Genomic DNA, 576716 nt, shown 5'->3' with positions numbered 1-576716 from the left:
AATGTCCCCTGGAGTTTTTTGAATGAAGAAACTAAACTAATGAAAAGTGTAAACCAAAAGAATTAGTTGTGAATCAATGCTAAAAAGTGACCAAATTCATACAGTAAAGAAGTCCGATAGCCTAGTATTCTTAGTAGGGGAAACTGTCGTTATGTAAAAATGTGGGTTTTACCATTTGCAGGTAGAAGAATAAGTACTGGAAAGCAGACCTGTATCTTTAAATGATTTCTCTGCTGCTCTGCAAGGACAGACTGTGGCAGCTGTGACCACACGGTCCCCATCCTCCTGTTTTGCAGCCATGTGAAGCCAGTAGGACTGCTGCACTGGGAGCCCTCCTGGCCACAGGTGAGGAGCCTCGCCATCTGCAATACTCAGTAGGCCAATCAAGCTGGCCCTGCGTGAGGTAAGATAGATAGTCTCCCTGTGTGCCCCGAGCTCCCTCTGAAATTTCAGCAGATCAGTGTCACTGTGGCTTTTAATTACCCCTCTGCTTCATCATTATTTCATGGACTTTAATATGCCCTGCAGGACACAGCATCACAGAGTACAGATAAACAACCACCAAGCCCCAGTGTCTCTTGAGGTGCTACAGTTATCCTCTAGAGGGAAATGTCATGGTGTCGGGCTCATTTCCCCAGGTAAGCTGACCTCAGGGTTTCCAGGCTGATTTCAGCCTCAGCTGAGGCCCAAGGGCAGCCACTTCACCACTAGGTTCTGGGCTGAGAGCTCTTACATTTCATATTAAAACTTGTTGCTGTCAGCACGCGCAGGCACAGAGGTCAGAGTGGCCAGTAGGGCTTTTGCACTTCGCGCTTGTTTTCTGAAGAGGAAACCAATCTATCCTTGCAGATCCTGTGTGGTAATCCATAAGCATTTGAGCACAGTGCAGCACAGGCCCCCCCCATAGAAGACTCTGAAAGCATCCTGAGAGGTGCTCAAACAGCCTGACGCAGCCCTGGGTTCAAAAGTACTCAGTGACTTGCAAAAAAAATCCCACATCCTGAAGGCTATCTGCAGCACGGTCTGTTGTAGGGGTTGTTCTGACACATGTTGGCAGTGGTAACCGAGGGGTGCAGGACAGGTTTAAAGAGAGAATAACCTCCCCGTCTTCTCTCACCTTTCTCAATGCCTCCTGGTTACGTACAGTGCCAGGTAAGATTGGAGCAGTTTTAACTTTTTGGTTTTAATTTATGAACCAATGCAGCTCATTAGGGAGACAGCACTTGTCTGGATGTGGGGAGCAAAACTAAGGGGGGGGGAATATATGATGAAAAATATCCAATTTTGATTTGAATTCTTTAGAAAGTTAATTGCCTAAACCCATAGTTTTTGATCAACAATGTCGATATCACTTTGGATGAATATTGGGGGAAAAAATTCATGAGTTGAAGCCTTTGGAAGATGCTGCTAGATGTCTGCCACCATGCTTGCAATGTAACATGCAGTAGCTTTCTGATGTACAGCACTGAGTTCTGGGCATCAGCAGTGCAAATTCACCCCGAGGGGAAAGATCTGCCTTCTCAGACCATCAACCCCAGCCTAGAAGCAATGCAGAGGAAAGAGGGGCAGAGGGAGACAGAAAAGACAAGGCAAACCACAGGTGTACGCTCTGTAAAAGCGAACAGACCTCAGAGAGAGCTGCCTGCAGCTCTCCGCATCAATCATTCATGGTACTTCCTCCCTGGCAGTGGAGAGAGGAGAGACTGTGACAGAGAAGATGCTTCAAAATGCAAGTAACTATAAGCACGTGAACAGTAATCTTGTTGGGAGCACTCCCATGTGGGTTTCCCAAGTACTCATCACTGTGCCTGCTCTACCGCTTCTGCTGCTGGGTATGGCCAGGGACCGCAGTATCGGAGAGACAACGGGCAGAGGAGGTGCTGCCCTCCCTGGTTCCACAGACAGGGAATGGAAGCACACAGACGCTGCACAGCGGACTGAAGTTCACGTAGGAAGCCCGCGGTAGAAAACGGCTCTCTCAAAGCTCACTGCTGATCGATGGATATCTTTCCTTTCCCTAATGTCTTTCTGTCCATCCTGCTGCATTCAAGTGATGGGTACAGATGCCATCTCAACAGACCTGTGATCAAGGACGGGAGCAGGTACCATGTTGGCTGGAGCTAATGGGAATGTGAACTCCCTTGATAAATCTGCATCTGCCTAAGCATGATAAAGCAGTATCTATGTTAAAAGGCTCAGCCGATGGAACTGGAGGACATGATACGTCCTCATTGTAGTTCTGGTTCAGGTGTTGGACATCCTGTGCAGAAGTTAACATGTTCTTTTTCAGGGACAGGTGATATGAGAAAAGAGCAGGCTAACCTGCTACTTTTATCAGCAAAAAAAATGGACCCAAGCCTTGACACTGGGAGACTCTGTGACCTTTCTTTCCCTCAAAACTTTCTGGTGGAACAGACTGCCTTTGTCCTTCTTCCCTCACTAAAAGAAATATCTGTCCTTGGGTAGCTGGCACTAGCAGACATTGCTCTGTGGAGAGGCATGATAGGGACAAGTATGAGAGTGGGATAAGTGAATTTCACATTCCTATTGGGAGGGAAGAAGATTAGTATGTTTAGTTTTACTGAGAGAAAGGGCCTTTCATTAATTATATGTACCTGAGGTGGATCTAACTTAATTTTACTGAGACCAGGAGAATAAAAACAGGTGAAGATGGGATGACCTAAATGCATAGAGCAGGGAGTGGCTCTATGCTAATTGGGATGAGAGTATGGAGGCTAAAATTATCAACTGAGGGCAGCTTAAATTAGTTTTTTTTGAGAGGAGGTATTAATTAATGAGTTGTGGGCAGCACAGTTTGTTGACTCATTAAAGCCTTGCGTATCTGGAGTTGGCTCCAGAATGGAGCTGGAATGAAGATAACACATGCAGTGGACTTGTTCCACTGGGACTGCACATAAGGCTTTGATAACCACTGCCTATTTGGATGAGATGTAGCCATGGTTAGACAGATAACCCCAAGAACCAGATCAAACTGTACTGCCCAAATCCTTGTCTCAGATACTTATCAACCTTATCCCTCTGTGTGGAGCAGAAGTTATGCATATTTAAATTCAAGCTTCAATCTGCTTTGATTGGATGTAAAGGTTCCTCATCCATGGGAATATATTGTCATGTTTTTCCAGGGTAATTAAAATCAAGTGGTCAGTTTAATGAAGCCTTGAGATATGGAGTTCACTTTGCTTTCAACTATTCTCATTTGAATTCTTGTTTAAATAAAAATGGGGGCTATGGATTTTTGTTTAAGAGAAAAAAGAACTCTGGGGTTCCCAAAAGGACTCTCGGTAGCTTCACATTTTCCAGAAATTTGGCCCCTTATGGTTGTTTCCTACAAATATGAACTGCTTTTTAAAGCATCTTGGCAAGAGGCCATTTGCCAGCTTTGATCTGGATCCTGATGTGTAATTTAAACACACCCAAAGGTATAAAGCAGTTGCCCACTTCAGACAGGCTTTGTAAATGAAACTACAGCTACTGACAGCATTTTTAACTCTGAACTATGTATGCTGGGAGAGGAGGAGTCAGTAGGTAAAAGGCCATCACCAGCAAACGCATTTCTGGAGGAAAAACATTGAAACTTGGATTTGAAAGACCACCAAAAACCCCAGACCTGTGCAGATAATCTGAGTTTGCAGTCAAGTGTGACACTGCTACAAGCTTCAAGTTCCCCGAGTGTTGTATCAGACAAAGTCACTGCGAGTGCTTTTGTGTAAAAAAAGTAAGGGAAAAGAATAAGAACAGGTATATATTTCTCTTTCTCTCTCTTTCTCTCTCTTTCCCTCTTTTTTGGTTGATTATCTGCAAATGATTTCCATTCCACTAAATATGCATTGCAGAATTCACCTGGTGTAACAGGTTAATGCACTGCTTCTCTGTACCACCAAATACCACCTGTCTTTGAGGCAGGTGAAGGAGCATCAGTCACACGCAGGATCCAGCAAACATGAGAGCCGCCAGAGAAGGCATCAGCTGCATTTACACCAGTGTTTTGAGTGCGCTGTGGCTTGCACTGCAGAGTGGGCTCAGCGAGCACAGATTGGGTTTCTTTCAGATGAAGTTAATACAGAAGTTGTGCTGTAGAAGCACACCTAATGTACTCCACTTGCTAATGAGCACCCAGTCCCTGGGACCAGACTAGAACTGGTTTGAGGTAATGCCCCGAAAGACATACAGTGTGGACACAGGGTCATCAGCACCAATTGTTTCACTCCATATATTTACTCCTATGGGCCAACTACTTGCAAATACAGTCTAAGCCAGAGAGGCACATTAAGGGATGCCATAAAAAAAGCATCTGAAGGAACTATATTTCCACAGGCACGTTATCATTTGTACTGAAGCACTATGTGTAACAAACGTAAATCCCCTGTTGTGCGGGGTGTTATGCTAACACAGAAGAAGAAGATGGTCCCTTCCCCTGAAGAATTAAAACCTGGAAATAGTTTGGGATGGAGCTTTGCCTCCTGCTCCAACCCACCACATTTCCAGGTGCTGTACGGACATAAGAAAGCTGTAAATTTAGTCATGCAACTTAGCTCTGGGAAGGAGGTGGGAGCTGGGAGAGAAGTGTAAGATTTCACAGTGCTCACTTTTCCTTGTGTCTTCGCTGGGTTGAAATGGATGGAAAATAGCCAATAGCCAGCAGAAAGTAAAGGCTGGGGGAACACAGTACTGAACCGATATCCCGGTGATTTATGACCTTCTTGGGACACTGTGAAGAATAAGTGAGTGACAGTTGATCTGCTGACCTGCAGGATAGCTCATTTGCTTTTGTTCAAGCAGCAGTTTTTCAGTAGAACTGCAGGTCCTAATATTTCTCTGTTGAACTGAGCTAAATAAATATGTCAGTCAGCAATGACATAAGTTAGCATTCTGGTGGGAGGTATTTGTCTCACTCTGAAGGGGAGCCTGAGAGGAGGCAGTGTGGACATTTAAGAGGCGGGGACTCTAGGGCAGAACAGAGAGCAAGTCAAATTGATGGTGGGGACACACTGCAGATCTACCTGGAGGTAGGGACCTCCAGGTGCCTTTATACAGATAGAGCTATGGTTTCTGACTCTATGTAGTACTTTCGTAACTACTTTTTGCTTAAAGTTTGGAGAGGTTTATTGTTCCTGCACCAAGGTTAGTCTTTCTGTCCTGGTGTCTTCTCAGATTTAAAAGCTGCATTCTTCTTTTTCAGAAGAAAAATCACACAAAGCAGCTTATATTGTCCCCCTTCGCAGATCACGGACATATTTGGCCTGATGCTTCATTTGCCTACACCTAGTGTAGGTGCTGGTGCAAGAGCATCCAGCAGAGGACTGTGGAGGACAGTCTGGCATGCTCTGTCTTGGTGTAACAACCACCACCACTGGTTGTATTTAATTTTTAAATTGTTTTCATTTATACCATTAAGACTGTAAAGTTAATGTCCACAGCAGAAATGGAAAGAGTACACAGCAGCTAATATTGCCATTTTCGTTCAAAAGACAACATTCCAGAAATCACAGTTCTACTGACTTGCTTTGATGTGAATTAACAGTGAATATTCACAGACAGGCATATTTTGTGAGCACAAAAACAAAACATGGGGAGTAAAGCCCTGTACCCTATCTGACCTTGCAAGGGATCCAGTAACAGCAACGAGGAAGAGCGAAAAAATGTTTCTCTCCCCAATACTGAGTGCCTCAGTCTTGCCCTCCTAATAAGCATTTAAATAATGTAAATGTGAAGGGTGGTGCAGGAGAGAGAAGGGGGGCACACACAAACCTTTCTGACTTTTCTTTTTCCCCCTGAACACTGATGCCATTGCATAATTATATGGGTTGGCTTGAAAGAATGAAACCCAGTTCAAAATGTATGAGTTCATTTTTATGTTCTACTGAGAAAATTTATTCAGTGTGACTGCTCAGTAGCGAGAGCAGTAAAACACCTTAATCCCTGGTTGAAGAAAGGTAATACCTTGACAGATGTGTGCCTCCTACTTTCCTTGCGGCCATGTTTCAACAACAAACCTTTATTTCTGCTTCTCGGCTGTAGCAGGAAAAAAAAAAATGAGAGGAGCAATAAAGCAGTCAGACAAATCTCAGGAGCCAGGCGGCAATGCAATAGTAATGACAGATTTTTAATGTGGCAGGAGAGATTGACAGGAAAATGTCTTCAGAGCAAACGCACGCCAGATGGAATGAAAACGGTTTATTGGAGTATGGAGGTGCTGCTGAACTGAATAGAGGGCGGGTTTAAGGTGGGTGTTTTATCTGCTTCAAGTAAACAACAACAACCAAAAAAAAAAAAAATTCCCCTCACCAGGTATTGCGTTAGACTGGTTTTTGCACCAAGGGGATCTTTCTTTTGTTTGTTTATTTGTTTCTTTTTCCACAGTATTGCACCAGAGAAAAACTTTAAAGTCAAAAGTTCAGTCATTACATGCGCTGCACAAAAGGAGAAGGCAAACTGGTTTGGTCTGAGATTGTTTTATTGTTTGCCTCTCTTCCCCCTCTGCCCGCCCCCCCCCCCCCCCCGCTTTAATCTGAAGGAATTTCTCACTCAGTATGAACAGATAAAGATGTTTTGATGTGCTTTTAGATAAATCAGAATTATTTTTTTCCAAAAAGGGAACGGGTAAGAAAAGAAAACAAAAAAAAAATCCAGCTGATTGAGTAGCTATCAAATCCAGGACAGATGAAGAAGCCTGCACTAAAAAATCTATGAAAGCCAATATAGCTGTTTCTATATCAGGAAGAACAACATCATTGTGTCTTTTTCAACTGAATAAACTTAAACTTGCACACTCTTAGTAATGATAATAAAGTCAAATCCAGCCCTACATCTCACAAGAGAACATAGCTCTGAAATATTTCATACCCTTCATACAGAGCAAAGGCAGGAAAACAGCCATAAACGGGAAGAAACAGCACAAAACAAAGGAATAAAATACAACTGTAAACTGTGAATCTCCCTGACACCTTTTCATTATCAGCCTAGTCAATGAAGAATGACACTAAGGAAAGGACGGCGTCATATTATTGAAACATGTTGGGTTTGGGGTTTTTTGAAGGATGCACTTGTATAGTCTCCGCAGGTAGCTTTTTTTATTTCACTATATTTGCCATTATTAACTCTCTGTAACTGTATTTTATGTGCGGAGCTTGGATTAAGTGTTCTGCATGTATCATGTACATTTATACTGCTCTTTTTAGAGTTTATTCATGGCATTTTTGCCTTACACAAACACATCAGAAAGAAGTCATTGAGTTACCTCCTTTATTTGTATTATACTTTAAAACAAAACAAAACAACCCTTTTTGTCTTTGACAACCTGCTTCTTTTTTGCTAAGGAATATTTATTTAGACAGTAAAAAGATGTTATGGTTCTTTCCACTAGTACAAGTGTATGCACCGAATGTGCTCCAATGTAATTTGCAGAAAGTGTGGAAAATGCTCTGGAAAAGTAAGCAGGGAATTCTGCCATGTCATTTCATCTGATAACTACAATACTATGATAACAAAGCTTTAGGCAAAATGCTTAATACTGACAGGAAAAGTAATTGACAAAGCCTTGTAACAATCCATTTATAGTTTATATCTTATAGATTTACAGATATTTAAAAAATATAAATTTTACAATTTTTGTCATATTTTGTCCTATGCAGAATCCTGCTATAAAGTTCTATTTAACTCTCTTGTATTAGTCCTGGCAGAGCTATAGAGATTGCTTGTATAATTCTTATAGTCTTCAGGGTTTCGCTTCAATTTCCTCAGCATTTGGCCAAATATTGGCACACAGGCTGTTCATCACAATGCAAGAGAAAATATTTTTACATTTAAAAAAATACGTTTAACTGATTAAGTCATTTTTCCCTACAAAGAACAACACAATGCCAAAGATAATACAGAAAAACATAGCAAGGACGAGGTTGTTAGTGATACTATGTATACTTCTGAAATTATCCTATTTCCTTGCACTCAAATGTAACTTAATTATCAGTGAACTTAACTTTTTCTGGTTGGGTTGAAGCTGTTTTGTAAGTCAGTCCTGCAAAGTACATCACTTCAGCAGGAGTTGCTTTTTAGAAAACAAGAAAGTCAAAGCCATTTTTCAGTTTATTTTAGAATCTATTTTACTAGTTTTAAATACCCCAAAAAATTAAACTCAGAATGAATATTAAAGCAATGCTGAAGATAAAACTTGACACAACAGGATGTGATGGCTGTCCTTAAACCACCTTTTTGCAACACACGTAATACAGAATATTAATCAGTGTTCTAAGGCTGTGGCAGTACCCAGAGACACAATGACAAGTTAGGGACAGAACAGCCAGCTTAACTGTGAATGGCATTGCTTTATTCTGCACCAGAATCCTGATATCTTTTAAAAATAGATTTTACTGTGTCATCAGCTCCATTCTGGTATCACTAGTAAACTGCACTAGATATAAAAGCTGCAAGAAATTGTACAAGCATAGACACCAAAGTTGCTATCGGTAGTGTGTAATAGCTGGAGTTTTCATTTCAGAAGACACTGAATACTGACTTTCAACCTCAAATTATATTCATTAGTAGCTTGCATTTTTTTCTTTTTTTTATTCCTAAAATCATACCAAGCATATCAGCATGCTCTCATGCACCCCCGCACTGTGGAATTTTGATAATGTATGTCCTAACCGCTTAATTGATTGATTAGCTTACTGCAGCTTTCTGAGGCACCAAATTTATCTTTAATAGCCGGAGTCAGGCACGGCAGGCAATCGAGGGGGGGGTCCCTTGGCGTCGATTTGCTCTTAACTGGAAAGTCATTACCACTTAATACATGTAGATTGTGTTGAAAGAAAATTATGTGTAATGAAATGAGGGAAAAATTAGTGGAGTGTTATGGGCGAAAGCAGATGTTACGGAGGAATTATGCTAGCAGAGATAATCACCTTCGCTAGCATTGTGTGTGCTGGGGTGTTAACTCAGGGAGAGAGTTGGTGAGAGAGCTAAATAAATGCATTGATTTACACAGATTCACTTTTCAAACTACAGTATATGACTAGTACACACATCTACAAACACATACATACATATACACACACATACAGACATGCTCAGGGCTGAACTTTTATATTTCTGATGCTCACACCCCTTTTTTAGCTATTTTCCAGCCACTCACACTGTATTCAGAAGTCTTAGCTGGAAGCCCAGGGAAGTAGCTGTCGATTTGCATAGTATCATGAAGATGAGAATAATATCCAAGGGCAGAAGTACTCATATAAGCATTAAGACAAGACTTTGTATGCTTCGAACTCTGGACAACCTCTCCTGAGAGAAAACTGATGAATACAAGAGAGGTCTTTGAGGGTAGCACCTGACATTTTAGAAGCTATAAAAATGAAATAAATAGCAGAGATAGTTGCAAAAAAATTATAGAGACATAGAGAGTTGTGCCTTTACTTAAGCAGCCTGTAAATAAAGGAGATATAGAAGAAAAAAGAAAAGATGAAATCTTTCTTTTTAATGCAAGTTAGGAACATGTTTTAAGATAGTAGTTTCACAGACAGGCAATGACAAAAACACTCAAAATCAGGCCAAGGGAGGGGAGAGAGATGCCCACAGATTTTATTTTGAACACATTTTAGAACTCTCTAAATTAATCTTTCACCTGTGGGCATTTCCCTGTCCTGTTCCAGCCGTGACTGATATATATGCTTGATTATATTTCTTATTTCCAGGCATCCAAGGTCACTATTAATTTTTATCTTGGGTTTATCTATTTCATATAATATGTGTTTGGTTTTAGAATGATCTCTGCTTTATCACCCATTTCATAATAAAAAATGTGGTCTCAGGAAGATATTAGTTTGCAGATTTTACTGTCGAAACCATTGATAATTAGGGTTTCCTCATATATCGTTCTGTTCCTTTGCTACTAAATGAGGCTTTTATGACTATAGTTATTGCTGGTGATTATAATACAAATTTCAAAAATTTAAAAAAAAAAGACTCAAGGTCTTGTATTCCCAGTATTACTGTTCAGAGATAGGAGGTTAGCAAGAGGACTGTCAATTTCCTTGTCACTATATTAATGAGTTAAAGAAATGCAGCCAGACCCTCATGAATCAATTGGAAAACTATGATGAATGCTTCAATAATTAAGAGAATAATTAAATTGCTGAATGTAGGATGGCACTAAATGAAATAGCTTTTGTAACAGCAGCATATTGCTGTTTATAAATACAAAGAGCTAAATTTAAATAATGCTGTGAGTCCAACTTAGATTTATCTGTCCGTCTTATCACTTTTAACTGGCTGTGGGCCCAATCCTGCAAAACCCCACCCTATACACAATATACCTTATACCTTAGCTCTGTGCATGATGGCAATAATCGTACACGCAAAGCTAAGCACTCGCAGAAATCTGCTGCTAAATCAGAGTCTTTCTGTGTACCTACGTGCCTCTCTACCTGCACATTGTAACATGGCCACCATTGTGGTGCTTCAGTGATAAGCAGCTAAATTTAAACAGATAACGAAGCCAGTGAATTCACAGTTAAAGCTGACACTCTGATGGTAACATGCATGATGCTTGTGGAAATATTTTTAAAAGGTGATATGTGTTAAAGGTGAACTGTAAAGCTGAAGTGAAAATTATGTTAAGTTCAGAAATATGTCCTGAATCTCTCAACTATGAAGCAAGTTTTACTGTAGCTTTCAAAATTCTCTTTTCTCCTGTACAATAATCTGGCAGTTCCTCCTTCGATAAGGACATTCCCAAACATAACTTTGTGTGATATCACACATACCAGAACCCAGGATGCTAAAAAGGTGACATCCTAGAAAATTGTCCTTCAAACCAGGATGTCTCAGAGCAATGCACGTGCTTAAAAAACATATTTTTGGGAAGAAAATTTATAAACTATTCCCAAACCCAAAGCTTGAACACATTTATAAATCTTTGGCGGGGGGGGGAATAATAGGGGAAATAATTAGCTAGTATATACTTGTATTTATTTTTGAAAGCATGTCACAGCTCTTCTTTGGCTGATGGAATGTCAGCGTGTTTAAGAAGTCACTCACAAATAAGGCAGGGTCATTTCAGGTGCAAAATTCAACCAAGTGCATATAGGGTCCTCTCTGTGCATAGGCAGCACTGATCCTCCCCTAACTGCTGTAATGTGACAGCTGAATTTTGTTTTCCTGCCTACCGGTATCCCAAAGTGCTTTTCACTGTCCTGTCTTTCTCACTTCCCTGTTTCACTGATTTTTTTTTTCCTTTTTCTGTCTTTTCCCCACTCCTTCCATTCACATACCTCCTTCTGTTCCCAAACGTGTTCCCACCATACACCCATCTTCTACCAGTCCCCTAGCTTTCCCCGCAGGGGGAAGGCAGGTTTTATTTGCTTGTGGGAAAAGGGTGTGGAACGAAATTTTCTATCCGGCTCTGAGTTAGCCCCTCTTTGTAGCTCAATCATCATGTCAGCCACAATTTCACCATCTTCTTCATTTCTTATGTTGTTGAATTTATTTTTCCTGTCTCCTCCACTAGCATATTCCTGTGCACTCAGAAAACCATCATTGATCCTCTCACATTTCAGATTTGCCTTCAGTCCTTTCCCATCTCTCTTCCACTGCGCAGAGGCACCTCAGAGGTTTCCCTGAACCCCATACCCCCAATGTATTTCTTTTCCATTTTCCTCCTCCACCTTGAATGCCTCTTTCCTACTCACCACATAAATATATGATCTGGGGTATTTGAAAACCCAGCATTATGTACTCGGCACACTAGTGATTTGAGGTGGAACGGAGAATAAATATAGCCATAATATGCTTTAAAATAGGTGAATTAGTTGGGCAGGAGACTTTTAATGCTACATGGGCGGTCAGTAAAAAAGTAGCAATTACCATGAGATGGAATCTGATATACCACAGTTATTTCCTATTCTAGGCATAGGGCAATACCATGGTAACCTAGACTCCACTGTGTGGCAAGTGTTGTTAATTGTATAGCTTTTTAATGGAGTTAATTATATTTCTCCTGTCTGAAATCAACATTTACTGGCAGTGACCAATGCCCAGAAGGATATTCTCAGAAGGATGTTGCATGATCTACAGTATGTACACTTAATATTTCTTACTTATAGTGAGACAGTTTAATTCCATCAGTGGAACAGGTGAAAACTGTTCAACTTTCTGATAAATCTTGGTAAGTAATTAAAATATTAAAAGTTCAGATGGATAGAAATTCACTCTCATCAGTATGTTAGGAATGTCACATACTGATAGGCCACGCCTGGGGAAAGAAAACCATCCAGCTGATATTTGATAGTTAATGAGATAACTTAATATTCAAGGGTTGTTAATATAGCATCTTTCTGTAGCATGATATTTAGTTTTCTTCAAACACTGGGAACAGTCACGTCTGTAATGAAAGTGTCTTGAAATTTTCTTTTTCAAAATCTGCTTCAAGCAGGTATTGCTTTGCCAGAATTTAACATTCAGGTCAGAAGTTTTCTACTGTATGGTTCTGTTTCAGGTGAATATTCACTTCTGAGAATAAGATTAGGGAAAGTATTTTGTTTTCCAATGTTTAAAAATAAATATACCTTTCAGTTGTTTCCTTAACAGCTCTGCAATTTAAAACTGGGTGTTGAAAACTGGTCAACTCCAGGAAAAAAAAATGTCTATTTATGCTCATTAGAGGCTGGTTATGGTTGTCAGAGTTTCTATGTGTCAGTCAGGTTGCATGGATACACCAGGTCCCCTAAGATACACAGCCACACCACTTGAGCAGGATTTTGCTCCTGATTGCTGGAGTTGGCTGGGTCTCAGGATCCAGGACTAACAGCAGAGCGCTTTGCTCTCCCCTGCTCCTGATAGAGTCCAAGGGATATGCAGGGGGATGAAAAAGCTTGGTTAAACACAGAAAGTCAGTAAAAGAGGGGAAGGAAAGGGTGTAAGGAAGCTGGGAATGGAGAGTTGTAAGTGAGGGGGATTTGTCAGAGCTTCTATTCAACAACAAAACAGAACAGCCACTTTGGACATGGAGCTAGTGTAGATGAGCAAATGTGCACGTGCTCTAGCTCTGACAATTAGGGAGAAATGGGAAAAATTATGGGAGTCCAGAACACGTTGTAATAAACTGGCCAGAACATTTAGAAACATGGCAACCTTGATATTTTGGGTAAGGGGGAGCAACATGTGAGGTATGGGAGAAGAAAAGAAGGGAAGACATGAGCACTGACCACAGCTGTGAGGAGAGTAATTACACGAGTAGAGAGTGGATATAAGCTCATGGGGGAGTGAGAAATGGGAAGAAAGGCATGCATGAGTGCTACCAGAAAGGAGGTAAGAAAAGGAGCAAAAGGATGTTCAGTATGGAAGGAAGAAGAAATCTAATCCATCCACCTCTATTGAACCTAAACCTAAATTAACTAGTCCTGAGTTCTGATTTCACTGTGCTGTTTAGCAAAATAACAGTTAACTTCTGTACAAATTTTTTCCATCCCATGCCTATTAACAGGTTACACAGAAGATAACAGCCCTCCAACACTTCTGCTTGGAGGTCAGAACAGTTACAATGATATATTTGCTTGTTCAATTCCTATATTTCCAAAACACAAGGGAATTGCATCCATGAAATTTAAATTAAACAATGACATTCTGAAGCTCAGCACTCAAAAAGTAGGAAATGTCTGGGTTAAAGCTGCCCTGGAAGTGTCAGTTTGGCCCACTTGGGGTTATGCACTATGACTGTTGATAAGGACTGGATCCCATGCTGTGTCCCTGTCCCTCAGATATGCATTGGTCACACCAAGGAGGAATGGCAGGTCTCTGCTGGCTGCAATACAGTTAAAGGGGGGCAAAGCAGGTTCTCCTGGCTCAGGCACCTGAGGGCGTGGAAAATATGATCTAACCCTATTGCTTGCAACCTACCTTTGTTTCTGAGAGTGGAGTTCCAGTTTGCCTAATGAAGGCAAATGAAACATAGATTTTATGGACAAAACTTAAAGAGATACAATTATTTTGGAGGCTTTCAGGTTTTCTATTGATTAGCTAGGGAATTTATCCACTTATTTTAGCAGCCCTGCTTCAATAACTACCAAAACTTTAGGTACAAAACAAGTGCTAGGACTATGTTTGATGGACTGGATTTCACTTTGCTTCCCTTTGTAATGAAGAAGCAATAATTCATGCTGAAGTTGTCCACTTTTTTCCCCTCATTTTGTTGATCTCCCAATCCAAAACAGGCCTTGCAGAAGGGCCCAGCTCCCCCAGCCAGCAAGCAAGGTCTTCCGACCTGTGCATGACAAATGTTACACAGTTATAAATGCTGTGGAAAATCATGTCTTTCATCTCACAAACTGGGTAGGCAAAATTTGATGATTTTTCACATCTTTGTTTCAGTTTCCCAGATGAAGAAAGGGTACTACCTTGCTTCACATGGTGAAGACCATTTTAATCATGTCTGCAAAACATGAAGATGATACAAAGGTAATGTCACCACAGAAAAAACCTGCAAGAAATTCAGTAATAATGGTGGGGTGTACAGAGCATAGCAAATGGGTGATGCACAGTTTCTGATCCAAGATACTTGTTGCACAGTATGACTTTTTAGGCTGGTGCCAGGGTAGAGGTTTCAAATCAAAGTTAAGAAGAACCTGGTCTTGTGTTTCTTGTTCTGCTGTGAAGTACATTGTCTTCAGTGGTAGATAACAATAAGGGGAGGATCACTAAGTCTTAAATGCAAAAATCCCATGCAGTAAGAACAAAGAGAGACAGATTTGGTTCTAGACGTGGTCAGTGTAAGCACTGGTGCAATTAGTCCCAGCCTTGGAAGTCCTCAAAGGACAGGTCACTCTGTTAGGGGTCTTGCATCAAAGATATTGGAGGCTGGCAGACTCTTGAATCAAGTAGTCAGATTTAGAATTTTCCATCACCCACTGAAGGGACTGGAATAGTTTAAACCAGACACATATTCAAGGCAGAGCAGCATGGAGACATAACCCAGGGTTTCCCTAGAAAACCATGAAGAATTGTGGTAAGGGGTACTTAATTTATGCTTCAGTAACAGTCTGCAACTACAGTGAGGTTCTCGAGGATAGTGCCTTGTAGCTAGGAGGGGAAATTCACATTGAAGGTGTATTTTTCTCATCTGTTAGCTCTTACACTCCATTATATATTTTCTATTATAATTTGGAGTGGAGGATCACAGAATAGAAAACTGCTGCATTTTAACAGCAAATGTTTGCTTTCAAAGAAATGTACCTCTATTTACAGAAATCCTGGGTAGAGTTTCAAAACTACTTTCGTCCCTATAGCACCATATTATCTTTTATATTTCTTAATTGAATCCTCATCCTGGAGGCAGGTAGGTGCTGAACGAACTAGACCTCCCAGGTACAACTGCAATGTATTAAGTCTGGGTTTGAAAAATTGGAGCTAGCTATTTGGTACTCAAAGACATTTACTTTAATCCTGTTTTTTGGGGGGGAAGATTTGCTATTATTTCCTTCCCACAGCTACTTCATGAGAAGAAAGAAACACAGGGTGGAATGAAAGGAGAGCAGTGAGACGACAACATTTTTCATATAATCTACTATAGCTGGGCAAATGCCACTAAAAAACACTTGTACATTCACTGGAATTTGGAAAGGGATTCATATCAACTATTGTTCTTTCACTGGAATTTGGAAATTGATTCATATCAACCATACTGTCTTCTAGTTGTGTTTGCTTTCTAGGAACATTTGTATGATTCAATTAATATTGTGGCTATTCACAGAGAATTTCAGAACAGTGTGCATAGGTATTGATGGAAACTGGATCTTAGATTCATACACATGAATATGTGTCCCAGAAGTTTTTGTACTCTCAAGGCATTGGAAAAATAAATCAACACCATGTGACTCACCAAAACAGTCACAACTAACAAAGCTCAAGAAGTGATTGGTGAATGTTCACAGAGAAGTGTTCCTGAGCAATTAAAAATACTTAGAGAGGAAAAAGGATCTCGTTGAATTCTTTTGCGTAGTAAACTCAAGGAAACCTCAGTCTGCCCATGGAGATCCCATAAGCAGAAAAAGGGCTAAACTTACTGACTAAACTATTCATTGTGAATTATTCCCTCTGCTCTAATGTCTGCACAGCATGGAAGCGTGGTGCCAGACCTGCTACACACTGTAATTTTACTCTTCTAGGAATAAAGTGGGAATATACTGCTGGGCACGTTAAAGCAGTCTGCAGAGGACATTATATATATTTTCAACATGTGACCTGCCTTGTTGAAAATGGAGAGTTATCAACCTTCAGGGAGAAAATATTAGCCCACAGCCAGTGGAATAAGATAATGTTTTTTACTTTATTTCTTTAAAGCAATATTTGGTGCAAAAACTATATAAGACTGAAATGTAGACTTTGAGAAGTCAGAGGTCAGCACAGCAAAACTCAACCAGCTTGCTTTTACATTTTTGGGCTGACCATGAGTTACAGTTACTGATTCCTTTAGCAAATTCCTGCCTAATTGTTATTTTTCCTTGATTAAATTATCCTTTATAAGGACATCTGTTCTGTTCCTTGCCAAGGTGTAAGATGCAATCATAAGTTAGAATTTGTAAAGTACTTTAGACAACACAGTAATAAATATATTCTGATGACGAATCCTGAAAAGGAGATGTTGTCCTCCCCCTCCCCCCTCCTCCCCCCCCTTAGCATATCTCACCATCAGAACGTTTTTCCTAATACTATGACTATTCATCCCCTCTCTCCTGATGGACTATTTCCTCTACAATTCATCCTTTTCCACAGCCCAGATCTCTCCAGCTTCTCCACCTCCCTGGGACAGCTGCATTGCTCCCTAATGTCAAGTGAGAACCACTGCTGCACCCAGGACCAAGATTATGGTGGGTGGCTGAGCACCAGCGAAAGCATTTGTGATCATTTAGGGGCCAAAGAAAATCAATACCTGAGCTACAATCTGAACTATTCCACTCTGAATTCAGGACAGCCCAAAAGCTAATTAAAAGACACACGTTACATGGGGATGGCCACTAGAATTCCTCTCCCAGGGAGGAGAACTTGTCCTTCCCAGATCTTCTCAGCATCAAGAAGTATATAAGACTGTTCTCCTGAGCTGTAGGCATACATGGAGCAAATTGCTGTCTGAGAGGACAGCAGTGTAGAGGTGAAAAAATTCAGAGGGGAGAAAGTTCCCATAGCCTGGGGAAGAGAAATCAAATCTAGACAGCAAGATCTAAGGAGATCTTTTAATATGACAGAGATATTTTTTGTGGAGGTTGGAAAAGCAGTGACTTGATTTGTAGAAATTAAATCTGGAAGAGAAAGTGTGAGGAGCAGGTATGGTGCTAATATCCTCCAGCATCATGCAACAGAGAAATAATTCTGTACAACGATGGAGCAACAATGGCTTAAAGCTATATTATTTTTGTTATACTGAGTGTATGACCAGACATCTGGCCAGTGATGTAAGGTGGATAGTATGAGATGAAAGGGTTGGACAGAAGGTAGCAACCAAAGATAAAGAGATAAATGCTAGGGATCCATCAGCTTTGTGACAGTTGCTGAGAGTGAATTAAATCATGGAGGAGTAAAACCCAGCAGGAGACTGGGAAGCATTGAGAGAAAATGGGAAGGCAGTGAGAGTACTGAAGAAATGGGTGGAATATTTGTTGGAAAAAAAAACAACCAAGCATCAAGTTGTGGAAACCCATGGTGGGGAAAGGGAGAGTTATGGGAGATGGGATGATTCGTTCTCATCTTCTAAGGGCTCCGCATTCCCATGAGTGCTCACAGCTTTGCATAAATTCACACGCAAAGCATCAGGAGCAAATTAAGCTGAACTGGAAGGGAACCACAACGTGGGGAGGTACCACTTAAACGCAGTTGCTGGGCAGCTAAAGTGTATAGGAGACTGATTATAAATAGACAGAGATAGGTTTGCTGAAGTGGTTAATGCAAAAGTGATCCTGAGAGGATGGACAGCAGCTGCAGGCAAGCCCAGGACAGGGTGTGTAAAGTAGGGAGGGTGCTATTCCTCCTGCCCCGCTCAGCACAGACACCTGTAAATCTTTGAAATAGGAAGGGGAGAGTGAAAAAGCCATAAAATATGGACCTCTGAAGGCAAAATAAGCTGTGACTGCGTACATTGTTTGTGATATTGAGAATGACATCCTGGCTCACACTCCTTAACAGCTTTACCAGTATAACGATCAGGGCTTTAGCCATTACAGGGTAAAGCTAGCATCACCCTGGGTAGCATCAGAAGAGACTGCTACCAGGAGGACCACCACTATTATTACTAGCTGCAATAAAAAAAGCACTTCTTAAAATGTTTTTTCTACCTAATTGTCAAAACTGAATAATATTATCAGCTTTTTTATCCTTTGAGTATTTTTCTAATAAGAAAGCTCAGAGATGCACTGCAAATAAAAGCAGAAGATTTGAGGATGCAAAGCAATCATGCAAAATGACTTTCATATCAGTTTGATAAGCAGCTGAAATTTAATAACTACATCTCTCCTATGGTGCTGGATGAAAGTTTAATACTTTATGCTTTTGCTTCTTTCTTCCGCACGATGCTTATTCAGAATCATAACTTTTATAGTCACAGAAATGCTAGGTGCGGTGGATTAATCGAAGCCTTAGGAGGCTCCAGCCTGGTCCAGACTATAGTGACTTATAATCAAACCCTAGGAGAAGACTGTCAGGGGTCATAAGGGAAATGAGTAGAGATCCAAACGTGAAAGTAATATTTACTGAGGATAACGCACACAGATCTTGCTGTCCCAACAGGCAAGATGGAAGGCCAGTCTCTCACAACCCAGTTCCAGGAGATGCTGGATACAGGAGAGGAAGAAAAAGGAAGGTAAAAATGCCTCTCAGAATTTGGCCCACAGATTTTAGCTGAAAATGTGATACAAAACTGCAGGATGAGAAGCTTTCAGGATGTGACACAAGGCAAATTAAAACAATAAAGAAATAAATTCGGCCACCAACAAATAATTCTGACACCAGCAAAAAACCCAGCAGCCATCCTCTGTCATTTGCCAGCCAGCTCCAGGAGTGTTAAGAGCAGAGGGTTTTCCACCCGAGACACAGCCCTCAGCCCAACGGCAACTGCTCTGCCTTTGAGACCGGCATGGGGTTAAAATAACTGCGCCGGGGACCTCGAGCCATGCCTGACAAGTTTTTCCAATATGTCTTGTGATGGGAGCAGGCAGGGGGTCATGGACAGGCAGTTGGGGGTCAGGGGCAGGCAGGGAGCAGGGGCAGGCAGAGAGCAAGGAGCAGGGAGGGCGGCAGAGGCAGGAGGGCGGACAGGGGTAGTAGGCAGGGGCAGAGGACAGGGGCGGGTGAGGGGCAGAGGCATCAGGGGCAACAGGCGTGGGGCGGGCAGGCAGGAGGCAGAGGGCTCGCAAGGGGGCTAGCAGGGTCCTGTCAGACAGGAGGCAGAGGCAGACAAGGGGGGCGGCCGGGGACTGGCAAGGGGGCAGGCAGGCTGCGGGCAGGCAGGGGGCAGGAAGCACGGGCAGGCAGGGGGGCGAGGTGCCGGCTGCTCTGCTCCAGCAGTGCCCCCTTCTGCCGACTGCCGAGGAAGCAGTCGCAAGCGCGACTCCAGGCAGCTGCGCATCCTTCGCATCCTGCCGGCTAGGAGGGTGCCTCTTGAAACAGGGGAAATGTTGAACACGGTTGGGGATTAGAAAAAAGGATTTAAAAATCAAAAAGTAGACAGCCGTTTGCAGGCAGATGCTGGAAAGGCTCCGGAGTCATTGGTGGACGGGTGCGTGGCTTCAGTTTCCAGTGTGCGTGTGCTACAAAAACAGATAATAAAAAGAATACAAATGAAAGAACATCTGATCTAGTCATCAGATCTAACTACAGCACTTTAATAGGAATTGCAACTCCAGATGTTGTCTTAAGAAAATGAATCAATTAGGCAAATGAGGAATCCCTTCATAAATCAGAACAGGAGAAGATAAAGTCCAGTAGCTGCAGACTATTGTTTAAGTGTCCTAATGGCATTCATTCTTCTCAGGTACCTGGAAGCTTTACTGCAAGGCTCCTCATCATTTAAGTTGTTGTTTACCTTCCTGAATACTGGTTTGATTTGAAAAAGTGTTCTAAATGTTCAAAACCTTTTACCCTGAAAATAATAATACATCAGCCTTTAGGAGTTGAACCCAGCAGAAGCTGGTGTCACTATTCATAAAATAATTGAGTTTACACAAAAAGTGATTTCTGTAATAGCCCCCTTTTTACAAGTATGTACATTTTATTTAAAATTACTGACTCAAAAAGCAAGGTAGGAAAAAAAATCACCTCCAACAACTTCCTGTAATTGCGAATTATTGTGAGGGAAACAGAAGGAAAAGATTTTGAAATTATGAGCCATTATGCTTGAGAGAGAGAGAGAGAGTAAGTGAGAGAGAGGGAGAGGGAGAGAGAGGCAGTGGGAAAAAGACATCTCGGCTTCATGAAACACAGCTGACAAGCTCGACTAAATTACCCCCGGACCATTACAAAAATCACTTAATTGCCAACCATTTTGTTAGGTCAATTGACTCTAATTGAAAAAATAACAAAAAGCTTATTATGCTGCAAATGCGGCTGTGGAAAATGAGTCTTCTGTTAGGAGGAAACAATAATTCTAAATTTCAGCTGCTGCTAACACTACAAAGTTCAGTGTTTTCTTCTGATAGAATCTACTGTGCAGGAGAAAGTGAATATGCTCCAATTGATTGATATTTCTTTTAATGTTGCCCCCCCTTCCTTCTTCGTGCTCCCATCCCCTTCAGCCGACCCACCCACCCCACTCAGTTTTATTTCCCTTCCTTGTTGCCTCGTGGCTCTTCTTTCTGTGGCAGGGTCGATGTCAGTTTTTGTTCCTAAAGGGTTGTGGTTCGGTGGTGTGTGAGGCTGCTGTGACTCCTCTTTTCAGTTTCTTCACAATAACCTCCAGACCCAACATTTTCTCAGCCAAACCTAGGTGGGGGTTAAGGAGGGGCACCTTGCTAAAACCTCCTGGCCCCCTTCACTCTCCTCTTTCTCTCACACACAGTGATTTCCTTTAAAGCCTGATAACAGAGAATTGTTTACATATTTTCACCAACTAAATACCTTAGAAACAGTCCCCCAAATGTACATTAAAAAGCACAAACTCTGACTGGCACATAGGATTGTAATTAAAAACTCTGTCTATGCAGGGGAAGGCTTATTTATAATGATACAATTTTTAGGAGTGTGTGCATGAGTTTGTTCATTTCAAAAGAAGATAAACCGGCTGGAGCTCTCTTATTGTCCCAATTACAGATTTGAATAGTGGAGGTTCATAATGGGATTGATTCTGCTCTGTGAAAAGTAATTATTTGTCCATAAAACCAGGAGGCTGCAGAAATGAACTCGGATGGTAACAGCCTTTTGTTCAGCTCCTTTGCAATGGAGAAGTAGGGAAATTGAAGAAAGTTCTCAGTAGCCACAGTGCATGATTAAATATTTCCATAATCATATCTATACGTTTACCTCTTGCATTGTGCTCTGCAAATTCCTTTTCTCATTTTATCCTTTCAGGGAAACTGCCTGACTGGGTTACACTTTTGCAAGGCCCAAAACTCTGGAGCTGACTACGTTGAAATCATGAACAAAAAACAATGCAACAGAGCAGGATGCTCCTTTACCGTATTTTAGAAAGGGGAAAAAAAAAAAAAAAAGAACTATGTGCATGTGTGTGTGTATGTTTTTACTGTGCCTCTCATAGCTAAGGTAGATCTTCCAGTGCTTTACAAAGCGGTGAGTTAAACACTGGTGGCGTCGTGCCTGTGTAGGCAAACGGCACAGCCATTATGTGCTCAACATACGTTTTTATTGTTTCTTTATATAGAACCCAATATCACTTACACGGAGCGGGATATAACAAATATATCAGACCATGAAGCACACATATGTGCGGTTTCTTTCTGAGCATCCGCAGCTGTATATAATCAATGGAACATTCCTCTGGAGTGCACCACAGGTCAGCAGGAACCTTGACACAGAGCTGAATTTATGAGTGATCACATTGTTTTAAATATGCATCACTTAGATTTCTACAGGTGTTTAAAGATTTGCCCCAACATTCCTCTTTTTAATCTTTTTTTTTTTCCTTTTATAAAAGAATGTGCACATGGAAAACAGAGATTGCATAATTAAGGCTTCCATTTGGATGCTAAAATTGATATAATTCACCATAACTGACAACAGAGAATATTATATCATCCCTAAGAAAAAAACACTCAAAATGCTACAAAAAATAAAATTTGCCTGGGTGAAATATTGCTTATATAGTCAGGGACCAGAAAACCCTGAAATCCTCCAAGCCTTGTTGAATGTGGGGGACTTTGTAAAGCATTAAAAAAAAAAAAATTAAAATCTATTTTTATCCTGCAAAATTTATGTCTGTAATTTTGTCTAAAAGTATATATCAAAAATGAAAATAAACACCACCGTACAGAAACTGTATTTGCAACGTGTGACTTAAAATAAAACAAGCATTATTAATTATCTTCTTCCTTTATAATAGAAAAGATATAAAATTAAATAGATAAAATCTGAAGAGAAACCAATGTGCATGTATTGAGGAAAGACAATGAAGCTTCACAGACCGAATAGAACCAATTCCTTTCAAATAAGTGGGAAAGCCCTACAGAGAGAAATAAAAGTGAGGAATGGTGAATTCTGTAACACTTGCCAGACCAATGAGCTTCATCAATTAATCACAGCAAAATAATCACCACCTACATTAAAGAATAATACATGAAAAGGACAGGGCATAGCTTTAACTTATTCAGAAAGGGCTGACTCCCTAATCCCTCTGAGTCTTGACATGTTAACTGGGTAGCGACTAATTAGATGTCAAAAATTCATAAGCACTCTTTAATATTGCATATATCTGCGGCAGACATTTCAATATGAGAGTTGTATACACAGAAGTCACTATAGCATTAAAACACAGCAGGGTGGGAGAAATAAAAGGAAAACAATAAAAACAATGGCCCTTAAAAACCCAAGAGAATGCCTCCTTTGGAAGTGTGTACTTTCTTATTCAGAAAAGGTATCACCTTAATAAGAATTATAGGCAAAGAGGTTTCACTGTTCCATGCTGTGTGGACGAAAAGAGGGAGAAAAGACTGACTTATCAAAGGCACTGGCAGGTAAATAGTAATTTACTATGCATGCACAATGAACATTACACAGTGCCTTGACACAGGGCGATAATGAAAGACATGCTATTGTGGCATCCATCGAGGGAATTTTTTTCTTCATTCTTCCTTCCCCTGTCTCTCTTGAGCAAAGCAGCAGTGATGTTTCCTGGCAGCTGCCTCCTGTTTCAAGCCATTTCACATAATATAGGAAGAACCTGAAGTTTAGTGTATTAAGTGAGTGAGTTAGTTTGCTGGTTTGGTGATATATACATTGCTTGTGCGTGAACTTATATTTCAGATGCAGGAGTCTGTATTTTTATGGAACAAGCCTTTTCCTGTCTGAAGAATTATATGAACCTGATATTTAATGCAAGGCAGTGAGATTAAAAACAATGCATCACATAACACACTGTTTTATGACTTGCATCCTTTAATTGTAGCTCTCAGGAATAAAAAAAGAGAGGAATGTGCTCTTGTTTATAATGCAGAATTACCATTCTCTCTTTTGACTAACAATGTGTACTGTACAGGGCTAGGAGTCTGTAGAGATTCCTCTATTTTCCCCTTTACGAAACAGCAAAGTTAAATCTTACTTTTGCAATTCTTCTAACTAGCTTACAGCTAGCAAGCCTTCAAATTTAACCTGCATGCAGTATAGGAGGCTGTGACTGTAATCCTGCTATAGCTGCTGCTGTTTAAATATGACATGGCTGCAACTGGAATGTTTTAATTATTTTAAAAGTGTAAAGTCTCATAACATGATGATATAAGGTAAGCAGCCTCCTGCAGAGAAAAATTATTAGATTCGTACATTTCACTGGAGTAGCATCTAAAAAGACAATGTGACTCTCCTTGTACGTTGCAGTGTGTGTAATAATGATGTTTGCATGGATCAGCTGATTAGTACTTTCATAAGCCTACATCTCTCACTGTGATGGCAACTTCTGGATTGATGTATTACAAGAATAAGAATGAGATGTGATTTAATGATTGCTGACCATGTTAAACCAAATGGTCAATTGTTATCTGGTTATACCTGGCCTTTCCTTTGAAAGTCACTACATTAATTTTGTTTCCAAAAGGCCTTTTATGATCAACACTGAAACTGTAATTAACTGCATACATTTGTCATTACTGCACTATTCACACCTCTTTCTTGCAATTGTAAATGTGTTACCTAGCACTTATGTTTTTTCCTCATTTTCCATGTCTTGAGTGTCCAAGGGTGTTTTGTGGGCACACACTTTCTGGTTTTAGACTAGAGTCACCGCCAATCAAAATATTAAAGAGTGGCAATTGATTAGTGATTCCAATCAGAAGGTTATTATTTGCAGTAGTAGTTTTTACCTCTTTTTCATCCCTCCTGTCATGTTTGTGCTTGTTGTATGATAATGCTGATGTTAATGTGATACTACTCCACGCTCTGGCGTACTTGGCCAGTGAGACGGTCGCAAAGCAGCTTGCGCGTTCACCACCTGCCTTTGCTAGAGCATGAGGGCAGACGTGGGTCACCTGGATGAGACCGTGTCAAATTATCAGACGGACTCCGAAGATGCAGGGCTAGTTTCTCTGTAGGCACAGTAATCTATTTGTTCTGTGTGACCCAGTGTTTGTGTGTTCAGGAGCAGAATGGGCTTGCATACTCCTGCCAATCTGCATGTGCGAAACACTTGTGTACAAACCCCAATGAACTTGCACATACCATAGGCGCTTTGTTCAGGGTTTCCTTACAAATTTGGGCTTCCTGATTTTGTGATTTGATCAAAACCAGCATCCTACCCACATCATAAACATTTCATAGATTATTCTTAATACTCGGTATTTATGTAATGAAAGCTATGGGCTTGGGAGGTTTTTTGCTGGGGGTGGGAAGGGAAAGAGGAGAAGGAGAAGGAAGTTCCTTTCAAAGACATGCCTTCTCTGAAAAGTGCTGTTGTATACCTGTCTCTTATTGTTATTGGCAAAATACACATGGCTCTCAGTGGGGTAAGGTTTCTACCCAGAAATTACATGAGTTCAGTGCTCCTAAGTAAACAGTTTAACTAATGCCTAATTTAAAAGCTGAAAATAAAGTGACGTAAGTATCTTTCATTCACCTACACCATTCAGATCTCTCCAAGGGCCGCTGATACAAACTAAATGCTCACTCATAAAAAAATCAGGTTTTCCAGAAGGATGTTCTGTTTTCCTGAGAAACCTGAATTTCCAATAAGACTGCAATACTAAATGAGCCTAAATCCAAAACAAATGTATAAAAAGAGACATGGTCCTACCTAGAGCCTGACTGTCAAACAGATCTGTAAACCCAGTATAATTGCTAAAGCTAGTGGGTTAGGGCTGGTCATTGTATGACCTTAAAATGGGCTTTCAGAGCTGTGGTAGGGAAGAAAACAGTCTGTGATGTTGACCAATAGCTGAGCATCCCTTTAGTCATGCCACACTGCTGTGCACAGGTAACTTGTGAGCTGACAAATTTAGAATTCTGTCTAAAAAATGTTCTAAGCCTGAAAAATGTAGTCATGCCATGTAAAGGTCATGTTCAGCAAATGCATGTCGGGGGGCTGGGGTTTTTTGGGGGTTTTGGTTATTTTAAGGGATAAAAAAAGATATAACTGGGGGGAAAAAAAGGAATGGGTCGAGCTGTGGTTCTGGTCTGGCCAGAGTTAATAAAAGGGGTGGATGTGTACATAAAGGAAAAGAAACACGTATCAGAAAAGTGCAAAGTCAGTCAAGACTGGAAGAATATCTGCTGACTTTATAGCCTTTTTATGATTTCACACTGCTTACTAACATCCAGAAGGATGGAAGGAGCAAAACAGAAACCAAAATAGGAGAAAGCTCCTTGCACTACACATTCTTTGAACCAGTGAAATCAGCTAATTGGAATGACCACTGGAAAAAGGAGTATCTGTGAGTTCCTAAAGAAAAAGCAATACTGGTCTAGGCCATTATTTTCTCCTTCTGTCATTCTGTACAAATGCCCTCCTGGGCCGAGATAGAGCTGACTGATGCCACAACACTTCAGAAGCTCAAATTGTTGAGAAAGCTGAGAGGAACAAATGGGAATCGGCAGAACGCATCACCAAAAGGACAAATAACAGATGGACAAACATAATTCCAAAGCAAATGCCAAATACTGGAAGGAACAACAGAGTTGGGTAACATACTGGAAGAGAGGCAAAATAGTTAGATTCAGAGGATCAGCACAAATGCCAAAAGGCCTTCAACAGAAGAGAAAAGGTGAATCTGGATAAGCAAAAGAGAAGCTGCTTTAAAATTTAAGAGTATTTGTAGCAGCAAATATTTCTATCTGTTATTGTTTTCTCATCTTAAATATTTCCATAGCACAGTGTGTTTTCTGCTGGTTTAGGGCACTGTGCTCTGCATACTGGAGCCATATGAGGACATGTTGACTACAAGAAAGGATTAAAGAGGGATGACCAAAACAATTTTTAATCATGTGGCTCATCTAAATGTCTGTGATGACCACAGCAATGTGTTCACTGTGTAGATCAGCTGTGATCCATTGGACATTACCTCGGGAGCAGCCCATAGACTAAGTGGGCAGATGTTAAAACAAGCCTAGTCTGCTAAACAGCCACCTTTGAGCTTCATTCTGGCATTAAAATGCTGTTTATATGCATTTGTTAGAGTTGTTAACTGTAAGGTGCTCTCACTCAAAAATGCATTCAGGGCCTTGATTAGCTGTGCTCCAAATTACTAATACAGTCATAAGAGTTAATCACAGAACCAGTGTTCTTGTAATGAACTATCAGTCTACCTTGCTGCCACAAGCCAAAGAGTTGGTTGTGCAGAAGCATCATAATACAGACTATAGTTCTACTGAAACAGTATTAACCAAGGTATGGAGCTAGAGAGTTTGGTCCTTTTTCTACCCACTGTTGAGATCAATTCTATTATTTATGTGGTTGAAAGCACAACAAAGAGATACTGTCATTGCTCTTTAACCAAAGCTTATAGTGCTAAATTTCTGACTAAACTTGGGAGAGAGTGTGAAAACCCCAAGATCTCCTGTTTTTCCTCTTCTTGCTGCCAATGGTTTCTGGATGTCATTAAGGACAAGAAGTACATATGAAGCAAGTAATGTACAATACCTACAACATGATTTTATTTTTGTTTAAAAATGTGGTAGATTTCTTGCTGACCCTGTCAACAACTACAAGTAGCTAATTTGCTAGCTCAATGAGTCATCATCAGTTCAGTTTACATGTAACTGACAAAGGTCAGCCATGAGAAAAAGTATTTTATTTCAATACCTAAATCAAGGAGGTGCAATATTTCTACGTTTTTTTGACTGCTTAATGTAAATCCCTCTAATTGCAGAACCTGTCTGCTGAATAGTTCTAGGTTCACTGGTTCACTTTAAATTAGATTTGATAATCATTAAGTCAGCTTCCTGAAAGGGTTTGACCCGTGTTGGCTGTGTACAGTACAAATGCACCATCGGACAAGAGGTTCTGCAGTTACAGGTCACATATTTCCATTGGATTCTGCTGGTTGGGGTCGGGAGATGCTCTTTCTGAGTAATTCAGCACAGTCTCAGGCCTCAGCTGTGCTGCTGGGGGTCACTGTTCTTGGTCAGGTTGCCATGGGGAAGGGATAAGGGAAAAGTGGACTTTTGTGCTTCCTTCCGTTTGACTGCACAGCTTGCTGCTTAGCACAGGGCAGTTTGACGGGAAGTGGCTGTGAGGAAGCCCACACTTGTTCCAGTTCATCTATCACAACAAGAGTTATTCTGGAGTGAAAGAATACAACCTAAGGGATGCAGAAATTTTAAAAGATCAAAATCAGAGCATGTGCATGCTCACAGAGGAAAAACTCCCATGTAGAATACTGTAAAGATCAAGAAGCAAGGTGTTGGGCTATTTAGGGATGCTGCTCTGTACTGTTTAAGTTGTGGGATTTTTTTTCCCCCTCAGTACTCAGTATATCACAGTTAAGTGGTCACCATAGAAGCAGTTAGCATGCAAACACCAGGACTAGCAGGGATGGTTTTGGTGCCGATGCCTCCCTGCTTTACCACTGGTGCAAAGGCTTACAGCTCAGGGAAGGAGCCAGAGCCCCTGATCAGACCAGGATGCTGCTGCTGATCTGGGTCTAGTAGTAGAAAACTCCACGGAGAGTGTAGGTCAGTAAGAAACAATGATCTGTGTACATAAATACTGACATATTCTAACAGGAAGGAATAATTTATGAAGAAAATAGATAAGAGATATTGATGAACAGATAAAAAGATAGGTTCTTTGCTGGCACTGGTGTGCTGGTTTGGGCTGGGATAATTTTCTTCAGAGCAGCTAGTATAGGGCTATGTTTTAGATTTACGCTGAAAACTGTGTTGATAACACAGAGATGTTTTCGTTACTCTGAACAGCACTTGCACAGAGGCAAGGCATTTTCTGCCTCTCACCCCACCCCACCAGTGAGCAGGCTGGGGGTGCACAAGAAGTTGGGAGGGGACACAGCTGGGACAGCTCACGCCAAATGACCAAAGGGATATTCCATACTATATGATGTCATGCTCAGCATATAAACCTGGGGGAAGAAGAAGGAAGGGGGAGATGTTCAGAGTTATGGCGTTTTGTTTTCCCAAGTAACTGTTATGCATGATGGAGCCCTGCTTTCCTGGAGATGGCTGAACACCTGCCTGCCCATGGGAAGTAATGAATGAATTCCTTGCTTTGCTTTGCTTGTGTGCGTAGCTTTTACTTTACTTATTAAACTGTCTTTATCTCAACCCACGAGTTTTCTCACTTTTACCCTTCTGATTCCCCCATCCTGCTGCGGGGAGTAAGCGAGTGTCTGTGTGGTGCTTAGTTGCCAGCTGGGGTTAAACCATGACAACTGGTAAGCATATCTTCCACTAGCTTGTGAAAGCTGGATCCTTAACTTGTCAGAAAATTGGATGAATTGCAGCCCCGGTAATAATACTGTAATCTATTAAAGGTCTACTGGTCCAGAAGCACGTGTTCTTCACTGACTCCCACTCCCTTGGCATCATACTCTGCACTTTGGGAGGTGAGGACTGAAAACAGTGAATGACGCAATGTTTTATGTCTAAAGGAGGAAGAATATGCTCCTAGTTGTCACTAAAATACCCTACATAAGATGGGCAGGAAGAATTTCCAAATGTGGGGTAGTATTAACCACCAGTAAATACTACATTAACTAGATTCTGCTGTACTTAAGTAGTTATCTGTTTAGCAGGAGGCTCTATTTGCTAGAGAAAAGTTGAAACTAGTTTATCTTGATTTTAAGTTCCTTCTTGTCCTTCTCTTAAGTCACATGAATATTTTATGTATGTATCTTGGCATACTTCAGGTGAATCTGGAAATCATGTTTTAGTCAAGTGTGGAATCTAGTTTTCCACCTTGGAAAGAGTAACGTAGGGACATTCAGCTAACTGAAAGGCAAAAATATGTCGTGCTTCTCTATAATGTTAGTGTTATAGTTACTGTGATTGCCATTACAAATGTACCACACTCCATTTCACCCACACCTGTATTTCCGTGTTCTCAGAATAGGAAATAACAGCAGTCACTTAGAGGTTTGAACTGGGAAGTGAACAAATTGCTTCACTTCTGAATCCCACGATCTGCCTGCAGCCCCTTGAACATACACCCACCCACGGACAGACCCAGCACTGAGCAGCTTGGAGCATCTCTTGTTCATGTGGTGGCTATGAAGCCAAACTGTGCCAATGCTGACAGCCATGAGCTCAGCACTGAAGAAAGAGGGGTGAGGATACTCCACATTCAGTGAAATTATGTGCAGGACCTACTCCACATTCAGTGAAATTATGTGCATGACCTGCCCCAGGGCCCTGGATTTTTATTTTAAAAACAACACGTAAGATTTGGCATGCATTTGTAGTGCACTAAAAGTGCACTCTTCTGAGGAGAAGATCCCAGTCCACATAGAAAACCTCACAATTCACCTTTCTGCTTCTTTCCCGTACATAGTTTTGACACTGTTGGAAGATAATGAAGACTTGGGATTTGAGAGATATTTTCAAATGTATTAAAAAGTATGCAAATTTTTGTTTTGGTAGTATTTTACTGATTTTAACCAAGAGGGACAAAATTTCTACACAAATTATCTCAAAAAAATTCTGCACAAATTATCTCACATGATGTTTGCTTCATGTTCATGAGATCAGAACCACTGGCCTAGCTGGAAACATGTTTGGGAGCTCTCTGTCCTGGATGAAGGCACAAGACTGTGTCAGCTATGAGCTGTAATGGGGTCCAAAGCCACTGAGGCTTCTTTGGCTTGGTTTTCTGAGGCTTAGGAAGCCTATGGGATCATGCCATTTGTGTCTCTTGTTCTCTTTGCAAGTACTCTTTTAACTTACTTTTAGTAAATTAACTTAAGGTGCTAAAGTACTCAGATATGTTAATTCTTGACAAGTCTTCATAGAATCATAGAATGGTTTGGGTTGGAAGGGACCTTAAAGATCATCTAGTTCCACCCCTCCTGCCATGAGCAGGGACACCTTGCACTAGACCAGGTTGTACAAAGACCCATCCAACCTGGCCTTGAATACTTCCAGGGAGGGGGCATCCACAGCTTCTCTGGGCAATCTGTTCCAGTGCCTCACCACCCTCACAGTAAAGAATTTCTTCCTAATACCTAATCTAAATCTACCCTCTTTCAGTTTAAAACCATTATCCCTCATCCTATTACTACACTCCCTGATAAAGAGATCCCTCCCCATCTTTCCTGTAGGCCTCATTTAAGTACTGGAAGCCCGCTATAAGGTGTCCCTGGAGCATTCTCTTTTCCTGGCTAAACAACTCCAAGTCTCTCAGCCTGTCCTCACAGGGAAGGTGCTTCAGCCCACTGATCATCTTCATGGCCCTCCTCTGGACCCACTCGAGATTAGTGGCCCAAACGAGTGTTTCCACTGCAGGAAGGGCAGTGCCGTGAGCAGTGTTGTTCTCTTGGCCAGCCAGGTCACGCACACTGGCTGGCCAAAAGGCACATGCATAGCTCGTGACCAGTCAGGCATGTATTGTCAGGTAAAGACAGGATCTAGGAAGGCAAAAATGATAATGTGTATTTAGGAAAAAAGATCAGGTCACATGATGAACAACTGAAAATACGGAAATATAGCCCCCAGGAGGAAAAGGGAGTCAATGGTCGCTGCAGCAAGACCATAGAAAAACACAGGATACGTTTGTAGGAAATCATACTCTGGAAGTCCATTGCTCATGGAACAACTTATTTCATTTTGGCAGGTAGTGCTTGAATCTACTGACTGTCTCACTTGAGACCTACTGTGGTTTTTTTGCTGACACCCTTATCCTTTGTAATTCTAACACAGGACTTAAGTGTTGACTTCAAATCCTGCACAGATCCACTGACGTCTTTTCCTTTTACAGAACTTACAGTCAGAGAAAGGAGCCCTACTGCACAGAAGATTTGAATACATGGATAAGTACCAGTGAAAGTATTTGCATAAGGAAAAGAATTATATTTTATAACTCAACATGAGAAGCATAGATTACTTTGCACATACTTATTAAGATTAGTCCATAAGAATTCATTACTGGCATCTTACTGGAGAAATTAGTTATTTCTTTCTCAGTCAAAGATAACACATAAAACTTTGTTTGTACAGCAGACAATTAAGATGGAGGTTATTTCCTAACACTAATGAAAGTTCTCCCTTAGAACCATTGCAAATTTCTATGGACCTCTAACCTGTCATTTTCTTCTGTTTGGTTCATTGTATTTCGCAACAAAGAAAACTGTACCCGGCTGTGCACAGAAAAAGAAAAACCCTTTTTCAGACAAAAGAAGCAAAGCTCTTTTGTTACAAAAAATAGCACAACTTCAGAAAAGATATTTCCTAATAGAGATCACTTGGCTATTTGACTGTTTTCAGCATGCAGAGGGTTAAGCCCAGCTGAGAATGCCAGACATACCTGTATTCATTCCATTTTGAATAAAGTGACAAATTCCTATTCTTGGTCACTGGAGCACAAAATTAGCCCTGTGCTTCAGTGAAAGGTCAACATGGGAAGAAATAAACAGGAGGTGAGAGGTCATGACCTGTGTATAGAACAGCAAAAAATGGCTGAATAAAAAAAAAGTTAATTCTACTGTATATTGTACTTTTCATATAGTCAGGTCCCATTGGAAATGTAAAGCAGTCCTAGAGCGTTGTTCTGGAAAACTGAAGAATGAAATGTGTTTATATTTATTTATACTGCTATTTTTGTACAGGCCCTATTGGTTCGGTCTGTTTTAAATATCTCCTGTATATGCATATTTACTGATATGATCCAGGACCCAATAGATCTAGGTGGGGTTTAACTGATCAGGCCCAGAGGACTCTTTCGCTGTCCATGTCTTTTGGTTGCATCTTCAATGATTACTAAAGACCTACAGACCCCTGCAAAATGCTCAGGAAAAGATCCAGTCACCAGTGGGAATGAGAGTCTGAGTCAGACATTGAAGGCATTGAAAAGAGGCAACAAAAACAGTGTTTAGCTCTACTGCTCACGTTTGTACTCAGTCTCTGGCACTGATGGACTGAAACACTAATCCCATCTGATGCTGGATATCAGTTCTGTCTAGTCATGGGGTAGGAAAGCAATTGCCATCTTGTGTGTCCTGGGTAGAGGTAGTGGAGGTGTGAGCAGCAGTAGCAAACAGCAGATCTCAGAAAGTAAATAAAAGTATATTTTACTCAGTCAAAGCTGGTGTTCAGTGACACACCTCATGCACTGGGAGCTGTGGCTGTGGAGAAGACAGCAAAGCTTCCTCAGAGCAGAGCTCTTCCAGAAGAGACTGCTAGTATCAGCATCCTGCGGATACCACTCAAATCGCTTCTCAAGTATCCTGCAGACACGGGTTTGGGTAGGATATCAATGTCCACTTCTTTGGAATTTTGATTGCTGATTAAAAATAAAGCATTACCGAAAAAAAGCCTCTCTATGTGCATATGGTTGACAGAAGGGCCAGCTAGGAAAGAACAGCCTTGCCAGAAATAGTTGTCTCTTTAAAAACCAATACAAAATCAAGGTGTTGAACCAAAGAACACCTCCATGGACAATGCAGTATTGATTTGTAGAGTATTTGGCTTTGTAAAAAGAAAACATTCAAGAAAGTAGAAGATTCATTGTTCAATCTGCAATACTGGGCGAAAGGATATTTTTTTCTTTTCGTCTCTTGAAACCTGTCTGGGAGGGTTTTTATGAAATAAGTCTTCATCATAAAATGACAATTCACTGCAACCAAAACTCTAAGCAGTAAAAGACTGATTTTGACTAATTTCCTGTTTCACAAAAAAATTAGGAACAAATGGAACTGAAACGATTGAAACAACCTGTTTCACCGTTTTGAAATTCAAAATTGCCTTTTTCATTTGAAGCTACTTTTTGTTTAACAAGGTAAATGTACTTACATGAGAGAAGGGAAAAATTATGAAGACAAAAAATTTAGAAGATACTGAAATGTGTATCAACTTACTTGGCTCCCTTCCAAAAGTTTGGATTTTTATTTACAAAATATATTCATCATAGTATCAGAAAATGTCTGCAGAAGGGGAAATAGCATCCTGCCCGGCTCCAGCTGTGAAATTTTCTAAATGCATCTGAATATGATGACCTTACAGAATTAGGATGCAGCAAATACCTTGAGTAAGCTATGTGTCTTCATATTTCATTGTATGGGCTTACCCAAGGAGATTACAACTAAGCTTTCAAAAACATGTAATCAGGATTTTTTTTTCTATTTCTTTATTGCTTTAGTTTTATTTTTCTCATTTGTGTTTGGTGTCTTACCAATGCTTTGCTAATTTGATCATGTTCTTTTATTCTGAAATGGATATTTGCCTTCTGTTTGCTTTATTTTCCTTTCTAGGGCTTGCTTGTGTTTTTGGCTTAATATGTCTCATATTAGCAGCAGAGTTTTACAGTGTTATGCCAGTTGGCACTTCGTATTTCAGCAGGTTGAAGAGCAGTATGAGGTCTTGTGTGGAAAATACCTACCCAAATTAACGAGTTATAGTCCTTTAGCAACTCTTTGTACCTATTAGCTACTATACATGAAGAAATAGAATGGTTCTGATGAACCAGTGATGATTGTCCAGTGGTTCCCGAACAATATGAGCCAAGTTAATTCCTGTTGCAGTTCAGAGAAGACAGTAGCTATCCCAGCCAGATATATGTCAAAGCCGAGCAAAAATAGATGGTTGAATTTTGCTTTACAACTTAATATTAATTCTGTTTGCATGCTGTGGTGAGGTATATTGGTCTTTTGAAATCAATCTATAGTATTTATTCTGATAGTGGAAACAAAAACAATCAATCATCTCATTTCTTCCCATTTCTGCATGGCAAGTACAGGTAAATGCAAGTAACGTGTAGATCATGCTGTATGCCAAGAAGCGCATATGATCCAACAGAATTCTTCAGTGAGATTCAAATAAATTAATTTCTCTGGGCAAGAAAGAAGATATAGGGTTGTATATTTTCTGTATGTTGAAGTTGTCTGACTCTGTTTCTATCAAGTCTGTTTTGCTATGTCTGCAGAGTGGATGACTCCATGTCTATGTGACACTGATGCTCAGAGCATAGTGAATAGACTGATGTTCATTTTTTACAAGACTGAGATGATGGAAAAAGAGTAGAGGAAGAAACAACCAGAATAATTGTTTACATTTAGTATGACATGCCTAGTTCAGAAATCCTGGTGTCTATTTGTACATGGAACTGAGATTTTAGTTCTCAAACTCTCCAGGATGCTGAGGCAGTGGCTTAGTGGCAACTTCTTTTCTCTTTTCCTGTTGGCAATTGAAAAAACTTTCTCTAAAGCAGACTTTGGTATGGTTGCCCATGACTTGACTCTTGGAAACTGAAATATTCTCTCCTTTGCTGCATCTTGACACTACTGAAACCACAGAGAATGGAGGAGGCAGTTGGTTGTTCCAATAAACTTTCATGCCAAGAGCTTATAATGCTTCTTCAGACCTTTTTCGGTACAACACAGATCAGTTCTCAGCATTTTACTGAGATTCCTGTTGTATGGCAGTTCTTACCTAGGAGGAGGTTAATAGTGTCTTAACATACTAAGGACAGAGGTGCTTTTGTCAGGGACCAAACTGTGACTAATGCATTGGCTATCAGAGACGAGTGCAGCTGCAATGCTGTGTGGCTTGAGCTACTCCTCAGCCCCGTGAGAGAGGACAGGATGCACTGGGGCTGCAGTTCCTCCAGCACACCCCTTCCTTACATCTCTGTTGCATGTGCATAGCAGTGAATATCTAAAACCCCTCTGCTTTCTTACAACAAGATATTCAAGCCTATCCTTACATGAAGGGTTTCTCTTTGCTAAAAGGGTATCAAAATAAGGTATTAGATAAGAACAAATCCTGAAATCATGAGTTAGTTGTTCTTCTGTCTGCATTCAACAGGCTGACAGTTATTCATCACTGAAATCCTGGGATAAGGTCACGTTGTGTAAATAAAACAGTATTCTTTGCTTCAATCATATTGATGCGTGACTGATTTCATTGAACCTTGAAAGGAGATGGGTATAAGGAGAAGAATAAGGTTGTAGGAAGGCTCTGGAGTAATTTTCCAGTGGTGTGTTGTGGGCAGTAACATTTAGATAATACTCTCTTGCCCTGTATTCACATGGCCAAAGGTCTATTACTCTGAAGACATCACCAATTTCTTGGAATTTAACATACAGACACAAATCTTTTATTTTCTTTCTTTTTTTTTTTTTTTTAGTGGAATAGTAATTTCATATATAGGGAAAGAAAATTTAGTTTTAACGGCAAATTTAAGTTTTACTGAAGTTAACTAGAAAAAAGGAGGCAAAGTTCACTGCAGTGATTGAACTGACATATTTTGTGTCATCCTTCTACACTGATGGTCAATGCTTAATGTTGCTTAAATGTTAGTATTTTTACTATATTGATTTAACAGTTATTTATTACAAATCTTTCTGGATTTGGAGGGACAGAAAGACTGTAAAGTACCATAAAAAATGAGACAATAATAAATGAAATGTAAAATTTATACTTCAAGAACATTTTTTACTATTAATTTTATGCATTATTTACACTAATAGTAAAATATACTGATTGTATCAAACTGGAAGTGTTGATACACAATGAGCTGCTTTTAACAAAGGTAAAGGTATTAATTATCAATTAGCAGAAATTGCTTCTAATAAGACTGGGGGAGGGGCAGAGAAAAACTGATCAGGAAAAGCCGACATTTACAATGTTCGTTAAATTACCAGTATTTTCTTTTTTTTTTTTTTTTACATCTGCCTTGGATGATATGAAAAAAGGTGTCAGGAACATAATTACTAAATACATCTAAGATACAAACTCTTTTGTTGTTCTTTTAATCATTTGAGGGAAGAATATTAATTCCTTGGAAGATTTTTGCCCTTTTCTACAAATAACAAGTAAAATTAACTAACAGCTCAATTATTTCGTTAATTAGGTAGCTCCCCTCCCCACTGGCATGAATTCAGTTTAATTTTTTTCTTCAAATGTCTTCTATTCTACTATCAATCAAATATCTTTTCAGTGCATAATCAGGAAATCCTAATAGAAGGAAAAACAAGTTGGAGCTGATGTCAACTACAGTGGCTTACTTATAACCACTGCCTGTCATACTTGCAGCCATACTAGTGATTACAGGTTGACTAAGGAACTGGAAAAGTAAGTACTTTCAAAGCAAGGTAGTAATAGAGGAGCCAAAGTTGAGGACTTTTATGAATATTTAATCATTTATTCTATGTAAGTTAATTACACCACATTTTAATGCATTGTCCTATCCCAGCTGTGTCTTTAATGAACTCTGCTTCATAGCTTTTAAGAAAATCCACACACTAAATTTTCCAAAATGATGCCTTAAGTTATCTTCTTCATTCACGTTAAGCACTTTAATGAGTGTCTTCGTTTTCAGAAGTGGTCTTTCCACTGACTTGAAGGAGAAAAAGCAGTGTTACATGATTTAAGTGGCAATCACACATGAGCAGCAATAATTAGCCAATAGTTGGTGTGAATAGTTCACAAGCAATTGACAGACTGAAATTTGTTTGCTTAAACTATTTTATGAGTACCTGGAAATAAGAAATGTGACACAGATACAACAAAAAAATCAGAAACAATGTAGAGATAAATTAAAAAGCTGTGCTCACTTACTAGCTTATTCACAGTATTTTGATTGTCCATAACTAATGTCAAACAGTGCCTAAGACTGAATTTGTTCTCTGAAGGAAAATGACTTCAAAATGAAGTTGACAGGTATATTTTGCACTAGTTCTATATCCTGAGAAATGCATACATATATAATTTCCTGAAGCATGTGCTGGAATGATCCTGTCTGCAAGTGAGGTATTTACGGCTGATGATGGCAGAGTCAACATCTAGGAAAAACAATTGCAACATACTGGTAAGAAAAAGGTTAAGAAATGGTGGTCAGTGCTGCTGTCTAGACATTAAGAAGCATCTGAACATGTATCTCCTGCAAAAGTAGGCAAATTACAGCTAATAGGGTCAGATTCTTGCCATCTGTTTTATTTTTTTCTTGAACTGCCCAGCATTGCTGAGCTCTGGCAACTCAGGTTAAAATATCCTTGTTCAGAACCAAAGGAACAGAAACGCTGAGCTGGGTGATAGCCGAGTATTTATGTCACTGCTGCTTACTGTACTGAACTTTAAAAATAGCAGACCAGAACCCTACAATTTATTGAGTAAAAGACAATAGTTGCAAATTAACAATATTATACTCTGCACATCTGTTAAAACTAGTAATGACAAAAAATGCGTGGTCTCTGCTGTCTAAAAGACACTAAAGACTAGAGCTTACTCAAAATTTCCAACTTCCATTTTCAATCACATTCTAATAGTTTTGTAAAACTTTCTATGTCATCTATTTTTCAGCAAAGAAATCAATAGGAAAAATTCGAAAAAAATATTTTTGTCTTCTGAGCTGAATTGTTCGTTTGGTCTTTCACAAACTGCTGTCTCATTTTTCTTGTGAATTTCTTTTTCTTCCTCATTTCTTCCATTGAAAAAGAACAGAAAGAAAAAGTGTTGCTGGGATTTTCTTTGCATTTTTACCCAGTTTTCTTACTGTTTTGCTACTTTACAATAAAACAGTAAATAGAGACATTAAAAGGAAGAAGATAATAAATAACTTTTCAGTTAAAAACAGAAAGAGAGCAAAATATTGTTAACAAAGCAAAATTTTCAGTTAATCTTGAATATTTCATTGAATTTACAATTGAAGCCATAATTTTTAATTTGGATTCTAAGACAGTCCTTTTCCTGATACTGGTTCTCCTGGGGTTATGTGATATTAAGTCAAAAGAGTCAACTAGGTCTGAAGGTCTCCAGCTCCTTCCAGAATTATTTCTCCAGAACATTTACCTTAACATTCCCCTTTCTCTGGAAGTAGATTCAGGACTGAGTAGTTGACCATTAATATCTCATCCATGGAAAAAAAAATCCAGGAAATTTGTCTTTATGCAGGAAGGAAACGAATGTGACAAACAAACAAACAAACAAAAAAACCTATGCTTCATGGTTCACATCCAATATCTCTGCAAATCCATTTATCCAAGAAGAAGAAAACTAATTCATATTAGACATTTTGGCCTGAAACTGTCTAAATACATCCTATATCTAATGACGAGATACTGTGTTTGTCCCTGCTGAAAAAGATCTTTCTGTACATCATACCTTTGTTCCAAAGAAATGCTCATTACCCTAACTTTATCTTGGAAGAAAAAGTTTGAGAAAATATTTCACTTCTTGTGATTCTGTCATATAGTGGTTCATCATCTGAGGAAAACAAGAAAGAGAAGGATTATGTGTACATTTCAACTATTTTCTGGAAATCAGATCAAGCACACACCTGGTAAAATAAGGAATAAAGACTAGTCATTTTGTAAGTAACCTTTATCAGAGATTTTGTGATACGATAAAAATTAATATCTCTCATTTAATTATTCTCTTAAAATCTGTTTTGTATGTAAAAAATTGAATTAGTATAATGAAAATAATAGTATGGATTATTTATGGAATGCACATGGAGCCAGTTCTCCTTGGTAGGAGGCCCACAAACAAGTACAAACCCCGTTATAGCATAACAATATCCTATTTTACAGCTGAAACAAGTCAGGTTTCTTGTATTTGTAGATTCACTAGCACGATTTATGCATTTCAGTGGTAATACCATGCATGCAAAACAATATGTTAAAAATAGCAAGAATTACTTTTTTTGCATGATTCAGTAACCACAAATAAGCCATCATTACTGGCAAAATGAATCAACCAGCCTCTGGCCACAAACTTCAAGGGATATATCAGCAGGTAAAATCCACCCTACCTAACATAAAGGCGCCTGTCTTTCACCCATAATGAAAACATATACACTATGAAAAGAAAGTGTCTGGACCTCTTGCTGTGGGACCTGTCTTCTGATGATCCGATAGCCTAAACTTTAAAACCCCTCTAAAGAAAACCTTAAGATGAAAGCATAGTCTTTTACCTTGTTTCTGTGAATACATGCAAAGTTATTGAAAACACTTATGCACAATTTTATTATACATTCATTGCAGGGAAAATAATAACTGGAAAAAGCTTCAAGCTCAACTCCACCATGTATTTTAATAGCATTTACCTCTATGAATTTTAAAATGAAGAAAGCTTGAGGAAATTCATGGCCATTAGGCATGATGGCAGGCTATCTGTAAAAATGTTTTTGAAACAATTGGAAATTAGTGCTTTTCCTTAAAATTGAGTCCGATATGTATTTCTTTCAACAACATGTCATATGGAAACTCTTTATTTCTCAGAGTAGCTTTCAGAGGTCTTTAGCCTAAAACACTGATGAAAGGATACATTGAAGACAAGTGCAAATTCTTTAATAGACATGACATAGTTTCGTATTTGTGATGAGATTAAACTCATAATTTTTTCTGCATTAAGATTTTGGGGATTAGTCCTGTTTTCATGTTGAATTTTCACACTGTCTATCAATGACCTGTGAATAACATTTTGAATAAAGTGTAACTGCAGTTTAGGAAGACTTTTGTACTTTTTGTTTCACTCATGCAGGATATGTAGCTTGATAAAAATAAGTAGCACTGGTAGTGATAAATAACAATAAACAGTCATGGTCATTATTCATCATACCCATGATTTAGTATTAGGATACTGAAGCATAGATTCAGAAAAAAAATACTTTTAGGTAGATAACATACAAATTGATTGTAGATGTTCATGATCTTTCTTACTGTAAAGTCATTCAGCTCTGCTGAACTGCGAAACTTTACTCCAGAAGGCAGTTTGTCCCAATCCATACAGAATATCTTAATAGCTTTAAAAGTGGCCTCTAAAGAGAGAGAAAAAATGCGGTTACTCTTTCCACTTCTGAGGCAAAAATCTGCAACATGGTAGGGTTTTTTTTCCTTATTCTTCTTTCCCTTCTAAAAAATTAAGGAAAGATGCAAGACTCCTTCACATAAACAAGAAATAAGGTAAGGTGAGGTGCAGATAGGCAGGGACAGAATGTTAATAATGTGGAGCTGTGGACCTGGAGTATAGTCATTCCTCTTCTGATTGAAGATGAGGTGCCAGAGGTCATTTGTTATGGTGCTCTTTCATAGCCATAATGAAAGAGACAGATAAAAATATATATACATTAGTAGGAGCAACGACTGGAATACATTAATGAAGGAGAGGTGATTGACCTAAGAGGTATAATACATAGTCTCTGTTTTCCATAAAAGAAGCTAGATTTTGATAACTTAGTAAATTGTTGTCTAGGTAAAATTATATGCAAAACCTGTGTGCCCTCAAGTGTGTGATTAATATATTCATAGGGACTGTAAAAACATATGGGACTAGAAGGATGGCAAAAATTAGGCATCTATGACCCTACAGTGTATCTCCGTACTAGAATGTTTTCAAAACTATGAGATCATCTGAATGCTTCACGTAAAGACATTTTATGTTGTTCCAAAAACAGCCTTGGGGGTTTTTTTTGAGCAGTACTGGAAATATACTTTTATAATAAGCAATATCAAACAGATGTGATGGGAAACATACTGGAGGCATCGGATCCAGAAGCATCTAAGATGGATGACAGTCCAGTGAAACGGGATTCCTTCCCCTCTCTCCTCCTAGCTTGTCTCCCCCTCACCCCCATGCAAAATGAATCAAGTGATTGTTTGTTGAGATTTTCCTATTGTATATCATTGTCTCAGTGAATTGAGGCATCAGTAACTGAGGAATCATAGAAGTGAATTCCATTCAGCCTAAAAAGAATAAAATTCTGAGCTTATCAACTTTATCTGTTTATCAGGAGCTGATAAAGGACAAAATTGGCCCATAAACCAGCACTATACTAGGGAATGCATTGGATCTAGGATTGAGTTCTGAGTAAATCGTTTTTGTATCTCGGTGTCCTGCATGTGAGTAAGTTGGAGGCAGCAGTAATAGCTTTTCTCTATCCATTGCTGGAACTAGAACTATCAATGTATACGCTACCTTTGCAGCATGAATGAACTCATACCACTACCCAATATTGACATAGGCTCTTGGATACCAAAATATTTTTACTACTGTTTCTACTGCCATCAGCAGGAGTATCAATAAGTATTTATAACAGAGCAATAGTGCTAGACTGTGCTATCAGAATTCATGTCTAGTAAATCATCAGTGAGACCTGAAGGAATTATGACATACTATAGTGCAACTTGTAGACAATAGTCCATGAGAACGGCCTCAGCTTATCACACATACTTGTCGCTATAGGCAGAATTCCTCCAGATGTGGGTGCTTTCCAGGGGTCTCTAGAAAAAGTAGAATTCAATAGTTTAAAATTCATTGTGGGTAAGGCCTTTCTGAGTGTCATATAAAAACTAGTGATAAAAATTCCAAAGCAACTCAGCTGAATGTCGGACCCAGCATGTAGTCGATAAGGCTCAGTTATTCAGTACTGACACAGCATGGCAAAGCTATGAAGACATTGCTCATTTCAGCTTCTATTGCCAAGGTTGGGTGCTTGACAACTCAATCAACAAAGGATGAAAATGGAAGAAGAAATCTGAATCACTGTCTTCTGATGAGAAAGATATTCAGAATGATTCCTTTGTTCCTTCCTTTCAATAGGAGGCTGTAGGGAAAGGATTAAGGAACGCCAATGTGGTGCCTTAGCAAAACACAGGTCAATATGCAGTGGCATCAGCAATGGCAGCAATGACCATGCTCTCTTCCCAGGAGAAATTTGGCCACTTCAGACACCTCTCTTTCGTCTCCTCCATGTAATCTTTCTACAATTATTCTCCTCCCGCATGTTCCTTCCTCTACCTTAGTCTACCAAATACCCACCTACAGAGTGCATATTTTCCATGTGCCGAGTAAGCAACCCTTCTCTTAGGCAGCGATTTTCTCACTCAGCACTTCCTCCTCAAATTCTTTTGGTGTCAGGCTCCCACCCACCTCAGTGACTGAAGATAACTATCATCCTGCTATTCAAATCAATGCAAGTAGATACATACCCTTTTTCCCTTGTTTTCTCACATTTTGGTCTTAACTGGTTGGGGCAGGAGAATAAAGACAAACAAGTAGCACTGGGCCCATTGCCCTTCAAAGTGAGCTCAGCTGCCTCAGTAATGAACTTGTATGTGCATCTTCTGCCCAGTGAAACATCTGATCAACTGTTTTTGGAAGCAAATGACATCCATATATGTTGAATGATCTTTATTTCTACTTGAAAAAGTATGACCCATTATTGAGCTCATCCTTGCGAAAATAAAGCTGGGTTTCTCAGATGGGGCAGACATTCATCATTCAATCTGATCCTATGACAGTGCAAAGAAGGCTGAGACCCCTTAAGCTGCTTCCAGTACAGAAGCTGTGGGGATTATTGCCAGAGGAGACAGTTGTGTAAACCGGTATGGAGGAGATGTTAAACTGGCCCTGTAGAAAGCTTGGTCCATTCTGGTGTGAAGTAGTTTCTAGTTCCTATTAAGTGAGACGTGTGTAGGCTCCTGTCGCACAATTTTCCATTAATGCTTTCTAGGTTGCCTACCAGCATAATAAAGACTCACCACATTTGTAAGCCCAGAGTTGAAATTTTCATTAGCTGTCAAATGACAGCCCTCCAAAATCCCCTTTTATCTATGTGTAGCCACAGTCTGATGACTGAAAGTAGATTCGGGCTGTCCTATGTGATAAATTATTGTGGGGCATGAATTTGACTTTGCTTTTCCATTATAGACCATACTGTCATCTTGCTCCTACTTATTTTAAATTCTATGTCTACCACTTACTTAAATGGAGATACTTTAAATTTATAGTTGTATACACATTAGCAATCCAATCTGCTAATTTTTGTGCTGCTTTACTTCTCTGGCCCATGGTCTGGCCAACTACAGTGTACTGATGATGGTATTGGAAGTTGGAAAACTACCTGTTTTGCCATTTCAAGCTTTATATGGGAATAAGTACAACTATCGGAGCCACTACTTACACTGCAGTATTATTTTTATTTGTGCAGGAGTTGCTACTCTTGTGGAACTGTTTAAGAAAAGGCCACACGTTTCATATGATAACTGCAATGCCCTAGGCACAAAATGGGAGAGTTAAGGGTGCTTTAATGTTTCCTTAACATTACTTCAGCATATTCAGACCCCAAGCATTATTTTCTAATCAAATGCAACACTGCAGAACACGAGAGTGTTTGTGCTTTCCTTCTATCAGTCAATGCACAAACTGAGAACATTCAAGTCCTGTTTTCAAACACAGATGCATTAGTGGGAAATAGGAGCTGATTGCTCTGCTGTCCTGTGAAGCCATCAAAAGCTGATGAAGTATTTTTCAGTCATCCACAGAACTGACATGCTCTGGATCCCAGTGCATTAAATAAATCTAATTATGACACTTTAATAAAATTTGTTAAAAGCATTTATTTGAGGCCAAAGTCTGGAAGAAACACAGAACATGTTCCAACAATAAAGCTCCTACACCTGGATGCTAACCTCTTCAATGCCTATGGACATATGGCTTCAGTCCAGAAAAGCAGCACCTGTAGTTCTCTGTGAATGTCTGCCATACGTCCTCATATTGCAGAGAAGTTAAATATGACACATTTAGAAAGCAGGGAAGCACACTGACTCCAAACATGCAGTTTACTGGTGCTGCAAGATCAGTGAGCCAGTATAGTACAAAAATTGTTCACTCGCAGCTTGCTAGATTAGAGAACAGAGTTTGGATTCAGACTGTTCATGTCCTTTATTATTCGCCATTCTCAAATACTTATGTGAGCAAAGCTATGTTCCTACAAACATCCACAAACAGCAGATTTGAGCACTTGCCAGATGAATATAATCAGAAAACAAAACCTGTTTTCTGATAAAATGGCATTCATTTTGGGAGAAAGCAATAGCTCATAAAGAACAGACCATCAATATGGGAACAGATATAACACCACGTGACTGGTCACAACACTCAGCTAGCAAATCCTAACTACTGAATGATCAACTAAATGCTTCTGCTTTGAATTGTCCAAGGCTTAAGTGAGCTGTCTGCAAATGAGGAGCAAGAATGAAGCTATGGTCTTCCCTGTGTTGTTCCTCAGGAAAGGAATTCTGTGAAACACTCTTGAACTACATCAGGGTTCAGCCAGTGGAATCCTGGATTGTCTTACAGAAAAATAAAATTGTCCCTTGAGTCTAAATTACTTTGACAGAGTTTATTTTAATTAAGTAGATGTCACGCCACAAACACATAACAATTCTGAGATTTGAAAATATGGGGGTACGAGGTGGGGGATTTATATGGCAACAGATTTTTTCCTATCTTACTCAGTGTTAGAGGGAACTGAAATTTAGAAAATTAATATGCAATTAAAAATCCCACACAAAATGTAAAGAAAAATATTTTTATTGTGCTTTTTCTGTGCCAATATCACAAAGTAATTACACAAATGCTTAGTGAATTTCACTGCCCTGCTGCTTTACAGAAAGCACTGTGACAATTTACCAGCAACAATTAACAGCTTTAAATTTGTTTAATTCTATTTATGAGTAAAAGATGCCATCCATAGGGCTATTTTTTCAGTCTTTCATAGATCAGTGTTTTCTTCTGTTTCCATTTCAGATGGACATTGCTGTACCTTTAAGTACAATATATATATATATTAATATTCTCCAAAAAACGCGAAGCCTTGTTTGCAATCAATGCATATTCCCCTTTTGTGTAAGAATAACAGATGTTGATAGAAATAGCCATTGGGTTTGTAAAGAACCCATTTCATGTGTCAGAATGGTTGTGCCTCTTCTAGATGAAATGTCAAAAGCAGGCAGATATCTCAATGTGAAATGACCTTAAGAAAAACCCGACCTCGCCAAAGATGACCTTTTTCCAGCAAGAAACATTAAAATTACAACCATATTGATGCTTCAGCTTCAAAAACAATATGTATTTCTTTTTTAGTATTTTTCTGTCTTGGCATCCTACGTATTTTAAATATAGACATACTGTAGTCCACTTTATACTGTTTCTGTTGAGCTGATTTATGGTCACAGGCTTGTTTTATAAATGTATTCATACACAGGGACATGCATAACAATATATTCATAAATATAGATATACATACAGATACATACATAAATATAATTATATACATTCATAAAGGATCAAACAAAATTATCCTAATTTCTCAAGTGGCCTAACATTTTTTTGTCTCCATATTACATTAGTAGAATGTATTACTTACTGTAGCTGAATTAAATCTTTTCACAGTATCTTCCTTTTCTGAATTTTTAACAAATCCCCATGGCCTCACTTTCTTCAAGGAAAATGTATGTCTTATCAAAGTGTTAATCAAACTGAAGTGTCCAAGGTTCTTATAAAGTAGCATTGGAGAAGTATTCCCATATAATAATGTATGTGTGTGCATGTGCCACAGCTGATTAGTGGCATGCAGTTTTTTCTTTAAACTCAGAAAACAAAAAACAAAACCCAAAAAGATCCTTTGCTAAGGACTGGAGATGTAAAATTTCTCTTTTTGTAAGCGACGCAGAATCTCAGTCTCAACTTTTGTTCTAAAGTTCATAGTGATCTGAAATTAAAGGCTGAAGTTCCTATACACCAGAGATCTTCAGGAAGGCACCAGATGTTCTGAAAGTTCTCATCTCTGTGTAGGATGATTAATGAAGTACACAGGGGTTTTGGAGGTCAACAGTGTTAAAAGTTTATTCAAATTCTGCCCATATAAACCAAACCTTTCTCACAGCCCCTCCTTAGCTGACCCATACCTTCAGCTGCCTCGTTCCCCAGTTCCCTTTTTCCCTACTCAAAATTTGTGCTCCATCCTTCCAGATAGTGTTCCCACCTCTCTGGAAGACACTCTGTTGACTGAAGTAGTGGGGAGTACTCAACATATCCTCTCAAAAACTCTGCTGGGAAAGGACAAACACAATCTCGGGAGATGTTTTGTGAGATGGTTACAGAATAATCTTCTTTTTCTCCCTTTTTCCTCTCTTTCCTACCATCTCCTGGCAGAGATACAGAAGAAGAAAAGTTGCTTCAACTCCTCTCTGTTTAGGTGATTTTTCTTGCCCTTATTTCTCATTTTTCTTCCATCTCCAGCCCATTTCAAAAAACTCATCTCTTCTGAAATCATTAAATCAAATTGCTAAAATGCCTACAAATTAAGCTTTGTTTTCTCAGATTTGGTTCTGAGCAGGCACTGCTATGTACAGATTTTATCTTGCTGTATTTACTTTGGGGTCTTAGTGAACTGTCATTATATCTCATACTGCCTATGGTACTACATTGAGAAACCATCAATAACTGCTAAACTTGATTTTCTCAACTTAATGCATAGTGTCTGCTTTGGTAGCTTTTATTTCTCTCAGTCCCTTAACCTGACATAGAAAGCATCTTTTATTGTCTTAAAAGATGGGAAAAAAAATTGCTTCTAAAATTTATATTTTATTGTTCCTCTGTATCCTTGAAGGTCTTCACGGTACTCAGGTATTTAGTTCTTGCATAAAGACACATTCATGTAACACACTTGTTTTGATTGGACTGTTCTTAGCAAATAATTAATTCAGCATATCAGAGTAGAGTTTGTTCCAAAATGTTTGTTACTGGGAGAATTTGGACCTCTCAGTGAATAATCAAACACAGAATATATTAGAACAAATTAGAGGCCTCTGGCTGGGACAGAACAGGTGAGCTGTAAGGAGCCAGGGGGAGCCTGGCCGGAGAGGAAGATGGAGATAGGAGATAGCCACAGCAAGAAGCTTGAGGCTACACTAGCTTCTTTGCAGAATCATTTTGTTTTGTTTTCTGCCTGGTTTCATCTCTCTGATTGGATAATAAGCTCTTTTCTTAAAAAAAGAGTGGGAATTCAAGGGAATCTCAAGAGGACAATGAGACATTTCTATTGCAAACTTTAATGTGCTAAAATCACATGGTACAAGTACATATGTCTCTGTGTCTTTATTCACCAGATCCTCATTACCTTTAGCTGACCACTTCCTTACTACTCTTGTCATTACTGACTTGCATTTCACCAACATAAGTGATGGCCTGATCTGGTTAGGTTGTTCAGGAAGCCTTTCTGCTTTTAAATGATGCCTTTTTAGCCTCAATAAAGCCCTGTACTTCTCTGCTTAACCATAGTTTTATTCTCACCATTTTACTTTGTTTTTGTTCTCAATGATACACAAACCATCTGTGCCTCTAACACAATGTTCTTGAATAGCCTCCAGGCTGTTTCTGTGGTTTTAAAGTTTTTTACTTTGCCCTTCAGCCTGCTGTTAACCATTTTCCTCATAGTTTTAAAATCTGCCCTTTTAAAGTTTGTCACTTTGTTAATCCTGGGGGGAATTGCCTTCTATTATGATACAAACCTTAATTGTCCAATGATTGCTGTTACCCAATGGAGCTCAATTTTATAGAATTAGAAAGCCCTTGAACTTAAGATACTTAAAATAAAATAAGCCCATATTTAGGGCTCAATCCAGTTTGATGAAGACTGAATCTAAATTTCCATGGACTTTGTGACCACTCAAGAGCTCACAGAAAACACGCACTTGCTACCAGTAAAAAAGCTTTTGCCTTTTGTATCAACCCCAGCATCTCAATAATGTGATTAGACTAAAGGAGAACTAACTGTCAAATTATTACAACATTTAGCCCAGAACTTGAGAGGTTTGAGTTCAGTTTTTTATCCTGACAGAGCTTCTTTGGGTGACCTTGAGCAAGCAACTTTGTGGCTGTGTATTCAGCGTGACACCACTTAGATAAGTGAGGTGACTCCTGGAGTGAACCTCAACATGCCCCCCTGACTTTGTTCCTCATTGTCGTCTGAAGCTAGCCTCAGCTTATGCCAGCTCAGTTTGCCTACAAAATCCAGACACCCCGTCAGTAAGCAACATCTAGACCTTACCATGAAGGACCATGGGTAGCACTGTAAGGACTGTTTTCTGCTCATCGTCAGCCCCATGAGCACATGGCAAGAACAAAAGCCACAGCTGGAGGCTGTCAAACCAGACCCAAAATAAAGTGGCATACAGGAAAGTGTGTATTCAAATGCAAGTCTTTCCTGCCCTTCTCCCTTAGGAGAACAATTTGGGTTTAGCCCCAAACTGGCTTTGACAGCTGCAGAGGTGAGGTGGCCACGGAGGCCGCTCACTTCAGGACAGCAGAGAAACAGCCCCTGCTGTGGACTGGCGACAGCGGCAGTGCCCTGACCCTCCAGGAAGTGTGAGTTCTCTGCAGCAACAGAAGTCATAAAAGTCCTGCTAACACAGGGGTCTCCTCATCTGTTGGTATCACGTAAACTGCTCCCCAATTTTTTTTCATGGTACAAATGCATTGCTTCAGTAAATCATGTTGTAATGTGCTATGAGCAACTGAATGCTATGGTAATTAACCCTTCCCTTTCCTATTGTCTCCAAGTTTTGAAATTTGTAACAGCAGGTTTTGTAACTTTCTACCTATTTTCTGTGGATATCTTACAGTCCTTCTTTTTTCCTTTGGCAGACTAGCTGGGTTAGGACACAGTGATGCTTCTAATTATTACTCTGCTTAGCTCAGGAATGAGTTGACTAAGGTAGTAGATTTAAGCAGGAGCACTTCCCTACGAATCCCACTCACTCAGGTGTCCTAAAAAGGGCAACATGGACATGTACACATGTGTGAACAACAGTTACCATCATAAATAAAGATTTCCAGATCAGATTTAGGATAAATAGATCCTGCTAGTTCTCCTTTGCCATTCAGCAGTAAATAACAGTAAGATCCAAGGTGTAAGTAGGAGGAAGCTGATTTGCAAAGCCACCTGAGTATCCCTGGCAGACACAGGGATGTGAAGGGGGAGGTGCAGGTGTGCACAGTTGAGCAGTGACCCCAGAATGTATAGAAAATTGACCACTATTGCATGATAAAGCATAAGCCATTTGTGTCCTCAAAATCATGTTATGTGTTTGGGATAAGGCAGCAAGCACCTGTATTTTAACAGCTATCTTTATTTAAGCAGAAGACAGAAGAGAGGGCTAGAAAGAGAGAGATGAGGTGACAGGAGGAGAGTTAGCTTCATTGTATAGGAATGCTGACAGAGACAGTCTGCCTCTGTTTTAGTCCCTGGAGAAAGTGCATGTGGACGCACTTGATCCAATTTTCAGCTATAAATCAGTATCAATCAATCCACTGTAGTCAATCCGTTTGTCATTTTTACTTGCTTTTGGTAGTTACCAGGGAAATTGGCTCAGTTTTCTTCTGAAAGTTCTTTGCATAAACCTTCCTTCCTATAAAAGTGTGTCTGTGTTGGAGAGAAACAGAGTAACTGGGCATGAAATACAGAGAGAAAAAAAGGGAAGGGAAAGGAAGAAGGAAAGATTAAAAGCTAAGGAGAAAAAAAAAAGAAGAAAATAAATAAACCAGAGAAGACTATATAAGGCAAATACAAAAGAAGAGGTGTTTCCCAGAATCTTTTGGCCTTGTTATGATTGCAGCCACAACAAAGAAATCTGTAGATCCTTTTGGCTTGATATGCAGAGACAAATCCCATCCACTCCCAAGCAGCTGTTGTAATGATGTCCAGAATTTACTGGGGGATGGCAGCCAGGGATGAAGGGAATGTTAGCCAGAAAGGAAAGATGGGATAGAAAAGAGAGAAAGAAGGGAAAGAGAATGTAAATGCCATTAACTGGGAAGGGAAAACGGCAACCAAAGATAAAAAAGAGGAGAGAATACAGTTGTTATAGCCAATTCAGTATCATCATCTTTCCCAAACCCATATATAAATGTGTGTGCACTCTCGCGTACATCCTCTGTGCGTGCATGTACGCACACGCATAGTTTTCTACCTAGCTCTCTAATGCTGCTCTAGGATGACAGAAGAAAGGAAAACTATGGTTGAATAGCTGTTTTCCAGCGATTTCCAGCAATTTCCCTGTTAGATTTTATGTCAACTATTCTGACTAGATCAAAGGATTGGATAGTTAATACATGAAGAAGAGGACAGTGCTCTTGAGATCTGGAGAAGCAAATGTTTAAGAGTATGTGGGAGAAAAAGAAGGGTAAAAGAGGAAGAAAATGGTAGGTGTGATGTCAAGAGCAGGTGGAAAGAGGATTTTTACTCCTTTTTTAAAGGAAGATGATCATTCAGAGGATTGAACAGTGTGTTTCAGCTACTTTTCTATGCAAAATTCTGAAGAAAGCAAACAATGCCTTAATGTTCAACAGAAATCCTCTGAAAGGGCAGAGTTGTGCTGCCATACCCCAAAGTATCACCTTGTGTTGTTTCTTGCGGTTTCTCTTCCAGCACTGGACCTACTGTAGGTCTGTGTAAGCAAACCAAGTTATAAATATGAAAATATTTGTATTCCAAAGTTATAAATATGAAAATATTTGTATTCCACACTACTGACCTCTTCTGCGCTATGAAGCCAAGTTAGAAATCGCTGGATATCTGCAGCTCCTGGCACAATTAGTCATTAGTGTCAGAAGAAGAAGTTGATATTGAAAGAAGAAGCAGCAATATTGTCACATGCTGGAGGAAGAATTGACAAAACAACTGAAAAGGCAAGAGAGGAAGACTCTGAACATAGCACATACATTCTTAGAGCATCACCACATTATTTGTATCACATCATGCCTTTCTCCTGCAGTTTTATATATTAATGCTTCCTTAGGTTGGGATTTTTAATCTGTTCTGCTCCATTGCACAGTTAAATCCACCCTGAACTCTTGAGAGTATCTCTGGTTTCCTTAATGTCTCGCGTAATTCTCCATTTCCTTGAGACATAGCCAAACTTCTTCTCTAGCCTGTAGCAAAGGATCATTTCATCCAATTGATTTATATTTTCCCACCCTGACTCTGTAGTCAGTTGTATCAGACCTCTTTGGCCAAGCTTTCTCATTTTTAGTTTTAAGGTGCTGATGTTAATGCAAAGACATTTTTATATTTTTATTTTATAGCTAATAGTGAAGATGTTATTAGCCCCTTTTAAGTGAAACTCTGAGGACCTCTGTTCTCCACTCTGAGGCTCAAGTGCTAGTGATGTGACCTTGGGTAAATTATTTAACTTCTCTGGATTCTAGATTGGATTTTTATATTTCAGGGTAACTCAGAAGCTACTCCAGTGATATTTGCGGAATTTCAGCACCAAGAAAGAGATTTGACTAGGAGAGAGTTGCTCCCCTGTACTCCAGTTTTCATCCCTAAAGTGGGTGTCATCATTGTTTCCTTCTATGTTTAATTTGTTTATAAAACATTGAAATCCTCCTGGGAAAAGTATTCTACTGATATAAATTATTCTATATTTTATTGTTTCTGAAAAGCTATTTCCCTGCCCCTTATGGTTTCCTAATAATAATGTCCTGGAAAGCTGGCACAATTCAAAACAGTGTCCTGATACCATCTTAATGCCAGTGCCTGAGAGTTTCCTTAACGACAATGCTCAGAATGAGAGCAATGCATTCAATACATTGAACTCTTCAGTACTCTGTGATTGCATATTATTGCATCATATGAGACCCACGCTGGGGCACATCAGATTCATCTTCTGTCATGCCCCCTTGTCCACTAGTAGCCAATCTTCAACACTTACAAAGAAATGAAAAATTAATAACATTGCCTTGCATTTATTAACTGTAGCATGACATGATGGAGTGAAAATACCTTCCTGTTTTCATGGAAATAGAGAATTAAGTGCTCTAGCTGGCAGGACTTTGAAAATAAGAGCAAAAGTGGTGGTTTCATTGCTTAAATCCTAAGCAATTTTTTAGGGGAAAAGATTTCCTTCATTTTGTCAGAGTGCTGCAGTGACAGTCATATACACAGAACTGGAAGGTGGCGTTAGATTTGATTAGTTGAGGGAGAAAGGTTACTCTAAATTTTCGGTGATAATGTGGAAACAAGCTTGTCTGGTGGACATAGTCAACCATAAAGATCATTGAGATTGTACTTGAACTTCTGTTTTCTTTTCTGGAATAGTAGTCAATTTTTCAATTATACCAAAATAAAGGAAAAAAAAAATGGCTGCTGGAAAATATTTGGAAGATTTGATTTAATTTAGTTTCTCTCACATGAAACCACTGAAAGACCCTCTGAAATCATAAAGTGAACAGCTAGGAGCTGGGTCGTTTCTGTTTTTTTTTTTTGTTTGGTGTTTTTTTTTTTCTAAAGATGCCTAAATCATATCCAAGGAAAGCCAAGCTACATTTAAAAAAAAAAAGTGAACAGCAGCCTTTCAAATTTATTCAGACTAATGAGCTAGTCTAAATTTTGAGAATACTAATTCACAGAAGTCAGTTCTGTGGTGGGAGAAACACAACAAGGTTGTCACAGCCTGTGAACAAAGTGAATTGGTTATATGACTGACAGTAAAAATTTCTTTTAACATCAGTAAAAGGAGTCTGAAGTGACAGGTAAGAGGACAGATGCAGAATTCTGCAGCACTCTGAGAGTTTGTGTACTATCACTAAGGGACAAGTTGACTTGATACCAACTTAATAGGCTCAGCAGGGGCTAACGACAAAGGGATGGAGATTGTAAATGGGTGTAATAGGGCATCTATGCTGTATCAACATAAGCATGAGAACTATCTAGCTGGTTTTGGCTGAGGAAATTAATCACATTACCTTTAAAGTCAAGCTTGTCTTTTAATCTAGGACCTGCTCGGTATACAATATTTCACAGGAAACATGCACATAATTTTAGTCACTTTTACTCATCTCAGAAATGAATTTAGCATCATCACAAGGCAGCTTAAATTCAAAATCATCTCTGAGGAAATGAAATACTGGAGCAAAACTATAAATGGGAATCTTAAAACCAAAGGGGTATAAGCAGGCATACAGCATTTAACCTGCTGTATAATCTGCTAGCAAGGATGCTTGCATAAGAAAAGGCGAAGCCTCCACCCTTGCGCATGGCAGCTCCAGTCTAATGAGCCTTTAAGACAGTGTTGGCTACTGCATTCAGCACCAGATGAATTAAGACGGGAGATGTCTTGCCATCAGAAATAATTCTACAGTGGGAAGAAATCCTGCTGTGCTGAAAGTTGACCTCTTGGACAAACACGCTGTAATAAAAAGTGCTATTTGCTACGAGCGCATTGGGAGTGTTAAATCATCAAACTAAAGTACCCCAGGCTCTGACAGTAAAATTTTCATTCAAAGAAGGGCTCAGCTTCACAACACAATAAATTATATATGACTAGGACATATAAAACATTTAAAGATATACAGAAATTCACTGTATTTGTGTTCAGTAGACGAGTTCAGCTCTTGAAATACTTTTTTATGTCAATCTTGCCTATTCAGATGAAGGAGGGGGAGTCTTTTTCTCAAAACAAGTAGAAGCAATGTGAATTGGCCATTTTCCACCAAGTGTCTGAATTTAATTGCTGTATGGGGGTTTATTGTGTATGGTGTGCAATTGTGTGTGGAGACTGTGGATGGTATGCACGTATATGGGGAGATTTCATTGCCCATTGTAATAAAAAATGAAGGATGTCCAGAAATCTTTAGGAAAATAGTGTAATAAAAAAAATAATCATAGTGGTGCACAGGGTTTGGGGTGTTACTGGGTGGGATATGCAGAAGGAAATGATTCCCCAGTAGCTGTCACATGAACCCAGTGTCCTCCTAGTGAAGCGACTTTAGGCGTAACTGCCAAGGGGAGCAGACTGTTGGACTCACTAAACAGTCACACAACCACTGTCCTCACCATAGACCAAAAAAAACCATACTTGATGCTGCTTCCACCATACGTGAAAAAAAAAAAAATCAGGTTATCTGATGCAGCAGCTTTGGGGAAAAGTTTCCCTTCACCCCGCAGACAGCAGCAGGTACCAGACCCCCCATCATGCTGGCATGGGCAGAAATAATTGCTGCTGAAAAGCCTTGAATTTGCAGGGAAATTAGAAGAAAAAGGTGAGGAAATAAAGACATCCAAATCAGGGAAGGGTCAGAAATAAAGTAAAGGTAGGAGAGGAAAAACTCTTTGTTTGGGGCCAGTTCTCCACACACTAGCAAAACTTTCCTGGAGAAAAACCAAAAAGATTTGGACAATAGACTCTTTCAGAGCATAGACGAGATCATGACTTGGTTATAAATCAAGGGCGAGGTCCCTCTTCATTGCAAGTTCATGCGTGGCATGTCTACATAAGAAAAGGCAGAGGAAACTTCTAGCCATCTTCCATCACATGAGCCAGAGGCAGCTAGGACCACAGTGTGCTTTTCTGTGCAGGACACACTTGTTATTGTGTTCCCAGCTGGAAATGTACCCAAACAAAGATGTTCAGATACACTCTGGGTCTCTCCGCTGGAAGCAGGGAAATAGAGTAAAATGGCTTTGTAGGGTTAATGTCCAGGATACAATTTGTTAGTAGCATATGGAATATATATGGAAAGTACCAAAAAATAAAGTAAAAAGCCAGGAAATATATTCAGAGCATAAGGTCTTTCATAGCAAGCAATGAGTTTTCCCCTGTGACTGTACTGTGCCCCACACGATCATATGCAGCTGTAGATCTTATAGGAACCAGTCTAATAGACACTAACACATAATCATTGTCTAGCCTACCTAAGCCCATCAACTACCTCACAGGATTAATTTACATTAGCCTGAAATGTAATTTATAGCTAGGATTTTAAAAGGGGCCTGTGAGTGTAAGGGTGTGTCTGCAGAAACAGTCTTTTATCAGCGTGCTGGTCTATTTTTCCATGTAGACAAACCCTCAGGTGCTCACAAACCACTGACTTTCAGCTCCCTTAGGCTCTTTTGAAAATTTCGGTTTTCTGTTTGATTCTCTCTATGTGTTATAATTATATTCAGTATATTATCTATTAAGTGCCACTAATGTATAGCCAGTTCTCCACTGCTGGTCTTGTTGGTTTTGGGATATAAGCTCAGGTGAATTTACATCAATAGGCCTTCATCACTTTACACCAAGAAGACCTGCCCCCATTTCCCAAAGGAACACTGATTTTTAGGGAGAAAGTCTGCCTTGGCTGCTGCTTCTCCTCTTCTTCCCATTCTCTCTTTCTCATACATGTAGGACACTTGTTCCCTCACTTTTCTTCTGAGGATAGAAAGCTTAAATCAAAACAGACAAACAGAGTCAAACTATATTCAACAACTTTGGGAATAGCACCCATTTTTTAATGAGAAAGAAGTTTAACTGCAGTGTCTAAGTATGCAGACAGATTCATTCATGTGTGTATAACCTCTTGCCAAACCAGCATTCCAGGGCAGGTATTCAGTTAATCACAGTTTGCACAGGGACTTCAGCCAAACCCTCAGGTAGCTTTGTTATGTTTTAGTCTTTTATTTGCTATAATTCAGTATCCTCCACCTGTGGTCTCCGGAACCTACCATAACCAAACTGGGAGGCATGATAAGCAAACCAGCTATTTACTCTCTGATTTTTTTTCTTTTTTTTTTTTTTTTCCTTCCATTCTCCCACATGAAATTTAATATTGTGTCCATACTATATAAGACATAGGACATCATAAATGGAGGGGAAGATATAGAAACTGCCAAGAGACGGAGTTAAAAAATCAATCTTTATGGTGACATAAATGATATTTTTTTCCTACTTACTCCTTTTTTTGGGGAAAAAAATGTTATCAGCAGGGATTTCTGCACCTGAAACACCTGTGTTAGAATAAGTTGTAAAGAAATGTTGATGGTTAGCAGTATTTCAGTTAAGTCTTCAATCTGTTTTCTGGACAATACAAAGAACGGTATATTCTGAAGGCAGAGCAGGAGATAGGGCAGGACACAAGGATCTGTACTGATCATGTACCTCATACTGCAATGAATTGTAAGGATGCAAAATTAATGAAAGATTTAGGAAAGAAATAAAGTATTCTAGAAAGATTACTTCACACACACACACGCATACTCACACACAGAGAGACAAAGAGAAGAATTAAGCTTGAAATCCACTCCACTCACATTAAACCCAGATGTTTGGACTTCATGCAAGTGGAGTGTGGAGCAGCTGCAGAGAGGAAATCCACTCTGAACCTGCAGCCAAGCTGAATGTGGGGCCTTCATGTAGCTCCAGTACAACTCCTTTCAGAACTGAGGGGCAGAGGTAGGCTGTCCTCCTCTCCTCCACCGGCGCTGGACCCTCTCATCGTAACTGCAGGCACCGCATGGGTTTCAACAAATCTCATTTAGGATACGTTCCTCTGAACAGACCTCTTTCATCAAAATTCATTTCCCACATATGCATTCAGAGTCAAACTTTATAAAAAAGAATGAAAAGTTGCTCCATAATAATTTATTAGAAAGCAGATTGTTTATAAAATGTAATGAAGTATTTATCCAGGTTTTGTTTTGCGTCTGAATTCTGAAGCAACATTAAAAACATGTCTTGCATCTCTTTTGAAAGGTTCAGCGTCTCCAGTATAACACATTCCAGACTGACAGAAAAGGATAAGGATATTTGTATACATAGATATAGGTGATATTGATATACAGCTGTAGACACACACACATATTGCATTGTTTACATAATTTATTTCTCAGCTGAATCTCTTAAGGGTCCTGATACAATGCAATAACTCCCTTATTCAGAATTCTGTACACAATTTCCAACAAGTACTTAAACATGCTTTAATTTTATTCCTGGAAATCTTAAAAGCATTTAGAAAGCTGTTACTCTCTCTTAGAAGAAGAGCCCACAATATGAATATGAATACTGGATTAACTATTAAGGCTAATGTAACGTGTTAATAATACAGCAGGTTCACACTGCTGGTTGCTTTTAATAACACAGCAATACATTGAAATTCATGCTACCTGGCAGAAATTGTGTCCATAGTCTCATATAATCATATTTAGAAGCTGCTTTCAAACTGCATCGACTCGATTCAAATTTTAGAAAAAAAAAGTTATAATGCTTTATACTTATATTGTATCTTACATCTGAGGATCTTAAAGTACTTTAATTTCACATAGCGTTAACATAATACAATAGTCTTTTCATATTCTCTTTTATTCGTATTTGACTTCTTCCTTGCCTTTTGTCTTCTCTCTCTCTTATCCATTGCCTATATACAATTATTCCTGCTTCTTTTATCTATACCTGTATAGATTAATTCCTTTTGATATGTCCATACTGCATGCACTTGTGTATCTAGAATGAGTTCCTGCCTTCAGATTTATATCAACTAAAGAAAAACAAATTCTAGAATTAAAAGAAAAACACACAAAACCCAGTAATACTGTTCTATATCTTAAATGTGCTTTGTAGTTTAAAACATCAAACCTCATTACAGAACAATGGCTGAGATTGTTGGTAATTATGGCTTAGAAGAAAGATTTTAACTTTCCTGACACAGAAAACTCTCTTGTGGTTTTTTGACAGCCCAGGGTGCAGTTGTTGAAGAGCCAAAGGGTGGAGAATTTCTGGGAACTGATTAGAGAGCAGAATTGACACTGACACCAGTCCTATTCCTCCATTGAGCAGGGTCTGATCACTCAGGATGCTGTCAGCTGCAGCTGCAGGGATTTACCTTATAGAAGACCCACCATGTCAGCAGGCACCTGCCTGTGTCCAGAGAAGTTAGACCCAACACTGAAGGCACACCTGAATTGCCTGGGAGTAAAATGAACCTTAAAAGGCAAGTTGGCCATCTTCAGTATAGAAGTCCTAGGCAGTTTGGCCAGAAAAGAAACTATTGTTCTCAGCTGGTTATTTTAGGAGGATTTTCCTGTTTATTATGTAGGAATCTAAATAATGAACTTGTGGATCAGGTGAGTTCTAGCTAATCCAATATATTTGTATACAGGAGCTAATTTAAAAGGGAAAAACTCTGTGATAAATAGTTTGCAGTTACAGAAAAAAACATCTCCCAGAAATAAAAATTTCTTCCTACTCAGAGGTTGGCCTAATTTCTACTTGTACTCCCAAACCTGTTTTTTAGAGTAAGATTACATTGGAATAGTCCTGTTAGCTATATACATTGCATAATCCTTTAAAAACCAATTTAAATTCTTGGGCAATTATATCTCTTGTGGCATTAGCTTCTGCTGTCTGATCAAGAATGATCTATTGTCAGTTTTCTGTTGTCTCTCCTCAATAGGTTTGAATGTCTTCATCTCATTTTCTTATAAGAAATAAGAACTAACAAATAATAGCTAGCAACAAAAACATTTTATTTGCTTTTGGGTCGTAGGCAGTGTCAAACTATGTTACACAAGCAGTCACAGGTGTTGTGTTAAATTGTATGTAACATTTAGTTCTTAATTAAAAAGAAACCTCAATGAAAAGAAAGAACTCATGGAGCCTAGAAAATAACCATGGAATATGATGCCATTGAGAATCTGTTGCTAGAACCTTAGAATTTATCTTGAGATTAGAATCCCTTTTTTGAATGTTAAGGGAGGGAGGATAGCAAGGAGACTTCAGATCAGAATATGTATGTTTAAACAAAGTATTAGGTTTTGTTGTGGGGTAGATCCAAAACCAAGAGAGGACTATTTTTCTCATCGTGGTTTTCATATTGAAAAAATGTTCCAAGAACAACTATTCTCATGAGGTTTTGGCCCAAGATGGCAGGAATCTTAGGAAAAAACAGATGATCTCACAAGACCTCTGACATCCAAAGCACAAAAAATCCCTCACAAGTCAGTTTGTGCCACATGCCACTACTTAGGGCCAAAAATCTGCTGAGAACAATCTACAGAAATTTTGGGCTATTGAACTAAAAAAAAAAAATTCCAGAGCTGTTTTAGTCTCAGGCTTAAAGTCTAAACCCGAATCTGACCACAAGATGGGTATGGTCTCCTCAGACTAACTCTCACATCTGTTGTCAATGACCAACTCTCACATCTATCGTCGATGATATAATGGCTGAAAAAAAAGCATTTGAAGAAAGAAGATGGCAAAAGGAGCATCTTATTACAAAGCCACTAGTATATTTTCATATCCCAATAGCTTTCATCATCAAATTACAAATGATGACACGAAGTACCCAGATCTTTATTGTGACAAGATGTCTGGGAAAGGAGGCGGGCAGGAGAAGGCAGTTTGATTGTAGAGATACACTGTGGTGGAGCTGATTTTGTACAGCAACTTTGGCCAGCTCAGAATACTATCTTCAGTTTTGTGGCCAGCAAAGGCTGATAGAGTTAGCAAATGCCACTATAATTTACGCTCACGTAATATTATGCACACAGTTATATATGGATTCAGTCTGAGCTATGTGAATATTTACATGTTTATACTCATAAGTAAGCTACTTGACGTGTAGTTGACATTAAATACAATCACAGGTAGGTGGGTCTGAAAATTATAAAATGCTATAAAAGGCTTTCGGCATCATGTTGTCTGGACCAGAACTTAACTAGGTATAAACTGGCATAGATCCATTTCTTTCAGTGTCTGTTTTATGCCAGCTTTTAGGCTGGCCTTATATATTTATTGTATACAATCATATTCCCTGATTTTCTAAAAATAACACCTTATGATTGAGCAACATTTTCATTTTTGGAACAGGATTTTCTGTAATATTTTGAAATTTTGCTAAAGTGAGAAAATAGAACATGGAATACTTTTTGCCAGATTTTTAAGTTATGAGTAGAGAGGGGATCTTAGAAGAAAATAGTATATCAAACTCACGAGTGCAAGACAGATATTTATGACATGATTCGCTTCAACCTTGTAGAATGAAAGTGGGAGTAATAAAATGTGTGCAGAGGAGTGTGCAAACTGTTGCATCCACTGAATTCATTGAAGATGACGTGAAAAAGTTGTTTGGATGCTTTATTATGTGTGGATATCCTATAAAAAATGCTAGTCTGGAAGTAAAAGCGGCCAGAGATAAAGATGAGCATGATGGGGTTGACACTGCAATTAAACTTGAAAACCTCTTTTTATGTTACACATTAAAAATCATGTTCAAACCAATAAACAGAATGAATAAACATAGTATCATTGTATGTGTATTATGCATCTATATAAAAGTAGTACAAAAGACTCGACTGTAGTATTTCAGCAGTGTTTAGTTATTATAAGAGATATGACTGTATTGCAGGAAAGCTTTGGGATAAGATAACCTTTAGGTTAACACATGCCCTTAAATAAGTCAGTGGAGTCTCTAATGTTCTCAATTCAGCCTTATTAGGAGCACTTCATTCTCTTAAATATATTACAAAAGAAAAAGAGATTAGGATGAAGAAAGGTCAATAAAGAACAAATAGACCTCTCCAGTAATTGAAGGAAAAACTCATTTGAGCTCCTGGGTACCACCGTGGTTCAACCCTGAGTTGTCTGGTCCTCTTTTTCTCCTGTGACTTGTGCAGACCTCATTTGCTGTCTCTCAGGAGGTGCTTGGTCCATGCATCTTCCCCATACCACCAAAGCCATTGGAACTGTTTCTCCAGAAGAAGCCAAAAGGGTGGTCTGAGAAGTACCTGGTCTCAGACCCTTATGTGACTGAATTAAAGAGGGAAGCACCCAACAAGACATAGCTAAAATTATATGCAAAATTATACCCCTTTGAATTATTTCAGGTGGGGAGAAGCCAGCATGCAAGATACCTAGCTGGGAAAGGCCGTGGATTAGCAGTTTAATCTGTGCACAAACAAAATACCTTCTTCCGTCTTCTTCAACTGAAAGGACAGATGCCTCTGACTGTAACTGACTATAATTACAACCTCTTCTTGCTCCAACGGCATGAAAGCATAGAGGCTGATTCCTTTATATGGCGCTGGACAATTTTTCAGCCAACATAAGCTGGGACACCAGAGGGGGCAATTTGGATTTTTTCTAGCTGCAAATGTCTTGGGTGCAGCAAGATGGGAGCAGCATCTTCATTCTCCCTCTGCCCCTCATCGATGCCCTGAGATGCCAAACACCATGAGTTTCAGAAGGGAGGCAGAATGTGATATATAATCAGGTATGATGGCTCTGTGTCATCATGGCCTTTTTGACCCACAAGAGTGAAAAAGAAATGTATGCAACCTTGAATAGGTGGGGGATACATTAAACTGGGGTACCAGAAAGGCGACATAAACGAGCTGATTTGCAAATAGAGTTAATGGATTCATGCAATCAGTTTTACACCTACTCCTCACATAATACTGTCAGAAAATATTTTTCTCCCTAGTGAAAAATATTAGTAAACTGACTTTTTTCATTGTTTAGTTTTCCTTTGAAATTCTTCCATCAGTATCAAAACTACCCTTAGTCTTTTAGCAGAAATGGGAAATTTTAAACAAAAAGCAATCTTAAAAAAAAAAAAAAAAGAATTTACCATTCAATGGAAATCCATTATCTGAAGAAAAAAAATTAGTGCTTTAGAATCTCTTGACGGGCTGCAGTCTTCAGCCGTTATATGACTATTTTTATTAATGCTTTTGTTATTCTGTCCTGGTTATTTCAAATGAGCAAACACTTCCTAAAACAATATTATAAAACAATATTGCATTAAATGAAAATCACTAAAATCTCTTAAAAGACATCCTATAGTGGGAAAATATGAGAGAAAGGGAACGCTGGGAAGGCTCACACTGAATTTTAAAGCCCATCTGACTGTTGTGTGACATATAAGCACATTGTGTTGTATGCAGAATTTTTACCCTACACAATGGTTTAAAAATATTGTGTTTTAGCTTTTTTCTTCCATTAAAAATTTCATACAATGTCATGCACGTTAATTGAAGCGGATGTGAGTGAAATGCAACCCTTGGATTTTATTATGTGAATTTAATTCAGGAAGAGGAGGAGGGGGGAGGGGGAAAAAGATGGCTCGACAAATTGTCGTGGATTTATTTTCTTCATTTATATTAGGTTACCCAGAATGAAAAGCTGCCCAATGGATGTTAGATATAATAGCTAGAGAGTTTAATATGATTTCTGCTGCAAGAAAAACTGGACTAGATAAAAAAATCCATATCTTAATGATAGGTAAATAATCCTTTAGTATCTCAGATGTACATGCTACAGGCAGGAACTCTCTATTCATGAAAACTCTTTTATTCTTGTATGCCATTACTGCAGAGATATTGCTATATTGGTAGATATATTCCTACACTGATAAATAGACTGCATAAACAATATGCCCCCCCATAAGCAAGATAATGCTAGTACATTCTAGCAATAATAGCTCCCCTGCAGGAGGCTAGATTTTTCCCTTTTTCTAAATGCTAACAAGAACTGCTCTAAGGTTATCCACGTAATGAAAAACAGGGGTAAAATAAGTGTGGTGCATAGAAGTCTCTTTCCCTTGCCTCTTCCATCTCAGGTGATAATGTCACAGATTTCTTTATCCCCATGTACTCTGATGACATGTGTGTGTGTTCATGTGTCCATGTCCATAAGTATAAGACATTTTCTTATTTAATAAATAAACGTGTGCACTTCTCCAATGTCAATAAAGTTTTAGCTGCCTGTGAGATCCCTGCATATATTGGATAGCTACTTCATTTCAAAGACTCTGATGAAGTCCATAATCCAGGGGAATGTAGCACAAGTCCCTGCATGATGTACTGTAGGGTAAGCTGCTAAGAATCACTTGCAGCTCTGCATGGAGCCACATAGTTCTCTTTGATAAGTTGCCTGACCTGAGAAAGCTGAAAATATGTCCATTATTGTGAAGACTGTTGAAAGAATACTGGATTATTAGTCTGGCTAGTGACAAGATCTTGCAGACTGATTTAGCTAATGCGCATTGGTGATCATGCTATTTTTTAGGTTATTAAAAGACTCAGATTTTTGGATGGCAGATTTTTAGCATCAGAATTTACATCTGTTTCGGAACAGTTGTCTGATTTCTGGAGGGCCTACGCACAGCCACAACATACTGGCATAAAGAGTACCGTATATCCAACTGCTTTCTCTGTTCATGTACATACAAGGTGTGACCCACTCCAAACTAGCCCTGGCCTAGCGATACTCCCACTCTTTGTGCAAGCTGATGAAGGGACAGTCAAAACTATTACCATTGTATTGTTTCACCTTTTTGTGTTCTGGAGGACATGGGGTAGAAAATCATGGTCCCATATGCAGCTCTCACATCAGTTTACATGGCTGTATGAAGAATGACTTTGAGGGCCTGGGCCAGGCAGAGGACTGTAATATAGTGTACTTGGACCATGTACTTGACTTTGCATATCCATGTTGTTGCCTGAAAGACGTGGTTCTTGCTGTATTGTACAACTTCAGTGCACGCTGTCTAGAGCTCTCAGTTGTCCTTGTGGTAAACAACATCGATACTCGGTATCGCTTTGTGTTCACACCGTGCAGATGGCTGTTAAGTCTGAATTTTACCGTGGGCTTTGGGGAATGTTTGATACATAGTGTAGCCATATCTAATCACACTCTGAGACCAGTAAAATTTTGCCATGTGGGAAAATTATAGTTTTCCTGCTGTGGAGGGACTCGCACATTTCGTCATGAATCAAGCAGAAAGAGGAAGAGGAAAGAGGAAGAGCTGGTGCAGCAAACAGACACCGATCTGGGTATTGCTTTGGAAATGCTTTGCTTTAGGAGTGCCCGCATTGTTATCCATCTGCCTCTCCTCTCATAGAAACCACAGTTACAAACATAACAATGCATTAACTTAGACGTTTTTAAGGAAATGAATCTTGTTTTCCTTAAGCATGCTCCATTCTCTGCTTATAAAGAAACAGAGGTTGAGAGGAAGAATGTAGGCAAATGAGTCTTTTCAAGTATCATCATCACAACAGAATGTAACTTCATTTTTATAATGCTTATCACATAAAGGCTATCCCAAAAGGCTTTACTGTGTTAAATAACATATTTACAGAGGAAAAAAATATTAATAGCAGTATGGGGAGGAAATTGAGAAAGTCAAAAGACAAAGCTTTTTCATTTTTTATTTTTCGGTTACATATGGAAAAAGACGGAGAGCCAGGTAGGCAGAGAAATGGGAGAGTCTGTTCCAGATGGCTGCAGATAGGAGGAGAAGGTTCTTTCACCCAGCAATGGGAAATGCACCAGTATCACATAGCACTACCAGAAAAGAGACCTAGAGGAAGACGAAGGGACAAGTGGAAAAACAGGGACAACAATTCATTCAGACCTGATTAAATTCCACCCAGTGGAAACAAATTTTAACCTCTGGGATTAGAAACCAAAGCATTTGGATGGATGTGGTATGTAATGCAAAACTTGCTTTCACATAAACTTCTAATAAACTTTCATGAGGAATCCAAAACTTGGGCTGAGTTTGCCATAAAATGTGACCAGATTCATAAAATTTTTCATTGAGACAAATCTAAGTTCCCTTCTGTGCATCTCATTATCCTGGAAAACAAGTTACAGCAGGTCTGATATCCCTACTTGAATGGTTCTCCACCGATAAAACTTCAGAGGCACAATTACTCTGTTCTCTTATTCATCAGGTTCTAACAACATTTTCCCTTTTGTAACAGTAGCACTATGTAGAAAAAGATATGCTACTTCACAAAGGACTTTAAGAATTTAAAATTTAGTGCTGACTTTGAGTAAAAATGAAATTGTTTGCAAATTCTCCATGAGTGAAATAATTAAAAAGTAATAATTTCAGGGCATTCAAAATATTGGGTTTCCTTAATATTAATTTTTAATATCTGAATTAAAAAAAAAAAAGAAGATTTTTTTTTCCCAAGTGAAAAGTCTGAGTGCTTCATTCCAAAAATGTAGGAATGGGATATTTTGACATCATCAGAACAGTTTCCTGGTTTTTTCCCTAAATGAAATTATTGCAAAAACTGCCCAATTTCGCAAAGCTTTTCATTTTTGACAGAATCTTAGATTTCAAAAGAACATATTTCTATTGAATTTTCTTCAGCCTGCTATGAGGAAATGGTGTATTTCCAAATATTAGTATCACCTCATAAAACAAAACAACAGAAAAACAGGTCTGGCTGTTACTTCTGCTTCCTGTGATCCTCCTCTCCCTACTTGTCGGCGGCAGCAGCTGTGAGGTGCCTCTTGTTGTAGGGCTATGTGCAGGACACCCTTGGATTTGCTAACCACTGCTCAGCCCAGTGGGTTGTTTGCACATGCAGTGCTGTAGTGTTGATGGGAAAGCTGAGTGAGTGTTGATGGGAAAACTGAGCTTCAGTTCATTGAAGATGAGCCAGATGTGGGATTTGGGGGAGTGAGATGAGCATTTCTCTTCTCCTATTATTAATAAGCCTCAGGATTAAATCCTCTCTCTGAGATGTAAGTAGGATTTTGTTTCAGAGAGGACAGAGGAAGAGAAACACAAGGTAGGATATGGCCCAGTGCTTTTAATGAGGATCATGCATCTTCTGCATCTGTCAGCTTCCTTGTCTGCTTAGTGCCTGTCCGGTGGCCTGCAGGAGTTAACGGTTGCCTTAGGCATTGGGGCTGACTGCTTTGCCTCCATCTACTGAGAAATGCCATTAGCAGGAAAACTGTGAAGTCCCATGACTCCTCAGAGGCTGTATGGCTTTACACAGGGGCAATGGAAAAACAGCCACCCCAAAGCTGGGTTCACTGTCCTCCACAATCATTCAGAGCAGTTGTTCTTGGTCAGCTCCTCTGTTTGTTCATTTTTCTCCTCTTTCTCAGCCTTTCTTTCACTTAGAACCTTGCACATCAGAAGGATCAGGTTTGTGTTTTTCAGGTCTTTAATGCCAGCATATGGGTTTTAGTATATATAAAACATTGCAGACTGGAGGAGGAGAATAAGGAAGTGTGAGGTGGTGATGACAGTGACATGGACGTGTTTGTTAAGAGGCACAGAATGTATAAGGGTTAGGGGTTTTCTTTAAATCCTTGCTAAATTATATAACAATATTATTACTATACATTCTGTAAGGAAATCACTTAGGATTCATGATTTGTAATCAGTTAATTACATTTAATGAGATTTTCCTTTGCAGTATATAAGTAGTACTATGCCATCCCATTTTACAGGAAATGAAACCATGTGAAACTTTCTCTAGGCAACAATAAACTGCTGGTGCAGAGTAGCACCTAAAAATTCTTTCTCTGTGCACCAGCAAAAAAAAAAAAGATGTAACTGTCATATCATGAAAATTATATTCTAGACCCCGATGAATAAAATACAAGAATAAAACTACACATTGCTGGGAATCTACCATTTCAAATGGCAGAGATCGTGTAAGGAAAATGGATCCCAGCAGATGTCCACAACTTTCAAGCCCTGAATAACCTGAGAAACATTAGATTTTGGCACTGCTGACTTTGCATCTGAGATGGCCTCAAAACTGTAAGGGAAACTAGACCTCCTACACTGGTTCCGTGTACTATCTCTTCAATACATCATTACTGAAAAGAGAAGTTATATAGGAACTGAATTCTAGTCACCCACTGCCTGTGGCATGCACCACTTATGAATCTCAATTGCAAGCCAGTGTATTCTTGGAATTTGGAAAAAGATGACTCATCAGAACTAATAAATGCAGGGAAAGAATTGTTTAATTTAGGTCATTAGGTTACCCATAATATATTACAATACTCATAAGAACTCGAAACCCTCGCATTTCTGTGAATTGCTATGTGTTCTATGTATTCCTGATACATTCTTGTTAGCATTTGAACACTCCTGGGCTCTTGTACCTGCTGCCCTCAATTACTTCAACAAGGAACAGCTCTTTCTTGGCTCTGTTACTGCTTCTACCTGCTGGGAAAGAGCGAAAAAATGTCACTGTACAGGTAAATGGGAGCTCTGAGATGTTTTCACTTACTGAAGGCTGGAAAACATCAGAAATCTCTGCCTCTTGAAAGCACTAGAGAACACAGTTGTTGAAATTGTATCAGATTTTGAGACATTCAAATTCCACACCCAAAAAGCTTATTCATTTTGAAACAGAGTTGATTGGTGCAGTGACCACATGGCTGGAGTCAGTAACTTCTGGGTTATTTGCTTCTTTCCATCTCTGGCTCACTGGTTGGTCTTGGACAAAGCTTTCCATCAGGTTCAGGAAAGCTTTCTGTCCCAGTTTCCTCACCTGTAAAACAGGCTAGACTGACAAACACTTACTTCTCCAGGGCAGCTCACTGGCCTTTGTGGGATTCTCTGGTTCATGCTTGTAAATGTAAATGAGTTCTGTGAATGTCAAAAATTCTTACATTATAATGTCATAACTTTACGTACAGTTCAGGAACTTTATACACGGATCCCAGGGCAGACATCAGCCTGGGAAATGGAAGGGCTGGAGGAAAAATTGGAGCAAGCAGGCAAGGATGCTTGAATGGGAAAAAGGAAATTACTTGTGGGGGAGACATCACCACTGAGAGTTTCTGCTGTCAGCAGTTTTACCCAAAATAACCTTCTGTGCTGCCATCCGAGCAGAAACAAGTTGCAACTTCATATAAGCACTCACAGAACTGGGCCTTAAAGAAAACAGGAAATAACACACAATTTTTGTGGGAAATATTCTAACTGTTGGGAGCACTATTCACTTCATGGCGGAGAGGACACAGTGGAGTCTGGGAGAACCACAGGGTCCTGTGTGGGAGTCCTCAAATAAAAAATCCCCTTTACAGTCTGTTTCATCTGAGTCATTCCTCTTTTGAATCATGAGGTAGATGACACTTGGCTTCGGCACTTTACTAACCCATAATAAAGATGTAGCTTGAAATCCCCTCAACACTTCCTCTGGCTGGTTTTATTGAGCATACTGGGGTAGACAAAATCCTAACCCACTCAAATATATTCTCTCTTGAGGAGTTAGACACCTACCCCCTCTCGAACTGAAAGGATGCTGCCAGACTTTGGCTGTCCACTCTGAATAATGTGTAATTTTCCGCAAGTCCCTCCCACCCTGGAAATGCCTCTGTAATCCCTAAAGACTGCTGCCTGACCTGCCTGTGAGGGGACATACTGTAGGAAATGAAGCTGGAATGGCAGAGGGACTGACAAGTTACATAGGTATTATCTGTTGTTGTCAGTATAACTTAGTGAACTAGCACCATCAGCCAAATCTCTTGTTGCTTTCCAGTGGTGCTCTAACCTCTGCTTGCTTGCTTATAGAACAACCCCCCATTTTTACCTGGGTTCAGGGGGAAAAGAAGGCAGGAAATTTATAAAGCTGGAATGTTCCCATAGATTTGCTATGGGAGAACTGCTGTTTCTTTTTGCTGAAAATAAAGGTCCATTTGGAAAACAGTCTCTTTAACAGTGAGGTGTGCACAGTAGATGGAAATTTTTGATGGTTTCAGTGGGAATTAAGCACCTCTTAAAATTGTATTCATAAAACTGTAATCAGCTAAAAATGCATAGGATGTACACTTAACCTTGGAAATTTCCCTTTATATATCACCTGAGGAAAGGATTAATCTTAAATTTGAGACATGTGCATCTCTCATCTGTAACCATGAGGATAATGTTTAATATCCAAGGAGGAATTGAATATCTTACCATTTTAAATAAAGAATTAGAAAATGTTCTAACAAATACTTTCTACTTTGCTAAAAGAAAATGTGGTTCTTACAGAACAGAAGTGAATAAAACCAGATCAAGAATAAGGATTTCAGATATGGCAGAGAGCAGAGCATGCAAATACTCTGGGATGTGACAAGAGACTTGCATGATCTTATAGCAGTAGGTTCATGGTACTGACAGCTCTAGTTCAGGCTGTAAAACAATTTCCAGTGGAAATCTGGTTTTGTTTTCTCACAGCTTTTTGATTCTTCCCCTTTCAGGTAAAATATTTGAAGTCTTGATCTGAAATCTTATGCTCAAACAGAACCGAGAATAAAAATGAAATTGTGAAAAATAGGCATGTGTCCATTGTTCTGCAACATTGGCATCTGTGTTTGTCATGAGTGGAAGGGCTTTAAAACATCCAGTGCACCTAGCCCCACAGACTGACCAGTCTAGGTCCTCTGACATTTTAGGCTGTGGCCCAGATCAGGCTCCAAGTCTTAGAGAGGTTTTAGGCTAGGGAGACAGGTATTCTCCAGTACAATTGCATTATTTTCTGCACCGCAGCGTGGTCATCCCAAAATCCTGAAATGTGGAAGACCACAGGTGGGACCTTCTGTCAGGAGCTGATACCCATCCTTCAGCATATTATGTATGTAAAACATATGATCTTCTGGCAAAAAGATGTTGCAGAGCTGGGTCTGAACTACAGGTTACATCATTAAAGATAGAAACAGAACGCACAGATGTCCCACAGCTCAGCTCCTGAGATATCTCTCAAAATCTGGTCTGAGCTCAACACCATAGAAGTTGGTCAATGAATCTGATTCTGTTGTTTGACAACCTATCCTGCGTAAGTCATGGCCTGTTCAGAAGTCCAGAGGGTCCCAGCAAAGCTTCTCTACTTTTCTGCAACAGATTTCCTAAAGTCCCTCTTCAGTGTGCATGGTTCTTGCCTATTTGCAGAAGCTCCTAACTAGACCAAAATCAACTTTCTTCCTCTTGATAGTTTTAGACATCATCAGGTAACTTCATTTTTATATAGGATCCAAGGAGAATGTTATGAAATACTGAAAAATGTTCATGTACCTGACCCGGAAGAGGATGTTTCTTGACAGATGATCTTATTAGATCTTCTAATTTGGTAGATTTTTTGTATGATTTGAGAGAGAGGGAAAAAACATTATCTTGTTTTAGGGCTTTTCTGCTCTGCGTGACTTTTGTCTTTTGATGGCCTTTGTCATTTATGCTACATTGACTTTAATTCTCAGGCTTACTGGATTTGTGATATTTGTTTCCAAGTGTCATTTAAAGAACAAAACTAAATGTTTTCCTTTCAATAGGGTTAGCTTTTAGTTCTTCCTTTTCTTGATCATTTCTAGACAGAAGAAGCCTGATATCTTACTCCGTTCTCTCTCATTTAATTTGTGATTTTGTTTTGTGGCTTGGGTACAGTGCTGAGACACACAAATATGTATATGCACTTGACAGCAGATGCTAACCCCACTTAAGTGTTCCTGATGGATAGATGAATACCATCTTTATTTTTCTGAAGTGGTTTTTGCATAGAGATCACCATAAGATTGATGTATTCAAAATAGAGCAGACATTAGTAAAAGAAGGAGGTAAAATAGCCAATTGATGTACCTTAATAAATGAGCTGTGTTTTTTTCTATCATAGGAGTTTAAGCAAGTCACTAAACTTCTGCATGAACATTTCAATGCTTTCTATGTAACATATGAATAAAATTAATTATCTGCTCATAGAGGCAAGTCTAAAGTTCATTAAGATTTTCAAATATCTTTGAGACCCTTGAAGTTAAAGTGAATTTTTATGGATAGGTAGATGTATAATATTACCAGATCCTTGTGGCAGGAACAAGCAAACATCATTTACCCAGCAAAACAAGGTCCTAATCCTCTTCAGAGTTTAACGTGACCAGAAAATTAAAAAAAAAAAAAAAAAAAGAATGGAATTGAGTGCCTTGTCAACATTTCAAAAATTCAGTTAAATATTTGTTTAGGGTTTGGGGGTTTGGGGTTTTTGGTTGTTTTTTTTTTTAGTTGTTGTTTTTTAAAGTTTATATAGTGTAGAGAACAACTTAAGAGTATGACAATCTCATGAACCCTTGTCCTTCCATAGCAATAGTATAACTACCCTCTGGCAACCACAGCATTGCATACCTGTAAAAATAACATGAAGAAAATATTTAATGTATTTTTAGCCACCTTTTAATGCTACTCCATAATTAAAGTAATTTGTAGCATGTATTAAATATTATTACATTGGTTTTGTGTTCTGATTTTTAATGACCTTTGAAAAGAACCACTAATAACAGAAAAATAACACCATGTTAATTAACAGCATCAATTCAGAGTGAAGTTAATAGCATTATTTGCTTTACTAATGCAAGCAGAATTTGGCCCTTAGGAAGTCATTTCCTATGGCAGTTACATGTTTGTCTCTGAAGTACCAATACCAGCTGCCAGTTGGGTGGCTGACAGTGAAAAAATGTAGGATTAGATTGTTATGCCAATGAAACTTTTTGACCTGATAGTGTAGGATATTTCTTGTGGATGACTGGAAGATTCAGCTATAGCTGGAGAATGTTTCAGCCCTCTTGACACCATAGGGAGATGAGTTGCACCAAATGACCTCTAGAGTGAAAAAACAAGGCAGAACAGAAAGACCAGGAAAGGGAGATAAGCCCCCAGACAGTAATCGAGCAAATGAGTGAGACTTGAGGGATAAGGAAGAGTCAAGCCATTTGGATAAAGGCTAGGGCTGAAGGTTACAGCAGAGACCAAAGCCCAGGTTACGCCACCATTCCTCACATCCCTGCTCTCTTCCTAACACCAATTCAAAACCAAGACCATAATGAAGTTGATTTTCCTAAGTGATGCTTTATCTTTGGACACAAAGCTCTCTGGCTTGCGTTTCAGAGCGTTCCCCAGCTTTTAGCTGTATTCTCAATTCAATATGTGACTCATTCAGCCCATGATCCTGAATGAGGGCTGCTTCAAAACAGAGCTTCAAAACCAAGAGCAATTATCACTTCACCTGCTTCCTTTTGTTATTGGAAACATCAGCTCCATTCATTCATTATTTAGCTCAACTGTAATTTGTAACAGAGGATAAAGGCAGAGAAGGAAAAGAATTTGTTTTATATTAGGAAGGTATTTTAGAGTACTGTTTCTAAAGCATAGGAAGAATGAATATTATTTTCACTGTTCCTATTTAAGAGTCTAAACTCTGAGTTTGCCCCTTGCTTTAAAGCATTACAATTGTTGCAATGATTCCTCAGTGTTGTAGTAGATCTACACAGTCACAACCATAATGTAATCTTTAAAAAACAACTATGTTCTTTAAAAAGATTTTTCTTCTTTTTCCTTTTTATATACCTTCTGCATTGTGCAACACTGGAAATGCTGAATCCCAAATGAGTACTCCCAGCTGGCAAGCAATCTTTATTGAAGGAAATGTGATACCTTTAGAATATTATCTAGCTAAGGATTTTGAAGTCTTTTGGTAATGCTAATTAAATAATTCTCTCAACACCTTGCTTGAGGTACTATTATCAGTCCCACCTTTTAGATGATTAACCTGCCTTGTCCAACCTCAGGTATCAAGCCAGTGAATGCAATGAGCAAAAAATAATGCCAGACTTCTTCATGCCTTTCAACACATCAACTTACTTATTTTCAACCATTCTTTTGTCAGTGTGCCATACAACATTCCTCAGGCCAAGGGGGCCTGAGGGAACTTTGCCTTTAATATATTGGAAATTCCAAAACAACCCACTGCAATTTGGACATAAATGTTGTGAGGCCAACATATGAGCACTTTCAATAAAACTGCAATTTCACAAAAAATGTCCATCAAGTTCTACTTCAGTAAGGGATGAAAGAGATCTTGATAAACTGCCTGCTCCCATGCTTTTCCTTAATGCTTTGGGCCAGAAATCCTTTCTAGAAGCAATGGACACCTTTGGCCAGTCACAAGCAGTAGCAATCCTCACCTCTCAGATGAGTGGGTGGCTACATTCCTGAGTGCATATGGATGTCCCAGCAAGTGTTTGGCAGCTGTTGGGTTTCAGAAACTTCCAGTGACAGCTACTTTTCCTCACTCCAGCCTGTGTGAAAACACTGAAAATCAGTGGACTAGATGAAACAGGTCTGTGGACCTCTTAGCTGGAACACGATGCTCATTTAGTTAATTGCTTGAGAACTTTGTTGCCCAAATGTATGCAGTAACTGCAGAATAAGACCATCAATTTCACAGAAATGTCATTTTATTGCTCTTCCTCTTCTCAGGTTGTCAGAAGTACAGGTCTTCCCTCTGTGATCTGGTATATACATGTACAATTTGTGACTTTCTGTTGACAGTAAGTATTAAATATATAAATTTTTGATACTAAGATGCCATATGAAATTAAAAAAGAAATAATTTTAGAGCAGTATTCATCATAGACATGAATGCAAGGCTTGGCTTAATTTCTGAAACCTATAGGACTTTTCAGGTTTTCTTCCTGCCATTAAACCATTATACTTTTTGACTGCTATATGACCCTCTCATTCCCCAAAAGACACTTTTATCTTGCTAAGTCAGTCCCTAGAAAACCCACCTGTTTCCTGAGTCCATATCACTGTTCTTCCTTCCAACCAAAATTTTTGGGTAGATAACCTTTTAGGAAGAGACAGGAAAGTAGCTCTGTAGCCTCACACTTCGACCAAGCATCTTTTCTATAGGGAATAACAGAAATTCTTTCACTGAATATCTTAACAGGTGAAGTGGTTTACATTTCCTGGTCCATATTTGCTCTCCAAATAAGATGAAGGATGCTTCCTACTTTTTACAACTATCTGGATGCCAACAGAATGGACAGTCATCCAAAACATGAAGGCATTCTGGTTCAGGTTTTGCAAGAACAAGGCATACAGGATACTGGATCCTCAGCTGTATCCATTCTAACCAGAATGCTTGTGCACTTCCCCATAAACCTGAATGGGAATGTTGTAGCTCAAGCACCCACAAAATGAAAGGCTCCTCAGTAAAATGCCCATAGATCACTCCTTTGTCTCCTGACTTCCTCTCAGTTTTGCTGCTTTAGATTTTACTGTTCTCTTAATGAACCACATTCCTGAATCACCATCTGGAAGTAACTACATACTCTACCTATCTTTCCTCCTAAAGGCTGAGAATACGGATATGTCCACCAACTACAGTGAAGACTACATGAGAGTTATGAGAGTTAAACTGGTTCACTCTAATCCCCTCCAGTGTGCGACCAGCCTGCAAAGAAAAAAGGAGAGAGAGAGAGAGACTGTTAAATTTTCCCAGTAATCTGATGAGAAGAGAGAGACAGACAGAGAGAGTTCACTTGGCTAATTTTCTAGCCAGCAGCTACGACAGTGCTTCTATTAGGAGATATGAAAAGAGACAAAGAGCTATAATAGCTATAGATTGGCTTTGTTGGCCAGAAGAAGTTCTAACTATGCTGGAGGGATGAGGAGGTACAGAGGCATGCTCTCAAGGGATATTTTTTTACTTTAATATCATCATTTTGGTGCATCTCTAGCTGCACATTCACTTAACACTGACTGAAAATAAAGGTTTTAACATATCACACTGCCTGCCCAGATAGCTGAAATGAAAGCTGGAAAAATGCATTGACCTTGTGTTATTCTCCTTTGCATTGACTTTGTGAGATTCAGATTCAAATTTTGTTGGCCCAGTGTTTTGACCAGAAACCTTCCTTCAACAGATACATTTATTTCATCTTATCTTCACTGTTTTTTCCCCCCGTACGAGAAAAGATGGGCACGTGTCATCTTGCTTTATAGTCTGCCTAGTCCACTGTCATTAGATTATTCTCAAACTTATTTGTCAAATCCCTTATCCAAACCTTTCTTCTTGTACTAATTCATTCTGAACAAGAAACTACACATCACTTGTCTCTTTCTCTTTCATTCATTCTTAAACTGAAGCAGTACTGTCTCCCAAAGCACAAGCATTTGAGAGTTATGCATTTTCACATTTCTCATCCATGTTAAATCCAAGATCATTTTGTTCCACCTTACCGCCTCCCTCTTCTTCTCCTGACTGTTTGCCTGGATAAAAATAAAAATGCCTTAAGCAAATCCTTTCATAATCTTATATATTGGGATGGTTAGACCAGAGCTCCTAACATGAGAGAACACATTTCTAGGAATGGGTGTGTGCCTGAAAACGAGAAACTAGACAGGACTGGGTATCCTGCAAACACTCCTGTTTTCATGGGCTAACTAACCTCCATTTAAAACACTAAATAATTTTACTTTATTTCCATGAGGATCTGACCTTTGAAAAGAGAACCTCTTACAAATTTATGTGATACCCAATAACAATCTTCTCAGAGACATTTCGCCTTCCTGGAGACATGCACATAGCAAAGAAGGCAAGTTAAATGAAAAACAGAGAGATGCAAATAAAAGGGGACTTGTATGCATACATCATTTTCTGAAGGTTTCATGTGATTTTGTGCTAGTCAGATTTTTCCCGTGCCTCAGTTTACCCAGCTATAATGTTTAAGTTACTGAAATCTACAGTATTATATCAAGAGCGAGTCTTTGTTAATTAGATAAGTATGCTAAATTCAGTGGTCATCTAAGATTTCATTGCTACACTGTACAGCTCAGAGAGCTACACTGTTACAGCCACTACAGAACTTAAATTTATCTAGTTACAGGCTCAAATGTTGTACTTTCTCAGGGTTAGGTCCACAGAGAGATTTTCGGGCAAATCAATCCAATTTTTAAGCATTGCAGAGATCCTTAACTTCCCACTCATATGCTGCCAAATTCTGAATCTTTAATTATATATACAGTCTTTAACTTCTTCACCAGGAGCAATTGAAAACTCCATCCAGAATGCTAGATAACCAAGTGGTTTAGGCACTGTTCTTGGATGTGGGGAAAAAAAAAAAAGGAAAAATAAAAAAAAAGACTTCAGTCCCTGCTCCAGATCAAAGAAGATAAAGATTTAAGAACTGGTCCCTGACTCTCTGGAGAGCAGTGTGAATACAAGCGCTTAAGTTGCAAGTGTATTTGTTTCTATACACATAACTCTTCACAAGGAGAGCCTAAGCCAGAGCTAGGTGTCCAGCTCCACTGTGATTAGGAATCTCAAGAGACCCCAGTGCCTAAGAGAGGAAATTAGCCTCTTCTTGTCTGGTGTGTGCTTTATGTGATGCCTAAAGCTTCCTAGTTTTTGAGAGTCCAGTCTCTAGGTTCCTCACCCCTTGAGTTTCATGTGTTGCCTGCGACACTTCGCATGGGGGCTGCGAATTTCACTAAACTGCTAGGCACCTAAAAATTACATGTTGCATGACCCAGGTCCTTTTATGGATCCAGCCCCCAGTTCACTACATATTCCTGTGTTAAGACTAAGCTCATCCTCACGTACCTGGGCTCACTGCTAACAGCCTATGACATACAGCTGAGGTCATTGTAATTCCCTCTAGTACAAGGTAGGGGATACACATGCAGGAGGTAGTTCATTATGGTATTATAATCATGCCCTGCTTATACCCCAAAGTCACTCACTTCCATTAAAGGCCAGGAGAGCGACTGTGAACTGAATCCCGAAGTGAGTAAGTAGCACTGTTTGGAGAGAAGGTCGATGAGGTCATGGTGGTATTCATGGTGACGGCAGCCCTCATGAATTCACCTATTATTTTTTATTTCATTGCCTTCCCAGAAATCTTTCTGAGCTTTAAATAATTATAACCTGTGACATTATTTGTTTAGGATTTCACTTCGTTAACCAACACACATTCCTACTCATTCTTAATTTTTCATAAATTCAAATATTTAGTATTACATACAGGCTAAGCAGCTGGGATAAGTTAGATTAGCAAAACAAGTGGATCTGAAAGAATGTCACAGTTTTCACAGATCTTTTTGTACCATCAATACAGTAATGACTGAAAGGACTGTCCAATATAATCATTAGTATTTTCTTCTTTAGCTCAGGAAAAGATGCATATATGAGTTCTGAATGATATTGCCTGGAGGCTATGAAAGCAGAAGAGGTAATCACATGGACAAGGAAATATTAGAAGCATTTTGATACTTACCTTTTTATTGTGTGAGTGATTAGCATTGCACAAAATTTTTGCAGGATGTGCAGGGCATAGGCAATCCTAGTGGCTGTGTGCACCAATGGGTACTCCCAGTAGCTCCTAAATTGGGGACTTACCAATCACACTTCAGGTCATCAAGTGGAGAGAGCCACCAAAGAAACAGCATAGTAAATCCAAACAGCCCTTACTCATCTGCTTAGGTTCAGCTCAGGCTACTTGACCAGCTTATAAATTTGGGTAGATCTGAATTATTTCCTGAACTGTTTGTCAAAGCCTAAAGAAGAAAAGCAAACTGAACTTAAAATCAGATTTTCTTCCTTTAGTGAGAGAAAGAAATGGAGGATTTCCTAAATGAAGGAGATATGTTTGGAAAGACTGTCCTCCTTTTTGTCTTCGCTCATCCTTTCTTCATGAGACATTCAGTAAAAGAGAAGAGCAATAAAACAGATGAAGTCTTTGAAATGAGTATTGACAGTTATGCAAGTCAAGAATCAAAATGGAAAAGTAAAAATCAAATACGTCACTTCCCTGCTGGCAGCATACACAATTTTGAGTCACAGGTCCATTTCAAATACCTTGATATCTGCAATTCAGCATTTCCCCAAGAAAAGTCAGAAGACCAACTGCTAGATATAGAAGCCAGAAGAACATTGTACTGTTTAGCTTAACTTACAGATCTGTATGTAGGAAGACAACACCATTCACTATTAAAAAAAGACAGAGTGACATGCAGGGTCTGTTTAGGGACCTACAGGGAAACTTTGCTAAGTGGTGTAATGTGGAAGGTGAAAAGGAACCTTATCCAGGGACATTAGAAAAGCAGACCTGGCAGAGAGAGTCTCAAAGATTGATTTGGCCAATATCGATTGGATTCAGGGGCCACAAGTCAGGAGAAGTCTTTTTGCAGATTACAGTCAGCACTGCAGTCAGGCCTTGTGGTTAGTATATTTATTTTTTATGGCATTTAATTTTTATGGCTGTAAGTGGTCAAGACCTCAATTTTATGTCTGGTGGAACCTGGTACAACACAATGTCCTAACACCATGCCTGGGCACTTGTTCAGTACCATCTGTTAAACAGAAGTGTTCCCTGACAGCCTGCCATTTAACTATTGGACTAGTCCAACACTGCTTAACTCATGAGTGCTGACAAGATCACAGTATAAACTGATATCATTAATTTATTATTATTAATATTATTGTTATTACTATTACTCTACCATGCTCCATTCCCAATAACAAATAGAGCCCCATTGTGCTGGGCACGGTAGAAACATTACATAAAATAATGTCCATAACTCAAGGGCATTATAAATGAAATAAGTAGAAATTAGATAGGCATTGAAAATACTCTAATTAGTGCCAACAAAAATGATGTGGTATCATAACTGTTATCTGCATCCTTGTTTGCCACTAAAATATCAGCATTTGCCAACAATAATCTCACTGTATTATTCAATATGATCCTACATTGTCTTAGAGCACGAAATAATTAGGGTTGCTGTAATTTGGGGAAGCAGGTCCTGTTATACCAGCCAACTATATCTGTTCCCCACATATAGCGCCATTCTTAGTTCAGTCAGCCCAAGCTATTTGAGTTAATGGGCCAAACACTAGATACAGCAAGGACAGACTTCACTGGGGCAAATTCACAAGTTCCAAGGAACTCTGTAGCCAGCACAAGATCTCAGCCAGTGTGCTCCTTCTCATTTTAAATGAAAACAAATCACAAAAAGCTGCAACCTGACTTTGTAAGAAAGTAATTCTGGATCATGCAGTGATGTATGTTGGAAAGTCCAGCCTATTATAGCAAAAGCAATAGGAACAGCAAGTCATAACAGAAGCAAAAATGAAGCCTTTTTCTTGTGTATGGTTTGATTCTTTGTTTTTTGGAGAGGTTTTTTTGGTTTTGGTTTAAATCCTTGCTTTGGGGGACACACACACAAACAGTTTAGCATTCTGAAATCTGTTTTGCTGAAAATAGGGACAGGAAAAGGGAAACTTACATCTTTAATTACTATCCTATTGTTGGTAGAATTTATAAATTATGATATTGTTACCTGAGGGCTTGCTGACAGACTGCATCAGTTCTCCTCAGTCTGGCTCTAATCCCAGTTTCTATTTTTTCTTTTAAATCCTGGAATGCAGACAAAAAAGGGTTTCCCTTCAATAAACCAACTGTCTGAACCCAGATTACTGTGCTGTGTCACAAAAATAAAGGATCTAGCATTAATCTCCTCAGCTTTTAAACAACAATATGAAATATCTACAGTATTTGCTAGTCTCTTCCCCAGGTAATGGAGTTTATTTCATACGTCAATCCTTATAAAACCAGAGTAGAGCTCAGACTGGGACTGAAACAATTGATTTGCCTGGATATTGTACCCACCATTGGTTAGCTCTTTAAACCCTAGTCAGTAATTAGCCAAGCTTTACCTGTCCAGCACTCAGTTAGATGGAAAATTAAAGACTGGATATTTATTGCTTGAGAAATGCATTGTAAAACCTGTTAATCGTAAGTCATTTCCAACACCAGTGCTTTGAGAAAAGCACAAACACCTAAACATGAATGAATGGAACTACTATCAGGAAAAAAATTGTTTTTCAGTGGCAGGTGGAGAAGAAGTAAAAAGAAGCCATTGTTGAGGGAATCTTCTTCCAGTTCTTCATTTTTTGGCCTCCTGTGCATTCATTCGTCTGCACCACAGGGGAATAAATTCCTCTCCATAATGCAGTTCCACTATTATGGATAACCCACAGGAGTCACCAGCCGATGAGCTGAAGGAGTGTGCAGAGCATGCAACTGTGGCTCCACTGTCAGAGGAGCAGCATGAGACTTCCCAAAGGGTGACAGAAGATGCTTCACTTCTGCTTGAACAGTGATTGTGTCCATGTACACACTATAAGTAGTATTGGGTTTGGTTAGTGCTTGAATGACAAAATAGGAGTAAAACACATGTGCGTGACGGTGGTCACACTTTTCACTCAGCAAACAACTCATTTCACTCTAACTCAAGTATTGTAGTAATCCAACATGAACCACCAGTTCTGTTAGAGAGGTCTTCATTTGGATGAACCAAAGCCAATGACACATAGTCATTAAAGATGACATTGCTGCAAGCCTAAATGTGCTAATTCCTGGATCCAGGCCAAATTCTACGTTGATTAATTCCATTCCTCTTGGATGAAATGCCTGCCTGGCTTTCAACTGGAGACTGTACCCTTCATCATCTAAGTCTTGGCACCCCCATTCCAGATAATACTGCGGAAAAACATTAAAACAGCTTATTTATCAGGACAATGAACAGCATCATGAGACTGAATTCAGCAAATAGGTAGGGCATAAAAAAATAAGATAAATTCTTCTTCCAAATACTTGCTGAAATCCTGCTCTGTACATAGAATGGAAAATATTACAGTTACAAAGCCCTTTTTTTCACTGGAAACAATTCTATGGCACAATAAAAAACTATGCAGTATTGCCGAAATTTTATGCTCTGATCTTTGCTTTCCTGTATTCAAATTTTTAACCTGGACGAAATTAAACTTCTTTGAAAGAACTAAGCAACCAAGTCAGTTGGACAGAAACAGAATCTGAACCTCACATTTACAGCATCATTTGAAAATCAATACAGAGGAAATTAGGTATATGACTTTATAATTAAAAGGACCAAACAGACAACTTCAGAAAAAGTTAGTGCCCTAGGGAAAAAGGAATGTAGCTGTCTCCAGCTATATAGAAGGCACCAGGCTCAGAAGATACAAAACACTGAGGTTTTTTTTTTCTTCTTTTTTATGGTCTTTGCTGCTACAAGCAGAGAGATGGGAATTTGGAATTCCCTGGGCCCCAGTGGGACTCAAATGTATCCATATTCCTGTAATGCAGTTTCTCTGTATAAATGTACTAACCTCCCACTAAGAAAATTAGCTCTTTAATCACTTGAATCCAAATAAAGCATTGTTATATCCTAAAGGCACTGAAGTTCTGCACTTTTAAAAGAGTGTCTGAACATTTCCCAAACACACTTAGAGTGAGGGGAAGTTCTTTTATTTAATTTTCTGTAATTAAAGAACAAGTCAGGTAGAATCCAAAGCAGTATTTGTGATGTTGCTTGCTAAAAGCAGAAGGCCTGCTTTCCACAACTCATATTAAGTGTAAAAACCAACATCAAAAAGCAGGAAGGAAAGAGAACAAAAGACTGAAAACTCCCCAGTGTTATTGCCCATGAAGGAAATAGTCTAGATCGAGACAGCAAAAAGTATCTCATACTCTCTCCATGTGCCGTGATTTACGGCGCTTCAGGTTACAAGTTTAGCTTTTCAGGTTTGCAGTGAATGCTTGGATTTTTCCCAGAATAACCTGAATCAAATGGCTCCCTCATTCATAGTTAGAATGTGCTGACCGAAGCAATAAATTAGGCATGCAAAAGTGAGATGTAAAGGGAATAGCTTTGGAAGTCCTTAAGTGACCTCCTTCAACACCTACAAGCCCCAGAAGATCCTACCATCAAATCATCTTCCTAACATCTCTCTTAAAATAAGCACCCTGCTCAGAGAAGCATACCAGAGAGCAGCCATTGTCCTGATATATTGATATGAAACTAATAATGCAGGAACTGTCTTTTTTGATGGGTACCTCACAAGTTTGGCTGGTGACAGAATTCATCACAGTCTACTGCTTTCAGCAGTTTTTCCCACCTTCAATTTGACTTGATTCCCTTGGACTTTATGTTCAGGAACTCTCTCCTTGCTCCTAAAGTAGACGACTTCATCTTTTGAGCCTGCTATGTGGAAAACTTCCCCCCCAAGTCAGTGGACACAAAGGATTCATGGAACTTTGCTGACTTTGAGGCAGGCTGATCTCTGGCTGAATCTCTGCACACGTACTGCACAGACAACCCTACAAGTCGCCTTGGTTCTGAACAGCTTGGCAAGTTTGGTATGATTACAGTTGGGATCAACATTTCAATAAGGCGTAATTAGTCCGCCAGGTGATTAATTCATTGTGCATGTTAGACTATCCAAATTATCCTCATTAAGGCTGTATTCCACTAACTTGAAGATTAATTTTTAAGTATATGACTAGTATCCTTGAAATCTTGGGGCTCTTCATATACATAATGTTAAGCACATGCATAAGTACCGTAATGAATAGGAATGCTGGCTTTTTTATACTAGGTTTTTTTAACTATTTATCATCATTACTTAAAACTTACTTGCAGACTATTTTCATTTGCTTTTTTTTGCTACACTGCCATTAGTGTCCTTGCTTTTCTATTTTTAGACACTCATTTGTAGTACACTAGTGCTAGGACCCCTAATCAGGGATCAGGGTCTCATCCTGTGCTAGGTGCTGTACAAACACAAAACAAAAAGCCCACGTTGCAGAGAGGTTTGATCTAAATGCAACACATGGATATAGTCAGATCATGAGCACAAGGCAACAATGAGAAAATGCACAATAACTATCTTAAGAGCAATATCATGTTTTGGTCAGAGGAGCCAATGGTACACGACAGGGTGGTTTGTTATATTAGATGGCAAAGTTATGTTCTTCTTACCTGGTGCCTGGATTGCACTGTATTTAGAAACATAATATATAAATATGTCAGGCAGCATATCCAGCGATAAAGACACCAGGCTAGGGCTAAAAAGAGCTGTTCACTTCTTAGTTCAGCCATATAGCTGATGAATGCCACTGAACCTTTCTGTGATGCTACAAGCTGTAACACTCTTTGACTTATTTGGAAGTAGAGTAGCACATAGCAGGCAAAGATTCTGAGTGAGGCTCTTACAGGCTACTGCAATATAAATATTCAGTGGGCATAATAATAACAACTGTAGGTTGAGTGTTCATGTCTCCACACTGGAGTCTATTTAATCACAGTCTATCTCAGTAGATGTATGCATCCTTGGCCCATGGGATTTCACCTGATTTCAGAAAGGCTTACATATGTGAGAAAGATCAAAAGGAGCTAGTTACACTGGGTGGAGGTTAATTAAGTGTCATACCTTATTTCCATATTGCAGAAATATCAGCTTGCACCCCATGTACATAAAACTAGAAGTTAATATCAAGTGAAGCCACCAGAAAGACTGTCACTAGCTTCACTGGGATCTGGATGGATACCTTGAAGGGGCAGTTGGAAGTCACTGTATGTATTGTTCTCAGATGTCACAGAGTCACAAACAGTTGTGTATCCAACACAAAGGAATAAAGGTGTAAATATATACATATCACATTCACATACACACATGCTTGGAAGTACCTGCCACAAATGTTGATCTATCTTCTTCTTCCCTAACTTCCAAAACTGGAGACTAATTTCTTAATCTGGGTTTAGTTAAACTTCCTCTACTGCTTCTGGCACTTGTCGTCAAAAATAAGAGAGTCGAACAGAGGGGGTGGAAATGCTAATTAGCCCCTGTCACAATTCGTGCTGGTGTTGTAAGAATTCACAGTATGCAAAGCAGGCTCAAGCTACCCTAAGTGTCAGGCCCTGATACCGCTGATAGAAATTGACAATTCTTGGGTTAAAAGGCAAGAAAAACACTATCTTCTCCACTTTACAGATAGCACCTTTTCGCTTAGTCAGACTTAAATTGCCCATTACAATAAGAAAAATAGAAAGGTGAAGGGTTATCTTAATCAGTGACGATACTAGTAACAATAGCAGCATACCTTTTGCACTATAGCAAAAATATAATCTGCTATATTCAGATTTAAAACTAAATCAGTAGCTAATTAAACTGAAACTGCAATGCAACTTACTATAAATGTCACAGAAGCAAATATGACTGAGAATTTATTCCATGATAAATGACTGAGCACTCTAAGCATATCATCTTTTAATCTAGTAGGTTGCTGCTTATATGAATCAAGAGTAATTTAGTAATCCAAAGTAGAATAAAAAACAATGAAAATTAGGATTTTTGTAGTTACCTTTTAGCAATATTTGTACACTCCTAACTACAAATAATTTCCCAAAGAACAGCTTGGTGCACATATTATGAAAAGAGCAATCTTTATTATACTCACTTATGCATTGTTCTTTGCAGAAGTATCCTTTCACTTAAAGGAGTGAATATAGAGTATTGGTTTGCGTGAACCTTTGCTGAACCTTTACTGCTTACAATGCTCATTCACATGCAGAGGAACAAAGGCCTGACCATTTGTCCACACCAATGCTAAACAGTTTGAAGGTGAGCAGGAATTACTTCTGGTAAATAAATGTTTTCATCCAAGCTCAGGATGTTACATTTTTCTGGCTGTACATAGAACTTCTTTCATTTCCAGAGTGAAAACAGCAAATGACTTGGGAGATGATCCTTAGAAGGAATTGATGTTCACAACTTTGTCACCAGCAGGTGGAATTACCCCATACAGGTTTTTCTGGGATATATGTATTGTAACTGCATCACCACTGAGACTGTACACAATTACATCCTCCATTTTGAAAAGTGAGCATCTGGATTGCTGAATACAGAACAAACTGGTGGGCTGAAACACACTGCAATCTGTTACTGTTTTATTTATACAAGCATTAAATTAAAATAATGCAACTGCTGAATATAAGCTTAATATATGGCTCCAGAAGAGGACTGACAAACTATTGATTTTTAAAATAAGGGCCTTTGAAATCTTGCTGTAAGCTTCAGTGTTCTCAGATTCATGAACCTGCACTGCCTGCCCTACAAAACTATTTCTCTTGATTGACTTCACTATCAGAGTCCTGTCTCAATTGGACAGACCCACAGGGGGAAACATATAACAGACTGGAAGAAATTACAGTGACCTGAGGTGGAGTTTGGGGAAAAATTTGGGACTGACACCATTTCACCTCTGCAGATTTCTCAATATATTATAGTGAAAGAGGAGAGCAGACTTTGCATTAGATGCTTCTACAGATGCTGCCCAGAGCAATTACTGCCCTTGGGTTAATTATGGAGCCGCAACTCCTACCATAATCTACCTGCACTAATAGTGCTCTCTCACTCCCTCTAGTGCACTGCTATCCAAGGTAAATTAGACCACCGATGCACAAAACAAAAATGTCTCAGCAGCCATTATTGTACAAAGAGCCAAAGTGTTCACAAAAAATCAAGATAGATGAATTTTCTTAATAAGTGGCTAAAACATCCTCAGCATTTCCGGAGCTATTTTGCTGCTCAAGGGTTTTCAGTATGATGCTCTGATGATAGAAGAACCACTTCTATCAAATATTAAGCTACTGTAAATTTACTATAATTGAATAATTTGCCTCTTAGCTTTGGTTCACTAAAACTGTAGCAAGGTTCTCATCTCTAAGCGATCGTTCCACAGTCTGTTTCAATATATGTCACGTCAGACAAGGCTCATATATAGTACCATTTGAGATTAGTAATTCCAAAGCCAAGGGACCTTGTAAAAGATCTGGATGATTGACCACAAAGTATGTAAGTATTTAGTCAAATTAAATTGCGATTAGGGTTTTGAGCTCCATATTTAAACACAAAATAGTTGGATAAATCTTTGCTACTTTAGAGAAGTACTATCTATGAATTCAAATGAATAGAGCAAATTCTACAGAGATTTTCAGCAAAGGGAATTAAGGGAATAGTTGCAATTTCCTGTGGTCACTTCTATAAAACAAAAGCATTTGTACAGATTTTTCCATCCCTGGAGAAGAGAGCAGTGAGTGGAGAGTAACTCTATGAGATCTCTTTCTCCATGAACCTGATCTTGATGGTGAGTACTTTTTTAGTCTAGTTTAACTCAGTGAAAGTGAAGGTCTTGCACTTCCAGGAGCTCTATGCTCAGTTTCTGGTGGATCCTTAAAGCCAGACACTAACACTATCCTCCTATCCTGATTTGGTTTAGGACTGATTTTTTTTTTCTTTTTGTCTCACTGTCTTCATGTAAAGGAAATGGCATATGATGTTTCTGTTGTACCTCTGTCCTCTCATGTGAAATTCCCATGTCTATAGCAACTTATTTCTAATTTCAGAAGTGTAGGTATTGTATTAATCCTACATTCTGTCTGCCTTAAAGGTATCAGTGGGCAGGGTGGACAAACTGTATTTATCACAGGGAATCACTCTAGTACTTGGAAATAACAAACCTGATGGAACTATGAATGCAAGATTTGATATATATCAGAAAAACAGCTCATTGAATGCCATTGAACAATTAAATAAAATCTGATGTGATGCCATTTTTTTTAAAAGAATCATTGTTTTTGCAATATTTAAGATCTGTCTGGAAAGAGATGTACCAAAAATTTAGTGGAAGCTTCTTCAACCTAAATGAAAGTATTGGAAATAGTCTGCTAAAGGCCATTTCTACTTCAGTTTTCAAGACCAAGTTTATTTGGTGGTTTTTAAATCAGTGTGATATGTGCTTAAATTTGGGGTGTAATACTGAATATTTTGTCCACAGCTACACTAACAGTAATAGTGTGTATTTTATCTCATTGCTCTTTACAGTTTGTTACAAGAGAGATAGGAAATAACAACAGTATGGAAGCAACTTCTCTCCTCACTGACATTCATTGTTTATCCTTGTTAGGATGAAAAATTAAAGAACATTAGACACAATCAACAAGTAGCTTTTTTCAGGTGAATTTCTCAGTCCAGGATGGAAAGAAGCAGGTAAAAATGTCAGAAAGGCCGTGTGGTACATACCTGCATATGTACACACCTTGTGCTCCCAAGAGGTCATTTTAGAAGCTCAGGTGTAGGGCCAGGAAAAGATCTCCCTTTTCTCCCAAGCATACCCTTACAACGCATGGGATTCCTCCAGCTGTCCAGACAGGATCTGTATCTTCAGTATGAGTCATTCCTGGAGGTTATTGCAGAACAGCTCCACAAATATTGACTTGGAGTTTTAAATTAATTCATTCTGAAGGTCTGCATATCCCATATCTGCATATCCACATGCACTGGCAGGAGAATTGACCAAAACCAGCAAATTCATGCTGAATCTTGGGAATATACTTGGAAAAGTCACTGCTGAAATGGTTAATAAGTGAATTAACACAAGAAAGTTGGAATGCATTAGCTCTTCCAATCAGAAAAACTGTGTCCAATCAAAGATCACAATGTAAATACTGAAATGCAATCCAGCTGTAATCATGATCATTCTTTCCTGTGCCAGATCCATAAACTTTAAGTGTTTTCATACTCTTGGGATGCAAAGTAGTTTATTGCTACTCTCCATCTCTTTTTATTTATTGTAATCAGAATTGCTGTATTTAACTCCTAATCCTTATAGTTCAAGGGTTAAGTGAAGCTTATTCTACTACTAACATATCAGGCTGGACAGAGTGCAGTTGAGTAGTGGAGAAAGTTCATTAACCACTGATGCCAACTGCCTTTTTATTAGATTATGATTTTCTGACTGCTGTTCAGTGGTGTTAAGCAGTTATCAGATTATTTGCTTTGCTTTAGAAAAATATTCTTGCATTTATCCATTAAAATTCTGCTTCTCAGTTTCTCATAGTCCATTCCTTGCTTCCTTTTTATTTTTTTTTTTAAATGTAGGAGGCTGGTTTTAAAGGAGGTTGTGGAGAGCACTAGTGCTGTTTCCATCAGAATCTTTCAGTTCCCACAGCTGCATTAAGTCAATGAAGCAGTCAGTCTTGTCTTAAGCAATTTTGATGTAATCAAGAACTGTGCTCTAACACCCTTGGCTGCACTTGTGCTTCTATCATGGCAACATTATGACTTTTTTTCTTTTGAAATAGCACATATGCTACTATGCACTGAGAAAAGTCTGAAAAAAGCAGCCAAAGGCCAAAATCTGCTGCAAGTGATGCTGCTGTAAATCTGGAATCTCATCCATTGACTTCAATAAAGTATCACCAGATTTACGCCAAGGTACCTGAGAGCAGAATTTGGTGATATATGTAGAGCATTGTGATAGAACACAAGGTCCTGTTGACAAGGCCTTTTCTCAGGATTTTTACTGCAGAAAGATGGGAATATAGCCTCACGTTATCAAAAAGGGGTAAACCCAGCACATTACTCCTAGAGTGCCAAGTTCTCTCATGCCTCTTAGGAAAAATCTGAAGCAACTGAAGTTGTTGGATTTTTTTTCCTCTGTAATTGGCGGTCCAAAAGGCTGGAGAATTCATGCCAAATTTATCATTCCTAGCTTGGTAAAGGTGGAAAAAGAATCAAAGCTTTTGGACCCTGCCTTTTGGATCTTTTCCTGTACTTTCTTCCTTTTGGAACAAAGCGGGACAGAGTACAGACAACGTGAGTGTATAACAGCACAGAGCCCAGTCTGCAGAGCTCCCATGACATCTGCATCTGTGTGTAGACCTCAAAGCTCCTGATTCAGATCTTCATCTCTATTTTGAAAAAGGTTGTGGTCAGACTCAAAAAGGAACATGAGGGACTGACACAGGACTCAGATAGCATTGGACAACTGGGATTGTGATTTGGAAAATTCTTGCTGGGCTAGCACGGAAGTGCCTCAACTTTAGAGACCTTGAGGCATTCTGAGGCGTTTCCATATATATCTTTGTATCTATTTATCTATATACATATATCTCTGTCCCTCCAGATATTATCAAGGGAAGATCACAGATACCCAGGGACTATATCTTATGGGTCTGGACCCCTTTCCATCAGCCAAATGCCAACAAGTTAAGTATCTCATTGCCTAACTTTAAAATGTTTAAATTCTTTCGCTTAACTTTAAAATATTTAAATCTCAGACTTCAAAATTTTAATGCATAGGTTAGAATGTTTGCTGAATAAGGATAAACATAAGTATACATCTAAAACTTTACATAAACTGCAACCTAAACAAATGATCATTTTTAACAGAAAAAAATTTCCTTCCATTGTGTGGCTTTCATGCAAAATATTCTGCCTTCACTCTCCCTGTGAAACTCCTTTTATTCTATGTGGGAATAATTAGACCACCAAAATTCCTGCTACAGGTCTTAGAAGAGCTTGTACTATGATTTTGTTTGCTAGGCTTGTATGTTTTATTTCCACCAAGAAACTTACAACAGGAGCACCCATACTGGATGGAGTATTGTTGTATTCTGACCCGACACTGAAAAAATGTCAGAATCTTCTTAAATATAATTTGTGGGTCAAATAGCTTCCATTAGCTGTGGGTGAGTGGAGGTTGATAAGCAAAATCACACTTCAGGCCACAGGTTATCACTATAGTGTAAAGAGTGAGTTGAAAGCCATGTTCTGTTTTCAGTCACACCAGTGACAATCCAATTCCATTTGAAGCTGTAGAGAAAGTCCAGATTTCAGCTTGGTGTAACAGAAATTAGTTTTACTCTCTCCTTTTGTCCTATAATAAATATATATCTCCTTTACATGGTCATCACTTTGGGTACTTATTTTGAGCCTTCTTTTTTTTAAAAAAAAAAAGTACAGATCAATATTTGTAACTCCCCTCATAATCTATGCACCTAACAAAGAAGTTCACTAGATACAAAGATACTTTTAAAGAGATTGATGATGTTACTCATGGAACACAGTACTGACAGTTAAGATCTTTATATCTGAACTGGTTACACCCTTACTCTTGCATAAAGAAGCATGAAAAGGGAATAACTCATGGGAGAAGTATTCAAGTGCAAAAATAATAGAGAACTGCCATTAAGCAGTCCAGAAGGACTCCATGGTCTCTTCACTCCTACCGGCAGGCAGTCTGTCCAATGCAAGGGAGAGTAACAGAGAGGAAGATTCAGAGTGGGGTTGAAAGACACGGCACTGCACTTGTACAAGTTTTGCTAAAACTTACCGAAGCAAATAATGCTGTTTTCTAAAGAGTCCAGAATTGTGATGGCCAAGGAGGCAGAGAGATATCATATTAAACTGTTCTGTCCTTTGCTACCCACAGGCTGCAAGCCCTATGTTATACCATTTGGTTACACAACAGTAATTGCCTATTATTTTTATTGTAAAATCTTGAGAAAACTGCTTGATTTCTTTGTGTCTGTTTTTATACCGATACACGTGAGACAATGAAATATTTCCCAATTTTAAAAGAGCTTTACACAGCTTAATTTGTGGCTGCTCTTCGTGTACTTTGAGATCTTCAGAGAAAGATTGTTAAAGTGTTATGTGTCTGTGTTATCAGATAACAAAATCTGACAGGATCCATGCAAGGAAATTTCCAGTATGTCTACAAGGAAATGTCCTGTATGTCATTGGATTTACATTCTTGTGAAGACTCTTAGATCAGGCCTAGGATTAACCCCTCAAACACAGGGTGAAATAATACCATAGTGAAGACTTTTGTTTTACCTCCTGCTGTTGCAAAACTGATTACATTTAAAACTTTTTTTTAAAAAAAATACTCCTCTCTGTACATTGAGTATCTGCTTCTATTAGGATCATAAAATAGATTCACAGAACAATTTTGTTCGGAAGGGACCTTCCGAGTTCACCCAGAGTTCACCTGAACCATGCTCAAAGCAAGGCTAACTGATGAGCTTTGAGGCCAACTTTGTATAAGGTCAAAAATATCCCAGGTTTAATTGTGTATACCTGGGGTCCTCTTTGATTCAATTTAATTTTTATCCTCTGAGATTTTTGAAAACAATTGTTTTCATTCCCAGACCAAAATCCAACAAAAAAAGTCATTTGAATCATTTCGTATGATCATCTGAGTATTATGAGAAGGCAGGCAGGCAGGCAGGCAGGAAGGAAAAAAGGAAGGAAGGAAGGAAGAATGGACTTTAGGTACACATTATAAGATTTTAAAGGCTCAGTTTTTTTGCATTTTCTCAAATGACCATCACGTATAGACAGATATCAGTATAAAAATAAAATATCAAAAGCTTTAAATCATCCTCATAAAAGATTGCAGATTATAATTTGATTCTCCCACAAAGTGAAATTATAATATTCAATTCCATTTTCATGTGGTGCAAAAGGACCATTGACAAAGGATACTATTCAGCAGACTTTAGTATTTAAATTCTTGCACTGAAAAGGGTTAATTGCCTATTATATAAAGTTTTTGAGAGAATGCCATTCTTCTGTGTCAAATCCTATTTTCATTGCACTCAACCTTATTTTAATGACATAGAACTGGACAAATGGGGAAAAACACCCATGGCACAATTTCTGCCAATGAATATTTCAGCAGGTGCCTCTTGGCTAAAAGTCTAGATAAAAGCCTTGCTTCAGGCAAATTAAGAGTGGAAGAAAAGACTTCTAAGTACTGAGAGCTTATGAGAAAAGAACGAGCATAGAACCCTAGACATGATCCTTTCAATCAAAAATCTAGAGATCACAGCAAAAGGCAATTATAGTGGCTCCTCCCTTGTGTTGTAGTCAGTGTTTTGCTGCTGTGTACAGCAAAAGTTTCCAGCTAGGAGAAGTGCTTAGCCTCCACTTTCATTTTAGTTGTTTAGTTGCAGCTGTTAACAACATCATTTCCTTTTTTTTCAAGCACAAGCAAGTCTCTTACAGGACTCCCTATAAACACAGGGTGTAGGCTTGTACTTTTAAACTACTCTGTGTTGGTTTATTCAGGAGACTATAGAAAGGATTGTGTTGTTGTAACACATTGACATCATAAAATAAATCCTGATCGGAACTAAAAAGTGGGCCTAAGCCTGAAAACACATAGTCCTGGATAGCCTTTCTTCTCTGGGCTTTCTTTTGAACTCTGGCTTTGAGGAGTTTCTGAGTGCTGCAGAAAAGCACAAAGGTGGGATCAGATCTGGGGTAGCAAAAGAGAGCTGGCACAGAGAAAGGAGAGCTGAAAGGGGCACGAGTTGTATATGAGATAGCAGTGGGGTTCTCAGGGAAAACAAAAGGGAAAGGCACAGAAGAGTGGCAGCACTATAAAAACTGTGGGGCAAAGCACAGTGAAGTTGGGGAAGTTTGGGCATATGGTTACAACTTTTGAGTAAAACAAAAAAATCCTCAGCTTTAGGATTTCCCCTAGGCTTGCAACTGCTCTGTAACTGTCTTTCCGCGCCTTGTCTTGCAGTACAGATCAAAACTTTGAAGGCCATGATAAAACCCCCATCCCCCAGGTGGGTGTTGCATACACTGCACCCCAACTGTGCCTCAACTCTACTGACAGAATGGCACCTGCTTTCTTCTTGCCATTTTATATGCAGCCATTAACTCTTCCTACTGATTTCAAAGATGGCTCCATTAAGAAAAGCATAAATTCAAGAAAAACAATGAACAGGATTAGCTGAAATGCTATGAGTTTCTTGTCAAACTTCAAATGTTGAAACCACAACTTCTGCTATCTTTACCAGGAGGCACAAGAAAGATGACTTTTTGCCCATATGTTTTTGCACCGTCTTTTTTTCATTTATTTTCTTTTCTTGCCTTCTTATTGTTTGTTCACAATATATATGCCTTTAGGCTTTCTCTTTTCATTGATCACTTTCCTTGTCCATGAAAATTCCCCCAGATATATTCCATTTCAGTTCTCTTTTTCATATGTTCCTTTCCAGCTCTGTCCTTTTTGTGCATCCTTTTAGCACCCTTCCCATTTCTGTTTTTATCCTAATACTAAGGAAATTATTTTAGGGAGAATAATCTGTTATTGCCATAAAAAAGACCGCTCTAAGAATTGCATTATCTCCTTAAAACTGTCATGCAGGGAAAAAAATTTACTTGACTTTTCAGCTACAAAAATCTCTGTAGTTTGTTTTCTTGAAATATGTCAGCAATCTAAAATGTTCCCCCACATGACAAATCTTCTCACAAAAACTGTTGTTCTGTCAAAAACACCATTGTATCAGGAAAAAGATATTTGAGCGTGACATCTTTGACCAGCCCTACAAAATACTCTTTCCACATCTCCCTACCTCAGGGTTCTTTCCCTTGCTTTAAACTTCTACAATACCCTTGGTATTCTCTGCATTTTGTCACATTCTTCTGCAACTCCGTCATCCCTGTATCCACTACTTTCTTTTCTGTGCTGTCCTCTCTGCATTGATCTACCAGTCTGCAATGGAGTTGGGTAGGAATGGCTGTCTGAAAAAGAGAAGGGTCATGCATTCTTGTTTGATGCCAGGCGGTACATGCCTTTTTTTCTCTTTACTATATTAACTATGTGTTATCAAAGTCAAAAGTTGCACACAAACAATGTCCGCTGAAACCTGTCAGCAGTGTTTCAGTTCCTAAAGATGAAGCTGGATTACAGAGGTTTAGTTATGAAAGGTAGAGTCAACTTTGGAGGAAATTTAATTTTTATGGGAGCTAACGAAACCAACTTCATTTAGATGGACATTTAACACTGCATACCTGTAAGAGTGAAAACAGTCCTTAATATTTTACTTTTAACAAAAGTCAAGATTATGACATCATTTTCAATGAAACATAACTAGGAGCTAACCCACTGGGAGACAATAGAGTAGTTGTTCTTAAATTTTAATTTGTTGAAAATGGTATTGTTGCTATTGTTAATATGACACAAAAGAATCACTGAAGCTTCAACTCATCAAACCAAGATAAGGAGTATCTACTTTGGCTTCCTCAGCAGTGCTCTTCAATTAAGTCTTTATGAAAGTGAACCATAAAGTCTCCAGCAGCACAGAAAACAACTGATGTTTGTATGTTAGTATTATCAATAGCTTCTATAAACACTTCCATAATAAATGGCCCCCAGATACATCGCATGAGGCAAGTATGGATAGGAACAAAATAAACATTGCTAAACTTTGACTGATTTGAAGAATACTGATTTTTATAGGTGTTTTCTTTCAGAATTTCTTTTATTTTAATAAGGCTATAAATACTTAGTCAGAGGCTTGACCTTCAGCATGAGGAGTAGTCTTGTTAACTTGTTGGTACAGCTACTAGCACAAGAATGAAGTTAAACATTTCTGTGTTTGACAGGTATCATTTGGTGCCTAGCCAGTTCACTGACAAACTATAGACTGTAGTGCTATAATGAAAACTTCAGTCACTGTTCATGACCACTCAATCTACAGATCTACTCTTGTGCCATCTGCAACTATGGATGTCTTTCAGTTGACTGTTATTAGTAATATGCCCAAATAGAAATGCACAGGTTATCACCTGAAAGTCAAGGTGTGTGATGTGCAGTACACCCCTTAGAGGAGTTTTGGTGCCATGGCCCTAGTCTGGGCATATTCTTTACCCCAACTGAAAATCACCACCCACTGTCTATGAAACACTTCACTGAGAATCATGGTCTCCACTCACAGCCCCAAACCCATAATGCTTCACTATCTCTCATGACTGCTGCTGATACTTTCACAACTATTTCTGCCTCAGGTCTACATCATCATCACATACTTTATGGCATTATACTGAAGCAAGCCAGAATGCACATGTCAAATTATCTGAGAGTAATCTGCACAGAGACAACACAGTGCAAGCTCAGGAGGGTAAATCAGTTGTTGACTGCATGGAGAACAACGGCAATCAGAATGAAGACCTTAGTCAGTGACTATGCAAAGCAAAGACAGCAAATGGTTTGTGCTGGAATTGCACATATGACGTATGTCAAGACAGTATTATGGTTTATCAGTACTACACCTTTAATCACACAGAGCTTCCATTCCAGTACCAGAAAGGGAAGCAGCATAATATATAGGTAATTATCTCTTTCAACTGCTTCTCTAGTTTATAATGGCATTCTTTAAAACATAAAATGACAAGTGATGGTTCTTGGGACAGAAAAAGGACCCCAGATTTGTCTATTTTTCTGAGTGCAATAGAAACTTCTAATGTTGACTGAACTACCTTATGTATAATAAAGAACGTCTAGCTTTTTAAGAAATAAATGTAACTGGTCTTTCAGGTCCAGCAACTGAACATAGATGATAAGTGTTCAGTTTCACAGAATGCATTCCAAGCTAAATGTTCCACTTATGTAGGTACCTAAATTTGTAGTTAGATGCCTAAGCTGTTTAAGTATTTAGCATCCACAGAATACCATGCAATTTATATAGTAAACTTTGAACAGGCCCTTTTGTGACTCCTACAAGGTACTTAGCTGGATCGTTAATTCCTTTAAAAACAAAAAAAAAAAGGAAGGAAGAAAGAAAGACATAAAAAAAAATATTCCTGTTTTAATTACAAATTGACCTGCTTTATCGTCCAGTGTGCTAAAGTGCCTTGACAGTTCAGGGGTTAAAAGCTCTACCCGTTCCTGCCAGGTGTCCCTGCAGATGCTGTTGGGGCTAAACACAGGGAACAGTCACATTATCTTCTGGCTGCCTGGAATGGGGCAGGCAGCCTAATTGGAGAGCAAGCCTTCTGAATGGAGAGTGTTAACAAGCCTAATTGTCAGCACCAGCCTGATTAACTACAAGGTGATGTGATATAAACCAGAAGCAGAGAAAGAAGCAGGAGAAAGTGCAAAGGAAGGTTTAAATGAGGCTGGTAAGGTTGTTTCTCAACTTTTTCTATTGCTACTATTTCCTCTATCTGGGCTGCAGGCTGAGAGAAGCATTGTGTTCTTGGGGAATGGAGAGCATTAGCTAAGAAACCAAGCTTTGTCTTAAGATGTTTGACAGCTTGAAGAAAACCTGATCTTTACCTTGTCAGGCAGCTGACAAGTACTTGACCTGAAACCCCATTGTCCCACTTGCATTCCTAGCATGAGTCAGCAACAGAGAATATAACTGGCATCTAATAATAATGGTATTGGAAAAACCTACTGAGAAGAATTTTCATTAATGCTTTCTCATTATCTCTTCCCCTACAATTCTAATTGCACAAGTCAGCCCTTGCTTAGCCCTGAGATTGGTGAAATGCATGGCATGACTACTTTCCATCTTACTGCCCCTATCACAGCTGTAGAAACAGAGCATCACAGCTCATATAGGTAGAAAATCTTTTCCTTAAAGAAAGTTAGATAGAACTTTCTGTGTGCTATTTACTAAATCTGTTAAATGACAAAACGGTTATAACACTCTAGCATACTTGTTCTGTAGTGAAGCAGTACAGAAGCAATTACACTTATGGGGATAGAATAGAACTTTGATATTATATATCTGGTCCGCATGAGAAAGTTCCAGCTTCTCCTGTGGTAGAGGAACTCACAGTGGCGTGGAGTCCATTTCACTACTGTCTGTTCCACACTGTGAGTTAAATGAAGACTCTGAGTTCTTGATGAATGAATGGTTCTTGTTCTGGCCTGCATTATGGTAATAGTAGCAAATATTAGCTATGTTCAGCCATCTTAATAAGTAATTTCATTTATTTACCCTGAAACATCAAGCTGCTTGTTTTGCTCATCCTATTTTCTGTACCCCTTTAGTTCAAATTAGATTCAGATCTCATAGATGAGTAAGTTGGATCTCAGAACGGGGGCTTCCCCATTTATAGTGACCTGATGCAATGGTGGCAACAGCTTGGGACCTTGCAGGGCCAGGTACCGTACCTGCAGGAGGACACCTCAGACCCTTCACAGCACTGTAACAAGCTGCAATGGCCATTTTTAGTCATATGGAGAAGGAGAGAAATGGCTGTCCAGGCAAGACTTATTGCTCAAACAGCTGTTCTTTACCTCAGTGGAAAAATCAGCAGGCTGGTTTTGACCCAGAAGTTGCTATTTGGACCTTATTGGCTTAGAGGTTTTTCCTCACTGGTAGTAATCCCAACAAATGTATTTTCAGTCTTTCTTGGTCCTTACTTGACTATGCTAAACAACTTTTTTTTTTTTTTTTTTTTTTTAAATGCTGTCATATTATTAGCTCTTGAATAGCTCTCTTCCACATCTGTTCCAACTAAAACTGAACAAGGATGTTCCAGTGTTCTTGGAAAAGGATCATCAGAATTCAACACTATGTCAGACTGAGGTTTCTCAAAAGCAATGAGAGCTTATGAAGAACTTAATACTTTCTTAGTTCTATTGGTTATATTTTTCCTGGGATATACCAGAACTGTACAAACGGCCCTCTTGGAGAGATTCAAGCTAGCATGGAACTGTCCACTCTGTCCTGGCTCATTGTCAGGGAAGGCAAAGCCGTTTTGGTCAATTGATCAGTGTCTGGTGTGATGAGTGAGGACTGACTGATGCATGCAGAACATAAAGTTCTTTTGAATTAGAGCGGTTGGAGAACAAGAAAGCAAGCAAAACTGTTGAAAAATGCCAGTTATTAGAGCTGGACAAATTTCTGCTATTAGATAATGTAATTATTCCCCACACTATACTTAATTATCAGGTACATAGATAAATCAACATTTTTATTCCTTATTTTAAATATTGAAAATTAATTGAAAAAAGCTTTTTAAGAAAGATAATTAAACAAATATGCTATGAAACAAGGCCGTGTGCAATTTCATTTTATGTGTAAATTACATGTAGGCCCAAAGGGGATGCAGTCTTATTATACAGTTTATTCCTCTATTAGCATTTCAATAGAAAGACTTTTCCTCCTGGTTCAGAGGAAAACAAGGAAAGCAAGAGATATATGCTGGAGCTACATACTGATAGGGGGCCTGGAAAAGCTTCGTTATTCCTCCTCTCCACCCCCCCCCCCCCCCCCGAAAGGAATGAAAGAGGATAGGGTTGTGATCTCTACAGATGAGAGGATATTGCAGAAGTGTGAAGTGCAGCTGATTTCATTCTGTAGTAGACTGGACTGTAACTTGAATCAGGTCCTGAGTCTTGATACTGTAATGTTAGTTCCCTGCTGGAATCTGTTCATGGCAGGACCTCAGTACAGAGTACAAAAAAACCAGCAGAAACAGTTATATTCAACCTCTCTACTTTCCCAGCACCTACCTTCTTCAGACAAATAAATGCAGAAGTCAGAGAACTGTGGCAACTAATCTGAAATGTTTAAACACAGTACAAAGCATTTGTATTTATAGAAAATCTGAGAAAATCAGCTTCTGAGGTTTTCAGCTTCAGCTCTTCCCCTCTCACTAGGAAGTTCCTGACATCTCCCCCAGCCAACTGTGGTGTGTTTAGCCACATAATCATTATCCCTTTGGGTTTTGTGCATTTGAGCTTCAAATATATAAAGACTGTTGTCTACAGAAACAAGCTATGTTGTGTTCATTTTAAGTTCACACTGCCAAAGGGACATACTGTGTGTGTATCATCATGGAGACCTTATTTTGATCCTTGTTGTTTGTATGCTTTCTTAATGTTTGAATAAGTAAACCCAAGGGAAATTTTCTACAACTCTTGCCCAATATGACTTGGATATCCTCTTTGTGAAACTAAAGATTGGACTGACAAACATAATAATGTGATTGCCATAACATATTTGGACACCTGACAAGCACCATATTACCAGAAGACACTCTTTAAAACTTAGCACAATACAGCGTAAATTGAGTATATATTGAACATACTAAGGACATCATATTGACAGATCTGACAGGGTAGGTGTTAATGTGAAACATCAAATGATTTCTAATATGAATTCAAGGCAGTGTTTATAGGCCTAAAGCTATTCATATTTCTTATCAGTGACCTGGAAATAAAGAAAAATAATTACTGCTGAGAAAAGTGGCAGCATTTCCCATAATGATCAGGAGAGGACAAAGCAAAGTGGGTTCATTCAAGCAATGTGTATTTTAATAGAGCAAAGCGTGCTGTAATCTAGAACAAGGAACACATCACACTGAGAAATGGACAGTGTATCCTGAGTCTAGTTTCTCAGGAAAAGATTTAAGAGTCAGAGTGGGGAAGCATGTTAAATTGCATATAGGATGCCATGGCAAAAAGGACTAAGGCACTCCTTGGTATGTAAGCAACAAGCTAGGGACAGAGCATGGCACAGGGGGGTGGTTATGTGGCTGCATAACACATTGGTAGAAAGGATGTTGGAGTATTGCATTATGTTCTTGTGTCACTGTCAAGTGGAAAAGATGTCCAAAACCTGGGGAGATATAAAAAAAGTCAGAAAATTTATTCTGAAGCTGGGAAAAGTGTTTTGAACTGAGAAACTTTATTTATCCAAAAACTGATTGAGAACTGCCTTGAATTACCTTCTTGGAAGATGATTCCAGCTGCCAACGAACATTTCAATCTAGCAGAGTAGGTCATAACAGCAACTAATGACTAGCAAGTGAAGCCAGGTAAACTTAAACTAGGAACATGGCCAAATATTTAGCAGTCAGGGTAGTTAGCCACAACAACAAACTAGCAAAGGAAAATGAAGGATACTTCATGTACCAACTTTTCTAGATGAAGGCAGGACAACTCTGCATTAATTAAAATAGGTTATTTGGATTAATACAAAGATATTTAAAAGAAAATAATGAGATGTATGGGAGGTCAAGACAGATGATCCACTTGGCCCTTTCAGGCTCTAATATGTTGAAATATGTGAATTATTGTTATATTTTTTCAAACAGACAAAATATGAAGTTTTCTATCTTTCTCCATTGGGGAAAAACATTTTCTAAGTAGCTGTAAAGGATACTACTAGTTTACAGAAACTAAAGACAGATCTAGAGATAACGATTACCAGCCTTCCAGATGTACTATATTTTGCAAAGAAGGCTAAACAATGACTAGGTAATTGGTGACTGCTGTTTACTGCAATAATCATCGCTGTCACCTTCCTTCTCCTCTTCTCACATTGTATCTGTCTGTTGTCTTTCACTTTATATTGGGATTGAGACAGGAATCTTTTTTGTTACTTCCTTTCCAATGCTTGATGCTGCAGCCAGCAAGTGAATGATCTAAAAGCACCGTTATAAGTTTGAGCCACACAAAGCTATTCAGCTCACAATTCTTTTCAAGTCCCCAGATTATCTTAATATGATTTATGGTTTGCTTGGCACTTTCTAGGAATACCCGTGCTCTCCAAACTTTGTCATTTGTAGCATTTATGTAATAACATAAACTGCGATAAAGTGAGGTAATATATCATAATGTCCTGTCAGAAGGGGAAAGTGGCAGTAATGACACTTATAACGACAATAATGATGCCAAAAGTTTCTGTCTTCCCAAAGCATATAACAAAGAGCTGTATGAGAAAGCAGAACTTCCATGACATCTTCCAGCTTTACAAGCCACTGCAATTCAGTGATTTTTTTTTCAGTATAAAAATGTGGCATATTTTTCCATTGTTGAAGTAGACTTTTCCCGAGTTCTCTGCAACTAATTCGTGTGCATAAAGGTGGTTTAACTGGGTGTATATCAGCTTGCATATGTTTCCCTATCTCACTTTCCAGTCTCCAGGGACTGAATTTAACCCTTTATTTGAAAGGCTTTGTAATTTCAAAAGTATGGAATAAATTTTATCCATGAACTGACAGTTTGTTATCAACATTACTTCTCATCAACTGGTGTAATTTAAAGATCTAATTTTTTTGCATCTAATGAATGACTGAATGAAGTCATACACCTTTAGCTGAATGGTCAAGCAGCCTGCAATTTCACTCACTCTGTGGGTGTTTTCTTCATGAAACATCTCATTGATCCAGACTCCTTCATTTGTCACCTCTTTGGAGAAGGGTCAGCTGTTAAAGATCTTGGATCTCCTGTTCTCTGACAAATGCCTCTCTGTGGCCTTCTGAAAGAGGACAATGATAGTAGACACACTCCTTTATCTGTCTCACTGAAAGGTCCAAAGTTATTTCCTCTGTTCTTTCTCTTTTAAAGGAGTCTCGGAGATGCTTAGAGTTTGAGTCAGAAGCTATAGGTGTGATTTCTGACTATGTCTGCTTAGACCTCAGAATCTGTTCTGTAGATTCCTTGTCTCTTGCATGCTCCAAAGACATTTTCTCCAACTACTGCTAGCAATACCTTTTTCATTTCTTTAAATAATCACTGTATATTGAAAACAGTCAGGAATTGATACTAAAAATATGATTTGAATACACAATCAATTAGTTTATTAATGAAAGACAAAGAGAGCACTTGCACAAAAAGGCATGGTTTTTGTTTTCTTTTTTGAAGAGTGGGGCTATATGGCTGTCTCACAAATGATACCTTTCCTGAAATGTGTGCTCAAAGATTTGTATCCCAGCTGCTTAAAAGAAAAAGTCTAGTGGATTCTCAACACCTTTTCTATTCAGATTTTGACTAATCCTCTTACTTTTGCTTTGCGTGGGTTCCCAATGGCTTGCTCAAGTAAGCCTTGCCTCATACAGTGGGTCTAGTATTTGTACTTTCTCAAAATCACACTAAAGGCTGTGGTAGGTGGAAAGTAGCCAGTCTAGTTTAATGTAGATTAAATGCATTTACAGATATCAAATAGTTAAGAAAACACCAAGTCTTCATACTTAAACTTATACACAACACACAGCATGGCCTAATATTTATGGTATACCATATCTCCACTTTTTTCTTTCTACATACTTGACCATAGGCCTCATGATTTTGTCCATTTTTGTCCATTCTTCATAATTACTTAAGGTAGATATGAACACCCTGCCAACCTTATTAACCAGACTATTACATTCCAGGTGTCCTAGGTTGTGCCTCAACAGACCATCTGATGTAAGGCAAAGTGCAGTCTAGGGCTCCCCACCATCTAGACTAGCACCTCTGCAGACAATGTTGTGGTTCCCATGTGGGGTACACCCATGTGTTTCCTTCCTGAGGAAGGAGGTTGGTCCTTCTGAGTACTTCCCAGTTATGGAGCCCCAGGGCACACCCCAGAAGAGGGAACTGGGCAGCATGCCCAGACAGAGTAATATTAACAGAGCCTCTCATGGCATATATTTGTATATCAATGGACAAGAATATAGCAGATCATTGACTGCAGCACTGACTACACCATTTTCTGTCAGGCCTGGAGCTTAGCTCTTCCCAGTTACTCTCATTTAAGTTTAATGCTTAGTATATATAAAGCACTATATTGCAACAACATTATAGTCTTGAAAAAAGACAATTTTTGAGTAGCCAACAGATTATTTAAATTGAGTGATTTTCAACATTTTGGGTAACATGCAACAAAATCAGGGACAGGGTAGTGAAAGCTACAGGGTTGTCTTCAGGATCAGGCTGTTAAAGAGCGAGAATGTGACTTTGAGACCAGTTCTTGTCAACATGCAAAATTAATCTTTTTATTATAAAATAAGAATTCAGAGCAAAGCATAATTTAAAATCAAATATGATATATGGTGGTATTAAAACTGAAAAGAAGAATAGTGCACATCTCCAAATATATATGTATACATATATACATAGAGAGAGAGTTTATGTCTATAGTCTTTTCAGAATCTGCCAGTCCGTGCCATGTTATTAATTATAAATAGATCTTAACCAAAGGATGTATGTTGTGCCTAGTTTTAAAAGCATATGAGGTTCAGATATTTATGGGCGAAGTTTCCACAGTCTGTGTGAGCAAGAGAAAGCACTTTCAAACTGAGACTTGACACTTGCGATATGCGTGTATGTCTCAGTTACACAGTAGTCAGAGGGGGTAGGCATGCAGAGAAAGAATATTTTATAAGTTGATATCAGTAAGCTTCAAAAGCAAGCCCAATGATGGAAGGGAAAGCTGTTCATAAGGTACAGTGAGCAAGAACACACCTTTAAAAGCTTGGCAAGCAAAAGCCAGAATGTGATAGATGCTGTAATTCAGAACCAGAGGCCAATGCAGCAGAGATAGAGCTGGAGTGATGTACTGCCTGTTTGTGCTGCCAAGGTCTCTGTGAATAAGATGAAGTTTGAAGATCATGTTTCTAGGAGGTAGTTCAGCAATCAGTTCTGGATCCTAGGCCAGATTAAACTGCCAAATAAGTAAGTGGTCCCTAGGACTATTTTAATTTGAGTTTATTCTGTGCAGGAACTTAATGCAATTCAATTTATATTTTTATTTTATGTTTTTACAGGACACACAAGCTCTCTTTTGCCCTGTGAAACACTTACTGTGAAAGGTTGTTTTTCTGAATGTCCCCCAGGGCAAGTTACAGGTTGATTTAAAGGCATATGATTAAGAAGAACACAGTCCAGAAGAAAGGCTAGTTATCTGCAGGGTAGGGAGTGAATCAGGTAAATGTCCCATTACGTGACATTACCAATAGCAGAAAGTCACCAAAGAGAAGGGTTTCCTAAAGTTTCTAAATAAAATGAGTATGCTCGAGCTGGAAATTTACCTACAGATGTTAGAGCAAATGACAAAATGTGTCAGACATTTTCAGAGATGTAGTCACTGCAGTCCCATAGGAATCTTGGTATCAATCATCCCCAAGAGAATGGGTTCGAATAATTCTCGTGCAGGGAGATTTAAGTTTTGCTTGCTAAAAGTTTCTTAGTGCAGCAGCTTCACTGTTGCTTCAGGTCTGGGGTATTCCATATACCACTGAATATAAGCAGAGGGTCATCATCTTTAAGGACAATATCCTTGTTATGTGAAGAAACCCAGATGGATGAATAACATCACTTTAATTTTCCTAAAAATACTTCATATGGCATTACTGGAAAGATTTTGTTTATTCATTTGGTGGGTTTCTTGTTGTTTTGTTTTTTGTTTTTTTGCTTTTTTTTCTTCATCCAGCTTCTCATTTGTACATGGGGCAGAAGCCATTTCATCTAACTGTGTTTGATGACATCATAAGTGGAACAAATCAACAAGAGATTCATCCCCTTCTAAGACTGGTGGGATGAATCATGCTCTGGAGGTGTCTGTCTCTCTTCACTGAATACAGAGGCAGCTGAGATAATTGGCTTAGACTAGATGCCTAATTTTTAAATGATTAATGTTAGATGAGGTGAATCTTACCTTAAGAGAGTGTTTTTAAGGGCAGTCAGTGTGTATACAAATGTAATTAGTAATGCCATTATGAAAGTCCTCCATTTAATCAGAGAGATTCAAATGTGATGCTTTTCAGTGATAATCAGCATTCAAAATAAAATACCTTTTTAGTATGCCAAATGCTCATTGCAGGAAAGTATGGACTGGGATCCAGTGGCTTTTCTTTCAACATCTTATTTACAGATTAAAAGATTCTTGTATTCCACTGTTCCACTTCATCCTGCAGTGCCTTAACTGTAGCCATCAATAGGTCTCCCATGCTGCAATGTGATATCCAGGACTGTTTTACAGTTCCAAAAATGGAGCTTTGAGAAAGTAAACTGCTATATTCTGCAGCTGTGTTAAAAAGGTGCTCCAGTATTATGAGTGAAATGGCTCATTCATCCTCTGTTCCAGTTAATGCAGTGAAGGAGTTGCTGTAAGAAAGGTGTAATCCTAGGGCATTTTGAGGAAAATAATAGATAAATGAGTAACATTCATTGAAAACAACCTAAAATCCATAACAGTGCCAAATACTTCCAAGCATTAAGCTAAGACCCAAGAGGATTCCAGTTTGCCCATATTCCATGAAGTAAACTGTATATCAACTGATCAGAATACCTCTACTAAGCTTTCCATCCATTTATTTTACTGAGGGCAAATCAAGTACACACATACTTAAGAACTAAGAAGGCATTCATTTTTCTTTTGATGCAATTTATTCAATTTATTCTATTACTGAATAGTGCCAAAGGTAATTTTGAGGCGATCAGGTTAAAATTTATGTGAGCTAAACCAAAGAGGTGGCTTAATTGAATAAGCACACTTAACTCATTAACCCTGTGCCACTGGGACTAATCAGTATAAACCCAGGGCTGCTAATAATCACAAAGGCAGCAAAGTTCTGCTTCTTGCTCTTGCACAGAAAAGATGGGTAGAAACAGGCAAAGGAAAAACAGAGGTGGTCTGTAGGTATTCCTGGAGTAAGAGGCGAGACAAGGGCACAACGTGAAGTTATTAGTGCTTGGTTTTCCAACAGAAAACCCTACATTATTATAAAGCTGGTTTTTCCTCCCACTCTGAACAGAAGTTATTAGTTAGGAAGTGGAGCAGACAGCTGCTGCTTTCATTGTCACGAGTTATGGGAATGTGAGAAAGGTTGGGTACTTTCAAACAAGAACGAAAAAATACAGTAGATCAAAGACCAGTGACCCTATCTGACCTGGCTTAATATAAAGAGGCATTGGAAAAGGGTGGTTTGACAGGAGTCTCAGTTTCCACCATTGCTCAGGATGCAGGGAAGTGGGGGCTGAGGGGAGTGGTGTGTCATCTTTAAATATTTGGAATTCTCAAGGGGGTGTTTAGTGAGCTGGGAATAGGTCATTTCTGCTCCTTTAAGTGCCAGTGGGACCAATTCAGTTCTTAATCCTTCCAATTCAGAGAAGGCCTTACAAAGAGCATCCCCTCTGTTAAAGATGGAAACAATGATTCATGAAACATTTCATAAACTCTCCAAAGCTGAAAAAGGGGCTTCATCTCAGTGGTATGATATCCATAGTTTACAAAATAGTCTGGGAGCACTGGGAGGAAAGGTATTATTTAAAGGATATATTTTAATATCTACTACAGTCAGAGGAGTATTTGGTGTATGTAAGGATGCTTAATGCTTACGATAACATCGTTATCTCCTTGCTGTTCCAGGGCCTAAATGAGACCAGTGCTCACATGAACAGTCTCTGGCTCAAGCTAAATCTAGGCAAGATGTTAGCAATGCTACTGGAAAAAAAAAAAAAAAAAAAGATACTTGCCAAAACCACATCACTGTAGTCAGGTTAAAGGTTCTACTTCAAATTCTTTGCTTATAACTTAGAGGCCTCAGTAACCCATGAGCTCAGGACCTCCACATGTGTGCTAAACATGGGAGTAGGTTGTATGAATCCTAGGTGAAAAAACCCTACTGCCTTGTCACTGAATCCATTGAAATTCTCTATTCTGGGATGATTAGTATTGATTGTTAATTTACTAATTACACACTTTAGCCCATAACATTTGATTGAATCAAATGCTGTTCCTGGGAAAGAAGTAGTTTTGATAAACAATTTGACTTGAAAACATTCTGGGACAAAATTTGAAGTTGACCACATTCCATATTTTCTAAGAGAGAAATTGTAGGTTTCCTGAATGTGTGTTTAGAAAATAATAAGAATTACAGAATTATTTTACATCATGATTAATTGAGAATTTTAGATTTTGAAAATAAAGCACTTTGTCTGAATGAATTAATTTTTTCAGATTTTTTTAACGAAAAACATTGTGATTTTCAGCTTTCGTCTGGAGTCAGGGTTTCAATCACCACTGAAATCCAGAGTTGCAGCACTAGTTAGTCACAAGAGATTGCTCTGTCTGAGATCATAGCTGACGTACAGTCAGCTATATCTATACCATCCCTAACGAATATTGTGATTTAGTCTGAAAGACTCCTGGTAAGGAAGTTTGTAAACCATGAATATGTGACCTGTTATGGCATACCATCAGATTGAAGTTTGTTGCGTTTGGGGGTTTTATCCTCATGTTCAAGCCTCATCTCCACTGTTGCAAAAGGAGGTGCTTGCTTCTTTCCAATTTCTAGTTCTGGAGCTACAGCTAATGTATACTGAGAGAGGGTCAAATTAGCAGCAAGGATACTGCTACCATTGCTGTTGCTGAAGCCCAGGAAAAGGACAGTCTGGCAGTTGGCATTTCCAGAGGCTGGGGTGGGGCGTTTGCCTTAGGTGGGACATACCCTATAAATCACAATGCCTTGTGATTGCTTTAAACTAGGAACTAAAAATAAACTTAATTAAGGAATAGAACAAATATATTATGTTCCCCCTCTGCCCTTTTTTACCTAAACAAACTTGTTTCCTTCAAACTTTCTTCATGGGTAAAAATGTCTTCAGTCTGCCTGAGTACTCCTGAAGTCTACATACTTCTGTCTACTCCCAAAGCATAAGCACCACCAATCCCAAGTATAATCAAAGAATTACCTTCTGTGCCTTACACAGGGTAGATACCCCAGAAAACAATCTCTTTACAACAGCATCACATTATTAATTTTTTGTTCAGATAAAAATTCTTAATGCCATAAGAATATTCAGGAATGAAAAATAATTTCCTACCCAACTTCAGTCTGATTATTCAAAGCTTTCACCTGGAAGAACACAAGCTTGATTAAATACAGCTTTTCCTGCATTGAGCATGACCTTCCATGACAGAATTGCACCTTTGGCATAATGGACGAGGAATAGCAAGGGTAAGACTGATGAGTTCAGGAAACGGAGATCACTTGATGAGTTGCCTGTGAGTTCCTATTCTCTCTTCTAAGATTGGTCACAAATTGCATCATCTTCAAAATGGAAGTCTGTTCCATTCCCAGTGACGTACTAATAAAGGCAGTTAAATGATATTTTTAGATAACACTTGAGATAACACAGCACCAAGAAAGGGACATAGATTACAGTAGGGAACCATGATAATTTCAAAAGGTCCTCAGTAAGCTGCATTCCTTACAGTAGTTAAATTTACATATGTTTAGTCTGATTAGAAGCAGAATAGTGTGTCTTGGATACTGCAGTACTCCGTATTTTGGAGAATGACTGACAAGGTAGAAATAATACCAAATTTAGGGGAAAAAAAAGTCCACCTAATTTTAAATTTTATATGGAATATGTATGTATAGTGCCTTTAATGGTCATTAGCAACTGAAAACATGGAATGTGATAACTCCCTGTTCATTAGGAGATGCACATTACTGACAAGTGGAGAGCCAGATTTTCAGATGCTGTATCTAAATGAATTAATGCATGTCTGCAAAGCGAGTCCAGATAGATACAGTTGCATTTTAAAATTTTAAAGGAAAACATGCCATTACTTATTTAGTATTTTAATATTGAAAAATGCCAAGTACATCCTTCAATAAAACTATTTCTTACTTTAAGACTGGTGTGTTTAAAGAGACTCAGCTGTGGCCAGTGTCAGTAAGTGTGCTAATAGGATGGTTGACAGCTCCTGTGGAACATTTTCAGGGCAGCTGCATTATTGGTTCATGAAGCATTCCCTCAAATATTATGAGTGACAACAAACCTGGAAATGGTGCAAGAAAGGCGCTTCCAATCTATGAAGACAGCTCATGTTTGAATTCTCCAACACCAGACCATTATGCAATCAACCAGCACTCCATCTGTACTGTTACTGCATGTCACAGAACTGCATTGTCTTCCTGGGAAGCAAGATACATCTCTTCTTAGGACCAAAATAAACTGCCTTGAAACTGTAGGATGTTAGTTTTGTAGCTGGCATGTGTTAAGCCAGCACCTACTGGGTTAATAATTTTCCTTATTTTATGTGCCTTTGGGCTAAACTGGACTTATTGAGCAGAATACCCAGAGGTCAAATTTGAGTTAGTTTTTCAATTTTCTTCAATTAATTCTAATATTTAAGTGCTAACAGACTGTACTGAGCTTTCAAGGGAACTGCAGGCATACTGCTGTGTAGTTGTTCTTAGTGTTGGCTGAATCTCTGGCATTTAATCTTTGCTAAGGAAACCCAGGTGGGTGCTTTATGCCTCTCCAGTACTTATTTTGTATCTCCCACCCTTCTGCTTTCCTTGCAGAAAAAGTTTTTAATGCTATATAACCCACCTGGTTTGTGAGTCTGTAATGGGAATATTGTTTTCCTCAAATGGGATGCCAGAATTGCAGCATTAAAGCGAACCCTGAATTGGTGTGGTGTGGCAGTTTAGCACCCTGAGGCAGCTTTAGGAGGATTTCTGCCACCTAACAGTCCACGTTACATGAGTGCCTTTAGGCACTGCAGTAAGGCAACTATCTTAGGGATTGAATCTATTTACCTTAGATTCCCTTTGGAGTTGGTGAGAAAGCAAGGCATCTTAGGAGGTGGTCAGGCCTTGGGATGTGGTTACCCTGCTCAACGTGCTGCAGTGCCTCAGCACTTCAGCTGTGCACCAAACAGGGGGAATCACAGCATACTTCCAGGTCATGCTGTAGTGTAGATCTCAAAACCGGACAGGAGACGGTCAGTCTCTAGAACCAACAGTACTCTTGCAGCTCTGCAGTTCATGTGCACATTTAGGTTTTCCTGCCTCCTTCAACCTCTATCTGCCCTTTCAGCATTCAACATCAAGGGTCTTTACATAAACAACTCTGCTGTTTTTGTCTTACACTAGTCACTTTTGACGACCACAGTAACAGTGGGAGAGATGGAGACTATACATAGTGCCATAGTCTGTCCTCATGGCAGATATATTTGCTCTTGAGAAAATACTAAAGCACAAAGGTCACTCACAGAATTGAAAATAACAAAGTTGAGGTCAACAAGGACCTCAAGAGACCAGCTAGTCCAAACCCCTGCTCAGAGCAGGGTCAACTAGAACAGGTTGCCTAGGACCGTGTCCAGTTGGGGTTTGAATATCTCCAAGGATGGAGACGCTGCCTCTCTGGATAACTTGTTCCAGTGTTTGACCACCCTTATAGTAGAAAAGCTGCTTATGTTTAAATGTAATTTCCTGTATTGTAATTTGTGCCTAGGATTTTTACCATATTACCCCACCTCAATTTCCCAGGCGAAGCTTCTACCAGCAACTATGCACATAAAGAATGAATTTAGCCCCAGGTTTTTCCATGAGTCGATTTACCTATAGCTTTATAAAGACAATTTTTTTGTCTGGAACTGGTTACTTGTTCTAGATCCTGTTGGTTAGTCATTCATTATCCCATTTAAGCTACTGATAGGGATAGCCAGAGTATGTGCACTGTGTGCAGAGTAGAATACGGGCAGCTGATTGCTGTAGATTTAGTAAACTAAGTCTCAGCTATTACCTTGCTAATATATTTGTGGTTGTAGTACCACTGGGATATGCTTTCAGGTCTGGAGCTGGTTCAACCCTTGAAGAATCTGATCTTCTGGCAAGAAAACCTCTTACCTTATAGCTAGAAACATAAGATGGATGAGAGACAAGCTTTGGTAGGGTAGTTTTCTTTCTTCTCTATAGAGGCAAAGGTTAAGATCCTCAGTTCTTTCTTCCTAGTCTATGTGCTCCTGATTCTTCAATGACAGCAACAAACAGGCTCATTATGGACTGACAGCATATGAATTCTTCTAAAATCAGTGGGGGCTGTCTCAGGAAAAAAAAAATCTGAGTCCAAGAGCTGGTTATTTGTATTAGAGGACAGTATGCCTGTGTGCTTTTGTGTTGGAGGCTGAGAAGGTGGTTACTGTGCAGGATCAGAGCCAAGGGTGTGGTGCTGAGCTCTGGCAAGGTTAAATAAGGAGAGAAATGGTTCTCAGCCTAGAGGATAGGTGTGTGCTGAAGGTTTCTGAGAACCTGTTTGGCATAACTTGGAGGGAGATTTTGAACCATTTCAGGTTGGCAGAGTTTTAATTCAGGAAAAGAATGGAGACAACTGGTAAATGAGTTTGTGGGCGAATAGATGATATACTGGTGGTAAAAGGGCAATGGCAGACATTGGAAGAAGATTGATTGACTAGGGCTTCTTAGAAAAAATGGTAAGAGCCATGGCAGATTAATTACTCTTTTCTCACATCCTTTTTCATTCTCAAGCAGCCATTTGTTCCCCTGCTATTTTCATATCCACTTCTTACCTTTTTTTGGGAAGAGAAAAAAAAAAAAGTAAAGCCAGGAACTTATAAGGTCCGTTTGAAAAATAAGCATGTGTGTGATTTAATAATCTACTTTAATGTCATGTATGTTCCATAGACAGGGAGGAACAGCACAGCCCATGGAATCAAGTGTGATTTACAGCCAACTTAGGGTCACGTCTCCTGAGGGTTCTATTACACTCAGAGAACAATTAAGATGCTTTAAAGATTGCCTGGCTCTTTATTCTTCCAGTAAATTGCTGAAAGGTTCATATAAGGCTGAAGGTGGTTCAATAGGCATTTTCAGCTTTCTAAGTTGGTTTTTTTTTTTTATTTTCCCTTAGTGGAGGACTGAAGACTGGGAAATGCCATGGGCCCAAATTCAAATGACAGAAGAAAAGGGAAGAAAGTGTTTATAAATACCATCAGGGGTGGTGGATAACATCAGTGTATTTCAAATAGATAATGTATGGTCTGAGAGTTGGCCTTTACAATTTCAAGGCAAGTCATATCTCTGAACTTGGTTTCTTACATATTTTCTTTTGGATTATTTGTATTGAAAAGAAAGTGGTTAATGCTTTACAGCAAATATCCAGCTTTTTCTTAACTTTTTTCTCTTTTCTGTACCCAGAAACTCATGTACTATGTTATTCCAAAAGAACTGTAACTTATTGTTTCCCTTTAAAAGACTTATTCAAGAGAGCTTAAACCACATAGGCACCTGGATGTGTGTATTCTGTTATTTACTGCCTTTTTTTTTTACCATTTGGCAGTTTGCATTCTTGTCCCTTATTCCTCATCCATGGTCTGAGTTGGGGGAGTAGAAGAAAAGATGAAAGAACAATGTGAAATTGTTATGAAACAATTTGCCATTGACTTTCATATGAACTGAACCTTGGCTGTGGGGTTTTTTTGTGATTTTTCTACTGGAGAAATGTTGAGGTTTTTCTGTCAGAGACTTCATATGTCTTCTGTTTTATGCTAACGCTTCCCCAAGTTTTAAAGATCACGGTAAAAGTACAGTATATACATGTGTACATATTTTCCTTATTAAAAGCAGAGGTACTTTTCAGATAATTCTTCTTGTGATTGTAAAGGATCTGGAGCATGATTTTGGTTTAGTCTTTTTTTTTGTTTTTTTTTTTTCTGTGATCTACTGTCCAAAGCCTGAGCCAAATGAATTGTTAGACATTCAAGTTAATTTTAAATGCAGCACACTGCTGTAACAGATCAAAAGATGCTGGTGGAGGACCTCACTTCTGTAGAAAAGACTTCAGATACCCTAGAACCCACATAGTCATCTTTATGGTGGTCTTCTACAATATCTCATGTAGACGTAGGAATGGAGAGTATAGCCAAGTAGGAGGAGAAATAATTATCCTAACATACAAAAACTTTTGAGATCAAAGTAAAATTAAATAACGAATAAAAATAGAAATATATAAAGTGTTCTCAAATAGTATCGATAAAAAAAATTTGGATGCATCAATCAAAACTTTTCCTTCGACAATTTCTGTGTAATTTTGGTTTGATTTTGTCTTTTCAATTCTTTATTCTTCTAACATTAAAAGGATTAAGATCCCAAACCAGAAAATTACCATTAAATAGCACACTTAAGTTTTAATCTCAAAAATATAGAAATGGAACCTTTAGACAATAATTGTACTTTTTTTCTAACTCTGAGGTTGGAATAATTCAAGAATAATTCCTCATAAATCCCGTCATTTTCCACAAATTTTCTATAGAAACCGCATAGAGGGCTCCTCTGAGATACTCTTAGACCAGCATGCAGGTAAAAATTATCATGCTAAAAAGATGACATAGAGCTTTTCTACGTCATCTTCTAAAAATCTGGACCATGACCTTCAAATTTTCACCATTGTGCTATGCAACCCCAAACAGGTTCTTATGTTGTTCACATCACTGTAGTATATGAAAGTCCCAGAGCCGTGCATTAAGCAACGTGACTGACATTGTCACATGTGGTTTGTTCTTCCATTATCTCCCCTGGGGTAGAAACAGGGTGTGCTGTTTTGTTTTGGTGTGTCATTTTCACACATCCATCATCATGTAATACTCCTCCTCCTATTAGCTAATGCAGCAGTAGCTTTTGTCCTGGGAGAAACAAACTTCCCATGAAACTGGTACAGCTCCTGAAAGAATCCCTTAAAACAGGTCATCTTCATTATCCTTCACTTCACAGCCACGCTTGTCTCAGCGGCACCCTTCTGTCAACAGGCAATAATCCTGAAGTCATGCCAGAAGCTGGCACATTCAGGTAGCATGGCTTTGCAGTGCTGAAAGCCACCAGGCTGATCTAATACATGCTTATGAGAATTCACCGTGGAGGTGATATACAAGATGTTCACCAGTGGCTCTGCACCTTGATTGCTAATGAATTAGCTAAATCATGAAAAGAGCAGCCCTTCTACCCCCACAGCTCCTAGTGGTGGCATCAGCATTATTGCATCTGCCTCACATCAGACACTTTCAATGCTGCATCTCATTTGAGGTTAAAGTAATACCACCGCTATTCGTCTCAGTCACAGGTACACGCACTTTTTCCAACACAAACAGACACTGAAATGGCCTGTGAAGTAATTATTGACCCTAGAGGAAGAAAAGAGAGGAAGAGGCCTTGCTGAGTGGTTTGCGTTTCTTCATGGTATATTATATATTCCCAGTGATTGCCTTTCTCTGGAAAAGAACCTAATGAAATTCCTGGCTGAGTTTTCTACACTGCAATAACAGTATGTCTAGTTTTTTTCTTTTCTTTAAATTTCACACACACAAACTAGATGAGAGAGATGAAAATGGTTCCTCCTCATTAGGACGCTGACACAAATAGAACACTGCCTTACACAATATTCCCCTTAACATTAATGGTGCTGCTCATGAATTAGGGGTATTATAATAATTTATTGCGACTATAATAGCAGCTGTTTTACTTTCTCCACCAACATGCCATTCGAATGCATCAGGCAACCACAGAGTGAAAGATACAGTCTTGTCTGTGTTTGCGAGTAAGGAATGAGACTGGAAGCAGAGATGCAGAGAGGTGAGGTGATTTCCTAAGGACACCAAGAAGGCCAGTGGAAAGCTGGGACTAGAGTCCAGGTCTTCTCTTGGCCAGGTTACTGTCCTGTGTAATAAAACAAAACAAAGGGGTCAGACCTAGACCTCAGAGAGATGTGGGAAATGAGAATGGATGGGTGAGAAACAAAACATGGTATTTTCAAATTCAAATGAGAGTATATAACTGTGCATGTGGTTTCTTAAGAAGGTGACACAGGTAAATAGGACAGTTCTGAGTTACGCAAAATGGCCATGCTGAAACTCTCAGACTGCACAAACCTGGTCTCACCTCCGATTTTGTTATCATCTCAGAATCAGCTTGGATCACTGGAGAGTTCTTAATGTTTCTTGCTTTAGATGCAGCCAGGGCACAATTTCTAAGGAAACTGCACACAGCATGCTTAATTTCTGTAGAAAAATCATGTTAACTTTGTTCTGAGAAGAAGCCTGTAAATGACAGATTTTCTGTATTTAGAGATTATAATGTTGAGTAGAAATGAAACAAAAACCAGAGGTGATTAATACAGTAAATGTCTAGGGGGTCTTCAAGGCCATTAGATGAGGCAATAACAAATAGATGGAGCTTTTCCTTACAAAACCAGGCTACCTTGATACTGGAGGGACTGCAGTGTTGTCAGAGATGTTTTGACCAAGTATCTGATCTGTCATGTGAGGAGTGAAGAATGCTGGAGTCAGGCTCAGCAGATTATGTATATCAGCCTTCCTGTGCTTGCTGCTGCTTGCACCTGGGACTTTGCCAGGGAAGGAAGGAATGAAAACATCTTCCCTTGTTACGGGCATTTCATAAATGAGGGAACCTTGCTCTGGATGTGGTTGGGAGAAGACTTGCAGTTGCCCTTTGTGAAACAGCGTTTGGAGGAGGAAAGGTTCCTATTGGTTTCAGCATGCTGTGGTTCATGGCTGAAGGGAAATCTTAGGAAGTTTAGCGGGCAGAATTAGTACCTCCAGGATGGAAGTGGGATGGGATGTTATTTCTGTTTGTTGGTGGAAAGCAGGCTAAATTTGAAATGCACAGTTGCAATGACTAGTTTGCATGCTTCTCCTACATTTTGGCAATGAGTTACATGCTTCAGTCAGTGGTGTCTGTATGGTGGCATCGATGTGTGCTCAGCACTTATTTAGTTTTATAGGATATCTGGAACTGACATCTGAGGTATCTGTAAGAAACTCTTCTAGTGGAGAAAAGGCTGAGGCAGGCTGAACTAAGCTTGTCCTGCCAGACTTCCTTTGAACCCTGCTAGATTTCATCCACAGATGTATTTGTGGTAAAGGGCAGTGCTCTGATCTCTGAACCCCCAAGCCCTGTCCTTGGTGACTGACTCCTGTCTTACACTCTTCTAAACTCAGATTAAAAGGAGGGCAAGAAGCAGGGCAAGGGGAGAAGAAAGGGAAGAAACCTAAATAAAAGTTCCCAGTGCAATGTTGTGGCCAAAAGGTCTAAGGGGATTCTGTGATCTATAAACAAGAGACTATTGAGAGAGAAATCTTGGCCTCTCTGAAGTCAGAGACAAAATTCGCGATGACTGCAACAGGATTTGGGATTTTTCCCTCTCAGCTTCCAGTGCACTGATATGATCTTCAGGATAGAATAGAGGGGAAGTCTAAAATCAGATATTCCTAGTTATGCTGAAATAAAGGCCCACTAAATAAATCCTTTGCAGTACTTCTGACTGGAAAAAAACCCCACCGCATAGATTGTATTTTCAAAATTATAGCCCTATAGCAGGAAAGTCCCTGAACTTTTTTTTCCTGATCTTTAGTAAGTTAGGGATGAGATGATCGTTGGGGAAAGATGGGGGTGGGGGGTTGCTTGGGTGCATCAAGAAGCAAGCTTCTTGTGTCTATTTTATTTGTTTAGGAATTTATTGCTGCAAGTCCAGTCCTACAAGACTGAAGTGAATGGAGTTTTATTATTGTAGCTTCTGTGGGAGCAAGTTTAGCTTTTGACTTTGTTAAAGCTGGTTTGAGGAAAAGTAGTCTTCCTAACCCTGAACTACCACATGCTCATAGCATGTAATGCATGAAATGGTGTGTTTAGAACCTTTACTGGAGAAATAGTAGCAGTGTATATTGGAACATTTTACAGCTGCTAACATAATCACTTTATTTATAACTGTAGTACATTTGCTTGCTAAAATGGGGTTGTTTAGAACTATTTTGCTGACAGAAATGAGGACAATATGAATATACGTTAGCAATTAAAAAGCATGATTTTCTTAAATAACAAAACAGAAAAAAGTTAATATTTAAATTATTTTATTTTGACAAGCAAGTGTATAGGATTTTTTTTGTCTGTAAGACACGAGGCATCTGCTAAGTCTGACAGTAAAACAGATATCATTTCTCATATATTTTAATTGGATTCAGTGCTGTTGATTTAAAGTAGTGTATTTTTGTGTCTCATTAAAAGATGAAAGAGACTATGAAAGCTGCCTCTTTACTTTAAAATAAATACTTCCTGGACATGCCTTTTTAGGTGGAGCAGCACAGGGAAATAAACATGATTGAACTGAGTTTTTCAGAGCCAAAAAATCTTTCATGCAATTTAGCATTGCATTGCAATGGGTAAGCCTAACCATGAAAAGTTTGGGGACAGCTATGAGTTACACATGCAATTGCAGTTTGTCAGATCAAAAATCTGACCTCTCCAGTGCAACTGGACCAAGCAGTGCCTGGTAATGGGCTCTCAGGCAGGACCCCTGTGCTGTGCTCCCCACTGAGTACTCCCATCATAAGGTCTGGCATAACAGCTGCCTTCCTGGCTGGGGTGTAAGGAGGGTGGACTGGAACAAGGGGAGGATGTGCCAAGCCTACCTGTCTTTCAGCTGTTTTTGTACTTAAAGAAGTCCAAGAAGGACTAATTGGTGGCTGAGTAAAAGCAGAGCATCTCTGAGCCAGATTTACGGTGGCACAAAGGCACAAAGCCATTTTGATTTTTCTCCTGCCTTTCATTTTCAGTGAAAGGGGGAACATGGAAACTGGGTTGTACTTGGGCACTGGAAGGTCACGTTTCACTTTCAGTTTGCTGACAATGCTCTACAGCCAGACATACACTCATTCTGCCCATTTTCCAAGCCTCGTATGTACAACTAGGTCTGAACCAAATGTCATGGGCTTGAAGTTTTACATGTCATGCTCAGGTGAATGATCTCTGTGGGGAAAGGCATTAAGAGGTACCACTGTGCTACGCTATCCAGCTTCAGGTTTGAGGGATAGCTTGTGATAGCTGGTTCAAAACAGCAGCAGAGTAACCTCTCTCCCATCTGACTGCAAAAGAACAGTCAAAAGCCAGGTCTATGTGGTCTTACTTCACTCTGTGGGTATGTAAGTACGGGAGGTTCGTGGTGGGGTCAAAAACGAGCTCTTATTCTTGGTTCTCTTCCCCTTAGGGCTAACCCAAGGCTCACTGGAGTTGATGGAAATATTCTCACCAACATGCATGAACTCTGGTTTAGGTCTTTCTATATCCACAGAGGCATGACTCATTCTGGAAAGGTGAAAATCACGCCCATCTACCCCATCTTTCTTAACAGCTTGCTGCATGGATTTGGTGCATCAAAGGCTGTACACAGAAATCTCTTTTAGCACTGATGACAGCAAAGTCTGTGAATTTAGCAAAGTTTCCAGCAGTGACATGGAGCCTGAGTAGATGATTTAAGCAGGATTTTCCATCCTTGATTTCCACTTGTCCATTTTTCTGCTGAGACCTGTGAACCAAACTGTTAATAGCCAGAGGCCTGGTAACTTGGCAGGTCTGAAAGAAGCTGATGTGGGTAAGCCTACATGGGCAGACCACAGATTTGACATCTGGGTTTTGATCAGATCTGAACAAGAATTTTCATGAATCAGCACAGGTATTTACCACTGTTGGACAGTTATACTAAACATGCTTGGGGCTGGTTAGTATCAAGATAGGTACCTTCCAGAGGAAAATAAGGAAGAAAGAGAGAGAATGAGAGGGAACAAGAGAGGCACCACTCCTTCTTTTGAATCTCTGATAAATTAAAGCCCAAACTTCATTAAAGAATACATCTCTGCTAAAATGTCTTCTTCCAGATAAGATACATGTAACTAAGGTACAAGATCACTTGTATTAATTACATTGAAACTCGCCTACCTAATCCTGATACAACTCACACAGAAGATATTAACAATATGGTTTTGCTATCAAAGAAAACTATGTTTTATACCATAGCTAATAATGAGAAACAGTATTATTAGTACTATTATTAGCAGATGTTATTTCTGTGTCTGTACCTGTGAAATGTTCATTCTTGAGCTTCTGGAATGTGGTAGTTTGGTGAAAAACTGGGGTTAATTTGCTGGGCAGGTTCTTTAGTCATCTTTTTGTAAAATGTTTTTTGCTTTTTCTTTCTTTTTCACTTCAACATAAATAGTTCTTGCAGAATCTGCCCCTGAGAAGGATGCCTTATTACTAACAACTGCAACACTGGTAAGCGGATCAATTATTTTTATCTTTATTCATATATTTTTTATTTTTATTCATTCACTTGTGTGCTGGTAGCCCAAAGTGAGACAGCATTCTTATTTTTCTAAACATTTTACAAACATTAAAAAATCCCCCACACAATGATTTAACAGCCTTGACTTATGTCTTACTTAACAACTTTATGACCTTATGATTGAGGGTCTGTAGTGGCCCAGTCCATCTCCAATTAAATTTGTCAATGAAATGCCTCTTAGGAACTGAGGCTCTGAATTTCTGGCAAGGTGTTGGGATGCTTCCTTTCCCTTTGGCTGCCCTGTAGAGCATCAAAGTATTTTGCAAGAATACTCCGGTGGACGTAAGAAGGAGTAAAGAAAAGGCAAGGCCAAGAAAAGTCAAAGCTGAACACTTCCGCTGTATTCTGAGGAGGGAACTACCTCAAGTAGACCTGCTTCTGCATAGCCCAAGGGCCAGCCTACTGCTTAGACGCTGCTCCTGTTTCTGTTTGTAAGAGGTATTTCCTATGCATTCAGCTCTTTGGTGCAAAGCAGAGTCCATACTGGGGGAGATATAAAGCTCATGGGACATGACAATTTAGAGCAGATTTACTGCTAATGGTCATGGATCCTGTGTGTTGAAATGTGTATTGTGGACCTGACATGAGCTCACAAGCATACAAAAGGACAGGGTCACTCCATGCTTCTCAGTTTGTGGTGAAGTACAGAGGAGAAAGTCAGGAGAAGTAAGATACAGCTAAGTTTAACTTATACAGAAGAAAACAGTGAGGATGGCACTAACAGTTTTCTGAATATCCAGAATGAAGAGACTGTGGTTTGCACATTCAAACCGGCAGTGTGTGGCTAACACAGTTTGGAATAAATGGGCAATGTAAAATATACATGATCTGTTGGTTTCTCTGCACAGCAATTTCTTTGATGTTTGCTGTAGTGTCTATTTATAAAATTTGTGCTTGAAGGCGGGACAACATGTGATTCCTTTTCCCCCCTACAGCATTTCAAGGATTTTGTTTCCTTATTAGATTTTCTTTAAAATTAGGAGAAATACAAGAAGAAAACCCTAGCCCTTCAGGGCCAGTTGCAAAGATCCTTTATGCATGTTTTCATGCTGCAGGTTGATGATACAGCTACAGTTTTTATTCTGAATAAAATGTTAAGACTTTATAACAAAGGAGACAAGAGACAATACTTTCAGTGTCACTGTCCCTGGACAGAAGAAGAGATCTTTTAACCCTATGCATCAGGCTGTCCTATAAGATGACGTCAATTGCCAATATAAAATGTATTTAATATATGTCTTTATTGCTGTAGATCTCAACAGTGTCAGATGAAAAAAAAGTGATGAGTGGCAGAGGAATTGTTCTGTGTAATAGTTAATAAAAAAAGGAATTAAATTAAACAACCAACCAAGCCTCATCATTATTTTGAAAGAGGGAGCAGAACAGGAGAGTCAGGAAGAAAGAAAGGTGAGGAAGAACTGAGCTGGGAAAATGTCTTTGCAGAATTTTTTTTTTTTTTTATATAAAAGGGCTTTGAATATATCAAGGTGTGCTTAAAAAATAGGAACAACAGCGCAAGGGAAAAAACCAAATAGTTTTAACAACAACATCATAGCAAGATACACACTTAAGAATACTTAGAGCTTGAATGTATAGCTCTTCTGGGAAATTACACACTGGAGTTACTGCCAATAATGCCCTCTTCTGGCGATGCTATTGCAACTAAGTTGGCGTGTCAGTCATCTCAGGACCCTGCATTTTCAATGTGCAGGGTGAATTCAACTGTAGTCAGGGAGAGACTTTTATCTGAGTTAAATGTCACAACCCCCTTTTTTCCCCCCTCAGTTCCAAAGACTAGCTGTAGGTAAATTATTTTAATAAGGTAAGAGATACCACACTACAGTTTTCTTTTCTTTCTTTTTTTTCCTTACCCCAAATAATGCTCTCTATGTCATCTGTATATTTATGATAGCTCAAAGACATGGGTGTGTGGATCTAATTAAAAATGTGAAAGGGTTTAGCAGCCTGCTGCTTCCCTGTGAGTCTCTTGTTGCCAACTCTTGGCAGCTCTGCTGTCACTGAGCCAAATGTTTAGTCTTCAGCTGAACTACTGCCAGTGAGCTGCACTGCATTCTGGGACTGTAGAGCCTCGAGGTACTGTGTTAAACTATCTCACATAAGGATGTGCAGTGAGCTGGACTTTATATTCAATCACCCAAAAGAAAAGTGAAGGAGAAAGCCCACTTTTGCCTGGTGAGCCTCAGCGTCATATAAGACAAAATGACCAATTCCTTCAGGATTTTGCATCAGGGAAAACCAATAGTTTCTTGAGGTGGATCAACCCATGCATTTGTTTAATGTGCTTATGCAGCAATGGCAGGAATTATATTTAGCAAATTTAGTTTAAATCAGTCTGCTCTGGATATGGAAGTAGAAAAAGAAATAACAAAAACCTGGCTTTCTGCAATGGGAGTCTGACCTCCAAGCCAATGCCTTGTGCTAAATAAATATATTCCGACTCAGTTCAGGTATCCTTATCAAGTATAGGGCAGTTTGGTTCAAAGTAAAAAAAAGTTTGGCATATGTTCATTCCAGCAAGCAGCAGGAAAGCTATGTTGATAGAAACGTGCTTAGCACAGTTGCATTGCTTAATAAATTCAGGTATAATGTGGAGATAGATAGGGTTATAGGCTAAGCTGGCCTGTAGGCTTTGATCAGCGCTCCAACTCACTTAGGGCTTAGAGTGGACTGGAAGAATTGCCAGGTCTCATGAGTCAATGGTGGGTTTCCAGCAGATCAGAATTAAATTCTCCTTTTAGCTGTTCTCTCCGCACTCTCTTCTGCAAGGGAAATTACTTCTGCTAACAGCAAAATGGTGTGTGTCTTCCTGATATTTTCTTTCTCTTTTCTATTTCTCCACTGTCCCATTTCTATCTTTTGTTTTCATGGTCCTCTCACCTTCATACTATTTTATTCCCTTCCCTTCCCTTCCCTTCCCTTCCCTTCCCTTCCCTTCCCTTCCCTTCCCTTCCCTTCCCTTCCCTTCCCTTCCCTTCCCTTCCCTTCCCTTCCCTTCCCTTCCCCTCCCTTCCCTTCCCTTCCCTTCCCTTCCCTTCCCTTCCCTTTCCCTTCCCTTTCCCTTCCCTTTCCTTCCCTTCCTTCCCTTCCCTTCCCTTCCCTTCCCTTCCCTTCCCTTCCCTTCCCTTCCCTTCCCTTCCCTTCCCTTCCCTTCCCTTCCCTTCCCTTCCCTTCCCTTCCCTTCCCTTCCCTTCCCTTCCCTTCCCTTCCCTCTCATCTCCTAAGATTTTTTTGCCTCATCTGCCTGGATTTCACATCAACTTTTTTTCCTTAACTTTTACTATCCTTCTCTACTGCTTCCCTTCACTGTCGTAACATGCTACCTGGGAGAATGAATGAGCCACCTCTAATGTTAGTCCAGGGAATTAGCAGACCAATTCTGTTGCGCTTTATTTTTGGAAATATTTTCTTTGTATGTTTCTGAAACCAGCACAATGGCAAAATAATAACTAGGTGCTTCTGATTGCACCATTGCTCCAACTCTTAACGTTCGGTATTTAAGAATAAAATCACAGTAAAAAAATGTTGGCTTCATATCAAATACTTGTCTGCATTCATTCATAATGCTAACTATGGATTAGACACACAGCACTAAAGGGGTAGAGAGAGAGAAAAAAATAAACATTTACATTAATGATCATACATTGTTTGGAAAAAGGCATTTAAAGAAATAGAAGCAGGCACAAGTGTGCAACACACCTGAACTCCACCTCTTTGATCTTTCCTCTGGGGTCCTTTTTGTTGCAGTGGGACAGCTCTGGGAAGGAGGCAGGACTCAGAAGCTGCTTGGCATCCAGCCCAGGCTTTGTGGGCCACTGGAGAGATGGATAGCTAGGTGCAGAAGTGCCCTGAGGCAGGTGTTAAAATGTTGTTCCTAGTTCCTTGGTAGTAATCATTGCAAAACAATCCTGTCTGCTCTATTCGTATCAACAAGCTGCTTTCCCTGGCTCGTTGCTAAGAGACAGGACTGTTGCTTACAAGTTGCTTGGTGCCTTAGACTTTCATAATTTATAATTTATTATCTTAGCATAAAAATTTGTGTTGGTTTTTTTTTTTTATTTTATTTTTCCAGCAACCCAATAATTGTCACATAAAACAAAGGTCATGTATCTACCAGAGTAGCAGTTGCTCTTATAATATACTTTGCCTTTGTATGGGTTTGGTTCTGTGAAAAGAAAATGCTATTATAAACTGAAGATGAATATCATTTTTGTCCATTAACTTCTTGCATTATATGACTGGTTAGGTCAATGGATTCCCTCAAGATTTCTTCACTATTGAAAACATGTTTCTGTCCAACCAAGAAGGAAATGAATTGAAATGATTTCAATTATCACACGAAAGACGTCGGCTCTTCTTGCTCTACACTTCAGCACCTAATAGTTCAACTCATCAATCCTACTTTCATGAAGTTCAGTGGTAGAGATTTTTAACCAATGCCAGAAATTACTCTTGTGCATTAATCTAGCTTTGTGAATATACAAACCTTACCTTGCTTAAGTGTTTTGTACTTAACACTAGTTAAATCAGCTCAGTAAGGAGTAATGCCAAAGTGGAAATGAGAATAATTTGCAGACTTGTTAAACTGCAAAATAACTCTGTCACAGTTCACCAGTTTAAAGAAAAAAAAAAAAGAAAAAAAAAAGAAAAAAATATTAAGAACTTATTATACTCCCTGGTGGAAATTAAGGATACCAACCTGGGTTTAGGATTTACTTGACTGTTTAACAGAGGAGCTGTACATACAGCTGGTGTTGTGGTATTAAACTAAAGCATATTTAAGAGCTGTACCAATACGCAACCATCAACTACATTGCTACTGTAAATGCTTTAAAAAAATGAAGGCAAAGTTACTTTTTTTCCCTCATTTCAGTGAGCTGTTTAGGCCAGTTAGACCCAAGAACTGTATCATACAGAGCTGTAGAAATGGTTATGGAAATGGCCTGGTGCAAATAGTGCTCCCCCAGCAAAGCCTGTGAGGGAGTGTCTACCCAGCAAAACCAAGGCGTGTTTTCCAGCATACCTGACCTTTTTCCATCCAGCAACACCAGCTTGCAAGCACAGGACAATATAGCCAGGGTTAAGGCATGTAACACCACACCTTGTTGTCCTAGCTAGCTAACGTAAGCAAAATTATGTGAACATGTCCTATGGTGACACCTACATTTTGTGTTGGAGGTGTATTCTCGAATGCTTCAGCAGCTTAATTCCCTATTAGCTATGTAATAAGCATGCCAGCCAAGTGTATTTTACTCATTCTAAATAAATCCAGTCAAGGTTACTCATGAGGTAGCCATACCGATCAATGCCTGAGATCACTCTCAAAAGCCCATCCAACCTATAGTCGGAAATTTTCCATGACTTCCAGCAGTTCATAAGAAGTATAGTTGTTCTCAAGAGCGTGATGAAAGATACCACCTTCAGTTTAAAAAGACAATACAGATATAGCTTAAATAAATGGGATGCCAAGAACTTCTTGTATGTTCTTGAAACTCTCTGAAACCCTGCTCCCTAATTCTGATGTAAATATCCCCCCATATAGTTACTCTAAGCAAAATGGGTTTCAAAACAACAACAACAAAAAGCCTTAGTGAGTTGTTATGCTGTTATTTGTGGAATTTGAGTGACATGGAGATAATTCGAGGAATCTAAGTGAATAGGACATCTTCTTGTTATTTTCCTTGTTTATGAACATCTTTGGCAATAGTACCTCATTTCCAATAAAACTGGGGCACTTTATACACATGCAGGTGTAATGCCATGATACGTACCTCCTTTATATAAGTTCATGTTAAGTAATTATTACTGCTGCAACCATTCACTCAAACATCAGAAGAGATGAATAGGGAGGAGGAATATAATTTATTCATTAACCTTCCAAGCAGGGCACTCCCATTGATTCTGTACCTGTGCCACAATGCTCCGCAGAACCAGCTGGGGGATATTTAGTCCAAGGAAAGGGTCGACTCACATCCCTACAGCCTAAGGAACTGATCTGTTACAGAAAATTCTGACCAAAAATCTCCTTCAAAACCAATATATATTTATCCTGTTTTATTTAGCGGGGGCGGGGGGGATAATTAGGTGGCAAGAACTACTCACAATTTCTTAGGTAAAATGAATTGGAAAATGCATCAACAATAATATGTCTACAGATAGTGACTTGACCTTCTGAAAGAGTCATTAAAACCTTTGAAGAAGGATTTCCTGGTTTTAGACTCTTGTGGCTATTGGGAAAAAAAAAACAGATTTATGGTTGGCTGCTGCTGTTTATGTTCTTGGGTGAGCAAAAAGCACCAAAAGCTTGGGAATCATTGTAAAAGCACAAAAGAAATAAGCTGCTAAAAGTGTAGTTAAGCGGCGAATCTACCATTTTAGTCCTTAGGTTAAGTTTGGTAGGAGAAAGAATCAGAGATATGATCTTATGACTAATTTTGCTTAAACCCACATGTGAAAACATACAAATGTTCTCGAGGGATTGTCATCAGATGTTCACTCAGGTATGTCAAGTCCATAGTCTAATCTAGAGCTTCATCTCTGGGGTACTGCCAGAAATGTGATAAATTATTTTATCATTCAAAATCAATCTGTATTCAACAGGCCAGAGCTTGGGGTTCAAAAAGGAAGGGCTGATGGATCATTATCTTCGTACAGTTCATGCATTAATAGGTTCATTTTTATTTTATTGGGACAGTAATAACTGATTAAACAAGTCATGTGAACTTGTTAGATTAAATAACCATCAGAAAGTGAAAATACCCTGAGTTTTGATTTTTTAATGTTTTTTTTTTTTCCCACATAATCTATCTCTTGCCTTGTTTGGACTAAAATCTCATCATAAACTGGGGAGGGGAAATTGGGCTGAAGGACTGTAGCTCAAACATGCTGCTGTGTCAAGAAAGCCCTCCTGGCAGCTTACAACTTTTGGGTGAACAAAGGAAATGTTTCTTTGTTGTTTTTAGATGCTCTGCTTTCACAAGCAACTAGTATTTATCTAAAGTCAATAAAAACCTTGCTGAAAATCAAAACAGTTTATAAATTGAAGCATTTGGTTGAAGCTCTGCTTTAATGGATTAACAAAACAAAACTGAAAATACAAACCTCATCAGAAATCACAGTTTCTTAATCACCCGATTAATTTTTCCTAGGTGTTACAGGAGCTCTCCTGAGAAGATACATGGTCCTATGCCACCCAGCAGGAGCTCAGCATCTTGAATGCTCAGGCCCCTCTTCAGGGAAATGTCTGAAGAATAAGAGGGAGGGCTCTTCACTGCTCTCGTCTCAGGCAAGATGCCCACTGAATTCAATAGGATTTTTTCATGAGTAAGTCAAGCAGGATTTGGCTCTGGAAGGACATAATAAGATTGAACAGACTTGGTTCCCAGTAATGGCGTCCCATTGTGCTGTGGTATGGTAGAACATGCAGTGCTGGAGTGCATTCTGTCAGGGCCTCCGACTTCCAGAGGATATTGTAATATCTCAATATTGTAAACTAGAAGAAAGGGATCTAGTAGAATTAGGACTGGAGATTATTGTAGGGTTTTTCAGTAGTACAAAAAAAGCAAAGAAATGTAGCCATTATGAATACAGGATATTAATAGTGCACATCTTCTCTGTGAACTGTCTTTAATTCCAAGCAAGTTGAGGCAGATGAGATGTTTCTCAGTAGTGCCTAGTGGCTCCATCCTAACTTACAGATTACCAGAAGTCTGACTAAAAAGGCCCAACTTGTAAGTTGTCGATGGTCTTCTGTGAGGAGTGATTTATCTCCCCCTGATATCACTGACTCTACAAAGCTGGCATGTTGTGATGGATCTGGGAAGTAAGGCATCTGAAACAGGCGTTATAAAGCATCCTGAGGACCTGGTTTACACAGCAGGGTAAAGCCTGGTGTATTCCCCGGCTCAGCTGTATGCATTCCCATCAGTGGATGCTGGACACTTCAATCACAGCGTGGTGCAGCCACTCTGTCATAGAGTGATCCAAGCTCAGGTGGCCCATAAATCCTACATGCCTTGCAGCCTGCAACCTCCAAACCATTTTGGGAAGGACACGAGAGCTGACATAGCTGATGTGAACCATGGGATGTGTATGCTACGTGAGTAAGTTTTGCCCGTTAGTAGAGCAGGCTGTGGTGTGCCTTGGGCCCATGCCAGGAGGTAGCTGAGGCCATGCTTTCTTGTGGGTATGACTCAGACCTTGTGCTGGGTCAAAAGCTTGTGTCCAAGTGATAGAATTAGAAGGTGAACATGAACATAGGCTGGAACTTGAGTGAAAAAATGTTTGGTTGGAATATGGTATAGACATGTCCAGTTTGCACTTACAAACACACAAGTCTTATTTGCTCATACAAATTCTAAACCAAATCTTTGACAAATCCTGCGTGTTATGGTGTACTCAATTTGCTCTAGACCCCTAACAGATATTTGCTGAAGAACAAGTGTGTCTGGCTTTGCTAGGTCATCCTGGTACAAATGGGAACCGCTACCAGACTAAGGGTTATCTCTGGAAGATACTAGGTGTGCCTGTGACCCAACCTCAGCTTGGCCATACACACTTGTAGTTATTTGAAGAATACCTGATTATTTAAAGAAGGTCCCAACAGGCACAAGACTTGTACCAGCCCTCAGAAAGCTGGAACTTGCCTGTAAGAAATATCTCTGAATGTTTAGAGGACGGGGGCAATCCATGTGATTTTTATGTCACCCTGGCACAAACAAAAAAACAGTGCTTGTCCTATTTGGGGTATTTGTCATTCGTGGCAAATGATACAGCTCTTGCTATTCTCTGCTGCAAGAAAATTGCATTTGTAACTCCTTTGACACACACAGAGAACTTTTGTGAAAAACATTCTGAAACATAATTTATACAGAGTCTGTATGCTGTACATGCGACGTGTGCATGTGTGTACACACACAAATAAAATATTGGTAAGCTGAAAAGTGGAAAGTACCAAGTGCGTAGTGAAAACAGCAAGGACCAATATGACTTAGTGATATTATTTAAAAAATAAAACACTGTCTCTGCATTTACAGGGTCTCTTAGACTGTCAGTGGTACCTGGAAGGCATAACATGAACTTTTATTTAACACAGACCTATCTCTGATGTGCATTATTAATTGATATTTATAGAGAAGTGCATTAAGAGTTATCTGGGTGTGGGCACTACTATAAAGCCATAAATATATTTAGCTAGTTTTTATAGTTCCTTAAGATCAGTCACCAGAGACAGAGAATAGTATATATTTGATATGAATAACATCTGTATTTGTGTCTAAATAGAGGAGGAAATGCATCTGCCTTCAGTAGATCTCTCTTTTTAATGTTTCAGCCTGCAAGGAACGCACATTAATAGCAGCTTCTTCCCTGAGGAAGGTTTTGAACTGGAGTACTTGAGAAGAAACTTACAACAGAGCAGCCTAAAGTGCCACCCAGTCCCTTTTAATTAGCACATATAAGTCCCCCTACATCCAAGATATGATTGAGAATTTCTGCCATTTCATTTTAATATCAGTGTTATATGCTAACGTTTGTCAGACTAAGCTAAAAAGCCACTTCTTTTTATGTTGTTTCCCACATGCAGAGCAGACCTCTTACATTTTTGTTGGCTGCTAACGTACTAAGCGTTTTTTGGCAGCGTGCGGTTCTGGATTGAAGCCATGCATGCAAGTCTTCCACAGTAAGTATGGCCCAAAGGATTAGAGATCAATGGATTTAGTTATCTGGTGAAGTTCCCCTGCCTCTCTGGTGCTATTAAAAGGTTTTGCTATTGTAACGAGCACCAGAACTTTTCATTTTAAACTTGCCCAACTGAGGCTTCCACTTAGGCTGCAGAGTGTAAGAAAGTTACTGGACTTCTGCAGGCAGCTTTACTGTCATGTCACTGAAACAAAAGTCCAAGAAAAACTCCAAACAGATATTTCATACGTTTGGAGACAAAAATTGTGCATAAAGGGGGAAAAATGCCCAAACATTGCAGTGTGTTTTCTCAATGTAATCAAAGGATGCTGTCTTAGAGAAAATTGTCTTCTAATTAGTTCATAATCAAATCCTGAGAAATGGGGTAGAGCCTGTTTGAAAAAATCTGTTGTCTGAAGCACCGCAAGCCTGAGGGAAAGGAATCCTCGGTCCCAAGAGCTTGGGGGCCTCCAAACCACAGACCCAGCCCATGGCTGGGCTGCTGCCAGCTGTTGGCTGAGGACTAGTGGACACTGCCTATTACTCCCTGCTCTGCCACTGGCTCTGGTGCTTTCGTGTGCTGTTCAAAGCTACTGATTTGGGCCCCAAAATACCCACTTCCTCCCCCTTCCCTCCGTGAGGCAATGAGAACAGCTGCCACGGAGATTTTCTCTGCAGTGCATGTGTAGAGATTCCTCCTGTGTTTGGCGTCCCTGTACAGCAGAAATGTATCATAAAGCCCTTCAGGATTTGGCCCATGCTGTGTGTGAATATCTTGTCTTTCAGGTTTGAGGGACTAAGCAGTTTTTTATTTTCTTTTTTTAACCATGGAACTTCCTGGGGAGAGAAAAAGCGTGAACCCAGCTGATTTAGCATTGTCTTTTTGAAGGTGAACAGAATAAGCCATTCTAGGCATTTTCCTTCATAGTGGACTCTTGTGAGTAGATAAAAATACAGCTCAAGTTTGTGCCCACCCTATGTATATAGGGAGTGGGAAGGCAAAAGAGAACTCTTCTATACTTTCCCTGTCTTTACCCAGGCCTCAGTACAGCTTCAGATGCTATTCTTGTAGCTACCAAGCTTCATAGGGCTAATCTCTCCAGGAAGAGAAACTAGAAGAAGAAAATTATGGGGGAGTAAATTCAACCTTCCCACCTCTGTATTAGCAGGCTGCAAATAATGACACATATTGCACTGTCATGAGATTGCATGGCAAAAGCTGATAAAAAGTCATTCAGCACACAGGACAGATTCCAGATTGAGCCATAGGTTGACACAGTATTAATTCTGTCTAGAAACATTTTAGTGTCCAGAGCTGCAATTCACATTGAACTGTATATTTATGAAATTCTTTGCTGCTGAAATGACCAACACACACCAAAACAACCCCAAATCATATCAAGGTGACCCTCCTACCCCATGGTTAAAGCAAGAATCACCAATAGCAAACCATGCACAACTGTTAACTTCAAGTCTTACCAGGGTGCCAGCCAGCTTAGCTCAAACACTAGTACCTCTGCCACTCCAAACTAAAATAAAAACCTGTCAAAGGAAGGACAACAGATAGTGGAAGAGGGCACCAGTCCTGAAGAGGTGATCTGGTTTTGATAAAAAGCTCACTACTGATTTCAGGGTTTTGTTGTCCATGAAAAATGCCCTCAATTGCCATCTGTCCTGAAAAGCTCTTCAAACATACTAAGTGTGCCCAGAGATAGACTATCAGGCCACGAGGCTCCCTAGGGAAGCCACATAGTTCTGTATTGTAGAGAACAAATTGTAAATGTAATTTTCATAAGGGCAGCCAGATAAAATAAGAACTAATCCAAATACCAAACTAAGTCCAAAACCTTTGTGAGGGCTCAGATAAACACCCCCTAGCTTATCCATGTAAAGTATCGTTTGGCCATAAAAAAGCTCCTCTAATTTTGCTGCTATCCCAGACTCCTAAAAAAAAATCCTGTCCTGCATTTAGGACATGGTTTAGTGGTGGACTTGGCAGTGATAGGTAAATGGTTAGACTCAATGATCTTAAGGGTCTTTTCCAACCTTAACGATTCTATGATTCTATGATTCTAAGCACCTGCCATTCCAGGATGATACAGGTACGTTGGAGCTTCCATTCACACAAGCTGAATTTTTGGAGCCGTATCCAAACTGAATTTCTGAAACCTCCACAGTTTTAAAGGTTCACCATTCAATGGGTTTTAGGTGCTTCCAGATTTGCTCATTACCAATAAAAAAACACACCTAGAAGTCTTCATATTCATTTCCATATTCATATCTTTCTGAAACTCTGAAAATTGCTGCACACATACAAGATGCTTAAAAAAATACCTTTTCTGTAGCTAGAGTGCACTAAAATGATTTTCCTTGTGACAGTCTCTGCTACTGCAGATGATTTGAAGCCAGGGAGGCGAATGAGGATCTGAACTTTCTCAGAATTGGAGCTGGTCTGTGTCTGAGGTTTACCCTAGCGCAGTATTGATGTAGGAGCCAGCCAAATACCTCAGATCTGAATGCTGTCTGCTTCGGGGAGCAAGTGTGCCCTGAAGTCTCTGTTCCCAGCCATGACCCTTTCCCATTTATGTTTCCATTCCCAAGGCAGCACCCAACCCATTACAGTGCACTCATTGTCAGCATCTACACATGTCTCCAGGTAGAGCTCATCTTGATTTTTTGTTTTTCTCTTCTACTTCATCTCTGTTTTCAAAACAAAAATACCCTTTGTTTTAATAATCTTTCCACCACCCTTTTGTTAAGTGGTTGGCTTTAGCCTGCTCTAACCAAGCTCACAAACACCTATATTTACTTTTCTTTTTTGTGCTTGCCCATTTCCCCTTGCTTTTACTGCAGTGATCTCAGAATCCTAAACCATGCAAACAGACTTGAGAGATGTGCAGCGCTGTCAGGGGCTACAGACGGTGACAAAGAAAAGCCAGCCAAAGTCAGCCTCCCCACCACTTGCTCCAGCGCGAGTGCTGCTAGAGGAAGAAGCATAGAAGTAGGGCCATGACATGGTGGATAGAAGTGAGGTTATTACATGATCTGTACAATCATAAAGGATTCCTCCTGTTTCCTCATTAGGGTGGGAAAAAGTATCTAAAAAAAGAAAGCATATATAGTGTCATCTAGCAGCAAAGGATTTAATAAAAAGAAGTTGTCTGGTCCTTTACTAAATGACATCAACAACTTTCAGTTTTCTTTTGTTTCTGACTTATCAGTGGGGGAATTGTGTTTAATTTAAAATATTTCTCAACAGCTTACGAAGAAAACAAATCTAGGAGCAAATGTCCAAACCTGTTTTCTGCTAGTAAGTGACTCATACTGATATTATTCTCAGTCCGTGTTTATATGTTAATGCAGTCATACCTATGTCCTTCCCCTCATTTCCCAGAATGTCTTCTTTCACTACTCTTCTCGTAGCACTCCCCAAAGGTTTGCCTGTATCAGTCCACAGTGACTGATTTACACACTAGGAAGTCTCTGGAAGCATAAAGATGCATCATGCATAGCACTGCCTCAGTTTAGAGCAGGGACATGCACAAATTAATTCCCATGATATTTATGGGAACTTAAACATAGAGGGGCAGAGAATTAAAAACAGGCATGCTCCCTAGCAGGCCGGGAGACTGCTGGCTAATATACTCCGTTGGATGAAATCTCACCATGAAAGTGTTTGGAGCCTAACCCTAGACTTCACATGCCAAGTTCTTCAGTCTGGTGCTATGCTAGATGTACCAGTCCAATCTGTGGCAGTGCGTGACTCAGCCAGACCTCACACAGCTGAACCGAGCTTGGAAGCCTCTGCCTATGAATTCCTGGTTTAGACTTCACTTTCTCTGCCTGTTTTCTATTAGCTCTGTGGGTTTTCAGGCTCTTATGGCAACCCTCTGACTGAAAATTACTGCTGCCCAAGACAGCCTGACTGCCAACAAGGTTGCAAACACAGAAGATCTTTTTCAGTAATTCTTTGGGGCATGAAAGGTTGGTTATTTTCAAACTTTTCATTAAATGTACATTTCTGAAAGCTGAAACGTTAATTTCCATACACTCCTCTCTCTCTTTTTCTTTCTCCCTCTCACTTACTCTCCTTTTTAAGCTGACATCAAGCATTCAGGCACAGAGAGAGAGAGGGAGAGAGTGCAAATATATTTTTCATGTAACTCTACTGAAGTCAGGGAACTTACACTAAGGAAAATTTGGGGCCGCTCTGTTTATTTTCTTATTCTGGGTTTGCTTAATTTCATGCCACTTAAAATTACATTTAATTGCAGCAGTTCTCTATTTCATTTTCAGTCACACTCCTTTCCCAGCATGTTCCCCAGGACATTGGAAGAAGAGAAAGGCTGAATCAGTTTGGAAATATGTGAATATTTCTGAACGTATGGACACTTCTCACTTCTCAAGTGTGGGAGGAATATTCTACTGCCCACCTACCCATCACTCAAATGTCCCGATCAGGTTATTGAAATAAATTAACCTTAGGAATAATTATCTGAAAAGAAGAATTCTCTTCCTGTCTCAAAAGGCACATCTACTACCGGATAAGCTTTTTTACCTAGGTATCATAAGCCCAGGCTGGTTTCAGAAAATAAACTGAGGAATGCCTAAATCCTCTGAGGCACCTGCTCCTCAGTACTTGATCTGAAGTTGTGTTGCTGGCAAATAAAACTACTCACGCAAAACTCTCACTCTGCTCTGGTTGCATTTTGAAACAACAGCTTATACCATGAGACATTTGTACTCTGAAAGCTGAGGCCCCAACATGTGGCCAGCTCTACCTGGGCTGGGGGAAAACACAGATTGAGGATTTTGCTAAAAAGCCTTTTGCCCGAGGTTCCTTGGCACTCATCAGCACAACCTCTTGGACCATATTCACTCTTACTTTCATTTGCAAATTCAGTAAACACTCACATGGTGGAGCTTAATTCTCTTGAAAGTTCATGGCCAGCAAATTTCAAAGTCACAGGTAGGCATTCACATGCATGGGTAGTCACATAGGAGATTGCTTATTCACCATGGAGCAAAACAGTGCCACATGACTTGTGGAAGCCCTTGTAACTCAGTTACACATCTTGAATACTGTATATGGAATATTTGGAGACATCTGTTTATGATTAACCCAGAAAGGTTTTAAAATATTTACATTCTTCCTTGTGGACCTGATTCAGCAAGGTATGCAAGCATATGTGTAACTAGGCAAATAAATAGCAGAGCATGGTAGGAAAGCACAGTGTGAGGAATAACCGAGATGTTTTACTTCTGTTAATCCCTTTTCAATGGATAGATGGAGAGAAATTTGGTTGTAGAAAAGATATGGTAAGGGGAGGACAGTGGCCTGGAAGCGGAGTGGTGTGACCTCTTCATGGATCAGTTCTGGTCCTTAGAAATGTGGAAAAAGTCACACAAGAACAGAAAGCACGTGGGATAATTTTGAAAGAAGTCCCAGTTTAATATATTTTTAATGCCAAAACCCTTTGTTTTAAGTGAGTTTTGCTTGTGGATTTTTCATGAGCAGGAAAAGAAGATACATTCATTGGATGATTTATGCATTTCAGATTATTTGCTCAGCTCACTGCAGAATGAATTGATACGCTACAGAAATCCATATTACATCTATTTCACCTTCCTGTAGCTTTGAGGATACATGGCAAAACAGCTTTGCTTAATGCCATATTCATGTGTCCTATGGGAGAAAAACTATTTTTTTGTTCTTTTTCTGCATCTGTGTATTCATTAAACACACACACAGAAGCACTGAAATATGAAGAGATCCCCAAAAGCAAAGCAAGCTGAGTTGGAACATGTTTCTGAATTTGTTTGCAAACCTGCGACAGTGAACAAGTATCAAAAAATGATACAGTTAAGTGAGACTGCAAAGTTTTGGGGAAGTTCTTTGAACACATGTAAACATGATGTGTGTAGGCAAATGTTTAACTTGCCTTTTTTACTTCTACAAATTATATTATGAAATCAGACGTCTCTGACTTCTTAGGAATGTCAAATCAACGTATTCCTTCAAAACAGATAATTGCAGGGAACTGCTCTGCTTCTCAGCTTCTATAGTTTTGATTGTTCCACTTTCAGACTGATAATGATCAGATGCTTCAGTTGTTTTAGCAGTTCATTTACATAATACAGGTAGTTTGGGAAACATCACCTGCAGCCCCAAATATAGTCTGTTAGACACTGCAGACTCTGAACAAAAAAGAAGCAAACACATTGAGTTTATGCAACTAGAGGACAAAGACAAGTCTTGTGCTTTCATTCACTGCCCTTTGATCACAGGGACCTACATTTTAATCCATCCTAGGCAGAATCATAGAAAATGTATTTGATCTGATAGCTGTATCAGCACTACTTTAATATTCTTCTCTCTCAGATTCAGGATTGAAGCATCTAGGTTTAAAATGTCCTTCTGGTGCCAAAAGAGATTGAATTTGACAGATTAGGATTTACGAGTACTGCTTACATGTCGCAGAGGTCATCTGATATGGTCACTCCTATATTGTTCCTATGAGAGAATGCATTGTAGTGGTTTGGAAGTAGCAATATGGAAGATATAGTGTGTGTCCTGTTACCACACACATAATTAGGATCTTAATGAGAAGCTTTCTATTAACATCGTATTAGGGCTAGTGACCTAGAGTGATACAAAGTCAATGGACCCATTACGTTGTGTGCCATACTGTACAAAGTCCCACTGAGAGCCACAGAATATTGAAGGGCCATCCATATGATGCCCTCAGGGTCTATTCTCCCTTCAATGCATATGTATAACTCTCATTAATGTTAATAGAAGTTACATCTGAATAGTTAGGGGAGAACAGACCCTCTGTTTAATATGAAAGTGTACTTGGAGGTGATTCCACAGGAGCTTTGGGATCCAAAACAATGTCAATGAAGTTACTACAAATCAATAGGTGAGCATCAAGTGAAATCAACAGGATGTCTTGGACAGTCCACACTGAGTGCCCAAAATGCATTGGGCACACAATGCTCCCCACCTCCAAACCTCCCCAAAAAAGACCTATGGTATATTTTAGAATGGAGGCCACCTAAGCCAAACCTGTTATATTCTTTATTCAGCCCTTCCTATTATGTAATAAGCTCAGAAAATTATCCCCATTTTACAGATAAGAAACCATCTCACTTAACTTTCATAGTCTAAAGATGAGTTTAATCTACTTTTCTAGACTCTTTTTATGATTCACAGGGACCATAAGCCACCTAAAATGGGTAATAGATTCTGGTTGTGTTGAGACAAGATGATTCATCCTTTAGGGGTGCAAATTTCCCTCTGCTGACTGCAGAGGAAGTGTAGATTTAGCTGACTCACATTACATGAGGTGACTGCAACCACCTCGGGGTCATACAATATGTATGTAGCTGCATGAGGTCTTGAACCTTGGTTTTCAAGGGTCAGCCCAACTGCTCTAGCCGCCATGCTGCTTTTCTTTCTTGTCAATGACTCTAGATCCCTGGAAATCTTCCTATCTTTGAAAATGTAGTGTTTGCATTAAAATAACCTCTGTGATAATCAGCAGGTTTTCTCTGGAGAGCAGCATATTCTCTGTGCAACTGTAGGCATAGCTGCAGAGGCACTGCCTGGCACATGTAGGATTATAATCATTCTCTGTATGTATATGATGAAGGAATGTTTTAGATTTTTTTAATTAAAGAGTATAACTCTAGAACTCTAAAAGTTCTCAGCGCTGGCTTAAGGGCTCCCACTGAAACCCCTGGGCAGACACCCTTTAACTGCTAAGGAGCAGCAAGAGCAGGCCATTCTGATAGCTGAGAGGAGCTGGGAGCTGCGGCAGGGCAGGTGGGCATAGTAGCCTCATCGATGTGGGGGGCAGTCCCACAGCATCCAAGCAAGAAGAAAAGAGCAGCTTCAGGGATGGTTACTGGGCTCAACCAAAGTCCAGTGATCATCTTCAAGGCCATAGGGGTGAGGCAGGTCCAAAGTCAAGCCAGAAAGTCAAGTCAGTGTAGCTCAGGTAGGGGCCAAATGTGAATGCCTAAGCTTAAAGGCAGCTCTCAAGCAAGGAGGGACAGGCCTCCTCTAAGACTGCAAGACAGACATCTGCACCATATCTACACTGGTCCTGAGACAAGACAGCCAAACTCCCAGGCAGGAGTAGGGCAAAGCACTCAGGACCCTGACAGCCATTGCTTCACAGGGGAAACTCACAACTTAAATTTCTAAAATGTTCATGCTGCTACATTTGGCTTTGTACTTGCAATAAAAGTGATCAAAGTCACTCTAAATTTTGAAAGGAGATATGGATCATATCTCTGACTGTGGCTAGAGGAGGGCCCTATGAAGGGGTGCATCATTCACGACACTTTTAAATCACCATGAGTGTGAGTCAACAAATTCTGCATCCCTGATGCTTTATGCTACAACTTTCTTCTGCTAACACCTAGGCTGGCAATGAACCACTGTGTATTGTGTCATTAGACCACCTTGGAGCTAGGACAGACCCAAGGATAGATTTGAATTAGTGAAGGATGACAGAATGGGAAGATGCTCTACTGTCACGCCTTCTCCTTACCTCACCAGCATATCTGGCTACTATCACTTCATTTAAGTATCTTCCCATCCCTCAGGCAACGACTTATCTGTGATTACTCTATGACCATTTTATCTTTTATCAGACCACTCTCTGACTCACCCTACCCTGTTCTGTGCCTAGAAGCATGTTCCCAGGAAGCAGGGACTAGTCATCAGCTTCAGCACACCTAGATTCAAAGAAACAGTTAATACCCCTGGCTGAGATCCTCTTACTGCTGCGTGTAACCCCTGTGCACAAGAACAACCATCAAGTCTGCTACCATTGTCAGGCTGAACCCCTATACGTTAAAATAGCCACTACAAACTCTAACATGGCTGTGAGAACTACATAAATTTTTACCTCTTTGCCACACTATATCTTTACCTTTTCTCATGCAAATACACATATTTGTGAAAATGCAGTCTATTTACCCGACAGACAGCAATGACTGCAATGGAAGAATAAAACTCTAGAAACAAGAATTTCCACTACAATTAAAAAAAGAAATCTGTGGCTTGGAGTTTTTCAGTGTTCCATGTAATCACAGTCCTAGTGCTTGTACTGAAAAACATATCCAAGACTGAAATCTTTTTGAACAAAAAACAATTCAGGAGGAAAAGAAAAAGGACTGTGTATGTGTGTATATGTATCTGCATACAGTCATACCTAAAATGGGCAGTGTGTATTTGTAGATATGTCCTCCTCTCTCTTTGTATGGCTCTACTTTTAGATGTATGCAGCCAGTGTGTATATTCTACACTTAGTTAAAAAATAAAGACTTCTATTCATATCTGCCTTGATAAATGCATAAATGTACAGACAGTTTCTTGGCCACAACTACTGCATGCTTGACAGATATGGTCACCTCATACCAGACCTCACCTAGACCTGGGGCAAAGACAAATCCAGTTTGATTGATTGGGATATTGTGTATTCATTCATTAGTCCAGGCTTTGGCAGACAAGACCTGGCAGGTATCTTCTTGTAAGCAGACGGCTTTCCTGGTGTGGTCTTGGCTTTTCTGGCAGCTTAGCTGTGAAATTTTATATACTTCTGTAGCGGGGATTAAGGCTATCAAGACTCCAAGATTTCTCATATATTAGACAGCATATGCAGACTGAACCTTCTTGCTGTATTCCTTGTCATTAAGAAAATGAAGTCTGCATTGGTCCTGTTGGGCTTCCCTATGTAGGGTGGGCCTGGGGACCATTTTTCAAAGTTTCTTTTTATAAAGAAATCACCTGGAATTTGCAGTAAGTTTCATATAAGATTCTCTTCGAATTGATTTCAGCACAGTCCCCAAAACACAGACTGAGTTTTAATATTCCCTTCAGAGACAGAATTAAAATGAAAAAGAGAGCCAAAAGAGATAACCAGAAACCAAACCAAAACTTTCAGTGGTAGTGCATGGTTTATAAGCCAATTATGTGTCAGAAGTACAGGTTTCCAGGCTTTAGAGATAGCGCATCCTTAAGGTTGGTATGAAGATGTGTAAGCTAAAGTACTTTGGCTACTGAAGCAGACAGCAGAGGAAAACACAGCTCATATTGGCCGTTTACATTCTTTTTTTCATTCATTATTTTCCCTAGATCATAAATCCACCGCTTTGTAAACTCGCCAAGAAAAATGTAAATTGGATCACACTGCAGAGGACAGGATTTGTTCAAAGTGAGCAAAGTTCATCAGTTAAAAAGGGCCAATGAGACTGAATTAAAATAAGTGTTCTCAATTCCTATTTTCAGAAAACCTATTTTATAGTATTCATCTGGTAAAAAATACATTCATATCCACTGGAAATCTCTTTATGTACTGCTAGAGTGGAACAAAACGCCTTATTTTAAGTAAAAATCAAGCCCAGAGTTTTGAGGTGGTTTTCTATAGGTATAGGTTCCTGATGTATGAAGGTCAAAATAAAAAAAGAACCCAGACAAATTGAATAAATTTAGTCCTTCCTTTTAAAGAAACAGAAATACAAATTATGCACTTCCACTTTAAAGTGTCCAGATATATTTGGCTTTGAGAAGGAAAGCAAGGCGTGTAAATATTGCCGATCTGCTGCTTTTTTATTATTCAGTCAATACATAGTCTTTGTTTTTAATTAAATAGAGCTGACAGTGTTATAGTCTCTTCACTCTCCCCCATCCAATGCCAGATCAGAACTAAGCAGAGTTTTAGGCTCAGAACCTGGAAAAGCTTAGATTCATGTTTGACTTCATGGGTATGATTTGTCCCATTGCCTTCAGTGGATTGATTTTAATACAGCTTCTCATTCTGCAAGGAGTTAAGCAGGTTTGTAAGTAATTACAAGCATAAAAATTGAATACATTTATTGAGGTCACTATGACAAGGCAGAGGAGAGAGATCAATATTCTTTTGAGGGGACTCAGAGTTGTATTATTATTAAATAATTAAAAATTACTAAATGATTCATGCTTTGTTTTGCTTTATTCATTCAATGTTTAACAGGTAGGATTTTCTGTTCCTTGATTAAAGACAACTACATTTCCTGTGAGAGCATAGCCAAAATTATTGTGTAGTATTATCAAATAAAAGATTTGATAATATAAACCTTTTGCAACTGTTCACTGAACATACCTAATTTCTGCCAGTGGGATCTTTATTCAGTTTGTTTCCTCTAGGAGCTTGGATGAATAATCTTCCCTAGCAATGGCTGTTCTATAACTACTTACCATTTGGGTTTAGTAACTTTTGGTGTATGACTGGTCACATGCTATTTTTTTTTTCATCAGATGACTAAATCTTTTATAGTTGAAAGATGAAACCTTCCCATTAGCTGTAATTGCTGCTTGATCACACTTCTAGAGGAAACTGAATGGAGTATTATATGATTCATACACAAATGTGTTCACTGAAAATTCTGCCAGTTGCTGAAGATAGCACCCATCCCAGGCACCAGGTATCTTAACAAAGCTCCTAAAATACAGCACTGTCTCACAAATACAATATAATACCAAACCCTAACAGAAATCTCACAGCAAGAATCTCCAGCCTTAAAGCAACTTAGATTTTTTTTTTTATTTAAAATTTTTATTATTTATATCAATATTTATTTAGATAGCCAAGAAAAATGGTGAAAATGGCTACCTCAGCAGCAAATGACAAAAATTAGTGTGATTCATTATTTATTATAACTATCTTAATCTAAGGGAATCCACTTCCACTTCGTAGTTCTGTTGACGTAACAGTACGTACAATTGACTACTTATACATAAAAGATACATTTTCAAAAATAGCTAGAACAGTTGTCTATATAGGTAATCAAATATTTGTTCATCAAATGACAGACAAGGGCAAAAATTAAATGTAGTTGTATAGGTAAGAATAGAAATAAGTATAACACACCCTGTTTATTAAATACTTGTTTGGCAGATAAAAGCTGCATCGTCATTGTACTGGCTGAAGTGAGATTTATGAAAAGCTCATAGAAGAATTTTTTACAAACCAAATAAAAGTATTCTAGCCTGTTTGTTTGACACTTTAGGGTTTTTTTTTTTCTTTTTTTAAGATGACAAGCACAAAAGCCTTTTTTATTAGTGCTGCACCAGTGTATGGGTAGCTAGCATGGAAAATGCTATGTAAATAATGGTATAATAAGGATGTGTTCCCACAATAAAACTGGACTCCCTGCTATATGTTTGTATTTAACTTGTTTCATTCTGGGCATATGTTTTTAAAAAAGCAGCAGTTCCAGGGACTGGACATTTGACAGGCAGGGCTGTTCTTAGAATTGGCTACCCCTTGGAGTACTGAAATGAGAGAGCTTTGGTTAGTGAATGTCATCGCATTGCCAGTTCATCACCTATTATTATGTGAGCGACTTATCTAAGCAGGGCTGCGCTGTAAGACAGCCCCCATGGAGAAAAATAACTTCCTGACATGAGCAGAATGGTTTATTGTGTATCCAATCTAAATAAACAAAGTTGAAGAAAAATCAGAGATCTACTCTCCTACATCCTACTAACCACAGAATATATAAAGGCAGTGGTGACGACCCTCTTCATTGCTTTTCTAAAGAGCAGCGGCTTGTCTGCAAGACAGTAGAGCAAGGGGACAATGTAGGTCTTTTTCACCCTGTGAACACAGACGAGGACCAGGCAGACCAGTTAGATGGGACACAAAAACCTGCTATATTTACCTGGCTGCCAATGCTAGCCCATTCTGGAAGTAGGAATGGGCTCTGATCAGCAGAGCTGGCACAAGTGCGATCTTGCTTGCAATAGTGACGTAGCAACTGTGCCCTTGCAGAGTGTCAGTGCATCGTGCCTGCCACAAGCACTGTGCCTCTTCTCCTTCTTCCTCCCCTCTCTGCCAGTTCCCAGTTATGTGGACTATGAGTTAATGCCATAATTGACCCTAGCTAATTAATCCTCTACACATTTCTCTCTGAAATGCATTATTAGCCCTATTTTTCAGTTGGTGAAAATTAAATAGATTAAGTGATTCACCCATAGCCACAGAACAAAACTGTACTGGTTGGGATCAGTCCCAATCAGAGACGTGGGACTGACTCCAAACATACAGGATACTGTTCACTGAAACAGTTCTGTAAGTATGTATAACAGTTTAACTTTGTTCTGGTATCTGCTTTTTGATGTTTCTTCCTCAGCTAAAATTTCCTTTAGAATTAGTAGCAGGGGGAAAACTGAAAACTTCATGTAGGAACATGGTATTAGTTAGCCCTGTGAAAAGAGTCTCAGGGCATCATTACTCAGGAAAGATAGTAACTTCCAAGGTCAAAGGCTAATTCCTGACTGAGAACTGAGGCACGAACAGCTTTAATGGCTTACCCAAGGGAGTCTGTGGCATTGCTGGGAACTGAACCCAGAATTTCTGAATCCCAGTCAAGTTCCATAACCACAAGACAACTCCAGGACTAGCTGTAACCTACAACTGCCCCTGCCCAAGAATTCAGCCAGGCGCCTCGTAATCAACGAGAAGTAGTTTATTGCTCTTGATGAAGTACAGATAAATCTCTAAGTGGGTGAGTCAGTAGGAACCAAGTAGTTTTTCTCCAGTGAGACATAACCTGGTATATGACATATTACATTGCCTTCTCTTCCAGAGCAGTTTGCTTCCTTTTCCAGAGGTCTGTGAGTTTTTGAAGCTCCATCCAGTCTTGAAGGCATATGGGGAAAATGGATCCCCATTGATTCGAGATAGAGATGAACCTTCTTTAAAGAATGGCTATTTATGCTTTCTTCTGACAGAGTTATTTTTCCAGGATTGAGAATACTTCAAGATATTTTTAGGAAACAGCAGAATATGCCAAATGAGTACTTTGTAACCTTATGATGAGGCCTTCTTAAGGGGCAAAATATTAGCAAAGAATGGTGTAGGATTCTGTTAGAGAAGTATTAAAAATTATACATGGTTAAGTATTGTGTCAGTAGAGAGCAAATCAACACATCCTTAATAAGACTAGTATTCCTGAGGAAAAAAATACCAACACAACACACACACAAAGAAGCTTAATAATTTTTCAGCAATGGATTTTACAGGAGCGCTTGCCCCTACAGAAGATTTCTTAATCTTTACCTGTGTCTAGTACAGTGCCTGGCTTCCCTACAATAAACTAAGGTGATCCAGGCCCAGTGGGACCAAGTACTTCAGCAAATGCTTGGCCTTGAACTCATGAATACTCCCACCAATTAAATATCGTGCTAAATTATTAAATATCATGCTAAATTGAGTACGAGTAACAAGCAGCAGTGAAAACAGGGAAACTAAACCAAAGAAGACGACACCAAAAATGCAAAGGAATGCAACAAAACCCTGATTTTAATATACAGCTTTCAGGTTGGCTAAGAATTTTCATTAAGAGTCTTTTTCCTTTCTTTCAGATAAAAGAATTTGCCTTTAGGCATGACAGGATTGAAACTAAATCAAATTCTTCCATGGTCAAGGTGCAACAGGAATACTCCAGGCCTTTTTCATCCTTCAGATCCATTTTCTTGGGAAATAGAATTGGAGGGATAGAAACCTTTGGTAAAGAATCATTGATAAAATCTTATGGAGTCAAATTACTTTCCCCTTCACTTTTATGTGCACTAACGCTTCTGTGCATAAAGGATAGAATTTGTATAAGGCACTTCTTTGAATACATAAGGCAAGGTCAAGCTTAACAAAAAGAGGTTGTAAGTACCAATTCTATCAGTTAAGTGGTATAGGACAGTACCTGACAAAATCCAGGGCATTGCTTAGTGCTGTAGCTGAAATCTGAGTTAGACAATAGGTTCTATTTTCCATAAATTTCTTTCCATGCATAATATAGCAGGGAAGATGACATCAATAATGCTGCTTCTGATATTCTTAAAAATTAATATGGAAAGCTTCGTGAAAAAGCTACTGGAAGGAAGGGATGAAGGAAAGAGGGAAGAAAGAAAGAAAGAAAGAAAGAAAGAAAGAAAGAAAGAAAGAAAGAAAGAAAGAAAGAAAGAAAGAAAGAAAGAAAGAAAGAAAGAAGGAAAGAAAGAAAGAAAATTTTTCTGTTCCCCAGTCCAGAAGCACTGTTTCAGTGAGATACTTAAGCACTTGTTTAACTTTCACTGCATATGTGTTTCTATTAAATTCAATACACTCTCCTGAATAAGACAGCTCGTTTCCACAACTTCAATTTGTGATGCACTGTAAGAAAGAAACATATTGAAATTCAGGTTTGCGTGGCACACCAGGCTGTCATTAATCTCACATTGCAGGGCCACAGTGTCTTTAATTAATAGAATATCATATTACTAAAGTTAAGAATGAAAATTACAGCTTTTTTGCTTAACTTTCATATGACTCCTGACTCCTGCTACAGGGAATACTTAACTGGCAATGAGTTCACATGATAGTCACAGATTCAAGAGATAAAAAAAATATTTGATCGGATGAGTTTGAAATATGCTTACCAAAACATATTTGCAATATTTTTAATAACACTAAGTTTTCATGAATAATCAATCGACATTAAAGATGACAGGATAGATTCACTACATACTCATTCTACAAAATAGTGTACGTGAGTGGCTAGAAGCAATTGAATTTTCACCAGTGCTTTGCATAAGAAACTGTGCTGTCATATATTCAAGGTTGCTTAATGACAATGCTCTGGTATTTCCTCTGTTTAGTGTAGGTTCTATGTACATCCATATGGGGCTCATCAAAATCTACTGTGGAGTGACTGATCCACATTTTGGCTGAATACAAGAGCAACTGAACTTCTCCTGTGATGCTGTAAAATGAAATGAGTAATGTTACAGTCAAAAGTAATTTACAGTCTGTAGATTTAAGCCTTGTTTATATACATAGTTGCTGCAGTTTAATTAAACTGGTGCCAACCTCCATTTGGACATCCTTCTGTTTTAGATGGTTTAGTTTAAGCCTATTTTAAGGGACTTGCAAATAATCTCAAATATGAGTGTCCACACAGTCTTCTGTACTATATCTTAACCAAATGAATTTAAAGTTAGATTTTTAATTGACACCAGTACAGCTCAATAAATGGCCAAGTCTCAGATACAGAAGGGACTATATGAGATGCTGCAAAGGATGAAGGTCCACCTGATATCTATTAGTGGTAAGTGCAATGCAATAATTTAGAAGCAAGTGCTAAAAGGACTACAGATGGAAGACATTAAGCAAAACTAACAATAATTACAAAGACTAATAATGAGAACAGAAAAACCCAAATGAGGTTGAACCAGACTCGTGGCTTCATGTATGTCTTCTGTATGCTGGTTGCTTTAAGCCATATCCCAAGTAACTACAGGTAGGCGTGCAGGGGTGTCTCCTCCAGATTTACATCACTGCCTTCCATGCTGACAAAAGAAAATTTGGAAGACGGAGAAGTCTGTGGTAGAAGCAGCAGGCACTGGGATGAGATTTTGCTAGGCTCCCTGCTTTGTTATCCTTGCTTAACACAGCAACAGCACCTGCTGGTAGGAGAAGACAAAGCCTTTACAGAGAGGAAGCTTTTGTTTCTTGCTAACTTGCAGTTCCCCTGGGGCAGGGTCAAAGACAGATATTTATAGCAGGCAATAAAGAGTATGCATAAAGTCTGTCTGGGGCAGGCCAAATATATTTTATCGAATCAAATTACTTTGGATTTCCCTGAGAAATCTGTAACTCTGGCCTCCCTTAGTATATCGGCACAAATTCTTCATCCTGATGGCAATAAGGTTGTTCCATGTATGGCTGCACAAGAAGCTAGTGAAGGGTTCCTACAGGCTATTACTTCTTGTGAGCCCATTCACTTCCCTCATCCCATCATCTCTAACTATGGGAGCAGGATGCCAGCACATGATGTCAGAATTTTCCAGAAATACAAGGACTGCTGCACTTTCTATTCCCGTCTAATTCAACAGTGGTGGTTTGCACTTGCTGCCAGATGGCAAACGCTCTAATTTCCATTGATGTTAAGAGGAAGTTGTGCAGGCTCAAAATGTAGGAGAAAAGGGCTACTGAGGCATGGACTGAAATGCATTCTAGCAGGGCCTTTCAGAGGCTGATCAAATCAGGAGATGATCTTTTCAAATCATTAGGAAAGAAAATCCCACCAGCTGGACTGTCCTGATAATTTATGATATTACATCTTTCCCGTGGGCATATACATTTTATTTTAAGTGGTAGCAATTAAGAAGTTGAAGAGTTGTAATAAGGGTACTTAAGAACATCATTTATGCACTATTGGTCCTCAGCATACCTTGCTTCACAAAGGCTATACAAAATATGAAAGCATCAGACTGTATCAGGAAGGCACACACACACAAGCTCACATCCCTCCGCATTGATGTAAAAACTTAAACGTCTACATAAATTAAAACATTTACTTAAGAATGATTCTTAGATGTTTTCTTAGGAAATACCATATAAGCCTGTGACAGAATGTCTCTATCATATATATGTTTCTAAAGACACCAAAAACATCTCAGAGGTTATCACTGAATGGTAACTGAAAGGGCACACTGGCTAATTACGTTTGAAAGTTGCTGGTAGGCAAACATTTCTGTAGTAAAGATATCTAAGGAAAGTGGTTGATTAGCTTTACAAATTGACAATCATGTTGAGATCTGTATGAAATCAGACCCTGATACTGTCTTCCTTGCCCTAATGTAATTTATGTATTTGATGGCCTGGCCCACTAGAGAATACATACTTAAAGTATATCCCACTGGTGTCAGAAGCAAAGAAAAAAAAATAACCCAGGCTTTGTAAGTATTTGATTTTCTTTCCTAAGCAACAAAGAAAAGAGGATCAAATCCTATCATTGTATTGACCTTAACAATAAATATGCCAGTGTATTCACATATTGTTTGCGTGTAATGAATAACAGAGTGCCCTGCTTTAAACAGATAAACAGGTAATGGTTAGGACTGTCTCCTATGGAAAGTCATATGTTATACAAACAGAGTCATAAAACAATATTGCAGGCTTTATTTTAATCAAGCCTAACATTAGGACATATACACTCCTTTTTCAGGACTGCTTCTTTCTGATTGCAAGCAATTGCATTTTTACACCTGGAAGAAAACGAACAAAAAGGATATTGAACTGATGAAAGTTTTTTACCTATATTATTCTTTCAGGCATAATCAGTACATGCAACCCACTGTGCTGCAAAACTAAAAGTTATCATATGTTAAGGCAGGACTGAATCGAAGCCCAGTTAATATATGCAAATAAATTGAAGTCTGGAAAAGTCTTAGTTCTAGATGCTCATGCCCATGTCTACAAACTGCTTATGTAATCTAAAATCGGACACGGCTGTGAGCGTCCAGGCTTGAGAGAGGTCATTTTATTGCATTGGGAGAGGAGATGATCTCTTTTGTGTTTGGTTCAAACTCTGTTGTATGTGTATCCACTTTTCAAACTAATATGTCAGCCTTTAGGGAGCAGAATGCAGCGGTGCACATCTTCTTGGCCATGTGGATGCCTGATTGAACCCAAACTAGGGTTCCTTACGATTATACTATTGTTCCTCTTTGGCCACAACAGCAGTGAAACCACTGACTCCCTCCAAATCTAGCACCAGAAAAGTGTGAGCCCAGAGGCAATACTTCAGGAATGCAAGATGAGATTTTTGGATTTTTTTTTTTCACAGGAATATTGAATGGTGGACGGAAATTATTTTACCTCAGAGGATTTGCATTCATGGTTCTGGGTTTGTCCTGAAACAACCAGCAACATCGAGGAAAAATAGGTGGGCACGCTGTCAGTCATGCTGACTCACCCTCGGCTGTTGTTTTCCACACTTCCCCCTATCAGTCTGTTTTACTACATCTTATATTTGGACTCAAGATTTGGGGGGAGAGGTGCGGTTGGAGAATCTGACAGCTCTGTGTTTGCACATTGCCCAGGACAAGGACAGTGGGGTACAGCATTAGGCCACCTGGAGGGCTACTGCAGCGTTATCTCTGTTGACACCAAGGCTGACAACAGTGACGCTATATGCCGGTGATTAAAACACAGAAATATCCCAAACCGTGTGGAGTGGAGTCATTTTTGTTCCTCTTGATTTGAATGAGAATGCTACAATGAACCAAGGAAACTCTCAGCCTGCAAGCTTAAAATGCACAAAAGGGAAAGTTTGTTTTCACACAGCACAATAATTAAATCCTGAAACTCATTGTCATATCAAGTAAAGATGGCTAAAAGTAAAAAGGCAGTTAAGAACAGATTAGACAAATTTATGGATGATAGGACCAGTGGTGTCTGTTAAGCTCAGTGGGGCAAATGCAAGCCCAGGCTCATGAAATTCCTCAGATTATGTCTGTAAGCAGCTGGAGGAGGATCCCTTTGTATAAACCTTGTTCCTATTTTCTACGTATCCTCTGCTCATCAATGTTGTAGACAGAACAGTAGTCCTAACAGACTAGTGTTCAGACTTTGGCCTGAATCAATATGTGCTCTAATATTCTTAACTGCGTGTACTTAAGATATAGTGAGATAGGACCAAGAAAAGGAATTGTGGTTTGTTTGCCTGTTTTAGTCATGATCTTGGTCTTTTTAATACCTGTGAGTATTGTACCATGAGTGTCACAATCATAGTATCACAGAGTGGTTGAGGTTGGAAGAGACCTCTGAATGTCATCTTGTCCAGCCCTCCTACTCAAGCAGGGGCATCTAGAGCCAGCTGCTCAGGACCATGTCCAGATGGCTTTTGAATATCTCCAAGGATGGAGACTCCACAACTTCTCTGGGCAACCCCCTCACAGTGAAAAAGTGTTTCCTGATGTTCAGACGGAACCTCCTGTGTTTCAGTCTGTGCCCATTACCTCTGGTCCTGTCACTGGGCATCACTGAAGAGAGCTTGGCTCTGTCTTCTTTACACACTCCCTTCAGATATTTGTACACATTGATATCACCTCATCTAAGCCTTCTCTTCTCCAGGCTGAACAGTCCCAGCTCTCTCAGCCTTTCCTTATAGAAGAGATGCTCCAGTCCCTTAATGATCTTAGCAGCCCTTCACTGGACTCCCTTCAGTAGCTCCGTGTCTCTCTTTTACTGGGGATATCTCTCTTGTACTGGGGAGCCCAGAAGTGGACACAGTGCTCCAGGTGTGGCCTCATCAGTGCTGAGTAGAGGAGAAGGATCACCTTCCGTGACCTGCTGGCAATACTTTGTCTAATGCAGCCCAGGAAAACTTCAGCCTTCTTTGCAGCAAGGGCACATTGCTGTCTCATTTTTCAAATGATGTAGATAGCATGTAGGAGAGCACACATATCGTCTTAAATATTCTGGTGGGCTTTTTCTCTCCATGTATGACCAACAGTGGTTTTGTAGTGGTAATGTAAAAATGCATATATAGCGCTGTGCTCTGCTAAGTTGTCAGCTCAGCTACAGAATATGTGCAGAATGGTCAGCTGCAAAAAAGCCTCCAATATTGCCCAAGGGCATCATTTTAGGGATACAGTGAGCTGATCCATCTTTACATACATTTAATCCTTGGCCTCTATGAGGAGACTGCCAGCAAGGCTGACAATTAGTGCCAATTGTGGTGGACTTTTGAAGTTGGCCAGTAATTTAATTGCTGGCTAATAGGTGCGACTTGGAAGTCTGGGAACTTTGTGGTCTCATAACTCTCCCTTTCGTCCCCGTTCTAGCCCTGCCATTTCACTGGGTTGTTTCATCAAGGGAAGCAATTATAAAAGCTGATAGCTGTTTTCTCTAAATTGTTGGCAGGGAGCCAGCATTATGCTACAGAGGTGTGGTGCACTGCATCAAGTGGTTGCACTGAGTGACACTCTGTAATGATGTGATGTGGCTATGTGATTAAATACTGGCTTCCTGCCGAATCATTCTCACTGGGAAACAATTGTCATTGCACTTAGCATCTCTCCCCATTTGAGAGCAATGTGCCCCTCTTTCACCAGAAGGGAAAGGCTTTTACTGCTAAGGGTGAACACCTGATGTCTTTAACTGGTGCCTTCTTCAGACAAACCCTTCCTGTGGCCAAGGACATGAAGGTTTGGTCTCAGGAAGCTTTTGTCTTTCAGTGACATACCATTAAAAATAGTGAAGAAAACCCACAGCAGGGAAAACACAATTTGTGCCGTTTCCTAATTAGACTTTCCACTCATTTTCGTCTCCCACCCTTCATATGCTTTCCAGCATCCTTAGTCCAGAGCCTACTCCACACACTTTTTGAAGAAGGGAAAAGGCCCTTTTTTTAAGACCTGCTTCCGCATTTGCCAGAACTCAAAGGAACAATCCAAATCAGCTCCAAGCAGCTGCACAAAGTATGGGGCAAAGCCCACTCGTCTGAGATGCAATGCTCACCTTTCCACCTCTCCTACAGCCAGTCACTCTCGGTCCCCCCAGTCCTCTGCCAGGCTGGCTTTTGAACAAGAATATAGGAGATTCCTGTATTGGTGAGAAAGAAAATTGGTTTCTAGCAGACTTGATAAAGGACAAACCTCCTTCTGGGCAGAGGTGAGAGAATGCCAAAATAAAATTAGTGGTCATTTGCTTATCTCGAACTCCCTTGGAAATACTGCCAGAAGGAGAGATCTCCTTTGTGTTTGTAAGAAATCCACATCCACATACAAGGTAAATCCAAACCTCTGGCAATTCCCTAATTAATCCCCATTGACCTATTAACCTTTAGGGACAAAGCAGCTACTCTGGATTCCCAGAACTCGGTGGAAACACATTTCTTGCATTAAGCCAAAGCACTCAGGGTCCTTGACAGAGAGAGCTCCGAACTGGAGATGGAAAAGGAGGGGGCACCTCTCTTATACAGCTAGCACCACCTAGTGACAGCTACTAAAGGGACCTCCAGTAGGCTATAACATCGGGACCTACGATATCGTAAGTGCCTATTTACGGAACTAAGAGAAACGCAAAACTTTACAGAAAAGAAAAAGAGAATGTTTTTATCTGCCTGCACGGTCTTGCCTATATCAAAACAAGTTCCACATGCACAGCTGTATGCACATCTTCTGTGGTCATAAAGTTCATATGTGATCAATGAAGTCTCCTCACAAATGCACAGCTGCCGCATGCTTCCAATATTGGCAGGCAGGTCAAAATTGCAATGCACACTGCTCACATATTGAGCAGTGCAGTCAGTCCTGGAGGCACTGATAGGTATGTGTTAATGTACAGTACAAAGAAAAGATCTGAAACAGAGCCATAAGAAAATCTCCAAGGCACAGACGCTATGGCATGCAAATCTGTTCTTTGCACAGGTCCAGAAATGTGCACAAAACAGTACTCCATCAGTGGGACACAACTGTGTCCTTTTAGGATACCGTACTCTTTGAGATCAGTTAAAAAGTAGATTTGTATGAACACACATGATTGCCGATTCTCAGTGAAGAGCATCTCTTTTATCAAGGGGCAATTGTGAAACGTGATGGCACATAACAATCTACCAGAGTCATATTACTAACTGTTGCCTTTGAAAATTATAGGTACAGTAGATATTGAGTTAATGTTTTTCTTGGCAAGTTCTTTGTTTTCTCCTTGCAGTATTCTCCTGAATACTCTTTACTAAATCTGTCATGATATCGATAAAGAGAGGTTTTTCATGTAGTGAAACAGGCAACACTTTCCAAAGACTTCCTTCATGAACAAACCCAGCTTCTTCTCTCAGTTAAACTGATACAACTCTTCTGAAATTTTGAGTCTCTTTGAAAAAATGTCCTTATATTATCTTGGAATTCTTTCCTTTCTCTCATGCTACTTCAGGAATTAAAAGGCACATTGTCCCTACTTACTAAGAAAGTTTGGAACATCATAAAGTTTCCTTTACTTTTATGGCTAAATAAGTTAAATATATTCTGTTACTGTAAACTTCATATTTACAATATCTGAAAGAAAGCTTAATAAACAGCAAAGAAGTACACTGCATAAATTCATTTTCACTACTTCTAACTCTACCCCCTTTCAGACAAATTCATTGCTTATGACAAAATAAATCCAGTCAGACAAAAGAGATTGCCCACATCTTTAAAATGGGTCGGATCTTCAGATAAAGTTAACTGGCATAATACGCCCCACATGAGAATCTGACTTCATGTTCCTTGATTTGAGAATAAAACATCCACTATAAAGAAATCATCACTTTCTTCATGAGATAGATTTTTTTTTTTCATGCAGGTTCTAAATAAATGATTATGTGATTTATTTCAATCTTCTCTTTTGAGATTGTTGTACAGTTTTTATACGGAAACAAATGTGATAACTATATAAAATCTGAATGAGAGGCTGCCCTAACACAGCTCAGGGCAGATATGCTCAGAACAGCCCCAGAAACTTTAAGATTACCTTTACATCCCACAGTCAGTCTGTTGACAGATTATGACACATGAGGGCTAGCCCAAATCTCCGCAGTACATCTCATTTGAGATAGGTGTTCACTCATTTCTAATGCAAGCTTTTGTACACTTCATCTAAATTTTGCACATTTTATCTTTTCTGTTGAAGGAGATGTTCACCCAGAACAGGAACCTTGAGACAGAGACATACCAAAGTAATCATTTATGCAAAAATAAAATATTCTGGATTGCTATAATTTTTCTGTCTTAAAAAGGCATTTGGAGAGAGGGAGCACTTTCATTTTTTTAACTTTATCATTGTAATTCCAAATTAGTGGCCTTGCCAAATTGAGAACTATGGCTCAGCTTCTATCAGGACTTCATAAGTACATGCAGGGATGATTCTGAAGGCAAAAAACGGGGAGGTTAGCCTCCAGCTCTAATGCTCTCTCATCTCACGGTTGTTCCTTGTCATGCATCTGCATCACTCCATGCATCGTGTGTGAGTAGGACTGTTGCTCCCTTTAAGGCAGAAAAATTACCCCTTGGTGCCAAACATTTAAACTAGGTGTCAAAGAAATAAAAAACAGAAAAAAATAAAAGAAAATTATATCCTACTTGACACTGGACCAGAATAAATTCATTTGCTATTGATTTCTTTATTCAGAAGCTCGATCTTCCTTATTCATTTCTCATACCTAAATGGGAACCAATATGCCTCTTCTGCATTAAAAAAAAAAAAAAAAGAAATTATAGTATTAATCAAAATCAGATAAATGAGGCAAAAAGCTCAACCCTGCCCTTGTGCCTAACTAATTATTCTGAACAGCTCTGGTCTGTTCACCTCTGTGCTTAGTTGGTAATGTATCCCCCTTTGGTCGATTCAAGATCTCTAGCAACACCTATGGGAGAGTCTTTAATTAATCCTCTGTTACTGTTGTAATTGCATTATCCTGAGGGAAAGCCTGACTAGCCAGGAATATTATTTTAAACGTATACTGTAAACAACATATGTCCTCAGGAGAGTTCAGTTAATACAACCATTTTGACCCTTTCATTGCTGGGTGCTTAACAGTTTATTTTCATAACCACTAAAAAGGACTTTTTCCTTTTCATGTGGGGTTATTTAGACTTCATGCTTAAAAACTATATAGTGCAATTACATATCTACCCACCAAATAAAATAATTGCTCACAGGCTGCTTAAAGTATTTCCGGCTAAATGAAGAAGGCATTGACATTTTGCTCTGTTCCAGTCTACTGTCTCGTTATGAAACACAGCCTTTTTTGTGAAAACAGATTTCTCTAACAGTGGCATAACGTCTGCCTCTGCTGTACCTTCCATATACGCTGCAAAGCAGTACAATATAGCCCAACAGGATCTCCTTGTTCTCCTCATTTCTCTTACACATTTGCTATAAAGGCAGGATTACACATCCTTCGGAGCGAAAGAGTGGGAGCCTGGAGTCTCGCAGTTCTTCCATGAATTTTGTCAATTGTAAAAACTTAGTAAAATTTCACATGTCCAAGTCTAAATATTTAGATTTCTAAAAATATGAGGACTTTTTTAATATTCCAAACTTTGACTTAAATTGTAAAGGAACTCCTCTTTGGTGGGCTTCTCTACGCTTCATTTCACAACCTTTCTGTTGCCAAAAAAGAGACATGCAACTTCCTTTGCTTTCATTTACTCAAGGCAGAAATGGGCAGAGTATTGCCTGCTATTTCAGAAGCACTCTGGGAGGCTATGTTCAAATCTGTGAAGTGTCGGAGATTCTCCTGTGGAAAGTGTTATGTAAGTGCAATGTATTTTTAGCAAGGACACAAATAAAAAGGCAAAATAGGACTTCGAGGCTTTTTTATTAGAATGGCTTGACCATGTTTTTATACCACCTTTTTTACTTCCCTGATCCACAGATACCAGGTTTAACAGGTGCAGTGTAATGAGATCAACATATTAGATTAACTACACAAGATTATGGAAGGTCAGCCTCTGGCACAATTTTTAAAGCCTTCACTTATTTTAGGCACTATCCAATGATGTCTCTCAAGTATGGGTGGATTTACCTTGCTTTCTGATTTCAGGGAATTATATGACAGCCACAGCTGGTCACTGGTTTGTGCACATTTCTCCTCCTGAATATTTTTCTTTCTTGTTTGTGAGTCAACTGCCCTATAAACAACAGCTATCTTATTTAGCCATTGCACCAGCTCAGTTAATGCTCTTCTTCTGCACTTTGAAATCTCAGCCTGTCCCAGGACCTGAAGAGATTCTTAACATGCATATTCAAATGAATGCTCAAGCAAACCTCTTCTCTTGCTCATTTTTTTTTTTCCTGAAGTGTTTCAATAACCTTTCCTGAAACTTCAGAATGAATAGTGTTTGCAGGACAAATACAATGAAATCTATCTTCTCACTGGGCCAGTTTAGGAAATTAAACATTGATTGGATTGCACCCAGAAAAGCATGAGGAAAACATACAACTAGAGACAAACAAAACACAAGTGGCACAAACTCATCACCTAGAATAGGTGGATTAAAGGCTCTTAGGCTCAATGGGACTAAGCTGAGCCCTTCCTCATGACTCTCCCTGCAAAAGTATTTTCTGACCAAGAAAAACAGTAACAAAAAGTAAACCATTTCAATGACTTGTATAATGCCAGAAAGACACAGTATATCAGGGGAAAAAACCAAATTTGTAGTGAAATCATGTTTTCCACGGTGTGAGAAAAAGATCATGACCACAGTTAAATCATACAGGATTAGACCATAATGTATGAAAAACCTTTTTACAAACAGAAATATTTTCTCTGGATTTAGTAGAAGGTTCAACTGTAATTAATTTATAAAAGGAAAAAGCAAGCAGTACATTTCTTAAACTAACAGCCCTGAGAATATAGTATGTGTATCTCTCTTCTGGAAAATTTATTAAGCATTAGGAGGGGGGAGAGAGACAGAGAGAGAGAAAGAGAGAGACCAAATTGAATCTCTCTGTTCTTGCCAGTTTTTGCTGCTGTGGTGAATTATCACAAACTTCATAAATGTAAGTAAAATGGGACCCTTGAAGTCTCAGTCACTTTATTTCAACAGAATGTAACCAAATTACAATTTGCACTTGAATTAATGGGAGACTACATAGCTTTGAAAGTCTTAAAGTGCATGTCACACCTATTATAACACATTTTATTAATCAGTGACTTACATTAAGAAAGACCATCCAGCCCAGCTTTCTGAAACTCTTTCAGGAGAATAAAAAGAAGAAAAACAAAACAAAACAAAACAAACCACCCTTATTTGTTCTTTGCATACAGTAACTCAACAATATCACAAATTGGTTCTGTTAAGCAGGCACATTAGGAATATGCTATGTTGAACATTCAGCTTCACTTAAAGCAACTTCACTAATAGTTAATATTAGATATATTTTTAAGAACATTAAATGTTAGTCTTTTGATATCAAGGGCTTCTTTTATTCCACTCCTTTTCTCTATACATCATCCCGCATGTCCAAGCTCCATCAGAGCAAACACATCCTATCTCCCTTTGATGTTGTCAAATATTAGGACTGGCTTTTGACAATGTTGATATAGTGCTGCTAGTCAATATTCATAGGTGTAACATGAAATGTTCAAGAAGCCCCTGATATGTAATGGGAACACTAGTGATACACAGTGTGTACCAATGGGAAAAAAGAGAGATTTTCACATACAACTCAGAGCAATCCAGGCATCATCACTTTGGGTGCCCTGATGCTGGTATATTTTCATGAAGTAGAGAAACATAAACAGTTTCCTCCTGTTCTTTCCATCTGAATGCCTGGGAGAGCAGGACCATGCAATTGCTATGCACGTAATAGCAATAGTATTAATAACTTCTGTGAGCATATATTATCCATATTCATTATAACAAATATAGAATAGAGACACTATAAATAGAAATTGCTGCTTTGCTGGAGTGCAGTGGGAATATTGGATCTACATAAGGAAAAGAGCAATATAAAGGGTTTTGAATTGGCAACGAGTCCAAGTCTGGGAATATTTATACACATAAGCTTTGTCTGATAATATTTATGTACATGAGGCACAGCAGCCCACAGAACTCTTCAGAAACTTTCGTGAGCTGCTCGACACCACTTCCAAATGAAAAGTAAGTATATGTCCTATTACCTGGACTCTTTTTATAGGTATCTCATTTTCTAAGACATACCAGTATCATTCTTTGCAAAATGATTCAATGGTTTCTGTTTAAATGTTTGCATATAACCCTCAGGTTAAATTCTATCTTCCCAAGTACATGAGTGGCATGGACTCATAGGTGATAGCCTATAGAAATTAGAGCTGGAAAAGACTCAACAGCACAGAATGTCCCAGTGCTATACATTGAAGTGTTTTGTCCACTTCAAGTTTAACTTGAAGCAAGCAATCAGACTTCTGTCTCCTCCTTTGGGAGCATTTTCAAAAGAGTTGAACAGACTTTTCTACCAAAAAGGTTTCCTGATACTAATCCTAAGCTTTCCTATTCTCAGGTTCATCTCTTCTCTCCCCACCCCTGAGTAGTATCAATAAACAAAATAACATACAAAGAACCTAACCTTCCAAAACAGTAATTTATAGCACTTTCTACAAGACAGTGTGCCAAACAAATAGATAGACTATAAAGACAGCAATCGATGGTTTTACTTTTGTTTATTATTCATTTGTTCATTCTATGAGGCCTCACATAATGTCTGTGGCTGACCTTGAATTAAATTACATTTCCACTCTGCTTACATTTCCCTGATACACCAAGCAAACAGAAGAACATGGGGCATGGCATTTTGGCATCTTTGTTACCTCTACATACAGCATCAACTGAATCATTTCTTCTTGCTTCTTGTGGAACATTGACAAGTTGTTGAAATCTCTTACATCAGACAAATGGACTTTATTATACAAGAGAGCACTTCATAAGTGCAAACCTTTTGGGATGACAAAAACCCACTGAATTCTCCACTTTCCACCAAAGCTGCCAGCAATTTCCTGGTTTTGGCAGAGTTACTAACAAAATTGTGTTAGTGAAGGCAGAAACTCTAAGCCTAGGTCCAGTTGCTGCCAGTCTGCCACACACAGAAAACAGATCTTAACTTTCCACATCTGATCATTGTTTGAAGGGGCATTTAAAAGCTTACATTTGGGGGAATTTCTTTCTATAGTCAGAACATTTAATCCTACTGATATCCAACCCATTCTGAAAGAGAAATAGGTTTATGGCAAAGTCACTTCAAATTAAACTGATGTGTTATTTCATTTCTTAGGTGAAAAATGAGGGCCTGATCTTAAAAGACGTCAATCATCCTCAAAACTGAGGGCTCGAAACACATTGCTGAAAATACTTAGCACCTTCCAGGTTAGAGCCCTTAACGCTATTAAAAATGTTTTCACTTGCCACACATACAAGAATATGTGTGCTTTAACCAGTCTTAGACTTTCCAGGAAAATATTCAGTACAGATTTACAGCAATTTATAATGAATAAATTACCCTGTTCAACTTGAATTGCAGAACTGATGTCAGTGAGTGAGGTTGGAGATGGAGATTCTTGCAAAACCAAACACAGAACAGATCTCTAAACACTGCTTCCCACCCAGGGCACCCACCTTTAACATGTAAACAGTGTCTTTTGAGTGGTCAGATACTTCTTATATGCTCAGAGATGTCAACAGATTATTTTATGAAGTCATGCATGTCAGAAGACAAGAAGGGAATATTAATTTCCAAGAAGAAATATAAGAATCATTTAGAGAGAAGAGGTCCTTAATTGTTACCTAGAAAACCACGCAACAGGTTGCTTTGTGTTTTTCCCGAAGCTACAGAATATCCACTTCCTTTATGAAAAGTTATCTTTTGCTTTGCAAGGAAGTGACACATGTCTCTGGGAAGGTTCTCTGTATGTAAAGGTCAGGGAACATAGCTGGTGGTCTAGACCTAACCCATGGCTTTTATAGACATCTCATGCATTTCTCTCTGAAGTAGGCATGTTGAATTTTGTTCATTAAAGACTATTTGTCAGTCTTTTTTGTGGCATAACACACAAGGCATGTATCTGCACCCGTACTTGATGCACTGCTATTGATTGCACTACATGTAAATACAAGCTGCAATGCAAATCAGTTGTGCCACTAACTGGGTTCAAAATCATTGTCATATCATAAGCTACACAGTGCCTGAAAAGATTGATAGCTAGAGATGTAAGAGGACAGAAAGAGTTCCAGAATTAAAAATAAATCCTGAGGCTTCTCTGGCAACAGGAAACTTGAGTGGAGCAGGCTAAAGAGACATACAGTGTCTGGAGAAGGAAAATGGCCTGGAATAAAAATGCAAGATAAATATTTATAATATCATGGAAAACCTAATGTAAGGGATTTTGAGTTAGTACCTTAACATATCTGCCAAGGTTAATTTTTCTTTCCTGAACTCAAAAATGTGTTGCTGCCTAGTTATGCAGAGGGGTACGTAGCTCTCAAAATGTGTGAAAAGTGTAAGCAACAAACAGTAGGAATTTGAATATAAAAGACAAGTGTATTAACTAAGCTTCCCCCAAACTGCTGTGTTTTGGGTTTTTTTAAGGATGAAAGAAAAAGCCAAGTTCAAATTGTTTAAGGCTCAGTGAATGGGGTCCTCAAGAAGACTTGTCAACTATTTGGCTGATGGATCACAAAAGTTTAATTCATTTGGGCTCAGGATTTGAAGAAGGTTTTTTTTACTGGAATTTGTGTTGGATTCTCTATACCCAAAACTGTCAAATAAAACCCACCTTCCTTCTTTTTACCTATCTGCAGCACACACAGAGAAATGAAAATGGAAAATAAAGACCAGGATACATATAAAATCTTAGGATTTAGACTTTGTAAAACACTTCTATCTAAATGCAGATTTCTGGAAAAATATCCTAGAAAATTTACATCCAGCATGCAAATCTGTGCTATATGGAGAATTTCCAGTGAGAGTTCTTTTAAATAGAGACTTGCATTATGTTTTGATTTGAGTACTCAGGAGATCTGAGAAATGTCCTGTTCTCTAGTTATCCACGGCTCAAGTTCACTATAGCCAGTGTTAAGATTGTCTGTAATAGCCGTGACTTGTATTCTGGCTTAGATATAAATTAGTCCCATTCTTAACATGGTGATAAACTTGTTTCCATACTTACTACCACATTCAAAAGCAGAACTATCAGTCATAGAAAAAAATTAGTGAAGAAATAACCAGTAAAAAACGTTCTTGTCATAACTACATTGGCTTCAAAGGACTTAAACTGGCTTCAGAATTTGTCCCAGGTCATTGTAGTATTTAGTATTAACAGTGCAGGTGTCTCAGTATAAAAAGCTGGAGGAGCAATACCAGAATACATGGCAATTTGTGAAACCGCTGGACTTCACAGTGTGCTGATTTGCACAGACTACTGCAACTACTGATCACTCCCTTGGTGTCTTTTGCAAGCATGACTTACATGCCCAAACTTGACTTTTTATTCCCCACATATCATTCAAAGTAATGTTTAGTGGTGCACCATCATGGGCACAGGACTTGCAGCGAACGCTACACATCAAGGTTATCCTGCCAGATCTCCAGTCGACCCGGGCTTTATACTCCCAGCAGTAGGCGTGTCATGTTATAAGGGGCGGAGACAAAGGAGGGTCGACCCTTAACTCTTTCCGTACAGCACGTGATCTTCTGGTTGCCAGCCCTAATCTTTACTACAAGGACTCTCCTGGGTTCTATTTGCTTTGATAGCTACGATTTATTTACTGTCTTTAGTTATTTTGTAAAACAATATAAGTATCTGCAACAAGTTGTGGGCATGTTGACCTACTGGTCCATGCCAATGGGCCACTACATTTGTTCATATAAAAAGACCACTCATCTACAAAGCAGCACAGCAATATCTAGTCTTGAGACACCAGCTGGCCTCCTCAAATAGCTGCAAGAAAAAAGGGGGGCAGTGAATATGCTGAAATACTTACGGGGAAGAACTGGGAGAGAAACAAATCCTAAAGCATAGGAGTCTTCATGGAGAATGGATCCAGAGCTCGTCATGCTGTTTTTCAGTTATGGTTTATCTGAAAGGTGGTTTAACTGAACTGACACTGAGAACAGAGTAATAACATTTCACTGAACCATTTTTAAAACTACCTCACAATCTTCTTGAAATTTGGTGTAAAGAAAATTGTAATCAATTTACAAGTAAGTTTATCTCACTCTGTTAGAAAATGTCTGATGTAGACAGGCCAAGCAAGAGCAACATCTAGCAGAACTACTGGTGGGCAGGGGTAGAGTCTACTGTCAAGTTAGGGAGACCATCTCCAAATAGTAGATAAAAATTCTAATTTTTAATAAAGTTTGCTTAATGTACTGAAAAAATCCCCATGATGTTGATAAAGGTTGGCTCCCTAATAGTGTCTGTACTTTCTCTGATCATGCTATCAGCTCCTGCTGAAGTGCCCCCAAAAGCTTGAACATCTTCACAAATTATAACTGTAAGTGAGATACATGGAAGAACCGGGTTGGCCAGTGCTGACTCTGAAACACATTGAATATTCAGACAAAAGGAAAAGAAAAAAAGGTGATACTATATCAAAGTAGTTTTAGTTTAAATGATTGAAACTTTCAAGCCCAAATTCAACAAAGCACAAAGCACTTCACTGGGGCATAAGCATATGCTTACATGGTTTTGTTCAGCATAGGTTTACATTAGAGTGTAGTATTCTTCTTCAAAGATCTCAAATAAGAACAATTTTATTAATTTTCCTTTTTTCTCCTCTGCTTCTTTAATTAAGGGTTCTGTGACTCTGCAACCAGTACAGCTTGTGGTACTGCAGTGATATAATAAGAAATCCATGCCCAATTGGACACGATAACTTGACAATTTTGCTTTGAGTGTGAAAGTGTTCACACAGCTCTACCATCTAACACCACTGACACTCGCTTATTCTATCTCACACTGCAGCTGTTTGCATGCTGTTTCTTCCCAGCTTCACTGCTGTTCTCTACTTTCTGACTAGCTAACTGGTGTTGGACCCAACTGCCACTCGAATGCTTTTCCCTTCCCTCCACCAGCAACAAAGACGGCACAAGCTAGCAACTTGCTTCCAGTTTCAAATTTAGTATAAGTCTGAAAAATTCCAGTCTATCAGTCACTAAATGAAAATTATAGAATGAGCTTTGTTCCTGACACATTGTGCAACTGCTTCTCAAGTTGAAGGGAGCAACATGCTGTAACTGAGGACCCTGTTTGTCCTTCACTGTTTAATAAATGTGTCTGATCTGATACTAGCTCCAAGGGACTGGCCTTCTTTCTGGCCTTATTGATAGATAAATATCTCAGATGGACAGAGAGACAGAATGACCACCCTGAAAACAGAATAGTTTATTTTCACAGCACTACGGGCATTCTTTAGGCTAAATACATGAAACTGCTATATAATGATGTGGGAGAGAGAGCATGGTCATCATTTCAGTATTTGCGGTAGAGCATTCACTACCTGCACAGGTTATGCCTATTCTGCTTCTGAAAACTGAGAATCAAGAAAATACATTTTATTTTCCTTTTGGCTCTTCTGTAGTGTGTACAAGCAGTTATTTTTTAAATGACATTCACCAACTGTCCTCCACTCCATTTCTGCACAATGCACGCACATGTACACACATACACACACTCTGCAGCCCTTGGAATCCACAGTGAGATTTGATTTTACTTACAGAGGATACTCTGCCATGACTGTCACCAAAGTTATATAATTGGAAGGAAACAATAAAATGACAGATTGCTTGTTCTAAATAATTGGATAGACAGGGTAGCAAACAGTGGGTTATGAAAAATATTCCTCAAAGGATGTCAAACTTCAATAACTCACATAACAAAAAGACACTGATATCTGTCCTCCTGTCACAATGGAATATTTTTAAGATCGAGTTATAATTTTCTACATCAATTTTTAAATCTTTTTTAAGAAATAGGGAGAGAAAAGCCTGAGGATAATTGCTGAACTTCTATTAAAAAAAATGACATCAAAATGCTCAACTGTGTGTTTAGGGTAGAAAGTTTCTAACCTTTAAACAATGTGAAAATATCAAGCTCAATACTATTAATTAGTTTTCAGTCAGCAGAGCACACAAAGACCCTGACTGAAATCACAACTCTGGTGTGACAGGTGCTATCCACATACTTCACAAAATGTAGTCCTTTCTTACAAGAGATTTTATGTTATAGACTCTGTTGGGGTCAAAGAAAAATACGTGTTTTATTCCACTCAAGTTAGTAAAAGAGCTTGGAATAAACCCCAGTTTTCCAGTTGCCCTATCAGCTAAACCACACTTGCTAGCTGTCACTGGCTGTTTATTTTTCTATATCCTAAAAACCAGGACTCGTGCAATACCCACCAGGATAAAAGCTAGCACAATTGAAAGAAGTAAGGTATTTCCATCACCCAGTTTTGCTGTTCACATTTTAGAAACAAGCCCCACAGGTTTTCATCTTCAGTGACATCCTTCCAAGCATTGCAGAAAAATCTGAAAGCAAATTTCACCAGTCAGAGGCTGGTCTGCACGGTTACTTGTGACAACACAACCAACTGGCCCTTCCTGGTCCTGGAGACATCCATCGTCTTCAGCTGGAAGCTTTTTCCCTTTGTGATTGCTCCATCATAGATTAGCAGTTGTCCCCACTTACATATACATAAATGAAGAGTCACTTCAGTGAAGTCCACACTCAGAGTTAGAAAATACGAAATCTGAATTAAGATTTTATCTATGATTTCTCTGTGATTTTACCTGGATCACAAACCCATGGGGATACACACAAAGACTTCCACTGACATCAGTATTCTTCGCAGCAGCTCCTCCTCCACTCTTTGTGTAACATCAGGCTTTTCACCAATACAAACTTATTCACCAGAAAAAGTAGCATGTTATTTTAGGTCATCAGTGGGTTCTAGTGTTGTTCCTCTACTATTACTCCTTAGTTTGAAAACAGTACGTGCATCAGGTTTTAAGACTATATTCCTACTCTTTACTTATTCATTAATATTTTCTGTAACTGTGCAGTCTTATGCTACATTCATTTTTGTGGTAAATGATCACTGGAAGTGTAGAGTATCTCTCTGTCATCTCTCTCTCCCACACACTCTCTCCCTGAGTGAATCTAACTTGAGTTGAAATTTTGATATGACCAAAGATTATACATAGTGTTTCCTGTAAGCAGCTGTTTCATATAAAGATTTTGTTGTTGTTGTTTCATTTTATGCAGTGCTGTGTGAATATCTCTAAAAATGTATATGCTCATTTAGTTTTATTTGCAGCACTGCATCTTCTTAATTGAACAACATCTACTGGAAAACAATGTGAATGGTGGGAAAAATGATAAAATACTGGTTTTCAATGTGGGGTCTCAGCCCACAAGTGAATCTGCACTTAGGATGCAAGTTGTCTAGGGAACATGTGGGAGAAAAGTTTTCAAAACTAAATCAGAACACACAGAAGGCTGCAAGCCTCTGAAAAAAAAAAATGAAAAAAATGAAAACAAGTTAATAATCATTCACAAATCAATGCAAATAAACTTTTATTATGTCAACTCTCACACAAAACCTAGAATCACAGAACCATAGAATTTCTCAAGTTGGAAGGGACCCATAAGTATCACTGAGTCCAACTCCCTGCTTCTTGCAGGACAACCTAAAACTAAACCATAAGACTAAGAGCCTTGTCCAGATGCTCCTTGAACTCTGACAGGTTTGGTGCCATGACCACTTCCCTAGGGAGCCTGTTCCAGTGACTGACCACACTCTCAGTGAAGAACCTTTACCTAATGTCCAAACCTACTACCTTATTCTACTGCACTACTTTTTACCTGGAAAATTCTGGACTTTTCATGGCTTGGAGTCTTTGAATCAAAACTGTATACCAATTTAAAGGATACATTGCAGGTTATACAAAAGTTATAGACATTAGACAGAAATTGTCTTCTCTGGTTCTAAGGTCTGTGCCATTCCTGCTTGTGGACAACTTAACTGATATTCAGCTATGTGTAACCCAAAGCAGCAGCAGCTTCTTGTAGATACAAATATTGGTAGAGAGCTCTCTGGGCAAGGTTTTCCCAGGGAACCACATTTGGGTGACCACAGGGCAAGATCGTCATAATTCTCCTGGAATTAAATGTGATGAATCTCATAGCTTTAGTCTATTTATTATTTGTTGCTTGGAGATCCTAATGAAGGATTTCATTAAGAAAAATAAATAGTTTCATTGCATCCTGCTATTTATACTATAGGCTATCATCACTGCAAAGCAAGCTCCAGAACAGGACTGATCTGGGACCAAGAAAAAGAGAAAGAAGAAAAGGAAGGAAGGAAGGAAGGAAGGAAGGAAGGAAGGAAGGAAGGAAGGAAGGAAGGAAGGAGGGAAATGAACATGTCTCTAGGCAGAAGATAAGGCTTCAACAGTCTGCACATGTTTAAAATGCTGCTGTGTGGTAGCATGAATGATATAAGGTGGTGGTCCATATGAATTGCTCATCCCTCTACAAATAAAGTGCAGTTGCTGCCAAGATATCATGGTAGTTTGTGTTAACTGCCAACCATAGTTGTCTCCAATAGGTTACAAAAAACATTCATGTTTAAGATATATTAATGGCACTGCGTTATCTCATAATAAAGTACTTGCAAATATGTGTCATTGCTGAACACCCACATGGCACCCTATTCTAGGGCATATGGTACTGTATGCTTTTACTAGGCAGTGAGTGGACTAATTAGACTGTGCCTTAAATAGGTATTTAGTTTTAAAGGGCTTCATGGTATTTAAGTATACATTTGGTTTAGTGAACAGAAGATGCATTTTCCTAACTGGGTTCCACACTAGTAATTCATATTTCTGACCGTGTATTTTGGTAAGCATCTCAGAAAAATGAGGTGTTAATTTTTAGAAACAATTATCATCCTGACCTTGATGATTAAGTATGATAATTAAAAGACGTTGTGAGTAATATGTTTTATATCATAAACATTCCTTTCTGATTTACTTACTGAAAAAAATGCCATTTTAGAAAAGAAATGAGTATTTTTTTAACATGATTAGCAAGCCATCTGTTGACATTTCAGTACAGTCTCTTATGAAAGTCCCTAGCTTACTGCTTCAGTTTTAACAGAGGAAGAACCCAAAATAGTAATGTCTTTTGCAGTTAAATCAGAATAAGGTGATTTAGAAAGGGCAGATTTGCGAGAACAATAAAATACATAGTTCCTCGAGCTCTGCAAAACTTTCATAATGAAGCCTGAAGGCAAGGGGAATTCACCCCGACTGGGGTTTTTTTTGTTTGTTTTTCATACTGGAAACTGGTCCAGATTCCACAAAAAGATTAGCTGATGCTGGCAGACTTTTCAGCTAACCTCATCAGAGTTTCAAGACATCTTTGCTAAGTTTCAAAGTTTCAACCTGGGCGATACTTGGGTGAAACCCACACAAGTGTAGGATTTGCCTCCCTGAAGAAGAAACTATATGCCTGAGTAGAGACTTACACTATATTTTCTTCTCTTCAGTATCCCTGATGCTGAAGGGCAAATTTGCTTGAACAAAAAGGTGCTTTACACTTCTCTTTGAAAGTTGGACAAGCTATCTCACATTCGATGTGTGCTGAAAGTGTCCTTGTGAAGCACTCACACAATAGCTAGATAGTGATTCACAGCCTGACTTAGCACACACAAACTTCTCCCTAAACACATGCTGAAGATGAATGAAAAAAAGGCTGAAGTCAGTACATCCTTACTCATCTCATAATTACACACCAATACTATCTCAGTGAAATTAATAGTAAATTCCTCAAGTCTGATTCACTACTGTGGTAGTCCCCTTATGGAAATATGGACTGTCCCTATCAAATCCCCGTCAAAGACAGAGGATTCAGCTGAGCTTTACTTTGAGATTTGGTTTTTATTTGAACCTGATACTCCAAAGGAATATCAAGTAAAACAGGTGTATATTACGTCCCACATGCCACCTGTGCCTGCGCAACCCCGGCAAGTGCAGTTCTATAGATCAAGCATTCAGCATTAGGGAACAGACTCTAGAAGATCTGGCAGAACTGACCGATGTGAAACAACCAAAGTCTGGTGGACCCCACCACCTAACAACAGGTCTCCAGTGATGCAGCTCTTTGTTCTGGGGAAGGGAAAATACATCCACAGAGCTCAAGAGTCCTCTGCAGAGCTTGGATAAGGAAAATTCAACCTGTTTCACACTTGCAAAACCAAAGATTTTCTAAGGATACACAAGGCAAAAGCAAACATGGGAGTAATATCCACTTTCACAGATTTCAAGACCATCTCTGAAACTGCCCTGATTCTCATTTAACTTGAAATATATATATATATATATTTTTTTTTTTTTTTAATGGAGTGCACTAAGAAAACCTAGTTCCATTTCTGAAATATTCAGTAGGCTAAATATGCTTCTCATCACCCATTCTGGTTTCCTGATATAGTTCTTATACAATTTCTCTTCTACCCACTCTCAGTCTCCCCTCCCCTACTCCTGTTCCCTATTTATAGGAAGTTATGCAGGAAGGGAAAGGAAAAGGCGGTAACCAGCTAGCTTGCAACTGGGAAAGGAAAAAAAAAGAGAAACTGGTGGTATTTATTTATTTACTCGTCCTAATTTTTCTCATAAGCATCAGTTAAGCAGAGCTTTACAAAGACACTGTTGACTTCCCTATTGTCTGTGAGACTTTTGCAGATAGAGAATAGCTCCAGGGCTACTCTAATCTCCCCAAGCCACCCAATTAGCATTCGACCCATTGTGAGAAGCCTGTGCATTGAATTTTCAGTCACCTGGGCCTGGCGGACATCTGTGGATGATGAATGTTTGCTTGTTCTCACGATACAGGGGTCCTGAACAAGTGGACAACATATGTACCATAATTTCCTGGCTAAACACTGCAGTTCTTTGCTAATTATTAAAGATGCAGAAGCCTTTTTCTCTCTCCCACCCTGTCACTCCCTCTGTCTCTCTCACTTTCTTTATGTCTTTGTTCTGAGCAGCAGCTTCAGCAATGGAAGAACGGCAGTTTAGACGCCACAGTGTCTTGCTTGATTGAAGTGGGTTGAGTACAATATCCTTTCGTTCTGTTATATTTACAAACCAGAACAGCTGAACTCTACATCAAAGAGCAGCCAAAACATATCTTCTGTCACTTCACAGGCAGTGTATCTCACCAATGTCTGCCTGTATAAAGTAAGCAATTAAAATTGCATTGAACTCCCTTAAAATACTGATACACCCACTCTGGGCTTCAGCCTCTCTTAGATCCAATCATCTTAATCTAATCAATTCTGTGGCTTGTGTTTGTGTTTTGGTTTGTTTTTTTGTTGTTTTTTTTTTATCTTAAACTAATTAAGTTTGATTTATTTCTGGTCACTTTTGTAATTGAATGTACCTGGGTAGAATGGGATTTTAAAAAATGCTAGACAGACTAGGGCAAAAGGATGAAAGGACTTTGACCCAATGCATCATTTCAGTCATATCCCACTTTTAATCTTTTCTTTTTTGCTCTTACAAGCAAGAAATATATCCTAAAATATAAAATGAGGTAGGCATTAAGGGCTCATTTACAATCCCCAATGCACAACCAACAGAAGAGAAAACTTGCCCTTCTTCCCATATGTGGCTTACTAGCATCGTGACAGCTTGCAGAATGGCAGTGGGGGGTGAGATCATTCACTGCCTTGGAGGAATGGGGAAAAGGCAGGCAGTGGAAGAGCTCTGGGTCCACCCCCACCCCCACCCCACTGCTCTGGTCCTAAACCAAGAATCAGACTGTGGAGTATTTATCTGGTTGCCACACTTTACCTCCCTGCTGGGATCAGATTGCTGTGCTCACTCCTATCTGGCTTCCACGAGAGCTGTGCAAGCTCTGGCCAGTCTCAACCTGATGGGATGGCGGCACCCACGGTGTCACCTGGGGACAGGCACAACATTCACATCGAACCTCCCTGGAGCATGGCAGGGGTTCACCAGCAAGTGCTGACCTCACTCAATTTTTAAGTCAGCTCATTGCTTAAACCCTTGTAACCAGTAGACCCACGTCTTAGCATATGCCACATGTGCACCAATGTTTCAAACCCAGAAGACTGTAAAGAGTGAATTCCACTGAACTCCTTTTAATGTGGTCTTTTGGCTGGGGTCAGAAGTAATGCACTCCATTTAGAAAATGTTTTAAATGCTTTCCATGTTCATTGTGAAATAACAATGTCCTCTGATTAAAAAGCCATATCAAAGCTGAAGGGGTGGGTAGCACAGCTTTCTCCAAAGAGTGTTTCAATTAGATTTGAAATGGTATCAATAAGAGAAAAGAAATGACCCATGCACAGAGATTTTCCTCTCCGCCTGATCCCTTGCTGAGCCTATGAGAGTTACATACTCCAGAGAAACTTTCTTTTTTTCAGAGGGGTTTGTGTTTGTGCATCTGCATGGGGCTGGGGGTGAGGAGGGAGAGGTTAAACTGCAGAGCAGCTTAGACAGAGTCTGAGCTCCTTTGCAGTGTTTAAATGATTGATCTTCTCTGTTTAAATGAGTTTTTAAAATTGCACACCTAACTTTTGAGGTCGCACAGCATGTTTTGTTGTTAAAACAATAACTTTCTAAAGGAAGTGTTACAGTGCCTTTCTTTGTATCAGTGAAAAAATGCTAGTAGCTGGCTTTCAACCAGCAGGGTTAGTGCAGATGACTGCGGGCACAATTATCACTGCTCCTGCAAAAACACGGCGATCCATCCCTTACCTTACAACTGACCTGCACAAACAATGCATCAATCAGAAAGCAGATCCGTCTATGTACTTACTTGTCTGTCTCTCATTGCTGCATGGCTCTGATCATCACAGTAGTGTGAAACCTTTCCTAATCCACCTACTGTCCCTCCTCTTTTCTCATTCGTTTTGACAGTGATAACTGCTTGAGCCTTTCCTGTCATCATTTGCCCTTGACTCTGTGGAAGAGTTTGGAGATCTTTCAAAGGCTTGGCCTGTTGTCAGCATTAGACTATGGCAACGAAATGGATGGTAACAACATACAGAAAGGTCTGTGCTGTGGAACTTGCTCCACAATTAATTCATCTACTCTGTCTGAAAATTAACAATCCTGAATCTATTTAAGAGCACAAGCATTTCTGAAAATACACATGATACTGAATGGGCTTTAAAAATGTCTCTAGGAACTAACCATAAAGCAATGAATTCTCTTTGTCCGGAGATTATTACAGCCTATTAAAATATTTTCCTTTGCAGTATATCATAGTATCCCATAAGTCCACCTTTGTTTAGAATATTTGCCTGTTTTTTTTTTTTTTTTAGATGACATTGCAGGTTATTGCTGTTTGATGCAGTTGGAGTTGGCGTTTTAAAATATTCATTTCAGATCAGAAGTGATGTATTTGCTTGAGACGTGAGTGGTTTATAACTGCCAGCATTGACTTTAAATTTAATGACACAAAGAATGTCACGTACATGTGACACAGTCATCATTCCCTTCATTGTAATGCAACTTTGTGGCACAGACGACATCATTTGTATGCGAGTTTCCATGCAAATAATGTCATTTGAATCCTTTTAACAGGAGATAATGACACAAAATTCCAGGAGAACAGGGAACAGGCCATGAAATAAGGACTTTCAAGTGACAAATGGCAAGTTACCTTCCTTATTTACATTTCTCTAATTTTTCTCCTTTTTCTTATTGCTCGAGGCCAGCTGCACCCAAAGGAATGGTCAGGCGGGGAATTACAGCTACAAACACCTTCATGTCCCCACTAATACATAGTCTGGATAGAGGGGCACTCCCACTGGGCTGCACTCAAAAGTTGCTCTGATAGTTTTATTCCATTCAAAGTTTAAAAAAAAAAAACCTAAAAAAAAAAACTTTTCACCTTTCACAACAGAAATGTCACCACCCTTTACCGATACAACAAGTGCACACAGCCATCATCTCAGCCCACCTGGTAGAGGCAGTAAGTACCTCAACATGCGCTAGTCCTCCCCTCTTTGTCCTGTCTTTATCTCATCATTCACAGCACAGTCAGATTTCTTGGGCTCCTCTAACATCCTGTCCCTCACATTATCCCATGACATTTCCCACAAAAGGACAGCCTCATGCCCACCCTGGTCCTGTTTTGTGCAGCCATACCCCTGCTGTGGTGAACTGAAGGCTTGACTCCTCTGGACAGGTCCTTCCTGCTCACCTTGCAAAGCCGCCTGCAGCCCTATTGCCCTGAGGAGGTCACATATCGATAAACACCTGCAATGTCCTGGACTCCTCATCCCAGCATTAAGAAGCAGAGCTCTTTGTGCCCTCATGCTTAGGACTGATGCATAGATAGTGCCTTTTGAATAGACTGCGTTCAGTTAGTCCTTGTTTATTGATTCAAGCGTGTCTATTTCTGAGTGAACTGAAGTGCATCATTAACTGAATGAAAAAATAACACATAAAAGCATAGCTTTTTTTTTTTTTCTTCCCTGTGTAATCTTACCAGCTTTAAGCACAGTGGTTTGTAGCTAATACTAGTGAACAGAAGGATTTTTTCTCCACCTCCCTCCCTGTTTAATTTATGCACAAATATCTTTCTATCCTTAGCTATCTTTTGAGCAGAAGGCTGGTTATGTTGCCCCTCTTGCACTCTGCATTCTGAGATGGGATCTGACCCAAGGAATCAAACAGTTGATCTATCATGCCCCTCACAATGTTTCCAGGGGTACTTGATGTAACAGTGCCTGCAACAGAAGATGAGGCTGTTCCTTTTGTCCAATAGACATGTGTTTAAACGCCACTCTCCTCTATGGACACATATATAGTCCATCAGAAGCCACATTAGGGGGTTGACACGGCAAGTCTTGGTATCCAATTTGCATAGCTTTCTGGCACAAAAAGTGGCTTTCTCTGAGGAAAGGTGTCAGAAGATTACATGGGAAAGGCCATTATTCATGAAAACGGGTTTGTCTGTTATGTTGTGTCTTTCACAGCTTTAAGCTCCAAAACTCCATATATAGTGAGAAACAGCCCTCTTGAAGTAAAAGACAAGGGTCAGCACTGTCTCTTCACATGATGAGAGAATAAATCACTTTCCTCAAAGTGGTACCAGGACATTCACAAATTTGAAGCTATTTTGAGTGTTCACCTGTTGTTATTTTTACGAATCTTTTCACACCCCTGCAAGAAGCATCTTATGTCATTTGCTCTGTTTGGATGGTTACCTGCGCAGCACTCACCATATTTAGGAGCAACTGGTCCTCTCTCCTGCTCACGCAGCACTGCCTGCACATGAGAAGTGGCAGCCCACCAGGCACCCAAAACCAGCACAGGCAACACCAGTGCCACTGCTCAGGTACCTGTAACTCCCGAAGGCGTCAAGCACCCCTGGAAACATCATGCCAGCCATGACAGACGAGCATTTGATTCCTTGTGACAAGTCCTATCTCAGAGTGCAGGAGGGGCAACATCACCCTGTCAGGGAGAGAAAGGCTGCAGCACACTGTGGTTCAGGTGCTGGAGGCCTCCAGTTTTCTCACCAGATATGCTAAGGCCATGTTCAGTGCTGGGCAGAAGACGAAGGAGGTACAACCTGACAGTGCCTGAACTTGATGCACTAAATTGCCAGCTGCCTCTAAGCTGCGTAGCACATTTGCCTTGCAGAGTGCCACAAATGCCAAATATCCAGTGTGGAAACCTGGCAAGATTGCCATGGACACATTTGGTCTACTAATTTAGGTTTTCTTCCTGGGGAGGTCATGGATAGGTATAACTAAGAGCTAGGGTTGCAACTTTAAAATATCTCATGCACAACAAAGCCTCATAAGTACAATCAGCTTTAAATTGGAAGCATATGAAATGCACAGATTTCAAGGCAGAGCAGTGTATTTCCAATTTTAGCTTGTAGCACTGGGGCAAATGCTGTAAATTTTGAAATCTGTGTAACCTGTGAAACATATCCATTTTTGCTGTGGAGATAAGAGCACAGAGCAGCTCATGTGCACTGAACTACAGTAGTGTAAGGCAAGCTGATCCTTAACCTACAAAAGTCTAGAAGCTTCCCCAGCTGCTGCCTGCATCAGCCTGCATGCGTACGTTTCTCACCAAAATGCAATTAAAAGTGCCCTTTTTGAGGTCCATATGAAACAGAGATATGTTCTGCCTCTCAATTTTTTCCAGACTTCAGGGTCAGACGGTGACCAGACACGCAAATAACAGTCAAATTATACAGGAAGTTGTCAAAAGGGTCCTAGCACAGGCAGAAGGGACTTTTGACCTTCCTGGGTGTCAAAGGTCTGGTTCAAGTTTCTTTATAGTAATCTGTAGCTATGGCAATGAAAACAGACCCTTTGAGTGAATCAGTTTGTAGATTTTGCTTTGAAAGTTTCTTTGACTTTCATATTTGAATTGAATTTTAATTAAAAAAAATTGCTTAAAGCTATAGCCCAAGAAAGACTTTATTTACAATAGAAAAAGAACGGAGGCTGACAGCTGTAAGGGTGGGCTCAGGACAAAAAAAAAAAAAGGATAAAGAAAAAGCACAGTGATGCCTCCCCACACCACAATCAGACCAAGGTTTCTTTTTTCCTCTGTCTCTTTCTCTTTCTCTCCCTCTCCCCAACCACTTAGGGAAGAGGTTACCGGCCTCACACTTCCATAGAGCCTAAAAATATTTTCAGAGATGTAAGTAGCCTGTGAGAAAATCAGTAGGATGTGCTGACATTGGCTTCAAAGTCAGACAGAAAAAGAGAAGGCTAAAGGCAAATTAAAATGGTTTGCAAAGAGCAAAAAAAGGGCTGGGTTTTTTTTTCTGCATGGCCACTTGTCATAATCAGAACCATCCTTATTTTTTTGTTGTTGTAGTAGTAGTTGTTGTCTTGCAGATTCATTAATGCAAGCATAGGAAAAGATTAAAAGAGCTTAGATTATGACAAAACTATCGATATTGGTGCCTGACAGCAATATTATCGCCTCATTGATATAAATGCTGAGCATAGATGATTTTAAAAGTGTGACTGATTAAAGCAACATAAATAGTGGTCCTGGCACTAATGCTGTCAAGCATAAATCTGGGACCTTGACAGTATCATGTGAACCCAGCCTCTGACTGGCCTGAAACCCTCCATTTATGCTTCATCGAGAACATGCCTGTCACCTCTCTTTTTTTCCCTGTTTTTAACTGAGGACAGCAAAAATATTTTTTTCTTTTTTAAGTGGACAGTATCAGAAGATTGTCCCTTAGCATCTACTATATTTTGACTGGGTTTGGGGTTTTTTTGTTTAAAAAAAGGAAAAATGGTAGCAAGAGTTCCCAGTAGTTGCCAAGACCGTGCCAGAGAATGCCTATGAGAAGGAATTTGATGCTGCCATGTTTTGTAATCAAGGCAATGTTCATCATTAGGCTACTACATGTCCTTTTTTCACTAGATGTCTTTTTTTTCCTCCCTGGAAATTTTCTGCTGATGGCTACCTGAGCATGTGCAGGTAATCTCAATAGTGAAGATGGACTGTGTACAGTGCACCACATACTTGACCATCAAATGTATTGGGTGAATGCAAGCCCTCTCTGCAGCGTATGTAACAGTTGGTCTCAGGTATATCAGGACCACTGTGCATAAATTTCCAAGACAGAAATTTAAGAACATGCTGTATGGAATTCGCCCAGGTTTCCCTCCACAGCTTTCACTCCCCTCCAACCAAGAGCAGCTCAGGTGCACAGGGTAGCCTCAGCGAGCGCAGATGAGGATGACAGGGACAACAAGGAGCACGCTGTGCTCTCCTTGCTTCATGTCTTGGACCCAGCCACTGCTTGGCAAAAGTTGGGCGAAATCTGTGCTCAAGACCAGAGGTATCCACAAGACATCTCATACAGACTTGGAAGGGAAGCATTCCCCCTTGCCACCATGGAAGGTGGCAATAACATATCATCCATGCGGTCCAGGAGACCTGGCCAGGCCTGAGCTCCTCCTGAGTATGGAAGAGATGTTTTGAGCCAGAGGTAGAGCTGGGCTGCAGACAGCTGTGGGGAGAGGAAGGGATGGGTTAGTGTTTCTACATCTGCTCTTGTGCTCTTTTTCACCTCAGTAGATACAGAAACAGAGACCCACAGTGTCACTCGTAACATACCTGAGCTGACAGGGTAGGAGTGGAGGTTAGGAGGCTAGTTTTCTATGAAATAATCATCCAAAGCTGTCCAAAAATATATTATAACAGTGCCTGTTCTTTATTTCCCATTGCTTTTAAGATTGGGTTATGGTCCTACTGTTTATCACATTCACCCTCCAAAGATAGCCAAACAATTGAATCAAACACCCAGATTACAACAAATACTGGAAACCGCAATATCCGTGCACCATGTGGCACAGAGGAAATGGTATTCCTGAGATCACTAGTCCTAATAAGAGGGAAAATGTTGTCTTAAAGTAACATATACACACACTAGGTTCTTTACAGTGCAAACATGCCATCAGGTATCTAAACAAATTCAGTTCGGTTCCATGTAAAGACTTAGTATATTTTCCACTTACACTTTACAATATCTTGTGTTTGAGCTTCTCCTGATATCTCACAATTGCAAATGAAATTGTGTTCCCTACACACCCTAGAATGGTCATCATTATTCCTTTTTTTGCATATAGAGGACTGGCTTCTGACCTCTGTTATGCCACAGTGCTTGCATTATTTAAGTGGAATGAGAGACCCGGTAGTGACGGGGACTCTTGGGCTCTGATGAGGCAAAGGGTGAACAAAAATTTTTTTTCCTTTGACACTTTCCCAGCTAAAATGGAATACTGTGTGTCCCCCAAATACAAAGAGTCTTAGAAGGCATGAATCAAAACTATCAAAGCAGGGAAGGGTAGAAAATAGTTTAATTAAAAACAAATAGCTGTGAAAAAAGTCTGCATCAGAATTAACCAAAATTTCTAGATATTTTTCATCAAAAGAAAGGAAGAATAAGAGCACACTAGGACTGCCACAGTCCTTTACATGCTCCCCCTAATCCAGAATATTCTTGGGACACTGAAGATTCACATTCAGATCTCCTTAGTGCCTGATATGGTGCACTGATTTTAATCTAGGTCTCTTCCACTTCAGTGAATAACCACCGAGTTACAGGTTATTGTAGGGTAAATCTCTGAAATCTTTCTCCCACAAGTTCTATCCCAGAAGAGAGAAACTTTTTTGGTCAATCAGTATTTTGGGAGGCAGCAGAGGAGAGAATATTGAAAAAATCCTGACCAGTTCCACTTTCAAAGTTTGATAAGATTAAAAAAAAACACCTCCAAACATAACACCATTCACACCTAAAAATCAAAGAATAATCACCGCAAATCATGGAGTACAGAAAAAAAAATCCAAACACTTGGTGGTTGAACTCTTAGACCTCCGGTTTTAAAACCTAGATCTGTGTGTTTTAAAAATGCTTTTCTTCGCTTTCTGTTTTGTTAAAAGTCACTGAACAGGAAAAAGAGAAAACTTAAAATATAACACATGACCAATGTTTGAGTACGTGACTTTGCTTATATTTTGACTCAATTAATTAATTGCTGCTTTTATTTAAACATTATTCCTGATTTGCCTGTTTCCAATGTAAACAAGACATGGCCTGATGCTTTTCAGACTGACTTTATGGCCTTTTTTTTCAGATCACAGTGAATGGGAGATTAGCAGGAGCTAGCCTCAGTTGAGGCACATGAATTGTTTTGGACTGAGAGGATAGTCAGAGCTCTTATGTTTCTCTCCCTTCTGTATTTCTCATATCTCCAAATTTTAGAAGCAAGTTAAGTGTTGCATCCTGTGATTTTAATAACTGATACGAGCAATGTGATTATACATATTTGGAAGGGAATTCACTATAGTTGCCTTTTTTCTTCCTGGTTCCTCTGCGTCATGTGGTTCCAAACTTTTTGCCATTGCAAGAAGTTGTCTGTAGTCTGCAGTTTGGAAGGATACCACCAGTTTTATACCAGGAATAAAGTTAGTGAGAGAAAGCAAAAAGAAAAAAAATGATGCTGCTTGCTTTCTTTTCTTTTCTTTTTTTTCCTTTTTTCCGTGTACAGTGGCTAATTGCAGTTTTGGCAGGCAGCATGTGATGGGACAGACCTTATTTAAAGTGCCCCAAACAGCCTTTCACTAAGCAAACAGTAATCGAGCTTAAAGGAAATATTTTTGCTCCTTGTGCCAAAACAGACATCTAATCTTATTCAACTAATCAGGGGTTCTAAACAGTGCTTGGCCTGGTGGATTTGTCTACTGCTATTTTGCAGGAGAGCTGTCAAGTACAACCTAGGCTGCTACAAATGCAAGTATCATGCTTTGAAAGGATGGTTAAATCCGAACACACACTGATTAAGGTCAGGCAGAGAGCCCAGTTCCCCAAAGTACTAATTTTGCAGCTTGAGGAGTAGAGGTGGTGCTGTGTGTAGTTCCTGAAAAGTGGACGAGAGTGGGGAGCCTTTTAATTTCAAACTCAAATGAGAACTTAGCATCAGAGATGCCTTCCTCTCCATTAACCTTTATTATAAAAATGTACAATTTGCATCAAGCAAGAGTGTGTATAGCTTGCAAGTTCCCAACCCTCTGATTTCAGAAAGTAGAGCACTATTTAAAATAAAATCTTAAGTCAGTGTTAATTTGAATCCTGAGAAAAGCATGCAAGGCATCTTGCAGTCTTCTTGGTCTGTGTGATGCTATAAGTGTACAGAAGGATTCATTTAAAGAGAGGTTTCATGTAAAAACCAGATCAGTAGACAGACATTAAAACTGAGGGAACAAAGAGATTTCTGGAACTGCTGCAATTCTTTTCACAGCTGATTTTACTCTTTCCTTTTTTGATAAATAACTCTTAATAGGAGGGCGAAAACCAATAGCAACATTTTCAGCGTAGGCCTGATTCTGCACTGGTGCTTTACATGGGAGCAACCTTAGGTGCTTTGGGACAAATCTAAATCCCACTGAAGTCAGCAAAAAACTTTGACTTTGGTGGGTGAAGGATCAGCTGGTTTGATTAACTTTCCCACAGTATGTGTTTATCTGTCTGTACAGGTCTCCAAGGTCAGTGTCTTTCTCTTTCTGTGCATCTACCAGTTTATAGCACTCTCATTATGTAGTATCTAAGCATATTTTCACTATCTTCTTCCAGCACAGCTCAGATTTCTTTTATTTTTCATTTCTTTCTCTATCTATCATCTCCATGATTTTTTTTTCTCCCACTTCTTAATAGCTGTGATGTCTCTACTTTCCAAGGCTCCTACAGGAGGCTGGTGGTAATATCTAACCGGAGTAACTTAGTAAGAGCCACTAATACGCCAGCTGAGCCATCAGAGAGCTCTGACCTTCCCCACTTAACAGGAATGTTCTTTTAATCAGTTCTCCTTGTTTCAGTCAGAAATTTAAAACTATGCCTATGAAAGTGAGTGTCTTTTTTGAGGAAAGGCAGTAAAGGAGTTATTAAAATGATACCTGCCATGGAAAGGGCAAGATTTATATTTAACAATCAACAGATTAATGTTAATGTTTGCAGTAGCTAGAACTGGAGAAGTATACTGCAGTTCTTCTCCATGCTGGTGTAGATCCTACTCTCTTCTTGCTAAGGGCTTGCCAAGAAAGTTAAGGTAAATCACTAGAAGGCTTAAGCAAGAATGCTTTAGTTTAATATGTTAGACTCCTATATGGATGCTTTTATTCAGAAGCAGCCTGTGTTTGCCTCAGCTTCATCCTGAAGCTATACTACCTTACTCAACAGACTTTGTGCAACGCACCAACTGTCTAGATATTCTTGAAGAAACAGTAAATATCTGAGGGCTAACTAGGAGCATTTCAAAGTTCTGTACAGGTCTTGACTAACTAATATTACAATAATTTGACATTGTAAAATCTGCAGATCTAAACCACTACAGAGTTGTTCATCTTCCTGGAGTCACTTTGCTCATGCTAAAACTGGTCTCTCACTTGTGCTGATAGTGGTGCAGACTATGAAAAAAGATATTTTTCTATGATGATATTTATTTTATTGTACTGAAGAAAACCTTTTTCTTGCAGGAACAACCTTTCTAGTTGCTTAAACTTTCTTTTCGGTGAAGGAGATATGCACTCCCAAATCTCTTCTACTGGCTGCCTCTCTGTTCTGCCCTGTCCTCCTTCCAGTTCTCCCCTTCTGCTCTTCTCTACTGTTTCTTTCTCTCCTGCCTACATTTCCTGGTCAAGGTGCATTTATCTTAACACTATAACACAATGATAAGAAGTTGGATCTCCATTACCTCCTGCTTCAGTCTGAATTTTTTAATACTTCCAGAATGCATTACCAAAAACTTCGTACCTTTGCTTACTGTGAGCAATATTTACTCATTCCAGCTTCCAGACAATGGGATCGATGGGATTCAGGAATCACACTCAATGCAGACACAAGTTTTGTGTTTGATGTGACCAGAAGCAACACGAGGCAGATGTGAGAGGTGAGATTTTAGCAATCCCATGCCTAAGGGATGCCATTCCTGTTTTTCACCCAGCCATTAAGTGTCTGTGAGTGGAGAGTCTTTGTCCGATGTCTGGCCAAATGGCCAGAAACTGCTCTTCCAAACCATTCTCCCGGGGTTTCTTTGCTCAGACCTTTTTGGAGGAAATCCAATCAAACACACAGAGCAGAAAGGTGAGAAGGAACTTCCTAGTCACCTCTCAAACTCCAGTCTCATATGACATCTGCGTCCCTTGCAGTCTCTGGTTTAATGTGTAAGGTGCTGCCAATGCAACCACTGCAGAGCCCCCTTTTACTTCATAATGTTCCAGTACCGACATTTCTGTGCTCATTTCCCAGAGAAGATCTCTTCCTGAGTGCTTCCACACCCTTGTGCCTGCCTGGCTTGTTTTCAAGGGCTATCAGGGTGGTTGAGCACATGGGACCTTGTGGTGTGTGTCCTGCTGTGCACAGTAGTCTTGGGAGTGGTGCGGAGAGGGCAGCAACAGCAGGAAACTGCTGTATCTCCCTCTGATGTCATGTCATGGTAAACGGAGTAGGATGGGCAATGGGGGAACCAATTCATGTCAGACAGGTGAGCAGAGAACGTGCGTAGTGCCAGGCACGGAGACATGTCCAATAACATCTGGAGGACCAGGGAGCCTATTGGTTTCTAGAAATCATTTTCCAGCCTGTCCCCATGGCAGCCCAAAACTTGTATGTTACTGCAGCTGCACGGCTTGTGGCAATATCACCATCACTCATGAAATGTCATTTGTCCCCTAAGAGCTACCCATAGTGGGAAGGAGAGGGATCACCAGCACCTTCTGTGCACAGAGGGTCTCTCAGTTTGAGGAGCACCACAGAGCTGGGATTTCTTCTGAAGCGAGGTGTCAGTAAGAGGATGTTATCAGGTTAACCCTTTTACCTTGAACCGTCCATGAATAATGCAGGCCCTTCACATTTAATATTCATCCACACAACCTCAGTTGTCACTGATCAAGGGTTATTACTTCCTACCAAGGTCCAATTTTCCTTGTTCCCGAATCTTTCCCTCATATCTTTATTAAGTGGTCACCACATGTGGCAAAGATGAACGTGATCTCTTTTGCCAGCTCAGTCCCCAAAGTGGAGATTACTGTGTCAGGTCACCAGGAGTGTGATTTCTGTGTGCATTCCTTCTGCAATGATAGGATATGAAATCTATTTTCAGGAAACCCACGTCTTAAAACTGGCAGTGAACATTTATGCACCATGTGCAGCAGCCTTTGTGCTGCCTCACTCTCCTTGTGGCTCTGTGGAAAGGGACTCTACTGAGGGAGCTAGTGGAAGTGCTCACCAAGCCACTTTCCATCATCTATGAGCAGTCCTGACTAACTGTGGAGGTCCCAGTTGACTACAGGTTAGCAAATGTGACACCCATCTACAAGAAGGGCCGGAAGAAGGATCCGGGGAACTACAGGCCTGTCAGACTGACCCTGGTGCCGGGGAAGGTTATGGAGCAGATCATCCTGAGTGCCATCATGCAGCACGTACAGGACAACCAGGTGACTGGGCCTAGTCAACATGGGTTTATGAAAGGCAGGTCCTGTCGACTAACCTGAACTCCTTCGATGGCAAAGTGGCCTGCTTAGTGGATGAGGGAAAGACTGTGGATGTTGTCTACCTGGACTTTAGTAAAACCTTTGACACCATTCCCATAACATTCTCCTGGAGAAACTGGCTACTCATGGCTTGGACGGGTGTACTCTTCATTGGTTAAAATGGCTGTCTGGCTGGGCACAAAGTTGTGAGGAATAGAGTTAAACCCACTTGGGAGCCAGTCACAAGTGGTGCTCACCAGGGCTCAGTACTGGGGTCAGTTCAGTTTAATATCTTTATCAATGACCTGGATGAGGGTATCGAGTGCACCCTCAGTAAGTTTGCAGGTGACATCAAGTTGGGTGGGAGTGTTGATCTGCTGGAGGGTAAAAAGTCTCTGCAGAGGGATCTGGACAGGCTGGATCGATGGGCTGAGGCCAATTGTATATGGTTCAACAAGACTCAGTGCTGGGTCCTGCACTTGGGTCACAACAACCCCATGCAACGCTACAGGCTTGGGGAAGAGTGGCTGGAGAGCTGCCTGGCAGAAAAGGACCTGGGGGTATTCGTTGATAGCTGGCTGAATATGAGCCAGCAGTGTGCCCAGGGGGCGAAGAAGGCCAATAGCATCCTGGCTTGTATCAGCAATAATGTAGCCAGCAGGACCAGGGAAGTGATCGTTCCCCTGTACTCGGCACTGGTGAGGCTGCACCTCGAGTACTGTGTTCAGTTTTGGGCCCCTCACTACAAGAAGGACATTGAGGTGCTGGACTGTGTCCAGAGAAGGGCAACGAAGCTGGTGAAGGGTCTAGAGCACAAGTCTTATGAGGAGTGGCTGAGGGAGCTGGGGTTGTTTAGCCTGGAGAAGAGGAGGCTGAGGGGAGACCTTATTGCTCTCTACAACCGCTTGAAAGGAGGTGGGGGTCAGTCTCTTCTCCCAAGTAATAAGCAATAGGACTAGAGGAAATGGCTTCAAGTTGAGCCAGGGCAGGTTTACGTTGGATATTAGGAAAAACTTCTTCACTGAAAGAGTAGTCAGGCACTGGAACAGGCTGCCCAGGGAAGTGGTTGAGTCCCCATCCCTGGAGGTATTTAAAAGATGGGTAGATGTGGTGCTTAGCGACATGGTTTAGTAGTGGACTTGGCAGTGCTAGGTTAACAGTTGGACTTGGTGATCTTAAATGTCTATTCCAACCTAAACGATCCTATGATTCTATGATTCTGGAAAATTAGCTCAACAGAGAGAACTAACCCAGTCGATTGGGTTTACAGACTGATCTTTCTCGTCTAGCAGGAGGCAGTTGTTCCCAGAAAACCAGGCAGAAATACGTAACATTACAAGTGAAGGTTTACACAAGAACACTTTATAGACATTAAACCGTTTTCATTAAGAAATCAGAAAAAAGGATATCAGAATGACAAAATGCCTGTGCTTCCAAACCTGCAAAGCTACTTGGCTCTGCTGACTCAGCATCAGTGAGATTCTCTTATCTAGTTGAAGCATCCTCTGGGACACAGAGAGTGGTGCAAGTTAGAGCAGCCACTAGGTTAGTAGGACATAAATTAATGTTGCGAAAGCTTAAGGAAAAGGCCAGTTCAGGGCAAAGCGGTACACTTCTTACAGACAGTAAGATATTTAGCAAATGGCAGCTAAAACCAAAGAGTTTTAACCAGCTATTTGTTAAATATCCACAAAAGTTCCTTCAACATTAACTTAACTCCTTAATTACCTCCTTCCAGCTGAATCCTTGCACTTGCTTAGAAGGGATGTGGCAATGATGACTATTAGCAGTCTTTCTGTTGCCAAAGAGCACAGCTAGATCACAAAAGCTACTTTCGTCATTTGCTGATCTTTTCAGACTGTAAGTTTGCCTAGAACCCCACACAGATTTTCCCATTACAGTCTCCTTCAACACCAACAGGCTGTTGGTCACTTCTCCCCCATGGTTGCAGAAGCCATTGACATTCCCTCAACAGCCATTTGTTTCATGTGTGAAGTACAGTGTGAAACCAGTGCTTGGCCAGGGCCCCAGCTGGCAATGAGGTGATGAGCATGGAATTATGTGCTATGTGTGCAGTCACTTTCTCTCTCTTTCTTTTTTCTTTTTCTCAAGCAAGAAACTGTTATTGAATGTTTCCACGACACACTTGTTAATATAAAAATACCTGTATCAGTAGCATGTGTTTATGAGAACATGTGTTTATGAGAGCAATCAGACCATTGCCAGACCAGACTGTAGGCATGATTTGGTCCAAAATTTTCTCTCTTTTTCTTGCTCCCTACCCGCTACATATCATGATGTTGCTATTGTCTCTCTTATCAGCATATAATTTCCAGGTCTTTTACCCTGCGTTTGATTGGTGTGTTTGTAAAATTTTTCAAATCTAGGTTACACTTTTATGCAGAGAAAAACAAAGGAGTTGATGTTCAAGTGACACAAAACTGGAGAGAACAGCAAGTCTGGAAGGACAGAGCCCTGATGTTACTCCCTAACTACAACATTGAGACAGATTGACCTTGTGTGATATCCTAGGAAGTTCTTCCTTACCAACCTTTCTGTCAGTTAGCATTAAACATCATATCTCATTTACTAATAAATGCTACCTCACAAATTAGTGAAGTTGATGAAATCACAGTCATTCAGATGATTATTTTCAGTGGAGTAAACTAGGTTGATCCAACGTAAGGAGAAGCAAACTGCAGGACTCCTGGACTTGGTTTTGAGCCACATCCACCAGACCACTCTGGCAGGTGAGACAGACCATGAAAAAACAAAGATGTATATTAAAGCTCCTATCATTTCATTAATCTAGACACTTAAAATTAAAACTGAGATATTTTCAGCCATAATGGCCTTTGTTGTATGTTAAGAAAGCAACACATCTTGAACACCTCCTTAACAATATCCATGAGAGATCCCAATGTTTCTCTTCAGTAACCATGCACAAGAGACCCACATAAGTGACCTCAGTGAATTGTTCATACCAAGATGAATGTGAACAAGATAGATATTGTGAAAAGAGAGATATAACCTTGCTGAACCAGACAATAGCTGGCTCAAGTGACAAATATAAACAAAGAAAATATGGCTTTAACAGTTACATGAATTTTTATCCCAAACTCTATCCCAGACAGGCTGGGAATACTCACTGACAGCTCATTGTGGCATCTAAAAGAGAGCAGACAAAACTGATGAGTAGGAAAGTGTACCCAGAACTAGTTTACAGCTGCAATATATCATAACAATGCAGAGGGTTGAAAGCAGGACAGGATTTGCTTCCCCTGCCTGCAGAAAGAAATCTCTGAAAATACCACAAGAACCAGTGATTTTGCAGCCTTACAGTTCTTCCACTTCCGCTCTCAGCTAGAAACAGCAAGTACAGGAGTTCACAAAAAAAACAGTGCTGTTACAGAGAGAAGTCTGATCGAATTCCCAAAAAAGTGATCTGATTGGATCTACTTTCAAAATATGAGCAAAATTTTGCACTGAGTCAGTCTTTGCATTGTCTGGACTGCTCTTAATTTAATTGAGATGTATGTGAACGGTATGTAGTGAGAAAGGAGATCTTACTGCACTGAAATCTGTTCTCAGAAATAGCTAGCTGTGTAAAGGGATCCCTGTAGTAAAGGTTAAGTGTACACTGTATATTACCTTCTCTCTCCCTTTCCTTTTTTTTTTTTTTAAACAAAAAGAAGAAAGGGGAAAAAGAAAAAAAAATGTTGTGAAAGTTTAAAAGTATGACCTCCAGAACCAGACATGCTGAGACTGGGCAATATTGAAGCCAGAAACAGAAGGAGTTGGATAAAAGGCTTTGTGATATGAATCTCTGTCTCTCCTGCCCTCAGCAGAAAGGCTTAAATATCTCCTTCTTGGACAAACAGATCAATACAAGCTTTTTAACATCTTCAATGAGAGCTCATTAATGCTCTCATGGTGTCCTCTTTTGTGCCCTGATGACCTGGTGGGAGCCAGGGAAACTGAACTGCAGCTTGGTAATTATCACAGGAATAACACTTCATATCATTTCCTAGTGAAATGTGAATTGTTTTCCTAATTATTCAGGACAGCAGCGAGTGAAAGTGCAAACTAATTGAAAAGATGTTATGATTTATTTGAGTATGTGAGATTGGACCTATTAGTTTGGGTTAAATGTTAACCAATAGAATATTTGCTATCTCTTTGAAGAGCTGAATGCTAGAAAAGCACAAGAACAGAAAACTCCATTTCCTACAATCAGTTCTTCATTATATGTATTTTATGGATTTTCTTTTGCCACTGGAAGCATCTGGATGTTTCCCCCTATAATGCTGGTGTTCAGGCTGGGTTGAGGATCTTGAAATCTCTTGAGGATCTGAGCAATAGGGGTGGGATGTGGGGTGATGACTTTTGTTAAGACAAATCATGAAAGAAGTGAGAGTATTATATGACTGATATACTGAATAACTGAATAAATAACATTTAACATGATTCAACACCAGGTAGGATTTTATAAGGAAGCTGTTCTGTTTGCTTTGTACAGACTAGTTGCATTGTTCATATATTTTTACATCAGTTTTAGTGTATAGTGCATTTCTACACCACAGTTTGAGAATTAAGATCTTCCATAAAGAAGGAACAAAAGAAATTTTCAGTTCAAAATATTTTCCCTCAAACTAAAGAAAGTACATCACACACACAAAAAGAACAGATTAACAGAGTAAAAAAGGTCTAATGTAAAATAGCCTCTGAGGTTACTTGCTGCATAGGTGTGACCTAACATTCAGAGTGACCTGTTTGATTGAACTCCTGAGCGGCAGGGGAAGAAAAGAGGCACTCAGACATTTTAATGAAGTTGAATCTTCCATAAACACTGAAAATTAGAAAATTAGACCTTCTGCATATGTCTGATTTTGAGCGCTGGAAAACTGGAATAAGCAGAATCACTCACTGCTTTTGAAAATTGAAGCCATATAGTTGAAAACAGGTATTTAATTTATGTAAGATGTTTGCTCCTTCAAGCACCTGTCTCAAGCAGCCTCTTATTATTGACAATGTAGGTTGCCACAGTGCCAAGCTATTACTACTGTATATTAGCCTGAAAATAACACTGTACTCATAGAACTGGGAAAAATCTTTTCATTTCACAAATAGTGTGTAATTTTTGGGGTGACCCTTCTGGTTGCCCAGACATGTAATAGCTAATCAAGATACAGTGCAAAGATACCAGAACCCACACTTTTTGATTAAAATAAAAATATAGCGAAAAAAATAAAAAGAACAACAAAAAAAGCTGCTCTGATCTATTTTAGTCACACTTTATAATCCTGTTTTTAGTGCAAGAATTTAATTATACATATTTTCATAATTTCTTATATTCTGACATGTTAATTAAGGATGCTCTAATTCAATTCCTGTGGCACTATTGGCCTATCCTGTAAAAACATTTTTGTGTTTTTGTACAAATACAAAAATGAAGAGGAAGATAAAGGCAGCACCTCAGTTTGCTGCCTACACACTTCCGTTCCTTCTTGTCATTGAAATAGCAGGCTAATTATTTTATAAAGTGATAGATTTCCCCACCTGTACAGTGCTCGGTGGCACTAACGCTTAATAAAATATACATGGGAAAACAGCAGTCTCCTGAAGGTTCCTGGGCTGAAATGTGTGTCTGTCTCTGATGGCAGAGCCACGAAAACAAGGTGAAGTGCTTCACACTTTTACTATTACTACACATGGCCTCTGTCCCCATTATATACTCTTTGGAAACTTTGTAAGTAGTAGGTAAGGTTTATGGACTTGTATGTCTTCTCAGGTCCTCCTTAAGACTCTTAGCATCTAGAAGGCAGCACCTTGGGGCTAAAGTAGATGGCTAAACTTGGTTTCTATTGTTTTTTGTCGTAATGGATGTAGTCTTTCAGCTATGAGCCCAATGTATTGCAGATTCAGTATGCACAGGTGAATGTCAGCAGTAACTAATGCAATGATATGACAGTAAACAGTGCACAAACTGCAGTCAAATAAATGTCAAAACCAAAGTTGCCATTCATGATTCAAACATGCCAATATCTGTGGCTAGTGGGCCTTAAGAAGCAATATGCCTAGCATCAAATCCAGCCACCTGAGACTGCAGCTGAAGTGATGATTCCCGTAGAAAGTGTGACAACTGGACATACCTCTCCCTACAAGTCAAGAGCAGAGCCCAGACTCATGCCATCAAGGTGGCAATACGCAAGTGTTTTTTGCACTCATGAGCACAACCTGAGGACAATGCTCAGTCTGGGTGTGTGTTGTTTTTCTGGTTCAGGATAGTTTGCATTGAGGAGGCAGGGAAAGAAGAAGGGAGAAGAGTGCTGCTTTCCCTTTTTGGCAATTATCCACCACTATTACTGTTGCAGTACACGTCAAGTTAAATGCATGCTGGGTCCAAGTCCAGCCACCTCAAAATGCACAAGGGGATTATGGGAGCATCACTGACTAATGAGGGCTATAGGACAGCCTGGAAATTAAAACCAAAAATACTCTGACAAGCACTGAAGGGGACAACAAGGCTCACATAAACACTGACACATGCACACAAGGGAGAAAACAGAATAGCCTTGGACTCTTCAGTACTGGCAGGTGAATTAATGCCTGAAGAAGTTGCTCAGACTATCATTAACATATACCTGATAAGTATGTCAGTGGGATCTCAAGGTCTCCACTGTAATCCTGCCTTCTCCTTTTAATTCAAAGGAAAGTGTTGTACCTTAAAGCGATGCAGACACACAACAATCATTTAGCTGTCCCCTGTTCCTGTTGGAGGGACATGAGCTGGTTGTGAATCATTCCCTCAAGAAATCTTGGTAATCTTGACTATTTTTGAATTTCTTAATATATTTTGATTTAAAGCCTAAATTAGACTTAAGCCAGCGATAGTGTGTCTTGAACCACTTTTGAAAATAAATGAGATATGCTGATGCCGAAATGTTGGTAAAAGGGGATTAAGAAGACTAGGCTGCTTTCCACCCCAGTGGCTTTGCGTTACTATTAAGAGGGATGGATTAATATCAGATTTCTGGTATCTGGTTCCTCAGTGATACTGCTTAATTATCCAGATAAGTGATCAGAGTCAAAGCATGACTGGCAGCATAAATATAAAGAACATCATCTTATAATTTTTTTTCCCTTAAAAAATGTGTATATTAGTTTTAGTATCATAAAGATACATTTTTAAAGTGCTCATTAAAGTTTAAATTTTAAGTACTTTTTAGACACTCAGTTTTGGTTAGTCACCCTTTAAAAAGACAAGTCGCAGTTTATTCATTACCAGGCACAGACAAGTGGCTCGCAGTGAAAGACTTCTAAAACCACCGGCCTGCTTGTCCCTGCATTAAGTGGTTTCTCCCCCCTCAGCTGATTATTCCATTTTCTTCCTTTTCACTCTCACAACCTTGCTGCAGAGACCTCCCCCTCACTGAAGGGTGTGGGCCACTGAGCTTCCCTTGCCTCCCATCAGAGGCTGAAAACATCTGGTCTCTCTGCTCAAGCTGTGGAGGGGAGGACCATGAATTCCCAGGTTGCTTCTGAGCCCAGATCTTCTTTAGAGCTCTGGTCTCTGTTCGCTGGTAATTTTATCTAGTAACACATTTGATACGTGTGTGTGAATGCGCTTGTGTGACAACCTCGAGACCTTCAATGTAGAGGAGCACTTGGACTGATCAGGATCTTAAGATGGGAGAAAAAGATTTGGCACCTAGAATTGGTTCAAATATAATCCCTTTGGCTGTGTTTTTTTTATCCCTCACTAAGTCCTTTGTTCAAGAATCCGAGGTTGTTGTCAGACATGAGGCAATGAGTTAAAGATGATTTTGTCAAAACTTCCTACTGGAAATCTTTTGTGACCTATGCTTTCCCTTCCTAACTTGCCAGCAGGGCAGGATTTCCAGATGTCTTGAAACTGAAAGATGGAGTGTAAATTTCTGTGTTGGAGGAGAATTATTTCCTCAGTACCTTAAGGGTATGAAAGATAAAAGATTCTTGCTGGGGCTATTCCTCCATTCTGTAAGTAAGCAGGAAAGAGAACAAACTATCCATACTCACCAGGCTTAAAAAAAAACTTAGAAGAACATTTGGCCAAAAAAAAGGAAAAATCAAGACTTGTGCACATAATGGGCAGCCAAATCTGAGTACAACCTAAATCAAGAACTAGAGCCCCATTTGCTTCCCTGAATGCACAAACTTCTTCAGCTATATATATTTTAGACTTCATTTATTCCTAATAAAATTTGCAGGCCTGAACTATGCAATGTAACACACACTAGCCAGAATACAGCTTGATTTCATACTACAGAGCAAACGCTTACATTTCCTTTTCTGGTGTTCTGCATTTCGGTCACTCATTGCAACTACTGTAACTTCCTCACAGCCCTTTCCTCCAGCTTACTGAGAAGCTGGAGAAATCAAGATAAGGCTCCAATTCACATTTGCACTCTACCATTGCAAGTGACTAACAATGCAAGAGGTGCTAACAGAAACCACTGATTCAGAAAACTGCCTCCCTCTCCTTTCTTCTTCTGCCTCATCTAAGTAGGGTGCTAAAACGTAAGGTGGCTTGCAGATACAAAAGAGAATTGAAAATTGTGGACTTGAAATCTCCATACATTTTGATAGCAGTCTAGACCTCACCCATACAGTTTCTCATGTCATTCTGTAGGTGGGGAGACTATTTCACAATGACTCAGAAAGAAGAAGGAAAGACTCATCATGCTGGTTCAAATCTGAGTCTGCAGTGGGAGGAAGACTATTGCCATGGGTCTAGCACCTTCATTTCTGCAACTGAGGTAAACTAGAGGCTCAAGAAAATATCTTATATATTCAGTTTTTGCATGCATTTGATGCTAACAGGCAAAAGATAATGTGTACTCACTATAGAAAAGGATCCCTGTGTGTTGGACAGGCCAGCATGTTAGTATGTGAACCTAACAAAAAATGCAAGGTAAAAATAGAAATGTGGGTGTCAGCAATTCTTGACAATGGTCTACATGGCATATTTTAGATAAGAGGAATCCTTTAGGATTTCTTCCTGTGACAGATTTTTTTCTAAGGTCCATCTTATCAAGGCTGAGTTCTTTTCAGAACATAGGTTGCTCATGAGATAGGTCTGGTCAGCTGATGTATTAGACAAAGCCAAAAGAAAGCTCTTTAAACTTCTGTTATTCAATGACACTCACCTGAGTTAATAATATCCTAGCATGGCATTAAAGACTTTTCTAGTGTGGGAGGTGACGGCTTTTGAAGAGGATGTGATTAGTCCTTGGACATCCTCTGCCATTTCATCCCACTCTAGAGTGAGTGTTCATATGTTGTAATTTAATTGCAGCTAACTGTTATTCTCAGTGCCTACCTGTATGTGCTTTTCACCTCCAATTGAACCTACAGTGCATTTTTTTCCTGTGGATAAAGCAATATTATTTTATATCAAGATATGTGAATTTCAGTGCTAGGAAAATGGTATGGAAGGTGAAAAAGGTCTCTGGTCAGTCCTTTCTATGGGTCAGTTCTGTTCTCTTCCTGGATCTTATATGATTTAACATTATGAGGAAGTATTGAAACTTTCCTAGATTTTCACAGATGCTGCAAGGGCTGATGTAGCTGACCAGGACACTTAAGTGCTCACACTGCACATTCTTCATTCTCAGCAGTAGAAGAGCATGTGATCCCTTGAGTACCTGCCCTCAGTTTCAAGACAAGCACAAGACCATATGGCTTTACCACACTCCTGAGTCATCTGCTAATGCCACTCCTTAAAAAAAGGCAATAGCAAATAATCAGAAAATGAAAGCAGCAAAGCATTGTCTACAGCAAGATTTCATGTACTTTCCTATGAATCAACTGACACTGTCCATCATGCAAGACAGATGGTGACCTAGGTAAATCTTACTGAGTACTGCAAAAAAACCCCTCATATAGCTTGACTTGTAAATAGTGCCTCATGGACTGCTGGTCAACTCCCGTTGGACCATCCAACCTTTCTCAGGCTGTTTTAAACTGAGAAGTTTTTTCACCAGAAAACATGGCAGACTCACTCTGCAGTCATCACTGCCTGTCCCTTGTTACCCTGGAAGCCCTTTGGCTGACCAGAAGGAGCCATCGAGTGTGTGTCCTGTGGGGAGCTCTCATGACACCTCCCAGCTGCACTTAATAATTGATCTCTAGAAGGAACTGAGGTCTACCTCTGTTCTCATCATGCTAGTGTCCAACCAAAATTAGTATGAGGCAACAGTAGGGCTAGTTGGTACTCTGTGTCATCTTCTTTTCCTTCCAACATGTTGTATTTTAGTTTATTTCCAAGGCAAAGAGTGTGGGTTTTTTGAGTTTTTTTTATTTGAAAGTTTGTGAATACTTTACATTTGAGCTAGATGTTGATGCTATCTTGAATGTTTTTTGTTTTCTCTATATGAGACCTTTCACCTTTCTTTCTCCCTTTGGGCTACTAATGCAAGCTTGAGCGGGAGCTGATGACGACAAAGTCCAGACTCCATCACGAAATCCAGCATAGGAAGGCGTCAAATGTGAAAAGAGAGCTCTAGATGTCCTTACGTACCTGGAGTTCTCCGCTAAGCTTAACAGGGCCTTTCTGTTGCACATGCCTTGAAATGTAGCCTTCTACACCCTACAATTCTCACCTTTAGTTGTTCATCCTGGACCCATAAGACAGTGCAGTCTTCCTAGTCTTTCTGAAACTACCCCACTCTGTAAAGGTACAACTGGCCCATCTTACAATGTTTACATCTCTCTACATAAACTAAATAGTGCCAGAACATAGGTTTGAGTATTGCCCTGTTTAATCTGAACTGCTTGACTGTTAACATGGACCTTGGCACAGTTTTGAGCCGCACCAACTAGCATTCACTAAATAATGTCCAGGCATGGGAATATTATACAATACAGGATATAGGAGGGATATCAAGGTACCTTGATTACCAGAAACTGTCTGACAGGAGTACTGTGCAGTTCTGTGTCACCTAATTATCCTGCTTTTCATCTAATTTACTATACTGCCATGGCAAGATAGTTTCTGGACCTGAGCAAGTTTATCTCAATTTTAGATATACCCAGAGACAGAAAAGAACATTTCCTGTCTGAAGGGTAAGTTAAGTAACTCTTAGACCTCACTTCACATAAATAAGAACAAGCAGAAAATGCATAAAATTATGAACTTCAATATTTTTAATTCTTTGGTGTGAGCAGATATAAAGAACAAGCAAAAATTGTGTCAAGTGTATTGCCTTTCTCGCTAATATGAAACACGAGTGTCGAAACATTACCCAGTGAGCATATTACGTATCTGCAAGTATCTTGTGCCTGACTTTACTAACATCATGTATGTTGACATTGCTGTGCATAATCACTGTTATATTCAATACACAGATACAAAAGCTACACTAATAATATCACAAGTATAAAATACAAACTGGGGGACATACTATTAAAGTCAGAGTCTCATCACAGAAATACTCTCCCAGTATTAGCTACCTGTGAAGCAAAAGATTAAATACACTAGTTCTTCCTGAGCAGACTAGCTACAAAAGAAGCCAATTTCCCCCATAATTTATACAGTTGTTTGTGTCATTGATAATTTAACCAAGGCCAGGAAATAGAAGGAACATTTTCAAGAAGCATCACATAATACTTCTGTCAGTTTATTTTGAGCTGTGTCCAACTCATCACAATGTTATTTGTTGAACAGTTTTAAGGGCTGTTAAAGTTTCAGCTCAGCACCAAGATTTACTTCTCCAGTCCAAAGCCTGTTTGTATGTTGTTTTCATTGTTTTGTTGGAATTTTTATTTATTCTTTTATTTTGCATTCAATGCCAAAACACCATGGCAGCAATTTTAAGCAGTCACAGCTTCTGGAGAAAAGACATTGTAAGAAGGAGCAACCTATTGGGATTCCTACCTCTGTGGTGTATCACTATAAAGAAAGAAAGAAATACAAGGTTAGCTATTCAGTGTGAGTGTCCGATTTTAGTGCAGACCTGCCGAATTATACTACCTCAAAACCTAGAGTGTCCATAATGGTTGTGTCATCAGAAGTAGCAATGAGATTTGCGGTAGAGTCTATGCTTCTATGATAATCCAAAGATTTTACAAGGCCTCAATGCTGAAGTAAGGCACTTAGGTGTCTAGCAGGAAAATTGAAGCATCGAACTCTATTCCCCTCATGCTAATCTACAGTCCAGATTTTATGCTGTGTTATTCCCTTATTTTGTGGCTGTTGGTTTCACAAATGGCAATTTGGAAGAGGAAGCTCACACCATAGGTTGTTACTATGCTCTGATATATTGAAACAACATTTCAGTCTCCAGGACTATTTGTTTAGCAACTTTCACAAGCCCTAAAAGAACTTTAAACCAACATGAAGACAGATCCATGGAAGATGGATAAGAAAAGTGAAGAGCATTTTTTTTTCTCCTGAAGAATTTAGGGTGTCAAGAAGTGTCAGAAATATTTTAGAAAAGGCAGAACTGCTTCATACAGAAGTACTGAGCCTCTGCAAAAGAGACATCAAAAAAATCTTACAGATTCTAATCCCTCAATAAATATGTTTCCTGTTTTTAACAGATTCACACATTAAAGTTAGATCTAGTGCTGATGTAAAATCCATTTAGCTGCATTGAGGTTAATGAACCGAAGATGATATACACCCATTGAGAATCAGCTTTTGTGTGTGATCAGTTACGATGCTATTTGTTTTTATTGACTTAGCCATTGACGTGTTACTATGTGGCTCTGCAAGTTTTCTTAATCAATAAGAGCTAGCATACTTGAAAACTGTGCTTCTATGGAACTAATGCCTGAAAAAGGCTCTCTTGAAACCAGATTTCCTTTGAGATGGAGGTATGGTTATATACTGCAGAAATCAGAACATTTTAAACTGAATTTTCTGCTAAATGAGTGAGTCAGCACACATTTATCCTCCATGAGAAACAAGAGAAAATTTGCAAAATGAGTGCATCTTTCACCGTTCATAAGAGCTTATCTTGAAGTAGGGTAATATTAAGGGGAAAGAAATATCTCATGCACACAAGATTTTAAAAAAATAGTAATTCTACTTTATAAATAAATGCAAAATAGTATAAAAAAAGCAACATATTATGAATAGACACCTTTGGAAATACATTTCAGAAGCCTCCAGAGAGCTTGAGAAAATAACTAGCTTGCACAGCTTTAAGTGCAAGGAGTTCCCCTAAGGGAATCAAGGGATCAGAGATATCCTGTCTTGGTTAGTCTTTGATAAGTTTGCATCTGTGTCTTTTTCACACTGCTGGTAATAAGCTGAGAGATGCAGTGTTACATGGAGGCAAATGGCAAAATTGTTTCTTAGGATGAGAATACTGAAAATGATTGATTTTATTGGACTTACATTAGCACAATTTCACACCCTATTCAAGATGCACACGGGGAAGTGGATTCAGGGTTTGCTTTCTCCCCTTCTCGTGACCTCATTGTGTAGCCCTGAACAGAGACACTCGGAACTACTTCAAGCACAAAACAAATCTGTGCTGATGAAACTAAACATAAACCATCCTTCTTTGCTGATGTCTATTAATAGATTTTGACAGACCTAGAGAAACATCACTCAGTTTCTTAAATATACTTGAAACAAAGCAGGAAATGTCAGCACATTTTTGTAAGTCAAAAAAGTTCAGAATTCTTTTGGGTATACAAAGAGTGCAGGATTCATCTCACCTAACTTCAGGCAAACAGAGTAGATATTTATCTCTGAACTAGTCTAGAGTCCATGTACAATCAGTAGAGAGATATAAGGACTTCTAAGGCATGAGTCATTGGACTTATTTCAGACATCTACTTTTTAATGAGATATACTGCTCAGAAAAATACCTGTTTCTTTCTGTTGACTATAAAGAAAGCTTATATTGATTAACTCAGAAATACATTTTAGACATCCACGTTTGGTTAGATGAATGTCACTTGAAAAGACTGGAAAATAAAGCTATCCTCTTCAAGTGACCAAAAAAACCCCTACTAAATGACTTACTGTAAATAAATACCATCACTTATTTAAAGGTAGTACAGAATCAAATTAATCCTGTTGTAAGGTCTAAAAGCCATCTGGAAGTTATATTTCTTTTCTAGGAGATTTAAAATTATCAAAGCGATCATGCTTTCTCCTGAAGTCTAAGAGATTTTATTTTATTTTATTTTTAAGAATAGGAGTGTAGCCATTTGATCAGGTCTCCTTTCATACCAGAAATTAGTGATGGAGTTGCTTTTTAAGAGGCAAACCAGACCCAATATCCTCCCCATAGTTGCCTAAAGCCCAAAATGGAAATAAGATTTAAATCCAGCCACTCAAATCTATGTACCTGCAACCTTTTATTTTGAGGAACTGGAATACGTGAAGTCAGAGATTTAAGACACTTGGTATACTAATAAATACATAAACCATAAAATTTATATCGGCTAACATAGCATTAAAATTTGCCCTTCTGAAAACTGAGCTGCAAAATTCTAAAATGGAACAAAATCCACAGAAAACACAAAGAGAGACAAAAAAAAAAATTGTAAATATAACTGTCACACTGCTGGCCACTCTTCTTTTGAGTATTTCCATAGTCTGCTTCCTATGAGCAATTAGTATTACTTGAATTTTCTCTTCTTTTCATTGGTACAAATCAATAGTAACACAATACTTTGAGGAAAAATAAAACATTGTTAGAACTGTTATAAATTCCTTGATGCTATGTATTTCTTCTAGGAAATGAGAATTCATAGACAAATTCTTGGAAACATGTCTAATGTGAGGATGTGTCACTTAAAAAAAATGTAACAATACATTAAAATAAAATTGGAAAATTCCATTTTGACGTCTTCAGAACAGAACATTTATTTATCATCTAGAACTATTATTGTCTTGTGATTAAAAATGAGTTAAAATAGCAAAAAAGCAATTTGATTTAATCAAAACAGAAGAATTAAACATGAACATTTTATGAGCTTTGTATTGCATAAAATTGGAAAGCACTGATTTTGTTTGTTTTGTGTAAGAGAAGAAACCACAATTCTTACTCTTTAAACAACAAAAAAAATCAATTTCCTTTCTACCTTGTTAACAACACTAACCTATAGTGAATGAGAGAAAAATCACACACCTAGGAAGCCAGGAAGCTATTTAAACCCATACCCCCAAAGATCTAATTTTTATGGCCCTAATTCCCACAAAACATTTAAATGTGACATAATTTATTTAGATGCTAGGAACTTCATAAGGACAGGGAAACAAGAAGTATGTAGAAAAGACATGAAAAATGAAACCTCTACAGAAGCCTAAGCATGTTACTAATATATTCATGCAATAACTGGAGAAAAACACAATATGCACAGTATGTTTTGTATGAATTATTTATTTTACCTTTACACATATAGTATATAGTACATATAGGAAAATTTCTTCCCAAATAATTGCATGTTGTTAATGGGGAAGTAGTACAGTATATATTTTTGGAAATATCTTTTAAAGTCATAGAGGTATCTTTATTCACCTGAAGAATTAAAAATAACTGAATGGGAGTAAACTTAAGAATGGAAATATTTACATGTTGCAAGCTTTAAATCTGACCCAGCCCTATATAAATGAAGTTAAGAATTGCCAGGCACACAGTGAATACAAAAGCACAGGAATCTGCCAAGTACTCCCTTTCCTGCAGCATGTTATCAAAGGAAGATCTTTGCAACACGGAAACAGTTTTGTCATTGACTTATCAGGGACTGAATTTCAGTCCTGAAATTTCAAAGAAATCCAAGACAAGTGTTAATAATATATCAGAATATAAATAGGCTAAACAGCCATTACCTCCACCTTCCTGCTTTTCATTATGTACCACCATATTTTGCCCTAATTCAAATATTTGCCTTATGTAAAGAGGGAGCTTCCAGTGAAAAACAGCAAAGCCATCACAATAGTATCAGTGCATTTTTTAATGAGACCAGATGGGAAAAAATATTTGTAGGTGGACAAACTGGGATACCACTCTCCTGGGCTTGTGGCAGGAGCTAGGGGGGCGCTGACAAGAGTCTTTGCTATCTTTGACAGCAGTCCGATTAAGCTTAATCAGCCTTGGATGCATTCCCCTCTGATTTTGCCCTTTATTAGCCTCCTTAAAACTCATCAGTGACATCAAACTTAGAGAAGCTGTTCATCTGCTGGAGCTGCAAGCGCTGCACACGTATCTCATATTCTGCTTGCACTTCTCTCTACTATAAGAATATTATTATAATGACGAAGAAGGGAGGTAAACTCTTGTTATAAACTGACTGCAGACAGATTTATTTCCTATTTCAAATGTGAATAGTATGTCTAAGATGTATTGTCCCAGCCTGGGCTACTTTGACTGCTGCAACATAGCAAACAATTTAAGAATAGTATGTATATACAAAGAGAAATGCAATAATACCTGTGCATGATATGCACTGTCTATAATTATTATTCCATTGTATAATAACAATAAATGTATTTTAGAGCCTTGAACCAATACTGAAGAATGTTTTTGTGTTTTTATGAGAGTTTTTAAAGGTTTAAGCAATTTCTATTTACAAATGTATTTATATAACCCTAGTAAATGTAGTCAATGATAATAAAATAACAATTATGTAGGAAATCATCTCCTAAAGTTTTATCTCATAGGCCATTCTTGCCAAACAAAAGAAGCTAAAATGACCTAGTTACATGAATCCTTTCCTTTCTGCATCCTGACAAGGATCTACAGGCCCTAAAGGATCCTGGATCTAGCATTTACTTCCCTGGAGAAAAATTATTAACACTAATCCTTGTCTTTGAACACAGCAACCTTTTGATTGGTGTAATTGAGCTACATAACCTCACTTTTCTACTTCTGTCACAGCATCCTGTAGATGTAGCACAACTGAATTCATGAGACTCATACAGAAAGGGTCAGAGTATTAATATGTTAATAGTGTGTTGGATTGCAAATTATGATTTTTTAATAAAGTCTCAGTTAATTACATTGCAAGGTTTTTAAGCCAGACTGAATTTTACTCCTGTAAATTTGTAACGCTAAGTGTTCTTAAGTAGACAAAATGAGAGAATTCCATAAGAATTTGGTTAAAATATTTGAACCTGATTTTTACAAACAGCATCTAGTTTTATAGATGTCAAATAGCATGTGCATAACTAGCTGTTACATGCCTGAACACGCAAAATGAAACATGCTTGCTTCTAGGCCACATCACAGGTTGAAAAGTACAACCAAAAAGTGGAGATAGGAAGGACTTAAATCCTCTATCACTTTCTAGCCAGTGTGCTAGAAGCCAATCCACTTGAAACTACTCAGCAGTACTTTTAAGTCATTTTAGAGAGTGATAAAAAATAGGAACCAATACTCTGTTGTATGTCCACTGCACTGATGGGATACAGCAAAAAGTTGCTACAGCAGCTTCTAGCTATCTCTTTAAAATTGGAAAAAAAAAAAAAAAAAAAATAGAACTCCTCCTAATCTGATAACATCCCAAAGGCTGTGAGCTGAAATAAATGCTGAAGTTGCATGTGTTCAATCCCCATGTATCTGGAGAGCTTCTATTGCCGTGTCAGCCAGCTGTGGGGAGAATTGTGTGCCATGGAAATTATAAGGGCGTTTCAGTGGAAGATAAGAGTCAAAGTCAGGCTAGACAGAGCAACCTGACCTAGTGCAAGATGTCCCTGTGCACAGCAGGAGGGCTGGAACTACATGATCTTTAAAAGTCCCTTCCAACCCAGACCGTACTGTGATTCTGTGAAACAAAAGTGCTTGAGGGAAATGACCTATGCTGAAAATTAAGAAAAAGAAAAAGTGTAGGAAATTCGGAGCAGAGGGTTTCCCACCAATCTATTCTGAAAGTGACAAAAACACTTCTAGTATAAGATGGCTTCACTCTGACTCATATGCTAAAGGAATGTGAAACCTCTCTGCTTCGAATCTATCCCCACACACTCTTGATATAGGAAATCTCTTTGCGATTGTGGTGCCAAAGGCACTTTTTAAGCATTTACCCTTCTCCAGTTCAATCTTCTCTTTTCATCCCTGTTTTTCAAAATAGCACTGAAGGCAACCTTCAGAAAAGGGGAAAGTTGGAGTTGCTTCTGGGCTTATCTCTCATTAAAGGAACAAGCTAGGATCTCCATGTTCAAAGTCAAGCAACTTTGAGCTCAGTTTAGCCCTTTCTTCAAGTGTTGCAGATAATATAAAATTATGTTCCTAAAAGCCAGCATGGACAGTCTCATGCTTCCTGGAAAGCAGCAGAACTACAGCTCTATCTCTGTTCTTAAACCTACCAGAGAGCTCTGCTGTGACCTGAGACAGGTCATGTCGCATGGGATTGATCTCATCTAACTTTAAAGATCTGCAATGTAGGCACCTAAGCCAGTTACCCCTGTACCTTTTAGTGTCAATTGAGAGAAACAAGCATCTTCAGGGAACAATTTGTCTGATCTAGCTGAGTTTCTGCTTTAGGAGGAGATATGTTTTATATGTTACAGATGTCTGCACTTGATCAGATAGCTGCCACTCCTTGATTTTCCTTGTATCTGGACCTTTTCCCATGCTTTACCTGACTTTAATATTTAGATTCTCTTCACAGACAAAAAAAAGTGTGTGTTTTTGAGTGCTACCAAGATGCAGCTGGTTTACACAAGGTCAGGTTAGCTCTTTTCTATATTCAACTGGAGTGGAGGTAACAAATGTACTACCTGCAACTCAACAAAGATTTACATTTGTGTTCAAATAGATTGGAAGACTGGAAAAGAAATATTTTCTGATTTTGGCTTGTGTAGGAGTAAAAATATGTTTATGTCCAACATATAGCACTTCAGGGACTCAACTATAGTTCAGGTCTTTAGGTCATGGAATATAAATATTATTACTGTAAGACATGTAGGTCTGCTGCTACTACTATATATTTCTGTATCAATGGAATTTGAAATATTAAATCGATCATTCCATTTAGTCTTTAACATAGTGAAAGCCTTACTTTTACTATATGCTTCTGTTCTGGTGTGTCTTCATAATAATAGCATTCCTTCTCTTCTAAAGAATTTAGAAAAGGCTTTTGTAAACTACAGGATTATCTCCTGGGATTAGTGGTAAAGCAACAACTGAATATAAGATGGTGTAAAAAATTTATAGCTGATCCTCAGAGATGCCTTTGAGCTACTAGTTCTGAGGCTCAAAAGAGTTCATGTCCCTTCCATGCATGAGTCTGAAGAGAAATTTAGTCTCCTTTTGCCTTTGTTTCCCTCCCCAACTTTCATCTAGCTAATGTGTAAAAACTGAAACTCAAGGATTGTCTACGACTAAGTGTTTATATAGTGCGTGGCATAAAAAGGCCTGAACCCTCATTTGTGGCCTCTACTGTAGTATAACAGTATTTCTGAAGATCTATCAAAGCACCTGCCACTGACTGGAGATGAAGTACCAGTCAGTGTTAAACCATGAGGTAGTGTATACTCTTACAAGTCCTGCAACAACTGGAATTAAATTGTTGGAATATAAAATGCAGTTCTACCAAGCACTGCAGAAGTTTCCTCTTTCTGCTGTGCTATTTGAGCAATAATGGGAGATGGTCAAAGTGGTTTTCACCCACCCCTGGTCACCCTAGCCTTCTCAGAGGATCCGGACACCACTGCAGTGACATGCCAGCTCTTCTCATAGCAGCTGCTACCTCCATACAGTGGAGCCCAGGACAAGGATAGATCTTAAAAAAAATCCATCTGTGAGGCCTCTTTCAGGGGCAACTACCTCTGAAAGAAAGAGGAGGCACAGCCAAAAGTGGGAATCTCTGCAGCCATCCCAGGAAAAGCTATTCTTCCTTGTGTATATGAGCCTGCAGTGTCAAAAAGACTTTCCTCACTGGTAGCATTTATTTTAATAGATGATTTTCTGCTCTGCATAGTCTTTAAAAAGTATATCAAAACCAATAGCCAACGACTTTTTATCAGGTGCTGATCTAGGCTGGTGGTTTTAGTGGTCTTACTGATTTGCAATGTCAGCTAACTGTTAAGCAAAAGCCATACCTGATAAGTGGGCTGTTTTCACACCACAGCTAATCTGCTGGAAGCCATGCTGAAACTTTGTTAAGAGGCAATAGGCTGAGGAATAGCAGGGTGCCCTGCTCTTCCAGCCTCACTATGGTGGTGACAGGTTAAGGTTTAAGGTGTTGTGCAATAGGAAGTGTACCCTATTTGTCCATGTAACGATCACACCCTACCACCACAACACCTGACCAGTAGTGCAGTAGTGAATGAGGGATTACCACTGCACAGACACAAAAACCTGAACCATGCTATTTGTTAGGATAAAATGCCTGGAAGAAGAAGGGATTTGTGTGTTACATGAAGAAAATATGTTCTAGATTTGACTACACAAGCAGATTAAGACATGAGTCTACAGTGGAGAGTTCAGATCTGGGGTTGGATATAAAGATACTACAGGTTTTCCAGGTGATGCAGTGGGTCAGGGTGCTCTCTGGTGTACCGCATGAGCTGCTGCCATCCTCATGTACTGATCAAAATGACTATACATAATATAGGGGTGTGGAATTAAGCACAACGCACTCAAAAAGGATTGCAAGTCTCAGATAAACTAGTATGTTTCATGTGAACCATTTAGTTTGAAAATATATGTGAGTCCCATTCTGCACACTTGGTGTCAGCAGTTCGTATGCACTTGAATAACCATAATGACAACAGGTCTGCTTCTGTGGATAGCTCATATAACTATGAGCAAAAGCTTAACAAAGTCATTTATCTGTGAACATTTTGATAGCGTTACCCCACAGTGTGGGGCCCGGGCATCTACAAGTTTCAAACTACCATTTAGTTTCAATATATCATATGCCAGCACTTGTTTGTCTAAACACATCATTCAAGAAAACACATTAGTGTTTTTAGTCAATTATCTACTCCATTTGTTTTCTTAGCTGCATGTGCTTTTGAATGGTTATCTCAGCTTGGTACTGCGGTTCTGTGAGGTGTGTCCAACACTTAGAATACAATATTTCTCATGCTCACTGAAGCAGAGAAAAAATAGTTGAAATCATCAGCAATGAACTTCACATAGTTCTGCTGCATACAGCATGCATGTTTGGGTCCGAGCCTTCAATCCTTTCATATTAAAAATTCCCAGGAAATCAGAGACAGTCTTTGCTGAATCTAAAAGCCCTGTAGGATCAGTCCCTTAATGAATACTTTAATGACTGCACAGGTGTACTGAAAAAAAGCTAGGTGCTTAGGGATTTCCAGCTAGTACTGACATGACTGATATATAATTCTGTGAAAAGCCAGAGCTTTATCTGGGAATAGAAATTCTTCAGTCTTGAAGTCAATGGCAGATTTTCCTAAGTTCATAGAAAACAGGGCTGAAAGGACTTTTTGTGCCATCTAGTCCATCAGCTTGCAATAGTGCTGATTTATTTCCCCTCAATGTTAGCAAGAGTAGAACTACAGGCAGATAGAGGTCAGCCCTAAGATTTAAGTTTCCACAGGACTCTCTTATCCTTCTTGCAGAAATTGGTTCTGAAGTGCCACAAAAACACAGGGGTCCTTGTCCTTTCCACTGTTCAACAAGCTCCAAGGAGAGAACACCACATCCTCTTCACTCAAGATCTCAGGATGGATTTGAACTGCAGTTGCTGAGGTGAAAGGGCTCGACAAGGCACACTGCTGCCTTCCCCTAAACAGCTGGAATAACATCAAAATCTTTTATTCTATGCATCTCTCCCGCACTTTATTCTGGAGGAAAATAATATGCTGTCTAGTGAGCTGCATTTTTTTTAAGATAATAGCAAAGTATCTCTAATTCAAAGCAACTGAACTAATTGGACAAAAAAGGATGCAAACAGCCCAGCCTACCAGACTGTATTTAAAACAATTGTTAGCAATCAATAAATCCTGCTGGATTGTTTGATTTCATTAAAGAAGTATTTGTTACTAAGCAGCTGGCACCCAAACAGCTGCTTTAAATAGAGAGAGATTTTTCCTGCTCTGTTTTATCATGGTCTTCATTATTTTATTTGCACATTTTCAGAGACAATGACTACTGAATAGAATCAAAATGCAGATAATCCTATCACATCCTTGTCTGAGCATGTAGTGGGTCAGGGGAATGCATAGGAGAAATGACAGCCTGCTTCCCTTTCTACTATCCCCAAACATCGTATTTCAGGCTTTCAATAGTCAGTCATGAGTATAAAACCAAGCCTGAGACTGGCCCACTGATTAAATAATAAACTAAAGATATCATAGCTTCTTTTCAAAGCCCTGAATTTGGCTTTCTGTGAATACTGACCTGAACATTCTTATCCATTGAACAGAGTGGTCACGAAATGAAGGTTCCCTGGTGTTATAAAAGTGCTGCATAGTGGAGTTAGTTCCTTTTAAAGACCACTTTAAAGTATATTTAAACTGAACCCTACCCAGATGATACCTCTACCCCATTATGTAACACTTATAATGAAGGTAATAGTTTTTGTGTTACACTTTGGTAGCAAACCAGGTAGCCTTCCTTTGTGGCTATGTTGTCACCAAGCAAGAACATTAGCAGCTGAAGCATGGCCAGCTTTTACAAAGGAAAGCAAAATCAGATAATAAAACAGCTGCAAATTTGAAATCAGTCCCAGGATCACTTAGGTGCATACAGCTGAGCCAAATTCCCAGGGAGCAATGTGGAAGCAAGATAAACTTAGATTTTCTGGATTTCCAGCCAGATTTAGTCACACTGTGGTCATTGTGATGCTTTCAGCTCTGCACTTACATCCTCTAGTAGGAGGACAGTCAGCAGAAAGACCAAGGTGGCATTCCCTGCCAGTTCTGCAGCCTGCCAGCATTCTTTGGGCATAGAGAGGTATATTTTTCTCTCTTCCTTATCTTCCAGTAAAGCTGGACTTTGGGGCTATAGATATGTTTGCAGCAGCACTGCTGACATGACAAGGGAGAAACGTGTCCTTTGTTGTCATTATTATTAACAGTTGCAGAGGCTTTTATTTCAAATTCAAAGCCCCTTACTCTTCATCAGACCTTCATTACTCTCATATCTTCCTCTGTTTTCATGGTGTTCACATTTGGCTGCAATGCACATCCATCACCTTCAGTTAAGATGCTAGTGGTCTAGAGTTTATCTTCTCTTCATCTGGCTCACAGTGGGTGTATATAGGCTTCTTCCAGAGGAGCCCCAGCACCTCTCCTCAGTGGTGTTCCCAAACAGTCTAGCAGCCTGGAGAATAAGTTAGGATCTCAGAGTCAGTATAAAGTCATGGTCATGGCATTCAGAGTATAGTTTAAGATGGAGGAAGGTATTTCTTTTTAAATGAATTGTTGTTTGAATTTTTGAATTTGCTGATATAGATTAGCACTTTCCTGAAGTTGCGAGGTACTTGGATCAAGGGGTTTCATTTCATGCTTGTTCTATGACTGGCCCAAGCAGCTGAAACCTCAAACTAAACCCAAATTAGACTGATCGCTCCTTGAAGATAAAAAAGGACTGAACTATATTGATGCTGATTTATTTTAACTTCCCTTTGAATTTTATGAGGCAGATCCTGAGCTGACGTCATTAGAGCTATGCTGATGTGCAGAACCCCAATACAAACAAAACTCAAAAGCCTAATTACTGAAACATCACACAAGAGTTTATTCTTGCAACATTTCAGACTCTCTGACAATCAGGTGGTGGCAAGAATCTCCTAAGAAGAAAGCTTGTCTGTCATCCCTGTTTCTAGACCAAAGAAGTTTGGATAAACACACAAACTTTTTAAACTCGTATTGCAAACATTTTGAAGTCTGCCCAACACTAATTATCTGTCACATCTCAACCTACGGCCATACAGGTTCTTTGCAGCCAGCCACAAGAAAAAGGAAGCAGTAGGTAGTTTTTTAATACCTATCTATTCCTCTGTAGTTTGAAAAAATAATAATCCTATTTTAGACAGGCAGAATGTTTCAATGGAACTTTAGATTCATCCTAACATCTTAGGTCCTGCTGTGTTGACCCTCCCCTCTCCCTCTGCTCTCTGCAGAATTTGTATGCAAAACCCACAAAAAGATTTTTGGAACAGGCCATAGATCCAAAAGCTTTTGACAAGGAACAGGGACTACTTAAAAGGAAAGGTCTTCTGAAGCAGCCTTTCTTTTCTTCTGTCCCTTTTTTCCCCCTGAATTCATGCACCCCTTAACGACTTCACTGGTACTTTAGCCTGTGTGGGCTTCGTCCAGCACAATAAATGAAAGTGTGCAAACTCTCAGTGTTTAGCACACTGTTGGAAGGGAGAGGCTGTGTCTGCCAAAAAAGAACCTGGCTTGCTTAGGAGGCATGTACTATGTCCAGTGGTTATTAGTTCCTCTTACAAACCAGAGGACAATATATTTTCATAAAAAAAAAAAAAATACACCTATTACATAAAATTTTTGGCCAGATATTTGCAAGCAAAGTCATCAATAATAATTTCTCCCACTGAAACCTGAGCAAGAATGACTTTTGAGCAAGAATTGAAAGAATGGCTTTTCACATATCCATGCAGATTAAGTAGGGCATGGAGAATTAAGACAGGGCATCTGCCCACAACAGTTTCAGGAAGCTGAATGTTACTTCTAAGACTTAATCCTTCAATATCCCACCCATTAATTACAATGTGCATCAAAAAGGTTAGTAGATGTGTCTAAAGGGACAAGACCACATATGTATATATGTCCATTGCCCTAGCTTAGTAAATCAGCAGATGAAGATGCCAAAACAGAAGGAACTTTCATGCATTATGTTTTATTCCTGGCTGTCTTGGAGCATGGTTGAGCCTTTTCTACAGCCTCCTAAGTCCTCTGTGTTTTGCTTTCCCCATAATACCCCAGTAGCTAAAATAAATTACACTCTAAGAGTCTACCCAACACAAAGCAGCAAGAAGCTCAAACAAGCATAAAAGTAAGGTAAATTCATCTTTGTACGTACATTATGTACCAAGTTTGACTGCAAATTCCACTTTGTCTGAACCTTATGTAAGTGGTCCAGAGCTGGCTGACAGACTGTCAAACTTGTTTGAAAGTGACCATCTGAAATTCTCATTGATATGATCTACTACATTTCTCTCTAGTAAACCCTACTAGTGCAGTTTACCTGGTTTAAATGTGATATAAATCACATGTCCATAAACAAAAATTCTTCTTTTGAAACCTCTGACGTATGGTTAAGTAGTCATAGCTTGACACGTTAACGTGACATGGCTCAGCTGAGCCATGTACATGATGTTAACATTTGGATATGGATATGGGCTTAGACACTATTACATCTTGAGTGAATATCTCATTCACTTGCATTTAGTGTGGTCTACGTGTGTCCAAGGGTAGTTATGACAATTCAGCTTACGCAGTAATTTGTTACATAATAGAAACATGTTAGTGAGTCTAAGTCCCAACTTAAATGGTGTTACTTTAACTGATTGCATTCAGCCAGTGAAAGACCCATGTTATTTCAGTTTAAAGGTCACATTTGTCAATTTAAATTAACTCTGTTAAATTAAAGATTTTAAGCTCTGTCAACAATAATCAGACTTCAATCAGGGAAAAAGTGTCCATCCTGCTTTTGTTACCACTTAGCTACATCATTTCCAACTTAGACTTTTCTTGAGAGAGATGTCATCTTTTGATTAACGTTACACTGACATGCTTTCCTCCTTCACCACACATGCTACAACAGTCAGTTGCACAGTAGAGTCCTGTGCAAGGATATGTGTCCAGAGGACTGCCAGAATAGTACAAGGACTGGGGATGTTACCACCTCCTGCCTCAGAGGTGGCAGAATAACAGTTTGTTTTGTTGACCACAAATACAGTTTCAGCAATGTGGTCTGGCTTAGAAAAAAACAACACTCTTCTACTAGAAATGCTTAAGCTACCGCAGGTCTTTTTGACAGGCCCATTTAAGGTTGTAGCTAAGCATGTCTTTAAAATGAGACAAAAGGAACGAAGTTTTGGTCACAGAGAAGAATTTAACTGAGATAACAGAATAAAAGTACAGGCTCAGCTTTCCTGCTCTAACAGCTGTGCAAAAGCTGTGCAGTTATTTAGCTATGTTGAAGAAAACAGAGGCCAGGCTACAATACTCTGCCTCTCCACAGGTTCCCATACTAACCAGCTTTTGGGCAGCTTAAAGCTAGGACAGTGTGAGTTCACATCTGTCTACAGTACATTAGGACAGCCCATCTTGAATGAAATAGTAAGAGGAAAAAGATGAGGTATGACAAATATGTAGGAGAATATACAACTCACCTGTGCATGTCAGGCCAGCCACAAATAAAACTTACTATGTGAAACACACCATTTTGTAAAGCTCTGTAGATTTAATCTCCCCCCAACACACATATTCATACTTTTACCCACTTCCCAGACACTTAGATTTAAATAAAACTATACTGCTTTCTGCACATGATTCACAAAAGGCTTACCAGTCGTACAGAATTTAGCAGGCAAAAAGAGAACAATTAGGAGGAATCTTTAAAAGCATCCTTTTCGTTATACTTTAGGGAAACTTTTTTTTTCTAATTTCCTCGATGATGTGTTGCATTGTGCTGTCACTTTGGGGTTTGTCATTCAGGTCTGCTAATGTAATACAGTATGACTGACACAACATGTGACATGTCACCATGAAATGCATCACTTGGAAACTTTGGCAAACACATTAAAGAGAAGGGATTGCAGCAAAAAGGCTCACTGTTTATTTTCTGTATTTCTTTATTTCTTTCTCTCTCTCCTTTATTTCTCTCTTTCCTTTTCTTTCTTTCCTTCTTTCTTTTTTCCCCCCTTTCTTTAATTGTCTCTCTTTCTCACTCTTCTCTTCCTCTCTCTCTCTCTTTCCCAATAAGTGGAAACATTTATTTCAAAGATAAAGGCATAACTAGCAGTAGCACATAGAATTATTTCCTGAGTGAAAGGATTTGCTAGCCCTTTATTAACCATGGGAGAAACTGTGACTTGCAAAATAGATCCAGCAAATCAGCAGGCTAAGAAGTTAATTTCTACCAGTGACCTGAAGAAAAAACTATGCTTTTTAATCTGCCATTAAGAGGTTTGAATAAAATGTTTTTAGTTGTCATAATAGGTAGTGAAGCTTCTATAAAGGCAAATTCTAGCCCTAGTGAAACTGCTAATACAGACATAGAGAGAACTTCACATTTTAACAATCTCATCCTGACAGCAGGGTGGAAGTGTAATAGCCAGAGAAGCACCCAAGTGTGAGACTGACATCGGCTTCTTTAGGCTGATGGAAATCAGGACAGTTTTCACTTGTTCCTTTCACAATCCTGGAAACACCCTGGTTGCAGGAGCTGATGGAGGCTTACCAGGAGGTTTCCATATTTCACTCTCCAGAATGTAAGTTGCTGTAACATACAGCAAAGTGCATTTGTAATAACAAATGCATAAATACCTCAGAAGACAGCAGGCAGGCAGACCTGCGTAATTTAATTAACTTGGAGAAGTTAATAAGCTTCTTTCCTGAATGCCTTGCAAGACAGGGTGTATTGTGCTTGAATGACAGTAGGGTCTCAGAACTACCCAGCATTATCCAAATAATCCCTCCTGGCCCATTACTGGCTAGTTTTGAACTCAGATCTTGGCTACAATGCAGGTCTCTTTCTTAGACTTTTCACCAAAGCTCTAAGACAAACATGTTAGTCAAGTATTTGTGCACTGTTAACTATGTTAACTATGAAAAGGTTCTTGAACGGTCCTTCCTACTTGCTTTAGGGGAGTGTTACCAGTATGTTTCAGAGTTCAGGCTCTGAAGGTAAAATATTAAATTGTTTTCTTTTTTGGTCTATGATGCAAAATTTTGAGAGTGATACCTGAACGTAGCTCTTCTGTGAATAATAACTTTTTCTGCAATTTATCCTTTTTTTTTCTGCTGCACTTTGATCGGCTATTTTTATGTATAGTATGCTATTAAAAAAAAAAAAAAAGAGGACTTTGCTTTGTAACTAACTGTGAGAATAAGAGACACCCTGAAGTTTAACTGACTTCATCCATTACCGTGTGAACCACATCTTGCAGGTTTGCATAACAAACTCTTCTCAAGAGGTTCGTGGGAAAGGTATGAGGAGGGTTGCACACAGTCTGGTAAAGGAAGGATATTCAGTGCTGCTGTTCTTACATACTTGTACTTTTATCACTTCCTATCATCTCACTGGTCGTTAACCTCAAAAGTAGGACAAACTGCTAGAAGCGATATTATGAGGCACTTACAGGGTATCGCAAAATTGGTTAGAACCAGAAACCAGTGCAACAGTTAACAGCTGTGTTACCAGCCAGTGATACTCAGCAACCATTAAGTCCACTATTCCTTACTGCCCAGTGTGCTTTAACTTGTTTTCATGAAGCATAGGAGGGCCTTGGTAAATGCGTAACAGCATTTAGGCTCTTAATCTGAAGTTTACTGAGCAGCTCTATGTTGCTGCTTAAAGACCCCTTCTGGGGTTTGCCTTAGCAGAAGTCCAAAGTGCTTGCAGCTTTTTCTAAATGCAGTGGACAGTGAAAGTTGCCCAGCACCTGCGAAAATGGCACTATCTCTTTTACTGCTGCCTAGGAATGCAATCAATGGGGACGAGGACAGACATTAGGGTTTAAAGAAAAGGTGTGTGTGTAGGGGCTGGGCATTGCAGCTTTCCCCAGCCTGCGGGACACTGACGGCAAGGCGCAGTGATCCCGAGCGGAGGACTGTTGTACATCGAGGGGTCAGTGATCCACAGCACGGTTGCCTGAGTACGCCCAGGCGCAGGCAGCGTGGTCACCAGGCCTGGCTGTGCGGCACAAATCCCTCGGCTGCGGGACAAGCTCAGCCAGTTGTTGTCACAGGGGAGCCTGCAGGCAGCTCCCACTCCTTACCAGCCACTACATCACCTGCGTGGCCTTGCCTTTGTCTAACTGCAGCAAGAAGTTCCCAGGAGAAAATCCTTTCTTATTGACTGTAGAAATGACAAATAGAGTTGTTTCCTTATAAGAAAATCCTATAATAGCCTGAAAGACCGAAAATGGAGAATCTCTGTTATGGATAAGATCTACATGGCATGCTGTGTGTGGATCAGTCCTGTTCAATGCTACACCACCCAGGGCTCCCAGCATCTAAAGGGCCGTGCAATTATCTATGCTATTATTTTCTTATAGTGTTAGCTCTAATAAATAGCATTTTAAATTATTTCTCACAGAATCTGTGTTCCTTACATAATGGACCTGCACCTCCTGGTGCAGAACCCAAGGCAGGTTGCAGACATGGCTCAGGGGGCTGAGGACCAGCTAAAAGGGGCCAGCGCAAGCCCCTCATTCAGTCTATAAGGAAGATGAGAGTGGGGGAAGAGATTCTGAATACACTCCAGCAAAGTCATAAACTGATGGCTGCTATTCAAACCGTGAGCCCTAAAAATCCTCTCCCTCTTCTGAGAGGGAGGATGTCAAGCTCCATCCCTGTCCTTGCATGCAAAGTGCCACTCTAGACCAACCAAAGAGCAGCTCTAGTTCCCCATCAGGCACCTCACCAGGCTGTATAGGCTCTATGGGCCCTAGTGTGAAAGTAATATGATGCAAGCTGTCAGAAAATGTAATGCTTCGGATTTGCCCTGAAACAACAACCGAGTTTCCGGTTTCTAATCTCATGAAGGGGAATAAAACCAGGGAGGGGGAGATCAGTGTTGCTCGACTGCTATTTCAACACTCATACGTGTATGAAAACAATTACTTTTAGATGAAAGAATGATGAGTGCATTAAGCGAACATAGATAGTAGAAGATGACTTATAAAATATTCCATTGTCATTAATGCACAGAGTGGTTAACTAGAGAAATGAAGAATTAAAAGGTTGGACCTCTCATTAATACTAATCTTGTCTGCATGTTTCTATATTTTACATCTATCTGGTATACTTGCATATATTTCATTTACAGTGTGGGCTAAGTAATGCCCACTATAGCTAACGTTTTTTGGCATAATCACATATTCCTGAGAGCTTATTTTGGGACTAAAACATTTCAACATTGTTCTTTGATCTACAGTTAATTTATGTCTCAAGGAGACAGAGGCTAAAATCTGTGAAACTTAATGATTTTTCAGTTCCTTGGTCATTCCAAGAAATCCATCATGGCTCACATGTACATGCTACATTGTTTTGGGTCATCCTGAAATGATAATTTTGCAGGATTCTTGTTGGTTTGCATAAGAGTATTTCTGGTTGAAACAAAAGGTTTGTTCAGCCTGGAACAGAATGTTTCAGTTAAATCTGGGGTATTTTTAATGAAAGAACTCTAGGAAATGAAAGATTCAAGTACTACTCATAAAACCCAGAAGGAGCTATCCTTCTGCCAGTGAGACCAGTTCTGAGGAGTGATTCTGTGGTGTGGGAGAGCCAGATTTCAAATCTTTATTTGCATGATTCAGCACAGGGCTTTAAGTTTTTGAGTGTTTTGGGTGGCACAAAATTACTTCTATCTGACTGACTTAAATATTCATTGAGTCACCTTTGGGTAGGCATATTCTGCATTCATCTGTTATGGATGCTTGTGTTGCTGATTCTTGCCATTTAGGTGTGCTGTAAAAGAAAAGATTTTGCACAGTGGAGCAGAGCCCAGTGACAGCTATAATCAGGCAGGTACAATCTTAAATTCAGAGATGTTTTCTCAGGGTCTGAAAGCAGCATGGTCACACTGCCTTCAGGATGCATTTGAGCTAGTAAGTTTTGCCTCTCAGGTGCAGTGGTGGGTTGCTATCACTGAAACTCTTCTGGCCCTATTGCTAGTTGAGTCCCGCCTAGCTCTGGTGCTTCTGTACCATACTGAGTTGTGATTGGTATATAGCAGTTAAGTGGTGTAGTAGTTAAGTACTAGGCCTGTCCCCACTTTCTCCAGACACATTCACATGAACACATGTAATCTCCCTTCCCATTGCAATTAGATCTCTCCCAGGTCATGTTTTCTATTCCTTTGTGAAGTTAGGCTTGAAAAGACTCAAATTAAGAAATATTTAAGGAAACTCCTTTCTATGTTTCTGATACTGTATCCTTCTTTTTTCTTTGTGGCCAAATACACTCATGAAATTTATATGCAAACACCAGCTCCAGCTGAATATTGGGAGAAACTTCTTCGTGAGGACAGTCAGGCAGTGGGACAGGTTGCCTGGAGAGCTTGTGCAGGCTCCATCCTTGGAGGTTTTCAAGACACTACTGGACGAAGCCCTGAGCAACCTGGTCTCAGGGCTGACCCTACTCTGAGCAGCAGGTTGGACTAGAGACCTCCTCAGGTCCGTGCCAGCCTAGATTGTCCTGTGACCGCGGGGTCCTCTCTAGACATTCAATTCGCTCTACTCTCACTGACTTCATTAGGAACTGCAGTTTCTCATCATTGCTATGAAGAGAGACTAGTACCAGGTTCATGAGATCAGGTCTTGCACTGGTGTAAAGTGGCAAACAGTCGCCGAAGAGGCAGCATTACCCAGAAACTAAGACACTATGTCAGGGCTCAGAAAGTCTAGGCATCCCCTGAGAAAAGCTCTTTTATCTTCTATGCCTGTCTGTTCCTCTCCTTTTTTTTTCTCTTGTATTTCGACAGGGAGATTCTTTGGAGAGCAACTGCCTCACGGCACTTACAGTCTATAATAAAGCTAGGTTTCAGTTTCACTTGGGACTTCATAGATCAGCTTTTAGGTAAATAATAACAATTCACTGCCAGTTTATACCCTCTTAAGGGATAGTGAAGGCCAGAAGAATCATGTACTCTCTAATTATATAGTCTGACCTCCAAATAAAAATTTCACTCAGTACTTAAGGCAATGTAAATAATTACTACAGGATTGAAGCCCTGAAATAACATACTCTGTATTGTTTCCAGATAAGCATTTGCAAATTTAAATTCCCCACCTTAAGATATCTAAGCACAGGTTACAAAAGTCAACTCAAAACTGGATGTTAACAAATGCCCTATCCATCAGCCTCAAATAGTTGGTATCTAAGAGTACATTCAGACAAAATGGATTTAGATTTAACAAAGATAGGCACCTTTGAAAGTTGACTAGTGACTGGGAAGGACAGCATATTTCAAATATTTGCCTGCAAAAAATACATGCAAGTGCATGGACTGTCCATCAACATCCGTGGGACAAAATCCTGACCTCTATCAAAACTAATGACTCTACATGCAAGGGCGAGTGGTAAGAGGCAAAGCAGGACTGCTATAGTGTGTACCTACAGAGTTCACATCTGAAAAACTGTGCTGCCTGAGCAGAGGAGGATGGATCACACTGCAGAAAGGTGAGGCTTGAAATTATGAAATGGGTTAGCTTATCACTCACCCTGGCACACTGCAAATACTATAAAATCCTCTCTGACCGTGGCTTGCAATAAGGTATGTAACATAGTTCTATATTTGCTCAGTGTCAAAAGAGGAAAATTCCTGCTGCATATTTGCCCTTAGCAACCCGGCCATTAGGCTACATGCTCAGAAAGATCCTTCGTGGTTCAAACAATTTGTAGATCCTGCACACAAAATTTGCAAACTCTGTGCTGTCATTCCTTGCCCATGTGAAAAGACTATTCAGCCAGTGAGTTAGCTTCAAGGCATTTAAAATCAAAGACTGGTTATTGAAGTAGTCCACCCTTCTTAAAACCATACCTATAAACCCGTGTGTCTATCTTGTACATATGTGTAGAAAGATGTGCATGCCCAAACCATCTCAGCATCTATACCTGATTTATGGGAAGGCATAGGACTTACAGAAGCTGACAAGCAAGTCCTCCATTCTGGAGTGGAAGCAATTTAGCACAGAACAGATACCACCCAAGGTCCTGAGCACACAGGGTAGCCTGAGCAAAGATTAATTTGTTGAGTTTGAGAGGATTCCTGTCAGCACTCACAAAAGACAGATGGGTCTTTTTCCTTACAGTCTAAGAAGTAGACAATAGACAGATATAAACAGAAAGTGGGAAAGCAGAAAGAATACTGGGACCCAAAGACAAAACCTTGTTAAAACTTTGCATCTGCAAAGTCTTTTGCCATTAGTCAGTCCTTAAAAAACAGATATCAAGTTACAGTCACCTTCCACACAGTCCCCAAGTATGCAGGACACTCCTGCAAAGAGATCTGGTAGCTGTAAGGAGGTTTAAGGATCATAATGCCATGGACTGCATTTAAGCCCAGGTCCTGGGCATTCCTCCGGAGCCATTGCCAATAGACATCGGCTTAATAGAGTTTTCTCCAGGCTGCTGTGTCCTATGTGAGGCCAGTGAAGGAGATGATAATTTGGAAGCCATAAACAACAATTCACTAGTAGTTCACTTCTGTGCAACGAGCCAATGCAAACAGAGAATCTGGTCCAAAGTGTCATAGTAAATATTTGAAAAGGCCTAGGTAAATGTTTCATATGTTAGGTTTTGGTTTGGGATTTATCTGGAGTGGTATCATATATCAGGCATGTCATGCTTATTTTACATAGTTCAATTAAAATCTTGAGTTCAGAAGCATTATGTAAATTGATGGTTCGAAATGACTGAAAAGTGGTTATAAATATTGCCAGGTAGCTTTGTGGTCACTTATATCTCTCATTCAGCCTAAATTACTTTTCAAGAAATCTTTAAAACACCATACAGAAAATTTCTTATAGTACTTCTACCTGCTATTTCACTAGTTTAATTACAGAAGTCTGAGATGTCAGCGGCCATGGAAATCCTGAGAAAGAGAAAGAGGGGAGAGAGAGACAAAGAGAGAGAGAGAGAGAGAGAGAGACAGAGCTCTCTAAAAGGAAAAGTGGGGGTGGGGAAAAGTAAAGTTAAAATTCATCCAAGGAATTAGCCTCAATTTCAAAGTAATATTCATAGACCATTTAGAATGTCACCATGCTTCTTAAAAACTGTGATTGATGGTATCTGTTGGCAGGATAATGTAACATGAAAAAGAATATCGGACTGTATTAGATTACTTTTTCCATTTCTTTTTTTTCCCCTTTCCAAATTTGTGGGTGAATTTTAATGCGTATGAGAGTCAGGGCGCTGCTAGGGGCCAAGCGTGCTCTAGGCAGGAACTGTACAGGCATCTTCAGAGGCTCTGCCAGCATGTCTTATTTGCCCCTTCACAGACCTGCACACGCTGCTCCCTACTTCCACTCCACCTTGGGCAGAGACTCGTGGAGGAGGTTGGTCTTGCTGAGTGATGCCAACCCAAGGAGTGGTTTCATGATGTGATCAATTGAGAACTAGAATGCATGAGGTGACTTATCTGGAGCAGTATTATTGAAGTTCATTCTAAGAATTGTGGATGAAAAAAACGAATGTTTTATTTTGCAAATACCTAAATAAACATTTAATTTCTGGCTACTGTAATCTATGTTATATGATTAACAGATTTAAACAGATTTAGAGGTATTTCTCATTTTATTGCAGCTTTTGAAGTGACCCTGCCTTGCCACCCTATGGAGACAGGCAGTTCATAGGAGAAAAAAAGGCCCTAGCAACATTAGAAATGAAAGGCTTTGCTGCCCATTTCTCATGTCCTTCCTTTACAGTTTCCCCTTCTGATCTGTGCAATCCTCTTTTATTCCTTATTGCTGAGGCTCCTTCCCTTTACTGTCTTTCTTCCCAACTTGATCCCCCTTCTCCCTAATTTCTTAAGACTTCTGCTGAAAAGGATGCCACATAATGCGAGTCCTTTCAGCAGGCTGTCAGATCTCCTTCTTGCTCTATGACCCATGTACACAATGCAGTTTGTTGGCCTGCAGGTCTTCATGTGAGAGAAAGATCATGAACATTTGTTAGTCACAGACCAAACCACTGAGGAAGACCCAGACAGGACAGTTCTGTGAGCCCCAAACTCACTGCGGAGACTTGCTGGGCTGCTCCTCTTTCCCTTGTGTCCTGTTTCCCCTCTGGTGAAAGTGTCATAGTTTGTAGGGTGTATCAAATACGCAGGCTGCCAAGCTCCATGGCATTACCTGAACGGGTCATGGGCTCCCATGAAGTGATGTTGCACACCGGCAGAATCAGGCGACAGAGGTGCAAAGCCCCATGATGGTTAGGATATATGGGAGCCCCCCACTGCCTTCTGTATGTGCTATAGTAAATTGGAAAACAGCTATCACCTCCAGGCCTTGGTAAAATGTCACTATTTGAGCAGATGCATCAGTAGAAGAACATAAGTGAATACGTCCATGGGTTATCTCTGCAAGTTCATTTTTCAACCTGAAGGTGGTGAAGACATGGTGGTGGAGTAGACAAGGATATTGTGGGTAGGACCGTAAAGGCATTATGACCCAGCAGCTGACTTTGAACCTGTTAGAAGCCATTCTTACTCTGCACTAATAAGCAGACACCAAGCCAGGAGCATGATCTTGAGCCCTCACAGATACAATATTTCATAGGAAGAGCACTGTCAAGAGGCTTAAAGCAATATTGTTTGTCAGGACTGGTTTCATGCTTAAGTGATACTGGCAGCTATGCTGCAAATGCCACGCTGGGGTTAAGATGAGCACTCTCACCATCTCCAGGCTCTGGCAAGGGGATTCAAGGTTTCCAACGAGAAACAAAGAGCAAAATGCAGACGTTGCAAACTCATGCAAATTGAGACTGAAACAAAGGTCAGTGCGAACCCTTGTGAACTACTGTTAATCTCCGAGATTCTCAGGGCTCTGATTGTGCATTTTAATATACTGGAAAGGTTTTTGCTTTTGCAGAACTAGTCAGGACACTGTCTGGATCTTACACCTAGACAATCAAAAACCTTTTATCTCCCTTGACACTGCAGGCAGAACCTCAGGATAGTCAAATCCAGTCCTGCAGGGTTTTAGTGATTGAAATTCTGTGTTTGCATGCCAATTTTCCAGCTGATAACTCTTGGAGTTGTCAGGACATAAAGACCTGAAAATGAGCGTATTTCTAGATGACCATCAGTGTATAATTAGTCCATTAAAATTGTCAAGATGCTACTTTTGGTTAGTTAAAAGATGCATCAAAATCATTCTATTGTTTAAAAATAGAAGACTTTTTTTCCCCCAAGGAGAAAGCAAGCTTATTCCTTCACCTGTGATTTATGATCAGGGGTATGTTGCTGTTATAACACTCTGTTGACACCCCAAATGGGCTTGCTGGTAATTCTGAATTATTGATTTCAGTGTAACTGCAGGTAAGCCAAGTTAAAGACAATGAGAACTGTGCTGGGAATGTGTAAAGTTGTGCAAAATTTTAAGCCCTCTGAAAAAATATCAGACTCTAGAATTTTCCTTGTGAACATTCAAAGACGTCTTTTGACTGCACCTCAATCCCCATATGTAAAATGGAGATGATAACAGTGCCTTGGCTCACAAGGTTTCTGTAATGATCAGATCGTTCAGTTTGTAGAGAACAGAGGATCAGAACCTCCAGTGCCCCGAAGCTCCAATCTTTTACATCAGACAGTGACCTGGCCTTGGGCAGAACATCATTCATGCCAAGAATCCTTCTTAATTGGTGGCCGTGTAACACTGACATGTTGAGCTAGTTGCTCTGTGATGCAATGTATCGTGAGACATGTACAGTCTCAGATAAGAAAATGTGTTGCAATGCAGCAGATTCTTGTTTTTACATCAACAATTACAATTTGATTGTGATTTTCATTTTGCAAACATAGTTTTGAATGAGCAATTCTTGTGTTCACATAGCTTGGAAAAAGCATGCACAGTGTTATAGGAAGCTAGAGGACCTATGTGATTTGAATTCATAAGTTCCTTTTATTCCTTTTTTTCCATAGTTTTTAATAGATAAACACTAAGAATGGATGATTTGCAATCATCAGCTGTGTGAGGCTTGCTCTATATGCATGGCATAGTTTTCCCATGAAAAGCTTTGTTTGGAATGCAAAAATTTACTTGTGAAAAATTACACATATAAAATTTCCAGCATATTTCCAAAGAAGGATAGCAAGACTGCCTCTGACAGTTTGGCCCCAGAAGTCCCAAATCTGCAATGCTTGTTTGGATGAATTTGTTTTATTTTTGTCAATTTTTTTTTTCCTATCCAACTTGTACAAACTCTTTGCATATTTTTTTAATACACATGAATAAAAGATATTCCTGCGGACTGATGTAGTACACAGGCTTTCCATATCAAATGTTTTCCTTCTCCAGGTGAAATGTGGAAATGAGAGATAGCGTTGTCATTATACTGTATTATTTGTTTGTTTGAACAAATATGGCCACAGCAATCATTTTCATCGATTTTCTAAGAATAACATTTTTTTTTAACAGAAATCAATAAATGCAAAATTTTCCATAAAGCCTTCAGTGAAAAATATTCCTCCCTCAACCTCATGTATATTAAAGTGCACAGAATATGCTGACTAGCATAATGCAATAAAAGTGATTACTGGGAGGCAGTGGAGGTGATTAAATATCACACAGTAGTCAGAGTTACCTGAAAATATTATGCATCCAACACTCGAGAGAGGAAAAAAAACCCATCACAACAAACAAGTTCTTTGGAAGTTTGCAACTCCCAGCCAGTCACCCTGTTCTATACATGGCTCTATGGATGGGGTTTTAATGAATGCATGAAAACTGCAGGCATTGTCTTATACAATGTGAAAAAGTTCATCATTAGAAGGGAGGCAGCTGAACGTCCATTGTAACACACATATTTTGACAAGGAAGGTTTAGGTTCTCCTGAGAAAACAACATAGGCAAAGAATCTGCCTGTTTACAATTGACGTGGTTAAATATTGAGGAGCTTGTTCAACTGGTTGCTGAGTGAACTGGAGAATTTACTGTTGGCACTGGGGAGACTAATTCCTCACTTGATGACTGGCTGACTTAGCCACACATTTCTAAGTCCGAAATACAGTAATGATTTAAAGCAGGGAAAAACCATCAATTAGTCATTTTCAAACTCCCTCGAGGTATTGAAAGTATGGAAACTATTATTTGCAGTGGGGAGAAGTAACTTTAGTCTTAGTGCAGAATATGTTGATGATGGCATGAAACTTTAACAAATACAAGATTCTTTGGTCTTCTTACTAAATTTATTGTCAATATGGGTGAAATCTGAGGAGGGAATATGAGTAATGAACCACAGATCAGAGAAATCCCCATAGATATCCTTCTATTCATTAGAACACACATTCTCTGTTGAAAATGTACATATTGGAGTTGATTCTTTTTACTGGACCTCTTCTTCACATCCTCCATCTCCCTGTAGTGCCAGACTGCATCTCTTTGTTTCATTGCAGACCCCCACTTTTAATGCACTACCAGCTTGCCAATCTAGTTTTTACTCAAAACTCTCTAACCCTTAATTTATTCCAGATCTACTTTTAAATGAGAAGCATGAGAAAAGTAACATAAACAATGGGTCTGCTCCCAGGAGTTCTTGAACACCTCCAGCTCCGTGCTAGCTTCAGTGGAAATTGTAAGTTCTCAGTTCACCTTCTCTGAGACCTGACTTCTGACTATTCCTCAAAATATTATGTTGACCCCAGGCCGTTGATCTTAGGTCTCCTCTATTTCTTTGCCATAAATACACCCCAGTTTATTTGACTGAAGCTGTCTGTGTTTTAACTTTCTTACATTCCTGTGAATTGACTAATTTGGTCAAGATTTGCATAAGTAACATTTCTCTACATAGATTTCTGCTTCCTGGAGCCCTGAACAAAGGTATAGATCAGAGCTGTTCCCATAAAAATCTAGGCTCCCAGCTGTTGAAGCACAAAAGCATACGTTTAACTTAAGTCGCACTGCCCAAGTCAGAAGAGCTCTGCCCTGCTGCTCAGCCCTGCAGACCTGTGTCCACCCAGGCATGGCTGAGTAACCCCCTGCCTCCTCGTGCTCAGCTTCCTTTGGGATACACAGACCCACATTTAAATTCCCCAGAGGAAGGAGCACAGCTATAGCCCAGTACTCTAGGCATTTCTCTGAGGAAGAAAAGTTGTGTGGTGCTCCAAGAACTGTTTATGCATTCTACAGGGTACTTTTTTAATCCGTATTTCAAAACCTTCCCTAAAAGTAGAATCCCCAAGTCAGAGGTTCACTTGCGTATCTAGTGGGAACAAATGTTGGAGAAAGACTGAATGAGACCATACTTTGCTTGAAAGATTAAGACAAATTGCAAAAGCATCCAAGATTAGTAAAAGCCAGTCTATCGGTGTCTATTCACTGAATTATATAGATTTTGGATTTCAATGGGGAACAAAGTCATATCTGATCTTGTCTTGAAAATAATTTAACATGCTAAACAAAAACATAATCCTAAAGCACCTGCACTCAGAAAAGGCTCCCAAGTGCTTTGTAATCTAAAATATGAAGAGTATTCTGAAACCCCAGTGTATAATATGGGAAATTTCAGATATAAGTATCTTGGCACAGCTCCTCCTTACATATTCCAAAAAAACAAATGCTTTTAGAAATTATTGCATAGCTTCTTGGGGTTTTTAATCTCTACAACACAGATATACTTTCTAAGCGTTATTATTATTACTATTATTATTAGTTGATACTACTGAGGGAATCTAATGACCAGAAACAAATATAAAAGACACCAAAGATTAGGACTATATTTTTCTAGCATTTTTTCTTCATATGCTCCATACTATTCTCTTTCATCTGAAAATAAAAATCACCTGAAAAATCTTTATAAATGCAAACCTGGCCTTCACTCTGTTAAAACAATGCCATGCTGAGGCCATGTTCAAACCCAGTGAGACAATGGCAGCAGTGATGCTTTGATTGTATTTCTCATTTATCTTAATAGGATGATAGCTTTAAGTAGTAGAGCCTGCCTCTTCTTCCATTGAACTCAATGGTAAATGTCTCACTCATTTCAATGGGACATGCCCTGGTCCAAGTGAATTGAAAATGCACATTGTGTTCAACTTGTGTTCAACTCATTGTGATGAAATGGTAAAATAATTTATATTTTTTCCCTGTCTTTTTCTGCTGGATTCAAAGATTTGGTTTTTAATGGTTAGTGTAGGTGTGATCTAACAGGAGAAGAAACTAGGAAGAATGTATCTCTATGTACAGCTGGGCCACTTTGGAGGGAAGGAAGCTGAGCTGAGAAGGTGAAGTGATGACCCTGAAGCATTCCACCAGTATGGACAGGGGACAGGGTAGATTACAGCCATCCACTCCTATGAAAAAAACACAGCATGGCCATACTCCAGTATAGCTAACCACAACCATAACCATGGGCTTCTTCTCCAACCTGAGGGTAGCAGTCCTGGAAGTCTGGGTCATGGATGGCACTAGTGCATCCAAGCAAGGCTGCAGCTTGGGTGATCTCTGGACTTCACTTGAAAATAACAATGTCAGAACTAAACTCATATAACTTCAAAACTGAATGGCAGCTGGAGAGAATAAAGCATCATGTAAGGACAGAATATTTTTCTGAGGTAAATCTGGATAGGCGAAGGTAAATGAAAACACCTTTTAATTGTTTTTACACTTTAGTCATTGTTTTTGAGTGAGACAGCACAAACAAAAAATGGAAGTCACTACATTATTGGGAGAAATCATACCATAAAGACAGAACTCCAGATGTCTCACTCTAGAAGATGAAGAATATAATGCTGATAATTTCCGTATGAGAAGGATACAGTCACACTTTATTTTTACCCTTCTCTTGAAAGAATTTTTTTTAACAATTTCCAAGACTAAATTCAGACCTGAGGTATTTACTGTTTTAATAATTACTTCAGAGCACTATGTCTTTTCATTATAATAGCAGGCAAAGCCCTAATGTTCATACCCACTTTGTTACAAATCATCCCATGGACAACGAAGTTTGTACCTTTTCTCCCCAAAAGGCAAAAGTTCCATTCCAAATCCCAATTTCCTTGCATGGCACTTCTAGTAGGCCAAGCTACAATAGATACAGAAGCTCTGAACATCTATCTGCATTTATCCACATTCAGAACTGCTGGACATGGACCATTCTAAACCCAGAAGCTCTACAGCATTTTAGTCCTGCACTGTGCCTTATCTAACCCGCGTTCATGAGATTCAAGAGAGGAGTAATAAGATGAAGGAAGGGGAGAGGTTAGGAAGAGAAGGAGAGAGACAAATATTGTTTGAGCATGTGAGTACGAAGTCATGTTGGGAATGCTGACGTAACAAAGCAGCAAGGCTGCTCATATTGAAACACGGAGATAAAAAACACAACTTAAACCCAGCTTTGTTACCAAGGCAATGAGAGTGTAAGCAACTAGATTAAATGAAAACAAAGATCAAAAATGACCCCAAATCCTTCACACGGCCAAAAGTTGCATTCTGCTTGGTAAGACATCTATATGTTCTGTGCCCCAGCCACCTATAATAACAAGAGAATAGTCTCAGGTTCATGTATGCAGAGTTTCTCTCCGAGGCTTGATTTTAGCACTGACCTTTGGAACAGATGTGGAGTCATACCATAACCTCGAGAAAAAAAAGATCCTGCTGAGTGGATAGATCTAAAATCTGCAATCTAGGCAGCTCTCATCAGAAGTTCAGACAGGTCTGGAAAAGTTGCAGAAGATTGTGAATTCTATCCAAATGTCTTGTGAATTAGTCACCAAATGTATGTATCAAATCTTTCCCACAAATAAAGCACCTGGCAGACAAGTAATTTCCTAATTTGGGCTGTTTTGAAAGTTCTATAATTTATATTTTTTTAAATAATCAGTTATTCCTTTTCATGGCAATCCTTTGAGTTTCATTCAAGAATACAGAAGATCAATGGTTTCACATTTGTCTAACTAAGGTAATGGTGTGCCAGATAGACACAGAAATAGGGCAACTGTTGTCTTTCTGTGCCATGATGTGGCTGACCCAGAATGCAAGATGAAGGGTGCTGTTAAATGACCAATCACAATCTTCTTGAACAAATTGCTTGGAGGCAGCTTGTCTACTAACAGAAGAACAGCAAAGGAAATGTTAAAAATTATGTCGGGGATTTAGTGTGATCTGAAATCCTTTCAAGTCAAAGGGAAAGATTCCTGTGAGTCTGAATGGATTGTGAACTTGATTTAAAATCAATGGGTCATTACTATAGGTGAGAATGTCATAAGGTAAAGCTACCTTGTGTGAACAGGCACACACTGGAATGAATTAAAAATGGAGCAGTATATATGACAAAGTATGATTGATACTGAACTTAAGTCAGAAAATTTGCTTTTGATATAGAGTGGGATTTGGGGAAATGTTCAAACAGTATAATTGTATATGTTCAATGGATGAAGAGAATAATATCTTACTAAACACAATACAAGTTTTGGAAAAAAAAGCCACACATCATTTTCAAAGAAAAATATTATTAAGAAAATTGTCAAAATTACTTTATGGTAACACCACCTAAGGAGTAGCTATCACTGCTGGACCAGCAGTAACCCACTTCCTTTGTGTATGCCACTGTAGTAATACAATAGTTTCTGCAGAAATGCATTTGCCACAGGAATTAATATCTAGTCATTTACTATAGAATTTCCCTGTTAAGTTAAAGAGCAGTGTCATAACATTCACTTACTCCCACCTTCCCCCAAAAAACTTCAGCAAACTTTCTCACCTGTTTAGAGATTGCTGTTAATAAGTTTGTGTGTCATCTGGGAATCACGTGAGGCGATCAACATAACAGGCAGTTTACATTTATAAAAGTGTTTGTTTTTTTATGTGTCACATACTTTTTTATGTATGTGGGAGTATTTGGTATAAAAAAGAAGTCTGAAAGCATGCAATCTACTCTAACTTGTAATAATTCCAGCACAGTCCCCTGACTACATGAGGCTTTGCCCAATCTTCATATTTATGGCTTGTTACACTAACAATCTCATGCCCCATGCTTGTGTAGAGTAAGATTCATTTAGCTTACTACTGGCCAGAGGTGTACCTGATATTTATTATTCAAAGTGTCAGTGATATTTACTATTGTGAATTATTGCTCATGTATTACACAGAGCTGGGCAGGCAAAAGTGCCTTTGTTGAAAAAAACCAGTAAAATAAATACAATTCCTCACTTGTAACCGTGTTTCTTCAATATGATCATGTTGCTCTCCAAAGAGACACCTTTATTTACCCTAGTGTAAACTCCAAGACACAACATTTCTATCTCTGCTAGCAAGCCACAAAGTCAGGCCTATTGCCTGAACACAAAAAACTTCCATGCAAACTTCATGCAATCCATAACATACTGAAATTCAAATTAACCCTTGACATGATGTGTCCTGAGAAGAACGCCAAAGACTTGAAGCTCCTCACTGGGGGTTATTTAATAAAAAACCTGAAAGGATTACATATATCAAAAGCCTGTTGGGCAAAGTGATAATAAATAAAGGCAAATTACCTTCCTGACTCACTTGAGGTTCTGCCTTTCATGACTTATGAACCACTTTCTCTCTAGTGGAGGTTATTTGTAGTAATGATACACAATAGATTGGCTTGCTGTTATCACATATACCTTTTATTATTAAAGATGAAAAATATATGTGTGCTATATAGATGCATAAACACACATGTAAACACACAAACGATACAACCGGTGACTATTGCACATACCTTGGAAGGTTTAAGTTGAAACAAAAGGAAGAAACAAAGAAAAGCTGAATGAGTTCAGCAAGTCACTGTCAAATCCCAGACCTCTAGTTTCAGCAGTACAAATACATGAGATCAGTTTCCGCTGGCTTTACAGAGGTAAGACACTAGAACAATGATAGCGTTACCTCTTTAAATACCACATTATATGGTCAATAGTAAATAAACCTTCATAACCTCCTGTTATGAAGGGCACAGAAACAGCATAAAGACTAAGAAAGTCTCTATTTGAACATGTTTGTGTCTGTTTTCGTTTTCACAAAAAATCATTGTCTTGAATTATAGGTAAAACTGTCCCATGTTTATGAGAAAAAGTCATATGACCATTAAAATAAGAACTATTGTTAGAATCTCAGTCATTCTCATGCTACCCAAACAGAACAAAGCTCAGCTCTTTTCTGGACATGGTTACCTTGTGTGTTTCTATAATTGCCTACTTTCATGAATACAGACTATTGACTGTTTGTCATCTGGTTTCTACTCTTTAACACCTCTGGCTTAGATGGCCCAATTCCTAGGGATCATTGGCAAGAGAACTATCCAGAGCCTGAACTACTTAAATGCTGATGACTTACAGAAAGTGTTGATGTATTTTATGAACACGAGGAGCGTATATAAGTATGTGTTAGGGTTTTAGTTTAAGCACGTTAAGAACATTTGATTAAATTTCAATATTATATAACCTTCTGTGGTCTACATGCAAAGTAGTTGTATTATTGAATTAAATGTCTCAGTTTACCTAAACATAGACCTCAGCTCCAAGCAAAGGAAACCTAACTGCAGCTAGTAAACTCCTGAATGCTTGTCAAGGCAAAATCTTTGTGGTAAGTAGAAAGCAGAGAAAGGAAAGAGACTCATAAAGGATAGCCCAGAGGTAGCCTGGGCAGTCTTACGTCACTAGGCATCCCACAGATGAGAGAAACTGTCACATACACTGGGGAATAAATTCACGTCTGGTCTGGAAACAGCCTTAGGAAGCTGCTTGGGGAAGTAGTAGGAACCAAAAAAATGCAAATACAGCCAACTAGAGGAAGCAAGTTGCTGTTAGCAGAATGTGGAAGGAAGGTTATTCTTAAATACGAAGTAAACTATGGGTGAAATATAGGTGGCATTGCTAATGAACAAGAACAAGAAAAAGAAAACTTCTGAAAAGAAGAGCACCTGGTAGTCTCCCTGCAAAGTTCACATAGTATTCTGTGCTGCTGCAACACATGGGAGCTATTTGGATTGTCTGTAAACTATATTAATGTCTTATTATCATAAATTAAGATCTGAGCAAACCATAGATATGGAAGGAACTATAGATAGAACCATAGATCATAGCACTGGGAGGAGCTTTATGGTGCCATCTCAGACTTCATTTTGTCTCCTTATGTTTTGATGATGCATACTGGGAAGAGGAGACCTTCTGCTTCATCTTCTCTCCCTTCATGGTGGAAAGACAGGAAAAATTCTTCCAAAATAAAGGAAAATTCTTCCCTACCCACTGGGAGTTTAAATATCTGTCAGCATAGCTTCCAGGATGGTTCCCTTGGAGAGTCCATCTTACCAAGTCATTGGGCAGTACCTGTAGAAAGTTGACTAGTAATATATGCAATGTTCATCAGTATCAACACAATGAAAGTTGGGGTCATTACTCCCTTACTTCACAGATGGAGAAATGGGATTACAGAGAGGGAAGAACATGGAATAAGTAATTTAGCAAGCTGGTGTGAAAAACTCGGTTTCAACTTCAATCCCAAGAGTCATGCATCATGCCCTGATCTCTGAGTCACCCTGCCTAAAATTTACACCATTACAAACTCAAGACAATCAATAGTTCAGCATATACCCAAATAATATAAATTTCCTGTATCTACCTAAGTTTCTGTGTAGCTCAATTACCTTAGACAATCTTTGACTGAATTCTTGTGTCTCAAGTTGCCTCACTGTAGAATAGTGACAAAAATAGTAACAAAAAGTTTGGGGAAAAAGATGACATTTCAATAAAAATAAAGAATATGAGGGAATTGGTTTTCCTTGGTTTTGAAAATCTGGACTTCAAAGTAAAACTTCAAGATTCCCTGTAACTTCACAGACTGTACATTTCATTTACAGACAAGTTTCCCAAAAATTATGTTAGGTGAGTACAAGCAAATTCTAAACCCAGATAGTCAAGTGTGAAGGAGAAAAAGAGCTGTAACAGTGGCTTTCAGCGCTCACTTCCAAAAAAAGACCAACAAAGTCACAGATCTCTGCATAAAATGAAAGTCTTTAAGCTAGCTTTGTGAGCAAACACCTTGTGTTGTTTGTGCCACCAGTAAGAGCCAAAATATGAGATGCAAAAGCTGTTCTTAGAAGAAAACACAAATCCCACTCAAAGGATATCCAGCACAGCCTTTTCTTTATGGATCCAAAGTTAATAGATGAAAAAGGAGCATAGGATCAGAAGAACACACTATGATTTTCATTCATACTGCTTGCATTGCAGTTCATGAAAATACGAATATAAAGCATAGCATATGACTCCCTGATTCAGCTTTTTGCTACCGTTGGCTGGTGGCATCATGGGGCTGTGCAAGGAGTCAGACTGGTATGGGAAAACACAGCAAGGATATGTGCATTTTATCACAGCCTTCTCAACAAACTGTGGCTGTTAAGCAATCCTTCCCCAGTTAAACTGCAGGCTCCTTTGAAGACTTATGTCTGGTTTTCAAATATATATATGTATTAAAAAAACAACAGAGAGATTTCCAGTTAGCCTGCTAAGGGCCAGGGGAGAGAAAAAATGGAGAAGCCACTGAGGCCTGCACTGTGCAGGGAAAGAATGGAGTCAGGCAAGAGTACGACGCCGTATGTCATCGATTATCACATTGATTAAAAGCGACTTTCTTGCCTCACCCCACCCCAACTCAACAAGCCACTAACCACAGCTATTTCATAGGGTCTTTCTTTGCCCTGCTCATTTCATATGCACAAAGACAACTGTTGTGGTTCAGACAGTTTACATTTGGTGTGTTTGAAGAGTAAGAGAGAAAATGTCCCACTGTTTCCTACAATATGTTGTTGATGCACGGAAAGTGCTCCTGATTTTAACTACTGCGATGCAAAAGCTTTGCTGCTGCACTGGGCGAATATCTAGGCTATGCTTTGTTTGAATGCTGAGGGATCAGAGGGCTTTCACCACTTGGGTAGCAATGCACTACCTGATGGGTAAGAGCTTTCCACATGCTACGGACGTGCAGTTAAGCACGTTAGCTCTCTGCAAGAAAGATCACAGCTGTGTTGCTCTGTAAGCTCTGGAGGACTTACTGTAGACTTAAAGAAAAGCTTGAAGCAAAAAATCCGAAAGCAAGAAGAATAACATAAACAATTGCTTTTAAATCCTGTGGTAGGCATCACTTTGGCATATTTTCAATGTTTATTACACACTTAAAAAAAAATGTTACTGCCACAGAATTGTGTTATCATGAAGTTACATATCAACAGAAATTGTGAATAATAGCCGTGCATATGGGGGGGCTTTTTGAATTTGAAACTGACTCTCACTACTTGTTTATATGCCTTCTGAGGTGCTTTAATGACTTTGGAAACCTGGTCTTGGTCTTAAAATCCATGTAGTCTCTAGTCAAGGGCATAGATTCTAAATCTGAAAATTAATGATCATAATGAGCTTCTGTTTTTGTCACAGAGTCCAGCTCAATGATTCAGGCAGAGTCCTGTGTGGTTTGAAAGGGAAAGTGTGTGAGCGAGGGACTCAGGGAGAATAATCCCTCCCAGCATTTCAGGAAGATTAAGGAAAACAAATTTGGGTATAATATTTCCTTAACTGCATCCATGTAGCAAATGACAGTGGGGAAGAGAAAGTGGACAATTCTCAGACACCATACATGACACCATACCCCCCCAGTGCACAGCAGAGCAAGCCAGTTCCTGCTCAGCTTTCTAGAAGACATGACCACACAGATCCTGAGAAGAGGAAAGCCAGCTATGTCTGGTTCCTCATATACCCTCTTATTCAGTATGTCCATGCCTGATTGAGAAACAATCCTATCACATAAGAGGTGATCAGTGTCAAGGAATGTTAAATCAGTCTCAGATTATACATCAAGTGATTGAAACTGAATATTTATATTCTATGTTACAAATAAAAAAATATTTGCTTCTGGAGTAGTAGACAAGATGGACCTCGATATGAAATACAGAATTCAGTTTGGGATGTGAACGGTAAAAGAATTTTAAAATTGTGGAAGCCCAGAAAATAAAGAGTTAGGGATATAGCAAGATTTGCATACGAAGGTTGCAAGAGCTAGGGTGATTTATTGGTGAAAAAGAGGCACTAGAAAGGATTTAATTAAAGCATTTAAGATTATGAAGGGTAGAGTCAAAAACTAGCCGGTCCATCTTTTTAACAGTGCCTCAGAACACCAGAACAACAGGAGGGTCACTTGAAGTTAATGACAGGTAAATGTAAAACAAAAAGAGAGAGAATAATACTTCACACAGCATGTAATCAGCCTGTGGGATTTCTGTCATGGAGGGTCACTGAGTCAAATACTTCAGCTGAATTTTAAAAAGGGGAAGGTAATTTTATGACCAAGATGATAATGTTATGAACAATGGTATTTATGTTTGCTAAAATAGGGATCATTAAAATTCACATGGCCAGGCATAAGGCTATTACCAGGAAGGAATTCATTCTACCTCAGTCACTATCCACCCCAGACTTGTCCCACATGGCACAGCTGTCACAGGATATTTTCTGATTCAATCACTATTGTTTGAGACATTAGTTGAATATCATCCTTAGAGAGGGAGATTATCCACTCTAGTGCAGAGACCCGAAAACTGGACTTCTGAGTGCATCATAAGCCAGGTACTATACTGTTACAATTCTCTGTAGCTTTGACGATTCCATGGACCAGATGTAGCTCAGGTTCACATCACTCGAGAAGGTCTGCCACTGAAATCTGTATGGTGTCTATCAAAGAAAGTTCCATGTAAAGTCACTTTAACAGATGGACAACTTTCTAAAGTAAATACTTCAATTGAGCTAGAGGTGATTGCACATTATGTTGCTTACTTAGAGAGCAAGGAAGAGCAATTTCCTCTGGTTTAAGAATTACAGAATGAAATGTTATGAGTCATGTGATGATAGTGATCTGAATAGACCACCATAATGCATGCTTCTATAAACAATAATTTGCCATTTTATCTTTCTGTCCTGTTGTCTTTTGATCACATGAGACTTCTTAAAAAGTACTTTTCACTGTTCAGTGCCACAAGATTATCTGAGATGAGTTGATAGGGAAACAAGTGGAGATGGTTCATATTAATCAGCTAAACTTGATTTATCAAATCAAGTTTAAAAATATACTTTTTTCACTATATCTTCCATCCCTGAAAGGTCTCATATTTGTGTATTTTTGGGAAGGTTCTGTGAATATTTTCAATACACAGTTTTCAGTGTGAACTCTTAAATGTCCAAAAACTGTTTCTCAGAAGTCCGAAGGGCATCTTGATGGTTTCTTTAAAGTTTGTAGGTGAACTACCTAGACTGAAGGCTGCTAATTTTTAGATGTAGTTTTGAGGAAACTTGCACAGAATCTAGCGACAATTATGTTCCAGAACATAACTGTGAGCTGGTCTGTAGTGTTACTTACAGGTATGGTAGGAAACAATTGTTCCATGGTAAAAACCTACCAATGTTTCATTAGCAGCTTTATTGTATAAACAAAATTAATTCCCATAAATAAACATCCATTAATTTTGAATTAATATTATAAATATATAGCAATTATGTAAAGGAAGGTGAAGGGTAAACCTTATTAAAATAACGTGTATCGTAAATAATAAAAAAAGATAAATATCTTTAAATTCTCAGCTTCACAACTTGGATTCTGATCCCATGATAATAGCATTATTAATGTAATGTTTAATTACTAATAAGTAAAATAATGGTGATGATTATTAACATGGATCTAAAAATCCATTTCCTTGGATGCAAAGTTTAGATTGTGCCTATAATCCTCCTTATAAAAAAAAAGAAATGTTGTAAAAATAAAATACAGTAATTAATCCAGAACATAAGTCAATAACTAGGGATTGCAGAGCTTTGCTTGTTCTTTCAGTACTTTCAGCCCACAGAACATGTTTAGGAACAAGGCTGCAAGTTCTGGGTTACCACTGAGCAATGTGATTACAAGTCAGTGCGGCTGTAGTCGATGGCTTTTCAGTGTGATTTGGATCACACAGTAACTTGCCCCCAGCTGAATTTAAAATCCTAATCATAGTACTGACACTGGAAACCTGTGTCTAACACTTACACCACTCCCCATCAGACAAAAGAAACATAGTATGTAATTGTATTTCCAGCAAACAGAGCTCAAAAATGAATTGCAGATCAAGACTTCTTCATAACATATTGTCAGTAAAGCAATAAAAACAAATGCATTTGAGAAAATCACAGCGTAATCCCAAACCATTCACAGAGATAAAACTCATTCAGTGAGCAATTTGTTAAAATACATTCAGTTCTGGTTTATGCTTACATTAAGTTTTTAATATATAGGAAAACCCTATCATTTTTACTGTTCCTTCTTTGTTTTTAAAGCACGTCAATTTTCTTCATTTCCAGTAGAACTGTTGTTACAGCTTCAGCCGTATTCTGCATTTTACCATGACCAGATTCTACCTGGGGAGAAAAAAGTTTTTGTTCAGTTCACAAACCCATTTTAAGGTAAACATAATTGCCCACCCACAGATTGTGATGTTTGCTTAGGAAAGTTTCTTTTTTAAATGGAATGACCTTGCAATGATCAGTGAAAATGCACAAAATAAGTTTTTCATCTCCAAGGGCCTGATTCTATTAAAGTAAGTGCAAGTGATTCTATTGACCTCAGTGAACTTTGGAAATTGTCCTAAATTGAGAAGAGTTTAACATGTCTGAGTGTGAACAGATGAAACATAAGCTGTGATACAACTGAGGTGGAGAAAGTACCTTTTGATGATCAGAGAAGTTCACTGAACAGCAATAAGAGTTCTAGAATGAGTTAGACAAACATCTCCCAGGAATGACATAGGTGCAAATTACTCTGCTTTGAGACAGATGTTAATGCCCCAGCATGATCTAGGAACCAAAAGACTTCAAAGGACCATTAAAGTAAAAGCTGAAGTATTTCAAAGAATTGATTTTAAAATACTGAAACTATTAATCAAAGAATACAGTGAATTAATTTAAAAGAGTCTAGCGCAAACATTTTATTAACAAGTATACAGGGAATATAATTTTGTAAACGTAAATATAATTAAAAAAATACTAGTGGCATTTATAAATTTGGCAGCATTTCTTAAGCTGCTAGGAAAGATTATTTGGTGGCAGTATATTAGAGCTAAATTTTGCCCAGGCCTCATTCATTGCATTTAAAGGAAGCACAGGTCTCTTCACCTCTGCAGATGGGAACCTCAATATGAACATAGGTTCAAAGCAAGAAGAACATCAGTCTGAAGCAAAGCCTTCTTATTGTTATCTAATTATGGCAAGTGGATGTACTTAATTTGTCATCCTGTCTTTGGTCAGACTAGGTCTAACCTTTAACCTGAGTTTTATATCCTGTGGTTACCTAAACGAGTCTGCTGTTGGTCTGTGGTCAGTTCTAGCTGTGAAGGTGAAAAGTTAATTCTTTCTACAGTCTCTTGCCTATGACCATTTCCTTTAATTCACCTTTCCTTGACATTTCTTTTTGGCCTTAGCATAAAAGCTGAAGTTATAATGCATCCTAAGGCCTACTGAAGATCTACAGCAGGCTCTTAGGATTACCGCATCCCTTCAATCATTCTCTATATACTTTTCCTGTTTTTAAGGTTAAGAACAGTCGTCGTCTTCTGAATTATACACACATGACATAATAGCATTTTGACCTGTGACTGGGGTCCCAGTTATTGCTAAAATCTAAACGATTTCTTGCATCCCGTCCAGTTCTATTTCTATGATGAATAAATCAGATCACAGAAAAAACTATTCTGAGACTTGAAATTAAAATGCAGGAAATCCTGAAATCCAAACTTCTGTTCTACTTATTAGACCTGCCTTCTAGTGACACTTCTGAAAATCAGAGAATGGACACTGAGAATACATGAAGCTTTGAAGTCAGTAGGAATCAGGCCCAAACCATGTTAGTTGCCTGTTTCTGAAAAATGTCAGGCTGCAGTCTGTCTTTGACTGTGTGTTAGTTTAGTATCATTCAGTTTGAAAGATATTGACCATCACAAAGGGATTTAGGACCCAGTCCTGCAAACACTTAAGCTGGTATTCAGTGGCAGATAATCCCATAGACTCAGCATGATTGTCAGTCTGCTATTAATCTAAGCATAAATGTTTGAAGGATCAGACCGTTAGGTAACAAAGTAAATAGGTGCTGTGGGCTCAACTTCATCCCAAGCAGACTGCTGTTTTCGTCACAAATCATTGTGCAATTCACCCTGATTGCCGTCAGACTCCGACTCATATTATAGCAGAGGAACGTCATGGTCGGGAAGTGGGTGATCCAGCACAGCTGCACCATGACAAAGCGGGATGGAGCCTCGATGGAAACAGGGAGTTCTACCCTTTGTTCCTACTTATACACCATCATGCATGCGAGACAGAGTTGCTAAGTAGATGAGGGACTGGCTTTTTGCCTATTCAACATCATAGCTGCGCACCAGCTCGCTTTATCTGGAGCGGGTGGTCAAAGAACTGGAAAGCAGCTATAACGCTGCTCCAGAAGCATAAGGCTTCCCTACTGCTGCTGAGGGGTTAAGGACATGCATCCCCATTTAGCAGAGCTGGATTCCCTGAACAGTCCTGGCAAATCGGTCCCTGACTTGTCTACCACCAGTAGAGACATCATCAGCTATGCGCCTTTCTTGTGTTTAGCACTTTTTGCCCCCCATTATCATCAGGTGGTTAATTTTATTGCTTTCGTGCTGAAAGCAAGACAAATGAAGTAAATATAAACAACATCCATATTCTTTCATACCTTTGTCCTTATCTGAACATTTATCACAGAGCTTTAAGATACCTTTGTAGGGACACAGCAGCTCTCTCCCCTCAGAGCATATACTAGCAACATTTTACTCCACCTGCCTTTAAATGAATAACTTGACAGAGTCGTTTCCTCTCAATGTAGGTGATTATTCCAATAGGGAAGGATTCTGTCTCAGGTAATGTGGGGTTGTTTTGTTTTGTTTGTTTGTTTTTTTCCTGGTATTTGTTTTTTCTTGATTCTGCCTTTTTAGATTGTATTTTTCTATAGAAGTACTAAGTATCATTCTCTGGAATAGCCTCCTTTCAGAAAGCCTATAGGATGTTACCATGCCTCCTAAATTCAAGCCAGACCTTGAAACTTTAATTCTTCTAATCTTTCATCCCATAAATTATTTTCATTATTTTCTATCTGGCACAACTGTTCTCTTAAAGCAAAAGCCCTTCCAAAATTGTCAATACTTATCTGGTAAGTTTGCCAGAAGCAAGCCCAATAATTTGGATGTGGCATGCTAGAGTTGTGTAAGGAGAACATATTACTGCCCACTCTTCTGCTTATTATTCTGTGGCAATAGCGTCCCTCTACTCTCTGTTTTCCGCTCTCTCACTTAACCCTTGCTATAACTTAAAAGATAAATTGTTTAAAAACAATTCAGGAAAATATTCAAGTAAGTTCTGTGTTAGCTTGTTTTGTGATGTATATACTAAAAAATCTTAAAAAATCAAGGAGATTATTCCCATGTCAAATCCAGTTGGACAGAAGCCTATGGAAGAACTGCCGATGCTGGTGATTATGCAGCAGAGCCCCAAAGTAGCAAATCACAGTATCAAGCCACACTGATGCATGATGTTCACTCACTGAGGTGAATATGATGACTATATAGCGTAGTAGGTTCCTCTGTTGGATCTGCATTCCTGTGGGGATATTAACATTTGGAATTGCATTGAAAAGTCATTCTTTAGCTCTCAAGGGCATATGTCTGAACTTGTATGGAAGATCTCATCCTTGCATTTTTCCAATGATGAATGAGCACAGTGTAATGAAAATCACAATATTTTTTATTGGCAGCTGCTATACTGGCATAATTTTATACTGCAAGCTCTCTCCATGAGGTAGCATGCATTCCACCCTCATTTGAATGTGGTCAGAATGTTATGAGAGGTTAAAGCTTTCTCTTTTAATGGAAATGTTTTTAACTATGTTTACTTTAATTAAAAGCCAAAGCTGAACAGCTCCTTGACAATGCCTTGAACTCTCATTTTTTTGTGCTGAAGATCATAGTTAAAGTTATCTGCTCTGCACTTTAGATAAATAGATGAGAGAAAATGATAATGTGCTAACTGCTGACATCACTTACTACTTCGTTTCCAGGTTTCGTTAACCTTTGTGTGCCAGCAGTCCAGGGAATGAACAGGTAGGGAAGTGAATCTCAGGCAGTTTTTCTTTTCTTTTCTTTTTTTTTTTTTTTTTTTTTTAATAATAAGATGAATACTTCATATTATCATTATTGCAGTCAATAGCAACATATTCTGACTCTATGCAAAACATTCTGGCTAAGACCTGAGGACACTGAAGGACTGTACTTGTATTCATTCACTGCCAATAAGAGTATTAAACTTAGTGTGTGGCTGGATTTTATCATCTTTAAAAATGGCATGTGATAGCTCATTCCCCGAAGAGTTCTACTGAGTCAATGTAGTTATTCATAAATATTACACATCAGTAAGAACCGAAAAATTAACTAATAAACTCAAGGTACCAATCAAGGTACCAATCAAGGTACAAAAAAGAAAAATGAGAGATAGATCTTTAGGAGAATATCTGTGAAATATTTGCCCTTTTTCTTGTCCAAAATTTTATATAGCAACACACTGGCATTTGCACCCAACACCACGAAGGAACAAATTTTCACAAACTTAAAGATTCAGCTGAGTATGAATTCCAAGTACCTTGTATGAGTGCTCAAAACAACGGAAAATCAAGACATTTGTGAATAACCAAGAAACACACATTAAATCAGTGCTACATCCAAGTGCTGCATCATTGTCATTATTAATGTATGACTAAATGCAATGTATTCAACTGTTCTCAGAAAAATATGGATTACTGGGATGCTCAGAGCTGGAAAAATATTTGACTATTCATCTCACTTTTTTATTTTGAATATTTTCAGTTAGGCTTTACAGCAGCATCTCTAAAACCAAAATGTTACAAGATGCCAAAGATGCACAGGAGACTGTGAATCTAGTAATAACAATTGGGCAGAGCAGATAGGATCTACCTAACCACATCTATTTGTAAATTCTGTGTGATAAGTCTCTTATAAAATGTTTTAAACATCGGCTTTCTATTTGGACAACCTGAAAGCATATGAACACTCAAGAGAGTTACTCCTGTCAGTAAGAAGTAGACTTTTGATGCATAGGTGGCAACTAGATATTTAAGTAGTGGACTGTTTTTTAACAGTACTTGGTGGGACTTCCAATTCTTAATCCTAAATTCAGACCTGAAACAGCTTGAGAGCACCTGAATGCTGCTACAGCAGTCCAGTTATGAGAAATGTAATGGGCCAACATTCATGTCTCAGGAAAACCATTGTAACTTAAGCTCTTTTCTTGTTAGTATGCTCCTCAGAATAAGCAGCAATGGCAAAGGAAATCTCCTGTCTGTCAGAGGAGACCCTCCAGATCCGACTCAAGGAAGACTAGTAGAACAGGGTCGAGGATACCAGCTGTTGAGTTTTGTTGTTTTTTAATCAGTAAACAGAGGACACCCGTTTCCAATCTGTTAATTCAGTGCCTTTCACAGGCACTAATCACATTAAAATAATGTGAAGCAATGCTTTCTATTGAAATTGTATCATTCAATATATCAGAGGAATGCATTTTCTTTTCATGATTTTGGTTTATATCCTGGCAGCAGAGCAAATGTGATTTCTTTGACTGATGGCTTGTTGCATTTGTGTGCATATTTAATCAACAAAAGACTCAACACATAAACAGTATCTATATCTATGGAGTCACAGTCAGCCACACTCTGCTGTCAGCTAAGCCAGGGTAATTCAAGAATAAATGCCACTGAAACCAGTGGATTTTCTCTGGATTTACAGTGGGGTAGCAGGGAGCAGAATCTGTTCCCTTCTCTTTAGCTGCTGAAATACAACCACAGTATACAGAAATAAGGACCCCAAATTAAAATCCCTGATCTTTAAGTACATTTGAATTTCCTGCATCTGCATTTTGGCTTTAAATAATTTAAAAAGAGGAAAGAACCAAATTATGGTTTAAGTTAAATCTTCAGAATGATTTTAATAATCTAATTAATTGGGGGGCAGAGGGAGATCATGCTTTGAGCTTCTGTGGTACAGACAGCACAAGCTCCAGTGGCTCTATCCCCTCTTTTGGAGGAAACAGATCCTGATGCCTTCCTGTCTCCCCTCAATGACAAACCAGGTCCAGGAGTCGAAAAGTCCACTCCCTTCAGCCCTGCAAGCACAACTGGCAGAGTGAGGATGGCAACTTACAGGCACAGAGGGGACGTAACAGTGACTTCATTTCTCTTCCATCTAGGAGGTTGTGTTTTTCCCCAAGAAAGGGATAAAGGCTGGCCCTGGAATTGTGTTGTCCTTAAATGGAACAACTTAGGCCCTTCCTTTGTTTATTTATTTTAGAAGTGAACTTGAGCTGTGTCTTGTAACATTTTGCTACGAAACTCCAAGTGCACTAGGCATTTTATAGTTCTGCAGCTCTACATGCTTTCTTAGTTCCAGTGCAGGCTGATTCAATAAATGACTTTTATTCACTCCCTAGGTTCACACTTAGCTATTCAATAAGGGCTTTAATGAAATGTTTTCATTGTAACAAATAAAAAATACAAGTAATGGGCATTGAGATATAAAATCCCATTTTCCATAATAAGGTCATTCAAATAAATCTAGCATGAAAGAAAGCAACTACTCTGTGAAGTCCCAGCAGGAACTTAAGTGGCGAGTTTGAATTTACAGAACTGGTCTACATTTCTGACTGAAGTGCAACGTCTTCTCTCACCTCACCCAAGCAGAGAATGTTTTGAGCAGTTTACTGCAGTGCCTATACATTTGCCAGATGCTATTTCTGGGTCTGGGTATGGCAGGAGTTTCAGCTATTGATGTGTCATCTGTACACAAAAACGTGTGTTAATGGATGGACTGAGCAATTTAAGAAGTTGAAAGTTAACCCTCTACAGGGAATTCTGAATGTCTTTGAACTACTAGCTCAGCCATGACACGGTTTCTCACTGGTAACCAGCCCTCCCTGCCCTTTTCTAATCCTACAACACTCCCTCCTTCAGAACAGAAACTTATAGGTTTACATGAATGTGTGATAAAGTCTTGTGGCAATGCTTACTGTTTAAGGGCAGCATGTTTGCATGTGTTCTTAGCAACTCAGTGGTACAGTCTTCATTGGTACTGTTTTAAAAAGTCTTTGATGCAGACAGACTTTGAAAAGACTGCACCAGGATATCTTTCAGTGTGTTCTGTTGCCTCTCTATCAGAATATGAACACAAAGAAGTTTGCACAAGACTCAGGCTTGACACCCCACATTCGGACAAGTATGACAAAAATAATTCTGTCCTGGCTTGAGAGGAGAGGGTGCACAAATAATGCTCCTATGTCTATGCCAGCTGTGATTTGTTTACTATGTTTCTGGATCCAGGTTAGCACTTCACATTGCATGCAAGCAATGGGCCCTTGTGTGAAAAGATTTTCTGCACTCCCCTTATGCCTGATCAGTGTTTAACCAGCATCTGCCACTTCATTTTTGTTAGTGTCCTAGGTATGCCTTTGGTTGAAACTTCCCTGAACAGAAATCAGTGCAAGTCATACCTTTCCAAGAATGGGATGAATTTATTGAGTGGACCTAACACTTTCTTCCCATAGTATCCTCAGCTCTTTAGGCTGTCATTCCAAAATACTGCAGTGAATGCTGCAGGGATTGCAAGCCTATTGCTCCACAGTCTTAACTCCCTTCTGAATCTAGATTTTAACTGTAAAACTTAACACTAGAGCTCTGTGAATAGATGCCTAGAGTATTGCTTTAGAGTACAGTGTTACACCATGCTGATATCCCTTTAATGTGCTTATAGTGGGTAATGATCACAAGCTATATGTCAAAAACATCTTTACTAATGAATCCAAAGCGAGTCTGGCATGTGCTGCTATCCAGCTACTTCATTTTTCAGAAGTGAAGGAGAGATCAAATATCTCATCACATCCTAACCCACTAGTCCTTCTCCTGACTGGCTACACATTTGTACCAGTAGGACTCAACAACTCAGAGAAGAGTGAGAGAAATAGATAAAACAGTATTCCCAGTCCATCTCTTTTGTGTTTCTCTGGCACTGTAGTGCCAGTCTTTTCTGGTGAAAGTACCTGCCCTTGTTCCAGACTGTTGTCCCAACTGACTAAAAGACATCCTCACCCTTCCCAGATCATGAGATCAGCTCATCATAAACACTGGAAAACTATATTTCAGTTCCTGCTTTGTGAGTAGTCTATGTATGGGGAGACATGCTGCAGTACCAAACTGTGTGGTTAAACAGAAGATGCTACAAGAAGATCTCTGGATGCAAATGGGAAATAAGACTGGGGAAGGACAAAAGGACACAGAGGAGGAACCTATGGAGAGAGCTGGATGTTGCAGTTGCATCACAAGAGTCATGTCTTGAATGTCCATAAACTGCAGGTTATGGTGCTATGATTGTATCCTGAGAGTAGACAGATCTGTGTTGAAATGGAGAGCAGTGTTACTCCACCCACACATACAGGAGGAGAGGTCACACTCAAGTGCAGGGATCATTCACTTACTGTGCTAAAAATCTTAGTGTTTTATTAAATGTTGCTGAGAGAGATATTTGCTTAAAACAAGTTTCCTCTCTTTTTTCCTCCCCTCCATTTTATTAATTTATTGATTCTTTATTTGAGGAGACTTGCCAAAAGATTAGTCAGCATGGTCCATATTTCTCATGTATCCAGGATGATGTTGGCAAGGCAAATGGAGAGAAATTGATACACACAAGTTTCGTAAAGAGGTCAGCTGGAAAAGGGCTGCATTGCTCAGGAAGATCTGTTATACTCAGCTCATCTCCCTTTTCAGAGAAAGAAAACTTCTCAGAAGTATGCAAACAGGAGCCACTGCTCAGGCATGAGAAACATTTCTTAATGTTAAGGTGTTTTTTCCTTATGCATAATGAATGCTATTAATTTCTTCTGTCTTCAATAAAACATAACTATCTTTCAATATTCTAGCAGGAAATCTTATTGACAAGTTCCCTGAAGTTCTCTAATGACTTTTTTTACAGATTTTTTATTTGTAGCAACAGAAATCCAGCACATTGAACCACTCTGGCTTTCACTCAGTTAGGCCTTTGCCAGCATCATTCTTAGTGCACAGTGTGTGCCAGTTTTCCTCTACGTCCCTGGCTGATATACTTGCTTGCCTGCATAGGCTCATCATCTGCAAAATATAATACCTCTGCCTTCTGTCCCTCCTTTATTAACCCTAGTAAATAATAATATCCCAGCACCCATGAGCTCACCCAGGGACCTAATTTTTATGGTGCATTTCTCTGTAGCAGTAAAGTTTGCATTGGCATTTCTTCTCCATATGTCCAGGTGGGTAGTTTGGTTTGTTTTGGCTTTTTTATTTGTCTGTTTGTTTTGCAACTAAGAAGAACAAAATACAAAGAATTGGCCATGCTGTCAACAGTGCGGTCTCCTCATCTACACCAGTTTATCCTCTTTTCACTACCTTCCAGAAAAAGTTACAGTCTGATTACTCTTTCTCCTCTCAAAATGTTTTAATTGATTGCCAGATATCTTGTGCATGGCTTCCTCAAGGCTGGTTATTCCCTGGACTAGCTCAGTATATCACTAGCACTCATGCCCTCTCTTTGAGTCACCTTTGTTTTCCAGATGTTGTGGTGGTTCTAGATTGTGATAATGTTTGGTATTGCTTTTCACTGAGCAAAACATGCTCCCAAATCTTCTTGTGGGTTCCCTGTAGCTTGTACTATGTGTAAAGAGCCCAGAAGAGACTACTTCTGTAGCTCTGAAAGGATTTGGAAACAGAGAAGAAAGATGCAAGTCAAAAGGTTATGGTCTGAGAGTAAGGAATCCCAACTTCCACTGACGTAAAGGGCAAAAAAGGAGGGTCTTGGAGTATCTCTGGTTGAAAGGAGGCAGATTACTGCTGGCAACTGTTTTGCACTGGCACCCAAAGCCTTTGCTATGAGTGCTAACCGTCTGCACAGACTGAGGTCCTATTGCAAAGACCTAAACTCCACCTAAGCATCCACTGCTTCCTACTGCGGCCTCTTGCTTTGCTTGTGCCTTCTGAATCACTCAAAGTATTTAGCTCTCTTCACTACCCCAGCACAGGGTCATACGTGGAATACAGCCAAATATTTGCATGTCGTTCTGCCTGCTCTTCAGATTTTAAAATGTCCATCATTTCTTATACCCATGTACCTATTATTCTGAGATCAATGTGTGACCTCAGATTTTAAGGCCAGAAGGAGCTTTTAGATCATCCAGTCTGACCTTGTTTATGATTCAGACTTTATAATTTCATCCCATTCTCCCTGTACGTGAAAGCATAATGCACATTCTTAAGTAATTGCTATGCATAACATGCGGTCCCGTGTAATTTAATAAATAATAATAAAGTATAGCCAAATGGCACCTCAGTATAAAAGAAGGCTGAATTCACCTTGCAATATTACTGGCCAACTGAGAATTTCAGGCCTTTGCTGGAAAGTTTAATGCAAGCTTTGAAATTTGGAAAGCATGCTTCTTTGTGTAAGAAATCCTCCATTTCTCATCCTGAGTTTCTCAGAAACCATTAACATTTTTTATTTAAAGTAATAAGCTCAGAAGAAGGGGATGTAGCCATGAGATAATAGCCTTTGTGAAATCACTAGGTGTGCTGAGGTGAATCCATGGGTACTCAACATAATGACAGGATCATCAGCTAATGCCTACTTTTATAGAGTTTTAATATTCTAATCACTTTTCCAAGAAATAATCTTTATATTTAAAGGTATAAGGACAGTCTTAGAGCCAAAAATGTTAAAATAATATTATGTTACTCTACGAATCTTGTAGACAATTAGTTTTAATAGAACCTAATACACGGGTCTGATTCACTAAGACAGTGAGGTTTTCAGATAAAAGAATTACAGAGGCTATGCCTGCTCATTATATTTCAGCTCTAAGCCAATTCAGCTTCTCTTCCTCAGAGTCCTCAGGCTCCTCTGCTTGGTGCCTTGATTAGGACGGCAAGGGAGCCCGGTGATCTCTTGTGGCTAGCATTATGATTAAGCCCCTGCTGTGGCTGAGGTTCCAGTATGACTGTGGAAGCCAGGACACACGCATATTTGACTCCAGACTCTCACTCACACTTTGTTCCTATACAGGAATCCCTATTCCTGCCATTTATGAAACAGACATTGAGCCATGCTTGAGTGCCAGAAGTCTTAATGAAGTGATGATTATGCAGAAGGTTTGAGACCTCCACCAATACAAAATATATACAAAGTCCTTAGATGGCCTGTGAGGAAAAAGTTGTTACTATTAAAAAAATAATTTCTTCAAGCACTGCTAGTCTCTTGGCTGTCAAGGAGGAATTAAGAAAATCTTATTGTGAAAAGGGGAAAGTAGAGTTGGAAAATACCCATATATTCAACCATATACTGCAGAACCTACCGTGTCAGAGCAAATACTTCCCCACTTTGCCAGCCATTTATTTCTCACAAGTGGAGTTCACTATTTCTGACAATTAGTGCAGTTTAAATTACAGAGAAAGTGTTTTCGTTTGCTTGCATACCTTCTTGGTGTAGATGTGCTAGTCAGCATTCTTTTCTCCTAGGACAGTCGCAGAAATATCAGATGTACAACTCTGACTATCTGCAGGTAAAATATCTAACCTAATTTAGAGATAGGCTCCTCCAAACAATATGGCATCTCTGCCTGTTGTTATGTCTGTAATGCAGGTGGGATAAATAGCTGTTTGAAGAAGCCTAACAGGACTAAATTAGATCAGCTGCCCAACTGTTAATGGGTATAATTAGGTGAGGAGAATAATTTACCTTGAGGTGATAGTACCTCAGAAATGCTTTCTCATCCAGACCTACAGGCAACTCTGCAAACACATATGTACATGTTACATCTGGTTTCAAAGAGCTGTCAGAGATTGTCCTTAGATATGACCCAGTTTCCAGTTTGTCCAAATAGGCCTCTAGAAAGGAGCTAAATGCTAAACTCATAAAATTGCTAGTCAGGCTACAACCATTTAGCAAGTATCTAATAAATATAATTTTCAAAAAGAAAAAGATATTTCAGGATGAGCAGGCAAACTTATCCTCTCATCATTTTGCAGATCACAAGGTCATATATACATATATATTTTCAAACATAAAAGTTCATTGCGCCTGGGATAAGGCTATGTATGACAGCCCGAGAAAACATGACCAAATAAGAGGGGTTTATTAACTGTGTTCTATAACAAAGCCACAAAGTAATTTTTCTTATGTGCTTCCAAATATGATTAAATAGTAGCCATGAGGTTATTTTCTGATATTTTCTGACTGAAAATTCAAACATTTTCAGTATTATAATGAGGATTTTACTACACTGCTTGTGATGCTGCTGAGATCCAAGTATCCCTGTATTAAAGTAAGCAAGAAACATAATGTTACTCAAGTTACATTTTCCACTTGAACTGGCAATGAGATTGTGCATTCCTAAGCCACAAGAATAAAATCTTTGGAAACTAAAAGCAACCAACAGTACATACTGGGATGTCAATGATCCATAAAGGCTATATATAGATTTATATAGCAGATAAATACTATGCTGTCATTAGATGGCAAGTAAGAGTTTAATATTTGGATCCTATGTCAGTTTTCTGCAGAACATTGCTCTCCAACAGAGAGTATAAAAACCTCTTCAGGAGGACAGCAAATCAAGAGACAGTGTTCTCTACAACCAGGCAGCCAAGTCAACCACACGATTCAGTGTTAGCCTCACAGGGGATCCAGTGAGAAGTTTGCAATGTAAAGGGACCAAGGAAATTATCTTGACCCATTCTGGCAGTTCCTGGTAAACCTAAGAGACAGCAATACCACCAGTTCATGCTGTAGCCGGCATTGCAAGTTCACACTAGGTGCTCAGGAAAAGTAATATCTCAATCGCTTCAGTATTTTTGCCCTGTATTCAGCTTCAGTTCATGGTGGCTTCCTATTATAGAATTAGTGACTGTCTTAAACAATGAATTCTTCTTTGGGCCTTTTTTTTTCCTTTTCTGGCAATTTGTTGTGGGATTTCCCATTGTCCTTCATGGCTAAATTAGGGAGATATGCAGAGACTATTTCTGTTTTCCATAACCCAAGAGGGGTTAAGAAAGCTCATCACTGTAAAGGGACAACCATTTAATCTATTTTTCTTCTATGAATCTAAGCCTAAATCAGACTAATTTTTCCTTTAAGTTTTTTGTCCTTCCTGTAACCTGAATCACTCTTGCTGCCATGCACAGAAGATCCAAACAAATGTCCCTTTAATGAGGACTTTGTCTCCTTTAAATATCAAAAGAGTTCTTTCTTTACAGTATGGTGGCCAAAATTGTATTACTGAACTCTCTTCCAGCTGCCAAACAATATGCCTGAACAATCTTTGCTTCCAAACAGTGTACACGTCCTAGTATTCACCTATTTCTATTTAGTTTTCACTATCCGTATAGTGATCAAGATGGTGATATCATGGGCCTTAAATTTACCGGTGACTAAATTTTGTAAGCACCCTTGTCTCTGTTGTCAAACCTATCTGTCTCCTAACCACTGAAGTTCACATCTGTCAAGGTTCAGTTTTTGGCTATTACATAATGCCTTTGTTATGTTTTATTTTGAGCTGCAGTCTCTGGGCTGGTTTCCATAGAAGATGTAAGCCTGGTGGAAGGTCTGCTTCTGTCCTAGGCATGTGTTCCCATCTTCCAGCAGTGGAGTCATACTCCTTCGTCCTCACGCTTCAGTGACCTCGTGAACCTTTACATAGCTTCAACAGGGAACTCTGCAGAGAGCTTGGACTCAGAGCATTCCTACCAAATTAACCCTGTCTGAAGGCTTTGCAAGACTTTTGAAGGGTATGGGTCAGGGAGGGGAGAGCTGATAATTTTGTTGTTCATAAAGGTCAAACTGGGTATAAGGACACATACTCTCACTGAGAGAGTCTGAGTGTAAAAGCCTGCAATCTGGCATAGGGCTGCATTCCAGTAGTGAAGAAGGCCAACTATGCCAGCCTGGAGGCCAAGGACTCTACCTTATTCCAGGTCCACTTAAATGCTGGTTTAAAGAATTAAACGGATCCTAACCAATGCATATAGTCTTGGCCAGTCTATCACACAGAAATCTATTGATGATGTACACAATGCAATAATTATTCTAGAACTATATCTTGAAGGACCTACAAATAAGCCTCTTGTGACCATGTGTTGAAATCTTATCCCTTATCAATGTTACCCACAACTGAAGTTAAGATAATGGCATTATTCATTATGTGAATAGTGGTGTCACCTGGGCCTCACACATAGTCAAAGCTGAAAATCCCACAATCTGAAAGTGGTTAAAAAGGTGTAGGGAGATGAAGAGAAGAAAACCTTTCATGTTTTATCATTTGCTGCTTTCAAATGTTTTTTTGCAGGGAGAAACTTACAAGGTACTGAATTCCTTAACCTTTCACTCTGTTGTAAGAAAGATTCTTCACCTGTAAGTGCTGAGTTTATTACTTTAAAGAGTTAAAAACCGAATAAAATGAAAGTGTAAATGATTTCCATTTTGGTTTCAAGTTATTTTGTTTTGCCATGATGCATAAATTTTAGGGAGATCAAGTCATCATTTGATTCCCATACATTCACACCCCACAGTTTTCATCTGTGTCTTTTAAATCTACTTTTAGTGTCATATCAGAAACTATGTATCTGTTATTTAGATGCAGATTATCTCATTGACTACTCAGCAGTTCTATCAGCACCCTCAGTGCAGTGACACATGCTTATCAATACCTCAGTAAGAACTTACTGGAAAATTATTTCCCCCCTTTAGAAAATTTCAGCTTGTTATCGCAAAATCAAACAACAATATGTTTTGATCAAGACCTTTAAGAAAATCAGGTTTTGTTTTCTCAGTTAAAAAAAATCAAAAACTGAAGCTTTCAAAAAGTTGTCTTTAATTTTAATATCCATGTGTCCTCCACTGAAAAGTAGTTTAAGAAAACTAGGAGCACTCCACAATATAAAACACTAGACACATTCATTTTTCTCTGGTAATATAAACATTCTTTCTAAAATGCATCCCTCATTTCTTGGTGTGACATGGGTTGAAAAGTCTGAGCAGACAGGAGGGGATTATGACATTTGTTTCTCTTCCCTTAATCTTATTTCTTTGAAAGATCAGGCTTTTGCTCAGGAGTACACTCTTCTCTTCAGGATATATAAATAAAGGGCAAATAGCCCCTGAGTGTGTGACTCTTGCAAGGTGGGGTCAGCAGTAGTTGAGAGCTCTCACTGATCTGTTGAGTCAGGCTGGAGAGTATGAAATTCCTCTTAAGTGTGATCCAGCACCCATCCATGCCCTCCAAAATCTTTGTCTTCACTGAGCACTCAAAACAGAGCAAGATAGGCAAATATTTATGTACATAAAGATTTATTAAGGCTTTTTTGCTAGCATACACTGAACAAACTTTATTCCCAGTTACCTTATTGTTATCAGAATTTCTTGATTAATTCATTATTTTTACTACATCCTATAAAGGCAATTCAGCTCTCACATAGCTAGTACAGGACTATTCACTTCCAAAATAGAGGAATTTGGCTGCCTATATAAATGCTTCCTTTCCACCTCACTATGGTACTGCTTGGTGTTGTTATACAATTATTATATTATAATTATAGTAATTTTCAAAGAAGTTTGCCCTTTTATTTAGATATTGGTTCAATTTTAGACATCTGGCTTTGCAACTATTTTAAAAGTTCTGGAATTTTTCAGAGAATTAGGCCAGGAGGAAGTACTGGGAACATGGAGTGTGAACTAGTTATACCCGGTTTACTTTCTCCAAATTTCTGAGTCATAAATAGCAAATAAAGAAAGCTGTCATCATCATACCCCCATGTTGTCCCAGTCACTATATCAAACAAAATAGCCAGTGTTATCATTATATCATTATTATTAACTGAGGCAGTATTTGGAATTTTGAGCAGAAAACGGGCAGTATTGTATCATGTGTTGCTGAAATACAAAATAAGATGCTTAAGCGTATAGGTTTTTTTAAAAAAATATGCTTCCCTTATAAGAAGCCAGTGTAGCTTCTTAGTCTCTATGTTCTAGTCTGAATCACCTACATGTATCTAATTCAGAAGTTTCCTGAGAGCATTTTTCTCTTTTTTTTTGTTTGAACTGGTTTGATTTTTTTATAAAGAAGAAATAGATGGGGCTGTGAAGGCTGGAGGCTGCAGTGGCCATGAGATGGTGGACTTCTGGATCCTGAGAGAAGAGAACAAGAAAAAGTAGGATGGCAGCCTCGGACTTCAGGAGAACAGATTTTGGCCTGTTCAGAGACCTACTTTGAAAAATCCTATGAGTTGTGGTCCTAGAGAGAAAAGAGGTCAAGGAGAGCTGGTTGATTTTCAACAATCACCAAGTCATCCAAATTCAGGAATGGTCCATCTCTATATACAGGAGATGATGGAGCTGGATGAACAGGAAGCACCAGAAAAAAACTCATACATAAAAAGGAAGCATACAAGAGGTGGAAGCAGGAACAGGTTACCCAGAAGGAAGATAGAGACACTGTCTCAGTGTGCAGGGAAAGGATTAGGAAAACCGAATCCCATCTGCAGTTGAATCTAGTAAGGGATGTGAGGGGCAACAAGAAGTGCTTCTACAAGTATATCAGTAGCAAAAGGAAGACCAAGGAAAGTGTGAGTCCACTCCTGAATGGGACAAAGGACCTGGTGATGAAGACCACAGAAACAGTCAAGGTATTGAATGCATTCTTCATCAATAAGACCTGCCTTCAGGTATCCCAGGGCCCTAAGAACAGTGGGAAAATCTGGAGCAAGGAAGACCTACCCTCAATGCAGGAGGATCAGGTTAGGCAATGTTTAAACTAACTGGACATACACAAGTCTGTGGGATTTGATAGTATGCAGCCACCAGTGGTGAGGGAGCTGGCAGATGTCGTTGTGAGACTGGTCTCTATTTTCTTTGAAAGTTCAGGGTTATGAGGAAAGGTTCCTGAGAACTGGAAGAAAATAAATGTCACTTCTCCCTTGGAGAAAGGCAAGCAGGAGAAACTGAGGAACTAGTTCAGCCTTACCTCAGTCTTACAGCACAAAAAATTCTGGAAGCCATTTCCAAACATATTAAGGAGAAGAAAAACACGTTAAGGACAAGGAGGTGATTAGAAATCAACATGGATTTACAAAGGGGAAATCATGCCTGACCAACCTGATAGCCTTCTATGATTCAATGACTAGCTCGACGGATGAGGACGTTGTTTATCTTGACTTCCAAGTCTCCCATAATATCCTTATAGACAAACTGATGAAGTATTGGCTAGATAAGCAGATAGTGAGGTTGACTGAAAACTACCTGAAATGCTGGACTTGAAGGGTTGTGATAAGCAGCACAAAGTCCAGCTGGAGGCCAGTCACTAGTGGTGTACTCCAGGGCTCAGTACTGGGGCCAGTACTGTTCAGCATCTACTAATGCAGCCTCCTGGGCTGCATTAGGAAGCGTGTTTCTATCAGGTTGACAGAGAAGACTTGTGCTCAGCCCAGGTGAGACATCTGGAGTGCTAGGACCGGTTCTGGGCTCCCTAGTGCAAGAAGGACATGGACATACTGGAGCAAGTTCATTGAAGGGGTGTGAAGTTTATTAAGGGTCTGGAGTATCCTTCGTATGAAGAAAGGCTGAGAGAGCTTGGACTGTTTAACCTCAGAAGAAAAGGCTCGGGAGCAATCTTATCAGCGTGTATAAATACATGATTTAGGGTGGGGAGTAAAGACAGAGCCAGACTCTTCTCAGTGGTGCCCAGTGAAAGGACAAGAGGCAATGGGTACAAACTGAAATATAGGAAATTCTGTTTAATCATAAGAAAAAACTTTCTTACTGCAAGGATAGTTGAACACAGGAACAGGTTTCCAAGGAAGGCTGGGAAGTCACCATCCTTGGAGATATTCAAAACCTGGCTGGACACAGCCCTGGGAAACCTGTTCTGGTTGACCCTGCTCAGAACAGGGGTTGGACAAGATGATCTCCAGAGGTCCTTTCCAACCTCAACTGTTGTGTGATTCTGTGATACTCCCTATGGAAGTTTTAGTGCTAGAAAGTCTGATAGGAATTTTAAATGAGAGCACTGTGAACGCTGCAATATTTTCCACTTCAGGGGGGAAAAGGGAAAGAAAAATGAAAAAAATTAAAGAAAAAGAAAAAAAGACTGCACCATCACCACCCTCTTGGGTGCCTCTCAATTAAAAACTGATATTTGTTTGAAGTAATTCTTTCAGAAATCCCAGTGTGGCTGAGGCTATTAAAAAAGCTTTTGTTTACATGCATTAAATTACAACAGTTTTCCAAGAAATCTGTTTTCATTCAGTTATTTACTCTCAAAAACAGGTTTCTTGAGACCAGGGAGAAGGCTGCTTGTGACCATATGGAATTCTCTGACCATCACAGCTTCCCCTTAGAAGTTCCCATCTATCTATCTTTTGCAAATGCAAATCAATCTGAGTCTATAACACTTTCCAAGGCAATAAAAGTTTATAATGCATTTGGAGGCCACTACACAAGAGAAATGAATACTTTCCCACCACACTCCTCCTTCTCTTTCACCCCCACAAGGAAAACTGAAAAAAACCCCAACACTATACATTTGCACTTGAACTAAAATAGTATTGGTGGTGACATTAGAGTAGAAAAGAGAGAGTCCTGGAGCTGGAGCTAACTCCAGGCATTTAGTGGTCATAAGTATTATACAAGCCTGTAAATTAAAGAGTGTATAACTCATAAACCCAACGTCCCCCTCCTGTCTCTCTCTCTCTCTCTCTTTTTTTTTTTTTAATTGAAGCCAAATTCCACTTTCAACCAGCAGAAATTCCCCGCCCCCACCGCCCCATTGTTGGGAATCTCTGGAAAGGCCAGATGTTGGTGGCAGTAATTCAGGGGATGGAGGAGCGCCTGCAATATCCGCTGCCCTCTGGAGGAGAAGAGCACGGCTGTGCTGCTGGAACCCGTTCTCCAGTGCAGGCTGTAATGCACTGTATGCTTCTGTTGTGGTTTTGCCTAACAACAAATGGGTGTTAAAACTGGAAACTACTTAATGGTGCAAAAAATTAACATAGCCCCTAAAGACTTGGAAATTTAAATTTGAGTTTGTACTCACTGATATTTGGTGGTGTGTCATGTTAATTCATGTCCTATTTTTATATCTTATTATGAGAAATGTTGCTTATTATAGAAGGGAAAAATCTGTCAGATATGATCAATGCCTTCATGTCTAAGGTAGTAGCCTTGATGTAGCCACACAGGCCTAGGATTTAAGAGAAACAAAGTTTTTAGGGAGATGTAATTTCTTTCTTTTAGAAAAACTGGCACAAGTGGAAAAAGCACAAGCTTTTCAGGCATGGTTCGTCAGTTTTTAAATTCAGAGGTACTGAAATGTGTATAGATGAAGTAGGGCATAATTGATGAATATCTGTACTCATGTACTTAATAAACTGGAGAACCAAATTCAAACTTAATCTGTAATAAAGATTCCCATGCTATAAAAAAAGTGGAAAATTAATGAATGATAAGCCAAGTCCTAAGTTGCTGAACAACCATAAAATGTCATAACTCTTCAGATTTACAGAAATACTTTCAGGTAAAAGTAAACCATAGTATTGCAGTTTTATAAACATAATTTTAACACCACAAACAAAAAATGTTTCCATATTTTACTTTTAAGTGCAGCTACGAAAAGTTAAATAAGAGACAAAACTGTCTTACCACAATCGTAAGCCAAAGATTCCAGTGTTGGTACATGCAAACTTAAGAGATAAATTGACTGTAAACAGTAGTAAAAATGATTGGTCCCTTTTTCTTTGTGGTAGATGGAAACATAAACAGCCAGCAAAAATGGCAGAAAACAAATTTGACTTCTTTCTTAAACCTTTTTTTGTAAAATGAAGAATTTTCATAATTGCTATGAGTTGACATGAAAGTGTTTCTTAAAAAAACAAAGCCCTTGAAAAATGGCAGATTAAATAGCCTGACAAACAAGAGCTAATAAAAGTCATAAAGTCCGCTATACCATCCAACTTTTAAGTCATCCGTCATGATCCTAATACAAAATATTAATAGGAGATTTGTTCTGGAAGGGTCTAATACAGACCACTTGTATCGAAACTTTCCAAGATTCAGTCTCTCAATAATTGTTCCTTTCCCTCAGAAAAGCAAAATGGAGAGCCACGAAAGCAATCAATTGCACACCTCCAGAAGGAGGCCTCCCTGAAGCCTTTCTGAACTGATTGTGCAAATAGATGATCCACAGCCAACTTAGGATCAGATATGATATCCAGCCACCAAGAACAGCAATACTCCCTCTCTCCACCAAAATCTGCATGGCTTCTCTCTGGCTCCCTCCACAATGCAGAGCTCTACTGAGACCTCATGGACCACTCCTATACACACACTGCTCTCCAAAACCTGCCCTGGCCTTTCTGGCTCCTCATCCATCTTGCCCTTACCAGCCTCCCTCAGTCCTCAACACCTCCCTGCGTGCACTCCTTGAATATTCTGTGTTATTATCAAAAAATTCAATTTTGCTCTTGGGGGAAGCCTTGGAAAAGTGGAAGTGAATGTTGCCTCCACAACTGAAAAGCCTTGAGTGGGTCCTGGCACTATGTGAGGAATTATATTATTCAGTAAGGAATGAGATCTGAAGAGCCCTATTCAGTCTCTGAATCATTTACTCAAAAGACTACAATAGACACCAGGCAGAAAATAGTATGAATACAGAAAAAAAAAATGGCAGCCTCAATCCTGCAAACACTTATGCATGTACTTAATGTAATGTGGATGAATATTGATTTCAATGGGAGTGCTTATATGCATAAAGCGAGGCATACACATGCTTATAGGATCAAGGCCAAGATTGTTAAGTACTGCAAGCTGAGCTTTAATGACTGATAAAGCAACTTAGAAATACACAAAAATATGTCAAAGAAATATTCAGGATGCCTGGACGGTTTCAGTGCTTACAAAATGGTATCTCTGCTCTCAGTCTGCAATAAGAAAAATAATTTGTTAGTAAATTAACGACAATCACTTAAAATTAGAATGTAATATAATGTATGAGCAAAAGGAACATACATATGTGGCTGAATAATTCTACCTCCTGCTAGAATGCATCCATTTCTGTTAATATGGCAGCTATTGAAAAACACACAAAAACGTAATAGTTTATGTCAAGAAGGTGAATGATCCTCCCATTTGCAACCGCCAGGGAAAATTAAAGATGGAATGGAATTGCTCACAACAGAATTCATCCTGCAAGTATACAGACTGGGAGTTGTGAAGCCAATGGGTGCTCATTTCAGGCTCTGCTGTACAGCCTAAACAAACTCAGTTTTAATGCAGGTGGACATACCGCCCACAGAAATTATCTCATGCTCTGTGTAGTAGTACAATTTGAAACACTGATCTAACATTTTACTAAAATTAGATTTTTATTCAGCCTGCTATAAAAAGAATGGATGTGAAATGCTTTGTGGAAATGCACACTCTGGTTTCTTTTGAAATGCTGTCACAGAGACTGTTTAATTGCATGACCAAAATGACAGTGCAGGACAGTGACTGGTAACTTAATGCTGAAGACTTTGAAAACCTTAGTCTTAATTCTCCTCTCAGTAACAACACAACTAATTTAGCAGTGATTAACATGGAAAACAGAACCTCAGCTCAGCCTGAATGCCTAACTGATACTGTTTTCAATTATGGTGACCGCTCTGGCCTTTAGGAATCCTGAGTGAGAACACAGTGTTTGTGAGCAGTGCTGGATTGACAGCAGAGAATATTCCAACTTTCCAGACCCTACAAGCCACACACCTAAATCTTTTTTTAGAAGTATCCCGCATGTTTTAGAAAGCCAAGCTGAGGGGAACTCTAGGAGGAGCTAACAGGAAGGAGATGACAAAAATCTCCCAGGGTATGAGGCTTGGCTGAGCACTTAACTAATGTGCACAGAGCCCTGTGGTGAAAAGGCTGTGCCATCTCCAGCCCTGAAGTTCAGTGGTGTAGCCCTGCCAGATGTGTGGTCCCCCCACTGAACAGTTCAGAGCTGTCATGGAGGAATCTTCTCTGAATGTGAGATGATGGATAAGTGTCCGTTCAGATCTGGTCATACCTACTAACATTACCATCTCATGACTACCTGCATCTGATGAAAATGGAGTTTTGTAGGAAACTTCAACTTCAGAAATCCCTCAAAGCGTTACATGAGACCACGATTCCTGCGGTCTTTCCACTTTGCTCCAGGATGACCAAAATAACAGTAACCAAATATAGCAACAAATTGCTAGCTTTCCACCTGCAGTGCCTCAGCATTGTTGGCCAAGTAGGTAGAGTGTCGTCTACCGCACAGCCTGCTTATCCCTGTCTATCTAGGGGACTATTGTAGAGGCATACTCTCACTTGCATTATTTTTGGCCCAAGGTAAGTTCTACTCTGGTCTCTAAAGACCTTGAGAGCTGGTTGCACTTTGACTTACCTTTTTTTCCCCCTCTCCCTTGCCATGTGCCTTCTGGAGGACGTTTCCAGCTTTTCTTATTTGATTAAGAGCAATACAACTCTGTGACTGGTCTGCAATGCACTGAGTATAAGTATAAAAAAGAGTATAAAGAACACATTTAAAGGCAGAAAAGATCATGCTTTTTTTAGTATGTAAACTGGCTTTTTTAATAAAACTTTCTGTGTACTGCCCAGCGCAGAATTGTGGTGCTTTTCTGAAATTACACTTTAACATAATGTTTCTTGCACCAGCCCTACAATTTTTGTCATGTCTATATTCTTCAAGAAAAAGAAAAACAATATAGGAACAGCCCAGTGAAATTAAACTCTTCCTCCCCAAGAAAACAGGAAAAAACAAAACGAACCTGTGAACTTTGAGGATGGGGTTTCAAAATAGTTATGTGCACTTTAAAACCAGATCTTTAGCTGATGAAAATCAGTATGCCTCCGCTGAAGCAAATGGAATGATGCCAAAACACACCAGGCGAGTATTTGACACTCAGTTGTGGGCAGCAATTCCCTGGTCTGTGGCTGCATTACGAGCAATTGAACTGGCAGTTTGCTCAGGCAGGTTTTCGACTTGTCCATGGAGTTGCAAGAATTTTCTCACCTCTAGTCAGCATGGATCTCCAGCCAACATCTTTAAAAATCCATCCCAATCTCATTCAGCTCAAAGTTGTATATTAAAATAAGGCAAGCCCTGAGATGAATTAGAGGCGAAGGGCCTCAGTGCACACTTGAACTCTATGTGAGGCTTTTGTTGACATCAGTGTGAGCTGTGTCTGCAAATCAGTGGCCCCCCTTTGTCATAGAGTAACAAATCTTTAGCACACAGCCTGCTTCTGACAGAGCCAAAGTCTTCCTTTGAACAAGCACATTCTTCCCTCAGATTCACGCAAAGACATCAACCAGTGTTGCCAGATGACACGCTTAGAAAATCAGGATGCTGCCTTGGACCAGTAGGGCAGAGACTGACTGATAAGGACTATACAAATCTGGAAAAATCAAGAATTTTACTACTTATGTGAGGTATCAGGAAAAATACCTCCAAAATAAGAGCATCCTAATTTTAATTGTGGTCACTGAATCCTAACAGTCCCTAACTGATCGCAACACCGGTGACAGCAGAAATGTGTCTGAGGTGTAGGCAAAGAGTAATGAAGGGTCATAATTCAAATTTCTCAACACATAGAGTTAAGGCCATATTTTGCAGGAACTCATTTAAGCACTTATAAAAGGATAATTCTTTTCAAGCATGCTAAGCATCCAAAAACTTCTGTTCTGGCTTTGTAACCTAATTTTCCAAAGATCTCTGCTTTCCGATGCTGAGAACTTTTGCAGACCTGAGTCTCAATCTGAACATTTCTGAAATATTGAACATATAATGTAACTTACTCAATCTAGAAAGTTACACAGCTCTGCTTTGGAGTCCAGTAAGCAAACCCCAGTCACACATTGCTTGTGCATAAAGAAAATGCATTTTGTTCTCTGAACTTCTAACCATGAAATGGTTAAAAATATTGAAGGGCCAGAACTATCAACGCTGAGAGAGAGAGTGAGAGAGAATGGAAGGAGGAGTATGGTACTGCATTTTGCAAGCTCAGCAGTTCTTCAGATGTGGTCTGGCATCCAGTTCATAAAGTCAAGCAAATCTGCTCATTTCAGTCATATATACAGACACATATGCACCAGCAGAGATATATACATAGATTTAAAACTCTCTGATCAGTAAAATAAAGCACTATCACGTACATCTTTAGGAGGTCAGCAGAAACAAACATGAAGTTTAAAAAAAAACATTGCTTTGTAGTATTTTATCACAAAAACACTAGCTGAAAGTTTCAGGTATGTGACAGCTACAGTAGGTTTTCTCTAAGAGGTAACTGCTGATGATATCATTTGAACTTCTTCACTTAGAGTTTCTCGTGATTATATTTTTTACTGGATCTGATAGGAACATGTTAACAGAAAATACTCTCATCCAAAACCACTGTTTTGTCAAATCAAAGTAATTTCATTGAAACAGAGTAATTTGAAAATTTTTTGGCTAGAAACTTTTTGAGGTCTCTCTTGTTAATTCTGATTAGGGAGAGAAAAAGAGAAAAGCAGATGGTAGGGAAGAAAACCAGAGGACGAGAGAAGGATGCATGTCCACATTCATGTAGGAAAAAGAATTTTGGCACACTTCTGGGCAAATGGATGAGAGAGGAAGAAGCAAATTCCAGAATGTTGAAATACAGGCATAAAATTGGATTTTCTCCCTAGGTCTGCTCCAGTTTTTTCTTATTGGAGTGCAGGATTTCTGGTTCTTCTGTGTTCTTTCTTTTAATTTTTCTGTGGAATGTGGGATTTCTTGCACTGTGCAAGACTCAGCAATGACCATGCAACCAGACGTAACACAGATGTTAGATTGACCATAACAGCTATCTAGAACAAGTTACAGCAGGGACAGTGTTTTTTTATCACTGTGTGGTAGAAGAAAGATTGTTCGAGTCTTAGGATTGGGTAATAAGATTTGAGGTGATGACTAGGGATGCTTTTTCTAAGCAACATGAAGATATCCCAACTCCACAGTGGGGGATTTAGTGATAGACTGTGAGGTGAACAGGTAAATCTCTGCAGGTTGAGAAAAACACATGGCTTATCAATGAAGACAGTAGATCTCATTCCCTTTGTCTTTCATCAAATAAATAATGAAGGCAGTATTTTTTAATGCAAAAGAAAACAAGATGTTTGGTAGGTCCCTCTCCAGATTGGAGCTCTTATGAAAGATTTAGACAGAGTGAAAACGTGTGTGACTTTCTCAGCCTTCATGAAGCAGCATCTGATTTTTCACACTATGTCATGCCAACTTAGAGTAATAAGAACCTATTGTTTCTACAGAAAATGGAAAATAGTATCTAATAATCAAATAAATGCATCTTTGGCTGTGAATGCTCACTGCCATATTTTGGGTCATTCACATGAGCAAATATAAAGGGTATTTCATAGCCCTCCTGTAGTCTGTTTTTTCCACCTCCTTGAATCAAAGCAGTTATGTTGTGCTGCCTAAAGTAAATGTGGAAACTCAAAGCCGCTGCACTTTTGGCATAGGTGGGCCCAAGGGAAGCCTATTTGATAAGTTTTATCCTGCTTAGAGCAGGTTAGCAACTATGATGAGCCATAGCTATTTTTCCTATGTATTCCTGTTTCCGTCTAACGTTGGTTATTTGTCCTCTTTACAGCTTGGTTTCGATGAGTATCATATGGAGATTGTTCCAGTCTTACAGTAAAGATTCAATTCCTAACATTGAAAAAGAACAGGGGAACATTCAGCAAAAATGATAGGCTGTGAACACAGCATACTCTTTGCCAGGGAATCTCATTACCACAAGGTCACTGTGGTGCAGGGGATGGACAAGATTTAAAAAAGGGTGGACATTTTAAGGGTGAACAAATATACCAAGAGATATTATTCCATGTGTGTGTGCATATGTATTTTAAATACATGCATGCATACATATATATATATATATATATATATATATACAGAAAAGAAATATGTGAAAAGCAAGGAATGATTCAGAATTGAAACCAATCTGTATTAAAATTAAGGAATGCAGTTTATTGGGATTGATTATTCCTCAGCTGCCCTGTTGTGCTCCCTCCTCTAAAGCAGCCTGCACTGGCTGTTGAAAAAGGTTATTTCACATGCCTGACCCTGTATGCCATTTCCCGAAACCTCTCAGCAGAAGGAGAGTTCTCAGACTTCAGTGCAAGAACCTGAGGTCTGGGAGATACCCCTGCCATGCTACAGTCTCTCTGCTTTAGCTGCCATTCCTTGTAAAAGGGAAGAACCTCAGACCTGCAGCTTATGGTGGCCAAAACCAGTCATAGAGACTTCTTGGCCAGGCCACATCATGTCTGGTTTGTCAGAGTCCTGAATGCTTCATGGTGTTACAATGCACACCAACAATGATGATGATGATATCATACCCTTAGAGATCAGTTTAGGAAGCTTGCTAAACCATGCCATTCTTTATAGCTCATACTTCACGCTTCCATTACATAGGCAATAGGGTGAACGTAGCTCAGGGCCGTGCTGCCGTAGTACAGCTGAAGCTCAGGCTCTCTGTAGACCCTCTTCCCCTGCAGCCTGTGACTCTGGCACTGTTGATGCTAAGACACTATGGATTTCTCTCTGTCTAATATAGAGTGCCCTGTTGTTACCACCTGGGCAGGTGGGCTAGAGATAGGCACACAGTGCAGGGGGAGGGAAAGCAATAGCTGGACCAATGCAAGGCGATAACAAAAATCACCCAAGGCATTCCACCTTGGATCACCTAACACCTGTATTTCCATCTAAGCTTGTGTCCAAACAATGTTGAGATCACATTCAAAATATACATGATCTTCATCCTAAAACCTTTACTTATTGTAACTAATGACAATTTTAAATTGAGTATCTTGCGTCTAATTTTTCTATTTGATGAATTACCCTCTTTATTACCAGATTGAGGTCCCCCATAAACTAGCTGCAAATTATCTATTGATACTTTATTTTTCTTCTATTTCTTTTCCCCCGTAATGCAATTCTCTGCTGTACAGCAATTGTATTTGCCTGGGACTATGGAAAGAGTTAGGTAAATCAATTTCAAGCAAACCATATATTGTATGCTTATATAGTTTCATTTCCAATAAATAACCTGGAATAGCTAGTCAACTTTACATGCAATCTTAATTTGAGTTTCATATGCATAACGGAAGCAAGGAAAAATGGGACAGACTTGAGAAGGGAAGAAAGATTATATGGCTACAAGCACAGTGCGATGTAAACTCATTTACAAGGGCATCTGCATCTGTATGTCCAGTCAAGTGGCACAGTGAATTGCGAGGGGATTATTGATTTCAAAATGACTTAACTGCAGTCATGCAGTACTGAGAATACCTCATTGCTTCCCTTAGCTTCATGTAACAATTTGATCATATTTTGTGTATGTCTCAGCAGTCACATATGTAAGTCCTGAAAATAATGTGATTAAAAGGGCAACAACCACAAAAAAATAAAAAAAATTAAAAAATGAAAAAGTGAAGGAAAGAAGTCTCTCAGCACATAAGAGATCAGCTTTGTTCTTTATTTTCAAAAGCCACATACCTTCCAGAAAGGTATTTAAAAAGATAACTAATTAAAACGCAACTTCTTACAGCAATGCTGAGCACCAGCCCTCTGAAAATCAGGTCCCATCCAAACTGGAGCCACCCAAACAAATTTAGATCTCTTTCAAGGTTTGAATTTTTTACATTCCACAGTCAGCATGAGTACACCTCTCTGAACGCATGCTTAATATGGACCTAAGAGAACTTTGAAATGGCCCATTAGAAGCCTTTAAAACATCCATGTGCACACAGGCCTTCTAACTTTTTAAAACTCTATTTCAAGTGAAGGAGCAAGAAATAAGCATCATCTCCCCTAACATATGGATTAAAATTTTTACACTGGAAATAATTAAAATACCATGACAAATTAAGAGCTGATAAAAGGCCACAACTAAAGATTTATGATCTTTTTTTTTAAGCATCTTTAAGCTTTACCAAATGTACAGTGCTCCATGTACTTCATCTCTAACATCTGAATCCAGTTAGCAATGATTTTCAACTAACAGGGTGTTCCTTTGCATCAAAATGTGTAGCAAGATCTCTGTGTTATGCATGTCATCTTATGACAGTCAGTTAGCTCTCTTGCTGAAGTGCATTAGGAAACTGTTTTAAAGAGCTTGCACCTTTTGTCAGAGCAGTTAAAAAAAAAAACAACATTGTTTAACAGCCCTGTATGTCTTACCGTTATACTCTCCACCTTTTGCAAAGGTCAGGGAAGTGTCATTTTGTGACTGTACTAATTTATTCGGAAAGCACAGCTTAACTCTTCCTGTGACTTGTTAAAATCATGACAACACCATATCGGGTGGGGGGGGCAGGATTCAAAAGTGTAGACAACACACATTTAGTGAGTAGCTTTTTACTTGTGTCTTACATCAATCACTCCTGACATTTCCAAGGAGAAATCCTATCTGGACCCTAAAAATCTATTTCCTTTTCTCATGACAGCTGTGATTAAGGCAGGGCAGCTTGTATCATGCAGTTCTCTAATGATGAAGGCAGCCGTTCATGTCAACTTTCTTCTTAAAGTTGCAGTTATCAGAAATATTCCAATGTGAAATATTTCCCCTTTTATTTGTTCCGTGCACATTTCCAATAAAAATCAGCTTTATTTGCGTGGTTTACAGAACTATCCCTAGAGTCCCATTGCAGCCAGTAAGAAATCAAACTTTCTGTTTTCCAAAAGGTAAAGCTGGTTGCCTCTCAGCACAGCACCTGGTATTCCTAAGGAACAGAAAAGGAATTGTAGTGCCAACTTGTCTTCTGGAGCCACCCTTACCTTGCTTTGTATAATGTGAATGGGACATGAGAGTAGTTCAGTGCCTCATGTTATATTAGTGTTCTGCTCAGGGCAGTGTAGACTCAAATCTCATTAAATATGGTTGTTTGAAATGACTTAGACATTGAATGACATTGGGTCTGTATTATCAGCACTTACAGTAAGTCCAGAGCCTCATTGTCTGGGTTGTATCAATGCACAATTTCACTACCTTTCTTCACTTATCTGAGAAATACCCACACTAGTTAAAATTCTAAATGCTCTGACAGTGGATTATCTGCTGCTCACTCCTACCTATAGGTGATGGCAAAAAGCCCTGCTTTTTATTGAGTTAATAATTACCAATCTTTTGGGGAAAGAAAATGATCTATCTTTATATTTCTGATATAATGCAACACAAGCCTCCTTGTCACATGATTCAGCATTCAATAACTAGACTTCAGGAGACAAGAACAAGTACTGTGCTACATTAGAAGTCAAAAAAGCTTCCTCCTTTCCCCCTCAACTCTTGCTAGGCTACTGAAGTTTATACTGGAGCCATCCACTGGTTACTGAACACCTTCCAGCACTTCAGCTTTAGAAGTTTTTTCTCCTCTTTATGAAGGACACTGTAATTCTGTTGGGCCTCAGATGGGTTTTCAATGTCAACCTGAGGTCAAGTGTGTGAATCTCAAAACAAGATCAGGACACATCTGGAGGGCTGTGCATTACTGTCCTACCCTATTAAAAAACAGCAACAACAACAACTGCTTAGGAGTTCCTAGGGCTGAGCCTGACAGCGAAAACAGATGGATCACACTTCAGGATTTAATTTTCAGATGTGATTCCCCCATGCAGATGAATGGTTGGCACAATTTATGATCTTAAAACAGGTTAATCTTTTGAAAAGTCAAATTCTGTTCTAAGATGTATGAGACATCATAAAAAGTTGTGATAGCCTCTTGCGTGTGACATGCTGTACTGTGGATGATGAACTCTATGTGGTGCAATATCTCCATTGGAATAAACTCACAGAGCCCCACTGACTGAGGACTGGCTGTGACAATGTGGATAGCTGCTGACCTGGCTGCTCACCTTTCACACGTGTAATAGTTTTGCCTCCTTTTACCCATTAAAGCAAGCAGCAAACCAAAGCTCATCAACATTATAGCATGTTCACGGGTAACTACTAACTCTGACACATTTTTAGACAATGACAATTGAAAATAGGAAGCAAGAAAATAACCATTCAAAAATGATTACGTTCTAAGTGACTAGTTTGCATACTTGCCCCCTTACATGTGGATCAGAAAAGTTATGTATTGTTTATGGAAGAAAGCCAGTGCCTCTTAAACATTATTCATGACAAAATTCAGCCTGCCAGTCAACCACATACCACCGTTCAGGTGAATTTAAAGCCTAGGGCTTGCACAGGTTTTTATTGGGTTGGCTTTTTTTTGGTTGGTTTGTTTTTTGGGTTTTTTTTTTTGGTGCTAGAACTATGTACATGTTCTCTGTAAGAATATGTAATAGAGAGACTGCTTGCTTAAATACATTCACTCCCCACACTCACACCTACACACACACACTGCTGCATGCATCATTATCATACTATAGGGGTAAGCAGAAAAAGAGAATGAATCCCTCTGTGTTTGCCTGAAGAAAATGGGCTTAGTTCATAAAAGCCAGCAATTAATCCTGATGAGTTTTCTCCAATCCATTTCAAATCAGGCGCCCAAATGTTTTCTGAAGTTTCCTCTTTCCACTTGTTCTCAATTAGAATAATTTTTTAGATAGTATTTTATTCACTTAAATACACTTTCCTGAAAGTTGTGCAAATAGCAAATATCAGACCAAATTCCAGATTGAATGATACATCTTTGGATTTTACAGTAATGCTATAACCCACTTTTTTGCCTAATCTTCACAAGGTCCTAGAAGCCCATGTGTGTGCCTTGCACTTTGGTAAAATAGGTTTGGCTGTTTTGCACACCTGTGTAATGACTGTTGGAGAGATGAAAGCACAGATGAGACATAAGCAGAGCCTGGATCTATAATCCCTTTCCTCTTCTGCTTCAGTTTTGCAATAATTCAGCTCTCCATGACTCCATCCTGTTTTTACAGTGGCCCATGTGGAAACACAAACTATTGAAACATTCAGATCCATATCTGCAGTTGCCTACCTTTCAAGTAAGTCAAGGGAAGCTGAAATGCAAAAATAAACAAAAAGTATCCAAGAAACAAGTTTTTGCAGCAGGCTAAAGAAAAGGATTATAATTTTGTTAACAGCAAGGTCTATCAGTTGTCACTTAAAAAATAAATTTGTCAAAGAATTACCATCTGGGATATATACTTTTTAACAGTAATTGGTGCTTGAAGAGTCTGTATGATCTTTACTCCCTTAAGTTTATCTAAGCATTATCACACTCATGTTGGATTTAAGGTGAAACAAGTCTTTTCTAAGTAAATATTACCCATTATTCTTCATTTCCTCTTGTACCTGGTATTCCTTCAATTAGCCACATGTGTCAAAGCTAGACTTAATGATAGCTAATCTTCAAGCAATGTCTGTTAATTTTATCTGTCTGTTTCTGGATCAAGATAGAGAACAGGGAACTCCCCATTAGCTAATATATCCTTCAAGCTCAAAAGCTGAAGAACAAAATACAAGGGAGAAATAGGCTCAACTGAGGTTTTCTCATTTCTGTGGGAGATAGTCTCTGCTAAACAAGTAATATCATGTAGTCACCTACTCCAGCCTGCATGAATTAGAAGAAAACAAACATAATTATAAAGTAGGAGTTAACAGAGTATAAAATGGAGTCCTGTTTATTCTGGTAGAGTCAGAAAGGTGAAGCTTTCAGATATTTCTTTCTTTTTCACTTTCCCCCAACTTTCTTACAAGAGTAGGAGGATTCCCAGTTTGGAGAAAGAACTAACATTTAAGGGAAATAACCTCAGGGTTTTTGTTATGAAAAGGAAAGGAGTTCTTCCCCTATTTTCAAGACCTCTGCATGAACAAACAACAAAACCAAGGCAGTGACAGAACTCCCCAGCCTGCCACACAGTGACCAAACAAGGATTTTTCCCTAACCCGGTACTACAAGCAACAAGTATAAATAAAATTTCTTTAACAGAGCACAATCATTCCCAAGCATCACTTGCAAGTCATTGGTGTCAACCCAGAACAGCTAAAGTCAAAGGCCCAAAGGCCTTCATAATCAAATGAATACCAAATCTATCATCTCTGCTCCTGGTGAAAGTCTGTGCTCTGCTTTCTGAAAGTACAGTGAAATACAAACATATTTTGTGGTTTAGGAACATATTTCACATAAAGTCCAAAACTACAATATTTATGAAAACCCCTATGGGTCTGAATCCTTGCGGTAGTTGTTGCGGTTTGAAAAAAAAAAAAAAAAAAGGAATTAAGGGTCCACAAGACATCTATTCAAATTTAAAATGTAAATAACATCCTCTAACTTCTGCTTTCCTTCAGGTGATATTTATTCTTATCAACAATAACTTCTCACCAAGGATGCACTAGACACATGCAGCAAGGCAGGAGAGAAATGTCCTGCCTCTACCAACAATACAGTTTTATATTCATAAGCCACACATACACAAGATTTTCTTAAAATAACAAGCAGCTCCAGGTACCAAACTTATGACACTTAAAAAGAATCTGATTTTCAAAGTGCAGGTGCTTGAAGTATTAAATTGCCTCCTTCCTCCAACCCTGGCCACCTCAGAACTGAAGTGCCCCCAACTTACTATCTGCATTAAAAATTGTGCTCGAAGTCACTTTCATCCCAGTTAATATGGAAAACTAGTTATTTGCAAGGCAAGTTTTTTATCACGGCTACACCATTTAACCCTTAATTTTAAAATGACAGGCACAAGATATTTCTGACCTACATAAAGTGGGCTTAGACCCCCCAATACCTGAAATACGCTGGAGAGTTACAAATGCACATGGCTGCATTTGATAAGGGGTTAAAAATAAACTTTTGCTGAAACAATATACCTGTGTAGCATTTCCAATATGTATAATTGTCTTGAAGGACTGCAGCCATTAAATATCTTCAGCTAAATTTCTTGGCCAGTAAAAGCTGACTCAAAGTGAGAATTAATAAATACACTCTAAAGCAGACATCCTCTTGCCTATGAGCCCACTCAACAATTTTTCTTCCAACTGAGTAATTCCCATAAAGAACATTGTGACTTGCACTAATTAGTTAAATTGTCTCTTTCCCCCCTGCTCTTTGTGTTGAAGTAGTTGCTATGTTGTAAAGTAATTGGTTCAGGGGTTAATCCCTGGCTTCCTTTCTGTCTCAGAGGCAAGTGTATACAAATATGTCCACTCTTTAGAATGTTATCACAGTGCCCTCTCTTGTCAAAAGTAAATCAAGAGGGACTAACAACAGATAAAGGGTGTGGGATTTATGGTTTTTTTTGTAAGGGGCGAGGGGGGAGGGAGATGTTTTGTTTTGGTTGGCTGTTTTCTGAGTGGTTTTTTACATGCCAGATTCAAATGTAACTTTCTCTCCAAAGACTCACTAAGCAGAGACACCTTAATGAATTGCTCAAATGTGTTGCTAAGCTGCATACGAAGAACAGACATTCAGGAAACTGACACCAGTATCACATATGTTTCATAGCATCACGTTTTATCCTTAACCCTGAAATTCAATTATTTCCTTTAAACTGGAACAATAATTACGAGGTTAATCCATGCCTATGATACAAATTCACTTAATTTGTCCACAGTTGCTTAGGAAATTATAAACTTTCGAGTGTATAAACACTTGTAAATGCTGGTAATAATTCAAAGACTTGCGAATGGGAAATTTCCATGTCAGTAGGTTATGTCAGACAAATTTAACAGGAAATGAAGATAACTACAAATGCACATCTTCTTTTAGAATACAAAAACAGTGGAGTTTTCAACCAAAAAGACAACTGGTTTATTTGTGAATTCTGCAAGGTAAACTTGCCACAATGATGATGTGTAAAATGAGAAGGAAGATAGATAACATGGACTGACACACCTGAAGGAAACAGCTCCCTTTATGAAGAAATTAGGATTTAAGGTATAGTCTTTTCCCTGGGTTTCTGTTGGAATACAGAGAGGTGGACATGATTGAAATTTGCATTTAAATGGAAATGGTTAAAGGTAAAGGCACAATGTTTAGAAAAATGAGAGTATCCATTTTTCTAAGAGGGAGGCATACTGTTATTGTATACCATTAAGGTGTCACAGAGCCTAAAAATGTTTAGAAATATTAGACACTGCTACAGAACAAAGAACAGCAAAATGCCATTTGGAAATGACTATACACTGTGAACGAATCTGACCGAATACTACATCATATACAATTGTCTTGAATGTTTTCTGCTGCCATTACCTAATGTGAGTCCTGTTCACTAAACAGTAGAAGATCTATTAGATAGCTTTCTGCTACTTTTCAACTGCAATATAATCCAGAATCCATTCATCATTCTATCCTGATGATTTCTGCAGGTCTTTCTCCATAGGACACCACCAGACCCTAAAATATTTGCCTGATGATACACTTTCTGAGAACGCATTGTGAATTTTAACTGTGTCACATGAAAACTCTGATGTGTTTCTGTGATACCAATGAGGAAATACACATTTTGCCAAAGATAATGAAATATAGGATGCAACGAGTCATGGAATTGTTCAAATCTCATGTTGATTGGAAAATGCCTTAGCAAATATTTGTGTGTGCATCTGAGACAGACACAGGAAAATATCACCAAGAGGAATGGAATTCTTCTCTGCCTTCCTTTCCCAAACAAGAAGATATCAAATAAACCTTGTGTATGTGTGGACTATATATTGATACACACAAGCACAAATATATGAACATTCTATATTTGTATAAGTAGATAGTACAAATGTGACATTAAGAGATTTAGTCACTAAGTCATCCTATTTTAGAAGACTTGGATCTGTTCACGCTAACTTTTTAAAGCAAGTGAATAATTATGAGACTTGAAAAGATTTTGGGTTTTGACTTTTTTTTCACTATTATAATTTTCTGCATTTCTCTAGCCTTTTTCTCTCACCTTCTCTCACCTTCTGTAGCCTCTTTCTCTCACTAGTTTTACAGTGATGTTAACTCTCTACTTTAAAATAGCATTGGTGCAGCTAAAATCAGAAGGTACTGAAATCTCAGTCAGCAGGATCATTTTCAGAGCATTTCTTATCTGGGAGAAAACAGAAAAGACCAGAACTGTCTGCAGTAAAGCTCCAAATAGATATTAGTCTTAGCTATCACAACCCAGTTCAGATTCATATGTACCCCAAATCTGTCAAGGGATTTTAACAGTCTTAGCCTTCCTGGATCCATAAAAGTGAGCTCCATTTCATTCACCTATCTTTTGTTTGTACTGATATGAAGGACTTCCCCGCTTTTCCAAGGTAGTGGCATTTTGGGCTTTTGAACTCTTCTTCAGCTGAGGGAACTAAACTCCAGTGCTTGCATGGGAGTAGTTCATGGGACACACTGCTTCTCCCACCACCAGTCCCTCCCAATCTTGCAGAGTCTCCTGATAACAATAAAGCCACAAAAAGCTGCCCATCTGTGGTGTTCATGATAGAAATATAGGCAAAGGAAGGATGTTTTGTCATCCTCCTGCTGGCCCAGAATTATTCTGAAGAACAAGATTCACTTGCATATCCTGGCCCATTAACCAGGTTTGTTGTTGTTACCTGCTAAGCCTCCAGAATATATTGATAAATCAGCTCCAGGCTATACCTGTGAGGTTCTCTGTTTATAGGAACAAATCACTTGTCACTGAAGACAAACTTTAGCTATTTGCACACTCAGCAGCAGTGGTGGTCTCAGCTGACCATTTTTGCACTGTTGATACTCATGGAGATTCGCATTATACCTGAGAACTTACTCAGTCTTGGATGTCTTTGGTAAGACAGTTAGCAAAAACATAGCACCAACCACAAAGGCACCTGATGAAATGGCAACACCTTCAGCAAGAACTAGACTTACATCATGATTGCACAGCCCGGCAGAGGAGGTGGAAGTCTTCTCTGGTCTTTACCCACAGACCCAGGCGCCCAAGAGCTGGGAGGTATTTATCTCAAGACTTTGTCATCCAGTTCCCAGAAAACCGGATACAAATATGCACCATGGGCACCAATGGAAGTCAGATCAGCCCCTTTATGATTAACTGTTTTGGTCCTTGCACAACTGGTTTCATTAGGACTGACCCCTAGAATGAGCCAGGCAGAGCTGCAGGCTCTTAAACTAGGTCATTACTGCAAATAAAAAAAAAACAAAAGGAAAAAAAAAAAGGAATCTTCAAGTGAACTCAAACAGATGGGATCCTCCATAAGAGTCCACATTTTTATTTAAATGTCATGTATACCCGATATGAAAAGCAACATAGATCAAATATATACATCTCTACCATTAAAGATTCCTTTTTCATACACCTGTGAGTGTTTCCACTTCCCAAGACTTCAGCTGTCTGCACTGCCAGGGACCAAAAATAAAATTGTAATTGAAATACAGATAAGACAGAAACCTTTAATTTACCTTCTCCCTGAGCAACAGGACTTTTCCAGCTGCATCTGATATACTTTTTCATGCCTGGGCTGGTGCAAAATTATCTTATCTTTAGATAAAATATTTTAGGGATTTGGGGATTTTGTGTGCCTCAGGACAAAGGACAGTGTTTGCGAGAAGATCACTGCCCTCTTTTTGAGGCAAAATTCCACCCTTACTGAAATTTCAGTGTAATAGAAAAGTATGCTATTTCATTACCATACTATTCGTCATACATTGTAGTCACTTTTACTACAGGAGTGCTTGAACATGAACAGCTGAGTGTCAAAAAGAACTGGTAGTAGAAAATGACTTGTCTTTTCCCAATAAATCCATTGGTCATTATTTTTTTTAACTTTTTTATTTTCTCATCGAAGTGGCCCTTTTTTTTAGCACACTACAGAGCTATATGCAAGACTCATTCCAAGAAAACAGGATTATGCTATAACTTGCCTATCTGATAACATTGGTTATTTCAATATACATTTGTGAATAAATAAAGAATATAACCATAAAGTACAGAACAAAGAGGACAATGGTATGACCCTCACTCAGGACTGAAAATGAAACATTTTCTACGAAATCAATTAATAGGTTGGAAATAAACTCCTGGAAGCAACTTTTAATGAAAATATATGTCTGCGAGCCTTTTCAGCTAAGCAAAGTGCAGACCACAGTACCATTCTGTAAATATGGTAAAACCAACTTTGAAGGAGTTGTGCTGATTTATAGCACCTGATGATGCCAATAACTGAGCTCTGCATAATTTAATCTATTTTCCAAGCAATATTTTCAGTAATGATTCTTAAGAAGTAGCTCCATGCTCTCTCTTCATTTCTCATTTTATAAATATAGACACCTCTGCTGTAGGTAGGTTAGATCTTTATGTGCTGCATTCTGGTTAATAATATCATGGACAGTTCAAACTATGTTGCTATGACAAACAGCAGTTCCTGGTTTTGAAGGGCAGGGACAGAGGGGTTTAGTAACTGTCTCAGTTCACTTCATACATGTGTGCAATGCTGTAACTGATCAAAACCCCCCTGCAAAGCGGTGGGAAGACCAATGCGGAAACATCTAAGCCGGACTTGCTTGATCTTTTCAGGTCTCAAAGCCACTATTTCTGAGTTATCTGCATCTTCCTGTTAGACATGATATCAGAGTAGCATCCCTTCTTCCTATCCCCAGCCCAATTTCTCTTTATTCCAGATAATAGAAATAAGAGTGTTTTAATTATAAAATCTCTGAGGAAAGGATAATTATTAATTACTTTGATTTGCACAGCACCTAGCATAGTAGCGGTTCCTGCACCAAAACCATGAAAATCAATGCATGTAACTAGTGCATGATTCCCATTACTCAGGAAAGAAATGGAGAAAGAAATGAAATTTCATCCAGCATCTCAGCTGGATGGCTGATGCTCCAGACTGCCTAACACCACAACTGCAAGTCATAGAAAAGATGAGACAACTCAGAATGTTATAATTTCCCTGTTTATAGCTACACTCTTATTCCTGCAAATATGGACTCATCACTTTCCTCGTGATGTTTGTCACTGAGTACTCCAATGTTAGTACCTGGATAACAAACAGCCCAGCTGTTTTAACTGCTTACACTCCTTCCACAGCAGATCAAATTTCATCCATTATTCACTATAGCAACTGCAACAAATGAATAAAAGTAAGAAAAAGTTTTCTGTCATACTTTTCAGCAGATTCCCCAGACACTAGTTCAGACACACTGACTAAGCACTTCTGCTCAGCTTTCATCCACACATTTCTCTTTCGGCCAAGAAGGTGAGGAATACGACAGAAAGGTATGACTAGAGAAGCCATGCCAAAGCAGTGAAGAAGGGCAATACCTTTCCTGCTGATAGACCCATGTAATAAATGAGTGCCTTCTTCAAAGACATGTAAACCACACACTTGCATGTCTAAATGTTTAACCTGTGTGTGTTGATTTTACAAGCATTTATGCACGAAAAAACCCAAAATATTAAGAAAATTAAAATGTTAAGCATCAATGATATTCTGGACTTGTTCTAGACTTTTTTGAAAATGGGGTGTTTTGACTTCAGGCCTCCACACTTTAAAGTATCATTTACTTTTTCCCTGAACCATCTTAGAACCAGTCTTTGTTTCCTATTTATGTGCTAATGTGCTCCCTGAACAGTCAAAAAGAGTCATTGCTGATTATTTGCACTCACTGAAAACTTATCCTGTTAATAGCTGTAAAAAGAAGGAAAAAGAAAAAAAGAGAGAGAAAGAGAGAGACAGGATAACAGATAAATAGATAAAATAGATAAAATAGATAAAGTTGGGGAAAAAGTTTATGCAGAGAACAGGAAGAAAAAGGAAAAAAAACCCAAATGACAGACTATTCTTCCTCCTGCTGTTTCAGTGATAGCTATTAATGCATTTTAAAGTCTTCCAGATTGGTCTTAAGAAATCAGTTATCCTGGTCCTTGTTTCAGAAGAAAGACCCATGGGAGCTATTAGCAGTAATCTAAGTTAATAAACTGTAAACTAACTTTTTTTTAAAAGAGGAAAAAAACCCTACAACCTTTGACAAAATAATTGCACCAGTTATAAAACAGCCAAATGCCGGTTAACAGTCACATCAAGCCACTGGGGTGGAAAGAAGATATCCATAACCAGGCCACTTCCAACGAAACTGTTTGTTTTCTCTTATTTGAAGTGTTCTTTTTAAAAAAAAGAATAATTCCTTTGCAAGCCGTAAAATGTTTGAATAATGTCTGATGGTGCTTATCCACTGGCTAAAGTCTCCAGTTAAAATAAAGAGAGGATTTAGGGCTTGATTCACAAAACACTTATCTGCAACTCATACAGCCCTTTATGTTAGAGAAACAGGGCATTTGCATGCAAAAAGTAACTAGCAGTCTGAATCCCAATATTTCCTATTCACAGAATAAAACCCATCATGTGCAACTCCTCTGATATCAGCTATGGTCTCTTGCCTGCATATGTGAGGGAAAGGATAGAGTATACACCCAAACGAGGTTGTTTTGGGCTCTAGAGAAGGAGCTCCCCATTGTCAAATATGCCATTTTCTTCCCTTCCAGACAGCAGCAATATTTACACGAACACAAGAGACTGCAGTAGTGGCAACTCGAGGTGAGGGTACAACTGGTTCTTCTGATGATCCAAAGAACAAAGAGAGAGAGAATTGTGCCTTGCAAGCAATCTTTGACCTCTGTGTCTGAGTGGATCATGGAATTATATTTCTCACCTAGATAATTCCAGTGGAATTAGCATTTTTGTGTTTGGTCACCTAAAAACAATCCTATGAGAGTAAAATTAAATTTGGGTAAAAATTTCCCCTTGAATAAACTATTTTTTGGTTGTCTGAGTGCTTTACCTGGATACTTCTAATAATCTTTTGAACTTTAGCTGAGAGATAGAGAAAATGTCTTCAGAAAAGAGACTAAAAGGCTCAGTTCTGCTTCTTCCACCCCAACTTCAAAGTAAGGAGCATTCTTATTTTGTGTTTTTGGGAAACTCTGGATGGAGCTTGCTCATTTGGACATCTTCCACAGAGTCATGAGGGGAGAAACTATATAGACATGAATGGAGGTCAATCCTCCAGCACAAGTAACTCCCCTAAGTGCTAGTCCAGCAGCACATGTAAAACAAAAAACTTGCCAACATCTCTTCTGGAAATTCCCCTGGCATTAATGCTAGGAGGGACTGCAAGTGAAAAGGTGTTACAAGGAAAAAGTGTCTGTTCATCACCAAAGAGATATTATTCCTGGCATAACCTAAAAGATCCATTTAGCCTTAGCAATTCAAAGGAAGCTAAAGACTAAAAACTTTTTTGCTTTCCCATTTTACTTACCCTTCTTTGTGCACCTACATGTAGGCTGTACAGCTAGGCTAATTTTTCCTCCCGTGCTGCATATTTGACTTCTGTTTGTTGGACAGTGGCTGGTCAATGCTCATCCAAGAGTTTTAATTAGCCTTCTCAGAGAGAGAAACAGATGGGAATAATTTCTAGCTGGTCACACAATGATGGGCTGCACCCATTCTGGTATTCCTGCAATATACAACAGCAATGAAGTTACAAATCGTTACACATTGTTCAGATGATTAACTCTGTGTTTGTATCACATCCAGAACAATGGGACCTAGTTACAACCTGGACTTCAGAGCACTGCCGCCCTAAAGACAAGAGCTATATATGTAACGAACAAAAATAAGTCAAGGCCCAGTGGTTCACTAAAATGTATGGAAGACCCCACTAATGCACTTGTTTTCCCTAAGAAAAAAAAAAATATCTTTATCACAGTGCATGAAAGTAAATATTAGAAGGATGGAGGAAATGTTATTCCTACTCAGTTCAAACACGATCTGTAGTCAGTCATGTTTAACAAATCATATTGCAGCCCGACTTAGCCTTGATGAAACACTCTTTAAGGGCATGATATTGCAAAGGAAAATGGTCCTTATTCATTTAAGTTTTGGCCTTTGACCAATATTTGTTTTATTAGGCAGCTACAATAACAAACACTTTGCACCAAGGTTCTGAGCATAGAAAGTGTGCATTTATGCCCTAAATCAGGTAACAGGGCTATAGACACATAATAGCCAAACTCTTCTGCTAACAAGCCCACTGAGATAATCCAAGCGGAACACCCTCATCAGGGATATTTAATATCCAGAGCAAATAAAATAAGCTGGCCTACTCACACCAGTGGTAAATTTTGAAATCCTGCCATAGTCCGTGGTAAAATTCTTACTGACTGTGATGAAGTCATGATTTCACCCTAGATGCACATGCTGTGAAGGACCTGTGGTGACTTGCGTGGGTTTAGGGGAAGCTGGGAGCATCTGCTAAACCAGAGCCCTCCAATTCCCTGCAGCTGCCTTTCATCCAGCTTGCAGACATAAGGTTCAATAGAAAACCCATCAAAATCAATGGAGTCTTTTGATTGGCTGCTGCTGTCTTTGGATTAGGACTACAGAGAGAGGGCAGATCATCATCCTTCCTTACTAAAGTATTTAAAAGTTGTCCTTTAATAACGCTAATTTAATATACACTGAATACTGATAAAACGCTGGTTATACATATTTCCATCTGGTTCATACCCTGTGGAAGCACATCTCAGACTTTGTATTGCTCTTCCTGGGGGCTGAATGTTTTGCACTTCTTGGTGACTCGGGCCATTAATGTTAAATTATCTACAAGGGCCCGTTTGTTTTTAAAACTCCCCAGTCTGCAAGTGAGCATGCGGATTTTAAACTCTGGTTTGAGAAGTCCGAAGTTTTCTATGGGGATTATTGCATTTATACATCACAGCCAATCCGAGGGTGTCTAAAGCCTTCAAACAACTGACACCATATGTCTGGGTACAATGGAATCTACAGAATTATCAGCAACAGCAAAAATGTCTCATTACACACCGAGAGCTGCAAACACATAAGTATATTGAGTAGCATGTATGCTCACAGAGAAATTAATCAACTCAGATGCATACAAAGGGATTTCCAAAGTGCTAAAAACATATTTCTGTGAAGAAATGCACTATGCCAGGCTGTGATTTGCAATATAATAAATAATCCTCCTAAAATTCACTTAACTTTCACTCTTTCTAATGTGAGGCTTCACAGATTGTACAGAATATGCTTTGCGTGACACAACATACAGAAGAGAGCACATGAGAAAAAAAAAAAAGAAATCCTTTTTCAGGTCAGTAAAAAATGTTCCCAGAATCCTGGCAAAATCTGCAGAATGTATTGTATTTGTATTTACTCTGTTTACGTATTTGTTTGTTTGTCACATCCTGGCAGAATTCTACCAAACATTCACTTCAGATACTTAGCAATGTCTACAAAATTATAGCTGTGTTTTCGGGAGGGGTGGGGAATACAAAGTGACGATTCACATCAAGAAATCTGGTTTCATGAAAAAAAAAAAAAAGAAAACAGGATAAGAAAGCGACAATCTGGACTAAGTTGTAGGAAGAGAAATTTTTATGAGCAAGTTAAAAATAGTATGATATAAATGGAAATAATAGTGGATAATAATAAATGGTATTTAGCAGTGTTTTTCACTGCAATATCATCTTTTATCCACAATTGCACAGTACCTTAAAGAAACAGGTTATGAATTCTGAACACCTGAATATTTTATTCACACAAATGAATGAATAGTTCATCCATAAAAAATGTGGACATTCTGTTGAGTAAGTGCTCCCTAACATGAAGTATAGGGTCCTCATTTGGCATAAAAGATGAGCCCTCCAGTATTTCTGTGAGGAGTACATATTACTAACGCTTACAGGGGAGGTGAGGAATAAAAAGGATAAATACCTTGTAGATCTGGTTGCATTTTTTTAAAAATGAGAAGAGTATTAATTTGAACTGCCGTTTAAATGAAATCAAATGCTTCTTAAAAGCACGTCAATTTTTACAAATGGTTCATCTTTTGTGAAAGTTCATCGTATTTATTTGTAATTCTTTTTGGTTCTATTTTGATTCACCAAACAGGTAAACTTTTACTTTTAACAATCTAAAATAACTTTCTGGAAAGTTCTGGGCTAATGAGTGACCAAGGCAAGAATAATATCATTTACCTATTGAACAACATTAGCCAGTAAACTGTTCATTGCCTTTAAAGCCTCTTGTGGGTTTTAATCATGACACAAGAGTCACAATTTCTAGTTCCAGCCAGAGAAATTTATCCTGTAACACCAGGAAAACATCTGCCTTTCTGCCACCTTAAATGAGGACAGTAATAAAGATAAGCTTTGCAAGTCATCTGTAAATTACTGTACAGTTTGTTTATAAAACTTTGTTATTAAATAATTATTATAATTGATTAATTAGAATTAGAATTAATTAATTAGAATTATTTTATTGTATTGTGTTGTATTAGTGCTACCACTTGTAGGAAATATCAGTTGTGGTCCAAACTGGTCTGACTCTTGATTCGCAAAGGTGAATTAAGCAGCTAAAAAAAGTATTTGTTTTTTTTTTTTTGCTGCTTTGTCTATCAGTCTAAATTCAAACATTTAAGTACATGCTGAAAGCCAAGCAGAAGAAAAGTGAAACATAAACATATGTAATTGTTGAATCAAGGCCCAGAAGTAAAAGACATTATTGTCTCTGAAAAGTAAACTCATCTTACAATTTTTCTGACCTTTTCATGGCACAGGGTATGAAGAATGCCATACAAAAATGGCTGTTCCCAACAGATTCTTAGATGCAGTCTGCAACATGATGAATTTGGGGTAGTTGGAATAATTGTCAAGGCTAGAGTTATTTACTCCTAACTGAACCAACAAATCTTTTAAAGTGAATTCCTAAAGATTTCAGCATTATTTTCTCACCTGTTACCCATTAGCCCTCTGCTGCTGTGTCTGAGCATAAATTTAATTGTTGAAGTGCAAATTTTCTTCTATCTAATTGCAGTTTGCAAACATACTACAAACTAATCTTGGAAAAAAGCATCAGTTCAATCTGGATAGAAAACCTCAGTAGAGAAGTACGAGTAGCACCTTATTTGTGCTCTATCAGTGTGAGATGACTTGGTTTGCTCTCAGCAATAACAATTTTCCTCAGATCTTTTGTGAGTGTCTTGGGACCAAAAAGATAAAGAGCCATGTAACTCACATGGCAACTAATAGGTGACAACAAAAGTTCAGGTTTGGCCCTTGACAGTGAAGGAAATGTGTACTTTTGTATGAAGAGAGATGTGTTTCACTGTGGGCTGGGGCAAATTTCCCATTTGAATTACATTTAGGATGTGGCAGAGTTGGGTGCCAAGGGAGCCCATTGTGCTATCAGGAAGGAGAACATGGATCTGAATGGGCTCCAGGTTCAATATGCAACATTTTTGTCTCAACACAAAAGTTTTTTTGCAATGCTGTTGGGAGATCCTTCTTCTGGAGGATGAGGCAGCTGTGCCTGTGTGTCAGGCTGGATGCTTTGCCCTCAGAGCTGGAAGGCCAGCTTGTTTATACTCCGCACCATGCAGCAAAAAGAGCGGTAGTAATATGCTGAGGCAGGCTCCAGCTTTTGATGTGCTGCCACAAGGCTCTCATGTTTCCTTGCAGTGTCGTGAGTGCAGCCTGGCATGAAGGAGCCAAGTGTTTATTTAGGGACCCAGCCATCCTCCTCTCCTGTTACTGCCCCTCCGCAGATGCTGTTTCTTTCCCACAGCCCACTACTGGAGAGGAGAGCAGGAATTTGAGGGTCTTCTCACTTCAGAATGAAGAAAGAAATCAACACAGACCTCATAAAAAAGCATAAACCTAAAATGAAATTATATTGCAGAAAAAAACTAAACACTAGGGGTTGACCTCTAGCATCAGGAACTTGAAAGAGGATGATGATCCTTCATGCAAAGCAAGAATGTACAAGATATTCTACCCTCTTGCTAGACCGCGATACTATGAAAGAGGGTCAGAGGGGAACCCAGGTGAGCCATACACTCACAGAGAGAAGAATTTCCCTTGCAGTGGCCACAATGAATGTGTTTGCTGAACCAAATATAAGCAGAGAGCAAACACCTGCATTCCTGATGTTGAAGGAAAAACAAAACATAATGACAAACCTGTACTCCTTTGGTTCTAACATTCTGGAAGCAAAATTCAGTTATAATTCAATCTCCTCAAAAAATGACTTTTGTTTCCAAGGCTACTTTTTGGATCAGAAATAGAAATCTGATTTACAGAAACATTTTTAACTATTCTGAAAGTGCTGGTGATTCTATATATTGGTTTTGAATTTTAAACTATATGTAACCTAAACAGTAGTGTCTTACAAGGAGATTGCCCTTATTGCACAGGCATTTGTGTTTGCCATGGCTGCTAGGATGATCAGCTGTGTTACTGTAATTTAGAAAGCCACCCAAAGAAACTGGAGAACATTCAACTTTGGTTTAACAAACTTAATGTATGGCATAGGCTGTTCTGAGAAACTGTATATATAATTCAGGCCCTTTGCGCCCATGTAGATACCTGTTGGTGCAAAGAGTTACTGATATTATCACAAACTTTTAATACGTACCTGCCAAATTATTATTTGACTTCCTTTTCATGAGTCCCTAAAATGCAGGGAGTTTTTTTGTAGGCACTTGATACTCAAACCCTTCTTTTTTATTCATGTGGTATAGCATGTTGTTCTTTATTGGTCTTCAGGTCACTGGTGGTGAAAAAGTATGAAACAATTCTGTCTGTCTCCTTTCCCTTAAAAAAGGGTTGAAAAGTGAAATGGCTTTGTAATGGCATATGGCTATCCAACACTGTTAGCTGCGTGACAGATTACAGCAGGACCTGTTGTAGATGGATGTTCTGTAGGGTCCACTGAATAGGGCATGCATTTATGTTTCACAATAGATACCCTATAAAACAAAAATTGATTACTGCCTTATAGTTAGGCTAGATTTAGAGTAGTTCTTTATCTCACTCACACTGATTTCATCTGGGAGATCTCAAATTGCTTTCAGACTCTGGCCTTCACTGCTTGCATCGTTTTTGAAAACAGAACTTAAGCACATTGAAAAATTCTTCCCACAGTTTGCAAGAGGATGTCAATGTTAGGTCCAACATTCAAGCATTTTGCATTCACTGAGACTTCACTTAAATTGACTTCTGAATAGGTATTGGGGCATAACTCAAGGTACTGAGTGTCCACATCAGGGTTGTGAATTTGTAGACAGAAATATCCAGCAGCTTCATGGGCTATCAACCTATCTGCAGTCTTTTTGATTGCCGTAAGGCGTTTCAAGGAGAGAGGAGGACTGCAACCATAGAGCATGATGTAGAGATGAGCATGCTAATTCTATGATGCCTGTAGAGTTAACTAAGTTCTAAAAAAGCTGTCAATGGTGACGAGTTTTTAAATAACAGATTTTTGGATTATAAAATAATCCATTGTTTCAACTGCAGTTTGCATCAGAAAAGAATAAATTTCATTTCAGCTTTCTTGACTTTGCTCTGGAGCTTTCAGAGATCAAGTGAGGGCATATTCTTCCATGAAAAAGACTTGAAAACCACATGAAAACCCTCTCAAGGTTTTATTTTTCTTCTTTTTCATAGTGCACAATGGGATTATTTCTGATTTCTTGACATGTTGCGGATGGGAAATGGTTTCCTGCCTGCACTACCCACTAGTAATTGGTTCCAGTGGATTTCTGGATACATAACTGGGGTAAAGGCTGCAAAATTATCTATTAGATTGCCATCGTGAGAGATTTCTTTGCGTATTGCACTTCATTTGGCTTAATTTAATTTTTCTTTAGAACTGCCTCCATTTTCAGGTTATCCTGGAGTATTGCAAATTTTACGGGAATCTCAAAGTCCATTGTTTATTTGATTTTCTACTTGTATATTTGCATTTTTCCTAGAAATCTTAAAGAAACTCCTGTTCTATTTTTAAAACAATACTCAATGTGCATGATACTTGAGTATCACCCTTTAATGCTTGGCTCAGCATTCTTCACCCTTCTGTTACAAGTGAGACAGAGTAAAAAACAGTCCATGGTAGATCTGGACACTGGGCTTATTTAAGAACCAACAGGACCAGAGCTTTTACCCAACTTGATTATCTCACACTCTCATTCACACACTAACCTCACCAGCATTACATTTGCTAAATTTTGACTTCCCTTCCAGCCAGGGATCACTGTTAGCCAGGGAGGGTTGGGCAGAAGGTTGTGCTTGTCAGGGCTTGTCCCTGGGCATCTGTTGGCATCTGTTTTCATCTTCTTCATCCCCTAGATCTTCCCCACTTCCGGGATCTTTCCTCCAGCCTTCTTTCGGGGCCACCTTCTTCTTTCTGAGACCACTTCTTTTCAGGAACCCTTTGTTTTGGTACCAGGTCTTCTTTCTGGAAACCAAGTCCCCCATTTTCTCTATCTAGATAGTTCATGTGCAGAAGCCCAACAGATGAGCAGCCACCCTGTTAGTTGTGTTTAATTCCTCTTTGTTAACTGAAGGATTCAAGATACACCACTTTTATCTAGTCCAGGTGTCATCAAAATTTACAGCCAGCCTGCACATATTGCAGCCAGCAAGTAGCAGGTTTCTGCTTGAGAGTTCAAAAGTTCAGTTTCAAACATTCACACCCCCCCACACCCATGCACCTAATTATCTGTTACCTGTTAACATTCATAATTTAAGCTATTTTTTTTCACATGCCATTTTTCCATGCTTTTTGCTGACTTTCTCTGCATTGCAATACTTAAGAACAGTGGGGTTTAGAGCCATGTGGCTAAGCCTGACCTTGTGTGGTCCAGAGCATTCCTCCCACCTGCTTTTGTGAGAGAAAATGAAGGATATTCAAAAGACATTCGAAAAGCAGCATTGCCCGTTCAGGCAACACACAGCTCGAGGTGGGGCTGCCCCAGCCACCACAGACCTGCCTGGGGCAATGCAGGTGCAAAATGCAGCCTGCCGTCCTCAGCCTTGCCAGCTCCCCCATAACAAGTGAAGGACTTGACCCACCGTATTTCAAAACCTGATGAGTAAAGCAAATTAAATTTATTCTATGGTAAAACATTCTTGAAGGACTCGTGCTCAACGGGGGTTCATACCAGCGTAACTATGTACTTTTACAGTCAGACTGTAATTGCAGAATTGAGGCCTAAGCTACATTTCAGTGATTATCACTTGAGGATATATTTGCAAATACTAATACTGCATTTACTAACTGAAGGATCGTGTGAAGAGATAAGAGAAAAAAGGGGAAAAAAACAAGACAACGTGTCTACTTTCCTGATCACGGTTAACTAGCGACGCCCAGGGTACAAAACAACAAAACCACACAGAGTCATCTTTATCTGCACAGATAACTTTATGTAGGTCTGTGGTCAAAGCCCCCAGGGGCTTTACTGTAAAGCTCAGTAAGAAAACATATTCATGTTTTTGATGTCTAACATTCTTACTACATAACATTTCTGGAATAATTTTTTTTTCCTGCAATAATTTTCACAGTCTTCACTAATATTCCTTTCGGTCAAAGCTGAAAAGAACGGAGAAAAAAATTAAATAAAGCACTGTGGAGAGAAACTTAAACAGAATGGGACATAAAAATTCAGGACATCTATGTTTGATGCCATCATTAAAAAAAAAATAAAAAGAGGGAGGAGGGAAAGAGGGATGACAAAGTGAAAAGAAAAAATGCAGCAACTCTTTTATGTGAAGATTACATTTAAAAATAACCAACTAACAGTCTGCACTTTTCAAAAGACTGACGTCCTGAAACGCATTTAGATTGATGCAGCCTGAGCCTGAAGTTCTCTTGCTGAGTAAACAGTCAAGTGTTCTTAATAGGAATTGCAGTTTCTCGACATCTGTTGGGGAAAAGGGAATGGTGAAACAACAATTTAGACTGAGATTGGTTTTGTTAAATGCATTTAAATTCCAAGATTAGTGGTGTTCTTTCTTTTTCAATTAGCATTTACTTGCAGAAAGGTTACAGATGAAGGGGTTGAGAAAGAGTTCTTTGGGGGAGGGGGGTTAGCTCCCAGGGCAGTACAGAATGCACTAAAATGTGTAACACAGACTAGCATAGGACTTTAACATAAACTTACAACTTATGCAAAAGTGAGTGCCTTTGAAAAGCTCTATGAAGGAGGAAAAAAATTAAAAAAACAATAACCATGAATTCACTTTGTTGAGCTCCTAAGAACCAAGCTGGAATTCATATATGAAAAAATATTATTATTGCCTTTCAAAGGAATTTTCCAGCCCATTCATTCTGCAATTCCCCATGCTGATTAGACTGTGAGAGGACTGTGACTTCTTAGGGGTCACAGAAGGGTAAAAAGAAAGGAAGGCTATAAGAAATGTCCTACCTGCTTTGCCGCTTTTCAAAAACAAGCTCTCTTTATGAGTTTTGTCAAGCAAAGGAAGTTTCTTTTAGCCCAGTGAAACAGTTGTTGCTGTTTTGGGGAAACTGCAATAATAACAAAACCTGGAATGTTCTGCATTGTCTTGCCCTGTTTCGCTCTGGAACGTATGTCAGGCCTTGAGTTATCGTTCCAGGCTGAGGCTGCTGCAACTGCTTTGATTTCAGTGTAAAGATGAAGCGATGAAGAATACTCCCAAACCTGTACCATGCAGAGGACTTTCCCCACCCCCAGTAGTACACTTTTTTCAGCATATGGATTTCGTCTAATTCCATCCTTTATATCTGTAGAACTTGTGACTGTTCTATGTTGCTTTGGCTTTTTAAGTTTGCTATCACTGTTTGTTCTTTTAAATACCTGGAATCAGCATGTTGTGTTTGTTTTCTTCCTTTAGAGCATTTTGGGTTATTCTTTTTCCTTTGCAAATCCTGGAAATATACATTATTCCTCAGTGACTGACAATGTGCTCAGAGCTGGACAAAGATGATTCAGTCCCTGCCTGAACACCTGGGAACTGTAAAAAGAGATGCAAAACAAGATAAACCTCAACCAATTTGGAAAACCAAAGAAAAAGAACTGCATATATTTTTTTTTTCTATCACTCTAAATTCAACAATGTTTTAAACTGTTATTCCAAAGCACCTGCAAGTCAACAGAAAGAGTCCTGTTGGCTTTGCTGTTTAAGTGCAAGAAGCATCATGAAGAGCAACACACGTGTTAGCATCAGTACAATGTGTTTGGTGTTCTCTCTGCTGGTAAAGCAATGTCAGCCTACAGGAGTTCTGTTTAAACCTCTCTCTGGACACTTAAAACTAGCTGAGATTGATTGCACTATTTATTGATCTCATTTATATTGTCTTGGAGATTTCAACCTAATGCTATTCTGATGAAGTGCAGATAAAGTAGGCTGTGGTGGTTAGCACTGTGTACTTTATTGCACAGAGCCGTTAAAGGACCAGTGTGAACAGAAAGTATGAACAAATGAGTGCACAGTTGGCCCTGTGGAATATTTAATTTTCTAACCACAAGTAGATGTGATCACAAGAGACTTTACAGGAAACTGGGCTTTGGACTCTTGCTCTTTCAAAGGGAGAGTCCCCCACCCCTTCCTTTTCTCCTTCTCAGAAACCTTCACTTCTTTCTATATCTGTCTCACCTTGTAAAACAGATAGTAACAGGCATGTCCTCTGCTTTCTGCTTAACACCCTGGTTTCCAGTAGGCCTCCCCATCATATGTTAATACCACTCGGCCTGACGTCTCATTTCGGTATTATAGTTAAGCCCATGGTGTGCTAGCCTGGTCACCTATTGCAAAGCCAGGGCTGTTCCATGGGTGACAGGAGCAGTTTTATTGATGGCAGTGGAGCCATGACAGGTTACACTATCTGAGGACCTATCTGAGGACCAGGCACACAGAGCAGTGTTTTGTTTTGGAAGAAACAAGAAGCTTTAAGTACATACAGCTTTCCTGCTGTAGCAATCTTGATCCATGCTTCGGGATGCTTGATCTGTTTCCTTGTCTTATATGTCCTATCACACAAAATAAACGTTTAGTTAGAAAAGTTTTACTCCTGTAGCTAGTTCCACTATTGCTAGAGGAATTATTTCATATAAATAAAGGCTGCAAGCTCATCCCTTCAATTATTTTGTTCAATACAAATAGTCAGGTAACTTGCCAAAAATAACATTTCACAAAAAATGGAACCTGACAAGTCCTCTGTTTTTGCTTTAAGTAGAACTACTCTGTATCCTACAAAAAAAAAAGACGATAAATCTTTAGGTAAGGGCTGGGCTGAGTCTTCAATTTCCACCTAAAGAGAAGTGCTAAATAAACTGTACCACATCAGCTGTATCTCCAGAAGGTTCTGTGTCACAGATACAATGCTCCGACACACACTTTTTTGCAACTTCTACCCTGTCCTGGGTGCAGTAGGTATTTCTATCAGCAGCAAATCATAATGTACCATATGTCTGTCCAGCTGTGCTAGTTGTAGGTAAGAGGTGATCCCTGGTTTTACATATTTGCCTGCCATGGAACAGACAATGTAGGTATCTGGCCACCACAAAAAGGACATTTGCTGTTTCAAATCAGGTTATTTCACCCATGCTTTAAAACAGACATTTAGTAAGGTCTTTGGGTTGAGTGAACATGTTCAAGACACAGTCCAACCTATGGAGACTTTGCATTTTATATCATACTAAAACACACTGTGAATGATCTAAGGATCTAGATATGCCAGATAAATATTACTGTGCAGCTGCCTATCTGGGAGGGGTTAGATAGCAGCACTGCATATGGTTCTACTTGGAAGAGGACACTGAGCATCTTTGGATTTCTTCCTGCCTGGCGACTAGCTGAGCCCCTGTGATGTTCCTGCAGCTGGGGAAGGACATGCTGTTGAACGCGAAGTATTCTTAGCAGTAGCTACAGGGATCAGGTCCTGATCAGGTCAGCTTTACTCATTTTAGACGTACTGGGACGCTTCCCAGAAGAAGTTACCCATGTGCAAAGATACTTAATGTTTTTTCAAGCTGGTGGCTCAAAAGGATGAATTGTGAAGATCTGAAAGAGGAAAAACAATTTTCCACATAAAGGAGGAGTTGTGGCACAATGGACTGTGTTTTTTTACACAGATTCCACTCAGTTAGTTGAACTGAAACGAAATGCAGTCAGAGATGCCTGAAAAGAAGAGGTTGAGGAGGCAGAAAACTAAACCTGAATGAATCTGGGTCTGGAATTTGTATGAGTTGTCCTCTTTAGTTTGCTTGGGGCTGAATTTATTGTATATTAAAGGCTTTAATCAAATGCTCTGGGTCATATGAATGTATTTTTAATGCTTTTATGGTGTGGCATGTTCTAAGCAAAAAGTGTCATCCCACATATATCACATTTTTCTAAATTTGCATTCTCCCAGATGGTCACATTTATTGACTTTGTGAAGTTAACTGTCTCTCCCTGCTTCCAGCCAATCAGGGTTTGCTGGAGGATCAAAGAAAGTGAATCCTTCATTGTTTCATCTACTACTGAGAATGACCCAAAACCAAAATCTCTTGACACCAACACCCCCAAACGTCAGTCCCAGATTAGCACAGAAAGTTCCTGGACCAAATTGTATTTTCATTTTTTACAATTTCCATGAAATTCAAAAATATGTTACCTGTGAACATGAGCACTTCTCTTGCTATCAAGTTATTTGCAGCCTCCAATATTAATCACATTTTGAGGTAAAAAAAAGCCCATTTCACACCTGCTGAACAAACTAACTTCCCAGCTATTATTGCAAATATACTCATTTGTATTTATGTGACCCAGAACTCAAGAAAAGTACTCAGTTCCTTGCATCTCTAGAAACTGAACTTTAAATAACTTGCAGGGGAATAATTTTTTTTCTGGTTCTTCTAAGACTGCTTTTTGCAGCTATCAATCTTTATTAATTAAAAATTCACAAAATTCAATTCAATTCCTTTCTTTAAATCATGCTAAAGGAAAATGAACAACAAAATGCCCACAGTCCAGGTAGCTGCCAATTCCTTTTCTAGTAAGTGTTTAATCACTGATTTTTTTTAAGTCCAAGTGTAATAGTATGGGAATTTAATCATCGTTTCTATTAGTACAACTGCTTGAGAGGGTCTTGAAGACATTTCCTTTCACTTTAGTTTGCCCTGTGGATAAGTAGAGCACTTTGGTTCTGTATTGATTTGTCCTTTACTGCAGTGATCACCTTTCATTTTCAAGCATTCACCTTCCATTCATGAGCATTAAATCCCTATTTAAAAGAAATAATAGAACCGGAATGGTGGCTCAATAGGGCAATGATCAGTGGAAGAACCCAGATGACTTTATCTGGGTCAGAACTTTATTTCATTAGGTTGAATAGCGATTTCTTGCTTTCCCCTTCTCGGGTAGTGACAGGCCTTCCCTCTTCCTGAGGATGTGAAGACCAGCTGCCTTGAGATAAGAGAAAAGGAAGGGAAAGAAAGTGCATTTATAAAGGACACTGGTCTACACGTGCAGTTTGCAGCATATAAAAGCCCCCTGTGTGTGAATATGGGCTAACACATCAGCACATGTCTGTTTTGAAATGAAGAGCAGCAGGTACATTTTGACACAAATTCAAATCAAACGTGTGCCTTTGATATCATACTGGCAAAACTCGATCATATGCTTTGCTAATCGAGTGTGCCGAGTCTCCTATGCTTATGTTTTTTGGAATTAAATTGCATGACTGTGCTTTGCTCTGTAAAATGTGTAAATGTGTAAATTATGTCAGGACAGATTGCAAATGCCAGTTGAAGAAATAAAAAATATGCTGCACTCATTGTAAAGAGTGCAGGGGTGTGGCCTGGGAGATGGTGAGAAGGGGTTAATGCCTCCTAGCAAAATTCCTGGAAGAAACAGATTGATTTATTAACTGTTATTTGTATTACTAGTATTAACAGCTTGGTGAAGAAACACCAGAAAACCCAGAAAACCCCATTCAGGACTTAGAGCCGGCAAGATTGTATCAATAAATGCAGAGCCATAGTTTCCACCTGGAAGAGTTTGTTGCACAAGAGTCAAGATGGAATAAGTGGAGTGAGTGGAGGAAAGGCAGGGTGTCTGCGTGAAAATGGCGCGGAGTTACGTTTTGGCCCTATTTCAAGAGAACACTTAAATAAGAACTTAAGACCAACCCCTCTAAGAAAAGCACTTAAGCAGAAGCTTATGCACAGTAATCAACAGGAATGTGCCCTTGAAACAGGGCCAATATATACAGCTTGCTTGATACATTATATTTACATATATGGAATTATTTTATCATCTTTAAATGTATTTTAATTATATTTTAAATATCCAATTAAGTCACAATTGTCTCTGCTCCCTCATTGTTTACCTCTTTTTCTCATTCTTTCTCCCTTGAAATAATGACTTGGGATTACTCTCCAGATACTCCTCTGTTCTAATTTCCTATCTTACATAAAAGGGATCCTGAAAACCAAGGACTGTATTTGAAATCAAGGTGCATGAAGATCTCAACAGATTGCTTCCTCTTTCAAAGGTTGATTTTTCTCATTTTAGAGAGGCAACAAATTCCTGCTCCCATTGAAATCAGGATCAGCAAGAATTTGTCCCTGAGTTCAGCTCACACATCCCATTCCACTGTGCAATGGAATCACCACCGAGGAGGGATCTTGCACCTCTTGGATGAGATTCATTTAAATAGGTATCAGATGACTGGGCTGAAGCAGATATGAGCTGATTGTGAGATCAATTTAAACATATGTCATTCAGAGCACTGGAAATAAATATACTGATTTTACAGACTCTTTTCTAGCCCCAGCTATTTGTTTATGTGGATCATGTTTAATCTATGGAGTTATATAATCATTTCTGTGCCTTTATGACTGAATATTTAATATTTTATCATCAGACATATTTTGTAGTCATGTTTGAACTTTTTGCTTTGATGTCCTGAACTTCACAACTGTACCTTCTCAAGAAGGGGAAAAATCCTTTAAAACCAGTGTGAAAAAGTATTCCAAGGAAAGACCATTTGCTATAAATACCTACAACTATATGTAACCTAGTATCACCAAATTTCTAGAAATCATAGATTAAGGTTTCTCAGGGTTTAGTTTTCAAACAAGGATCTGTAAGTCTCATACGTGATGATTTTCCTTCCCCCAGGAGCAGAACAGACTTACTACTTCACAGCAAGCTTCCAGGTTGGTATGGAACTGCTGAACATTAGTATTCACATGGCCATGGGTCCATTTGAGCATCTAGACATATGACTTAGTGGTCCTGCATTTGAGAACTGGGAACTACACCATTTTTGCACTTATTTGCTGTACCCAGTAACCTAGAATACTTATTTAATTTTAAGCTTTGGAGGTTGTGAGTACCTCTACAGCACTAAAAGCATGGATATCATCCATGAATTTCCACAGTCTTGATGCCTGAGACGTTTTCATAAATTTAATGCAAGAAAACCAGAGACAAAAAAAATATTAACAGCCACAGTAAGAAAGTCCAAACATCTTGAATGTCTTGGAGCATCTTAGAGGGGAGTGCTGCAGCTATTGAGATCGATTTGAACAACTGAATTATTGTCACTAAATTTGCAGTAACCTATGGAGAGCATCACCAGCCTACAACTTCAGGGGCAAAAGGGGTTTCCTCCTCTTCCTGCATGTAATTTGCCATCTATCCAATGGTCTGTCAGCTTAAAGACCAGCTGCTCCTTCCCATCCTGTTAATGGGAGGAAAGAAGGGCAGTATTAGATTAAATAAAGGTAACCTGGCCCTATAGCAATTTACCAGACTGCTATATATATTTCATCTTTTACCTTCAATTAAGGTAATGTAACAATCAAGCTGACTATCTTTCTGAAATACATGATTATGTGGAAAATATTTCATCACACATTTCACAATGTCAGGTATTTTCCTTTAACCTCTAGAATCCGATTCACGTAATGGCTTTAGTGATTACATACTGCCTATGCCAAAAACTCTCCTATCATTATGAAAGGCTATTTTGCTTCACTTTATGTCTTAAACCTACTGTGTGGTGCTGCAATCTTGTTTCATTGGGGTTCATCATTTAGCTGTGGAGTCAGCTTCCTTTTTAAAAGGGATTTGGATGAAGGTGATGGGAATACATGGTAGAATGTTATGTCACAGAGATAATTTGGGAGACTATAGTAATAGCAATGTATTTACAAAGCACGTCTACTTAGGAGACACGTGGTATTCTGGAACTGAACATTAGAATAAGTTTTGAAAAGGCTCTGTGTCTTTTTAGGCAACCAAAAATGGTTGAAGGATAGAATTTCAAATATAAAAGGAATGGAAATTCTTTCCCCGGAAAGATTCTGAAATTTTTTAACTGGAAATCCTTCAAATTGCAAAATCCTGCAGACTTCAAAATTTTCTGAGAAAAAAAATTCTGAGGAGGAAGAATTATGTCAGCTTGGTCAAATCACTTATTTTTTTACATTTTGATACTATAATTATGTGATGGATTATGACAAGAAATCAAAAATCTTATCTGAAATGCCATGCTAAAATTAAGGAACAGAAATGCTTTGCTCTGAGAACACTGTTGTTTGTTGGGATTCCCACCCTTTTATTTTCATGTAACTCCACATACTTGTATATTCAGCTTCTTTCACAAAGCTTTTTATTTCAATGAACCACAGGTTCCAAAGGAAAATAATACTGTTTCTTATACCTACGCTACTGTGAATCGCATTTCCTGGCTTTTCTACCAAATTCAGCATAATAATTGGTTTTGAAAAGCTGACTTTTGATTTTTATGTTTAACTGGTCTCAGAATATTTGGCCCTTCAGTCACAGGTCTGGCACCATCCCTCTCCTTGCAAACTGCCATTCTGAATTGCTTGGTCTAATATAATGGTGTATTATTATTAACTAGGAATATCTACCATGTTTTTTCCCTTGATCAAAGTCATTAATTTCTTTTGACAGGCTTCAGGTGGCACTCAAGTTGAAAAGGAAAGGATATATGGGTTTTTTCCCCTCTTAACTATAATCCTACAGTTGTACTTTAAAGAGAACTTGGTTCTGTTTGTATGATCTTTACTGAAAGGGACTATATGGAGTTCTGTGGCTTCACACACGCATTCCCATAAACCCCCCTACAGAAGATGAAACATGACACTTCCTTTGTAAAGGATCCAAGAATCCTGCCCCTAATCCATAGATTTCATATGTATGTAATCAACTTTTATCGGTTTTGTGAGGATGAAGCTTCCCCTTCCAGTGTGAGCACAATACAAACTTTGACAGTGTCATTAATAAAGAACTGCATGGCTCAGACAAACAGGGGAAGTTTATATTAAGCCTTTCTCCTGGTGCTTTCCATGATACTTGTGTAGCGTAGTCCTGCTATGGCAGACTTGCTGTGTCAGACCCACAAATGCAAACTGCTTGGGAAAAAGAGAGAAAGCTGGTGCTGTAAAAAAATCACACCACAGCTGAAAAAAGTTGAAGGTTTCCTAAATACCTTTTTCTCCTGCTAATGGTAGAAACCTTTTGGGTCATGGTAGTGAGCCTAATGAAGACAATGGCAAAGAGCCAAATGATTACGGTGGCACTAAATCAAATCATTGATGGGCAATTTTTAAGGTTTGCTGTTTTGAAGCCTTGATGTTTTTGTTCAGAAACTCAGGTCATTATCTGAAGCCCAGAAGGGACCCAGTTTGGAAATTCAAGTGGCTTTTGGGGCTCCTTTCGCCCTAACATATGCAATCCATCCTTTCAAACTCAGAGACAGTCAGAGCTATAAATATTACAAAAGGATACAAGATTTTTTGGAAGCAAACATTCTATTTGGGTATTAATTCATCCAGATCTCCAAATAAAAATACCAGGCACTGGATACTGTTCTCAGCAAATGGTCGTTTGAATCATAAGCCAATAAAAAAATGGAGCAAAGAATCACTTCTGCTTTCTGACACAGCACACTATTTTCCTTTCACAATCACTGGGATTTTACAGCTGTTCTTACTAAATACCAACCACATTCAGGTGAAAAAAATCTTTAATGGTACTCATCTCCACTGAAAAGTAATATTAATGATAATGAGTTTTGCATAAGCAATTATGCAGAAGTCAATTTAAAAAAAATAGGTTTTTTGCGCAGGTCTTTCTAAGTTATACTGTCTTGCTTTTATTTATAACTTTTTATGTTCTAAAGATCACAGATTTCATGGGTAATGGCTTCACCAGTGCACTTAATGCACTTAATATGCATGGCTTCACCAGTGCACAAAGCTGGATGGTATTTCACAGGCTTTTTTGTGAAAATTTTTTAAAAATTTGTGCTTCATCTTGAAAATTTTGGTGGAAATATTCATTTATTTAATAAGTGGATAACTATATAGATAGCTGTAAGTACATGTCATTAATATATATTCTTTCCTCTTCTTTTTTCTTTTCCTTCCACCCTCAACCAAAATCCCTTAAGAAGAAAAATAGCAAACCCTAATGAATCTTGCTTCTAGAAAGTGTAATCCTTGAGTTATACATTTTAACATACTGTTTTTCCTCTTTTTAATAAAATAAAATGAATAAGAAAAATACTTTCTTGTGAAATTATAGAATCATAGAATAATTTAGATTGGAAGTGACATCTGAAAGCTGTCCAACCTCCAGCACTAATCTGGGCTAACTTCCAAGTTAGACCAGGTTATTCAGGACCTTTTCCAGGCAAGAGTGAAAATCCCAAAGACGAAAAACCCACAGCCTCTCTCAGACACTGTTCCAGTGCTTAACCACTTTGCTTGTGAAAACTTTTTTCTTTATATTCAATTGAATTTTCCCTTGATGTAAGTTGTGACCTCTCATCCATTTGTCTCTCATCCTTTTGCTGCAGCCCTCTGAGAAAAGACTGACTTTATCTTCTCTGTAACCTCCCTTTAGCTGCAACTGAGCTGCACATGTGCTGAAGTTGGATTCCCTCTTTAGCCTTTTCTTCTCCAGGTTAAACAAACAGAGCACAATCAGCCTCTCTTCATTCATTGTCCACTCCATCCCCTTGATCAGCTGAATGACCCTCCACAGGTCTCTCTTCACTTTGTCAGTCTCTTTTACTGGATCCCCAAAAGACGGACTCTGTCCCAGATGTGGCCTCACAAGTACTGAGTAGAGGGGAATAATAACTTCCATGGACCTGCTGGCTATATCTTACTCACATGGTCTGTGGCTAGCCTTCTCTGCTGTGAGGGCATACGACTGACTCGTGTTCAGCTTGTCATCCACGAAGACACACAAGTCTGTTTTGGAAGACCTGCTTCCTACTTAATCTGCACTTCAGCCAGGAATTGTTCTCAACTAGGTGTAGGACTTTACCTATCTCTTTATTAAATTTCATTATATTCCTGCCAGCTCTATCTAGTTTAAGATCCCTCTGAATGGCAGCCAGATCATTCATTGTATCAAACAGCCCCTCAATTTTGTGTCATCGTGACCTTGATGAGGGTGAGCGTCATCTCACCATCCAAGTTGTTCATTGTCCCCAGAACTGACTGCTGAGGAACCAGCTACCAATTAGAATTCAAACTGTTGATCGCTATCCTTTAAGGCTGATCAGCCATCCATCTTTTCTCCCACCTACCCTGTTCAGATAGCCCCAGTTTGGATGCAAGGATGCCATGGGAGAGAGTGTTTAAAACTTTTCCAAAGCCAAGGTGAACAACATACACTGCTTTCCCTTCCTCCAGAGAGTCCTGGTCACTTCATCATAGTCAGGTTCCTGGGACACAACTTCTCTGTGGTAAACCCATGCTGGCTGTTCCAAACACTTTCTTGTTTTCCATGTACTTAAGTCCTCCTCCATGAGGACTTGCTTCATAGTCTTACCTAGGATTGAAGTGTAGATGATCAGCCTGTGGTTCCCCAGATTCTTCCTCTTACCTTTTTTTTTGAAGACAGACATGACATTTGCCATTTTCCAGTCATCAGGGAGCTCCCCACATCGTCAAAACCTTTAAAAGATGATAGAGAGCAACCTCACAATAACGCTGACCATATTTCATTTAGCTGAGAAATCTTTGAATGAAACATTGTTGAGTGCCTCTGTAGACAGTGGCAAACAGATTCCTCCTTCAGCTTTACTGCTCACTGCAATAGTACCTGCTCTGAGGATGCAGCAAGGGTACCGCATATGCAGATGCAATGAAGCCAAGAAGGCCCCAGTGTTTCCTGAAAGGTTGCATTGTTCAGGGTCCTATTTTTCACAGGCAAATAAATAACCAACCATATCTGAACAAGATTAAGATTAATCTGCCTATTAACATCATACAAAAAGGAAAAACAAAAAAACCCCAACAGTCATCCCAGAAACAGAGTCTGGTTTTGGATTACTTGTTTTCTAATCTTCAGAGCCTAGTAAGGGGAGATCTTCTTTATAAAACAGTTTTTTGACATCCAATAAGACTTTTTTTAGCCACATGTCATCTAAGGGGGAAGGACAAAAGAGTGCTATCATAAAACGTTCACCTTCTTACTTGAAGATTTAATGTTTCCCTTCTGCAACTCTATCTACTGCAAGCATAAGTCACTACTGTAACTACCATACATCTTGAACCACCTGTTTCAAAATAATTAATGTACCTTGGTTGCTCCAGGTATACTGTTATGATTTTTTGTTATTTTTGCACGTGACCCTCGTTTTGATATTCCAGAATTATTTTTTGTCTCATGAAAATACTCAAAAGACTTCTTGTTGAACCCATTTCACATTACTCACTATTCAAAAGTCGCTACAGATGTCACTCGGAACACTCTCATTTTGATCAGTTTTAAGTTCTCATCCTCTGATCAACAGATGTAGCAAAACAGTGAAGCTCACTTATCTCAAATATGATCTCTATAACCAGAGGACAACAAGGGACTCACATAGCATTGTAATAACTGACTAATGATACCGAGTACCCCATTTCAGATGTTTGAATGTTTTGCAAATTGTGTCCTTTGGTGGTATCTTATAGTGTGTGCAGAAATGTGGAGGAACCTTCTATAACTAGTTAGGGTTGAGAATATAAAGATGATAGGATTTAAATTATTTTGGCTGACTTCCACTGCTGAGACCTAGGGCTTCCTGCCCCTAACCTGGCTCTCCAGCTCAAAACAGTACTAAACCGTGGTCATGAATGATTGAGACAGTGCAAATGGCAGCTAGAAGTTGCAAGAGTTTGAAACATTTAGGATTAAATGAAGAGATGAACAAAATAAAGGGAAATTTAAAATGGCTATTCAATGGCTATACCTTTGGATAAATGGTTTTGCATGTGCATTCCTTCAGCTGTATTTTCACACAGTCAAACAAATGGAAAATAATTCTACTTTGCAATAGTGTAAGGAGCAACAGATAGATTATAAAACATTTACTGCAATCTGCTACTAGGGTGAGTTTTCTAATTATGACAAGAAAAACAGCCTACATAAAAGGCAAAGGATTTTAAAATTTTAACTTGGTTTACCCCCCTGCTTTTGTTATTTTTTTTGTGGTTTATTCAGATCTGACATTAAGATTACAGTGGTCACCTTCTTGTTAGTCATGTTTCTGAGCTCTTCACCACTAACATAATGCTACGTTTGAATGTAAAAATTGAATAGGAAAAGTCATTTAAAAAAGCAAAAACTTGGTTTTACTGTCTTTTGAAACAAATTAGAAGTTCTTTCTTTCTATACATCTAATCCATGTTGTTTTACATTTTAAAAAGACTTTCAATTGCTGCTCTAAGAGGGGGAGCGACACCTGGATCAATATCAAAAAGGCTATGAACAACTACAGAAGCCATTTCACTAATATGCATTAATGGACAACTGCAGAAGGGCACATGGAGCTATCTTTGCCCTGAGTTGAGGTGTAGAAACAACAACTGACACCAGTATTTAATTCATTTGGGACTGAAAGCTTCTATCTGAGAGTCTTATAATCTATTTCCAAGGAGTAAAATCCTTTTTACACAGGCTTAACATCACAGTTCATGAATTGCCTCAGAAGTCTTATTAAACTTGATGCTTTTTTCCTTGTCCAGACATAAACTGCAGGTTTCACATTATCTGACAATATCCATGACTCAGTATTATTAATTGTATATTTCTCACATTAGTGAAAAAAATAAACAAACAACACACCTTGCTTGAACAATTTTTCATTGCCATCAGATACCAAACGGCCTTAGCACTGCCAACTTGATCAGCATAGATTATTAATTATGATACTGCTGGTACAGTTCAATTTAATCAGAAAAGAACATCAAGGAGTCCGAGAAGTAGGGTATATAATGCAATTTATCTTTGCCTTGTACTGATAGGGATAACAATGATTTGCAAATTGCTTCAGCTACAAATACACAATTAAAAAGAGATAAATATCAAAAGATATGCCACATTTTCAACTCAAAGCCAAAAGTGCAGGTCTTAATCTTAGTAGTCAGTTTTAAAATCATGAGTTAATTCTTCCCTTGATGTGCATGCTTAACTCCCATTAAAATTAATGGGGGTTACACATGCTCATCGAGGAAGAAATAGACCCCATAGTGTGTATATTCTTCAAATAATAAGGATTTGGTAATTACTATATTATTTGTTCATTAATTTTCAATTTATCTTGTAAATGTGCACTCTTTGTGATCTTAGGTCCAATTATATAGACTAATTTGTAGCAAAAGGTCTAGTGGAGCATTATCCTCTTAAAGGACATTTTATAGCACATATTGACAGTGCTCTAATTCTCAAACTTTATCACTTGCAGAATACACCAAAACAAGGGAATTTGACTCCTAGCAGCCAAATTCTCCTCCTCCATGTGGTCCAAGGTCCTTTGATATCACTGTGTACATTCCATTGATTTCAACCAGTTTTGGAAAGGCAATTTTCCTTTAATTAGTAGGTGCTCAGGAGCAAGATTTTTAGAGTGCCTGATGATATTTAGGTGCCTCAGTTCTGGGTGCCCAAGCCGAAGGTTCTTTATGAAGAGTATTTTTCAGAGGGCAAGTATTAAATGGTTTGGGATTAGCTGACAACCTTAAAAAAGTAGACATGCTGCTCCCCAAAAGGCAACTCTTTGTTAATTTATAGCATAAGGACATTGGACCTTCTAGCATTTCCTGCATGATAAAATACACACTGTGCTGGGACAGAGACGTGCAGCTGTTCTCTTCTCCAATCCATTGGAATTTAAAATTTTAAGGTATTATCCATAAATAATTAGTATTCATTATGACCCTATCAAAAAATCTTAATTACAAGTAATGGAATTTGTAGTTTGCATGGATTTATTACAGTTTATCCCAAACTACCAACTGAACAGGTCAGAATATTCCCACCTTTACTAACACTCAGTCAGACTTTACTGACAAGATCATTACCCGTGACCCTGTCAATACTTAGCAGAGGGAATCTGGCCCAAAACCACAATGGATTTTTGACTCACAAGCCAGTGCAGAAGCAATGAATGCAAAGAAATACTGCCCTGTTCCTCTCAGAATTCCCTGATCCCTTAAAAAACTCTAAGTTACCACAGCACAATCTATGGACAACAGACAATATGTTAGAGACATAGGGGAGGACTGAACTCTACAGCCAACACCCCCCTCCTTCTCAACAGATAAGACTCTAGTTGGAGCATTTTACCTGATATTAATGCAGTTTAAACCATTTTTAAAGCAATGTCTAATTTCCTATAGCCTGATTTCTCATTGCCGTGTTTTTGAATGCTTAGGGATGGTCATAGAAGCTAAAGAATGTATTCTTTTTAGAAGCCTTTAGATCTTTTATAGATGCAATCTTCCCTTCCTGTCTTGACTCTGTTTTTGAAAAATCCTTTCCTAGTTCTCTTACTCAGTTTTGCTATCTTAGCTACTTCCCAAATAAAGCTGCTAGTACTTATATTCTCCTCCCACTCCCCTATTTTCTGGAACTGTGTCCTTCCCACTCCCTTTTTAACATAAAACAAATCTTCAGTGCCTGATTTTAGGCTGGTTCAGTACAAATGAAGTACGTGGACTTATCTGATGATGGAGTGTTTCCTTTATGAACACCAAAGCAAATTCACATTCCTTGGTTCACCTGTCTGTGTCATTCCTACATGCTGTATTAGCAACGTGGATGACCGACTTGTGAAGTGATTTACCTTTGGGTGAAGCAGCACAGACCCTATGAGCTAGTCTTCACATCAGGTAACTTGCAACAAGTGACTGTGTAAAGGTCATAAAAGTGTAAAGCACTTATGGTCTGTAGCCAATGTGACCCAAGGAGAATCCCATGAAAGGTATCATGTGCTCCTGCAGAAGTTTCCTACTTGTCAGTGTAACTTCAAGAAAGAGACTGATGATAGGTTCAATGAAAGCTGAATTCATGAGATTAAAATCTGTTTTGTGACTAGCCATCAGGAAGTCAGGAGAAATTCAAGCTGTCGAGCAGATATTTAAGGGCAAGGAGGACGAATTTGTAGTACCCAGTGTAGAAAGAGAACTATCAATGATGACATTTATTTTAATTAAAGTTTTTAATGCACAAGTAGCACAAAATAATTCCCACTCCTTAAAAAAAAATAAAGAGATTATGACTCTGGGAAAGAGCTAAGGGTTAACGAAAGACCTTAGAGATTGGCTAAGCCTGTGAGAACAGCAGGACAGGAACGCAACACTGAAGCAACAGAATTTGTTCTAAGAGTAAATTCCAGGATGCTTTCAGATCAGTTTAGATTTGCATCCCAGGGCCTTACAAGTTTGGAGACTTGGTAACAATTATAACTCATTGGAAATGGTAATGTTTTGTGATAGAAAGTAATTTCTCAATTATACTTTTATGTGACATATACTTTTTCCAAATATTTCATGTTTTAAACAATTTTCTCTAAAGGCTGAAGTATTTACTTTTGGAGGAGGAATGTATTTTATAATTTCTCTTTTCATCTACCACACTAATTTTTTGAAAATTAAAAAACAAAAAACCAACACAATCCTTGAAAACAGAGAGAATATACTCTATTTCAGTGAAAATTATTTATTAATAGAAATTTTATGGGTTTTAGTATTTTTAGGATGTCATAATTGGAAATACCACCACCCCCAAATTAATGAAGTTGTTTAGCAGTAAAAGACAATCTTACAGAGATTGTCTGTTCATAAAGTGTTTGCACTTGAAAAAGCTACAGTCTACAACTACCTGATTGCACAACAGCGAGACAGACACCAAGTGGATCTGTAGATACCTTGTATTTTACATACTTCATATTTTCTAAAGGGTAACTTAGGCCCCTCCCTTCTCTGTATGCTTCTTTTGTTAACTTCATTTCTTCAATACCCAGTTAGGCACTGCGTAAAAGAGCTGCAGCATGTCCCTGTGTGACCCGCACCAAGCAGTATGGTGCCTAAAAGCTCAGCACTACAGCGGTCAGCGTTGCACCTCACAGCCCCCTTCTCTCACGCTAATCACTCTCTGTACACCCACACACACATTTGTGAATCCAAGCCCATTACAGTGGTCTTGTGAGAAATGAGTTGATAGGTCTCAGTTTAAGTCAGAGTAGGCCGATGTGCACGCAATAAAATCCAGCACCCCGACAGGCAATGTTTAACACCCCCATGACCTTTTTTAAAGAGGGGACCAAATGTTCTGCAAAACTATTAGGGTATATGTTGAACAGGATGAATCTAGCTTGTTGTGGATTGTAGTTCTTTTAACATCTTTTAACACAGATGCTAACTTTATTTTGCGACTGTTATATCCTGCAATGTATCTTTAAAAAATGTGTCTTTAAAAAAATAGGTATTTTCATTCTGAGGCAACAGAGAGCTTCATTTGTCTGCTCTATAGATACAGACATTCATTATCCCCATGAACAGCCTACCTGGCTTTTAAAGACAGCAGTCCAAGGAACAGTTTACAGGTTGATTAAAGTTACAAAGTCAGTGCAAATGCATGGCAATGATCTAGGTTTTCAGGCCCAAAAAAGGACATTTAGACAATTCTGACACCTGCATTTCCCTTTGATCTGTATCTACAATGTATTTCTGCAGAAAAGTTCTGCAGGTACAGTGTATGCTGGGGAAGCTGAATGTAGGTCAATGAGATGCACTCTGCTTTTTTAAATAAAATCTTTCTGCAGAAATTGCATGATTTCCTGTTATGACTGTAGACTTCACATAGAGTATCATACATTCGTTTTTAAAAAAAGCTTTTCAACTTGTGCAAAAATCATTCATTTTGCTCAAGGTGCACAAGCACACATCTATACACACATGTTTCTATATATACTATACCTATTTATGAATAATTTCTTTTCATGTATTTTCCATTTCTAATTTGTGGCTGACACGGCAGACCACAGAATTTCAGGATGTCTATTCTTGAGCAGTAAATGATGTTAGGCAAAAAGGTGAGACGAGGGGCTCTATCCAGAGAAGGCTTGCATATCTAAATCCTGTCTAACTCTCAACTTTTGATCTTCAAATCCCTAGCTCACTGTCACCTAAGCTTAGCAAGACTAAAGCCCGTAGGTGCCTAGTTTAAGCCACAAGAGACATCTAGGTCCCCGATTTCTGTGACCTAATGTTAATCTGCTAGCTGAGAACCCTGATGTAAGAACCCAGGGCTTCCCAAGAGCCCAGTGGGCACTGGCAAAGAGCATAGCAGGTCTCCAACATGCTGACCTGTCTCTGGAAGTGCCTGGCCCTCCCATTGACTGATCAGAGATCCTGCCATAAGGAGAAAGCCAAGGAGGCAGTGCAGAGGAACTGCCTACCCAGGTCCGTCAGGATAGCATTCCCCCAGAACAGCTTTCCTCTGTACGTCTACATCCCTTTGGATTTCTCTGAATGCATTTACTGCATTAATCCTCAACCAAAAAACAGCTGAAAGGAAGTGAGGTGGGTTAGAGAGAGCAAATGAGTCAGGAAGAGTCAGTGTCCCTGCAGTTTCCACAACCAAGTGAATGTTTAGGCATTTGCCTGATTCAGAACCTGGAGGAATGTGAGACTCACAGGAGAGCACTGAAAATTAAAGATTTTTCTGACTCAGACTTCATGTTAATAGCTGTGATTGGACAAAGGATTTGGGATTTTAGACGAAGAGGGTTTTCAGAATGAAAATGAGCCACAGGAAAATGCATGTGGGAAAATGCAGTCTATGCCAGATCTCCTAGATTTTACAATGTGAGAAATGCAGTAAGTTTGGGACAGACAAAAACAGATGAAAAATAAAATAAAGACTGAATACCTTAGTGAAATTTATATACAGTCCCATGCCATCAACATCCTGATTTCTATTTCAGCCATAGAGGAGGAGAAGGGTGTCCTCATGCAGCTGGAGGCATTTCCTCTCTGAGACAGTAAAAGTGGGTATTGGGTGATGGTACTACTTGGAATCATTTCTATTATGTTCCCCTGCACTTTGAAGAATTGTTTTTCAGAGGTCATGAGCTGGGTGCATGTTGCTACTGTGTTAGGCCACAGTGCTCCTGGAAATGTACCTGGCAAGCTCAGGCTCAAACTGAAGTTAATGGAGTTTTGCCATTGCTTAAGTTGAAGCCAGGTTTCCAATTCTGATGTCAAAGAGGCTCTTTCCCCCGCCTCCTCCAGTTATGCTGTATGCACCGGCTGCGCGCTTAGTTTATCCCATGCCTATCACAAATATAGCAATGCAGACCTTGTTACCAGAAAGCTCAATTATTGTAATACCCTCTTAGCAGAGCTTAAAGCCAGGCTGCTCAGTGCTGCTCGCTGCTTACTCCGAGCACGGCAGCACGTGTGCTCAGCCCTGTGAGCCAGCAGGAGCGCATTACACCACACTGCATTCTTCACACTGTCTGCCTCCGAAGTGGCAGATTGATTTTAAGTTGGCCCTTTCGGATTTTAAAGCCTTAAATAATGCAGGCTCTGGCTACGACTGATCCCCTTCTCTCTGAGCCCTGTCCTAATGGGGAGTTGTGTTCCCACACCACCTGCTTTTCCTGGAACCCTACTGTCACATCGCAGATCTGCACCAGATTTTGACTTTTCTGCACTGAACTGCACGATGTATCTCACCCCCCGTATCGTTCCTTTCCCGTCAACCCTTTCCATTTATATACCTCACTCATCCCAATGTTAGCAGAGCCTCCCAAAATGATCGCTGCCATCTCACAAATACAGACTAGCCAGGTTTTCGACGGAGGTGGCATTAAAGCAAGTTAGCAAGCGTGGCTTTATGGTACCAGGTACTCACTTTTTTCATCCTGCAGTCAGAGAGAAGGCTTAGCCCTCTCATTAGACCTGAGGTAAATTGGATTTCCTTTACCGCAGGTTAAGAGTAGGTAAATAGGAAGTTAGAGCAGAACACCTGACTCTGTTAATCTATACTCTAAGTTAACTTGTGGTAACTTGTTTGTGTAGCCATACCCTTGGGTGACTCTGGCCACTGTACTTCATTACTCTATGCCTCTTCCTCCTTCCTCTGCCTAATGGGGCTGATGATGCTTCCTCTGTAAGGTACTTGCAGATCTTGGGATAAGAAATGGAAGTTTCAGAAGAGGTATTATTAATTAACATTTGTTAGCCTGTCTGTGCTCTCATCGCCCCACCCATCTTTCAGTGTAGTACGCACTCCTTGTGATTTTATTGCAGCTGTAGTCTCTTCTAACAATTAATACAGTTATTGGCCCCACAGTAATTACTTTTTCTACGTCATCTTTTTTTCACTTTAAAGCATGCATTTGTTTGCTTTGAATTCTAACACGGTATATGCTGTTTATATAACATTGTTAGTATATTTAAATTACTTTAATTACAGTTTACATTGGCATATATGTAGGGATTTTAATTAATAGAGCTATTAATAATATTAATAATAATAATAATAGACTGGTTTTCTCTTAATGTTAAAACGTGATCCAAACATTACAAAACATGGATGCCTAAGGTTAGATAATTAACCCAAACTCAAGTTCTGGAGCAGTGAAATCCAAGTTGCTTTTTATGGATTCCACCTAGGGATTTAAGGTTTAAACTCTAGGAACCTATGTTTGAAAAATCTTGGCTTTGATGTATGAACATGTTTTTTCATTATCTGTGTGAATGAGATAGATGTGATGGTTGCCCTTTCTCCATCTCTCTTCCCACCTTTAACATGAAGGGCTAATAGGGACCCCAGCAGGGGGTGAGCAGCCTATTCCTTGAGCACAATCCTTGGAATCACCCCATACCAGAGGACAGGAATGGGGGTTTAATACTTTAAGGCCTGATGTAACCTTCAGGTACTTAAATTAATGTCTCTTTATACCTCCCTGGTTAATAGTCAGTGGACAGGAACAGGCACCTCCAGGGATGATTCAGCCCACCTAAAATCTGAGTCACCCTGTGGAGGCACCCCTCTCCCCTTCAATTAGAGTGGGTGCCACTGTGTCAGTCAGGTGTCTCCCTTCAATGCCCATGCTGAAGTGTGGGGGATCTTGGCCCAGATGCCTTTAGTTTCTTATGTCACATCTCAAGTCCTTAGAAAGATGAGACCAACGTTTACACAAAGAAGAAAAAAACAGCAATGCCAGAGGTGGTTAATATTTGTGCTATTTATCCAGCTACCTATGTATTTGCAATAGTTATGGATACTGTCTTGCTTTGATGTGCAGCGATTTACAGATGCATTTCCATTAACATTAGTGGGAATTGGGTGCATAGATCCAGTACATCAAGATGAGAATATTTGGTAATAAATCTTTTAATATGCATGTAGCATTGACTGGATAATTTGAAACATTTTTAAAATCCAAATAAAAATTGAGTTTTCTACTACAAGAGAAGCTACCCCTAGAGACAGATAAGTGGAATCTATCTCCACATAGTCAGACCCTGTGTGATTTCATACTATACACAGAATGATCCTTTTTTATCTTTATTGATTACTAGAAGAGTAATACAATTAAAGGTAGCAAAATGCTTTAAGGTTTTTGTTCTCTGGCAAAGAATCAAGAGTTCAAAGTGGGGTTCCTTTCTCATTATTAGAGAACACCCTAAGAGACAATCATTTCCAGCAATTCTCTCTTTCTCCTCCTCCCCTTTTCATTTCTCACTTTGTGATTTTGGGGATACAGAAAAAAACCTCTGTGTGTGTGTTAGCACTAGTTAGTAATGTGCAGATACAAGAATAAAACCTATCCTTTCTTTTTACAACCACAGGTATAAAAGAAGTACCTATCATTATTTCATTAATGATCTACAGCAGTATTTTCTTGCTTCCTTGGTCTCATGTATTCATGTACACGTGAGCACACATGAACACACACACGCACACACACACACAGACAGTCTCACTCTTGAGTTTTCTGATGTAGAACACCCCTTGATAAGCACTGCTTATGCCAGGATTATGAATACAAGGAAATAGAAAAGACATTTAGAAACCATAGGAAAACAATTCTTTTGGTGTTTGAACGGCAGTGTTATTCAGATGTATATAACTACTGCTGGGTGGGGAAACTGCAGGAAATATGCCAAGGAAGAGAGACAAGGGGAGGCCATCAACAAGACAGAGAAAAAAAGACAGAAAATGCTTTTGTTTGCAGACTTGGCTGGTTGACTTGACTTGAAAATAATAATAGGTCCCCATTCTCTCTCACCAGCCCCCTCCCCTGATTCATCGGCTATAACATAATTGATTCTCACTAAAGATGGATTTGGAATATGTGTCTTGCTTGTTGCTATTGTTTATGTTTACACAGTACACTTACTGCTCGAGGAGTTTTGTTCCTCGTTTACTCACTGCCCTGTTGCAAACCCCTGTTGTTTTTCCAGCTGCCACCAGTTCTTTTCTTTTTACCTCATTCTTCACACAAGGAGGTGAAGAAGGGGGGAACTGCACTGTCTTGGGGACCATGACAGGCTGGGGGTCTTGCAGGTTATGACATTCTGCTTGATACAGGAAACTGCCTACTTGCATTTGCCTCTAGACTCCTTTCAGAGAGTGGGGCTTGTGTTCCTTCCCTGTTGTGTTTCTGCCTCCATGGTGAGCTAAAACTCACAGGCAGTAAGAGGAGAAATTCCCACACCTGGCACAGGGCTCCCAATAGACAGTCATAAATTTTGCTGACTACCCATTTCAATGGGGCACCTTTGGACAAACAGATGATAACTGCCCAGGGAAAATATGTTTTTCAAGTCTGAGAACTACAAGGGAGGACACTACTCAGCAGATCACCTGGCAGGGCTGATCAGGGATTGTCAGACCCTGGGGTGCCAAGGAAGACTCATCAGGGACATCTGACAGGCATCAGGAAGCAGCTTTGAGAAAAGCAGCAGCATAGCTATTTCCTTCACAATCACACAGTCATGAGGCTAGGAAGAGATAGCTATGGGAAAAGGAGGAACGGGAAAGAGAGGAAAAATGTGTATAGAAAGAATAGAGAGAGGAGGAGTCCATGTGGGGGCTAGGGAAGAAAGATCAACAAAGCCTAATGGCAAGTGGGTGGCTAAGAAGATATGTTTTAGCAGATTTGGCATTATTTTTAAAGTACTCCTGAAGTTTTTATGGCTCTGGGCCCCTATTTCATCTTAATTCATCCTTGGGGATAAAGACTCAGCTGGATGGATCTCAATCACTCCCTTCCCTTTCTCACCCCTTGTCATCATGTTCTCTTCCTTCAGTACATTTTCACCATGGTTAGAAATTCCGACTCTCACTCCCCTTCCCAAGCGACTACCGTGGTGCCCTTTGGAAGGTGCGCGGTGCCCTGACTCCCACGGAGTCGAGTTCCATTGGAACTGCTGGTAGTGCATTCATCAGCCATCTGTCATTGCAGCTGCTTGTTGAAGAAATCAACAACTTTTTTTTTTCCCCCTCTTTTTTTTTTTTTTAATACTTTGGCTAGGAGGGGAAAAAAAAAACCCTCAACCACCAAAAATTAAACAACAACAATAATGGCCCGACTGTTTCCCTGACAATCCAAACACAATCTGCTGCCCACAGTCTCAGCAAAGTGTCATTGAGGGGAAGAAAAATTCTCATGGCCTGGTGGATTTGAGTGTGTCTACGGGCTTTGTTTTGTTCTCCTTTTCTATAATAGGTGTAAAACCCTTTTCTGATGGGAGGATAACTCCTGTGGAGTTTTCATGACTCAAAAAGACTGAGCTATGGCACATCAAACTTTATCAGCCAGTTGTCAGTGTAACTTTTAGCTGAGAGTCTCAAAAAAACCAGGAATGCTTTTTAAAATCCCACAATGTGTTTTTTATTTCATTGTATTTTCCATGATTGAATGGAAACATTGAGGAGAGGTGATAAAAACTGTGCAAACATAGGGTAATATTTAATGGTGTCAGGAAACTAGGCTACAGACCTTCCAGCTTTCCAGTCTTCTTGCAATCTAATTTGATCTCTTTTCTGTAACTGTCTTTTGAAAGATAGTGAAGATGAATCTATCTTCACTTCATTTTCACCCTGAGATCTTTATACATTCAGACACCTTTCTGGGTCCCAGGTCATGCTGTCAGCCTTGTTCATGGCCATTTCAGTGGTGACACCCAAGGAACCAGATATCACTGCACCTCCCCAAACAGGAGGCAGGCAGCCCAAGCACAACACTCTTGTACAACATTTGACAGGTCCTGACAAAGCAGAGCAAGCTTTGCTGTCCACAGTCACACCACGGCACGTAAATTTTCCTATGCTTTTCTTTTAATATGCCTTTGGAAAGAGAGAAAGGGAAAGGTTATCTCTCCATGTCTCCCCCGTAGGCAACTGAGAGAGAAGCAGAATATAATGAGAAGGCTAAGAGACTGGTAAAATTAAAATACACAAACCATTAAAACATTTAAAGGGTAGAAAATAAGAGCACTCACAGCATCTGTTTTAGGTCAGCACCTAAGGAGTTTCTTACAGCCGATATGGGAACTCTTAAGAAACACGAACCATATTATACACAATAGTATCTTTATGAAAAGCACAAACTCACAGAGGGAGGCCATGGCACTTACAGTGTGGGAACATGAGTCTATCAAGAGTGAAGACTGTGAAAGCAGCAGAGGAAAGCCCTGACCTGGCCTCTTGGGCTGGTGGCACAGGCTGGTATATTTGAGCTCCTGGACAGTGCATCTGGCACTCCTAGCAATAAAACCTAAATTGACAGGTTTATGTCTCCGTCTATACAATACACTGCACCACTGCAAACCAATACGTGACATCACACATATTTTATACTTCGATGTATACATGTATGTAATTGTCCCTGGACCCACAGAGATACAGAGAGCTTTTCTTTCCTTCTCCATTTTTTTTTTTAATGAAAAAGAACAGTTGTCTTCCAGTCTTTCTAATCAGCTCCTGGCAAAGACAGGGAGATAGACAGACTTCAAATCCAACTCAATAACTGGCTTTTTACTTTTTTATCAATTTCTTTTTAAGTTTCCCATACTGAAGTTCTCAGCCTTTTGATTCGACTCATATAGTAGAGGGGGCTCAAAATGAAATGGAAAGTAAACTGGCCTCATTAATCTCAAAAGGCTTCAGATTTTTATGTAAAGGTATCTTATTAAGATAGGCAGGTATTTCCAGGTGGGCATTCTTTAATGTTTTCTTTCTTTATTAAGTGTACTATTCCTCAAAATCACCTGCCAATAAACTAGAGCCAATCTTAAACACCTGTCTGAATCTCATGTATGTGAAAGACCATATAGCTTTTTCCGGGAAAGAAATTGGTTTTAAAACAGGAATAGATACTTCATATAGTGACTTTTCTGACTGTTGTTTTAGAATAAGCATATGTGCATGCTTTGGAGTTCTCTGTCATGCAAAACTCCAAAAGCTCCATTCAGGTCCACTAGTAGTCATTTCTCATGGCTGCGAAAAAGGTTTTATATTGTGCCATCTGTACAAAGCCAAACCAGTCTCCCTGCCTGTGCTTGTGGAGATCCTGTTGAGAAACAGAAGGGGTACATTTGCCTAATGCAAGCAAAGTACTTAAACAGAAGTTTTAACTTCTGCACAGGTAAGATTCTCTTGACTCAAAACTTTTCCTGACTTCCACGTGTGCCTCTTTTCCCTGTAAAGCTTTTCTAATTGCTCATGGAAGCCAAACACTTTTTTTTCAAACTCTGAAATGATGAAGTTTTATTTTGAATTTATTTTTTAATTTTATATTTGAGTTTTATTTTTGTCAAATTTTATTTTAAAGGTTGTCTAAATTAGTAGTAAAACTTATCCCTCAGCCTCCAACCCTTTTGCTCAAGGACAGTCCACATGCTAGGCCTAGTTTCAGCCAATGTTTATTTTTCTGAATTTATGTGTAGATACATCTTGGATCACTGTTCATTTAATCCTATCATATTCTTTGGCACCTGTTATTACAAGCCCTAAAGGTTTACACTATTTGCAATTTCTTCTGTACAGAACTTACTACCATCTTTATGTCTCAGAGTATGTATTCTTATATTGATACATGGAATAAAAGGTGGTGTACAGTTCACATGCAGTTGTTGCTATTGTCAGAAATGGTTGCTTTGCATGGGACTTGATGTCAGATGTGGATGTGATATTCTGCTTGCATGAGCTTTTGCAAATGTTTACTAAGGAAGAGAAGCTCAGAACTGAACTACCCCAGAGAGCACTACCCCAAAATCAAAACGAACAAAAAACCCATCCCAAGCTGGAAACAGCCCTCTCCTTGCTCATGAAGTGAGTAACTAGCCAAGTGGTTATAATTTCAGGTACTGGATGTGAATAATTTCCAAAGGAAAATGAAGTTTTTTTCATGCTTTTCGTACCTTCCTCTTTAGGGATAAGATTCTGTTCGCACTCAAGGGGAACTTTACATCTGAGAAGACATAATCCAAGGAGCTATCTGTCTAGAGAGGAGCTTCTAACTGCAAGGATCACAGTCTAAGACCTGAAAATTTATGTTAACAGAAAAGGGAATGTAATATAAAAGCAGTCCAACCTCAGAACGGTATGAACTATAATGGAAGTAAAGACATGCAGGATTTCACCCAACATGCTTGTCCATCTCCTCCCGTGATCAGCCTTCGTTTCCAGATTGCTAATATTCCTCAGTGTGTCAGTCAAAGTCAGTTGGGAACTAAACGTATGAGTCACCAAAGCCATTAGTGCAGATTGTCAGCCTTTTGTAAAAGAAATGAGCAAAGTCACTACATGCTGATGAAGAGCTTTATAACTGCAGCCTAAAAGCCACGTGGAGGAAAAGATGTTTGGTCCAGCTTTCAGAACAGTTAAAGTAGAGAAGAATCTCAGCCCAGGCTGTGAATATTACTCACACTATTATTTGAATAATCTAAACAAATAAGACCAGCGATTCTGTGTCCGCAGCTTCCCAGCTTCACTGCTATTAAATTAAAGGACCAATTCCATAGTCTTGCACAGCAATAGTCTGTTCTAGTACTTACACCATAATTCTTTGTCTTGCAATATGAAGTATCTGAGTCTGCACTTAATGCACAGGTATAACATCAATGAATGCTGGGGAAGCAAAGTATCCGGTTTTTTATTTTTACATTAAAGAATCATATGCAAAAATAATGACTTGGCCTTTTGGTCTTCCACAATAATTTAAACAAGTCTATTCTGTTGATTTAACATAGCTTCAATTTCTGGAGCACTACTCAGCATATATCTATAATCAGGAATAACTTACAAAGGTAATATTTAACAATGTTAAATGAGGTACGCTGTGGCAGCCTTAGAGCCACCCTTACAACTAGGAATCTGCTAGCGAGAGTGGAAACTGTTACATAAAGGCTTCTCATCAAGTCAATCCACTTAGTGGGAAGGATCAAGATGGATTGGTGTTATGCGGGATATAGTCTTATAGCACTCGGAATGATGGCACTGGTGGTACCCCATGTATTGCTAACTGCCTTATCTGCCTAGGATAACCTTTTCTTTAACCCCTTCTCTATTACAAACTTGGTGCTAAAGGAGGTTAGTGCTGGTCTAAAATCACCTAAATGACTATGTTTTGTTTGACTTGACATGAATGAACTATATTGTTTTGGCCTGAGAGGCTGTTGTGCTATTTATTGGCACTAAGCTTTCATGCCATCATAAAGTTCCACTCAGACTGCACTCAAAATGCAAATTTTCAATTAAATTTCTTACATTCGTACCAATATAAGCTGCTAAAATTTTCAATTTTTTTTCTACTGAACCAATATAAAAACTTTATAGCACTGAAATTAGGAGCTAAAGACCTTTTCCAAAAGTGTTCACAATTATTTTATCCATATTTTTAATATTCATAAAAGTGGCAAGAACAAAGTGAGGCAAATTTGCATTTCATATCGCACTAAAGCTACTCCACATATACACGATAACACATCCCGAGAACAATGAGATATCCTGTCACATGTATGCATTTTCTAAAACTGCACAAAAGGAGGATTTCAGGGATGCATAAATTAACTTCCTACCTTTAAATTATTAACCCAGGCTGTTCCTTGAATATGAACCAAAATCAAAGGACAGCTTTCCCCCACTCTTTTACTCCCTGCAAAAAGAGCACACATATTGTCAGTCTTTCCTCACTTAAAGTTGATGACTTAAGAAATTGAGTTACTTGGATACTGAAAAATTGTTTTAAGAGAGTTTTTTTACTATTGTTCAATTCATGCCATTTTTGGAGTGGAAAGGTACATACTGTGGCTATTGGTAGAAGCCACTTCAGCTACCATAACATATTTTTTTTGGAAGCAAATGAATGACCTCTGCATACTTTGATATGTGGGGAGAAACAAAGCTTAAATCAAATTTCAATGAGTTCTTGAAGTAGAAGAGATTAATGAAGCCTTTATCCAGGATTCTGTCAGTGATCAGGACTTCCCAAAACACTTTCTTGCAGGCTCTGCAGAAACAGATGGACCTGTACATACATTTCCCTGAACTGGCATTTTTAAACCTGGCCTTCACCAGAGCTGAAGTAGCCAGTTGTGATGGGCAGTTACATTTGTTACATCTGTTGAAATCTGCTTTCCCAATGTCAGAAATAGGCAAAATAATCTGCTAAAGCATTTTGATTGACACCGTTTTTTACAAAACCTGCAGTCTGATTGCAAATCTTTTCAGAAGACAAAAAAGGTCAAATTTGTAGATAAATGATTATGAAGTAATAACTCCCTTCTAGTAACAGGTGATATTAAAAATACAATCTTAATTAATTCCTTTAGGGCCACATTCATAAATTAGAACCATACATGCAAAATTTTCTGTGGGAAAACAAATTAGATATTGATTAAAATAGCAACTAAAAAGGAAATGTTCACAATAGCAGCCATGCTGGACAGTTGGTGTGGATGAATGCATTTTACTTGGCCAGCTAGTAACTTTACAGCTACTTTCCCTCTTACTTTTTAAGCCTTGTCTGCAGATTGCCTTGAAGCGATCTACAATTGCTTTTTCAGTTGAAAATTTAGTACTATGAACATGCTAGTAGTACTGTTTCCACACAATCTTCTAAAAAATCTAGCAAACCAATAGCTATCATAAAGTACAAATGCGTGTGTTTTCCATAATTACACAGAAATCGTGATTTAATAGCCCTAACTTCCTACTTTAACAACTTGAAACCATCACACTTAATATGATCTAGTAAGAGACTGTATAACAATGCAAAAATTGCTATTTTCCCTACCTAATTCAGACAAAAATCAGCAATAAACACATTTCAGACATTATTCAGGGTTTCATACTTAGCATCATACAAAAAAGTAATTGCCTTTTATTGACCTGAACTTACATGCATTTAAATCAAGGGAATTCTGCCAGTGATATGGGACCAGGTCTTAAATTCCGTATGTTAAATTTGCACTCCAATCACCAGTTCTTTAGTCTATATTTGAACTGATTTCTAAGCAAATATTTTTTGCTGTGTTCAACACTGCTTAGCTAACTCACTGTTTCATTAGTTTTTGCACATTGTGTAGGCTCCCACTCAGAATTAGAAGTGCTGAAATGCCAGAAGAAAAATTCTTTCTTCTGGGTTTTGCAGTCTGCTCATATGGAATTATTACCAAAAAATCTTGTGATGTCACTCTCTCTCATTCCCATTTTGTAAATCCAAGGATCTGGATAACACATATGAGGACCCAAACTTCTGGATGATTATGCAAAATAAAGTGAATCCTCATAAATTCAATTATAATTATCCACAAGACTGAGTTAATTTGGAGTAGCATAACTAAATGAAAAAAAAAAAAGAGGAAAAAAAAGAGAAAAAAAAATTTAGTAAAATATTTCCTTCTGTAGCATAACTGTAAAGTATCAACATGTGAACTGTGCAGTTTGGGTGTGCTGATTACCCAAAGATATTTTCATGGTAGCCTGAGACTCCACGCATACCAAAATGCAAAACCACATCTGTTTTCTCAGTTTAAATTGCTGCATGATGCTCACTCAGCCTCTGTACTTCGGCATGTGCCAAACCCAGGGCTGAATAAAGAGAACGCCTGCCAAATATATCCACTTTCTAAAACTATGCAAATGTAGGACTTTGGGGATGCATAACTCAACCTCCTTTCTCAAAGTTTCATTAACAATATTGCTCTTTGTCACTGGAGCAATGTAAACAATTACAGTTAAAAAAAAAGGCAAATCCCTACCTACGTCATGATACTTTCTCACAGAATTTGGGTAAATTAGTTGTAGTCATAAAAAAGGGGGCCTTTTTAAATTGCTTTGCATGTCTATATTACAATGGAACGTGATATGGTGAGCGTGGCTTAGCCAAAACAGACCTCGTCCACCCTGAGCTGTGCTGAGGAAGGGCTGTGCTGTGGTTAAGAAGTTGAACTAGGACTAAAGGTTACAGTTCAAGCATTCAGCGCTTCCACAGACTTTCTGTGTGCTCTTGGGCTGTTCAGTATCAATAGCCTTCAGATCCCGAGCTATAAAAAGTTAGTCATTATACTTCTTTTCTCCCATCCTTTGGCTGTCTGATGTGTGTAGACTGTCTTTTGCTTTGTACAGAACCAAGTCTAACATCATCCTGAGCTCACCTGATATTTCTAGCATTTCACTACCGGTAAATAGAACTATCTATTGAAATTGGTCATTATGTTTCACCAGAAGACTCCTCATACAGTGCCAACGTAGGAGTTCTCAAAGTGTTTGTGTAGCCCCTGAAGACAGGACAAATCACCCATGCACAAGGTTTTTGGGAATTCATAGATGTCAGTCTGGTAAATAAACGTAGAAATTGTAGAAAGGACATGAGTTGAAAGTTTTCAGTGTCTTTCTTTGCATGTCAGAACATCGACCTACAAGAGCTGCTTACCCCTTTCCAGCTTGCAGGTACCCTCTACTTACCATGAGATCTTTTGAGCAAAGACTGTGTTCTCCCTCCATGCTCCTGATCAAGCTCTCCAGCACCCTTACATTTAATTATTGCTATTATGCCACACTAACTAGACTGCCATTCAGAAGTAGATTAAAAAGTCCTTAATTTTGAATGAATTGACTTGCATGAGGATTCTCACACAATGTAGTAAGGAATAGATGGCTGGATAACTGGGTTATCAAACCTGGTCTCATGTAGTTATCAGCACGCAGATAACTATGCCACATACATTTAGCGCACAGCAGTCCATAATCCTCCTACAACACCAGGCACATCAGGCTGCCTGATGTTTTATGACAGGCTTAGGATCTTTAATAGAAAAGCTTCAGTGTATCAAGGGAAGCATTCAGGAGGGGTTAGGAAGATCACCCAAATAGTAGGTGGTAAAAATATGTCCTAACCCCAAACTAGGCAATGGTTTAACCTAAGTATCTGCGTAGTTCCTAAGTTTGGTGTTTCCAGGACTTCCCCTAAGCAGTCACCCTTTATCATCTACACCTGAATTTGAAAATTAATCCATTCCCCATTCCAGATTTGACTGTGCCACTGATTGATTGTATGGGAGAGACGTGGCAGAGAGTTAGCTAGATAGATACTGCAGGTCTTTCTTAAGCACTTTGAAAAGAAGGATGCAAAACCTTCCCTTAAGCTCTAGATATGATACAAACAAGGAAAACAAACAGCAGTGGGAACAGAAGATGAAGATTAAAATTCTATGGACATATCACTGTGGGGACATGGTGCCTAGTGGCATGTAAATTTTTTGACTTTTTACACACAACATCAATAATTCCTCTTTTATTGCGATCTGAATGGAAAAGATCTGAGGTTTTATAAGCATTTATTGATCTTACTATAAAGAACAACTCTTTAGGAAAAAACTGAAGAAGGAAGAGAAAGTGGACTGCCTAGCACTCTGACTGTCCATGAGCTTTCCAGAAAAAAAGTCACTCTCCTTCTACCAGCAAAGTGCTGAGTAATTCCCTTCAGCTGCTAAGCACTCCCATTCTACTGAAAGCAGAGAGAGCTCAGCAGCATTCATAGCTTCTCAAGAGTTGCTCAACAAGTTGTAGGATGGTTCCAGAAATAAGTGATCTCAAAGAGCAGGTTCACAGAAACAGACCTACTCTGATGCCCTGAGGCAAGCATTTATCCAGTAGTTACTTTGTATAGAGTTCAAACTCAGTTAGGATAGTGATCAAATATAATCCTTTCCGGAGAAGAACAAGGTAATTACAAGCAAGGAACTGTGTTCATGCAACACTGCAATTGCAGCAAACGCCCCAAATGGTCAGAGCTGCAAATGTGAAGGATCCAAGAATAACGTAACGTGGCTGTGATGTGCACAAATAATATTTCTCACTCCTACTTTCCCATTCCAAAAAAATCTAGCCTAAGAGAAATAATGATCATGTAGAGACAATTTTACCCCAGAACACATGAGACAGTCACAGCAGAGTCAGCATCACTGCAGGAGCCCCTGAGCTGATATTGCCGGTCATGTTTCTGTGTGAGATCTGACACACAGGAGGTAGCAGGGAGCTGGTTATTTTTTAACATTCATTTTGAATGAGGTTGCTCTAAGTTTATACCCAGCCTCCTGTTCTCAAATTCAGCACATGCTCATATCGGACAAATCTTTATTAACTGCAGAGTAATTAGGCAGCAGAACGAATGTTTCTGCATGTATGCTCACATACACAAAGCCCCTGTGTATGTGGTGCATGTGTGCACGTGCATATGTGCAAGCACTCCTCTGCATATATATTTTAATTTTTTTCCCCTCAGAGGGCCATAGTGGGTACATAATAACGCCTTCCTCCCCCGACCCCCCCAGGCTCACCAACACATGCACAGCCAATCAGATCCAAGGCACCTTGCAGGAGTCAAGGCCAGGGTTTTAATGCTTTGCTACCATTTTTGACAAGACAGCCTCCTTCTCTGAAAAGGACGAGCTGGAGCCATCTTTCAGGAGTTTTCTTTCCCTGACAGAAATCAGCAGGGTTAGAATAAACTGCATAAGTTATCAGCTCCTCAGGAAAGAACATGAAAAAAGCCCTTCTATCACTTAATGAAAAATAGCTTCTTTTTTGGACAGAACTTCATAGGCTTGCAATCAAGCCGTGGCTCCCCCCTCCCTTCCTTCCTTGACGTGCCATAGAGGCAAATCAAGTCGGCATCTATTAATAATATTTTCCCCTGCTCCTTTCATTTCTCTGCATGTCCTACCACTGTCAGGCCCCGTGATGGAGCAGCGCCTTTATCTCGTCCGAGTCTGGTCTGTCAGGGTGATAAACAATTCTAACAAGAATCAGAATAAAGATCTTCCCAGTAGACTCGGCGGAGAGATAGAGGCTTTTCTCATTTTCTCGACGGAAAAAAAAAAAAAATTTAATCTAGCAGCTCTGGCTTTTTTCAAGCGTCACATTCAAAGAGATGCAAATTTGTCAGAGCTGAGACCCCGGCTGACTCTCAGCACTGCGTGAATGTCAAAGGGGAGACTCGAAGCCTTTGACATCCCTGCCTTTTTTGGGGGCTATCTGCTGAAATAAAAAAAAAAAGGAGAGGAAAAAAAAGCAAGTGCTTTGTAGTGTGTGTTTCAACAATTTTCATAAGTTTTCTTCTGAAATAAAATAGTGCCGTTGGGAAGGTAAAGTGAGAGAGAGAGAGGCAGAGGCAGAGAGAGGGAGTGAGAAAGAGAAAGAAAGGGGCAGAAGGGAACATAAACTTGTCCATTTGGATTTAAACATGCTATGTTAATAGTAAGATTTTTATTATTTGGAAAGAGTTAATTTAAGATTGTGGGTATTTGTTGTACCTCACACACACACACAAAAAGCAATCAATTTGCATAACCCTGAGATGGGTGCTACGATGATAGCATAACATGTGCATGTGTCTGTCCTCATTTGTTTACATGTGTGATTTTAAATGTCTGAGCAACCATATATGCATTCAGATTTACAGCTATTTAAGAAGTGCACATGGTGTGTATATCTGCACCTATCACAAATCTGTGTATTATTATGTGTTCTTTTGCTATATGCTGACCATATACTCTCCGCTGAATGAATCAGAAATTAAGCTAGTACTCTGAAGATCATGCCATCTAAAGGACAAATACAGAAAATATATGACATGGTTAAGAGCTCAAGCATGAAGATGATCTGGGGGGATTTTTGTTGATGTTGTTTAATTGGATTACATATTTATTATTTTATTAATTATTTACTTAGGGTTTTTTATTATTATTTTTGACCTGTACTGTAGGGATTATAGAAGAAATTAATCTTTAAAAGAGTCTTGGATGAGGAAAGACAGCTGTGTAACTGCCATAGGGTGGATGAAATGTGTCCTAAATGTGTGTGTCCCTTTAGAATATAATCTTTCAGGAAAAAGGAGGATTTCCTAAATGTTGAAGTCCTAGAGTTGTGAATTTTCAACTGTCTCTGGTTTCATTAAAAGAAATGAATATACCTACTGCTGTAAGCATGAAAATGTGACCCGAGTAAATCCTGAAGCTTTAGAATTCTGCAGATCCCCTCAAAGCAAAGTGTAGTAAAGAACTGTTTCCAAGCCACATTTCTATACTGTGTATATATATGTGCAATGGTATTAGTATGGCGCCACAGTCTGACCATTTCTGCCCAGAGCTCCATGCCAGGACAGAGACAAAGGTGGCCTTTTCTAGTCATATCTGTGTATTTCCTTCAGACTTTGGCTATAAGAGACGTTTCTTCACCGCCTTAGTATGACTTATGACCACTCACAGCAATTCCTACCAGGTGTTTGAGTCAACTGCCTGCCTCTGTAAAGTATTCTGGAATCTACTGGTGACAAGCAGCATATAAGGACTGAAATCTACTGTATCAATCCACATCAAAAGGGCCTAGTTTAATCCACTCACTGTTTAATACTACTTGTGATGTGTGGACAAAATATTGGCAATGGGTTGTGGGAATGTCCTCCTTTTTATTGCCCTTGTCTTCAGGCTCATTCTGAATTCAGTTAACACCTCCTCAGTCATACCTATTTGGGCACATTACACTCTCTCCTCAAGACTGTTGCTGAAAACTCTGATCATTAATTACTAGACTCTTACTTACAATCAATGCAAGTGGTAATACTCTCCAGTCTCCACTCAGCCTGAATTGGTTAAATAATAAACTGGCTTTTACCGCTGTAATGATCCATTTGTAAGGGAGTTGTCCTAGAAACTCCAATACATCGCATAAGGCTCTATTCAAATGAGGTATTGAAGTGCTTTTCTCAGAGGCTCCCAGATCACTCACTTTTTTCTTTCTCTAAAAAAAGGCATCCAAGTCATTATCCTAGCTGGGAAGTGGACTTCCCGGGAGTTAGGGGCCTAATTCAGAACAAAATATCTAGGCTGTGCTGAATCTGCTAGGCTGTGGTTAGTCACCATCTTGCAATAGCTGGCTTGGGGCTGGGGCAAGGGGTTTGCTGCATGCCCAAATGTTCCTGCTCTGTGGAGTTGCATACCTGGGTGGGCCTGATGCTCTTTTCTTCCTTCAGCAAGGGTGTACTTGGCAGGTCCCACAGCTATTCATGCACTACAATTCTGGAGGTGATTGCAGTCTCCAACAAGAAGTAAAATGCCACATTTAGGTATGGTCTCTGAAAGTAGGGAGTGAATGAAAGAACAGGCAGGTTCAATGTGCAAAGCAGCAGAGTAAGCATGGGTGGGAGCTGGCCTAAGACCGCGAAGAGAGCAGCTGGATTTGAGATAGGAAAATACAACTACCAAAAGTAATGGACATTGAAAGGTGCGAGAAAATTTGGGTGGATAAATGAAGCTTATATAAAAGCTTTAAACCATTTAGTTGCTGGAAAGGAGTTACTTCCTCCTCTAAAGAGAGAATACTTCTGTGTCTGCAGCTGAAATACCACAGTGTCAACTGAAGCAACCAGACCTGAATGAGTCCCTGATATGACAGCAAGATCCTGAAATTAAGATGCTCAGGATCAGTTTGCAATAACTGGACACACATTCAAGTCCTTTAAAAAGTGTTCTGTACACCTCGCTGCTCCCATCAGTGTCAGCAGGAGCTTTGCTGGGTTCCTAGATCTTTTTCCTTTTTTTCTCCAGAAAGTTAGACTTCTTCTTGAGATGCTTAGATACGTCTAATAACTGGATTGTTTAGTACTGGCAGTCTCCAACACTGTTATTCCTCTGCTAAGTATATCATCAATCTGCTCTCCTGAGTTATTTCAAGAGACACATGTTGGGCTAAATCGGAACCCAAGTGACTGAGTTAAAACTGCAGGATGCATCGCTAAGTCCTAACTACAGATCACATTTCATTCTAATGTAATGTGATCTGCCAGAAAATTATAAGAACCCAGCAAGGAAATAAAAATAAAAAAGGACAAACTATCTATATGTGATTTTTCATAACTTATGCTGTGCACAGAGCTTGCAAGCAATTTTTGTGTAGAGGAAAAAAAACCTTCACACACAACATCACCTACTGATTCTGGGTATGATCTGTATTATATACACATTTCACATATACTGAAGAAACAAAGACAAAGTAAAGTAAGGCATTGAGGGATTCTTCTCTTGGCTCACAAAAAACATGTTTATTCTGCTTTAGAAATTCAAAAAAATAATGAGTCTTTTGTAGTAGCAAATGTAGATACAAGGGAGTGGAATTAAGTTTTGTTGTAAAATCTGGTATGTTTTCAAGCACTAGCCTTCTTTAATAATGCAAGGACAACAGCAGTGTACTTGGGATTTCTTCAATGAACATTAAAACAATGTTTACATTCAACATCTGTGAAAAGTTTTTTTTCTTGAGATGGTTATAAATTCAGGAGTTGCCATAAATACTTAACAAATAAATAAAGTCCACATTATAAGCTTCTATAAACCTTGAAACAGTTGCCTCTACATACACCCTTTTATTTGTCATTAACTGAAACAATTCCACACCTAAATCAGTGCCAAATCCTACCCTCACCCTCCCTGCGGCAAGTCCACAGGAGTCAGCGGTGTCATTGTTGACTTAATGCAGGATAAGTCAGCCCGAACCACAGCAGCAACTCATTAGATAATTCATACTTTAGTAGATTTTGTTCAATGGACAATCAGTTTATTATTTTTATGGGTTCACTATAATCATTATTCTGCCTGCTGTCCTCTATAGTAAGGTTTCAGCTACATAGCTGGGCCCGCTCCTGCAAACCTACAGCACTTCTGCATACAAATGGCATAGGGAGGGTTTGTAGGATTTAGCCCCTGGTTTATAAACTGCGTAAATTATTTTAGAAGTCATGTCAGGTATAGTTTATTCCAAGGCTTGCTTGCAAATTTTAATCAGAAAACACAGAAGGGATATGCAGTTTAGATTGAAATATTCTTTCACCTTGTACTCTGCCCAGGTTGACTTACTGTGGGCTGATATAACTGGCAGAAGTTACAGCATGCATGATAGAGGAAGGCTGGACACAAACTAGAGAAAACACATAAAGAAACATTTATTTAAAAAAAGTAAATCAACCATAAAGATCCTCCCAGTAGACCTAGGAGATGGAAGCCTTTCTCATTTTCTCCATGGCAAAATTTAATCTAGCGGCTTGGCTTTTCAAGCATCATATTCAAAGAGATGCAAATTTGTCAGAGCTGAGACCCCAGCTGACTTTTAGCACTTTGTGAATGTCAAAGGGGCTTAAAGGTTGAAGTGACTTTACCTCCCTCCATCCTTAGTAATTCAAAACCAGACTGAAAATACAAAACACACACCTCTACCTGTTTGTTCAGGCCTCTCTATTTCATGTGTACCTGCCGGCTATAAAAGTGTTTGTTTCAGGTGTTGTTATCTGTTTTAACTAAAAGCACATATAGAAATGAGCATGCAATTGAAAAATGTTCCACCGGAGAATCCGGCAACAGAAGAAAAACCATCCCCTTTGGAGAGCTACCCTGTCCCGCACTGCACATATACACATTTTAAAGGTTCTTGCAACATAACCTATTCCCAATTGACTGATTTCAGAACTGCTATTAACTGAGTAGTAATCTCACCCAGTGACATGGTTCACTTCATACAGTCTCAGGAGGTAATATATCTAATAAAAATAAAAGTAATAAAAATAAAAGCAGCCCTAATGAATACTCCATACCATGTAAGGTATATACTATATCACATAGCAGGGGCCACCTGAAAGCAATGCCAATGGCTTTTTTTTCACCTTCCTCCTGTATGATGTAAATATCAATCTACTAATGGAGTTCCCATTGATGAAAGATAAGGGAAAAAAAAATGGCATTGAACAGATTGAGGCAGACTAATCATGTTTGCCTAAAAATGGCAAAAAAAAAAGTATATGTAAGCAAGAGCAAGAGGATTTAAGCTCAGTTCCATGAGTAAGATGTTTATTAAATTAAATTGCATTAACATATACATGATCAGTGTGAAGGGAAGCCCCCAACAGCCTTTACTGAATGACAGATTCAGTGAGTGAACCGGAGCTTTAAGGCTGGACCTAGAGTAACAGTTTCAGAGAAGTGTTTCTTCTCATTTAACAATTTATCAGTCCTCTTGATGATGAATTTACTAGAAAAAGATGACTGTCTCTTTAAAAAAGTAGTTTGGGCAGTGCTTTTTGGTTTTAAAGTCTGGAGACAGTGGCATTAGATTGATTAGGTGTGTACATGTTGGCTGAGAAAGCTGTAGAAAGGGGAATGGAAGTGTTTGACAAGATGAAAGACTATTCAACATGTTAGACAGCTGGTTGAGTGAAAAGATCTATAACAGCACAGTAAAATATACTCAACAGTAAATGATACCTTCACTGCAAAAGCTACTACAAGTTAGGTCACACAATTTTAGCCTAGGATGACAGGTTCAACCAAACAAAGTTTTAAAACAGACAATTAATGTGCGTGTGCCTGGTAACAGACAGATAGCACTTGAGAAATTGAGACCGACAGGGGTTCCCTTTTCCAAATTTAATAGTGAATATGCAAACTTCCCGAGCCAGATTCTGATCTCCGTTCAGAGCAACTGCGCTAATCTCAGAGGAGCTGTTCCTAATTTATACCAAGGTAAGAGAGATGAGGATCTGTGCCTTTCCTCAGTCCATTACCTGGCTATAGAAAAGGAACACTTTTGAGAAATAATGTGAGGGGAATTGTGAGCCTTCTTTCTGAGATCCTGCAGTGACTGACGAGTGCAGTAAATGGCTATGTGTAACTGTGTGCGTCATGTTTTCTGATTTGCACATGAAGGCTTTGTAATCACCATGTGATTTTCATAATTAACGAAGCACAAAACGCACCAGGATGACAGGGATAGTGAACTGTCATGCATGCTACAGATAGGCAGCAGATAAACAAGAATGGATAAAGAACATTCAATTTTTTAAAGAAAAAAAATAAACAACAGAATTTGGGTAGTTTTCTGGTGACAGGCTAGCAGGAATTATGGTAGTAGACTATAAAGTAGTCTAAAACTGAAGGATGCTTTTTCTGTAGACAATAATAGGACAATTGGACCTGGACACAGTTGGCTAATCTCATTTGATTATTCATGATGCAGTAATCACTTCAGTTAGCAGAGGTTGCACCAAAAAGCCTTTTAGTCAGAGGTAAATACAGCACATGAAGTTAAAAACATTATCAGAAGAACTCATATTACTTTATTTTTCCTACTGAGTTAAAGTAATAAGAAATATAGAAGGTAACATTGAAGCAATATTTTTTTCTTTGACTCTTTACATCTCTTTACGCCAGTACGGAAGAGTATATTAACATATACCCACACTTCCAGGTCCCTTTATGTTGCCATAAAAGCACAAAGAACCATGGATCAAATGCTAATTAGGCCTGAGATGATCAGGACTTTCAAAATAAAAAAAAAAATTGTTTTTTAAAATTGCATTCTTTTCTAGCCCTGCATATTGAGTGATAATGTAGTGCTTCAAACTCTTTTTAACATTTTATTTAGAAGAGTTCAAAAAAAATAATCTTTTTTTGTGAAATCAGCCCTCTCATTCAATATCCTGTATGAGCTGTTTTCATCACTAGTTTTCAGGGACAGCACGGCGAGCATTTGCTAACTTGATTCCACTGAATATTTGACAAAAAAAGTATTTTTATTACTAATGTTAACACATATTTCCTTAATTATAAAGCCCTCAAGGTACGTCAAACTAAGTAAACTATTAGATTGTCAGAACATAAATAATCTATTAGTGTACATAGAGTTGCCCATGCAGTGCAATGGGCCAGAGGGGTTGGTTTCAGGATTTGTAGTCAACACACAAGAGAATCCATTGCTAGCTCCACCAGGAACATACAGAGTTACCTTGAAAATGCAGCTTAGTAGTTATCTGCCTCAGTTTGCCCGCTTGCAAAGTCTGGAGAGGCTTTGAGGTCAACAGATGAAAGGCGCTATTAGATGCACAAAGTATTTATTAATTAATATTATGTTGAGAAAAAGACATTTGTGCTTCTAAAATGTAAATAATGCATTAACATCCCCCCATAATACCAGAAGTGCTTCTTCATAAGCAGATATTTATAAATTAGATGGTGTAATGAGAAATTATTTAAGTAATCCAAATGATTAAAGCCAAGACATGATTTCTGTGGGAGTGACCCAAACACACAAAACCTTCACCTACTCAGCTGTATCCACAACACTTTGTTTTCTTTTTCTGGGATAGGAGGGTGGAGGTTGCCAGTATCTCTCTATAGCAATGTTAATGATTCTGGACAACGCTTTTTTCTGGGGATTTAGAAGCAAAATTTCAGGGTTAACATTCTAATATACTTATTAATGTAATCAACTCCTCTCCCCAGTCATTATTCTCAGGAAATTCTTTTTGCATACACATTTATTGCTTTAATTGCTTTGAAGCTTTGCCTTGGCTGGAATACTAAGTTGTCTCAAGTCACTCTTGACTCTGACAGTTCAGCAATTATATATATAGATGCTGTATAGCTGAAATGGAGGGTACAGTGTGAAACACGGGAACTTCAAAGACAGAAATTGTTGAGTGGATAAAGAACACCTTATATTTCTAACGCAAACCATTTCAGGCTATAAGCATTCTAAAAAAAAGAAGTGCTGAATTTGACCTTTCAGCTCATTAATACAATAATTAAGGTTAGCTCTATGATGTGCCCCAAGTACCAAGTGACTTATGAATCACAAACTACATAAGATTTGTTTCAAAGATAACTCTACCTCCTGCAATGAAAGTGGAGCAAGTTATCCAAGCTAGATGTCCAGACCCAAAAAAGCCAAATGAAGACACTGACTGTGTAGTTGTTTGGCCCTTGGAAGAAACGATCGACATCTATGTCTTGTCTTTTTAGGACAAATGGATTGGCAACGACAGCAGCTTTAAAATCAAAGTTTCAGGTGCCAAATACAGCAAGCTACAAGCAGCATGTTGTTTTGGTTGGGCTACAGGAAGACTGAACTCTGATCTCTCTTCTCCAAAGGATGGCTGCATTTTGTCTCAGAAAATGACAGCTGCTCTTCCATTACACCTAAAGCATCCTCTGGCTGTGAGTATGCCTCCCCTGCCTTTAGTCCAAGCTGAAGAGAAACAGAGGGCTCTTCTAGGCCTTTCTTCTGTATTGGGATTTTCTTCCATTTGTGTAGGAGGATGACCTAAGCAGTGGACAACTCTGTTCCTCAAAACGTAACATTGGAGTCTAATGGCTGAAATATACTATCTTGACTAAGTACCCTGTTTTGTTTGTGTTCAAGACAAGGAATGTAACTGGGTTTCTATGCTCTATGCAGTGCTAGAATCCTGCATAGTCTTTACTGGGGACAACAGCAGGAACAGTGCACCCTTGGGCTTGGGGGATTCAAGGTGCAGCTGAACCATGAGTTTGTCTCCATGTGGCCCTAGGCTTTTGTATGGTGAAGGACATGGTTTGTGGACCAAGGCTAAGCCAGCTAGACAGTTTCTCTTGAAGAAGTGCTGCACTCAGGTACGTATGTGCTTTCCTAAGCTAGTGTTAGTTGCCTAAGCCAATGTGCAGAGTGCTGAGGAGCACTGCTGGTAATATTTGAGTAGTAGAAATAAAAATCAGCACTAACAGAAGAGTGGTTAAAAAAAGACTTCAAATTTAACTAGTTTATATATAGAAAGTATATAGATATTTTATACATAGTTTAGAGAGAGAGACACAAAGGGTTTTAGCATTTATTGGCTGTTCACATTAAAATAAACATTTGTGGGTTTTTTAATAAATAGTACAGTTAATTATATTTTATGAGATTCTATTTTATGAGATGAAGACTTCAGACTTCAACTTTGACTTTGATAACCTTATTGTACACCTCAGTTAAAGTCTACCATTTATCACTTCATGGGGGTAAAATCATCCATCACAAAGTTTCTTGGTTACAGATCACTAATTAATTGGTAACCGGGATAGAGTTTAATCATTGTTAAAGACCCAGAATTTCTCATATCACTGTTGCAGAACTGCATAGTCAATTAAGCAACATCAACCTGCCTATTTGACTTGGTTTATTATACTAATGCCTTGGGATGTTTGCATGAAATACATAAATTTTCTTGTATCGTAGTTAATTAAATCCAAGACCATGGTCTGTAAAAGTCACCTGTCTGACATCTGGAGAACAAGTGGGAATCAATGCCAAAGACCAAACCAAAGCAGTAACTGCTTAAACTAACAAAGTAATTTATGTCCTTCAAAGAGTAGAAACAGAGAGAATGCAATATTTTTTAGTTCCTTTAAGTTTTATTATGACTTTATGATACCATTCTTGCTGGCAGAGAAGAGTTTGGTGTCAGGGGACTGGTGCTGCTTCCAAGTGTAACTGCCTCAACCAAGTCAGACAAGAATGACAAAAAATACTTTTTTTGTCACTTTTTGCGCAAGTGAAAGAAACTTGTCATTCCAACTTCACAAAACAGTGCTAGAGATGAAATGCTCAACTCCACTGGGACAGCCATTTTTTTGCTGTTATTACAGAAGAAAATTATAACCATAAAAATGTCCAATTTAGAAAAAAGGTGCCACTTTAGTGTCATTTGCATAAAAGCTGTTACATACAAATTGTTATAAAGACAAATGTGTAGTACTCTTGTTGAAAATTGGTTATATCTTAGGTGCTTTGCCTGAAACGACATAAAGGCCTCTTCAAACTGAAATTCATTCTCAGGTAAATAAAGCTGAAAAAGAATTTTCACCTATTTGTATGTACGTGAGCAGTTTTTTCGTATTGTCTTAAACAGATTTTGACATGCATTTCTCCCAAACTTTTAAACTCCTTTCCTTCTTAGCCTGCTGGTGGCCTCCATTACAATAATTTGGCTTCACAAATGAGGGCAGATGAAAAGTTTGTCCTGAGTGCAAGCCAATAAATCAGCTAAGATAACTTTCTGTAAACGCAGTGCAGCTGTTACTTTCTTCTGTTAGAAAGTGCTTTCATATACTCCTCTGCAACAAGATGATCACTGTCCAGACCTGAGATCGGTTAGCGATGTCTCTTGTCACTACCACTGTTACCTGCTGACTCAGAGAAATTATTCGTCCCTTCTCAGAAAGTTAACCAGATGTTGCTGTGCCTTCTGAAAGTAGGCTAGTTTGCAACAATCAAATAACAAACTTTAGTACATAAAAATGATTCTATTAAGTAGCCTGATTAACATTTTTTATCTCTGACAACCAATTTCTGAGGCATTTATTTATATTTGGTGTTAAACACTGACACAACATAGATTAACAAGAAATCCAGATTAAGTTTTGCAGTAAAGTGAATCATCAGACATATATTACTGTAATTGAGAATGTTACGCTAATATGAATGAGAATGTTAGTAGGGGATTTTCAAGTGGTCTGATAATCTTTTTAGGTAATTGCAAAATCATTAAATTAGCGTAACTTGGTTGTAAACAGGAGAAACATCTAACTGTAGACTGCTAAGTTAGGATGTCTAACTCATGAAACCCTCTACATGCTACCATGTACCATACCAATACACCATGGCATTCGCAAACACTCCATTGTGTCTGAGATGATGAAGAATCAAAGCAAAATATATTATGGTACAGAATCCATAAGCCTGACTATGAAACCTATAAGCATATTGATGATCTGCTGAGACATTGTACACTGCAGCACAAGTAACACTTATATTATATGGAATCATATACAGCAAAATTAAAAATAAGGTATTCTCTAGAACTTTAGACAGTACAGGGCCAACAGCAACAATATACCTACACATACTTTCTCTGCTTTTCCAACAGATTAATTATTTTCTCAAGCAAAATAAATTAATAAAGAGAAAAATCTTGTTGATATGAAATCTAGTGTTTAATTGTTTAAATACACTGCAAGTACTAAATTGAAAAATGTCTGTTTTACCGTGTCAGAGAGCACCCACAATTCCAGGTGAGGACAGAAGCATCTACATATGCTTACACATCTACACATACATAAACATCTGAACACTAACTGTGACTGTGTAATTTTATAATTTAAAAGCAGTGTTAGAAGAATATTGTGACTAATTGTCCTCTTTTCTTGTTCTTAGCATGAAAAAATACTAATATCCTCTTTAGTCTTCTTCAGACCTAGATTCTGATGCCTTCTGGATGGTAGGTTCTGCACAGCTGTGTGGCTATGACCAGGTCACGTGAGTTGAAGTGTCACCTTAGCTGGCACCTCTCCCCACCATCTGCACCTCTTTCTGCATTATAATGTAAAGATATTTGCTTCCTATGCAAGGAAGCTACATGCTTTTCAAAGCAAAACTGGGAAAACACAGGTAAATAAAAAGTATGTTTAGTTCTCATTTATATTCTCATTAATTTGTTAGAAAAAAAGCAATATTTTCTTCAAATGGTGTCCTCCCTGGATAGTCAGTCTATGGTGAATATTTGTTTTTGTTGTTTTCTGAGGTGACTGAGTTACATGTACTTATAACTGCCTTGAAATGGCAAATTCCTTAAACAGAAGCAAGCACCACATCCTCTGAGTTCAGAAAGACACAATCTAGCCAGCGAAGAGTTGATGTTAATCCAGTTTCAATACTTATACACACAAAAATTTTGCTATGCACAAAAGTAAAAAATTTTTGCACTAGTCTGTTAACAAGAATTACACCCTTAATTGTGATTCTCAGCCTTGCCTTAGGTATATGTCCAAAATGGGGTTTTTCTACCTGATGTTATCCAAAAATCTAATCCTGAAAACTATTCCACAAGTGAGAACACCTCCTTGACATAATTAACCCCATTAAAATCCATTAAAGCAAGCACGAAAGTCAAGCAATTTGCATGAGCAAAGTTATTACAAGAATAAGATTTCTGTGGTTGTTATTTACTACTGGTCTGGTAAAGAGAAAAAAAAAGGAGAATGATTTATTCTTTCAAGTTTTAAACATGACAGATAACTGCAAACAACAAATTCTGTCTATTAAAAGCTCTGCTGGAGAAATGACCAGTGGAAAACATGCCACACAAGCCTTCTGATGCTCCTGTGTTCATAGTGCACCATACCAGCTCCCTTGATGATTGTTCTTTGCCATTCTGAGGTGCAGAGAGAAAGCAGAAATATTCTTCAGTTTCTCATCAGGAATGCTAATACAGTGCATTTCATCCTAAAGACATGATGTAAATTTAATCCCCTTGATGCCTCACACAAAGACCTTCTAGATGACAAAACTCTGGCCACTAGGCATGGTGTGAAGGGGCTTCACAGAGGAGAAACCATGCAGAGGAAAGAGATTCCCCTTACAAACTTCTCAAATAGTTTTCTTTTTGTGTTGCTCCATAGTTGGTGTTGATGATGTGGACCACCTCTTACAGGTTTATGGTTCATAGTTTGATATTTTTTTTCTGCACTGAGTAAAGGAAAAGGAGGGAAAGATTTATCTTTGCACCCAACTGTTTTGTCCTGGGTCTTTGCCCTTGGCCTGGATTCATAATGAGCTCTGTGAGCAGCATGAACAGAATTGCTGGAAAACATCTATTTTCAGCTACTTCTTTTCCTTTTTTTTCTCCTCCTCCTCCAAATTTCTAGCCTGCTCCTAAATATTTACTGTAAACAAGATCTATCAGTAGGGAACCCACAGTTAGCTTTGTCTCAGCCCTCTCTCTCCCTTTTATATATCTTTTTTTCCACTATTTGTGCAATCTTTATGTCACTGTGTTAGCAAATATACACCAGCATTATGTGCAGAAGTCCTTCCCTTTATGTATGCTATTGCTCAGTTGATGGAATTCAGATACAGAGAAGAACATATATTCAGATACAGATACACTCAGCTATTTTCTGTTTCTCCAAATAAAATACAGAAAGAGAGCGAAATAGAAGACAAAAAGTTGCTGACATTAACGAAGCCTTCTTGAAAATCTAGGGTGACAATGAACTGAAAGAGAAAATATACAAATGGAACTGTAAATTTGAGCTGAAAGCTGGATGAAACCATTTGAAGCCAACCAACAAAAGTTTGCTACTAATACAATTATAAGGCTCATTGCAATTGCTCTTTGGTCTGAAATCACTTCATTTTCTGTTAAAATGAAACAAAAAAATGTTACTGCCCTTTGATGTGGCTTTTCCACAGAGCGGTGGATATCAGAAATATCAAGCAACTTTTCTCAAGTCTGGAAAAATATTTAAATTAGAAATGAACACAGATATTTTTTTCCAAGATCCTTAGTGAACCTGTCAAATACTAGCTAGTAATCATCCTAACTCTTTAGTAGAATTCACCTTTTTCACAATGTCTGGAGGAGACCAGCAAGCAATGACTTTTGGTGGTGTTTTTGATTGTTTAAGAATAGCTAACAGTCTTGTATTTTTGTTACTTTGTCTCTCTTACCCTGTCCCCAATAACCTACTTGTTTGCTTCCTTTATTTGTTGTGTCTCGTGCTATGTTTTCTGACAAAGGAAAATGGAAAAGAATATAAACTGTAGCAGCCTAAACACAAACCCAGAAGAATGCAGGAGATATACGAAAATAGCTTGCTAAAGGCATAAAAATAATAATAAATTTTTTTTCAAATACATCAGAAGCAGGAAACCTGCCAGGGAGTCAATCAGGCCTACAGGTGTAAGAAGAACACTCAAGGAAGATAAGGCCATGTCAGAAAAGCTAAATGAATTCTTTGCATCAATGTTTGCTGCAGAGGAGCTTACGGAGGTTTCCATACTGGAACTATTCTTTATGGGGGGACAAATCTGAGGAACTGTCTTAAATTGATGTGTCAGTAGAAGAGGTTTAAGAACAAATCAATAAAATGAATAGTGACAAATCATCAGGACCAGATGGTATTCATGCAAGAGCTCTAAAGGAACTCAAATATGAAATTGCCAAACTACTCACTGTGGTGTGTAACCTAGTGCTTAAATTGGCCTCAGTACCAAAGGAATGGAGGTGAGAAATATGATACAAATTTTTAAAAGCATTTTGGAGTTGGGAGGGAGATCCAGAAAGCTGTAGAGCAGTAAGTCTAATTTCTCTACTGGGCAAATTGTTTGGAAATATTGAAAAAAAAAAAAAAAAAAACAGAATTAGCAGGCTTACAGAGAAATGAATTAATGGAGATGCTATAAGCAATGAATAAAGCAAAGGTGTTCCTAGCCAATGTTTCATTCTGTTTCTCTTAGATGCCAGTAATAGGGCAGATCTAGCTTAGGCTAGGTATCTGGTATTCAGAGAGTTAGGTTTAAATGAGAAGAATACAATATTGAGTAGCTGGGTGGTGAAACGGAAAGTAAAATAAAATGCAAGTCTATACAAAGGAAAAAACCCCAAAGCAAAGATAAATAATGATAGGTCCTATATTAGCTATTATAATTTAAAAAAAAAGATGACAAAGTAATTTGGATTGCCAGCCTGAAGTGAAATATCAAGTATCAGATTTAAACAAACTAAGGGAAGTATCTTTTAACGTAACTGTGGTACTCCTTGCCAGAATATGTTTTGGATACTAAAAGTAGAAATAGTTTCAGATAACAGTTGGAAACCATGAAAGAAAAGTCTCTCAAGAGACATCAGATGACCTGTTCAGCTCCAAATCCCCTTGCACAACATATTACCAGAAACTGGGAGACTGTGTTGGGAAAGCATCTATACTTGCTTTCTTTCTGGAATTCTTTCTTTAAATATCCATTACAAACTATTTTTAAAAGACAGTAGACTAGATTTGATTGATCTATGATTTTTCCCAGTATATCCACTCTTATATTAGATTTTACGTAATTTGGTATGATATGACCAAGGAAAACTTTCAAATAAAATCCACATTGTACAAGGATTCACTGTATCAAATGTTCACTCCATTGGACCAGTGTTGTGGTAAGCACTTCTTTTAAAGCAGTGAGTTTTTCCTTAAGTTGCATTTATTGGCAATCTTGCTTAGAGCAGTTGGAATAACCAGTGAGGTTCTTACCAGTTCTCAAATAGGTTCAAGCAAAAGCCAGAAGACTTGCTGCTCACTCCCTTCACAGTGTGCTTTCACCAATCTTTTAGCAGTGTTCATCACCTACAACTTTATCTCTCTCTGCTTTGAAATAGTGAAAGGAAGGAGCCTTTCTCAAGACTACCAATAATTCATCACCCCAGACGGAAACTGTAAAGTTCATAACCATGGATTGTATTTTCTTCTTTTAGATAATTCTTTAATGATTAGCAATTTCTCTAATGCGTGACAGTAAATACCAATGAAAGAAAGCTGTCTTCCTTTTAGGATCATTTAGCCCTGAATATCCCACAGGTCCAGTTATCCATGTCTTTCTATGTAGCTTGCTGATATCTCTAGCTACCCAGGAAGTTAGATGGCTTACCACACATCCATCTGTCCTCTCAAAACCTATAACTACTCACTCCATTTGGCAGGGTAGATGAACATTTTGTTCAATTACATTAAAGGTTTGATTTTAGTTGTTTAATATTTCCATTAATAATGTCTCCTTAAGTCATCTGTTCAGATTTTGCAATGTTAATTTATCTTTGAAACTTAGAACAAATGCAAATAAAAAAAAAGGGCTAGTTAGCTCTCACCTGGCTTATGATGAAATGTTTCTGTATGTTAATGTTTTGGTTATTAAAATGTATAAGGACAGGAAAAATGCATGAAACAGACAGCATTAGGGGTTGCCTTGAGAGTATCTCTCCATGGAGGAACAGCACTTTGGATCTCTCTGACAGCAGTGACAGATATTCATGGCTGAGATGGCCTAGGTCACTGTAAGCCTAGAAGAGAACAAAGACAATGTGCCGTACCTTTAAAGTAAGTACAGGGCAATGAAATATGTACCCAAAGCAAACCTGAGAGGATGGCAAATTAGCCACTGTGAAGCTGACCATACTAGCACACAAGCAGAGGGGAGCAGGTGTTGAAGGCACGAGGTGGTTTGTTCTGGATGAACTTCCCTGAGTTTCCTCAGGGAAATGAGGAACTTCACCAAAACTAGTTCCACAAAACTGAGAAGGAGCAAAGGAGAAACTGGTTGTGGTCCTTTCCTCTGAAGAGGGGAAGCTGACAAATGAGGAGTGCAAGCAACTATCTCCAACTCATGTAGGAGCTGGAAACTGAATCCAGTGTTCCTGTTTTCTAGGATTGCTGAGCACATCAACGAGTGGGAAGTTTGCTTATGTTTATATCATTCAAAGGAAGATTGTTTTTTTTAAATGATGACATCAAATTCCATCACCACACATTGCTAAAAACAGAAATGGGAAAAAATATGATGCGTACTGGAAGTGTGAAAAACCACGTATGTCAAGGTGCCAGGTTTCTGAGAACTCTTGTTGGAGCTCTTGACAGATAAGGTCCAGACACAACCATATTACAATATAAACTGTTGCTGTCTTGGTAGGTTCTGGTAGCACATCTCTGAAGCCAGACATTTTTGGTTTTAAGCCTCTCTGGATTTTTAGAAAGATGCAGACTTATCTGGGAAATGAGGAGAAATAGGGACCTGAAACTCAGAAAGGTTTGAGGTAGATTCTGAGAAACAGAAGGAAAATTGAGAGGAAAAGTCAGATGGCGTAGGAAGGAGAGAGGACAAATAGTGAGAAGAAGAAAGGGAATAACTCAGTACCTGTGAATAATGAGAAGTTTTTATATATATATCTATGTACACATACATGTGTGCTGGTATGCATGTATACATATAAAATAAATGTATCATAACCACTTCTGTTATTAAATAACTCATACCCTAGATTGAAGGCTTTTTCTTGGAGAGATGCACCAATGATACTCACAGATTTGGCACTATCCAAAGGTAATTCCTGCTTTGGAGGCTCAAAGTCCAAGGCCACTCCAAGGCACGTCTGACAAGATCCTGTGGGAGCCAGAGGATTAGACCCTTGCTGTGCCCACAGCAGTGGCTCTTTGAAGTTTTATATTTTGGAAATGAAACCGGCTAAGGAAAATTCATCCCAATAAAATGAAATGTCTTGCCCAAATGTAAAAACCAAACAAACAAACCAAGACTGTGAGGAAGAGAGTGCCCTGGAGGTTTTTTTGACAAATATTCATACCTTCTGCTCAGAATAACTGAGTCGAAAGCCTAGAATATCGCTGAGCTGCCTCTTTAAACACAATACCCTTTCCCCTTTTTTCATTTAGTTATCTCCTTCTCTGCTCCATGGCTCAATCTGCATATGTTATTGGCCTCGATTCCCAGGGCTGCCACCTTAATCTGTAGTAGCTAATAGTACAACCTCACACATGGCCTGGGACCAGGCTCAGGTTAACAAGAAATCCAAAAGCAAACGGCTGGGGGAGGTTGCTATAAAATAACCACTTGAAAATTCAGGCTGTGATTTTTTTTCACATTTGCATGGAGGAAGCAAAGCTTTTAGTCTCAGAGGTTCAGTCAAATGCATTAAAAAGATGAACATTTTAGTTAATGTTCTAAGAAGATTTCTAAAAGCAGTTTTGATTGTGTACTATTAGCATTAATTAAATTTTATACTGAGACCAGCCGTTATATTAGTAGAATGCATATTTTAATCAATTTCTACTTGCTGTTTTGTGCAAGTTAAAGGTAGCTTTGTGGTTTGTGTCTAGTTTATACAGTGCATTTAACTCAATGTGCCTTAGGTAATGCTCATCTGAGGTTCAATGTATACTCTAATCAGAGCATGATACAAGAATTATGAATGAAACCCCGACAAGTAATGCGGTTGTTTTCATTTTGGACCATAGTGGAATATACCTTCTCTAAACAGGTGCTTGAATGCATTATTAAATAACACAATACTCAACTGCACTATCATCAAAAGCAGGCATAAACAGCTAGGATTAAATCTCTCTTCAATAGCAGCTTACCTGCATCTGAAAGCAGCTGTTTGATATACATTTGCAATCATTCTGTCACTGGTAAATTTAAAAGGATCCTGTCAAGTGATTTTTTTAAACATTTTTCAGGTTATTATTGTAGAAATACTTTATCATTTGTTATGAGCAATTAAAAGATATTAAAAATTAATTAATTTCCCAATTATTATTTTTTTCTCACTCTGACAAATAGTGAGACTTTCTGCTCAGGATTGCTAAACAGAGTTTGAAATCGTTATTGTACTGATGTTTATTTCTTTAGTCATAAACACTACTGATGATTCAGGTGACAAGACGTTTAAACTGGAAAGTGCTTAGTGGAGCATCCACCCCACACTGTCCAGCCCCAGCAATCCTTCTTATCCCTTAGCACTTCCCTCCCAGCCTCCCTTCACCACCCAAGAGAAAACTGATGTGTCTCAGTACCAGAGAAAGGGGAGACCAGCAGGAGGTCAGATTTGGTTAGATCAGGAGACAAAACCCAGTCCCATAAGAGGTTCTTCTGCTTTCAGCAATAATCTCCTCAGGCCTCTCTGATCCTAATCATTTGCAGATGACACCAAGTTGGGTGGAAGTGTTGATCTGCTGGAGGGTAGAAGGGCCCTACAGAGGGACCTGGACAGGCTGGATCATTGGGCTGGGGCCAACTATATAAGATTCAATAAGGCTAAGTGCCAGGTCCTGCACTTCGGTCACAACCACCCCATGCAACGCTACAGGCTTGGGAAGGAGTAGCTGCAGAGCTGCCTGGCGGAAAAGGACCTGGGGGTGTTGGTTGACAGCTGCCTGAACATGAGCCAACAGTGTGCTCAGGGGGCCAAGAGGGCCAATGGCATCCTGGCTTGTATCAGGAACAGTGTGGCCAGCAGGACCAGGGAGGTGATAATGCCCCTGTATTCAGCACTGGTGAGGCTGCACCTTGAGTACTGTGTTCAGTTTTGGGCCCCTCACTACAAGAAGGACATCGAGGTACTAGAGCATGTCCAAAGAAGGGCAGCCAAGTTGGTGAAGGGTCTAGAGAACAAGTCTTACGAGGAGAGGCCGAGGGAGCTGGGGTTGCTTAGTTTGGAGAAGAGGAGGCTGAGGGGAGACCTTATTGTTCTCTACAACTACCTGAAAGGAGGCTATAGTAAGGTGGGAGTCAGTCTCTTCTCCCAAGTAACAACAGATAGGACAAGAGGAAATGGCCTCAAGCTGTGCCAGAGGAAGTTTAGGTTGGATATTAGGAAAAACTTCTTCACCGAAAGAGTAGTCAGGCACTGGAACAGGCTGCCGAGGGAAGTGGTTGAGTCTCCTTCCCTGGAGGTATTTAAAAGACGGGTAGACATGGTGCTTGAGGACATGGTTTAGTGGTGGACTTGGCAGTGCTAGGTTAACGGTTGGACTTGATCTTAAGGGTCTTTTCCAACCTTAACAATTCTATGATTCTATTCTATGATAAACACAGCAGCTGTTCTAAACTATTGATTCAGGAGATGTGAAGTCCTGAAAGAGAAAAGAGAGGGTCAGTAAAGAGAGTAGGGGTTGAAAAGATATAAAAGGAGAAGGTGTAATGGGCCTAGGAGATATTTGGAGAAACATTGATACAGGGAAATGTCTGAAAAGCAGTTTCTCAAAACAGATCCACTTTCACTGTATCTCTACTCTGCTTTCTCATGACAGCCCTCCACTTGTTCCCACAGTGCCTAGGGCCTGCCATCCCATGCCACCAGCCAAGGGCTTGGTCCATCCCCGTTAAGCACAGCTACACCAGAAGACATTGTCACCACCCCACTCGTCTCAATGGGCTTGCCCTTCCTTTGCCCCGGAAAGTCATTCCTCACACTCATATGGGATGGTCCCATGGTCCCATCCTTCCCACGGTGCCCCTCTCTGCACACTGCCCCTCGAGTTTTTTCTCCTCTGTTGCAGGACTTTTTGTTCTTTAGCAATTCTTTGAGGTCCAAAGGGAGGTCCAGTTCACTATGCCAGGAGCTGTATATATACATTGTAAGAAACAGTCTCTGCCCCACGCTCCTTCCAGGATGAACAGACTGGACAAAAAAATGTTGGAGGGGAAAATGGAGGCACAACTTCACAAATTGACAACAGTGCCTCAGGCTGGTCTCCTGCTTTCCAGATCAGAAGTGCTTAGCTAGACTAAGCACTGTGCCAACTGCCTGCCCACAACTAACCCTCCCATCATCCCCACCCCCATGAATGTCATAGTGCAAAGACTTCTCTTCTGAAAGTATAGATATGAACAAATGGGTGGAAGAAAGAAGGGCTGCAAGGGTGTGCTACAGATGGACTGAAAAAGAGTTTCAGATTAAATGAGTGTATAAGCAATATTTGTACAGTTCCCTGTTAGGTCACCTTCAAGCCCATCTGACCAACACAAACCAGGCTTTGTGCATTGGCATATCTTCTCTAGCAGCACTGTCCTGGCAGAGGCAGAGTTCAGTGCTCCTGCACTCCAGATCAGCACATCCATGATTCAGGCTTCAAAGCACTAACCTATTCTAAAGATCCTGATAAGAAGTGATAACTTCAGTTTCCACCATGGCATAAAACAGGGCTATTCTGCTATCCCTGCTATTCTGTTGTACCGTAGATCTCAAAAACTAAGCATTGTTAATTAAGCTTTTCCTGTATTAGTAACTCATATTACTGATAACTGATAAAATAAGCATACATATGCTGGAGGTATTTGGCATAAACAAGCACCAGTGGATTGCACATTGGCAAGCCTACAGTGATGTTAAGTATTTAGAAGACATGAGGGGAAAAAAATCACTGTAAGTGATGCCAGAAAAAGTTGCCACTTTAAAGGATTCTGAGATTGAAAAACCCAGGAAAAATTAAATGATTATATGAGCAACTTAGCCATTAACATTCCAGACCATTCAAGCTTCAAAAACATTGCATGTCTGTCCTTGCTAACATCTTCCAATTCTGTTTTGATGCCCATTCACTCCTGGACTCCCAGCTGAGAGTAAGACCTGACTTATGAGAGTAGGGCCTAGCCACTGATGCACACAGGCTTATGGGAATGACTTTCTAGCCTTTCCTAGATGCAACTGCAATCAATCACCTAGAAATGAAGACTTCACTAGTTCATTACTAGTTCCCTGAGCCATCCAGCCTCCCCAAATGCTTCATGAAACTTCTAGTTTTCTAATATTTAAATTAAGTATTTCAATTACCTAATACTTTGCAATGTTGCTTATATTTCTCTTGATTTTTCTTTTCCTACATGGACTTAGTTGGAAAACTTCTATATCAAATGTATATCTTAATTAAAGATAAGCTGTTTTAAGTGCAGGAAAATTAAAAAATTTCAAAGTTATCGTTTTTCTTTCTGTTTCAAAGATGCAAATACCAGAAAGAGAGCAGTTAGACTTTAAAAGAAAAATTTATGAGTATTTCCCTCTTGGTACTCCTTCCAGTGCTTCCTAATTAAGGACAAGCCAATACAGTATCATGTACCAATCTGGTATTTATTAACAAAGCTAGTCATGATTTTTAACTGATTATTGCTCAGAGGATCCTCCCCTCATTAATATAAATGAATTAGGAGGAATAGTGCCAAATGTTTCAAATGGGAATTAACATTAGACTGCAAGGTATAATTAGTTGAAAACGCTAAATACATCAAAGTATTAATTTGTGTATGCATATATATATGCCTATATATGTACTGAATTTATATATTATCTAAAAATATTATGTATATGTACGCACAATGCTCATATCAGCTTAAGTGCAACTTACAGATGGATGCATACCCATTTTATTTTATTATACCCTGCAGCTAAGGAAAACAAGGTATCAAGCTGAAAGAGGATCACAAAATCCGGGGAACAAAAACAGAGAGATCCGCACAGGATAACTTTGATAATACATGTCATTTAAGGCAAGGAGTCTCTGAATCAAACACCATTGTAGGTACAATATCACAACCCAATTGTCTAGTTTTCTATTAGTCTTATAATTGTGTAATTTTCTCTCCTTTCCCCCTGCCATTTCTGTGCTTGTATGTGTGTCTGTGTGTGTCTGTGTCCATGTGGACTTACTAGCGTGTAAGTGCAAATACAGTGAGGCTGAATCACCACATCCCAGACAATAATCTTACCCTGCATTTCAGATATTTAGATTTATATTATACTTTTTTCAGTTATTGTGACACCTTGTGCAGCTGTTTAGGTGAGTCTCAAGTTATATGGGAAACAGAACAGTGGGGTCAGAATATCAAACAACATAGAGGCAAATCAGTACATGTAACAGAAATATGCTCACCTTTATTTCTCAGCTGTACTCTGCACTCAGCTGGAAAAACAGCCTCTCTTTTCATCACTTTCTGAAACCAAAGCATAAGCTAGTCAGTAAGGTATAATGTTTATGGTCCAAGCAAGCTGGGAGCTGAGCTACTGCCAGTCTTGGACCTGTTGGACCTGTTAATTCTACACAAAGGTGTAAGACTGGGCTAATACAGAGAGTGGCCAAATGTTGCTGCAAGGAAAGGCTTTGTCCAGTTTCCTGGATTGATTTTCATGTTTCAGAAGGAAGTCACATTTACTATGAACCAGAGCAGGTAGGGGTGGATACAGATACAATTTAAATGGGGAGAGGAGGATGGATGGTACAGCTCCATGACTGCCAAGTCATGTCATGTTGCAGGAGTGTTTGCTGCACCTCATAGTTGTAATAAAGGGATAGCATTTCTATTCTCAGACCACTCTTCAGCTTTGGACTAGAGTCTCTAAAATGTATCCAGAATGAAAAAAAGGACTAAATCTTATCAACAGTATTCACACCGGCTGTCAGCCACAACTATACATAGGGATCAGCATCTTGTGTATAAAAGCTGCTAAACTGGATCAGACCAAAGGTCCAAGTATCCTGTCTTTGACTATTGATGATATCAGATGTTTAGGGAAGAAACGTAATAGAATGGTTGTTTCCTAAATATACCCTCCCTGCTTCCAGCATTTGGCAACTTACAGATTCCTTTTTGGTAGTTATATCAGGTCATCGTGTCTAACAATCCCAAAAGGAGGACAGAGTAACTTTGTGTTTGACCTATATGATTTTGTCTAATCCTTTTTTTGAAGCCATTTTTCCTATTGGTCCCCACAATATTCTCTAGCATCCAGTCACAATTTTATGAGAAAGTACAAACGGCTATCCTCTTTTTGTTTTTAAATTGTTCCCCAGTGCTTTCATTGATTGCCCCCTAGTTCCTCTTCTTTGAATGTTTCTTCCATCTCCACCTTCTCCAAGCTATTCATGACATAGTAGGCTTTCCCTCCTTGATTATCTTTTTTTGCCCAGTTAAGTAGCCTAGTGTATTTCGAAGTTTGCAGGATATGGAAACTGTTACATGGAAACAAACAACTTAATTTTAAATAAAATCTTTTCACATCATGCCCACATTCATTCTCTTCTACATCACTGATAGTATTTATCTGCTATCTTAAAATATGCCTTGGAACATGTTTGTAAACTGAAAGGTTAAGATATTACAAGCAATTTAAGGTAGAGACTGTATTTTTGTGTGTGCAGTAACAGGTATGATGGGGGGGGGCTTTAAATATGACTGCAAAAAAGATAATAAGTGAAAACAAATGTATGGAATAGTAGCACATATATAAAAACATTTAACAGTCTGAGCTATTCTACTATAAAAGAAATGTAGTGTTCATAACATTTGCTTTCACCAGTGAAGAAAGCTCTTTATGGGCTTACTTATGTAACACACACTGATGGTCATAACTGCTTCACTGGTATTTTAACCTTCAGGATTTCTAGTCCTCTAAATATCTAATTAGTACTGCTTTTTAAATGGTTTTATAAAAGCATCTTGGCATGTATGCACAGAATGGCCTAGTGCCAAAGTACCATAACGTGCAGGAACAGTAATGACTCTGTCTCTGCACTGACTCTCTCTGATAGAATATGATCGGAAAAAAATCAAATGCAAAGCTGACAGGACAGCTCACATTTCTGCCAGATCTCAAAAACCCTACTCAAAGTAAGACTTCCATATCTTTGATTGACCTTTGTTTCTTTTAGGCATAGAGCATGTAGTTTGTTCCTTTTTTGCCTTTTCCCTCTTCATGTCATCCTTGACCTACACATATTGATCATATATAATGGTCAAAGCCTGTCACCCCTGTAAGACAGCTGCAGGGGAAGAAGACCAGGGCATAAAGGAGCTTGTCAAAGGGCCACTGTATACTCAGAAGATATTTTCTCCAACAGAGCATCTGAGAAGTTTGATTTTGCTCTGGAGCCACAGCCTAATGCACTGTGTGGGATGTTCAGCAGATGCAGCACCCACTACACTCAGGCAGCAGCAGAAGTTAAAGCGCTGTTATATATTCAGCTAGAGAGCCTTTTCTGTTCATCAATACCTTCTGCAAAGAGCCTTTTTTCTAAACATCTGAACAATTTGAAGACTTAAGTTAATGCAGAAATCCCAATAAAGGGCTTAGGTTTTGACCTAATGCTTCCTCCCACTTGTCCAAACTAGTCCTTAGTCCATTCGTAAAATCAAAGTAAGATGTTCTCCAGTTCTGCTTCCTGGTAGATAATAGATAGACTCTAGCAAGTATATCTCACACACCAGCAAGGCCTAGCTTACATAATGGTCCTTTGGTGCCACTAGCAGTCCACATAATTTACAGTCACCCTCAGATTGCTCTAACTCATGGCAAGGGACAAAAGCTGGCTAATGATCAGTCAGTGCAAGGTGGCATCTTTGCTCACACCTCCCTCCCAATTAGCACTCCTTGCTCCTTGCCTGCAGCAGAAAATCTGGGCCTTTATATTATTTTCCCACAACAGCAGCCTCCATCATTAATTAGTGCATGGAAGCTCTGGAGATCCATTGGGAACAGAGAAAAAAACATCCTCCTGTGACAGTGCTACTCATGCTAACAACTCCAATTCCCCTCAAGCTGTCAGTGACACATCCTTGAGCTTCTGGTGACCCTGCACAAGACCTTCCTTTGGACTTGGGGAAGGAAACAGTGAGATATACAACTCATGAAGCTTATAGCTTCCTGACTCATGATTGTGTTATCTGTATCTAATGGGGTTCAAGCTGAGTCTGAAGCCTTTACTGTAACTGGAGCTGGTAATGTCTCTATCCCATGTGTAGTCTCTGTTGACTAATAACGCACTTTAGCTTACAAAGATGTATCTTTCTCAGTAGGGACCTGATTTGGGTATCCCTTCTCTGTTTTTCCACCTATTTTCCTAAAACTTCTGGGAATGCAATGTCTTTAGACCTTAAAATCACCATCAGCTGGCTTATAATAAGAAGCCAGAAAGACAAAAGTCATCGGGTGGGGGGAGGCACCCAAAGTAAATCTGAGAAAGGTCTGTTCTTGTGCTTCGATTCCAGTAGAAATCTGGCTAGCCTAGAGATTTCTCAAGAAAGCTGGAAGTTATAATTATGTTTTAATTATTTTGAAATAACTATGGATAGGATTGCAAATTTTAGATATCTGATGACATTTTCTGTGGTTCATTAGTCACTAGTGTCACATTTACTTTCTGTATGACACCAGGTACAAGAAGAGAGTATACACGTGGCATATGTGCAATATCAGTCAAAAACACTATCAAAAATACATTAAGAAACAAGTAAGTAGTTTCACACTAACAATTAGTTTTCAAAATTTATGTAGCTTTTGCACAGCTGTAGATATTAGCCCAGATTTGCAAACGCCTTTGCCCAGCAATGTACAGCTCAATCATATATGATTTCTTTTCTCTCTAGTTTTATTACAGAAGGAAAAGGTCCTGGTGAACTCAGCATCTGCCCAGTTCAGATCATGGCTGTACTACCAGACTATGCACTTTGTACTGATTAGGCTCCCAAAGTCCTAGTTTGACATCCAATTGGTTCAGTTTAAATCTGCAAATGGTCTGAGGCCAGGCCTTTGGCTGTTGTAAGGTGCCGATCAGCAATCTGAAGGGGATATCCCCAGGATATTAAATCTATTGACCTATTGACATAAAATCTCTGATGGTTGAAAAGACCTGTCAGTCACGAGCAGTGGAGTCTCTGCTAAGCAGGATATGAAGTAAAACACGCACGTTTTTGGATTATTCCCTAACAGTATCCCTGCTCAGATTTTTTATTGACCTTGAGCATGAGTTAACTCCTATGATAAGGGTCTGCCAGTAAAAGGCAGAGCCATCAGTCCAGATCACAAGGGAAAATTAAGTTTGAACATCAGCTTCATTCTTCAAAAGTTAAATAATGCTTCTGGCATCAAGAAGTCCCAAGTACAATTCTTTTTTTTCTATTCACATTCTTTCCCATCCTTGTCGCATTAATGAAGAGCACATACTTAATGTGTCTGGTCTGGTATTATCACATATAGAATATGTCACCTTCAGTCCCCCTCAGTCTGTTATCTAAGCATATATGCCAATGGGCAGAAGAACTCCTATACTATCCCATTCCCCCCCACTCCCTTCTACAGCTGTACAGGATTAAAAAAATAAAGTTCTCTATCTTACATAAACACTCATATGGAGGGCTGCAGATGAGAGAAGGATGGAGAGGGCATAAGGACCAGGTCAAAAGAAAATGTAGAAAAGGCAAAATATTTCAGCTGCCTTTTAAAATATAGAAAGTTAACTCAGATCAAATTGATTCCAGAACAGTATGCATTCTATTCCAGCAATATCTATTGCCATATGGGACTTTTAAATACTGGGTTTGGAAAGGAAAGAAAAGAACACAAGGTAGCCTAGTTAAAAACGCACCAGAAGTATGAAGACAGCAGCCCAGTCTGTTACTTGATATTCAAACCTTCTCAAAACTTTACTGGGATTTTTATTCTTCTTTCTTCTTGGGGATTCTATACTGCTATGATCAAACACTTGACAGCCATTTTCAAGTAATTTTGCATGATTTCCATACTGAAGAAGTATTAAACATAAGATTCCAAGAAACTAGTCAGACTGTGCATTTTGCTGTTTTCTCCAGCATAAATACCCTAACCAGTGCCCCTAAGTATAGTAAAATATCATACTATTTTTCCATATTTTATTTTCCTCATAGAAAATTCAAAGCTTTTATATGTTTTCATATTCGTTATACATTTGGATCAAATATTTCTTGAATATGTAGAAGGGAACAATGAACAACAATATTTTGGAGTGTATTTGGCGATGAGTGTTCGGGTACATCTACCTATCCTGCGATGCATTTAAATTCTCTTCATGAACAACTTAGAATAAATAAGGTTTTTAGCACTGTGTCTGCAGTTAAAAAATATACAAATCAAGTAAATGTATGTTAAAAAGTAAAGTACAACTGTGAAATAACAAAATACATTTAAAAAAGAGGAAGCGATATAGTCTAACTGCAAATGAGTCATCTTAATGGCATAACAAGAAGAAAAACATACATGAGTTTGGCTTTACAGTCAGCATCACAATTGTTCTGGTAAGAAAGGAAGGGGAGAGAAAAAGAGAGACTGACTTTAGATGGCTAAGTGCTGCCTATTAGCAGGGAAACAAGTACTCTACTTTGTAGAACTTACCTTTTTATAACATTCCAGGGCTTTTCAGCTGATAAATGTAAATATTATCATTGTCTTCCAAACTACGACACTAAATTTCTATTTCACTTACATTCGAAAGCGAGACACTTCTATAGAAACAATTGCACTGTGTTCACTAATTTGAAACCATTCTGCAGTGATTAACATGTGAAGTCTGCCAAAGCATTTTCAAGGTTGTTTTTGCACTTTTTTGTGTGTGTAGTTAACTAGAAAATGCTGTGAGTAACTCCCAACATCACGTAGCACTGAAATATCTTTATCATTCTTTAAACCCAATGTAAAAATGTTTTTAAAGTATAAGCATGCCTCATATAAAGAATAGAAAATCTATTTGTCTTTTCATTTCAGGGGACACATTACTATATCAAGAGCTTCTTTAAAGGTGACCTACAAATAATTTACCAGGAGTTAGTTTTATATAGCTCATACTTCATGATGAATGAATGAAGAATGCCAAAAGGTTTATTCTATTCTTGTTACTTGAGTGAAGTTTTTTGGTTTTTTTCTTTGAGATATTTTTAAATGTCAGTTTTGGTTTTCCTGTGTTTTAATCACTGAACTGATTAGTGATTTAAAAATACTTATCAGCATGGTTGAAAAGGATGGGGAAAAAAGGAAGATTTTAAACATCCTCTCCAAAAGGTTATATTGCAGTATAGCTCAGTGGTGTTAATACAAGAAAAATACAAAAAGTAACATGAATTATCACTAAAACTCCTTTACTTTTCCTGATTCATTCCTCTCTTTATCTTTTTGACTGTTATGATGTCATCATTTCACCAGCTTTTCAGGCATAGATCATAGTAAATGGAGTTGGATATATAACAGGAAGAAGAAGGAATAGAGAAGGGGAAAAAAAAACAACCCAAAACTGTCAAGCCTTTTTACATTTAATAATGTACAAAAAATATAATCTAAGCTCACATTTACTTTTTCCTTGTTTATCTTTAAATTACTCTTCAAATAACCCCAAGCCTGCTGCCTAATGTATGAAGATATAATCTCAAGAAGTTCAATTTTAAGGAGTTTTTAAACCAGTAGTCTTTCTTTCTGATTAGGGATGGACTGAAGAATTATGGCACTAATTTGCAACAGCAAAAGATGTGACAATTCATATTCAATTCTGTTTAACCGAGCATGTTATGCATGATGTGCAAGAGAGTCACCTTGCTCCTTTACATCAACACCTGGAACAGGTATGGAGGCAGCATGCTTAGACATTGGCAAGGAAGGAGCATCCTGTCTTATTTTATAAGGTCCCCATCTGTCCATCTTGGAAGCAACAGCATAGAATGTCTGGCATGGACCCTAGTTCAAGGACTGCAATGAGGATGTCCTACTCAGCCAACCAAGAGTGCTTTTTGTGTACCTTCCCCATGTCTGCAGCCAGAAGCCTGAGGCCTTCTGGCCTGAATACCTAATAGCCATTTACTTTATAGCCACTACTTAAGATGATGCACTTATGAAGTAAAAGACAATCATGATGAGATAGAGAGGCAAGGTAAATAATATCCAGAGATATCCTGAGCCTTTGAGAAATGCAGGAAACTAGTGACATTCTTGTTGCTTCTTTTCACTGTTGTAGAAAATCTTTTTGCAACATATATAAAACTAAGTTAATCAGTTTTGTAAGGCTTTGCAGATAAAGGTCCACAGCTGTGAAAAATACCACAGCTCTGGATGGAGATGGGTTGGCAAAGCTGTGTGAAGCTGTTTTGCATAAACTCATGTCCATAATATTCTAGATCCTAGCTGGTGCTACCTGATGTGTAAATGCTGCAGATCCCTTCTTCTTACCTGTCTTGGTGCTTTGAACAAATCAGAATACAAATGTATGTTTCTTGGGTGTTTTAGTTTCATGCTATTGCTTTATCCCCAAGTACCACCTAAAAACCTCTCTAGATGAAGCCATATCAGCATCAATAGACTAGAAAGAACTGCCTGCTACTTTTTCCAAGCTACTAATCTCTTTGGAGGAAGAAGTGGTTGATATGAATTTTCTGGATTATTTTTGTTATCTTTAACATTAAAAGAGAGAGAGGGAAAGAGGGAGAGAGGGAGAGAAGGAAGGCAATTTAGTCCTCTGACCAACTCTCACTTGTCCTTGGTTCATCAGTGTGTGCCACAGTCTTCAGTAGAAAGCCTATGGATTTACACCATTATGAAAGGGAACTGAGTCCCTCCAGTCATGAAGATAGATTTTTTTTAATGGCAGCCTTTCTGGGTTCTAAGACCTGAGGCTTGCATTAAGAAAGGTTTACCCTGCAGACAGTAAGGGTGAAAAGGACAGCAATACATTACTTTCCTTTCTGTCAGCTACCAACCTTCACCTCTCACACATCCTCCTGAAGTGGAACATAAATGCAGCACTGGTTTATTTACTCTGAGCTATACTCTGCTCTTTCTCTACCCTACCAAGCTGTTTGTGGTTGCTCACTGGAGCCATCTTGAGTGTATTTGCCACCAGCTGCTTCCCACAACCTCGTTGCTCCCCTAGCCACCTCCAGAGTGTTGCACCACGCTGCAGGAGCCCACAATGCCATTTGCCAACACCATCTGCCGGACCTCCTGAGCCAAGATTGCCTCCTCCTAAACCCACACCCTTTCTATCAGGGTTTCAAAGCCTGCAAACAAGGGGTCACAATCTGAAAAGAAAGGCTCAAAAAATCTGAAGCTGCTGTTCTTATTCCCAGCATCTTTTCTTTCTCCTTCCAGCACACAAACATCCTCTTCATCTTGCAGTAATTGTTCTGGGGGGAAAAAAAAAATCTGGTACAACTTTCGTCTGCTGTTTTAAGCACATGACCAGCCACATCAAAGCTATGAGGTGATAGTCCTAATAATATCTTCTCTATCTCCAGACTGTCCCAGTCCAAAGAACTGAAACTAAAGAGCCAGACGGTGGTGATGTATACTTACACCGGAATCCCAGTCTCTCTCTCTCTCTCTCTCTCTCTCTCTGAAAGTCTTTAATAATAGAATTTAGAAGTTGCCTATTCCTGTATCTCATGCTTGTGAGATACTTACTGCTCCCTACACATCCTTAACCTCTAGAAATTTGTTTACACATTTCTCCCTTTCATCGCTAAAGTATCTGCATTGGATTGACCCATCCCAGCAGAAGATGAAGAACTTTAGACTTCCTCTATTGCTATTCTCTCTTTGCTGAAAAAACTTCTGCTTGCAGCCCCAGGTTTCACCACGTCTTGCAGTAGAAATGTTCCTCCGGGCCTCCCCATACACTTATCAAGGACCATGGTCCTTCCGCAGCTGCACTGAGCATGAAGGCAGATACTTGACTCAGTTTATGAGGAGAAAGCCTACAAAAACTAGGCTTTACAGGTCAGGTTACTACACTGAAACCATGGGGTCTTTCTTCCATCTTCAGTTCAAAAGGATCTGAAAATGTAAAGAGTAATTTTTCCTTTGTAACTGTGCTTTTCCAGTGGTTTTGCTCTGCTGCTGGAGAAAAGAGAGAGGAGACCAGAATCCACAAGTACTACTTCTGCTTTTGACTCTCAGCCAGCTGCATGATTTTCTCAGTTCCCTCTGTCAAAGCATTCCTCAGTTTACCAATTTGCAAAGTTGATACAATAACAGCAATGTATCCACAGAAATGCAGAGAGTAAAAGCAACTGTTTGCAAAAGACTTCAATGCTGGCAAAAGAAAATATTGGATAACTTATTCTTTCAAATTAAAAATGTGATAGATTATTCACATATCTATACATAAACTCAAGCCATGAATCTGCTTGTAAGTGAACCGCTCCTACATGAACCCTGCACTCTGTTTATAAGGCACATTGTTTCCTTTATAAAGCCTACAGAAGCCAGGCTTTGATTTGAATATAATAAAATTGCAGAAACAGCAGAAGCTGGCCATGTAACTACTATTTTAATGAATACCTAAAGTAACAGTCCTCTAAGCCATTGTGTCATCTTTCAACTCCTGCCCCTCCCTCCCCCTTTCTGCACCAAACTCGAGGAAAGAAAAACTGATTGGCAGGTACTGTAGCTGGCGTGAATAACCACGACTATATATCTTGTCAAAAATCAGCATGTACTTTAAAAAAGAAGAAAGTAAAATATGAAGATAAGAGGAATAATCTGAGGCTCTCCCATATTCTCATTCAAATTTTTCTATTTAGATTTCACTATATTTCCTTTTTTAACCTTCTCCTGCAGGTCTTTATATATAGGACAAAAAAATCCACTTCTGTCATTTAAAGCATGATGAAAGTACCAAAGAAAAATCTATTTTCAGCTGTTTCTCGTTAGAGCACTTTTTTGCCACTGTGATGAAAGTCGATGCAAAGAAAGAAAGACGAGTCACTGATGAAGATGAAGAAGCATTTCTGATCAGCCATCTGTTCAACCAATTAAACCCCTCGCAAATAAAGTTGTGTATACGTATATAGCTAACCCATAAAGATATACATATCTATGTGTACACTGGCATGTGAACACATACATATAAATACCATGTAAAGTCTACTTTACATATACTAAACTCTGCTTACATGCTGAGCATAGCTAATTAAATGCACACATAGAGAAACACTGCAAATGCAAAATAGAATTTGGCCCCGTTGGAGAACAAAGCCTTCTCTATTAGCATCCTTTTCTCTTAACGGTCCTTATGCAGTAAAAATAAAGTCCAAACACTATAATTTCACTCCCAGAAAAGTTACAAATACTGTAGGTATCTTTAGAAACAGCTGCAAAAGTGGATTCACTTCTGACAAGATTGGTGTTAATTACCAGTAAGGACTTCAGTATAATACTATTTAAATCATTTTAAATTATCCCTCTCAAAAATTAATTTTTCATCAAAGATTACACAAAAAAATCATGATATCATCTCTGCAGCTGCGATTTAGTAATAATTTCATCTATTATTACCAATGTCAGTTAGATAAAAGAAAAATGGCATCCTACTGTGCTGATTCCAGCATAGGCCATATATAGAAATTTTTAACTATCACTTATAATCGCCTTGATGAGCTTAAACCTCCTCTCAATTAACACCCTAAATGACACTGAGACATCTTAATGGAGGATGTAAGTAAAGGAAAAAGACTTTAATCAAAGAATAAAAAGAGAAGTGCCAAGCAAAAGGAGGAAGTCTGGTGCACCTCTCAGTGTCCAATCACACTGGGGTCCTTTATCTTGTCTTGAACTTCTTGTCATCTTTATATTGCGACTGTAACTTCACAGCAGCCATGAGAAGAAAAAAAACCAGTGTGCATACTCTTATCTGCAGTTTGCATCCATGTCTGAGAAAGAGAGTGGGGGTATACACCAAGCAGGCAAACACAGATTAAATGAAACTGAAGAAACTGTGAAAAATAAAATTATTATAAGTTACAATGAGCCTTACTCCATATTGGTTTCTACTTCAATAGTGGTTCAGGGCAAATCTTAAAGACTGGAATATAGTGATTCACATACTATTCAATAAACCTTGAAAGAGCATGTTCTGATCCTAACATCCTGAACTGAATAAAAGTTCTGCTTTCACAGCCAAGAAGTAATTACATGTCTAAAGATCTCAGTTGCCAGACAACCACATAAATATTTGCTTAAATGGCACCTACAGTCAATATTATAAGGGCATTCTTGGCTCTTTTAGCATACCTCTAAGACTCCCAATTCAAGCCTTTAAATGCACATACGTACTGGATGGTTGTGATAGTACTCTTCTAATTTCAGGAAGGATGAGAAATAAGTCTCTATCTAGTGTTTCCCAAACTTGTGAACCCAACTTTCTAGCCGTCAGAGTAATCATACAGATGTAGTAAGCTGATAACCTTCAGCTAGGCTCTGCAGACTTCTCACCATACCTTTGTGCAAAACCACTGGGCAATGACTACCACCTGGGAACTGCTGGTTTAGGCTGCACGTGGCTGAAGGGACGGGTAGTGTGTGGTTTTGCCCTGGTAGATGACTCAGTGACAATATCTACCAGCTCTGATAGGGAAAAAGGCCTTTGGGAAGTGTGATCACAAATACCTCTGAGGGACTTTGGGAGGTGCTGCGAGTGCCTGGGAACCATACATCTCTGCTGTAACAGCTAATGGGGCTGTTAGGTTTTCCAGTATCTAGACAACAAATAGAAGTTCCTGTTCACTGTGGCTATTCCCATGTCTGTAATTCAATATATATATATATATTGTTTCATGGCCTGATATTTTTTCAGTTAATTCACTCATAATGAGAAGCAAATTAATATCTCTGGGTGCATTAATAGTAAAAAAATCTAATTAAAATCAGCCATGGTATTTCATTTCTTTCAAGTGTTTGTTTGCCCGTTAGAGCTTCACAAACTGTTAGCTACAAATTATACCAGTTAAGGATTCAGCTCATTTTGATTAACAAATAATTTGCAAATGGATTTTGCTTTTATTTGTCATAGGTATTTGTTGAATAGTTCACCCAACCATTTCAGCTTGTGGGTTGTTTGCTTCAGCTTTTCACTAGTCACTCCTGTTCTGGTGCTAAGCACACAGTATTTACGACACACAAAGTACCGTTAAAAGAGCCCCTCAGGTAAAGGTAAGAAATACTCCAGCCTCTGCTCCATGACAGGCACAGTATCCACTAAATTTAGTCACTGTCATTACAGAGAAATTGATCAAACCCAGGGAAGTATTTCTCCTCCCATGCTGGATGATTTTAGATGCATGAATATTACATAGCAACTAATAATAAGCAATGGACTGTGTATTTTTAGGGAGAAATTTGCAAATGTGCAGTGATTCGTATTAATATCTGTGCAACTTTCAGCACTGCCATGGGGCAGCTGTCTGAATATTACCCTGCCATGGGGCAGCTGTCTGAATATTTCCAACTAAAGAGCTTTCTATGACTCACAAAAAAAGCAATCTTCCAACAGTTACTCTCCAAACTGATTTTTGTTCAGTTTTTTTTTTTTACCCCCATTTGGACTTCTAGCCAAACACATTTCTTTCTCCAATTAAAATTTAAGGAGGGTTGATTTTGCATACATAACAGACAAGGTAGCAGCAAAGTAATGCATGCAATTAAAAAAATACCTAAGTATTCACTGATCTGAAGGTAGACAGTCTATCAGTTTACAGAAAAAAAAATGAAGCCAATAGCTTTACAGAAAGAAAATACCTTGCATGGAAAAGAAGCGTCACTTTCTGCAACTGCTGCTTTAACAGAAAGTGCTGTATGATCTGCTGCTAAATGCTAAGCAGACCATCTTAAAGACAATAGTCCCTGGAAATGCTTATTTTCTTATCCAGCAGCAGAACTCTAAGCACACTGCTTTTAACTTGGTCTCCATTTCACTGTTTTACCAGGATGGTAATAATTTCTGATTACGAGCCTGAAAAAAACACCTTTTCTGATCAAAATGGCTATGGCAACAAGGAGCCTAAGGCAGACTTGGTAATGCTGATATCAAAAGGAAGTCCTTTGCCTGGAATTGGGTTTGAGCTGCCTTAGCAAGTGACTTTCATAAACTGCACCTCTTCAGAGGGATGGGAGAGTGTCAGTCAAGCCATACTGAGAAATACTTTCAAGTGCAGACAAGCTTAAGAGCTCTGATATTCAGAATCAGCTAAACAAATACACGTTTCAGTGTGGATGGACATTCTTGCACTGGTTTATCATTTTGTGACCCAGGTTTAAGCCAGCATTAGGAAGTTTTGCAAGACAGTTAAATCAATCTAATGCTGACCAAAAAAGAATGTTTCCACTCACATCCCATGCTTTCAGATGTATGCTGCTGCTTCTTGCTTTGCAGAGACACTAGTGTTCATCTGATCTCTATGCTAACCAATTTAGTTCACTAAACTGGCAGAAAAAGGTGCATTGTTGTTTGCTGCGTTCATTTTCTGCCTGTATAGTGAGCTGAAGTAGCTTATTGGGGCATCAAACAAGCTGCAGAGCTAGCATGAGAAAGAGGGAGGGAGGCAGATTGTTTCCTCTCAGTATCAGCAGGGTTTTAGGATTGTCCTCTGGGGAAACCACCCCCTTAAACAGTGTTATGTCACTGTACTTGGAGTTATCACTTTGGCCGTGTCAAAGCTATTGTTCTGACCAAGTACAGGGATCTCTGGTAAGAATAAAAGACAAGACTTGCACAAAAACAGCTGTGTTTTTTCAGGGTGGAATAAATTACACAGAGAAATACACCAGCCTGGCAGTTGAGTTTTGCTGGCATTGCTATGTTGATTAAGCTTGTGAAGAAGAAAAATGAAAAAAAAAAAAAAAAAAAGACGAAGAGCAAGCAAACCACACTTTCCTCTCCTAACCAGCACTGCTATGGCAGCAACTCCCCTGACGTATATGCCATTTTATCTACAAAAGAGTACTTTTGCCCTATACTTATCTTGTTCAGGAAGTTGTATCAGTTTATCAGCTTTTTGTGCCAGTGTAAACTTAGCCTCCAATGGAAGTGTCTGACGGTCTAGCTATATCACAAGCCCTTTCTAGCTAGGATATGGTCATAACAGGAATCTTTCAGCTTTTGATTACGAAGAAAGTCTATATTTCAGTGGATGCCCTGCCATGAAGCTGCACAGCTGCTATGAGGGTGCTATTTTTGCTTCTTCAGTCACCACCTTTCCTAACAGAAAAGAAATTCTGCATGTGCTGTGAATAACAATAAAAAAAATCTATTCAAAATTACTATGCTGCATTTATGTCCTTTTATTTCTTTGCCAACAACAAAGGAGTTCACTCTAAAATCCCCAGCATTCTGCAATTGCTTGAAAGCCAGGACAGCTCTCAAGCCAGGTCTAAATTATAAAGTGTTGTTGACAAAGCTGTTTCAGTCACAAGCATGAAAAAAAATCACACCCTTAATTGATATAGATACGCCAGCAACACCCTCTGTATAGATGTAAGAATCCCTTTGCTGGCATGGCTTATGTCACTCAAAAAGGTAGTTGAAGAAAAAAGACTCCTTTTGCCAATATATATATATCTTTCCTCTGGTACAGCTCAGCCAACAAACGCTGTGTATCATGGACCAATGATTCCCAAATTTTCTGCAGTCAAGCCTTCCTTGAAAAAATTAGCAATGTGTAACACCTCCCTGCATCCAGCTCCCTTCCCCCAGATTGGGCCTTTGGTTCCACCTTGTGTCCCTCTTCTTGCTTTCTATCTCTCTGGCACTTGTTCTATGGCCACCCTGTCTCCCTTCCACCTCATGAGTCCCCTACTCTTTATGGGACTGTTTCTGTCTAGAGTCACTCAGACATGGTTATCTCATATCTCCCAGCACTTCTGTTTGTGCCTGAACTCACTGATTGGGAAATCTCGGTGCAAACAGTTACAGAGCCTGTCAAAATGAAAGCAAGGAAAGACTTTCCATGTTACCATTTAGTTTTGTCACTCTCACCACTGGCAATTACCAAATCTCAGGACGGCTGAGGTTGACAGGACCTCTGGAGATCACCCAATCCGACTTGATGGTCAAAGCAGAGTCAACTAGAGCAGGTTGCTCAGGATCTTGTCCAGTCTGGATTGGAATATCTCCAAGGATGGAGACAGTGGAGAACCCCGTGTTGGAACGAGTATCATTTAAACCATTCACCCGTTGAAAACATCTCAAAGTCTGCACAGATTCTAGCAGGTTTTTCTCATTTAGTTCCAATACTTTGTAACTGGCAGAGAGACAATTACAGACAGAGAACATGCATGGGGAAAAAAAAAGGAAATTGGAGGTGCTATTTTGATAAAAGAAGAGACATTTTAAAAGCAGGCATCATTTGGAGGGTTAAGACTGATTAACTTCCTGTAGTTCTTCTATCTTTCTGCATAGTCTTGAGTAACTGGAAGACTGTGTGCTCTGTTTCTTTGTATTGAGGTTGCTACCTGACCCCTAATAAGTTTGAATCTACTGATACTTTAGGGGACATGAACAGCTCTAGCAGGAAGGACTGATTCTTATTTTGCATTTGAGATTTACAGTCATTTATTTCTACTGAGTAGACTGAGGTTATTCTTATTTTATATATTAGATTCAAAAATATACCAACTGCTTAGAAGTACAAGGAAATCAGTATGAAATATACAGAGTTGTCTCTAGGTTGTAGACATAGCCTTACAAAGACATGTTGATCCCCTCCTCTCTTCTTTTTCTTTAACTTATTCTCAGTGGGATAGCTTGCCAGACACACCCTAAGTCACTTTAGGTTCATTTAACTGAAGATTTAATCTTGCAGAATGGAATCCTCCTACACTATATCTTATGCTTGGATGGATCTATAGCTAACTGGACAGGTGCAAGGATGAATGATAATACATCACTGTATTAGCAAATATTGCCTTCACATATAACTTTGTGAAGGAAACTCTGGCCTATAATGATGCTTCATTTACTCTGGAGTTAAATACAGTACTTCATTGATGTCTATGGAGTTACATTAGTTTAAAAAAAAATAGGCAAATGAAAAGAAAATTAAGTTTTGCAAAGCTAAGCATAAGGGAAAAATATTGTGTTTTGTTTTCTGAAACTGTGTCTTTGATCTTAAAAGTAGAAGGGTAGTAAATATAATTTAACAATAACATTATCTTAATATTTATATGAGGAATTGACTGAGCAACTATTACCCAAAATCTAACTTTAGAAGCATTATTTGAGAAAGTAAGACAAATGTTCTTGATTTCTTCTTCAAAATTAATTGAACTATGTGAAACCATTCTCCCTCTTATTCATGCTACAATATTGTAGCAAACCAGCAACAACATATCTTTAATATATATACGTTAGAGAATTTCTACCCAAAAGTGAACAAAGCTCTGTGTAGATGGTAAAAGTTCTTCAGCTACTCCTGAAAATCAGCTCCATCAGAAGTGAAACAGAGCAAGCACTTAACACATAAAAAAGGATGACTCTAAGTGAAGAAAAAGATTGCACCCAATTGAAATTTCGGGGAACGTAAGTAGGGAGAATGTAATCACCCAGTCAGAAGTTGATTAAGATACCACTCTTTCAGCTGTGAGATCTTTAGTTTTTGTAAGTGGCTAGGACCAAGTTAACATTTCATTCAAAAGGTGCTAACTTGCAAGCAGCATAGTCTTCCCAACAAGGCAGGGCCAGCAATGCAGAGGAAATAGCCATTGTTGGCTGAAATCCTAATACCGCACAAGTTCAAGTTCTGGATTCTCCATCTCTCTTGCCCCTAGAGCTCCTTCTTTCCTTGAAACACTAAATTTAGAAAGAAGTCTTGTAAGGCAAGAGAAGAAAGTATCTAATAAAGAAGAACTAACCCTATTCTTGCAAGATTCCTGAAAACAGCATGAGTTTCCTATGCAGACTGCATCAGTCATCATGAAGGTAACAGCATTTTCATGTTTACAATATTTTTCTCTTTCCATCAATTACTCGTATTCTGGTGGACTATTTTTCTCATTAAAATTCTCAGTAACATTTGAGAACTGCAAAATTCAGCTGAAGTGAATGGCAAAACAGGCTCAAGCTGACTTAGGACATTTTCTGGAACCTGAATCTCAGTTCTGGTTTGTCCTTAGCGTCATGCCATAGCAATCCCCAAAAGTCCTTAATTCGTACCACAAGTATTTGGCCTTTAAGGCTACAAATACATAGTGCTCTGCACTTCCATAAAAAAAAATGGTGAGACAAAAAAAAAGCCATGGTCTTCGCTATAGTGTCTCAGCAACAGAGTTGCTAAAGCATCACCAAAGCCCCTCCCTGCAGGAGAGAGACTGCAAAACCAGCCTTAGGGCACCTGTTTCCCCAGAAGCAGCACAGGACTGCCACAGAGGTCGTAATCCAGAGCATGTTCGTGTGTCCTTCATGCCCTCTTAATGCTTCTTGTGAAAGATGGGCACTCATTTAGCAAAAAGTTATGCCAGCAGCAGATCAATGCAAACTGTGCTGCCTTCCAATAATTTTAATGCTAGATCATGATTGAATAAGACATCAGGTGGACTGCAAAGTATAGCATGACACTGCCCTACTGTTAAGCTTTAATTAGCCAAGGCAGCATAGAGCCTCCCTGGAACAAGATGCTCATATTTCTTAGAAATGCAGACACTCTTTTATAGAAATATGAATTAAGAATAACTTTCTTTTATATGCAAGGTAAAGGCAGAGGAGGGAATTAGGGCATGAAATCCTCACAGAACAGCTCAGGAGCTTTCTCATCTGGGTGGTGTTTGAAATATAAGTACTCCCTGAAAAACAGCAACAAGTGACAGTCTAGGTACAATAGTGTAAGTACCAAGAAGTGCTGTACCCTATGTGACGCAAGAGGAGTGTGTGCAACAGGAAGGAGGAACAGGACCAAAATTGCTTGTGTTTTACTACTATTTCCTGCCTCCACCACTGATGCTCTGTGACATCTTCAGTGATGGACTTCACTCCCTACCAAAACTGAAAATAAAATATGTGTGCAATAAAGGTACTGGGTGTTTTAACTATCTGCAAAAGCATTTTGATCAGTGGATTAAAAAGCCATAAAAGAAATTGAATCTCAGGGCTGAATACAGGAGAAACACTGGGGAGGGAAAAACAAAACTGTAAACATTGGCTTGTCTAATTATGGGAATGTCTCCTGCAGCAAACTGGCAGTGGTGACATGGCCCTGCCTCAGACAACAAGGAGCACTGCATAAAACATGTTGACCAATAATGTTATGGCATGAAGTATTAGCACATTCTTATAGCAAAATGTTGTATTAAGTTTCTGTGTTGGAATTTGAAGTGTATGGATATGCAGAATGGAACGATTTCAAATGAACAGTGGAGTTTATCCTAAGTATAGTCACTTCAGTTAAAAAATGAACGGGTTTGCAGGCATGTGGTAGAGAATAGTTAAAAATGACTGGAGTACTCTTCAGATTATTGAAGCAATCTAGGAAATCTAAATTGGTCTGCAGTGCCTGTGCCCAGAGCACCCTATTCACTTCCAAAATGAAGTGCTCTTAAAAAAAAAAAAAAAAAAAAAAAAGTGAAGCATTGCATTTGGAAAAGATCGGAGTTCTGGGCAGGCACTATGCAGAACAATTTAAAATTACTGGAGCACTTCAGTTTCTTTTTTTTTTTTTAACACACACTTCTTTTTGGAAGCAAATCAAAAAGCATTCTATCATTGTAGGCAAACTCATGAATGATTTAAAAATTGAACCCTATGTAAAACAAAAGGAGGTGAATAATTAAAATAATAACACTAACACCCTCCTGCCCTGAAACCCGCTGAAAGCAAAAGGTAGATGGAGAAAAAAGTAGGCAAGAGAAGAAAAAATCCATACCTTCAAGGGATTAAAAAGAATTGTAGGGACATCTCTGACCTGGTCTGTATGCTTTGCAGAGATCCACAAATCAATACACCGCTGGAGCAATGGGATGGTCTTGGGAATAGATCATGGTGACCCTATTTCCTCACCTTTGGCTACATAAGCTTCCTTCACACCACAAAAAAATGCCTCTCCTCCTTCCTGGTTGCATCTGAGTGCCTGCTCCCTTAACAGTTGCACTTGCCCAAGACTGCTTAACAACTTTTTTTGTATGGATTTTTCTTTCTTTGGTGAGAGACATTTTGCACAGGCCGATTCTAAAGATTTTGTTGTGATTTAGTCAGGGTTAAAGCTCCAGATCTTCAGTGTGTAGCACTAGGGGGAATTTCAGCTTTCTTTTAACATGAGAGTGTGTTTTCTAGCCCCTGTGGTTGATGATAAAAACTTGGAAATGGGTCCCTAGGAAACTATAGACTCTAAATCCCAGAAGGCAAATAGAAAGATCTCCCCCTTCTCACCCCTCCCCATGCAAACCAAATTATTTTTAAAGCTCAGTATTTAGAAACCATCTTCACAACTACGGAACATTTGGGTCTGGCAGTCTCCCTTTGCTTTGCCTCCCTCCTGGTATGCAACTTTTCCTCGCGAGCTAAGATTAAACCAAGAACCAGGAGAGAGTCCCCTGTTTGACCTACACTGCATCGGAGGCAGTGAGATGAGCCTGGAGCCGGGAGCTCAGCCTCCCTGAACATCGAGGCAGAGGCATTGCCCCTCCTGGAGTGGCTGCTGAAGGCGAACGTGCAGGCTGGCAGCCCGCCGCCGCACCGGGAGAAATCCAGAGAGGGTTTATGTCTGTGGGACTGAGGAATGCTGCGGGCCCCGCTCCGAGGAAAGAAGGAGAGTCAGCTTTGCTGCCAACAAAATTAGGGCTCTCTTCCAGCATTCAGAAACGTACATACTTTTATATATTTGCCACATGGCTTTGCTGTACAGCAGCACATGTGTTGTGGCTGTGCAACACTGAGTGAAAAGAGCACCCAAATCAAGGAGCGTTGTGGGAGGGGAGGTGGCGATGGGTGGCACTAGGTGGATGGTAGTACCTGAGGGCGGGGGAGACAGCTAGAAACTCTCATCTTCTGCCTGCCAAAGAAAAGGTTTGTACCTGATCGTCTTTGTGCAAGAGCAGGATACCCATTACCAGCACTTATCAAAGGTGCTTGGGAAGCTCTAGTCTTTATTTTCTTTCCCTGATTTTGTTATTGTCGGTATGTGCCCTGGTGTTGCTGTCTGCAGCACAAAAGCCTTAATGGAGACCAGGCCCATTGAACCAAGCAACAAAACCATAGGAGATAATCATAAAGAGCTTACATTGAAATCTGACAAGAGGGGCAAAGGGTAGAAGGAATGAAACATTATTATTCCAATCTCAGAACCCCAAAGTCCCACACCAGTGTCTTAACTATAAAAGACATCCCTCCTCCTATGACTTTAGTCAAGAAGGGAGCAACCATTGAAAAATCAGACCCTGTTTTCCCACTGCTCTCCTGGAAACAATCCACAGCATAATTTCCTGCATACATCTGTGCTTAAGAGGAAAAACGCTATAAAAGGGGATGTTCTTGACAAACACACCTATGGTTTATGAATACCCTGGGAAAACAAGGAGGCAATTTAGGGAGAGTCAGTTACGAATGCAAGAGGTTTTCCTTGCCATGACCGCAGCCAGTATTTGCTCAGCAGAGAAGCAGGTGACACAAGACAATCTGCATGCAGCCGAAGGCTGATGGAAAGCTCGTTTGTGCTCAGTGTGCTACAGAAGTTGTTCAGGAACAGTTACGTAAAGATTAGCCCTGTAACGCTGCCAAACACTTTGTGTTATTATGTGCTGTGTTTGTGCCAGGCAGCCCCACATGTCAGAGCTGCCTCATAGGGCAGTTTTAACATGCACACCCACATTTTCAGAGCACTCGGAAGAATAAAAAAAGCCACGGAGGAACCAACTCTGACCTTGTTTGCATGGCTGCCAGTGACGATTCCCATCAGCTTGTACCTGCCTGTGTGCAACCAGCATAGAACCAGAAGGCACATCCACTGCATTTTGGAGACGGCTGTCCTCGCCTCCCCTCCTCCCCCTGACCCATCATGTTCCCTCAGAGAATCCCAGCTGCATGGATAAAAAAAAAGTAGCAACTCAACCATGTGGGAGCATACAAATTTAATGTCGGCTAAATAGGAAGGCTGTCTAAATAACACAATGATTGGAGTTATGCAGGTCATAAGTCTAGGGAGTAAGGAGCTCACAGTGCTTCTTTTATCCCTTGCTCTGTTTTCTTCACAAAAGTTCATTAAACAATGATTCTTGCCCTTTTAAAAATTTATGAATGAATGATATGTTCATGAAAATGAGAGAGCAAAAAGCACTGGCCGTAGCCAGGCGCAGCACAGTCTGGCACTCTGCAACCTCCCCCACATGCCCTCTTCTCCCAATGTACCTCAAGCCTGACCCGAAACACTACTCCCCATGATGCCTGCAACCTCACAGAGGGAGAGACTTGTCAACAACTCATACGAGTATTATGTGTGTAGGACGTACATGTCCTGGCAGGGAGCGGATGTGGAGCCCAAGACCCAGAGGAAAACGTTGCTTCATCAGTCCAGAAACTCCTTTCATTTGCACTATGCAGGTCTCAGTTATAAGGATGCCACAACCACAAAGGAAAATAAGAGTCTATCTGCAAACACAAAAACAGACCTTTATCTAAACTAGTATCATAAGTGGCACCATCCTCCTCCCAGGCCTGGACATAGCTACATCAGTGTAGCTTGCCAGATGAGAAAGGGGCAACAAATAACTAACAGTAATGACAAGTTTTTATATAGCCCTTTTTATGGGCTTTTATATTATTACTTTACAAAATAGAAAACTGTCCTTAGTTTCCCACTCATATTCTCTCTCCATCTCCATAGAATCGCTTTCCCTCTTCTTTCTTCTTTTTTCATTTTAAATATACTTTCTACATTTATTTTTTTATTGGGCCTTCTTTTTATTTTTTTTACGTTTTTCTTTTCTATCCTCTTTATTCTCACTTAGTTTCAGTTTTGGACTTTTTGCAGTTTAAGTATTTCTCCAGTTTTTCTAGTATTCTACTTCTTTTCATTACTCTTATTTCTGCATCTCCTCCTCTCTATTCTTTGCCTGTCTGCTTGCCCTTTCCCTACATCTCTTCCTCCTTTTTCATTGCCTTCTCTCTTCATCCCCTGTGAAGTTGATTCTTTTCCTTCCCAGCTCTGTTGTCAAAGTCCTTTTCTCACATCCTGTTCCTTACTGTGATCATTTCACATGCCCCATTCCCTTTCTCTTCTCCTGTTGATATTATTCTTATTTATATAACTTACTGCAGTAGTACCCAGATATCTAACCTTGACTGCCCTTTCTCGACCACCACCACCATCACCCTTTTCAGTGATCTACTTAAACAGTTAGGGGCATTCCCTGTTTCAAACACCTTCTCTTTTCCAACTTTTTTTTTTTTTTTTTACATCTGTAGATAGGACCTGGCTGGCAATGGAAATGTTAGGATTAGCTTGTCCTCGCAGTGTGTTGGGAAAATAGGTTCTGGCTCCAAGGGTAGCCTGCCCTGGAGTCTGCAGAGAAGGGGCCACACCACAACATGATCTCCAAGAAGAAAGCCAACTCATTTATTGCAGAGTACCTGATAGTAGTTTCAAAGGACAGAAACTCCCCCAACAGCTCCAACTCTTCCATAACCAGGTTGGCTGGTGACTGTAGAGAGGAAACAAGCAGCCTCCAGACTGCCTTCACTGCCTGGGTGGCTGTCACCAGCAGAACTAGTCTTCTCCAGCGTTGCCCTCAAGATGAAGATATGTAAGTGAAGATATCTGGGCATGCCTGGCACAGCAAAGTCCATCACAATGAGGATAATCCCCTCTGGGACAGAAGACAAAATGACTCAGAACACCTCACAGCTGGAGAGTGGGACATTTTCGTGGGTACTTTTAAAGGAGTAAGTCTGATGATAACTAGGTTTAAAAAAAAAAAAACACTGTGGAGCTTTCTGGGATGCAGTGGGAGTATTTCAAGAAGTTTCTTAGCTGTGGTAAGGTACAGTTTTATGGAAGCCCTTGACTCGCTGCCACTTGCCTTGAGCTGAATAGTGTTTTCAGACAGCAAACTTTGGCCTCTGGAGGCTGAATCTTTTTGTGGATTTCTATGTCTGTGAGAAACTGAGCCTCAGAGCTTTGCTAGATGGGAGTGGTATCCAGGACCTCAACAGAAGAGACAGCACCTGCTTCTTTCTAGAAGGATAAAACGTAGATGATGATTAGTTGTACCACCGCCAAAGGAACCCCAGGTAACCGAGGCAGGTTGAACTTCCCTTACTTTGACAGACTGCATTGTGTATCATAACTAAGAGAGGTCTTCAATCTAGAGGGCTGGGAAAGCCAGAGGAACAAAATGAAAAAAAGGACAGGGTTGGAGTGACATAAGGAAAGAAGTGGCTACAGGAACACTGGAACAAGGCGGGGCGGGTGGGGGGGTGGAGAGGGAAGAGAGATGCAGAGAGCAGAAGGAAATTGAGAGCAGTGCAGTTGTTTAAAAAAAAATCCTACTTATGAAAAAAAGATCCAAAAGCTGGCCCTGCAGTTACTGGGGTTTTTCTCTTCTTTTAATTCCTTCTTTTTTCACCTTTCCTTTTTGGAAGCAAATGAGTCATAACACATCAGTGTACACTGGTCAGGTCTCTGGCCATGTACACAGTTATGACATGGTCAGAACATTTTGGACAGAAGAACTAATAACACTGACCTATATTACACCAACTTATACATTTTCAGTCTCAAATATCTCTCCCATGCTTGCTCCATCCTCACATGCATGTTATATTAACTTGGCTACTTCCACATGCTTCCATCCTTTTTTGTAACAAATTCTGGATATTTAAAACCTTTCCACACAAATCTGGGATGATAAATCACATGTTTCAGCCAAATCTACACTCTCTGACCAGTAGCAAAGAAAGTTTTTTTGATATAACTATTTTCTTTCCTGTGCTGTGTAGTTTGTGTGAGTTTTACCTGGGAATTTTGAAGGTCATTAAACAAACACATTGGGGAGCAGATCCGCAGTCGTCCTATAGACCAGAACAATGGGAAGACTGTTCGTTTTGTTTGTGGGGAAAAAAGTTTTATACTAATACAATAGTGTTTGATGCCACTAGCAGGGGTATGTATTCATGCTGTGCAATCTCAGCTGTATAAAAAATGGATCAAGAGGGGTATTTTTTATTATTTTGGAAAGAGAAAGAGAGAGAAAAAGAATGAAACTTAATATGCTTGAAATGTTTGTAAATTTTTAAACATAAAAACCCAACAACCCCATATCCCTATCAACCTGTAGCTCAAATAATTAACTTAGCATACAGCACTAAAAGAAGCACGGTTATTATTGCACCCAGGAAATAGGGACGGATGGGGAAAGAGAAGGAGGGAAATTAAAGGGGAAAGACTATTATTTTCATGTACTCAAGTTCTGACATAAAAACGGGGATTTTGTCTGTTAAATGTTGACATGCACAAAATCATAGCCAGGTCTAAATGCCTTAGTCATGGCAGGGGGTTAAAAAAGAGAATATTTGAGAATAATGTGAATTAAAAAGGCAAGTTAGTTTAAATTTCTGTTTGGTAGGGCCTGAGGCCTACAACTCCGATGGGAATACACTGTAGCTGGAGGGCTGATGAATGCCCTTAATGAAGTTGGACAACCTGGAATACATGCATAAAATGATTTTAAATATTGATATGATGTCATTGTGTGTCTGAAGATATTGAAATGTTCATTTTCAGAGCTAGACAGGTTGCGTCTAATTTATTATAGGGAGGGGAATGATTATTTACATTTTTTAATGTAGCAATAAAACAATTATGGGATTTAGGGAGAGCGAAAATATTCATGCTTCTCGGAGAGCAAAAAGGCATATTGCAATGGAAATGACTTAGAGGAGCTTATACCAGCAGATATTAAGAAATAGACTTTCCCTTTTTCTTTTCTGATATTGAGGTAATACATTCATAAAGTATGTAAAGTAAAAGGACCCTTTGACCAATGTTAATTATATTTAACCTGCTCTATGTATAGCAGAAGGAACAGCTTAAATATATCACTGGGGACGACTAACTCACCCATATATTCTGGATATGTCTATTATAACATTTCCATGACATTGCCTGGTTTTCAGAACAATTCTCACCGTGAAGAAGAGGAGACGTGGTGTTATAATGGTACGTTCAGTTCCGTTGTGATATGAAAGTTTTTACGGAGAATGCCTCAGGGCAGCTGTCTGCCTCGTGTGTTCAGTATTACGGCTGTATAACACACAGGGGTAGAAGTGTATTAAAGGCAGAGCCATTGCAGTCTGCTGGAGGTTGCTGGTGCTAAGGTCCAATCCTGACGATCCCCAGACCAACCTGAAAAAAGAAATTCTTTGCAAAAATTGCCTAGGATACTTTTTTCACTTGTTCTTTTGTTCCCAGCTGATATTCATCCCTGCCTGCAAAGAAAAAGAACTTAGATTACATTCCAGCTCTAGTGCAAATTGGAGTAGCTCCCTTATACATGGAGGCATTTGGGGTATGATTTTGTGTTTCTCTAAAGCATCAGTTAGGCATTGTCCACACTTATGGTATGTGCTAGCAAGCAGGAATGAAAACTTTTGCACCTCTCTGCTCCCTTGCCCACCTTTCAAATCAGTGATTTAAAACAATTTAGCAGAATAGTTAAGCACATGCCTAACTCTAAGCATCTCACTAAGGCTCTTCTCTGCACAAAGATGAGTAACTTCTTGCTGAATCATGACCCATATGATTGCAGACACTGTGTAACATCAAATAGGTCCTTTAAAGGAGTTACACACTGCACTCCAGTTCCACTTAACAGATCACAGACACTAGAAATACTGCCTATGATATGGGCAGAGCTCTTGCTGTGTCCAGCCTTGATGTAAGCTCCAGAATGGGCAAAATACTTGCAGGAATACAATTACAAAATTGCTGGAGAAGCCCTCTCCCACTGGACACCCTTCCTCTTCCTGCAGCATATACATCGACAATGACTGAATGGGCAAATGAGGCAGAGGGAAGAAAACCTTGAACAATATGCTTGGACTCAGTCATCAAATATGAAAAAGAGCTAGAAAAGGTAGAGGGAAGGGCAGCATGGCTGAGGACAAAGGATATGTGAAAAATTCACGTTTTCTAGTGAGCAAGATAGATACTTGAGGAAGACTTGGCAGAGATGTGTAAGATCGGCCCAGCAGAAGAACACAGGCATCGATTACTCCTCTTCCTACAGTATCAGAAGGAAGGGGCACCCGAAGAAATGAGCAAGCACCGCATTTACAACAGAGGAAACCATTTTTTTCCACAGAGCATATAATTGTGCAAATTTTCTGCTGCAAGATGATTATAAGAGGCCAAAAATACTAATAGATTTGGAAAGATTAGACAAATTTGTGGAGGATAGCTTCTTAAGTCTGGATATAACCTCTGATTCAGGAAATTGCTAAACCATTGATTGTCAGAAAAAAAAATCACTTTATATGTCTCCCGTTTCCTCTGCTTTTCCCCTAGCCATCCATTCCTATTAATGCCAGATAGTAAACAGCGCTAGAGAGGCTGCCCGGGCTCTTATAAAAGTGTACAAGGTACATACAACCTTCGGATGTGGACTAGTTCATCTCCACTGCCTAGTCACTGAGAAGTGAGCTGATTCCTGGCATTCTTGAACCATTTCATCCAAGCAGGAGCAACTGTCAATAGAGAGTGAGTCAAAGCCTAAGAGCACAGCAGACAGGGAAGTGTCTTGGTGCACATGCATGTGAACCTCCATGTGCACATTCAGAGGTTAGCCCAGTCCTTGTTCATTCATCCTCAGCTTCCCCAAATAGTTGTGTTTCACACCATGTCTCAGCAACTATTTGCTTCTTGGGTTTTACATCACATGTGTTACAGCTATTTAAAACTAATTTCAATTAAGGAATGGGTCAGATCTCATGATTCCAGCTACCCTCTTGTCTGAAGTGATTGCCCTGGAAGGAGCAGTGTTTGGATCTCAATTTGGTAATCAAATAGCCAAACTATGTGATTAGACTATATCAAATTAGTCACTGTTCACCAGCTGACACCCCCAACTAATGCCTCCTGTCACTAATTGACTTTATTTCCACTTCTTTTAATGTGGCTACCTGTTTTCAAGCTGTTAACTGGATTTACATGCCTTTCAGCTTGATCTTTCTGATAAATATCCCGCATCATTCCTGCTCTTCACCTATCCCTACCAGCATCAGTCATCTCTCCTTCCACCCCTCTTTTCTCTTTTGTCTTACATACACTTCTGTTCTTAAGCCCATCTCTCAAATAAAAATGCAGCATCATTTTGGCCAGTATATAATGAAACATTGTGAAAATTTAGTGTGGGAAGGCAGGTGAGTGCTGCCTCTGAGTAGAAAGGTGTCCCCAACACAAACCTGGGCCGACTGAGTGGTCATAGAGAGAGGTCAGGACTCTTTGACTGCAGGGAGCTTCCTAAACTTCACCCGCTCAGGCTTGAGGGGTCGAGCATGGCCAGCAACAAGGAACCATGCCTGAGGCTTGCACATCCTCAATTCAGCCTTGTTTAACACGGCCACTCAAAAATAGCTCCTCTCTTATGCCTGCCCCTTGCACTGCCTATGTTCATGGAACAGCCATGAGAGCAACCATAACGCAACCCAGAGAAGGCAGCCTCAGCTGGGACAGAGCACTCCTGCCCCATGGGGTGCTGGCGGCACTTTTCTCTGTAGGAACGTATAATGTGCCACAGCTTTTCCCAGCCACGACAGTATATGCTCCAGCTTATCTAGCACAAACCAGAGCAACCCTCAGGCAGCTGTCAATGGCGCAAGCGAAGCTAAGAGTGCTACACTTCTCTCCAAGTTGTGCTGAGTAACACAACAGCCTTGCCCTCTCTCCTTCTAAGTGACAGATTGGCTACATACACAGCCTGGATCAGGCTGTCCCCTGTATTCGGCGTAAGACTTTTTAAGTTAATGAATATCACTCACCATTCATAGAAAGTTTGACTATACAATATACACTGCAAAGAAAAACAACTGTACGTTAACATCATTCACTGCTAATATGGGATACAAAGGAATTTTAAAAGCACTGCAGCAACGACAACTTTTCCTGGGAAGAATATAAGCATGGTAAGAAACCTTTTTTTTTTTTTAACAGCTTTAAAATGTTCCTAAATATCAACATTATTTTAAAATATTATAACATTTCTAGAATAGAAATATGATCTTAGCTGTCTAGAATTGCATTCACAAACCAGAAAAGTAGCATCATTTTAATGCTCTTAAAATTGAAGGAATAAACTTTAATTCATTTATTCATCTGAAAAAATTATCTGAATACAATTGTAATTCCGAGTAAGTGAATATATGTTTCAATTCACATTTAACTTTTTGACACTTTTGTATTGTAACATATACAATTTCAAAATTATTAAATGTACTTTGTTTCTTCTTTTATAAGACAACAGAAAAGCTTCCCACAATATGGGTCAAAGCAAAATTCTCATTCCTAAGCTTCCTAAAGAATTGTGATCACTCAGCTGATCTTTTTTATGTGTCTAAATATCACCTCTTTATTTGTTTTCTGCTAATCAGCAATCATCATTAGAAATGATGGACAATAGGATTTGTCTGAAGAGCTGAAAAATTTTTAGAACACATTTGCAAAGCCAATTTAAAAATCACATAGTATAATATATATTACAACATATTGTCCAGGCCGCCTTAGAAGAAATCATTGATACAACTGAGTAAGGCAGCACCAGCCTTGATGGAATAGCGTTGGCACAAAAGAAATAATGCAGTAATGCACTCCCAAGAATTGAGAGCTAATAGAGAGCAACATAATGGATATTACCCAGGATGTAATACCCTTATTCTCATACATACCACTTCATTTCACATCAGGATGCAGACAAGCTCAGAAGAGAACTTGTGGGAGGAAAGGGGGAGGACGAGGGATGAGGATTTGTCTGTGAACAGATGAATCTGATTCACCAACGAAACCTCTCAGGCCCAAGTGCAAGGCACAGATTCAGCGACACTAGGTGTGAATTTTAAGGAAGTCTCTCAACCTAACCAGTTTTCTAGCACTCCAGATCTGCCCTTGAGTTTTGTTCCTCCTCTACAGCTCCCTTCTCATCTTGAGCAGGAAAGTCCCATACTGGTAAATGTCTGAGGGCAGTAACCCTAGAGACAAATCTGAATTGGTTCAAACAACTGTTGTTCACTCCTGAGAAATTTGGCTGGATCTGGATAATTTAGCAAAAGAATGTTTGGAGGGTTTTTAGTCACATTCGTTACACTTACTTGCGTTGCTCTTGTGCAGCAACCCCACCATGCTATAACTTCACAGGAGCGCGACAGCCCCTACCCCAGAGCTTGCAGCAAGTGCTCCTGGCCAAGAAATGCAAAATTACACTGAAAGAGGGAAGGGCAGGTTTCTTGGTCTCTGTAAGGTCCTATATTTTGCTTAGTGTTTTGTCTCCCAACATCTGTCCTGTAAAAAACCTCAGATTTCTGAATCAGTGACTCCAGAATCTTACTTTAAAATTGTCACTCATTTACCACCCTTTCACAGAAACAGTTTCTTTGTGTGTGTGTGTGTGTGTGCGTGTGAGAGTGTGAGTGCCCATATCCCCCCACACTTGCCATGATCTGAATCTCTTCGCATTGCAGGACAAAGGTCTGTATCGCTATTGTCCTGCATCTTCAGGCAGGCATTTACATCACCAGGGTCCAGATGCTAAACATTACTATTGTTATCAGGCACCGTCTTACACCCACACTGCACTCACCTAAACAGCTACATAAGATGCACAGCAAAGGACAATCAGCCCCCAGGTTTCTGGGCGAAGTACATACCTCTCGATTCTGCCATTGATTTGTCAGGAGATGTATACTCAAGTAGATGGTTCAGAAGAGGATCCTTTAGGAAGAGTGTGGTCAGATTGACCTTGCTTTCACTGAGCTGACAGCCTGGTGAAGAAAGTTAAACTGAATATCAAAATCATCAGCAAAAACCTCCTCTTTCTTTGATTGTACAGTTTAAGAGGAGCCATTCGAGCTCAATTTATTCTCTACACAGGAACTTCATTGATTATCTCAGACATTCATGCAGGAAGGAAGATGAGATAAGAAGAAAGTTCTCTTTTTTTTTTTTTTTTTAAAGTGATTGCAAGATGGAGAAAACTGCTTTGTGAGTGTAATATATACCATAAAGTTCCCTTTGAGTAATCTGCTACTGAAAAGTGAGAAGAGTTTACCTTTTCTGAACAAAAGAAACATTAGAGATGGGCTGATGATTACCGAGGGGAGAGATATGAATACTAGGATTAGGGTATATATTCAGATATAAAATTAGCATACAAAAAATAAGTTTTCTTGGGGAAAATATTGTGGATGTTCTCCCATTGTCTTGTACTGTCAGTCACCAGCATTGGGAAGAGACACTGATCACTATTCATTTTTTCCGAAGGATATTCTGGTTCAATCTCAGGCTATCAAACATAATGGGGATTTCCACTGACTTTGAGAGGGAATCAATCCTGATTCAAGACTGCTGCCATGAATGGAGATGGGTGTTCATTTATGTTCTGCCAAAGTCAGATGGATGCTCCACCAGTCCCACACTGGTGGGGAGGGAACTGTGGGACTGCAAACACAAACTCTGGGGGCATGTGGAGGCACTGCATCTCTGCTTCACACACTGGTAGGTTACTGGAAAGGGCGAGTATGTGTCTTATCTGAACTTTTGTGGTTGTATTATGAATTGAATGGATTAAGTATAAACATATCCTAGGAGGGTCTCTGCTCTCAAGTCAGTTGCTCGAATGCAGTTACCCCCTTCACAGAAAACATCACACTTCCTAAAGGAGCCAGTGTGCACTTTCACGAGGGCAGTGCTTGTGCATTAATTGCTGCAGAAACTTTAAGTTTATACATTTCTTGGGCCCATTTACAGAGTACCAAAAAATCTTCAAAGGCAACCTCCTATGCAGGCAAGTTTTTATGGGCACAAACTTTGAAACAGCTGTTTCAACTGAGGGCAACTAATCACTGTATTGGGAGGAAACTGGAGGGGACAAAAAGGCTCAGTCAAAATGCCTTTGTGCTTTTTTGATCTTGAGATTGCTCTGTGTCAGTCCAGTCCTCTGGTGCAAGCCAAAGTGACATGTGAAATGTATCAGTCATGAGTGGCACTAAAAAGATGTTGCAGTTTGTGCTTTTATTTATAACACCTTTGCTGACAGCAGCTGAGGACTGGCATGGGGGCCCCTAGAATAGCTGTACCAGAAAAACAGCTACACCGCAGCCTTCCATGACTAGCTGAGCAGCCTTTAAGTATCCTTTACGAAACACCTGGAAAGAGAGATTAATCTCACCACTGTCTTAAAACAAAGAGCATCTCTACTGTCCCAGTTAGACAAACATGAACTAAACCAGCAGAATCATTCTTACTTCACAGGTCGCTTCAACAGGGGCACAGCAGAGCTGGTTGTAGCTACATCAAGAATTAAGAGCTGCAAAAGCAACTGGAAGCGTGCCTCAGGGAGGAGCTAAGCAGATCAGTATGCATACCATCTCTTCTATGTCTGCTTATACTTGTGTTAGATTTTGGTGTAAGTATAGGCTATATAGGGAGGGACTCTTGAATTCTAATATCCTCTCTTACATTAACCCCTTCGGCCTTGGGCAACTCTCTAACTTTTTTGACTACTATCATTTATCTTCACAAATACAAATAAAACTATACTGTGTATGTCATATTAGTGCTGAATATTTGTATACTACTACTGATTTTAACCACAGATTTATGCAGAAGTAGCGTTTCCCAGAAAGAGCTTGTAGAGAAGCTGTATCATGACAAACCTTTTGAAAGCACAGTACAAGGTAGAATATTCACGTTTTGCATTTCTCTGACACACGCATGCAGGGTGGGATGCTTTCTAATATTTATTGTCTCCCAAACGCTCTAAAGCTGACAAATCAAGCATTATTAAATAGACACTTAAAAAAAATTACTCAGCTGCTAAACCAATCACTGTAGGTTGCAGCTCAAAATGAAGTTGGAAATCTGCACCTTTTAATAAAACAATCTGCTTGAGAGCTGATGATATTTGGTTATGGAATTTATCTGTAAATATAATTAAAAATTCAACGAGAGAGTGCTCTGAACTGAGGGGTAAATATTCAGCACTATGCAGAGTGCTCAAGCTACATGATTCCCATTATCGTTAATGGGAGTCCTACAGCTAAATCCCTAAGCATCACGCTAAAAATTTACCCCCTAGTGTTTGCAGATGGAACAAAAGGATTATTGTACATACCAGCAGAAAATAAAGTTACCACTGACATTTTGACCAGAAAGCTTCCATCAGGATTGATCAGTGAAAGATTTAGCCTACTAATTCCCCTGCAGACTGTTTCTTTGGGGGTTCTCCCATGTGAAAAGGCATTTTTGATTTTTATTTAATTCATTTCTATTTACTGGTTTTCATGTCATTATATCTCTCAAATTCCTCTCCTTCTGGCTTCCTACCAGAACACTTCTCTCTGCTTCACCCCAGGCTTCCTGGCTTCAGTGTGCACAATTTCAGGTCCCTGAACCTTAAACATAATGGACATGAGGACAGAAGAAAAGTACGTATGCCAATGACGTTTCAGCTGAGTTAGCTGAGTGTGCAAATTTACCCAGCAATAAAATGCCGCAGAGGATTTTGGGGGCGATTAAAAAGTTGAGGGGGAAGGGGGACTCGCACAAGCAACTTAATTCTTTCCTGGTTTGCACCTTCTGCTCTTATTGAGTTGGGGCTACAAGCTGTCAGGTGTCCCTAACCCTGCTGAAATCAATGACAATTCAGGAGTTTAAGCCTGATCCTGCCAGAAGATTTACCAAGCATCCTTGATTAGGTATGGGTTGGAGCAAAACAGGCAATCCATCAACTTTTTTAGGTGCTTTTTGAGAACACATTCTTAAATAATGGAAACAAAGCTTCTGACCCATTATTTAACATGTGAGTATATATATACACACATACACACATGAAAATGAGAAGAAACCTCTAAAAGTCTAATTTCCATTCTTGATTTCACTTATTCTAATTAAAAAATAGCCAAAGGGATTTGTTTATCCTTTGTAGACCATGCTGCAGTCCTCAGTGAATTTTTACGGGTGAGTTTTAAAGCCCCCAACAATAGGGGCTTATAATGGAAACACTGATAGACCGTTGTTATAGTGCTGGTTTTAAATACAACGCAATTTCATCTTATGTAACATTCTTCATACAAAGTATCACAAAATGTTTTACAGTAAGCATCAATTGCAAACTAAAGCAAAGGGAAAGAGAATTTAAAGGCAAAATTTCATTGACTTTAGCAAGAAGGAAAGAATTCTTTACAGGATAGCACAAATAAAAGTGCAAGCTTTCTCCTGCCAGGCTTTTTGGTAGAAAGCTCTTAGGAGGCTGAGAATATATATTTAAAATGTACCCTTCTCTCCAAAATTCAAGATTTCAACTCCTAGTTCCTCTGTTTATATGCTCATAAAGCTCTATTACATACCTTGGCAAGGATATTCTTTAAATATTCTGGCAGGATCAAGCCTAAACTCCTGAATTGTCATTGATTTCAGCAGGGCTGGGGGCACCTGACAGCTTGTAGCCTTGTAGCCCCAACCCAAGAAGAGCAGAAGGTGCAAACCAGGAAAGAATTAAGTTGCTTGTGCGAGTTCCCCTCCCCCTCAACTTTTTAATCACCCCCAAAGTCCCCTGCAGCATTTTATTGCTGGGTAAATAATATAATGAAAAAGTGCCTACATGACACAAGCCACATGGGCACAGACAGCTATTAAAACTGAAATGATTTATTTCGTAACAATCCGAGGTAACACACTTTAACTCTAGGTATAGCAACCTCTCCATTTCTGCTTGCCTCATTTGCATAGGTAATTGACAGCTTGTTAACAGCTCATTAGGAACACTGAAAACCATGTGACAGATACAAACCTAGTGCTAGAGGGGAGAAAATCTGTGAATTACAGTATATTGAAAACTCAATCAGATTCAGAATTACAGGTCACAAAACAAGTTGGTTATTTTATTAGGTTAAAAAAAAAATAAAAGGTTAACATACCATTTTTCGACCTGTATTTTTAAGATAGCAGGCTACAAGGTAATTAATTAACAATCTGAATATGATGTGAGCTACTCTCCACCGCCATGGGTAGGTTTAGGAATGATACTAGCTTGATACAGTAGGACAAGTAATAATTGCTGAGAATTTTTAAAAACATTAAAAAGTCTTGATGTGGTATTCAATTTTGGGTTTGGAATATACCTTTCTCAAAAAAGCAAGTAACTTACAGACACTGCAATCTAATATTCTGTAACTGAGAAAAATGTGAGGAATAATTTGATTTTAGTCTATAAAAAGAAGATAAGTGTTCTGATTCACACACTCTTACTATCCGTAAATTTTGATGATGCTTTTTTTTAAACGACATTTGAACATAAACAGTGAAAATAACAGTTATATCAGCAAATCTACTTTTTGTATTAAACACACACTCCCCATAATCTTGCTTTTCTAGCATTGCTAGCAGAAATACAGTAACCTGTAGAAATAAAATGGTCTTCTTGCAAAAACTCTCCCTTTCCTTGAAACCTGGTATGGATTCCCTGTAACTCAAGTGACATTTGCTGATGAGGACAGAGCTGACCAACTGCATGTTAGTCTGTAGAGAAACCAGTAAGCTGTGTGATTTCAGATCTTCTTCCTTCAGACACCAGTGGTTTACAGATTCTTCCCTCATCCCTCTGAAAAAACATCAACAAAATGTGATCAGATCTAAAACCCTGACTATTTAGCAACAGGAACAACAATGTTAAAGTGCAGGATTATCAAAATCCCTTAGTGCTTGATCACACGGAGGGTTGTGCTGTTTCAAGAGGTGCAACTGCTGCAATAGGGATGTATATGTTATTTAGATAAGTCCCATAAAAATAACTTCTGATAGAGTTTCTTATCTGAAATCACGGATCTACTTCTGTACTATGAATACAGCCATATGACTACAGTACTCTGGCTGGTGGGGATAAAATCTCCTTGTGTAGACATGGTTTAAGAGTGATTAATGAACCTGTGACCTGTGATACAACAAAAGTTGCACTTGTAAGTCACTTCAGCACTTTTGAAAGCTCCATCTTTAGTCTTCATTATGAATAAAGCTAATACGGTTGTTGTGCCCCCAGCATTAATTACATCATTGACTCCTTCACTGGTGAAGTTACGCTGTTGTAACTACAACAATATAAACTTCTAATGCAGACACGCTCCAATGGTATAAAGAGAGCTTTACACATAGTACAACTGACCCCAGATTTACACTGAGCTTAGGCAAGGCATGATTCACATACAGTGAAGAAAAATTAGCTCATTTTTTGCCCTTGAGCCCATATCAGCTGAGGTGTTTTGTCCAAAGAAAAAGTCAGTACATAAATGGTGAGAAGCAATGGTGATATAAGAACAGTCAAAGTTCAAGATCATAATTAACCAAGACATCATATGATAGCAAATAAAAGAGATGGTAAACTCACCACAGGTGACAATAAGAAATATGTAAAACCTAGAATCCTAAACCAAAAATCAATTAATTTTACTAACATGCCCTTTTCTTTGACCATACCAGTACAAACAATGCAAATGCTGTGTTTGGCAATAGGTCTCATACCTGAGTACTGAGCCAAAAGTCTCAGGAAAAAGGGCTTGATCTTGGGATTTTCCCCATGCCATGCTTCAATTGTGTATATGACTTCACTGGCAATGTTCTCTGAGGCCTGGGCTTTGTTTTTAACTTCTCCCCCCCTCCCTTGGTTTTTACATGTGAGAATCCCACTTTGATTTGGTTCTTGTAGGGCAAAGATAAACACTGAAAATCAGTAACTAAACTTTTTCAAAACGCAGATCACTTTCCAGTTAGGCTGGACTGAATTACAGCTGAAATTCTGGGAATATATTCTTTTTCTGCATTAACAACTCAGTCAACCCTTATAAGCAGATGACATGATTAAAATGAAGTTTGAACTTTTTCTGTAGATTAATTCTCTGACTTATGACAAGTCTTCTAGTTTTCATTAACTTAAGTGCCTTTTCCTTAGGACTCTCAGTTTTACAGTTTCTAATCTACAGCTTTGTAATGACCTGGTCTCAGGAACATATAATGCTATATTTCCCTTCCTTCAGTCCTCGACCAAGGGGCATGCAGGCTTTTCAGAAAAGGAAAAGGGCTGCTTCACTTTGGCTTCCAGCTTGTGAGCACATAAGATACTGGATTTTGCTACTGAGAGTGCTTGATGGTCGACACATAGCTGCAGTCCTCTCACCTGCTTAATGAGCATTCAGGTTTCAGTGTCACTGGCAAAAAGACTCCAGCTCATTAATTGTTCCCTATTCTTGTAGCACATTCCTACCCCCTTCCTTACAGAGAGTATGCTGCCCATCACTTCACATTGCTGTTAACTAAAGATTCATTTCGAGAGCACCAACCCAGCACAAACAAGCTGCTTTGGCATCCAGGTGTCCAAGTGCAGTACTATACTTGAGGGAACAGAAATGACCTGGAAGCCTCTTTAGGAAGCATGGGGTAGAGTTTTGGCTTTGCACCTGCATGGCACTTTTGTTTTGAGCAAAACCAAGTCATTCTTCATCTGTTCACATCATAAGCCTGTACAAGAGCACCTGTCTTCTAGTAACATTATACAGCCCTTGCCACAGTGGCAGGTACATTTGCTCACCAGCTTCTTTCTAGTTTCCAGTTTCCAACTAAGATCTTAGGATGATCTTAATACAGATAACAAATATCAGATGAATTATTTTTTTCAGCTCTTTCCTATCAATATACATTCTGTATATATTTGATTACTGACAAGAATAATTAAAATATATCTATAGTTAACTCCTGCTAACTCTTCTAGTGCAGCACTAAGCAATAAAAAGATTCATACATAGGCTTCTAAAGGACAATACTTCCTGCTGCAAGTCTTACAGGATAGTAACTGAAGACATCTTTTCTTTTTTGCATGACTGGAATGTACATGTAAGTTACATTGTGTATTTTTAGCTCAATGCCCAATGCACTTCCACCAGGTTGCTAAACTATGGCTGGGTCAGGAAATCAGAGGAAGGAAAATGCACGTTCAGAAGCAATGAATTCAAACTTGCAAGTCCATTCTTCAGGTATCCAACTTCTTTTAAGCTAGACAGCTTCAGACAGCTCATGTTTTCCTAAATATTCTTCCTGTAATAATGTAAACAGTTGTAATATGTGGAAAGGGTCTCTCTAGGAGTCTGGGTGAGATAAAGAGCTTCTTCAAAGCTTGTGAAATAAGACCAGGCTTCAATACTGACTGACAAACCAATAACAAACCAAATGAGCCCTTTGTAAGGAGATCTGACCATCTAAATTTGCAAAAGCCACAAGAGATCTTGCAATGTCAGAAGTCACGTTTTGGGTTTTGTTTTGAGGGAGAAGGAATTCAACTCTGGAGCAAGTTTTGCATGTTTTCTTTCATAAATTATGACAACATCACAGACGGTCCCCATTTCTACTCTGAGCACCTTGTGAAGTACAGCAATGCTTTCATTAAATCTGAAATGAAAGTGTAACTAGAAATGTTGTTGGGGGATGAGAACAGTATCTCTCCAATAAATCATTCAAAACAAACTCCTTGAGTTACTATATCTATATAGGTAATAGGCAGCAGGTAGGTTGAAAACATAATCAGATCCACTAGTGACATTTTCTCTAGATGTTTCTCTTACTTTCTGCTGCACTTCTACTGGACATTGCTTCCTATTTAAGACTGTTTTTCTTATGAGGCTCTGAGAACACAACACAGGAAAGAACAACAAAAAGAAGCAGAAAAAATGCCAGGTTGCAAGTAAACCACACACAAGGAAGGGCCATGAAAGTATGTCTCTGAAGCAGTCCACCTACAAATGCTTGAATACATTCCTGAAAATGTAGATGCACCAAAAATACACTGTTTTATACTTAGCAACATAGCTAACATGGGTAAATGTGTATAAAGAAATAGCCAGGTGTTCAAACATCTTTTCAACCAAACATTTCCCTTCCAGAGAAGCACAGTTAGCACATCTAATACATACACAGATCTGGAAAAATTTACATATTTGTTATTTTTTAGTAAGTTGCCCTATAGATGCACGCTATCATGCATGCCACAAATTAGGGCCAGAATATAATTTGCCTGGTTTTATCCACAAAACTTCTGAGCCACTGCACTCAAGTTCCTCATGCCTCACTAAGCATCACAGGGGCATGTAAAATAAAAGCAGATGGAGCAGGCACACACATAGATTTTATATATATTAACACAGAGAAAAAAAACCCAAACAAGTTTTAGCCTTTTGTACACTCGAGCCAAAAATGAGAAAAGTAACTTAATTCACGAGACAGATAATATCACTTCAGGATAGGATTCTGCATCTTTATTCTATATCCTAACATATTATTTCTTTTTTTAAGCTCTTTTCCTAATTGGAATTGCAATAGCAAAGTGGGATTCACTAAACCTATCCACTAACTTGAAAAATTCAGAATACATGTATATAACAAAATATCTCAAAACAATCCTATACTTTTACGTTGCCCATGTGTGGTGCAGTTGTATGTAGGTCTGGCTCTCCTCACCAAGCACACTGGTAATTTGGTCTTAGGACTCCATAAGTAATAGTTTACTAGTTACTGTCTTCTATCAAAAATAAGTTATTATTTCAAGATAAGACTTCTTTACCAATACTAGCTTTAAATGCATGTATATTTTTAGGAATGGGTGTGTTTTTGTGGATGCCTGTATGAGTGTGTGTCTGCGCTTGTCTGTATTTCTAGACACAAATACGTAAAACCTCTGCTTCAGATACAAAGCTACAGAAAAATACCTTCTTTTGTCATCATCTATCTGTAGAGTAGATACTACAGGCAGTTCCCTCAGTTACTCTGGAGCAGCCGCAAGCCCTGCCTTTTTTTTTACACTGCTGATGGGCTGCCATTTTCTTTTAATTCCCTTCTCTGATTCAGAGCAATCTGCAACAAAGCTCCTGGGGAATCCCTAATGACATCTCTCTTATTAGGCAACGAATGAAGGGTGTTTCCATAGATGCTTATTTTTTTGAGGTGTAACTGCTAAATGTTGCCTTGCAGGCTTCAAAAGCCATTTATTTAATATGGCAGGTGTGGAAAATCTAAAGCTCCTCCAGTTTCCTGGACATAAAGTTTTTGTCTTGTCATCATTTGCTAATTCAGCTGCAGTGAAGGGGAGGCATATTACAGAGACTGACCTAAAATTGGAGGATTAGATCCTAAGAACATTTCAGACAGCACAGATCACTGGACTGGGATATCTCCAACCAGAATTATTCTTAGCTCCATGCATCACACTTGAAAGTACTAACAGTGCTGTAGTATGGAGTTAGTGCTCATTAAGATTTTTTTTAATCTCTGCTTTCATTAGGAATATGTCTAATTAAAGGTCATTTACCCCCACCTGGGAACCCCTTGTGCATGTCTGAATGAAACAGTTCAAAACTCTGTCTTTTTCTGCTTCCATTTCATTCAAGTAACGACAGGGTTAAATTGCTAATAGAGGTTTCATGAGGTCTGCCAGAGCCCACTCTCCAACACTTACATCTGTTCAACAATTATTACAGCATTTTTGTCATAAAAAATTCAACACCCTGAGTGTCGTGCTAGCAAAACCTGAAAATTTATGCAGTGAATAGAATAGCTAATTTCTCTGAGGAAATGCAGGGGGAAAAATTACAGATTTAACTTAAATTCTCAAGTACTGTAGAGCACACATCTGACTCCCTCTTTAGGTTTTGTCACCATGTAGCATAAGTAGGAATACCATCTACAGTAGATCAAGAAACCTTTGCAAAGCAAATTTATGCCTTCGAAGAAACAATGTTTAAAACTCAGAAGGAGGCTGTACTGGATTCATCATTTTACCTCACAAAATCTCATTTAAATAATAAATTATTCAGTTTATTCTCAGGATAGGGTTATTCTCTCACTACCTCTTGCTGTTACAGAGTGAACCGCACCCTTCACAGGGTACAGGTAAATGACACAGATGTGGAGGCAAAAAGGCAACAGAAAAACATTCCTTAATCTCGTGAACTTTGTGTCAGGCTGCTTGATGTTTTCGGTAAATGGAAAAAGAAAACAGAACCTGCCTCGCTCCTCCATAAGGTTAGGAATATGGATTTTATGCTAAAAGTAACGCTGTCTAGTTAAGATGCCAGTGGACTGGAACAACATGCTAGAGGCTATAGCCTTCTATTCTCAAGGGCTGGACTCTTACTTCCAGTACCGGTGGTTCAGCCATAATGATAATTGCAGCCACGATGAGCAGGGAGCTCTTTCAGTGTCACAAGAGCAACAAATAAGACAAATGGTTTGGGAGTGGAGGGGAAGTCATTTTCAAAACTTAAGGTGCGAAGAGGACGCTGGCTCAAGCAAGGACAAATACTGCACGTTGCCTTTCTTCAGGCCATATCCTGCTGGGATGACAAGAGCTGGAAAATGTTGCTGCTGAAGAGGCAGTCATATGTGAGTTCAGATAAAAACTGCGGATTGGCTCAAAGGATACTTACAGGCATTTTTGCTCTTTTTCACAAACAATATTAGCCCAACAAGCTTATGAAAGTACATGCTTAACCAAAAGTCTGTAGGGGACTGACCTGCTAGACTAGTCTTTCACTCGGGCATCAGAAACCACGGGCACAAGCACCCACTCATATCCCTCAGGGACTTCATAGGGCCTGACTCAGTAGCAGCAGAAAAACTCTGCAGAAAAGCTTTGGCACTGGAATAAAGTGGTAGACCAAGATTTTAAATAGCCAACATACTCAAAACCAAAGTCTGCAATTTTCAAACTGCCAGGTGGTCAGATTTGCAAGGGGTTTGGGATATTCTCTGTAAGTGAAGCATTACAGAATACTGGGCAAACAAACTGCTGTTTGCAGCATCTCAGCTGAAAAGCCAGTTCTCAAAATGGAAATTGTTTCTAGTCCTGCCCATTTCCCAAATACCAGTGATGTCTGCATAGGAACTTCCAGATTTAGTTCTTACTTACTACTATGTTTTGTCTGATGTTCAGATTATCAATCTGACTGCAAACAGGAAAAATGTGTATGACAACCAAACATGGTTTTTGTCTCTCTCTATGTTATACCTATAAAATCAAATATCCCAGAATATTTTTCAAATATATATTTTTGATAGTTGCTTTTTTTTTGTAAATACTAATTGCAAATTTGCATAGACAAAATGATTTGTGTTTCCAGGTCCTGATTCTAAGTTACTGTGAAAATTACCAGTTCATATGAGAAAAGATAATTCTCTGTTTCTGCTCTTCTTTTCCTCCTTTTTCCAGCAGTGGAGTCAGTACCCATGGAGGATGGTTGGCTGTCATGGGACACAGATGCCAAGTGCTGGCAGATATTATTCCAGTGTCAGAATCTTTTTCCTTGTCAAACTCCCCAGGCATTTGTGTTAATGGCTCTGGAGTTGCCTCTGGGTCTGTCACATGGGGTAGCAGCTGATGGGTTGTTTTCTACAGCGTCCTCTTGCATGACGTCTTCCTTTAACTCATCTTTGGTCCTGAGGAATTTGTACACTATTACCTACTCAGAAATAAGCTCCTATAAATTTTGTGTTAGGGCTATGATTTCTTCACAGATTTACTTACTGCCCTTGGAGCTCACATGCACATTTTCTTCTGTAGCACAGCCTCTATAACTTTGAATGCAGTTAAATTACACCCTGACAACGAAGAAATATTTGAGCAAATAAAACTATTTACTAAGAATTTGTTTCTCGCCCTCATCACCACCCCATCCTCTCTCGCCCCCATTTTCTTTATGATTACTGAATCTTTCTTTGTGAACTGAAGCCAGTCACTTCATTCACAGGCTAGGAGCAAGAGCTTTCAGCCTTTAGGTTGTTCGCAGACTGGTTATATAGATTATTTGCCATTCATGCTGCATGAGTTAGTCACTTAAATTTCAGGAGCTTAATCCTGCAAAGATTAGCTTGAACTCAGATGGGTTGTTCAGAACACATGTAAATCTTTGCTGCACTGCAGCCTTTGAGGACCAGCTCCTATAAAGTCTTTAAGGTAAGGACTCCCAGGCCTGAGCTCCAAGATGCTGATCATCTGTGCTCCCACCCAGCAGAGAGCCCCAAGTGTGAGAGTAGCTCCTCTACAAGAACCAGATCAGGACAAAAGCACTCAGCAGTTTGCACTGGAGGCAGTGAATAGACATCAGTCCCCGAGGAGAGCTGCTACGCTTGACTGCAATATAAATACTAAATGTAAACAAATATGTAAAGCTAATCCACGTCATACTATCATTGCTGTTACTCAACTGAAATATTTTAAGAAGGAAAATAACGATTAACAAGAGGCAAATTACACACTCTCATGCAAATTTTGAGAAATGTTCATTGCAAACTCTGTGAATCTTTCCATTTTCGCAGGCACTTTCAGAAACACAAGGCAGTTGCCCTACATGTTCACAGCTAGCAAATTGTGTCTCCTACAAAACAAAATCAGCAATTTTATTCACAGTTGATTTGAGGGATATACAGTACAAAATCTGTGTGGGTTTTTTTTTTCCATTGTTTTTGTTTTGATAACAATCTGTGTAAGCTGGTTTGGGATCTAATAGCTTTCTTCATAACTTGCAAGGGAAATCTCATGGCATCTATAGGAGTACAGGAGTATTGAATAACCCAGCCTTGTAGGAATAGCCTTTGAAAGCCTTTCTTTCTTGTTTGGTAACAAAAGTCAGAAAAATCCTGCAACAAATTTTCTGTTTTTCTATTTAAGAGGTGGGAGGGAAGCTTACTTTGGTTGCTTACAGGCTTCTTGGATGTGAACAAGAAACAGTTCTTGATGATATGCTCTTTTCTTTGGTGGCAAACATGGATTAAAGACGGTCTATGCCAAAGAGTCACTTCACAGGGCATCTTCACAAATGGTCTTGTCCAACCTAGAATGCAGCAAACTACAGAGCAGCAATGGGGAATGTCATAAATGGATTTTGCCATCAAAACAATGTTCAAGTAACTGCACCCTCAGCTGAACATCGGAGATAGATCTGAAGCCAGTGTAAGTGCTGAAGAAAAGGATCTGCCCCAAGGATTTCAGTTGTATCCTGCTCCTTAAAAGAAGCGAGGTTCTTCATATACCTTGTTACACAAGTAGGAGATAACCACAACTAACAGACTCAAACCAAAGTAAGGAAAACAGTATTTAGTTAATTTTTTCATGTACAGAATAATTTAGAGGTCTTTCTTGTTGATAGCATGTTTGTATAAACTTTGCAGACTCCACTTGCCTTTTTAGCTGTAGATTCATTCTTCATCTCCTAAAAAAAAAATCCTAGCTATGTTAAGGTTTTTAAACACTCTTGTAATGCTCTGGATGAAAAAAAAAAAAACAGGTGGTACAGAGGAAAGACCTCATAAGTCCCTGCAAATGAAAGTAACAGGGAACTAGCAGCTCCACCCTCCTGAATGGTACCTACCTTCAGCAATGCACCTCTTCAAACCCATGCATAGAAAGCCAGCTAGTCAGTTTTCATTCTTAAGTCACATAGGAAAAAAAGCTTTCAGGAAATGTCTATAGACCCAGCCAGAAAGGCCATGGGGTCAAGGCCCTTCTCCCCTGAGTTCTCCCCTTTTTTGCACTCCTGTCCTTCAGTACTGTCTGAGTTCGGGAGAGTTATACACAACCTGTATAGCCAGGATCGCTAAGAAGAAATCCACATTCAACTTGACTCAAAGTCAGAATGCAAATAACTACAGTAAAATATGGATTTGAATAGGTTGTATTTTGTATTTAAACTGTTCCTTACATCTTTATTCCTTTTACAAAATCAGATTTTAAATTTTTCTTTCTTTTTTTTTTTCTTTTTTATTTAATAAAACTCAGTCTTCCTCACTATCTTTTGTGATCAGGGAGCAGACAGCAAAGTTTTTCTTCTTATCATAGAGAGGCTTGAATTGTGAGTAAGTGGCTAATGAATTTCTCTCCTTCTACACAGGCCAAAGACAGACTCAGCAGCATCTGCCTCCCTGTGATAAAGCCATTCCTTGATGCAACAACATAGACTGTCCTCAGAGTGGGACTTCAGCAGTTTCATCTCCTGAAACAAAGCCTCAGAAGGGTCATATTTCCCCAAATACCTCCTACAGGCTTGAATGCTCATTTTATGTGTATGGTATCCTTAAGCTGAAACTATTTGGGCCTGATTCTCAGCTCTATCCAGGCTTGCACACAGGTGTAACACCACAGATTTCAGTGGGATTACTTCTGCTGCACATCTGCACAAGTGACAGCACCAACAGGACCATTGTCAGTTTTAAGTTTACCTGGCTTTCCTTCATACTGATGAGTCAGTACAGAGTCACAGCTATCTCTTATCCTCCCAGAGTATGGCTCTGTTTCAAAAACCCAAAATAGCAAAGTCTGCTGCACTGCCAAACAGGAGACCCAGATTAAAGAATTTCAGACAGCAGTCTATCACAAGCCCGTCAAAACCATGTATATCGTGCAAATAGTGATCGGAGAGACAGATCAGGTGACTGAACCAATATAGCAGCGCAATATGTTCGCTACCTTAATTATCCCGACTTTTTTTTTTTTTTTGGTGAGAAACCAAAACTATTTGCTTCTTCCCTCCTTATAAAGATATTTAGTGATACTATGCCTATGATTGCAGAAATAATTTTTACATAGGATTAGGAAAGGAGTATGTTTTTTGAAATAGGGCTTTTGTTTAAAAATGTGTAGTGTCATTGAACTGATACTCAAAAAATAGCCATTTATCAAAAAATAACCTCTCTCCACTGTTCCTTCTGCTGTCCCCTTTCTTCTCTCTCCCCTGCAGCCCATGAAGCTATCTCCTACCTTTTATTGAAGAATCATCAACCAAGACAAACTAGTACACACAAGGGCGAAAACAGTAGTTAAAAAAAATCTGTTATTCTTTGAAAAATAGTCCTAGCATTATTTTTAATTCTGAGCACAAACAGAAATTTGCAGGTGAATACTGCTTCAGCTGGTTTCAGTTTATAACATGGTCATTAAGTCCATATCAAACATGTGTGTTTTAGAGTTAAATCCTCTAAGACAGTGAGATGAAATAAGTAATCATTTGATAGAATACTTATAATGAATTAGATTTGAAAATGTTGGAAAGTCATTCAAGGAAAATCCTTCTTTTACCTTACACCGAAAACATATCATTAGCCTTAATTTAAGTCAAGGTGAGAAGGGGAAGGGGGGTGAGGTGGGGAATAGACATTGCAGGAAACTCTTGAGTGACTATTGTTTAATCCCATTTAGGGACACTTTGAACAATGACATATATATAATGAGATATTTAAAATTCTTTGGTCAATCTCTAGCTAAAGGCTTTTACTGTGGAAAGAATGAGTAATTCAATATGGACTACACAGCCTTTCACATGCTTTTATTCTTGATTTGTTGGACATGTGTAACATAAATTTCAGAACCAATCTATTAATGACTTAAATTGGAAACTGGTTTCCTTTGCTTTACATACAGCATTTCAGTAACAAGCATAATAACAGGTGGATCAATAGATACTATTTGGTGCAGTATTTGCAGTATGTTAACATTAGTCCTGTATCTCTATTATTGAACATCATTGTGTCAACAAATTCCTGTTTCAAGGAGGATGGCAAAAATATTTTCCAGTGTCAAGGTTATTTAACCACATGAAATGGTAAGAGTTTTTTGTGGATTTTGTTTCCTACTAACCTTGCCTCTTCCTCCTCCTTCTTTTAAATAATCCATGTTTTGATCAAATCAGTGGGTAAAAAAATATTTTTGCATCAGATTTGCCTGCTGTCAACTCAGATTATGTTCTTTAAAATGGACAGTGTTTCTGGAAGAAAATCAATTTTTTTCTCTTAGAGAAATATAAGAGAAAGGCACTAATGTAAACACAAATTTAGAAAGAAACAGAGAGAGAGAGAGCAAACGGTTGAGTTTACCATTTGAAGAAATTTAGCTAGGGAATTATTCCCAACCTATAGTTCTCAAACACAGCATGAAAAGACAGAAAAATGAAATTTTAGTCATTAGAATTTGACAGCTCCCAGTCATAATATGCTGACATGTGTAACGGGAATTAAGGGGTTCTGCAGGCAGAATGAGCACTAATAATTTTTTAGGCAAATAATTTCTTTCAGCTCCGTGAATCACACAATGTTGGAGGATCACTGGACACTTAAAAATGACAGGTATAATATAACTGTACTCTGCTTTGTATTCTTTGTTAAACAGATTTAATCCAGAAGCATTAATTACCACCTAACTGGAACAAAATTTCTATGTCACAAATAACCGAGGGCTCTATGTGATGACCACAGCCACAAAAAGGCACAGCTTGATGGCTGCAGCCAAAATCAATCCTGCAACTTCTTGCCACTAACCTATAAACTAAAGGTCTATTTTCTCATCAGTGAAAAAATTCCACCTTAGTTAGTCTACAATGGATGTTTCATGTCTGAGTAATGACCTCCAGGGTATGACTGCACCAGAATTTCTCAGACTTTGAAGGTCTGAACCACTCTTGGTTCATCTGATCTTTAAGCAATCCACCAAACACACAACAGCGTGTAGTCTTACAAAGTCAGGTATATGAGGAAGACAAAGAACACACTTTAGCTACCAAGTGCTACAGATGTGTACATTATAAAAAACTCCTTAAATTATTTTCATTTTTAAGATAAATTTTAAAGATGCTTACAGGTTTTCTAGACACTTTATGATCCCTTCAGAAGAACACTTGAAGGTTCTAACCCACAAACTCATAACTCAGAGCCCAAACCCAAACACATACGGCATTCATGTTAGCTATATGTTGGGCAACACCTTGGATCACATTTAAAGGGCTCAGGCAGCTGATGAGAGCTGGCTCAAACTGGGAAGGTGATCTCAATTGGCTTGAGCTATGTGGTATGGCAGCAGCTGAGCAACGGGTAACAACAGCAAAGAGACAGCAATGCTTTCACACTTCAACATATGACTCATGCAGAATATGAGTGACTCACATGCAGTATGTCATACCCAACAAAACTGAGCATATTTGGGGAAAACCTGAATATAATATGGTGTGTCATGCTCAGACCCTAATCACCTTGTAGAATTAGCCGGGATATATCCCTGCTGCCTCCTGCTATATCACTACTAGCTACAAAGAGAAACAAGGATAAACTCAACATGCTGATTTCAGGACATTTCTCTAGTAGAATCACTGGCATTTTATGAGCAGTACATCATAAGGCTTGTTTCCAGCAGGTGTAACTTTATAACATCCAGGTCAGGTCTATTAAGCAACAGGGGATGCATTTCTTTGGCAGTAATCTGCCACTGTGGCACAAACAATCAGGGATGAGTATCTGACTCAACAAACAGCTGTTAAAATTCTCCCTTGCCTTTTCTTTCTAAGCAGATGGCACAACCCACCTAGCCTGTACCCTCTGCGTTGTACAAGTTCAACAAGCTCTTCAGCCAGTGCAGAACTGGTTCCTAACTCAGTACCATAAATCTGCTAACTTCTCTTTGCATATCCTTGAATCCTGCAGAGAGGATAAAAATATCTCTGGAGCTGACAGTCTTTATGTTTTTACAGTTCTGTGACGCATAAACCCTGTAAAGTCCGAAAGCCTTTGTTGCCAAGTGTTTCCAGGTAGTAAGGGATGGGCCAAGGGCAAGCAGTACTGTTAGAAATCTTTTTGGCACAGTGTCATTTGCTGTTGGGGGCTTCAGGACTGTTGGGGCAATCAAGAGGGTTAGTCATACTCCTCCATCTGGAAAGAGCTTCTCATTGCTTCTTGCTGAGTATTCATCGCTGTTGACCATAAATAAAATCCTTTGTGAAATCTATGAAGATTTCAAAGGAAGAGGTCAGAAGTAGTTCAGAAAAACGAAATAGCATGCGTCTTGGATTGTGAATTCAGTTACTCTTCCTTCAACCCTCCGAAATCCCTATGCTTTTCTGAAGCTTATCATATGTATCAAGAATTTCTCCTCTTATCTTTCCTCGTCATTTGTATGCCAGCATTCTTTCTTCCAATTTGAGTTTTTCCTTCTCAAAACCCATCCCTTCAGAGGAGAATTTGCTTTCTGTGCCTGGACCTGTGGAATTGCTATACTCCCTTCTGAAACTTTTGTTTCTATTTCCATGAGTTCAGTACTAACTCTAGATATCTTAACTTAGATAATAATTTAACTCATCGAATCTTCTGTCTTTTGCCATGCCCTGCATGTCTTCCTTCGGATTAGCACTTGGAGATGTGCTCACCTCAAAACAGTGCAGTGAAAGGATGCAAGGGATGAATGAATTCTGCTTGAAGTGACAGCATGTATTATGAAAGAAGTTTTAATTTCAGATAATAAAGACTGAACCTTACCCTCCAGAGACCTGTGATAATGAACAGACTCTAATGGTGGCAAAACCCACCTCTCAAAGATACTGCACTGTGTTCATGGGCTCAGCATTGCACCAGCAGTGCCCTTTATTTCTTCCTCTTTGGATCTGGCATGCGTGTGTCAGTTGAGGTATCCAGAGACAGCACAGATGCCCAAACGTGGGCAGAAAGCCAGGCTGCAGGGCTTACAGTATAAATATATATTTTTTAACTTCATACAGACCTTTTTTCCCAGTAAGTGTGTTTTTCGGGCTTAGAAACTCTGTGTTCTTAGCTATTTTAAGAAACCTGAAGGGTGAGAGATGGAGAAGCAGCAGACATGTTGGCAACAAAGATCTCTCCATGAACAGAATGCCAAGATTAAAAACAACCAAAAAAAAGAGGGATACCTTTGACTTTTTCTTGCTCCTCTATCTCAGAAAATTGGCTCATCTGAAACTGTTGGATTCTGGCAAAGATTTAATATCAAATGAGAGAAATAGCATGTTCCTGAAGCAAGGTGATTTCCAAAGTGAGGCTAGATGTGCATTCAGCTCCTTCTACTTGGCAGCTATCATGAAGGGCAAAAAGATTTACCAGTTCTCCAGAGGGTATGTAACAGGGTTGCCCCAATCTGTCAGGAAGTGTTAGAACTCAGTAAGACTTGAAGTGGGACTTAAAGTTACTGAAGCTCAGATGCTCACAATGTCAGAGGTGGATCCACCCCAATCAAAAAAGAAATAGGAAGAAGGAAAAAATATGGGGAGTCCTAAAGGGAAACTCTTCACACAGCCAAGCTTAGCAAGAATACTAAATAAAGAGGGTAAATGGAGAAGTCCTTGTAGTTACTGTGCATCAGCTGGTCTATCAGACCTATCCACATGAATGCTGTTTGCCTGCAACAAATATGAGTAAAGCTGCATTAGGCTGGCCTATCATCAAAGAGAAGTTATGTTTTTTATGTATACAGAGAGAGAAAGAAAGAGATTGTTACCCATAATACCAAACTTAGCTCACAGTTTATATGAGAAGATGAGGATGGGATAATAATGGAGGCTCTACATAGTGTTTTTTGCATTTGTAAGATAAAGAAAGGTAAAAAATAGCACTGTGTAACCTCTACAAAATGGGTCACAACTGGACTAGAAGTAATTGCAGAAGTCCCATTTTGTCTAACAACATTTCTCCAACAGTCTGTCCAGATTTATGTCTAACCTAATCTATCCATACGCCCATCACTTTGAAAATGACTTGCCATTTTTCACATTTTATTAAGCCACCGTTGAAAATTCAAAATATGACTCAGAAGCAGGAAATAGCTTTGTGAAGCAAAAATAATAATAATAATAATAATTAAAAGCACATGCTTAAATCTGCACACTGTCTTACTATGTGAGAGTTAAAATGCATACTGCATCTCAAAGATCTTTTTATTCTTTCAAAGCAAGAACTAATGGAATAAGGGAAGGAAAAGTTTCCACGGCCCAGATATGTCTTTGCTGAATCACTTTGTAAGGTGTGGACAATTGAGTCATAAACTTTCACACTACAGATGGCTGTGTTTCTTTCATAGTGAATCAAGCTCTAAAAGATCTGTGACACTCTATGTTATATGTTAACTAGAGAAGCATATTATGTAAAAAGCACATAGGGTTTCACATGCACTAGTGCTCTCTACACAAGAGAGCATCATTTTCAATATTCACTCATAAAACCAGCTTCCTTTTTTATTTACTAACTTTCATGTGCCATTGCCTGAAGTACATGTGGGTTGGTACATACTGCTATCAGACTTATTGGAAATCCTGCTGTGTAGAGCTTCACAAATTCATTAAATGCATCTTTTTATATCCCATACAATTTGTATTTTTTATTTTAACATTAAAAAATTCAACACATAATATCTGTCTAGCTTGTCACCCAATCAAATGCCACTTTAAGAAACGAAAGAAAAGACAAGGAACTTGATAACTATACATGTGTGTGTTCCCACATGATAAAAATGTCCAAATATTTTAGACACATTTTAGAATTTTGGAGATAATATAACAATGCAAAAATACTTGCTGTCTGTCTTAAACGGAATCTCTCTTTAATAGAAGACCTCATGACAGAAAGACTGATACCTGTAACTACAGGTGCATAGTGTACAGTTACACTATGACACTGTAAGAGGTTTAAGAGTCCTGGTAAAACTCCTATTTACATTTTGATTGCAAGTACACTCCCTATAAACTTTAATTTTAAAACCAGATAAAAAAGCTTAAAGTGATGCTGACAGACAATGGTTGTATGGCGATGGACCGAAGTGCGATCACTGAGGAGGATCAATAGCTAGAACAAGGATTAACGCTTTGTTTGTTTGAACAAAGAACATTTTGTTCTCATTTTTCTGAACCAGTGGAACATTGTTACACACCGTACAAATCGTTTCTAAGGCAATTACAACTGACTGTATATTTAAAACAAAGAAAAATTATAGGCAAAAAAAATTACTACAGTCCACCTCTCAAGATATATCCTCTTCTTTGGACAACACTGCTTCACACAAACCTATAATTTATTGTTCAAGAGGAAATTGTCTTAATTATAAAAAGGACTGTATTCACTACCACGCTTCCAGCCAGACAGGGACTAATGCTGGGGATTAGTGCCTGTATTTTTTGAAACTTTTTCTTCAAAGAGTATGCCGCCTGAGCTTTTCTGGAGATGTAACAGTGTGTCAGGCTGAATTACAAGCTATTTATGTCTTAGATCAAGCTGGCTAAACATCTTGACCCAGCAGATAAAAATTTCTTGGAGTTACTGAAGGACCACATTTCAGTCACGTCTCCAGATGCATGAACTAAAAGAAACTGTAAAAATAGGGAGTGGAAAACAAGAAAAAGGCAGACACAATGAGAACAGAAATTTTCTACTGTCTTTTACTGTTTTTACAGCTAAAGATAGCTTCAAACACACTAAATGCTCCATGCAGAAAATTGGCTTGATCAGTGGTCTAAGGTCTAATGATTCAAAGTTTGCTATTAGCACTTTTTCAGCTTGAGGTAAGAATCAGAATTCCTGGTATACAACCTGTAAGATACTTAATTTGAATTTGTTGACAACCATTCTCCATCATCTCCTTGCTTCCCTCACCCATGTATGTATATATAGCACCATGAGACAGATTTTTGATATTCCCTTGCAATACAATAGCCTGTCATGCTTAAGCGGCAAAACCAGAACAATATCTGCTTTAAGCTAGCTTGGACTAAATAAACATTGAAAAACTAACGTAACCTGATCCCCAGCATGCCTTCTTAGAGTGGCTGGATTACGCAGGGTCCTACTACTTGAACTAGCTGAGAAATTAACATTGGTGGTAATCTGCCACTACCAACAGGGACCAATCATTGAAGGACATACATACAACCCACTTCACCACTTCCACAATTATTTCCTAAAACAACAAATACAAACTTGTGATTCAGGCAGCATTGTGACCATCCCAGGTTCTGCATCATGGCTGCAGACCCTTGACTCTGGCTCTGTGAAGCAACCATCATCCCACAGCTCTTTTTTCTGCTCTTGCGTGCAATAATCATATTAAACATATTATAGCTTTCACCTCTCTTCCACATTCCTTGACAGCAAGAAGATGAAAAGTGTTGTGAGGGTCCCCACTAAGTATGTCTCACCAACACCTTTATTCCCATCCATCTGAAATTTCTCACAAAAGACAAGCCATTGCTTTTGCTTATCTTCCACTTTTGCTGCCACTTTGTTCCCAGCTGAAGGCTACCATTGCAGGTATGGCATCTGTTTTAACTGCTCTTACATCTTAGTTCTGCTGCGGTCTTTTAAGTATCTTGAAGTATTTAGAGGTAGTAGATGAGGCATCTAAGCCACAAAAAAATGTGTTTGATTATGATGGTATAGAATTTGCAGATTATTCTTTCTTAAACTATAGCTTTATAATGTTTGCTACCAGTCTTCTAAGACATTTGAGCCCATTTTGCCCAAATGAGCCACTGTGAACTTTTTCCTCCTGTCCTTATCTCCCTTATGTCACTATGCTGTTCCAGGTATGCATTAAAACCTCCAGCAGTTTTCTGTTTATTGCACATAAGCTCTCTTACACGTAGCACAACTGGAATTTCAGACACTCACTCATAATAACCTGCTTGTTAACTTACTACTACACCCACATCTTTATACAGATTATGAAGGTCTTGCAGACTAATTTGTCCCACATAATTAGGTCCTGTGAGCTTTGCAATATACTTTCTTACTATGCTTTAAATTCCAAAGAACCTCTTTGGAGGTAATCTGACACACAAAATGCATGCAGTCCTCAGTATGTTTGCCACATGTTCTGCTGTTTCCTGCTATGTTATTATGGCCTTTCATCATTTCCTCTCACCACATCCTCTTGACTATGCTTCTTTCACCCCTCCTCCATATACTTTCACTGAGTTATCACTGGTCCTCAGACAGTTTCACTTACACTGGGAAGCAGCATCTGTAATAGAACCAGTTGGTTATAATTTAGAGAAGAAATTATGGCAAATAAGCAACATTTTGAGTTTCAGATCAGAACATTTTCAGTGCAACTTAGCTTCTGTTTGTACTCTTTTTTTTCCAGCCACTGCTAACTATCCTCTTGTCTGTGTTCATACCACATTGAACAAGCCTATTGAAATATATTTTACTGGCAAGTTTAGAAAGATTGAAAATGAGTGTTAACAAAATAATACATTTTCAGAGTAAGGGCAGGTTTTGATAGACTTGCTAAAGTAGGAAACAACATGATCTCTCAAGGAATAGAGTACCAAAAGGTAGATGTTATATTGCTCCCAGTAGAATCCTTAAGTCCCTTGCCAAAAGACATTTAACGTGCAACCATCTCTACTGTAAAACAAATGCTGAAGAGGTGCCATCAGTGATATTTGCACAGATTCATTCTCATTAAAGTCTTTTATAATAGCATTCACATTGGTGTAAACTTTTAAAAATTGACTCCTAGATCCATCAATCCCTTTCATCTGCTGCTCATGAGCTTAATGTGTGACATTGTAGCTAAAAGGACTAGCTTGGTCCTTAGACGAATAAACAAGGAAATACAGAGTAGAAGTAGAAAAGTTACACGTTTTTAGTAGCAGTGGGACCAGTTCTAGAAGGATTGGAAAGACTTTGGAGCAGGAAAGACTACACAGCAACTAAGCGATTGGAGAATGGGACTTAGAGTGAAAGACATAAAAAACTCTATTTATTTAGTTTAGAGAAATGCAAGAGATATAACTTGATTATGGTTTAGACATGTCTCTAGAGATAATAGGAACTTAATACTAGGGGAATCTTCATCCAGCAGAAAAAAAAAAAAGATTGCAAAAATCAATAGCTAAAGACTAAAGCTATAAATCAGATGTACAGTTTTAACAGCATTGAAACAGCTCAGTGAGGTTTAAGGTGGATTTCCCCCCCACTACAACTGGTAAAATGTTATTGGACAGTTGAAAAAGATATGTATCTTATCCAACCACAGCTGTTAGATTTGAAGCAAGCAATAATCCAGCTTCTGAAAATAGTTCTTGAAGTTCTTCCCACACCTGTGGAGAGCACACTTGTGCCCTGTGGCTGTGACACTCCCAGCCTAGTCCCTGCATAGCCAACATCCCCAACACCAGCTTTCTAACCTTCCATTAAGTTAAAGAAAGGGAGGGACTATCAGGGGAAGGTAGTCACTGAATGCCTACCCAGTAAGACACTACTTCCACTGTTGTCCAACTTCTGGCAGTATCAAGGATTCCTATGTAGCCAGTAGAGCTTCTGAAGTATAATTCAAAGCACCAGCATTAAGAACTTGCACCTTTCTGTTGACTGTACAGGAAATCTGGGATCCTGATCATACATGGTGCGATGGCATGAAAAGCCATCCAAAAGCATTCTGTCTTGAAACCCCTATTCTTTTCCTATAATCATAATGGAAATTATATGTGAAAGAATGAGAGGAATGCTGCTTCTCTGTTTTCTCATTAAAAAAAAACATGTTCTGCTGTGTCCTTCCTTTATTTGTTGTTTCACTTCTGTTGTTTGTTTATCATGGTTTAACCCAAGCCAGCAACCAAGCACCACACAACCGCTTGCTCACCCTCCCCACCCCAGTGGGGTGGGGGAGAGAACTGGAAGAGCAAAAGTAAGAAAACTCGTGGGCTGAGATAAGAACAGTTTAATAATTGAAATATTATAATAATAATAATAAATAAAAAGGAAAACAATGAGAGAGAGAGAGAGAGAGAGAGAGAGAGAGAAACAAAACCCAGGAAAATCAAGTGATGCAACTGCTCACCACCTGCTGACTGATGCCCAGCCAGTCCCAGAGCAGCAATCTTTGCCCCCCAGCCAACTTCCCCCAGCTTTATATACTGAGCATGACATCATACGGTACAGAATAGCCCTTTGGCCAGTTTGGATCAGTGTCCTGGCTGTGCTCCCTCCCAGCTTCTTGTGCACCTGGCAGAGCATGGGGAGCTGAAAAGTCCTTGACTGGAGTAAGCACTACTTAGCAACAACTAAAACATCAGCATGCTATCAATATTATTCTCATCCTAAATCCAAAACACAGCACTATACTAGGAAGAAAACTCTATTCCAGCTGAAACCAGGACAGTTCCTCTCCCTCCACAGTTTGCAGAGCAGAAAACCAGACTGCAAGAGGAATCGTTGGGTTCTCTGCCCTGGCACAGAGTACTCCAGTCCTGGGTGTATTCTCTACCCTGATGGAACTACCCACGGCTCTGCCTCTGCTGTGGATGTTACCCAGGGTCTGTATTGGTGCGGCTTATTCAGGCTTCAGCACTAAACATCATGTTATACATTGGGATAATGCTTCTGTGCTGAATGTATGCATTGGCCTAGCTGTATGGGCACAACAGACAGGATTAAAAGTGTTTTCTAAGGTTCAGCACTGAGCATATAATGACTATCACAGGGGAGAGCCACTTCCCAAGGTGATGAAACAGCAACACGCCATTACACATTATTTAAACACTCTCTGACATCTCCTGCAAATGCATAGCCATAGTGTAGTGGCAAAGTATGCCTTACAGCACAGCTACAAAAAAAAAACCCAAAACAACAGTTTACTGTACTGTGGACAAGCACCCTCAAACCATGCCATGCAGAACTTCATTATTATAGATATTATGGTCTACCTACTTCTTCATCATTAAAACTGCCTTCCTCACTACACTGCTAGAGGCCAGAGCATAAACTGTTCTTCAGTACTGAGGAGTTGGAAAGACCACTTTTTCCTCCTTGCTTTTCCCTCAGCAATAATTAGCATAGGGGACACGATTAGCTCAGAACTAGAGGATGTATTTTTACCCAAAGTGAATTAACTTCCCTTTGCCAAAAGCAGAGGACCTGTTGATGAGAGCTGCAAAAGTCTGGTGAAGTGGGATGCACCCTGGCACAGTCCCCTAGCACTGAGCTAGACTTTGGTGGACCTTCCTGACCTCGTTGTCACAAAATTCTCTGACATGAGGCTGGTAAAGCTGAGTGAAATTTCATGACGGTGAAGATACCCTGTTGGCTGGAGTTTGTTTCCAAGATATTATGAAAGCAGGATTTATGTGCCCCCAATCCCTCTTGTGCAGGTACATATGGACCCACTATGCAGACCCTGGTTTAGGGTAAGTGCATATCTTGACTTGTGGGACCAAAGATCCTTGAAATCAGCAGGTACCAAAAATAATACCTATAAAACAGCAGAAACACTTTGTATTTCACTTCATAGTTAACTCTGATAATAAGTGGGATTTCAGACTGAAAGGGAAAGTTACATCAGCCACATATGAATTGTTAGTAATTCTTAAAAATAATACTTAATTTTTTTAAATGTCAGTCTATTTATATACAACAAAAATGAGTCACTCTTATTTCACATTAATGAGGAAGCTTCTTCTTAATGGCTTATGCCGACACAAATATGCCTCTATCTTGAAGAACACAGCAATATACAAATAACGCTTCTATTAAAATTCATGTATAATCAAAACAAATTGAATATCCACTTTTATTTCCATAGGGAACAGGGCTATAAAGATTAATGCTAGACAATGATATTTAATTAAAGCTTATTTACTTTATAAGTACTTCCATGTTTGCAAGAGTAGTCTCCTCTTTCGGAACAGGAAGCTGTGATGCATTTCTGAGCCATCTAACAGTCACAGGTGGAGGAAACTAGTCATGATCACAGAACAGTGCTTACAGCGATACTGACAAACTGTCTAGGAAAATTTTTCACATTAAAGAATTCTAGTGTTAAAGAATTTAAATGCATTTTAATTGACTTTTCAAAATTCCATTTTTTATTCACAAACACACCTGAACATAATAACAGGAATTCATTTTTATATGCATTATTCTCTCTGATGACATGTTGTTGTACTGTACACATAATCCTCTCTTCATTTTTGAGATACAAAATAAAATCTTTTGGTCTTATGAGTAGTAACCAAATAAGTTTCCTTTCCTTGGGCACTAGTCTGCCACTGTATTCCAGTTTGGTTTTTTTTAATAAACTTCAATGAAATTAGAGGAACTAGTTTGTGTATGAATGCAGCTATTAACATGAGAAACTAAAGGGAGTACAGAAGAAAATTGCACAGAATGGCACTTTCATTCTGCTTATTCAGGTTAAAAATTACAGTAAGATTCAGGAACACTGATTTCTAAGAGGAGATTTAGTTTTAAAATGCAAGAATTGTTTGGATATATATGGCTGATGCTTGTTTCTCATCAGTATGAACACACAACCTCCAAACACAACACTTTCAATACCAGTTGTATTAGTCATCTACAGCTACAAGGCTGTTTAAGATACACAAATAAAATAGCTTTATTTGGATTGTAATTAACATGGCAAATATCACAATATTCTACAGGAAACAAACATTCTGAATCTATGTATTTTATTTCTTCTGACAACTGGCAAAGTATATTTTACTGCAGAATGCTTTATTGCTTCTTAACTATTCACCCTACACAGTATACATAAAAGCTTAATGAGTATAGCTGCATAAAAACTAATTTTAATGCTTTTAAAATCAATGGTGAACAAAATGTTGTTTAGATTGTTTTTCAAACAACTATACCACATCTGATCCTTTGAGGAAAAGCAATTACTTCTTCTTGTCATAGCCAATACATTTCTTCATTCTCCCATTTCAGTTGTACCATTCTTAGGAACCTTTACACCAGTTACCACACAAACAGTTAAATATTTGAGCAAATATAGAAAAATATTGTTATTAAATGTCTAATCAATAAAATGCCACTTCCACTAATAGACTAACAGTGAGGAGGGCAGGGGGAGAAAAAGTAAAAGGTTTTTTTTTTCCAAATTAACAAATAGTATATGCAAGTTTGGCTAATGAAATATGTCTTCAAGGAAAATTTGCAGAAAATAATTTATATAAAAGGTACACAAAGATCTCTACAAGACGGCTGCTATAATCTGAATTTAGCTCCTGATTCTTTTATCCACTCCGTAAATAAGCATCAGGTTTTTTGTATTTTCTAAGGAAACATCAAATGTAATCATTTTTTGTAAGTTTCAAGTGCTATAAATCTTTGGGAACTTCTGTGCACCTAATTTATGCAATCGTATTGGTAGTGAGGAAATCATCATTCTTTAGTGTTTTGTATCTCTGTCATTCTCTCCCAGCAAATTTCTTTATTATACAGGCACCACAATAGTTGAGAGTTTCTCAGCATTTATATTAGTGAGAGCAATTTTTTGAGGTATGTTATTCAGCCATAAAAACTGAGACCATAGCCTGAAAGTGTTAGTTCGTGAATTTCCAAACATGCACGCACACACGCACAAAAAGACACACACACCCCACACACATTTTCTGATTTAAAATGCTTCCTTTTTCTTTCCCCTAACCTGCACTGCTGAAATCTAAAAACGTATTCCTTCTTTTTAGTAATTTTGCAGGCCATCAGGCCAGAATACAGACTCTCTCTGCAGTACAGTCAAAGACAAAAATAACAACAACAACTACCAACCAAATGGCTGAGGTATTGAGATTTATAAAGCATTCTTAACACATGCATAAAAGCCACTTTTCATACAGAGTTGCGATGCATTCTGGAGCATGTTTCAGAAATACAAAAAAGTACATAATACACAAACGTGTACTGTTGTTCATAGACATTCACTATACACATCTATGAAGTGTGTGTTGAATCCATATTAAGAGTCATACAGAAACATCACTAAACATGCTTCTTCTTTATAGCCCACGTTCTCCTTTAACTGCAACACAGCCCCTGTTGGCAATGTTAGAAACAGGTATTTCTTTAAAAAGTCATGTTTCTGTCGGAAGTTTTGCCTCTGCAAGGACTGCAGTTTCAAGCTCTGCATTCACCACAATAGAGCAACTGGTTTCAGGGCAGCTTGCTCTTACTACTGTGAATTGACTCAGCCATTTGGAAAGAGGCTTTTGGGGGACATCTGTTTAACCTCCTTCTAGCTGCCTGTCCCAGTAAAAATCTTCAACATCGCAGGTAATTTCTAAGCATAGTTATTTAAGTACTTCTATTGTAATGATTTTTTTTTCCTTGGGTTGTAAATAATGAGGCAGCAATATAAGCAACAGAACCTGAGCACAAAAATACAGCCCCAGCCATTTCAGTCAGGAATTAAGTAAAAATCAGAAAAAAAAATGAGATTAAATTTCAACTTTAAGGTAATAAAAGATGGAGATGGAGGTGCCAATGAAATCTGCCGAAACTAAATTTCAGAAGCCCGGCTTTCTCATCTTGAAATGTTACACCCATAAAAGCAGCCTATAAAATTAATCTACCTGGAGATTTTCCATGTTAAATCAGCTCAGAAATAACTTTTAAGCACTTATGGCATTATATCTAAAATACATATTCTCCTGTTGTCCATATATCAAAATCCTGTGTATTTTGAAAAATAAGATCCGAGCTGCACTGAAATGTTTGTATTATAAGAAAGAACAGTAATAAAGTATATCACTTTCAGAGAGATTTGACATTTGTAAGCATTCTCTAAAAATTTGCATCGGGTTGCAGTATTTGGGGAGCATGCTGTTTAAAGGTTCCTAAATTCACTTTTTTGAAGAGAAGTATATAGAACAGTGAAAGGCAGCAAAAGGAGGCAAAAAGCCAGTGTATCTTTTCAACCTGGATCTGAAAATGAAACTCCTAAAATGCTATTGTTATCCATTTTACCCGGAGTGCAATATGGCCCATTCATATAAACTCTTTTATTCCATTTGCTCAAGGGAAAGGGATGTTCAATATCAGAAAGAGAAAATCAGTGGAGTAATTTCCAAAGAAAACAAACCTTTACTTCTCTCAGGAAAATAATGTGCTTTTTCAGTTTGCCAGATCTGGAAATAAAGAGCATTTAGATAATGATGTTTATATTCTAATCAATTTGTCCAAATTAGGTTCTTGTAAAATTTAGCATGATCTATACAATAATATGCGCAAATTCAGGGATTTTTTTTTTTTTTCCGCCTAGAAAGCTGTAATAGGCAAAGTAGCAGATACAAGTGGAGGAAAAAAAAAAATATGAAAAGAAGATTCCATACATTTGGGTTCTTTCCAAGAACTTTACCACATTTTGCAGATTCTCAGTTTTCAAATAAAGGTGTCTTAGCCCTTGCAATTGTGGAGATATTCTTGCCTCTGCAAATCAATGTATTGTTGCTAGCCAGCCTTGCAGAAATCTGTCTACAGCCAGCCAGACAGAAACAATAGGAGCGACAATTACATGTATTCTTTTCCCTCCCTCCAAAATTAATGTGGTTTTGCCTTAAAATTGCAAGGCAATTTTAGTAAAGGATGTGTTAGGGTTCAAAACACTAAGTTGGAATCAAGCAGAGGTTGCATTGTAAAAGTGCATATAAATAAATTGTACAGACTCCTTTTTTCCTTTTTTTGCCTATACAATGTCAGTTTGGGTTACTTTTATCAACTCAGCATTGCAGATTAGGCAGGGAGAAAAATGAACTCTGTAAGGAAATGAATTTGGGATGAGCATTTGGATTTTATCAGGTCTGGATGTTTGGTCAAATATGATGTTTCAGGCAAAGTTATTGAAGAAGGGAAGAAAAAAGCCAGTTGCAGACTGAATTGTACCAACTCAAACCACTGTTAAAGCACTGCATGCCAGGAAGGAAGGAACTTCAGAAAAATCTCGATTAATGTCATAAAAAATGTTGGTGAAATATATCTGCATTTCAACCAACATAGCTGAGTTCAGGACCGGGTCCAATCCTTTTTTTCATCTGGAACTGTCATTAAAATCTATTTTGCCTTCTTGTTTCAGCTGTTTGTAACTTGCTTTACTTTACTTCTCTGCAAATCCACCTGAACTTGAAGGAAACGTTAGGTTCCAGAATTTAAAAACTGTACAAAGGTGGTGTGGTATAGCATGTTGTTAATGTGCTTTATATTTCTGATCTGGAAGCTCTCAGCGACTTAAACGTGTTCACTCACATTTTTGACACATTTATCTGCAGAATGGGTTCAGAGGTGGATGCTCTTTGATGTGAAATCAAGGTGCTACAGAATTCTGCAGAATCTATAGAAATACCTCCACAGATTTTGCCAAAAAACCTCAGCAGATTTATATTGGCCCTGCCAATGACTTTCTGTTTAACTTGTAATCAAAACAACTCAAACCCAGTTACTGTTTGCATATCTGCCAAGCCTCTCAATTTCAGCAGTAGGCAGCAGACTCTCAGTATGACAGCCTGTCTTTCAGATTCAAGCTGAATCTGCCAAGGCTCCACTACAGAGGCAACTGGTAAATTAAATGCCAACAAGCAAGGACATTCATGTACCTTTACACTCTGCACATGAAGAGACATCACAGGCCTCTTCATTCTAATGGGTGCTTTGTGTGTTTTGGGCTGCAAAGTAAAGAGTGCCTGCTCTTATGCATAATGAAGCCATTGCATATATATTAGTTTAGCTGTATTGCTCTAATTCTGTGGTCACAAATTACCTAACAGGTTTTCTTGTTATAGAAAAACAGAAAATCCTTTTGTTGGTGAAATTAACCCACGGAAATCAAGCAGTGAAAGAAAAATCAACTTTTAAGCCCTCTTCTACCTAAAGACAGCAGATAACATTATATAGCCAGGTTACAGCAGAGTCATTGCCAAGGGTAACTGAAAATAAGAAACATTCAAAATCATACTGTCAATTCTTTAATTCTCTTGTTCATAATATAGACATGCTCTCTGATTCTGAAAAGGGGGATCTTTTTAAAGCCATCAGCATTACTGATGATTCTTTATAGCAAGCAGAAGATGTTAATTATATTTACGTAATTATTGACTCTTATTAATACTTACAAGTTGCATTACACTTTTTGATTATTGATAGCTGATGTAGTCACTATTGCCAAGTTTAGATTGTATTAGTGATTTTGAGTGCACAACCATAATATAACCAGAGATATTAATACCACTGAGCATAAATAACTGTACTTGACAGACTCAAGTGGGGGGAAAAGCACTAACACTGGTTACTCTAATGGACAGAATAAATGATAGAATCATATAATGAGTTTACAGGAGCCAGGTTTAGTGAAATCTATTTCTGAAGCAAGAAGGGGGGGAAAGGTACCAGTTTTGGTAACAGAATGAGGGTACGAACACATTAAAAATTAACAGGGTGTTTTCAGATAATTGAAAGAAAAAGCACTGACATGGGAAACTTAGCTGTTGTAACTCACATGGCTCTACAGTGGGCATTATCACTGTTTCCTGCCATGGATTTAATCTGCCATCACACCTATAAATGAAAGAAAGAAGTATGAGCTTCCCAAGAGTTTCTACAATAACATGAGAGGGTTTTCTTTTTCTTTTTCTTTTTTTTTTTTTTAATAGGGGGAGGAAGAGAAATCCTCGGTCCAATATAAAAGAGGTTACTGTTGTGCAAGTGTCTTTTTTTATTTACTATAATTTGGCAGACACAGCTCTGCAAGACTTCAGAACTAAGGAAGTGGAAAACTTTGATGTTCCTTTGACATGAGCTAGTTGAGATGCATCTTCTTCGTAATTGTAGAGAAATATTATATTGTTGCAGCTGCCTGGTGCTAGCAGTGAACTATGCTTCATTTTACAGTACCAATTTCTCCCTTCTCCACTTCCTTCCAGCATCTGCAGTACTTACCTTTGTCACACCAAGATTTACTTTAACTGAGACCATGTCAGGTGTCCCCAGAAAAATGACAAACTAAAATTAACCTATAATTGTAATATGAGCCTGAAGGCATGTGCTTGGTGGGAAAGAATTCACCTTTTACGGACACACACACATGGGGGAATGTTAGAAGGATATTTGAAATTCCAGACATCACAATTTCATTAATCAATGAGTAAATCAGTTAGCAACCAGTCATGCTCTTTTGCAGTCTGTCCTAATCCTTAGCTTGAACTTGCCATTGCCTGGTTGTATGTCATTTCCAGGGCCTGATGCAGTGGTTGCTGAAGATACCGGGAAAGCTCTTGTGAATCACAGCAGCTGCAACATCAGGTCCCTGAAACAGTCTTTCCCCTTCCACTTATTAACAGTATTTTATAAGTACGTAAGTGAAATCTGTCAATATAAGAAGTGCCTAACTGTGGAAGTAAAGTTATAGGCATGTGTCCTTCAAGGTTAAAAAACCACAGCTCCAGAAATCCGTGTAGTTGTCAAGTTCCCTTTTTCTCTACTCCTTTATTTTAGTCACCTGCCTATAGGCTGGAAGTTAGTTGCTAGCTAGCCTGAGACAGGGATATTGCAGCCAGTAGGACAGACAGCTAAGAATCTCATGTAACTATGGTATATAAAGACACGCTATCCCCTCCCTGAGGCCTACCTAAGTTAGAACATAAAGTGCAAGTACATACAAGTTAAAAATAATGAAACTTCTCCACTCTCCAGGAGCTACTGAACTTGACTTCTGCAACAGATATTTCCATGTAAATATTCTCCCAAAGCTAACTTGAAACAACCCAGTTCTGTCTGTCTCTCTGCTAGACCTGTTTTGTTAAAGCATTTTTTTAAGGTAAAAAATTCTCATTGAAAAATGATTAATAGAGGTAGTTTAAAAAAAATAAAACAAAACAAAACCAAAACAAGAAAAACCACCACACACTTTGCACTAATAATAGGGCAATAATTTACTGGTTTGTGTTCTGACCCATTCGAGGCAACGGATTTGGGGCTGGGGGGAGGGGAGCAGGGTGATTAAAGGGTTAATATTCAAATGAGAAATTTGCAAGGCCTGCATAATGGAACTGCCACCCTGATAACAATAGGAATTTTTAACAATATCGAGCCTTGTTAGCAAGAGAGTTACAAGCATTGAGGGCAATCAGTGTGTCTTGTCAGTTTCTTTTTATCTACCATCTCCAACCGCCAAGGAACCGAAATGAAGCACTTTGGAATTATCAATTTCAGCCACATTTGCATAACAAAGCCCCCGAGGAAGAGGCATGATAAATGTGAAGGACCCCTCTTGGAAAAGGAACTGTCAACCGCGCCCCGAAAGATTCTCCGACCGAGCGCATTCTCGGGGATTGTAGTCAGCGAAAATAAAATGAAAGCATTAAAGAAAGTCATTCTCTCAGAGAGAAAAATCTCCCCCTCTGCACAGAGAGAACTGGATGAAATGACATTATGCATATGAAAATGTCCAGAAAGATGTTTGATTTATGTATGCATTAGATGCAAATTCCATTACCGCACGCGCGCTGTTGTGTGATTTGGCTCTGAACACATCACTGCCCTGATCAAATCTGATCTCATTAATTCCGACAAGGAGAGAGAGAGGGAATTGAGAAGAATTTATGGCCTGGACACTTGAAAGAAGTAAATTGTAATTCTGTTTAAAGCTGTAGCGAACCTTTTAAACACCTTTTATTATAGAAAAAAGCACTTACTTTTATAACACTGTTAGAACTTACTTAATCTTGTACTTGGAACTTCTAGTCCTCATTTAAAAAAATCTATGACCTTGTTTAGGGGGGAAAAAAGAGAGAGAGAGAGACAGAGAGACAGAGACAGGGAAAAATACGCCTGTCTTAGACTGAAATCCAGCAGAAGCATCATAATAATATGATCAAAGAAGACCTATTGACTATCTGAATAATCGTGTGAAAATTCTGCTCTGCTGGTCTATGTTTATTTTTAAACAATCTTTTAATATCCTCAAATAAAATATCAAATACTTTACAAGTGTTTTTATGGGACTAGATAGACATTGCATGCTTAAAAATGTTATTAATTGTGATCTAGATAAAAATGGCAATGAGCACATGTTTTATAACAATATTCTCAAGCAGTGCAGTGGTGTCAGCTAAAACTGATATGTGTTCCGTTCTGAGATATAGACAATTTAAAGACAAAAAAACCCAGATCCTTGCTAAAAAGGAAGTACATTACTGTAGGGGGAAAAAAAATCCAGATTGTTTCTTACATTAATAAAGATTCTTATCCTTGTTTTGCTCCTGAGAAAGACCTTAATAACTCATTTCCTCCCTTCATGAAAGATAATCACCCTTCATGGGTGAGATATCCTGTATTTACTTGATACCAAGTGTAAAACTGAAATAGTGTCTCAATATGTTATTGCATTGTATAATCAGTGTTCCTCCCCCAACATTCATGAACCCCTAGGGTGCTTCATAGCCTAGAATAGTTTCTTCTCTGTTATGCATCTTCCGTTTTAGTGAGATATGATGAACTACCTCCCCAGTAAAGAAGAGAGAGGAAGAGAGTGAAAAAAAAAAACACCCCCCCCCTTGATTCCTAAAATCTTAGTTGCCTATCATGATTCATTTATAGAGAAATGAAGTGATTTGTGCATACAGTTTTCCCAATGAAGCCTGCAGCTTTCTTTGATAATCTGCTCCAGTTGAAGTAATTGTTGAGCAAATGTTACCCAGAGAGGTACAGGAAACTTAAAGTTATTGTATACATAAACACAAAACAATAACTTGTAGGTAAACCTTGTGAATATATTTTAAGCAACATTCACATTTTCAATAGTTATTATTGATTTCTTGTGGAGTTTTTTTTTTATATTTCCACATGCAGAAAGTATGTGTTTACAATTTCCATTATTCAAATACAGAAAAATGTTACTTTTTGAAGTGTTATTTTAATATATTTCGCTACCAAATTGAATTGTTAGTTTAGAAAAAAGGGAACATAGTCCTGATTTACGTAGAAATTTCAATGGACTCCTAAGTATGCATTCAAAAACCACTTTACATAAACATGCAGACATTACAATATATAAATGAGTACAGATATGTCCTGTCATTTTATTATTTTGTCATCGGTATGTACACATTTCTGTAAAAGTATTTGAATGTGTATACGTATACATGAAAAATAGCAGAGAGATATTTTGTAAGTTTATAATAGAGTGGGCATTTGTTAAGGTGAATATAATACAGAATGCTGCTTTTTGACTGTACTAAATCGACTACACTGAAACGTGCAGTGTGCATTTTGCTGAGCGTATGAAACAGCAGCAATTTGGATATCTAAAATATAATTATGTAAGGTGCAATATTTGTCAGCCTGAAAGTGCTAAAGGAATATTTTTTGTTCTAAATAAATATTTTTTCCATTATTAACTGGAGTGTGGATTACTATATGTTATGTCTAAGGGAAAAAAATCACCCAGAATTTTACTTGCATGTAGTCTTTAAGAAAATTAGCACACTGTGAGTGAAACTGTAATTGCAAAATTTGGTTTGGTGTTTTACATAAGGTTATCTCCCTCCTCCTGCATACCCTTTAGCATATCTCTGAATGCATTTTATTAAAATATTCTAGCCACCTGTCCGTTTGAGCCTGTTTCAGTTATCACCCAAAAATAAAAGCAATTTTGTACTTCAGAACACAGGGATCCAGAAATACGTTTCCATTACTGGTGGCTAATTAAGCAAACTGGGCTTGCTGTACCTTTAAAAAAAAAAAAAAAAAAAAAAAAAGCCCAAGCCAAAACACAACAACAACAAAAGAAACCACATCCTTTTTGCCACCCTAACCCCTCCTCCTGTGTCCCCCCCCCAAATACATACACAGACACACATACTTCCCTTCAATGAGTGGTTCAGGCTCCCTGATTAAGGTCATGCCGTTTGTTCATTACTGGCCTGGCTAATGTGATTGAATTGGAACAATACCTTTGAACTCCTTGGCTCTGATCTGCATACTAATTGACTCTCTTGTCCTTGGCAGTGACCTTGACAGGCTTTCCACCACTCTCAGAATGGCTGACCAGTTTCTCCTCAAAAGTTCCTAGTAAAAAAAGCCCCAACCCCAAAACAAGAATTAGTCATTTACAGTACTTTTCTCTGTATTCATATTTCCTTATATACCATTAGAAAAAGCAAAATTGCTACTCCCTAGCTCCCCCTGGATGTTTATTAATACTTAAAAATCACAGTGTCACTTTAAAGTACTGAAACAGTGACAGCATTGTTTTGAAAAAGTTCGTTGTTGCAGTCTAAAACACATTTTACACATATTTTCAGGTGGCTTTTTTCCTTGTTACACAAAGCGTTTGCAGTTTAACTCATGGACCTTTACATCATTGTAATTTTTTTTTCAAATAAAAAATAATACTGGTTGTATCCTAAGAAAACAGCACAAATTAGTTTCCTTTTTACAATTTACATTAGCACTCTAACAGCCTGGGTTTCAACAGGTTCTATAGTAATAGAAATACTATGGTTTCAAAGAAAACAAAACCAAGCCATGCAGAACACTGCATCTAGAAAATGCCAGGTTTAAGGTAATGAGCTAAGGATTTTATTTTTACATCTCCGAGGCTGTTAGACCAACATATTACTCAAGAGGCATGATTTCTATACAGAAGACATTATTAAACACTATACCAATATTTATGAAAAGAAAAAAAATTACAGAAGAATACTCTTCTGATGGGAAAGGAGAGGTTTACTTCATTTTTACTAGAGTGGAGATTTACCTTGTGAGACAAGTGTCAGCCTCAGTGAACTTTTATTATTAAGGTAATGAAGTAATAACTAAGTCAAACTAAAATTAAGTATCATCAAGAAAAAGATATGGACAGCATGCCGAGAAAGGTACTTTTATCAAGCTGTCAGCAAAGATCCGCTTCAGAAAAAGTTGTATTTTTTCTTTAATATTCATTCTTACTTTAGGCAAAATCTATTGCGGGGAAAACAGCTGGAATTTTAAACTCATTTAATAACACTTTGCACTTCTCTAGCGGCTCTTTACTAGGTTCTCAAAGGGCTCTAGAAACATGAAGGAATAAATATGTATTATAACCAGGTGAAGTATTATTATAGAACATTAATAATGACCTGCAAATCTCTAAATAGTAAATCAAACTACAAAATTTTTAACACACGTTCTTTAATGCAATTTCCATTTTTATTCTGCTGTGGTAACCAGACCAGCTGTTTTGAAAATAGTCTCAAAACAGGGTTTTTCTCTATTGAGAAAATTATTTTTAGTTTTTAAGGTAATAATATCCAAGCACCTGGCCAATATCCAAGTGCTTAGACAGGGCAGACCTCACAAATTTGGCATCCAGTTCAAGACCATTGTAGAAATAAGTCACAAAATTCAGATCTTGATCCAAAGTTTCCTAAAAATTCAAGGATGGCCTGGATCCAAAATTCCAGTATGAATTCCAAAATTTTAGTACAGAGGAACGTGTGGGGCTCCATTTAGTTTCTATGACCACTTCTGTTCAAGACCTAGTCCTGGAACAGGTTTCTCATCATCACACTGGAGCCTGCATATACCCCTTACCTGCAGTGCCCTTGCTCTGGGTAAAAGCCTCAGGCTTGCTCAGGAAACCAGAAAGCTGGTGCTGAAACAGTGAAAGCCAGAGAGGGCAAGGTGCAGACTTCAGCGCCTGCAGAGCCCTGCAGCAGCAATGCCAGGTAAGCCTGCAAGCAGAACACCTGCCAGAGCATTGTGGCTGAGAAGAGGCACGTGCAGGTAGTTGGATCTGTGAACAAATTAAAGCTCCACAGAGCCATACAAGTGACACAGGACTGAAGACCACATCTTTGAAGGTATTTTGGTGCCTAAAACACATACAGACAGTTATAGGAGTTTTCAAAAGCGTGTGGGCCAAATTCTCATTGATTTCACTTTGCTCTGAGGCTCTAGAAGCAGCAGCTAAACAGGTGAAGTTAGTGTTTATATAAATTATCAATCAATTTTTCTCACCAAAAAAAATATATATAGCACTGCCTATATAAAAATTTAACATTTCTGGTATTCTGAGACCTTCCTAAAGTGTACTGAAATATATGAAGTATTTCACAAACCACTGAAAAGCAGCCACCTCTGCAAGAAAATATACCAGGTGTCCCTTCAACAAGAGAGCATACAGAGGAGTTTTAGAAAGAGTATTTTTAAGTGAAACTGCAAAAGGAAAGATTAGGTATGTAGAATGCACTATATGCAACAAGGCTCTGCTCTCTCATAGATTTTTTTTTTTTCAGCACAAATTGTCCATCCTTGGTTTTAGGACTCAGCTGAAACTGGTATGCCCGTCACTGTCACTACTTAATTTTATTTAAGCAGTGAGCACCACCTACTGCAGGGGAAGATTGCAACCTATTTAGTCGGTACATCAATCACTTCCTATAATAATTTGTTTTCTTAAAGCTGTTACTGCTGAAGTTCTGACCAGAACTATGTATAGCTTTCATGTGAGATTGGAGCTGATTGCTGCTCAAAATGGAGTGTTTGTGAGCTATCTGTAACATGTATAGGCCTTAGATATTAACCAGGTGAAGGAAAATGAAAAAGAAGATCTAATCAATTAACCTAGTAGATAAAACCAGAACTCAAACAAAGGCAGCTGCTGGGACAAATTAGTTTGTCCTACCCTCTATACTTGATCTGTGACTAGCACATTAGAGAAACCATTCATTGACTGGGGTAAGAGCTGTTCCACTCCTTAGAATAATAAATAAATAAGTTCTAGAACTGAGTTTGATACACTTCTATATGAGAGCTAGACCGGGTTCAGGGGAAGGGAAGGTGCAGAAACTCTCTCCCCTTTCCCGACTCAGAAGACTGGCAGGGGTTCTGACACCACTTACGTAGTGCTCAGGCACCCTCTTCCCACTGCAGATGAAACCCCCTCGCCTGCTCACCTCTTATCTGTTCCCTCGCAGCTGCCACTGCCTGCTCACCTAGTTGCTCCCTAACCTGATTCAATAAAAACTATTTCCTTAACCTGCATCAGTGTGACTGCTTTGGACTAGAAAGCCATTCTGTGACTCGGGCTGGTAGACCCGAGGAGGCAGTAACTTTCAGCAGGAGCCTGGGTGTGAGCTGAGGGGATGCTTAAGCAGGGAGAAATCAGGGTACCATCTGCAGCCAGAACAGGCTGTCTGACTGCAGCGCTGAGCTGTTGCCAAGCTATGCTAAGTTACACTGGTCATATAGGTTCCTTAACGGCTTCTGTCTGTGATGGAAAGGTAGAGAAAATCTGAGCTCTGTCAGCCCTGGTCCTACTGTAACAGTCAGGATAAAGTTAAAGATCCTCAGCAAATGTACTTCTGAGAATGAAGCAAATAAGATACTCAGTTAAATGCCCTGCTGGGCATTTACAGTAAATTTGCACATGCCTGCACAGTGCAAAGAAGCTGCAATGCATAAGACAATTGATATGTCAGAGGACTATTAAAAGAAAAATACCAGTATAACCTAAACACCTGCAAAGCAATATAGACTCATGCTCTGAGCACTTACTGTTTTTTACTTGCAGCTGACATGCTGTTGGCAGAGCGAGGCAGAGAAAACCACCCCCCCCAACCCCATGATAATGACCATGATCTTGCTTTCTTTCAAAACATTTAGCAATACATATGTAGAGATCTACAGATTATAAAAAATAATCCAAAATTTTCTGTGTGTCTTCCTGCCCAAGAAAGTAAAAGAAAACAAACACGTGACAGCTGTGGAAATGCACAGAACAAGACACGCAGCAAGTGTGGTGATGAACAAGGTGTCGTAACTAGAAAGAAGAGAACAGAATGAAAGTGAAAAGTATTAATTATTGATAAGATAAGGGACAGATAATTACCACACTTCATATCTACCTACCTGCTATAAGGACAGAGAAGACGTTTCCTAGCTGTCTAATAAGTAGAGTGGTGGGTTGCAGTTTGCTCTTTTGGCTCCGTAGGCAGGTTCTCTTCTTCCTTGCTAGCTGGCACTGTCATGCACGTGTTACGTTATTCCAGGTTACTGCTAGTAGTCTATTGAAATCACTTAAATAATAATAATAAGGATAATTATTACAGTCAGATCTGATCAGAATACAAGTTACAACAAAAGTCCAGGACTAAAATGCATCCCTCAATCAGGTCATTTACTAGAAGGATGATAGATAAACACATGAAAAGAGTCCATTATTTTATTTCAGATAAAAACTACAATGAGAGATTTATAGTCAGCAGTAAACTTTAAGCTGTGTCCTTCTGAAACCAATGAAAGAGTAAATACCTAACATTATGCATGTGAGTATTCACATGCAGAACTTAGGATATACATTACCTGTATCATGCAGAATGGGTAAAAAAGCTTAAGTAACTCCTGAATGTTTACCTGCTGAACAGAGAGCTGGGGCAAGTTTCAGGATTGCTTTCACTGGTTTTATTCCATGACTTACTGTACTGCATGTGTTCACTCTTATGCTGTAATTTCATATTTAAGAAGATACAGAACTTATATTTCTCACCATTTTATTTCGATCACCATCTCTTAATAACTACTTCTTTGTTAATTGAATAAAGACTTTTATATTTACCATTTAATCTAAAAGATTAACATCGAAACATGTGACAACAATATAACAACAGCAAAGCTGAACCTCAAGGCACAAACTGTATGCTGTTAGTTATCCATGACACACTGTAATGAGAACTTTCATAACAAAATCCTTCTTAGTGGTAATGCACCTGTCTTCAGGCTTGCAACATATTTGTTGTATCAGAGCAATCTTGCTGAATGTCAAGCTGGTTTGTGTTCCTTTTTGTATAAAGCTGGTGTTGGTAGGTTGATGGAGAAAGCATCAACATAGGTTTCTGCACTCTTTTTTTCTGATATGGTAAGAGATGAGCTGTCAGTTGGGAGCAGCCAAGAGATTCTGGACTTCTGAAGACAGTTCTCCAACACGCCCTAGCCTCTAGTCAGATCTGAATCTACTGATGTCCACAGTCATGAGAAATGCCACGTTCACGTCCGAGAAACTGGTGAGCCACTCTGCTACCTGACAGGTACTAGGCTGCCAAAGCAGTGCGGTGATGTTGTCCTCCAAAGCTCTTCCTGCCAGTGTGAATTCAGATAACCCGGCAGAGCTCCGACTAGTTGTATGAGAGGACTCTGTCACTAGGGCCATGTAAGCCCTTACTGAGAGTCCTCTCAGGAGCCACAGCTTGGCTACACTTGCCTCATTCAAACAGCTAAGGAGTTCCAAGCCTACATTTGGTCTGAAGGATAGGCCAGATCACCGTTATGGATCCGTGTTTACTTGCCTCAGAAAGTTCCCCTCTCTATTTAGTATGGTTGTGTTTCCCTTTCACTGAGTGGAGGCACCGGTTAGCAGTGCAAGACAAACTCTAACTTCACAGGTTATAAAAGGTGCCATTTTGCTAACATTTCTTGCCCCTGTTAGTTCACAAAGCAGGAGACTTAAAGGACCTTATGCCATGAGGCGTCTCTGTGGAGAGTCAGTGCTTGCCAGTTTGCAAGATCACCCTCATGAACGAGTTCAGTGATTCCCAGACAAGGGATCGTGACCTCTGGTGACATGAAAGAGACTCAGAAATGCAAAATGCAGCAGCTTTCAGCTGACAGACTGCAGATGAACAGGGAAGTAGACTATCATCTTTGCCAGCTTTCAGGTGCCAATAAATGGGTGCTGGCAGCTAAATCACTTGCCTACCTGCAACAAATGTGTTTTTCCTGAAGCACCTCCTGTGAATGTAAATGCCTAAAGATACACCATATAGGCTGAAGACCTGACCTTTTAGTCACCTATTTAAATCTGAATATGGAGGAAAAAGAAGACAACCTCAAAAATAGCCACAACATGGGGGTAATGAAAATAGAGAGCACAGAGAGGAACAACTATCAGATGGGGACACCACACTATCAGATGGGGACACCACTGTGACAATCCAAACCAGTTCACCTGACTGGGGTTAAATTCTGGCATCTTGGCTCTAGTAACAAAATTCTTTTTCTAGGGATCACTAGCCTTCAGCTTGGATGGCCAGAATGGTCCATAGGTAGTGTCTTAACAGCACACAGCAAGGCTCACGCAGGTCAGGAGCGGGGAGACAAAGCGCATCTTTAGAGGGGCACCTGTGAGAGGCAGAGGCTCCCCCACCTTCCATGCTCAACAGGGGCTGAGAAACTACAGCTTTGTGCAGAGAGATGATACCTCCAATACGGTGATTGGCAGCATCTTGCTTCTGTGAAAGGCAGTATCTCCCAGCTCTTGCTGAGTTTCTAACAGCATGCTTAACTTCTAATTTGGGAAAGAAAAATACCATCTGGCACCTCAACTTTGAAAAGTTGCCAAACCTTGACTTACTCTCTGAATCCTCCCCAGGAAATCATGGGAACTACCTACCAAGAACAGCATTACAAAGTGTGAACAAGGCTCACGTGAGCTAGCTGCATGTAATCTACCACAACATGTCTTTAAACAGAGAAATAACCAATTTGGGGCAGTTAAGCCATGCAGTCACCTTAAGAACTTGCTTGAGTCTCCAGTTTTGTCTCCAACTGAAAGTGAACAACCACTCTAAACTCCTGGTGGATTTTCAGAACAAGGAAAAAAGTCATCTTTGCTAAATTAAGAAATTGGAGGTGACTTAATTTTAGAAGGAAGGCTAACAATGAGCCCTGCAGTATCACACTGGATAACACTGGACAGCACACAAGCATTTGATTCATGTTTGTGCTCATTAGAGTCTTCTTTGTGTATTGTTAAGAATAATCTGGTTTTGATATAAAATTATTTTAAAATAAAAAGCATCAGAAAAGTCACTTTGTCAGAAGAAAATGCATTCATGTCAGGGAAAAGATTTTTAAATTGCAGCAAATAAAGAATGAAGAAGAGAAATTTAAGAAAAGGGAAAATCTGGGAGGAGAAATACAATTGTTGTTCTTCACCACCTCATTATTTGTAACCAGTGGTATGTAAACTCCATATTATAATACAGGATCAATTCAGATGCAAATATCTGAGCCTTAATTGTATATATGCAAGAAAGAAAACAGTGAAAATGTTCAAGCATGCTTTATTTTGCTATTTCTGTGTCCTCCAAGACATACATTCAAAGTTTAAGCAGAAACACATCACCTGGGTAGATTTATACTGAAACAAGCTAATAAATGCCACTATAAATATTACATGCAAATTGAAAACCATAGCAAGATGCATTGTACTACAGCCAGATAGCAAATCTGTAATATTATTAGTTCAAATTATTTCAGATGAGATGTATTCTATAATAATCTTATATATCAGTCACTAAGGCATTGAACTCATCCCTATGTTTTAGTCAAGTAAAATTTCTTTTGAATTCAAACATACAGATTCAAGCCATGTAAGTTTTAAATCTCATACATGTATTTGTACAGAGAAGATGAAGAATGTATCTATTTATTCTTTAACAATATGCTGAATAAAGATCAAGTGTACCAATTTTAGAAAAATTCGTTTCTTTAGTCTAATTGTTAAGTTGCTTTTCCATGGGGACAGATCTTTTTCTGCTCAAGTCTAGTCTCCCTGTGATTCATTATATGCACAGTTCTCATTATGCTAACTGGAGCTGTGCATGTACCTGGACAAAAAATTCACATCGCTCATGCAAAGCCAGATATCACTGTGTTTGCAACACTGGGGCCTGACATGAGGATTTACAGGCATGGAATGCCCTTCCACCGTCTGCCAAAGTACCAAAATCCCACATCCCTATGTCTCAATTCATTATATTCCCATCCCTCCTGTTTTTTCAGTCAGGTCATATAGTTTGCATTTATAATGCAGGCTCAGGCCAAAGCTCTCCTAAGTCAACGGAAAGATTCCCTATGTCTTTGACAGTCTCTGGAACACACTGTATTTCCCTTAGCCCTTCCCAGCTCACATTCCTGCAATGCCATGGGAGGCAGTATTATGAAAATCGACCCCATAGTGTAAACAGTGCTACGGAATTTCCTTCTATGAAGCTTTTTCCTTCCTTGTGTGCAATTATTTGAAACTCAGCATCATTTCAGCATGTGTATGGCATGGGTGGTGGCTCAGTTTCACCCAGATTTTATCCATGGTGAAGGAAAAGTCTGTCATTCAGGCTGTACTTCATTCTGTAAATTCAGTTTCATTTACTAACAATGTATATATAAGAATCACAGGCATACTCAAGATATTTATATTGTTCAGGAAAATGTTATACATTTTAAAGGCCAGACTATATGCAGGCATGCATGTGTATGTCCTAATTCGGGAAGGTCTTATCGAAGACAGTATGCCCAAAGTGGGTCAGTCTTCCAACTGTGGGTGATGGAAAAAGGTCAGGAAGTTTTCTAGCTGGACTGGTAAGTACAGAGGAGCCTAGGGTGATGACTTCACCCCAACCCATCCCATCTTCCTTCAGTAGAATGTTTTTGCTCTGAGAAGGAGCCTGGTTCTCACTCCATGCACAACTGAACTGGAACAATGCTTGACCACAGAGGTGGAGAACTCAAAGCCAGGCCTACTCCTATCTACAGCATTTCTGGAAAACCACTCCCATGTTTTCACAATGATCCGACAGTGCTCAACTTACCAGCACACTTACTGCAATACATCATTAAACTGACACATATTCAACATGGGCAGAAAAATATTGATGTAGATAAAAGCCTATGAGAACATAAAGTGTCCTGCAGCAGCATTATGAAATGTAACATACATCCAAATGTGTAAAAGATTGCATAACTGAACTATTTTTTCACTCCCCACATATACAGGATGCTTTTATCAAAGGAAAAAAAGGGTGAAAAAAAAAAGTAAAAAGTTTCTGACTTTCGTTAACCTTCTCTTGTAGTTCAGGTTATTTCTTTAATGCATTTATCTGCTTTAAAATTGTCTCCTTAGCCTCTCAAGGGAAACCAATATAATACACCATCACATTTCTCACAGGAGAAAAAGAACACTTACTCTTAATAGGTGGCAATTTTGCCAGATGTTATTGACATAGTAAGTGCGAAATTTCAGTGATACTAAATGCAAAGTGCAGCAGATTAAAGAACAATGGAACAAAGTGCAAAATGAAGTTTAAAAAGCAGCAGTGTCAAAGTCAGAGAAAGTGTGAAAAAATTACATTTTAACAACACTATTAAGAACAAGTTTACTAATTACTGTAACTGGCACAAATCTAAAACTACATTCCTTAGACTCGGGAAAGTTTTTTGAAGTGTGATATTTTTTTCTTGTCAGCATTTCTTCTTTTCTTTATGCACTGTAGCAGAGACATAACATTACTGGTACTAAAACAATGACACTTAGAGCTCTTTATCTTTCACTTCTTAACTCTTTCTTACCAAGTAATATTGCTGCAAATCCCGCTATTTGAGCAGGGTAGTGAACTACAGAAAATGCTTTGATAACTAATACTGAATAGTTTAAAATAAAGACTATGTGATTGATTCAGTCATGCTTTATACATTCACCCACTGCCAATAATGGAATTTACACACTAAGAATGACTTCTTATTAAAAGTTTGGCAAAATCCTGTTTTGCTGTTACAAAAAATCTATACAATGTGCACAGTTTCCTCATATTCAATTATCCACAAAAATGCAATAATAAAATATTACAGTTGAGATGCTCATCTTCTATAAATCAGAGAAGCTCCACTGCTTTCAGTGGCATTACACCAGATTTAAAGAACCCAATTTTTCTAGATTTCATTTGTATTCTTCATATCGTATTGACAAATAGGACCCATTTCTCGACTGGCAGCTATACATGGACCTCTGCTGAACTCGTTGCAACTACTCTTTGTTTGGCCCTCAGCCCTGGTACTGTAGCTCATACATGCTTCAGTGAGACTACAGCCAGCAGCAGCACAGCTAAAACCTAAGTGTATATTCATAAAAACCCAAATTGAATGAACCAAAATGAATGTCTGCTTTGATGTTCTAGAAATGAATGGTCATTGTAGCATTGCTTGAAGCAGTTCAAAAGTCCTTGCCCTGACTGGGGATGCAGCTATCTACACATCTATTGCAGAGAAGAGCAGCTCTAGTGTAGGAGATAATATCCTCACTCTAAGCTGATCACTTTTCTTCTTGCTTTTTGGAGACCTTAAAGTGCCTCAAGTTTCAGGGACAATTCTTGGGCCAAAATCTAACACCAAAATCCTATGACTGAAAAAAAAAATCTCCTTTTCCAGGATAAATTATCAACATTAATAGTTTTCATTATTTTCACTCAGTGCTTTCATTATTCAGTGGGGACATCCAGAGTGCAAATGGAAAAGTGACTTCAGTGTGAAGTACCCAAGATACTTTGATGCAGCTAATTCAGACAGAAACAGCAGTTGAACCTGCAGGTCATGGTACTAGCCACCCAAGTAACAGCCCAGGATCCTTGAATAACCTACACCACCACACATCAAAACTTAATTTCAGCATCTCATAAGCTACATATATGGCAGGCACAATTCCAAATACAGCTCTAGTAGGCAAATCCAATCTCCAGTTATTGTCTGAGAAAGGGTTTAGTTTAAAGTCCATTTGAAAAGTAAAGCAAAGCATCAAGCTTTACTAAAATACTACTACTTTCTTTGTGACAAGGGAAAGTTGACTTTGCACAGGATGCAAGTAGCTTGCACTAATTATGATTCCATTAGTGGGAGTTCTTCTAGCATATCAATGGCTACCCTTTTCATGGAAATCTGATATTATGCAGCTGAATACATCTGCACAGCTTTCTTGGGGCACTTTTCTTTAGAGTGCATTTATCGTAGTCATGTATCACCACTTTTCCACCTCATGACTACACTTGACTCAATCAAATAATTTGTGAACTAGAAATAAAATTGGTTCAACTTCAAAAATTGTGTACTGTACAATTTGATGCAAGGCCTAAGGCTCTACCAACTTAAGGAAGAAAAGATGCATCATGGTAGATGATTCATTTGCCAAAGGATCTAATGTATATGAAGTCATACCCTCTAGATCTTCATAAGAGTACAAAGAAAGCTACCAGGATTTTTTTTTTTGAGAGATGGGAGAAGGAGGCAGAAGTGGCATTATTTCTCATAAATGTGCTTTTTAAAGCCTCGGAAACCAAATATAGATTCTGAACCCTGATGTCCAGTTAATATCATGCAGTTTAATATTGTGAACATTGAAAAATTGTCTATAGCAGATTTAAATAATGGAAACATGCTTTTCATCTTGTGTTGTGGGTGTAGTTCACTCCCTTCTACTGTGAGCTAAACGCAGTTGATGGTGTTCACCTTTTTCACTGCCTTTAGCCAGAGCTCATCAAGCAGTGACCTATATCGATGATGATATGTATTGGCTTCCCATCAGGTGTAGCATTACTATCAGTTTGGTATGTCAAGCCTGCAGTAACCAGTAGCCATTGGTTTCACTGTATCAAACAGTGTATATGTGATTACCCAGATGTCTACAAAACCCTTACAGGGCCCTAGTTGCCCTTGGTGCCTGGCTGGTGACCTCACCTGTTACTTCCAAATTTTAAAGGAGTTATTTGATGTTAAAATACTTATTCTTCTGGCCCTCCCAGCTTTTTTTTTTTTATAACAGTTTTGTCACATCTGGGGGTCCAGGTCAGAATCATGCTTTGTAATCACTGTCTTCTATGTGCAAACCCATAGACAGCCTCAGCCCTGTGCCCAGAAACCCTTTGTGCTGGGATCCTGGAGTGTGTGGAGTACGCAGTGTGCTTGGTACAGAGGGGGCAGTCCAGCTCTCAAGACTTGAGCAAGAAGGCAGGAACACTCTTTCAAACACTGTCAAAAGTTCAGTGTGACACAAGGTGAGTCTCTCTGGCTCCTCAGTGTTCTTGATTTCCTTTCATCTTCAGGTGAAGAGAACGACCATATTCTGTGCTCTGTTCTGAAGTGTTCTGAGATTTTACTAACAACAATCATGAAATCCAAAAAGTATAACTTTTTAATTATTTCTATAGTTTTAGCATGCTGGTTCTTGGTGTAGATCTATGACCTCAGCTAGACTCTTTACCTAGACCCTCCATTATTTCCAGCATTTTAGAACTGTGATAATATTATCTCTTTACTTCCTTTTCATTAAATAGTTACAAAAAAGGGGCACATCTAGAAGTCCTCCCAACCACAACTAGTGGAAAAATAGGAGATAGTTTTCACCATTTTCCTATTATGGCTTTTTTTAAATTTTGTTTCAGTAAGTTCAGGGTGAGTTTGCCAACCATGACTAATGTTGAACCATGATGTCAGAAAGGGGGTGGAGGGTCTTTACGTGACTTGATATTTTTGTCTTGACATGTTTGTGCTAAAAGAAAGTTCACTGTCTAGGATTTTATCACATTCAATTATTGCTATCAGCTTGTGCATTCGAGATGTATTCCTAAAAACTACCATTAGAATAATTTGTTCTGCCTCCTCCTTCTAGACTGGCAATAATTGCTCACCCATCTCCCCCCTCCTTTATCTCCTTCTCACCTACTGAGTCTCTTCCAGCTCCCTAGGGGGGCCTCATCAGAGCTACATAAACCTTTGCTATATATATATTTTACCTCCTACTGCACTGTTAATGGAACTCTTTGATCTCTTGCTAAACTATACTGGACTTCTGTGAGATAATGTTTAATCTTTTGCTGGACTTACAGGTATTCTGTAAGTCAATAAAACTACCTTTTAAAGTTACAACTCCGTAAAGAGTCATCTCTCTTAACCATTCTGTATGAGGGACAGTATACAATTTCTTTCTACTCAATACCCAGGTTATAGTGAATCTCTTCACTCTTCTGGAAGTGCTTTTCAAATAACTTTGGGGATAGCTGACGTCAAACGTTTTTATTTTTACATATATTCTTTTTTTTTTGTGACTCTGCAGAGAAACTCTTGGAGTACCATGAAGATTCTCTTAGTTTGTGGCTATTTTAGGCAACTTATAATCCAATTCAAGCACAGTTAGAGAGATTAATAATCAGAAAACGTAGATGAGGGAGCCTTAACAGCAAATTTCAAAGGAAGCGAGATACCAGATTAGATATGGTAACCATCCTTCATTCAGTAATTCTACTATTTCAGTTGTATACAACCTAGGAAAACATTTCTGGTTTTGGCTCAGCGTAGCTAAAAACATGCAACATCATTCATTCTCATGCAATTGCATCTCAAGGTGAAAAACATCATGAATAAGATTAGCTTTAGAGATTTCTCTAGTTTGGTGCGGACCCCACAGAGCAGCTTTGCAGCTTTCCCAAATCTGGACCAAGGGGCTTGAACAAATGCCTAAATGTACCTGAAATCTGACCACTGCTCCAGAGTCAATCTCAGTTGTTAAAGTGATGAGGGTGGTAAAATGCTCATACCACATATGAGCAGCTATCACTACCTGTCTTGTGAAAATTATATTAAGCTATCTGTATTCTTTTGATAGTTTCACTCTGGCTATTAGCATTCTCCACTGGAAGCAGACAAGACTTCCAGAGAAAGACTGAATGAAAATTTGGGAACAGACACATCCAAATTCCACAGTTTCTGCCCTTTTGAAGGATATACGTTGCATTTTTCACCTCTCTCACTGATTACATTATAACAGAGAAGTCAAGTAAATCACCGAAAATCTAAATAATCACAAAACCTATTCTGATTTTTCTCGCCTTTTATTTTACGTTCATTTCAAATTCAACAGTAAACTGTTCCCACCACTGGCTGAATGTGCTGCTTTCATACAGTGTGCTCTGCCCATGCCCCCATAAACCTCAAAGAGTAAAAAGAGAAGGAGCAATAACAGAAGGCTCAGCCTGGTATAGTCTGTTCAAATAATCAACCACACTTGTTTATTCACATGGGCTAGACATCTAAACTCAGGATGACCTTGATACTTCTAGGCTACAACAAGGAGGCAGAACTATTTGAGCCTGCAGAGAACTCCAAAAGACACTGATTTAAGAAACCATTTTTAGACCTGTTTGGAAATTACCGTAAAGCTGCATTTCATCATACATGGATTAAAACATCATGTTTCTGCATTTTGCCAGCATGATATGAGGCGATTAATATATACTAGTAAAACAGTGTTGTTTTCATGATTATTAGGCTTGTATATCTTTTACAGTCATTACAGCTTTTATACTTCCCAAGTAAAACCTTCCAATCTATCTTTTCCCTGTGAATTTGCATGAAATTGGCACTTTTTCCTACAACTCCCCATGAAATTAGCACTTTTCTCAAAAGGTCACATGAAATTTTATAATACTGTTTTTGCTGCAGTATTGTTTACTGCAACAAGTTAGTTTGAATACCCCTTTTTCAGTACACTTATTGACAGATATTTCCAGTATGATGGGGAAGTGATAGGCTACAGTAATAGTTAAAATTTGCCTTCAGTTATGTGCCTGATTTGACAGCTCCTTAGAAATCTTCCAACAGGTCATTTCTACATTAACTTCCCTGTGATGTCTTGGGGAGGTAAGAACAATTTTGAGACAGGAAAGAGAATAATCCGGAAGTTTTTCAAGGATGTATTGAAAATGTCACAATACTTTTTACTTGCAATTGACTCGTATGTAAAACTATGACTGAATTACTAGTGGGAGTGCAAACTTTGATTAAAGAGATGGGTTAAAGTTACCTCTCTAAGCCCTCTTCATCCATTCATTCTTCAAAACAATGCAAGACAAAGAGTCTGAGGAGCAAATAGGAAAATGAAACATGAGTTACAACCAAAACTCCCTCTTTTTGCCATTTTTTATATCTTTATATGTAAAGTCAAACACCTGCTCTCTTTCTTTTCCTTGTTCTCATTCCTCACTAGAGAGAGAGTAATAAATGTTCATTCTACCTACAGTCTTCTCCGAATGGTATCATTCTTCAGTGGCTGCACCAAAAATGCTAACAAAATAACTTGTCCTACCCTCTTCTACATCTTCAACCAATTTCTCCCTAGGGAAATGAAGACCTGACTAAAATGATACGCCTAAAGCTGACCTGCAGAGGCTGTCCTCAAGGCTCTCTTGGTAAGCTCCTCCTTTTGATTCTCTGTCTTCCTGGTTCTTGGATAAGAGATGCCACTACAACCACATGAGGTATGGAAACCAAGACTTCTGGTGGCCATGTAAGCTGATGCATTGCCAACAAGTTTTTCAAAACACTAACCCTCCAGGAGACATGCAGGATGCACAATCACCTAAAAAGGGGGAATAAAATTCCTCAAAATCAATACTGAAGTTTGACGGAATGGCCGGGATGAGCTGCAATCTACTTACACCCTCTCCAAAGCCACACAGCAAGTCACAGACTTACAAATATTACCAGCAAGAAACAGAGAGAACTTCCAACACTCGGAGACAATAATAATATGTATCTCTCACTTTTCTTATCCCAGAAGCTTAGGAGAGAAAAGACAAAATCATTAGGTTCCAGAAAAGTCACAAAATTACAGGACCCACCTGTTTTACAGGAACCATTCCAATTTAAATAATATACCAGCAGTAGGATCACAGAATAGTGGGTTTGCATATTTAAGAATTCCTAGTCATATTCTTACAAAAAGGATCATTAGAAAAAGCCTTCAATACAAAAAAATAAGAACTTACATAGTAGGAATGAAAGGAATATAAACAGGACAAGATAAGTGACATTACTTTCCAAAAGAAAGAGTTAAATGTGTTTAGGTTCCTGGAATGTGCTTTTCTGCAATTTTAAATATTTTAAAACGTAAACTTTTTTTTTTTTATTAATCTTTTGATAATTAAAAAATGGTCTCCAATTATAAAAACTGTTGCATACTTACTCCTAATCTTCATTCCAGCTGAAAAATGGTTTTAGTTAAGTATTTGCATAGTGCATTGGAACATTATAATAGATAAGTCACTCTGGACTGGATAATTTCTGTGAATTCCTTTGTTAGTAATGGCATGTTCTCTCAATGACTGGGAAAAAAACAATCAAATAAACTTCAATATTTACCTTCTTGAATGATTTTCTGGTCTCCTCTGAAAATTTTTAAAGTACTTTTTCCTCCAAATCGTGAGATGAAAATACTGTCAGATCAAACTTCTTCTGACTGACATTTTTGTCAAGACAAATCTTTCTCTAACTAGCTTTTTTTCAGTCTGTCCTGCAATGCTGCTATCCATCGAAACAGACTGCTATTAGGAGAATGCTGAAGCCTTCAAAAGGAAAGATTAATGGAATGAAAAAGACAAAGCCTTATAGGTGTGAAAGGCAACTCAGGCCAAGACAGTATAACCAGCATAGTCGAAAGGTGTAATTTTTAAACTTGTGTTTTATGTTCTGGCTTTTAAAATGAAACAGGGCAGCAGATATGGGAAATAAATATATGAAAAAGGATGATAGCAGAAAAAATAGGAAGACAGGAAAAAAGTAGAAAACTGAAGAGGAAAGGGTTGTATTTAAGGGTAATTGAAAAAAAAGCACAGTGCAATGAGCAATATACTAGAGGCAGGGTTAGTACAGAAAGGTAATAGAATTTGTTAAACCAATTGACATAGTTAGAAAAGAACAGACAAGCTTTCAGGCATGCAAGCCCTTCTTCAGATCTGAAACAGCAGGGAGTACAATGAAACTTTTCAGGTACCGGATCTCTTATTACCCACCCACAGACAATGTCAGAATCCTGACTGGCAGAGGAGGCATAGATTAATGACAGGTGACACCATCTGAATTATTCAAAATACTGACACCCAGAAAGTATTAAGATACCTCCAAGTTAAGATATGCTACTAAACCTCTTGGGCAAGGACTCAGTTGGATTTGGAGAAGGTAGATCTGGGGGTCTGTTTTCATTCCATTGTTAACTACTCACTCCTCACCTTCCCTTTGACCTTTTTGGGAGACAGGGCCAATTCCAGGGTTCTCCTGAGGCACTGATACTGCAGCACAACCTGCCCTTAGACCCACAGCTGACCTCACGAGCAAGGCAGCACTGATCTGTTCTTTCATTTTGGTGGGAAGGAGAGACGTGCTCTCAGCTGGCCGGTGGAAAGCAGCTCCAGCTCCCACATCTACTAAACATGCAGCTTGCACTGCCCAATTTTGGAAAGAATCTCTGAACAGAGGCATAGCAAGTCCAAGAAAAGCAATAGGAGGCCGATCCGGTCCATGAAGGACAGAGCAGAAGATTGGATAGAAAAGCACAGCACAACATTTATTGTGCCACAATCTTCTCAGCTTCAGTTTAGTATTATTGTTTAGCCATTGCCCCTCTTTAGAATGATGATATTATCACAGAGTTCAGGTATTACTATTGTTTCCCACAGATGATCAAGTGTTGTGCCCAGTTTACAGTAGGGGTATTTGTGTATGTGTGTAAGAATGTATTTGAATAGGGGTTGATCATGAAGGATGCCAACCACCTGGAGCACACCTGCATTCATTAGAAGTTTGGGATTTTCAGCAACTGCCAGGGTCAGGCCTTGACACAATATCTTTTGCTCAATTTACTGTAATAAGGACAGTATCAACCACCAAAAACCAGAACCAGTAAGTACTGTCAAGATGATCCTTCCATTTCACTTTAAACTACAACAGTAACAGCAATGTGTTAGAATGACAGACTCTTCCTCAACTACTATTATTTATTGCAGCAGCTCCTGGAGGACTAGCAGGTCGAGGCCCTCTTGTACTTGGTGTTGTTCATGATATACAGTAAATAATAGTCCCTGCCCCCAAAGCTCCAAAACTAGTAAGCTGACACACAACCTTAAATATTTAATACACTTTCCATACCAACATAAATACCTCACTCACATCAAGATGCTACAAAACTCAAACAAATGTTTTATAGTATAGTAATCTGAACAGATTAATTAATATTTCTTGGAGTTTTCCTTCCACATTCAAAAGAACTGGACATTGAGGGGCTGAGAGAAGCCTCTGCCATACATGCTTCTATTTCTACCGCAAAAGGTTATACCAAACAGCAAACATACCAATGGCGAAATGAAAAAACCTACTGACACATACAGGGTATAATTTTGTACTTACATATACCTATCGAAAAGATGTACGTTGACTTCTACAGACTTTTAGAGAAAGGAAGACTTTTATTCTAGAGAACAGAAATGCTATGCCTGAAAGAGCCGTTCCTAGAGAATTCTGTGGGAGCAAGGATGGTACATCTGGGACAATAGCTATTTCTGTCATCTAGGTAAGTCCACCCTCTTTCAGAAAAAAAATGGGCCAACTTCTCTGAGTCACACGGCTGCAAAACCATTAGCACTGGCACATTTCAGAAATGCTATTGTGAGTGCCTCTCATGCTGACATCATTCACTGTGTATAATAAAACCACAACCTTTTCTCTTGGTCAGGCCCACAGCTTTGATAGGTTCTTTGGTTTCTTTCTTCTAATTTTTTTCCCCTATAAGCAGGCTGTATCCAAATTCTGCCGTTTCTCCTTGAATTACGTCTTCGATAGTCAGATGTTTCTTTCTGACGGTATCTCTAAAACACTTGTTCAGGCTCTTATCTTCTGCTTTTACCCTAATTACCTCCTTCATTACATCTCTTCCTTTCTAGCCTCCCACATATTCATATCACCTTCTTCTCTGCACAGTCCTCTACAACTAAGGAACATCTGCCTTGCCTTTCAGTCTGACCCAATGTATCTTTCCCACACCTTGAATCCATCAATCCCCTGATTATGACATTTAAGCTCCTTCCCCCCATTTCACAGCTTCGCTCTGCTTATTTATTCAAGTTGGCCCTTATTGCACCTCCTCCTCACCACCCTGGCAGCAATTCCAGCTTTGACAGCTGACTCCCTATTTCTCTGTCAAACTAATAACCTTCTCTTCCTTGCTACCCTTTTTTAGCCAAATAGCAAGGCCACTGCCCTATTTTTTTTTTTTAAATTCCTTGTCAGTACATTCTTCTGATGAAATGCCTACCTGAAAAAGTGCAGCAAAGGCTGGTAAGAGCACCGGGGTAGAAATGGAGATTGTGAGACTACTTTTGCCTAAAGCATTTTAAGCAAAAACTGCAAGTGCTTCCCCTCCTGCCTGTCCATTTAGGCTTTGGAGAGCAAGGTCTGTGCTTGACCGCTGCTCCATTCTGACCGAGCTTATTGCCTGCTGCTTTACAAAATCTATCAGCTAGGACAAATGCCACCTTGGTCTCCATCTCCACATCGCCTATCAGCTTTGAAGCTGAATGGGTATTGACTGAGGGCAGAATTTGGCCTGTTTCCTTAATTAAATATGGTCCTGTCAGAATGCTCTTACATTAGCTGGGGACAAAAAGAAAAAGAGAAGAAAAATTAAATTATGGAGAAAGGGTTTAAATCAGGAAAAGTCATTAAAAAGACATCATTAAATATATGGGAATTTAAGCAGCTTTTAACAAAGAATGCAGCTGGAAAGAAAGCCTAACTGTATTTTAAAATCTGACAATTATGTTCTGCTTTATAAATTCTAATCTTTAAAAGACAACACTACTGTACATTGAGGAAGGCTGCAGAGAATTTTTCATGCAAAGTCAATGACAATCCTAAAATTCAAGGACAGATAAGAGGTATGGTTCAGTCTTATGTTTATAAAGTGCTATCCATCCACACTTGCATAATATATTTTTGCAGAACCCTAAATCACTTAATAGTGTGATAAAGTGCATGTTGGCCCAAGTGCCAGCATCAGAATGTTGCAATATATTAAGTTCTGGTACAGAAGCATAGCTCTGCTTATTTATCTATGCACAAATACACATTTCAACGCATATAGCAAACAAGTGACTAAAATCACAAAACAGCCCTGATTCTACATGTCTGTAAGATGACAAAACTTCCAGCAATGTAAATGCAAAATGAACTGCATAGTGCAAAACCTGAGTCCTGCATAACTGCATGCTACATCCTGCAAGATTCATACTGAGTTTAATTAGACTAGGTACTTAAGCACTAAGTGAATATCACATAAAATATAGATTAATATCCAGAATCAGAAATCGACTGCTGCCAGCTTTATCTAAATACTGGCATGACAAAATTGAAATTATATGGACATAACCTTATATATACCTCATCAGACTTTCTAACAACTCACACTCTGTTAGAGTGGTCACCATTAAGAACTTTACAGCTTAATTTTTCCAAATAGCTAGCATTACTCTGGCTTTTATGGTATGTTCTATGGTTATTGTATAGAATATCTAAAGAATATTAAGATGAAGTTACTGTTATTTATAAGAATTTTAATGGAAGTTTCTGTATCCTGTCTGTTGTAAAATTTAAAGTGTAATAATTTCTCCTGTTTTCTCTGTTTTAAACAGACTGCTCCAAGAATTTCCATGTATCTCCAGTAGCTGTAAAGAGTCTATTACTGTGGGAACTAAATATCACCTCAGTGTACTCTATATGTAATAACAATGTATGCTTTGATAACAAAAGTAGCTGGCTAAGGCCAGCACTTTTTCCTCATTTACTTTATATTGATATATGACAATCCTGATAAGAAAGAGATAGACCTGCCATATTTATAATGAATCATTTTATAATCAAATACTGTATATTAACCTGGTCTCTGGCCAATCCGGCACCTGGCTGCCAAGTTCATAATTACACTGTTCTACAGTGAAGGGTATGAAATAAATTAATTTCATGCCATTTTTGGTCTTACTCTAAAGTACATTTATTAGCTGGCTAGTGTCGGCAACAATTAAAGTTTGCTAATTCAGGTCTTGATTTTCCCTATTTAAATTCTTTTTGATGTCTCTTTGCTCTATATTCTCGAGTCCAATCCATTTTTTATACTTATTTTACATCTTCTTTCTTTGCTTAGTGATTTTGTACTTTACAGGCTTGTTCCAACTTGTTCTCTAGTGAGAACTTCAAAATATATATTTTTACCCAAACTCCAACAAGTCTAAAACTAAAATCATGAACATGCTTAATATAAAATTACATTTGGATTGCTGACTTTATGGCATATCCAGCTGTAATGATACATTACTTATCAATCCCTCATTTTTAATGTCAGACATGTTATGTTAAGCTAGCTTGTTCAAGTAATGGATTTACTGATTAGTTCCTGTTTTGGTCTATAATTGTTCAATTATTTCCTCAATATTAGCTTAACCAAAAAGCTTATATATAATTCTTTGCAATATGCTTGACAAAAATACAGAAGCATTCACGAGAGAATCACAGTTTAAGTTAATCAATAAAGGTTTTATCAAGAGTTTTTATTTATAGCTAATGCAAATGTTAAAAAAATGTTACAGCCATTAATTATTAGCAGTTTTTTTAAAGCATAAAGTAAGAGTTGAATAAATGTACTTTAAGACACTTAAAGCCCAGGCATTCTTTTTAAAATGACTAGCTAAAGAGCCCCTTGGGCTGTCTTTTTACTGCTTTTCAAAGCTCTAATAGCACTTTTTCACCAAAGACACACCCCTTGAATCCTCCGAGAGATACAATAGCATAATTGTTCTTTTAGGTTTTAAGGCCTTGACATATCTGTCACTGGAAGAACAGTGAATAATAATACCAGAACTATTTTATGCAAATTCCACTTAGAGGTTTCAAGATTTTTGTGAGACTGATCTTGCCTCCTTGTTGACAGTTTTATTGTCACATTAGCTTTACATGAGAAAGTGGTAAAGTTTTCTTCTTTGTTAAATAATACCCCATTTTAAAATCTTTTAGATAAAGTTAAAAACAAATACAAAAACAATGAGATGGAAACATCAATTTGGAAAGGTATCAAAGGAGAAAACAGTAGTCACTTGTAAGAATTTTCCCACTGGCTTTCATTTTTCAAATTATAAGTTGCACTCATTATAATGTGTAATATGTACAAAATGAATATTTACTTGCATATATGTGTATATTTACACACACATATAGGGTTATGAATAAAACATACCAGGATGTGTATTCTTAGGCTAGTCAATGATGAATGGCTCATATCTCAAGGTCGCAAAGTTATCAAATACTTTCTGTATATATGTATGTTCATAGGCGGTTAACTGTATACAAACAAAATACATGTTAATATGTTGCAACTACTAGGTTCAGTTGGCAGAGAGGGGATGAGAGAAATACATGCATACATCATAGAAGATGCTTTTAGATCAGTTTTACAAAATTTCCTGAGATGCAGAGATCTGAAGAAGATGCCATCTAAGATATAGTCACAAATACATCTCAGATACATTCACAAATACTCATAAATACAGTATTTGTGAATGTATCTTAGATGGAGCCTGCAGCCTGTCTACTCCAGTGCCAAACAGTGTATAGTATAGGTCTCTACAGAATTTACAAATAAATCATTCTGCAATAAGGATTTTTTCTTTCTTCAACACTGAAAACAATTCTGCATTTTGCCCTACTATCCTGTTCGCTAAAGAAGGTAAAGAAATAGCTTTACTCTGAGCCAGAAGAGTCTTTTGAGTTATGTTTAAAAGTATCCTCAGAATTCCTCAGACCATCGGTCTGGAGCCAGTCCAGTCCAAACCCAATTCTTGTAACTCAGGTCTCCCTCCTTAAAGTGCACTAGGACAAGAAGAAGAGCAAGAATGACTACAGAAAACACATGTTTAAAGAACAAGAGATGCACTAGAGGTCACACACCTCTTTTTTCAGAATGCCTGTAGGGTTGAACAAGGGGAGCCCATTTTTCTTTCAGTATAGTGTTTTCTCTATATACTTGCATATAAAGTCAAAAGTTCAGCCAGGTCCCAGGTTAAAATCTTCTACAGCAAAAAAAAATTAGGACAGAAAAATTTTATAGACTGTAAGAATAGGGCTCCCTGTTAGCCCAGCTTCTATGGAAAGCAAACCCAGAACGAAATCTAAACTCCCTGCAGATCAAGGAAAGGGAGAATATCCCGGTATAATCCCAGTATTTAACCCTGGGATTTTTCACTATGATCTAACCCCAGAGGCCACAGATAATCCTTCCTGGGAATGGGAGAGGAGAAGATAGGAACTGTACTATATGGCTCTATATCCCGCTCATGAGCAGGGATGTGTCCAAGCATGCAGAGCTCCTCCACATACAGACAGTGGGAAGAGAGGATTCACAGAATCCAAGAGATTTATGCTGTGCAAGTGTTTTTGCAATGGATTTTCCACTGTTCAAATGTACTCTTCTACATTTATATCACGCCTCTAAATTGACTGTTTTCAAAGCATTGTCTCAACTTATAGACACTCGTTTGATTGTGCAGGGGTGCAGAACTACCCAGTACTCGTGGAAAGGTAGCTCTGCTCAAGGGCATACTATGAATCCGTATGATTATGAAAATAATCCTGGGATATTTAATATTCATGAGGAGCAAACATGACCTCCAATTTTAAGCTCTTACCTGAAAGCACTATTACAGAGTAAATTGCACAGAACTGTAGTATAATAAAAAGTTACTTTGCATAAAGTTGTGCAAAAACTTCTACATTTAATGTAAAATGGATTCATACTATTTTTATACTGAATCCAGCTGCATAAGTTCTTAATACTGAAAGTCATGAAGCACCAGGTTCAAATGCGCTTATTTTTCCCTTGAGTTAAACTCATTATATAGACACAAATCAGATTCAAATTTACCAGGTTATACCTCGTTTGCAAAAATGTGGAGATTCACAGGACTCTTCACTCTCAGTACTGATTCAATAAATACCTCTGATCTGCAAAAATCCACATTTTCATTTGTAAAGCAAAGGATTACTATTGACCAGACTGTATATCACTCAGTCCTGGTGGTGAACAGCACCTCAACCAAGCACCTGTAGTATAGCCAGGAGAATTACTTGTAAGAGTAACTGATCAGCACTGTGTGAGGAATTCAACACAGTGCTCAGTGAACCCAAAAGATACAATGATAATGAGACAGCTCCCATTAAATGGCAGAATTACAGCAAAAAAAGACAATGTGCTATACAGATTGGACAAATGCAAAGACTCCTTGAGATTTTTTTTCTCCCCTCACTAAGCTGTTCTTTAAGCAGTTCATATAATTCAGATGACAGGTACTCAACCAGACCCCCCACTGACTCAGGCTGGCCCAGCCTTGACTGTTGGATCCTCCATGGCAGATAGTCTTTTAGATAGGGACTGTGGGGAAAGAAAAGCCCTTTGAGCAGAAATATGCCCAGAACTAGTTTAGGAGGTGGCTTTCCAAGGCATGCAACCATCACAACACATGGTATTTGTTGATGTGTATGCAACTATGCACATTTGCTCCTTACATTGTATATTTAACCACAAATTATAGGTTACAAGCATTCAACATCCTTGAGTTGGCATTTCTTTCCAAGGTCAGTGGGTGAGCAGTGAGTGGATGCCAAAAGGTTGGAGAGGAAGTATGCAGCTACTGGGCCTGCTGCTAAGTAAAGCGGAAAACCTTTTTTATAGTAAGAAGAAGAGGAAGAGAGAAGGACATGTTTTTTTTGGATGTGGTGGTACCAGAACGCCTAATAGAAGGTGCCTGGACTTTCAGGTTGTTGGTTTCTGTCTGATGCTAGAAATGACTGAGGGAGTTAAGTGGGAGGAAACCTGGGGATAGGACCCAGTTTCAAGTCTTATAATGCCATCCTTCCCATCCTGCCTTTGATCATGGGGACACCTCACCCACTGCAGCCACAGTCTATTGATGTGGGAAAGATGAAAACAGTTTCTGAATGTCTTCCATGTAAGCCATGGCAATCCTGAAGTAAGGAATATCCCCTTTAGGCATCACAAGAGGACAGATGGAGCAAAGCCCTCAGTGGGATCTGATCAGCAGAAAAAATACTCGTTCTGTATTTCATGGCTTCTTGGAAGACAGCAAGTGCCCCAAAAATGGGGGTTGTGGGAGGCACAACAAAGATCCACTGATCCCTCAGGTCAGGGAGCCTGGAGCTGAGGTGCTGATCCTACCACACCAGCCAGGAGCGAGGCAGCTGCGGGGGGCACCAGTGGCAACCCCAGCCCCTGGCACCGGGCATCTCCCTGGGGATGGACTGAGGCTGGGTTAGGATGTGGGCCCAAAAATGGCTTGGTGGGACCCATGCCAGGACAGGACATGGCTGTGGGAAGCTTGAGACCGGTCCTGCTGTGGCATCTCTGGGGCAGGGACTGTTGGCCTCAGAGGGCTGAAATGGGCTGTGGGCCGGGTGGCGGAGTCCCAGGGGAAGCTGGGAAGGAGCATTCAGGCCCATCACTGCCTCGATGCGGGGAAATGTCCTGAGTCACCTGTTTGGAGATTTCAAGTGGAAACAACCATTGCTGAGCGAAACACATGGACTGCATCTTAAATCCCAGCAGGGATGCAGAGGAGAATGCAGCAGGTGACTTTTGTCTTGAGTGGTACATCTGCATGATCCATAAAGGAGTTCTATTAAATTACTACAAATTTTGAATTCAGACAAGAAGTAATATCAAAATCCATACTTCAAGGCTTTGGTTGGTCAGGAAAGATTTATTTCTTCTAAATGCACAAGTATTCAGCAGCAGCAGAGAACTGCCTTGTTCTGAATCAGCACAGACTGGCAATGACAAGAGACAAGCACACTAGATAATATATATCTAAGGTGAATTTTCATTTACAGATGCCTGATTGATATAGCTTTCTTGAATAACTCAAATTGGTAGGGATACCAGGAATTTTCTGCCTTTCCCTGCAGCCTGGGGTAGGTTTAATTTCCTGAAATTTCCTATGATCAGCTAATTTCTTCCAGTTCTTTCGCTTTCCAGGGGCTCAGGTGCTGGGGTATGGTGGCCCTTCCAGTTCTGTGCCTGTTGACCACAGCATTAGGTCCTAGGGGCTGAGGTGCTTGACTTTAAAGTGAACTTCTGGGATAATCAGGATCTATCCAAATAATAATGACCTAACACTGTATGAAGCCCCATTGAAACCAGGTCTTATTTTGAGTACTTTGGGTTTTGAGCTGAATTTTAACATAGATCTAATACCTAGTGAATTAGTATCTAATTTATATCTAATTAATTCCAAATTCTTAGCTGATCTAATATCAATTGTTGTCAGGCATCACAAGTACATTATGGTATAAATATAATAAATAAGTTCATCCGGTTCATCTGTTCCCTGAACTAAAAATGGTATCCTAGAGATACAGACGGTTCAGGAATTTGTTCATGGTGAGGCTGTAATGCAACTTAAAAATTTACAAATAAAAAAGAGAATATGTGGTTTTAGTATAACATGAGAAATCAAAGAAAGTTTGGGGTTTTTTTTTTTTTAGTCAGCATGACGCATGAAGGAGAAAGTGTATTTTTAAATACAAGCAAAGATTTTTTTTTTTCTGCTTTACCTGTTAGTCTATTTATCTCTTCATTTTATGGGTCTTATCTTTAATTCCCCATACATTCTCAAGCATCATCTCTAAACTGAGATCATTTCATCTTTATATCTCCATGTATGCAGCTGAAACTTGTCTGCCTGCACAAGTTATTTTCCTGCTGATTTCGTATGTACAATTAGATGTCCACATCCAAAACACACCTTTCTACAAATCCAGCCCACTGAATAAAACTTATTATCTTAAGACATTTCTATGGACAAAGGTTATGCTTTTCTGAGCTATATGAATCTCTTTGTCTAACATCACTAGCTTAATTGGTTTAGATCAGAGCTATGCTGTTTTGAATAAAAGGGTGTGATTAATGTGAACTAAACACGACTGGATCAGCTCAGCATCACTCTACAGTATACACAAACCCATTATCGTTAGAACTGTGAGAGTGCTTGGGAAAACCCAGCCTTGGTAAGCAAATTCCTTGCAAAAACCACCAGAGAAGGTGAGCAGATGAAAGGTATCTTAACTGTGCTGAGGTCTTTCTGTCAAAGGAGGTGTATTGTGAGCCAAGATAGTTTTCACCAGTCAGGAGGGCAAGCTATGACACGAAGGGTTACATTTCACATTTGGCCAGGAGGTGTGAAATAGATAAATAAATAAATAAATAAATAAGGATATCTAAGAGCTGCAGGAGAGTTCTTTCACTGCCAGGCACATTGAATTGCTGCTATGAAACTAAGGAAGGAGGGATGGACAGGGGCTGGGGGAGCTGAGAAGAGGGAGGGAGGGGAGTAGTCCTGCTCTGCAGAAGTGTTTCCTTGCATCTGTCAATTGCCTTAAAGGGCAGAAGCCATTCTCTCAGCTAACAAAGAGGCAGAAAACAGCTCTGCCCTGCCTTTACAGTGTTTAAGTCTATCTCAGGACTTTAGAGCCTGATACAATGTTCAATTGCCAAAGATGGCAATAGGAATAGCCATTGTGGCAAATGAGGAACTGACGAAGAGGAGAGTTGAACAGTCTCATAAGAGACAGAAAATGGCACGATACTACACAAGAATGGAAGCTCAGGACAAATAAATAGAAAATAAACCCAATAACAGTAGACTCCATTAAACTACAAAGGGAATGGAAAAAAAAACACCAAATGGAGAATGTAACTCATAAGCACAACACAGCATTGTGCAGATTAGATTCACGACTGCTCCAAGTGAGAAAGCAGGTGCACCTCAACATGCCTGGAAGCGAGCTCCCTCCCACAAGGCTTTCAAGCAAGGCTCTCTCAGCCCCCTCCCTTTCAATAATTGGAGAGAAAATGTCATAAACATTAATCTCCATTCCACATGAGACGCACATAGGGAACTAAGCCTCACCCAAATACTCCTTCCTGCTCTTCAGTCTTCCCTTGAAGTGGCATTCCTGGAAGCTACTAAAGAGTTTCACATATCACCTCTAAAATACACCATGAAGTTCCATTCTCTAACTCCTGATACTCCAAATCCCATAGCAATCCCATCACCTTTTCTTTATTTTAGCTTGTTGTTGGAATAGCGAAACTCATCTTTACCGTGGCTATAGCAAACAGAAAAAAAAAAACAAACAATTGAGTCTCTGCATTTTTAGCATTGGATTTTTGCAGCCAGCCAACAGCATCCCTTCATGGCTGAGCTCTAAGGTCTCAGGTATCTTATGCATTGCCCTGTTTCCCTTACCAGCCTATCTCTGTCCAAAGTAAAATCTAAGCCTCTCTCACACATCTCTCTGCAGATGTAAATTAGTCAGCTCAAGCTTAACACGGAGAAGAAAGAGCTGCTTCTCCCATACTTCCTAATCTCTGTGGACAATATCCACAGCCTGTCTGCCACTCAGGCCCATAAAGTCAGAACTTTCTTCAGCTCAGGAGCCTCTGTGTGTCTGTGCCCTCACAATGAAACTCTAAGTCTTGCTGAGATTCTTTCTGCACCCCATTCATCTAAGCAACATATACAGACTCCCATCTCTCATCTTGATCACTGCAACATCCTTTTCTCAAAGACTCATATCCATTCACAATTCTGCTGCAGAGATCATTTTCTCAAAGATCATTTTCTCAAGCTGTTGCTTTGACCATGTCATTCCTCTTTCTGTATCCCCTTGTCTGGCTCCATGTTATGTTATTACATCAAACATAAGCATCTCCAGCTTTCCATGGACCAGCAGAGTCTATCCTCAGCCTACGTGTCATTTCTCAGTCAATAGCTCCCATGTCTGGCCAATTCATGATGTTAGGTTTCTTCTCCAGCTTATGAGGTATCCTAGCATGAACCAGTAGTCTATTAGTATTCTCAGAGAATTTACAGTGCAAAAATCCCTCCTAAAACTTCTTTTTTTTTGCTTGATATCTACAAAAGCCAATTACTTTGCTGCTGTACTAGTCCTGATCCTCTTCTGCTCCAGGATCCTCTTGGGACAGGATGAGGACTTTTTGTCAGGGAACAGGTACATCTCCCAGATTATTCTGAGCTACCTGTACTGACTCTAACAATTGATTTTGAGACAGGCTCCTGCAGGGATGCATTTACTTACAACAGCTAGCAGTATATACTTTAAAGGCAAATATCAGTCAGGAGTCAGTAGAAAAAAGATTAATTTACCTTGCCTTTTCCTCAGACTCCCAAACCATGAAGGCCATCTTCTAGAAGGTAGAGTTGAGCCCATGATGTATGAGGTGCCTCAACTTTCCATTATTAGTTGGGTCTGAGTTTTGTCTGTGTTTGGCAAGACTCTCTGCTGGTCAGTTTGGACAGTTTGGTGTTTTATATTTCTTTCACAAAGCACAGAATAACAAGAGAGAAGGGAAGGACTTTGTCCTTGCTGCCTTTTGTCTGCTTCTTCCAACAAATATTAGATGTAGTCCATTCCAACTCCTGCTGTTATTCTCCCTTCTCTTCTTCTAAATTCCATATGAGTCTCCTGCGTGCACTTGCAGTTATGGTCAGAGCTCAATCTAATCTTCCATTACTTTCCTTTAGCTCCATCCTAACATACTGACTATGCTTATTGCTGTTTCTTTACCTTTCTTTTTTAGATATTCTCTTGCAATACTCTTTCCACTGATTCTGTTCAATTCCTGGGGTGTGCCATCAGCTACAATTCTAGTCTCCATTTCACCAATGCAACATAATACAGAGTAAAGCTTTTGCTGGGTAGTTCAGGACTTTTATCAGCTGAAACAATAACAAAATACAGCCTTTAATGTCTAATATGACCAGAAATGCAAATAAAATTAATTTGGTGGACAATATGTAGTTGTACAAGTCAATTGTCTTAAAGTGGGTCAGTGCTGATTTGGATACTTGGAAAAGCACTAACGTTTAAACTTCCACAGTGTCTAATGTTTTGTGCCTATTACTCACCTTGCGTTGGGCTCTTCATTGCTTGAAGGCCAAAATTCAACTTCAAGAAAAATAATTTAAGAAAATAATCACACAGATGTACAGAAAAGTACATAAAAGCATCCTTGACACAAAAAATGTAAATCACAACACTTATAACTTATTTTCTTTTCTTTCTCCTCCCCTTCTTTTTATAAGGCATAAAAAGAATAAAAAAAAAAGTAAAACAAAAAAAAAAAAAAAGGAAACCTGGCATAGTTATCATTCATGTTGATGTCAACAGCCCTACATAGACAGGTAACAGGAAAATACCACCCCAGGGATCCTATTCATGGTGCACAGCAGGGCCCTGTCTGTAATTACTGTGGCCTAGTTATTTCTCAGGGAAAAAAGTCCAGCACCAGAACCTTTTTTTTTCTTAATAGGTGAAGTTGAACCTAAAGCACTGTAATTTTAATCAAATCTTTCCCATCTGCGTGTAGTGTCTCTGAGAAGTTGAAGATTTAAGTGTATGTTGTAGGGCTTGCTGAATAGTCCCAGCGGGGGGAGAAAGGGCAGAGAGATGGTAATTATGTTACACTTAAAGGTATTTCTGTTGCCAAGGAAGGGGGGGGTGGGGGGTGGGGTTGGGTTTTTTTTCCCTTTCTCTCTCTATCTCTTTTCCCCCTTTCCCTAGTGAGGGTTAAGATGATGTCATGGACAGAAAGGAAACACTGCAATGGAATAGAAGGCAAATCCAGAGTGAGAGAGAGAAATTATAAAGCAGCAGTTTATAATATGTCCATAAATTTTTTTAAAAATAAAAGGTTTCAAGAAGGATGATGAAGTAGTTTGAGGTGGTATTTTCTGCATTACTTCTTTTCCCCAGTGAAGTCTCATACTCAGAAACCTGAAGTAAGAGCTTGTAGTGAATATGTTACCTTTAATATTTTTGATTTCTAATCTCTCATCCCTCTTTATGAGAAGATTATATAGTTTGCATTACAAGTCTGCTGTTTGTGCGATTTGAGTCGAATCATACAATTCTGCAATTATGGCAAAATTTAAACAGGAGAAGGATCAGAATCCTGTATCAGATGTTTCAGTATAGCAACTACTTGGCCATAAAAGAATATTAAGGAAATATGTCCTTTAGCACTTTTCGGGAATGAACAGAAGTCGAGGAACTGACAGCTAATACAGAAAGCTTATCCAGAGAAGGGCTCATTCAGCTGTTATAGTTTTAAAACAACAACACACTTAAAATCAAGCTGGTATGTGCTTGCATTCTTAAAACAAGTGCTATCAAAATATCATGTTGTTTCTTTAAGTTACGGTTTTCTGTTTTGATCTGTTGCCGCTCTGGTTTCTAGACAATACCAGCATAACAAGGGTGACGCTTAGCGTTCAACTGTTGCTTATAATCGAACAGTTTCTTCCCACTGGTTAAGTTATGCGTATATTTGGGCAGCCAGCCTGCAGCTCTAGAGCCAGTCAAATACCAGCTCCCATTCCCATGGCACGTCCTATGAGCAAAAGGGTAGCTGTGTTCATGTACAGGTTAGTAATAATGCAAATAACTAGATATCTCAAACGTGCAGTCTAGATAACAGAAACTGTGGTTGTGGCATCTGCCTTAACATACTCACTCCCAAGGAAAGCATGATAAGGTTCTCTATTTACTGAAAGTGGACAGTTAATTAATCCTCAACTTATTGACTGATCAACTACAGATCCACTCATGTGGTTTTACGTCCTATCTCTTTGAGAGGGTGCAGTGTGAAATACCAGTACCAGTTTGTGTCCACAGCCTTTGAGTTTCCTTATGTACCAGTCCGGGCATAGTTTCATTAATGTTAGATCAAAGTAAATTGTTAGACAGAAATAGCAACATGAACAAGCTATACATCCTGAAGCAATTGTTTCTTCCAGTCTACGATTTTCCAGGATATGCAGAAAGATCTCCTCTTGGAGTCTGCCTTGCTGAGGTGTCACTGAATTGTGGTAAGATGTCAAAGTTCAAAAGTGCAGACAATCCAAATACATCGTCAATACTTCTTAACTCCAGAAAGGATGGCAGGAATAAAAGAAAGATATTTTTTTTTTAATCATGAAACTACGAAGTATAGGAACATTTAGAGATCTTTCTAACAAAAAAACAAAGCCTTCCTTTCACTGCAGTTATATTCGTTGGGCCTCATTATATTCTCACAAAATCAAGTATCATTTACAACTTAGTTATTAGAAAAAAATAAAGAAAGAAGGAGCATGAAGAAATAGCTTTGCTTTTTCAGCGAAAGTTCTTCTAAAACAGTTACTTATCATCCAAGACAAATTTACGTAGAGAAATACATGATAATGCAACATTAAGATTGTCAATATCAGAGTGAAGGAATGCAAAAGTTAACAGCTTAAAGTAGTGGATGTTCAATGTTAATATTTTCTCATTTCATGTTATCCATAAATAGTAGTAATAGTAATCTACATGTCCAATAAGAACAGCTGGAATGGAAAAATACCATCCAACAGATAACTGAGATAGGAGTTTTTAAGAGCCCTATTCATTTCATTTCCTGACCGTAATTTTAACTTAATTATTTACTTAGTATAATACCAACAAAGAGGTTTTGCATTGTCTAAATATTTCTGATAAAAACCATGAAATTGGCAAATGAAGAAAAGAGTGGGTGCTGCCTTCTTGAAGACACAGAAATATTTCTGGGGTTATATGTATGCAAATGTCTAAAACTTGTACAGGCTTTGGTACAATATTATTCTACAAATATCCTATCATTCAATACGAGCCATGTAACTGGACTAATTATACATCCAGACTGTCAGGACAATACTGCTCAGCTTTATGCACTTTTCAGTGATATATTCATTGGTGTGAAAAACATTCATTAAAGTTCTATAGAACTGTTTAATGGTGGCTACGGTTCCTTTCGTAGGGTTTAAGGAGTAACATTTACAAGAAAAGAGTCTCTGACAACTGGAGACAAAGACAAGCTGAAATTCTGTCATGGCAAATAGAGCCTGGCAGTAGACTGAGGTGCCACATAGGAAAAAAGACCCTCAAAACTCTTTCCTAAATAGGTGAAAAAGGTGGCAAAGATGTTTAGGGATCAGCTCCCCTTTTACCACTGACAGCAAAATGGTGAGATGGAACCTAATTTCCTGCCACTAGTCGACTTGTGAAGCCAAAGGGTAGTTATGGATTTCCTAGTTGCAAGACCATTTGGTAGCTCAGGTAGCTTTCACCTACCCTTTCTGGAGGTTCCTCACAATTAGCAGAGCTGTTTTGCTAGATTCTCTTTTACCCTGATCAGACCATTTTGAAACAGGGCTGAAGAAATTCAAGAGGAATTTTTCACAGAAAGCAAAACTGGCACAAATATGTTGGAAGACTGTAGTTTAGGCTTAGTTTAGGTTTGGTTTTGGCTCAGTTTACTTGGTTGCTGTTTGTATTTATCAAAGAATTTTTGGTGGCCTAGATCACTATCGTTTAAGAGTCAGAAGAAAGAAATAACAATTGATTTGCTGCTGCAGCTGGTACTAAACACGAATTTTCTAGATTTGTCTTATTTATGGTAAGTTGCTCCCTGTCTATAAACTTAGGGACAGTAAGGGCTGAAATATTTTAATGTTTAATTTAATTCTAAAGTAGGCAAAAAGTAACTTTTCATTTGGTACACCAGTTTAAGATTGGGTTTTATTTTCCCATAGACCCTCATAATTATAATAGGACTCCTATCCTGTTGAATCAATTTACAATTAATAGAGATGCAACCTGCTGCTTACTTCCATGTTGTGTATCTTGCTTTTCTGAACAAACACAAGTGAACACATATTAGTGTCTGAGGGAACAGAATTTCCAGATTGCATTTCAGTGCAGTGGATTGCTTTATGGAAACTTGCAGACAACCTGGAAGAAAGTTATAGGATGGAAGCAAATATGCATCAAATATAATATTCACTGCCTAAGTTGTATTTCCTGTCCTGTGAATACCAGGAATCATATCTCCCACCCTCTGCATTTCTGTCAGCAATCAACACCATTTACAACACATGCTGTATAGAGAAAAATTACATTACAATGATAGTTGATCTCTGTTATGACATGTATCTTCATGGCTACAGAGGGGAGATAACTCATCACTGAAATAGCCATGAGTGATATATCTGTCTTTCCTTACAAGAACTGTCATAATAGATATTGGCCCTTGTGTACTACCTATTTAAAAAACCATTGTTCTTCAGAAAAGAAAGTTATTTATAAAGTCTAAGAAAATTAAAGCCCAGAAACATAACTAGAAAAGGAATTTTCAAATCCTGTACAACTTAAGGAAGTCTGAATTTTGCCATTACATGACATACCTACGCCCAGCCCTACATCTAAACATCAACATGTGACAGCGCATTATTACATTCATACTCAGAGGTAAGTGCACACGCTACATGGAATATACACCAAAATGGTACACCAAAATGTTATCTTTGAAGAAATTTATTATAGCTGAACTGTTAATGGGTGAGGCAAGAATATGCTGTCTACAAAGATGATTCTACATGAGCTCCAATAAAGCCTTTATAACACTGTGATCTGTGACATATACTACACAATGACTGTCTTCAAAATGGCTGGAGAGGATTGAATTTTGGCCTGCTTTCTTATGGAATAAGAGAAATCCCTCCCATATGCCCGTCAGTCTCTCTTTGCACCTTTTCAAACTACTGGCCAACTGCAGCTACATTTGAAAGAGTAAAACTTTTAAAGATAATTAAATCCCTAGATGTTTTGTGAAAATCAGTGGCTGAGGAAGGGAAGTCCCTCATGACTTGCAAACTAGGAAAAGCAGGGAGAACTTGGCTATTATATAGCCCTCTTGGCAGTAGCCAGCCAGCCAGCCAGCATGTGCACATGGTGAGTTTGCCATACAGGATCCCTGAAGTCTGCAGGGGTATTGCAAGGGGGAACCTGGGGCTTCACTAGGGTCTGGTAACACCCAACAAGCATCTTCAGAAACCTGGCCTTGCATATTCTGCTGCTCACGGACAATTTGATTTTTTAAAAATGAAAACACCTTCTGTATCTCTCCAATTGTACAGTCAGGGCTGCTCTAAAATCTGCCTTTGCCTTGGGCAAACTTCTTTTTCAGAACTTCAGTTCATGGGGTTTATGACCAGAAGGGAATTTCTAAAAACCTTGAGCTCCTAGCTTGACCTGCATAACACAAGCCACAGAATTTTGTCTCATAGTTCCTGCAGGATTATGCTCCTTTTCTATGTAAGTGAACTTTATTGAATTTAACAAGTCAAAGGAGCAAAAAGATTTAGAGGTGAAGGATTATTCTCATCTCCTGGCTAAGTGCTCTATCCAGCAAAGTGCTCAGGAACTGGAAAAATCATATGAATTCAGTAATAGTATGTGTCAAATTAAGCAGGTATTTATGTTTTTCAATGGATCTGGACTAAGCTTGTTACGGATTGCTATGGGGTTAGGCAAATAAATTCAGTTCTGATCTATAAAGCTTCATCCTCCTATAACGCAGTGACTTTGGTCATCAGTCTGAAAAAGTCAAGTCATGCCATCACTGTACAAAAGCCAAGTTTTTCAAACTCTTCAGAAAGTTATTGGTACACCAGGTAACTGATACGTAAGATGATGAAACGTTGCCTTAAGTGACAGAGAAGTCTGTAATTCTCAAAATACCCTTCTTATATATGCTGGGTTTGATTTTGATTAAGAATAATGACATATTATGCTATTTTATTTCACTTGCACACTGAGATAGTGTTTTCGTCATAAGATATAAATCACAATAAGCTGAAATACACACTTTTCAATCTGTAAACCTATAGAAACTACTATAAGGTAAACTGAACAAATTCGTATGTTCAGATTTTGTTACCTGTTAACTCCTCTGATTTGTTAAAGTAAAACCATTGCTTCCTGATAAAATATCCATAAACCTTAAATGTGAACTACACTATTTACCCTTAAATATACATAAATTTTATAATTTAATATTATATATACAAGTGCTTATAAGTATTTAAACTTTACTTTGTAGTTTAATATTTATATAACTAGCCACTTTTGAATACACTTATATGTGCAACTTTTCCTAGACAAAATAGATATTAAAGTGAACACAACATAAAAGTAACTTTTACCAAGTTATGGATGCTTCATTTTACACAGGAAAAAAATTTATGAAGTGCTAACCACCTACATAGTGAAAATAATAATTTTCTTCCTTTCTCCCCTCCAAAACACAACACAAGTCATTAACCTTTTTAGAAAATTTGAGTTCTTATCTCAGCAGGATTTTAAGAAAAACATGCCACACTCAACCCAAAGAGATACTTTTTTCTAATCCCTTGAAATAGTTTTTGAATGTTGGTTGCAGCTTGTCTATACATTTTGATATACACCTTTTGCAACGACATGCTATGTCAAGCCACTGTATATGGAGATAATGAAATGTTTGGGTTAGGAGGCACTCAAAATATACCTGTGATATTACATTATGTCAGTATGATTCTTAGGCTGTGATGTGTATTATTGGTTAATTAAGGCATGGGAAATAATGTATATGAAAAGATATGTCTTCTTTACTTCCAATGAAATAAAAATTTCAAATAAAAAGCATCTGTCTTTTTTCGTTTATATGTCAAAATGTAATTGGCTATGGTTGGGGTTTGTTGCCTTTATTACTTTTAATAGCTGTACAGCCACTGATTGCCCAAGCTGATGGTTAATTTAATTTCTGTCAATACAATATTGGGGCTGTCTGCATATTCAGGCCATGATTAACTGCAGCAGAGTCCATAACAGTAGTGTTATTATTACTGCATTTAACTACCTCTCGGGAGAAGACAAATTAAATTATGTTGAAAATGCTGTTGATTATCATTACGGACTTATTTGTAGAGCACAATTACTGATCTGTTGTAAAATAAATCAAATTTTTTATCATCTTGGTATAAATTAAATGTAATATAGGCGAATGGAGAGTGGTTACTGAAAGAGTTCAGGCAGCTTTGTATAAGTCAACCGAGCACTGAATTAAAATAATAATCACAGATGAACATGATATTATATTTTAATAACAAGCTACTTCATGACCAAGTGTGCCTCATAGATTATGGGGCTTCAACAATAAAAAAGCAAACTTAAAATGCTTTATGTGCTGTTGACTTAAACAAAAGGTTGAGGCCTTCATATAAATTATTTTCTACTGTTTCTTCTACACAAACTGGAAACACAGTTCAAGTAACCAATTTAAGGCACCACTTAAAAAATATAATTACACTAATAGCTTACATATGACAGTGTTTTAGCTCTCCTCCTCCCTCTATGATATACTTATCTCTGCCATACTGCATTAGTACCTTATGGAATGTGGGGCTTTACTGATAACTTCAGTGAAAACAAAATATGTGCAACATACTTGCAAATATTTAATTACATTGAATGCTCACTATTAAATGCCCCTTAACCCTACTACTTCAGAAAGGGCTAGGCAGTTACTTACTGATTCATGAAGACAAATGTGAGCAGGTATAAATGAGTCTTATCCTGCCCGCTCCATACATAAGTGATCCAGCTTCAGTCAGGTTTCTTCAGACCATCAACAATGTCAGGAAACCAAAATGAGGTAATGCAAAGGAGACATGAGTAGAGGATGCCCCCACTTTCTTCCCACCCCAGTTAGCAGAGTTCAGCCTGAATCTCTCTCTCATGGCACTAGTTCCTCAGCTAGCATATGCAACGTATCTCCATCAGCTTCAGCAAAATTCTGACAATTAACATCAACTAGGGATCTGCTTACAAGGACTTAAAAGTGATACTTGCCCAGCTCAACCATTCCTCAACAATCTCTGATGCAAAACAGGCCTTACTAACTACAATGTATTCCAACATTCCTTATACAGAAAAAAATCTCATTGGCATCCATGGACATTTTGCCTATAAAGACGCCACATAAAAAGCCTCAGGATAAGCCATTTCAGTAGATGTCCATCAACTTTAATTATAGAATTCTACTTTTAATTTTGCCAAACATTAATACTTTGGTCTACAATCTTCCACACTTTCTCTGTCTGCCTCAGAGGTACCTCTTCTCTATCCTCCCTACATTTTCAGCAGGAGTCACTGTCATTACCACGAATGAACTAAATCTGCACTAAGAGTACTTGAGCCCCACAGTTCCTGACATGCCAGCTCCTCTGAGTTTTTGTTCCTGGCACAGTGAGCTCCTAACTGCATTAGGCATGCCCGGAGCTCCATGGCACTCCCAATATGCTAATCACATCCATTATACTCCAAGCCTTGCAAAAACTCATATGCAGCTCCAGACTATACCAGCAAATTACGTTTGTAAAGCACCCTTTGGCCTAGCAAAAATATGATGGGCAGTGAGCCACAAGTTCTAGTTGCAGTTCTTCATCTGACGTTAATAATTCTGTGCACTACATAACCCTTATTATGCAGCAAGGCCTCATTAAGAAAGAGACAAGTATCATTTGCCATATTTTGCAGATGGATTAACTCAGGAGCTGTCATTTGTGGTACAGCAGGAATCAAACCCCAGGTTTTTAACAGAGCAGACCCCAGTTGCACACACTTAGCCAAGCTACATTTCAAATCTATGCGTTTGGCTGTGCTCTCTGCAGTTACCAAACCACATTTCCACACTAAGCCAGAAGCTGAACCAAGAAATCTTGACACTACTGATAAACCTATGAACACTAGCATGTTTTTGCATGACAGCAGTTTTCTTTCTTTTTTTCTCTTGTTTAAAGACATGAAAAATGTCATACAAAATTCTGTCTTTCAGTAAAACAGCAATAAAAGTAATTTGGAAAAGTGTCTTAATTAGAAGATCACAGGATTCAAAAAGTGAAACTGCTCAGACTGCTCTCTGCTCCCTTGTACAAAACATAAAAGCAGTGAATGAGGTACAAGACATTAAAGTTCGTTCCTTGGTGTTTGTACAACTGGGTTGAAATCTAGAGAAGTTGAGGTCTGTTCCTCACTCTGCTATAGACTTCCTTTGGTCATGGCAAGTATCGCTATCATAATTCAAACTCTTCTTGTTATTATTTACATTAAAAATACATCATTACATTCCTTATTACATTCCTACTTTCTTTTGGCTTGCTTTACTGGCCTGAAAAGCTCACTTTTAGGATCATTTAAATTGAGAATGTGTGTCACATAGCCTGTTCATTTAAACCATGCATATCAACATCACAGCCATCCACAGAATTGTATATAACCAAAAGGGTTTTTTAAAAATCTTTAACCATTAGCTTTACAGTACAAGAAATTCTACTAGGCACTTCAGACTACCATAAGAAGGAATTTATAATATAATTTCAAGTGTGAGACAAAACAAGGGTTAGCAAAACCAAAAGGGCAAGATTTTAGCTGTACTTTGAGAAAGAAAAGATATACTGCAGAAGGAAATAGAAAATGTGCAGATATAATCTGTGCTTAAAATATTCTCAGAATCCGTTATGAAAAGGGTGATAGACTCTGAATGAAAGGAAGTTGCTAGCGAGCTTTCCGTGAGGAAAACACTTTTGTTCAGTTTATACTAGCAGCCAAATGATTTTCAGTTTTCAGTGTATGACTCACTGCTGACTTCCTTAGTGCTTCTACTTTAAAAATAAGGACTTGTAGAAAACTGGTCCTGGAAAGCCTTAACAGATCATGGGGACAGAAACAGCATGTATAGTCCTAAGTTTCCTATGTGCGCATTTATGCAGAAAAGGCAAGTCAATCAAAAACAGTGTTTATTTTTTAGCCATTATTTCTGTTCACATACTGCTTCCCTCATCCTAAAGTGGTGCTCTGTATTACAACAGAGGTCAACTGAAGCTACACCGAAGTCAAGCGTTTTAAAAAAAAAGCATTAAAGGTTTCAGTATGTGTAGATATGTTCCCACCAGCTCCCACTGTTTAAACTTCTTGATGTTCACTTCCAATACAGCAAATTAACACAAAATTGACCAAAATCTGCTTATGCGGCATTGACAGAAAAATGCGTGAAATCATACATACAAAAGAAAATGATCTCAAATCAGCCTTTTATATTTTTTAAGAGGTAACCAGTGTGAGCTCTGGAGACACAGGAACATAAAAGAATACATCGCTATTAATAATCCACTTGATTAAAGATTACAAATACCCATAAAAAGTACACCAGCCTGTAGTAAATGGTACCGCTATGTTCTCTTGACAATGAATGCTTCGACTGAAATAGCTATGCTATTTCAATAGCTATGCTCAATATGGGTGAAATGCACTCCATGAAGGGGGAGCTCTGCAAGGATCCCGATACAGTAGTGGAGGGCACTGAGCTTATTTGATGTGACACACTCCATTCATCTTCATGAAAGTTTCAAACTCATGAGATACAAACTCATGTCTATTGTCATTTACTGGCAAACTATGAGGTATAAACACTTCACACAGCTCCCTCACAAACATGAAGCAGGATGATAGCTTTGATGGCACTGATGGATGGTGTCCTTACGGCCAGGGGAAGGAGACTCCCGTCAGCACTGACACTGTGGGATCTATCAGCTGTCTTTAAAACAAAGCAGATCACAGGATAGTACCAGAGCACAAGCAGATAACAGTGCTAAGACTTCATTCTCTCCTCAGGAACAAAGCCCAGATAGTTTGATGACTGCTCACAAGATGCCAGCTGTGAAGTTCAGAGATGAACTGTCCTTCAATATATGATTATGCCTTATAATTATGTCTTCTATATATGATTAATAAATTCCATACATTATTAATCATATTATGGTATGATTATGAACTCACCCTCCATATATGATCATGCTACAATAGGTAGACCTCTCCCAGTACACACATGGAGAAAAAAACTACTGTCACTGAAAGAATAGTTGCTCACAGATTGCTATATACCTCCATATAAAAAATACTTAATGTGCATGTCTTCAGTCTCTTGCATCAGAAATACTTATGGATGAGAAACAGGAGGCTCCAGCTTGACTTGGGCAAGAGAAGTATTGTTGCTGGGTAGGAAATAACTACTTCAGTAGCCAGCCAAGTTATTACCCTCATTAAGTGTCAAAGCCATCTATCTGCTCTTGTCAAAGCAAAGCCGTCCAGGAATCTTCTCAGAGCTTGTTCAGCCTCAGGACAGACTTTCAGCATGATCTTTAGAAATCTTTAGAAAAACATGTACAATACCTTTAGTTATCTGCATCAGCCTTCCCTTGGACCTCTGCATACTCAGATACAGCTTTCTTAATTATAGCCTAATAGCTTTCTTAATCATTCCAAGTTATAATGAATAGCATCATGGAATAGAAGTAGATGGTAATATAGTATGTGGCACACTGACAGGACTCAAAGCAACTGTTAAGGAAGGGTGTAATTATCCATATTTCACAGATCTGTAAAATGAGATGCAGAGGGGTAACATCTTTCCCCGGACACAGGGAAGCTGTGGGAGAGACAGAAGCAGTCGTGTAGCCTTTACTCCTGTACTACCCTACCGTGTTTTGAAATGTGGAGTAAATGAAACATTACCGTAAAATAAGCTGTAATCATGATTTTGATTGAACCCCAGGTCATGTTAAAATACTGGATTAAGATTAGTATTTTAAAAACAATTACATTCTGTTCAATAACAGAGGGACATGTTGAGCATTTTGTTTTATTGACTCTAATTAAAAATATATGCTTCTTTTATCATAACACTCTCTATAGGAGATCAACATGCACAAGAAATTTCAGTCTGACATCACTACATCAGCAGGTTGGGAGTAAATACTTTTCTATAAATTAAACTCAGCCCTTTAATAGGAGAGAGCAAAAATTGTCTATAGGAATGATTTCATTTGGATAAAATATTTATTTTCCACTATTTTTTTCTATAGAGGAATGTTTTATTTGCTAATATCTGACCATTAATCAAGTTCCAAATAATAAAATATTGTTGCAAACTTGTGTACATCCAACTTCCAAAGTATTTCCCCAGTGAAGGTCATTTGTTTTGCCAGTGCTGTTTGGATCTCATGATTTCGATAGGTATTAACTTTAAATTTATTATTTTTAATAATTTCTCAAAGTTATTAAAAACAAAACAGCAACACCTCATACCTAGCAAATCAAAAGGAAGCAAAATATCTACTTGAGAGATATTCTGAGGCAAACCTAGGACTTGTTTCAAGAAGATGTTGACGTGGGTCTAATGCTAAGTATCACATCATAGTAATAACAACTTGTCTATCTATGTAGCATTACACCAAAAAAACCTCATAACACTTTATGAAACCAAATGTACCTGGTCATATTTTACTGATGAAAAATCCAAGCTCCCTAAATTTAATGAAATGGTATCACTCCGTCAGGTGGCAACATGATCAGGAAAGAATCCACACATCTTCAGATCCATTTGAGAGCTAAATACAACATGTTAAATCAGCCCCATATCTGTCTTTTATATTAACTGACCCTGATTCTTATTTTGACTAAAACAGAATAAAAAAATGCAAAAAATACAGCAAAGTTGTCAATAAAAAAAAAAACAAAAGAAAACAAAACACCAACAAGTTAAGGAATAGCCTTTTCTTATTGTATTCTGTCAAGCTAAGAACTTAATGTATTCTCTATATTATTTTTAAACCTGCAGATTCATTGTATTTCTTATGAAACCACAGCAACGAGGGCCAAAACACTTAGAATGACTACTGCCTAAAATAAAACACACAACACAAATACCAGATATTAGTCAGATTCTTGACTCCATAGCAGGCTTGTTGAACAAAATAAAATCACAGATATGCACAGAAGTTACAGTCTGTTTTAATGTTCTGTGGCCATTCCAGACTCAATGTGAAATATAAATGCAGAGCAGGCACACTGTTTGCAGTCGTTGTGTACCAAATAACTCATATTACCTCTTTTCAGCTTTTAAAAGGCATAATTAGACAAGAATAGTCTAGTACTTCATCTGAATCCTGGGTCAGTTCTGGCTGAAAGTTTTACTAGTCTGCAGCAACATGTTTTTAACTGACTCACATTACACTCATTTTATAAGTATGACTGAAATTTCCCTCAGAAACTTTCCCCGTTCTCTCTCACAGAGAAAGTATACTTGCTGCACATGTTCAAAAAGTGCAAACAGAAAAGCAAAAATATTTGCTACCAGACTTATTTGATAGTTTGCCTATGCTTTAGCATTAAAAAAAAAACCCTTGAGACATAAGAAATAAAAATTGTGGAAGCCTAGATTAAGAGTACAATTTAAGCTGTTTGCGTGTGTGTGTTTTTATTATTATTGTTCTTGTTATTATTATTTACTGATATGCTGACATTTTGAATTCATTCATGATCCATTCCATGGGTATGTCTAGTTCATATGAAAACATATCAACAGAATAATCTGAGTCCTTTAAAAGCATGCAGGCAAAAATGTACATTCTATACACCAAAGTCTTGATTCTCTTGCAGTTAATGCATAAGTAACAGACCTGGGAGCAGAAGGTTCATGTCTCTGATCCAGATTATCAGGCCTTATATCTGGTTTTCTCAGGTGAGTATCTCAGAAAATCAGTAGTTAAAATATTCTCAAGTTTTTGTTTGTTCTTACTGCCAATTACAAACATTTTGAATATTTCCTCCCGTATCACTCACAGTAGCAAAAGACAAGGGAATACATCCTGCCAGACGTGTTCTCTCTCTTCCACACAGAGTTCTGCTTTTTTCTGACCAAAACTGAATTATGATTTTCTGGACGGTTACACTGCAAGGGAGATCCCTACTGCTTTCAGTTTCTCTAAGCAAGAATCTAACTGAAATACAAACAAACCCACAAAAATCTGAGCAGAGGGAAAGAGTATTACAAGGAGCAAACAGAGGAGAAAGTAGTACAAAGGCAGAATGCAACAGTAGCTTGTTTCCTGCACAGGTGAAGAAGCTGACTTTGAGGCAGTATGTTCATGGCCCTGACTTGTGATATCAGCTGAGGATCCCCTTGACATGAACTTCAGAAGTATTCACCATACCCTGTGCTACAGGGATTTTATTATTTTGAGACTCATTTTCTTAGTACGCTTTTGAACATGATACCCTAAATGATCGAGTACACTGAAATCAATTGATGAAAAATGCTAAAGATATAGATAGAAATTTTATTATCAAGGGCACTGAAAATGAGGTTGAGCTGCTTTAAATGCAGATACGTGTTCCTAGCTAGTCTAATCGATCCCATATAATACATGTAATTGCAACTTTATATCTTATTATTGTCTCCACAGGGGTTTTGTGGAAACAAGATGCTACACACTACACATTTCGTATGATAACACACAAACATTAAATTATGTTTTTAAAGAATACAAGCATGGAAGCCTTAGTGAAAAATGGGCAGCATTCTTTTTCATGGGAAATCTTATTTGTATAAATGCAGCCCAAGGACTCGCTTCCCCAAAAATAGCTCAGAAAAATGTCCAACTGCCTTTGATCAAAAGAAAACCAACTCGTAGTAATCCCTGTTAAGCAGAAAAGTATAGCAGTCAGTGAATGTACGTGAAGGACTAAATTAGAGAACCAAGCTGAGAAAGGATTCAAAACTGAGAATCTGTTCTGGCAAAATGAATCCTTAATTTAAAATGCCACATCAGAAAAAAAACCTCCCAGATTCTCTTGGGTTTTTTAAGCATCTTGCACTAATTCAGCAAGGAACTAGAGGGATGAATAATTGTAAACAATTGTTAGATTCCATCACCTTCAATAGGATCCAGGAAAAGAATGTGAAGGTGTTTAGATGCTGTGACACCTAATTGTGGAAGTTAGGTGTAAAGGATTTCAAAAATCCAGGAACATTATCCAAGTCACAAAACAAAACTAGCAATTTTGTTGCTCACCGTGTCTGTGCCCTTTTAAATAATTATAATTATTATTCACAATAAATTTTACTCATCCATTTATCCAGGTATTCTGACATCAATACCATGGAAATTAAGCGCACAAGATGCTGATGAGCACTATGTGTATTTTACTCTTTTGATACATCAATGCTGTGGAAGGCCTATGCAAACAGAAAATACAATGTGTTCATTATCATGGGCTTCAATATTTCACTAACAATATGTGGCTTGCTTTGGCATTTTAGGCTAAAACCATACGGTAGTTTAATATTTTCAAGAAAAGAAAATAATCAGCTTCAAAGGCTACTCTATGATATTGGTTCTGGTTCTTTGCTTCAGATTATTTCCAACATTAAAAAAATATTTTTTCTAGTAATACATTTTTAATATTCCATTCTACTTTAACTACATATCTGCTGATCTAGATTCACACAGCATCTTTAGACAAAAATATTCCCTCTTGATTTATTATCTTCCATAGTGAAAATGATTTTGTGATTAATTACTCTCGCTGCTGAAGAGTATCCAATTCCTTGTCGTCTTCTGTCCAGCTTCACCTACCAACAATTAGAGTTTTTGTTCTATTTCTACCTGACAGATGAAAAGTTCCTGTCATGTTCCCCAAACAGATATCCAAAATAGAAAGAACAAGTTAAACTTTACTTTCTGTAGGAGGTGTCTTTCATTATATTAATCATTCCTGTAGTGTTTTTTTTCTCAAGCTCTCCATATTTCAATATTCTTTGTAATCATGGATATCAGGAATGGACACATTATTCGAGGAGCTATTCCTTCTGTATCAACTATATAATGAATCTATTCCCTTATTTCTAAAAAATTTTTCTATATTGGCCCCTACAGATCCCATTAACCTGTTGGACCATGGCACTGCATTAAGAACATGAGCACATCTGAATATTCACCAATAAATCCTTTCTGGAGTTGTTTCTCACACAACATTTTTGTCCTACATTTCTTTGTTCCTATATACACAACGCTACCTTTGGCCATTGATATGAAAACTGCACTTGCAAATTTCACCAGTTTGAATGATTTCCTCACTTCCATGTCATGAACAACCATGCTAAAAGTGGTATTAGGTACACAGCTACACTCTGCAGGGCCTCATTCATGCACACCCAACTTACAAAATTGAAATACTTAATTATAAAATTTTACGTTTTACTCTTTCATTCAAGGTAGTTGACTAACAGCTTAAAATATGTAGGAGTAAGCTAGTTTTCTTTTTCTTGGGTCCAAAATCATATTCAGACTTTAATAGCCTGAATGTAGCTGTATGTATTTCTCCCTTCTGAATTCTTTTTCTCCTACATCATACATGAAACTAGTTTGTTATGTCTTTAAAGAGCAGAATAACTCAACTCTGCCATGTTTGGGCACACTGATTGTCTGAAAATATCATATAGGTTGTAATGCTGTTGTTAGGTGAGTAAAAAAGGGAAAAAAAGATTTTTATTTCCGGAAGATAACCTTAACAGTAGGGTAGCAACTGTGCTTTATTTTCAAAGATTTGATAGAACATAAGTTATACATTCTTGCATACAAAGAATGACCTTTCTCCTCTCTCTCAAGGCTTTTTGGACAATAGGGGTTGGCTGGTCAGAAGGTTACAGAACTCAGCAGAGGTCACCTGATAAAAACTTTTCTTTTCAAGGAAGAAGATAAAGGTCAGGTCAGCGGTTCATAGAGGAGATACAGCTTTTAGTCAAATAATGGTCCTCTTCCCACCACAAGCCACGCACTCAAAACAACAATAAAAAAAAAAAAAAAAGACTGCCAGCCTTATTGGTCTCAAGGGATGTCAATGCCTTCTCAGACCTTCTGATGTCAGGTCACTGCTGGCTGGAATGGCTATCATATGAACATTTATATGCAGAGGTCTAAATGTGGAGGGTCTGTCACAAATTCTTTACATCTTATTTGAATATATTTAGTGCATCACTGTGAGGTTTCTGGAAAAAAGCACTGGTTTGGGCTGAGAACATCTTATAACTACCCATAAGCCACCATTTTTTCAGAAAAAGTCCATTACTTAAACACTGGTTTTGACTTCCTACCACTGCAAGCCCTTCAGTAGAGCATGTCTTTTACGAAGAGTTCAATGATCCACATTTCAGGACTAGCTTTAATTATTGTGGTTACAGATCATCTCTTGGGTCATCTCTGTGAGGATATCCATCCCCTTTTGGGTGCCTTCTTCAGTTAGCTACAGAACTGAACAGTTGTAAAGCAGAATGCTGGCAATAAAAGGATTTGAAAATAGTCGTAAGCCACAGAGAATATTTTTCTTGCCTTTGGAATTTTTTGGTGGATTTGCCAACCTCTATGCAGAGAACATCTGTGTTAGTGGAGTAATAGAAATTTCAAAAAATTTACTTATTATCAGTTACATTTCATGAAGGTAAAGCTGTGATTCACTAAGTCTGAAAAACCAGATACAGAGATAGCAGTCTGGTACGCCATGTAAAGAATAATGCAGAGATGCTTAAAATGGCATCTCATTGCCAAAGTCAGCCAAAAATTTTACAACAGTATAGTTACTATTACTGAGTAGCTGGTAAGGACTTGATTTGCAGTAGGGTTATTCATTCATCAATGAACCTGAGCTCAAAATAACCTCTAGCCTGTCTATATTTCCAGCACGACATGGGAAATGTATGCTGTGATATAATGTCTGTTTCCTTCATTTTAGAAGTGGCCAGAAGACTAAAACTTACTACTTAATGTCTGAATGGGGACCACTTCTTTTGATTTACGATTTAAAAAAAAAAATAAGCAGGCAAAGCTTTAAGTGTCAATAAGTCAAAAGTAAACTACTGAGGAAATATATTTACAGCTGCAGGATCAACTGACAGTTCAGAACACAATAGTTCTCTAAATTCAGCTAGTAATAGCCACAAGAAACAAATTACTCTATATTCTGCAATGTGTATCAGAAAATTGTAAATGTTAAACAAGGATCAGCTATGAAACAGAAATAGAATAGTGAGGAACTAATCTATAGAGGATAAAGAATAAAAATTCATCAGGAAGGACCCTTTCCAACATGACAGTTCACGGGAGATTAAAGGTGGTCTCAAAAGGGAGAAGCAAGGTCATAGTTATAACATGTACCCCAAGATTTTCCTTTCACATTTATCAAGCAAGGGAAAATAAACCACGTATAGAGCAGCACACAAGAGATCATTAGCAAGATGATGAAGACAGACTTCAAGTTACTATAGTAGATCTTTCCTTGTACAAAATTAATTTGGTTGACTCTGTTGCCAAGAGATGTTTGGGAGAGAGCCAAGAGACTTATGGCAATAAATCAACAGGAAATAAAATAAACACAAATTACAGATATTGTCAGAAAGTTAGTATCTTGCTATCTTGCTTTTCATAATACAAGCTAATTTCTCAGAAATGTTCCAGCTATTTTTACAAAGGAGTATTTCTTAAAAAATGGCATTGACCCTAAGGACAGTTGAGGGGACTTAAGTCAGAATAAGCAGAAAGAGGCAAATAAATCTTCTCTCTGCTCAATACAGTGTTTAAAAAGAAAAAAACAAAAAACAAACAACCAAAAAAACAACAAAAAAACCCAAAAAAACAACCAAACAAAAAAACCACCACAAAAAAAAAAAACCACAAAAAAACCCAACTGACAAACACCAAAACAAAATCAAAACAACAAATAACCAAAAACCTGAAGCGAGTGATAATGGGAAGACTGTAATGTATACTTCACACCATGGCCAGCTGAAGCTTATATTATATTGAGTGCTCACAGAAAGTAAGCTGGGCTGACATTGGTCAGTTACCAGAAGAAAGAAGTTCAGAAAAACCCAAGTACTACAAAGCGTGATGGTCAATCTTATGAGTACAATTTGTATCCTCTTCGCAAAATCATGATATTGGGAGGCACTAAGACCATTAAAGCTAGCTTTCAGATCAAATTTAAAAAAGGACTAGGGTACATGTAGTCATCAAAAAGCCATGACAGTTCACTCTGTAATGGGTATGTATTCAGGAATGCAAGTAATTACATTCTGTCTTTTCTAAAAAGGCAGCCCTTTTGTTTCATCCTGAGAATTCATTCTTTCATGGTATCCACTCTGGTGCAGAAGTGTGTACAATTTATATTGTATTATATCACAAGAAAAATTGATATAAATTAGTATTATTATAATCAGCAATAAATATTTCCTTATTTGAGAGGATTTTCTTTCTATACAGCAAACAGAAAGATCCAAGAACCAAACCACCCATCCGTCCATGTCAAGGAACACACGTACAAGTAAATGAAATGGATAATTTAAAGTAAAAGTGATTCCGAAATCTCACTTTCCCTTTCCCCTCCCTCGTCTACTCATATATACACCACACAAGAGAGGTGAGTTGCTTAACAGCATGATAAAATGATACTCCAATAGCAGCCACTTTAGAGAACTGACTTTCAGCTTCCAGTCAGTCTTTAGGTTGGCCTTATTGCTTAGGTTGTATAGTCAGAAAGTTATTTAGCTGTACGCATTATGTTCTGAGTGGGCTGAGTGCATGTAATTTATGACTGTTGCACTTTAATGCATATTTAATAAAGCTGCAGACATTTATACACCAAATCAACTGTGTCAATTTTGTTTGCTTTGGGAGGATGGAGATGTCCCATGGCAATGCTGACACTCCTAGTGAGAGATTTAAATTGTAAGACATTTCATTTGAGAGGAGAGCACTTTTAATATACTGTAGCTTGATACAGCAAAAATAATCAGCAAGGGCTCACTAACAGATACAGGGAATAAGAGAAATAGGATAAGTCTTGTAAAGAGTCTCACCTTTTGCTTTCAGACAAAAAGAAGGAAATTAGATACTGGCTGGTTCAGAAAACCCCCAACCCACAACCAAAGCTGACAACTAAATTTCATTTCATCTCAGGTTTTAAGGGGAGAAGGGGAGGGGATGGAAAACAGGGAAAGGAGGATAATCTTTCTAAATAAGCATTGTCTACAGAAGTTCTGAGCATCATTTCTTTTTTGCCATGCAAGGACCACTACATAAATAAAAGTGACTTTTCTTCTCTGCCATTGAGATCCACTGCAGAAGCAGACTCTCTCTCCTAATTGCTGTTCCTATATTTAGATACAGAGGTAAATTGTTCCATTTTTTTAATGATATGAGGGGCATACCTTGCAATATTAATTGCAGTTTTAATCTGAGATATTTGTACCCATTACAAGGAAGATACATTTGCATTTCATCTCTTCTTATGCTTTTCAATCAAATCAATCAAAATGTTAGGGCAACAGTATCAACTGTCTCGATAGTTTATAACGGCTTGCCTTTTAACGAGCTGTACGCAGAAAATGTCTTTTCCAGTAAAGAAGCCTGGACTGAAGCTAGCTGTTATTTGAAGGGTAGATCTGGACTGCAGTCCTTGTTCTGAGAACCTTTCATATGGATCTACTTTACCTAGCCAAGCCTCAATACTGGTAATAGCCTGGAGGTCTGCAAGGCAGATTTTAAGAAACCATGCCAAGTTGCATACTGCTGCAGCTATACAGCTAGCAGTAGCCAAAACTTGAAGATGTGTGGGTATGTCAGAACAGTGATTTCAGGGTAGGCATGTCCTCAAATGTCCAAGTTTCGCCCACCTTTGGTGGTATGAATATTGCTGCTGAATCAGGTTGTGTAGATATGAAGATATGTTTAGAGAATTACTTCTTTTTTTATAGTAGATGTGAACTGCTCTGCTGGGTAACGAGACAAGTAGTGACATATATATATATGCATTGTATTTGACTGAGGACCCTAAAATCTGAACTAACCAACACAGCTGAGAGGTGTTGAAAATGCAACATCCTTCTTAGACAAGAATGTATTGAGAAATACGCAATATATATTCTGAAAGGATTGGTGACAAAAAAATATGGTCCTAATTGAAATGATGAACTATAGCACTCGACAAAATGTGTCAGGACATCTGTACTTTTTTTGTAAAAAAATCTAAGATACACAACCATTTAAATTGGAATATTTTATTCTTTAAAGAACACTAAGAAGAGGAACATAGGGGACAAAAATCTGCCTCTAGAAAAATCAGTGGGAGCTTTGTCACTGATGTCAACAGACCAGGATTTCACCTGGTAAGAGTACTTTGCTCCTATATATCTGATTGTTGTTATTCTTTGTAAGTCTAAGTAAACACACTACTTGTACTAATGGTGACATTTCACAATGTTCATATATACACAGCATGCATCATATTTATTACTCTCAGAAGTTAGGACTGTGATAGAAAATTATTATTCCTCATGCTCACTTTACAGAGAGAGGGACCATTGTCTTTCACTCAGGGAACTGGGCCCCTCTGGTTCATGATGGGACACAAAGCTCAAAAGCAGGTATGTGTGCTAATTAATCTGTGTGTACAAACAGATAAGAGTGAAACATCCAGATTTTCTTGAGTTTCATGTTATAACTCCATTCTTTTGTCTTTTTTTCAACCAATTTTCCAGACTTCTTTCTTGTCCCCCTTACAAATATTTTTTTAAATGTTCAGTAATTTTGCCTTGGATTTTTTTTTAAACATGTTCTTTTAATCTAATTTCTACCCTTTTTTCCCCCAGCAAATGCTAAGGCTTTCCATCATTACACAGAAAGAAAGCATATTAATACACACTAGATAAGGAATACAGAAATTTACCCTGCATGTATGCAGTGTTTTCCAGTCTGAGAAGCAAAAAATGTGACCAAAAAGCCACATGTGGAATAAGTTTTTTTGGAGACAGGTTATTTTTGCTATAGCATCAGAGTACTGCACAGTGTGCTATGGGCTGCATTCTGATAGCATGATTTATTCCTGCTCATCTGGTGTCACCGACTCTATCCTCACTGTGGATGATTACAGTACAAAATCATTTAAGGCTACAAAACCCTGCTAAATCAATACCATTCAGTCCAGCAGCTCAAGGGTGTAAAAAAATACACTGTATCAACTGTTTTCTATTCTACTGTATATATTTAAATTGGACCTTGGGATGACCATTTATTACACTGCATGTTATAGGTTCCCAAAAATAAATGACTTTTTGACACAAACTTTCAGGCTTTCTAAATCCAGCTTCCACACTGCTTGAGGCTAGAAATTTCATCTAAATATTATTGAATTCCAGCACAACATTAGCATGCAGAGATATTTACAATAACACAGCCATTACAACTCAATCAAAAGCTGATTTCAGCCAGAATTATGCAGAATTAAATCTTGCAGGATTCAAATTATTAAAAATCAGAGACTCAATAAAGTGTGGTCTAGAAGCCCCATTTATCAAGGGAGCAGAAGTGCCTCTACAGTTATAGTGACTTTTTCATATATATTCTGCAAGAATTTGCATGCATTTTAAAAGATCTGAGTTTAATTCTTATGGAATTCAAGTAACTATACTATATTTATATGGCAATAGGAGCCAACTCAGAATAATTTCTTTATGTTTTCCTTTCTACGTATCACGTTTTACATACATTAAGATTTTTTTTCTGTTTTCCACTGGGTAGAAAAATGTTATACCAAAATAAAAGAAATGCATGTATGTTTGGTTCCAATAAAAGCTGAATCAACATACTGTTAAAAGTATGTAGAATGAATTCCAAGCAACAATTAAAAAGAACATTGCTATGCAGAAAATGTACTGAAAGTAATCACTCACTTATTACAGCTGACCAGAGTGACTGTTTTCAAAATTCAATATATTCATTTTGGCCTTTTTTCAAATCACCAAATACAAGCAGGGGCAGAGAGTCCAGTTCTCAAAAGTAAGGCACCTCTCGCTCCATATACTCTACTTAGCCCTCTTCTCTTACCCCTTCCCACCCAAATCCTTCAAACAAACATCCCATAATTGATTTCCGGATTTTTCATCGACAGATTCAATGTGTGATGGAGGGAGTCCTGGCACCTATCTCACTGTGAATCCTTCCCATCACTTGCTTTTCTCCAAATCACAGCACTAAACTCCTAATCCGTGTCTCCAATGTCCACAGGTAATCCCAGAGTCTGGCCTGGCCCTTATAGTATAAGGGTAAGAAGTAAAGGAACGGATTTTCAGTCAGTGACTTCAACATTCATGTTGCACCAACTGAACATTTAGTTACAGAACAGTAATACTGAACTAAAAAAAGAAGTTATCAATTCCCCTAGTTTTACCCCTCCTCCAGAAATGATGTCAACTGCATTTCTGAGTAAGTTCCAATTGTTTTTGTATTAAACAGATGTAATGAAATAATGTCATATACAGAAGCTAACTGCTCAGTCTGAACACTTCTTTAATTTGAGAGATTATTAAGAATTACCAATGTCAGGGATGAAATACCAGTTTTAATTCCTGTGTCATGGCCCATTTTCAAAGCAACCAAAATAAATAACCAAAACCTACATTATACACTGATGCCAAAAGATGCACTGATGCCACCTTCACAACAGTAATTAGCCTTGATCACAGAGAATTTTCCTAGGGAATTAAAGAACTGAGTTGCCTTCTTCCTAACCCAAGCTACAGAGGATGAGGCCAGTTGATACTAAAAGCTACTGGCTAAAGCAGCACCCATAAGCGGCATCCACAGCACTCTAGGCAGGACAAACATAACCATGGGCCCACCTTCCTGACGCTCTCTTATCTAATCCTTGTGTTTTGTCCTGCAGCAGACACTGTGAACACATACAGGCTCTCCAAGCTCTGTCTTTGCGAACCCAGATGTCAGCAGCTACTGCTTTTATGGAACCAGTTTCTTCAGTTCTATCATCACACAACAGCTTCGTCACAGGCAGTGCAACTGCTGCAACTTACACTACATGAAGATCTGATCTCAGGTTTTCTGCTCTCGTGACTAGAGAGGGAGGATTTGGCTCCAATTTGCCACATTCTAACTTTAATTTCATTCTTATTTAAGATTAATTTCAAATTGACCAATAATTCTTTAAGTAAACAGCTCAAAATTAAAAGGAAATAAGCTCAGTCAGCAGTAAGAACAATCCAACCGCTAAACCACCACTAAGAAAAGGTGTTAAAACACCATCTGTGGACATATTTAAAAAGGGATTATAGGACACACTGAAGATTAGATGATCTAACATCCCTTCTAGATGTTATCTCTATGATTCTATTGTTCAATTGGCTTAACAAAGCACAACCGCATTAAAAGCGGTCATAAAGTCCAACACTGAAATCTTTCTCAGGCAAAATTGCCATTGACTGAACAAGGAACTGTCATAAAGTAGTCACCAACCATTTGATATTTTACTTATGATCCACAAGCCTACAAGTGTGTATTCTTCATTCAGTTGTATTGCAATCACTTTTTTTTTTCCTTTTTTTTTTTTCCTTTTTTTTTTTAATTAACATTGCATTTTGGTGAACATATAAGAGGAAAAAGGTTACATAGTATTGGCCAAAATTTGACTTTGATTTAGGATACAGAACACCATTCAAGTTAATGGAAACTACAGGGGCACATCTAAAGGCAGAATTTGCCCCTACATGATAATATAAAATTATATAGCAGAAGAAGGTGAAAAACTAAAATAAGGAATTAAGTAATTTAAAAGTAGAGGTTGTAATTTCCATGAGAATTTGAATGTCTACAATTGCAAATATATTATGCTCTTTGACATGTCCAAAGAAAAGTTATTATTTTCCACTCAGGGAACATATTTTAGTGTCACTTAAACTTTTATGCTGTAACAAACTTCAGAAATGAGCCTTTCCTCAAAGAAAAGAGATTGTTTCTTTATATTGAATTTTTTTTTTTTGTTATTTCCCAGACCTCTGAAATAAAAATGGTAAAATTACTACATGGACAGTAGGTGTGCATGTGGATGCATGTGTGTTTGTGTCAGGGAGAGGGAACTATTTTCTCAAGCAAATAAAAAGAGTGCTCTAAAATTTTTAAATCACATTTATGAAAGCTAATACTTTTAATAATGTTTACTATGGATGGGAAGAAATTTTCATTCACAAATGGATAGATGAATTAAGACACATACTCAGACATAATTAAATTTAATTGCAAGTATACAAAAAGAGAATTAATTCAGATATCCCTTATGCAAGTACCAAGTTAACAACAACGCATCAAGAAATCATTTCTAATATTTTTGGCCCATAATATTTCTTTAACACAAAGGAAATTATCAAATGAAATCTTGAGATAGCATTTATTCATAAAGAGATGTACATTTTATTGCACCATCTTTTACATCCAGTGTTCCCCAAAGTGTTTTAGCAACCAATATCTTAGGCATATGTGGACACTGGAAATTAATATCACCAGATTTTAGCCTTGAAAATTATAGCTTGTTTTAGTGATAAAGGGAAAACACTGGCAAGAGGAAAGAAGTCTCAACTTTTGCTCTCAACACTAATGAACAAGAAGGAATCTTCCTTTATTTAAGGAACCCACTACTAATGGGTTGAATGGAGCATAGCTTAATGTCTGAAAGGCTGGAACCTTTTTGATCCTTTAATACAGCTTGCAACACCATGGACTTCAAATGGAGGAAGCATGAAAGCTGTAATAAACTAGAGATGAGCCTAGTCTTTTTTGACGACTGAGGTGACAACCCTTCCATCCAGGCATAAACATCCTGAACCCCATACAAACAATGTTTTTCCAACTCATTTTCATGCATTTACAGGCATTACTGAAACAACAGTAGTAAAGAGTACACTCTTCCTCAGGTTTTATTTCTCATGCTCTCAAACAGTATGAGATGAGTAAAAACAGGGAGAGACCATGATTTTTTGTATTTGCACACCACCTGCCACAGAAGTTTTTGAAGCTATCTAATGCAAACTGGGGGTATAATTCTCATTTAAATTAATGGGGAACAGGTACCTAGGATCAGCCATAACAAATATATTATTATCACAGTTTATGCTAGTTCATCTCAACTGAATTGCTTTCTGACAGTAAAACAATAAAAATTTGTTCCATACAATTCATAGTAAATAATTCACAACAAAAAGATGAACGAAAGTTCTGTTAATAGAAAATGAATGAAAGATGAATGAAAAATCTGTTAAATAAATATATTAACACAAGTGAATTAAAATAAGAATATTCTCTGCTAAAAATAGAACTGTTAGAAAACTGAATTTATTTCTTAATTTTCAAATATATTCTTTTCTACCATGCAGAACCTCAAATCATTTTCTTTTCTTTCTGTCAGGCTAGAAAGCCTTAGAATCAATTGTTAATACTCATCTTGACTTTCACTACTTTTAAGGACTGTCAATTCAGCAAGCTTTCCTTACATCTAGTTTATTTTTGTGGGATTTAACCCAGGCCATTTCTAAATGTTACAAAAATTACTTTGTATGATATATTACTTATTTTAATCAAATACAATTTTTTCTAATTGTCACTGCTATGGCAAACTCGCAGGGGATGGTCTGACTTGTGTACATTTCTGACAGTGAAATCGGTAACAACAGCTGCTTTGTGCCAGCTAGCGCATGTACCATACCTCTCAAGCCTTGTCATTCACATCTCCCCTAATTACCAAACATCTGCTTTCCATTTCCATTAACACTGCACTACCAGCTTGTCTAGTTTAATACCAATGACTCTTGACCTCCCCCAAGGAAGACACTTTCTGTCAAAATTCCCCCAAAAGAAACCAGCTCTGCACACTAAATCTGTATTTTAAAAAAACCCACAAAACACTTCCCAAAGGAAAAGCCTCCTGCAATCAGATAAATAAGATTAAAAGTAATTTTGAACAAAAGCGAACATCCCTTGCAAATTGTGCTTTATGTCTCCAAGAAGCTTAATATCTTTAAGCCCAGAAACATGAATATTCAAGTGTAACATACAAAGCGATGGGTTACATGACAGGTTACAGTAACAGCCTATAGGTTAGGGTGACTGCATATCTGGCAAATATAGAACTATTATCTGTAATGATATCTGTCTACTTAAATAGAGACCATAATGGAAGGTCCCAACTGCCTTTATTATTTTTTTAATTATAGGTTATTATAATGGTGTTAATGTTCACTGGTTAATCCAGGATCCTAAAATTCACAAGAATTATGACTCTATAACTTACAGCAATTCTTTTTCTTTATTCCAGGTTGTGATCTCATAAAAATTTATTCCTATTTGGAAATCAGATGGTACTTAAAATATTTAATAGCTTCATTTTGTTTTCAAGTTACAGTACACTATAAAAGTACAAGAATAAAAAAAGGTTAAAAATAGGGAAATGTCTTCTTTCAAAGTGAATGTAGAATATAACCACTGCCCTCAAAATCACAAAGAAGTCTACATTTCCCTTAGCCTTGATGACATTCTTACCCTGGACAATGATACGCAACTTAAGACAATGTGTTTCTCAAATTGAAATCTATGGGAAAGGAGGGGTTATATTGTAGAAATTCTGATAATAAATGTGAAGAAAATCAATCTGAGCCTCTCCCATTTTCACAATCATGATCTAACTCATATTTCTTTTTCCACTCCAAAGTTTTCTATACAGTTACTTCATTAACTGTGAGGCAAATAACCGCAATACAACCAGACATTTGTTTGCCTCTATAACCCAGTAATACAGTTCCTTAAAATGCTGGCAGTAAGTTCATTGCCTTTTACAGTACAGCTAGTTTCCACGAGGGGAATGGACACTCAGGAGAGATTTACACCACAGAAAACACAATTTTAGAACATAGTCCTCAAATCCATCAGATATTAAATGTTTAACTTTATTAATGAATGGGAAAGATAAATTCTTGACAGCAGGGGAAGGAAACCAAAAAGTAAAATCATTAGTCGGTGATAATACATCTTGCTATTTTGTACCAGTAAGTATAAAACAATTCATAGTACTTTGCTGCAGGAAATCTGCATTGGTATCAGCTTAGTGTCAGTGGATACCACCATGGACAAGGAAACAAAAGAGAATTAAAGAGAGGAGTTTGGTTTGGGGGGGTTCGATGTATTTTGGTTGTTTTTTTTAATAAGAAAAGAAGGTGACAAGATAAAATGCTGGAAAAACGATGATAAAAACTGTGGGGTTTCAATGTATAGTATCTTCCTAATTGTCAACCTCCCTGAAGAACCCATCACAGAAAAACAGTTTAACGGAAGGAGAAAAAATGATCTTTTAATCTCAACAATAAAAGCATTCCAGCCTTTGTATCTGCTGACTTACAAAAAAGTGGTTTCTAACAACAAAAGATGGAGCAGTAATTACATAAATCTCTTCATTCTTGATGAAGACACAATGGAGTATAAGGAAATCAATAGTGTTTCTGCTGTAATTCTTGTTTTTATTATGAGCTGAAAGCAAACTTGTTAAAATTGGATTCTGCTTCTTGTGTGTGTATGCCTGTGTGTACGAAAAAAAAATTAAGATCCAACAACACCAAAGCAAGAACATGCAGCTTTTAAAAGCTTAGAAATTATTTTCCCCCTATAATTCTTATAAGACTTATGATGCTGTGAAATCTTACATTAGGAAATGGGTATTATAGGAGCAATTTAGCATTTTACATATATCTTGAAAAATTGATAGCAACATAAAAAAATACAGTTTTAGTGGTTGTTCTGCAGACAGCCAAAATGCCTAAAGGTTACCAACAAAATTGAAATCCATGTATTAAGTAAACTAAATGTACCCTGAAGTCAAATGTTTCCACCTTATTTTCAATAAATTGGCTGTAATGATTTTATCCCACAACATACATTTATAATATATGCCGCTCAAGAATGAGTAATACTGTTGATTTTGCAAAGAAAAGGTGGAAATTATTGCATTTAAAAATAATTAATAGATGGGTCTGCATACCTTTGAATTAAAGTAAAAGAAAAATATTTCTTTTTTGTGGAGATGATTGCATTCATATCCTGTTTGGTGTGAAAAGTAGATTCCAAAAAGCTTTTAACTAATTTGTTCAATTTGTTTCAAAGCCAACATGAATAGGCTTGGTGCAAATTCAGATTCATTAAAACTTAATTAATATGCATCATTATGCAAATGAGGTTGCAGTTAATGAGTTCTTAAAAGAAGCTTTCTTTAATTAGTTCAGTTTTAATGGCATCATCATTTATCTGACTTGTTTTTAAAGCCACATGACATACAAAAAGTGACCATCCTCTACAATGTTGCAGTTTTCTGTTTCCTAATTGTGTTTCATCTTAATTCTTTAATGCTGAAAACTTTGAAAAAGTTAAATGTTTTGATGTTCAGTTCTACTGAATGTTATTTCAATTAAAAATACACTGTTTTGTTTAGACTAGAGATAAGTCTCTCTTCCTAGTTATTTTTGCCTCCTATTATCTAGTCACTGTTGTCTTTCAGTATACATACAGAAGAGGTGAGATATGTAACTGTAGTAATTCTTAAACTCTGGGATGATTTACTCTATCCATTATTAGTGGAGTTCACAAGGTTATATCTATACTGACAACACGTTACTAAAATACGAGAGTTCATTGAGAAGCAGAATCAGAGGATAAATATTGGTGTGAAACTAAACAGGTTAAACAATTGCCTTGAGAACTGAAAAGACAAAAGCAACGTAGTTACACATTTCTGTAGTTTCAAATCTGGAAGCTTCAGAAATATAATAAGTTTTAAAACATCTTTAAATCTACAAAATATTGTGCTACATAATTACAATTATGTTTTGACAAGCTTTCTTCAGAACGTAAGTTCTATGAGGGGAAAAATTACAACTCTTACAAAGGTGTCATTTGCAATACAGCAGAGAATGATTCTTAAGAGTATGAGACTAGCAGGATCCCTGCAAGGAGCTAGTCTGACCACCTGCGTATAGTGATCATATGCAATCATGAGACTTCTGTGCATGCTTGTTTGAACCTCAAAAGCTTTACAACCTAGGTTTTAGGTAATAGAAAAACTGCTTGCAGTGACAGTAAATTCTTTGGAACAGGTTCTTGAAACACACAATTCAGTGGAGTTCTGGCCTGTAACTAAGGATTCAAGTTATAAATAACTGGAACATTTGAGGCTGATCCAAAAAAATACACACCTATGGTTAGCATTTGTTTACAACTCAGGTTCTGATGGGCAATCAGATTGGTTATATCAATAACAATTACCAAGTAGGAATTTTGAATGTCCTTTATGTTTTGTTTATTCATGTCTAAACCAGAATGAATTTATGTCAACACAAAGACTCCTAATGTTTCCACTGAGCTCTGGACCAGGCTGTGGGCATATCACGTTAAGGGAAAATGGGGTTCTACACAGCTGCTCTTTTCTGTTTAAATCTATAGAGCTGTGTGCATGAGCAAGGACAGTTTACCTCACTACATACTTGAAGGATCAGGCATACAATATATAATTCTTCTTTCCATCATCATTAGTTATCGACTGCTGATTTATAGCAATACCTGTGAGAGAACAGTTACTTTTCTAATACCCTGTCAGTGGTGGTCCTTTTTCCTGGCTGTTCCTCATTCAAAAGCAGATCACTACAGAAGCTGAAGAGATGGAACAACAATAGTCAATTGATACCTAAGTCATTTGGTTTCAGTGTATGCAGCACAAAAAACCATATCTTTAAGAGAGGTTTTAATGTGCAAGGATGAACCTAGTGAGATTGTATCATGCAGAGGAGGCCATCTGGGAAAAGGCACGAAGGTCATTATGAAACTTCTGTAGAAGATATAATAAAGGAAAGGGGAGAATATAAGATCTGGGCAGTGAGGAACAGTTCACATATAGAGGCAGATAAAACATTAACAGAATGAGGGGCACCTGAATATCATTAACAAGCACTTGCAAAATATTTGGAATTCAAGTCATTTAAGTGACAAAAGGGAACTGAGAAGCCGTTACAACACAGGGCAGAAATTCCAGTCTTTTGACATTTTACCAGGTTTTCCAAATACAGCAAATGAAAATCAGTACATCAGCTACGGCTTTCCATCACGTCTGGACTTTGGTTGGAGAGCAGCAGCTATATTTTGGCTATGATTCTCAGACAGTTGGATATACCCATCAAAAGAGTCCAACACAGATCTACTCTGTCTTCTATGAGAAGTCTACTATGACCTTTTCTCTGTCATCCATGCTTCATCTATATCTACCTTCATACTGGTCAAGTGCTGAAACTAATCAGGAAATGCTCCACCAGTTATTTTCAGACATTTTAAAGTCAAAAAATCCTAGGCAAACATTTTGAAAGATAAACTGATACAGAATACAACTTATAGACGTTTAGCTTCCTGGACAGGAAGGTTCAGCTACTCAAATAGTGGTTCACTCCACCTTCATGAGTGCTTTGCATGGAAGTAGATAAAGAAATCCCTAGTGCAGACATGAGAGGATGCAGAGTGTTTTGTGTTGCCTACTGTAACTTTCTCCATCTGAGAAGAAAGCAGGGGTTAAAAGCTGTGCACTTTGTCAGCTGGAAGAACAGAGGATTCAACAAACAGGGGATTGGTGGACAAAATCCAAGAATTTCCAGGTACCAACTGCTATACAGATCATCTATATATTCCCACTACTGCAAACTTTTCTGTGTCTGTGCCTTTTTAATAATCAATTGCCAAACACTGATATTAAATAGCAAACATTTTGACAGGGCAAATTCCCCTTTTCTCTTTTATTCCTCTTCTCATATAAATATTACAACTAATTAACATCATTTCTATAAGAGGAATACAGTTCCTCCACCCACGAGTTGTTCTATCATTTGAAGCTTGGGTCAAATATCTAAAATGTCACACTATCATCATTAAATTGATGTTTTAATCCTCCTTAACACATGACAGAAATGAGCTGTCAATTACAAGAGGAATATTGACATTTTATTCCTGACATCATTTTCAATGGAAGGAATAAAACACCAATTAAACAACAATTATACACCAAGGTATGACATGTTATATATTTGACATACAGTATAATAATAATAAAAAAAATCATTTCTCACTAATAGTAAGGAGAATAGGAGTTTATTTAGAACATCAATTACGTCTTGTCTTGATTCTTTATCTTTGTACACCTTAATACTCCCGTGGCAGTTATGGCCCAAACACACACCACCAGTCTCTTAAGTTAGGAATAAAGGAAAAATACTCAGGAAATGTTAGGGGAGGCAGTGACTGATTTCTGAACTTGGCTCTAGAGTGTTCCAAGGAGGCTGGAAGTCTTTCTGCAGGGACGGAGACAGAAGAAAAAAAAAAAATAAGCAGAGATTAAAATAAGAAGACTAATTTTAGGAAAGTTACTTCCATTTGGCAGTGCTTCCTCTTTGATCATGACTTCCTTTAACTTTCAGCACCCCTCAATCTGTGCTCCCACGTTCAGGAAATGTTTCCTTAGATGCAAGGAAAATGCTGTACCAGCAAATCATGAAATTCCAGGGGATTCATCTATGGTGGATTCCCAGCAGAGCACTGAGAAAGGAATCTGCCATTAGTACCAGCTGTGTGTATACCACACAATCGCTCTCTGGTGATTGCAGGGAAAAGCCAAGTATTGGTTGAACTCAGTTGTATCTTTCATTTGAGACGGCAAATGGCTGTAATGTGTCAGGTCCTTCACAACTTCCAATGCCAGCTCTTTCTGACAAAGCTTCCTCATATTAGGCTTGAATGAAGCCCATCTTCTTGGGGGACTGACTGCAGAATGATAAAATCTATCTATGAATCTGGGGTAGCTAGAATTGCTGCATCCTCCCCAGCTCTCACAAAGCAACATTAGAAGCTTTTTTTCTGATGTCAAGATAAGAGGGATTTCAAAGGATGGATTTCTCTTTTAACAGGGTAAAAAATTTTAGACTCCATTTTCATTTGCCTTTATAATTTCACCATTGACTTTCACTGAGACCAGGACGAGGCCTTATTTTTAAGCATCATATAAAGGCATTTCCTAAAGGCTCAGATTTTTTAATTACATTATTTTTTTTATCTGTGGACAATAATAGGAAAAATTCCAGTCTCAGACCCCACACATTGCATAGAAAGTCTCGGTAGGACATTGTTAGGAAGCCTGAGAATGTCTTGCAAAATTTATTCAGTAGGATACAGCCAACAGACAAAGTCCTGTCCTCAGATAACCACACTCCACACTGGATGAGTTAGATTTATATTCAGCTGAAAGGTCTATTATCCTTCTGAAGGTGGGAGAAAACCTTAATCTGAACAAGAATCAGTCCCTAGACTATCATTAGTGTCTTTCAAGTACAGATAAGAAAGCTTAATTCTGATTTTATGCTCAAGTAAAGAAGAAATAACTCTAGTGGCAACTTGGTGAAAGCATACAGCCTGAGTTACTATGTTTCCAAATATTACCATCCACCAGCTGAGTTCTGATAACCCACCACATGTGTACTCCAAACTATCCCAACTGCAAAAGAAAACTTTTTTTTTTTTTTTTTTAATATGCTACTCTGGGCAATCAATAACTCATTAACTGCAGTATCTCCTTAACTCCTTTAAACACAGTGAAACACATACCCCCTCCATTTTTCGTTTTGCACCCTTCAGTAAATGAGACCTCTTCATCTACATTAAAGCAAGAAATAGTTGTTGTCACTTGATCTTACCCTCAGTTTTTGCATCATTTTCCTCTGGTGGAACTGACACATTTAGCAAAGATCCTGAGATACTGTCTCCATTACAAATGTCTACAATCATTTTGCCATTGAAATGGCTGTCTCTCAGACTCAAAAAAAGTCTTGAACAGTGACACCCTTTCTTATCCTGGATGCTCTCAGGTGATTTTTCTTAGCAAATACCTTTCCTTTGTTTGCCCCTAGGCATCCTATTTGTAGGCGTTATTTCTCTCACAACTGACCTGGCAGGCTAGCCAACAAAAGCAAAAATACATTTTTATTTATGAAGCACCCAAGAAAACTTTGTTTATGTAGTTGTAAAACACTGTAAGGGGTAAGCAGTAAATAGGAAAGAGAACATAAAACTGATGAGCGCTTACCCTCTATTCCCTACTGATGCTTCTACTTAGCCCTGCTTAGCATTTCAATCTATATAAAGTCAATGGGCCATATAACCTTCTTCTATATACACTAACCGATTAGCATTATTCTTTAATAGGAAGAAGTTTAGGGAATTCTTTTTTCCAGTTTGATTCAAAGTAACATTGTTACTAAACAACAATGGTGATGGGTGCAAGAAGATGCACTTGTTCTATGAAGACAACTGATATCTAAACTACTGAAAATATGCATGTATTTTTAATAATAGAGCCATTTAAGCAATAGTTTCTTAATATTAAGTAAATGGTCGAGATTCCTATTACAACAGTTACAGTAAAATATTAAACTTACAGGACTACTTAGGTAACCATTAATTTAAAGATATTAAAAAGACACAGCAAGGTATACTAAAGTAAAAGGGATTCTGTCAGGTTAAAATAAAGAAAATTACCTTGCTTGTCTGTTTTTCTTTGTATGGGCAATGAAAATAAATTTTTCAAGTCCACTTTTGTTCAGAGCATGTTTATAACTCACTTCACTTGCAGTTGTTCAAGCACAAAAATAATGCTTGTTTGTTTGCAAACCCTTCAAAGGGAATAGATTGGATAGTTCTGGTGGTGAAGTTGTGTTTTGGGATTTGGAGTGGGGTTTTTCTTTGCTCCCAAGTGTCTAATGTTGGATTACTTTGAGGGAAATTTATCTTGTTGAAGCCCAGATTCAGCAATTTTAGTCAGTACAATCTTTTCAATATTCTTTTCATCTTACTACTGCAATATGATAGTATGATGATTTGAAAATGTGTCTTTAATATCACCCAAAACCAGGGCTCAATTTACATCATCTTTGCTCATTCCAATATCACTTCTTTATCTATGTTTTTTAAGACTTCATTGTGGAGGCTGTCAGCTACACCATCCTAAAGAAGGACATTGCTTCAACGGCGAGAAAATAGCCCAGTGTCTTCCAGATCTCAAGCCACACCATCTAAGTATTTCTGGAACCTCATTCTTATTTCATACCAGAGAGATGCTTGCCTGCACCTGCCCTTCAGAAGCAAATACATATGCTTCTCAAGATTCTTCCCTAGGGTTCTTCCCACCTGTCTGTACTTTTAAAACAGTAAATGGCAAATGTAGCAATACAAAATAAGTGAGATTTTTCCTCATATGGGAAGGACGGCATGTAAAAAAGTGCTCTGGCTATCTTCTCATTGGTTTCTTGTGTACAATACAGGATGCTGCACCAATCATTTAGACATGGAGTAGAAGGGATTACAATGATAATTTAGGCTTGGTGAGAGTTGATGGACTGATAATACAGGAAACTGATTAATCAATTAAATAACACAGCAGAGTAGCCCAGTAGTATTAATTCTGACTACTAAATCAGGAATAGGCAGAAGAAACATTTTTTGAACAATTAGTAAAGGGAGAGCTCAGGACCAAATGGCAACAAGGATATAATTTATTGGATTAGTAATGCTGCAGGACACAAGCTGTCCAACGTTTCCTTGGAACACAGCGCCAAAGACTCTGGATTTAGATGGAGATGGTAACTAAGGAGAAAGCTATTTCAGATTTAATTCCGATTAGTTTGGTCTGATTGAAAATCTGAATATGCAAAGTAATTTGAAAGTTACTGTGAAAAGACTGTCATTTGAAAAACAAGGGAAAATCAGAAAGTACTAGTAGAATAATGGAATTCACAAAAGAAGAACCCAGAAAACTTGAAGAATTAGTGGTTAAAATCCAATGGAAATATGATCTAAATAAATTACTACAGAAAAGGAAACAACTGACTAAAACACTATTCCTTCAATACTTGGGATACTACCCCTAAGGAGCTTTTTCCAAATCCAGAAATATTCAAAATTTTCATTAACAGCTTGGAAGATGCAATAAAGAATAAATTTATAAAAATCTGGAAGGAATGGCAAGAAGGAGCTTCCTCAGTAAATTAGAACAACCTCAGTAAATTAGAAGAATGGTCTGAAAACAGAAAGAGTGCGAACTGCTTCATACAGGGATAAAAAAAAGTAATGTGCAGAAATCTACAGTGAGCAATAATTGGCTATGCTAGTACTGCATGCAGTGTTTAGGGGATTATAGTAGATGTCAGACTGAGAATGAACCAATGCTAGTACTGCAAGAAATGTCAATGTCATCCTGGAATTATTAACAGGAGTATCTCAACAGGAAGAGAGAGTTTTCTCCTCAACTAGGAATGGAGTGTCCTCGGCATAAATTGTGTCCATTTGGGGCATTCTGTTTAACCAAGATGTAGACCAAATCTGCAGATGTGTCAAAACCAGCAAGAAGTTTAGAAAACATCTGCTGTAAAGAAAATCTGAAGTGACTGAATATATTTAAAATTGAGAAAAATGAAGAAGGAGCATGACAAAAGCCTTTCTGTATATAAAAAAAAATATTCTAAAGATAGTAAGCAAGACTGCTTTGTGCCCACTGAGGACAAGAGCAACCTGTTAATTTGCAGAAAAAAAGGTTTGTTAGATATTAAAAATCTTTCTATGTATAAGACTTTAAAAAAATGAACCAAGTTAACTAAGCAAAGCACTATCTTGAAGGTTAGGTAAACAACTATCAGGGATGATTATATGCACATTTTAAGAGAAGAGGTGAACAGATCATGTTAAATAAAAAGGTAACTCTGAGTTGCCCAAAGTGCAAGTTTCCCCATATATCACCTATAAATATTTTTCTCTTAGAAATTAGATTTCTTTGGGTTTTTTTTTTTCTCCTCTTTTTTTTGGCCCATTTGGAGGCTATTCTAGAATCTGATCATTTTAATGGTTCAGAAGCTTGTTCTCCTTTCCACTTTAAATTTCCCCATTTGCCCTTCTGCCAATGCTTCCTCCTAGACACTTACTTTCTTTCTACATTTCTCACTGTTATTTCACTCTAGATGCAAAATACAGAGGAAACATAATTGTATTAAAATCTTTTACAATCAGTGAGAAATTTTAAATTCAGAAAACATTAATCCACAGAATTTAAACAATGAAGAGTTTCAGATAAAACCCTAAAATGGATAAAAGTTTTATGATTTTTGACTACCAAATTATTGAGTGTCAATTTTGGAACTCCAGATGGTTTCTGAACTTTCTCCTTATTTATGATTTCTGTCAGAGCCATCGCAATCATTGTTGTTCACTATTGACCTGCAGTTCAGATTTTTCTTTATAATTTTATTTGTGTTCCTTTTCATATGGACAAGAGACTGTTTGCAGCTAATTATTTAATTTCTCTGGTAGCTAAAGGTACATGTCAGTAGTCTAGTGAAATAAGAAAAGTCTGTTTCACTTTCCTTCACGTGTTCTTAATAGACCCTATCAGCATACTTAATCATAAGAAAACTCCACAGTCATACTCAAAATAAAATCTTCCTTTGTGGTTAAAACCTTGCCTCTGCTGTCACACAAAGTTATTGTGAAAGCATATACCAGTTTCTTTCCATAAGTTCCTCTCTTCTTTACTAATGTCCCAGTGCATGCCCTTAGGAATATCTCTGAACCTCTCTGAGCTGTTTCCAGCTGAGATTCTTAGCCCAGTCAGTTAAGACTGTAAAGTCTTGAAGCACAGAATGACTTCACTCTATATAACTAATCAACATCTAACATGACGAGGCTTTAGTTTTGGTTAAGGTCTTCACCTACAACTGCATTGTAAAAAGTAATGTTTATTGATACTCGTTACAAACTTGCCATCACTTGGTGTAATTAATAACGGGCAACCTGATAATGTGAGAGGGTCAAACAGTTTTGTTGTTACACATTTTTGATTCATTTTTAGGCCTAATGAGATGATATTTCAATTAATAATGTTTGGTTAATACCAAGTGTTCACCATTTATATTACACAGTGTAAAGATTTAAAAACCGTCTAACTAAAATACAATCTCTCTGAACATGGACCATTGCATCTAGTTGAAAAAGCAAATAATTTGGGCTTGGACATAAGGGATAACTACTACACAGCCATGTACATGGGAGAATGGGAAGTCTCTTCCTTCCATTATAACTCTACAGTTTCAAATTTCTTTGTCATAACACAAAAGCAAAAGGAAGATCAATAGAATTAAACAAAAACAAATTTTAAACTGATAACTGCTATTCCACGCCAGAAAAAAAAAAAAACAAAAACTCTTTCCCCTGAAAACAGGAGTTTGGCAGGATTAAAATAAGTTAATTATAAATGTACATGGTTAGAAATACACTTAATATCAGATAAAATATTCAGTATCCAATTAAAACAATCAGTGTACTTCATCAGACTGCTGGATATGAATCAACTGGAAGGCCTTGTCTAAAGTGTAATGATAGTTTGCCTCAGCTAATGTGAGCCAATTAGCAGATTATACATGTAGGTGGAGACAAGCAGAGGACTAGTTTAGCATGTCCTGAAGGCAAAGTTCAACTTAGGTTTCCTGTTCTCTAAACACAAAATTTATGTTGCTGTCTACACAAGGCCTAACAAATTTTGGATTACACTGCTGTCCTGGAGTTCCCTATAACTTCCACTGATGCAGCTGCTGCCAGTTAGAGATAGAATATAGGACCAGAGAGATTTAGAAATACTCAGCCTGGCATCCTGGGTAACAAATCTACAAGAGAGCTGCTTAGCTGAAGTTCAGGATTCGAGCCAGTCCCATCCAGCCTGACCAATTTTTTCCAGGAGAACTAACTGTAAGTGCTCAGTCACGAATAGCAAATCACTCTCTCTCTGTTATCAGCCAAGTTTGGGATGTTCCTCTGAACCTTCACTGTTCTTCTAAAAAACATTTCTATTTCCTAAGGTGCATCAGTTTTGGAGGCCATCACTTAATGGATCAATTTTCTCCCTGAATCACATGGAAATAGGCAGTGTCAGAATCACTTTTACTCAACGGTAACCATGGATTAAGCCACATGGTATTCCCACAGTAAAAGAAATTGTACATATTTTCACTTGCAAGCTTTTTCTGTGAATAAGATTTATTTTTAAAAGAAAGAGAGCATGTATGAATCAGAAGGATCATTTACAAGGCTGTCATGGAGACAGCATTTTTAAATAACCACAGCTACATCAAATGATAATCATCAAACCAAATAAACTAAATGCCAAAATACTCTGAAACCTAAAAATAAGAGCCAGGTCTAAATTACTCTAATTTCTAAGGCTTTACAACATTTCAAAAGGTAAGTCACGTTCTGAGTGTATACTCTTTGTTTTTCATTCTTGAAGAGCAGTGAAGTGGTTTGTGAATCAGGCTTTTAAGACATTTGGCTGTAGCAAAATTGTAATAAAAAATGCATAATATGTACTTAAGAAGGAAAGTAACACCTCTGCCATAAATTGGTTCTTTGAAATATTTAAATTAAAAAGTCTAAAGCGTACTATGCTTGCATAAAACAGAATTAAACAGCGTGTAACTTAGATACGTGGGTTTCCTCGCAGGGATAAATTTAAAATTGGGATTGCTCAAGGAAAGGAAACTTTTTTCAAGACAATGTCAACACTGTTAGTGGGATTTTCTCCAATTCAGGTTTTCTTTTGTCATTCTCTGAGAGATCTTCCTTTACATTGTAATTCATGGAAATTATCATTAACAATGAAAAAATTACTCATTTACTTACATTCCCTTTTGAATAGTGGAGGAATTTCACTGAAAAAAATAAAATAAAAAAGCCTCCTTTCATGAACAGCGAAGTATATCTCTATGGCTTAATGCCTTGTTCTACTTTCCAAACACAAAACCTTAAAGTCCGTATAGTCGGTTCCCACTCAGGCATAATTCCCACTCAAGTAAACTGGCATTTTGCCTGAATAAAATGAGTAACATGATAGGAATTCAGCCATGAGACTGTATCAGTTTATTGCAATATTTCCCCACAGACCGCAAGCAAAACTGTACTCTGGATGACAGAAGAAGGCTGTCCAGCACATATGCAGCTACTGGAATTCTGCCAGTCGGGCAATATCCATTGTATTTCTTCAGAATGGAGCAAGAAACATATTGTGAGAGGCAATCAAAGCAGAAGCCCAGGGCAGAGTCAGTTCTGCAAGCAAGGGCATATGTCTTTCGAAGTTCCATTTTAATATATTTGGGGAAGACATTAAATTTAAAACAAAACGCAGAGAGCAGACTTATCCCAAGTTCATGAGACTGCATGCAACTTCCAGTTACCAATGAACTGGAATACTGAAATACGTTTCTTCTCGGTTAAGAGAAAACATGTTCTTTTGCAATTTCTCTGTCTCACCTGAAGTACAAATGGACCATGGATTGGGATCTAATAATATATAATACATACATTAATGCAAATTCAGAATGCCCAGAATACATTATTCTGAAGTGGAAAAGGATAAAGCAAAGTAAAAATAGCTGACAGTAAGTACAATCCCTCCCTTCTACACGTGTGTGCCTCTCTTCTATCTTAAGGAGTTTGTCTGTTCCGTTCAGTGACTTTTATGTAGAACCCCTGCATGTTTTGCTTTGAATTCTTCTGTATTTGTCTCAGTTTAGCCTCTTGGAACCTGTGGTTATTAGTACATTACCAAGAACGTCCCAATCTAAAATGAGAACCACCTCTATGGGCTATAAATACAACACAATTAACTTCAACCATGAATTTACTACAAAATGCGCCAACCCTCTTGTTACATATTGACTAACACTTCAGAGGAAAGAACGAGTATCGGTAAATATATATTTATTATTGCATTCATTCTGCTTATTATGTTTATACATCACATACACAAACAGAATTATTAATAGCCTTCTCTCTTCATTCTCTGTATTTTCAGTGGATAATAAAAACTCTCTATTCATCCTCTACATCTTTTCTTGTTCAAAGTCACTTCACTGTGTATATGACTCTCAGAATCTCTTGAAAAAAGGGCAATATTTATTAACTATTCAATTAAATGCATGTATTATATAGTTTCTGTTAGTGACATGGTAGTAAAGAGTCTGTCAGCATTTCCCTTACAAAGCCTGCTTTCAGAGGTTTATAATTACAGTGTAAAATTTGCCTCTTCCACTACAAAGTTTCAACTTGAGAAATGTTGTTCTGTAAAGATCTACTTTCAGCTGTCCAACACATGTTATTTAAACATGGAACCAAAATTTTCATTAATGCATAATGACATTCATAATATATCAGACTTCCTTTCCTTTAATTTTTAGTTAAAATGAGATGGCCATATCCATATGTGCCTTGACACTTCAGACACCTACTCAACACCTCTGAACACCAGGTTCTACGAGGATTCTCATGAGAGCTGTGTGACACAAACAAAAAAAAAAATCTGTATTTTACAACTAAAATAATACAGCTCAAGTTAAGCAGAATTGTTCGTTCTCCTAAACAGCTCTTTAGAAGAGGCTGCTGATCAAAAGCACTATGTTTAAATATAATAATTTATATGGTCACTACAAGCTTAATGATAACTAGGTAAGTCTTAGCAGAACAGCAGGTACTGTCTCTTGGCTAAGCTGTTTGTTTTTACCTGTCTGCACTGCAAGTGTATGTAGTCATTACTGTTCCACTTTGGCCTGTTCTCTCTCACTACCAAGTCCATCAGCCGAATTAAAAAGAGAAGTAAGCTGCCTATGTAATAAGTGAAAAGAACGTCTGAATTGTGATATGGTCATTGGTTTTGGGAGCATCCATAGCTGGGAATATCTTTACTGCAATTGTAACACCAATTGTTCTGTATTATCCAGGCACAAATGCAGCTCTAACTCCTAATTCTTACTTTTTTATTCATGCAGATAATAGTTTAAGGTAAGAATTTAAATGTGGTTGTTATAAATGGCACTGTATACAAATAAAAGAACTCGGCCGTACTTAGAAACCTGCACCTTTACACTAGATTTTTACAATGCAGATAAAAACATTGCAAAATGGAATCCAGATAATCACAGAGAGAAATACTTCCTACATGTATCCCCAGTAACACAGCAGTCACCAAAGCTCTTAAAAAATGCTGAAGTTGTAACATTTTTCCTAACTTAATTTTGTCTGAGGCCCACACATTTAAACTTCAGGTACCTCCATGAATTCAGTTTCTTCTAAAATTTGACCCATTTTTGTTTAGCCTCTCCCGTTATACTAGGCCAAAAGTGGGGCTATGCAGCTGCAAACTACTAGCAAAGGATCCAAGTAGGTGGTCTGCAGTCTATCTATACTGGCCTGCAGAGGCATATGTTCTTTCCAAATATATCAAACTTAAACTGATTCTCATTCCTCAAACAGCATGAAAAGTTAGTCTGACCTTTGAGAAGAGATGTTAAGCAGTTCCTGGTTAGGAAGACTTCCTTTGGTTTTGATTGGCAGTCCCAACTAAGAGCATTCTTAGTGCATCGGAGCAGGGCAGTTTACAAAGCCAAACATTTGTGTGAGATGCAGTTTGGCTGCAGAGCATGATCCAAGAATGGGTTTTGCTGGAGCTCTAAGAAGAATCACAATTTTAGCACAATGTATTTCGCTGTTGCCTTTAACTACCTGTTCTCTCTTTTCTCTTAACTACCTGTTCTCTTTTCTTGCTCTGAAGGAGACAAATTTCCTAGAAGTAAAATACCTCCCTCAGGGTGGCCTATGTCACACGTGTCTCTCAGAACGTGAGTATAACTACATACACATACATAAAGAGATGCTGGCCTTAAAAAAACAGAGCTGAACAACCTCAAAACTTAAGAGTATTTCAGTACAGCTGCCTTTCTGTCTCGTCTCCTAATTTTTTTTTCATTCTGCTAAAGTAGTACACAAAAACTCTGCTGAGCCAGCACAGAGACTGAGGAAATCAGAGCCCAAAAGGAATCTGGATAACTTGAAGTATGTTGCTTCTGTACCATAGTCTAACCTAGATCACCTTAGAGACACCACTTTAGCAGCTTGAGGCTGTACTATAATCTGCTAAACTGTCATCGCACTGCATACTCCAACATTTCCCTCACTGGGCTCTTTCTGTCCTTGGTACCATCTGGCTTGCAAAGACGTCCTCAGAAGTCCTCATTCTATAATGACTCCTGTGGAAAGACCTTTTTCCCAAAGAAATGGCACCTTTGGGGGCTCATAAGATCATTCTAGATCTTTTGACAGGACAGAGCAACCACAGAATTTCACCTTGAATGCTCTGTCCGCCTATGCTGCACACCCGAGAGATTTAATGTCAGCTCCTAGACTTTAGTGACGTTTTTGTTTGACCCACAGTGGCCAGAATCTAACTATTGCACCTCAGCTTATTTTAAAACAGTACTAATTCCTAACCCTCAGAATCACTAAAGAAAGTTCAGAAACGTGAACTCTGCCTTTTCCAAAAAGCAGAAGGCAAATAAAAAGAATTCCAAATGTACTGCTTTTTTAAGTATCATGAATTTTGAGTCAAACTCCCGATTTTTGCCAATACTTGGACTTGGCAATACTATCTAGCCTAGCAATTTTACAGTTATGGCTGCATCACAGTGCAGCTGAGATAAAGAGAGATTAGCACTCCCTCAGATTTGCCAGCGTAACTGCACGTGTAGCTGCCCTCTAATTCCTCTCCTGTCAAAATGATAGGGAGTAAGGTTTTTCAAACAAACACAGCTGATTTTGACTAATGGAGGTTAGGGAGGAATACACAAAAAAATTTATGCAATGGACTGAAGTAGTGGTAACTTCTATTGTGGGAGCTATGGCAAACAGATGGAGGAAAGGCAGAGGTGGTAATCTCTTCAACCAGCTCAGCGATGTTCAGAACAAGATGCTGAAGACCACCAACTTCATTTAAGACAAGGAACATGGGGAGAAAAAAAATAATGATTTGAATATCAAGTCAGGTAGCTATGTTATAGACAACCTCTTACATAACAAATTTTGTCATAACTTGAGACAGGAATTTTAAAATTTTATGTAGTTATTTTTACTTTTAATTATTAATGTTATACTACAGCATCAGAAACTACTGTTGCAGTTACAGACTAACATCTTTAAAAGTATTTTTATGCTTTCAGCTGTCACAAACCATGCAAAGATTGGTCTAGAAGGTATGCCCACTCAATTTTTTTTCCCAGATGTTAAGCATAGTTAATATTAATTCAACATTAAAGGTAGATTTCACAATGGGATTCTCTGTTGTAACTTAAAAAGGAATTTGTAAACATGTATGTGAGCAAAACTGATCTTACAAATGCAAATTACAAATAAAACTTTTCACCCAAATTGTCAAACTATTATCCTTCAACACAGATCCACACATCACCTGGCAGCAAGAACGAGCATAGCAAGATTCATCTATAAATCTGATTTTTTTCAATATACCTGGCTTCTTCAACATCCTTATTATTGTGTCACTAACAAGTCCAGCTCTGATGTCAAGCACACAACCAATGGTCCAGAAAAGCTTTTCTGTCGTTTATGGAATTTCGCACAAGCATGACCATGGTCAGAATCCCAGGTTTCCATTATAGAGATAAACATTGTACTTTTGGAGCTTAAAGACAAGGAGAAAGGGAGGAAAATAAAACTGGAAAATAGTAATTCCATATTAAAAATTCATTAAAAATACTGCTGTGAAAGACTATAACTGTATATGTAGACAGAGTAAATTGATTTACTGTATTAACTTCCTTACTACTGAGAGGTGTTTTCACCATGGATTTTTATACAGAGCAGAAGCAGGCTGGCCTACAGCTGCTTGTCCAGCCCTCTGGAAAACATGTTTTCCATTGAATTTGCCACCTTGAACCACTTTATTCCAAAAAAGTCCAAAGGATTTGTTATAGCGGGGCTTTCAAAACATTTTTTGCCAGAAGTGTTAATGTGTGTCATTAAAGCTGCCAAGCTGTACATAGCATACAGGGACTCTTGCTTGAGTTTACAGAATCTGACATAAGAATGTTAAAGAAAACAGAGCACATATATGGAGAGTGACAGCTGATTATTTATTTTTACATATTTTTCAAAGTATCAATAAATCCATCTGAAACTTCATGGTTTTGAGATGTTGTAAGAGCAGCAAACCACAAATTATAATTTAGTTTCATTTGCCTTCTACACAGTTTCCTCCCAGTCCCCAAAGAAATTCAAACAGAATATATGCCCCAAATGAACTTTTAATAATCAAACAAATTTCAGCTTTCTGGAAGGCCTAGAAAAGTGTTATCGAAAGAAAATTGTAAAGTAATATTCACCTCACCAAACACCTAGAACTATTTAAACCTCATTTCTAGATTAATAGTTCAGCAGGATAATTTAAAGAATAATGTGTTTGATCCACCACAGAACTTATGCGCCTGCAGTTTGCTGCTAAAGATGCAAAACCTGCCTCAATCCACTGCCTGTGACATGCATAAAGTGCCAAGTTCAGAGACCACCTACAGTCACAGCCAGAGGTGAGGCTGGTAATTTAAGGTATGAAAGACATCATACAAACTAGTTATAAAATCTTGCCAGATTTCAGTCATTTGGGTTGAAATATTCTTTGTTCGCCATCTGCTTCACATAATGAATTATTCAGGGCAGGGGCTTTCTTTGGTCACTACTGCATCTTACAGAACCACTGTGGAAATTCTTCTACATTTGGTCATTTAGTAAGCCTTTAATACAACTACATTTTGTACATGCTCAACAAGGACCTCTTCAGAGTTCAGCAGCTCCCTAAATATTTTGGTCACAGAACCTCTAAAGACCATTTCAGCCCTGGGGTCAAGCTTGTCTTTACAAGTGACTGCAAGAAACAGTTATGACCACAAAGGATACTGGAGACTTGTGTCTGCCTTTTTTTGCTTTAGCCAGATCCCTGGAATCTAGGCCAGTTACCTCTGAGGACTGGTTCAAAAAATGTCCAAGGTCAGGACCACTAGTGCAGGGGAAGAGAAAAGGCTGCTGCTGAGATCAGCCCTACAGTGCTCTCCCCTCCAGCAGCAGCAAGCGTGACTGTCCCAAGTTCTCCCAGCTCTACCTCTTACTGTTACTCCTCCTGACAAAAGAAAAAGTTCTTTAGTTCTTTATCCCTTTAAATTTTGCCTACAGTATTGAAAAGCCTTGAAGTGGCTCTGAACACAAAGCTAGCTCCAGGTCTCTCCGTCCTGTGTTCTCAACGGACTGTATGCCTTGCAGCCTTGCAGGACAATTCAAATACAGTCAATTCAAATACAGGTGAAACAAATGCTAAACCTGCTGGAAGAGCAAGAGACGGTCTATGAAATAACCCAGCATTAGATAAAAATTGAGACTGGAAGCTGCTAAGGAGGGAGAAAAACACAAGGAATATGTTCAAAGTAAATAAGGCCTAGGGTCTTTCCCTGAGATATTTTGAAGCCATTCCTCACCTCCCAGTAATAACTTGTACTTGGAACACCAAGAGAAACTAGGAGGTGGATTTCTGCTACAAGGATGTTCTGGAGATCCCAGCATGCAGCTGAAACTACCTTAGCCAAGTTCTATGCTCTGTACAGGCAGGGATGGCTAGAGGATCTGGACACACACAAAGGACTCGATTTCATTAAAAAAACCTACTACTATTTCCAATGCCATCAAACTGGTGCTTTAGGCACCTCATCCCAAAACAGAAATGTAAAATCTCCCTGCTCATCTGCTGCCTGAATTCACCAGAGACCTTTTCAATCACCTTACCTTCCCTCAGTGCACTGAGTTTTCAGTTTTCAAATGCCATAATTACTCCAATCTGCATGGCTCAGTGCCCATCTTCAACTGGGATCCACGAGTAAGGTACACCCTACAGAAATCTTCTAATAGGCTTGACCTAGCATGTTAGCTGGGCAATGTGAGGATATATTTTGTGATAATCTTTTACCTACTATTTAAGCAGAGAATATAATCTGCAGGTTCTCCAGTATATTGTAGTATAGCTATCTCAGAGCACAAAATTCCATGAAAAAATAAATATATCGAAAAGAAAATCTGTATTAATTAGTGACATGCTAGAAGGAAAAGATTTCCTCTTCCTTATTAAAAAGTTGCTATATATTATGCTCTCTTAGAGCCTGGCATTTAAATATAGTTGTTTTCTTTGTTTCCAATAACATCTCAGCCACAATTACTTAATAAATTATAAATCATGATGTAGTTTTTATGTAAATGCATTTTTGTGTTCAAGCACAGGATTAATGTTTGCGTATGCAAATGAACAAAGGATATGTTCAAAGAGGTCGTGGTTCAAATCATTGCAAACTTTAAAATGCTTTACTGTATTAATGGTTGAATATGACACAGTTCTCTTTCTTTTTTTTCCCTTTAACAATTAATAACTTGTTTTAAATGCACCTGTTGCTCATACCTAATTTCTGTTTAGTTGAGCTTCATGGAAAACATGGTCATGTGTCAGTGTATAGTTCCTGCTTGATGTTGCATATAATTCTTATAATATTCTGAATGACATGTGCTAATTATTTAGCACAATAGCTCATCTTATGGAGCTGTAAGGCTGTAAAAGAAGGGTGGTAATTACTTAGGATGGGAATGTCTATTTTTTTTGTAAAAACCAAAGTGTGGGAGGAAAAATTTTTTTAAAAAAATAAAATAAAATGGGAGAAAAGATTGAGTAACAGCCTAGGAGCATTGGAAGGGTTAATATTTTGAAGTTTTTATTATCTGTAAGTCTAGATCTGAAGCTTACAATGCAGATAGAAATGTGTAGCAGTCACTGTGTGCTGTACTACGTGGCCAGCTTCTGTTCTTCCACCACTTCCCACACGGCTGACAGAGCAGAAGTTCTTAACCTACCTCTCTCTTAAAACGTGATTGTAAGAGCTCACCTGTACAGTTTAGACAGAGGAGATATATCTTTGACACACGTTTAAAGCAGTTTCAAAAATCCATGCACAGAGAAAGCAGCTTAAACCTACACAGAAGTGAAGAAACCACAAAATGAAATCAACTAAGAAAACAGCTTCACAGAATATATATACTTCTATGCTTATGCTAGGCCTAGATTAAAAACCCACAAACTTGTATGTGGAATAAATGGAAATAATTAAAAGGATCAAGTCTTATACTTTAGAATATGATCTCTTGGGGTCATGAGTGTCCTGCTTTAGGCTTAAACAAAGAAGGAAATACTCAAAACCTCATTCAGGCAAAAATGAGATCATGACTTGGAGGTCTAATATGAAGACTGAGACAAATTGGATGGAATATGCACAATTTATGGGTCCAATCCTGTCCATGACTATTGGTCCTACTGCTTTTAGTCACAAGATCTTGTCAGCAAGGAATAGAAAAACAGACATAAAAAAACAGAACAGCACAAAGAACACATAGAACACAGAGAAAGGAAAGACTCTCAGATTATACTCTGAAAGTTCATTAATTGTGTGGAGAAAATAATGAATAAAATTGTATGAATACTCATTTAAACCTAGATATAAACACTCTCCAGACCTCTTCTCACAGTAGTCATGCAATCAAGATTTATTAGCTCAAATGTTCAGGGACAGTGAATCTTCAGCTTCCATGTTCTACAATTCACTGAGATACAATTTAAAAACCACACTTTCCAAAATCCTTGTAGCAGAAAGCAGATTAAAAGGCTTCCACTTATCCAGCTGAGGTACAAACAAGGCCATGAAAATCACATCATCAGTCACAACTAAGCTACATATTTTACATTTCTGTGTATTAGGGATTAGTTGTAAGTTCCAGGTTAAAAGAAAAGGGTGGGGAGGACTGCCTAGGAAAAGCTGCTTTCATGAATTTCTAAGAATGGAATAAATGTTGAGAAAATTGCAATTTGCTTGTGAATATTTATATAAAAGAACTGGTGAAGTCCACTGAATAAATTATAGTCCACGTTGTAATAACAGACCTTAGATGACGTTTTAAATATAGATAGAGCCCATAGGCCAGAAAGTCAATACTTAGATTGAAAAAAGATAAACTAATATTACCTTAAACTGCTCTAGATCATCTCTGAGGCAGGACTCAACACAGAAATATCCAGCTTAAGCTGAAATTTTACAGGACATTTGCGAACAGCTAATACAGAGTTCACAACTAACTCTATGCTGAGCATTTATCTGCAGTGGGCTTCCTGCTTCCACTGATGATGTGAACATTAAATTGCCACTGACTTCTAACAGAACCAAATCAAATACTATAATTATACACTTTGTGCTATCTGCACTGTACTGTATTATTATCTATAATTGATTCTTCAACTCAGTAGCTATTGTTCTTTAAAATGCTTTTGACACATTGTAGAAAAAGTGCTATATAAAACAAAGTTGATGAGCACAGAGATTTCGGACATTCTACCGCATGTAACGATGAAGGTGGTGCAATGCAGACTAGTTCCACTTACACAAAATCACATCCAAATTTTTTGAGTCTGTGTTCCACACTGATAGTCTTCAGCTGAGAAACAGACCTATTCTGGATACTGTGCAAATGTAGTAAAAGAAAAAACCCTACTGCTAAAAACTTTGCTGCATAGACAAGAAAAATATTTAGCGTGGGGGAAGAAAGGCAGAAAAAGTGTAGAGCGGTGAGTTACTTGCCAAAGAGGTACAGCATCTTAAGTTACAAAAGCACAGCCTAGTTCAAGTTTCTGGAATCACCATCTCAAGCCACAGTTACAGAGTCATTTCAATTGAGTGTGAATCCACAGAGTCACAGACAGGGAAGGTCTGGCTATTCTTGTCTGCGTGCTCCTGCCTCCCCTCTTGGGGCAACCCACTTGTGGTTATGTGGCCATGTAGTGGACTGGACCAAATAACAGATCTGGCTGAAAACTAATGATTTCCTTTTACTGGGCTAGCTTTTAATTTTTGTCCTCAGCTCTTAAAAGATACAAATAGAACATTTTCAGGCTCTTAAAAAAAAAAAAAAAGTCTTTAATATCCAGTAGTGAAGCACTCAGATTATGTTTTCAAGACAGGAAAACACCATGGCCTATCCCCTTAGATTTCCGTATATCAACCTGTTTTGCTAAGCACAAAAAATTGTTTTCATATTTCCCTTTTTTATATGCCATTAAGATAAATAAGGGTTGGGTTTTTGAGCCATCTAAAACTAGTAGGCTTAGTTCCAAGTAGCCTCAGCATTTACAAGAATGCCAAAGTAATGTCTACATTATTTTCACATTAAGAAAAGAACCCTGAGAAAAAAATTATTGTTGGAGTGTAACAAGTATCCTAATCACAAAAATATTTATTTTTGTGTCTTCAGAATACATACTATTGCTTCCCATAATTAACAAATGAGATTGAATGTTAACCAGTTTAAATCTGTCAAAATATTTTAATAAGGGGGGCAGATGTTCTGTTTTGTTAAGTATCACTATTTACTTTATGAGGTAATAATAACCTTACCTTTCCTCTGCAATAGTTAATAGTAAATGGTTAGAGCTTGCCAAAGAGCAAATAAATCATTATACTAAATACAGGTTGTCAGGATAGTTTAGTACCTTGTACACTCCATTTTGCTTAGATAAATGGCTTAGAATGGGACTTACTGTCTGTGCTATTTTCTAGAAAGATTCTGGCTTTCCTATTGTGTGTAGGTTCATATCGGATGTTAAGAAAGGCACTATATCAATATGTACATATTTACACTGACAGGCTTACTTGTGTGGGTTGACTTTGTAAATGTACAAATGTGAGACAAGCTGCAGACCTCCCAAGAATGTCATTACAGAGACTACTTTTGTAGAAAGAGCATGGCTTTGGTAAATAAATAAATACACCAGTGCAAAACTCAAGCAAGTTGAACAGTATAAAATCAAGGCTCTGAAACATTCCTTAGAGTTCTCTTTGATTTAACCATATTAATACCTCACTCTTCATCAAATTTGCAATTGTTCAGCTCCAATAAAATACGCAGCCAGGTTTTAAAACTATTGCTGAACACAGTAAGCGTACATCAGATGTCACGCTTTTCTGAATAGCTGAGACATTTTCAGGGCTAAACACAAGTGGATCTGGCCAACTTGAGACCCTCACTCCTTAGAAGGCTCCTGGTGGACTATTACACAACTCAAGCCCCAGTAAAATCCACCTGTCAGCTAAGAGCTTATTTGTTCTTATGATTATATAGATAATGGCTGCTTTTTCCACAAATAGACATATTTGAAATTTTGTACGAAATAGTATTTGCACAGAAGTATGTTTATTCAAGATTCACCATTTTATTTTTTCCCACTTTAAAAGTCCTGCCATCCAACCACAGAAAAGCAATAATTTGGAAAATTACACAAGGCTAACAGCTAATAATGGTTGAAGGAAAGAAATCACAAGTTCCATTGGCTGACATTTGTATAAACTATTTGCAGAACACTTGAGAAAAGCAACTCTGGTCATGGAAAGAAGGATGAGGTTGTGAGTGATCTGTGAACAAGGAAAAGGTCCAATAAATTGGTTCACTTATTCACACTGAATAATTCAAACAGCTTGACTCAAAGCTAGACACACTCCTTACTCCTTTTAAAGGATTAAAATATTCATGGTTTCTTCTGTCAAATGCCATTATCACTCTGTAATGTCAGGAGCAATGGTTATCTTCCCAAGAGCTGTAGAAGACTTGAATGTGGGTCATCAGCTCCAGTTGTGGAAGCTGTCTGGAAAGCACCTCTTCTACCAATGATCTCAGACTCATATCTGTGTGTCCCACATCGCACTAGTCCTAGAAAAGGCAAGTTGAAACGCTATCGCCATCTTTACTGTTTATGTTCTAGTGCCACGTAAGCACTTTTGTGCTGCCTGAGAGCATTATGTAGTGAAAGTTCAGAAAGAAGGATACCTCCTCTCTATCACAGTTGTGACAAGGTCACCTTAGACATTATCCTTACCTCGATAAAAGAAGAAATTCAATTAACCAGCTCAAGAATGAACCTCCCTTTTCCCCTTTCCACAGCCAAGCACACAAAGCCGAATAGGAGCAAGTAAAGACAAGGAAGGGGGGTGCCAAGTCTTAAGTATTCTGTCAGAGAAACCTACTACAATGGGTTGTACAGAAGCCACCAACTTCCTTAAAGCGGCCATTTAGCATCTCTCCTCAAAATAAAAATGTAGGGGACAAAGAGCTACTATTCAGCACATTCCCAGACATCAGCTCCCAAAGATATTTAGAAGGCAAATTTTCTTTAACTGTGTCAACATTCCAGTTCATGTTTTGCAAGATGGACACACTTTACAAATTATTTAAGAATTCTCTGTGTATTTAGTAAATTCCTCTTTAAGACAATCCAACCTGTTCAGTTTTTCAGTAGATTTTTTTTTTCCGCTTTCTTTTAAAGACATCTTAATTAGTCTAATCCTGACTGGTCTCTTTCCAATGTTCCTGTTGGCACAGTAGGATTTCAATTAACATTCTGCTTTAGCGCTGCAAATGCCCTTGCTCAGATTTTTTTTTTTTTTAATGTGCTATTTTGAATGCCATCTCTCTTCTCTTTTCTTCCTCAAAAATTGTTCAGCTTCTAAAAGGTTTTGGAAGCAGAGGTTGTTCTGCCAATTTGTGCTTTCTGAGCTTATCAAGACATAGCGCATCATTAATTTTTTAATTTTTTTCCACTTGAGGGTTATATTCCTTGTCTGCTCTGACCACATCACTCACCCCCCTTTCAATCCCTCCTGGTTTCACAACAGCAAGTTCACGCTTCTTGTCCTCAGCTTCAAGGCTCTTCAAAACTCCACCCTTCTTTATTTGTCTGTTCTTGTCTCTAATTGCATTTCTCTTTCTCTCTTTCACACACACATACACGCATGCACACACTTTCTTCTAATCCACCACCAATAACAACCTTCTCTGCTGTTTGTCAGCTTCTCTCATACACAGCTTCACCCTGCCCCTCACACATGGAGTGCCCTCCCTGAACTGAGCTGTCAGGCGATTGTCCTTGCTTCTTTGAAATCTATCCTTAAAAATCCACCTCTGCTGCAATGTCTAAAAGAAATCAGCTAATTAATGACGGTTACTTTGAGGGGCAGATGGAATAGCTGACATTTACTTTACAATAATAATAAAAAAAAACCCCAAAACCCCTTTTGTGCGAGTGTGAGTAAGTATCTTAATCTATGCTAGACTGTTCTTCCAAAGGGACAGCAATATGGATGGAGTAGTGACTAGATCCTGCAAGCTGCGCACATTATCTTTGACTGACTTTAGATTATCGGAAACTCTCTTTTCCTACTCTTCACCTGTTTTGTATGTTTAAACTATAAACTCTGCAGGTAGCATCTGTGGATATGTGTACTCTGCATACCATGTAGTAACTGGTAACCTTTAAGTGAAACAGGATTGTCACAGAAGTGTGGAGCTAATTTACTCAGAAAGTATTCTGTATTATGTAATACATGTCCACAGTAATTAACACAATGACAAAATTATCTTAATTGAATTATCTTGGAAGCGTATAGCATTAAAAAAACTATACTGAGCTTGCTACTACTACAATGCTAAATAATAAAAATATGATATAACCAGACTTATGCTTAACCTGCAAAAAGCCAACTGTTCAAACACGTGGGCTTGACTTCAATGACACTGCCACACAAAAGTGTCCACTGTATTTATAGTTGCTCACAGGCAAACAAAATCCTACTGTGGATCTCAATTTGTAAATTTCAGTTCCAATCCAGATCTCTGTAAAATTCTGCTACTTTAGTACAACTGGAAACCTCATCTGTTAGGCTAGAAAGCAGAGAGACACATCTGTTGCTAACCACTCCTTTGCATTGCTCTTGGCTACAGAAATTGGCACACCTTAACCACATGAGCCCAATAAACCAATCAGACCTTTCTGTGCTTACTCATCTTCTCTGGAAAACTAGCTTACTTTCTCGGTACATCGGTTTTCAATCACTAAAAAGAGTGTAAAATATCTACTGGTTGACATATTTGTTGCAAAACTTAAATGTATAGAGAACGACAGATGAAGAACAGTGGTAAACCAGGATTGCTGCCACAGTAAAACTGCTTTGAACTGGAACAGTTAATCCAGATAGTAATCTGCAGCAGGTGGATGAAAGTTTTCAGCTGTTCCAAAAGACGCGGCTAAGTAGAAAGTGGCTAATAAGAAAAGGTTCATTTCCACTCCTTTTATAGTGGCTGAATAATGCTTACTCTTTGTAACTTCATATTACATTCCCCTGCTTCCAAAACCCATTAGAAAACTTGAAAATCAATAATAAAATAAAAAGAAAACAACACAAAACTGAAAAACTATTGCAACATTCCTCCTGCGTTAAATCCAAGTACATTTTCCACCCTACAGTCTTATCTGAAAGCAATCCAGGTCACCTTCCCCACTGACACTGAACACTGCTATGAATTTCCAAGATTTCACGAGAGATTAGGTACAACCATACGAAGACCTAAAACAACATCACCTGAGGATCCCAAATCCTATCCCATTTCCACACAGTGTGACCCTATTATAACCATTCATAGATGACCACTTCATGGCTGCACCAGGAGTTTCCATTCCAAGGTAGGCGGAGTGAGAATGAACATGCAGCCTGGGTGCCACCTGCTATTTAACACCTTCTTGTGAGTCTTCATACTAAGGAGCCTCACCCATGGGTTCTGCAATGAAAGGCAGCACTGCAGGAGACACCCAAGCAAGTCTGCCAGGGTGGAGGAAGAAGATAATTGAAAGAGAGTTTGCTCTGTACAAGGATCAAGTGAACATGATTTGGGCCAAACAGCTCAGATTGTGCAATATGTCAAAGTCACGGTTAATTTACCATCATCATCCTGTAACACTACTGGGTTATTAGTTCTACCTATCAGGGAAATATAAATGTCCTATTACTTCAGCTTCAGGAAACAACATATGATATAAGGTGTTTACCCACTTTATATTTTGAGTGTGCAAACCTATACGTGCTTTTTTCTTCTTTTCTTTTTTTTAATTAAATTGATGTCTCTAGCAGGTAGGGGAGGAACACCTAGGTGGTAATGGTAAGGAAAAGAAGTGTGTGGGATCTTCTTTTGAGTATAATTCTTCAGTACATTAAATGAGACGAACAAAAGAGAAATTAAACATAATACTGTGCCATGGTACTGTGACATAAGTGTCAACTTAGAATTTCAAATACAATTATAAGAGTCTTCTAATAATTATATAGGTGGCAAACAAGGCTTTAGGGCAAACATATGTGGCAAAAAATTACTAATGGCATTCTACAGAAAATCAGCTAAGCCTGACCCCTCCTATGCATCATATTGTGGTAGGGTCAACTTGGTGGAAAGGTTAAGAGCAGTTAATGTTAAACACTGACCCATCCCTCCCCAGTCTTTTCCATATTCATAGGAAACTATCATCCATATTCATGCAACAAGATAAGTACCTTCAACATACAGAGGTTAAAAAAAAAAGAAGATTTTACTTCTTTACAATCTTATTCAGTGCCATGACACTAATTCTCAGAGCATGGATCAGGACATAAATTAGCGCGTCTGCAAGGCTGGGAAGGATGGGTGAGCAGAAAACATAGAGCAGCCTCTGGGTGACACTTAAATATTGAAAATATACATTCTGTAATCCTGAAATTGTAACAAGACACATGAAAACACAACTCTTGTACACGGGTAGAGCACAATGATTTTAAGATATATGATGCATGCAAGGGTCTACCTTACACAGATCCAGCTGCATGTCTGTAATCACATGGATATCTGGAACCTGAACTTCTAGCCCTTGCAGGTAAGTGGCATGAGAAGCCCAAGGCTACTATATGAAATCTTAGGCCAGTATCCTCAAACAATAACAATGCAAACAAAAGGAACAGATATCCTATTGCCACCACAAGACTGGGCTACTTTTTTTTTTTTTTTTTAAGCAGAAAACTACCTAATACACTCATAATGTGTTATGAACCTATTCTTTTGCTGTTTGCACTTCTTCTGGTGCACGGCATTGAATGCACTTGGAAAGGAGCAGGGCTCAGAACTCAGAAATACCTGGTCCTTTTGCACAACTTACCCTCCATGCACCTTGTTTTGCCTTTCCTGTGAAATAACTTTCCAAACATGAGTTCCCCTTCAGTTTCTCCTTTCTTTCTCTGCCTTCATTTATCTTAAAAAAATTACTTAATATTAACTTTATATTTAGTTGGTATTCCTTTGCTAGAAGCCTTTTTTTAATTTTTAAAACAAAATGTGAGAATATGAGTTGACATTAAAGCAGTTGTCCCACCTCTTTTTGCAGGTGAAAAACATATCCAATTAACTGGTCTTCCCTCCAAAGAGAACTTCTTTCCCTGCCTACTCAAACAGAAAATAATGAACCTCACTAGAAGAATATTTTTATACAGTAAATGCAAGCTTCGCTCCCTGCCCATTTTTTTCCAGGAGAAAGTCACCATCTTTCTTTCCATTCCTTCAACTCCTTCAGTGCATTTCAGTAGGAAAAATGGCTCCATTTTTCTTGCCACTCCACTCATCATTATTAACATAATGGTGGCAAAGCAGTAAGGGAGGCTAGATGGCTAAACTAATAGCTTTCTGTTGTTATTATTTGGTATAGATTTATACAGCACTTTTGCAGGCATCAATTTACTCTACTGATTTTTAAATGCAGATTGTATCTTCCAAGGTTTACTCACGGAAGCCCAGGTGCCTGCACTGGGAGTTTGCTGAGGTGAAGATCTTGAAACTTGCACATATCCAGAGCACAGGGAGTTACCTCAATCTCAAGTAATTAAAAAAAAAAAAAAAAAAAGAAAAAAAAAGAAAAAAAAAGAAAAAAAAGAAAAAAGGAGGGAGCAGGTGACAGAGGACTGGGCAGTGGCAGGTAACAGTGGAGGCCTGACAGAATGCCTGCACCACAACATGTCAGCCAGGAATGGCCAGGCTGCTCCCAGCAGATTACCAGGACCCCAGAGGAGAGGGCCCATGCCCTCGCTGGGGCACCCTCTCCCTCTGAACATCAACAAGCTACTAAGAAAAAAAGGTTTACTCTTTGGGAGGGAATGGGGGTTGCCCTCAAACACCAGTTGAGCCCCATAGGGCTTCCAGGCAGTTTGTGGACAAAGGGGCCATGCCGCCTCCCTCATGCCACGACATGGCAACCTGGGGCATCTGCCCCAACTTCCCTCCTGCACAGGAGCCAGCCCCGTGGGCAGCAGGAAGACACGGGGTGCTCTGATGGGGGTGCTGATGGGGGCGGAGGGACCCACCGCCATCGCGTCTGAGCTCTGGTGCTGCTACCCGCACCTGGTGCCACACAGCCGCAGGGAGGTGGCTATGGCCAGGGCCAGGCTTCAGGGGAGATTATGGTGAGAGGGTGGCTGGGCACCTGGCAGCAGGAAGCCCATAAATTGTCTCTGAAGATTAAAAGGTTTCATTAAAATTTCCACTCTTGTTTGTAATGTACAACTAGGCTGTAGGGCCTCCTCTAATTCCTAGTCATTGGTGTTACAATAATACCGTGCTAGCCTTTGCCACTGTCGTAGCAGCCTTTCATTTTCTTACCTTATACTCCTTTCTCTTTTGAAGGATAGGGCATTTTTCCCCTTTTACTTTCACTTCAAAGAAAGTGAAACTGTGTCTGTATTAATCGACTTCTCTTCCTAAGGTGCTTAAACGACCCCACGTTCCCCCTCCAAAGCTGTAATGTCTAAGTACCTCATGGTCTTTAATGTATTTTATCTTTGCGATGCCCTCCTGAAGCAAGGAAGCCATCTCATTCCAGAGGGGTGGGAGCTGCAGGGTGGAGGGGCGGCGGAGCCCAGGTCTCTCAGCCCCAGGCAGCCCCTCGCCGGAGCTGCCCCTTCGCAGCCTGCGTTGGTAGGCCCAGCCCCTCAGCCCAACCAGCCTGACCTCAGGGCAGGCCAGCTTCTTCCCACCTCCAGACTGGGGTGTTTTGCACCCGAGGCAGATGCAATTCACTGTAGAGACCAGGCTGTGTGTGGATAAGACAACGACAGCCAAAACTCAACAAACAAGTAAAGACCAGAAGAGTTCTGCAGCTCCCCAATTCGCATTATGACTTTTACATTTTTCTTGTCTTAGTTCTCTAAAAGACAGGTAAAACAGGGAAAAATATTAATGTCCATTATTATGCAGTGCATTTTCCAATTTAACACTTTATTTTGCATGAGCTGCTGAGGAGTTTCATAAAAAGCACAGAGAAAGTTAATAAATATGTAAATAAATATTTACTTCCTTTGAGAAACATTTTTTGTCACTAACTGCTGCAAAGGGAGTTTATAATTGATGAAATCAACTGTCCTGGATGTTCTAATTTAGTAGGCACACACAAAAACCCCGTCGTATTTCTGAATGTCATACAAAGGAAATTATCAGTCTTTTAAAACTTCATAGATTTCTTTCGATGGGGGAGAAACCAGGCAGAAGTAAACAGTGGTAAAAAAGAAAAGATCTCTAAATAATTTGATTTCATTTTTGATTCTATACCAAGATTTTTTTTTGCATGTTTGTTAGCACTAAAGCTGCATTGTGAAGCGGATCACTGATTGCAGAATTAGCTGATGATGCTGCAACTAGTAAAAACTCTAGAAGAAAATAATTTGGAAAGAAATGTGGCTTTTAAAACCCAGGGACCATTCTTAACCAAATACTTATTTGAGAACACATTACCCAGTGTTGTCTTTAGACAGCAAAAATGAAGTAAAAGCAATGGTGAAGGCACACCCTAATGGAACAGACTACCTAGCATGATAGTTTAGGGTATTTTTCTATACAACACATTGGAATGCCATGTAGAGATATCTGAGACGGTTGGTTACTGGCAGCAATACAGTTATGTTACACCATGTTACCCTATGGAGACTAATTTTTGTAGCAGGACTTAATCACCCCATGCAACGTACCATGTTGTCCCAGATCACTCATGCCTGGCTCCTGTGTGGTCACATCCTTGATATACTGGCTGTCCAGATTCATGATTGCTTCTAAAAGGTACTACAGATTGCTAAAACTGAAACATACTTTATATGCGCAATTTTTAGCTCTATCTCACCTGAATAGAGTATTTGACCCTTACTTTTCTGACTACACACCTTGTGGACTCCTCTCTGGACAGATCAAATAGTCATGTAGCAGTAATGTCGGCAAACAGAAGGCTTGCTTGTGCAGTGAAAAGAACATACCTGCAAAGACACGTCAGGAAAGATAATGGGAATATTATATGCAGCAGAGAACATTGGGTCTCCAGACTGGGTCCTAGACCATCTGCCCATTTTGCAAATCAGAATTTGTTGATTAGAAGTCCTTCAGCAAATATTGTATAGTTGAAATGGCTTTGAGAGTGTCTATCTGCAGAATTCCACAAGTTTATAAGAAACTTAAGCACAGAAACAATCTAGCACATTTTGTGTTTTCTTGGCAAAAGAATGGGGAAAGTCCTGTCAGCAGCCTGGGCTATGCAGTGTGGAAAACCTAAGTAGACATGCTGAGAGTATAGCAGTGGTTTAGGTTAAAATATATATTACTGCCTTGGATTACACATTTTTCTGTGTTTATTTTATGTTTCCATTTGTCAACGTATCTATAGTGAATTCTTTGTGGCTTTGGCACGTTGCAAGGGAGCAGTTCTTCCTCCCACTAATCTACAGAATTGCTTCAGTCCTTTGACAATGAGAATTGCAGCGCCTTTTACTCAAGTAAATCAGGCACTTCAGGGTTCATGTAGATTTAATGCTTCTCAGAGAAGTTCCACTATGTAGGCTCACTTGCCCTAGGATTTTAAGGGCCTTTAATAAAGACTGTCTTGGATAATATCATGCTAAATAGTCTTTCTTTCTGTTTGTCCCTGAAACTTCCAGGTTTCCACTTCACTCCCAAAGTTCAGTTCAAGATGCAAGGTTATAACTTTGTTTGGTACCTTTTCTCCTGACTTGAGAGTGACTGAGGGGACTCTTTTTCTTCTTGCTCTACTGTTCAGCATGGCTGAAGAGAAAGGAAGATTTGGCAGTGCGCCCCTTTGCCCATAGTAAGGGATTTACCAGCAACTGCAGATCCTGACCTTGCTGGACCCAGCTTCCACAGATGGCATAGCTTACTGATAGGGCAATCCTGCCAGGAGGGGCAAGGGCTTTTGTATTCTGAGTCCGAGGCCTGAACATCAGTTCTGGAGCCGTGTATGCCCTGATGTTCCTCCACTTTGCCTTTTATTCTGTAACTCTTTAGCCCTGTAAATAATAAAGCTCAGGATGATTTTTACCTAAATCTGCTTTGTACCTTCTTTAGGATTACGGTTTAAAAAGTCTCTCCACCCCCATCTCTTGTAATCAATAGAACGGAATCAATATTTAAGGGTCAAGACCTTTTCTTTTTCCTGTGGCTAAGCTTTTTCCAGACTTGCATTTTAAATAAAACCTGTATTCCCAGCTATCTGTAAAAAAGATAGGAGGAAAAAAGTCAGTTGATTAGTGTCTCTCTTTTAGGTCTTAGGGTAATGGCTGCTTTTACCTTTCTAGTTTAATTCAGCACATTTACAAAGCATTAAATCTTTCAGTATGGCATTAACTTCTATCATGTGCATATTAATAGGAATAATAATCAAAACATCGAGTGAGTTTGGGTGTTAAAACTGGTAATATTTTCTTTAAGTGCTAGTACACATTTGGCTTGGAAGGTGCTCAATATTGCAAAGGATTTTTAAACTAAGATTTATCTCCTATCTATATAGAAGTGTTTTTCAGTAAACCTGCTCATTTGTACCCCAAAGGGCATGACTTTGTCATCATGCTGATGTTTTCATGGAACACATTTGTAAACCACAATTTCTAACTTTTGTCGCCTCCATTAAGAAGAATGTTGATTAAGTGGAATCAGCATGTAAGAAAATATTTAGCAGCTGTTCTCTTATTGCAAAATCGTAAATATATGGAAAAATAATCACACAGATATTTTATGCCAATTAGCAAATACTTCTTTTAATTAAAGCATGTTGAACATTACGGCATCGTCTTAATATTACTGAAATTCAAATAAAATGTAGGGATGGTGGAATTAGAGAGAAAACATCTTCATCAATATATTAGAAAGGTTTTGCTAACAAGCCAGCTGAATGGGTTCAGAGGGATTCCTGTTTTGTATGATTTTTAAAATTTTTCCTCTATACATTTACATCATTACAGTGCTTTCATTAAAAAAAAAAAGGGGGGGAAAAAAAAAGAAGCTGCTTTCCTTTTAAACAGCACAAAGGATGGGAAAAAATACTGCATTACTACAAATTATTTGCAGCTTCGGTGTTGCCAACATATAACAGTTGTAAATCAAGGATATATTTTGAAATATCCTAAATCAGTTTTTACAAATCAGCACTCTTAGTAACAGCTTTCAAAGAATAAAAGAATACAGCCATGGGAATTCATATTTATGGCTGAGGGTAAGTACGAATTAAATGTATCTATTTCACTTATGTTGCAAAATACTATTATTCAATGGTCCAAAATATTATCAATTTATCTGTATTCACTTTTTATTAGGAAAGAGGTGCACAACCATGCAGGTTTCAATGATGTAGATAATAATAATCAGGAAAAGAAATACTCCCTAGTGAGGATGAAAGGAATGTGTGCTACCTTCTCAGAGGCTCAGTACTGTATCTTTAGGAAAAGTAGTATGCATGCAAGAACATTGTCCTGGAGCACACTGAAGGAGTTGACTGGTTTTGTCGACTGAAAAGTAAAATCCTTTGCTGTACCCTCTGCTCATATCTAATAATTTTTGCCTTGCACATACCACCTACACACCTAACACTTCACTGACAATGCTTTGCCTTTCCCCACTACCCCCCAAACACAATGGAAAGTTAATTGAATGTTTTATGCTTTAGCAATATCAAAGAAATGAAAAGAACATAGGTTTCAACTGTATTTCAATAATAAGTGCATTAATTTTTACCTTTTAACTGACACTTGTACTAATTTCCTTAAATGCTCTTTTTTACTCTTTTTTGATCTGTCTGGCTTTGTCGGGTCTGATGATGAGGGCTTACTTCAAATGCAAAAAGATTAGCTCTCTTTCCTTTAATAGCACAATTATAGCTTGTGTGATGTCTAAATCATGAAAGATATCAGGGACAGACTTCTAAAGTCGCATCAGTTTATTACGAAAGTGGTAATAATCATTTTAATATCAAAATTACTCTAATTTCCTAGTGGCATTTAGGAATTGTTGGGCATGCATACACATACACACAAAGATTAGTAGCCATTTACTTCTAATTTGACTTAGATAATTGTTATAAATAACACAATGAAATTAAAAGGCTCTGTGTTACATTTTCACCTCTACCCAAGATGTTGTTCAGGCACTAAAAGAACATTGCCACATCAAAGCAAGAACCAAGAGATCCAGTTCGACATTTTTAGATATGCCAGAATCTACATCTCATTTTTGGATTTAGTTCAACATGGGACTTAGCACTAAATACTAAAGAATAAATGTGCCTTCCTTAAAGATATGTAATATGTTTAATCCCATCAATGCTTAGTCTACTTTTTAAGTCCTGGATTTAATGTACTTTACCACGAGAGGGCAAGATTAAGATACCCTTTCTCATACTGGATCGCACCTAACTCCTCAAGTATTACCATTAGTTATATTATAACAGCAAGTAGAGTCCCTGTTCAAGATGAGGGCCTGCAAGTGATGAAGTGGAATACAAATCTAAAGGGAGAAGGAAGATTTAGTTTACACTCCAAAATGACTTTGATTCACACACATCCATGGAATGGTCATTGCTGGCCAAGATAAAGAGGGATATCAGGTCTCAGACAAGGTAGCCACTATTTTCAAGAATATTCCCTAAAAAGACTACATTTCTGCATTAGAGATAAAGATTTATAAACAATAATAATGCCCCAAAGCATCTACATAACATGTTTTGTGTGACAGGTGAAAGTGGAAGACTGTTGCAGTGATATTTTTCAAATATTTTAGGATGTTGTGGCTGTTAAACAGTAGTTTCTAAGAAGAATTTGATAGTTAAATCCAGGAGTGAAAATACAAATTGCTCTGGGAAGAGCGAGTACTAGCTTTGATAAATTTTAAGTTCATAACAGATAAAGTGGAACAGTTTGACCCATTGTCAGTCTATTTTAAGATGAACATTTGTTAAATTCTAATGAAAAAATGTAGCACTTAAACTTTGGCAGAAGGACAATTAGGTTTTTTTTCCCTGAATTGAATAAAATTGCATGGCACTGATTTTTACTTTAACTACAAGCAATAAATATGAGCTGCAACAGACTCTTAACAGCTATTGGCCATATCTACATGGATATGTCATACAAGCAAAGTTCACTTCAATTTCAAGCACACAAAATTTATGTCTACACCGTATAGCTTATCATGCATTAAGCCTGCTCACGCAAGAGCCGATTTTCTAGTGTTAAGAACAACTTGCACCTTTTTGATGTGCAGGGCTAAATCAGCCCAGCCAATCAACGCCGTCTGCACCAAGAAGCAAGAAAAAGACTGAGCAGCTATTACACACCATCAGCTAACTCCTAACCACTTCAGGCAATTCAGCCTAAGAACTTTTAACTCAATTTACTTTAAAACATATCCTTCCTGCCTGTTATGTGCTACATGCATTAGGATTATTTGTTTGTTTTGCATTTTCAGAGATTGCTAGTGAAGCACGGTGATTGGGGAAACACACTGTGCCTCCAGCAGGCACTTGAGAAAGTTTATAGGGCAAACAAGCTCCCAGTTTCCCCAGCCACCGTCAGTAGATTTACGTGTTACTGTAATGAGAATGAACAATAAGCTGTCATTCAGCAGCAGATGCTATATGGGTCTGTCCATGGAGAGAAGATTTTGGAAGTGGATAATCTTTGCATTCTTCGGCTCTGCTTTGAATCTGTCGACTTAGAGAAAAATAACAGGCAAAGACAGGCAGACCAAAAAGAAACAGCAGAGGTCTGGAAAACCTCTGGAAGCAAAGCTGATAGTTAGTGTCATTTATAAGATTGAGCAAAGTAAGTGAGGAGGGGGTTGTCTGCACAAGTTTCACTTCTGTGGCTGACTTTTGCACGAACCCAAGATAATTAGAGGATGCACCAGCTCAGGACTCAGCACTGACATGGCACATTGTGGAATGCATAATGTGAATTCTTGTCTTGATACTGGCCTGCTATCTTATAAACACAAGGCATAAGCTCCTGGAGTCAAGTTGTAAGCTAGCTGGACACAGAAAACATAATATGGCACTTTATCAGGCTTGAAAGTGGGCAAGCTGTCCAGGTGGAGCTAGCTAGAGTGTTGCTGGCCAAGAGTGCATTTTTCCTCCCCAGTAAGGTTTTCGTAACATTCCAGAGATTACCAATTCCAGCACAACAGGGCAAGGGTAGGCAAAGGATGGTTACAAGAATATTAATAGAAATGCTCTCTTTACAAGAACGGAGACGTGTGCTTGAGAATAACGAGATGAATGTTTTATGCTGTTGTTTATTTGAATTTTATTTTACCTTCTAAATACGTTAAATTCCATATTACTTACCATTTAAAAATGATGAATGGGGGGAAATGTTTTGCCTTTACAGGCATAGCAAAAAATAATAAAAATTAACAAAATATTTTCCTTTCGTTTTAAGAATTCATTAGTATAGATGGAAAATAAAATTTTGTTTTATCCAGCAATAAGATCAAACTTTTTATTTGTCTTATTTAATAAACCTAATAGGAAATTAAGATAAATTTTTTACAGTATTTCCAGAAGAAAATTTTAAGGGAGAAGTCAGAGCATAAATGAGTCCCAAGATGAGAACTTTTGACAGGAGCATAATCAGCTCTTACTGAAATCCCTTGCACTGATTTATGGTAATTATGATGAAGTATATGGCCAGAAGTCTCTTTTACCTTTAGTATGTCTACGCTTCGTCCTATATACTTCTGCCATTAGGATCCAGCCTGCTTTTCCCTCTCTTGCCAAGCTTATTGAATTTCTATCTGTCTACATCATCTACAATTTCCTGCTGAATTAATTTCTTCTAGCCTACTTTTTGAACCTATTCAATCAGATTTTCAGTCTGTACTCCACTGAAACCTCTCTTAGAAGTTTTTCTATTCTTCTCCTAGCCAAGTTTCAGGGTATGAATCTTCTTGCATCTCCCTGGGACATCTCAACAGCTTTTCACATAACTGGCCATCCTTTCTCTATGAAATCTTGTCCTCATCAGTTTTTGTTACTCCAAATTCTGCTTCTGTTCTTCTCTCTCTCTAAACAATGCCTTCGATGTCTCACTCAGTGCACACTCCCCATCTCTATCTACTACTGTGTGGGGTGACCTCCCACCCCTGTCTAATACAGAGGGTAACATACAGCCTTTTTGTAACTAACATCTTTTCCACAATGTAATATATATGAATAAATAAGTATTTATTCTGTAGTAGCTATGAAGATAGGAAGAAATCAAAGCTATGGTAGATAAAGGTTTTATAGCTGCTTTAAAAAAAAAAAAAAAAAAGTGTTAACTATTTGAATGACCAAGTGAAAGAAGGTATGCATAAGGCTAAATTATCCCCCTTCTAAGCTTCATAAATTCACACATGTGCGCTCCAGGGAGGGAGATAATGCAACCCTAATTGTGTCTTGTTGAACTTGGCCGTTTAGATGGCTAACCCTTTTCTAACATGGTCTTTTTTTATATTAATAACTGTTCCAAATGATGTCTTTTCCTATTAGAGTGACATTCTGTCAGCAGTTTGGGCCTGATATAAAAAAAAAATGTGAGGCAGCGAAGCAAAGCAGTCTTGGCAAAACGGAGAACATTATATTTGGCAGGATCCATTGTTAATATCTTATAAACATCTTCAAAGAGTGTTTTTAATTTCTTTTCAAGTCAAATGCTAAAAGTAAACCTTTTCTTTCAGGCCCTGTTTGGTAAAGGGACAGAAGAGTGATCTACTGTAAAATGACAATGCTTTTTCAAAAAGAGGTGTCAGAATGTTTGGTCAGTATGATCTGGCTTTCTAGACATTCCTGGTAGCTTTGCAAAAGGATTGCTCTGCTTTTGGGTGGCTTGCATTCTCCTTCTGTGTGGTGTTGTCTAAAAAGTTTGCCGTGGATGAAGAGTTAGGTTTTTTTCTTAACTATGGTAGGCAGTGTGGAAATAATGTAGTTCACACAATGGGCTGAGTCCTGGTCTTATCATATATATGTGTGTGTGTGTGAGAGAGAGAGAAAGAGAGAGAGAGATGACTTACCTTTTATTTTTGTCAAGTTTCTAGGGTGGTTTTGTCAATTTTGGATCAAAACAGCTCCTACAGCAGATAAAAATAGATGAGACCCAATCACACAGCAATGACACTGACTTTAGTCATATTAAATGCAAGAAGAGGAGGTCAATTTTTTTTTTAATTGCAAGTGGCTAATTCACTGATTGCTAAAAAATATTCATGAATAATTTATATCTCAAATATTAAACTATGTATGGGATGAATTACTGGGGAGAGTAAAGAACCATAAACCTGCAACTCTTCCTCTCTATAAAGTCTGTGCTAAGCTTTGACCTGTGTAACAGCTACTTCTCAGTTGTTTTAATGATTGATCTTAAAGCATGTAAATAGCTAAGTTATTTATGAAATGTTATTAGAGAAAAGTTTTTAGCAGTTTTAAGAAAAAATCGTGATGTATAAAACTAAATACAAAGAAAATAAAAATCTCATAGGCCAAAATTGGAGCCTACCATTTATCATTGCCTCACTGACAGATTGTGATGACTTTGCCTCTCCAATCTGGCCTGTTCACAGTTTGTTTTTTTTTTTTAAATGACCATAATATAGTATATATACACATAGTTTATATATATATATACACACACACAAAAAAAACCCCATACATACAGACGTATGTACATATGCATATTTGCTCCTTACTATTTATAATTGTCTGGGGCTTCAGGGAGGATTCAGCCCAGTTTGAAACAAGCCATGACATCAGGAAAAGACAGAGAACCCAAAGGTCTCAAGATGGACTTCATAAAGAGATTCTTCATCATTACAATGAATATAAGCACAATGCTCAATTCCATTTTTTTTTGCCAAGCACATCACAAACATTTTCATGCCTTACCACATGCCTGGAAGCCACAATATGTAAGTCTTAGCAGTTCCATTTTACAGCCTAGAAATTAAGGCACAGTGAAGTGAGGATTAACACTTTATAAACAAAGGCGCCCAGTTTGAGACATTTGAGGTCCAGCTGACGAAGGTCTGAGAACTACAAAATTACTTTAAATGGAACTGCAGATCATCGGCTTCTGAAGGTCTAGCAAACCAGCTCTCCTCAAATTTACCAAGCAAGAGCAGTAAGCTTTTTTTGAAAGCGTCAGCCTAAACAACATGCTGGACATCAGAGTTGTGTCTTACTGACTTCTAAGCTTTGTTTCCATTCCCTGTGTAGGTCTTTGGGCAGAACGAGATCCTGACGGCAAATGTTGCCCAGATGCGAAAGATGGTCCACACCATAGGCCCTGCTTCTGTCCTCTGCACGGGGCAGGTGCGGAGGATGCCACTGTGGCAGACAAGCCAAGGATGCTCCCCAAACCATGCAGACTGCATCCAGTGGAGGACGCACACCAACCTGGGCACTGGCAAATGCTAGTCCCTGGCACCCCAGCAGTGCAAGTCCAGTTCAGCTGTGGGTCTGTCGTCTAGCTCCCTGCAGAACTGCTGCCTCATATACCGTGTACACCTGGGACACTGACTCGGACTGATCTAAGGGGAAGAGTGCCACCTACTGAACCACCGACACCAGCTATCAGTTCCTTCAGCTCCGGAGAATGTTGTTCCATGGAGAGCTTGGACACGGCCTGAAGCAAATCGTTTGCCGCAAATTTGAGTTAGAAAACAAACATACACAATCAGATTGGAATGAAGTAAAAAGATAGGGCTGGATCATAGAGCAGATGTTGCTAAGTGTTACTAGGCAGTGCCGGTACACGCCTGTGACTGTCACGCATATGTCAGTGCACAAGAAAATAATGTGTCTATTAAAGATACTGAATTATGATATTCACTCAACTAGAGAGAGACTGAACTGAGCTTTTCTCTCAACCATTTACCAGTAGGGTTGCTGAAGCCCACCAGAGAAGAGGACACAGTGCTGAATCATCTGAAAGCAAAATGCAGAGCTTAAGCAACTCCTGTTTAAAAATACTTTTCTTTCCAGTACCCTTACGGATGCTTTTGTTTTAATCTTGGGAGCCATCAGTCTGCCTACACAATTTCATAACTATTATGCAGCTGCTTAGCTTGCACTTCTGAAACACTTGCACAGTTCACTCAGTATGTCCTGTTTTATTTACAACCACCATCAAAATCACCTGAAACTGACATTTTTCATGTAGAATCCATTATGTGGCAGAGTGCCATATTTACATCAACATCTAAAAATATATACAAGACTTAGTTGGAAAACCCAGCTAGCTTACTTTTCAGTCCTGCTCATCTTCTGAAGTAATATGGAATTTAGATCTTCAGCAATATTTCAACCTCAAACATTTTCAAAAGGCACTACTAAAAAAAAAAAAAACAAACCACCAGAAGTGAAATGGTTAAACATTTTATTATTCACATTGCATTCATAGTAAATTGTGTAATAGTTTTCATGTCTTAATTACTTAAATTTTATATTGAGCTATAGTGATATTATCTCTCTTTTTGTCTCCACACAATTGTATTTTATAATGGCTTTTATTAGGGCCTACATGAATGGAATTTAAAATGAACACATCATTTCTGTTACTTCTGCAGTTGAGAAAAGAGAGCACTTTTCTGATATTTGGCGTGAAAAGTGCTTTCCTTTGTGTTTTATGACATATAGCAAATTGTATTAGTTAGGGACATATTTTGAGCAGGAAGGTAACTAAGAGGAGTACAGAGCACTTCTGTCACTTTTAGTAACTCCACCTCTGTCTGAAAGTGGATGAGATGCCCAGCATGTAATGGGGGAATATTCCCCCTAGAAGAGCTTGAACTTGTTCTCATTGAAATAAAAGGCAAAACTTCCACCGGCTTCCACAAGAGAAACATCGGAGTAGCAGGTACATAAGCTAATGGTGTGTTTATTCAGTCTGCCGAGCTACCTTTGAAAGTGAGGTCAGCTCCCCTGTCTCACAAACTCCACCTGCTCTGCCAGCAGTGCCTACCTTGATACCATCACAAATTCCTCCACGGTCTCATGTTGCTCCTTGCATTTGGGGTGCCTCCTTGAAACCTGGCTGCTAAGCTATTTCCTTCACCTTTATGAAATCCCTCCTAAAGTCTCCCTTCTGCCAGCACACCTACACTCAATCTGTGTGCAGGATGTGTAAATAAATTTAAATAAACATTTGTTTTCAATTCTTAACAGAACTAGCAAGGCATGCACATCCAGGGCTCAGACACACAAACAAGATACCACAAGGTAACAAGTTTCTGCTGAGCTGCCAGAACTGGCTGGATGCACACTATTCCCCCACAGCAAATACAAGGTGAGTCAAGTCAGCCTCACACACCTGCACTGTAGGCTAAGCCCACTCCAATTACCATGCATTTGTTGGAGACTAAGAGGACACACATGGGCAACTACCACGCATCAGCTGGTACTTGGTAACCCTTTTGTGTACAACTTGTTCATCCAAACTTATTATTGCTACCCTGCCATTTCTCACAGGTAGTTTTGGAATTGTAATATAATGATTTAATATATGTGGATAAACACATATTATGAAAGCAAGGAAGTGGGAAGGGTGAGGGAGGATAACTTGAATCTATTAGTTCTATTCAAAAAACCAAACCTGTAGTCAGATAGACTTTTCCTTATTCTTTCATTATAATTCAGTAAATGATATTTTAAAAACCTGTTTACAAAAGTTTTAGTGACACCTGAACATAATGACAAGCATTGCCTACAGTTCTTAGGCCGATAGATGTCAGCAAGAAAGGAGAGTAGGCAAAGAGCATCATTCCAAAACATTGATGAAAAAAGAAACAAAATCTGAATTTCACTCAGCTCTCTGCAAATGTCTGCTCGTGAGCCTCAATATCCCTATTCAAACAGGGGGGCAGATTCTGCCTTCAGTTATCCTGTCAGTAACCAAAGGAAGAATTTGGCTTTTACTTTCTTTTCCCCCCAATGCCAGAAGTTGTGAAATGTCACCTTATTACACACCTCGGCTCTTTGTGTAACTGCCAGAATTTGCCTAGCAGTTCCATTCAGTCTTTCTCTTGCTAAACGAAATGCCTTCGATGCTGATCTCCAAGAACAGTTACTCATTCTGAGCATTTTTTTATTCTGAAGATTGGTTCCTTTTCTTTTTTTCCTCTTTTTTTTTTTTTTTTTTTATTAACATGTCCACACTGTTACTAAACATAAAGGGTTTCTCAAGGAACCAATTTTACCACATTTGTTTGGGTGTTATATGGATGTTCGGAATAGAAATCAAGAGTACAAAAATAGATTTTCTTGATTTATGAGACATTCCTGTTTTCAATTCACCATCAGTATGTGCAGACACGATGCAGTCAAGAAATGAAGCATCTGGTTCTCCCACGTTTCATTTATGAACTTTAGCACCAGATGTAAATCATTCATAAAATCCCAAAGTGTTGGAAGACTCTCTTCCTTCATTTTAACAAACATATACTCCAAGTACTGTACCTAACACTTCACATCATTTGTTACAAATGATGGGATCTGAATTTTAATGACTTCCAGAAATAAATTTCAAGAAGGGAGAAAAGAGGAAGAAGAAAAACAGGTGAGTGTGGTATTCCTTGTTTCTGACCGTGACTTCTCTTTGAAACAAAAAGATGCCACTTTAAGTTATTATAGACAAAGTCTACATGTTATTACCTGCATACAGAATGTTTTGAAGAGAACAGATCTATTAGCTTATAACTATTCTTCTTCCAAATCCTTTCCATTAGTGTCACATTCATGTCAGCAAATGCTGATTCAACTTCAAATCTGAATTGCTTTCCTATTCTCATCCACCACTCGCCCTTCCTCTCCTCCTTCAATCCCTCCTTCAGTCCCATTTGTTCAGAAAGCCCCTCTTGCCTTTCTCTCAACATCTGTAATCCCTTCCTCCTCCCTTCCCACTCCTTTGTTTCACTGTGTGCATTGAATTTCATAGGATAACTCACACTTTGGGAATTAAGCACCTGCCAAAATAATTACGGGATCGAGGCCTATCCTTTATGTCAAGGAAACCTGTCGTCTTCTCTGTGTACAAGAATCCTTTCAACGATATGCATTAGACAATGCTTTCAACAACAAATCAGTCTTTTCTGTCCCTTTTTCAATACTACATTTCTTACATATTAATTTAACTGCAGAATTATCAGGCACGCATTTCATGCACTGAGGTTGCCTTACAACATCGAGAGCCAAGGAAATGCAAAGAAAGTGCATGAGCAGTGTGGTGGGTTGACCCTGGCTGGATGCCAGGTGCCCACCAAAGCCGCTCTATCACTCCCCTCCTCAGCTGGACAGGGGAGAGAAAATATAACGAAAGGCTCATGGGTTGAGGTAAGGACAGGGAGAGATCACTCACCAATTACTGTCACGGGCAAAGCAGGCTCGACTTGGGGAAATTAGTTTAATTTATTACCAATCAAATCAGAGTAGGGTAATGAGAAATAAAACCAAATCTTAAAAACACCTTCCCCCCACCCCTCCCTTCTTCCCAGGCTCAACTTTACTCCAAATTTCCTCTACCTCCTCCCCCCGAGCGGTGCAGGGGAACGGGGAATGGGAGTTGCGGTCAGTTCATCACACATTGTCTCTGCTGCTCCTTCCTCCTCAGGGGAGGACTCCTCACGCTCTTCCCCTGCTCCAGCCTGGGGTCCCTTCCACAGGAGACAGTCCTCCATGAACTGCTCCATCGTGAGTCCTTCCCACGGGCTACAGTTCTTCACAAACTGCTCCAGCGTGGGTCCCCCATGGGGTCACAAGTCCTGCCAGCAAACCTGCTCCAGCCTGGGCTCCTCTCTCCACAGGGCCACAGGTCCTGCCAGGAGCCTGCTCCAGTGCGGGCTTCCCCTGGGGTCACAGCCTCCTTTGGGCATCCACCTGCTCTGGCGTGGGGTCCTCCTCAGGCTGCAGGTGGATTTCTGCTCCACCGTGGACCTCCATGGGCTGCAGGGGGACAGCCTGCCTCACCATGGGCTTCACCATGGGCTGCAGGGGAATCTCTGCTCTGGTGCCTGGAGCACCTCCTCCCCCTCCTTCTTCCCTGACCTTGGTGTCTGCAGGGTTGGTCCTCTCATGTATTCTCACTCCTCTCCAGCTTCAGTTGCTGTTGTGCAGCAACTTTTTCCCCTTCTTAAATATGTTATCCCAGAGGCGCTACCACCGTTGCTGATGGGCTCAGTCTTGGCCAGTGGTGGGTCCATCTTGGAGCCAGCTGGCATTGGCTTTGTCGGACATGGGGGGAGCCTCCAGCAGCTTCTCACAGAAGCTACCCCTGTGGCCCCCCTGCTACTAAAACCTTGCCACGCAAACCCAATACAAACAGATATAGTATGAAGGTTCCTCTATCAAGGACCCCTTGCTGGAGAAACCTCTACGTGAGGGAACAGAGAGGTTAAGAGTATTCACAGAGTCACAGATCCTGCTCAGGTCTGCCCTCCTCCCTACACCCTCTCCACCCAGCTGCTTTGCAAGCTGCCATTCAGGGCAGCTCTCTGCTGTCCTTTCTCCCATTGTACAGTTGCTAAACTGCTAAGCTCCTAAAGGAATGGGTATAATTATCAACAGTAGAAATCTTACGGTAACATTCATATAGTTCCAGTAGTAATAAACCCCTGTATAAATTTTCTTACACATAAGAAATTTTCCTGGTGCTTCAACAATATCTGGCATTTATTTAGCTCTTTATTAATAGCTAGAGCACTAATCACTACAGTAGCTGAGCACCTAGAGTCCTATATAACACAACATTTACCTCCAAGAATGGACCTGAGACAAGGAAGAGCCTTTCCACCAGTGGCCAGGCTGTGGGTAGTCCACATGAATTGATAAGGCCATGGAGCAGCCTCCAGAGAGCCCCCAGCCTGATGGGCAATGCTTTCTGCAGGGACATGCTGGGAACGTAGCGAGTTGCTTTAAGCAGGCTGGGAACACAGCAGGGGCAGATCCATAGGCTGCAAATCTCATGCAGAGATCACAGCTGCGGCTGTAGCCCACAGTTTATAATACAAGCTGTAGATCAGTTGCTCGGGTGCCTTAAGTCCTTGGGTAGAGAAGGATTCTTCCCAGTCTCTTGCAGCCTTGTTCTCCAGCACAAACACCAATTGTTCAGCTGCTGCCCAGGGACAGTTGGAGTTCTAGTTGAGTTAGTTCCCCTTAAAACTAAAAAAAAGAAAATAATCTCCTCTCACAGACAAAACTCAGCAACTTTTGAAGCAGAGCAGATGTTCAAGAGCGCGGGCAGCAACATTGCACTGTACCATTTAAGGCACAAAATGAACGATACTGTATCGAATCAAAACTTCAGGGGAGATTTAGGTAGGCACAATATGAATGCTGAAGCTGAAATCTGGCCTGAACATGGGGAGTTAACATCTCCGTTCCTGAGAAATGTGATACAGGAACTTGTGATGGCATGCGCTCAGCATCTCAGCGTCCTACGTCACCCTGAAGATCCCATTGCCAGGAACATAGCTGACACCCTGCTGGGACATTGGTTACGGGGGGCAGAGTGTCTACAAACCACTAGCATCACCCCTCTGCAGTCACGGGGTCCCCTGACTGCCGTTAAAGGTGAGCCGCCCCGAGGCTTCACGTTACAACTCCTGGCCCAGTCCCCAACCCACATCAATGGCTGAACTAGGACAGTGGGGGTCCGCGCCTGGCTGCAAATGCTGTTGAGTTGCTATTAGAGGTGATCAGGCAAGGAGGAAAATCATCCCACGGGTGGATTTTTTTTAAAATATGCGTTTTTGTAGGAACAGTTTTAAAGTCATTTTAAAACAAAATAAGATTGTCCACTGTAAGAGAAAACAAATTTTGGTAAATATTCAATAAATATCCAACATTCCTTCAATTAAATTTTTTTAAAATCATAAAATATTAGAATATAATAGAAAAATCTGAAGACTGTTTTGGGGTTTTTTTTCCTTAAAAAAAAAGAGGATCATTTTCTATAGAGACACCTTTCATATTTTGCCTTTTAATTCCTACTGGCTTTTCTTACAGCCCAGAATTCATCTAATTCATTACTCCGTGTAGACTGATAAGGCTTCAATCGCTATTGCCATGTGTAAATATAAAAAGGTGATCAGCTGCCCTCTAAGAGGTTTTCCTGTGAAAGATGATAATTCTAAAACTCAGATCTCCTCCCTTGCAAGAATTCTAAAGTTGTGACTATACGTATATTTATAAGGATACTGTCTCTGTCAGGCTCCTTTTAACTTGATGGTTTTTGGTAACACTCATCCACATTCTGCAAGCCTTATTCATGTTGAATGTGTACCTCTTTCCATATGTAATTCCCACTGACTTCAATAGACCAGTTATGGTGCAAGATTCTTCTCAATGTCAATGAGAGCATCAGACTTTGGCTTCTGTATTCTGAAAGTCACTAGTGGCAAACAGTGAAAAATGTACATAATACATCATTAATATCTTTTTCCTTTTTTAATTCACCTAAACATCAATTCATTTCCAAAATAAGCATAATTATTACACCTTTCCCATTTTTTTCTTTTCTTTTTTTCATTTTATCTATGCTGGCAATCCAGTCAAAGGCAAAAAAAAATATTAGCAACAAAGCTGGTTCAGATAAATGACTAGTCATGTCTGCTGTTTGAGAAATATCATTAATTTTATTTTATTCCCCACCTGCCTACCATGTCAGAGGCTACAGCCTGAGCCTTTCAGAACTCTACAGGCATAACTTACAGTCTCATCTTAGTCCCACAGTGCTTGGGTGGTCTCTCTCAAACTAAGCAAGGCAGGAATACCACCTCCTTGATCTGTAATGCGCTCATCCATTTCACTTGTCTGCTCAAACATCCCAGGCCAATGATTTATTCGCAGAGGTGAAGGTAGGAAAACCTCCCCCCTTCCAAACACATGCACACATACTTTTATAAACTGGCTGAAATATTCAGTAACTTCCCAGAGGGCAATGGGTTTTCCCCCTCCTTCTACTATATGTTTTATACTGTTTCCATTATTATTTGATAAATGTGTTATGACACACTATTTACCTCGGTCAGCAGCTCTGGGGAGCTTTGTGCAGCTTTGCTCCCCACCTCTGCCACCCACTAGATATTTCACAAATAAATCACATTCCCAGATTAAGACAATACAGTTTGGTACTGAAAAGGGAGAAGAGAATTAGGAGGAGATATGCTGGAGAAGGCTTTGGTTTCATTTCTCTCTTTCACTTCTGAGCTATGTAGAGCTGATTCTTAGCCTGTAACAGGGGCCCTGCCTCTGTCAACTCCTTTTTTCTTTCAGGAGCAGGAAGACATTCTCTGTTCACTGTGATAACTCTCTGCGTTTGAGGTTCCCAGAGAAATATTCAGAGCTCAGTTTTCGATACATCCAGGAGCAAGTCTAAGGAGGTCTATCATACTGCACATATTCACAGGTATTAAAATAATCATTTCCAAGGGCAGGAAGTGTGTTGGGATACACTGTATGAAAGAAGGGCTGCAGACCTGTCCTACTGGAAATAAAATAAATATAGTCAAGGTGGATGATCACAGACAGTTTTGTGTGGACTTGCTCAATAGTATATTACAGTCAGAAATTTGTGGGGAGGACAAGGAGTTACCCTCCAAAGCTGTTACCAAATGGCATTACTGCAGCAACTGCACATATGCTCAGAACAAGAATTGTCAGGGAAACCCTTGGTGTCATTGTGACTTCTTTTTATATGAATTTGAAACCAAAATCCAGAGGGAACACCATGAGTAGGGTCTGCAGACACAATGAGCACTTTGGGAAGCATTTTGAAATCAATGATGCAAGCGGGTGTGCCCATATGTGTGTGTCAGAATGGGGCAATATCAAACCTGGTTAAGCCTGCTGTCTTGAAAATTACTGAAAACCAGATCCTTCTTAGAGTCACAGGCTGACTTTCCAAAACCAAACACAACCAAAAGCTCAAATGAAATTAGGTCCATGAGAAAAAACAGCCAGCTGTACCAACTGAAAGTGTTTCAGAGAACACCACTGTTCCAAACACTGCCTTGCTAATCCCACCAACACATAGCACTATCTGTAGAAAAGGCAAGAATAGAACCCAATCATAGTATTGTTGACTCTAAACATTCAAAAACTATGAATTATTAGTGTCTTCTTCTTTGCCATAAATAAAAAAAAAAAACAAAACAAACAAAACCAAGACTGGCTGAGAGTCACAAGAGTTCTGTATTTTTTGTTCTGTGTGTTTTAAAGTTCCAATAATTTTTAAAAGTAAGCCAATTATGATAGAAGCATACTAGTATAAGACAATGGATGTTAGTGTTTCCTCCTACACTACTTCAGGGTGTCGGAGAGCCCCCAGTTAGGTTAGTGGAAAAGCACCTTTGAACTATGTTCAAAGTGAAGTATGTCATGGACACCAGTGCTCTCTTCTCACCACTTTCATACTCAGATGTCCTTGCAATTCTTCTTTGAGCTCACTAACAAAAGCAGTGTGCGGAGGTCCTTCCTTCAGGGACTGTGTGGCTCAGTTCTCCTTACTTATCCACCTCCTCATACACTTCCATAGAATTTTTAAGGCTTTTGTATTCAGTGTTTCCTCTCCTATTCATCAGAGGAGGTGAGAGCTATCCTTTCTCATCAAGGCTTCCAGGGTAGACTTCACCCTTCAGGTAAGATAAGCCAGCCTGCAAAGAAAGTAGAGCAATCACAGACCTTCTGTCCTAGTAGCTCTAAATATCGGCCCTCAGTGTAGGGAGGTAGGAGCTGGTACTGGTTCCTATTCTGTACATCCTACAATAGAAACCAGTTAAAGAGCAGTGCCTGCAAACTGGATCAGCAGATGCAACAAAACCTTTCCCATCTCCTACAGACCTGTGTAATGCAACACCTATCCCTCCCGTCCTCTGTGCTATTAGAATGAAAGATAAACGTGCTTATATGTATAAATACTAACCTAAAAATTATGAAATGTGTACATTTCCCTTGGAATGAATACAGAAGTCCAGTAGCAAAACCCCAGTAAAGTATCCCCCCACATTCCTATATTAAGGAAACAATTTGGCAAATCTTTGTCACAGCTAAAATTTAGAAATAAGAGCTGTGTAATGAATGGGATGCTATATCATGTCAGATTATAACAATAGATAGCATTGTGCAAAAAACCATGGTTTGCCAATGTAAGTTGACGTGGCACACTCTACAGATGATAACTCCAGTCTGTCTCAGCAACAGTATGAAAAGCAAAGCAGAGCATAGAAAAATCCCTACCAAATAAATTAGAGATAACAATTAGTTACTGGGGAAAAAATGAGGAATATCAGTTTGATTTGGTAACTGACTCATATGCCAACAGTGGTTCTTTGGCATGACAACTCACATTTCTATATTTTTTGAGTCTGGATTGTTATCATGTTTGCGTGCTCCTGTGCCTCTGTTTCTCCTCAGCCCTATTGAAGACATGTGCAAATTTACAGTAATGAGAAGAAAATCAAATCCACCTCAACATGCTAAAATAATGGAATTGCCAGATTTTAGCTTGTTGTTCATGAGTTTGCTAAAAAATAAAAATAATTAAGGAGAAGCATGTGAAGAATATTTGTTACTTTCCTAATAAGAAACAGGATAATCTTCTGTGAAAATCACCAGCCTAAAAAATAATCCAGAGATTATGGACAGTTAACAAAAGTTAAAGCTGAATCAATGGGGAAAAAAACAACAAAAAAAAGGAAACAATTGTGTGCTGTGATAATTTTTGTCATCATTCTTCCCCTTTACAAATTTTAAAGTTTTCATGAAAAATATAGTCAAAGCTTTGAAAAAACAGTCAGGTTATTTTATCAGAAGTAGGACAAACGAAACCCCAATGTCTTACAAATGTTTATCCTATATCCTTCATTTGCCCTGCCAGAATAACCCCAGTTCATCTATCAGCCGTCTTCTCTCCCCATCCTGTGTAACCCCCCCAACAAGAAAAAGGCAATTCTTGCTACAGTTAGTCTGGAATTGCCAGCAGGCTGATTGGCTAGCCAGTACACGTCTACTAATTGGCTTGCTGCGGGATAATTAGCATAAACTATTTTTTTCTAGCCACTTACTCATTTTCATTAAACTTACAGGAATTTAAATAGGGACTTTCACTCCTCAATCAAGTTTATCAATATTGGGCCTTGTTTTCAATTGACTTTGGGGACAGCAGACAGATAGACAGTACAGTTGCATCAACCTTCATTTCTAAGGGAGCTGAAGCAGAAATTGAAGTGTCTCTAGCAAGGAGCATAACCTGAGCACTCAGAATTAGGTTATAAGTTCAACTACAGTAATTTGTTGAACCTAGACAGAACTGAAAGTTTTTCACTAGGAAAAAAGCTCTCAAAAAATACCTAGGACAGTGTTGTTTTATAAACAAGTGGATCCATGAAGTGGATCTTGGTTTGCAGTGGCTTTATATTGCAATTCCCTATTTCCACACCTCTTTCTGTCCGTGTGTATCATCACCAGGTCTTGTGTCACACCACATAAAGCCTCCACTGCCACCTCATTCTTCCACTTCCTCTCCCAAAGCCATGAGGATAACCCAGCTGTATACCACTCCCAGATCCTTCTGTGCCTGCAGAGCAAGGAGCAGGATGTGTTGTGCTGGGCTGAGAGCCGCGCAACCACTGCCAGGCTGGCCAGTGCAGGTGTGGCGATGGCCAGCTCAGCAGGGCGCACGGAGCAGGTGATGGCTGAGCCAGCATTACAGCCCTTTTCTCAGGAGGGTGCAAAAGACATGCCCCTGCTTGGTAAAAGCAACAACTTTTAGGAAATGCATTAAGAACTTCATACTTCTGAGACCTCTACCACTTCAACAAATTTGGTGGAAAGTGGCTGATGGCTTACAAAGTTACTGGGGGATAGAAGCTGACAGACAGGTAAACATCATGATAGCACGTCTCACTTCCTTAAAAAACAGACTAAAAAGATGAGGGGGCTCACGTTCATCTGATTGTAAATGATTTCCTGTCACTGGGCTGTGTTTCTGTGACCCCAGTCGTTTAATATGCTTGCTTTTCCCTATGTTGTCTGATAGTGGCTTGGCAGCCACCCTCCCTATGACGATGACTCAGTGTGCTGCTTTTCCTGTCTTATTCTATGAAACACATCATTTGATGTGACTAACACAGCTCATTTTGATGAGTCACAGAGCCAGGAAATGTAAAGAAGATGCGGTTTTCTGAGGAGTGCAGTTCAAAAAAATGTTAGAAAAATAAAGTTTAAAAATTAATTCTTCATCTTAAAATTGTGCATACAGTATAGCTCATGTCTACCTAAAGGTACAAAGTCCTTTTTCTGTTGCTTGAAATCATCAGTGTTAACATTCCTGGTAGTGTGTCTTATTAATTTGGGAGATGAGTAGGGAGAATACATGGAAGGATGTTCTCTCTGTCCATGTTAGAAATTTGACACCCATTTTCTGTCTTTATCAGGAAATCCTCAAAACACTGAGCCTCACTTTCTAATTTCTAATATACAGTCTGTAACTGCTGCCTTTATTTCAGTGCATGTTTTAAGAAACTTGTATTGTAATTTGATTGGCCCAGTAAAAAAAACAAAAACAAAAACATTTTTTGCCTGTGCTTACAAAAAAATTGGACACACCAAGACTCTCAATCCACTTCTTCCCTTTTCTATGCTAGAGCTATAATCACAAAACTATTCTTCCCCTACAGGTGGTTATATTCTTCCCCTACATGTGGCTATAGATGGTTTTCCTATCTACATAGGAAGGGAAACCTATATGGATTTTCACATTTCTTCTTTAGGGATTCTTTATAATTAGGAAAGAAAATGGCCAGGGAAATGCAGTTGCTACAACCTTCCTTCTCTCTCTATCCTCAAGGAACTGGAAACTCCTCCAACAAGAGGAGGGCGGGGAGTGGAGGAGAACCAGGACAATAATGCTGCTTTTCTACACAGCTTTTTAGCATTGTTTTACTGGAGTGAAGAAAAATCCCTCTGCTATGGCCACTGCTTCACTCAGGATGTGGAGAGGTTACAGATGCTTTCATTACCTTTGTATTCCTTAGAATACAGAAATGTTTCTTCATCATCTCCCTTGAAAAAAATACCAGCTCAAACAGCAGGAATGCAATAAGAGCTTTTCCCCTACCTCCCCTTCTCTGTCCCCAGAAGTTTGCACTGCCACACAACAGGAGGTGCCTAGCATTTCTCCTCCTTCCTCCTCGCAGGCAAAATAGAGAAAGTTTGTCAGGCAACACCTCAAAAATCACCATTCACTGCAGAAAGAGAATAGGAGCTCTGTCTAACCCAGCAGAGACCATTTTGACTGGACATTAGCAAGAGCCAAACTGACCTGGTTGAGAATTCTTTGCAAAATAGAGGATACTACAGCCGCAAGCAGCCAGACCATAGTCAAGCGATGGAGGAATGTAGAGCACTGTCACTACAGCATTTTTCTTTCTAAAAGCAGAGACATAGTTGAACCAAGCAGCGATCACCTCCTCTCAAATTATGACCAAATGCATGCATTATAGAATATTTTTCTGAATAAAAATAATGTACTTATTTGAAAATAAAGCATGATTTTTTTAAGGAAATGGCAGAGAGCAAAGTGCACAAGGCCAAACTTTCTAATAAATGAGATTTATTATGGGAAAAAAGTCCAATAATTGCATTTTCAGGGGAAAGGTCATTATTACTTAGAAAGAGGTTAATAGAACAATATTAATAGCTTTTTACAGGGCAAAAGAGATAGATGCAGTATTAATATGAATGAAAACAAGAATGAGGATGCTCCCTGTTACCAAAGTTTAGACTAAAATTCAGAAGGTCAAATTCATCTTTCATATTCCCCAAAATAAAGAATTAGACAGTATAAAATGTTATCAAGCCTTTTCATTCAGTGAATTTAACAGAAAGTAGCAGAAATAAAGTGATCAAAAGTTTTAGCCTGAAGCCAACAATTAGAAGCATGGCTTAAGTTCTCTGTCTCTGGGAGACTCTAAGGGAAGATTGTTGAAGATAAAAGTCAGCATGACTCCATCATTGAACTTTTACTAAAGGAATTGCAGCAATTCTTTCTATTTGGCCAATATTTTAGATTAGACTAATTTTCTAAAGTAATGGAAAATTGCCAGAGATAAAAATAATTTGCAATATACATTAATAATAATGTTACATTACACATCTGTAATGCATTTCATGCAAAAGTCTTACAGTACTTTATAAACACTTAATTAAGCCTCCCAACACCCTGGGAAGTAGATGATTTTTCTCAACCATTCCCCAAGTGGGGAAACTAAGGCACAGACGATTTAAAGGAAACCATTTGCCTCAAGTTATGTAATGACTAGAATTGGTTACAAAGCAAGCACGTAGGAATGAAGAGGGCACACGCAAAAAATACTGCCAAAACCAAATAATTTTTCAGTCAAAACAAAATATGTCCTACATACTTTCCCAGTTTTGAGGACTCAGCAATCTCTTAAATACTTCTGACAATTTTTTTCCTCATGAACATCTTTTAACATATCCAGAAAAATATATTGTCTAACAATAAATAAATAGGCAAACAATAAATAAATAAGAAGTGTCTATTTCAAATACATGTTGCAAAAATATCTGCTCATCCTCATTGGCAAAACTAGCTAAAAATAAAAAAAAAAAAACAAACCAAGAATCTTGATTTTTAATCCCCATCCTTGACCACTAATACTGATTTTCTCTTTTAGATAGTGTTGAGTGAGGAAGTAAAGAGAAATCCAAAGGTGATTATAAAGATGGTTATTAACAACTGTCATGCACATGTGTAAACTATTAGGATGTTTTAACTACAAGGCTAAGCAGGATCTGTCTAACTAGTAATTCCAGCCTGAATACACTCAGCAGTACCACACCAGGACTCACAATTATGTAAGTTTGCTATTAAAATGCAAGTTGGAATCAACTGTTAAATCTCCATAGTGACGAATACACTGAAAAGCTGTCCTACTTTGGAAGATTAAATTGACTTTATTTTTGGTTATTGTATCTAAACACTGTAACTTGCTTTATTGTAATCTCACTAATTCAGTTTTACTTTACCAAGCACCTCAGACAAGAGAATTTGCTTGAAGTCACAGTCAAGCTGGGAAACATATATATTTAGGACATCTTTTCAGAATACTGTAATTACGAGTATAAGTATTTGAAGTCAAAACTCATAATTGTGCATGATGAGGGAAAACTGAGGAATCTTTTTGTTGAATGTTTTGGCTGTAAAGAGAGCCGCCAATCCCACCAGTTTGAGGAAGTTTCAGAGCAGATGTCTGTATAGTATTTGGGATTCAATTTTGTCATGGAGTTAAATAAAGAAAATTATTCAAGGGCTACAATACTTATAAAATCCTGATGTGAAATTTATTTTACTAATAGTACTGCATGGTATAGTCATTTGAGGAAGCGATTACTTAATATAATGTAATGGGGGAGATTAATGTAAGAGATTAACTCTTCAAGCCCTTATTCTTTTACTATGTTCTTTATATACTAATCAGGTAAAGAGATGGATAGTAGCATTTTAAAGGCTTCCTTTTCTGTGATCTATTTCTCTGAATGAAAAGATGATGTCTAGCCTTCCTCACATTGAATTCATTGCTTTGGTCTATAGGAAAGGGCTTTTGGAAGAAAACCTTAATATAAGTCAAGGCAAATTAAATTGAGATAGTGCAAAAGGCATAATGTGAACAGAAGAAAATATCATGTGAGAACACATAAGGGCTTAATTTTCCCATTACTAAGGCAAGACTGGGTGAAAGCTAATAAATCACAGCAGCACAGCACCACATGGAAATCAGCATCTTACCTAGATGGAAGTCACAGCTGATGACTGCTGCAAAACAAAACCCAGGATCCCTTAGTATTAATGAGGTACCCACTCACCACGGCTTTTACAAGGCACAGCGAAACACTGCAAAGTAAGAACATTCATGAGTTTTGGCTACTGCAGTGCATGCATTCTGCAGAGACTCACACGGGTAGTTCAGCTTCCTTAGCTGCTGCCAACAAAAGCAGCCAAGTGAGAAGGACACACAGATCTGGGTTCCCTCCCCAGCTCTGCCACCTCGTCAGGAAATCACTACCCTCTAATTCCTCTGGTTTCTGCCTGGAAAATGGCTTTCTGCAGGGAATTTTAAAGAGAAGTGGGAGCTTTAAAAAGAGACTTCAGAAACACCCTGGTGCAATTCAGAGCTTGGTGATGAAAGTATTTTGTTTTCTGGGGCTTTTTTTCATTCCTTGCCATCTTCACAGGTAGAGAAATCAGTCGATTTTTTCAAATAGAAATATTTCTTAAACATTTTACTGTTCCTGCCCCTAAAACTGACTCTTGCACAGTCAGTATTGAAATCTACTTATATCTCAAACCCTGTGGCATTATGTGATTTGGTTGGACAGAGAGATGGATACAAAGGAACAATAGACATTGCAAATATTTTAAAAATAAGCTATTTCAATTCTTTTAATCTTCAAAAGTACTTACTCAATTTAATCACAATTTTCATAAAGTATTCTAGTTGTCAGTAAGTTTTAACCCTAAAAATGTGAATGCACAGGGATTTTTATGGGTTTGGTGGTGGGGGTTTTAAAGTTTTAATTTTTTTTTATTTATTATTGAGCTGCTGGAGAGGGGAAAATGCCTTATAATGGGACTGTAGCTGAATGCTTAATTAGGAACAGTTTATCACCTCTTCAAGTAAGGTGAAGAGTTACATAACTAGGCCTTACAATTCCTACAGATAAAGACAGTTTAACTTGGCTTCCTATGGAAGCTATCCTATGTAACTGTTTTGTCTGTCTCTCCATCTTTCTTTTCTCCCCCCTTTACTTTCCCTTCAACAAAAGACTGAACCATTAGCCAGTTTGAACTTGAGGGCTAAAAATCTCCAAAATGATATTCCTACTGGTTTCATGAAGACAGCTGATGAGATAAGAGAGAAAGACCTAAATCACTGCCCTAGTTTCCTCTCAAAGAAAACAGAGAAAGTTATAGAAGAAGTGAAAACTTGGTGTGAGATTACTGTTTGCAATGCCTGAGCTGCAGAACAGGTTGGCTGCTTTAGATTTCATGGGCTCAATTTGCTTGCACAGAAAAATAAAAGGACAATCTGCTGGCCTAAAGGAGGCCTGCTTCAGATCGTCGTCTTCTCCTGGGTCAGTGCAGGTAAACTCTGCCCTTACTCCAGGCTCAAAACACAAGCCTTTAGGAAGCACGTGGCCACAACTATAATAAAGATGAATGATTTCTAAGATTTTCCATTTATTTGATTACTAATACACCGTACATTGTTTTGACTTTTCTTTTAGCTGAATGCAGTGATAATGGCTGGTGAATAATGAACTATCCAGAAGTGCTCATGATCGTCTACTTCAACATACACTGAGGCAGAGTCAGGTCAATGTTGAGAGCAATTTTGAAAATAAGAGCCCAGAGTGATAATCTGTTGTTCATTCCCTAGAGTAACATCATGATGGGACAACCTTCCTCATATGGTAAAGCCAATCTACTCTGACATTAAGAAATCCTGTGGTTCAGTCAGAATGCTGTTGTCTGTCTTTGATTTGAAAACCTCAAGGAGAGAAAATCGTTTGAGACAACCGATCACTGTATCTGTGAAGTATTCTTCTCCATTTTATGTTTCTCATAGATATATGAAAGAAACACTTTTAACTAAATATAAGCCCAAACCAAAATTCCTGAATTTTCAGAAATATTTGAAAATTGTTGGATTTTGAGAAAGTTTGAAGACAATCCAAATTCTGTGGATCATTCTTATCTTCACTGGTCTAAAGCAAAAGCCCAGATTCTTATGTTTTGGAAGACCTCACATGAATATTTAAATATGGTAGTTCATGCTCATAAACAAAGAACCTGGAAGAAGCTGCATCTTAATCTAGTCAGAATTTTAATCTAGCTTCATTATTGTACTGACTGTCTTATTTTCTGTATCGTTATATGCCATTATACGCTTGAGGGTGAATTTTCTCCCATCTTTTTAACCCAGTTAGTCAACACAGCCGGGGATGAAACTGATCTAACGTGTGAAACATTCACGACATCATCCCATAGGCAAACTATCATGGACCTGCTGCCAAAGTCAGTCAGGGACGCAAAATATCTGTTGTCCATAGGACTGCCATTTTTTTTCCTCTGTGTGCTTTTCTCAATTCTGTTTCATTAACTCAGCGTACTGTTTTACTCTACTGGTCTATAGTTGTAATTTTTCTACACCTCTTTTCTGTGTCACGGTGTTCACAACAGGCTCATCTGAATATTATTTCACATAGGATTACACAGAGAACAGTTTCACAGTGTTCAAAAGCTGAACATAGAGACCTTCACTACTGCTTCTTTTGCAATAGAAGTGAGGGAAAAGCTTGTGAGATGGCTGAAGCCATATATTTGCTGTAGGCACTAAAAGCATTCTTTTGGTATGAGGAAAAAAAATATCATGTTTTTTACCAACAGTAAGCTCATTAGAAGAGTTACAGAAATACAGATATGTCTATCTCAGCATTATGGTAAGATCGTACCAATCATGATCAGGCATGTACTCAGAACATAGCATTCAAGAATCAGTACAGAAGATAAATACAGTAAAACAACATAAATGAGTAGTCATTGAAATATCCTCAAACAATGAAATATTTAGAAAAATTATGAAGATTAATATAGTGCCTCATATATCTGCATGTCAAAAACAGTAGTCATGTTTCTTGCATTAGTACAAAAATGAATAGTTTCGTCAAGTTTTTATCCTGACAAAGATTTTTTCTTGTGGCTATAGAAATGTACCGAAGTATTTAAATCACCTGTCAAATGTAAACCTACTCGAGCACTGACACTTTAAAAATATAATGTGAAATCAGACATCATTTATACTTGCTAGGATTTTTCATGTTGTCTTATAATACATAAATGGTGAAGCTAGATGCAGAAACAGTAGATTTTCAATTTTAACCTTTTTTTCTCACTAATTTCCAGAATGTAATTCTGCCCCCAGCTGGTTAAGACATAGCTGACATAGGAGACTGAAAGTGAGAGAATGTTGAACCTATGAACTCTGCTTCTTCTCAGATGATGACTACAATTTGCATGCAAAGTATCAGCAGCTTTACTGTTCAGCACAGGTGCTAATAGATTCTAAGTTCTTTATGTAAGTATATACTGCGCCCTCTTCATTATAGTACTAATAGCGCAAAGGTGAAACTGTTTTCAGGAAACAGAGTTCATTGATTACTCCTACAGAACATTACAATTAATGACATCGGTCTGTGGTAATTGCTACACCTGTATCAGATCAACTGAAAAGTAGAAATTTAATACACACTCTTGTCACCATTAGATTCCAGAAAGTCGCATATATCTACTGCCTGGGATGGATTTTTACATTCCTATTTATCTTCCTATTGCTCTTTTTCATCAGATTCTAAGTCTGTCTTTTTGCAAACAGAACATACATACAGAAAAATTTACATGACTTTCACTCCTTTTTCAGGTGTAACTGCAGCCCATCCTTATCTTCCAGGGAGGAAGAAAAACAAAGGAAAAAGGAAAGCACGGCAATAGAAAAGCAGGGGGATAAGTTATTATTATTACCTTTTGAAACAAAAGCTTTCATTCACCCTTCAACCTCTCTCCACTATCTTCTATCATATTTCAGGACATCTCTTCTGATCCAGCTGAAGAATAGATTACAAATACCTTCAAATTCATCTAACTTACTTTCCATTCCATATATCACCTTTTCATATGCAGCTGTTTCTGTCATATCAGCAATCCACTCCCTCAGTAACAGCCCTGATGCATCCTTTCAGGTTCTCAGTATTAGTTTTCAACACCATGAGACTAAAGGGGGCAATGTCAGGAAGTTTAGCCCCTGTACATTCAAATAAATAAGACTGGCAAGAAAATAGGGTATAAGTGGAAACATTCATTGGAAATAGCTTTCACAGAACAAGACAAAAAGAAAAAAAAAAAAGAAAACATAAAAGAAAAATAATTATTCTGGGAAAAAAAAAAAAAACCAAAACAAACATTAGTCCGGATTTTAGCATCTATGCAAATGTTAGCATTAGTATAAAGTATGAACAAAATGAAATGGTCCCACTAGTAAGGCCCCACTGGATGATACAGAGTCTGGTAACTGCTGCTTTCCCGAGTTTCCTGCTGCCTCCATATCCTGGTGTCCCAAGTGGGCTCAGAGGAGAGGGCAGCTGCAAGAACACATGCTCTACCTGAGCCCTGCAGAAACTGAGGAAACAGAACTGGACATGGTGAAATTTTGCAGAGCACTACAGGAGTATAAACACTAGATGAACTTAGTGAGTTTACACTGCAGAGAAGTGGAATTATAAGCCCAAACACAGACGCTAAGGGGGGAGCACAGGACTGAAGCAACGGGGTGTGAATACTCAATCCATTAAGCCTTGTCAGAAAATCTCTAGTGTAGGTTTGGGAAGAGGCAGAAGGAGGAGGAGCGCTGTTGGGAGGTGAGCAGGGGACAGATCCACTAGGCACGTATGGTTGTTAATGAAGAATGCTGCAAGACCACCAGATTACTCCTTGACCAAGCACTGACCACATGCTGAGGATGCCAGAAGGGAAAAGTGAACATATGCCTGAAGCAGGAAGGAGCAGACCCAGTCAGCCACATCGTGAAATGGCGGGGTATCACAAATTTATCAGAACAAAGAAGTACATCTCTAAGGATGTAACGAGCGAGGCAGGGCTGACACTGCATGATAGGAAGCGGGTAGATATCATGCCTGCTGGATGAGGAGGGTGGAATCCTGGTCAATATTTGCTAAATCTGAGGATACAACTATCCCATACCCAGCATATGAAACTTTTGAAAACCTCCTACAGTCAATTTTAAAGGTTTAATTTCTCTTTACCATTTATCTAACAGCTCTGGTACTGATTTTCAGTTTTCTCCAGATAAACCCTGTTGCAGGCGAGCTTTTCCCTTACATTCCTTACCAGCTGGAGTTTCTTTGTTTTCCTCCACCTTTTGCTTGTCACATAGCAGCACTTACGAAAAGTATCCGATCAAATGAGCACTGGAAAAACTATCCTCTCTCTCCATTGTCCTTTTTGAAAGGCCTCTTCATTGTGCCTCTGATTAGAGATGATCAGGAGATGAAGTGAGGGGAGGGGCTGAGCACACCCTAAAAACATTCAGAACAAAACTCTTTTGACAAACAGCCAGACTGTGAACTACTGTCTCTGCAGAGAAAAAAACAACCAAAACGTAAAAGCAGATAACTTCTAGTCTGACAGCAAGGATCCAATAAAAAAAAAATTGCGTTCTCCATTACATGTTAGCTATTGTGTTGTGATTGTTTTCCACTGGCCCAACTGCTCTACTGATTCATCTGAATACAACTGCCGTGATCTACACTAATAGAAAATTTGGGCCATAGTGCAACCTGAAAGTATAGTCCTAAATAATTGGAAAGTACATAAACTACACAGGCCACTAAAAGGAGTGAGAGTAGCCTGTGTAATCTGACACATTTCCAGTCTGAGGATTTTTTTTTTTTTTGCCTTTTAACCTTTTAATTTAAAGAGTACCTCCATATTATAATCCTAGCAGCTCTGGTTCCACAGCTCTCCTTTTCAAGGTTTCCTTGACACACCACCCCACACACCCTCTAATTCTTTTAAAATCCTAGCATAATTTGTGGTCAAAACCAAATCCAAATTAAGTCCATCTGGGGAAAGTGGAAAAACCTGAACTCCATCTTGTTGTCTTGAACATCCTATGGTTGCATAATAACAAAATGCCTTTGTTCTCACAACTAAAGTATGCATCAAGAATCAAAGAAGCAAGAAAAAAAGGGAATGTTCCAAGCTATTACTGTAACAATCCAATTACAATGCCTATCAAACTTAACTTCACAGGTTATAGCTCCTAATTGCCTGACAAAAATTGACACTTCAGTCGCAACAGCGTAATATAATCAGAGTCCAAATTAAATTTGATCGTGGGCAGAAAACGATGCTATCATTCGGCGGCATGGAAACAGGAGATCAACTAGCATGATATCAAGGATCAGAAATGAAAATTATTCATTAATGGCAATGGTTTTCTGATAATGGAAATGACACAGTTCAGACGGCTTCGTAAAAACACTATTAATTAAAAAGATGATAGACCTAACAAGGCATAGAAAGCAGTGGAACCTTTCTCTGTGCTTGTTAAGGTGAAGGATGACAATGTTTAAGAACAGAAGTTTATGCACTTTTGTGAAAAGTATTCCGCTGATTCTGTAGCAAGTTTACTGGTTCTTGCTTAGTGAAGCATCTTTCTCTAGGGTGCTATGTTATAGGGATATAAAAAGTGTCTAAGGCCATAATATGGCATTGTAATAAGCATGAATACTACCAGCTATAAAACAGAAGGGTCCAATTCATAAAAAAATGCACATGGGATTTTTGCATACTCCCAAGAAAAAAGTGCAGAGAAAACTATTTTATTTCCCTGTGCAAGCAGCTCTGTCCCCATTTTACCTTGGAGAAATACAGAGGTGCTTTATGCTGAAGAGAGAGCAAACCAAAAATCCACCCTCAAAAGTTTCCCTGAGCAAGAAGAGGAAAGGCCAGTATCTCAGACTGCTGAAGTTGAGACAATGCCTCTGTGTTCCTTACACAGAGCTCCAGATATTACCACAATAAAAAACTCCAATACTAATACAATGCCACAAGCATTGTGTTTGAAATAACCATCTCAAAGGGTTGAGCGCTATACCATTGAAACCATTGGGTGCTTTTGCCACAGCTGGAACAAATCAAACTGCAGTTGCCCAGTTTGAGGAAGAAAAGGTCTATTGGCTTGCTAACAATCTCTATGATCTCCTCGCATGCATTACGTTTGAGCTCTACACCCTGCAGGATGGGTCACTGCCCAACACACAAAATTAAAACTACTCTTGAGGACCCTCACCTCTTTCTTCTTCAGTAGCTGAGAGAAGCAAAGAGGCATCCCCTGCTGCAATTCCTTGCTCGACAGGCGTCTGCTTTGGAAATGCACCAGCATAGGCCTCTGAGACTTCTTGCTGTGGGAAACCAAAGATTCAAAAGCTTGAAAAATAAAGGACTTTCAGAAAGAACAGAAGGGAAGAACGGGCAAAGATAGATGCTTCCTTGGAAAAGGATGACTCAAAGCAGATCCTCCAGACCCTAGAATGCAACTACAGTAGGTTTTAGCAAATCAGAAAACCAGGAACAAATCTCATGTTCCTTAGATTGTCTAACTGAGGCTCACTCAAATCCAAAATACATCATCCCAAGCTGCCTTTAAACTTTCTTCACCTGATAAGTAACACCCTTGAAGACTGTCTCACTTATAAAAATAAAAAATAAAATAAATAAAATACTTAATACTAGTCTGCTTGGAGCAGCTCTAAAAACTGAAAAACATGCATGTAATGGGTATACTTTTAACCTTTCTTAACTATTTGATAGTCCTTCTACAGAGTGCACAAGGCTTGCCTGAATTGTCAACTTTGTTTAAAAAAATAAAACCTCAGAAGGGCAATGATATTACCTAAACTGTATATCAGCATTGCACTGTACCTGTAAGAGCTCTAGGGCAGGTCCTCCAGTTTCAGTGCATTTTATTGAAATATTCTTTAGCCCTTTAAGCATGATCATTTAAGACAGATGCAAGGACTGTTGGAATTCAACATGCAGACAGCTCAGGAGGAGACAGTAATATATTACTGAAGAAAACAGCTACCCTATAACATTAGCTAGCATGTCATTAAACAATATTGCAGCTACCACATGATTATCTCTTGGGTTTTGATAACTTGACCTTATGAAAGGGTGTTTATAAATACTTCCAGAAATTTAAAAACACAGTGTATTGATAATATTTTCACATTTTTTTTCACTGTGTAACAAAGTTCAGAACCAGGAAGAATGAAAAACAAGGAAAGAATATAGAGACCAAAGTTTGTGTTGTTTTGTTTGTTTGTTAAATAAATAATTCAATTATATTGCTTATGATGTATTCTGGGCAATTATGTAAAACCCTTTCTGATAAGAGTGGCACTGTTCAGCAGTGAAAGTGGGCATGCTTATCCCTGCAGCAGGGAATTTAACAAAAAGGCAGACAAAAAACAAATCCATTGTGACCATTAATCCTGCAGGGCAAGGTTATAGATTGAGTCATCTAATGGATAAATTCCCTCTCTAAATTCCAGCAAATTAAATCCCAGATATGTTCTTTAAGGAACCCAGGGTCAGATTCACACCCACTGACTCTCAGACTTGTTGGAAATTTTCTGATGAAAAATTTTGGTTGCAGGAAATGTCAGTTCATCAACTTTGACATGTTTTGTGGGCATGCTCTGTTCAAGGGTGGTATTTCAGGTATAAAAGAGAGCCAGAACATCTAGACTAACAGATAGGTCAGCAGTCAGGATGCTTTGAAAACTAATAAAAGAGGTCCATGTCCTTGTCTCTGCAAGGCCTCATCCAGGCCACACCAGTGGTTCCAGATTACTGAATCACTTCTTACTCCACCACCTGTCTGTTCATCACATCCCTCTTTCCTGTGAAAATTTCAAGTAGTCTTGAGTTCATGCTACTGACAGCTCAACATCTCACATGAAGCAAAAGCCATTTCCACCTTATCTCTGCTAACAGTGTAAAATCAAAACAATTACCATTCTTTACTTTAATCCTGGCAACAGGAGAATCACTTTTTAAAAAGGGATTCACCCCCCTGCATCCACAGCCACTGACCTCCGAGGAGCTAACAGGAAGAAAACACTTTGCTCAGGTAGGGCCACTGCAGCTAGCAGCGCTCCTACAGTCTCATTGCAGATTGTAACTTGTGATGGGTACAACCTGGAATTCTTCGGTTTTCCAGCAGCACTCACTGAACCAGGAAATACACAGCATTAAGAAGAAAAATAAATAATGAAATTAAGCTTAACAGGGTTGCTGGCCCATTTTCAGATCCCCCATTCTAAAACTTGCAAGTATCACCATTAGGCACATAGCCAAGTCTATTTCCCTGGTGAATTCAGGCTTATGCACCACTCAAGAGGAGTCTGTTAATGACTACAAAGATCCACAGCTGTTTACAGTTTAGACTCAGTGGTGGACCAGGCAATAAGCTTGATCCAACAATGAAGTTGTTGGACTCTCACAGCAAGAGGAGACATTGTGTCAACTATTTGCTTGCTCATAGTGCGAGTGACTACCAGGACAGCTTAGCAGGGCTGTAAGAAACTGGGAAAGGAGTAGGTATGGATTGGAGAGAAGCTGTGCAGGGCCCTGAAAATGAAGGAAGAAATGTATAAAGAAACCAGGCTTAAATAGCTTGCAGAAGCATAAATGAAAAAACAAATAAATAGGCCAGGGAAGTGTCTTTACCATACATCCAAAAAGAGACAAAATCTATTCAGTAAAATATTTCAAAATCAGAACTATATTCATTTGTAGAAATCTGCTATGACATTATCTACTGCAAACTTTTTTTTTTTGTTGTTCTTTTTCATTGGTTCCTTGCTGTGTTTTGGGGCTTTTTGGTGGGAAGTTTGGGGTTTTTCATGAATGAATAAATGAGAGCAACAGCTTTTCACAGTAGGGTCTGGTCTTCAGGAAAGTGATAATGAAGGATGGACAGATTACCAAAATCCTGCAAAAGACTGGTGGAAAGTATAAGAGAGGCTTATATTAAGCTTCTCACTTTTAGCCATGGAAGGGAACATAATGTTAAAAAATAATATGTAAGAAGGTATTTGAGGTAAAAAAATAAAGGAAGCAGATAGAAAAAACAAAAATCATCCTATCAGGGGACACATTCTTTCAACAACATATTAAAGTAATATGGGTTGATAACATGTCTTCTAGCCATGCTCTGGCTACAGGTCCAAACTGTCTGCTGGCTAGGAATGGATGTAATAATCTACTTTAAAAACAAAAAAAGTACTCTTCAAAGAAGAATTCCTAGATACCAAGACCAGCAGCTCTGAAAAGAAAGCTTCAAATATTAACAATTGATGAAATTAGAAAATTTGCCAAAGAGGCACCTTTGTCGATGCTAGATTTTAAAGCGTGACCTGACAATGTGCACTAGTGCAAGTTCATTTCACTTAGAAGCAGTGCATTTATCATTAAGGCAGCATTTTCAGTCCTTTCAGTTAAGATCGTTCCCAGAACTTCCACATCTGGTGCCAAGGGGTTGTTACAAACTTATAGAAAGCATTAAGGACATGTCTGTGTGGGTGGGCAGCTGATCAAGTAATTTATTGATTAGCAATATAGTATTAAGTACAAAAATTCAAAGGGAAAGGATGAAACTATTTCTGGTAAGGTGAAACCCTCCATATTTACTGAATAGATTATCCACAACAGGAAATGCTTACTTGATTGCTTGATTGCAAAGTCAGGCAGGTCCTCAGCCCCACTGACTTCACTGGAGCTATGACAATTTACCAACGGAAGATCTGTGCCCCAAGATAATTTCTTAATGCAGTGGAAAGCTCTTAAATTTATAAAAAGCAGGACATAGGAAATGCAAACATGAAAAATCTTTTATTCAGCCACTTTTCTCACACACAGGATTTTCTAATATACACAGCTCCAAAAAGCAGGAAGAAAAAATAGTAATGTGTAAACTCGTGAAGTTCTGTTTCAAACTGAACTCTCATTTCTGACTCATATGCAAAGTGCACCTACATTACAAAAAGGGGAGCAGAATAGCTACCGAAAAAACAACCTCGTTCAAGGGCGCAGCTGTGCTGAAGCTTTCCTTGACTTGCTGCCTGCCTGAGCCCTCGAGCACTCATGACTTGCAGCACAATTTTAGACTCAGAGCCCTGCCTACCTTCAGCTTTGAAAATTCCATTTTCATGTATGGAGGCTAAAACTGGATGCCCGAACTCCAGTGAGTGCCTGTGAACCACCCTCTGAAAATGTACTACTCTACCCTATGCCAATGATGACAAAAAGAACCATCAGAAGAGAAGATAAAAGGATTTCTGTGATCATCCAGCTTTTCCTAATTCAAGCTCATGTCGGAGAGTGAAGGAACGTCTTTGTGTGGCACCTGCTTATATGTTTTCTGGAGTGACTGCAATCTAAATATTGGCAGCCAATAAGAATGGGAATACTATACTGTGCCATAAAACACTATTCGCCATGACTGTCCAAGGCGACTGTTATGAAGTAGTTGGAGGTCAAAAAACAAAAGGCAAAAATCTGTACCATAAATGTATCATATTGGAAAGCCCAGGTCTCATGGACCAACATATTGCATGGCTACACAGTTTCTCTCTGTTTCTTCACCCTCATTTTACATATAATTTCTTCAAGGGTTCAGAAAATTCTTTCAATATCAAGTAAGTCAGATCAAAGTAAACGCATAATATGCATGAACAGGTCCACTTTGTATAATGTTAACAATGTAATTTCTGTCAGAAAAATGAAATTAAGAATGTAAAAAAAATTAAAATGTGATTAAAAGCAACAATGCAGCAAGCAAAGCAAAACATGTCCGTACTTTGGGGGGAGGTTACTGTAACAGATAAGGTTTTTTGTCATCTCACTCAGCCCTCACTATAGCCCCTTGCTACAATAGCATCTTGGATTGTAGATGCTATTCTCTATTGATACCTAAGGGACAAAACCTGCAGATGGTCCCCATTTCAAAAATGTTTTTTCTGTGTCCATTTAAGATGTCAATTTATACTCCCTGACAAAATGGAAATTACTTTTTTTGTAGACTCTTATCTCAGACTTGGTTAAAGTAAAGTGCAAGTCACAACACTTATGCCCTTTGCTCCTACTCATTTTTACCTGTACATAGTATAGTAGAAGCAGCTATTGCAGCCAGTGCATGCTACTGTGTCAGGTTGTGGGATATCATATGATCTAAAAAAAACTGCTAACAAAGTAAATGTGCCATGATTCATCAATTAGGTGGAGAAATACTGCTTTTCTTTTTTTATTTTATTAAAAAATAAATAGGTACTTCCCCATGGCTAAACTATCATTCTGCAATGCATAGGAGTTTGCTGCTATCTGCAGGTAAAATACTCTATTACTGAGTAAAACTCTGAAAAAGAAGCCAAGCATTTAGCTTCTGTTTTTAATTGCAGCTTCACACAATTGCATGTAAAAACCCCAGGTCTAGGCAGGATGAATGAAAATACAGATCCCTCACATGGGGCTGAGAGGAATGTTTTCTCTCTAATATGAGTAGCTGTAGGCACACCACTTTTAGGATGTTTTCTACCAGAATCTGCTGGTAACCATGGGTAGGGTCAAGCTTTCATGCAGCCATCCAGGGCAACTCTGACACCCTCTAGCTATTGCAGAAGCAAAGAACTCCTGGGACATAGGAGTATCCTTCTGATGCTCAGTGGCCCTCAGATGTCCTCTGAGCTGTGACAGGCTGCCAAGTGGATGGGACACAGAGCTAGTTCCACAAATGCCAAAGCTTTCAGGGAGGCTGTAGACTATATCAGGAAAGGCAGTTCAAAGTGGTTACAAACAAATCGTGATTTGCCCCTCTGTTTGCACGGCAGGCCTAGAAAGCCTTCTGTCATACAGATCGTCCCTCATAATCCTCCACTCATTCCACTACACGACATGGTAGTGTTTTCTTTTTTTTTTTTTATTTTTTATTTTTAATCCTCACTTTGTCCTGCAAGCATGGAATGAACTGAAATACCTTCAACACTCTGAAGGAGAATTGTTACTGAATTTTCCTCACTTTAAAAATCAGAAGCAGGCAAATATTCTGCGTGTGTTTTACAGAGCTCACTATGTGAGAATACTACCCCCGAAGTGTAAAATCTGTTGCAAATAATTTCTAGTTTTATAGTTATACTGCTACAGCACTTTACCTGTTACAAAAAGTGTCCTAGGAATATTAGCTTAATTCCTTGGGAATACTATGGAAGACACACTTTGTCTTCATCTGGAGCCCGAAATGGATTGTTTAAGATTTGTTCCAAATGCAGCAAGGCAGTTTTGACTAGTCTGTGGATAGAAAGATGGACATGATAGAAGTCGTTAAACAGCACTTAATCAAGCAAGATCGTATTGGAGGAGTCATTGCAGGAAATACTGACTCCAGGAACTGACGTGCCCCACATTATCTCATCAAGGCTTAGATATTCATCTTGCAGTTTTGCAGTGCTGTATTGCAGTGCTATAGTATAGCTCTCTAGCTTGCTATCAAATGCACATCTCCAAGGCTTTGATCAAAAATTAAAGAGTCACCAGTGTGAAACTTTTCCTACCCCACCATTTTTTCAATGTGGCCTCAATTTAAGAAAAGCTGACGTAACTTTTGGTTTGTTTTCAAAGAAGAGTTTCAATATGAGCTGATTGCAGCTTGTGGGTAAGAGGTGGGCACCAGACCCACTTAACACAAAGAGAATACATAAGAACACAATAGAAAGAAAATTACAAAATATCCATCACTAAAGATTCTCCTTTTAACCTTTAAGTGCAGTCAAAACCTAATGACTTGCTAATTATCAGGAGTTTAATGATGCCTCTAAGCAGAGGTTGTACTACAGTGCACAGTGTCCATGAACCTCTAGGATCTGGGGTTACCTCGTGACTTCAGCCTGCAGTGAATTCTCTTCTCCAAATCTGCTTCTAAGAAAGCTTTCAACCCACCACCCCCCTCCCCATTGTTGCTACCAACAGTGAAGGAAACAATTTTGAACTCTGGCGTAGGCTGGGCTCCAGATGGCTGCCAGCTTTTTAAGCGCTGAGTTGACTAACCTTGCTCAAAGCAGGTCTATAGAACACAGTGCTTCAAATATCAGTGTCTGCTGGGATTGCATCTATATATGTGGAGTCCCACAGTTCCTATCACTAGCATAGTTGAATGAGTGAATCAAGAGCAAGAAGGATAAAACTGAGGAAAATATATGAGACCTCTCCCTCTCTGATGTTGAATCAGCCCATTAAACAGCAGGGAGCAGCTAAGCATAGATTTTCGTTGAGCTTGCTGACCACTAAAAGCAAATGAATATAACCCAGGCTGAGTCTGAGGCTGGGAAAGACCAAGAGGTTGGGTTCCACATGGAGATGAAAAGGACTGTCCTGAATTCAGCCCAGGTCAAAGAAGTGGTTCAGGATGGGGCAAAATTATTCCTCCTTGGAGCCATTTTGTGAAAACAGAAACCATAGGCAATGACTAAAATTCAATCACTTGATTATGATATTTATAATTGTTCTTATGGATTGACAACAATAAAAGCACCAGCCAAACCATCCTGGAATGGAGTCACTCACTTTCTGAGAACAAAATTAATGGGGACAGTTTGATGCTGTTTCCCTGGAGTCTGTCAGTCTGACCTCAAATACAGTCTTTTCGAATGTAAGGAAATAGCTCTGGGATATGTAATATCTGATGTAAGAGAAAAAGCACCATCTTCATCCCTAGCCACAGGAAAGCCTGTTTTCTTTGGTTCTTGGCCCATATGAGAGTTAGTGCATGAAATATAAATTGCTGCTCAACATTTAAGTTTGGCAGAGTCAATTAATACTGCCTTCTCAACATGGGCTTGGAGGTTATTTCAATTAAATCCTCTGTACGAAAGTAGTTGCTTCACACTGGATTTCTTGGCATTTCTGAGAGGCTGTCCTTAGTGGGTAGTTTAAGTTCTGCAGTGCATTCATCTCTCCCTTTGATTACTGCAACCTTCCTCTCCCTCCTTGATATCTGTGTCACCCTCCTGTAGGCCATCTGAACACTGCTGCCAAATAGATGGCCCACACACTCTCTCACATCAGCTCACTGTTCTGTTCAGATCTCCTGTTTGGTTCCCAAACGTGTTCTGTTTGTGTTCTGAGAGCCTACAGACTTTCTGAAGGATAACTGACTACCATTCCAGCAACAAGAGGGAAACTTTGTACATAAAAAATGGAATAAAACAGGGGTAGGGAGTCATTCAGGAGGCCACAGGACGGGAACTATTTACTCCATATTTTTGTAAAGCTTTCTAAAGTCATGCTGATTCAACCAGCTCATTGAGACAACAAGGAAAACAAGGAGCTGATACTCTGCCAACACCAGAAAGTCTTGAACCCAGAGTAAAGAACACCTTATTTTTAACTGCCTCTAAAGGCTCATTGCTTCTGCAAAGTCCACAGAAGTTGTCCTCATTCCAGTTTTCCTTACATTTACTATTTAGTTTGACTTGTACTGAGGAAAAGAAATTATCTTCTTGTCAGGATGCGATCCTGGCTCTCAGCTCCCTGCTGTCCGGCTGACTTCCACTATAAGCTTGGACATATTTCCTATCAGTCCATGCTTCAAGTCTCCAGCAGTGCTATAGGCATAACAGAGCTCCCCAATCTCACAGGAACTGTGTGAGGAGGAATACATTCCTGACTGTGACATCCTAAGGCTCTGCAATGGCAGTAGGGAGAAAGGTGGCACAGCACGTGGAAGTACTGCAGAGAGAATATATGCCTTTCTTACCTTGTGTTGCTGTGGCTAAAGTCTAACTATGGTAGGCACCCTCAGATAAAAGAAGGTGGGATGCATCTCACAGCTATAGATGTCTAGAACAGAGGTGGTTCTATAGTCAGAGGAAAGAATTAGATACTTTCCATGTACAATTCATTTGGCCTGTTTTAGGTATCCACGCTGCACTTCATTTCTCTCCACATGCAACTCAGGGATTCTGTTGGCTTGCAAGGTCTGGGAGACAGTGAAAAGATGTAATGACTTGTATTTAGTCCCTTGGAAATAAGTGGGATGAGGAAGCACAAAGAGTATATGGCACCTATTAAACATATTTTGAAAATACATAAAGAATATCAAGGGACCAAATATTTCAGACATTCATGTCTCTATATTCCAATCATTCACCTCACCCTTTAAGAGGGATCTTTAAGATCCTTCTCCTATCACACAAACTGGGTCTTTCTTTTACCTATTGATGTATCAGGAATACTAACTCTATGCGATAGTTGCTTACCTGCATACAAATGTGTCTTACAACCATTATGCAGAACAAACAAACTTTCTTCTATAATTCTTCAGTGGGCTCTAGTTTGCTATGTACAGCAGTTACCATGTTCTTGGATGATGAAATGAAGCAACAGAGGGTCTTTCAACCTTTTATCTTAAGTAAAATTGCAATATTCATATATAGAACACTTCACAGAAATCATCAATAATGTGCTAGGTATTATTGTGTAGTGAATGTGATACCTTTGAGACACATCAGATCTGTCACATGCAAGATGATGAACTTCTCTGCAATACTTAGCTGGATGTTGGAAAATCTGGTCCATTTTTCAGAGTCCTCAAATCAAGCCTGGACAGAAAAAAAAGGCATCTTTGGGAAAAATGTCCTCAAATTTACTGCCCAGTAAATCTGAAATTATAATCCTTGGTGCATCTGGCATACACAGGACACTAGGTTCTGAACTTCATCAGTATGTGTTATTAAGCATCTCCTGGAGAGATGGATCTAGATTTCTTGCAGGCACCTTCAGACAGCCCACCAGACAATTTTGAGTACTGAAGGTGGAATGATTGGTCTTTGGCTGTTCAGGTTGAGCTACATGGCAGTGTGTAGGTCTCAGAATTCAGTATTTGGTTTTGACTGCTTTTCTCTTGAATTGCTTTTCATTGTAAGAGTATCTTCACTCCTTTGAATGTGTAGAAAACGGTTTTAGGAACCATTTTTTCCAGCACTGCCTTGAACCTCCTTTGCAAGAAGAAGAAATCACCATCATATTAGGGACCTCCATCCAATCTTTTTTATGGTATTTCTGCACACCCATTTCGTAGAGTTGTAAGTGAACATACAAGTTTCCAGACAATGTGAATTCTAACTCTTTGTCCTGATTTTTCTTCATTTATCTCACCAATCTCTTTCTCTCTTAAACCACATGAGAACAAGCGCGACCACTGAAGGTGTGAGCTTGGTGAGGTGTAGACATTGTGCCTTAAACAAAGATAACACTAATGAATTCACATTCAACCTTTTCAGCCCAGTGATAGAAAAAGATTTTCAGTCACTTTAGCCTGAGCTACATTTGCACTCAGGGTCACCTAAAGAAAAGGACAACACATTCATCTTTATCCTCCTTGAGTTGTGGAACCACTCAGATAATCTATAGTGAGTTACAAAGTGAAATTAAATACCTTAAAATGCCATCTATCTGATCCCCAATTAAAACATAATCTTTTTAAAGCTGTCAATAGCTGCTGACCAGAATCAATAAGGGGAAGATTATGACTGGCACTTCTCCAGTGATCTTCAGGCAGACAGGAAATACATTGCTGTTGTCAGGTCAGCAGGAAAAGGGGAAAACTGGACCCCAAGCAGACCTACATCATACACAAGTGGAATTTGAGATCCTCTGCAGTGATCCTGCTGGGCAGTTTTGGGGTTTAATGGCGGGGGGGGGGGGGGTGTTGGGTTTTTTTTTAACTAAGAAGGAAAGGAATATGATACATGTGAAGATTTTAAAGAAATAACCCTGGAGTCTTAAAATCATGAATCTTTAGAAAAGTATTTGTAAAAGAGGTTTTACTTTGATCCTTCCATATATATACACTGAAGTTCCTGAGTCAGATTCAGCCAGTGTCTTAAGAATTTGAGGCATACTTCCTTTTCATTTGCATTTAAGAAATATAAGCTTACACTTATCTAAGTAGATCCTGGATATTCCTCATCATTGCTACAGGAGTTAAAGTTTTAACTATCTAAATCTAGTGTTTGACATCAGTGAAGCGAATGATCCCTATTACAGCATGTAGCTTAGGGTAAGAGGCCTAAACTACTTCTTTTCCTCCTGACCTACATTAGGATTACTTTTATTTCTAGGCCAGATTGGAAAGTTCAGGATAAAAAACTGTTTCCCGGTGTGCAGAGGGCTTACTAGCCTTTCTACCCACAAGCTGTTGCTTTCCTCCAGCCTTCCACAGTACAGATTGTGGCACAAATGCTCCAACCTGCCTGTGAAGTTAGAGCAGTCAGAGCAATACACTTATTGTACTGACAAAAAAATCACCAGAGCACTACCTCTAAAGAAAATTCTTTCAATGCAATCCATAACTGGTGTTAATTTGTTCAACAGTCCTTACAACTACATGCAGAAGAGTGGCTCATACATGTGAATTTTCCTTCTCTTGCTGCAAAAGCCATAAAGTAAGCTCTAGACCCAGAAAGAACAGTAATTGCAATGATCCAAACTTACCTAGACCTTAAGAATTGTGATCCCAAGTACTTGCTTTGACAGAGTGTCTGTGAAACACTAAATCATTTCATCTCTATGCATCACTTCCCATCTCCAGAAAAGTGGGTGACAAATCTTCCATGCCTCTGCTGATCGGGGGAGAAGCACAAGAATCATTCAAAATGTGGACTTGATAAGCACCTAAAATCAACAGAAGCAAAGCTGGGGTCTAGAACTGTTTATGTGAGAAAACGCATAAGGGATTGTAGCACAAATGTAATATGCTGAAACAGCACTTTTTGGTGCTGCTTGCATTTAAGTGAGTTGAGGAACGACATATCTGTCTTTTCTCACTGTTATCCATCATTTAAATATAAGCTTTAAAATGACCAGTTTTCTTACAAAACTTTGTGTTATTTTTCAGATAGTTTGGGCAAGAAGAACCCTTTGCAAATAAAACAGCCCATTCTAAAGTTACTTTCTCCAAAAACCTTGTGAAGCACGATATGTAGTTGTATTTTCCTGAGCACAGGAAAACTGACACAGAAGCATGCATAGCATCTCAAAACACAATGGCAAACATGCCAGCATAAAATTTCTGAGATCAGTCTGGCCCTGTTCTTTTTATAGGTGTGGTTTGGACCCCTGCAGATTTACATATTCCCTTGCAGATTTCTCTGATATTGGTCACTTCTGTTACTTATTGGATGGCATTATGATAGCACTGTTTTGTTTGGGGTACAACTTTTCTGTCTCATTAGAACAGCAGAGGCAAGGTTTCCTACAAAATGACTGCACTGCATTAACATTTTGTAGCTCCTCCCTACTCGTTAGCAGGACAGAAAACGCTGCTGACATCACACAAAACTGCATCTGGACAAGGTTAGTTTCAAAACTAACTCTTCCTACTCATAAATCACATGCAAATAATCTAGTTATTGCAAAGCTAGAGTTGTCAGCACTCAACTAGCAAAACTTGTAACACCATGATCACCACGAAACTTCATCCAAAACCTACAAAAGAAAAAAAAAAAAAAGAAAAACTACTGAATGTTGTTCACTGCCATATTTAATAATTTCAATCTCTTCTGGGTTTTCTACTGCTTTCTGTGCCAAACTTTGCATTCCAAAGTAAGACTTCATCTTTTGAGAATAAGGTCCCTTATTTGGAAGCAACAACTTCCAAAATCTTTTGTCTATATAAGACTGCTACATATGACAAATAATCACTGAAATCAAAATGAACCTAGACAAAGAGACTAGAAACAGACTTTGCATACAGACTGTTTCTTAAAAGAAGAAAAATAGATCTTTCTCATTTTTCTCGATCAGAGGAAAACAATGATAAGAAGCAAACCAGTAATATTCCAAAATGGTTCATAATTAATCTTATGACTTACAGTGAAGTGGCATTCATACTAGAAAGGCAGAAAACATCCAAAACTTAAGCACCTTCTTCCATAGTAAGTAGAGGGCTCTGGTGAAAAGAAAAATCAGGCCCAGGAAAAGCAAGAAAGTTGCTTCCAGATTATTTTCAAAGTCTGACTTTAGCCAGCCAAGTTTGAAAATGTTGGCATATACATAAAGGAAATTTTTGTCCTGTGTTTGAATGTTGGGTATCTTACTGTGTGTTTCAAGCAGTATTTTAATGGTTCATCAATACATTATTAATTGCAAGAAACAAAAACAAAGAAATCAAAGAAAAAAATAAGCCAGTTGTAAACAGCTGCAACCTCTTGTTCTCCTTAATCATTTAATTCCATACACCTATATTGAAATTTCATACTATGCCTTAGCAGGGCATTGTCACAGCAAAACACTAGAATGCTGATATTGTGCTAGGTCAAGAGTTAAGTAAGTTCATTCCACCCCTGCTATTTTGTGTTTTAAAGCAGTCCTTACTCTAGGCAGACTCTCTCTGTTATTATTACTTCTTGAATGATAAGAGCTTGGATTGACCTTCAAAAGAGATTTAAATGGCCTTATCCGAAAAACAGTCTGTGAACATCTATAAACTAATGTGCTGCCTTTACACCTCCTTTCTTAGAGAGGAGGTGTAAAGGCAGCACATCAAAGTCAGCAAGGAACTTACAATAATGGATTTCAAAGTCAAAAATCTAATGCAAATCTAAGTATTTGCTTATAGACTCTTTGAAGTCTTGACAGATTAAGTTTAGAAGTATTTTCATAGATGGTATCTACATAATCTAATAGAGATGATTTCAGGAACTGAGTAGATGTTTCCAGTAGATGTTTAGATTATGGAACACGATTTTTCAATAACATTAATAAAAAATACACTTTTGTTTAATTTCTTTTAAGTTTATAGCACAATGCTGAGCACTTATAAATGACATTCTGTATCTGTGGAAAGGTTTTATCTCAATAGAAAAAAAATGGCAGATGCACAGGATAAAGGAGTTCCATCTCTGTTACGCTTATATAATATAATTGACTTTGTTAAAGGACATTTAGGTGTTGTTTGATTTACATCATATGTCAGCTTAATGCATCAACCACGTAAGGTTCCACTTGTTTAAATATTTCATTTTAAAAGGTACAGTAAGCTCATAACTTCACCAACATCCACTCTTCCCTGACTAAAATGGATTCTCTAGTTTAATCTATTACACTAGAAGTAAATGAAGACTTCACCCTTTCCCTTGACAGAGGAACTGAGGCTGTCATATTACTTATTACCATCAAAGCTGAAGAAGGTACTAGTAAAAGTGTGACAGTAATTATATGGTATTTTTCCTTGAAAAAAAGGAGCATAAAATAAGACTTAAAACGTAAAAATGCAAAAAAAAGCTAGTAATGCTTGTACTGCTTATTGAAACCATTCTCTACTGCTACTTTTTGATATCAGAATTTTTCTTTTAAGTAAAAAAAAAAAAAAGAAAGGGTTTGTTCTTTTTCCAGGTTCTATTTGATTTATGTTTATTTGTTAACATATTATCAGAGCAATCTTTTTCAAATTAGATACACTTACAGCTGTTGGAATTACTTGAAATGTATTTGTTAGACCTAGTCTGCACCAGAAAAGTTTTCCTGGTTCTAGCATGCCAGAAAAAAAAACTCCTAGTGTGTGCACAGTTAAATATCCAGATAGAAGTTCTTTTGCTGGTATATTTTTATTTTGTTAAAGCTTCTACTAGCAATATTACAAATAAATAAATACAAAACACTTTTAACCAGCATAGCTTTCCAGGAAATCACTGGCATAAGCTGAACTTGTTTATACTTTTTCTTACTAAGATTTTAGAGGACCTCTGTCCCCACAGAATCATATGAGGATACCTACTATAAATTATAAATCAACCCTAAGAAATACTAAGCATTTTAAAACAAACTTTGCAGCCTTAGCTCTCAAATATTTTTAGAAACAGCAAATATGTCACCCCACCTTTCTGAACACAGGTAAATTGAAGCTCTGAGACTGTGTGTGACGCACCAAATAATGTAGAGACTCCAGAGAGAAGAACGGAGCAACCTGGAGATCCCACCTTCTCTCTTGGTAGAATTTTCTTCAATCTACAGATGTGTAAAACTACAAAAGATACAGGACACTGCAAATTCAAGTCCTCAGTCTCTTGTATGCAGGCTATCAGGCAACATAGTGATGCTGCCTTTCTCTAAGCTTTACATGGATTTTTTCTTACATACCCAGGAAAAGTGGGGCAGGGAAATGGGACTGTAGTCTTTTGCGTGTCTCACAATTATATTATAAAGTTACTTAATACCTGCAAAGGTTTGGAAGTGTAAAGTGCCAAACATTATCAGATGTGGGCTTGAACAGAAACATCTATTCTAAACTATATACACCCAGGGAGCTTGACTGCTTCCTATAACAAAGTATACAGAGCTAGATTTTAAAACTGAAGCGATCTTAAAATCTGACTTGGTCTCTGGACAGGCCATTCTCCAGTCTTAGGAGTTAAACTACCTAAACAAGCAGATAAGCTATTTTTCCTTCCTAAATTGCAAAATTATCTTGACTAAACTCCAACGACAAAGAGGGAATATACTTTGTTCATCATGCTGCCTGCTCCTTTGAGTCCAAAATAGAATATGTACGAATATACTTTCCCACTTGCTTTCCTAGTAGTTGTTTATAAGACAGCAGTAGATTGAAACAGAACTCTAGGATTTTTACCTTTCACAGCCTGGATGACTGGAAGAAACCATTTCATATCTCCTTTGTCTAGCTTTCTGTCTTTAAAATGGAGATGATGACACCTGGTTCTGCAGCTCTGCGATCCACAGATGTTTCTCCATGTAAGTTGGTATTATTTCATTTTATGTCTTGGTACATTGGTTCTTTTTTCCATTGGCACTGATCTCCAGTTATTTGATGACTTCTGTGTTAGGTTACATGCATACCAGACTGCACAAAGTGCACTAGCTAGACCACACTTGCTTCCGGATAGATTACATGTATGCAAAGGTTCACAGCAAACCCCTTCTCTCCCCAGGGATCAAACAAAACTGCAGGGTTATACCAGTTCCCTAAGCAGAGTCACATTCACCCTTACAGTGGGGACGAGGGATTTAAAACACCAAGTTGTGTTTGGTACCATTGCCCTAGAGTGCTTGTTTTTCTTTAATGAATTCATCCTTTTGAGCTATTTTGGGGGGAAAGAAACCTTTCTTCTTCATGCTTGTGTTTGTTTTACTTTTGAGGTGTGATCAAAGTAAGTCCTGGCCATGTAATCATTTAATGCATTTTGGCTGAAGTTTCAGCCTCCTTTGAAATGTATCCCTTTTCTCTTGCCTGTGACAGCCAAACTTTACCTCCAGGTAGTAGAGGAGGCTTACAAACTCTTTTATATCTCACATCTGCTTTCAGCCCATTAATCACCCAGATTGTAGACAGCTTCTTCCCTCTCTTATAGAGTGTAACTTTGTCTAGACTAGGAATTAAACGGTGAATTTTAACATGGTCCAGCTAACATGTTTAAATGTGGACCAGGCTGTGTATCCTTTAACTCACGTTCAACTGAGCAAGTTAAACACTTAGGAAGAAATTATGCCTCAGCATGACAAGCTCAGCATGTGCCAAAAGATGCTTTCCCTTGTTTAAATTACAGGTAAAGTCTTGGCTCTTATCTTTAGGGACCCAGCTCCTTTGCTTCTGTGGCCCAATTGCACAGCGATATTGAACTAGAGCTTCTGGCCGTGGAAGCTCAGAAGTAAAACAATAACCAGCCTGTCAAGTATTGCTTCACAAATAGTAACCAATTTACCTTTTAAGATTAATTGCAGAAGGTCTACCAGTTTTACTCTCCTTACATTCCTGGCTGCTTATTTCCACTTTTCTCCAAAGATTTCCATTCAGCTGGGATAGAAGTCATCTCCTCTATCAGGTGTAGTCAGCAGGTTCTCCCCAGCCTCCCGTGCTCATTTTCATTTCCCAGCCTGGCACTCACTCAACTGTCATGAGTAGTGAACCAGCCATTTGTATTGCTATGCTCTCACTTGGAGTACTGAAACCTCTAGGAGAAGACAGCTAATTGGGGGGTGGGTGGGTGAGGTGTTTTTCAGATCAATTAGTTCTTGGGCATGCAAAGCACAGTTAACAGCACTCATTTCTTCACCAGGCTCTGAAGAAACGTAACAGAGGGAGAGACAAACTTAGCAGTAAATGAAGGACCAAGGAAAGGGGAAGAAAACTGTGATGGAGGAGACAGTCAAGCTTTTGTGTATGGTAACCTTTTCACCAGGAACATGCAAAGCTCTTGAATCAAAGACTCACATGTAGAGAAAGCCAGTGAGTTAGTGTGGGGATGTAGTCCTGTTTCTGGAGTCTGAACTTTTAAAAGCAAATTAGGGATGATGGAGAACTGTCTCCTGCCAGCTTTCACCTCCTAAGAGAGATAAGGCCAGCATCACCTCTGCTCTCTGATTTTGGAAGAAAACATTTTGTTTTAAAGTATCCATTTGATTAATAAGCTTTGTATAAATGATTAATAAGCCATCAAAGTCTTTAATATCATTTTAACTTGGGTTTTGTTTGCTCTCTATTTGCCATCTAAAAAATGTTTATGCAACATTATAAGGCAATGCATATTTATCAAAGACTGCAGGTTAATGGAGGATGATCAGGAAAGCAGAGAGAAAACATGATTTGCCTATTAAGTTGAATTAGGAGAATTTGGAGGAAAAATGCATGGTAACTGTTACTCAATGCCTGCCAAAACTTAAATCATCATCTTATATCAGTGCAGTGCCTTCTGTCCCAAACTACATTGCAAGCTATGAGAGAATCATTTCACCTTACCTCCAAACTCATCCACCTCTTGAGTGGCATATAATAACTATGCATCAGCCTCGCACAATAATTTTGGCTATTCAAACGAGCTCAAACACAGCATCAGAGTGAAAAAACAGGCCGAACAATGTAAGGCAGAGTACTGCTAGCCAACTGGAATATAATCAAGACATAAGATTATGTATTAGTATTTTTTTTTTAATTACAGTATTTGTAATACCCCACAAATGGCCAAGCTATGAACACAGGCGACTTAACGAAAGCCAGTACAGGACAGCCACATTGCAGACTCACAATGAACTTTCCCTCTCTTGCATTTTACACTTTCTACCTTGTCCCGTAGCTGCTGTGGCATGGCTGAGTAGACATACACCAGCAGCAACCAGGAATACATTACAAGGACGGTATTCCCTGCCTGCCAGAGCTACATTCTCTCTTTTTCGTTGTTTGTGATTTTGCACGTATAATGAATTTCACAGAAGGTAATATCTGCTCTCCAGATAACAGGTCTGCACTGAAGAAAGTAACCACAAAACTATGTTAATGTGACCTTGAAGTTACAAAGCTTAAGTCTGAGGCGTACCAGATTCCCAAACAGTGTCCATCATTTTATAAATTCACCTTCATGCTAAGTTAATGAAATTATAGTCTTTCCATATAAGACTCTGATCCATGATGCCAACACAGACAACATGCAGGCCTTTTTGATTACCTCTCATTGCTGTTAAGCTGTATCTCAGAAGGAACTTTCCTATGGTTTACATATGCCTGTCAAACTGTCATGGTTTAACAGCTCCAGAAATCCAAAGATCAATCTCCGAGATTGTGCTAAAACTCCACAGTGACTCGACCCTGAACTTTGGCACAAGCCTGCCCTTTCCTGCACTGTTCCTTCTCACTCACCCAGAACACATACATCAAATTAACAAGGAATGGAACATTTCATTAGTTTCATTCAGTTCTGTGACTTAGCAAATTTTATGTATGTTGCTGGACTTAGAGGATCAAGTTTTAACATATTCTGCAGTCTTGGTCTATATGAAAGCATAATTGTTCCATTAATTCTCATGGAAATAAGACTACAAGTATATAAGCACTTCGGAGATTTCAAGGAAGTATTTATCTACACTCACCTCACCACAGGGCAAATTGGTGTCTAAATTTTTTTTTCTTAAAGCATATAGTCTTTGAGCATGTTTCACCATCATGATTGGTGGCCATGATCGGGACTCTAAACTAGTGTGCTCCCATACGAAGTGCATAATCCAGTTCGGGAATAAAGGAACCCACATACTGTTAATCTAAAGAAAGTCTGACATGTTGAGTACACAATTTACCTTTACATTAATACAAGTAGGAAGCAAGCGTTTTGTATATTAGATTATGTTCTGGAACTTAGAGGGTAATTGCAGCAAATATAATGGACTTCAGTGTAGTCAAAAGACCTGATAAGAGTCATCACTTCAGCTACAGTCCTTTGTTTATAGCCTGAAAATGAAGACTGCAGACAGAGATGAGAGACTTCAATGTCAACTAGAATTATTTGGGGTTCATCATGGAGTAAAAGAACTCAGAATCTCATCTCACTGAATGTTGTTGTGAAACAAGCTCAGGGAAAACAACAGAAGAGGACAATGCAATAATACAATATATTCACACTGAATCAGAGGTTCTCTCTTGTTGGACAAAGGTTAATGCATCATCAAATCAATTCATTTTTTTATTATGAAAAAATATAGTATGTTTGGCTAAAATTATATCATTTTAATCTCTGCCTATTTCCGCTGAGAAGGTGCTCAGAAATCTCTTCCGCAATAAAACAGCCAAAAGCTCAAGCACCTTAAACCAGGCAATTGGAACACACTAACAACAAAAATACACTTTTTTATTGGGTTTGACTTACCCTAAGTTTTAAATCAAACTAAAGCAATCAAATTTTTAAAGTCTGATCAGCTGAGAAATAAGGATATTAAATATGATTAAATGTGATTGCATTTGAGTGTAAGGACTGTTCTTCCATTACTGCTTTGATTAAAAAAAGCAATCTGAGCTGTGAGGTAGAAAAGTTAAATGCAGCAGGAAAAAAGAAAAGAGCTTGAAGTTTCTTTCCTTTCTTTTTCAATATATATTATTTCTTGTATGAGAAAATAGTATTATTTTAAGTATGCGCTTTTGCAAAACTGAAAGCACATTGGCAAAGTTTCTGCAACTTAATATTCCTTCATGCTTTTTAATTATAGGAAATATAAAGATGAAAAAAAGGAAGAATAAAAAGTTGTTCTTATGGGACATCTGGGAACAAGAATAGGAGATACATTTTCAAATGAAAAGTGGACTGGAAACCTTAGTTCTTAAGCTGGAATTTAATTGGTGCAATATTGGAGTTTAAAGAGTAATAAAGTTTTTGTCCTCAGGTTATGAGAAGAAAATTACCCGTAACATTTTTTTGGATTATAATATCTTAGCTGCTTCACCAGTCTATCTTTTTCTGGTATTATCACCATTACTACTCTCATCATTTTCTGTGTTTCATAACTTCACCTCCAAGCATTTTGAATGGTGCTGAGAACCTCAGTGAACTTTTCAGATGCGAGGCGGAGATCAGCCACTGATCAAAATGCACTTGAACTGCAGAGTCTTTGGAGCTGTTTTCAGAAAGGCAAAATGTGTTGCTCCTTAGAGATGAGATAAATGGCAAAACCAGCACAGATCACTCACTCTCACCTCCTAATTGAAAAGTTGGCTGCTGATCAAGAGCTGGCAGTGACCAGCTCAAGCCATCAGGATGCCAATATATGCTTCGACCTTATTTCTCCACCTCAGAAGAGATCAATCACAAATTAATGTTATATTAGTGAAAGCAAGGACTTCTATTGAAGAGGGAAATCTATAAAAATAGCATCCGATGAAATCGTGAAAAACAAGCTAGAGAGAAAACCAGCCTAGTCTGGCAGTGGAACAGTGTGCTTACTCAGTATAAGTAAGATAAATCATAATTGTATCTAAACCATGATAACACAAATCAGATCTAAAACATGATAACTGGTATATGAAAAGTTCATTTTGTTTTCATTTTTTTTTTTCTGCAGCAGAAGTTGCAATCAGTTTTCTGGTTAAAATATCTGTTCTACTTTGCAACTAAGTATTATCTGCACAGGAATACTGTATATTGTCATTGCTCCAAACCATTGATTGCAAGAAAAATTTCTCAAAAGGATTCTGGTTGTATGATAAAATAGGTAAAAATTCTGGGAACCACACAAATGAAACATTAGTCTCTGCATCTCTTTTTCCTTGCTCTTCTCACATTTTAAAAATGTTAAACGCAAACCACTGAACATAGTAATGTACCAATACTCTGTGACTCCTGGACATGGACCTCAGGTGGGTGTACATGCCTGAACAGGCACTGACTGCATATTGATCCTTCCCAACATGCATGGAGTGCCTGGCTGCATCTGTACACCAGGCGTCCAAGCTTTAATGACTCAGTGGGAGTGACACAAAGAAAATATATCGGTGTAGTCCAAGGAGTAATTTTCAGGCTTGGTGCAAGAAGGTCAAAAGTGTTGAAGTAGTTAAGAATGGGATTTACATACCTGAAAAGCTTTAGGGTCAGACTTCCATGCTAAACATTTGTGGATCAGGTAAACCAACCAGATGTAGTCTCTCCAAGCTTGACAGTCATCTTTTACCTCGGTAAGAAATACAAGGAAGCTAAAGATAACCCCACTCCACTCATTCACACACATCTGCACATACTTCCAGTTCCTGCCTTAAATTGAAAAGATATCTAAGGAGGGAGGACAGACAAAAAGAAATGTGCAAAACAGTATTTTACAGGCTGGGATACTGAGGGCATTGCCCGACAAGCTATGGTGATTTATGGCAAGTGCCAAAGAGATTATTGTTCCCACCTGCCTACTGTGCTTACCAGACAAAGCACCTATTCTTCAGCTATTGCCTCTGTTTTATGGAGACTCACACAGCCTGGGAACTGTGGTGGTTGTGGAGTAGGCACATGCCTATCCAGCTTTCTCTGCTGTGCCATCAGGGACTTCTTCAGTCCCCTCAGCAAGTATCACCAGAACTCATGAGTCACAGCATCAAGACAAAGAAAGAAGTTGCTGAAGAAACACCTGCTGATCTCAGCAGTGCCAAAGAGCAGCAAGACAGTCTCTGGCAGAACTAAAAATAGATGCTGGGTTTTCTAATTCCATGTCCAGGATCCTATTAAAAATCCACACTTTCCGTTACAAGAATGAAAAGAAGAATAATGTATGATGACACCTCAGAGATTCAGCTAAAATTCCTCAGGACCAGGCAGAATTTTGGAGGTAGCAAACAGTTTACACAGTTTTCATTCTTAGACTTAAGCCTAAACCTTTCCAAAATGAAGAAAAAAAACCCAATCAACCACCCCCCCTAAAAAAAACAACATAAAAACAAGGCACTCCAGGACACTGAAACAGATGGAGCATGCCAGCATTTGCTTCAGCAGGAAAAAAAAGAGTTTATAATGGAAGCGCTGAAACAAGTTTAATTATAGAAGCATGAATGGCATCCCTATAATAAAACAAACTAAAAAGTCAAACGAACGTCCTTGCCCTTTATTAAAGAGCTGTGTGCATTTGTTCTCTGATATAATGCTATGGAAGCTTACCTCCCTATTACTGGTTCTTCCTACACTATCCTGGGCTTTACAAAAATGCAAAGCTCAGAGGCACAATGCTCTTGTAAAACTGAAGACCATTTATTTCTCATATTTAAGCCTTGGCTTGCTGGGACAGCCTCACAAGATAAACAGTCTTGTTTTCATAAGGGCCCTGGTACAGCAGGAATTATATTCATTCTAAATTTCAGCACCATCATGCTAACATTTCAAATGAAGCAGAAAGTACTTCCCCACATATCAGTATGAAAATGTGAAAGACACCCTGGCTTAATGCTACTTTAAGAGATCAGAATTCATCTTTCAGTGAGTGTATCACTCTCTCAGTAGTATAACAGAATAAAATCATATTATTGTTCTGTGCCCAGGGAAATAAAAAACACATCTCTCTTTCAGCATGCAGAGTAAATTCTGAGTGAATCTTATGATTTAGCAAGAACATGGTGCAAAATCTGCTGAAATCAGTGGGATTCTGACTATTGATTTCAGAGAGCTTTCAAACATGCCCTGTGGTAGGAAGACATTTGTGAATCATTCACTATTAGCCTGAGTTTGTTATCAAATGCTAAAACACTTTATCTAAGAATCCCGCAGATTTTCTAAACCTCTACTTGGTTGTGATGGGTTTAACATTGTTCCAAATCTCTCCATAATTTACTCAATAAATTGAATAGGTCTGGTCCAGGAAAAAAAAAAAAAAAAAGACATATGCTAATATTTGTAACTCCAACCAAATCTCTTTCTACTGTATTATTTATTTTTCCTCATTTCTTCTTTAATATAAGCACAAACATTTCTATTTCAAGCAAAGCATTTGAGAAATATTTCTTCCAAATAACATGCCAAACTAAAGCACCACCTTCATCAAGAAGCATGGTCACTAAACATTCATTTGTGGAGTAACTGGAAAGTGCCATTTCAGATCAGAGCTCCTTTGCTCCTTTGCTTCTTTGTCCAAGAGCACAAAGTCCTACTTTCAGATGCTCACAGCCTAAGAAAATGCCAACCCACAGCTGAGAAAAGCAAAGCAGATATTTTGGGCCCAAAATGAGAGTTATAAGTTGGCTGGTGGTAAACAGAAAGCCAAGTTGCCCTAGAGAAGCACAGGTGCCACTGACAGCAGCTCCTACAACAGCCCTGGCCCCATGCAATGGCAGCACCCCTATGCCAGGAACTTTTCTGAGGGGACAGATGTGGTCCCCAGCTCATTTCTGGTAACATCCTGACTAAAGCTTTGTGCCCTTTTATTCACCTTGAACATCCCTCCCATGGACCAAAAATAATATGACCCTTAACAGAACTATTTCTTCCTGATTAAGGCTGCAACACAAATGGACCAAAGCCAGGAAGTTTAAAATTAAGCTGACACTTTGTCCTTTAATTCTAGCTGTCAAGGGGAAGGAGAAGAAAAAAGAAAATCAGCTTCACAGAACAAGTTCTCCAGCCTTAAGTTTTAATGAAGTTTCAGTCCTGTTTTTTTATGGTTTATGTCCCAAGCCTATCATTATTCAGTGGGCTGAGTTCTTTTCTTTTTAAATATTTTTTTTTTGCATTTAACTTCTTTGCTTTTTAAAGTGAAAAGAAGAGAGGTAGAAGCCTTTAATGGAAAGTTCTCCAATGCATATTAATTATCTAAGAGACCAGAATGACTGCTTTGGTTAAATACATATTTAGAAATCTTTTTTAAATGTACATTATTTACTAATAGACTAGAACTGTTCTAAAGGCAGACATTTCTGTCTGAGCAGGCAAATATATCTTTACAATTTTTAATTAAGTCACATTATTTTAGTGATAGGGAAGAACAGCTCTCCTGGTAGGAGTCCATAGTGTGTAGTCCTGCCTTCCCTGTTCAGAGAATTCACCCACAGACATCAGGAGTCCGGCACTTTAGGCAAAATTTACGCATCTTGGGAATCACTAAAAATGTTGTACAAAGAGATTCCTTAATTTGCAAAGATTTAGGGGAAAGGTTCCTTTTCTCACCTGTCACAACAGATCTGTACCCTTAGGTTTATGACGAACCCAGCACTGCAACTCCTACCAGTTTCAGTTCTTAGACCAACGTTTTATATTCCCCAGGTTCTGCTCTGAGGTGCTGACCAGGACAAAAATAAATCTGACTCCAGACAGTTATGTTGAAGGTAGATAATGCTTGCAATCCATGACTCAAATTGACCATTTGGTCCACGTCATTCCTTCTTCTTCTAATCCCCCAGTTTCCTGGGGTTCAAAATTTGGATCCAAAACATGCAGGTTCTATCTACTGCATATCTAAAAGTTTGCTGGTGAAATTCATAAGTATAGGCATTGCTTCTGACTGATTGAGTTTTATTTAATCCTCATGCCTTCCATGAGACCAAATGAAACCAGAGGGCAGAACCATGGCATTGAGCATTAAAAAAAAAAAAAATCTTGCTTGTCTAGAGAAAAAAGTTTGGGTTTTTCTTTGAAAAGTTTGTTAGTCAGACAAATTCTGCATAAACTCTTCTGGGTTTATTTCCACATTCAAACCCCAAACTACTAGAGGCTTTTGCATAACTTCAGATTTTGTTGTGAAGAGCTTACACAGCTCTAATCTGCACATGAAACTCATACTGACGTCAATGGCTGGTTTATGCAGGGATCAAGAGCACAATATGCAGTCAAGATCCCCCCTGCAGATAACCCAAAAGCAGAGTTTTGACCTTAGAGCTCAGCAGAGAAAGTTAGATGCCAGGTGAGATATTGGTGGCCTAAAAATATTCACATTCAAACCTCAAAAAAATGTTCAAAACATAGAATAAACCAAAAATTCTTACATGGGGTTTATACCCATTTTATTTCTTTGTGCTATCATGCAATTTTTATTTTATTATGAAAAACTGTTTAACATATAATGTAGGTGAATTTAAAACAGACTCTCAACCTGGTTTCTATCTTTATGCTAGTGATTTCAGTCTGCAAATAATTTTGGCCACAGATTTCATGCCTGCAGTTTTGGGAACAAGTGTTGCCTTTTGGATAGATTTGTCCATGACTGCCATGAAGCAACAGCAACACATTCAAAACCACAGGCTCTGAAAGGCATTTTGAGGCAGAACTTCACTTTACAGCGTCCACATCTAGAGAGGGTTGTTCTCAGGTTTAAGGCCAGAACACTGGAGAGAAGATGAAAACTTTTTAGACTAATACGCTTTATTCATTCTCGTTTTCTTTTGCTAGAAACAGAGATAATACTTGCATGCACTTCTAAAGTTGCGCTGTTGAAAATACTTTGTTCTGCCTGACAGAACATGCAGCCCTTTTCCCAGGGAGCTTGCAAGACATGGTAAAGAAATACACTGTCTTCTCTGCCCTTAGGAAACAGGGACCTGCTGATGAGTTAATTTTAAACTGTCAGCCCCAACCAAAATCCAAGATTCAATCACACCTTTACTTTGGTGAAGGCAGGAATGAGGATCCAGGCATAGTGATTGCTCACAGATAGTCTCTACAATAAATTGCAAGTTAAAAAGGTGAGGGCATCAAGGTGGGCATGGACTTTGGAAAAACTGTTACCTGAAAATGAACTTCACTGCAGATTCTCTCTCAAACTAACTGAGCCCATGATGATCTTGTACAAAGCAGAAGTGCTTTGGGAGATAATTTTGATAAAACTTTTATTTTAGGGAAAATATAGTTTGGAATAAGGCGACAGTCCAAACAGACCATAAAATCACCAATGCCCTGTGCTTTCAAGGAAAGAACAAAAAACCTGCTGTTACCTTGTATTAATTATGAATTGAGCCTCCTTGTGAAGGAATTTCATTATAACCTGGTCACTATGTTGGTAGATTAGACTTCAGAGTATGATGGCTTGAGTCCAACCCATTGCAACCTTTCTATTGTTGAGGAATATTCTTCCTGAGTCCAATTTTGAAAGTACAGTAAAAAAACTTTTTAGTGAGAGGGAAAGAAATTGTCTGCTTCCAAAAAAGTGTATGTGAAATTTGATATTATTAACAACTTAAATTTCCATTTAATATTTTGCATTGTAATGGTTTCTTGACCAAAATAATTACACGTGGCAATGCGAACCAAAGGCTTATTATGTATTATACAATCTCATATGCAAAACAGGATCTGATCAGCCTTACTGGCTCCTCTATTATTTAAAAGGGTAAAGAGGAGAGCTCAACTTAAGATATGTAACCATACTTCATGTATATCTATCATAATCTTCTCTTTGTTCCCTTCTAAACTACAGTCTTTTTCAGTTTTGTGTACTGTTATTTCCAGTTCTTTTTATTTGGAACTTATTACTATCTTTGTGTGAGAGAAATCTGGCTGTGATCAACGATAGCTTTCCAGATAAGGAGAATTAACCAATAGAACATATCATAATTGCTTCCTAGTCCTTCAGCACCATCTTCAATGTGATATGCATCAAAACATTTAGTTTGCTTTATTGCAAACTACTGCACAGTGTATGGAAGGCTATATAGAACTGTCCACAGACCCCAAGAATGCAAACCAATATTTAAAACCAGCACTGCGAATCAGAAAATGTTGTATTGCCATGACTATGTGCAAGGGGCAGAGTTAAGGTTGTTTAACAAGCCTGAATTATATTTTTTTTTTTTATTCTCAGGTGTTAAACAGTAACATTCCCCTAACTATTTTTTTCGTAATTCAAAACTTCTTACCAGCACCTCACTGGAACTTTTGCGGGTTGGTAAGATGGACATAGGTAACAAAATGAAGCCAGTATGTTAGATTCATCAGAGTGATATTTCTTTCTGTAAATCCTACGTCATACCAATCAGACTTTACCTGATCATTTTACTTACTTGCTTTGCAAAGAACAAACCCAGGACTCAGCACAGTAAGCCACCTTCCCTAACCACTTTGTCAGGTCAGAAAATCATTCATTTCACATCAAAGTTAGCCTACCTTCTCTCCCTCCCTCAACACATTCACACACATGCGAGAGCATGCCTCTCCTTGAGTGCACATTTTACAAGCTTAGGAAAAAGCCCTACACAAACTGTACCGAACCACATGTCCAAAGCGTGCAATTTCTAAAGGGTCATAATTCAGTCAACTGAAAACTGACTTTTTCACCTGCAGAAGTGCACCTTGCCAGTTACGGTTGTTTCTGTAGCCTAAGCCCATTTTCCACTGGTACCTGTTTTGCTTAGAAGGCTATTCATAAACCAAATGGTCACAAGGATTTTGTTTGAATAAACACAAAGCTCTGTCTTTCCTCACAGTAGCTCAAATTCCACCTCTGCCCCCACATCTCCAGCAGCTTTCTTTTAAACCATCTCAGTACAGGAAAAATTTGGCTCAGGAGGTGCCATTTTCAGAAACTTATGTATGACTGAAAAGGATAAGGGACTAAGCACAGACGAGCAGCATTGGTATTTTGTTAGCTGTGACTTGACCTGACTTGACAGATTTATATTTTAATGTGGATTTCCTCCCACCAGGGAGATTGTTATGCCCCATAAATCCAATATTCACAGAACTCCAGTATCAGCTAGTACTGTGGGATGAAAAATACTAGTGACAAACACAATTTGCCTAGGGTATCTGAAAGAGGAACTGAAGTCTTTGGTATTGGAAAGAACCCAGCCATCCTCTCCACACAAACAACTGTCTCTCCCAGCCACAAACTCCCAGCAGCACCTGAGGCTAAAAAACACATTTAAAATTGACAGGGTTAAGAAATCTGGAAGCCACAGGTATGGGTTGTTATCCACGCTTCTGTGGTTAGCAGGCTATTACACCTCTGCAATAGCTTAAGACTGCCAGAATTGAATGCACTTGGGTTCTCCACTTCCTTGAAGATTCAAGCTTCACTCTCTCTCTCAAGAGCAAGGTATAAAGAGATTACTAACAACATCATCTTATACCTTCTCCTATCCAACCTTGTAAATTTGAGGCTGCCCTTGGTTAAAAAGCACTGATGTTAAATACTAACACTGCTTCTCTCCTTGTGTCTTTCCCACTCTTCGCCTTTCTTTGCAGATTTCAAGGTGATGACAAAAGAGAGAACAGTCTTAGCATTTGTTAATACCCACTTGACCCACAAAAGAAATTCACTAGCATTCGCAGCTTCTAATTTAAAAACCATTAGACCGTTCCGCTTGGCGGACCAGATCTAAATATTCTTAAAGGGGTGGTTTAATTTAATCATTACCTTAACAAGCCCCCTTTTAAAATGATGATCCGCCAAATTCAGGGGATTTGTTTTGGAATCTGATCCAATAACTGGCTTTGTACAAAGAGAAGCATAGCCGCATCTGATTTGGTTCAGAACGGGGTGATAATCATGAAAATTACTTTGCATATTTAATCACTGTGAAAACATGAGTACAAACTACTTTCTAGAGATTACCTTAAAAAAAAAAAAAAAAGCTTCAGGCTTTGCAGCAAGCATGCCAAGTACTTTGATTTACAGAGAATTACTTGGATTTTATAGAAATCTCAGTGTTTCAAAGACTTCAAGCTACTCAGCCACTGGCAAAGAAAAATTTTAAATAGTAAAAGCAAAAAGTTTTGTGTTGGAAAAAAAAATATGTTGAGACCAATTGCCTTTTTTTTTTTAAGTCTATGTCACTTAACAATCTAGATTTGAAGCAAATACCTTACCCAAAAGCTCTCTGATCCTGTCAAGAAAGCAGAAATTCATTCTCTCCAGGTTTGACCTAGCACGCTGCCGAACTGCCAGAGATGGGTCAGAAGTCGGCAAGTCAGAGCCCTGATGAGGACTTTCACAAAGTTTGAAAGAGGAGAGTTTGCTTCAGGACTGCTTTCTGGTACCGGTATGCAGGGCTTATGGTGGAAAAAAAAAAGACCAACAAACAAGGCACACAAGTGTCATCATCTTGTAGCTTCAGATTTTTATGTAGATATCATAGTTGAGGTTCAGCTACACATACAGCATTTAGAGACAAATGCCTAAAGAAATTAATTTTTCTCACCCAGATCAGATAGATAAATAAAAGTATACTGACTAGTAGTTAGGAAGGGGTACAAAAGAGACACATACATATACATGACTTGCAAAAATTTCCCCAAGCTGAGGCAACTGGATGCCAGATGAGTATTCCATGGTATGTAAAACTAAATTTGCTGCTGAGATAAACAGGCACAGCTCCACTAAATCTATCGAAGTTGCCTCTGCTTAACACTTGAAGTGAATTAGGCCCTACCTTTATTGTCAGTTGCTTTTAAATCCTTGCACTTGTGATACATCAATGTTTGTAAATAACCTAGCATCTGAGAGCTACAGTGTAGGCAGAATATCTGAGGGATAATAGTCACAGGCATCTTAGATTACGAAGCACACTATACCAAATACTTGTAGGAAGCATCTCAGAGGTGTTTACCTATCTGTAGCTACTGGCCATGTAAAAAACTCATGAAAAAGAGTGCCTAAAGTTTGTTGTAGAAACTGGTATAATATGTACATACATATGAAATATATACATATCATACAGACTGCTCTGCTATGGACATGCATTTTTATAGATGTTACACACACAAATATGTACACATAAATATATATATACACCTGTATCTTTTGCATACTTTTCATATAGAGTACCTATTCCTCAAAGCATTATATGTTCCACAGCTTCAGCAGACTAGAGGTTAATGAACAGGCTTTTTCTCACATATGCACAGAACAGATAATTTTCTTTACTGTTCACGATAAGTTGAAGGAGCATTTGAGTGACAGACCAATTTGTCAATCAACTACGAAGTGTTGAGGAAGCTTCCTCTGCATAATTTTACACAGAGAGATCAAATGTGACCTCTGATTGTACAGCAGGTATGGACAGTCAAGGTTATGAAGTCCAAAGGAGTCATGCAAATCAGTTACCTTTTCCGAGTGCCTTGTCTTTCTAGGGTTATCTGTGCATTAAAATAATCACAGGATTTTAAGAGAAAGATGAAAAATCCTTCTTTATTATTTTAAGTGTGTGTATGTGTGTGTGTGCATGTGTGAGGAAGGTGTATGTATGAATTTGTTGTGAAGCTTGAATGTCTGTGTTTTTATTTTATAGCCCGAATTATGTTTTAAGGTCTCAACACAGAGCCCCTGGTTCTGACATCTCCTGCAGTTTTTCTTGAAAGCTATGTTTTAATAGCAGCTCCGTTCATTTAATGTTAGCCACTTCAGATGATTTCTTTGCTAAAACCTGAATTATGAAAATCGCTTGTCAATTACCCTGGGTAGCTGTGTAAAAGAATTATTGCACATTCACAGTGAAAAGAAAACTTTATTTTCACCACTTTCCAGTAAAAGCTAATTCAGAATAACTCCATTTAACAGTTATTTTATGCTGAAATACTGAATACCTCAGGGAGTCTTTTAGGGATTTTAAAGTCTCTTTATTTATAAATGATTCATGCTGCATTTTCAGAAAAACCTACAATTAGTGTGGGAAGCACAGAGACTCCTTTGGGAAAGGTAAAAAAAAAAAAAAAACAAAACAACAAAATATACATGCATTATATACAGCTTTTTTATCTTTTGTTGTTTTGCAGTGGACTATAAAAAGAAAAGAACTGGAAAAAATGGCTAGGAGATATTTTATCTAACCTTTTAAATATATGCCTCAGTTGACAGTATTTTGTGAAGTAGTTACCCTTATGATTTGTACAGCCCACAAAATTCTTTTAATGCAGGTTTCATTTTGGTTTGCACTTTCCAACCCCAGTTATAAATGAGCAAGCTAGCTAAGAGGAGAAGCTTTCTGTGGTAACACAGAAGGACAAATCTTTCCTTCCGCCAGCCCCTCATGAGAGTGATGGTCACTAATGTTTCCATATTGTTTGCTGCCTGGAGTGGTGCTATAACTTAAAGGTCTTTTAAATGTTCACACTGGCAGGCATCAAAGATCACACAGCCTCATTCGGCTTTACAGTGCATCTTTCTGCTCACTCATGCCGGATGACAGGTATATACTGTGCTAGTTGCCAGCACCACAGGAGCTTACGCACCCCCTCTCCCTGTCACACGGGTGGGCAGGAATGAGCAGGTAAAGGCAATGAGGGGCAATGAAAGGCAATGAGACCCCCAGCACATCCCCCAGCACCCCAAAGCTCCCACGGCTTCACCCTTAACGTGGCTGCCCTTTTTGGAGCCATGGAGTGGTTTGCAGCCTCCCTGCAGGATCCCAGTCAAGCCCTGCTCTGTGTGCTGGTGTTAGATTAGAGAGTCACAAGATGGCATCATACTAAGGGTCATGCTCTTGCATGTCTATGTGCCTTAATAAGATTGCACACAGGAGCAGGTCAGGAAGTGGCAGAGTGGCACTAAGGTTGAAGGCTGCATACTTCAGCATTTATATAGCCCCCTACCTCCTCTCAAACAAAAACCAAAAAAACCACCCTTAATTCTTCATTCAGTCAGACCTTCTCTGTGTTGATGAAATGTTCATCATTTCCAATCAGTGTAAACTCTACAAGGTAGTTGCACTCCCATGCAAAGAGTGAACAAGCAAAGCCAAATGAATACTATTGGCTTCAAAGAGACAACAGCTGCTTAGAGGTATTTTTTTCCCCACCTCCATGCTGGCTTTGTACTGGTGCTGTTACAAATGACTAAATACCAAATGCAAGCAAAATCTCTCAGGGGTCAGACAGGTCCTCCACAGTTGTTTTACAATTACACCAGCATTTGCAGTGTGGCAATTGCAGTGAATTGAGCACTTAATCATCCAGACTTGCTCACTGACTGATACTGGTACCCACAAGAACCTCCCATGACATGCAGAAGAGATGGCAAGAAGAACACGTGGCAAAAATGTCAGATACTCTGTCTCATTGACCAGATGTACAAATGACATGGGGGAATGGTGGTGGGTTGTTATTATTTAACTAAAAATGGGAAATCTTAAGCTGATTGACTTAGATCTAGAGCTATCTGCATCACAGTCTTATTGGCTTGAGACCATCTCAATGGTTTCCCAGATTGCCACAGTAAGGACTGTTCTAAAATATGCAGAAACTCTTAATTTGCAGTTAGACAAGATTTCTTTTTTTTTTTTTTTTCAGTAAAGCTCAGTGAATAATACAAATGAAGTAGAAGACTGCACACATACCAGGACACGCTTTGCCACTGCCCCAGTTGCTTGGATACCAACAGGTGGAATGCAAAAAGGAATCACTTGAATAAATGGCAATACCAGAAAGAAGAACATTGCTAGATAACAGATAAAGCAGAACACCACCACTGAGATATTTTCTGTGTGTCAGGCGACTAGAAAGAAAAATGGGACTCCTAAGTATAACTACTGACTTCTTAACATGCTGGTCTATATTTTTTAATTCTTCACATAATTTTGCATGACAGTGCTATAAAAGTCAAAACACGCAGCTTGTTCAGTATCATTTTCAATATAGTGTCAATACAGAAGTTACACATAATCTCTTGCATGCTGGGTTTTCTATCCCATCCATCAAAGAGGAAAAACACATGCCTCTTCTTTCCTCTATTGAAACCAGAAAAATTAGCTAAGCACATCTAGCATTTCAAGCATCCTCCAAGCAATTGCTCTAATTATACCTTCACAATTAAGAGTAAATTATCTGCAAAACTCTCCAGAACTGGGTGAACTGGTGAGTTGTATTACCATGAAAGGAAGGAAAGGGAAAAGGGGAAAATAAGGGAAGGGAAAAGGAAGGAACACATTTTGTTTTAAAACAGTCTCCAAAATGAACACACTCCCTCTAAGTTTTCCCTGCTCTACGACATCAAATGATGGTTTGTAATTTCCTGAATGCTGTGGACCTAAGAAGAAACAGCACAATTTTTATAGGACAGAAGGTGTGTTCCTTGCTCTGTTTACATTACCACAGACCTTATCCTAAGCAAACAGCAGAGGTGCATCAAGATTTGTTTGATTTTCAAGCCATGGAGATTTCTGGAGATTTTTCACCTCAGGGGAAAAGTTCTGTAAAGGAAGAAGTAGAGATCCTGAAAGTTGTGACGGGTGAATTAGCAGACTGAGATAAGGCTGAATGTTGGGGCCAATTGCACTATTTCAGCATTTTGGTAAAGGATGAGGAGCCAAAGCTTTTAGACTTGTTTTTCAGAACAAAATATGACATTCATAATTAGGAGCAATGCACATCATATTGCTGAAGCAAATAAACATTATTTTTATGTGAGTCAGCTGCGATCTCCACCTCATATGAGGTCCTGTGGTCCCTCAGAGGAGCTGTAGTTTTAGGTATCTCATGACTCAATTCTCTTATATTTGTGTGGATCCCAAAAATTGCATTGCTGTTATGTAATGTTGGTGTACTGTGAGCATGTCAGAAAAAACTCAGAATAATGCTATAAAATAGTAGGCTCAGAATAATACTATATCAAGGGACGTAGAAGTAATGCTGAACTAAAATAAACTTTTTGTTTATGCTCCCTCTAAGAGAAATGCCATTACAACTTCCATGACTGCAAAAATTTTGATGTAATTGTTACATTCATTTTTTTCTTTTTTTTTTTTTTTTTTCAAAGTGAAATACAAGACATTTTCTGGGCCATGAATGTAACATGAGATGACAATGTAAAAAATCCAAAGAGAAAAATAACTCTATGTAACAAAATCCTCGGAAATATGTAACATGGAATAAATAGTTTTGTTGTTTTGTTTCTCCTCTATAAATAAGAAGATGTGATGATTATGCCACAAAAATTGGCATTGGACTTGAGCAGGTGGAATGCCTGAAACTGCTTTTAATCCTAATAAATAATAATTTAAAAAAATTGAATTTCACAATGGTGTCTAAAAAGGAAAAGATTTCTTTTTAAAAAGTGTTTCCCTACTCTAGTTTTTTGGTATCCATTAGAAATAATGCTTCAGCAATAAAATTGCCAACCTTATGCTGACAGTAAGCTACCCCTTTTTCAAGATGTTAACTGGTATCAAAATGCAACAGTGTACATTTCAGCTTCTGAATAAGTAGCATTCAGAGTAAACCACTCACAATAATTTCATTGACTAAGATGTGCCTTAAGTTAGATACCAAGTAAAATTCAAGAAGCCACCTGGGACCAGCTGGTGGATACTCTGAACAAGATGGCTCAGGATGGGGTCAGTCAGTGCCAGTTAAAAGCACAGGTCAGTCATTCCCCTGTCAAGCGTTCCAGCCCCTCAGGAGCTTTTATTCAGAAAAAAACCAAACTGTTTCCTTGCTGCAGAAGAGGCCCTTCAAGGAAGCTCAGTTCAGTGGCCTTCAAGTGCACTGTAAAGCTTCTGTAGATTTCAGGCCATGGGATTAATGACAAATCCAGCAAAGCATATGACTAACTTTAAGCTTGTATGTAATCTCAGTTAAGTCAGTTAGTCTTCCTGCATGCTCAAAGGTAAGCAGATCCTGAAGTACTTTGCTGGTCTGGTGTAATTATCCCTATTGATGTGTAGACACAGTAACTGCTAACCCACACGTTGACGAAACCTGACTTCTGCCTCCAGCTCAGAAATGCATCATTCTAGGATGTCTAATATATATCTCACCAATTCTCCTCTAAGCCAATGAACCCAATGAAGGGCTGAGGAAAGATTAAATAAGGACTAAATAAGGAATGTTCCTTTCTCATTTTGCACAATATATAATAGAGATGTTGGAAATACAGCTGGATTGTTTAACAGGTAAGTAATATTCACCTTTGGTGTCTCTCTATAAAAAGCAAAACAAAACAAATTTTCAGTTATGATTGTTAATTCATTTCTGTGCAGTGCTATTGTTTGGGTCACCCATGTTACATTAACACAGTTCCTGTATGTAGTACAACCATATTAACATTTAACTGAGAAGCAGCTTAATCTAGGTGTATTACTGGTGAAGCTGTGAGATCCTTACATCCAGCTTGTGAGTGTTGGTATGCCTAGAGATAGTAAAATAACTCATGAATGCCACAACTAATCCATTTTGAAATCCCCAGGAACATCTCTGTGGGCAGGTTATGGTCTGCTAAAACTATATTCAGCACTCAAAGGCCCTCTGTTTTGTTTCTGCTAGTAAATTACCAGGGATCCCAGCTAGGCTGTCCACACTTGAGTCTGCCTAGACTTAGAACAGCCAGAGCTTCTTTTGTTGGCCTGAAGGATGAACCCGATCTGTGGTGGAAATACCATTTCTCTATAGTATATTGCAGGTTACAGAAGACGTTGCCTGAAAATTGTGCAAGATCTTCAGAGCAAATCATGTAAATCTGTCATGTAAATATGTATTTATGGGGTTTTTAGAGCTTGGATCACTGCCATACAAACTGCTCCTTATCATCTGAATATATATTTAAGGACTTTAAAAAATATGAAGCTTTGACCTGGGCTGTTGCCATATATCTCATCACTGCTGCAGCTGCTGTGCAGGCATAGGATGGAGTTCCTGCATTTTCCTGTTCTGTGGGCCCATGTGTAACCAAGCCAAGCCTTACAAATGATGCGGCATTATATACAGGGCAAGGCTCCTTCTTGATAGGGAACAGTGTTTTTTCAGCAGAAAGGGCTACTGCATCTCCTGGAAAATGCTAGCTTTGGACTGACAGAGTTTGCCTGCTAGAGAAAATGAGCCCTTCCTTGGCACCAGTGCACTTTGGGGGGACCTGGCACAACATTGTGACTTGACACACCAATATTTCGTTCCTGGGTCTCTCTTACTGTGCAACTTTGAGTTAAATTATCTTGCTGCAAGTCCAACAGGGAAACAAATGTGCTTTTCTGTTTTCACCTACATCTGCTAGTGTTAGCAGCAAAGGGAAAGATATCTTGTTGCTGCAGTATTGTCATGGTTTAACCCCAGCCGGCAACTCAGCACCACACAGCTGCTCGCTCACTACCCCCAGCGGGATCAGGGACAGAATTGGAAGTGTAAAAGGGAGAAAACTCGTGGGTTGAAATAAAGACAGTTTAATAGGTAAAGCAAAAGCTGGACACACAAGCAAAGCAAAACAAGGAATTCATTCCTATGGGCAGGCAGGTGTTCAGCCATCTCCAGCAAAGCAAGGCTTCATCGTAATGGTTACTTGGGAAGATAAACACCACAAGTCCAAATGTCCCCCCCTTCCTTCTTCTTCCCCCAGCTCTATATGCTGAGCATGATGTCACATGGTGTGGAATAGCCCTTTGGTCAGTTGGGGTCAGCTGTCCCGGCTGTGTCCCCTCCCAGCTTCTTGTGCACCCCCAGCCTGCTCGCTGGTGGGGTAGTGTGAGGAGCAGAAAAGGTCTTAACTCTGTGTAAGCACTGCTCAGCAGTAACAAAAACATCCCTGTGTTATCAACACTGTTTCCAGCACAAATCCAAAATATAGCCACATACTAGCTACTATAAAGAAAATTAACTCTAGCCTAGCCAAAACCAACACAACTGTTTTCCTTCCACCAATTGTACAAGCCAACTGGAGTCACAAGGATTTTCCCATCTCTAGAAGATTTTAACTAAGATTTGGACTTCTTGGTGAGATTCTCTCCTACCCTGTGGAATGCTCTCTACATTGTGTTAGAGAGCAGACTACATGATTACAGGTAAAACCATATGCTCTAGTCTGATTTTTCAAATGGGGAGGACAAACTCCCTCTTCTCATATTTATTTTCAAGGGAAAAAATTAAAGCAGTAGCACTATACCCTAGCAACAGTGTCCATCACAGAGCAGGATGGTATATTCAGTTCTATTTCCATGATTTAAACTTGTTTTCAAATATAGACCAAATTCTTAGAGCTGAGTTCATCCTGAGATATCTGCTTTCATGCACTGTGTGCTGGTATCTCAGAATTATCTGCTTTTTGCAGATATCCCAACCTGCTAATTAATAACATGAATTCACAATGGGAGTTCTCTAGCTGAAATCACAGCTAGAAATAGATAAGAAAATAGTATATATTTTTAATTTTAAACTTTCTCTTTTCGACAAACTGCATGCGGTGGTTCTGTTATGTCATATACTATCTGTCATGGGTTGTGACATAATGAAACATGACATGATGTAACCATTAAGATGACCCAACATAGCATAACCAAATGCAAAATGATTCATTCTGATTAAACATGTCATAATTTTCTTATTATTTTTCTTAAGTCATACACTTTACCTTACTGTTAACTGGTCAATTCTATTCAGTCACCAGGTACAGGACTGCAGGAAATAGAGTTGTCTATGCAGTATCAGTAGCAACACAACATAAAGAGAAGCAGGAACATAAATGTCATGTTGAAGTGATGCTAAGTCTGCTTCTAAACTAAGGCCCCAATTCTGTGGTGGGAACTATGCAGGCATGATCTGCAGAACAGAAACCCTGATGTTAAAAGGTTTTAAACATGATCAGGGCATAAGATATGCTTCCATTTTTCTGTGTGCACATTTTTGATACCAGCTGGAACTGTGCAGCAACTGCATTCTGAAAAAAAGCTCTGAAGGAAGACTATTAGGAAGACAGCATGAAGTGAAGAAAGTTAAGGCTGTGAATCTTTATAAGTCTGTTGTCATCTAACATACTAAAGTGCTCATTATCAATATAATGCATCAGCTCTGTACTCTGATGTTTGTAAAGGTCAGTTATCCTGTATAACAGACCACAGTGTGAGCATTCTCCAATTAATTGTAAAAGCTGGTATTATAAGTCTACCTTCTACACCCTGTCATGACTAACAGGTGACATGAGTAAATGACAGACTGTACAGACATCTCTTAGTCATATTAATACTCAGGCACAGTAGCAAGGGTTAAGGACAGAATGTCAGGTTTAACTTCCCCTCATTACCATTCAGAAAACTATCATTTAATATTAAGGTAATTGTAACACAAGGATATGAGTCATGCCCTTGTGTTACAATTACCTTTAATATTAAATAATAGTTTTTGTAACAGTAATTTCCTTTGGGGATGTTTCATTCCACATTAGGCAGTTCTGACTGATGTCTGTCTTTGCAGATATCGCTATCAGCCACCAAAAGCTCTTCAACGAGTACGTGTCCATAATCTACAGGAATTCCAGATCATGAATGTTGTTCCACTGAAGTCATTGTCCTTTCTACTAGATGTTTCTAATCTATTAACAATTTGACCATTTGATTGTTGCCATAACTGTGATTTACCTTTTGAAATCTACACAGAAGTGTGCACCTCTTGCTCTTCTGTGCTAGGACTTCATCCACATCCCAAGCTGCCTGGTTATGCTATAACACATGGTATATACATGAAGTGGGCAGTCTAGAGGAGGTATAGGGTTTAACTTCTTGTTACCGTGATGTTTTAGTAGTAGTTTCTAAGAAATGGACAAAAGTATTGAAAAGAGTTTGAATTAGACTTTTAAAAAGTATTTCCTGTGTAGAACTGTGTTTGTGTAAGCTCAGAAATCACAGGAGCTGCAGTAAACCTAGCTTGTGCCTGTACTACGAGCGGAGTTCCTCTGTCAATGATTACAACCATACAAAGCTGTGCATTGTATAAAAAGTCATTTTCAGAAAGGCATCATTTAAAAGAGAAAAGGACAGACACTGAAAGCTACAAGATCCTACTGTTGATCAATTATGAGAGGAAAAGTATTCTCAGTACGGTCTCAATATCCTCTCTGAGGCTGTAAGAACACTATGGAAATATTTTCATTTAAAGGAAGCCTTCTGCACTCAGAATGGTAGGATGAAGGCGTAAGCCTCTTCGGGAAGAGTTTGGTTGTCCTGCTTTAAGGAAAGTAAGAAGGGCACTAAGTCCTGCTGGTGCATAGGAGCTCTTTTGCCAGTGGCAGGGAACAACACGAGTACTGCAGTAATGCCCTGGGGAAGAACTTGTACCATACTGTCCATGGTAATTTTGCAAGATCAACGGAGGGAAAGTGCCAGGACTAGGTTTGAGGCCAGCTGGTTCCACAAACCACTTGTTGTTACCCCAAATTGACAAAAAGCGGGCAAAAAGGTGGGGGCTACTGCCATCCTTCCTGGTCCTCACAACACTATCAAATGAATATTGTGGAAAGAGACAACATTGAACTCCCTGGTACCCACAGGCCAGCTCAGATTGTTCTGAGGTGGAACTAAAATCTAATGCTAAGTGCCTGTAAAATTTCTGAAAACATCTTAACTTCTTGCAGATTTCCTTTTCTGATTAGTATCTGGGACTGAATGTCAAGCTTTCACTGCTTTCACCAGCAGAAGATATATATATAGCAGGTATAAATTCTGGAGAAATTGAGTCTCATAAAGGAAATTCTATTTGAAATGACCATAACTTCAGTGTAGAAGTAGTTTAAAGAGCTCTGCATTTTTATCTTCAATATTGTTTGCCCTTGTCAGTGACAGCTCAGCCAACAGTTACTATTCTTTTCTCTCTTTCAAAAGTTTGGAGCATGGTTAAGGGCTAGGTGAGACCATGCTCTCAGTGGGGTTATTACTTAAAAACCCCATTGGATTCTACACAAAGCAAGCAAGCTCTACGCAACCTCTGTACTACATTTGAATAACACAGGTAATGAAAAATTGGTGCTTCAGATCATTAGTCAGGTAATTATGATTTTTGTTTGTCTGGGCTTAATTAAAATTAGTCTCAGAAAGCGTCCATTACAAGAAGAGGTCCTCACTGAACAACTGATACACAACAGTCCTCAGCTAGTAAATAAAGAACGTCCGTTCTTATCTGCAGCCTAAAAAGAACCCTCCCTAACTGTTCAACACGTTTTCATTTACAGATTTCAAATCACAAGTGAAAGGAGGGCAGTATCGCTCTCTCATTTAACCAAAATCATCTAGGTCAGGGGAAAAGAAGGAATAGAAACTCTGTTCTGTGATTCATCCCTAGCCATTATCTACCTTAGATATGTCACAAAGCCACTTATTGGTATTTTAATAGCAACATATGTTTGCATACTTAAGGGCAAATCCTTTGTGCAGTTCTGCACAGCTTCACCGAAGACAACAGTTTTGTACCCACTTAGACCCGGCCCATATTTTTTTTCAGATGCAAACTATTGCATTTAGACAAATATGTTTTCCTCAAGTGCCGTCCTGTATGTATGTGTGGCAGAGAAGCTGTAAGACAGCAAACACGTTCATCTTTAATCTGATGAATGCTTCACCACATGCTAGGATGTGTGTTTCAAGGTATATTGTCTGAGAGATCAGTTCTCAGAAATCGTGGTATGGCGGTTTGCAAGGAGGCAGATGTAGAAATGCTTACCTGTTGTGACTAAAAGCTGATTGGCCTAAGTACATGAAATTATACAAATCTAAAATTGAGACTAGCGTAGGCTTAATGATGCAAATTTCCATACATCAGTTTTATAATCCTCACCAATTTCCAGGAAACAATGTAACATAACAAAATTAGGGGGAAACAAAGGGTTTCTCGGTTTATTAGGTACATGATCCAAATCCTCTGAAATTCAGAGACAGCCTTTGCATAGAGAATAATGGACTTTGGAGTGGGCTCTGTGCTATAGAATTATTCCTGCCTGTAGAAGCAAAAATGCCCCCAGCCACAGACATGTATTTTGTATGCAAAAATATGATTCCTTGTTTAGAACTCTATACATCATGCTTATAGGTAAAAGTTAAATAAAGCATCTATCTGCTACTATTGTTTTTCTTATTAAGCAGAAAGGGATGAATTCAATATTCAATTCAAAAATAAATTTTGGAGAAAAGGAAAAGGGGGGGGGTAGGTGAATAAATATATGTAAAATCACAACATGATACTAATGTTCAATTACAAAAACTTTACAGAAGTCTATCTATTTATTTATTTATTCTAATTCTAAATCCCTACCACTACACAACAATGTCACATTTTAATGTAATATCATGTCCAATGCATATTCATGAAATAAAAATCTTGGCAGTGGCACAAGAAAAGTGGGATGAAGTGTGTTTGGCGGAGTGCGTCACGTTTCCAGACCAGCGGATTTTTTGATTAAAGTCCCTTATCCGTTTTATCATGCATATCCACTCTCTGATTAAAGTGATCTGGAGCTGACACTCACAATGTCAGTATGCACTGAGACCCTTCACACAAAACATGGTTGGAATTTATATGCTTTAAAAAAAAAGGGGAGGGGGGGAGGAGAAATAGACCAACCAAACCTGCTGCATTAAATTAAGTGTATATGTATATATCTATCTACTGAAAAAACACACTTTGACTTGTTTGTTTTAATCTTACATATTTCTTTTTAACATTGCCAGGCTACAAATACCACATGTTTTATTTCCATTTCAAAAAGTATCTGTGGTGCGAGTTCTTTATCTCTGTTACGCTGGGCTTTCGATCAAAATGCTTCCACGCTGAGGTGAAAAAGATAGATAATGTCTCCCACAGTCACAAATAAATAATGAATTTCTCCAAATTTACACATCTTCTACTATTTCTTCCCCCACAAACTTTGTTTAATTAATGTATCATATCTTTATACATCTAAACCACAGGTTATCTGTTAAGAAAACTGATTCCATAACAGCAGAAGTACATGGATGTTGCAAGGGGAAGTTTACCACAGATCCACAAATCTTTTCTCCAGGTCCCATCCTCTGTAGCCTCCAAGTATGTGTAGGTTATCTGAGAATTTATTTTCAAGCCTCAGGACATTTAAGAGGATGCAAATTATCTGAGGTACGTGTTATATGCATGAAAATATGGTAGCTATTTTTCTGGCTCTCTGTGAGTGGTTTAATTCCTCTTGAATTTAAAGAGCTTGTGGTCAGACTCTTCATCATGATTGCAGAAGGTGCTTAAGCATAAGCTCAACTTTAAGCATAAGATCAATGAAATTTAAGTACTTTAAGTGTTTGTCTTACCTGTGAGCAAAGGGATTTCAACAGTGCCCTTAACAGAGGTGTTACAAGTGTTCATTCTCTTTAGCAACACAACAGTCTCTTGCATTTCTAAATGCGGGGTTCCAATCATGAAATACTGACAAAAAAGCATCCTTGGTTTCAGAGACCTCTGACCATAGATCTCCCAGGGTCTGCAGTGTTTTTTAAAGCCTACCTATAAACTGAAGAATTCTGGATCTTTTGGTAAGTTTTATTGATTGTTTAGTTTTCAGTAACCTGTTTCCTTGATAGGTTTAGCTTATCCAATACAACTTCGAGTATTTAATAAAGTCCAAATGTGTCTGAACTTTCCTCTGGACTACATTTTTATTTTACTTTTATAAAACTTTGGGGCTTTTTAACTAGGAAAAAATTTTTACTGAGAAAAACAACTGGAGCAGTGGCATGTGTAAGGGCCAGTGTTGTCCCTCTTCTCACATCCTGCTGAGATGTGTGTCTTAATGCCAAAGTTCAATCAATGTGCTATTCCAATCCAGAGCTTTTTCTGAGCAGTTAATGCCAGTCACGCTGAACTCTTGCTATATTGCAACTTTGACGGACATTGAGTTAGAATTAGTGAAGGACTGTCAAATTAATTTCACTTGTGAATTAAGCCTCTCCCTTCCACATAAACTTTAGTGTAACAAATACAGTGAGAGTCTAGGGGAAAATACATTCATTTCTTTTACCTGTTAAGGCAGTGGTTTGAAGATAAACAGACTTTCTGCATATAACAGTCCCCCCCCCCAAAAAAAGAGAAGGGAGGGTCTTTCTGCACTTATTCTTTTTGTTGATCAATATTCCATCCTCTCCACATCACAATTCCATAAAGAGAAGTGTCAGAACTTGAGCATTAAAAAGAAAACAAGCGGAAATTTTAGGAAAAGCCTTCTGGAAAAACATTACCAGGAATAAAGTGTGTTTTCACCAGCATGACCATAAACTCAAACTGCTGGGCAGTTTCACAGTGAATAGCCCAGAAGCAGAGTTTCCACGCGTCAGTGATGCATACAGTCACAGTGGCAACTGAAATCAAGTAACCACACATTGGTTAAACTGGGGCACAATTTAAACACAATGATGACCTATGCAAAAGTGATACTACAAGGAAGCAGCTCAGCTACTAAATACCACTACTAAACAAGGAGCTGCAGCTATCTTATAACACAGGGTGTACAAATGGGTGCCTCATCTTGACTCATAAACTGCATCATACGTTATTTGCCTCTTCTGCCATTAGGGATAACCTAGGAAACACATAATGACTTCAAACAACTGCCACAACTGTAAACAAATGCCATGCTTTTGTACCTCTGCTATCCATAATTAAAATCCTAGAGAAATAATAGCTAACACTTGATTAGGCATGACGTAATGACAAAAAAAAAAAAACCAAACCAAAACAAAAAAAACCCCACATCTTTTAGTGGTCTGAAGTCTGATTTTGGGCATCTAAAAAGTTTCCAACTCTGAAATGATATTCTACATTGTCTACATTGTCAGATCAACTGCTTTGAAAAGGATAAGTTATGGAAGATGTAGAAGGGCAGCATTCAAAAGACCAAAGCAAGTTTATATCACTGAGCACTGCTCTGAGTATTTACCTGAGATTTAAACATTTCCCAAGTCTTTTTCTGGCTCTGGGTAAAGAGGTGCATTTCATGCCAGCAGGGAACTGGGCATTCACTTGCCAAACTGGCACTTTGTGTTCAGTAGGTCAGTTTTGAAGCCAAATTACTGAGCATCTTTGCCCTCACTTCACATACAACTGTATAAATTAGCTTAAAATGTTTGTTGCCCACATGTTCATGAACTGACTTATGCCCCACACTGATGACATTTATCTGGGCATTGCTGAGTGAATACAAAAGGTATCCCTAAGTTTAACATCCTATTTTGAGCCAGTCACCCTGAGTTCTGCTGGTGGCCAGTGGAAAGCAGTGAGCACTTCAAAGGACTGAGTTCATCTAGCCCTGAGCTGACAGGTCACATGAAATCTTTTCCCAAAGTTTTTCTTACTTATTATAAAAGGACGACTAGTTCAGGGGAGTAGCGTAGCTGTAACAAAAAGAAAAACAAACTAATACAAAAAGCCACATCACACTATGCTGCAAATGCCAAAGGTGAATGAAATGAATTTATAAATCCTTACCAAATGTCTTACCACACACAGCACAACTAGTGCAACTTAACTTTTTCTCTAAGTACATATGGACTCATTTCCTCCCCTTTTCATCATTCACATATTTACTCACTATTGTTAGTGGCACAAGAGCCATCTCAGAAGGGAGGATAAGTAAAACTATCACATATATAGCCCAGGCCCCAACTACACTGAGAGGCAGTTGCAAAATCCTTCACTGGCTTTTTATTGTCTCAATATCAAGCACAGGCTGGAAATAAAGAGCTGTATTTGCACGTGGTGCCCAGCTGAGCACCATTTGTCCCATGTGAGGACACTGGAGATTTGGATGGATGAAACCAAAGATATAGCTACAGTATTGAGAGTTTGTATAGATTACACAAACCCTGGCCTATATGAAGTGCACATCTTTTCAAGTAGCTGTTTACAAACAGTTTGCCAGTCAATTATTACACCTAAACAAAATTTGTAGATGTGTCCAGGTAACAAATGTATCTGAGGATTTGGGATTCTGTTCACAGACCCCAACATAAAAAGGCAAAGAAAAATGCAAAAAAAGAAAGAGTAAAACAATTACTTGGCATGGATTAACCATTCAACTCTAATTGTTATTATTACCAATGACCATTATTAATCTACATGCTTTCTAGTTTGCACCCAAAATGGCTGCCTTTCAACCACTTCTGATCCAAGACTGAGCAGAAGCAATGCTGTAGCAAGATCTCATATCGCTTAATGTCTCATATTACAACTTCCTTACATTTAGCAGCTATACAGCAATAGTCAGTAGTACAAGAGGCATTATGAATAATGAATAACTTACTACATTATAATTGCCAAAGTAAATGAATAAAGCACAATCTCTGTTCCAGTGTCCTTGCTTTTAAAGAGTGTGTTCTCTCACTAGAGGGAGAAATGCAGACAAACGTTTGCGAAAGATGTGACAGCAGGAGTATTGGGAAGAAAGAGGGGAACAGCAAAAACCATAAATGCATACACAGGTTTAATTATACAAATGAGAAGAGCAACAAAATGGTGAGTCCAAATGAGAATCTGATGGGGAGGAAAAGGAAAAAATTCATATACTTTGACACAGGCTAAAGACTGCAAGATGATAAAGGTTTGCAAAGCAATTTACAGTGCCCAGAAAAGGGAAACTGTGGCAAGAAGACCTCCCTGCAGCTGCATTTGGGCAAGTGGATATTCTCTGGTGGAAGTGCTATTCTGAGACCTTCCCATTAAAAGACTGGAGACCACCGCAAGCCCATCTCCAAATACTTCTCAGGTTACCGTTAAGGTAGAACAATGGTTCAGACCACCTAATAAAATGGTTTTAGGTATAAACAGTAAAATCTTCCACTTTGTTTCTAGGTAAAATTCAGAAATAGTGAAACTTGCCATTGGGCTGAAATCACCTCTGTTTGCACTCTCCACAGGCAGAAGGCCACTTTCACTTACAACATCTAATGGCAGGGGCTGGAGATAGGGGTCTTAAATCAACATCATAATCCTCTGAATGGAGCATGTCCTGCAGCTGTGCACCACTTGTGACAAGCAGAGGTGGCCCCTCTCCCTAATTAATTTGTCCATGCTGTTCTTTCTTAATTCAGTCAGTATCTAGACAGGAAGGGAAGGGTGCAGACTGAAGAGGAGAGCCAGGCCTGCTGATACCTACTGCAGCACGGATTAAAAGGAGGAAATAAGGAACACAGGAGTAACCACAGTGCTGTGTAGGACCTCACAGTTACTGCCACTCACAGCCCCAGAGCGCTCCATTGCCAGGAGCTGCTGCTCTCAGTGGATTTCTGAAGCTGCTTGCCCATACCTTGAGCCAGGCGTGCTGCACCACTCATTCAGGAGTGAAGCAGCCTCTTTGTAATACCTGGGGCCACGTCTGCCCTGCAGAAGCACACATCAGAGTGGAAAACCACAACCTTTAGAAGAAATTTTTAACCTCCATAACTCCTTTAGGCCTTGAGATCCCAATTGATTTGCTGGACCTCAGAGTATATTTTTTTTGCTTCTATGAAGGACAAAATGTAAATGCAACCAGGACTGGAGCGCAAGCCGATGCGTTTGTGGAAGAGCAGAGAGGATTGATTGTGCTTTAACTATGGTCCATCTCTCTCTCTGCCTCTCAGGTTTTTAATGCAGTTGTTGCTCCACATATTAAGAATTACAACAGAAATACAGAACATTGCCCATGAGCAGGGCTACTTAACCCCCATCAAAACAATATTCTGTACACTACACAGTCTGCATAATAGATACATGTTATGAATATAAATAAAACACACCGTTTCCAATTTATGGGATTTAGGGTTGGGGCTTTTTAACTTAACTCCCATGGTTTCCTTTTGAAACTTCTGCATATATTTTCTATTTCTGAGGGGGGTTATAAATCCTGTTTTAATGTTTTGCTGTTTATGCAAATTTCCAAATATAAAGGCATATGGTGGCAAAGTGGCACTAACTATCTGCTTTTCAGCACACATTCCTCTGCTATTACAAGAAAAGAAGGCCTGATGGAAAAGGAGAAAAAAAAAAAAAAAGGAAAAGAAGCAGTGTACAAACTGACACTCTGCATTAGCATAGCATTGGTTCAGATTTCTTAGCTTTATTCTTGAACTCTGATTCGCTAATAGCTCTGCTGGCTCCTGCAGGGCAACTGTGGATGCTCTTTCATGTCATAAGGTAGAGTGGGTGCTCAAGTTTGTAATTATCATTTTAAACTAGCAGAGAAAAGGAGAAAAATAAAGGAGAACTTTTTTGAGTCAGAGGTTCCCCCTCACACTGGCAGCCTCACTGCGTGGGTTTCATGTATCCAGTTTGCATTTTGCCTGGTAACGTAGAAGGCACATCATGCTATTCTAAAACAGCAGGATTATTTTCTCCATTCTAATTGATGAACAGCTGTGCTGTAATAGACTACAAAGCACAGCATCACTGATCTCTCCTCAGGCCACCCTAGGAACTGAACACTCCACAGGGAACCAGAAAAGAATGAAAGAAAAAAAAAAAAAAAAAGAGAAAGAAAGAAAGAAAAGAAGAAAAGAGAAAAAAAAAATAAAGAAGACACACCAAACATTTCAAAACATCCTCCTCTGGATTACTATTATTATTTGGCATCCCATTTAGCAATAATTAACTCCAATTTTCCCCACAGTAGCTCTGGTGTATGACATGACCCTAAACCAGCCATACTTTATAAATGCTAAATATCAGCATTTTTGAAAGTGAAATGTTGGAGTTCATAATTGTTTGTCACCGCGCATCAGTGTTCACAACATTCAAGTCACTTCCGGGATCACATGTTCCCTAGAATTGTTCTTTGTCCCAAAAGGCCCACATTAGCCGTTCATTAATCTGCTGGAATTCATTTTCTTTCCCTTCATTCTATTTTATCAAAGTTATTATTATTATTACATGCCTCACTATGGAATTGCAACTCATGTCAATTTTTGCCTTGTCTATTTTGCCATGCTACCACAGTATACTAAAATAAACTGATCTGAAACCTTATCCAGCTGAGGCCAGGGTCTGATTTGGATTTCCAGTCAAAGGTTAAATGAGGGTAAGAGTCAGGTTCAGGCTCACTGCAACTGCGTCTTGCAGTGCCTTATTGAAAAATTTTGATCCCAAAGGTTGGAAGCCTCCAGGATCACTGGAAATACTTGTGGTTTTTTGGATGGGTGGACACTTCATAAACTCAGCAGTGTTCCTCAACTTTCCATTTTCTTGTGCTTCTAGAAATGGCTGCTCCACTTGCCTTCAAAGTGAAGTACGAGAGAGTCTCCTTTATCTTTTGGAGACAATCTAGAAGCAAGAAGGAAGAATCAACCCGATGTCTAAATGACAGATATGTTTCCCTTCCTTTCCCTCACCAGATTCAGTGGGGGAAGGTAAGACTCATAATCCTTATTTTAGCCCTTTCTGCCTTTACTGTGTTTTCTGTGGGCATGAAAGTGTAAGGAATAGTTAAATGATGCTTCTTGTTGTATCAGTGAACCAGTTCCAAAAGCACAGACTCAATTCAATCAAAATTAGTGACAAGAAAGCAATTTTCCCATTCTGCTCAGCAACGGAAAGGTTTTGTTCTTCTTATTTTGTGTTATTGGAAGTGATTTGCTGCATCTTTCCTATAGGTAAGCTGTGTGCTTATGTGTTCTTTTGTCTAGATAAGTGTTATTCTGTAAAATGAACACAATAAGACTTCTGTTTACCTTAATGCTATTTAAAAAAAAATCTCACAGATATAAGAAATCAATAACCATCCACAACAATTTACCAAGGATTCAGTCTGGATAGAAAAATTCAAATTGTATTGATTTTTTTACAGGGAAAAAAAGCCAGCTGACAATAAGCTTCAACTAACAAAATGCTATGGGTGCACAACTGGAAGAGACTCAGAAAGCCACTTATTTAAAAACTGAGTTGCCAATTAAGACAGGTAAGGCAGGTTTGAATACAAAATCAGGCCCTGGACACTGGCACATTACTTAGTTTCCATGCCTCAGTTTCACCATTAATAATAAGAAGATGATAATGCTTATTTTGTGGGGACAGCAAAACTGTGAAGAATTTTAAAACTTGCATCCCAGAGAGAAATTTCATTTAGTGTAGCATACAACCACCCATAAGCTCTCATGGTCAGAAACAACGTGTAATAAATATGCTCACCAGGACAAACAGGATGTCATGCTCATTTGGGGTGTAATTTAAGGTGTTGATTTTAACTCACCAAGGCCTCTAAAGACGGACTATTCGAAAAGCCACCCTTCTTCTCACTTTTTTAACTGCTAAGTTCTGCTAAAGGGCACAAGGTAAAAGCCCCCAGACTTAAAGTTCAGTTGTCTGACAAATGAGAATCACCAGTGAAGAGATTGCTCACAGCTCCACTTGTCTGAAGGGCCTCGGGCCTCCACGCAGGCTAAAACATGCATTAAGTTTTTATAAGATCATGAGTTCTACTGGATTGAAGGTTTGGAGTTGGTTTTTTTTTTTTTTTTGATTTTGTTTTTTTTTAATGGCAGCTTGCAAATTTGGTGGAGATATTAGCAGACATGTGGTCAACTTGTTAATTATTTTTATTTGCGTTGTTAATTTTAAGTGATTTGTTCTTGCTCACAGTGTAGTGTGATAAGCATATTTTAAAAATAATTTGAGAAGAGTAAATAATAAAATGTGTATCATATGAAAGCAGAGCAAAGCACAAGATATTTCCCACATTTATTCTTCCAGTTTTCTCTTCAGCTTCATTTCTATTTATTCAGCCCATTTCTCATTCCAACTACATGAGGAGTTCAAAATAAACTCTGGACACACCTTAGTGGGCCACATCATCTTTCCTTTTCAGCAAACACACAAAGGAGCCTTTGAAGGCCTGATAGCCCCTACAAAATTTTTGTATTGCCTGATCAAATATGCAATGCCTGGAGCAAAGAGGTTTGGTGGAGGATGGTAATGCAGGAACCAGTTTCATGGGAAAACTTCCACACCAGTTATGTCAAGTAGTGGTCATGGGCTGGGTTGGACTTGATGGCTAGAGAAAAGAGCGCACTGATCCAGGAAGCATCAGCAAAAGGACCACAATAATATGGTCAAGTGACAGCAGCTGGCTGTCAAAAAGCAGAAATGACAACCCAAGAAGATCTGGATGAAATATAGGAGTGGACTAATCTTGACCTCCTAGCAAGACTGTTATTTAAGCCAGCTGAGGGGCATCAATGGGCTGGATCAGAATAGGAGATTGTGGTCCAGAGCAAATCTGGTCAGATTTTGCCTTTGGCTATTCTGTCATCATCTGTAGAAGGAGCATTCCTGAGCACTTGCTAGAAATTGTAAGCCAAGGAGAGATTCATACACCTCTTCATTACAGCAGTTTGATGAAATTTGTGAATGAGGTAGCAAAATCAGGTTTGTTCTGTTTTGTAGGTTTCCAGTAAGGGCTTCATGGGACTCCAACCTGCCAGCCTACAGCTAGTAAACACAGACTGTGGCATCTGCCAGGCCACACATAGATTTGGTGGTTTTCCTTAATTTAATTTTAAAATTTAATTAGATATGGTTTACTCCCAAATACAAAGAAGCCATTTTTCAAGTTCCCCAAACCTCCCACATGTCTTGGCTGAATAGGGAAGGATGACAGCATTGAAGACAAACACTTGCTTTTAAATTTCTAGAGTCAGAAGCCAAAACAAAGTTTTGAACACAGACAATTCACCTGATTTATTTTCAAAGGGACCCCTGAGGTAGGAGTCGTCCACAGGTCTCTTGATAATCGGATCTTTTTTTATGGGTTCATGCTACTGTGTTGTGCTCGGGTCAGAACGAAAAAAGTAGGTTTCTTTAAAATAGGCTGTCTATAACTCCACATTTCTACTAAAATTCTGAATAAAACACATACACTTCCTTCAAAAAGCCCTCCACACGAGAGAAAAAGAAAAAGGGAGAGGTTTCTCAGAGAAGTAAGCTGACTTATGTCCTTGTAGTTATGTCCAATATTTTGACAGTGGTGTAGTGATTAACCTTGCAAGAATACTACACTCTACTCGGTATCACTGCATTTCTGCTGTGACCACTATGAAGTGCTTTTTTGTGAAAGGAAAGAATGAATCTAAGTGGGAAAATTACTGGAACGAGAGAGGAGCTCTAATGGCAACCTTGGCATCCTGCAATTTCACACATTAAAATATATTTAAAAAAAAAAAAAACCTACTACAGCACTTGTTGTATAAGGCTAAGCTTTCTACTCTTCAAACTATTAATAAGGGCTTCCCATTGAGAAGACAAATACATGCTTGATGCATTTTTAATCCTGTGCCAATACATTTGACTAAAGCTGTTTGCTGTTTCAATGACAGGATTTAACTTGCCCTTCTGTATTCAACATTTCTGATTATTAATGACATTTAGAAAACACAGACAGAGGCTGTAAAGTTATATTCTGGTCAATGTTTTAAAAACTAAAAAGATTAACAATTAAAGGGCCAAATCCTCATTAAACAGTAAATTTAATCATTTAATAAAACAAATTTTAATCATTTAGTGAATGCAATGGAATCACTACCATAGCAAGGAAAAATATCATCTTGTCCACTGTTAGAGATCCTTGATGCCAACTGAAGGCAAAAAATTGCAGCCTTCTCAAATCACACATAAATGCTATATAGATAGTCTGTATATGTACAAGTCCAGTAGCCTTTTTAAGAAAGTATATTTCAAGACCCCTCTTGGTCAGAAAGCATTCTTGTCTGTAGTTTCTACTGTAAATACATCCCACGCTTAAATGAAATCAGAAATGAGTCAGAGGCCATTGCTGAAATGTAAACTACTTTTTTCTTTCTGAAGGTCTCTAAAGTTCCAAGCAGTTTCTCTCCTAAATTTGCCAGGAATGTTTCTTTGAAGAAAAATAAAATGGCATTGGTATCAGTAGTGAGAAGACCAATATAAGGATCACATTGAGTTAATTTTTTACTGCAAGAAATGGAAAAAGAACTCCCCTTTCCCACAGACTGATTATTATTTTGTTATTTAAGTGATAACGTAAACCTAAGGTTAAAATGAAATTACACATACTGATGATCTCCTAGTGACCTCCATTGTGCTGTTCCATTATAGCATATAGTAATAATACACTAACAAAATGCACACACTTATGCTACTGTCAGGCACCAATGCAAATCAAACAGAACAGGAGGCACATTACTTTTGTTTTAACCATTAAAGGCTCTAAGAAACACAATATGACAGCCAGAAGAAAGCCGGCTTGGATTTTTCTAAAGGTACCCAGGAGTGGCACTGATTTGTGTTTTCTTTGGTATCCTTTTTAAAAGGCCTTTAGCTGTTCCAATATAATACATTCAAATCCTGACCTTTCTCAACACAATGAAGATACTCCGTATATCTTACCGTATAACACAGGGAATCAATACTGTATTTTACTAAATGTGAGTTAATTTTACCTAGGGAAGGAAATTACTGCTCTTAATACTAGAATTCCTTTTTTTTTTTCCTCCTCCAAGTCAGTGAGTTTCAGGTTTGCCAAACCCTATCACTGTTTAAAAAAGGGTTTGAGAGATTTTAATAGCTAATAATAGGAAGAAACATAAAAGGACAAATCCAATTTAAGTGAAAGGGTTCCTGTGTAAGCATTACTTGTCAGTCTTTGGTCGTACTGTATAGGGACCAGCTACAGAGCAGTGGCAGCAAAGAAATATAAAGTCCAGATTTAATTCTGATACAGAGAAATACAATTTCAAAACCGGACATCTTATCATAGGCATGTCCCATTGGAGAACTCATTTCCCTAGCAAAAGGCTGTCACTGCCATTATGTTGTACAAGGAACCAATTTACTACTACAGCTAAACAGGGTTACTGGTGCTGTTGGAACTTAAGCATTTGAAGTTATCGCTAGAAAAAAAATAGCATTTCAAATGTCAGTGAAATGGGAAGGTATAATTGAAAAGTATCAATCAGAGAAGCAAAAGGGTTTAGAAGGCTAAGACTGCAGTTTTAGTACTGCCTTTTCCCCCCACTTCCTCTTTTTATTTCTTTAAGCTTCTTTCTCTATTTCCTTTTGCCTTTCACATGCAACTTCAGATTTAGTTCTGTAAAATAAAAGATTTTGGCTTGATACTTGTCCTGTGTCAGACATTAAATAAATTTTGATGTTTTTCTTCTACAGTCTAGTGACCATAGTTTCATTACACAAAACTCTCATCTCATCCTGCATCCAAAGCTGCCAGTCTGGAAGATACCTAAATGAATGAAACAAAGCTGATTTGAATTTTGCTTGGTTTGTTTTTCTGTCCGTCCCCCCCCGCCCCTTCTAAAATAAGTCCCATCTACCCATTCACTTGAACCTCCATTCTTTAATGGAAGCTTTTCCCCCATCCCAGGCTCATCCTACAGAGAATTAGAGAGTGAACAAACCTTTGAGCTTTCAAAGCTTGAAAAGTACAGAGAAATGGCCTATAAAATAAACTGAATTAATTTTATTTCAGAATATACTGCTCGTGCCACTACGGCTAACTTCATTATGTCTCCCACACAGAACAGGAGTGGACTTTTTCAAACTGCCTCACGATTACCTGCTCCATTTTGTTGTATTTTATCCTGAATCAATGTGTGGCAATATTAGGAGCATATTTAGCTAATCTCAGAATCAGAAGGCTGGGTTTACACAATCTGCATCTCATATGCAGAATATCAACCTTTCTTTCGTTATTCTTTCCTTTGCTATGCATAGCAGATCTAGGGCCCCTGAAAAGACAGCTTTCAGTCAAAAAGTAATTAGTAAGACAGAGCTGGTGTATAGTCATGCTAAAATTTGCTCATTTTATGTCTTAAATAGGTTGTCAAATTGCATGTAGTAATTTATCCTTTTAGCCCAACATCACCGCCCAGGTCCCAGGGACATCGGTTGCTCTGAAATACCAGCTCTGTTTACCGGCATTGATAGACAAAGTAAATTTATCCGTTGTTGCTACAACTCTGTGAACGCAAAACTACACAAGAAATTTCAGTTCAGAGCACTGGCCCTTCTTCACATTTTGAACAAGCTTTCACCTGCTAGAAAGAGGTAAAAAGGTGATGTTAGAAAGCTCTACTATAGTAGTACACTGTATTGTGAGCATATCTATTTACAGAAAAAAGAACTTCTTATCCCCCTGTTTCACAGCAGGGGGATAAGATCTGTGAAAAGACTCAGGCTGGAGATTTGTGGTGATGAGTAACAGTGCCCCTATATATGCGATCCTACTCCTTCCACAAAACAAATCCTATGTTAAGGAAAAGCATGTATTCTGCATTTCTAATGGAGTTAGCTTCTTTATTTAAAAAATAAAATCAGAACAGTGTACAGGAATTAATTTTTTTTAAAGGTTGGGGAGTTTCAGAAAATTCATAGTCAGGAATGGACCAAGTCTGTAGAAACAGAAATTTTCATCTTAGGGGTGTTTAGGATCTGGCTGGAAAGAAGCTGAGAGTTTGACCTGAGGCTAGAAGAAAGGCACTCTGAAGAGAAAGTTGCATGTCTTCTTTAGAGTTTATTTAAACTTCTCTTATTTCAGAATTAATTTTACCTCACACAGAAGATCCTTTATCCACATTAGAGTGCAGATATATTCCTCCTCCACCACCTTTTTGATGAATTTCAAATTCAAATAACTTAACGGCTAACAGCCAGCAATTGTTCTTTATATTAATAGAAATACATGGTCTCTTTTGAAGTTCAGGCAGTAATTCAGTTCTTAAAATTCTTCTGCTGTTTATAAATGATTTGAGCAGGGATGTCATAGCTTTTGATGCATCATTACAACCCATGTTCAACTACATTCTCTTATTCAACTGGAAGCAACTTTTATGTGCTTAGGAATCAAATTAAATGTTGTGCTAACTTGAACCACCGAGTTGTCAATTTAATTTATTTTGGACCATAGGTTCAAGGTATTAATTACATCATGTGTCCACCTCAGAAAATGAGTGAGAATGACTGTGAGAAAACAGCTTTTTGACTTAAAAACATCCAGGGAAATTTTTTTTGTGCTAGAAAGTATGAGGCTTTAAAGGTAATCTCTAGCTCTTCAACACTCTCCAAATTTCAGTTCATTAAAACAATTTGTACTGTGGGAAATTTTAGTAGAAAAAAAAAAAAAACAGAAATGCAAACATAATTTCAAATAATCAAAAAATATTAGATAGAGGGAAAGTACTTTTGCAACGAGGTGCAGTTCTGCAAATCACTTCTTGATAGACTACTTCTGACATAAAAGCTCCCTTCCACTACAGATGTAGGTGATGTACCACCATATCCTAGAGTGCCTTGATTCTCCCACTGTAGTAATAAGGTAAGTCAAAGTGACTTAACTGAAATGAGTCACTGTTGCTAGAACTGAAGGCGAAGGGGAATTGCTTATTTCATCAGCTAATGTTAGGGGAAACTGCAATTTCTACTTGGGCTGAGCGTGAAAATTTCTTAACTCTGATTATATTTCATGAGGATGAAGAGCTATAGGTTGTTCAGACTCTCCTGCCCACAACCATGGGCATTCAGTTATGCAGGCAATGAGGGGCAGCTACCCCATGTCGCTGCATCTTACAAACAGGGCTTACAAAGATAAGCCAAAACTTGATTCTGTTTTTCAGAACAGTTTACAAGAAACCCAAAGAATGAAATATGGTCACCAGGAGGATACTAATAAAGACACAAAAATAGAGGGAGATGAATTAGGCTGTTCACTGACAATTTGCAAACAAAAAGAGAAGATAATTTACAAACAGTCATTTTAAACAGTCCATCCAACTCTGAGCTCAGAATAGTGATATTTCTTAAATACAGTGTGCAGCCACTTGGTAAGGCAAAGCCTGTGTTTCTGTAATGATACCATTGTGGGTGGGGGGCAAGGGGAGATAGGATAGCAATAATACTTAAAGAATGTTTCTTTCACTTTGAAGAAGAGAAAAGGTCTCCAGTAAAGGAATATTTCTTCATCTTATCAGCTCTCTAGCCATTTCTTGTCACCAGATGAATACTGGAGAGTCTACTCCAAAAGACAAAAAAGAAATATGCATGTTTTAAATAAAATAACTCATTAAAAAAACAGAAAAGAGATGTCTAGATTTTTTTTTTTTTCCTAGAATAAAAGGAACCAACTGGTTTTTAAATCAAAACTGGAAGAGAGGGAAATTAAGAAAAAAAGCCAGAGGGAAAAACCAACAGGATTAATATTGATGCAGCTATGGCAAAAGCAAACAGACAGGCAGGGACAAGATTGCATCCAACCTCCAAAACACATGTAAAGTTGGAGCTAAAATGTCATATGCATATGCAATTTATATGCAAAAATCTTTTACATAAAGCTACTAACTGCCAAGTCTTCTTTCACAACTTTTCGAAGCTTGCAGTAACTCTGGGATTTTATATTCTCCCTCCGTCACCTTACTGAAGGCATGACTGTCTGTGAAGAACATGGAAACTTTCTTAAGGCCATGGTATTAAATTCTTCCTTACATTGCTGGGCTGGTGGCTCAGCAGGAAGACCTATTTTTTGCTTGTGTTCAAGCAACTTCCCTGGCAGTTATTGCCCGCAACAGACTGTAGGGAAGTTGCCAACATTTAGAAGCTCTGGTGATGTGAGCCAACCTTAGACTAATAATTTTTTTATCTCAATATAAGTGGAAGAATTACATAAAAATAGACAATTTTTAACAGTATGGTATTCTGTTATGAGAGAAGGCTACATAACACGGGTGCCATATGAACATCTTTCTCCTATCTACAGCACCTAACTTTAGCATAGTCCATATGTCTATTTGTCTGATAGCTGAACTTATTGAAATAACATGAGGTTACAAAAGAGAGTTCTAAAGCTCAGCGCCTTCAAACCTTTTGAGGTGAAACACCTATCAGTCGCAAACATTTTTTTGCATAACCCTCGAAATCAAAACCAATTAGCGAGTACACTGGAATATTACGTGGGAAACCCAAACACATTTTTAAGAGTTCAGAAATCAGGATGAGTACTGCAGTCAGGCATTTCCTACTGTCTTGTGCCTCTATCTTGGTACATGCAAAGAGCTCCTGCCATCATCTCTTAAGAACCTGCAGGACGACGGCGTAGGCTGGAGAAACAAGCCCCCAGAAAACTCAGCCTGCACACGCAAGTGAGTCAGTGGCCAGCACTGGGGATGGCGTATGGAGGAATTGGAAACAATTATCTAGTTTCCAAGTTATTTTAAACTCAGTCAGAGCCGTTTTCTTCAGACAGGAAAGATGGGCAAACCACCAGAAAGAGACAAGCAGACAATGGTTTTACAAACATTTTGCTTTCACTTCTCGTCTCTGTGGCTATTGTACATTGTCAGACTGTTTAGTGAGCACACATGAGCATTTCCAGAGCAGAGGCTCTGACATCTCTGCTCCCAGCAAACAGTTTAAATGTTGGCTTTAAATTCCTTAACAGATTCCAGGCCATCATCTTTTTTAATTAAATGCAAAAAAACTATGTTAATGCAACGTTAATGTTGAGATTGTCATTGGACAGATGTCAAGAAATTCAAAGTTATGGTTCCCACAGCAACCATAATTTAGCGACCCCCTCCCCCACTTCCACAACCACCCTCCTGAAACATATTGGGCTCAAATTGTACAACAGGCACCAAAGTGAGGGGAAGCAGTGAGAGGCAGAAATTGTGTGCCGGATCTCTTGGAGCCGCTGCAGATGGGGTGGACTTTACTTCAGTCCTTCTGGAGGAGAAAGCACTGCTAGTGGCAGCACTGGGACAGAACGGTCCCTGCCTAAAGAGAAGCACAGACTGACAGTGACTACGCTCTTGTGTTGTGGGGGTAAACTGGGAACTGATTTCACATCCTTCAGCAGTGTATCCAGCAGCATAACCTGACCTAGCACGAACCAGCTGTGCAACGTAGTTACAAAAATGACCTCTATAGTCCATGTGTGAGTATTAAGCCAAATGCTGAAAGGAACCAGCTCACACCACAGCACAGCCAGAAATGTAAAAGTATCTCCGTAGCCACCACAGACAACATCACACAACACAACTACCCTTTATTCATCCCAGGATGTAGTACACTTCATCACTATGCACCAGAGTGAACAC

General features: G+C 38.7%; 1 long non-coding RNA gene across 3 annotated transcripts; it reads right to left on the bottom strand.

The window, feature by feature from the left end:
* Nucleotides 1-277453: 277453 nt before the first annotated feature.
* LOC148056845 (uncharacterized) lies at nucleotides 277454-512066 on the bottom strand. Of its 3 annotated transcripts, none has more exons than XR_015702164.1 (12): nucleotides 511841-512066; nucleotides 495054-495110; nucleotides 403291-403457; nucleotides 399351-399465; nucleotides 362454-362567; nucleotides 357726-357942; nucleotides 355170-355773; nucleotides 332928-332988; nucleotides 288913-288983; nucleotides 279951-280019; nucleotides 278847-279003; nucleotides 277454-277931 (listed from the first exon to the last, which is right to left on the bottom strand). It is a non-coding gene; the product is annotated as an uncharacterized LOC148056845 (long non-coding RNA). The 3 variants fall into 3 exon arrangements; XR_015702165.1 differs by lacking the exon at nucleotides 511841-512066 and adding an exon at nucleotides 497282-497365; XR_015702166.1 differs by lacking the exons at nucleotides 495054-495110; nucleotides 511841-512066 and adding an exon at nucleotides 414059-414114.
* Nucleotides 512067-576716: the final 64650 nt, after the last annotated feature.

The sequence above is a fragment of the Nipponia nippon genome, unplaced genomic scaffold, assembly GCF_047370975.1.
Source record: "Nipponia nippon isolate SJK-2023a ecotype South Korea unplaced genomic scaffold, ASM4737097v1 scaffold_11, whole genome shotgun sequence".
Classification (NCBI taxonomy): domain Eukaryota; kingdom Metazoa; phylum Chordata; class Aves; order Pelecaniformes; family Threskiornithidae; genus Nipponia; species Nipponia nippon.
This window is presented reverse-complemented; position numbering and strand designations above follow the sequence as displayed.